The sequence below is a fragment of the Lathamus discolor genome, chromosome 4 (assembly GCF_037157495.1).
Source record: "Lathamus discolor isolate bLatDis1 chromosome 4, bLatDis1.hap1, whole genome shotgun sequence".
NCBI classification, from domain to species: Eukaryota; Metazoa; Chordata; class Aves; order Psittaciformes; family Psittacidae; genus Lathamus; species Lathamus discolor.
Genome location: NC_088887.1, coordinates 104,889,987 through 105,466,702, shown reverse-complemented (window position 1 = coordinate 105,466,702; position 576,716 = coordinate 104,889,987). Strand labels below are relative to the sequence as shown.

Here is a 576,716-nt window from a genome sequence, read left to right as displayed (position 1 = left end):
TTTTACAGAAAAGATGTTTCTGCACCTGCTGGTGGTGATAGGGTATGTTCAACACATCCAGAACACAAAGCTCTGCATTACTTAGGTACATGGTGGTGACAGCATTACTTACAAGATGAGAAGTCATCTGAGAGGGAGCTGGATGCCTATCTCTAAGCTCTAAGCAGAAACCCTCTGTGCTGCCTGGAGCCACTGGACTACATGGAGCAGCCATGGCTGTCGAAGATGCTCCATTTTGCATAGAGTACTTATACACCCGGAGGAGCAGTATATAGATCCCAGGGCCCCCTCTCTACTAGCTGAGTAGCTGCTGGATCTGTTGAGATAAAGAAAGGTATGAATTTGTGACAAGGCTGCAGTTGCCCATCTTTCCTACTAAAAGTGTTTAGCAACGTTCTGACCATATTGCTGTGGACGAAGAGCATCTCTCTGCAGCAGAGGGTAGTTTACATCCCCTCTCTCAGTAGGTGGAAGACCTTATACAGATACAGATGGAGTGTTTGTTAGTGGATATTGGGCTTCTGCATCTCAGGCACTGTGAGTAATGTTGCAAGGCTATCATAATTCTGCCTTTTATTTATTTTTACGTGCACCTTTTGTAACATATCTCATGGAATAGCTATTGCTCAAACAGAAATAGCCTGCATTAGACAAATACAAATCACACTTGAGTTGACTGAGTCATCCCCCTCAGGGTACAATTAATTATTCAAGAAGTACATATCCAAATGTTACATAACAGCTCTCTTCCTACTAAAATTATCAAATCTGTTTAAAAATTTATGAAGGTATTCAAATATCTCTGTGAATTTCTGATTATTTTGAAGAAAGTTTCAAAACCAGTGTACAACATCCATGAGTAACTCAGCAAATACTGCTACAAGCTATGTGCTCACAGGCATGTAAAGCTCCCTGCGCAAAATCACGCCATAATCCCTGAATCCTTTATTATTCAACACTGTATTGCTGCCCTCACAGCAACCAGTGAGCTCATGTTGTTGACTTCTGTGAGAGTATGTCCTGGTTTCAACTGGGATAGAGTTAATTTTCTCCCTAGTAGCTGGTGCAGTGCTGTGTTCTGGCTTCAGTACGAGAACAATGCTGATAACACACCGATGTTTTAGTTGTTGCTCAGTAGCACTTATCCTGATCAAGGGCTTTTTGGTCTCATGCTCTGCCAGTGAGGAGGGGCATGAGAAGCTGGGAGGAAGCAGAGACAGGACACCTGACCTGAACAAGTCAAAGGGGTACTCCATACCACAGCACGTCATGCCCAGTATATAAACTGGGAGGACTGGCTGGAAGGGGGTGTTTTGCTGCTTGGGATGGGCCAGGCATCAGTCAGTGGGTGGTGAGCAATTGGGTTGTACATCACTTATTGGGTTTCTTTTGTTTTCATTTTTCCTTTTGTTAATAATAATTATTATTAATGTAATATTATTATTATTGATTTTATTATTTCTGTTATTATATTTTACATTATTTCAATTACAAAACTGTTCTTATCTCAACCTGCGGGTTTTACCTGCTTCCGATTCTCCTCCCGATCCTGCCCAGGGAGGAGTGCGCAAGCGTCTGTGTGACATTTAATTGTCAGCTGGGTTTAAACCACGACAGAGCAGAACTGCCCCTGAGATCACCAACAGTCACAGCAAGACATCTCAGCTCCCTGGTACACGCTGCCTGCAGCACCCCTTTCTGGAGCAGGCCTTGTGCCTCAGGGCTGTCTGAGCAGCTCCATTTCTAAGCAGGCAGCACCAGTCTGCAGCTGATCTAAAACACTGGTCTGATTATAAACAAAACCAGGGTAAAGCCCAAGTTTTACATGGGGAGGTGAATGAATAGAAAATTATGAGTTTGCTTTTCCTAGCAGCAGGAAGCAGGAATTTTAAATAACAAGCTACTGAATAACAAACATTTTCGCCTTTGTTGGGCAAGTGTCTCAAGTAATTTTCTTTATGAATAAAGGGTATAAGAAAGGAGATTTACTCACAGGCTGAAGAACATAACATTCTTTTACCTCTCTAGTTATTTGTTAAGGGTTGTAGATCAGCCCTATAAGACCAGCACAGGGAAATGCTCTGTAAAAACAACAGAGATGGGTTAACCCAGTGGGGCTCCTTCAGAGGTGTGCTGCAAAGCTCTAGACATGTCATCACTTCTGCAGGGATAATTGCAAGTGTGTTGATTCCTCCTGAAACACTTTAAACTCTCACACTCCTTGGCTCTCAGAACCGGTGTTGCTTAACAAATCCCAGGGCATGTAAGATTCTTAGAAACTCTATTTCAGGCAGTCTTAAGTTTGACTTCCCACTCATCTCTTTTTCTACAAAGCACTTTTCTCCCCTCCACAGCTTGTTTCTTTGCCTAATGAACCTACCATCCAAGCAGAGATCAGCAGAGAGACTGAGGGGACCTTAGTCATTCTCCCATCCCAACTAGGCGGGTGTGCTCTTGTTTAAACCAGGGCTACCTGTGAAGCAGAAAATGCCCAGAGCACCCCAGAGCTATTCTCCTCCTATTTGCTTTTTTTGCCACTGTTTTATATGCATTTACATACCAGCATAATTTACTGCATTTTGCTCCCACAGAGGAGACAGTTAAAATAGTAATTGTGCATTGCTCTACAACAGGCTTCAAAACTCCCCCCTTTTCATCTTTAATGAATTCCTCTGCACCCACTATCTGTGAATACTGCAGTGATATCATATCTCTGCAAAACTGGGAGAAAAACCCTCCATTGCCAGTGGGATTCCTTTTAATGTACCTTTCCCAGGAATCAGGCTGTTTTGCTCTCTGCTATGACTATGAGTGTCCAGCTCAGTGCACCGAGTGTCTAAATACAGAAGTGCCAAAAGGACTGGACAGCCTCATGGCCATCCTGCTCAGGCTCGAGCTTGCATCAGCCTGGCTTTACCTGGTGCTCAGAGCACCAACAACGCTGGGGCTAATTCCACACTTTCCTTTACCCCCCAACCTGCCCAGCACGGGCAGACCAGCCACTGACTGCCTCCTCCAGCACCTGAGATTGCAACAGCACAGCCTGGGCAGAGGACCCCTGTGTGTCACCAGAGTACCGTGTGCAGCCAGGGCTCTGTATGCCCATATAGCGTTCAGCTGCAAGATCCCTATATCCCCCGCTACCCCTCAGAGCTGTGTGTGGGTGAATATTCAGCTTTCACCCATTTCCTCTCCTGTGCTCACAGTGACAGCACTGCCCATGATGTCTTCAGTATATGAGGTATTGCCTCCTTGTTGCTGGATATTTCACACCTCTCCTTTTGCTGCACACCCCAAGCATCATTAGGGGGATTTCACACAGCCTTTACTTTTTCACTTAATCCTGTAATTTCCAGAAGTACCATCCAGCATTATGTTTGATGTGCTGTTCTCTGCTGCATTTGTTAAACCCCCATGGCCTCCAAGTGGATGTCACACAGGTTAGCAAAGAGCTGGAGGTGGCCCTTAACATGTCAGTGAGCTCTTAGAGGACTTGACAGTGGGATTTCAAACTGTGTTTAGTAAGAGGCAGTGCTACATTAAGGCAGTCATCAAACAACCCCAAAGTTCTTCCTAGCTATGTTCACAGCAAGGAAAAGCTTTCTGATTGTAGGTACTTTCCATTCTCAGGAACTGCATCAAAACAACACCCCAGCAGCTCATGCTAGTGCTGAGAGGAACAATAGCCAGGAACCAGTCCTGCATTCACTTGTTGTGCTTCCTAAAGGTGAAATTAAATGATTCATTACTCATAAAAACTTAATGAGCCTTACAACCCACTTGTCAAGGCAGTCCTGATTAACTGATGCACAGGGCACTCTGTTGGGTCTGCACAGCTTCAGTTCAACACGTGATGCCAGAGCAGCCGTGGGCTTCCAGCAGAGAGAGGACCCATTCCTGCAGACATGGAAAGCCTCTCTCTCCACATTGAGAGGAAAAAAGGATGTTTCATCTTTGTTCTTGAAAGTTAAATTTCTACAGCCTCTTGCCAGAAACATTCTCTTTACTGAGTCAGATTTGCTTTTCAGGTTCTGCGTCTTTGTACTTCTAAATTTAACTGGAACTTACAGTTCCCCTACTGGGAGGTTCACATTTTGGACATGGGAAGAATTTCATTTCCACCACTCTCTTTGCTTCTCTCTACTTAAACAATAAAGGTATAAAAGTAAGGCTGCAGATTTCCCTGGGACATGTACCCAGTGTAGACGGGTGCTTTTGGGACTTTCTCACCACTACTAGAGCGGGTCTCCTGAGAAGCAGCAGGTGCTCAAAAGTACCTGAAATTCCAGGGTTCATTTTCTTCTCTCTACGGATACCGCTGTATTCAGCTGCAGTCTTTAAGGCTGGAAGGCTTTAGTTACTGTCTGGTCCAATGTGCTGCAGAAGAAAGCTGTATTCTGTACTGGGAGGCTGGGTGCACTATTTGGGGGAAGAGTAAGGTGGGAAATATGGGACCTTGCTGGAGGGAAGCACAGCAGTGTCCTTGGGAAGGGGTGAACAGCACTCAGGGACTTAGAGGGGCTGAGTGGAAAGCAGGGAGCAGAGAGGGTATGTGTGTTTGGGGCAGGAGGAGATCTAGGACTTGCAGTAGAAAAGAAAGGAGACCCAGGCAGTCACTGTGAGATCAGTGGCTCTATTGTTATAATAAGACCTCTTTAAGAGCTAACTAGAAAAAAAAAACAACCCAGCACTGAATGGACCAACTTATTTCATTTTATAGGAAGTAAAACAATTCTCTGTGTATCTCGGCGTGCCTGGCTTTCATTCACATTTATAAGCCAAAATATTACTGTAGAGATAAATATGGATCTTTACTTCGAATCATCCTTGAATATTAAAAGAAGTTACGTAAAAGCAAGTATCCAAAGGCTGACGACACCTCAGTTATATTTTATCGTGTCAGTTTCCACTGGAATCCTCTTTTTGTGATGACTTAGTTATGACTGTAAGCAAAATTTAATTCAAAACCAAGCCCAGTAGTGGTTTATCCCTAGTCAAGGGCTTTAAATGGTGCTCAGCCATAAAAGATCCTTCTCTTTCCCACCTGCAGATTTACAGACAGTCTCTACCTCCTTGTAATCATCCCAGAATTCCCAGCTGATTTTCAAGGCCTGTGGCAATTTTTCCTGCAGGTACCCATTGCTCAGAGGTACTTTGTCTTCTCCTCCTAGAGCGCTGTTCTGGACAAAGGTGATGAAATTCCAGAGGCTGGGAGAATGTGAATCACCCCTCCCCTCCTATGGGAGTACGGGTGTATGGTCCCTATGGGGTACATGGTTTCTGTGTGGAGCCTCTATGAGACTACTAGAAAAGTCACCTCCCTCTGCCAGCTCAGGGGGCATGCATCCATGGAGAGCAGCATCAGTGGGGTACATGAAGAAGAAGTTGGGGCAGTCTACCAGCCAGACGGCAGGTGCAGGGCACGTACTGGTTGAACTGGGCAGGACAGGACAGGAAATACCAGGTTTGGGGTTTTCTGCAAAACCCCACATGACCTCAGGCAAATTACTTTGTGCCTGGTGAGATGTGAGAGCTTCAGGTGTCAACTGGTACTGCACGTTCTTGGCTGGCAAAGTATAGGTAAGTCCAGGTAAATTTGTGGACTGCAGCACATTTGCAAGTAAAGCCACAGGTACTTAAAGCTGCACGCCTGAAACCAAAAAAAGGTTTAGTGAAATACAGGTCTTCATTTTGCCTTAGCTTTCTGGCCACTGGACTAATCTGTATCTTCAAAACACTATGCATTGAGTTAAAGTAAATTCCATTTCCACTCATGTATTATATATAGATGCATCCTCAGTACCTGTTTGGTACACGTACATGTTTGTGTGCATGTATATGAGCAGGGCAATTGAACAACTCCTGCAAAAAAAGGCTTTTCAATAAGACTTTTTTTTATGAAGCCCACATAAAGGCACTTTATAGCACAGATTCATTTTGGCTGACTACCATATTTCAAATAGCGCTCCTTACATCAGCTCTCCCAGCTCTTCTTTGCTAATAAATTTGAGGTTTGGGAATCGAGACAAGCAGAACGTACGTAAATGAATACGTCTAGGATATAAACAGTGTCAGCCACCAAGTCATAAAACTTAATGTATTGAAACCCATTAGTGGTAAATCTAACTATATCAGGCTGTTGGAAAGGAATAGATTAAAACATTTTAAAAGGCTAAGAAAAGATAGGTATTCCTCTTGATTTAAGCTCAAATTCCAAGCCAAGGAGAATGGTTTGCCTAAAGAAAAAAGGAAGATGGATGGAAGTTGCAACAACAGCTGGGTGGAAGACAGGGCTGCCCTGTGGTCTTGTCTCACTTGACTGATGTAAGGCTGTTTGCCATGTGAACACTGTAACTGCCTCATGGCTGATGGCAAACTAAAAGCAGGCTTAGAGGCTGGCTTTGCTTTTGAGGAGATGGGTTGAACCCCACCACAAATGTAGCAAGCTCAAACCCATCCCCAGGGCTTGCATTTGGGGTCAGAAGAGAGGTCCCATCTGTTCAGTTCACCTCCCTAAGGCTGTGCCAACTAACCTTTTGCCCAGATGGAAATCCGTGTCTTAGTTGAATCACCAGCTTCCAGCTTAACTGAGATACTGGCAACAAGCAGAGGATCGGAACCCCCTGAGGAAGCCCTCTCAAAACCTCCTCCATGCCTCTGGGTACCTCTGCAAAGTGGCTTCATTCAACTCCTTGGAAGTTAGTCTGAAATGACCCTTTTATCCAGTAACGGAGAGCAGAATACCTGTGACCTGGTGATTTTTCTCTCTGAATGCTGTTCAAGCTCTGGAGTTCATCACGCAATCCCTCTAACGCTATGGCAGCCTGGTATAATCTTTCATGGGAATGAAATGGTTCTTCATTGCTTCAGTTTTCTGCTCATTTCAATTATCCTGAACAATAGGAAAAGATTTCTGCTGATACCCTGTTGTCAGCACAACCTTCCTACCCCATCTAAAAGTCCAAGCTATGTGTATGAAGCTCTCTTTAAAAACAAATTCGATTTCGGATTATACTTTTATTATTCACAATTCGAGTTGGTCAGAAAATGTTGATTAGAAAGGCATTTTAAGGGATTAAAAAAAACCCACCCCCAACCCACCCCCCCCCCCCCAAAAAAAAAAAAAACCAACCTTTTTTTAAAAAAATCTGTCTAAAAAATCCTGTTTTGCATAGGTTTGAAGTGATTCACAGTATTCTGTGAACTGTCGCAAATTGTCTTGAGGCTGCAGGGTTCGAGGAGTCCTGGCTTCTTTTCCCCTTCCTTTGCTCTGATGGGACAGGGCTTGTAGGAAACAGCATGTCCCATCAGACAGCACCTGCTTCCTGTGGATGTGTTACACAGGGTGCTGTGAAGGTCACAGCGCCCTGAATTTGTTCCAAAGTCTTACTCACAGAGCTGGGTCAGACAACTTTGAGCCCTGAGCTGAACTTCCCATGAAGCAGCGGAAAGTATCAAATGGGTTTAGTGATGATCAGTTCAGTGTGTCAGAACAAAGTACCCTGATTCTGCAAACACTGAAGCGATTTATTCTGACATACCTCAAAATGATGTGTCTCTACACAGAGTGAAAAGCTGGTTTAAGGCCAGCATTTGCTGCAATCTGGATCTTCTGGGCTCAGCTCTGTGGAGCAGCACATGGAGGACTGTCACTGCACCATCTTCCCTCACCTTTGCAGTGCAGAACCGAGGGAATCGAAACCTCTGAAGGTCGTAAGGCTCTTCCCAGTGCTCAGTTATCAAAGAACTTCCAACTTCTGTGGTTTCATAGTGAGAAGTGAGTTAATGACACCCCGTACCTGGCAGGGCAATAAATGTCTGTGCCTGGGGAAGATGGCAGTGTATTTCAGCTTGTACAGTGGTCATGCAGAAATGGTCTCTCTCAAGACCCTTACAGGGACCAGCCCTTCTCCTGCTCACTTGAGCGACTATTTGGCCTCAGTGTTCATCCTGAAAATGCAATAGAAATACTTCCTGTTTTTCAGCAAGCAGTTACCCAAATTGTGGTGTCTCGGAAACTGAACAGATTCTAGCCTTTGTTTTTTTGAAACAGCACCCAAAAAAGCTCCCTTCTGGAGCTTTCACCAGGATCATGTCAGCAATACTTCTAGAGCCTTGCCTAGTGCTTTTTCCTCTATATTCTGTCTCTTGGTGGTGTGTGTTGCTGTGTATTTTGCTCTGATACGCCACTGAGAGCCGCTCAGCTTGCTGTCTCTGCATTATCATTACATCCGCAGTGGGAAAGGCCGTGACTGAATGAATCAATATCATGTATGGCCTAATTCTAGGGAAGTAGATTTCATTAGTACAAACCATCAGTGATACTGTGTTTTTCCATTGTTAGGCCAAATACATCTAACATTGTCATTGTCTACTGGCTGGGACTCAGCGCGTGTTAACACTTTTCTCAAGCACCCAGGAAACTGAGCTGATCCAACTGCTAAGAGCCAGCCTGTTTCTCACTGAGAAACTGGCAAAATTCTCAACACTGGACCAAACTGATGGAAGTAAGGGGAAGGACTGAGTTTTGGACTTCAAAATGTTAAAGCCGTCGGCCCATGTCAGCATGATGCTTAGCAGTACCCATTAGGCTAATGAAGTCTCAGGGTTACACGGACTTCTTTGCAGGATGTGCTGCTTAGGATTTATGGCTCTGTTATTCTTTGCACATAGTCATTACGGCAACAACAGCTTTCAATGGCGCACATTAGTTTGCATGGTTTATGGGTTTCTCTTGCCCTTGAGTGGCACAGATTAGTTTAGGTTTGCACTTTGGCCACCCTGGGCATTCAGGCAGCAGACACAGCCTGCCCAGAGCCCTAGGAAACCCTGTCCCTCCCAAGTCCTCAGCAAAACAGATGTATCTGACAGGGGAGAGTATCAAGAAAGCAGAAGGGAGACCTTCGGGAGAGAGCAGACTTGTGTACAAGGTTGGCACTGATTACTGCATACACCCTCCCTTGGGAAGTGTACGCAGGGACCAGGGTTTCTTCTCACATGTGAGGCCTGGGAAGTGTCAGGTACTGCTCTCAAAGATCCCTCCAAACCGTGCTATGCAGCCATCAGTACAAGCCTGCTGGTCCACACAAGCACCATGGGCCAGCACGGCACGTCAAACCCAGGGCAAGCAGCCGATACACCTGGATTTAATGGAGGTGGTCAGTACAAAAGCCAGGTACGAAGGTCTCATTTGGGACAAAGGAGATCACCATCGCAGGGTCCTGTTGCAGACTGAATCCTGATTTGGAAAGGACCCTACCCAGAGCTCATACATCAACCAGCTTCGGCATCCAGCTGCGGTACCTCTCTGCCCACATTGCCTGCACCCCTTTGCCATAGGATCTGTAAAATAAATTGAGTAAAACTACTTGGAAGAGTCTCCCAGGAGCTCATGTGCAGGGATTTCACTAGCAAGTGGCCATAGCATTACTCCAAAAACTCTCACTAAGTCAACCCAAGAAACTTCCACATCCAGGGAACCAAATGGCTGTAAACTTAACAATGTACACTGCCTGCAACAAGCTGTGCTACAGCTCTTTACCCTTATTGTGCAGGGCAGACAGCCCATCCAAAAGGCACCAGGTGGGTGGAGAGAAAAAGAACGTAGGAGAGCAATTCGATGAAAATCTTTACTTCCATAAGTGAGCAGCAGAAGGAGGAAATTAGTTTTCTGAATCACATTAAAACATTATTCATGGAAGCCCAGGGCCTTTTTAACACGTAAAGCAGGAATGGCCTCTAGAATTTGGTTTTTTTTAGAGAAGTCTGAAATTGCCTGGTAATGGATTCTCATCTGCTCTGGGAAAAAAGAAATTCTGCAGATTACTCACATTTGACTTAATTTGAAATGTGCTGTCACTGGTATGATTGGTAATTATCCCTGTACTCAGTTACTCAAATTAGGATTCTATGACTAGATCAAAGGAGATAGCTATATCATGGAAAAGACGTTTATTTGCCTAAACCTGTGGTCTTGTTCACACACAGACAACAGTGTACAGCAGTGGTTTGACCTTTGACAGGGTGGTTTTGACTGTGTCACTGGTCCTGCCTTGTGATGAAGGGACTGCGGCTGGCTGCTTGCCCCTCTCAGCAGATGGCAAAAGGGCTGATGGTGCCATATTCATAGAACCTGACTGGGAAAAGGCAATGGACACATTCAGCTGCTCAAAGAACTTCTGCTTGTCTTCTTCTTCACTTTACAGTCTGATGTCTTAATCTCATTTACCACCTTTCCTCCCTACTCCTGAAACAGCATCACAGAGAAAGGGAAAACAGAGAGAAATCAGGAAAAGAGTCCTGGAGGTGTCTCCCTTTCCCTGAGGAAAAGAGCAGTGTTTCCTCAGCAACAGGAAATACAGAGATGTGCTGAAACAAGAGAGGAAAAAAAGAGTGAAATAATGACTGGAAAAGTTACACTGGGGCTAGGTTTATATAAGAGATGAAGACACAGGCGCAGTTGGCGTGGTAATGAAGGGGAACCTGCTTGTTGTGGGGTGACCAGCGAGAAGGACTGACCAATGAGATGAAGAGGCAGAAGCAGGAAGCCAGGAGTGAAGATGCTGCAATTTTGATGTCCTGTGAGATGCTGGAGCCCCACATACAACCCAGCAGCTCTGTCTCCAATGTGCCTGATTTACTCGGTGGTATTACCTAGCTGGGGGAGACCATTCTTTTCCCCATCCCTAAATGTATGGAGATCTCTTATTGCAGAGCTCTTTTAACAGGTGTGAGACCATAGGAACACAGCCTCACAAGAAATTTATCCATAGATGAAATCATGACTCAACACTTGAAAGCAAAAATTTAAACTTAAGGGAGGCAGAAGGCCTCCTATGAGCAGCCTCATGACCATGTTATGTCTTGCCAACTCAAATGCTCCCATGGCAAAGTGATCACTTGTAGCTTTCGGGATGTCAGTGGGAGATGCACATGCTTAGCATCTTTGAAGATCACATCTTTAACAATATCAGATGACAAATATTCCTACAAGTCTATAGAATAGGTTCTTCACTGGGTTTTCTTTAGTTTTTTCTTATTTAAGCTGCCATAAATGAGAACTTGGCCTGGGTCTCTTCAACTAGAGTTCAAATAAAGAATAATGTTTGACATGAAGTAGGACCAAAACCAGCTCTCTTTCACAGAGTAACTTGGCTATAGACTATCAATTAGCACTCAGTGCTAATTAAGCAAAGGGGAAATGTCACTGAACCTGGCATGAAGAACATCTCCTTATTAAGCAGTCTCAGTTAAAACACTTTCAGCAGCTATGCTATAAAGGTACTGTATTAGATAAAAAACACCAAAGAGCTATACAAGGTATCCTACAGATCTTAATCTTAGAAATCATTAGTTACATCATCTTCTGGACAGCTTTCCATCTGTAAGCAAATAAAACAACTCTGCTTTGCTAAAACTGCTCCAAAGAATTATTTTACTTTAGAAAAAGAATATAAGGGCAATCTGCCAAAATAATTTGGATACGTTCACCAGCTATTTCTGACTTTGCATGAATAAGCAATTACATCTAACCTTTCAAAATGTCTGGTGTAAGCTGTGTGAAAATTAGTCCGACAGTTGAGACCAACTGAATTCAACACAATCATAGGCCACCATAAAACCCTCTCATAATCTGTGACAGGACTACACAAAATTCTTGCAGGTAAACAGTCAGTGGTCTATTTGAATGTCATCTGTCATGTATCCCTGGCTTCATTACTGAGTGTAAAAACAGGCAGGGCATGACCATCCCTTCCATTTCTTTTGACTCTTGGCTGAGGGAAAGCTCAGCTAAAGCATAAGATGCTTTCAGATTGTTTCCTGGTACCTCAGTTGCCCAATTTCATGTAAAGCTAATAATAATGGAAAGTCTATGAAAGTAAGTTTAACATAGAGCAGTGTTTGCAAACCATCTCATTAATCAGTCTCGTGCTGGCTTGTTTGTACGTGTCCCACAAAGCTGTGAACATCCATTCCCCAAAGCCTGGGGAAGCCCCCCGCACAAGCCCTGCATCAGCGCAGTCCCAGCTACTGCAAGGAAAGCGACCTCTTAACTTGTTTTCTTAAATGTTTCATACTGCAATTAATTTGGGATCTTTCCTTCTCCCCGTTTTCACGCCTCCCTTTCCTTTTAAAATCACCAACTGTACTCAATGATGCTTTCTGGTACAGATCTTAAAGTGCATCACACAAACAAAATGAATTATCCCTCAACCTTCTACCCCCCCAGAATAGTCTATTAGGTGAGAGGAGAAGCTGACTCATACTCTGTTAACTGATGCATCTCCTTCATTATGTAAACAGTTGGGAAAGTCGAAATACAGCATTGCTAAGGGGTTCTTTATATTCCGTTAGCTCAATTTTTGCTTTATCCAACTAAATTTTCTGATCCTGTTGAAGTGTGGTGAGCCCTTTGTTTAGGTTACCCTTAACCTGAGTCTAGATTGCTCTCTCTTTTGTGATCTGTGCAGTCCTCAAGTACAATAATGCCGTTTCAGCCGCACAGTGACATATATCAGTGTTGAAATTGACCCCCCATTTCTACTCATAAATCAAACCAGACATAAACCTGCACCTGGCTCTTAGAAATTACTTTAAGCCCTCAAATAACCTCCCTGCCATTTAACGTTCACAATTTATGTCCATTACTCCTTTTAAGTAAAAAAAGTCAGTTAAATTAATTCTATTAATGGGACTGTGTTTGTTAAACAATGTAATAAATATACTTCCAAGTAATGACGTCAGTGCTTTTTCCCATTAGCTTTTTTTATTCACTAGGAAGCATCTTTGTCACCACTGGTTTCAGGCTGCCTCTCTCTCCACACTCTTGTCTGCTTTGGTGCTGCCATTGCAACACACCCCAGGGGAGCTGTGGAAGACTTTGGTAGAGATACACACAGTCACCATGCTCCTGTCGTGACTCTCAGTGTCTGTACTTCCAGCCAGACCATTGCCTTTCATGCTTTACTTCTCCCTGCCGGGTTTGTCAGACACAAACAGGCTCAGCACATCTCTCTCCTTTCTTTCTTTCTTTCTTCCCTCACTACCCAGGAAGCACAAACCTTTTATCTCAAAGCAGGGCAGCCAAACACTCAGGAAAAAACCCTTTCAGTAGGTGTATGTCACACCTTTAATTGAATCCCTGTCGTTTCAACAGGGTCTTTCAACAGCTTTGTGGGCTCGGTGAGCTGATGAAAGATTCAGCTAGAAAAAGAGCTTAGCACGGGTGCTGGCCAGGACAGCTCTCCCCCACGACACATGCCTCATCGTTGTGTTAGGCAGGGTTACCTGAAATGGCAGCAGCCCATTTGTACAGGTGTGGCTATTGCATAAAAAAGGCCACATGACTTCATTTGAGTGCAAGTTTGAGTTTGTATCTTGTGTAAGATGGAATTCTGAGACAAGGAGCAAAGCCCTCCTTTTTTTGTGACTTAATACTACATCTGTATTAGCCCAGAAGGTAAAAGTGCAAAAATCCAATGAGTTTTCAGGTGCACCAATTCCTGAAACCATGAAAGGACAGGAAGAAGAGCCACTTCAGAGCCTAAACCAGGGTTTCTCTGCTCAAAATCTTCTTACACTTACAATTCTACCAGCTGTCCCTCGGGAATGTGGGTCAATGAGTTGTCCCTCAAATCTGCTTCATGGCAGCTTAGAAAGGCTATGGATCCAGATCCATAAGGTTGAAGTAAGAACCACTGCCATTTCATTTTTCCCTGGAATACAAACATGGCTACTGAAATTAAACGCACCTGGAACTGCAGCTGTGCACCAGGCATCTGTAACAGTTGTGCAGCTGGAAGAGTCTGTTGCACCAAGTGGCTGCTTTGGCTTCCTGGGAGTCCAGGTGGGGCAGGGCACCCCTTTTGCTTGAGACAATCCAGGACTTCCCACAAACCTTACCTCACTGCGGGGCAGCCCACAGATTCCTTCTTTCACTTACACGACAAAAGCCTCCACTTTTATTTAAACCTCCACTGCAAGGCCTGATATAACTCCATTTTTAATGTTCTGGGATTTGGGGGGGGAGGGGGGGTGTTCTGTTTGGGTTTTTTTTGGGGGTGGGGTTTTTGGTGGTTTTTTTGTTGTTGTTGTTTGGGTTTGGGTTTTTTTTGGTTGGTTGGGTGGGTTTTTTTACTTTATGCGCACAATTTCTGATTTCCAAGCTCTACTTCATATTCTTCACAGGGTCCCTTCATATTCTATTCTTCTTGAGATGAATTTTCACCTGATTCTGTAATATCCACCTTAAGTCAACAACTGCACTCTGTTCTTAGAAGCTTTTAGCCCTTCCTTCAGATGCATGTTCCTAATGCTATTTGGATTTTTGACCTGAACAAATGCCAGGTTCTTTCCACATTCAAGACCTTGAGCCTGTCTGCTCACTTGGCTGAACTAAAGAGGTTCTTTCATTTCTCATTGTCTGTTTGTCCAGTCTTGAAGAACGAGAGGCATTTACAACATGTCCAGTAGCTAAATAACAGACATGGAGGACCTCTGCATTCAGTCTGCCTCTGAATGAGTGAGTAGCAAAGGAGGAGGGTAGAGAAGAGTTGAAGCACAGTAATTGTCCTTTGTCTTCTTGCTGCTGGATTTCCATGGACTGCGTGCAGTTCTGGTGTCCTCAACATAAGAAGGACATGGAGATGTTGGAACAAGTCCAGAGGAGGCCACGAGGATGATCAGGGGACTGGAGCACCTCCCGTATGAAGACAGGCTGAGAAAGCTGGGGCTGTTCAGCCTGGAGAAGAGAAGGCTGCGTGGAGACCTCACAGCAGCCTTCCAGTATCTGAAGGGGGCATACAAGGATGCTGGGGAGGGATCCTTCATTAGGGACTGTAGTGACAGGACAAGGGGTAATGGGTTAAAACTTAAACGGGGGAAGTTTAGATTGGATGTAAGGAGGAAACTCTTTCCTGTTAGGGTGGTGAGGCACTGAAATGGGTTGCCCAAGGAAGTTGTGAGTGCTCCATCCCTGGTGGTGTTCAAGGCCAAGTTGGACAGGGCCTTGGGCAACCTGGTCTAGCAGGTGTCCCTGTCCATGGCAGGAGGGTTGGAACTAGGTGATGTTAAGATCCATTCCAACCCTAATCATTCTATGATTCTGTGATTCCATATTATCATTCTGGAGATTGGTAATATCCATTTGACTATATATGCACGTTCCCACATGTCCTGGGTTCAGCAGTGGCAGTCATTTTTTTCCTTCTTAGTAGCTAGTGCAGTGCTGCGTTTTCATTTTTTGGCCTGGGAACAGTGGTGATAACACCGATGTTTTCAGTTGCTGCTCAAATGTTTGGTCTGGCCAAGGACTTTCTGAGCCTCATGCTCTGCCAGGGAGGAGGGAAAGCTGGGAGGAAGCAGAGACAGGACACCTGACCCAAACTGACCAAAGAGGTATTCCATACCACAGCACGTCATGCCCAGGATGTAACTGGGAGTGACCCGGAAGGGCTGGGAGGACTGCAGGGTTGGAGGAGGTATCGGTCCGTGCTCGGCTGCGGGGAGTGGGGCGAGTTATTGGTTGGCTGGTGTTGAGGTGTTGTATTCTTTCCTCTTGTTATTTCCTTTAGCACTATTATTACTGGTGGTAGCAGTAGTGGTTTGTGTTATACCTTAGTTACTGGGCTGTTCTTATCTCAACCCGTGGGAGTTGCATTCTTTTTGATTCTCCCCTCCGTCCCTCCAGGAGCAGAGGGAAGGGCAAGAAGGGGGGGAGTGAGTGGATGAGGTTTGTGGTTGGGTTTAAACCACGACACCACATGATTCAGTTATGTCTGTCTCTGTTCCTGACATTTCCATCAGAAATGTTGTGACACAAGTCCTGCAACAAGGCCAGGACCAGCCCCAGGGGCAGCCACAGCCATTGCCCATGAGCTCCTGATCCGGGACATACTCACAGACATGCTGTCACAGATGTGCTCTCTGTCCATGCCCCTGTATAAATTCATGGGGAATATATCCATCTCACTCAACGTATGCATCTACAGATACCCTGCAGAGCTGCAGTTATGGGTGAGCGGCTTCTGTTTCCATCATGGTATTAAGAATACCCTTGGAGAGGGGAGAGAGAAGACCAGGAGCTAGCCCCAGGTTTGAATGTACAGCTGAGAGGCCAGGGGACAGCAGCCAGTTCCATTCATGTCTGCTTTATTCCTTCCAGGGGTACCAAGAATGGAGGCTTATTTACAGCTTCTGGGTTATTCTCTGGAGTAGAGGCTGTCACGCCTTCTATACCTCAGCAGAGAATTGTATCCCATCTTGATACCACACGATGTACTGAAAGAAAGCTCATAGCTAAATTTACAGATGTTTTTCCAAGTGTGGATTTTTCTCCCATGGCAAAAGGCAGTGGCAGGCACGCTCTGCTCCTTCAGCATGTCGTCTGGGTAATGCAGTTTAATGGTGATTCACAACCCGGGGGATAATAATGCAACTGAAACATCACAAACATAAGACCTGACTGAAGAAGCACTGAAAGGAAACACAGATGAGAGGACTTTTGGCTGGCAGACTGTTTTGTTATGGAGCAGATATTTTTCTAGCTGTAGTTGCCAGGGATGTTCTTTATTACATGAATAAGCCAAAAAAATTACCATCACTGTTAGACAGCTGTCATAGTGTTCAGATTTTGGATCTGACAGTTTAGCACGACTTTGGTTTTCGTCTGTGTGAAATGGCTGGGTAACATTCTGCAGTAGTACAGCATAGAAATAATTCAACTGCTCAGAGAGCTTTATAAATAAAAATAGATATTAGCTAACATCACCTTTTAATTTGAAGTAAGACCAGCGACCCACTTTCAGATTCTTGGCTCTAATGTAATACACATTTTTCCCTTGAGTCCGTCTGTCTTCATAACTGACAAATGCAGGGTTTTTCCTCCAAGAGATGCTGTGTTTGTATTGACATTGCCGAAACCGTTTTCTTTGATGATTTTTAATTAAATCAGCAGAATATGTCCTTCTGCCTTCTTTATTGCTGCAACTTCCTCCAGCATTCACTGTATGATATTAAAGGAAGAAAAAGAATTCTGTGGTAGAAATACAGGATTATTATCAGAAGATAGCAGTTCTTTTTGTGCTTTCTACCGCTTTCTACGCTTCAGAAATGCAGATACATATTTGCCAGTGTCGCATGGTAGTTTGAAGTTCTAATTTTCTTGCATAGAATTACAGACCCTTAAATAGTGGGTACTTCATTCAGACAAAGTACTGCTTCCCATCTATTTTTGAAGGGGGCCAGTCTAATGCTACTCCCCTGATTTACCAAGTCCTTAAACGCTGCAGACACTGGCTGGTGTTAACAATCATGCTCATTTCACTCTACCAAAAGTGGTTCAAATGGTTATTGTCACCAGGAGGCTATTTCCTCCAGCACTGAAAACATCAAAATGGGTTGTGTGAGCACTCCAGGCTGCTTCATGGCAAAGTAACCATAAATTAACTCGAATTGTCTTTGGCCTCAGAGGTCAGGAATCATTGGGATAAGGGGAAAACTGCCAAAAGGCAAGCTAAATCATGCCCTGCAATTACCTGATATTTACCATTTGTTAAAGTTACACTGAATAGAAAGTACTTTTTAAGTCTTATGAACTGAAAGAGGAAAATAAAAGGTACAAGGCTGCTAGTAAGGGCAGACTAGGGCAGTTAGAAAACATTCTAGGCATGGTCCCTATCTAAATGTTTAACATTACTTAGATTTTAGTGGGACAGTTTTGGAGTACTATGGCAAAGGCAGGGTGGATGGTCAGAAGCAAGCTATGGAAAGAGAAATCTGAGCAAGGAATAAAAATCAGCTTGATAAGGAGGGGCATAATTCCACCTTGTGTAATGAGCTGGCTTCAGAAACAGTGGGTCTGACAGCAAATAAATCTCCTGAGCTAGGTTTGGTGATTGAGAAAGTGAGCCAGCAATTGGAATTGCAGCTTAATATTCATGTTAGTTTGTAAACAGCTGCAGACACTATTTATTAGCAGACTGCCAACTTGTATTGCCCAGCTGCACTGAAGGCAAGCCAGCATGCCTGTCGCACATGGCCCTGCTCTTGCACAGGCTCAGCAAAAGGCTGCCGGGGGCTCTGGGTACGCTGGGTGCATGGTCTCCCCATGGGAGTCCTGCCATTATCTCAAGGGACTCAATGGCATGAAGTGATAGGCCATGGAGCATATGGCAGCTGTGGTGCCACAGCGCAGACTGAATTTGTCACTGGAGGAAAAAGCAATGTGGAGGAAATGAGGACAGCTGCTGAATCTGCTCACTAGGTTCAGCACAGAAAAACACACCAACGAATGCCTTTTATGCTGTTAATAATGTTCCATTCTAAAAGCTTTTACAATTCCATTGCAAAACATCAAATATCAATTTATTTGTATAATGCTCTCACTGAGGTACATCAGATACTTCCTGAGCAGTTGAAGATTATCATGCTGCAGCCTGCAAGCTCCTCATGCCAGTGCGCAACTGATTGTAGGAAGATTTTCCTGCCAGATAGTTAGCCCAGTCTGCAGGAGGTCTTGAAGCAGAAATAACCCCCTGCACATCTGCATCATGTTATTTACACTCAAATCCAGTCTGATGCCTGTCTGACTCAGAAATAGCTCAGAAAAACCTTATTTCTGCATTGAATTGTGCCAGTTATTCCCCCAAATGTGAGACACTCCTCTCCTTCTCCTCCTTGTTCTTTTTCAAATTGGGAAAATGTCATCTTGGTTGCAGAGGAAATTCTCTGGTTTGCACATCTTTGCCCTAAAGATGAAAACCAATATATATATATATTGGTATATATATATATATATATATATATCAGTTTGTGCTCTCATAAGTGTGCTCATCCCTTCTCTTTACACTACATGCACATGTCCTCTGCACTCTCTTTTCAGTAATCCATAACCCAAGCTGAAACCCTCCTTCTCTCCTCAGACCCTGTTTCAGCCCATTTGCTCCCATGAATAACTCTCTTGTTAATGGCAGAGCATTCCCATCCCCATCAAGGAACAGATGGTGGTAGTTTATAACTATGTGATGAAAGCAAACTCTGTTTATGACACTGTGGATCTTTGATTCCTATCTTAGGGTGTGTTCTAATTACATTTTCTATTTGCAGCTCTGTATTTGTTTCTGTGTTCAATTCTAAATTGGTTCTGTCATCAATATTAAAAAGTAATCTTTTCAATTGCTCAGCTAGATTCAAGAACCCCACTTCTTGGGGCTGTCATGGACCTGTATTGTGTTTTCAGCTTATGACCATATATTACAATACAGAGAGATCAACATTACCCTGACATTAATATGGCATGTAGGAAAATAGGAGTAATAGTACAATCTATTTGACCATAAGGAATTAATTACTAGAACAAGATGCAGACCGCACAAACCACTCCTGGTCTCCTTTCCCTTTCTTCTTTCTGCTCAGTTTTTCAAGAGCAATAGCATGCCTGCAGCAGACCTCCAGCTGTTGTGGGACCTTCTGTGCTATTCGTAGGAAGTACTATTGATTTTAGGATCATAGAAGATTGATCACTGCTGAGTCTGGGGGTTGAGTCTGAGAAGTCAAAACCCAATTTAAAGAGGTTTCAGGCAACCTTTGATGTGATCCTTGAGTTATTTGTGAAAAGATATATTTTGCTTGTATTTTCAGGTCATCACTTTTATCTATCACAAAGTTTGGTTTCATTCAGCCCATTCCCAGAGACAGTCGTGTTTAGTCTCTTGTGCTATATATACACATACACACATATGTTACGTACAAGTATGTATACATATGTTACATACCTGTATATACATGTTGCTTTTCTTCCAATAACTCAGAGCAATTAAAAATGTGCTTTATGTTTTAAACAAGAGATTTCAGGAAATGTCCAAACCAGTTTTCCTTTAAAACTTAATTTTTTTACAAATAATATTGTTTTTAAACATTTGCCAACATACATTTCAATGACACTCTAAAAATAAAACTTCAGCAATACTTTTGTTCTAAGTTGAAACTAAGTTTGTTTGTTTAGGTTTCTTTCTCCAGCATTCGAGAGGATTACGCATGAGCTTTAGAACATTACATGCCGTCAGTATACTGTCACAAAAATAGGCATCAAAGCTGTAGTATGAAATGCCCCACAAGCTTGTTTAAATGCAGAGAAAACCTTACTCTTGAATGCCAAAACTGCTTTTGGTAGCAACAAAACAAAGGCATTCACAAGTCCCAGGTAAAACACAACCTTTTTAAGAAAGTATAAAAACAAGTGGAAGACTGTTGGTAAGTGTCCTCAAAACACCTGCTTGCAGATAGGTGTGCTAAGAGGACCCACACCTTGAAATCAGCAATGTGTAGGCTTCTTTCCTTATGATCTACTTTCCTATTACCGATCCAATAAGCATATGTGCTTAAAAAGTACTGAGGGAAAAATATGCATCAGAAAAATGTAGTGACAGTAGTTTCCTATAATATAAACTGAACATAGATGAACATTATACGAAGCATATGAGCAAGCAGAAGTATTTGTTCCTTTTTAAAGAAGGAAGGGATTTTTGGCTTCAAATTGATTTTACTCCATTATTCATCACAGAGCTTGTGCCTGACATTTTTGCATCAGAAATTTAGGCTATTCAGCCAGTAGATTACACCTCAAATTCATTCATGCACGAAGCCTTTAGGACCAGAATGTTGAAAAGATTTCTTGAAGATGAAAGCTCAAGACGCAATGTGTATGTCCTGCTGCCGAGCTACCCACGTTTCCAAAGAGAAGACAATTTCATGAGCAGCCCATGAAACTACTTCAATGAAGAAGTTTTTCTTAGAGGATGATGGGTCGAATTTGACAAAGATAGCTTCCTTTTCTAAATGCACTTTCTTTAAGCTAGAATGTCTCACTTTGTACAATAAAAAGGAATTGGTGTCAACCAAGATGAATCATATAAAACTTCAATTCCAGGTTCAAATGATATCATTACCGCCACAATGAGCTTTGTGAGCTCTTGCCAAGACAGTGAATCCTAGATTTTTGCGATAATGTAGTAATGGGAATATTTCTTGCAAAATAAGAAATGTTGCTGAAATGAAAGTAGTTGGCTATACCCACTATCGAACTTGCTGCTTTTCAAAATGCCCTAGCTGAAGTATTGGTGTGCAATTACTCATTCCACAGCCATCTTTTTCTCTTAATTTTGGTGAGAAGAGTTTTAGCTTTCCAGGAGTCCTTGGCTGCTATGTTCCATCCTTCCTTCTCTGACTTTTTCGTAAACTTTTATTAATTAAACATGAGTTACTGTATGCTGGACCAGAGCCAGAAAACATCATCTGTGAACATCAGAGAATGTAAGGCAGTCAGCGGCATTTCTCTGCTTTTATCCTACGACTTTTTTTCACAGAATCACAGAATCCCAAGGGTTGGAAGGGACCTCAAAAGATCATCTAGTCCAACCCCCCTGCAAGAGCAGGGTAACCTACAGTACATCACACAGGAACTTGTCCAGGCGGGCCTTGAATATCTCCAGTGTAGGAGACTCCACAACCCCCCTGGGCAACCTGTTCCAGTGCTCTGTCACTCTTACAGTAAAGAAGTTCTTCCTGATGTTAACGTGCCAATGCAAAGCTCCTGCTGACCTTTGTTCAAGTAAAGCTATTCCGATGTACCCAGGTGAATTTTTAAAATCAGGTTTATAAACACAAACTGACCTTTACTTGGCTCTAGGAATGGACTGAGTAGGAAGGAGCAGCCAGTTTGTGTGTGCATGAAGCCCTGAGGACACAGGTCTTGGCACTGGATAAAGATGGCAAGGGTCAGGGAGGAGCATGGACAAGGAGAAGAGCTTGGAGCAGTTATAAAATGGTGAGCTTGTAGAAGTCAGGAAGCTGTTCTGAATCTCTGAAGAGATTTTTTAGGCTTAAAACTCAGAAGAGAAACAGACACAGTGGCTGACCAACTTATTACTGAATTTATTACTGAAATTACTGCTGCACAAGCTTTCTGTATCCTTCCCTAGCCAGAGCACTGCATTCTGTATTTATGCCACAGAGTTTAAGAATTTCACTGAGGTGTCAAGGCTAAAATTGGCATTGGTGGGGCATCTTAAGAGGCAATTTGTTCTACCTGTGGCCTGGGTTGGCTTGTGCAGATGCCTTCCATTGATTTATTGAACTCCGTCTTCCTCAACTCTGTGTTATCAGTAGTGAGCTCCTACAAGCCAGCTACCTGCAAAATGCAGTCCAGAGAAATGTATTGACAAAAAATATGTTATGGTAAGTAACTAGGATTTCTCTGTCAAAACCCACTCTGTAATAACACAGTGGTCTCTTTTACCCATCTCCTCAGTTACTGATGGGATGAAAGGTACCAGTTATGACAGGCTGACTGCATCTCCATCCCTGGCAGTGTTGCTTCATCCCTGGCAGTGTTCAAGGCCAGGTTGGATGAAGCCTTGTGTGGGATGGTTTAGTGTGAGGTGTCTCTGCCTATGGCAGGGGGGTTGGAACTAGATGATCTTGAGGTCCTTTCCAACCCTAACTATTCTATAAGTCTATGATTCTGTCTCTCTGACACCACAAAGGGATGTGGCGAGCATCATCTTAGTAGCTCCTGAAAACCATTCTCTTTTAATTTGGATGTTTCAAATCTGGACCTTTTATGTCTCAGCCACTAGAAAAGTAGTTTTCTTCTAACTATTTTACTCTCACCTCAGTTGTGTGTTTGATCCCCAATTGACAGTAACCATGTCACCTGATGTGCTTGTTTGGTGGCAAAGACAAAGAGATGAATTTGTGCCCTCTCAAAGAGTGTTTTTCCCGTTGCAAAATTCACCCTCCACTGGTACACAATGAGCCTTACAGGCTGGGAGCAAAACAAGTCACACCTCTCTGCCTTTACAGGGCAGTTGCAGCTCAAGCTGAAGAGGAGACTGGGCTGAAGCAGCTGTACGATGGAGTTGAGCCTCTGTTGGTGCCCACCGAGACTGGTGCCTGCCTGACCAACATTAAAGCCCCAAAGTCTGTTGGTTTGATATTATGTTGTGTGTTGTGACAGCCACTGCCAGTAGCTGTCCCCTGGCAGACAGGTATTTACAGGTGTATCCCACCCTGGAAAACTTCTTGTCACTGGGATCTGTAGCCCAGATTCTATAACACCTCCTCTCTTTCTCCCAAGCAGATATGTCTCTGGTTTCATTGAGTTTTATCTGCTTTCCACACTACAGAAATGAGTTGAAAGGCATGTGAATTAAATGCATTATATCTATTACAATAGTGCATGGCTTTTTTGAACCTCTTTTCAAATACTCTCAGATCTTCGTGATATTTTGGTATTACAGTCACTTCCCTTAAGGGAACTCAGTTAACAGGCTGCAAGTCCCACCTAAATGGGTATCAGTTATTCCCACTGCATGTGGTAGACTGCATGGATTGCCAGATGATTGTTATGTCTGGAGGCAGATGTTGGAGCAAACCGTGGGAGCCTTCAGAACAGAATAGGGATTACTGACTGGTAGAAAGCTTTCTAGTTACGACACGTTTCTACTGAAGAATTTTTAATGCATTACAGTCACCAAACACCTTGTCAAAATCTTATTATAACTAAATCTGCGAAACAGAGGACATGAATTGTACAGCTGAGGAAAACTGTATTCTTTGCTAAAAACATTAGTTTTAAAATGAATAGGTCCAAACAGTTATCCACAAAATTTTGGTGACTTTTCCTGTCTCTTCCAGAGCATGTAATATAATAATCTGCTTTTTAATACTGGACTGAATTATTGCAGCATGTTATTAAAGGGTCATACAGCCTGCTTTCAATTACAGCAGCCATTGCAGATGAAAGAGTAATTTTACCAATGATACACTCTGCAATGAGGAAGTGAGATGTGAAGAGGAGGGGAAATGAGTTTCTTCTCAGAATTTTTATTACAGAAGATCTGCTTTTGAAGATCTTACTTCTGGGAGTTGCCCCTGCAGAAGACTAAACACCACGTGTTGGGACAAGCAGCATACACAGAACTCTCCAAAAACCTAATGTCCTTGTCCGTAAAATGACTTGAGATGTTCCTTAAATTAGAGGTGCCTACACATGAACCAGACAGGGAAGGGAATGGTTGTTTACTCATCCCAACAGTCAGATTACTTTGACACTCTGAGTGATCGTAGATAGAAAATGATAAGCACAGGCAGCAACCAAAACTACTTAATACTGTGGGAAACCTCATGGGAGAAAGAATTACTGCTATTGCCACCTGTAGCTTCTATTCCTTCAAATCCAGCATGTGTAGAAACAGCTGTCAAAGTAAGATTTAAGTACCCATGGCAAATCGAAAGCTGACTGAGGTAAATAAAATAGCTAGTTCTGTTTATCATTGAAACTGCCAGCTGGGAATTTGGCCATAATCATTTGGAACTGCTACAAATTGGTTTCAAATTATGGAAGTGAAGTGGGAGGTACCTGAACCGATGGCCTAGCTGCAGAAAAAGTGAATAGCATGTCTGGCTCAATCTGTGCCAGAGGCACCTATGCATGGCCCGGCCATCACAGGGGGATCCAGCTTAGGTTTAGTTTCAGTGGAAATCATTGGGAACAGATATTTTCTCATACCAAATTACAGGTCCCTCATCCTCCTTCTCCTTTGGTGTATTATCTTCTGCTAGTAGCTTTACAGTGTGTTTTCTCACTGGGGTAAGTCTGGATCATGCCCAGCTTGATTTTCACCATTCTTACAGTCATGTCTCCAAACAGATATTTCCACGTTTACTGTGGATCTGCACCATTTAAAATTATTTTCTCTGCTGCACAATATACCTTGCAAGTCCTGTTGGTGGACAACCTTCTCAGTGCCAGCAGCACAGTCCCTCTGCTCAGCCTGCCTTTATCTCCCTCTCTGTCCACCTCCCGTGTGTCCAAGTCACCACCTTCTCTGCTCCTGGTGACATCACACTTGCTACTGAAGGTAGATGAGGGCAGGGGTCTCATTAAGCTGTTTGGACTGCAGTAAGATCCCACATCCAGGGAAGGGAGATGGGTCAGCCAGCAGCATCTCTGGGGTGCCCACTGGGCCACACTGCTTTAGTAACACCAAGGCTTTTGTCGAATACAACAAAGTAATTCCAGGGCATGCTGTGAGAAGGTGTGTAACTTGTTGCCAGCATTGGTCATGGGTGTTTGTATGGGACATTGGTAGTGAAGGTAACTTTTGGAGGGCAATTGTTCCTCTCCTCTGGCTGGATATGTATATAGGACTTACTGCCCCAGTGTTTTTCCAAGGTACGAGTGGACTGGATCAATGTGAATATAGGTCTGTGCACTATATTGTAAACAGTATAGGGGTTTCTTTTTTCTGTTGCTTTATTGGGAAAATAAAGTAATTGAACCAAATTTTGTGGACAGACTCATAATTTAAAGCAGGTGCTTTCTATGGACATTTTGAACTGATGTTCAAGTCAAGTGACTCGAAAAGACTTCTGCCATTAAATTCTGGTATAAGCATACCTACAGAAAGTGAACAGAAAATGACCGTGAACTCAGTTCAAGCACATCTACTTAATAAAATTATCTCCTGAAAAGGTTCTGTGGTGTTCACGCATTAAATATTTCTGAAGCTTGAAAGGAGATATAATGGAAAGAGTGGCATCAAAGACATTAACAGTCCCCACAAAGTCAGTTTGGAAAATGAAATTGAGATTTCTCAAATTGTTTGCTTGGAAAAAAAGGTTATTTATATTTTCTTCCTTTTCTGGAAGACTATGATGTCATCTCATGATGTGACGAAGTTAATCATCTGATTGATAATGGTTTTATTCTGTTTGGTAGTCCCACTGTTCCTGTGAACAACAGGGATGTTTGCAGTCAGGAATATGGTATTTGTAGCTGGAAAGAGTAATTTATCCTTGACTGATGTTGATCTCTGCTTTAACACTCCTTATTAATGTGGGTGTTCATTATACTTCTACCTGCTATAAATTTTTGTCATCTCATAACAGAATTACAAATTCTGCTTTCTCAACTATGCAGCAGTCTCTTGTAACTCCATTTTGGATACTGGTTAGCTGACTGGTAAAATCTAAGGTAACAATTAACCTTTTCCTACTTTTTACTTATCTATTTTTTCATTCCTGCATTTGCCTACACTGTACAACTTATTCCAGTTATTTTTAAAGCTTTCATTGCTTGTTTTCACTGCCAGCAGCAATCATGAGCAAGACTGATGTGGCTTGGGTATTGCCAGGAGCAACCTTGGGAGATTTAAATGGCCAGGAGATTTAAAGGGCCATGGGGAGCTGGAGCAACCAGGAGTGCAGCAAACAGGGCACGCAAACAGGGATCAGGAAGGTGCAGTAGTTTATGCAGAAGGGCATATGAGAAGGGCCCTGCACCCTGCTTGTAGGCCCACAGCCCAGAGGAGTGCTCTGCCAGAATGGTGGTCACTCTCCTCCCAATTAAAACCAGGGTTTTGGCAGAGAAAGCTCGTGAGATGTCTGAAGCTTCCACCCAGATGGCGCTGGTAAGGAGGGAGACTTCAGTACAGGAGGTAGATTGCAATGAGTGCTCAGCCCCTCTTCAGAAAAGGAAGTACCTGCACACGGTGTGCACAGGCCGATGATCTGTTGTGTCAGGCGGGCTAAGTTGCAGGAAACAGTTAAAAGGCTGTGCAGTAGTGGAGCGGTGTGGAGACTAATTGCACAGACTCTGGTATCTTGAGAACCAAAGACCCCTCTATTCAAGATTACTTGCATTAAATATGTTAAGATTATGCCTGCGCATTCAAAGCTACAGTGCAATTGGTTAATTGCTGCTGTCCACGCACACAACGCAAACTTTCAATTGGTTAGCTGGCCTTTTGTCACCTTCCTCTCCTCCTCCCAGTTCCTCCTTTTACATCCAGTTTTCGTTCTTTTCGTTCCACCTTTCTTGCACAAGGTCAGTTTGCCAAAGAGTCAAGGTCGTTTAACATGCTCTGATCAAGCTCAAAACCCTCTTCACCTACAGAGGGGCTAGATGCAGTTAGATGGGTGGTTTCAGAGCCATGCTCTTGTGGCAGACAGCACAGAGAATGAGGTACCTTGGACCCTGGTGACCCACAAAAGCAGGACTCCAGTCCCCAACCTCCAGCATTACAACCAAAACCAGGTACACTGGAGCAGGTAGATGTGATCAGCAGGGAGCCTGAGATGTTTTTTGCAAATGAGACATTTACTTCCTTTCTCAACCAGTGATATGTGTTCCCTCTTACCTCCCATTCTTACTGCTGCCTTCAGAGGAACTGCCCAATCCACCCAGTCTTACTCAGCCATGCTTGCTGGCAGCACCCAGCAATGATGGGACTATACAACTCCAGAGAGATCCATTTTCTTTGCTTTTAAGGCAGACATCTGAGAGTGGCCAGAACATTAATGGAATGGGTTCACATCAACTGAAGTGACATGGACGCTAAAATTATGTAGTGTTTGGAAAGTATATAACTGGTTGCAAAATGTGCCAATTTGATATCCATAGATCTTCAATGTGCATTTAAAATTGAGTGGTTTTGAGACTGAAGTGCTTTTTGGGTCATGGTACATGTTAAAGGGCTTTAAGAGGAATGTTTAAAAGGCTTCTAAATCACTGTTTTCACCATAACCATTTTCATTTAATTTAGATTTGGGCTTGAACCAAAAACCTTGCATCCAATTTTTTCATGTCTTAAAATCGAATCCTTTTCTTTTTGTACTTCAGCGGCCCTCTGACTGCTTGTATCATGTAGGAGCCTGGACCCCCAAAAGTTGTCTTTGGTCAATTGTTCTTTATTTTTAGTAAAATGGTATTGTTTTACTGTGTAATAAACTACTCCTAAGCAGAGACCAATTGTGCCTATCTGTATTTAACTATCCTACCTGCAGTGCAAAAATCATTATAGAACCATGTCACTGCAGAAGAAAGCATTTCTTATCCTACTGTCTTTTGCTTGTTCATTTTTTTATAATGGATTAGCTGTAATGCTAAATAGTATTAAGGAGCTAGTAAAAATTTTGCATAATAGACTGTCCTGTAGGAAAGTGAGATCTCATTTAAATTTTTCATTAGAAAGATTACTGTTTCTGTAGACATTCCTATCAGGAAAATCCAAATGACCTATTGTACGTGCAAATCTTCAGGTCTACCTTAGGTATCTTTAAATCCCATTTCTGCCTTGATTCAACTTTCCACTGCGTGCCCATGGAACAATCAGTCCCCATCACACTGGACTCAGCATCACCCTCCCTGCTTGGGGGGTACTGCTGACCACAGCTCACCAGGGAAGATGTGCTGCACAGCAAGGCTCATGCGTTCCTGAGCTATCAGTTCTAGAGGGCACTTTGGGGTCTAAAGGATGCAAAGCTGTTTTCTAAAAGAGAAGATGTTAAACTGTAGCTGTTTTGATATTTCACATACGAAAGCATATAGACTTTCAGTATATTAAGTATTTCTGTCTTTTGACTTTTGTCCTTGTGACAAAAAATCAAATACAAAAATATTGACATGCCTCACATACTGGAAATCTTGGAGTGGTTGATCTCATGCAGTGGTATCTTTTCTGGAATACTGAAGATATTTGCTAGGAATATGGCATCTGAGATCTAGAGAAAACCTTAAAAAAGTCTGAATTAGACATAGGCTTGCTCTTTTTGTCTGTCTTATTCCCACCTTTTCTTCTAATTTGAATTTGGGCAAGCTACAGCGTAAAAAACTGGTGTGCAAAGCTAGGTTGACAGTGATAACTGGATCTTCTGCTTTCATTGCCGGAAACAATAAGCAAATGTTGAAAATAATGAAAAAGTAATAAAGCCCATGCCATACGAAGTGTTGTGGCAATGGAAGGAACTCTACCAAAGATGTCTACACAAACACAGAGGTGGAGCCATTGGGATGGAACTAAAGTCAGCTGCGGTGCAGAAAAGGCAGGACATCAGAAGCACAACTACAGTGACACACCACCTGTGGGCCACAGCACATGAAACTAATGAAGATGGGAGAGTGATACTGATACTTTTCCTGTAAATAATTAGGAAATTTACTGTATTTGGCATATGCACATTTCTCATTAAACTTAACCACATGGGAAGTTTAAAGCATGTTAAGGGCATTGTCCAAATGCCTCTTAAACAGACAAGCTTGGGAAGAAGGGCTTTGGGGGAAGTCTTTTCCTCCTGCAGCTCTTTGCCATTACAAGCTTCCATTCTTCTGCGTAATTGTTTGGCCACAGCTTATAGGTCTACTGCAGACTGTGTGCAGACTCCACAGCCTGAGCTGCAGCCTTTGCTCTCAGACAAGAGAGCCAAACCAGTGGAAGTTTTAAAGAAGATCTGGTGCTGCTTGTTCAATTCATCTGCAGTAAGTCATATTTGTCCCATTAAAGGGAGGATGTAAAATCCCCTGAATTAGCAAAAGATTTGCTAACAATGTAATTGTCATCAGGAACTGGTCCATAGCACACAGTGAATGCTTTCCAAAATAATGAAAGAACAGTGGCAATATGGGATGTTTTGTGCAATGGATCATACTGGTATTGATCACTGCTGTAAATTATCATGCTTGCCATGCTTCCGGCTTTTGCTCACTGATGTGCTCTATTGGCAAAAACAGAATATTGATCTCCCATTATCACGGAAATTTGCAGAAAATCTAATTGGTATAAAACACAGCACGTTCTTGTGTTCAAAGCCATGAAAACCAGGAAGAGCACAAGCAGAATAAAGTAATTTGTTTCATGCATACCCAGGAGAGGAAGCTTCTCTGTAGTTTTTCCCATAGTAATTTGAAAACCAAAATCATCCAACTGTAAAAACAAACGGAAAATAACTAAAACGAGAAAAAAAAAAAAAAAACAGCTCCTTATATACAAAAGAAGGTGCTGCTGAAGATTGATTTAATATGAATTAATTTAAAAGTTTCCAGCTTTCTTCTCTTTTCTGTCTCCTGACATAGCTGTCTTTATAGGACTTTTTGACACAGACTTAAATTTCAGGTCTGATAGATCCAAATCCCTTTTAAGTGCTAATCGTTTTCTTTGCACTTCAAAGTGGATATGTCTACAAGAGGGCATTGTATGAATTTATAGTAAAGTAAGAGGTAAAATCTATTGAAAACATAAACCAATAAGCAATGAAGTGCTGTGATTAGCTTTTAAATGAGAAGTTAGTAGCCAAACAAATTTAAGAAATTATATCACTACTTTGTTTGATTTTATAAAATCCTTCCATCTTTCAGAATTGTGGGGCAAAATCCAATAGAGATCTGGGGTTGTTACCAACACAGGCTACATTAGCTGCAACAGTCATTGTACTACTGTGCCTATGAAACAAAAAAGGATCTTTGATGGGTGTCTATACAAGGAACATGTTCCTGTTTGTGTTTCATTTTGCCATAATTTTGAGTGCTGGAAATAATTATTCCATTATTTCAAGCATGTTTGTGCGCATACAGAGTGGATACAACAACCAGGACTCATGACTGAAGTGCTGGCTAATTTACCAAAATCTAGCACTGTACACTGGGCATCTGCATAGCCCAAGTGCACCTTTCAGTCCTATCACCACATCTTGGTTAGATGGCAATAATGATGTTGCACAAGAACAACGAGATGCGAAGAAGCTCTGAACCATCACATTTAACTGAATATGATTTAGAGGGCCAGAGAAAAAGGAGTGATGTGGAAAGGTCACCTTCAGGGGCTGCTGCAATGAGCACTCAGCACACAGAGACTTCAGGGAGAAGCGTCTGTCAGTTCAGAGGAGAGGCTTTTACATGGTAGAACTTCAGGAGGATCATGGAATACCAGTGTGCAATTTTGTTTCGTTTCCTCTTTCTGTGGTGTATTTGCATGATGTGTTTGCATGTTTCTTGAGCAGAATTCAAGTGGAGTATAGAGAACTCCGTAATAAACTTCCTGATGTGGGAGAGATCCTCCAAGACAGAAAGAACACCAGTAAAAAATACAAGAGAACCAAGACTGCAATTTGGTAATGTTTAAATGGGTGACTATGATCTATTAGCACTAGATTCAATATATACTACATGCTCCATGAATTGAATGAAACCATGGTAGCATGCAGGCATGAATACATAGGAGTTTTGGTAGCACACAGACTGTAACAGAGCTGTGACTCAGAAAGACAAAATGCTCACCTTGACTAGACAGCTGGTTTTAAGCATAAAAATTGTTTTAAGCATATTTTAAAATAAATTTTAGGTCTAACCTTTTATGGCTTCATTGCAATGATAAAACAGGAAATGAAAAGAAGCAGTAGATAATTCCAGTTTACCAATCATAACATACTTGTTTCAGGTAAACGTTTTTATGGTATAGTAAAAGCATGGCTCCTGTGGGACTTTTTCTACACACTTGAAGGTTGATTCTTTAACAGATTTTGGTGAAAACAGGGGGTTTCTTAGTATTAAATATACACTTACTATCTGCTACTTTTTTGTTTACTTAAATACACATCTCATGCATGATCTTAGTTATTCTTTACTAGCTTGAGTCAGGTTCTTCTCAGTTATTTGAGTTTTGTGGTTTCTGGTCATGCCAGCTTTTGTTTTGTATGGCGGAAACAAGCATTACTAGGAGAAAAGACCAGGAATTTTTCACACATAGAGTCTACAAGGGAAAAGATGAAAAAATATCCAACCCCAAAACCCAGAGGATTTCCAAAAGGTGGATTAGGAGTTTCTGAGCAATATACAACATGACTGTTGGCCAAGTAATGATGATATGATTGATAAGTTCATTGGCAGGTTCTCACAGTAAAGCAGAGTGGTTGCAATAGTTAACACTGGGCTAAAAATACACCCTTGAACTTTGTTCTAGCAGTGCTGATATGTTTTACCATGACAGCACACACAGCTCTGGCATTCTGTGTGGGGTAAAAGCAGGCATATTATTGAACTCCAGTCAAAGCCCAGTCAGAAAGCCTGTCAGTGGGCACTTTCTCGCTTTTCTTATTTCTGCTTTTCAAGGATGAGCAAGAAATCTGCACCCTGACCGTCGTGTCCCTAAGTCTTCCTCCCTCCTTTTATATTTTTAATTGTTTCTCATAATTATTGCCTTTTATGGTATTTTCTACCTTCTCATCAGTAGTGGGAAAGGAAGGCTTACTGCTTTTTTCCTAAGTGGCAGGCTGTTAACTCACTGTTTTTCTCAGTTAGGCAGACTCCACAGGCTGGTTTGGTGCTTCTGCAGGGCTCATGCTCTGCTCCTAAGGTGTGGGTATATTCCTAGCTTATCTTCCTCCTTCCTGTCTCACCACCCTTGCTTACATGTGATGCTCCCATGCTGGCCTGCCCTACACACAAATAGGAAATGTCTTGGGAAAAGCCTTTCCCCTTATCTTTCTTTGTAAAATGCATAGAACATTTCTGAATGCTCTTGATAAGCACTAAGTATTATTGTTTGTGTATAAATTTAGGACACAGACTGATCATTTACCATTCAGTACATGCATTATCTGTCTGATAGATGAGCAGAATTTTCATGTTAATCCATCAAACTATGAAGATTTGGTCTTATTCTCATTGAATAAGCTTACTACTGATGTCAAACAGTGCAGGGTGGAGCAGTTCAGACCTGAAAGCATTCTGTAGCACTATTTGAGCTAAATGATCTACACAGATTTATGAAGCTCAGTAAACAAGTACTCTATAAAAACAAAAGGCGTGGGGGCTCAGTCCTGCAAGGATTTGAGTGCTTTGGGTTTGATTCACAAAGCACAGAAGTATGTACTTAGCTTTGAGCACGTATTTATTCCCCGCGGTATTCATATGCACTTTAAGCTAAATACCTATTCAAGTGCTTTACTGGATCAAGGCCAGAGTATTTTCAGCGTCTTTTAGGGTTGAGTTCTTACATAAGATGTTGATATCTCAAAGCATTTCACAAAATGCACTGAAGACAGTTCCTCAAAATAATAAGATGAAATGCCATCATATGGCAGACAATGATATTGTTCCCCTGAGTAGGTACAACGTTCCCATCCCTAAATAAGGTTCCTTACTTTCTAAATCAGTTTCAGAAACAAAAATAAGTCTGTTTTTGCTCTATTTACTACAAGAAGCTGTGCTCCAGTAAACAATGAAATAAATGAGTCATGTAAGAAAGGCAGGCTTTGAAGTAAGCTGCAGTGAGGAACCTCCCTAGCTACAGGGGCTTTGTTTGTGCTTTGTTTTCTCACGACTGGATGCAGAGCAACATGATTTATCTCTTTACATGGGAAGAATTAAAACCACTAAAAAAATCAACTAGAGACCATTTATAATAGAGGCAGTAAATTGTCTTGAGAGAAATAGCAAAGAGCTGCATGAAAGATATAGTCCTTGTCTGGGATACTGACTGAACCAATAGTAATGTGTGTTAATACTGCACATATATTTCATTCTAAATGATTTTGTTATAACAACATCAAAAGACCCCATCTATTTTTTTTGAGTAAACACATATGGAGAAGTAAAATGTACTTACAGGAAGTTCTGCAGCATATTTGCCCAACGAAGACAAAACCAAAAATCAAACCCATAATTTCCTTGCCAAGAAAGCATCCCTCCACTCTCCTGGACTGGTTGCTTGCCAGTCTGAAATGTTGGGTACACTTTGGGAAGCACTATCTGAGCCTTTGGGCAGGCCTGAGCACACTCTCTTTTTCCAGTCATGGCCTCTCCAGCTGCAGAGGATGGGATGTTGTGGAGAAGCTCCATTCTCCAGCCCCCAGAAACACTTCCAGGGATGGGGCATACACAAGTTCTCTGTGCAACTTGTTCCACTGTCTCACCACCCTCACAGTAAAGAATTTCTTCCTAATGTCTAATCTAAATCTACCTCTTTCAGTTTAAACCCTTTACCGCTTGTGGTATCCCTACCTGCCCTTGTAAAAAGTCCCTCTCCAGATTTCTTGCAGGCCCCGTTAGGTACTGGAATGCACTTCTAAGTTCTCCCCAGAGCCTCAGCCCCTACCATCACCAATAATATGCATACATTGGTATTCTGCGTGGCTGAAAGAACAGTGTACATGTTTCTGAATTGTCTGAATTGGAGGAGTGGTCTGAAATCAAGAAGCTCTACAATAAGGATGAAAAATATCAAATGCCAAATTCCTAAGTAAAGAGCCAACAATGCACAAATGCTGCAAAAAATGGAAATGAATTTCTGGATTTCCAGACTGTGTTGATGCAAATATCTTATGCACTCATCACATGTCAGTTGGAAAACACAGGTCAGTTCAGGTCATCACACCTGGGGCAAATACAGGGCATTTGAAGAAAATGCAAGTAGAAGAGTCCAAAGCCTAGCAAGTATGGTCTATAAGAAAAAAATAAAAAATCCAAAGAACTGGGATCACATAGCCTAGAAAATAATGGAATAAAGGCATTTTTATTTAGGTTGTAGTAAAAAAAAAAATAAATTGTGACTGGTTTTCTGTCTACCAAAACTAGAAGAAAAAGTGATGAGCAGCCTGGTTTAGTGTGAGGTGTCCCTGCCCATGGCAGGGGGTTGGAACTAGATGATCTTAAGGTCCTTTCCAACCCAAACCATTCTGTGATTCTACAAAATGGACGTGTCAGGCAGATATAAGAAAAACCTTCCACTTTTTTTTTTTTTTTTTTAAGGCCTAACAGGAAAGCACCAAAAGGCTTTTTCAGGCTTTAAGAAAGATAGGAAAATCCCCAGCCCTGGATGATTTTGGCTTAGCAAAGTATCTCTCGGAAGAGGTTTAAACTTGCTTGATTATCAGAGTATATAAAAGGTTCATTTTAGGTCCCTTTCGTGCCACATTTCTGTGATTTTTATGATTTCATAAAGCAATGATAATTAAACCACTAGCTTTTTACTATGATCTGCCAGAAATCTAGTTCTAAATCACATTCCCTTTGGTGTCCTTTTCTCAGCAGTACAGAATTTAAACAAGAGCTGACCTAGTTTACATATCCAGCATAGTGTGCTTTCACCTATTTTACAGATGAATGTTTCTAACGATTTGCTATTAAATTCTGTCAACATAATTCCAACTTCTCAGTTTAAGTAAGGATAATACCTTATATTAGTATTTTTAACATGTCTGACCATAATTTCCAAAGCAGGAACATTTTCACAATACCTTTGGCATTACTAAAATCAGATCCTGGTTAATCCTGAAGGCTGTAAGTACATGTTCCTGTTTTATAGTGACTGCTGATGTTTCTCTCCTCTCTCTCTCTTTCTCCCTGCCGTCCCCAGTCACTCATCTCTGCCTTGAGAGGTTTATGCCGCCTCAGCTGCCAGGTCCTTTATTATCTTGTTTGTTAAAACCTGAATATTTTTAATATTGTGGTTAGAGAGTAACTGTAAAAGAAAATTAGCACTGCCAAGAAGGAGCAAGCACAGAGAGCTTTGGGGGGGAAGGAGTTACTTGCGCTGGAAGTGCAGGTCAAGGAACAGTGATGTTCAGCCATTGTTTTAGATGCTAGCAGAGCACTGTGCTGGCTAACAGTGAGAATTTATTCTCTTGCATTTATTTTATTCCCCAGAAAGTGATTCCTAGAGGTTCTCTTTTCTCAATCACTATCTAATTTTAAATCTAACATTTAGTTCAGTTCATTGATTGCCAGTGAAATCATTCACTGCAATAAATTATACATCAAAGTTTACGGTCACATTTTACAGTCACATTTCCCTGGATGGGTATTTATACACATAATGCACGCACCTGGTGCAGTGATTGATGTGCAAAATGACAACTGATTTAGCTAGCTGTGTGGTGGCCTTCCCTTCTGCATTTAAAATAATATACACGTCAGAAAACAATTTTATTACTTGTCACATATTTTATAAACATGTGCTATTCCTCCAACATAGCACCATTTTGGATGTAAGATGACTTCATGCTAGGAAATGAGTCAATTTTTCTTTCAGGATTCTTGAAAAGTAGACATGATGCTACAAACATTGCGGACAGCTTCACAAAATGTCTGGTCTGATGATATATTTACAAAATGGGCCGTATTTTGATGAGTACTTTTTTTCTCTTTCTTTTATGAGAATACTCATCGAACAATGCAGCTTTGGGATCTGAAGGTGAGCTGTAATGAACTGAACTGCAAGTCATCCTAAGTATGAGAGCAAAGTGAGGAAAAAGATAATAAGGGATAACAGAATAGAATATATTTTTTTTAGAATGTATTTGTGTGGGAAAGGTATGAAAACTTCCTGACCATACACAGTCACACTGGTGCTGACAATGCCACAGCCTCAAATATTAACTAGCTTGTTGTCTTTATGCATCTCCTGTTCATTCTAAGTCAGTTGGTTTCCTCTAAGGTGCTTTTCATTATTTGTTCTAATGGGTTTCAAAATCTTCCTTTCCATTAATGATTTCCATGTGTTAGGAGAGAAAAGATAAATAAAACTTCTTAATTAGGATTGCATTTACATTTCCTGGTCTCTTAAGTTTGTTATGGAGTCATCCATATCTCTGTAATAATTAAAAATCCCAAAACATAATGTATTACTTTTTCTAGTGTAATAGACACATTCAAGTAACAGAAATTTCCAGTGGCTCTGGAAATAGAGCCAGGGATTCAATCTGGGTCACTGTCAGAAGAGCTCAGGGTGGAGGTTTGAGATAAGCATGGTGCCTCCAGGAGCACTAGAGAGTATCTGTCTGGGACTGGACTTATCCTGATGGCCTCTTGCAGCCTGCTCCCACACAAGCCTCAGCTCAATGTAAACAGTGTGCAGGGTATAAGAAGACCTGACACACGGATAGGCTGACAGGAAACATACACTGATTGCAGGAAGACGGTGAGCATCTACGAATAGCAGCAGAATTTGACGGTAGATGGTTCCCTGTTTCCCCTGCATGGTTCCAAATCCTGCACAGGAAACTTGTTTTGGTTTTGGAGTTCTTTCAGAAGGTAGTATATTCTCATTCTAAAAGCTTGGAATATTTTTAGCATTTATATATGTATTTTATTGTGTTATTAAAGTTCTGTATCCTCTTTTCTATAGGCCAGCTAGCTCTCAAACAGAGTCAAACAGAATTTCAGAAGACCAGAAGCAAGTACAGCTGACAGCTGTACCACCAGAGGCCAAGGCAAATAAATGTCCGAATACAAAAAAAAAACAATGGCCTTTTTTTAAGCAAAGTGTGCTTTATTTATCATCTGATGGATTTACATCCAAGGATCAAGGGTGGGGCTAGAACCATTATAGAGAACTTGGCCAGAAAAGCAGAGAACTTACCCACTTTCAGATATTGCTGTCATTAATATAGATGCTTCAGGGTTTCCTGCAATGCTTGCAACAGGTAATCTTGCTCCTTTTCAGTTATATTTTCATCACCTTTTTTACTACAAAAAGTACTAACTACAGAGTCTGTGCTGAAAAGGGTCATGTGTGTATATTGTCTTACTGCACCACTAGAAAGTGCCCATGAAAGTGCCACACAGCATTGCACTGAATATCACCTTTGAGCGATTGCTGAAGGAGAAAAATGTTAGTGTTGCACCACTTTGTCAGCCTTCCTTTCTGCATCTGAGCTGATAGCTTGAAGCTTCTGAGATCAATTAATATGTGCCAATTTACTACATGCTGGATGTGCAACCAGGGATTTCTTTGTAGAAGGTGTCTGATTTTAGATATAAAATGGAAACAAGTAGTCTTGCTAACTTTAGTGAGTATCATGTGGCATTCTCAATCCAACAAGGATAGCACTCCAGAGTGCCACCAGACTTTCAGTAGTTAATCAAATTACTAAACTAGTTCAGAATGGAGGAAAAAGAAACCATTAAACTATTGTGATTTTAGTAAAAGCAGATTTATTTTACATGAGCACACATGAAGAGACAAAGAGAATGTAAGCAAGCTGGCAAACTGACACATCCAAAGAAATTTCAGTGCCTGTCAATGTTAAGTTAGACAAATGTCCCCTACACATCAGCAGCCATTTCCCGTGGTAAATAGAATATTTTTCTGAAGAAACTGGAAGGAAAACACAGCACTGAAATGTGTATTATTAACAAAAATTATAGCTGCCTTCAAATACAGTTGTACAAGAAAAAACGTGTTTAATGATTTCCTTGCTATGTTAATGTTTGTCAAAGGCTTGTGCAGTTAGGAAAACAACACGATACATGAAGAGGGAAAGTGTTTTTCCAGGAGGAATGACAAGCAGAGGATTTTACATATAGTGATTTCGAATTACTGTTGTTCTGAGGCTCAAATGGAACAACAACTTTGAAAAGAGCTAGGGAGTTGCCATAGTTTTTCCTGGAAACCACCTAACAATCCCCTGCTGATAACCTTTTCATTGGAACATTCGCATCTTGTTCAATAGAAGCACGAAACAGCTACAAACAACCTTCTGGACTAATTTCTTATACTGTAAATGAAAAAATCAACAGGAGGATAAGAGGACAATTTACATATAAGGGGTATGGAGTTTTATCTATGTTTCCAAAAGTCAAACCAAAGACCCTACAAAGGATATTCTGTATAACTGCCCAACTTAATAGACTTGACTCTTACTTCCAAAGACTTGAAAGACCTCATCCATGAATTTACCTATTTTCAAGCCAGACACAAGTCTCCATGTACCTCATGTCAGAACTAGTAACTATGCCTTACATTTATTATGAGGCCATTTTTAGTGAGGAAATGAAAATAAAAATAATATTACACGAATGCAATGTGCAATGAATCTACTTTTCAGGAAGTGACTGCCAGCCCTGTGACTTCTGCTGGTTATACCTTCTCAACTCCCAGTCTCTTTCCGTATGTCATACGTTCACCTCATTCCTCCTCTGCATGGGCTGTACTTCCTGTCACATCTCCTCTTGAATCTTCTCTTTCTCATCTTAATGGTTGAGGAAAGCATTCTCCATTTGAGTCAGAGTGGTGAAGTTTTTGCTAGCTTTTGTGTAGCAGGAACTTGAAGGAGCAGTGATTTGAGTGCTCATCTGAAAGCAAATAAACCATTTTTTTCCCCCAGGGTTGTTTATATACTTTATCCAATGCCAATTGTAGCACAGAGTTCTGAGGACAAGTATGACAATTCTGATTGTCTCAAGTGTTAGATACACATCCGTGCTACTTCTCTTTCGCTTTCATTCCGCTACCAAGAAGACTGGATTTCTAGCTTTCTACCAGACTTGGAGGTTACCCTTTGCAAAGTAAATTAAACAGTTACGGAAAAATGCAATGGTCTATGTTCTTCACAGGCACAATTTTGTCCTGAGCTACCTAGGAGTCTTCTGTTTCTCAGACACACCAAAGTATTCAAGCACCTAACGGTCCAGGAATCATTCCAGGCACACAGCTTGGGTACCATCACCCTGTTAGAACTGGGTTTACTAAGTAAGGTTTTACTAGCTTAGTTGTGGGCCATTCTGTATTACGCGGTCTGTGTTCGAGAACGTGGCTGGTTAGTCTGCTAGTAAAAACATGGTTGGGAACTGCTTCCCACGTGGCCTACTAAGATCAGTAGCCTTGTGATTTGACATGCTTTTGAGAGCAACTGATGTCAATCTCTGCAAGACAAACAGAGTAGAGGCCTTCTCCTTCCCACATGCCAAATTGTCCATCACAACAATGTCAGTGCCCCTCTTCCTCTTTTAAATGGGTTTTCAAAGGAAAAGATACTTGTTTACAAGTATCTCTCTGCAGGATATCAGAAGCTTGATAAACAGAGATGTTTCAATGCATCTGAAATAAAGCACTCACACACTAGAAGGCTCAGGGACTGAAATCTTCTGTTCTCTGCATATATTAATTTTTTTTTAAGCTGTGTGCTAATCACATTGCCTTTGAGTCTGAATTAGTGAACTCAATGTATCAGGAGCTGGGAATTGTTATCTGAGGGAGTCAAAATTCCCATAAAACTCATATAAATTATTAATTATAGGTGTCTGTATCTCACTGTGGAAGGACAGGACTTACATGCTAAGTGCTGTACCATATAATTTCTTGCCCTGAGTGTTACAGCATTGTCATTTAAATGCTCTCATAAATCTGTGCTTCCTTGAAAACAGCCAGAAATATTTCCTTGACAAATGTCTAAAACCAGTAGTGATACTTAGATTATGTAAAGTTCGCATATTCAACACAAACCAACATCCTTCATCAGGTTTATAAATGCAATAGATCAAATAGAGCTCTGGGTAGGCATGTAGGTAGAAGAAGCTGAAATCTAAAAGTAAAATAATACAATCCTCGCTAGAGTCAACTGCAAAGTTTGTGTTGAGTACTTGTTGTGTTCATTTGGTAATCAATTTAGCCTAATGATTAAATTTTAATTGTGAACTCAGTTGGTCCAGTGTTATGTCTCTAATTATCTTCAAAAATCTCTTTGCTTTCTCTTAAATTAAAATCCAGGAAAACCTAAGTCAACCCAGCTCGTGATGCTTCAGTCAAGTCACAAGATGGATCATGAATTCTAACGACACAGGTAGCCTCTGATAAATAACCCCAAACAACTGCCCATAGGTTCTGTTTTCAAATGGAATGTAAGTTCCCAAGAGTTTCTTTGTGGCTGTTGAAAATAAACTACTCTTATTATCACAGAGACAGTTTGAAATATTTTTGTCAGTGTTTTCTTTCCATTTTGCAGTGCCTGGGGACTTTGCGAGTTATGCACAGCTTCTCAGCAACTTCAGATCTTTCCCTTCTGCTGTTTTCAGATTAATATACTTTAAAAACATTTTAATGTGTTTCATTTGCAGACAATTACATTTCAAATCTAAGCTTGTGGCTCTATTGCGTTAAATGCTTCCATAATTCTTTGAATATTTCTTATCATCTTTGAGTTAATGTCACAAATGTTTAAACTTATTACCATATTCCACAAAAATAGTCCAAGTACCATCAACTGTATCTCACTTCCTGCTCTAACTCAGAAAATCCATATATATATTTCATGTCCCTTCTTATTTCAACAAATATCATCAACAAATGCATGCATATTGCTTGTTTTTAAATAATATCGCTATTTTTAATTTTCATTACATGCTTTCCTGGCAGTAAACCAAATAGCTTGTACAATATTTGGAGAAGCATTACTGTGATTCATATTGAATGTTTTTAACCTGAACGCAGCAACTGTATAAAACCCCCAACTTTAGTTGAAGTAGTTCAGCCAGAGGACAAAATTTCATTTTCCTTGTGTAGTGAACACCGTTTTCTTCACATTTGATTTGGAGTTTACCGTACCAAACCTTAGCCCAGTAGTTTCAACTCTCTTTTAGCTTACTGTAAATACTGTAACACTGGGCTTACCCTATTGTCTGACTCTTTGTGGTTTTCTTCTGGCTTCTTGCACAGTATAATGCACTGAATAAAGCACAAAACGTCCTACTCAGAAGCAGGTACTAGGGAGGACTTTTGCTCCCTTAACAGTCAGAGACCAGCTTTGACACAAACCTTATCACCAATGTCTCTGGAATATTTCTAGCAGTCGTCTTTTGTGTTACCCAGCAAGTAACTTTTTCTGACCTGCTGGCTCTCTGGTTGACAGTTAACCTATGCTTGTGCATATTGAAGCATTCACTGGATGCTACTTTACAGGTTCTCCATGGCAAAGCGGGTGTACAAACAGCTCCCCAAACTGGAGCTGCAGCACTAGCTATGGCAGATCCGGAAAGCTGCTCATGGGAACCCTCTGGCTCAGCACAGCAGCTTTATGAGCTATGTGATGTACTGGAAGAGGCACCGTAAGCCTGTCTGGTTTCCAGCCACTGCCTCCTTCAGTGAGGAAATAGACATTTGCAGTGCCTTTTACAAGAGCACTTTTGTTACAAGACTCTACCTAATCAGCTCTGACTAGGAGTGAAGGATGACATGACTCTAAGCATGGGTTTCATAGAGCAGGTTGCAGCTTTACTTGCTTATATGCTACATAAAATAACCCCAATTTTTTAAATCCCATGTTGGGTATGTGGCATCACCACCTACTTAGGAACTCACAAATTACAGAATCATAGAATGGTTTGGAATGGACTTTAAAGTTCATTCAGTTCCAACTCACCTGTCAGGGGCAGGGACACCTTCCACTATACCAGGTTGCTCCAAGCCCCATCCAACCTGGCCTTGAACACTGCCAGGGATGGTTCTTACCTCTGGGCAACCTGTTGCAGTGTCTCACCACCCTCACAGTGAAGAATTTCCTCCTTATACCTAATCTAAAACTACCCTCTTTCAGTATAAAGCTGTTCATTCTTGTCTTGTCACTACATGCCTTTGAGGGTCAGCAGAATCTGAACATCTCCACTGGCTTTTCAAGGCTTGGATTCCCAGTTATTTTGCAAATTATCCCAGCTCACATCCCACAACCTGCTCACGCTTCCTGCTGAGGGCTGGCCTTTGGCTGTCCACCAGCACATCCCCTCTCTAGCAAACTGAAGACTGAGCTACACGCAGTCTCATCATGCTATGAAAGAACAACCGTTTGTGGGCGTAAGCTGTTTCTGCCTTTCTAGGCCTGTGGAAATACTAAGAACCAGGTAGCTCATAAATTACTTCCTCGTGCCAGTTGATCCCTCCCTGGAGCTCTGAAAGCACAACATAATTTCAGGATGTGTCGGAGCCACCTCACCTGTGTCCTCCCTTCTTGCTGACCAGTCAGCTTCCCATAAAAGCTGTTCCTCCTCCATATTTGTTATTTGTACAACGAAGTGAAGTCAGTGGCATACCTGGTGAAAGTCCTCAGCCACCCTGCAAGACCTGAGCAAGCCCAAATTTCACTCAGAAAAGGGGCAATTCTCAACTTTGCAGCATTGCTCTGCTGCCTGGCAGGCTCTCACGTTGTCTCCCACTGCACAGATTCTGTTTTTCTTTTTTTATTAACTCATAGCCAGCAAAGACTGGCTAAAAATTGTGTGAGGGGTCTTGCTCCCCTTCTTGCTTGATAATCCTTGATCTCCACACCAGAGGAAGATTTTACAGTGAATGCTGGCAGGAACTGCCTGACCTTTCTATCCCCTGCCTACTTCCACCTGCATTTTCTCACCACCTCTCTCGCTTCTGCTTGGAAGAGAGCACTGTGCTTCACAGACATCCTTGTCCTTACAGCCTATGTGAGGAGTTACCATCTTAAAGCTACCCAGCTTTCAGGCAGCTCAAGTGCTACAAGCTCTGTCCTGGCAAGTCAGCAGGAGCACTGAGGCCAATGTTATCCTGCAACCCAGCTGTGCTCCTGGTCCCTCTTGTCTTGCAGTGAAGCAGGACACTGGAGAGACACTGTCATCTCCTGTAAAACCACAAAGGAGAACAGGAAGGTTGGAATGCTACATGGCTAAGCAAGTCACATTAAAGATTATGAGAATGTTTGGGTTTTAGCATAGCCTGAAACAGAGGTGAATCACTGGTTGTTTTAACAGAGTACATGGATGGATGGTTGAGTATCCCTAGGAAGCACCTCAGAAACAAGATGGTCCAGAGCAAATGTGTGTAGACAATATTAATAAATAAAATAACAGAACAAAAGGAGCGCTTACAGATTAGCGGACACATACCCTACAGTATTAGAAAAGCACCAGAACGGCAAAACAAGAAAATGCTGACCCCCTCCGGGTACCAGGAAACCAAGGAGTTTTACAAGCACACCATCTCCGTGCAGCTGCCTTTCACAGCAAGGTGTTTCGCTGCACACAGTTAGTGCTTTATCATGTTAAAAATGTAACAGGACAAATACCTTCTTTCAGCGACATGTAGGAATGCTTGTGAATATTGACGGATTCCCCCACGTATCTGCTGCACTGAAAAGCCCTGTGGGTTTTTCCATGTCTCTCATGCAGAGGAGGTCCCCATGCCCATCTCACCCTGCTCCTGGCTATAATCACTGGCCATGGATTCCACTGTTTCTTGTCATTGCAGCAGTCGAATAAGCTGACCACTGTTAGCTGGAATGGGCTGGATCATGCCAGCTGGACCATGCCAGCTGGGGATCTCACAGTCAGTGGGAAGGGTCTTCAACCCCTCACAGGTAAAAGTGCTACCATTTCCACTGCATTTGCAGGCAGTGGCTGTACCCAACTGCACTTCTGCTGGGCGCAGCTTGGAAATGTTCACTGGTGGGGGTGAGGAAAAGGCTGACAACAGGCACGTGAATCACTCACTGTGAAAAGCACAAGCACTGCTTTTATTCCTCCTTTCAGGGAAGGAGACAGCTCTAATTCCTCAAGCTGCATTTTTACACAGTTCTAGTGAATTTTTATGCATACGGCTGTCAAAAACATTACTGCAGAGATCTATATTTGATATTGAAAATGCGGGTTGGGATTATCACAAAGACCTTGTGGGCCTGTCTCTTGCTCTTGACAGGGACAGCGTTTTATGCATTTTCAAGCATATGGGTGCATTAACACCAGATAATTCACCTTTTCAAGAAGCCAGTGTTTAAATTCAGTTTGATTAGATTAATTAACCAGCAGTTTAAAAGGAGCTTGCATTAGATTTGTGTTTCACTGACAGCCCCAAGCTGTCTTCTAAGTGCTAAGTACCCTGAGACTTGAAAAAAGTATCCCCACATGGAACTCCTGAAAACAAGGGATGAGAATTAATGTTTTCTTCCTCAGAAATCACTCATATATGTGTCATTTTCAGCACTGTTTTATTCTTTCCCGTTTACTTTCAGCAGTGCTATATTTTGGGTTTCAAACAAACAATACTAGATAAATGCAACTACAACTGAATGAAGCAAACAAACACAGTTTTAAGGGAACATTGCTCAGGCCATAGTGAAACTTGGAAGTAAAAGTCACTCTCCCTGTGCATGGAGAGTTATTAAAATGGTAAACCACGGCACCGCAGATAAAATAGTGCCATAACATGCCTCAGGCAGTCTTGTACTATCTGCGCAGAGAAATACCTGATGATAGTACTCTAGAATGTGTCTTTTGCAAGGGGAGCTGACCTGATAGCGCACCTATTAACTCAGAAAACTCCATAGTGTGAATGCTGACAGGAAGGATTTTAACTACAGGTAAAACACGTTTTCTTGTGAAAGGCTACAGCCCTCTTGGAAAATAATCATGAGGAACTGCCTGCAAGTCTGCACACTGAAGGTGTTGGAGGGAGTTAAACTGAATCACTGTGTAGCTGATTTCAATCTGAGAAAAAGAGTCAGCAGTTGCAAATCAACTTTTTTGATGCTTTCCCTTTAAAACTCCTGCTTGGTTCTAGTCACATCACGAGAACACAACAAACACTGTTATGTGAGAAAACACACTGAGAAAGTAACGTTAAATGAGAAAAAAGAGACCAAAATCAACTGGCTCTTGTAACCTAGAAACCCTGCAGAAGGCAGCATCCTGCCCACATCGCTGTTCCTCCCATGGTTATAGGCCCTACAGTGCTGCCTGCATCACAGATGATTTTCTTATTTGGGGCTCCCCACAGCTTGGCAGCAGAGAACGGAGGAAACATCTGTTTTCTATTTTTAAAAGGTTGAAACAGGAATAGAAACAATTTCTCCCTGTGACAGTTGGGCTACTTTCCTGATGCCAGTTTTAATTAGACAGCAAACAGCATATTATTAGAAACATATTTCTAATAGTTCCTCACAGCCTGATGAAAAACAGCAGTGCCCCAAATACAGCAACATTCAAACATCATTAGATGGATGCCAAAATGTTAGGGGAATGGCTTAAGGTCTTATGATTCTAGTTTTGTTTTTAAAAATCTCATCCTGAAGGTTCATTTCCTCAAAAGGAATCTCATGTTTGCCTCAGGGATTCAGTATGAAATGCCTAACACTCACAGTGGATATCCTACCTTCTGTTTTACCAGGGGGCTTCTCAACATCTCCTCTTATTCTCCTGAGCATTTTTGTACACTTGTACCTCGAGGGACACATCACAGTTCATTGTCTGCAAACAGTTCATTGCCAGGCCCCCATCAGCCAACTCCTGCTTGAGCAACACACAGCACTTATGCCAGTCTCCTCCCTGGTCCTTGGTTTTGCTCATCCTGTCTCACAGATGATCTCAGTTCTGCCATGCTCTGTCTGTGCCTGGGAGCACCGGCAAAAACAAACACTGTCTTGTTGACACTCAGAGTGATGATGCTCTTTTTTCTGGATTCCTGCTCTTCACCTCTGATTGCTCATTTTTTACATCTGTCTTTCCAGTTTAGGACGTTGCCTCGGTACACCCATTTTTCTCCTCTGCACCAGCAGCAGGTAGGACTGAGGTCCTAGTTGCTGAGACTCCCAGCAGCACCCTGCAATCTAGATGTCCAATCAAGCGGAAAAAGGCTTCCCCTGCATTTCTGTGGGCTGACTTCAGCCCACACCTTTCCGTCACATCCAGGATTTAGTTTAAGAACTACTGACCTCAAAAAGTCATGTCTCTGTGTTTCTGGATACACTCCTATGTTGTTATTTTACATCCCACTCTGAGCACTAGCTCTTAGGATGCAAAGGTAGAGGTCTTTTCAGTCCTCAGTAGCCTTTTTACCTTGCTCCCTGGCTACATGTGGCTTTGAAAAGGGTACATGGAATCAAGAGAAATGTTGGTAGTCATGAGAAATTGGCCATATGAAGAAAAATACATCTGGAGAGTCTGAGGTCTATACGGAATTCCTCTGTGCACTATTTCACCCTTGCAGAGACCAGCATATAGCTTGAATATATTATCTACCTAGTATTATATGCAGTGCTTAAAAATGCAACTAAGTATATGGCTCAAATAATTTATACTCAGGATCTTCTACACTGAGGTGTAAGGTGGACTCCTACGTCAGGACAGCAGAACCAGTCATGACTGATAGTATGTAATTGTCATTACCTCAGGTAATAGGTAGTTGCCATTTTCATCACCAATACAATGGCAGGTAAGCAGAGGCATAAAAGTCTCCTCGTGATTTCCTAGTGATCCCCTAGTGATCAGTCTCACCTGTACCATAGGCAAGGAATTGTCTCTGCAACTGCTGTGAAGGCCCCAAGAAGGTTCCCTCTGTGTGATCTGTAGCACAGTCCCAAAGAAGAGTGCGAAGCAGGACAGCTCTGCTCCTCAGTTCTCTGAGCAAGCAACTTGCTGAGTACATGCAAGGAATGGGATGCCAAGAAACTGCAAGGACATTTACCAGTGCCATTTTGCTTTTTCATGTGATCCCCACATAATTCTTCATGGCTATTATTCTCAGTTGTAGTTTTCATTTTCATTGCTGAATCTGAGTGGCATCCATCTCTTCTTTTGGGCTAGAAACTCTTCAAGTGCCTGGGTGGACAGTATATAGAAAACAGAAATGGAGAGTCAGTGCTGAGCAAGTCATACACGTAATTTTACTGTGGTGGCCAAGAGCCTTTAGACCTTTCTGCCAACTCCAACTTCCATGTTGCAATGTTGGTAAATCTGTACATTTGCATCTTCTGCAAATGTGACCCAAAATTACTTTGTCAGAAATCACTCGTGAATCTAGTGAAATTGAAATGCTTTACACTCTTTCTCAAATGAAAGCAGTAGTAACCCAGGAGAGAGACAAAACTGTTACTATGGTTCAAATAATTGCCAGCAACCTGATGGGTGACAGGAGATTTCTCCTTTAGAGCTGGGAAGCATCAGGCTGTGAGCATGCCCAATGCCACACATAGCTGAACTGGAGATTATTTACAAGAGAAGCTACTAAGGTGTTCAGGGCAGAAGTGCTGTTCATGGCCTTAAAGATACCATCGCCCTTCTTTTACTCTCACTGACTTTAGACTGCCAGCGATGCTATTTCTGCTCCATTTTGTTCCTCTGTTAGAAATCCAAGGTAAGACCACTTCGTTCTTAATTCTTTATAAGTCTGATTGCCTTTCAAGAGACACTAAGGAACTTTCATTTACAGTAAGGAATTAATAAGGACTTCTATCTAAAGTAAGGAATTAGTAAGAAGTTTCCATTTACATGATTTTGAAAAAATATTCTTAGGAAAAACAATGTTTACAGCACATTCCATGAGGAAATCTGATTTCATAAAATAACAGAATTTTTTGATGAAATTCATGGAATACATGACTAAAGGATAAATTGACACTTTTTGAATAAGTACTTGACGTAATAAACTGCTGTTGTTAATTATTGCAGCTAGCTTCACACCAGTATCATAACACATTACCTACATATTAGCTGAAAAAAAAGTATTTAACTTAGCAAGTGAGTTTTCATAAATATTTCTCTATTGCAAGAAAAATTGTTGTAATTTGGCCAAGAAAATCCTTTCAGTATCAGCATAATAAAATTATGCTGATGTACACTTGATAGAGCACTTTGAATCTCAGAAATTATTGCCTAAGAGATGTTTCTATGAGAAAAGTTCTTTCCTATAGAAACACTGAATTTAAAAATATACAAGTAGAAGCTACATTATTTCATTTGCAAAAATTTCCCAGAATTGAGGCTTTTCAGTTTCTGCACAGTTTCTTTTTTAATAGTTTTCTTATTCTTAGTAATTCCCGAAGCATTACAGAAAATTGAATACATCGTTCTCACTGTAATGAGCTCATGAATCACCATTTATCAACTTGCAAAAATTCCTTTATAAATCAGCTTTTTTTCTAATAATGCACAGAGGGCAGGTTTTAAAGTAATCAAAACAAGAAGTTGGAACAGCAAAGTAATTGCTGTGAAGAAAAGACATTTTCAAAATTGTCAGTCTGTCTGGGACAGAAAATCAGTATTAAAGAAATATTATTTGTTCTGTAGATGCCCTGCTACAATGGAGTGAAATATGAGTATTTTAATGTATGGAATTTGATTTAAAAATAACTATTTTTAAATCACTCCGTTTTGTATTGCCAAAGGAAATTTTACCCATATAAAGATTTTTTCTTTTCTTTTAACCTTAACTTTATTATGCTCCCAACATTTGGTTTAAGACAATGTGGTTAATAAAATACACACAATTCACCTTTTCATTAAACAGATTAATACATTGCTTTCATTGTTGCAAGTTTCATTTCAACAAAAGTTGGGAATAATTTATTACTAAAGTATCCCTCACTATATTTCCTATTTACACACCAGGAAATGCATCTTTATTTATTTTGAACTGTCAGAAAAAAATACAAATACCCACATTACTATTCTTTCAAATTGCTTTTCCATATCCTCCCTACCAGTAGCAGACAATAAGGCTTAAACCAATTTTGGCAGAAATTTTCTTGATTTAACAGCAGATTACTTGTTCCCTTTAGCCAAACCAGGTTAGTCCAGACTGCTCCAGGGAGGGATTGAACACGAGACGACTGGGCACTCCGAGGCAGTGCAGCTTCCATCCTGTAGAGGTTCCATCTCAAAAGACAGATAACCACAGGTACAAGCAAAACTTTTGGGGAAGGAGATGTGAATCAGAGATATTCTTCCTGTGTGGACAAGTCCTCACAGCCCTCACATAACTGTGTGGCAAGCAGTACAGAAATACGAGGAGAATGACTGATCGGAGATCAGAGAGGGTCTTGCCCTCTCTTCTTAAATGTGTCTACTAATGTACATGTTCATTATAGCAGCTTTGGGAATATCATAGGACACAGTTATGCCTGGGGAAAACATCTGTTGCATAAAATGGGCATTAATTACAGGCTGTTTAGGCTTCCGTAGGTATGTACCCTAAAATTCCTGTAACACATATATGAGTCCACTCCAGAAGAGCGGGAAACATCACTTGATTATAAATACTGTTGGTCACTGAATGGCTGAATGGCAGGTTAACCTTCAAAAAGTGCCCTTAGTGTTTAGTGTGAATAAACTGATCCTGTATAAAAAGATGGTATCTTACTGCCCTCTAAAGGCTGTCAGAAATAGCTCCTTTTTTCTTGGATTTATGCCTAAAACCCTTCCCAACAGGCCACTGAGACACAAGGTCATCCAGCCAGAAAGAAACTCACACAATCAAACTCACATGCCAAGACCTTTGGAAAGCAATTATACAGCATCCCAGGCATGCTGGAGAAACAAAACTGGCATGCCACTGACTGGAAAGACGGTTATTCAAATCAGAAACATAACTTTGTAATTAATGCTAATTAGCCAAACTGTCTAAAACATTAGTGACTGAAATCTCAACACCTGAATAAGCCTTACAGTCCAAATCATCAAGCTCAGGAGGATCTTCTGATGCAGCTGGGAGAACTGGTATTTCTAACAGGGGTTTCAGGCTTTAAATCACTGCCTGGAGATACTATGTGTGACAAATCGAAGAATAAAATATTTAAATGCAGACTTTTAAGTCTTTTTATGATTAACTGCTCTTCACAGGAGTTATGGAACCTCTTCAGTGAGGAGGAAGTGTCAGGAAGGGATTTACATTTCAGACCTTAATAACAGTACCAATGCAGTTCAGTTCTGGCAATAAAAGACCCCAGCTATTATAAGTGTGACAATCAATCATATTTAGAGTGTCATACAACTACTGAGTATAAATTATAGTGTGACTCATTTCTCAACCAGGGAAAAGAATAACCAGGTAAAGGATCCAGCTGTTTAAAAAGAGAGTTCAGGGATGTTGTTTTCCTGTGGATCAATGTGGATGAAGGGACTGTCACCACAGTAAATGCAGGAACCCTAAAGCAAGCACTACTGAGCAACAACCAAAACATCGATTTATTATCAGCATTATTCTCAGACTAAAGCCAAAATACCACACTGCACCAGCTACTAAGAAGAAAATTAACTTTATCCCAGCCAAAACCAGGACAAAACCCAAGTCTTTCTTTTCCAGCTAGAAAAAACACACTGGTGGAAAAGAATGGTTTATGAAAATTTAGATCTGCACACAAGTAAACGATTTTGTGCATGTTTTAGTGTGTGTCTTCATTAAACACCACCCAGAAATGTAAAGATTTCACTATTTTCCAAAAATGTGCTTATGATTCATTTGACTTGGTGGTTTTCTTTCTTTTCATCTCTTCCTTCTTAAGGAACTTAACAACAGTTGTGAACCCACTGAGCTCTCAGTAATATTTCAGCAATTTTGAAGCTAAATAAAGCAAGCTGGCCCTTCTGCTCTCACAGTGACCTGGGAGCAGTAATAATAGAATCAAAAAAATGTATTCTGTTATCATTTGAAATGTGCCTTAATTGTGTGTGTTACAACAGCGCCAAGCAGTATTGATTCAACAAGGGTCTTTCACTAGACCAGTTTTAAGCAATGCTGAAATCTCTGGATCTGTCTTATTGCAAAGGAGACTTTTTGCACAAGTTGGACATTTGGAGAGAATGTTTCAGGTTTTCTGCTTTAAATAAAACTGTCCTTACAACCACAGTAGCTGAAAGAGACATCATTCCTTGCCTGCACTACCAAGTTTGCAATCAATTTATATACTTGTTTCATTAGAGCCCATTGAATAACAGTGACATGTTTGAGAACTGTGCCCATGTTGCATGAACCTAGCTCATCCTCAGTAATGTGTGACATGGTTTGGTCGATTTTTGCCACTCAGAAATTTATGGTGTGAGATGGGGGAACTCTTGTAATAAATAGGGAAGGAGCAACTCCATCACAGAGAGGAACTTGAATATTGAATTTTATCACATAGTGAATAAAAACCTGCTTTTATGACATGCCTGTTTTGAAAGAAGCTTCTGCTTTTACCTATATCTATTCATCTGCCAAAGTCCTGTCCATGGGGTAGTAAATTACAAGTCTTATGGACCTGCTCCACATAATACTGCAGACGTTGATGAGAATGGATGTGGATACGCAGCAGATGACACCGTCGTTTGTGTGTCAGTGTTACTGGAAAGTGTGTCAGGAACAACTGCAGCCATAAAAGCAGTAAATGCATTATGCTTGATAAAAGAACAAATTAAGACAAGTTAAAATAAATTTAGAGACTCAAAGTGAAAGCTAAAAGATCAAGTCCTTCCTGCATGGGTAATAGCTGGTTTCTTGTCTGTGAGGGCAATTAAGTGAATGCTGAGAGTGAAGAGAGACTTAGGATTCATTTTCAGCTCTGCTACATGCACTCTTTCAAAGCTTTGCTTCTCTTGAGAGGTCATGGACACACTCAGTTCTTTAAAAGGGACTGTCAGGCCATACTGAACATATAAACGTACTTTGAAAAATTGCTTCTTGTGCCCCTGAATTAATACAAAAAGAAAGCTTTTTCCAGTCCATCCTTTGTGCAATACCTGATACATGAAAAAATTAGTTATAACTAAAAATATTGGCACTACGATGAGAAAAAACAGCAGAGTCTAATTGTAACATTATTCAAAATACTGATATACAAAGATCTATAGTTTAACCAGTCTAAACTGCCTGGTTTTATCCACAAGGTGGATCCCAGCAAAAACCAGTCTAAAACTCTTTATACATCTTCTAAGTTTTGAAGCAAGAGAATAGTAGAGATATATTACTTAAAAGGCAAGGCATATATTGATGAGATTTCCAAAAGCAGTAGAATTTGGATCTCAAGCCTTTGTTTGGAATCACCTATGTATTTCACCTCCTATCATCATGTCTCAACCTCAATTCTTTGTATCTTATAAAAAGCAGTATTACTAGGACAGTGTTAGAGTAAAACATACTCAGTTTTTAAAGATCACCATTTAGTTGAATTTCTTCCATCCAGTTTCTTCCATCCTTGCTGATACTCTATAAATAACCCTTAATTGTCCAAAAGCCTCATAGGAATTGAGTTACTTTACTTTGCTTGATATTTGTCCCTATAATTTTATCGTATATGTTTAATCTGGTATATACCCCATAGGTGTCTCATGTGTCTACGGTCAGCATGTCTGCCTTTGCAAGGTAGGTCTATGGACATTTCGACATCTTCAACTATGATTATAATCAAATTTGCTTTGTCAAATTTGAACTTCACTTTTCAAAGCCATGCTAATGAGTAAAACCAGAATCAGCTCTGTGTGATACACAGAACTTTCTTAGTTTATTTGGTTTGAGGCTTTTTGTAGTTTTAGCATTCTTTCATTAGCTTTTCTTGGCCATAAAAGCTTCCATAAACCTTGTGAAATGAAAAAAGCGGTTTTGTAAATGGACATATGCTCTATATGCATAATGGAACAATAGAGCAGATTTCCTGCAAATGTACTGCAGAAAACCAGCCATTTGTGTTGTGCGCCAATAGAAGAAATAAAACCTATTTTCTTGCTTTGAACAGCTTGTCTAAATGAGTGATTTACAGGGCTGTAAATCTGACACCAACTTTGCAGATTCATACCAAGATTTGATTTGCCAATTGCTCAAAGATTTTACTGTAACTGGGCGTGATAAGTGTTTTTAGTAGTTTTACCTCTCAGACGTGTAAGTGGACGCTTCCCTATTGCCCAGCTGCCTTTGTCATGGGAAGTGGCTTTCCACATGCTCCAGCTGGAAGTTCTCTCTTCACGAGACATTTCTAATTCCCCCATCCAGGAGCATTCAAATACCTCTTCTTTGTCCATCCATGGCATGCTTCAGGGTTCTGATACTTAATGCTCACACCTTTGAGGAACCAGCTTTATTTTGGCCGGCAATGTGTCCTGCAGATGATGGAAAAGAGCGAATTAAAAGAAAAAAACCAGAAACTTCAAACTGTGTCTTTTAAATTTCAGTGTTGGGAAACCATTTGTAGCTGACACTGTAATACATGAAGCAGAAATAAAATTACATACAAAGCTCTTTAAAGTGAAAAAGGAACATAGTCTGTCACATGCTGTGGTTGCAGTTTTATCAGGCCTTCCTAATTTGAAACTTATTCTACTACAGAGGAAATATCTTCTCATATTTTCTCAGAAGTCTCACTGATGGAAGACATTTAACTTGGTTGTATCTGCCAAAAAGGGTAATTTCCATGCCCATTTGCCTCCTTGTGGGGTTTTCATTGTGATGGAATAAATGACTGCGAGAATGGTGCAGATGAAGAGAACTGTGGTGAGTGGTGAGTACTGCCACATCTGTAAGCATACAGAAACAAAATCTGGTTGTGGGATGTCTTCCTCCAGCTAATATACACTGAATCACTAATAGTCAGCAGATGATCCACAAGCCTGACAAGTCTGAGGTTTTCAATGTAATTGAATACTTTCTTTTCTTTTGTGCATGAGGGAATTACACCATGTTGGTCAGCAAAGAAAACTGGCAGGATGTCTGGGTGCCCCAGGCAGACTCCAGTAGTGAGATTCCTGTGAGATCCAATCCTCTGCTGTGGACAGTGGGTAATCGTGGCGTACCTGTATGGGGAATCCTTCAAAGTGGGTGCACTAACTCCTGCTCATAAGTAGAGGTACTTATGCTCAGTAAGGTTTTTTTACCAGTAAAGTGAAGAATTCTTTTTCTATGAGGATTTCAAGTGTTGTAAGAGTCTCAGATATGTTGGTATATGTGCATAAGCACATATGCACTTGGTGGTGATCACACCACCATTCTTCTCTGCTTTACTGATCTCCACGCCTACTCTCAATCCAAAACAGCAATGAGGAACTCAGATCTATAAGAACAATCTCCTTTTTTGGCTAATAAATTACCCCTATTTTGGAGCCTGATTCCACCTGTATCACATTTGACTTCTGTGACTCTGAAGCATGTTGGGCAAGAAAATAATGTGTCAACGCCACTGTCATTTCCTGCCTTGTATCCTCCCTCCCCACCTGCCTCCAAGTGAAGTTCTTACATCTCTTTCACTTTTCTTCTTTCTGGGTATTTCAAATAATCCTTCTGTGCCTCTTTTTCAATGCCATTACCTCTCAGCTATCGTCTTTGGATGTGTTTATTTGTGTTCATGGCTTTCCACATTGCACCTTTCCTGTGCACCGTTCACACCTAGCTTCCACACGTAGCTCCAAACTACTCTGTGGCATACTAACACTGATTACCCCAAAGACTGATATTCTCCTTATATAATACAGATTTCCACCTTCTGAAAAAATCTGTTTAAAAAAAGGCTAAGCTTTATAAATTTTAACTTTTTCTCTCAAATCTCATATGATGAAGACAGGCTGAGGAAGTTGGGGCTGTTCAGCCTGGAGAAGAGAAGGCTGTGTGGGGACCTAATAGCAGCCTTCCAGTACCTGAAGGGGGCCTATAGGGATGCTGGGGAGGGACTCTTCATCAGGGACTGTAGTGACAGGACAAGGGGTAATGGGTTAAAACTTAAACAGGGGAAGTTTAGATTGGATATAAGGAGGAAATGATCTTGAGGTCCTTTCCAACCCTAACTATTCTATGATTCCATGATTCTATGATTTATACATGATTTATACAATTTTCTATACATTTACCTGGTCTAGTAATGATCTATTATAATTTTCCATGCTTTTGCCTGAAATTTGAGATTACTAAATGTATTAATTTAATGAAACTGGTGTAAACTTTCTGGTTTTAATGAGTCACTTTCTGTCTTTCAGTCTTGTCCTAGAACTTTTGGGTTATTATGTGTAGATTTTTTACTGCAGAAAATTTGTAGCTGTCCATGCTATACCATGTACTGCAGTATGAGTTTCTCTACTACGTTAATCATTCCACTTTAGAATTCAGTTCTTTTTATAAGCACACCTTCTAACATTTGCATCAACATTAGATTTCTCTCTCTATTTCTCTTTCTCTTTCTGCCGTGCTTATAGTCTGGTACACTTCTGATACTCAATTTACATGAGATTTCTTAATTTCAGTTTCTAATTGCTACATATAATCAGCAGAAAAGACAATAAAACTAATCCATTTTGGTTCCATTCCATATAAGAAAACACATGTGCTGACAAATGAGAATTAATGTTCTGATAGATAGATAGATAATCAAAAGTACAGCTGACAAATGTTAACACTTCTCATAGGAGACAATAGTGACTGGGCAGGTAACTTTGATATGGCTTATGGAAAGCCCAATTATCTGGATTTATCCTTAAACTATTTTACACTTCTAAGGCTTTCCACTGCATACATGTACTTACTATAATTATAGAGATATCTGGAATTTCAGATGCACTCAGGGAGCTCATTTACTTTACCACAACTTTTTGCACGCATACCAGAGCATAGCAGAGCAATGCAATGTAAAATGTACTTGCTAGTGCCATGTTGCAGCCCTATAAAGTTGCCAGAAGATGGTAATTACATTTCTGGAAACTTCTGGAAAGTCTGTGTTTGTTTTCATCCCCCTCAGGAACAAAAGGCAAAAGAAAGTCTTCCCATTAACAGAAACATACAAAAAATATAAATCTTGAGATGCCTTCTGTTGAACCCTTCTAAAATATTAAAATATTTCTTCCTGCCTGCTGATGAAGAGTCATAAACCCAGAAGATTCAGCTCAAAGTATTACAGCTCTGGGACAGTTCTTCAGATGGACTGCCAAGTTGTGGTACCCAAAAAAGCCCTTCCCTTAAATCCTAGAAAACAAGGACAACGTCTTGGCAAGCAAGAGGCAACTTCAGATGCTGTGTTCCCTCTGGTCTGCTCTAAAATCAAAAAATCAAAGCATCCAATTTCTCAGAGGAGTGACTTGAACAAATCTGCATTTTCCAGTGGAAACTCTTTCTCAGATGTTTCCATTTGTATATCTAAATTTATACATACATCAAGCACATGTTCTGTTTCAGTTATTTTTATTGTAGCTTATGGACAGTAGGATATTAAACTTGATTTATGTTTTACTTACATTTGCTTTCTTTACATGTAAAGCACTGCAGTGCTAGGAAGTGCAGCATAGTGTCCTACAGCCTTTGAGGGAAGTGAACCCTACTAAGGTTTTGGAGGTTGCACCTAGACATGGAATCCCTTTCTAAAAAGAGTTCTCAGAATGACACTCCATCTGATCAGACATACTGGGTGGGTCATATGTAAGACATTCCCACAATAATTCCTTTTCCCAGGTCTCCATCAATACCCAGAAGGTTCTAGCTGCATGGAAACAGAACTAGAATGCTCTGCTATTAATCTAAAGTCTGTTCCACTTGTTTCAAGTAACATAACCCTCCTCTACATAGAGTTCCCTTTGCTCTCTATCATAAAGCTCTTTCACAGAGGCCTAAATACGCTTGGCATAGTGCTATACTACCAAGTGTGGGCTTTCTTCATCCAGAGACTGCAGAAAATGTTAGCCACCATAGATGTTTACCAGGTGATTTATTAGTATGTAGTGAATGCTGTGAGCGTTTTGCTTCAAGGCCCACTTCAGCGTGGAATTAATCTGACAAAACGTATGTCCATATGTGCCTGTAAACCAGTTATCTAATACAGGTCATATGAACAGCACACAGAACATGTTTACTTCTCTCCTCTAAAGAGAGCTTGGGGTGTTAGCCAAGATGTGCCTCTTGCACTGTAGATGTTTACAATTAGGTGAGTTGAATGCTATTTGTGTTTGTCATTCCTATTGCTTAACACCTGCCAGCCCCAGGCCTCTCTCTGAAGATCACTGGTTGTGCAGCCAGCACTGGGGTAATGAGCACCCACCAAACATGCTGACGATACCAAAGCAGGAATTTCAGGATTATTGGTTCTTAAAGATGACTGACAGCTCGTTTCAGTTGGCCAGCTCCAGTCCTATAGGTTGTCAAAATCCCTATATGGCTGAATACTTGTTAATATGATAAATTCCCAAAGATCTGCCTGGATCACCAAAGGAAAATATTGAAAAGAGGCCAGTCATAAAACTTGGCAATGAAGTTTGCTGGCCTTTGGCTAGCTTGTTCAAGCAGTCAAGTAAATTTACTTTTCAACAGACCAAAGGGAGGCCAATGCTCTCCCAGCTAATCCCAGGCAGGCTCTCAAGCTTCAGCCTGGAATTTAAACAATAAGGACAGGTGACAAAGCTGGGGCTTCACAGGCAAGGTGACACACCCAACATACTACACCCAATGTGTAACGTCATGGAATGTGCCCAAAGTCCTTTCAAGGCTCTGTCAGCTGCACCCAGATATAAGGTCTGATTTTTGACAGTTGCAACACTGACCAGTTAATTTAACAATCTCAGCATCAGTTACCAACTGCTTTTAGGTCACTCGTACACAACCAGATCCATTCTCTTCCAGACGAAGTTTACAGCAGGTGTACAAAGGTGAAGAAAATGGGAGTATCTTAACAGTTTATTAAATTTTTACAAGTCCTGGAGTACATAGAATGAACAAAATCAATATACAGTCGGCTGTGTGATCACTGTTTGAACAATATATAGCACAGCATTTGCCTTTGAAATTCATGTTTTGATCATGCTGGTCTTCCAGTATAACCAGATGTGCACAGATGCAGGCAGGTTTATATGCAATACACAGAGATTTAGTCTTGCTCCCTACCACAGAAAAATCAGTAAGCAGAATATAAGTCTGTCTAATACGACATGCCACCTTATGCTGAAAGGCAGTGTGCTGTCATGAAACTACACCATACTGTTTTAAAAGGTTAAATAAAGCATCCTTTAATTTTTTTCCCTTTTTCCTTTCTTTTTTGATGCTAAGCTACCATGAAAACCAATGACAAAATTATGCGAGTATCTGTGTACATGGCAATTCCCTCACAGATCACTGGTACTTTTTTTTTCCCCAAGCTATTTTCCATGTTTTCAAGCTATTATCCATGTGTTTTCCGTGTTCTTTATATAGTAGGATGGTGTTTTTACTGGAATATGACTTGGAGAGCTTTCAGTACAGCTTCCTTCAAATTCCCATGGGAACTAGTCTAACCTTCACGGAGTTCTGAAGAAGGAGGACATTCATATATATGAAATTTTCAGGTATAATGACGCGCTTTTTTTAAATACAGTTGTTGTTAATGACAAAAAAAAAAATTAATCAATCATCAGCCCTATACCTCAGATAAATTCTTAAAGGATTAAAGCATACATAAAAGCTAGCATCTATGAAGTCTACATAAGAAAATAGGGACAGATCCAAGGGTAGGAATTCACATACCAGACTTCAGATAAATCTTTATGCATCCCCTAAGTACACAGTATCTGAGTTCAGCTCTTCCTTCTGACTGGATGGTGTATGCCTTTTATTTGACAGTTGCTAATGACATCTCAAACCGCATTCCATCCAAAAGCGGCTAGCAGCCTGCAAGAACAATGGTCATGTGGATGGCTTGTATCAGTTGAAGAGTGGGCAGAGAGCTAGAACCAATCTTATATAAATAAAATACACATGCCAGTAATTTTCATCTGAGTCGCATCAGCTGGTGCAATGTATGTTAGCGTAAGTGTGCCAAGGATGGGCAGTGATGCTTCACACTTCATAAAATTCAAAATAATATATCTGCAGCCTGGAACAGTATCGGCTTTTCTTCACAGTCTCTTGTGCTTTCTATTATGTACCTAATTTTTACGTCCTAAGATCTTCTAATCAAGAAACGGGACATGACGTATGCTGGAAATAGACACATACAGAATAACCTCAAGGAAGTCATTAGAAAGTTCTGGTGGGAAATATTGAATCTGACTTCAGTGGTATTACACCAGGCATTAATTTAATAGTGTGCTTAAAATGGCAGAAGGGAATAAATATGGGATTATAAAACATTTGCATTTCTGAGAATTTAATGAATCATGATTATCTTATCTTTGTTACTTTAGCTGTACTGGATTTCTGCAACACAACTGAATTCAGGCAGTATCAAGGAAAGCACTCTTTGGACTATGCAGACCTCAGAAACTGTGAGTACATTATCACCCATATTCTGCCATTTTTAAATAACTGATTGCCTTTTGGACACCACCGAGCAGCCAGACTTCCAAAATACAGGAAATAGAATCTAAACTTCAGCTCTTCAAAGTCTCATCCAATCACTATTCCACATATTCCAGTAGTTAGAGAAAGATATGAGTGCTTCATGGATTTTACCTTCTCCTTGGAAAATATCAAATCAAATGCTACTGCCTTTGCAGTAACAGCCAGTCTTTCACGAGACAGATAGAAATCATAGAATACTTTCACTTGCATTTTAACATCAAATATTGCTTGCCACAGTTCTTCACCTTTTTGTTATTTTTCTCATCAATTGACTGAAAGATTTCTGTCTCCTCTCTTTGAAAGCTGTTCATCAGTTTTTTGATAGTATTATTTTAGTTTCATATTGGTATTGTTCAGTAATCAAGTAGCTTTCTTTTCTATCTCTCTGTTTTCCTCCACGTTCTTTTCTTTCTGTAGTACTTTCAAACACCTTTATGAAGGAATCTCGCTTGCCAACTCCCCATGCTTATCACATCTGGATCAAAATTTGGATTTCATTTTCCCCATAGGTGTCTTACATGCTAGGACTATCTTTAGTATGTTTCCGTTAAAACTAAAGCACATTCCTGAAATTGCAAAACTGTTTAGAATCATTTATCTTTTCCCAGAATTCCTACAGGGACCTCATGATCTAAACTGAAAATCCTTGGAAACAGCCAGCAAACACCTAGCATCTCCTCTTAGAAAACTGAATGAGTGTTTTAGTCCTTGGACAATTTCCCAAGCAGATATCACTGTGATGACTGGAACAGAAAATTCGCCATAAGGCAGAGCTTGCTGTACTCAGGAGGGAGACATGAAGTCTTCTAAACATTTTTCATTACTCTTATCAAGTAAAACAGCACCTGAAATATATAGTCTTGTATTCTTATAAAATCTAGCAGCTGTTAATAGTGCCCAGAGAAATAAATTAGTTGTGTTTGTGAGCAGAAAATGCAGCTTTTGCTGCTAGTGTGTTGGCTCAGGGCAAAGAAGATGAAGAACTTTGTGTCTTCAGTGATTCATTGACTCTGCTGTTTCAGCCAAGCTCATGGCAGGCAGCTGCTGGCATCAGAGCTGGCACCAGCAGCCTTTGACCCAGGCTCCAGAGAGTGAATGCTGAAGCAACGGATGCAGCAGGAAGGATCTGAAATAGCTTTCCACCCTTACCAGGTTCCATGGGAAAGAGTCTGAAGAAGGTCATAGAGTGTGTGGAAAACCTACAGTAGCCATCCTGAGAATGTGAAGATTTTAATATACACATTTTTTTCTGAGTTGTTCAGTATATATCTTGATTATTCAAAGAATCCATTGCCTATAAATAAAATGCATTAATAAACTAGTACCAAAACCAATTATTTGTGCTATCTTTTGCTACTGGTAACTTAAAAAATCTTTCTTTTTCCTCTGTAGTTTCCATAAAATCTAAACTTACTTTACATTTCAAAGCAATGTAACTAAATCTAATCTTGGATTCTTCTCTCAAAGATATACATTTGCACATTTTCCTTACACTTACATATTGTGTTATGAAGCATGATAAAACATCTTGTTTTCTAACCGTGTTTTAATTCATGAAGATCGATGATAAACAATTCACTTGAGACTCTTCCCAAGAGGATCTGTACTCAAATGCCCCTTATGACAATTTTGCAAGTTTCATTTGATAAATGAAAACATCTTTTTCTGTGAAGAAAAGAATTCACCATTTGTTTATTCCATTACACCAAGCCACTTTTAAAGCTATGACATCCTAAATCAAGTATAACCTTGCCAAAGTTGAACCTCACAGTGTTTCAAATGACTGTCTAAAAAACATCACAGTCCTCTGCCAACATAAATCTTGGGAGCTGCTTCTTGTTATGACTTTCACGAGTTCAGCAAAATTCTTTCACTTTAGTTTCTCAATGAAAAAGAAATGGGTTATTGTGAATGAATGTTTATTCTAACTTAAAATATATAGATATACATTGCAATTAATTGTAGAATCTCCACCTAGTTGTCTCTACTTATTCTGGTATGCAGATTACATGTAAGAAATGGCAATGTATTATTCTGTTATTGCTGAAATGGCTCAAGAACTGAACCACAGAGACAAAATTATGACAAAGAAAAGGGCATAATTTGCTTTGTTTGATATCTACAGTCATGTTCAAAACTAGGTAAATTTGGGCTAATTTTGTAAGAAATAAATAAAGGAAGGTCAGGAAAAAAAAAAAACCAACAACTAAAAAAACCTAGCTCAGAGCTTAAACACCCTCCTGCAAAATGATTACACAACACGAGAATGAAAACACTTTCCTTATTGCTATTCATGGATTTTAATGGCAATCATATTAAAGCCTTAACTAATACCACCTTCCTGGAATATGATGTCCTCATGGTATTGTAAGTAAAAAAGTATGAAAATAAGGCAACAAAAGGCATTTGAATATGTGTGACTCTCAGTCCTCAACACAGGATTTGCCTCAATGTATAAAGCTTCATCAGGACAGTAGTGCTATTGTCAAGGAAGTATTCTTTATAATTAATTGAATTATCGTATCTACAGTCATATGGCACATTTTGACAATTGTCACAATCATTGGTTTCAGCAGAATAAGAAAAATGCTTACTCTATTATTTCTGCCTGGTGATCAGATGATGAGCATCAAGGTGCTTTTTAAACTCCACTAAATCCTGGTGCTTGCAATTTGATCACGAAGCAGAAAAAATGTAGTATGCCTGTATCTCAGCCTGCAGGTATTTTATTCTTGTTGAATCCATTCCTCACTCAGACTGGATTTTCCCTTTGCAGGAAAACTGAGCAAAACATTTTGTTGCTGCTAAAACAAAATATATTGGTATAGTGTACTAACTCACATTTCTCTTTTAAATATATATATATATATATACTTATATATTCAGCTATATCTCCTATACTACACAGGACAAGAAAAGCAGAATCTGAAGGAGGATCATGTTCATGAATAAAAATTCTACAGATTAAGAAACACAAAATTAAATGCTCCTTGGTATTAAACCATGGGGTGCCTTACCAGTGAGGAACAGGGATTCCCTGCACTGTACTGTATGAATCAAAGTGAGAGCAAAAGCAAAAAAAGCTGAATTAGACCATGTAAGATTTCTGGATAGCAATTTCCAGAGCCTTTAATCAAACAAAATTCCATATTTCTCTTTTACTTTGTAATTTTCTTGTTTTTAATTAAAACTACGGAAAGATTTACTTAACTAACTACTTGTATTGCAGGTTGCTTTTGCACTGACCACAGTAGCACAGGTTGTTACGGCTTGGAAAAATAAAACAGGGTCCTGGTTAATTTTAAGTTGTGTAACTTCCAACACAATGAGAAAAATAAAAAGCCAAGTAGTCATACTGAAACATGAAATTAACATTCCATGTTAGATTGAATCATTATGTACTTATTCTAATATATATTTTACTTCACAGGTTTCTTCATGGCACTCAAGTGTACTTGCTGCCTGCAAATACCTTTTCCTCATTAAAAGATTTGGGGGAATCGTGAGCTTTCTAAAACCTGTATTTAAATTATAGGCTTTGAGCTGTTACATGCCTGTAACCTGTGAGTATGCTGCACCTTTCCTGCCAAATATGAGGCAGGAGATCATGCAGAATCAAAGCTAGAAGGACAGAAAGTTACTCAACAAAAGGGAGGTGCACATAGTTCTTAGGGCATAAAGAGGTGGGGGGAAACTTACTCCAAGACTTTCCATGTTTTACAACAGACAGTTGTATGGCTCAAAAACAAGGTCTTCCTCTGACCTACTGCTCACCAAGGACCCTCCCTAATCGGCACGGGAGTGCCCAGCTTCACCTGGGTCCTCTGTGGTCAGTTCTTTATTTTTCAGTTGCTTTGGCTCACACACTGTATTAGAGGCTATTGATAACCCCTGTACAGCCTATAGAAAGATAGCTAGGGCAGGATCTCTGTGCTTTGGAGGTGAACCAGCCTCTCCCAGTAGCTGTCTGGGAAACTCAGACACCTACTTTAAGATTTGAGAGTACCACTTCCCCTGGAGAGAAGTGTGCATGCATTAGGCTCATCTGCATGTAAAGCAGTCACACTGCATCTGGGTTCTGGTTGCCTCATTATCTGGTATGACATGCTTAGGTAGAAACATCAAACACCTGCAGAAAGTGTAGAAGTGGGAAAAAGAAAGGAAAGCTTGAAGAAGGGGAGCTGTCAGTGACTGGAGTGACATGAGTGACTGAAGCAGGATGCTACTGGCTGTGGAAGGAGAGTAGCAACTGGTATTTGTTGAAGACACTGATTTGATGATGTAATGAAAACTCATTCACTAATGCTGACCTTCAGCATTGAATTTACTGTGGGTTTTTTTTTTTATTTTTTATTCTCTGTTTTCCCATGTTCTACCTATATTAAACGTGAAAACTTCACATCTATGTAATTATCTTTGGTTCATTTCACCTCTCAGCATTTATTGCATTCATAAATTATAGAGAGACCCTCAGGCAATCAGGTTCCCAAATTAGATACCTCAACTGAATTAGTTATGATGAGTCAGAGCTAAAATGGTCCATGTTTAGCAATAGCCAAACATCAGTGCCAGTACCGGCTGGCTTCAAAACAACTTATGGATAAAATCAGAGCAAAGAAATATTGGATGAAGAAAAGTAATGATAAAGCTAATTTTCCTGCTATTAAAATTTTTAGGATGATATCATATCTCCTCATCTTTAAAAAGGAAAATATCTGAGGCTTACAGTTCTTAAAGTTTGTGCATTGAAAGGGATGGGTAGAATACTAAGGATGAATCTGATTGCTTTTTCTCTCTGTATTTCTGACAGGGGTATGTCCTGTAGCATGATTACGGAATCACCACATAATCTTTTTAAGACAGCTTTAAGTTACAAATGAGAATTCCCAACTGAATTAAAAAAGCTAATAGTTTAGCTTGTCTTTTTCCTGAAATAAAAGAAGAAAGAGATTTTATTTCTTTTAGCAATCTGTGTTTCAGTGCACTTTCTCACCTCTCTGAGGATCACATTGAAAATAACTTCAGCCATTTTAAGTAAAACCTGAAACATTTTACTAACACACTACACTAAACAATATCCTTTTTTTCCAAGAGAAATATTCATCAATTACACAAGGTGTGTGAAGTATTGATTGCCATTCTACAAGATGCTGAAACACGTTATTTTAAGATTTACACTCTTTTTTGTTAAGCAAAATGAAACATCCTGAATTAATCTGAATGATTATTCTGAACAGTTCTCCTGCAATGCATTGTTTGCTTTCTTTTCCTCCTGTGCTACACAGTGAAAACACTGTGAAGAAGTCACAGCGGGACTGAGTGCACCCTCAGTAAAAGTTTGCCAACAACAAGCTGTGTGGTGCAGTCGACATGCTGGAGAGAAGGGATGTCATTCAGAGGGACATTGACAGGCTTGACAGATGGGTCAGTGTGAACCTCATGAAGTTTAACAAGGCCAAGTGCAAGGTCCTGCACCTGGGATGGGGCAATCCCAGGCACAAATATAGACTGGGCAGAGGCTGGATTGAGAGCAGCACCGAGGAGAAGGACTTGGGGGTGCTGGCTGACAAAATGCTCAAAATGAGCCAACAGTGTGAACTCGCAGCCCAGAAAGCCAACCATGTGTTGGGCTGTATCAAAAGAACCTGTTGGAGCAAGTCCAGAGGAGAGCCATGAAGATGACCAGTGGACTGGAGCACCTCTCCTAAGAAGACAGGGTGAGAGAGTTGGGCTTGTTCACCCTGGAGAAGAGAAGGCTCCACTACCTAAAAGGGGAAAACAAGAAGGACTTTTCACAAGTGAATGTAGTGATAGGACAAGGGGGAATGGCGTTAAACTAGCAAAGGGTGGATTGAGATTAGAGATTAGGAAGAAATTCTTTTCTATCAGGGTGGTGAGGCACTGGCACAGGTTGCCCAGTGAAACTGTGGCTGCCCCATCCCTGGCAGTGTTCAAGGCCAGGTTGGAGGGGGCTTTGAGCAACCTGATCTAGTGGAAGATGTCCCTGCCCATGGCCATGGGGTTGAACTACACGATCTGTAAGATCTCTTCCAACCCAAACCATTCTATGATTCTGTGATGCAGTCAACATACATAGTAATATCCTGTTCCTTTTTGTAGACCCCCCTAAGTGTTCAAATGTAACCATGTGATCAATGTACCATAAGCCATTACAATAAGGACAAAATTTAGGTGATTGGTTCAGTTGCCCACAGGTCAGATTTCTAGTGCTATTTGACTTTCCAACAGCATCCCCACTTGAGAAATTCTTTGGTCTTTCACGGTTCCTGTGTTGTGTCTACCTGGCCACATGGATATGTCAGATACCACAGGACATGCTGAATAGTACAAGACGTATTATTAATCTGAAGAGCCATTCAGCAGACCAAAAGCTTGTCTAGTTTGACATAAGCCTTTCTCCTGATCCCAGTAACTGTGCTCACCACTGGCTTATTCAGTTGCCTGTGTACAAGAGTCTGATGCCATTGGAGATGCCCTTAGGAATCTATCCCACCTGGCTGTCACCTGCTAATCCATAAGGCCACAGGTCTCTTGTAGGTCTTCTGTCTTATCAGACAGCTCTACATGGACACCTCAAATGGGTGTTTCCAGGGCACCTCAGATGGTTTTTTATGGATAACTTAGTCAATCATACAGCAGCTGTGCCAGAATAACTTCCTTTTTGCATTACAGCTGTTTTTTCATTATTCACAGAACTAAATGCAGCATATATCAATATTCCAGCCCGTAAGCCAACACATGAGCAAGATGGTAATTGTAAGATGGGACACTGTTTTGAAACATGGATGGAGACATGCTCTGCTGCTAGATAAACCTTGACCAGCAATAGAAAGTGTAGTTATTTCAGTCTGAGAGTACATTAACTGCAACAGATATAGTACTGCCAATGTAATAGTACCACCTGCCTGCCTGTCAAAATTATTGTCTTATCTATGTTTCCAACTGAGAACATGCAGTACAGGAACAATGTAAGACAGACATAATGTCACACACACACCCCGCACTCTTCCTCTTCTCCCCTCCCCCCAAAATCTTACTGGGCTGGAATTAAACAGAACAAACTGATTTCAACAGTCGTTCATTTTTTTTTCCAGGAAACTTGCTGACAGGATGACAGGCATTTTATTTCATGGAACAGACAGTATATAATCCAAAAGAGAGTTTTAAAGTTTAAAATCTCAGGGGAAAATTGCCTCTTGCTCAGATCAGGAAAGAGCCAAACCAAATCCTCAAATAAAATTTGAAATTCTTGTCAAAAAGAATCTCCTCTTTGTCTTTCTAGAACTGAAACATACAATGCAACTGGGAATAGCCAAGGCAGGAACATTTACTAGGTTCTTTGGAAATACAGGAAACCCTGATAGTAAATCAGGTATCAAAGGTATGCCTGTTCTAGGACTACATATCTGGAGTTCAAAATTGGGATTTAACCTTTTTGCATAGTGGGTATAAGCACTCTTACCGTTTTATTCATAGAATCATAGATTCCTAGATTGCTTTAGAAGGGACCTATAAAGGTCATCTAGTCCAATCTGCTTACAATGAGCAGGGACGTCTTCAACTAGACCAGGCTGTTCAGAGCCCAGTTCAACCTGTCCTTGAATGTTTTCCAGGGATGGAGCATCTACCACCTCTCTGGGCAACCTTGATACAGCCGTAGCATTAACAGATTTGCATTGGTCGTAAGGGTAGATGCTACACACACATTGTCACATCTGTCAGAGGCTCCTGAAGTTCTGTTGCTGGTACTCTTCACAAATGTAGAAGTCATTCCTCACCTATTCTACTGAGGCTTTCAAATTCATGCTCTCCTTACCCATCTTACCAGACTAATATGTTCTTCCTAAACCATATTTGGAACCCTTGGGACTAGTTACTTTTCCCTTTTCATCAGTCATTTCAAAGGGACACTGCAACCCGAATGCTTTTTATCTAAGCAGATGACTTGGTAATTTTGTTAGTTTTCTAAGGGTAAAGCAGTTGATGTCATCTACCTGGACTTGTGCAAAGCGTTTGACACTGTCCCACACGACATCCTTGTCTCTAAATTGGAGAGATATCAATTTGATGGATGGACCACTCGGTAGATAAAGAACTTCCTGGATGGCCACACACAAAGAGTTGTGGTCAATGGCTCGATGTCCGGCTGGAGACCGGTAACGAGTGGTGTCCCTCAGGGATCGGTGTTGGGACCGGTCTTGTTTAACATCTTCATCGCTGACATGGACAGTGGGATTGAGTGCGCCCTCAGCAAGTTTGCCGATGACACCAAGCTGTGTGGTCCGGTTGGACTCAGGGGTGCTGGTCGATGAGAAAATGAACATGAGCCAGCAGTGTGTGCTCACAGCCCAGAAAGCCAACCGTACCCTGGGCTGCATCAAAAGGAGCATGACCAGCAGGTCGAAGGAGGTGATCCTGCCCCTCTACTCTGCTCTTGTGAGACCTCACCTGGAGTATTGTGTGCAGTTCTGGTGTCCTCAACATAAAAATGACATGGAACTGTTGGAACAAGTCCAGAGGAGGGCCACGAGGATGATCAGGGGACTGGAGCACCTCCCATATGAAGATAGGCTGGGGAAGTTGGGGCTGTTCAGCCTGGAGAAGAGAAGGCTGCGTGGAGACCTCATAGCAGCCTTCCAGTATCTGAAGGGGGCCTATAGGGATGCTGGGGAGGGACTCTTTGTCAGGGACTGCAGTGACAGGACAAGGGGTAACGGGTTAAAACTTAAACAGGGGAAGTTTAGATTGGATATAAGGAGGAAATTCTTTCCTGTTAGGGTGGTGAGGCACTGGAATGGGTTGCCCAGGGAGGTTGTGAGTGCTCCATCCCTGGCGGTGTTCAAGGCCAGGTTGGATGAAGACTTGTGTGGGATGGTTTAGTGTGAGGTGTCCCTGCCCATGGCAGGGGGGTTGGAACTAGATGATATTGAGGTCCTTTCCAACCCTAACTATTCTATGATTCTATGATTCTATGATCTGTGACGTTTCCTTTTTCTAAGTCAGAATCAAAATACATCTTTTGTATACTGCCTTGCCATTGCCATGAACCAGTTTCAGGTTATGCCAGCTGCATTGGATGAACAGAATAGATTTTGTTTTTCACGTCACTAGAGCATCACTGACAAGATTTCAGTTCCTGTCCCTCTTCCCTCTTTCACACACCTTTCCCCAAAATATCATCTGTGCAGATATTGTATCAAATCCCTTGAAATGCTATTGCCCCACAGGTGAGGTAAAAATGATACACTGCAGCCCAAGTATGCCAGTACCTACATTGAGCATCTACTGCAATGGACTCACTCAACGTTGCAGGTTTCTGTAGGTGCTCTTCCTCTTCCAGGTGGCTACAGTTCGCTTCAATCATGCTGTTTGGATCACAGCTAATCAAAAGACCTATTCCTTTGGCTAATTTTCTTTTTCCATTATAACCAAATGTGCAAAATTATGAAATTATGCCTCTGTTTCTATCCTTTCTTACTGGGTTTGCTAATCATAGAATAGTTAGGGTTGGAAAGGACTATAGGATCATCTAGCCCCAACCCCCCCACCATGGGTAGGGACACCTCACACTAAAACATGCCACCCAAGGCTCTGTCCAGCCTGGCCTTGAACACGACCAGGGATGAAGCATTCACAGCTTCCCTGGGCAACCCATTTCAGTGCCTCACCACCCTTACAGTAAAGAACTTCTTCCTTATATCCAATCTAAACTTCCCCTGTTTAAGTTTTAACCCATTACCCCTTGTCCTATCACTACAGTCCTTGACGAAGAGTCCCTCCCCAGTATCCCTATAGGCCCCCTTCAGATACTGGAAGGCTGCTATGAGGTCTCCACGCAGCCTTCTCTTCTCCAGGCTGAATAGCTCCAACTTTCTCAGCCTATCCTCATATGAGAGGGGCTCCAGCTTCCTGATCATCCTCATGGCCCTCCTCTGGACTTGTTCCAACAGTTCCATGTCCTTTTATGTTGAGGACACCAGAACTGCACACAATACTCCAAGTGAGCTCTCACGAGAGCAGAGTAGAGGAGCAGGATCACCTCCATTGACCTGCTGGTCACACTCCTTTTGATGAAGCCCAGGATACGGTTGGCTTTCTGGGCTGCGAGGGCACACTGAAGCCAGCTCATTTTCGTTTTCTCATCGACCAGCACCCCCAGGTCCTTCTCTACAGGGCTGCTCCGAATCTCTTCTCTGCCCAACCTGTAGCTGTGCCTGGGATTGCTCCAACCCAGGTGTAGGACCTTGCACTTGTCATGGTTGAACTTCATAAGGTTGGCATCAGCCCACCTCACAAGCGTGTCAAGGTCCCTCTGGATGGCATCCCTTCCCTTCAGCGTATCAACCGAATCACACAGCTTGGTGTCATCGGCAAACTTGCTGAGGGCACACTCAATCCCACTGTCCATGTTGGTGACGAAGATGTTAAATAAGACCGGTCCCAACACTGATCCCTGAGGGACACCACTTGTTACTGGTCTCCAGCTGGACATTGACCACAACTCTTTGCATGCGGCCATCCAGCCAGTTCTTTATCCACCAAGTGGTCCATCTATCAAATTGATGTCTCTCCAATTTAGAGACAAGGATGTCATGTGGGACAGTGTCAAACGCTTTGCACAAGTCCAGGTAGATGACATCAACTGCTCTGCTCCTGTCCATCAGTTCTGTAGCCCCATCATAGAAGGCCACCAAATTGGTCAGGCAGGATTTCCCCTTTGTGAAGCCATGCTGGCTGTCACCAAGCACCTTGTTGTTTTTCATGTGCCTTAGCATGCCATCCAGGAGAATGTGCTCCAAGATTTTGCCAGGCACAGAGGTGAGACTGACTGCTCTGTAATTCCCTGGGTCTTCCATTTTCCCCTTCTTGAAAATGGGGGTTATATTTCCCTTTTTCCAGTTGTGGGGAACTTCACCTGACTGCCATGATTTTTCAAATACGATGGCCAGTGGCTTAGCAACTTCATTCGCCAGCTTCTTCAGGACCCGCGGATGGATTTCATCAGGTCCCATGGACTTGTGTACGTTCAGGTTCTTAAGAGGGTCTTGAACCAGATCCTATCCTACAGTGGGCCCAAGGTCTTCATTCTCACAGTCAAATCCTTCAGCACATGCACTACTGACACTGAATTTGTAGACTGAAGGTCCATTGGGATGCGGCAGAATGAAGCTCTGCTTTCAGACACTTCAGGAAATGCTTACTGAATATATTCATTACACAAAGTGTCCTTTCATGGTTCTATAACTATTAGGATTTTTATCAAGTTTAATGCTTTTAAGGCTCTCAGTGCCAGTACTGGTTTTGCTTGATGCATGTAATATTATACAAACCTTTTTTTCTTACTAATATTTAATATAATATTTCCCGGATGGTAGTGTATGTACTGCCCAGCCAGCAAGTCCCGTTGAATCATGCAACACCACCGAGAGGAGAAGAGCTCTATTTCTGCATTATTTGTTTTCAGTGTTCATTGCAGTTGTTACTGGCATTTCCTCAGGATCTATTTGGGTAGTCACATACACCCATTGTTGTCCTGTTCTTTATTGTATTACAGCAGAACAGAAGTCACAATTCTGTACAACATTTTTGCTCACATGTCCCAGTCGCCAGCCTTGTACCTCTACACCCTGTGCTTTCTTCTTGACACATGCCATCAGCAAAGTGGTTGCCCCATAGCCCTATATATGAGCATTTTTCAGTGTTCTTCATCTCTCTTGCCTCATGTAAGGCAGTCTACATCTGCTGCAAGCATGCCCTATTTGCCCTTGACTATACCTTTCTCTTCGGTTCTGTGATCCTCTGTCACTCATGGGGTGGGAAGGACGATTTCCATTCCTTTCCTTTCTTTCCTTTTTTTTTCCTTTCTTTCCCTTCCCCTCCCTTTCCTTCCCTTCCCTTTCTTCATTTATTTTCTTTTCCCTTTCTTTCCCTATTTCCATTCCCTTCACTATTTCCCTTTCCCTTCCCTATTTCCCTTCTCTTCCCTATTTCCCTTCCTTTTGGTTTTTTGTTTTGGTTTTTTTTTTTCCCCTCATGGGAACTTGTAAGCACTTGTTAATTTTGAATTCGATATTTCAAAATTTGAGGACTTTCAAATGATCCCACCAAATCTTGTCAGCAATTGCTCCCAAATCCTCAAGCCAATAGAAACATGGAACCAAATTTATACTTGCTGTGGCCAAATCCTACCTTCTTGCAAGTTTATGGTGCAATAGTGTGACACTCGTTTTTGGTGATTAACCTTTTAAAAGCATGCGACCTATTATTATTTCTCCTCTCTTTGTTCAAGTTGGCCAAGCCCACAAACTCTGTTTTCTGACTGCGTGTTAACTTCATACAGCAAAGATTTTATCTTGCATGACTTCAGATGCATACAATGCAGATGTCTATGACATAGTCACTTTGTGCCCTCTTTATAGTCAGTGAGTTGTGCAATCTACCTGATTCTAAAAAAGACATCCAAAGAAGCCTAATGAATCATGTCCCAAAAATATCTGCTGAATTCACTGATGGTGAAGACAGCCAAGGCATGACTTTTAGCTTGATGCTGGCTGAAACGCTGCCACTGCAGCATCTGTACCCTGAGCATTGCTCAGACACTGCCATAGCCTCTCTCCAGTGCTGGCTGTCTCTGTGCCAAATATTGCAGTGATTAAATATTCTGCTGTCTGCAAGAACCACCATGCTGGCCACAGCCAGGGAGCTTGGCCCTAGATTGCTGCATGCTCATGAGAGCCTTGTTCAGCAACACTTCTACTCTCATGTCCTGACACAAGCTTCCACTCTCCCATTTGTGACCAGGGGGCTCATAGCCCTATAGTACCTGAATTCTGATGCTGCAAACATGGGGTTAAATTATTTTTGAATACTAGCCAGGGTTTGGCTGAACATGCAAAAGTATATCATACATAAAGGATTTCTTTGCTCTTTTTCAGTAACCTGTAAAATCTAAATCTTAAATAGGTGCTGATTGTCCAATGGGGTTGTATTTGTTCTTCTTTGGAGTTTCTGATATTAAATACCATGGACAGTATAAAAATTATGCGGTGCTGTGGATCAAAAGTTTACCATGCTGTATCATGGTGCTTATTGCTATGCTACCTATATATGCGTTAGTCCCATTTTTGACATAGTCCTGGCCAGCAAACCTTCTCCAGTGTGGGCTCCTCTCTCCATGGGGCCACATGTCCTCTCAGGAGCCTGCTCCAGTGCTCTTTTGGGCATCTGTTCTCTGGTGTGAGGTCCTCACAGGATGCAGGTGGAATCTGCTCCAGTGTGGACCTCCATGTGCTGCAGGGGCACAGCTGCGTCACCATGGGCTGCACCAAGGGCTGCAGGGGAACGAATCTCTGCTCCAGCACCTAGCACACCTCCTCCTCTCCTTCTGCACTGACTTTGGTGTCTGCAGAGCTGCTGCTCTGACATACTCTCACTCCTCTCTCCCTGCTGCTATTGTCATCCCAGAAGCAGTACCACCATCACTGATGGGCTCAGCCTTGGCCAGTGGCAGGTCCATTTTGTAGCTGGCTGGCATTGGGTCTATCAGACATGGGAAGCTTCCAGCAGCTTCTCACAGAAGCCAGCCTTGTACCAAAACCTTGCCATACAAACCCAGTCCACGGGTGCTGGGATTTTGACATAAACAGCTCCTGCAATGGCTCTTAGCTACTTACTAGAGTACTCCAGTCCATGAACTTGCCTGTTAAAAGCCTTGCTCTGCACCATAGCAGAGTGCAATGTAAATCCAAGTGCACAGCTTGCTCTGCACATGTTCTTCCTTCAGTACTTTAGGATGGATATTTATACAGAACCGAGGAAGCCAGTCAGAAAAGAAGATACGCCTCAGATTGGTTTGTCACTTTGCTGGGGAATATGCTGTTCTTTCTGTGCTATGTGAGAGTCCTGCAGGTGGTTTCTGCTTCAGATTTTATGCAGCACTTCTAGTCAGTAGACCAGATCTCTCTGGAATCACAAGTCCACCCATACTGTGCAGTAACGGGGTTTCTATAGTAACTTCTTACAACTTATTCACATCTCACTGTGTAGAAGATGGGAACATGTGATATGTGAGCACGCTGTGTGACACTAGACAATTTTGAGGATCTGTTTCTAACATAAAATCGGTATCTATGTACTACAGATACATTAATGTAAGACTTACAACGAAATAATGGAAGAGAGTGAAACAGAGGTGGGGAGAAAGGGAAGAGAGGAAAGAAAACCAAGTACCATTTGTTTTGAATCTTGTTTCTTCACAGGTGTGAACCTGCTAGCCTCTACCATCATCATCATGTTTCCATAGGTCAGCATGCTTTGTTGTGTTCAAAAACTGCCCTTCAGACAAGAGAGGTAAGGAGTCCTGTATGCAAGGATATTGCTGTTGTCAATCAATATATTTTTTAATAGTATTCACTGATGCCATCTTCTGAGATTCTTTCTCGTTGAAATCCTCTCTTTATTCCAGGTGGAAATTGGCAGGCAATGCTCTGTGTATGATTTCTTTTGTTAAAGATTCAATAAATCAAACCAATTCTGCGAGAGGAATTCTAGTTAACCACTGGTGAAGAGTAAGTATTGCTCAAAATATTTGACTTCTTCTGCATGCAGAAATTGAGCTTTTAAGTACATACATACAATCTTCAATCCATGTATGTAAGTGGGGCCCAGAAGACGCTATCCAGTTAAGAGGTTCTCTGCTACATCTGCAAAATGCTGTGGAAATATGCATGAGTAACTCCGTAAGTTTGATCATCAGAAAAACAAAATTACAACACAAGCATCTTTAAGCAACCCTGACACTATATATATAGCCGCAGGCAATAGTTTTCAGGAGTCCTGAGGAGGCTACAGGCCATCCTGCACATGTGGGGCAGCACATGCTTTCCCCTGTCAGCCCACAGAGGAGCTGGACAATGTCACAGTTCTCCACCACCATGCTGGTTATGTCCAGCCCTGCTAACCTTGCAGCTGCTAACAGATAACATGGAAATGAAGGTATCCTCCTTTCCTATTATAATAGAAAATTGATACCTCATGTTTGTAGGAAACTGGGTAAATAATCCTCCATAACACAAAAGGCATTAAAGAAATGTAGTAAACTGTCAATGGATTTATCATAAAACCTATTTAGCCTCATTGGGAACACTGAATTCCATTTGTGTAACCAGGAGAAAAGTGATTACATGTAGATTATTAAAAATAAAGCATGGCCATCATAAAGGTGTTCAGAAGATGTATGTCTGTGTGGTTCATGATGGTGAATCTTATTATGGTGAGGCTCTATACACAGCCCAGCTCATGGCCCTCTGTGCAACTCACTTTACCTCTCTGTACTTCAGGTTCCCCTCTGTGAAATAATAAAACCTTTTGTAAGGCATTTTGAAACCTACTGATGAAAACTGCCATGTGAAAAATAGCTATGGAATTTGGCTTTATATTAAATACTATCCTAAAGAGATATTGCCATGGCAAAAGCCCAGCCAGGAAATAAGTACCATACAGCTGCTTGCCCACTGGCCCCATCCCCCAAAGTGGGAATCAGAATCCCATGTGTTGGGATAAGAACAGTTTAAGAACGGAAGTAAAATGTAATAGTAATAAAATAGTATAATAATAATAACAACAACAGCAATACTAATAACAGCAATAATAGGAAATAGAGAGGGAAAGGAATAGCTCCTTTCCCAAAACCACCCAAAATTTGCACAAAACAATTGTTCACCACCTGCTGTCTGCTGCTCATCCCTGAGCAGCAATTGAGCCCTCCAGGCCAACTGCCCCCAGTTTCTAACATACTAGAGCATGACATGCTGTGCTTTGGAATACCCCTTTGGCTAGTTTGGGTCAGGTGTCCTGTCTCTGCTTTCTGCTGGCTTCTTGTGCCCCTCCTCACTGGCACAGCATGAGAGACTGCAAAGTCCTTGATCACAGTAAGTGCTACTGAGCAACAACTAAACACCCATGTGTTACCAGCATTATTGTCACACTACATCCAAAACACAGGACTGTACCAGCTGCTGGAAGGAAAAATAACTCTATCCCAGCTGAAACAAGAACAGAGATGGACTTCAGCTCATGTTTAATGCTTTCATTAAATTCCCAGAGAGAGAGAAAGCCTCTGGTGAAAAGCCTTTTTTTTTTTTCCCTTCTCATGACGTAAAGTAAAACAAAGGGCATAAAGCAAAAATGCCATAAAGACGTTTGCTTGCTTAGTATTCCTACAACAGAGCATATGAAGTTATCTTACCTTTTTTCCTAGACGCTATCCCCTCCTGCATAGTGATATTTGTTCTGCCAATACACAGTGCCTTGACCTCCATTCTCCACACCCTCACAACTAGTTCCTTTAAGCAGCAGTTGACACAGTCCTGGAATAGTCATTAAAGGAGGGCAATTTTCATATTGGTGAAAAAACCCTGGCCACTTCAGTCATGCAGACAGATGATCCTCTCACCCATAGCTCTTCATCTATGCTTGGACGTTTTAAAATCACCTCTTGATGACAGTATTAACTTTCATTTACCGATGTCCAAGTGGTTGTTTCTCAGCAAGATAGCAGGATCTAACTGTCTTACAGCTGCATTGATCTCTTTGAGATTCACAGGTAGACTCTTTTTGGCCATTACCATCTCTGTATTCATCTTCCTGGAAATTAAAATAGAAATTGCTGCATTTATCAGGGGAGATTTGTATTGCAGAGTGAAGCACAGACAGCCTGTGTACTGGGGCTAAAACCAACAACATTTTTCTACTATTCACCCCCTTCCCCAGAGAGTCAGTGTATCTGTATTTGCCAGCTATAGTCTTCATATATATATAGATTAAGGGAAAGGACTTTTGTCTCATTTGGTCTGTACTACCAATTTCAGGATATATCCTTGTAGAGAGGTGTTTCTCCCAGGGTTGGAAGTCCTTGGTGGGATTTGGTTAGGACATTCTATGCAAAGTGTAAATATATATTAGTCTTGTAAGATTTAAGTAATATGTGAGCTCTGTAGAGTGGCGAATGTCTGAATGTCTCTTTGTGCACATAAAGTCACTACTCAGAACTGCAAGACCTGAGCAGTGTTATTACAATATTTTAAGGTACTAAAAATCAAGAGAAACTTCCTGTGTAAGCAACAGAGCCCAGACTGAAATAAAAATTAAATAATGAAGGTCTCAGAACAACCCTTGAAAGCCATCAATTCAGTTTTCATTGCATCAGATTTTATGAAGCAGAGTTATCCGGGCAGCATGGGTAAGCACGTGCCTGGCGGAGCATTTATGGGACTGAGGCACTCGCAAGGAAGAACAAGCTCCTGTTATTACTTATGCTTTCATAACCACCTTAGCTGTATTTTTGCTTTATTGCATATGAGCTGCCTACCTGTTATAAATAGAAGAATCAAGCTTTTTCTTCAAATAAGACTGAAGTGAAACTTTCAGCAAACTTTTACCTTTTTTTAAAATGCATTTAATAATGAAAGCTCCAGAAAATATTTCAGAAGCTCCAGTTCATAAGTTATTCTGAAGTATCATCAAATAAAAGAGGTTTGGAGCAGGGAGGAAGATCAAGAAAGGGAGGAAAACTGCCAAGTGCATGGGCACATCACTGAAAATAAGGAGAAGCCTGAAGAGTTAATATTTGTCAGCTGAGATGACAAAACCGAATATGTGTTTCAGGCCACCCAGACTGAGAAATACGATGGATATATTTGAACCACCATGAAGGCAGGAAGTCAAGTCTTATAAGAAGGTCATTGTACTGTGGCAATGAGTCCAACTGTGAGGTTTTGACCCAAGTATTCACACAGCACACACCTCAGTATGGGACTCTCTCTGAAGAAATCTAAATTTCCATTTGGGTATCAGAAGATGCTCCCAGTTACTGACCCAGTCAACCTACTTTCCACTACTGAGCAACCTACTGGGGGTCTTAATATGATAGACACTGTCCTGCTTGGCCTGAATAGTCCCTGGAGCCTCCTGGGTTCAGGATGTGCCCAGTGACTGCAGAGCAGGAGTCCAGGGCAGAGGAGCTGCAGCATCTTGCATCTTGCTGGTTCATATAGGTGGTTTTTCTGCTCATAGCTGTGGAGGTGAAGTAGGTTCTGCTGTTGTAGGTACTATAGGAAGTGAACTTCCTCAGACACAGCAGGACTTTGGATGCACACAGGCTATAACAATGCATGGGGATGCTAGGAAAGGAGCAAAGCAGCCCCACTGTGGATATTGCAGAAGGGGTGGTAGCATGTTGGAGCAGAAGTCAGAGGGCAGCACCCCAGCGAGGCTGCTCTGCCACCTAAAATACGTGTTGTCCCTTCAAACAGGTGCTGCTAGCTACTCAGTGTTCAGATTTCATGTGAATGCCTTGGAAAGGCAGTTTCTTCCTCTGCACCCTTTCCCGACATACCAAATGCTGCACCTCTGTAGTCCCTGGAGGACTTCACTAGTGACTGGCCTCCAGCTGGACTGTACGCCTCAGCCTGGCAGCTGTTTTCAATCCACCTTACCATCCATTTACCTAGTTCATATTTCATCAGTAGAACAGTGGCAAAAGACTTAAGAGTGATTGAGACAAGCAGCATCCACTGCTCTCCCGGCATCCACCAAAGCAGTTATGCCATTGTGGAAGGCTATCAAGTTGGTCAAGTATGATTTCTCTTTCATACAAATGTGCTGATTTCTCCCAGTTATTTATTTGTCCTTCACATGTGTGTGGAAATGGTTTCTAGGATTATGTGCCCCATCACCTTCCGAAGGATCAAGGTGAAGCTGACTGACACATGGTTCCCTGGGTTCTCCTTCTTGACCTTCCTGAATATAGGAGTGACATTTTCTTTCTTCCAGTCCTCAGGAACTTCCCCTTGTATGACTTAACACATTTTCTTAGCATATAAAATATTGGGGGGGTGGGGAGAGGTTTAAAATATTTGTGGTTTGCTCATTTGTTTTTTCCCCTCTGACATCTGTAATTCTTTATAAACATTTCATTGGCTATTTGAACCCTTTTTATTATTATTATTATTTTCAAAGAGTAAGATTAGAACAAACAACTGCACCTGAACAAATACTGCTTATAGAATTGCCCACTATGAAAACCTAAAAGGAACGTTGCCTTTGTACTGCGTTAAACATTTTTACTCTGTTGGTAGTAGGACCTGTTTACCAAGCAAATAGGACAAAACTAACAGTTGTCTTTATAACGTAATTTTTTGACAGAACACAGTGATGAATAAAATCATCTCTTGTCCCTCAGAGCTAGTATATGATCAATAACAGATGAAACACAGGAGCAGGAAAAGAAGGAGAAAAGTGAAAATCCCAAGTGCAGTTCAATTAGCTGCAATGCAGAGAAGTTTTTTAAGGTCATGATCCTGATGGCTGCAAAGAACATTCCCCAGTACCTTATATCAGTGAATGACTGATCAACAAATGCCTCAGCCTTGGAAATCTTAACAGGAGATACTCTAACTCAGAGCTAGATCTTTTAAATGGCAATCTACCTTTTATATCATCTCCCTACTCAAAAGAAAAGATAAAATAGAACAGACAGGACTGGCTGCAGTGATATTAAACTATTTCCAGAGGACGACGTTTTTCAACACAGGAATTTTAAAACTCTTGCAGAAACCAGTTTTATTCAGCATTTCCAAAGTTTAGTGTTTTACAGTATGTGCCCTTAGGATAGCTCTAAAATACTGTGCATTATTCATTGTTTGTCCAGGATAAAACCACTTAGTTTTCCTACCCCGAACAAAGGTTGTTCAGGAGCACACTGTCATATCAACAAAGGTCTCCTCAGGACAACCCATGAATAATGGAACAGAAAGCAAAGTTAGTCACCTTCCTGTCTGCATAAATCTATAAAAAGTACTTCAGTATGATAGATGATGGTGTTGGTGGATTGAATGTTGAACTACGTCTCAGCATTCAAGCACAGAGATGCCTTAAATAAATTATGTATCAAAAGAGAGACTCTAACTTCTAAAAAAGGGCTGAACAAAAACATATTCATGGCTTCGGCTGCCTTGTCCTATTATTCTACTGTTTAGAAATCAATAACATCAACAGTTTGTGAAAGGTCAAACAAGATGATGTGTCCATTGGTATGAGCAGTATTTCAACGTTATCTGTTTCACAGCCTAAATATGTAAGAAAAACAAAGCATTGCAGTACCAATCGCATGGAGGTAAAATGTTGTAATGCTGGTTGTGCACACCAGGTGGGAATTCATTTTTTATCTGATGTCTTTGTTTATAATTTGATGCTGACTAATATAAAAAGCTAAGATGCAAGCAGTACAAATACCTCCTACGGGACATCCCTCCTTCCCTGAAGGCTAGGAAACCCCAAAAACATTCTGAGAATATTCTGCCCTCTGAAACCAGAGTTTCAGGGATTGCAACCAGCTCTGCACTTCTTGAAGCACAGTGTAATGGTAATACTTTCATCACCTTATTGCAAGAGAAGCCAGAATACTAAGGTTAAGAGTTTAATGTGAAAAAGGAAGATGCTCTCCTCTTTCAAGGTTTGTTATTCTTCCTTTTATGCTCCCTGCTGTTTTCTGTCTTTTCTCTATCTGCATTCGATTCCTGTATTATTTTTCAGCTCTGTTTTGTGTGTACTGATAATAACATTGAGAAACTGAAATGCTGCTTTCAGAAGCTGACATTTTAGTTTCTTTTGCTTTGCTCCTGCTACCACACAGAGAAAGGGGCAAGAGCATGACAATGGAGGAGTTGGAGAGGAAATAATCGTGTTTGTAAAGGTTCACCAAGCAGCACAGCACAAAGGAATTAACAAGATGTTTGTGGCAGCTCTTTAATCACTTCTCTACCATTGTGGAGACTCACTGCCAGGGAAAAGGTATCTCAAGAAAGCAGTTCACTTGTACTACAGGTATGTTTGCCTTTCAGTGATAGCATGATTAAAAACATAATAACAGCAGTCCTCAGACTTTATTTCTACTTAACAGTAATGTCTTACATACACTCTGAGGGACCACACCTCTAAGGCTGTTTCAAGCATCTCCATATTTACTGCCATATACCCCTTGAGAGGCCCTCTGGCACTAAAAATGTGCCAGCAGGGTTTGTGTTTAACAAGTCCCTGCTGACCTTGGCTCTGACCCAGACTTCCTCCATCACACCTTGGGATGCCACCATACAGCTCTAGGTGAGGAGCTGCTCCTGCTGCAGTCTCTCAGCACCCACATTGATCCCAGTGGTCCTGTGGGAAAGGAGAGAGAAGAGAGCTGGGTTTCGAATAGCTCCAGGCACTGGATGAAGCACCATCTGTCATTCTGCAATGCCAGGTGCACAGAATTACTGAGGAGTCATGCCACCCAAGCTGACACCAGTCACATATTTAGGGTCAGGCATTTCCCAGTGCTTTGCGAACATGGCTGAGGGTTATCCAAGGGCTACTAGGCAAAGGGGAGAGGCAGGGAATTTATTCTTTAGAGAGGTGGCATAAGCAGTGCAACAAGATTGCAGACACAGTCCATAAGACTTTAATGTTTTTATATCAGTCAGCAGCAGTTGGTCATGCAGCAAGAAGAATTCACACTGTACCTATTTAAAGGGTAGCAGAGCTGTGACTGCAGCATAACATCTCTAAGGACCTCTCCCCATAGAACTGTGCTGGCCAGAAATACTTCAGTGACCCAAGAACAGCTTGCTGTCTGTCTTTTCAACACAGGCAGTATTAAACTTAAATCACTGGAGGCATTCGGATTATGAGCAATGCCAAGATGAAACTAAACTATATGCTGGCAGTGATTTTAGACATAGCATATACAGATGGACCAACATACAACTTAAGTACAAAAGAGTTACAGAACATTGTACTTCTGAGTATCTATTGAGATGGCAAAAAACATTAATGCCATAAATCTTATAAACATGGGGGTTTACATATATGCATATGTATATATGCATACACACCCATATATATACCCATATATAACCATTCAGGATCCAATTCTCTTTTTACCCTAAGAGATACTGAGGGGATTAAGTCAGCAGAAAGCACTCTTTACCAGGTCATGCAAATGTTTTCTGTCATTTTTTTCTATTACAAAATACTTATTCAAAGGGAATGAGTCCCTCAGCTTTACTTTGAATGTTGGGCGATCTTTGATGAGATACGGTTTCCTAGATGAATAAGATGAGGTGGGGCTAGGGCTCTCCACCTGTGAGAGTCTATGAGGCACAGAAGTGTGGCCTTTGATGGCACAAGCAAAAGTGTTTCAACAGAAATATCTATGGCATTTCTGTCACCATTTCCCCTCCCTGAATATGTTGTGCACTTGGGTAAGAAAACATACAAACAAGGAAATGTACTTCTATTGCTGACTACTGTAAAATTGGTCCTCAGCTCACCAAAATCAACTCCACTCAGGATGAAAGAAATGTTATCCAGCACAGGATATCCAAACACAGAAGCTGAGATCACATATTCAATGATTCTCCATTGCTTCATACCTACCGAGGAGTTTGCAGTCTTGTTTGAGGGTGTAAAATCTCTGCTCTGACATCCTGGGGTCTTTTAATACCACTTGTGTAAATCAGCTTTGGGCACATAGAGAACACTCTAAAGAATCAAGAGAAGTTGCCTGATAAGTTCAGTTCCAGCCCTATAGGTGTTGGAGTTCTGCCACCAAGTAGATTTGCTGGAACAGTTCTACTGAACCTTCTTCACATACATGCAGTCAGATCATCTGATCAGCATACAGCTGCAGAAGATGGGCTCTGCCATCAGAAAAACATGTCCTGGAGGAATACTGGCAGGGTGCTTCCCTGCACCACGTCTCCACTTCTCTCTGCTGAAATGCAGTTTCCTCTTCTTGCTGCCACCTCAGCCTGGTGCTAAGCCAGGTTTTCTTGCAGAGCTACCTCTCAGCCATACTGCTACCCTGGTTCAGCTCACTGAATAAAAATTAAAAGCAGCACTGCTGCAAGGTGAGGAACCAACAACAGGTGATGGGGGAAAGCATGCTGCCACTTTTAGTGGCTGGCAATGTTTAAATCAGCTTAAACACCTTATCAGACCACAGCTGAAGACTGTAACAATCCTTGGAACTGCACTAACAGAAGTTTCATTATTTGCTTTACTATTTGCAATTAAGGGAGAAAAGAGGGCCATGGACAAAGGTCTCTTTCCCCGTCAAGTCAATGATAACAAATAGCTTAAAAAGCATGAAGAATAAAGGAAGAGATATGTTTAATATGAAAATACTAAAAAAAACATTTTTCTCCTACATTTGTCTTCATCTCTACATCTGACAGCCATTATTAATTACTTTTTAAATAAAAACCTTTTTTAAAAAAATAAAATAATTCAAGTGTTCCTCTGCTGTATTACAATTTAAACTGAGTAGTCATACAGAAAAACGCTTCATCACATATATCTAGTGAAATGCAAATAGTAAATAAGCGGCCACATATAAATAAGGTTCCTTTCAGCATTAACATTTAAAGTTTATATTAGTTACACAGTGAGCAGGAAGTTTTTATAAAGTATGAGGTTTTATTGACAATGTCTGTTTGAAAGCAGATATGTATTACAGTATGTATTGTTCATCTATATTCTCAATTACAGCTTCAAATGAAGAGACAGCTAATAGAATCCTCCAAAAGGCAGATATATACTCCTGGGCTTCTACTAAAGCACAGATCACTGCATGCACAGTTCAGCTTTGAAGCCTTACCACAAAAACTATGAAAATATTTAGGACGAGTTTCAAAAAGCATATTGGCTTCCTTTCAAAACGGCCCAGAAAGTTGCATCCTACGACATTTTTAATGCTGTTGTAATTTAGTTAGCGTATGGAAGTTTTTGGTTTTTCTTAGATTACATTCAGCTTTTGAGAAATTATGGAATTATTTGTGAAGCTGCCACAAGCAAGCAGTTAATTTCCTTCTAATTTATGAAGCAAATAATCAAGGCAATTGTAAAAATTTTGCTTCCAAGCCCATGCCCTCCGTCATTGTGGGTGGGCAGAGCAAGTTATTTAGAAAAGTGGACTAGAACTGGGTCAGGATATTCTGTGAGCCAGCATCTTGGTATCTCAAAGAAATATTGCTCATGGTTTCAGAAAGCAGAAACCAAGAAGAAATAAAACAGTGGGGAGAAAAAAAAAATCATTTCAGAAAGCAGAAACCAAGAAGAAATAAGACAGTGGGAAAAAAAAAAATCAGTGTCTTTAGTAGCATTTACACAAATAATTCAACTATAAATATGCTTAAAGTTGTAGTGTACCAGTAAACAGCTCATAATCTAACATAAAAGGATTTTTAGTCTTACTATTCTGGGATACAAAAACCCCTACACTGGTAAATTTAGCTATTTGGGTTCAGCTTTGGGCTCAGCTTCGAACAATGTAGACTTTCTGGCACCACTGACTGAAATCCTGTTAAAATTGACTCATCCTTCTTTTTCCTCAGAGTGCTAAATTGAGAATATTTATGTTTGGCCCTTTTGGACCCAGACCTTGTTCTGAGTATACATAAAATGACAGATTTCTACAATGCAGAGACCCTCAAATGACACATTAAATATATTTGTCCAAGCTCCTCCTGCAATTAGGAAGATTTATGAATAACACAGGGCGGTATATCTCTTAATTACTGATCCACTCAAAGTATCATATGTATTTCACAAGTTTTCAGTGCCTAGAAATATTTTGTTGCATGACATGCTTGTGTGCTACCTTCAGTTTTAAAAAGCAAGTATTTTATGTAAAGAAAACTATATTCCTGTTTTCTATCTGAGATCTGAAATACCCCTTTGGTTAGTCAAAGTGCTAGCCTTGGCTTTTTGGTAGCAAAAAGCTGAACCAATCACAACAGGAAGTTGTATAAGACAACAAGGCTGGCACCTGGAAATCTGAATGGAAGCCAAGTGACAGGTAAATGCAAACAAATTTTGACAGAAAGCAGCATGCCAAATACTTAGGTATAGGAAACAGGATCTCATGATTTTGTTAAACCAGCAGTGACCATATGAAATCTGACTAAATATATACCTTAACTGGCTCCTTTAGGGCATGTGGTTCTGCACAGATCCATACTAACTGCTCATTAAATCCATGGCTCTACGTGTAATTTGGCTGTGAGATCTACAGAGCTAAGGGCAACAGTGACACCCCCATTTCAAATACTCCTCCAGCTGTGAACTGTGATTGTGGTTATACAAGCAGCTGACTTTATCATGATTTACTAAAGTGAAATGTCTTTCCCTCATTGCTTCCCCACTCCTCTTTCCCTGCCCCTCTTTAATGCCCAGCTGTGTGGCTCCACTCCTTCTGCACTAGCTCTGGCATTTGTCTGAGCGTTTTTGGAACCCACCAGAAATAACTCTTTTTTTTTTTTTTTTTTTTTTGCAGACTAGTTTTCTCTCAGGTTGGTGAATTAAATGAGCTTGTGCAGAGTTCAGTGAGTGAGGAGAATAACGGGGGACAGACGAGAGTCTGCTTTCTTTTGGCAGCAGCAAACAACTAGATCAGTTCACCCTGAATGTAAAACTGAATGTCGGTCTTCAGTGAATTCTGCTTCTTAATCCTTTGAGACAGGTACTAGATATACTTACAAACACTTTTGATGGTTCTACTGTGATCAGGCACCACAAAATACCTCAAAATTGGTTCCAAATTTATACTCAAAATGTAAAATTATATTGATGCAGTGATAAATATGTTGTCAAATCATAGAATCATAGAACAGTTAGGGTTGGAAGGGACCTCAAGATCGTCTAGTTCCAACCCCCCTGCCATGGACAGGGACACCTCACACTAAACCATCCCACCCAAGGCTTCATCCAACCTGGCCTTGAACACTGCCAGGGATGGAGCACTCACAACCTCCCTGGGCAACCTATTCCAGTGCCTTGAATACAAAGGGGTATTAAAAAGACAGACCTTGAAAGAATACCATTAAGCAAAAGCAATGGCTCAAAAATTGTAATGTAATTATTTCTGATAGCAGAAGCATTTTTGCTTATCATTAAGACAGAGGGCATACATTGGGCATTAAATTATAAGTTTATACAGGAAGATTATTGTACCTTAAGTACTGTGTGAATTTATGTATTAATTCTGCACTCATATTGCTGAGTATCTGAAATGATGCTTCTGAAACTGGTGAAATTACTCTGAATTTTTAGTCATATAAATTAAAACTTAACCTGGACTTAAGTACTTGCTTCTCGAGGGCTTAGCTCTGAACAAGCTAAATTAAACAGAATTCCTTGTGCTAAAGATTCAGATGCTTCCCTTCTCCCCCCCTCTCCCCCCTTTACTTTCATCAAGCAGACAGACATTAAGCTAGTAGTCACTTGAAAAGAGGATAACAGTGGATTGCAGTGGAACCTTTATACACCACTGAGCAAACTCCCACTAAATTTAAACCCAAAATAAGCATTAGGACTTACCTAAAACCTATAAATGTCTACTAGGGAATTTTGCCAAGCAATCTTTGCCAGAAAGGGGGAAATTCACCTGTCTAAACACAGGTGTCTAGTGCCATTAGAGAAGCCTAGGTATAGTGTCTGGGAGTGCAGGCATCTCCATGGGTCCCCAAGCACGTCTGCCAACCCCAAATATGACTTCACTGCCCCAGGGCTTCTCAAAGGGCACCAGGCATATGTGCTGAGGCAGCTGTATCCCACCCAGAGTGTCTACCATGCAATTAAGGACAACTTAAAATTCTTCTTCAAGGAGGCTCTGGAGTGAAAAAGGTAGCTATTGCTAAATATTAGTTTTATCCCATAAACAAAACACGTTTAAAGCCAGCTGCCCTACCTTCTTACGTAAAAAACTTCATCAATTTTAACATATTTAAACGTACTTTTGAGTCTTTAGGTTTGTATTTTCTGTCAATAACCTTAAAAACTATGACTCCTATGACAAAGATTGTATTGCATAAGAAAATAGAGCCTTTGATAATAACCAGTTCCACTTAAGGATGGTGATGCACTAAGCATTTATGTGAAATGAGCATAAGCAACAGTGAGCATGAAATTATTACATCATATGGTGAGTTCATACAGAATTAAATGATATCAGAAAGGCAGAATGTAAAATTCTGCTGCCTGTTTGGGTCTGAAGGAAGAAGAAATGGGAATTTGTGACAATTTCCAAGTCTAGAAGTCCAGGAAATGTGTACAGTCCTGCCTCTCCCCTGTGTAGGGAATATATTGGTGCTCGGTCTAGTACTGTAGTCCCTGTTAAACAACTATAATTAACTCCAGTAAGGCTTATTTCCTAATCAGCTATGAACCTATTCACAATTGCTCTGAATCAAATCATACTATTAGAGAAGTTGCTTGTGCAAACTGCCACAAAATGTCACCTTTTTGCACCCCCTTGCACTAGTGGAAATGACAAAGGCAAGAAACCACAGAGAACTGCACTGCACGCTTGAGTCCTTTATAGGGGACAAACTATTACAGTTCTATTTATTTAGATTTTGGCAACAAATTTCCATCTTTTGGTCCCCCTCTCAGAAAGAGCAGTATTGTTAAATGCAAGTACATAGCACACAGAGTTTGTGGAAGGCATCTGAAGGGTCTGTAAGCATCTGAAGGGTGGTGAAGACAAGTACCTCAGGACAGTGCCTCCCCCTATGAATTGATGAAGGCTGTTATCAAAATGCATTTCATCTATTATTCCCCAAAGGATGAATATCCATGTGGCATGTTTTGCAGGTGGCATTTTGTAGTCATCAAATATACCCCCACAACACACTTCCAACAGATGCCAAAGTCAGCTCCACCATCACCTCCCATTGTCTGTCCACACTTACCCCAACTAACAGAAACAGGCAGAGGTAGGCTCACAAATCTGATGAGTTAGTTGTCAAAGTCCTATCTGAAATCTCATTGTTGAAATAAGATACTTCTGGACCAAAGACTCCACAAAGGAAATGCAAATTTTTTGAAATGAAAGTTCTATTCCAGTCACTGGAAATAACTGAGACTTTATTTAAGAATGTCATTTCTCCGATTGTGGCTTTCAGTGAATTGAAACAGGATTTTCTCAGATCGTCCTAAATTAAAAGAAATGGGCAAGCACTGCCTAATATAAAAATTATGCAATTTTAAACATTTATACCTTACTTAAAAACAGTTCTCAATGTCAGGAGAGAAAGGAGGTGTCAGCACTTAGCAATAACAATTTTGTATCTCTGCTACTGTAGCATTTGTTAACATCGGAATAGGAGTTTGCAAAATCACATACTTCACAGAACTTGTCACTACTGAGCAAGAAGAGCTGACCTTTGGATGTTACTGAAGTGCAAATACATGTAATGCAACAGCAGAAGAGCACATGTACCCTGCATATTTTGAAAAAGCAGGGAGAGTCAAGCAGAAAGGTGCTTAATGCCATTCCCCTGTTGTCATAGCAAATAATTTGAATTTGATAATTTTGAAAGGTCTGAAAGTTTCCCTTGCCCTTCATTTTTAATAGGCCACCAACTGAAGAAGGGGGAAGAAGCAGAAAAGCTGGGGTCTTCAAGCCATGTTACCTGCTGTGAGAGTTGCTCTCTTCTGCAAGACACTGCAACAACATTTTGCTCTTAGGTGTACCAAAATGCCCAAACTAGGAAAACAATTTGTTATAAATTTTATCAAACTGATAAATTATCATTTGCAACTCTCTATGATTTTTCCAGACATGCATCTCAAGCATGTTTCCTCAGAAACAGAAACGAAGAAACCAAACGAACCCAGACTATCATAGTGCATTACTCTCTTTTTGTCAGGGTACAAAATTCCTTCTCATTAAAAGTTGTGCTATAAAATTTGTTATGTGTGGATTCTGAATATCTGTTAAGTCATCAAAATAGGCATTTTTAAAGCCAAAAGATGCTGAGATAAAAAGTTAACCCCCCCCAAATTTCTACTGTAAAAATACTGAGCTTCATGGAGAGCTTCCAGACAACTTGTGTGATCTTTAAAAGTGTGCTGTCCACTTTATTAAATGACATCCCAACTCCCAGCCCTTCAGCCAGCATGAACACCTTGTGAGTAATCATTTCAGGCTGGAAATTCAACCTTCGCTATCCTTGTAAGAACACAGGTATTCTAATTTACTTGTAAGGGACTTTAGTACCATTACTTACTACTATGAAGAACTGCCAATATTATTAGATAAATAATAGAAAATGAGGCCAAAAGAGTTCAGACACTCCATTCCCTTCCTGTTCCACACAGTGACCTTTCTTGCACAGATTCCGATTCAATATTTCCCCCATATAAGCTCATCTCCTTTACAACAATCTTTAACTTTTCACTACATACCCCACACAGTACTTTTCCCAGTGTCCCCCCGTAACACCTTCTTTATTTTCCTTCCTTCTCTTTCAGTACCAATTTTATTCCTTTTCTTCCTCTGCACATTCTTTATCTCAGCCCATCTGTCTCCCTTCACATCCTCCCTACCATTCCAATCTTTCTCCAAACCAGCCTCCTGTCTCCCTCACTTTGTTTCAGTGCACTGTTTCCTCACTTCTAATAGATCCCAAATAGTCTTTCCCTTAATTTCACTCACTTTCTTTCGTGAACTGCACACACCAACACCCTATAGTCCATCACTACACAATCCTCCAACATCCTGTTCCTGTTAATTCATTCATAAAATCATAGAATGCTTTGGGTCAGAAGGGACCTTAAAGATCATCTAGTCCTAACCCACTTGCCACAGGCAGGAACACCTTCCACTAGACCAGGCTGCTCCAAGCCCCGTCCAGCCTTGCCTTGCATGCTGCCAGGGATGGGGCAGCTACAACTTCTCTGGGCAACCTGCTCCAGTGCCTCAGCACTCTCACAGAGAAGAGCTTCTTCCCTACATCTAATTTACTTTTTATCCTTCAGCCTAGATTGCTCTTGCCTCCTAGCAGCCTCTTCTAGTAAAGTTTTGATCCACAGTATAACAGATCACTGAATAGATTATTTGATAGCTGAAATGCTAAAATAATCACCTTTTTCTCTTTATAACATATTTTCTGTATTCATAAAAAGACCTGATCATGTTTTATGGGCAGGATAGCAAAAAAAACCCAAACAATTGGATGATGTCCACCTGCATTTGAGGAATGAGATTTTCTAAGTGAACAACAAAAATAATATCTAAAATACGACCAACCTAACCCCATCTGAAATTATTCTAATACAGAAAAAGAGCTAAACTCGTGAACTAAACTCCAGCTATATCCCTCCAGCACCTTTTAAGACATTCTTGGTGTGAAAAATCTCAAGGGGATGGAGAGAGGGGAAACTGAGTGACACACAGCTAATGCTGGCCTTTTTTCAGTCACTAACACATCGCAAGTCTCTGTGTCTACTTCTAGCATCTGTCAAATATGGGACAAAGGACATAATGGGTTTCAGTCTCTTTTTAATAAAGTAAAATATTTCAAAGAGTATTAGATAAACAAAGGGTTATGTTAGCACAGCCCACTCTTTCCACACCCAAAGGATGGTTGGGATAGAGCTGCCTTTTAAGTGAACCACTGGTTCTCAAAATGGATTTCAACACACATTAGAAAACCAGACTGTGGCTTTAAGAGCAATCCTAGTTAAATGTAATTACAAATCTAGCTGCCCTGAGGACAAGGGGGCTCACCCAATCCTTTCTAAGTCACAATTTCCCCTCTGTTCCTCTTTTTTGCCAAACAAAGGGTAGAAATTTTGTCGCAGCATGCACAATCACAATCAGTCCTGCAGTGGCTCAGCTGCATTGGTTAGTGCACTCCAGGGAATCAGCCAAGATTTAATTTCTTGCCCACACTACTGACTCTCAGAGATGAATATTGTGTGTATAACCTTTACATTCTTGGATCTCAGCCGTGCTTGTAAGATGTATGTGTAGAGATTTAATTGGTGTTCTCCTGCAACCTTACACCTCTTCAAAATTCCAAGATGCTTTCAAGAGCTTAGTCTCAACCTACAAGATGGCACAGCTTGCAAAGACATCTTAGGTGCTAGAAGTAATGACACTGCTTTTTCTATATTCTCATCAGAATACCCTTCCATTTTTGCTAATTATACCTTATCTTCATTAATTAATTGTTATAAAGGTCAAAGTCTACAATGAAGATGCTGAGTTTTCTCATAAAACTATCCCCAAGATACAGGTCTAGGGATGTAAAATGGCTCCAGACCAAAACTATTGACTCTTCATGCAGAATAAGTGGATGCAATAAGGAACATCAGAAAGCTGTTTAATCAGGAAAAGCGAAGAGAAAATACAAACTCACAGTAAGGGGAATGGTGGTTCTCAGGTGCAAGTATTTACCACACAGTTTTCCTATAGAACATCAAAGGTGAGATTTGAGGGAAGGCTGAAGCACTGGATTAGCTGACAGTGTATAAACACTGTCTCTTACCTCTTCACTCTCAATGCTCTGACATCGACCCAAAATATTTAAGAGCTTGCCTTGCAGACTGATGAGCAGCACTAAAAGGCAGGCAGAGGTCTATTACCCTATCTCCCCTAATGGGTCTGTGCTGCCTGGCAGTAATGCACTGCACAGATGGTGTATGGATGATGCATAGACAACAATAGCTCCTCGATTTCATCACCCTGTGACACCCTGTTAGATACATCTTTGCTGGACAAAGAATTCCCATTCATAATTACTCTCTGAGAGTTAAGAGTTTTAATTTCAAAACTAATTGCTATGAGTTATACGAATATATGTTTTATGTCACACCATAATCTAGTTGCCACAGAGGTGTCTAACTGCAATATTCCATCTGGTTTATAATGGATCACAAACTAACATGAGTCATACATGATCTGGAATCAATCAGAAATGATGGGGTGCTTATGTGATTATTTTGTCATTCTGTCCTTCTGTCCGTCAGCACATGCCTCTAACAAATTTTGAAGCCTTTGCCAGTTTGACAAGTTGAGTGGAAAACTGTGATAGAGATTATATAGATACTATATTCTTTGACATTTCATGATAATTCAGAAAGAAGTGGAAGAGAAACTCCAATTAGTCTCTCCACTAATTAATGTTGCTACTAATTCCGGTTTTACTTGAGCCTCTTACTAATTTGGAAAGACTAATGATATGTCTCTGACTGGCAGCTCTGCACATGGAAGCCAGCCCAGCATACGTGCAGGAGGAAAAAACTACAGGTGACTTTGGCAGGAGAGGGAGATGCAGAAAGCTCACTGGAAGGATACAGGGAGAAATAACATCACTCCCTAGGCAACCAGGCATCCCCCACCCTTGTCTTTAAGAAACAGTATGTTACCCATAGGAAGAAGACACCGAGCTGCTTTTACAAGCCTGTTTTCCTGAAGCAGAATAGAAGTTATTACATGTCTTTGTATCTTACAGCTGACAACATTTTTAATTTCCAAGCCAACACATTCACCCTCAAAACAGTCTTTCTGCAATTTGTCTGTATTCCTAGCAGTAGTCCTCAGTATTTTTAAAAATTACCTAAAACATGACTGGCAAGCAATACGAGGATCCCAAAGAAGCTGTAGCTGCCCCATCATTGGAGTTGTTCAAGGCCAGGTTGGATGGGGCTTTGATCAGCCTGGTATAGTGGAAGGTGTCCCTGTGCATGGAGAGGGGTTGGAACCGGATGAGCTTTAAGGTCCTCTTCAACCTAAATCATTCTATGATTCTATGAATCACAGAATCACAGGATCATAGAATAGGTAGGGTTGGAAAGGACTTTAAGATCCTCTAGTTCCAACCCCACCGCCACAGGCAGGGACACCTCACACTAATCCATGTCACCCAAGGCTCTGTCCAACCTGGCCTTGAACACCGCCAGGGATGGAGCATTCACAACTTCCTTGGGCAACCCATTCCAGTGCCTCACCACCATAACAGGAAAGAACTTCCTTCTTATAGCCAATCTAAACTTCCCCTGTTTAAGTTTTAACCCATTACCCCTTGTTCTATCACTACAGTCACTGATGAAGAGGCCCTCCCCAGCATCCTTATAGACCCCTTTCAGATACTGTAAGGCTGCTATGAGGTTTCCACACAGCCTTCTCTTCTCCAGGCTGAAAAGCCCCAACTTTCTCAGCCTGTCTTCATATGGGAGGTGCTCCAGTCCCCTGATCATCCTCGTGGCCCTCCTCCAGACTTGTTCCATGTACTTTTTACGTTGAGGACACCAGAACTGCACACAATACTCCAGGTGAGCTCTCACAAGAGCAGAACAGAGAGACAGGATCACTTCCTTCGACCTGCTGGTCACACTCCTTTTTATGCAGCTCAGCATATTGGATAACTAGGCCAACCAGAATGAATGAACAGGAACACTACGCTGAAGGAGTGTGTAGTGATGCAGGACTATAGGGCACTGGTGTAAGCACTTCATGAAAGTGAGTGAATGGGTTCAAGTCTTTCCTGGTTGACTCCTTCCACACATACTGTCATCTTGCAAGTTGCCTGACATGGCAGTCTTTCAATCTTGTATCAGTTCCTCACCGCTCCCACAGTGTGCAGCAAGTGGCATGCTGTCCCACCTAGAACCACGCTCCTGCTCCTTCTGAACACCGAGCAGAGCTCTCACTGCAACTTCCCCTGATTTCTGATTTCATTTAGCCCTTCTGACTCATTTTACACCCACACCCCAACTAGAATTTCCGTTTAAAACCTCGCTGCTGTCAGGTACCACCGGCACTGCACGTTTCCCTGAAAATCCCCCGCTTTACACCTTCGCATAATGCCCGTTTCCCTGTTCCACACAGCGAGCATCTCCGTTCCGAGCAGGGCTATCTGGCCGGGGACACTTGCTGCTCGCAGGGAGCGGCGCTGGGATCGTGTAACGCAGTGCCGAGGCCGTTTCTGAGAACTCTTCCTTGCCAGGGACGCGTCCCCGGCCGGCTCGCCCTGCCCGCGGCCGCCACCGCCGGGCCCTGTCCGTCCGGCCTCACCCTCTCCCCGCAGCGCCGAGGCCTCCTGCCACCCCTTCCCCGCAGATCCGCGCGCCCCCGACCGGCCCTGCCGGGGCTGTCCCGCGCCCCAACCACGACGCTCCGGTCCCTCCGCGTCTCCCTGACAAACACAAGGCAACCCCGCCCGACCCGGCCCACCGCACCCTTCGCCTCCCGGGACATCCCGGCGGGGAGGAGCCGCCCGCCCCGCTCCGCCCCACGCAGGGAGCTCCGGGCGGAGCAGCGCGGTTTCGCCGCCGAGTGGGTCTGCCCGGAGCCACCTCCTCCGCCGCGCTCCCCCCGCGGCAGCGGCGGCAGGACCCAGGTGAGGGCGGGGTGGTGCCAGGCGCCGCTGAGGGAGGGCTCGGCCGGCTGCGGCCGCTCCCGATAGCGAGGGAGGGGTCGGGCGGAGGGAGGCCGGGCTCAACTTGACAGGAGGGAGGGAGCGAGGGAAGGACGCGTCGGTGGTTGCGCTCGCCGGGCGCGGGTGAGTGAGGGAGCGAGCGAGGGAGCGGGCGGGCGGGTGGATGGATGGCGGGTGGCCGAAGCGCGGCGCGTCCCCGGCGGATGGCGGGCGGCTGGAGAGGGGAGGCGGTGCCCGGCCGCGCCCCGGTAACGAGGAGAGGCGGAGACACCGGGCGATCCCCGGCTCCGCTCCGGGTGCTTGCGGCGGCGTCTGTTCCCTCGCGGCCCGGAAGAAAGTTTGGGGGATGCCGGTGAGGTGGGCGCCGTCCCTGCCCCTCCGCCGCAGAGCCCGGTCGCCAGCCGGCGGTCTCCGCGCTGCCGCCGCCGCCTGCGCTCAGCGCCCGGTCGCAGACAAAGCCGCCGCCCCACCTGCCGCCCTGGCCCCGCTGCGGGGCCGCCGAGAGGAACCGTGACGGCTGCGCTGCCAGAGACGGGCCTGGGGCGAGACGGGGCCCGCTCAGGGACGGCAAACTTATTTTTAGATGTGCCTCCCATCACAACGCGTTTTAAAATTAGCACAGTTCTTATTTAAGGAGTGGGAAAGAAAGTGGTTCTGGAGGCCTCGTGGTGTTTGTGGGGGTTTAAAGCTGTTTTTCCAGGAAAAAAAAAAATCCTTTCAGTGGTATAGGCAACTGTGAGGCAGTTAAAATCCACAGGTGCACACAGGATGCTTTTGCTGAGTCTTCCTTAAGGTCACCTCTTAAGCACATGAACAGCGATACTCGTGGCTTTGTCCTCCACAGTGTGTCTTCAGCATGAGGTGCAAGGTCTAATGTGCTGGCACACCTGATTCATGCCATACTTCTTACAGGGTGACTCGAGCTTTTTTTGGTCTGGCATTTCCTTCCTTTTCTGTCTTGTCACTTCTCTCTGGAACACCTGCAACATGTGGGTGATGCAGGTTGAAGGAGTGACAACAAGGTGCAAGGGCAGTACTGGATATTATTTTGTAAATGAATCTTTGGGGTTTTTAGCTACTGTACCGGCTGATGCAGTATATCATGTGTATGCTGTGTAGTCTGTGTGAATGGTTTTGTCATGATTGCTCACGAAGGAGAATTCTGATTTTCATTATAAACCCACTGCAAATGTACGGGAGACTTGTGTAAATGAAAAAGTGTATCTCCAATAGGGAAAGGAATTTTAAGAAAAAAACATCAAATCACAGAGTATTTGAAATTGGAAAGGCTCTCTGGATGTCATCTAGTCCTGCCTTCACGCCCAAACCAATTCCAGTTGGATAAGGTTTCTCAGACCTTGTGAGTTCTGAGCATCTCTGAGGGTGGAGATGCCACAGCCCCTGTGGTTGTGGTGGTGCCAGTGTCTGCCTGCCTCTGTGGTGTATTTATTTTCTTTTCTTAATCTACTGGCAATTTCCTGTGTTGCAATTTGTGTTTCCTCACGTCCTGCCACTGTGCACCTCGCATCCATCTGTGGATGTCTGTAGTAATGAGCATCTGTAGTCCTAGAAGCTAGTAGAAGCCATGCTAGTGTTTTGGACCAAGGGGCTCATTGTTTCATGTGACCCTGCTCTAAGCATGATTGCTAGATTTTATTCTCATAAATTGGAAAATTATTCTTCCCAAACATTTGCTTAACCTTTCCTATTTATTGGGATGTGGTTGATAGCAGATTAGCATATGAATTTAAAATTAAACTCCTTATGAACACTATTTGTTGTTTTATTTTTAAAATCAAATAAATGCCAGATAATTTGCCCATCAATGTTCATCCACTGGCCTTGTGTTCCTTATCCTAAATTTGAGAGTTTGCTCCCAACTTTTCCTAGAGTTCTTTCTCCATTAACAGTGTCATATAGTCTCTTGGAATGACAAAGAGTCTACTCATTTTAATAGACAGCTTTTTGGCTTTAGTCTTGAAATAGATTTTCCTTGGGAAGGGATGTGCCTCGAACAATACCGTACAACCTGTTATTACTGGGAAGTTGCCTTTGTACTGTACAGGCATTGTTTAATGCTCTGGAGAAGCCTTGGCTGATATTTATGATGTAGTTGATGTGGTAAATTATGTGGGCATCTTTTTTTGTTCAGGAGGGGGAAAAAAAAAAGTGCTTAGGCTGTGCAGAATAAAAATCTGCATGTTCTCCATTGTGACACATGACTGCCAAAAACACTTGTTTCTTAATTTATGTAAATTCCTGGATGGTGCTGATATTTCAAAAGCAGAAGATCTTTGTAATGTGATTCATAGGATGTCACTTTCGGACATGTCTGGGTAGAATTTCAAAACATTAGTATGATGCTGCTTAATAGCAAATGCTTCTGAATAGCTCATGCTTTCCATTAGAGTTATATCAAATAATTTATTAGAAGCCTTTTGAATGGCTGGCTGCACTGAATTTGATGATATTTACAATCATTTGATAAATAATTTATCTTACTTCTCCAGATAGCATCTGCCATTGTATAATGATGGGAACACCTGGCAGTTATGCTTGTATTAATTGTAGTGAACTTCCACTCAGGAAGAAATCAAATGTATGAGGAGGTTGTTGTTGGTTTTTATTATTTTATTTAGTGCTGTAATACTATGTGAGTCTTGGATATTCTTGAAATGTATAAACCTCTTCTGCAGGTTCACTGAACTCTAGATTATGTATCTGAGATATTAAATTTTGCCACCACTAATATTCCAGGGCGTTTAAAATTGTATTTTTTGTTTCAGAAATGGGCTATGTTTTTCCCAGTCTGTATTAATGTTCTGTTAGCATGTCATTAGTGTAAAATAAATAAATTAGTGGTAAATAAATTAATGACACATTACATTACATTTTCATATGACAAAACTCGTTTCTGTGGGGGGGTATAGAGCTTTATTTGATTTGACAGCATTTGAGACTGATTTGCATAGCTGCTACAACAGTTGATTTTGGACTGTTAAGATCAAAATCTTGGAAGGGTAGATCATCATAAGTCTGCAAGCAGACCATTATAGCAGTGATTCATATAATAAATTTCAGTCTGAATTTGGACAAGAACATGAAACTGGGAATGCACTTGTTAGACTCATGAATGGTTTGCTTATCGTACTGTGTACAGAAATGCTGTCACTAGCTTTAATGTTATTGTTATAGGACAGAATTTCATAATGCAGCTCATTCAGTTTCAGTTTTATGGCCTGGAGGAGTGAATGTTGGAACGACTGTGCTGAATTAAACCTGGGGTCTGTAACAATGACTAACGCCAGATGCTTCAGAGGGAATTGTAAGAACAAATGTGAGATAATTTGCATCCCACGTTTAAGGTGAATCCAATGCTTTGTAGTTTGAAATTGGCTTAAAACCCAAATAATGTTTAATAGCTTCTTCAGATGTTATTATGCATAATTATGATAATTTTGGACATATTTGTCTCTGATAAAAGTACTCAGTCTAGATCTGTGGCTAATATGGGGTACAGCTAGATTATGCAAGGGGTTTGTTTGCTTGCTTGATGCCAGGCTGTTTACACACTTAGGCCAAATTGACTTAGTATTTTCCACCAGATTCAACAATTAGGGCTAACGTGACATTTGGAGAAATAGAGATGCTCCTGCCCATGTATTTATACTTTGAACTGCAGTGGTGACAACAGTCGTGTGTGTGAAACCTGCCCAGTTGCAGATTCCTGCTCTATTTATGTTGGAGCAAGGTCTGGAACAGAAACTTGCTTCTCAGAGAATCCCATTATCACCAGTTTGTAGGATGGTCTGGGGTGTGTATCTCTCAGCTTCTCCTGTGGAGACTGTGCCTATGCGTGCCCATGCTTGCTACTTAGGTCTTTTATTTTGAACTTGGGAAACGTGAAGTTTATGTTCTAAGGGCTGTCCTAGTGAGTGTTTAAGAATTTTATATATAAATAGCATCAACAAACAACATAGAAGTCTGAAATGACCCTCTAGGCTGATACGTACTTACTTGAGTCTCCTGAGCTGTGGGATTGATGTAGGAGCAGAAGGAAAAAAAAAAAAAAGGGTTGTTATAGTACAGCCTATTTCTGAATATTGCTCAGTTCCAGTATCAGTCTCATCTTGAATGTGGGATGCTTATCACCACACATTTATTCTCAGAGTCTCTTTCTGAATACTATTAGATTCCTGATGTTGATGGTTTCTGGTAAAAATAAGTACTGTGAATACGTATTTATGAGAATTTGAAAATAACACCTGGTAGAATGGTACTAGTCAGTATTATTCAATGAATACCTGTGAACGTAAGCATAGATTTCATTATGGTATTGCTTAGGAATTTCTGCTGTTTTTTTCTGAGCTTTATAGTCTTTGCATGGTGTTCCGGAGGGGGGTTTGAAAGGTTTACAGTTTGCTGGTGAAATTCTGCAGTAGTTTCCATGAGCTCCTGACAGACTTCACGCTACATTTGCAGATTTACGTGTTTGAACTTTGATTGAAATTGCAGAGAGTGCTGTTCCAAATTAGTGCTCCTTCAGCTTTTGTGAGGTGGATGGCTTTATGTTCCTTTTTGCTAGAAAGAAGTCCATGGCTTGCATATATACACCAAACTGGCGTCGAAAGGAATGCTGTGGCTCTTGCTCGAGGAATACCTCCTCCTAGGCTAGAAATCAGACAACCTCTGTGCTAATCCCACGGCAGCTGCACCAGTTTAAGTGATTGGTTGCTAATGCTTGTACTGATGTAGCATCTAAACCTGCTTTCCACAGAACACTTTGTGTTTGTGACACAACCACTTGTTCTGTTCTCAGCTAGCAGCATCATTGCTGCAAGCATCCATGGCAGGAGACTGCTATAGATGGCAGTGTCAAGCTGGAGAAATGATGGGAGAATTTTTGGTTACTGCAGTCATCGGAGGTGAGAACTAAATTTAAAACTTCAATTTTTGTCCCTGCCAATTGAAGTTTTCTTTCCCAATACAGCCTTAGTAAAAATCATGACTTTAATTGACTTTCTGTTATACTATCCATGTCAGCCAAGAAATCTCCTTAGATATTTTAGGCAAATGTCTAAAAGCATAGTGGTGAAAACGTAGTACACATTTACTCTCATATTTAAGACTCAATTCTTGAACATTTGTACTTAACACCCCCCTTCTCCCCCAGATTCTCTGAAATGCCTCGTCATATTTTTAAATGAGCAGGAAGAAAGAATGTAATAATACAAATAAGGTTACTGATGCCTATAAATTATTAGCCCGTGCTTCATGGTAGAGCTTTTTTTTTTATTGCAGTTTTGAAAGAGCACAGATAATTAGAGTACTTTGAAAGGAATTTAATACAAGTGTCAGTCATCATTGTAAATGAGTGATTGTTAGGATGTGGATTTATTTTATTCTTTGCATCACAGTACGTGGTTTGTCTTGGAGCAGAAATTGCAAGGCCCCCCAGATCAGGCCGTGACAGGGTGTACAATTTGATGGTCGAATTTGAGATCCCCAGGACAGTGAGAAGAGCGTGCAGCAAGCTCACTGCCCTGGACTTCAAAAGAGCAGACTTCGGCCTCTTCAGGAACCTGCTTAGTAAGGTTCCATGGGATATAGCCTTGGAGGGCAGGGGGGCCCAAAACTCTTGGTTGATATTCAAGGATCACCTGCTACAAGCTCAGGAGTGTTGCATCCCAACTAGAAGGAAGTGCAGCAGGAGGGGCAGGAGACCTCCTTGGATGGATAAGGAGCTGCTGAGGAAAATTCAAAGGAAAAAAGAGGCTTATAAAAAGTGGAAGCAAGGACAGGCGGCCTGGGTAGAATACAGGGATGTTGTCCGGGAAGCTAGGGACCAGGTTAGGAAGGCTAAGGCCCACTTAGAATTGAACCTAGCCAGGGATGTTAAGGATAACAGGAAGGGATTCTGCAGGTACGTAGCAAACAAAAAACAGACTAGGGACAAAATAGGCCCCCTGAGGAAGCTTTCGGGAGAACTGGCTACACAGGATTTGGAGAAGGCTGAGGTTCTGAATGACTTCTTTGCCTCGGTCTTCACTGGCAAAGGCTCTGACTGCACCACCCAAGTCTGAGAAGGTAGACGCAGGGACTGTGAGAATGAAGACCTTGGGCCCACTGTAGGAGAGGATCTGGTTCGAGACCATCTTAAAAACCTGAATGTGCACAAGTCCGTGGGACCTGATGAAATCCATCCGCGGGTCCTGAAGGAGCTGGCGAATGAAGTTGCTAAGCCACTGGCCATCATATTTGAAAAATCATGGCAGTCAGGTGAAGTTCACGATGATTGGAAAAAGGGAAATATAACCCCCATTTTCAAGAAGGGGAAAATGGAAGACCCAGGGAATTACAGACCAGTCAGTCTCACCTCTGTGCCTGGTAAAATCTTGGAGCACATTCTCCTAAACGGCATGCTAAGGCACATGAAAAACAACAAGGTGCTTGGTGACAGCCAGCGTGGCTTCACTAAGGGGAAATCCTGCCTGACCAATTTGGTGGCCTTCTATGATGGGGCTACAGAATTGATGGACAGGGTTAAAGCAGTTGATGTCATCTACCTGGACTTGTGCAAAGCGTTTGACACCGTCCCACATGACATCCTTCTCTCTAAATTGGAGAGATATCAATTTGATGGATGGACTACTCGGTGGATAAAGAACTGGCTGGATGGCCGCACACAAAGAGTTGTGGTCAATGGCACGATGTCTGGCTGGAGACCAGTAACAAGTGGTGTCCCTCAGGGATCGGTGTTGGGATCGGTCTTGTTTAACATCTTCATCACCAACATGGACAGTGGGATTGAGTGCGCCCTCAGCAAGTTTGCCGATGACACCAAGCTGTGTGATTCGGTTGGTACGCTGAAGGGAAGGGATGCCATCCAGAGGGACCTTGACACGCTTGTGAGGTGGGCTGATGCCAACCTTATGAAGTTCAACCAGGACAAGTGCAAGGTCCTACACCTGGGTTGGAGCAATCCCAGGCACAGCTACAGATTGGGCAAAGAGATTCAGAGCGGCCCTGTGGAGAAGGACTTGGGGGTGCTGGTCGATGAGAAAATGAACATGAGCCGGCAGTGTGCGCTCGCAGCCCAGAAAGCCAACCGTATCCTGGGCTGCATCAAAAGGAGTGTGACCAGCAGGTCAAAGGAGGTGATCCTGCCCCTCTACTCTGCTCTTGTGAGACCTCACCTAGAGTATTGTGTGCAGTTCTGGTGTCCTCAACATAAAAAGGACATGGAACTGTTGGAACAAGTCCAGAGGAGGGCCACGAGGATGATCAGGGGACTGGAGCACCTCCTGTATGAAGACAGGCTGAGGAAGTTGGGGCTGTTCAGCCTGGAGAAGAGAAGGCTGCGTGGAGACCTAATAGCAGCCTTCCAGTACCTGAAGGGGGCCTATAGGGATGCTGGGGAGGGACTCTTCATCAGGGACTGTAGTGACAGGACAAGGGGTAATGGGTTAAAACTTAAACAGGGGAAGTTTAGATTGGAGATAAGGAGGAAATTCTTTCCTGTTAGGGTGGTGAGGCACTGGAATGGGATTGCCCAGGGAGGCTGTGAGTGCTCCATCCCTGGCAGTGTTCAAGGCCAGGTTGGTTGAAGCCTTGTGCAGGATGGATTAGTGTGAGGTGTCCCTGCCCATGGTAGGGGGGTTGGAACTAGATGATCTTGAGGTCCTTTCCAACCCTAACTATTCTATGATTCTATGAAACCTGCGATAGGATTTCATGCCAAAGTACATCTCTGGAGTGAGACTGGAACTTTTCTGTATACTATGCATGGAAGGGAAGGCAAGACATATAGCAGTGCTATAGGATATTGCTGTCTTACAGAATCATAGAATAGTTAGGATTGGAAAGGACCTTAAAATCATCTAGTTCCAAACCGCTGTCCTGGGCAGAGACACCTCACATGAAACCTTGTTGCCCAAGTCTCTGTCCTGCCTGGCCTTGAACACTGCCATGGATTTAGGTAGAATTCTTATTTAGATAGGAATTGTTTTCAAAGATGGGTTCTTTTTCAGTGATCTATTGTGCAAAGAGCCTATCTCAGCTTGTGGAAGGCTTTATTTGGGATCAGAACACCTATATTCATTCACTGCAGGACTTTCACTGTGATCATCAGATGTGTGCCTGACAAGCTGTATAAAACCAATACTGTGGAGTTTATTTTTTTAAAAGATGAAATCAGTTTCTACATTATTTTTATTACTTAAGATTTTCTTTCAGATGTCCTTACTAAAAATATAATTCTGTGCAAAAGCAAACCAGAATTTGAATAGATGCTATTGTTCTTTGGAAAAAATATTTATGTACTTTTGTACTTATTATAAAGAAAATACAAACTGATGCATCCAGAAAGCAAGCTGATTTTCTCTAATGGTACAAGCAGGATTACTTGTTGAGAGTGGCAGCTTCACTGCTGTTGGGCAAAAGCATGACTTTAACCTCTGTGCATGTGATGAAATACCACGAATGATCCTGCAGTTATGTTGGCAGTGAGGGTGAAATGACAGACAAGAAGTAACATATAATTGTTTTTAATTGTACTATGGCAGTGTAGACTGTTCTTCAGTGCATAATTCCATACACTGCTGCTTAACAAACAATTTTAACAGACTTCACAGAATTCACCAATATTGTGGGGTTTTGGTTTGTTTGGTTTGTTTGTTTCCCCACCCTGGTGTGTTTTGGTAAGTTTTGAAATGAGTTAGAAGGAAAGCTGTATGCATTACCTTAATCATAATTTGTTCTGTAATTGTTTAATGGATCCTTGTTAGTCTATTGATACACTTCAGCTTTGTTATTATTAACATTTTCAGTACTTTAAAATTCTACATTTTATATACATAGAAACTTGTACCCTGTGCTCATTTGAGATATTTTTAGCAACGCATATTCTGAGAGAGATGTTTTGGCTATTCAAAGTTTTATATTAGATAATCTTCGTCAGAAGATTTAAAAACAAAATAGCACAATCTGCATCTTTCATATTATATTTGCCTATTGCTTCTGTCTCCTGATTAAATGTGATCATCATTTACAGCAAGCCTGTCCTGTGAAGTCTGGTGCTGGTAAAGCTTATTTTCTTACAAATTTATATCTTATGCTTCATCTCATTATTATGTTCAGTGGTTTTAGTACATTGAAGTCATGCTATAGTTTCTCTCTGTGTGTGTTCTGCTAATGTGCAATATAATGTGAATCCATACCCCAGCCTTTATCTCATTCAGGGAGTTTACTGGAGCTGTTTGTCAGAAGCTTGTTCTTCACTTGGCCATCTGTTTCCCTAAAGCGTGTAGCAATTTAACTACCTTTGAGGTCGCTATCCTGTCAAAAATCAGTAATATCTGCCAAGTGGTTGAAAACTGTTGGGGGGGGGGGGGGGGGGGGAAGGAGAGATGTTCACAGACCTTGTGATCACATAAGCTTCTTAGCTTTAGCAAAGCAGACCTGAAATCTGTATTTTAATTATTCTGCAGCAGTTGGGATTCTGATGTTCTGCTTAAAGAGATACATCTCAAAAAAGAAAATTGTGTGCATATAAGAAGTGCTGAAACCAGATACTATTTTTTGGACTGCCTAGTGTCAACAGGAGGCTCATAAAAATACTGTTCGGGTTTTGGGTTTTTTTTTTTAATGAAATACCAGACCCACATTTTAAAATTTATTTATTTTTCATAAATTTAAAGTTTTCATGGATAATTTGAAAGCAGTATTAGCTACAATTTATTCAGGCAAGACATCTCTATGAGTGTGTATCTTAGTGCTTAATATCATGAACGTCTTAGCAAGGGTTTGTACAAGGAGTGCAGAGTCACAAGTGGGATTGGGGCACCTCTTTGAAAGAATAGCTTTGATATATACTGCAACTATAAAGCTCCTGCTCCTCCTATTAAAAATACTTGTGGAGTCACATACTCGAACACAATGTTTGACTCAGTTTAAGTAGGGATGGTTTTTATATGTTATTTCAGTTCTGGCCTGTTGCAGTGTCATTTGTCTGGAAGTCTTATAGAAGTCATCTTGAAATTAGTCCATACCATGCCAATAGGAAACTGTCCTGTAACAAATGGAAATCAAAATCCTGTTTAATTGCAGAAAGAAGAATAGAAAACTGTTTTCTGTCAATAATAATGAATCACAATTAAACCTTACAGTACTCAGAAGTATGCTGTTGGTAATTGATATATTGTATGTTCTCAAGAGTTTAGCGTTACTGTATAAACTGTGCAATATTATTTCTTGCCCAGTCTAACCATGGCAAGCAAATGGGCTATGGCCATTTACAGTAGTCTCATGAGAATACCAGCAGGTGCACTTCAGAATAAAAACATTTGGTTTATGTTGCTCTTGCAGTTCATAAGATGCTTACTAATGTCATCTCAGAAGGTAAACATACGTAATTTGTTTCCTCTTGTTTTACACACACAGTGTCTTGTATGTTAAATAAGAGCCACTGCAATAGTAAAAGGAAGAGAGAACAGCTACCTATATATTTAGCCCTGCCTGCTGTTTTTTGGGTCAGATTGAATGTTTCTGAAAGGAGAAGGGAATGGTAATTACCCCCAAGGAAGATATGATCCAGCTGGAGCAGCTTCTGCAGTGTAACAAAGAGGAGATGGGGAGAGCCAGAAGCTGCAGTGGAGGTAAATGTTGGGAGATGAAGAAGCATGGGTCTGGCTCCAGGAAGTCAGTCGTCAGTGACTACTTCTGTACCACTACAGTACTACCTGGAGATGATGCTAAGCTGACCTCAGTCTGGAACAGCTCTATCACAGAGAAAATGAAATCGGATCCAAGAGCAAACTGACTACTGAGCAGTATGACAGTGTTTGGTGCTCGAGCTCATGTCTTGTCCATCCTTTTGTTTTCCAGTGTGGACATGGCTCAGAGTAATGTGGAAATAAAAGGTTGGTTTTTAGGGAGCTAAAGCTGCACAAGCTTATACAAGTACCAGTTTGTCAGTGATATTTAGAAGAAGTTGTTCTAAATGATGTACTTGACCTTGGGAGAGATGTATGTGGGTATTTTTCTCCCTAGGAAGCAGCTGGAGATTGGTGGGTTGGAAATGACGTTCAGAGGAAAGAGCAGTTCCTGCATTGACATAGTTATGGGTTAGATCTGGTTTAAAGCTTTTTAAATAGTGTAACTGGCAACAAACCAGCTCGGACTCTTCTTGTGCACAGTTACATTGATTAAGTTTCCTCTTCTGTATTTTAATAAAATACAACTTCAGAGACCAAAAGCTGTAGTTTGGGGAGGTTCTTTTCCTCTTCTTCTCTCACTCTCTTTTTTTAATAATTTCTTTTTAATGGTCACACATAAAAAGGGAAACATAACTGTTCCATCTGAAGTCTGCATTTGGTTTCCGCTGCAATGCTAATGCAATTTACACAAATATGAGACCAAGAGGAACAGTCAAGGACATGTTACCTCTGACAGATTGAACAGTGTGCAAAGTTCTGTGTAAGTACACGTATTTAATATGATGCCATTGGCTTTTGCCAGCTTTCCACTGAATTTTTGAGAGAATCTACAATTTAAATTTATGAACATATGTAAAGAGTTTGAGTTTGTGGTTTGGTTTGTGTGTGTGTGTGTGGTTTTGGTTTGTTTTTTAAAATTGTGTTGTTAATTATACAAATGGAAAATGCTAAGATTCCCTTAGTTGCTATGGTCAAAATTATTAGTGGAGGGAAAGACATGCTGGGAAGGAAAGGTTGCTGTAGTGGCCTTTTTTAGTTGTAAAAATTGTAAAAGTAATTCCTGTGCTGACTTCTTCCTATCACTACTTTTCTTCTGCCTTGTAAGCATTGCTGTGGGGTTTGTTTGTTTGTTTTTTTTTTTTCCCCTAATTCACATGCTAATACCTAGCTTTGAGGTATATGGTAGCAGTATGTAAGGTTGTGCTATTCACAAATGAGTCTCCATTCTCTGAGCATTCTGATGATGTTCTTCATCCATTGGGAGGATCCACGGACTGCCTACAGGACTCTAGAATTTTTGTGAGTGATGAAAGTCTGATGGTACTTAGGTCCCTGAATCCATCTGAGAAACAGCAGTATTCAAATGATGCCCGAAGCAATTTGTAATGTTATGACTCTGCTTCTCATTTCTGCTACTATTAAAAGATGAAGGAAAGGAAGAAATGGCTGAGCTGTATTTCTGTTGTTTTCAAAGATTTAAATATATTGCATAGGTGGTTTGTGGTGGTGTTTTTTTTTTTTTTTTTCTCCACTGGAAGATGGGAAAGAATAGACATATCCTTAATATGCCACGTAATCCATATTCAAGCATTGCTGTGGCAGGTAGTTTGTTATATACAGTTTGTATATAAACAAATACAATTAGCTGTGGAATTATTACAGTAGCAGTTATAGTAGGTTAAATCATATTTAAGCATTTTCTTATCTCATAAAAACTGTGTTTGAAAAAGAGTGCAAAAGGCAGTAGTTGAACTGCTGCCTGTGATAGAGTACTGTGACACCATGCTGGATGAAAAGTTAACACACTATGCTTGCAGATTACTTTGCCTACAGTAAGTGACAGAAGATTCTGAATAAATTTGTGTCAAGTGAAATTCAGTGTTGACATATGATCTTCAATAAAAGTAATAAAATCCATATACACCATTGAGACATCAAAGTAAATATTTCTGTGTTGATGGCTTAATAGATAATACAGGCCCTAAAGTTTTTTTCCTCACCCTATTGTATGCATTAGTTGTCAGCAAAGACATGAGGATCTCTGTTTACATGCAGCCATTTGCTGTCCAGAAAGAGAGCAGAAATAGAAGTTGGAGACTGGCAACAATGATAAATAGGCTTTGGAAAGCCTTCCATATAAAGCAAGATTGGGAAGATTGGCACTTTTCAACTTTTTCCACTTAAAACTGTATGCGGAATACTAGTCTTCATGAGGAAAGGGAACTGTGTGTTCTGTCTACCCTTTTTGACAGAAGAGTAAAGGCTGTGTAATAAAGTAAAGAAAACTCAAGTAAGCAAAGAGTTCTTTTTAGATGGTGTATTGTTAGCTTATGTAATTAACAGAAAAAATATCTGAGCAGTGAGAAGATGCTGATATTTCTGCAACAAAAGATTAGATACTTAAATGTAGTAGATGCATGCACTATATACATTACTTCAATATTTTTTAAGTCCTTGCTGCTTTAAATCCTTGTGCTTCAAAACATAAGAAAATTAGATGGAACAACTAAAAAGACACTTTCCCTTTCTAGAGTTGTCCACTGACGAATTTCTTGCACCTTCTGTCAAACCATCTGCTGCAGGCTAATAGACAGCATGCTGGATTAGATGAAGCACTTGTATGAGCTGTTTTGATAGTTCCCACGTTCCTTTCAGTTGGAACTCTATGATTAAATGCTTAGAGTTAAATTTTTGAGGGCGGGGCACATGAAGTGTTCTTGCTATGAGCTTCCATGCTGCGGGATGCTGTTGACAGAGAGGGGTGATGAACCCACATCACTCTCTTGGAAGCGTGCTTCAGTATTTTCTCATAAACCTTCATTTAGCAGAACCTTTCAGTAACCTCTGTCATGTGCCCGTAGGAAGTAATGACTGAATGGAGGGGAGTGCAGAACTGTGCCTGTTTTGTGCTGGGGGGATCTGCATAATTCTAGACATCATACATCATACTGTAGTACAAAGAAGGTATTGGTACTGGAGCCACTGCCTTGCTAGAAAAATTACTGGCTTCATTTTGGGATGTACCTGAGATCTCTCTCTGAGGAGGCACCACTATCGCCTCGTAGAGTGTTGTGACTCTGGCCATGATACCACATGAATACTGTTTTCTGCCAGTAGCAAATGCAGATGTTGTGTTTGAAAGTTGTGTTGATACAGACAGACGTATCAATATATGCCATTTTGAAGTATTCTTAAGTATGCCTATGAGTATTTGTGAGGGATCCAATTTTACTTTGTGGCTTAATTATTATTGCATTTGTCAGGAATAAAAAAAGTTAACAATGCAAGTTCGTCACTGTTCAGTGATTCCTGTGATTCCTGTTGAAGTAGGGAGTTGCTTATAAGCATCAGAGGTCCAGTATCAACAGCAGTAGGGTGGAAGTGACTGGTATGTCCCAGTGTGTTACCATCAGAGTTGTCAGCACTGCTGGTGGCTTTCCAGTCTCTAGACCTGCTCAGTATCAAAGCAAAAGCATGTCACTGAACACTGGTGGGCTGTTCCAAAGGCAGAAGAGCAGTGATTCAGAAGCCACTCTTCCTGCAATACAGTAGCTATAGTTTTGCCTGCTAAACCAGTGTCATTGGCAGTTGGACTGAATCTGTTTTTGCCCATCAAGACTTCTTCCTGTAGTCTTTTGCAGATTACATTTTCTTTCTTATAGGAAATGATATTCAGTCCATCATTATATAAGAAGAGTCTGTGCATTATTGCCTACGTGCATTGCATTAACAACAAAACTTTGGAGCTAATTAGTTTTTTGCACAATCTGATGTTCAGCCTGTTGTCTTTGATGTATTTAATGAGCTTTCCTAATGCAGTAAGTTGTATGTAGATAGCACACAAACTGAAAAAAGATCTTGGGTATTACTGATAGATGGACCTATTTCAGTCCATGTTTTCTATTATGCCATAACTTGAGTCACTTCATGTTTTCAGTGTGCCTGCTTTAAATAAACTGACCAACTTAGTTTACATGGTTCTCAAAAAGGGCTCATCTCCCATAGCTGTGATTAAATACATGGAAGTTAAAAGTAGATTTGGGGACTTCCTGTGCTTCATGTTACTGGTTTATAATCTCCATTCTGTAACTGAAAAGGCTCTGATATCTTTGTACTAAATACTTTTATTCTTTTACCTCTGGGGATGTCAATTAAACCCAGAAACTAAAGTTGATAATCATGGGCACTCTGGTGACTAACTGGTGTGTAATATTGTATAATGCAGTTCTGCAGGGAGTTCTCTAGATTTTTACACAAAATATAACCAAATAATCTGAGCTGGTCTAATTTATCTTTTTTTTCTCTCTCTGCCTCTCTATTTACCAGCTTAGATGCTTTAAAACTGTTGGAGTTCCCTAAAGCATGTCCAAATTCCATCAGTATGTGTGAGGACGGTCTTAAGTAGGGTTTCTGTCCCAAGCAGGATCATGTGACAGGTAACTAGTTTCACCCATGTGAAAACCTGTATCTACCTCAGCTGACACCTGGGGACCAGGATTTGCTGCAGCATCTCAAGCAGCACATGATGCTTGTGTGTGGACAATGAAATTAAGCCCTGTCTACCATATGAGATGCTGTAAAACTGTCTCTGCATCTCAGAGCTACGAAGGCCTATTAATTTCTGAAATAAGTCCTCAGAAATATCACGAGGAAAAAACTATTAATGTCAGAAATTTTATGGCATTAGATGCTTTTAATGAGACTAGGAACATCATTAAATGAACTTTTAAGATACAGGCTGCTATACTGTCATTCTTGTAAATTTGTATCCTCACTGCTGACGGATGGAGCAATCCCACTCAACATCACTGAGCACATTAAGCTTTAGTAGCAATTTGGGCTGGATTCAGTCTACCATTACAAGTAATCTTTTAGCTTAAAAGCATCTTAAAATTTGGAGTGTAGACATATCTGTCTTTGAATAGATAGCATTGCTATTTTTAATTGTTTGAACTATTTTATTTTGATTTAACTTCCATTTAATCTTAGCAGTCAGAACCAGAAGGTACTGCAGCCAGGAACCATCTGGCCTTTTCTTTTTGGTTTTCAGTGTAAAACCCCCAAAACCTGTTTGTATGTTTAATGTATATAGTGCACGTGGTGGTGTGACAGAAAGGTGGGTGCATTGTTAATCTAAACTTTTTTTATAAAAATGGAAAATAAATCCACTGTTACTTGCTTTATTTGACCTCACACTTCTTGAATATCAGCTGTGAAATATTGCACTGCAATTTCAACAAAGAATGCCAACAGTGAGTCTTCATCATGCTACATAGGATTCAGAAAGCCCTATGGATTTTGTTGCTGGTCAGATGGAAAAATGCATTAGATGAGAAAATAACCCTTTCCAGCATAGTCTTGTTTCATCATAAGAGTTTGACCGCTTAAGCAAAGAGATTGTTGAGACTTAGCTGGTGGTGAAAGATAACAAACATAACATTTTTACATAACAATTTCAAAATGCTCAAGTTTGTTCATGGAAAAGTTTTCAAGTAGCAGCTTTTTTTTTTCTGCTGTTACTTTAAATAAACATTTTATTCTCTAAAGAAGTATTTTCCATATTTTTAATTAACCTAATTTAAGTTTTATGACAAGGCTTAAAAATAAGATCTTATTTTAGGATGCGGATGGTTTTCAGTACTTCCAGCAGAAATTTGTTAGTATTATCGGTTCCTGTGGTTATCCTCTAATAAAAAATCCCTGCTTATTTGCTTGAATAATTACCATTATAATTTAATTAGGAAGTATAATATGTGTAGGTAGGTAGGACAAGAGTCCCTCTTGTAGGCCCTCTTTAGGTATTGGAAGGCTGCTCTAAGGTCTTCCCAGAGCCTTATGTAGGTTGAACAAGCCCAGCTCTCAGCTTGTCTGCATAGGAGAGGATCTCAGCCTTCTGATAATTTTCGTTGCCCTCCTCTGGACTTGCTCCAACAAGTCGATGGCCTTCTACAGCAAGTCCAGAGGAGGGCCACAAAGATGAAAAAAGCCTTTCCCCTCTGTGTAGTATCCATTGGTATCAAACGTCAAGAACAGATCTGAATGTGTGTGCTGCCCATCTTGTTCATGTAAAGAGGACAGCATGCACACAAGTGCTAGTTTAGTCCTATCGATAAACTTCCAGTGGTGTTCCTACAGACATTTCATGGGAGACATTCTCATGTTAGTATATGGTGCTTTTTCTTCTCTGATACTACTTTTGAAGCCTCTCTGATGGACACTATAACAGCTGCAAGGCATTGGGGTTCATGTAGGAGCATCTAGAACAGGCTGCAGTACCCCCCTGTTGCCATGGTTACCTGTGTGCAGTGTCTGCAAGGTGAGCTTGGTTTGCTCTGAGACCATCTCTTCAAACCGTCGTAGTCACAATGAAGGACCATAGGTTTGGTTTTTTCTTCCTTGCTGAAGTAATTTCAAATTGTACTGTGATCTAAGAGTACTACACTTCACTGGGGTTGTAATCTATGTTTCTGCATAGCACAAACTGTGTGGCTTATACATGAGGTGTAAGAATTAGCTCCTGAGGTAATTTGGTGTATGTGCTATTTAGCATGTTAATGCAGATAATATGCTCCTCCACAAGTTCTGAGGAGACCACTGAAAATTAGTGACTTAGCCAGAGTCTAAGCAGGAGCAAAGAAGCTGAAGCAGGAGGAGTTGCAGTGGGTTCAGGTGAGCTGAATTCTGAGTGTAATCCTAGTGCCCTCTGCTGCTGGTAGCACAGCTTCTGCTGTCTGAAAGAAGTTGTCCTGGGTTCAGCAGCAGCAGTCATTTTTCTCTGTCTTAGTAGCTGGTGCAGTGCTGTGGTTTTGACTTTCGGCCTGGGAACAGCACTGATAACACCGATGTTTTTTAGTTACTGCTCAAATGTTTGGTCTGACCAAGGACTTTCTGAGCCTCATGCTCTGCCGGGGAGAAGGGGAAGCCAGGAGGAAGCAGAGACAGGACACCTGACCCAAACTAGCCAAAGAGGTATTCCATACCACAGCACGTCATGCCCGGGATGTAACTGAGAGTTATCCAGAAGGGCTAGGGCACTGCAGGGTTCGACGAGGTATCGGTCGGAGCTCAGTGGGGCGAGTTATCGGTCGGCGGGTGGTGAGGTGTTGTATTCTCTTCCCTTGTTATTGCCTTTATCATTATCGTTATTGGCGGTAGCGGGAGTGGTTTGTGTTATACCTTAGTTACTGGGCTGTTCTTATCTCAACCCGTGGGAGTTACATGCTTTTGATTCTCCTCCCCATCCCTCCAGGAGCAGGGGGAGGGCAAGAACGGGGTGGGGGGTGGGGGAGGGTTAGAGAGAGACTGCGTGGCTGGGTTTAAACCATGACAGAAGTGCAGATGTACTGAAGGCTGGTAGTTTCATATCTGTGCATGGGGATTATGGTTAGCTGTATTGTGAGTGTGTGCATCCCTGGGGCTGACAAAATACACTACGGAGGTGTGGTGACCTTGTCACTGATGGGTGGGAAATAGTATTTTGAAAAGTGAAATTACATGCATTTTTTCCGTGTTATTTGAGGCTGCATTGTTTTTAGGCAGGACATTAACATCATCCCTTACTGGGAGCTTAACCTTTTCCTGTGTTAGAGCCTGGTTGTCAGGGAGCAGCAGGTGCGCTGCAAGGGAGACTTCTGGCAGCACAGAGTGACAGAGTGTGTCTCCCACACCACCTGAACAAGAAGAGTGGAGCAGTGTGGTGACAGTATCCAGGGACAGCCAACAGCCCTGTTTGCAAAAAGGTCTGTAGTCATGAAGCAAGTCCAAGGACAAGTCAGCTGGTGAGGGCCTGTGACTGGGTACAGGCATAGCAGGAGCATGGGTTCACGGCAGGGACCCAGGGAAAGACTGAGCTTCAGTGTAGCTCCCAAACAAAAGAGGGAAACCCTGAACAAGGCATTTCATAGCTCTTTCCCACACAACTTGTCTCACAGCTCTCTGGCAGAACTGTAGCAGAGCCAGCCTTAAGCACAGCCAGCTAATCCCCAAGGAAGGGGTGAAGAGGTAGCGCACAGGGCTTTGATGCTGAACGTTGGGTATCATCTCTTTGCCTGGAGGAGATAGCTTCAGTCAGCTGTGCTTTCTTCTCTTGTGTTCTTGGAATATTTGTTGACAACTGTGAGGCTGTGAAAATATTAATAAACTTCTGATCCAACTTGCTTCACAGTTTACCCTATTATCTTCATGTATATTGAGTAGGGTGGGAAGAAGATGGATCTTTCTTCCTCTACTTTGGAGGAAATAGCAGCACAAGGAAACCACTGTGATCTCCTCAGCTCTGTCACAAGTTGACTGTCACCTGCTCAGTACCAGGCTGATAATTTCACCTTTCAAGAGGCAGGAGGAGTCCACTTATACCAGACCTGAAAGGAACTCTCACCAAGGCTTGCAGATCTGTGAAGGACAGTGGGGTCTCAGTCAAGCATAAACCACTACAATGTTTCTCTCTAGGTAATATCCATCCTACTGCGAGACTCTGAAATGTTTTGTGGTATGATAGCTCCTTCAGAAAAGTGATTTCTGCTTTGTTTTTCATTCTAACTCTGGTGAAGATAGTTCAAGTTTAAGGGAAGTATCACAGAGTTGATCATTTTAACAAAGAACAATGAGAGAACAATATTAAGGACTTACTGGGAAGTACCATGAGCTCTCGGTGTATATTGCTGCTTTGGTGCTGGTAATACTATAGTCAAATTTTTACATATTAAGAAATTGCTGGCAGGATAATAATGATATGCTCAAAAGCTCAACTTGAATCAATGCTCCCTGGAGACCCCAGCAGAGATACCACAAGTGTTACACTTTTGGATGAATGAGATACATAGACAATTCTCACAAACCAGAGGGGAAAGGAAATACTGTGTGTTGGAACAGCAAAAGGAAGGTAAGAATTAATGGTATCAAGAGTATTGGAGAAACATAGGAAAAACGGGTGAAGAAAAAATGAATTAGATGGAAGAAAGAAAACTGAAAGAAGAAACTCACTGGAAAGGACAAAAGCTTGGGTCTTTTTCTGTAGAAAAAATGCATTTATTTTAGGAAGATGAAGAACTATTTAACAATGCTGGAAAACAAGGGGAAAGAAAACTTTGAAATATAAATTGTATCTTCTGTAAATTGCATAGTATCAAGAAGACTATCAGATATAAGGACATTTTTTAATTAAGATACTTGTTAATATTGGTATTTAATTAATTAATTGATTTAGTTCTAAAGCTTAATAGTAATTTTAAAATTTATGGGGTTTGGGAAGTGGACCATTTTCCAGTTGTATAAGATAAGACAGGTATTGCATTCAGACATTAAATTCCATTCTAATTTTGCTGTTGGTAATTCAAAGCTATATATTTATACTTAGCAGTAAAAAAGGAACTAGCTAATACTTAGAAAAGTTACCATCTCAATATTGCTAAGCAAGTGAAGGTTTACTGATCTGGTGGAAACTGTCTATGGTTTATGGTATAAAAAGAGAGGCCTGTATGTTCATGGTGTAATAAGTAGAATATCAAGTAATCCAACAGCAAATCTAATATTAGTTTACAGATTCACTGATTAAGGCTAGGAAGTGAAGAATAGTGTTGCCATGGTGAAGTCTATATGATAAAACACAAGAAGAACGAGCTAGTGAATAATTGATACATGTCTAAGATTAGAAACGATCATTTACAGTATGCTCTTTGATATTCATGCATGATTTTTACTTTAAAAGAATCTCAGAGGATCACATTAGCATAGACTGAGGAAGGTTTTTTGCATAAACTTTTAAGCAAAGTACTGATGGCTTATGTGTGCAAGAACACACAAACAATCCTAAATGTCCTAGGGCATCTGGAATTAAGGAATAATACTTACAAGTGTCCTGATAAGCTTAAAGGCAGGCTTTTTCAAAACAGATAAAAATCTGACTTCTGTTGTAAAGTTATCTCTGAGTGAAGTGTGGTAAGCTATTTTCTGGGATAAACATTGTAGATTTGCTGCAGCAAAGAACTGCAGGCATTATGCCTTTATAAACAGTTTTGCTTAGTAAATGTGTCATTTTTATAAATGAATAATGGAAATCAGTGACCATACAAAATAGTTATGAATACAGTCCAGCTGCCCGGTAGCAAACTTTACTTGTCATAAATTCCTTTTTAGCAATCCCAGTAGCAAGAGCTATTTTTCATTGTTAATTAGCCCCATTAAAATAAATCAAATAGCTGCGGTTGGCTTGCATACAACAATCCTGAGGTTGCTGTATTGTTTTTTTCTGCTTGCAAGCTGAATAAAATTATTTAGGGGAAAAAAGACCGATATGAAGTAATCTCTGTATAAATATTGTGGGCTTAGTTTTTGTGGGGAAAAAAAAGAAATCCCTTTTTTAATGCTTCAAATGTGCAAACCATCTTGTATAAATGCCCCATTAAAGCAAACGACTTCATGTTCTCTAGGGTAAGTTAAGTTACAACCAAGTTATGACTATATTAGAACTTTAAAAAGTCAAATCAGAACAAATCAAAACCAATTCAATAGTTACTGTGAAATAGTGATGGCAAATATCAAGGGTCAGAATTGAAAGATTCCATAAAGTAGGATGGCAAATATCAGCATCAGGATCAGTTTTAGTTAATTTACTGCCTAGGATAAGTAGGGAGCAGTATACAGCACATAACAAAAAGTTCAGATTTGTATTACATGATGAGGCACTTGATTTCCTTCATTAACTTACAAAGCTGAGCAGGCTTCCTGTGCATTTTTCTGCATCAGAATAAGCAATAAGCCACTAATGATTATAAATGGGTCAAGACATGCAAGCTGAGAGGAAAAGGAGAGGTGTTACCTTTGTTAAGCATAGCAGGGCTATAGGATCATAGGGGTGCTAGATATAAAAGCAATCAGCATTTTTGTCAGCTGGTTTGTAGTATACCTAAATATTCCTGTTTCCATAGATAGACATATTTAAAGATTGTGGTTTCAGACTTATTTTTGTTGTCTGTCCAAGAACCGAATCAAAGGTAAAGCTTGCATTGGTGTTTTTTAAATTGATGGTTTTATACAGGCCAACCATGGTCTGTGTATAAGAAACTGTATTCAAAACCTATATGTCTTTCATACTTGTATTATATGCATAGTGCTTTAACAAGCGGGTTCGTACCAAGCAGGAGTGAGGCTTTGCGTTGTGTCTGAAGCAACAGTCCATGTGTATGAAATAGTAATGCTTTGTGGTGTCATAGAATCATAGAATAGTTAGGGTTGGAAAGGACCTCAAGATCATCTAGTTCCAACCCCCCTGCCATAGGCAGGGACACCTCACACTAAACCTTCCAACACAAGGCTTCATCCAACCTGGCCTTGAACACTGCCAGGGATGGAGCACTCACAACCCCCCTGGGCAACCCATTCCAGTGCCTCACCACCCTAACAGGAAAGAATTTCCTCCTTATATCCAATCTAAACTTCCCCTGTTTAAGTTTTAACCCGTTACCCCTTGTCCTGTCACTACAGTCCCTGATAAAGAGTCCCTCCCCAGCATCCCTATAGGCCCCCTTCAGGTACTGGAAGGCTGCTATGAGGTCTTCACACAGCCTTCTCTTCTCCAGGCTGAACAGCCCCAACTTCCTCAGCCTGTCTTCATACGGGAGGTGCTCCAGTCCCCTGATCATCCTCATGGCCTCCTCTGGACTTGTTCCAGCAGTTCCATGTCCTTTTTATGTTGAGGACACCAGAACTGCACACAATACTCCAGGTGAGGTCTCACAAGAGCAGAGTAGAGGGGCAGGATCACCTCCTTCGACCTGCTGGTCACACTCCTTTTGATGCAGCCCAGGATACGGTTGGCTTTCTGGGCTGCGAGCGCACACTGAAGCCGGCCCATGTTCATTTTCTCATCGACCAGCACCCCCAAGTCCTTCTCCACAGGGCTGCTCTGAATCTCTTCTTTGCCCAATCTGTAGCTGTGCCTGGGATTGCTCCGACCCAGGTGTAGGACCTTGCACTTGTCCTGGTTGAACTTCATAAGGCTGGCATCAGCCCACCTTACAAGCGTGTCAGGGTCCCTCTGGATGGCATTCCTTCCCTCCAGCATATCATATATATCATATATAGCATATCATATCAATATTTTGAAGAGGACATATTGTCCTCTTCAAAAAGATCTGTATGTAGTTGCTTGTTGTAGTAGTTGTGTTTCTTCCTGCATTTTTTAGTGGATGTAACATTAGGTATTAGAAAACAGCTTTATTAGTTGCAAAAAAGGGTAGGGTTTTCCAGTACATGAAAGTTCTCAGATATAAATGTTATTGAGGAATGTGAGCTTTATAAATGTATCATTGAGAAAAGTCTTGGGATGTTAATTTTTGAGAGAGGGGGTTCTAGCTGGGCATTTAAAATAGATGTGAAAATGATACAGATCAAAAGCTGATAACTGTAATTAACCTCAAAATTGAAAAGCATGCCCCCCTCATTAATGGGAGACTCTTCAGTGAATGGCAGCTGTTGTCTGGTCCTTGCCTTCCTATTCATCCCTTTGAAATGAAAGCTAGAGGACCGTGAAGGTTCCCATCTGGATATTGGTCGTGGTGTTGGTAGCAGAGGTGTGCTTCCTGTGACGGGTCCTACACTGTGTTGAGAAGCTCTGCTGAGTGAAGCTGATGTAGGCTGGGTTTTGAGGTGTACAGGTCAGTTACTGCATTATAATCACAGCGAAGGAAACCTGTGTTGTTGCATAAACACTACAGTTATTTTCCTTAATCAGCTTTAAAGAAATTTTGAAGTGACATCTTGGGGAAAATGGCAGCATCAAAGCCTGTCTGCTTATCTGTACACATCTCCAAAGGCAAAGGGGGTATCTTCTTCTTAATTGATTAGTGAAGGGTGAAGCCTGTGTTTCAGCTACCTGGCGTTTGCTGGTTTTCTGTTATATTAGCATGGAATGTAGATTTTTTTTTCTATGCTTTGTTTCCCATATAGGTTGCTAAGCATCAGTAAATGAGTTCTGTATATGTGTCTGTCTATGATTTGCATACAGGAGAACATTAACATTGAAGTTGCATGCATTGGTTAATGGTTTTTTACATTATTTCTTTATAAGTGGTTTCTTGCAGAAGAGCAGATAGTGCTGAGTATTACAAAGCACAGGTACTCTCAAGTTTTTCTCTCAAAACTTCAACCTATTATGTAGTTTTTCCAGCTGTTCTTTTAATAGAGTGATAGACATTTGTCAGAGGCTTCAGTGTCAGAGATGAAGAGATCAGGATCTTCCTCTGATCAGGGTGGAGAAGAATGCATCAAGAACTCTGCACACTATTAATACTTTTGAGAAAATGTTATTTAGTCAAGATAAATGTTCATCACGTATAGTTAGCATAAGTTTTGAGTAAAGTGTTCTCTGCTTTGAGTATTCTGTGCTTAATTTTGAAGCAGTTTGCTGGCAGCATGATTAACAGTGGTTTATTTTATGACTGAAGAAAGCAATACTGATTGCAAATATAAAGGCATCCTTACAAATGCTTTCTGAATTGTTTAGTTTTCCTAAATGAAGTAATCTTCAAAATAAATGTTGCAACTGAAGGTCTTTTTTAAAATTTATTGTTTTGGAAGTCTTCATTATTTCATTTTTGATACTGCCATATACATGACAGATAGGAAGTGCAATTGCTGAAAGTTATTCAGACCATCATTATTATCGAGTTTGGGCACTTGGAGTTTGATTTTGGTTTGGAGTGGTTTTTTTGGCAGATTACTTATATTCAGAAACTTTTGCTCTCAGTGTTCAAATATTTCATTTTCTATTAGGATTGGTATTTCTTTTTTTGTCCTTATTTTGGCACTAAATATTTTAATAAGTATGTGGGCAGCAAACTGATTGGTATTCCAAGCTAAAAAAGTTACTTACATGCTACTTCTCTTAGTCTTCACTCAGAAGACCTTTATGTATAAGGGTGTAACAGATGGGTAAGTCAACTGTAAGTGAAAGGGAGGACTTCCTTGGTTGTTATTTAGATTTATTATTCAATTTTCTTATCTAAAATAATAATTACTTCAGTTGGGAAACAAAGAGTAATGCTGTACAACAGAATTTGCCTATTAATTAGACAAAGCCAATTTAAACTTAATTAAAAAGATGGCTGATTTTATAACATGAAGGGAAGGTACTGTTTACAGTGAATGGGTTTTTTGTTGGTTTTTTTTTCCTTAAGCTAGTTGGTAGGAGAGAAAAATTTTGCAGATCATGGTAGGAAAGAGGTCTCTGGAAAAGAGATTTCTGTTCTACCAATTTTGATACCTGTCTTTCAACTTGTTCTTCCTGTTCATGCCCACAAGAAAAGCTGGAAAAGTTCAGGTCTTAATCTTGTTTGGGATGTTTGTACAGACTGCTTAAATGTTTCATCCAGAGTTTATTTATTGAAAGTTGCTGTGTCCGGGTCAGTGAAGTTGCTTGCATATCTGGTTAATCAAAACAGAGTGGGGAGGGAAATCAGAAAAAGGAAAACTATTTAATGAAATGCCAATTTAGAGATCAAACTTAATTAAAACTAGCAAAACAAAAGAGGGTTTCCTATCTGAAAACTGTTGCAGCCAGCCACATCACACAAGCCTACATCAGATTTTTGGCCTCAATTAAAAATCTGAGGTTTTTTTAATAAGAGGATTAGTTTCCATATTTTTGTTCAAGTAAGCCTCCACTCTTGCACCAAACCAATACTTGATGCACCAGTAGAGACGTTTACAGTAGGACAGCAAGCCACAGAATTATTTAGAGAATGTGGTGCTGTCCTACTGGTGGCAAGCACAACATCCCACCACCATTTACCTTCCTTTTTAGCCATGTATAGAAAACTGCTTGCCCTTTAAGCAATTAAGAGCTTTCCCTTTATTACTTTGACTCCCAAGGAGGCCACACTTATGTGATCACTTTCACCAGGAGGAAATCAGTGCTAATGCTGGAAAATGAGATCCACTCATCCAACATCCTTCTCTGTCCCACCAGTTCTCTTGTTCGCTGTGCTCAAGTCTTTCCAACAGAAGTTAATGTGAAATAGAGGGAGGGTTGGGGTTTTTTGTTTGTGGTTTGGTTTGGGGTTTTTTAATCCTCTGTCTCAGATGTTAGGGCTTTTCAAAATGCCATCTCATTCTTTCTTTTTCACTTTTGATATCCGTGACAAATACAACTTATTCAACACTGATGGGCAGTTTTATGTTAGAACTGTTGCGTTTTGAAAAGTTCTCATATAAAATAGAGACACAAGAACTTAAAACTAGAATGGGGTGGCATTTATTTATATTAATTTTCAAAGTTTTAATCAATTTAGAGCTCTCCAGAAAGCGAGAATAGAGCTATTGGTGACCACGGTGGGAGGCAGTAATCCGTGTACTGCCACCCTGCCTGCAAACAAGGTTGATCCTTGCCTTCACTCACTAATTTTTAATAGTTGAGGTATTTATTTTGTATCACTTAATTTACTAGTAGAAAAGAAGATAAAGTAAATATTTTTAGGGCCACAGGATGTTTATTCGCTAACTGCCTTTGCTAATAGTAATCAGGTTGTACGGGTATACAGTCAGTTGGTATGGTGAACATTTTATCTCAAATCAGGTAAATGTAAAAGAAACATGTGACTTTCTGTACATTTGGTGTGAAACAATCTGCCAAGTTGAGCTCTAGGGATTATATGAAAACAAATCAGAGAATAGTGCCTTCCCAGCATTAGTATGCTTATCAGTCTGCTTTAGAGCATGACAGATGCAGTTCAGACTCTTCAATTTAGTAAACTGTGCATTTACTTACTGTGTAAAGCAGCATACTTCTCAGAAAACTCTCCTGTATAAGAAACTGGTATGTTGGGATAAGTATTGAAGTATAAATGAAGACTAATACTAGTTGTCTTTGAGACCACATGCTGCTTTTCTGAGCTGTTTACACCAACTCAGAGCTGCAGACTGCTGGGGCCTGGCCAGGCCAAACCAGATGAGAAGTGTAGTTAGTTGGGTAGATGCAAGGGACTGGTAGAGCTTTGTTCCTTGCGGCACCCAAACATTGTGCTGCACAGCAGTAGCAGGTCTGAAGTGAATGTGGATGTTCTGGTGTGGCCTTGCAGTCCATGGACTACCTGAGAGCATCCCTGCTGCCTGGAAGGTAGATTCTCCTCTCCATGTTCCTCTGCTTTAAAAAATGAAAAACACAAGTTCTATATGAGTGTAAATGGATAACTTCCTGGGTGAAGCTTATTCTCATTATGTAGTTAATCAGTTTCTGGGCAAGCACAGGAAGGGAGACTTTCAAATTGGGGAAGGTGGGGAAATCATGAGATGGAATAACTTATATGAACAATAGAGTGATACATGCCCAAATACTTTTGTTGGTTTGTTGTTTTTTTTTTTTCCTCATACACTAGTGTCTGAAGTACTGGTTCCCTTGATTCCTTCACAGGATATTTAATTAAAAATCTCCAAAATAATGTATTTTATCTTGTAATTGTGCCTACCTTTAACCAGCACAAACTTTGTAAATGAAATTAAGAAAGTTAATTTTATTCCTAGAACTCAGTTAAAAGTAATTTAAATGTTTGCTTTTTTTTTTAATGTAACATCTCAACATAAAGATACTAATATTGAACCCTTCTTTGTAAGTGTTCAAAATATGCAGCTCTTTTACCAGTAACTTTTTTTAACAAGACCCTTTTTGTGAGTGAAGATTCTCTCAGTATTCAGTGGAAAGGGAACATTACTGCCAGAATAGCAAAGTATTTACATGATCCTCTGCAGAGATGAACGTGTTCTCTGCATGAATTATTTCTCTTAATAATCACTATAATATTATGATCTCAGAATTAATTACAACTTCAGGAAATATTTTAGCTGCCTTTGATTCATTTTTCTGTGTTGTTTGTTACCTTCTTTTCTTCCTAAGTTACTTTTCTCATGAAAAAGAAAGAAAAAAGCAGTATTTCCCCTTGCATGCCCCTTTCCTGCATCACTTTTTTTCTTTTTTCCCTCACTTTTAGTTGCAAAATGTGACTGGTGCAGTTGCTGTTTTGAACCCCACCCTTAGGGTTGCTAGGCAGAGGAACTTCATTGCGTAAGTAACCTGTTACTGAACAGGCTACTGCAGCCCTAAACAGAGATCTAATGAACAGCCAAGACTTAGAGGAAATAACTTCTACCATTTACTATTTGGAACGAGACCTTTTAAACATGGAAAAAACCAAGCATTAATTTTGCTTTAAAATAACTAAACAGCTAAAGAGAAAGAAATCTTTGCCAGCAGGAATTAGTTTAAAGCACGAATATCAGTGTCTGAAAATAACTGTCAAAATGGTAACTCCTGAAAACGAATGATAATATCATGCACTGCAAATGCTTGACTGCTTTTTTGGTTGGTTGTTTTGTTTTGGGTTGGGGCTTCTTTTCAGTTTTGAGGTTTAGGGATGTGGATTTAGTTGGGTCCACCTCTGTCATCTGGACTGGTTACTGAGTGACCTCAAATGAACTGCACAGATTTCATGGGAGATAGTTTTGGTTTTCTTCTGTGCAATAAATATTTGACTGTAACAATTCAGATTGTGACATTCCAAATCAAACTGGTTTCTTCATCCCTGTTAAGCAGTAAAGTATAACTTACCCAAAGTAGATGCATGTATGTAAATACCTGAAATAGGGTTTGTAATGTGTTGTGACACATAGTACTACAGATTTGTTGGCAAAAGCTTTTGTGCATTTCAGCACGTTCTGGAGATTATTATCTGACCATCAGTTTTTATTAGCACTGTCTTAAAGTTGATAAACATGAGAAAAAATAGGAGAGAATTGTGAAGCTGCATGAGTGAAGGAAGAGAAGAAAGCAGAGCCTGGATGGCTGTTGAGGTAGTGGGTATGAATTTCAGGTGAGCAGACAGGTTGCTGTGGAAAAAACACCTAAGCAGGTGCAAAACTATACTTGCTTAAAGGTGCAAAGTTAAGAGACAGTGTTAGGAGCAGGTTTGCAATAGCTGGTGACATTTCTGAGACTAAATTTTGCCCTGATGTTAAACTTAAGGTCAGTTAAGAAAAGCTGTTTTGTTGGTTCTTTGGATTCTGGTCAGTGTCAGCTTTAGGGTTTAGCTTTAGGTAGATAAAGTAGTCAGTTACTCCACCATTTGGCTGGTGGAAGCAGCAGATGGCTCAGTAAGGACCTACTTTGGTCATGCCTTTCCTTTGCCTGTGGCTTTTCCTGAGCAGTGGTTCAAGGACTGCAAGATGACCAGGCAGCAGGTCTGTGCCTCCTGCTGCACAGCTGGGCATAGGCTGCTTTCTGCTGTTCTCATCCAGTGAGGGGCCAGAAGGGACCAGGCAGCCCTGGGTGGCTTTTCTCAGAAGAGGTCTGTAACACCCTTATCTCCCTCAACACCATGAGAACATGCCTGCTTCCCCCTCCTTCTTCCTCTCCAGTCCCCACTGCAACTTCACATCTGCTGTTGCAGTGCTTTGCAAAGCAGCTGCCGGGCTTGCTGTGCTAAGGGCCTCTGTTTCTGGAAATTACACCATCTGGCAATATTCCAGAGTGCAGAATATAGAGTTTATATTTAGATCACCATGTATCTGGCTTCTGGACCTTATTTATCTGTGTGCTTGCTGAGATGTGGCTTGAGCACGTTCTTTTGTGGATGATGCTCTATGTGATGTTCTCAGTTGTCACAGCAAAGATGTTCCATAAAAATGATTGTTCTTTCTGTAGAGCTGCTGTTTCTGTTGGCTGCATGTGAGATGCCTTTTATTACTGATACCTATTAGAAATATTAAACAACAGAGAAGGCTAGTAAAGAACATTTTTCCCTTGTAATTAGATCAGTTCTGACCGTCTGGAAATAGGGGCTAGTGCATGACAGGTCCAGCAGTAGTGAGTATTCTGATATTATATTGTAATACATATCTCAAGTTTCTCTCAGTAAAGCTGGGTTGTGGGGTGGGATGGTTGTTTTTTTTTTGTATAAAGGAATCTTTGTCACAGTTTAAGGAACCCTAACCATTCTGTGAAACAAATTATGTTCTCAAATGAGTGCGCAAAGTAACATACTGCAGGAAAGCCAACAGAGGGTGCTGGAATGCTGCAGCTTTTACATTCAGTAGCTTTTCTCTTTTTCTGGAGAACAATTTTAACAAACCCCCTTACTTGGGGATGTCGTACTGTACAGCTCTGGAGTTAGTGCATTGTTTGTGTTTTTAATGGCATAATTATCATACTTTAAAATATTACTTTGTGTTATAAAGATTATTTCAGACATGCCTATTCAGCGAGAACATGTAAAAGAACAATATGTACCTATTTAGGCCATTTGTTAGTTTTTTTTCATTACTTCTAAAAAAAGAGATACAAATGAAAATTCTGATTTTTCAGAAGAAAAAGTTGGGCACGGTGGAAGTACCACTGATCTCTGTGACTTACACGTGTTGCATTGCCGGTATTGTAAGACTGATGTAACAAAGCACTGATGTGTGAAAGTCATGGTTTGGTGTAAACACCTGTGTAGAAATAACATACCTACCAAGAAATGTCTCAAGGAGGATTGTTAAAAAGTTAGATAGCATATAATAAATCATTGTGCAACATTCCACAATTTAATGATATCCGTACTGTACTTTAATTCAGGTTCCTTACTTTTATCCTTGTTCAGGGTCTGGTTTATGCTCTGTTTATAGAGGAGACTGCCCTTTATATACACAACTGAAAGGGTGGTGTGTCTACACATGGTTGTAATGTTTGGCTGGAGACTGCTTGATTCAGCTCGCTCCTGTGCTTTAAAGTATGTCCATGAAAGTCGGTATTTAGTGTTGCCTGAGAGTCTGTTATGGAAAGCACTTCCTTACTCTCCTCCTGACCCTCCTCCTCCCTGAAAGCAAAGGGTAGTGACTTCAGGCTACCAGAGAATGGAGAGTGCAAATTGTTCCATGAATATGCAGAACCAGGCAATTGCTTTCAAAGTTCTTACTGCACACATGTAATGACAGACTAAATCCACTTGATTGTATTGATGATGATAACATGAAGTATTCTATGTTATTGGGATTTTCTTTGATGAGTCTAAAACTTGATAACCCATTTTTTTGTTTGGAAATCTTGTACATCTCTGACATCATCTTGCAGACAAGAATGGACTTCTTGGCACGAGATGAGGAACTGGAGTAGTTTCATGAACCCTTCAGATCTACTGTCTGCCACTTCTCATTTTCCAAAACCCAAAAGCATCTAAAACAAAAGGGGACCTTAACTTTAAAATCTGGAGTGTGGTGTAATAAAAAGCCACCCATGGTTACAGAAAGTGTAGAGGAGCAGATCTGGTCTGTGACTGCCCTGGCTATCTCAGTGGCTTTTGACTCAGATGCCACAGTTTGATAGTTCCATTAATGTTCAGGAAACCTGAACTCTTGCTTAAACAAGCAAGAAGAGAATTGTCCAGACTTACAGTAGCACTTCTTAAAGTGTGGCTAGAACTGCCGTTGTGTTTTTTATGTAAAACAGCTGCAGAGGGCTATCCAGAGGGAAAAAGGCACTGAAGAGAGAGAAACAAAAATATATCAGCCTTTAATAATACATGGCGAAGTGGTGAATGTGGTCCCTGTTGTTAAGAGACAGATGGGGAGAGAAATCAGGGTTGAAAAACACCACCTTATGAAATAGCAGAAAACTGATTATCATTTGCTAATATCAACTCAATTGATCTTTTAATTAAGTGCCCTGTCAAACATTTCATGGGGCTGAACAGGTCAAGTAATGTTGGAAGTACTCTACAGACAGACAGGAAAAGCCTCACGCTCGCGGGCCCTTGTTCTCATGGGGGATTTCAACCACCCTGACATCTGCTGGAACGATGGCACTGCATGGCACAAGCAATCCAGGAGGTTCCTCGATTGTGTGGAAGACAACTTCCTTCTGCAAGTAATAGAGGAGCCGACAAGGAGAGGTGCCATGCTTGACCTCATGCTCACCAACAGGGAAGGGCTTGTTGAGAATGTGGTACTCCAGGGCAGCCTTGGATGCAGCGATCACGAGATGGTCGAATTTGAGATCCCCAGGACAGTGAGAAGAGCGTGCAGCAAGCTCACTGCGCTGGACTTCAAAAGAGCAGACTTTGGCCTCTTCAGGAGCCTGCTTAGTAAGGTTCCATGGGATATAGCCCTGGAGGTCAGGGGGGCCCAAGACTCTTGGTTGATATTCAAGGATCACCTGCTACAAGCTCAGGAGTGCTGCATCCCAACTAGAAGGAAGTGCAGCAGGAGGGCCAGGAGACCTCCTTGGATGGATAAGGAGCTGCTGAGGAAAATTCAGAGGAAAAAAGAGGCTTATAAAAAATGGAAGCAAGGACAGGCGGCCTGGGTAGAGTATAGGGATGTTGTCCGGGAAGCTAGGGACCAGGTTAGGAAGGCTAAGGCCCAGTTAGAAGTAAACCTAGCCAGGGATGTTAAGGATAACAGGAAGGGATTCTGCAGGTACGTAGCAAACAAAAAACAGGCTAGGGACAAAATAGGCCCCCTGAGGAAGCTTTCGGGAGAACTGGCTACACAGGATTTGGAGAAGGCTGAGGTTCTGAATGACTTCTGTGCCTCGGTCTTCACTGGCAAAGGCTCTGACTGCACCACCCAGTTCTTAGAAGGCAGACGCAGGGACTGTGAGAATGAAGACCTTGGGCCCACTGTAGGAGAGGATCTGGTTTGAGACCATCTTAAAAATCTGAACGCACACAAGTCCATGGGACCTGATGGAATCCATCCGTGGGTCCTGAAGGAGCTGGCGAATGAAGTTGCTAAGCCACTGGCCATCATATTTGAAAAATCATGGCAGTCAGGTGAAGTTCCTGATGACTGGAAAAATGGAAATATAACCCCCATTTTCAAGAAGGGGAAAATGAAAGACCCAGGGAATTACAGACCAGTCAGTCTCACCTCTGTGCCTGGTAAAATCTTGGAGCACATTCTCCTGGACGGCATGCTAAGGCACATGAAAAACAACAAGGTGCTTGGTGACAGCCAGCATGGCTTCACTAAGGGGAAATCCTGCCTGACCAATTTGGTGGCCTTCTATGATGGGGCTACAGAATTGATGGACAAGGGTAAAGCAGTTGATGTCATCTACCTGGACTTGTGCAAAGCGTTTGATACTGTCCCACACAACATCCTTGTCTCTAAATTGGAGAGATATCAATTTGATGGATGGACCACTCGGTGGATAAAGAACTGGCTGGATGGCTGCATACAAAGAGTTGTGGTCAATGGCTTGATGTCTGGCTGGAGACCGGTAACGAGTGGTGTCCCTCAGGGATCGGTGATCGGTGTTGGGACCGGTCTTGTTTAACATCTTCATCACTGACATGGACAGTGGGATTGAGTGCGCCCTCAGCAAGTTTGCCGATGACACCAAGCTGTGTGGTCCGGTTGATATGCTGGAGGGAAGGAATGCCATCCAGAGGGACCTTGACACGCTTGTGAGGTGGGCTGATGCCAACCTTATGAAGTTCAACCCCGATTAATGCAAGGTCCTACACCTGGGTTGGAGCAATCCCAGGCACAGCTACAGATTGGGCAAAGAAGAGATTCAGAGCGGCCCTGTGGAGAAGGACTTGGGGGTGCTGGTCGATGAGAAAATGAACATGAGCCAGCTTCAGTGTGCGCTCGCAGCCCAGAAAGCCAACCGTATCCTGGGCTGCATCAAAAGGAGCGTGACCAGCAGGTCGAAGGAGGTGATCCTGCCCCTCTACTCTGCCCTTGTGAGACCTCACCTGGAGTATTGTGTGCAGTTCTGGTGTCCTCAACATAAAAAGGACATGGAACTGCTGGAACAAGTCCAGAGGAGGCCACGAGGATGATCAGGGGACTGGAGCACCTCCCGTATGAAGACAGGCTGAGGAAGTTGGGGCTGTTCAGCCTGGAGAAGAGAAGGCTGTGTGGGGACCTTATAGCAGCCTTCCAGTACCTGGAGGGGGCCTATAGGGATGCTAGGGAGGGACTCTTTGTCAGGGACTGTAGTGACAGGACAAGGGGTAATGGGTTAAAACTTAAACAGGGGAAGTTTAGATTGGATATAAGGAGGAAATTCTTTCCTGTTAGGGTGGTGAGGCACTGGAATTGGTTGCCAAGGGGGGTTGGGAGTGCGCCATCCCTGGCAGTGTTCAAGGCCAGGTTGGAGAGAGCCTTGGGTGGGATGGTTTAGTGTGAGGTGTCCCTGCCCATGGCAGGGGGGTTGGAACTAGATGATCTTGAGGTCCTTTCCAACCCTAACTATTCTATGATTCTATGACTTGGAGTGTCCTGTTTGCTGCTGTGTCTCTGGAGTATTCAGATTCATGGATGCTGTTCACTAGAGTGCTCTAACAGCACTGTGGCTGTCCAGACAGATTTGTGACTCTGTCCTTAGAGGTATTCAGTGCTTTGGTTGGACTATGCCCTGAGCTATTACATCTTGTACTCAAGTTAGCAAACAAGGTGTCTAACTGATGTCATAGGTCTGTGTAGCATCATCATTTCCTGAGCTCACAGAGAACATTTGAACTGTCTCATGGTAACAAAATTCAAGTTGGTTTTTCTAATTCAGCATTATGGGCCTCCAGGCCTTATCCATCATGGAACGGTGCTCTCCCTCCAAAGTGCAGTACCCACTTCTGCTGCCAGTGGTTTTGAACACAAACATGATTTGAATGCAGACATGGTGCTAGTGGCAGTATCGGCTTCAAAACCTTTTTGTATGTTGAGATCTACTTGAAACCCTGGGCTTCTTTTCGATCACTATCTTTTGAAACAGCATTAAAACCTAGGACACACTAACATGGCATCATATGAGCATGTTGCTCAGGGGAATGGCATGAGAGACAACTTCATGCTCCTTTGGTACCATGACCAGGGAATCCCAGACATAAACCTGATACACAATAAGAAAACAATAAAATATGCAATAAGGTCCTGCAGTCTGTAAGCCCTCTTTGTTGGGATTGTGGAGGCTCAGAAGATTTCAGCCGGTCTAGGTGAGCAAATGTTGCAGTGGTAACTTTGTGCCACTTACATATAGCATAAGAGCAAGTGTACATAGCCTGTCTCAAAAAATGGTTATGACTGAGTAACTGAGTGACAGTGGTATGACTTTGAGCCTGCAGCTGTTATTAGACTGAATTAAAAAATAATGTTTCCTGTTCTAATAGGGACCTTGCAGCTACATCCCGATAGTAAAAGTAGAGTCCTACTCTCAGCATTTTTGTTTTCCAGAGGCACCACTGCTTACTGCTGCTTAAGGAATTGCAGCATAATTCAGTTTCTGCTGTGGCTTGTAGTTTCTAACCAGAAATCTACCAAAAATAAGAAAAGTTCTAGTACATATTGTCAATGTAAAGACAAGTCGTCATTTAAAAAATTTACAGCATTTGCGTGTAAAATTTTCCCACTTGTTTTATGTCTCTATCAAAGAGCGCAAATTCCTGGTAAGAAAGTATGCAGTATTTCTTTTAACAGCTTCTATTATTAATTTTTCGGTAGATAAATACAATTTTTAAGGTCATGTTTTAAGACTTGGAGTTTTTGCTTAATCTTTTGTATAATCTGAGAGCAGCAATATATAATGTTGTCCAGGTGACCAAAGGTTAAGATGACTGTTATTTTCCCTAGGTAGCTGTGATGGCTCACGATGCAAAACAGTGATCTTCAGGAAATAAGCAAGATAGCATCCAGACTGCTTGCAGTTAACCCATCTCTGCCTGAACCAGAAAAATATTTATGAAAATTCTATTGCAAAATTAAAGCATTAAGAGAGGTCACTGCTGGAAACTGTCACTTTAGGGAAAGGTAAGATTTTGCATTAATTACCTAGTTACTGCTGAGTTACGTGAGATTTTTCTGTTAGAATAATAGTGAATTTTATGTATGAATGCATTTCTTTATTGAATAAATGTGGCAACTGTTACCCTTTTCTTCGTAAAGAGTCTTTTGCATCGGTGAAAAATATAAAACATGCATACTGGGATTTGGAAGCTCATGTTTAGGTAGCTCTTACTGAAGAGGGTTGTGTCCAGGAATTTAAAAATTTGGCAGTGACTGGTTTTGGCTTCTTGTTGCTTCAGTTTAAATATGACTTACAAAGCTATATTAAGACCACCACATGTGACATGAGATTATGCACATACTTTACTACAAGTATTTATGGACTCTTTGTTAGTTAAAGCTGGAAAACCAATACCAGGAGCTGAAGAAAGTTGTGGGTTTAAACTAATCTGATACAGTGCAAGTGTTTAGCTAAAGCCTTCCAGGGACAGAAATTCCTTACAGAAGCAGTTGGCTATATTTGGTTTTGTAAATGCTGAAATGTGTTTGAAAAAAGATGAATAAGCATTTTGCATGTTTACTAAGTAAGTATCTGAAATAGCTGCAATTGCTACCGTGCATCTATATCTCAAGGAACTGGGGGAAAAATAGAGAGCAACATAAGTAGAAATTCAGTAGTGTCCCTCTCTTGAACAAAACCAAACCTTTTTTCTCTACTAAAAAGGTTGGATGGATTTTTAACCTATTATTGTTAAGCTGTAGTTTGTCCTTATGTCATATAAAAATAAGATTTCTTGCAGTCAATTAATTTTGCCCTATAACTGGCTGTAAATTCTCCTAGAGTACTGGTTTCCATAGTGCTTCCACTTCTACTCCACTGAAGAATTAAATATTTGTTTTGCTTTTAAAGAGCAGTATACGCAGCTTCTTGATAGGGCTATAGACTTTTCAGTTTGAGTAGTGATTTTTATGTTCTTTGCTGTTTGCTTCAATACAGATTTTTCTGTTTCCGCTTCTCTAGATTTCTGAATGATGGTTTTCAGTACATGGGAACAATTATTATACTACTATTTATTATTTAGTGCCGATTTTATTTTGATGTTTTGTTAGGTTTTTTTTTTTTTATCCAAGACAGTGCAGATCAAAACAAGTAGAAGGATGTATTTATGCTGTAGCTCACAGGCATCTGTAAGATGATGTAGATATGTGTGTAGAACACATATCACCCATGTATCACATGGGTGATATGTGTTCTAGAACTATTATGGAGATGGTGATTGCCTAGAGTTCTGTGCAGCAGAGCTGTGTATGTGCATGCTGACGTGAAAAGGGCTCCATAGGGCTGAGTCTGTAAGTTCAGTTTGACTTGTGGTAGAGCTCTAGGGCACACCTCTGCAGCAGCATGTGACAGTTCAACTTGGTGTATCATTGGAACATGCTGAAAAATTCCTGTGTCAGTCACTGGAGGGTGTAAGGGAGACATCTAACCCATATAAAATAATGCAGCCACAGGAGTCTAGGGTACAGTCACTAGTGCTCTAGACACGAGATTGAACACGTATCATTGTGCCACATGAGCCATGAGCATGATGTCACTGGTTTGGAAAAGTACAACTGTATGTAATTAGAAGCTCTAAGCTGGGAAATGAGAGCTGTTTCCTAGACTACCTTGTGACTGTAAATCTAGGACCTCCAATGTCCTGGTTAAGCAAACTCAGAAAATACTAGTTTTGAGCACTTTGGATTAGTTCCTGTGTTCTACTGTGCCTTCTAACAACTGATTATACTAATGCTTCTCCTTCACAAAGCAGTTTAAGGAAATCCAATCTCTCAACATTTAAGCTAATGGCTTCTGAATGAAAATGGTATCTCATGGCAGCAGGCTTCCCACTCCAATTAATATGATTTGGCATATTAGCAGGTGTCTTGTAAATGTCCTTGAACTCAGACCAGGATATACATGAATATGCAGATATATTCATGGGCCTTTATTTTCTAAAAAAGAGACGAGACTAACTGACATGATGTGCTCTTGTGAAATGTCTTGCCTTTTACAGTTTGATTTAGTTCCATCTAATTAGGAAAGTGTTGGGTTTTAATTACACTGGTGGTATGTCTGAAAAATTAGCTGTACTAAAGTCTGATGACTGTGGGATCTATTATCTTTCCACAGACCCTCTTAGGTTTTGGAGGATGAAATAGCTGACATCACAAGACAATGCTATCTGTTTCTACTCATAAACATAACTGCCTTATTTATTCTTATTTATTCTACTGCTGCGCTATAAATTTATGCTCTTTGATTTATTTGATGTGATGATACTTTAGTGGTATATTTGTCCAGCTCTAGGTTGAGCTAAGTCAATTCTGTGACTTGGGTTTTTGGAAATTAAGAATGAAAACTCTCTATTTAGAGCCACCAAGGCATGTGACAAGCTATCTAGTTGCAATCTGGGAATGCAATTAAATGTGTTTAAGTATGCACTTCATTTACCAGGTTAAAATTTAAAAGTTCTGAGAGGTGGAAATCTCACAGGACACGAAAAATCAACCATTTTATTTTATTTTAGTGCTTTGACTTCATTTTTCAAAGTAAGAAACTCCCTCATTTCTTCACTTAGTTAATTGTGAAGCCTGTGTAGGCTTATTAAGGTCCTAATTTTTACTGAAGTTGTGATAGCAAGCATTAAGTTATTGACTGTGAAAGAAAAGTGCAGATCCCAACAGCTACGCATTCAGGAAATTGCTCTCCATTTCAGTCTCCCTCTTTGGAGGGAATTAAGCCTGGTTGTGTGGAAGAGTCTAACTCTATAATTGCCTAAACTTTGTGCATATGTACATGGATTATAGTGCTTCACAAGATAGTGGATGAGGTATTTAAACAGGTTGGACTGATACAAGGGAATAAATGAGAGCTAGGTGTCCAAGAACTGAACTGGAGGATGAATAGACCAGTAGGAAGAACTAAAAATAGATTTGTTTTGTTATTTTTAGGAATTCCGGCTGCTTGCATAAAAATCACTGAAACTAAAAGGTCCTGTACCTTTCATGTACAATGCTCAGTACCTTTCAAACATTCATTTTAATCTACTGCAGAGATCCAAATGAAGACTGACACTTGGAATTTGGGGGAGGCAATATAATTTTTTTTTTAATTAGGAATATCAGTTAGTTTGAAGTCTGTTCTGGGAAGCAGAGCAGCATCATTCATCATGTTGTAACCAAGAGTATTGATACTGACTTGAAGAAGGTAATAACTTTTTCAGGGCTGATAAGCATCATTTAATATTGCCTAAGAGTGGATTTTGGTTTTCTTTTCATGTTAAGGTACAGTGATAATTTATGAAAGGAGTTTTTCAATATTAGTATCAGAAGAGTTCTTCAGAATCTTTATATTGATGTGTGTTTAAATAATTTGGGTTTTGCTTGTACATTTTTACTTCCTCAAAAAAAGGTGGGGAGGGGAGGGAGCAGGGAATAAAATGCAGGAGACCTGCATTGGTATGAAAGAAAATATTTTTTGTGTAGGAGTGCATAGCACGTAAGATATCACAAAATAGGCAGCAATTCTTACTGGAATAGCAAATTCTTTAAAAAAAAAAAATCTCAAGATGAACAACCACATCACAGAAAGTATGCCGCTATTTCCAAAGTAAATATTTTACCAAATAGACTTTTGATACAAGGAACAAGATGTACAAGGAACAGGATGTGATACATAATCCAGTACTACATTTTAAACACATTTTAAACTTCCTGGCTTTTTCTTTGCTTAGATTTAGATAAAGCTGAAATGGTTTCACTCTGTGGTATTTGCTTTGATTAAAACAGATAACATTTTTCCCATATAGGTGGCTGATTTGGGGCCTTTTTAAAGGTATAAGCAATTTTTCCTTGTGTGTGTTTCTCCACATAGTACAGTAAGGGAAAAGCTTTCATTCTCCATTCCACCCCTATAGAGAACTGAGCTAAAAAGTCCAAAGATACAGATATAGTACTTTTTCTCTCAGTGCTGATGTGCTATTTTGGAATATGGGCTGACCTACTTTCTATGTTTCCAGAAAGTGACATGAAAAATCTTAGCTCAGGTTGCAGAAAGATTTGGATTTATTTTCCAGTGGATTTTTTGTACACCCTTTCACACAGATATGCACACACACATGTTGGCTAATGTGGGGATTGATGTATATGGTAGCAAATCAAGTTTGCCAGTTTTGCTACGATTTCAACAATAATAGCAGCAGAGGTCTGCTGCCAGACACCTGCCTTTAGAGTATTTGACAGGAAGATGTTTCCAGTCTAGCGGTGACATTATCCAGAGCTACATGATGAGAGAGAAAGCTTTATGTTCCCAATTTCGAATAAATCTGATACCTAAGTAGAAACAGCAAAAATCCCTGTAAGAATCTCATTATTACATTTTTTCTAGTTTCTTCAGCATTGTCTTAGAGACTGGAAGGTAAACCTTCTTTGAATAATTTACTTTGACTTCCTATTCAGCACTCTTGACGATCAAAGAATGTTCATCCCATTAATTTGCCATTTCAAATTAAAATAAAGATACACGGAGCTTGGGAATTGTATGAACAAATTAGGAGAGAACAAATATTGAGAGGTGAAGACCAACTCCTGCCCTCTGCTTAGAGCAGAAAAAAACCCATCAGTCCTGATAACCCCGCACTCACATGCGGGCTCCTCCCCAGCAGAGCAGCTCTGCTAGTGGAAGGGAATACTTTCTAATTTATTGTGCTTCACTCGTGATGACCATAGTGCAGGAGGTCTTGGCGTGGCATTCCTCTCATCTAACCTGTAAGAGCATAGAAAGGTTAAGTGTCTGTAAGTCTCCGTAAAAGTCTGCCACTAAGGGTAAAAGAGTTTCCTCTGTCCTCAGTTTGGGGGGATGTTCCTGTTCACTTTCCCATAAGAAGCAGCTGTGTCCTGATTGTCATAGTTGAGAAACATACCTGGAAATCTCATTTCTGCTGAAATGTGATCTGAACTTAACCCATTTCTCTGTGTGTTCCAACCTGTGTAAGAACCAATGGGATCTCAGATTATTTAGTTTCCATTGGGACCCCCTATTAGTTTCCGCCCTCCCCAAAGTATTTATTACACTTGCACACTATGCTGAAAGAGCTGTTGCTCTCATAGCCTGCTGTTTGGAGTCAGCACTTTGAAGGATAGCCCCAAATAATTTTCTTCACCTAAGAAAGATATAAAAGATATGACCAGCAGTGTAAAACACCATGAGCAGGTCCGAACCTTGCTATTACACTTTTTCACTTTTAGCTGAAAATTGTTCTCAGATACAGTTGCTTTACCAGCTAAATTTATAGCGCTAACATGACAGTAGTACTTAACTACAGAAAATGTAAGGGTAATGACTCCTAACACAAATTGATTGAAGGACTTATCTTACTGATACATGTTTTCCTGAAAATAATTGGTTTGTATATAGCATTGCCACTTTTTCTTGGATGCTTGCGTAATTACAGAAGTGTTCAGGAATGTATTTTTCATCTTTGCCTGGCCTAGAGACTGGTAACAACTTGACTTCCCAGAGATAAGCCAGATCATGGCATTCTATGCTATCACAGGCATTAGTTCTTCAAATTCCTTTTGAAACTAATCTGAAATGTCAGGAAATTATAGTTTATTCGAGCTGCGTGAGTGCTGCAAGGTCTTTGAGTATCTTTAAATCTTGATTAATTTCAGGATTATCATTCTGAGTCTTAGAAAACCTAAATGCCCTACAGTCCAGCTGAATAATTTATTCCTCCTCAATATCTTGCCACTCATCTTAATTTGGGGTTATAAAGCCTGAAATGGAACTTGCCAGAAGCAGGAGGACAGTGGTGTTCATGCACCTCTCTGGACCGTGGAATGAGTCACTGGAAGAGTTCAGTGGGAGTCTCTCACTATGTTTTGGGAGTGTTGCAGGGCTTGCCTCCTTTGGCAAGCTTTTTTTCTCTAACTAAGCTCTTAATTGACTTTGCATGAAATAAATTCCCCAGTTTTGAAGCCCTGTATAGAGATAACACTAGAAGACAGTAAGGAGTGAAAGGGTGTTTCTTTCTCTTGAGAGAGTGAATATATGTGTTGATTAATGTTCACAGTCAGTGGGCAAACAGGTGTCTTAAAAATTTACTTGCTACAGTGAGCGTCTGACTTAAACTAGGTTATCGCATAGTTTCATTTAACACTAACACTACATTTTCTCAGTTATTTTCATACTTGTCACTAGTCAGAATAAGGTTGTGTCCTCTTGGTTCAACATTTGGCAGTTGCACAGCTGACACTCAGAAAAGTAACTCTTACTTTTCTGTTCTGTTTGTTGCAAGAGTGATCTTTATTTCTTATTTTCATTAGTGTTTTTGAGGTTTTTTTGGTGTTTATCTTGTGAGCCTTGGGCCTTTGCGACTGTGTGCAGGGACACACTTTCAGCAACACAATGTCTAAAGGGAGCCTCTGTTAAACACATGATGTCTTTTATCATTTTCCTTGTATTAGTGTGCTTGCAAGGGAAACACGATTACTCTCTTCTGCTAATACTGTTTTGAATTCATCTACTACCATTCTTGCAAAGTAACTATTGTCAAATTAGTCTAAATCATTGTTAACTCAGGCCAGTACATGGTCACAAGGAATCTCATGGAAATTTTTAAATGCTTTTCCACTTTGTTCTTGTTCTGTTGCATTAATGACAGCTGTGACCACTGAGCATCCTAATCTGAATAATCATAGGGAAATTGAATAATCAGTATACATCTGTATAGTTTTATTAACTGCATTAAAAAGAAGATAAATAAATATAGATATAAAATGCACAGGCACATTGCCTTAAATCTAACATTGGTATGCAGGCTATATAAATTATGTCAGGTTTGTAGCAGTGTAATACAGCAGGATGTTTTTCCAGTCCTGTCCAAGAACAATGTTTCAGGCATGATTTAGATGCCATCTTGTCATGCAGCTGATGCTTTAAAAGGTCAGGGGAAAATAATCAGTGAAATTGGAAGCTTTTAATATCATTGTTTTAAAAGGTGGTGCTTCTTAACTAGCTAGGTTCTCGCACATCTTCAGGAAATGAGGTAAAGAGAACCCCAAAATATCTCCGGCGTTAAGTAAGTCTGTACAGGGAATCTAATTCTTCCTTTCATGTTTTGTGGGGGTTTTCTCCTTTCTCAGTCTCTAAGCACCAGGATTTTTTTCGCTTACCTTAAAGCTCGCTTTAGGGTTCAGCCAGTGCCTGTGCTTGCCAAGCAGTGCTTGCTGTTGCTCAAGGCAGTGCTTTGTGTCAGTGACTTCCAGTTGGCCACTGCTTCCTGTGGTTTGGAGACCCTGAGTTTCCTCACATCCTTTCCTTTTCCCTGTATTTTTATATGTGTACTTGCTGTCATCTTTTATCCCTATGTGTAGGGGAAAATAAAATTTATATTTAATATTCAGGTAGCTCTTCCTTTCCTTGCTTTCTGTCTTTATTTCCATGACAATATGTGAGGACCTCCACACTGCTTCTAAATCTGCATTTATTAACTTGTGTAGAGAAACTTTCTCTCAGCTGCTTTAATTTTACCCAGGCAGTACTTTTCTTGCTGCAGATGGGAGAAGGAGAGGGGGAGGTACGCAGAGAGAGAGATTCTATTTGCAATTTGGAGTTCAAATTCAGCAAAGCATGAGTAATCGCTTTGACTAATTAAGATGCATTTGATAAGAAGGGTTACAGAACACTTTGGTAAGCCTATACATAGAAAAATGCTTATTTTATGGAAAGTATCCTACTGCATGGCAGTGTTAGATCCAGTAAGTGGACCTTATTCTGCATTTGAACAGTAATGATAAGTATTTATAGTAAAACTACAGAAGTTTAATAATGTGCAATTAAACATGTACAGAGCAGGCATGTTGCGTCTGTATCTGAAGGTTTTAAAAATAATTTACACATCCATGCTTTATGACTTTATAGCAATGTCATGCTTGTATTCTTGTATATCATTGACTTCTGTAGCAGAAGCTAAAACTCATGTCCTCAGGGTTGTCCCTCAATCAGGCATTCAAAGTAGCCCGTAAGTATGTGTTCTGGTGTTTCTAGAGCTCTGGCCTCAGATGGAAAACCATCATTTTCATATTGTTTGGTCTCAGTCTTTTGTAAGTACTTCTGAGAAAGGTGAAGTACAGACAAGGATATAGAGAGCAAATCAAGTATTTTCCTAATATGAGAAAGAGAATAAAATTTAAGTCAAAGATACATAAATCTGTATGTTACACTTCCCACAAAAGGGGATGCACTGAAAGCATGCCAGGCAAATAACTTTAAACCAGCTTTTATGTGCCAAACATCAAAAATAGGCACATTGTTCTGACTCCCCTGCTAGTGCAACAGCTAGGAAGGAGGATGCTTTGCTGACTGATGGAGATGGAATGCATTTGCCATCTTAGATGAAAATTTAAGATGCTTTTGTAAAGACAGCTTTTGGCTCTGGGGAAAACTGAAGGATAGGCTCACACCTTGCCTTTTGTGTGCTCCTTTGGCCAATACTGTTACTTTAATAGATACCTTTATTATCGCTAGATGAAACTGAGAGCACTACTTTAAAGAATCAGCTGATAAAACTAGGTTATGTTCTCTCACTGATAGGGATCCATCTACATTTATTGTATTGTCACAAGAACTCTAGAATTATCCTAGATAAATGTGGCTTTCCTATTCAGTGTGACATGCCATGCTTGAAAATGAAGTGGGCTTCTGGGGAGAGCATGGACAAGCTGCAAAGCTACAGGCATATATAATCAAGCATACAAGCATACTCTGAGCTGATACTGAGCAATAAAAATTTCTATGCTCCAATTTCTTTAATAGCGGTTACGAGTACACATATTTCTGAAAGCAGTTTGATTTGTACATCTGAATTCAGGTGTGGCAAAATTCAGATTCATCTGGAGACTCCAGCAAAACACAGGCACTTTACCTGTTTGTCTTAAATGAAAAACTAAGATTCAAGCTATTCCTGGTTGTCTGGATTACTATACTTTGGAATATGAGCAGGTATTGGTGTTGAGGATCTAAGGAACAGTTTGCTCCAACGTAAGGGCAGAGTTGAACCTTAGACTAGTAGGAGGGTAGGCAGTAGTGCTTTCTGATGTTCTGGAGCTCAGCCCCACTAGAGGCAGTAGGGTTCTCCATTTGAGAAAGGAAAATCATATTCTTGGGAGGCTCAAAACATTATGTTTTTTTAATCCCAAAACTACGAGCAAGTTAGAACTCCTTGGACTGCATGTAGGATCATGACAGCCTTGATCAGAACTTAAATGGTGCTGGAAAGAAGACAGTCTTGATTCCTAATATTTGGGCACAAAGATTTCATTTGGATTCAAACTGAAGTGGAAGTTGAATGATTTGAATCTCGCCCTTATTTAGTAATAGATGATACAAAATGTAGAAGTAGTATCTAGAGTCAAAGCAGGAAACACCTATTAAAAAGTTAAATATTGTTACTAGATTCAAAGACTGGTAATACTGTTACTTTCTTTTTGTTTATGTGGGTAATGTTTGAGAACAATCAGCCGTTGGAATAATACTCCCAGGGGGGTGGTGGACTCCCCAGCAGTGGGATACTTTTAGGATTTGCTTGACAGGGTGCTGGGACATCTTGCCATCACCCAGCTAGGTCATGCTTTGCCTAAAATGGTTGGAGCAGATGATCCTTGAGGTCCCTTCTAACCTGGTATTCTATGATTCCATTATAACACTCACCAGGTACTACCCCGGGGTTTCAAGATCACATCCTTGCATCAAGTTGTAACACACAGCCTATTAAGACCTAAAGCATGAATGTTGAGGGAGGATGTGATGGAAGTTAAGTAATCATGCATTAAGCAGAGTGTGACATTATAGGAGAATATGGAGGGTGGGAAAACATGAGAAATGAAATCTTCAGAAGGATTCAAGAGGACTGCAGAGCTGAATTTTCTCTCCTGCTTTCTTTTCAGTCTGGTACTTATTTCAAAGTGTTTTCTGTTAATTTTTCTTTAGGTTTGATTTATTTATTTTTATTTTTTGCAATGTAGGAAAGACACATGAAACCTAATTTAGGTCTATTCCATTACACTGCATAGGACAGATTTATTGAAGGATAATATAAGTTTTGGCTGCCTTTCTTGTTTCCTCTTCATAAACAGAATTTCGTGTATCACTAGCAATACAGAGTGTTGGGCAAGGGACTGTTTCTGCCACAGGGCAGCCCAATCTGTCTATGTGGCATCTCATCCAGCGCTGAATCAATGCAACTTTAATATGTTGGAATTTTTAGAAATCAATGTTTGCCCTTCCATAAAAAGCAGAATTTTCATTATCCTTTTATTTTCATAAAAAGAAAAGGAAGATGACTGGATTTCCTAAATCTCCATGATCACTTTGGACAGTGGCGGCCTCTCTTAACAGCAAGTATAGAATAAACTCTTTGTAACTGATGGAAACTTTCATTAAAACAAATCTCTCTAAAAAGTACTTTCAAGCTCCAAAAGTTTTCAACATTTTTTCTATATATGTAACACTTTTTTCTTTTCCACAGAAGCTGAAATACTTTTTTATTATCTCACAGATATGTGCTAAATAAATCTAATTTATTTGAAATAATCAACACTTAGTAGTGGTTTTAAGTAGAAAAGCATCTCTAAAATCTGCAACCTTCATATCCATAGCTTGCTTGCAGTATTCACTTTCTACACAGAATGAAGTAGGAAAAATGGGGACGCCTTCCATGTTTTATTCAGGACTAATATGACACCCTATAAAATAAAATCCCTGCATAGCCTCTAGGTCTTTCATTTACCACTGTACCCAGAGCATAGGCCTACTGCCACAGATTGCAGTGGAATAATAGCAATCATGATTTTGTAATTGCATTTGTTACTGTTGTGCAGATTCTGTCAAGTTCCACCCTCAGCCTTTGATCTCTGGAGGATGCTCAGCCTCTGGGCTGCCACTCAGGCAAAGCTGCATGTTGTGACAGTTCCGAGGCTGTATGCAAAAAGCCCTGTTGCCTGGCTGTGCCTTTATACTCTACCTGGCCAGAAAATGCCTTTTTCCAGGGTTTGCACTGCTTTTCTGTTGGAGAAGGTTCGGCTTTCAAGTCCTTGTGAAGATAAGGCTCTGACAGCTATCATGTAATGAGAACATCAGCATGAAGTGAAATTACTACAAATGTACATTAGCATATGAATTATTCTGCTTATGAAATGCTGTGACATAAGTCAGCTTCCTCTCTTAATATGGGAAGTGCGCATTATGCATCAAACAGTAAGGGACTAATATTATCTTGGAAGCAGATTACAGCTTTAACCATGTATTTTCTTTGTTGTTAGCAAACAAGAACATGCCTACAAATTAAAGGTGCTTTTCTTCTTTCAGCTGAAAGACAGTGCAGTTGAAACACTCAGACAAATCTCTTGTCAATATTCATCTACTAAAATCAGCATACCAGCATAGAAAGCAACACTGGAAAAGCTGTATTCTCTTCTTCATGATTCATCTGTGTTTGCGGGAGGCGAGGACTTGTCTGGGCTGAAAGCTTATTTCTCCTTTCTATGACTGTAATTCAATGTTATCTATCACAAATTAAAACTGTAAATGTAGTGCAGGATATGACTATCATCTAATACTCTGATTTAGCTTGCCTTAAGGTCAGGTGTAGTCTGGCAACTAAGTCCTAATTGCACTGTTGGATGAGTCAAGTGTTTGCTACAAGGGTAGAAATTAATGTGAACCTAAAATTGTCTCTTTGCTGTCTTTGGGAGTATGACCATGACTGGTTATTTGTTGACCTTTTCCTCTTATACACACTTCTGAAAAATGATGCTTGACTAAAGATACATATTTGATCCTAAGGCTGTATCAAGTCCAGGCTCTTTTCTTATAATAGCATTAGACTGGAAGAAATGGGTTAATTCAAGCAGAGAACATGTCAGATGTTCACATCCTGTGGATTAAGACAACCAGGTTATTCCAGAAAATCAAATAAATAATTTTAGAGTAATGGTTGAAGTGTTTATTTTCCTCAGATTTTGATTCCCTGTTTTCTCTTGCATTAACTTTCTTATTTGAAATGCAAACCAGAAGAGGTTAGAAACTTCACAGCACAGATAAGTTTGCAGATCTGTCACTGTTCAGCTGTCACAGAAAGAAGAAAATGTTTTCTAAATGGGTATGTGCTGTTAAAACAGTCTCCTCTGAGCAAGCAGGTACCCAGGAATACTCAACTTGGTTGTTATCAACTTGATTTCTTTTAGCACATTCAACACCTGTAAAGGTAACCTAGGCTTTTGCCGTGGTTTGCTGTGCAGCCTCCCAGAATGGGGACTAATGCAACAAGGAAGGAGGATCCATGGACCACAGGCAAGTAGCATGAGGCTTGATTGATTGAGTTAGATTGGTTTAAAAAATGTTAGTAAAGCTCAAACTTTCCTGAAATTGCAGTTCCTACAACATACATGGCTAAACCGCTCCATCCTCCCTTGGAGGTAGTACGTACCATTCTTCATGGTAGGAAGGTCCATGAATCAATATACACTGATATAGAAATTACCAAACCAGACAGGAATTCATCATGGTATTGGGTTTTTTTCTTCCATAATACAGATTTTCTGAGCCAGCCTGCCGTGACTGACACTGAGAACACTTTTTAGGAAAGCTTTTCTTATTTCTACTGTTGATAAGCACAAATATTTCCTCAGCTAAAATGAGATTGATGGCTCTAATGCAGTCATGATAACACATGGCTTACTGCACATGAAATTGAACAAGATTTGCTGCTGTATTATTAAACAAAAAGCTAATGATAATTCCTCTTGTGAGAAAACTTCATTTTCTGTGAGCTGGACCATACAAATTTTGTAGCCTCAAATCTGTATTTCTGCAGTAGACAGTATCATCCAAACACAAATCAGTTATCAAATATCAATTTCCTTTGGCTTTTATTTAACAAACTTTAATAAATAGTAATAGGAACTGCAGACACTATAACTGGATAGTCTGCTGGAGGAAAGGGGTATGGTGTTCTGATTTAGCCTTTGACCGTAATGCACAATCCTGATGCTGACCTTTCCAAATTTTAAGAAAGTACTGAACTACACAGAACCTACCTGAGAAGCCTGAAGCCTTATAAACCTTTGCCAGCCTGAAAATTTAGTGAAATCATAATGCCCATGCTTTGGTTTTCATCATTTGAGTGCTTTCATGATTCAGTTCTGAATGTAAGACGATTACTTTCTTGTAGTAATCTCTTCTGAAGGCTCTTGTGTACACCATTGGCATGAATAATTACTCTTTTATCTTCTATGCTCAAACTATTGTGATAATGACACTTATTTTTAGCAACCATGTTGATTAGTCCTATTGTGTTGTAGTCTTGGTGTTTTACTCAATTCTTAGTCATCATTTTAATCACACTTTTGGATAAAAGGATTGATAATAAAGTTTAATTCCTTAAACTATGCTATATCCTTCTTAAAAAAAAAAAAAAAAAAAGGAAATATTTAATTCTTCACTCTCTATTGTAATTTTCAGTGATGCACTTACTTTTCCATAGTACTCCAACTATTTGATACTAAATTTCCTTCTGTATTCCTGGATGTATATGGTAGGAACCTTGTTATTAATTGCATTTAAGTTAAAAAGTTTATTTCCACCCATCATGCTTATTTATTTTTTTTCCCCTTGTTTCATTTCCATCTATAAAGGTGCAAAGCTTCTGCCTTTAATTAGAAAAGAGAATGTCTGAGGGGGATGGTGTTGCTGAAGATTCAGTGGAGAATAATCTTAATTTTTACTAAGAGTGCTCTTTCTTCCTTTCTTCCTGTGCTGAATCATAAAATCTTTTCTGAATGTTCAGCACATCTGCTTTATTTCTTTGGTCTTACAATTAATGATCATCTCTTTTAAGTCCCTATTGCTCCATCATTTCCATTTTTGTTCTTTGCATTGTCCTACAACTTATTTTGTAGTCATCCCACTTGGGAGTAGACTTACAATTTTTTACACGCCTGTCTCAAAGATGAGAAAATGACCAACAGAAGATACATAAACTAAATCACTACAGGAGTTAGGCTACTAAAATGACACTTAGGCATCTCACTCCAACAACTTTCAGACACCATCAGGACCCTCAGCTTCTGTTCTACTGCTGTATATTCCTTTACTTTAACAGCTAAAGATTTTCAGTTTTCAGAACAAGTATTTCCCTGTCTTCATTTTTAGCTCTGAAAGAATTTTCAGTATGTGCTCTAGAGCAGATCCTACAAAAGGCAATTTAGTGATGAGATATTGTGACAGATATTTTTCATCTGTCTACTGTATTTCCACCTGAAGGCCACTTAGGGGTAAACTGTTCTTAGATTCCTGTGTACTGCTGCTAGATCAGGGACATGTGCCCTTGGCAGGTCTCCCCACATCTGAAAGTGTGATCACTGTCACACCTTTGAGTATCCCACCAGCAATTTCTCCTGTTGGAAATGTTCCACTTGGCATGAATATTCATTGGGCTGGAGAAGGTAAGATTGTATAGTGCAGCAAGTGTATCACTCAGCTAGAATATGGGACAGTCGCTTTCAAGTCAGTCTTGTAATGAATATTTAAGTATTTATGTGTGTTGGAGTAGTTTCAGCAGGAAAAGCTAAGAGCTTCCGGAATATCCTGTATCTTGATGGTTAGGAATATTACTGAAGATGTTGGAGTTTTATTTAAATCTCTGTCAAATTTCAGTTTAAAGCTTCTCAAATGTCAATTCCTGCATTTGGTATTTATTTCGTCGTCTTCACACATGGTTCAAATATATTTGCTCAGATTTAAGCACTTTCTGTTGTTTGGAAAAGCTTTTGATTCATTTGCTTTGGTTTAGTTGGTCTGTCAGGAATGGACTGAGTATTTTTGTGTTGCTTCAGTCAAAGCTGAAAAAGCAAATGCAGTTGGAAAAGAAGGGGAAGCAAGGGAAGCTTCTCAGACCTGTTCGGGGGTTTTATTATTAACTTGGGGGGATGGTTAAGGATGATATTCACAGATTCTACAGATTTGAAGGACATGAAAGATGTATTTTGGCCTCTAATGATGAAGGCCAGGGCCTACAGGCGTTTCTGAAAAGTATCTGAGCAATTTACACATGAAATTCCCTTTGGTTATAGCCTAATTCCCACCACCTAACCTATTTGGAGTCCAATGGGATTTTCAAAAGGTTATTTCAGCATATAAACAGAGCTCATAATCCTTTGAATACTCAGCAAGACCAGAAATAATCAGTCTGCTATCTACAGTTAGTGTTGGTTTAAAACACTTTAAATCATCAGTTTGTTCTGAATGTGGAGTATGATTTCTTGGTCCAATGTATTTAAGATTGGATTCTTACCTTCATAATTTCAACTCCCAACCAAATGCAATCAAATTTCCAGAGGAAGAAGAAAAAAATCGAACAAACTATTTGCATCCTTCTGCATTTCTAACACAATAAAATACTTAAAAAGCTATCTAGATATATATTAAGTTACATAATTTCCCCTCTTTCCTTCCAAAATCATGTAGGTGAACCTTTTATTTCTTGTCAACAATAATAAATTTTATACTGAATTTCATGCAAAAACTGTATTTGAAGCAGCCAGCCTCTTGATCATTATACCAGCCATATAGTGTACGCTATCTTTAGGAAATTAATTAAACCATTCATGGTTTAAGTATTTTAAATTATTCAGAGAAATCAAGTTCTATCTTCAAGTGTTAAAATTGTTAAAATCAGTTTGCCCTAGGTATCCATGGTTTAATCATTAGTTACTCTCACTTTAAATTACCATCCTGCTTATTCACTTTTCCATATTAAAAAGTTACTGTTATTTAACAACAAAATGTATGTAATTAGAAGATTTTTTTTTATTTCTTTAATTTACTAATTCATTTTTATCTCATTTGTGGTAGGATTCAAGAAAGAACTTTAGCAGGTTCATAGAAAATATTAGGATTTGTCCTTCTTTCTGGACATTTGAGAAAGTAAGATCATATCCTTGGGAGGTCCAAAATATTTCAGTAGGATAACTGGAACAAAACAAGAACAGTAGCTTGGCTTTTAGTTAAGCTGAAAATTTACAGACTGTCTTTAGCATATGCATATTTAAATGACCTATTTTTGTTAGTCAGCAGTTCCCTAAAGAGACAGTCAAACTGGCAGATCTTTGATTCTCACCCCAGTAGGAAAGAACATTACTGCTTCTTGAGGAAAGAAACCCCAAAGTGATACTGTGGCCGTAAAAACCTTCATGCTTTGGATGTTTTGGACTATTTATCAGTCTTTGAAACGTGACATTGCCAAAGGACAGGACTAAAAACCCAAGCATATACCATTCAGGTTGTACCTTTCCCCAGACAGGTACCTAGGCTGGGGACTGGGTTGGATTTTTGTTGGGTTTTCTTTTGTTTGTTTGTTGGGTTGGGGTTTTTTTTACATCACTCTGTTTTCTCCTTTTAAGGTTTAGCAACACTTGTTTAGCTTGCCAAGTTAATGAACTATTGATGAACTGATCAGAGAAGTGCTGTTGGTATAATGTAAACCACACTAGCCCTAGACAGTGCCTCATATTAAACTATGTTTTCCCCTTTGCGCAGATTGTACTGCTGAGCTCAGGTTTGTTGAACTTGCTACTTACCTGAAAAGATTAAAAGGAATGATTTCAGCATGCCTTTTCCCTGTGCTGTTTCACCGGTGCAAGGAGGGGCCATGCAGTAACTCTACACCTGTCCAGCACACGCCTATCAACTTGCTCAACTTCCCCAATGAGTGCCGAGTTGAGCATGAAAACATCCGAGATTACTTGGGTCTGTAACCATTAGTCCAAATGCTTCTGGCTGTTTAGGTTGGATTTGAGCTGGGGTGGCTTTAGCAGCTAGCGCTCAATAATGGCAGTTGATGACAGCACCTTGTACTCTAGGACTAAGAGTAAACTGAATTCCTGTAAGACTCATTCTAAATCAACAAGACAGAGAAGCCTACCACCAGACATCCTGCTAGAAAATGATTTGAAAGGAAAGTTTCAAAGAAATACTAGGAATGTAGAGCCTATACATCCAAGGCGCTCTAAGAAAAGACCTTCTATATTTTCAGGTAGGAAATGCTATGTTAATAGTATGTTGGAGCAGTATCTTTTAACCTGTTAATATTTGAAGGGTTCAGTAGCTGGTTCCAGTCAGAATTTATTCTGTTTCAAAACCTAAGGCAGTCTTCACAGATATATTTAATTAAGTAAATTTATGTTAAATTATGTCAGCCATTAGAGTTAAAGTGATGGAAACAGAAAGAGAGACTTTCTTCATAGCTCTGATTTCATGTTCCTTGCTTGTGGGATTATTTTTTATTATATTTTTTTTATTTTTAATATTTAGCATTTAAAGAAAAGCAGTTTTTTCTCTACAGCTTTAAGCTGCTTTTGCTTAACCCTGCTTATAAGCAATGCAGTCAATAGCTGCAGTGTATCTCTCTTGCTTCTCTGATACTGTCTCTCATTGCTTTTGTGGGGGAGAGTGGTTTGGGGATACACAGACTTCTTCAGTATAGCTGATTTTTTTTGTGTGTAGCTAGAAATTAACATCATTAAATAGTTAAATGCATGCTTTGAATTCCTGGCTTGCACTGGAGCCTGTAATGTCTGGAGTTAATAATTCAGTTTAACTCTCTAGTTGTTAAGAAGTGAACACAAGGTGCATGAGTGGATTTCAGTCAAGCTAATAACAAGTCTGGGTATTTTTTTTATTACTATTATTAGAAATATACCTAAAAATAGGCAGCAGATTAGCATGAGGACAAAGGATTTGTTGCAAAACAATCATGTCATCTTTGCTAAGAGGACTTAAAAGGTTTTGGTGGGGGGGAGGGTCAATACCAGCTCATCTCTACTGAAAGTGAAGATGTATTTTTGTGAGACAATCAGAGGAATTTAATCCTTTTATATATCTCCATTTACAGATAAAAATGAGGATTTTTAAATTTCAGGGGGAAAACAGAATAGTCAAATAGATCTTCGAAGATCTATTCCCACTTCATGTGGGATTTAGTGCCTTCATTGTACCTTTGTTAAGGTATTTGAAATATTTCAATACCTTAGGAAATAATGCTTTTTTTCCTTCTTCATGTTCTACTTCCCCAGCTTAAGAGAATGCGAAAAGCCTTATCAGATCTGCAGTCGAGTGACTTAGACATGCCCAAGGCTCCTTTGCTTCTTAGTGCCTGAACAGGCTCTTCCTGAGGTGATGTGGTCTGTTGGTGACTGTCAAAGCACATTATTTTGAGCAGGATAGACCCTCTGTACCTCATTCTTTTTCAGTTGCTGCCTTTTGTCTTCTAGCTACCTTTTCTGCTCCTTAATTAGTCCTGTGCTTGGTGGTTTTTTCCTCCTGTAACTGTTCACTTCTTTTCGCTATTACATCAACATTTTTGTTAAAAAATACCCCATATTAAATAGCCTTGTGTTTGGTCTCCAACACCATTACTCTGTTGTGCACACACAGATTTCTCCTTTATTTTGTAATAATTTTATTTATTTATTTATTTATTTATTTATCATACTGTTCTTCTTTCTCTCTGTTCTCTTTCCAACCTTCCAAATTACTACACTGGCAGGAATGCTAGTTTGTGCTGCGTCAGATATGAGCACTTTAATGTAGTTTGTGTGTCTGGAGTGCTGCCATTACACTTATGAAATCCACTGCAGCTGTGTTACTGTACACTTAAGGGCACTTAACTCAAAGGTAATGCAAATTGCTTGCTATAAGCAATTGATGGAGCATGATGGAAAGATGAGTGTAGACTTTCATTTGGTAGGTCAGCAGTATACATGGGAGAAGCTTTACCAGATTTGCTTTTGAAAACAGGTTAATAAAGGAAGCTTGAAGTCTACTAGACCATTGTCTTTGTGCTGTAAATGCAGGTTAGAATGGAAACAACCATGTCATAAAATCATAGAATGGCTTGGGTTGGAAGGGACCTCTAAAGATCATATAGTCCAACTTCGCTACTGTGGGCAGGGACATCTTCCACTAGGTGAAGTTGCTAAAAGCCCCATTCAACTTGAACACTTGAGACAGATAGATATTAAATATATATATTTATATATACTATAAATATATAATATACATATGTGTACTTGCTCTTGCAGTCTTTCAGATCACTGCTCAAGCCCTCTTAACAATGTGGTAATTCAAACTTCCTTATTTCAGCATAGTCATCTACTAATATAAATATTTTAAATCTCTTATCATTTTGACTCCTCCACCTTCTTCTAATCCTCTTATCTCTGCTTAGTCTTTTATCTCTGCTTAGTCTTTTGTATCATCACCATGACCCTATCTTCATTTTAGGACACGCTTGCAATTTAGTCTGAAGTCATGTACATCTTGTTTCTTTCCTTTTATTCTATCTTAAAGAGCTTAACGAACAAAGTAGTGAATAGTGACACTTCAAGGCATCTAGGTGCAAGGATATAGGTTGGTTCACACTTGGGGACTCTTGTTTCAAATGGTGCAGACTGAGGGAAGCATTTTGCATGCGATAGGCTTGTTTTGCAATTTCCTCATAACTGTGATAGCTAGAAGCTCACTCTTTGAAAATGAAAGCTGCAACCTGAGAGAAGTGTGGCATGGCTGTCTGTCTTGTCATCAGGAAGTGAGTCATTCACATATGCCTAGCCAGGACAATCCAAACAATGGTATCACTGGGTTATTGTGTTCATTCCCACATGAAAAGTGGAGGACAGAAGCTATGTGAGGAGAAACCGTGGCGTTGCCGAAGGGATACACAGAATCACAGAATCCCAAGGGTTGGAAGGGACCTAAAAAGATCATCTAGTCCAACCCCCCTGCAAGAGCAGGGTAACCTACAGTACATCACACAGGAACTTGTCCAGGCGGGCCTTGAATATCTCCAGTGTAGGAGACTCCACAACCCCCCTGGGCAACCTGTTCCAGTGCTCTGTCACTCTTACAGTAAAGAAGTTCTTCCTGATGTTAACGTGGAACTTCCTATGTTCCAGTTTACACCCATTGCCCCTTGTCCTATCACTGGATATCACTGAAAAAAGCCTAGCTCCATCATCCTGACACCTACCCTTTACATATACCCTGCACAGAGACACCTTCTTTCAACAAAGCACTTCGTTTCTTCTTGGTCTTTAAATTGAAAATGTTTTGAGCTGTTGTATACTTCAGGGCATGGTTAATATCCTCTGATACCTAAATTTTCAGGTTTACTACTTCATAGTGACACCTTTTTACTTTTTTTTTTTTTTTAAACAACCACACAGGCACAACTGATCATAATCAACACTATAGAGCCATTTATTGTCAGTTACAGAGAGAGGTTCACCACCTTCATTAGTTGAGCTTGTAGAGATCTGCTGACATCCCCTCAGCTCAGCATACCATCATAGCCATGACTGAACCTTACCTTGGCAGGACTATACAAAAATGAATGGTGACTTGTCTTAACCTGAAGATAAAACCTGTGACTTGCAATGAGGAAAGAAACAAGAGTAAAAAGGCACAGTGGGCAACAAAGGGGCCTTAGGAGGCCCTGTCTTTACAGAGGTACCTTGGAAAGGTAAATTGAACTGGAAATTAAAATGGACTAGCTAAACATTATTAAATGTCTATGCTGACTCATGTTCAGAAGCACAAGAGGCTGAAGAAAATTAATCCGTATTTATCAATTAAATAACCAATACAGAAATTACAAAGGTCAAAATACTAAAATATAGTGTAATAGCTGGGGATGTTAGTTTAAGTACCACTGAAAATCCATTTCTACTATTGTCATTAGTATCTTGTGTGATTTATTTTTTTTTCCTCCTTCATTTTCATATGGAGGTAGCCTGTATTATCATTGGATAATGCTTGTTGACTGCTGTCAGTTTTGAAGGACAGAGAGTTGAGAAAAATACTTTGGATTTTCTGCCTCCCAGGATCAGGCACACCTTTATTTCATGGCTGTATGCCTATGGCCAGAATAAGTTCTGTGTGTTCTGTGGGACAACAGGTTAGCTCTGCTTTTGTAAAAGCATTGTGGTGTTGCTGTGTGTTAATTTAACGAACACCAGTGTGTTTAACAGTACTTTATATAGCTACTTAAAGTAAGAATGTAGGTTGTCAGTCTGTGATTTTACAACAGAAGAGCTAGTATTCTGTATCAAATTCACTGTTTTTGTTTTTTTTTTTTTTCCAGTGAAAATACTGTCGCAGTTAGAAGTCTTGAGGTACTCACTCAAAGCATTTCTGGAGTTCAGACCAGCATACAGTCTAGCAAAGTCACTTTCTAAAATAAGTAAGTTGATTTGACACCATGTTGGCATGTAAATTAAAATACTGAAACTTATAAAAGAAAGAAGGGGTTTAAAAGTTCTTCAGCAGTGATATGAATAAATGATTTGATTTTTCATGCGACATGGGGATAAAAAATCCAGTATGTATGATTTTTTTTTTTTCTTTTGACTGGCTACATTTATCAGGAAAGACTTGCCAAATCTAATTACTTTTAATAAGGATGCTTAAAATTATGGGTACAGAATGTATGTCGATTCAAATGAGTTATAATGATCTGCATTCAGTATTTTAATTTGGTGAAGATTTGAATATTCTACCTCTGAATAAAGTGTACTGCATGGTAATAACGTGTGCTTATAATTTGCATAGGATAATTGCTGTTCACTTATGGTACTGCTAGTGTCACCCTGTACACTGAAGTGTGGCAGAATCACTTGTGTTGGTGCTGTATTTTACCAGTATCATTCACTGATAGCAGAAGGGAAGGCAAGACTGTCTTGTTCCAAAGTTCTTCTCTTCCGCTCTTGACTTGAAAAAATTGGCTTGGTTTCCCCTTAATACTGTTAGCAAGACCTTCTGTTGTTTGAAAATGCATGGGGAAAGGAGTGCTGTATTTTTTTTGTTTGCGGTTTGTATTGGAAACTGGCATTAGTTCTGTATGTTTTATTGAGAATTATATTAAGATATGCCACCATGCTATAAAATTGGTGATTAACTGTGTGTCCACCCATTGATCTGGGTTAGTGACCACTGTTTTATTAATAGGAATTATCAAATCTATAATGTCTTAAAGGAAGGCTTTTCTGTTGGCCTTCCTTCTGTATTGTTATGCGTGCATATTTCTACATATATTACTTAATATACTGTTACCATTTTAGTTTTTGAATGGTTTTTTTAAGTGTCATTTTCTTTAGAAAGGATGGGTCGATGATTCAGAGGAAGGCTATGGATTCTTCATTTGGAAGTCTGATGTAATATATGCATGTTGTCAAACTTGTTCTGGGGTTCACTGGTATTTTATGGACTGTAAAGATTGATTTCATCATGCTCTTGTAGGCAAGATGCTACCTCACCTTTAAGTTGTATTTGGGAAATAAAGGAAGCTCTCTCTGTCTATTGGAGAGTAACTTGAATGAGATGAGGAGGGATATAGGGAGAAAGGTTGGGTTAAGGTAGGGAAGGCTCCATCTGCTATTTTGGCTTGGATTTTTGTTTTCTGACTTTTTTGTTTGTTTTGAAAACTCTTTAGTTGTCTCCTAGATTTAGATGGCCACCATCAGTTATGTTAAAACTCTGCTTTAAAGCAGTATCCAGTGTTCAAGTGAACAAAATCCATTGTACACACAGTAATGTACTTCAAATCTTATGATGTCTAAGGGTTTATAATATTTTCACTGTAGTGAAGGACCTTGTGAAGCAATTGCAGCACTTGCTTCCTGATTGCAGCACAAGTTTCTCTGTGTGCTGGCATAGTAATAGCACATGAAAAAGAATCTGTTTTAGTAACATGGTTTGCCATTTTGACTCTTTGGCTCTCTGCTATGTCCTGTCTAGAGGATAATGATTAAAGTGTAGAGTGAACTCTGAAAACTTGTGCTGAGTGCTTGCCTCCTGGGAAACATGACAGGCTCTTTCTTTTGCATGGTTATGTAATTTTCAAGGAGCACTGAATTAATATTCAATGCTGGTTGTATCTCAAAAAAAAAAGGCATGTTAATCTAAAATATATTGAATTTTAAAATAGAAAATCAGAGCCCTAAGAAATGTTAGCAAAATAAGAAACATATAAAAATGTTTTAAAAGATTTAAGAACAAGTCAGTCACTCTTTACATCAAATGGTACTAGCCTTAATTACATTTCATGTGCAGTAAATCCATAAGGGTTTGGTGACATTATTTTTAGGTCAATCTTTCTTTGGCTGTCATGAGACAATAGAATATTTTATTCTCTTTAGCTGATTTAGCATGCACCTTAAAGAGCAGAATCACCACAAAAATATGCCCATCTTTGGCCTGTAAAGAATCATTTTATTGCTAATGATTTGGAAGCATTGTCCATAATAATTTTTTTTTTAGAATTATTTAGAATATTTTTAGAGAAATACATACCCTTTCATTACATGTTAGACAAACATTAAAGTCTTACAGTAGTGCATCTGCTGCAATCAAAAGCTTATCAGCCTAGCAAAATGTTTTTAAAAAAGCAGACTTAAAGGTTATTATAATGGCTTTGATTTAACCTTCTTCCTGATGTATACTTCGCTCCTCTTCTGAAGTGCAATCTTCACATAAGCTGATGTAGTTAATGACATTAAAATATGTTTTCTTGACAGTCATATGAGTCTATGGACTGCATAAAAATCACTCAAAATATAGTTCTGCTATAGTGCTTATTTACTTGTAGATACTTTTGAATACCTGTTGGGTGCATTTGGTGGATAACTATTTTCCTTTCAGCTATTTATACTTTCCCTAGCCCTTAATGGTAGCATACTGTATCCTAGTTAAATCACCTGATAGTCTTGGAATTTCTGAAATAAATGTTCTCAATGTTTTCTTCATTTTTATTTCTTTGCTATACCTTAATTTAAACAATAACAAAAAAGTTTGAGTACCTAAAAATACTTAATTCAATAAGAATTTTAAAAATCAGTATTTTATTAATCTGTTTAAGTTTCAGACACTATTTTGTCTGAAGATGGGTATAGATAATAAAATTCATCATAATTACAGAAGACTTTCTTTGAACACAATTGCAGTTAGCTGGAGGACTTTTTGGTACTGCTTCTTGTGATGAAAAATGTCCTGGTAGTGAAAGGAAATTCTTGAAATACTTCTGGTAAATCAGCTGTAAGCAGATAGACACTGAGTTAATATAGAAAGAACAAATTTCATCAACTGTATCTCTCATTAATTTTCTTTATTGCTATTAATTATAAGTGGTTAATTTGAAATCTGATTTTTATGAATTTTGGGGATTGGATCTTAAATTAATAAGTTGATGCAAGGAGCTCAGGACATTATTATATTTGGGTTTTCTGGGTAGTTGAAACTGCACACTGCTTCACAAGGTGACATCAATTTAAATTCTTCTTGCACAGGCTATATGAGTGTTTAGCTGCTACACAATGCTGAAATGCAGTTTTATAATCAGATATAATTTTGAACACTCAACAAACGTCTGTTAGTTGAAGACATTACTGTTTCCAGGAAGTATTTTCTTAGATAAGCAAAGTATATTTTGTGTGATGCAGTATAGTTGCTCCTCTTCCAAGGACCTGGCTGTGTAGTGAGGTTATTTGTTTATTTGTTTGGTTTAGAACTGCCTGAGGGTGTTCCTGTGGCTTTCTGTGGGTTTTTGCTCTGTCTTTGGAGTTACTGTTTCTGCAATTTCATGGTGGTTGATGGCAACGTGCTTTAGTTGCAGAACTTGTTACTGTGCATCCCTATGCTCACTTTGTTGTGAATGATCTGCTCTTCTTAATAACCCTTTCTACAGTCATTTGTGATGCAAACAATAAGGGGTTGGCCAAATAATTTTTAATCATAATGTTTAGTCTGCATAATGGTAAGGAAAGGGGCACTCAGTAAGTATCATCTTTCTTATTGTAACCTCAGTTGTCCTGCATTTTCGAACTGTGTTTAGTATCTTTAAAGCAGTCAGTCTCATGCTAGCCTGTCTCTCCTGTTCCTTGTATGCAAGTCAGAGAAATCCTTCTCTACCAGAGTTGCTCCACTTCCCCATTTTGCCTGGACCAGCCTGTAGCCTCCCCTAACAATTTTTAGGCACAGCTCAGAAGTGGACAAGAGCTGAGGAATCCAGAGAGAATTGGATGCTGCCACCCGCATTTAGATAATGTTTTACTGTACGCTTGTAGGCTGTTTCGTGCCATCTTGCCATGGCCAGAGAACAGCACAGGTTTTAACATAGGCATGGCATTTGTGATAATGATTTGTGATAATGTAGTTGAATCACCAGTCTGTCCAGCAAGAGATGACTTTAATGACTATAAAGGTCAATGAAACTGAGTACAAGTTTGCTCTGTGAGTCATCTTAAAGTACTTCTGCGAGGGCTTGTTCAAATCTATCATGGACAGTTATTGAGTCCTGTATGGAGAATCATTAAAGCACTAGATTTCCACTGGATGCTGAGGCTTTACTCCAAAGTGGAATGGTCTAGTGTGTGGCAGAGATTTTACTATCACACAAAGATGCCAGGGTGAAAGAACAGCAGAAGCTAAATTTGGCTGACAACATGGAATTTCAGGGTCTGATGATAAGTCAAGCATATGTGTACAAGTCTAATTCTAAATCCGTTCTGGAACTAGAAAATCAGTAGTCCTCTCTTTAGAAGTTAGAAATAATGTGTCATACTAAATGTTATGGACGCTTCAGTAAGAGCAGTGTTACAGTTTGGCCTTCACCTGGTTGCAATTATATTCTCTTCCCTTGTTATTTCCCCTATCATTGTTATCATTGGTGGTAGCAGCAGTGATTTGTGTTATACCTTAGTTACTGGGCTGTTCTTATCTCGACCCATGGGAGTTACATTCTTTCGATTCTCCTCCCCATCCCTCCGGGAGTGGGGGCGGGGGAAACGGGAGGTGTGAGCGAGCAGCTGCGTAGTTCTGAGTTACCAGCTGGCCTTAAACCACAACACAGTGTTTAGAATACTTCTGCATAATCTAATGTTGTATTTTCATTCCTCCAACTTGAAAGCTAATCCTAAAAGAGGTCTTAGTGACTGTGGCAACTTCACTCAGTAGCAGGAAGAATGATGGTGATGGAAATGGAAAAGGCCAAGTCTATGCCTCCTTTGCCTCAGTCTTTACCTCCAGGAGGCCTCAGGAATCACAGGTCCCAAAGCCCAGTAAGAAGACCTGAAATAAGGCAGACTTACCCTTGCTACAGGGATAATAGGTTAGGGAACATTTAAAAAAACAGGATGTACATGAGTCCATGCAACCACATGTGCTGAGGAAGCTGCTTGATGTCACTGTCAAGCCAGTCCTGGTAGTATTTGGAAGCTCATGGCAACTGAGGGAAGTTCCTGAGGACTGGAAGAAAGCAAATGTGTCCTCTTTCTTCCAGAAGGGAAAGAGGATCCGAAGAACTGTGGGCTGGTCACCCTCACCATAATGCCTGGGAAAGTGATGGAGCAAATAATAAATAATCCTGTAACCCATTTGCAAACATAGGAGAAGTAGATGACTGGGTACATGCAGTAGTCAGTATGTTTGTCTAAAAAGGAAGTCATGTTTTATCAACTCAATAGCTTTCTAAACCAAGATAACCAGCTTGGTGGATGCTGGGAGAGCAGAGGATGCTGTTTATCTCAGCTTTAGAAAGGCTTCTGACAGTGTACCTTCTGCAACATCCTCATAGATAAAATAATGAAATACAACCTCAGAACTGTAATTAGTGGATTTAGTTTTAAGATTCTGTATTTTTTTTTTCTTTATGCCATTTTCAGTCTGGTTCTCTTTGTGTTGTATATGGAGTAGGTAATGTAGGGTTCAATATCAGATTAGTATTGTAATGTGTTGATGAAACTGCAGAAACAAATACAAGTTGCAGTTGTTGCTTTTTAATAATAGTGTACAGCCTGTTGTCCACACAGATTGAGATCTTAGATTATTTTGATCTCATTGTATATTACAGAGAATTAATAATGTTGTCTATATAAGTATATGTGAAATGTTATATTTGTGTCTCATAGACTAGACCTGACTCCATAAGTACCTGTTTTGACATTTGCAAATAGTTTAACCTGGATCTAGCATTACTCACATTAGCTCTGCCAGAGGGGTTTTCTGTCTAGCCTGGGTAAACTTGAGTTACTGTATATGAACCAGAAATGAAGACATTCTCTGGCCTGACCTGTGCAGAAAATCAGGCTGATTATCACTGTCCATTCTGGCTTTTAAAATCTTCAAGTTTACTCTTTGGTGGTGCTTCACGCAATTAAACCTAGAACGTAGCAGTTTCTGCAACAGCCAAAGTTTACTAATGATGAAGACAGAAAAGTGGCTTGGAAGAAAATGCAGTTAACTGTTGCAGATGTTTGTAAGTGTATGTGAGCAGCTGGGAAAGTTATTTAACCGGGTGATACCTGTGAAAAGTATCAGGTATCTCTTTGTATTTTAAGCATTCCTTTTTCTTTTTTTAATTTAAAAACATTATTTTCTCTTGTTTCTTTTCCCCACCTAAACCCCCATGCAGCATCTTTCATGCTGACCATGGTGATCAGGTGCTCCTTCAGGGAGACACGCAATCTCATTCATAGAATCATAGAACCATCAAATGGTTTGGGTTGGAAGGGACGTTGAAGATCACCTAGTTCCAACCCTGCTGCACCTTGCACTAGACTAGGTTGTTCAAAGCCCTGTTCATCAACTGAATGTGATGCTGTAGCCCCAACCATATTCCCCAAAACACGCACACAGCACCCAAATCAAATTTTTCCTCCTAGCCAGTGCCACCATAAGGAGACCAGATGGAAATTACGGGACAAAAGGAGAGGATGGAAGAACTTCACAGGTTTTTCAACTGTAGCACAATCTTATATTAGCTGAAACCAAACATAAAAACACACCCTGGGTCAAATCTGCTGTGTTATCAGAAGATGAAAAAGTATAATCTTGGACAAGTTTCCGTCTTACAGAGGATTCTATCTGTGCTGAAGCTGGTTTTAGTTCACTGAATTAGTCAGTAGCTGGTGGTGACCTCCCTTGATCTGCGGAAGAGTTCAGGCAAGGTTTGTGAGTTAGTGCCCTGTCTGAGTCAGGAGGATATGGTGTCACTGAGCACCAGCACCCGACTGAGCATGAGCTCAAATTCCACACCCAGAACCACAGCCCAGCACCACTTGCAGCTCCACTGCAAGATTTTAAATCAGGTGAATCCCAGATGTTATTTTTATGATCACCATTCCCTTTTGGATTAGGTTGTTATAAAGTTTAACTGTGTTTTCTCCAGATCTGAGCATCGTATTCAAATACTTTTATTCAAGTATTCTGTTTCCAGGGACTGTTTTCAGGTATATGTCCTGTATTTCAGATTTAATTTCATGGCTGAGAAGCCATGAAAAAGAAAGAACCTCTTTTCCTCTTCTGATTTGTGAAAGAGAAAACACGTGAGAGGATGAAATCTACTCATTTTAATAAAAAAAAAACCCAACAGTTTAGATTTTCAAAGCTTTTAATGATGCGGTGGACAAACACATACTAGGAGTCTGATACTGAACCAGATTAGGCACTTAATAATCTACAAAGCAACTGCTGGGTATTTCAGGAGCTAAATACCTCTGAAAGTCTAGCCTTTGGAGACTCAAAATCATTTATTATTTTAAGTGTAAAGTAACTATAATAAGTATTGTCTTCACTAGGAAATAATTCAATTTTAAAAGTGACTTCTGTGCTTTTTCCCTAGGGTGCTAACCCCAAAATAGTATTATTTTTCTTTTTGTTAAGAAAAAGCAGATTTTAAGGGGGTATTTTTTGTACATTTGTTCACTAAATTGCAGTTTCTATTCAAATATAGCATGAGAGAAACCTTGGGTAACATTACCCTCTTAAGCAAGATGATCATTTGCCTTTTTCCAATTTAAGCAGGGAACTGTGTTAGACCTTGTAGCTCTCTTTAGATGAACAGGAAGAGACAGGCTCTGAACAATACAGAAGGCCCAGTTACAAGGACTGCATGTATATTTAACTTGGCTTCTGTGAGGACACTGGTGCTTCTATAGAGAGGCAGCAACTTGGAGGGTGCTGGAGCTGTATTAATCACAGTCACAGAATGGTCTGGGTTGGAAGGGACCTTAAAGAAAACTGGTTCCCCCCCCCACCCTACAATAGGCAGGGATACCTTCCACTAAACCAGGTTGCTCAAAGGCCTGTCCAACCCTTGCTGGGGGATGGGGAAGAACCAGCAAAGAAAACCTCTCTCTGAAATTGAGATCTCTCCTGCCACAGGTTACTTCAAAAGGTGAAACAATACATCGTTACAGACGTATAGTTTTGCTTCAGAAAAGATTTTGCAAGCCAGAACAAGTATTCTCATATAAGAACAATGAGTTACTCTATTTAAGTGTTACCTCCTATCTAGCCAGCATGTAACAATGCCGTTGTGCTAGTAAGGGTATTACACAGTAAGCCCCATATGCTGTGTCTCACCCATGCTTGCCTAGGAGGTTTATATGGAAAAGGATTTACATAAAGCACAACACATTTCACTTTCAGCAACTGATTAGGATTGAGATGTTTACTGGCATCAGTTCTTCATAGAATGGAGAAAATAATTTTGATTAGTAACAGGAGAGCACTACAGCAGAAACCATATCCAAAAGGGTCATCTGTACATAATGAAGAGGAACCCAAGGGAAGAAGAACCACAAGAAACAGAAATTTGACCTGATTTTCCTGACACTACCTCACTGCAGTCATTTATGTAAAGTTGCTGTAAAGCAGCCAGTGGTTTGAGTCAGGAAGATTTTTGCTGATAGCTATTTATGTTTACTTTGGGTAAACAGAAATATTTTCAAAAGGATGAAGGGCATGGTGATTGACAGCCGAGCTATTAAAGGTATCAAGTGAGCTAAGCAGTGTATGTTCATGTGCCTGCCCTGTTTATAAACTGCAGTCAGGGAAAGAAAAATACTTCTTTTGGTCTGCCACCTGGCATTGACTTCTTAGGTAATCCTGAGTTTTGAGATTACTTCTTCCCACTTTGAAACAAAAAAGAACTTTTAGAAGTTGAAGGTGTTATCCAGCTGAGTCATTAGGTCCCTGGTCTAACCGGAGGTAGCAGTAGTCTGAGCTACTTGAATGTTGGATCTTTCTGTTGGCATTTCTGAGTAAAATGGGGAAAAAAAGCTCTTTTTACTGCAATGAGGCAGGTCTCCAGCTATGCCAAGCACCTCACTCACAGCAAGGGCCTAAGTCCTCCTCTGAAGGATATACAGTCTTGTTTGAGATAGCATGTGGCAGTGTGTGTCAGGCATGTAGGGAAAGTTGATGCAGTGATGCATACAACTTGATACTTCTTCATCACTTGACAGTGGTAAAAACTGTTGTTAGCTGTCTGAGGCCAGCTAATCCTGGCAGTGCTCAGTTTCCCTGTTTCAGCCAGGTAACTGTTATGCAAGTGTTGCAAGAGGTAGCATTTTTTGGATTAATTCAAAGTGAACACTGTATGCATAAGCCCCATCTGAGGGAACTGTGAGGGTGTTTCCGTTACATGGGCATGTGTGTGCCATCTCAGACCTGATAGCTGGCTGTTCTGATGGCCTCTCTCTGATAGCGAGCAGAGCGCGATACCTGATAGGAAGGTGTAAGAGGCAGCAAATGTAGTACAGTCTGATCCCATGTCCATCTCATCTTGATCTTTAGTAGATGGAACTTGGTTGAAACCCTTCCAACTCATTAATTCTCATTTTATGAGAAATAAAAAATCAGCTTCTCTTCTAAGGTTGACATTGCTAGTGGAGCAAAGGGATACAGGCAGAAGGATACCTTTCTACAGAGTAATGAAAACGTTGAAGTGTGAGTATCCAAATAGGTCAGCCAGAAAGGAAGAAGTGTTAATAATTAAAGATAAAACAAGAGAATGGAAAGGAAAGTTAAAAAAAGAACAAGTAAGCAAGCAGCTTATCAGAAGAGCATCTTATTTAAAGCCAGGGAAAGCTTTAAGAGCTGCTATGGCAGAATTAAGAGAATAAAAATATATCTGTAAATGTATTTGAGATTCAGGAAAACATTTGTTTTCAAAATCACCCATCAGGAAGTGCATACCTTGAGATAAAAACTGCATTAGTATTTGAGAGCAAATTGGAAGTACCGCACTGAAAATTCCTCATCATCTTTAAGTAATCAATAAAAACATTATACATGTGGAGCATATTGTGGTGGAAATGAGTATTTTGAACGTGTCCTTTGACAACAGAGACAAAATCAGGAAAACTAAAGCATGTGATGTGGTTTGTGTTTGAATCAGAGACAGTTTTGGCATCAGCTTGCTGCTCCAAGTGGGTATAACCATCTCTTTGTCTGCCTCCCTCTGCTTCTCATCTCAGGCACCTCTCCAAGGAGTCAGGAGCTTTTCCTTTCCCAAGGCAGGTTCCCAGTTGGCTGCCTCTTGCATGCCTGGGGAGGGAGAGGAGAGAGGGCTCTTCACCAGCTCCATGGCCCTGGGAAAAGAGAAGGAGATCTGTGCCTGAACTTCAGGGTGTGCCTGCTAATGGCAAGTGCAAGAATGAGGAGAAGATGAGGAGTCTTACGATCTCAGCTACGGTAACATGCAGTAACTGTTCGCCATTCATAGAGATCCTGTGGAAGCAATCAGGTTGCTTTGAGCAACCTGGTCTTGTGGAAGGTGTCCCTGCCCATGGCAGGAACTTGAACTAGGTGATCTTCAAAGGTCCCTTCCAACCCAGACCATTCTGTGATTCTATGAATATCTAGTGATGGGCATGCTCCAACCCTTCCCCTTCCTGGCTTCTACTTCGCTGCCCTCACTCAGCGCTTGCTGTGAGGAGGGTAAAAGAGGTAACAACTGCATCACCGGGAGGTGGAAAGGAAGTGGAAGAGGCCCTGATTTCGACCAAATTCTGGCCCTAAATTTTTGAGTATTTAGGGGTTCAATCATGCATTGTGTGGTGAAATTTCATAAGCTGAGGAAAAGTAGGACAGCCAGAACCCATGTTCCATCTGTCCTAGGCTATATGCTACCAATCTATCGTATAGCTATTGCAACATTTTAATTTTATTCTATTATATTCTATCTAATAGGCTTCTATTAGAATTTTTATATAATTGCACCTAAATTGCCTGATATTATATTTCTATGCTCCTGTCTTCTATTCCGACACGGTTTATAATGAAAACACGTATTCCCTCTGCATTATTTACTGGTCTGCCACTTCTGCTTGTTTTGCTTTTTATCACTAGGTGGCAGTATCTTAACAGTCAGTTACAAACACAAGGCAAACGAAATGGTGCAGCAAAACTAGAGACATAAACTAAGAAGGATTTCTGTTGCTTTATTTACAGTTTACCGCATTAAATTAGGTTTGCTTAATGAAATTTTATTTTGTGAAGTGCTTTTTGTCACTTGGTACTTTTAATTTGGGACCCTAGCAAGATGTTTATTTTACCTTGTTAAATTATGGGACATAATAGGTACATAGAGTTGAGTTGATTTAGATAACAATTTTGATTTTCATTTTAACAGAGAACATTAGTAAAGCAAGGTACGAGCTGCTTTCTTAATGTTTGCCTGGAATTGTTTCGTGTTATGCAAGCTGTAATAAGAAAAGCAAAAAAACCTTGTAAATATTTGAACATAAGCAAAGAAGTACACAAACTTAACAAATGCCAAGTTGAAGAACATAAACTGCCTGCATATGAATACTATAGGGCTTCTGCTTAAATGTAAAAATAATGCTCCTTCTTTATTGCTGGCTTCCACGTGGACTTTTCGCCTCACACATCATTTTTTTCAATGTTTCTTTTTTTCCTCCTGAAACCAAAGGGATCAAATCCAGTACCTAAGCACGGGTGTTTAAGAGAATGCCCTCAACTGCTTCAGAAGGTTGTGGATCTCATGTAGGTCTTCTATCTGCCAGTCTCTGAATTGCTCGCATACCTTCGGGTATGTATAATTACACTAGACAATTTCGGCACCTGAATGCTGTTTGACTACAACCAGTATCCATCTGAAAGCTAACACAGTCTTTCAAGAGTACATCATAAAGAGGATTCAGGTAGTTTTATGAAATAAGGGGATGTGAAGTCATGAATGCATTGCAATATATCCCACAATGTGATAACATAATAGATCCTTTTTATTTTCAAATATTAGGTGTGTTCGGTACTGGAAGCAATTTATCTGCGAATCATTCGTTGTAGGGTTGCTTAATTTGGCCCAAAGGGACTAAATAGTATCAAAACAACAGAGATCCTAATAAGCAGCCCTGATTTGATCCTTGGGATGGGAAACTCCAGACAGCTAAATATTTATCTAAACTGTACGGGTGTAAATCCATGATGATTCTATGAAAGTCAGAGACAGGAATGATTCAGTATACAGCACTATCTAGCTAAAAGGACATAGCATTTGACCCAAATTAAAGAGGAAAAGCCGTATGACTTGGTGAAGCCATAGAGAATCAAAAAAGGTTACAACTTCCAGCAGTTCAGAAAAGTGACTTTTGGCTTTGGGATCCACATCACTGCCTGGAAGCTGTGGTGAGCTGGGCAGTAGAATAATGATTGACACCTAGCAAAGGTAGAAGCAAGGTATTAAGTGCAAGCTGGGCAAATAAAAAGTTGTGGTTTGTGTAGGTTTTTTTGCTAGATTAGGGTTGAAGTCCTCCCATCTTGCAGGATGACACCGTAGGAGAAACTGGTTTATAAACATGTTTCACTGGTGGCCTAGGAGAGGCTTTGTAGTGTTAGCAGGTATTTGTGTGCTTGTAGTCACTGTGGTTTACTGATGGAGCTTGAATAAAAGTACTTAGAGGTAAAAAATATAATCACCTGCTACGTAAGTTTAAAAACTCATTCTGATAGCAACAAGTACAGAACACAGTGTTCTAGTTTCTGCAACTAGAAGGCAATCAGTGTGTGAGCACTAGGAAGGAAATTGTGTACAAAGTTTGAATCTATAGTCTTATTCTTGCTTTGTTGCTGTTGTCGTCCTTTGGAGGATGTCATCCCATGGAGGATGTCATCCCTTCAGCTACTCCTTGCATTTAGCCTCAGATTCTGAAGAGTTCAGGTTGCAAAATCTGAGTAGGTCCTTTCATACCAAACTAAAATGAGCCCTGAAATATTGTGCAAGGACTACTCTATATTCACTTTTCCCTGTGCTTTTTTAAGGGTTCCTGCAAGCATTGCTCAAAATGTAGAGGACTGAACTGCCTGTATGGCTGTTATAAATAGTAGTGACTAAAATGGTAAATAAAATGGGTGCCTATGCTACTAAATATTACATATTTGGTACTTTAAATACAGTATCTGATTTACAGAAATAGTTACCCTAAGTATCGTTTAGACAGTGAAGAGAAAAATGCTGCTTTGGAAAGTAATTGTGCTCTATACTGGAACTCTTGGGAACTCTTTGAGTCATGCTGAAGGCACTCACCTCCCAGCACAGGCATCTAAGCTGGATGCCTTAAGATAGATATTGTGAGTACCTTCAGCTGTATGTATTTTTGTTATTCTTTCACTGAGTGGAAGTTTTGGAAGTCTATTTTTCATGTTTTGCAATGAAAATAGCTGTTCAGGCAGTGTTCTGCTCATGAGAACATTTCTGACCGTGCTGCTGAGCAGCTTCTCCCAACCTGTTTTTTCCAAATTTGAGGAATGGAAACTCCACAGACTGTTTGGCCGCTGAAGGCTATAAGCCAGGTACCCAAGGCTCCTGGATATCTGCTACTATGATCTCAGAAAGCAGATGAAAGACCAGAAGGTGCACTGCATGTCAAGAATATGGAGTTTGATTTACATACAAATGTTTATAATTGAGACAGTGCTTCTGTTATCATGGTAAAAAGCAGGTGCTTCAGCATGGTAGACCTATGAAAAGCCTTATGTTACAGATCTGATTTCCATATTGAAAAACTTGTTAAATTATCATTAATTTATCATAAACTCTCATGTAGCGATGTTAAAAAACCCCACTGTATTTGTAAATATGTAAGACTGAAATATCCATCATAGGCATGCTTGCTTACACTGACAGATTTTGTATGCGTATGCCTGTCTTATAGCCTGAAATATGTAATTAAATTCTAAATATCATAAAGTAAACAAGAATTGAAGTGGAAGCTGTGCAACTTCATAGTCTTGTCAGCCTCAAGTTCAGTGCACTAGATTAGAATGCTGCTGTTTCTGCCACTTCAGTGTGGTATACCTGTTCTAGGAGTGTTTCCAAAATGTGAGCAAAACCACAATATGTCCTATTTGAGCAAATTTAGTTTGGCAAATATTTAAATTAAGCTTAGCATTTAGAAGTTTTTTACTATTTTATTATAACTTAATCATAGGAATTAGTGAGATTTTAATTGGTAATGCTATTCATTTTGAAGAAGCTGTTAGAGCAAAAGTTAAATTCAGAGGTATGTATGTTCTGGGTGGTACTTTGTAAAGCAGAACTGATAATGGAGGAGTGTCAGCAGGGAGGTAAATTTTATTGATGGTATTGAATACTGTGCTGTGAACACCTGTGTTTTAAGTACTGGGGCAGTTTTTCCTCTTGTAGCTTAAGAGACTGGTCTGTGGACTGAAAGCAGTTCCTTAGTTTGTACCTCTCCTTAGTACAATTGTGAGATCAGTAAGCATAATATCAAAGTTGTATTCTGTATGAAGTCTTTCATATGATGCCAAAAACATACAAACTATGAGTGGTGGCATTCTTCTTTAGTATACTTTGTCTTAAGGCATCCGTTAGATTGTTCAGTATTTCAGTACAACAGCCAGTGGAAGTGCACAATAGGAAAAAGTGTTCTTCAGAAAGAATGCTAAAAGGTGAAAGCAGTGAGATTGTGCATTGTATACTGATGCTTGATGCAATGTTAAAAAAAGACTACATATAATGGAATTATTTTTCTCCAAATCCCTTTGGAGAAAGTCAGTTAAATGGTGCTAGGGGATCTACCACTTCTAGATAGAAGGCTGAACGTAGCTATAGCTGCCTTAATGTTAGGCCATGGGAAGTGCAAATAGGCAATGGGTGATACTTTAACATCCCAGACACAAACTCGACTTACAGTAGTCAAATCCAGATAGCCTTGGATGTGACAGCCCATTTATTTCTTCACCAAATGATCACAAAGCCAAGAAGAGATTGTGCTGGTTAGACTCAATAACTTGTAAAGATAATGAAGGACAAGTGACAGGAACATTACTGGATCATCTTTGCACAAAGTGATTTGGTGTCATGGTTTAAGCCCAGCCGGTGACTCAGAACCATGCAGCCGCTCACTGGAACAGAGGTAGGAAGAATAATGCAAATGAAACAAAGATCAGTTGTGAGGTTAAAAAACATCAAAGATCTTAAAAAAAACCAGATAACTTCCCATTCATTATAATGGAAGAGTGGGCATATGAAGTTGCTCAGGTAATAAAATTTCTGTTAAATATATCAAAAGAGAGATTTGGCCTTCTAAATATAAACCACATAATTTATGGGGGAAAAATAATCTATGTCAACAAAGGCGTTCATTGACCTCAGCCACACTCAAGGCTTTGAAACAAAATTCGGTGGGAGATTTTGCTTAAGGGTGTGGATTTAATTGGAAATTGGATAAAATCCTATACAGATTTAGGAAAGACAGCTATTTGCAAATTAATTTATATTTTTAACAAGAGAATTGTGATCAAATTGATATATCAGTCATCTTTAGAAAAGCATCTTATGTAGCACCACAGGGAAAATTATTGCTTAAATCCTTGAGCATAGGAATTAATGCAGCCTCTGTGAGGATGAATAAGGACTTCCAGACCTACCTGGCATTGTCTCTTCTGGAAAAGCAAGGAAGTCATCAGTCTTAGGGCTTGCCAAATTTTGTATTAAATTAATCTTTAATTATAAAAAGTTGGAGTGTGCTGGTTAAAATATGGTGGTACAATGAGGAGGCATTAGCAGGTGGGGGAGGCAAGGATGCTGGGGGGGGGGGTGTCTCAGAAAAGAAACTGGGGGCCTGAAGTGACAGCAATGGGGTGATATTTAACAGTACAGGGAGAAAGATCTGATCAGACCTCTGATAGCGGGTGAGATCAAACCTGAGATACTCTGAGCATTTCTGGCAGCCCATGTTCATGGAAGGGTGTGAACTGTTTTTGAGTCAAGCTTTAAGAATTGAAAGAAGGTCTATAAAGTAAGTTTCTACAACAGCCTTCTATTAGTGAGGACACAAAACGTTATCTCTAGATGAGGTATGTTTACAGAAGACATTTAGCATATTTTCAGTGAGAGCCACAGGAGTTTGGTCTCAATGACCCTTGTGTTCCTCAGTTTCCAATACAAACATCAAATTCTCTGCATACTGAAACTAAAAATAATGTGCAAATTTAATTGCTGACAAAGTTTTTAGAAGAGTCAGCAGCAGACAAGCTATTTTGGCTCAACTGCTGTAATTATGAGATGCTGCAGGAAATTTATTCCACTAAGTGATAAAAGAAGTACTGTTATTCCCAGGCAATAATATCTGGAAGGATGATGCCAAGAATGTATGAAACATAAAATATTTGGGAAACTGATTCATCTTACTTTTCTTCATTACCATAAATATGCATAGTGATGTACTGTGATATGAAATAAAACCTTAGGAATATGGAAATTGAAGCTATTAATTATTTTGTAGAAAATACAGAGATTACAAGCAGTGAATTACTTCTGCCTGATTATTGTGTGTGGATTCCTTATGTGAATTCAGTTCCTCTTTTAAAAAAAAAACATTATTCAAGATAAAACCAATATCACACTGAGAATTTTCTGTGACTCTTTGGAGGTGAATACCAAGCAGTGCGCTCTCTGGTTTATTTGCCATTATGAATTCAGCTTGCTGTCTCTCATCTTCGTTGAGGGGGGGGAAAAAGTCAAGAAAAAAATGACAACACATTTTTCAGTAGCAGTGAAAGAAAAGCAGAAGCAGCCAGGCTGAATGCCGTGTTTTCAGTGCTCTGGAAGTGCTTCTCTTGTGCAACTGGGCTGAGGGAGAGCCTTTTTTTTCCCAGCGTCACTGCAATCAGATCTATGGGTGCAGCTCTGCTTTACCGCAGCATGATGCAGTTGTCTACAGTTCAGCGTGCTCTTCTTGGAAACAGGCGGAAGGAGAGCAGCTGACCAGAGCATGAGGAGGATGTTCGTTAGAGGGTGTTTTTTCTTCCTAAAGCTAAAGAGTACGTGTGAAATTCCTCCAGCTGCAGAAGAAACGGTTTCAGTGGGGCTTCAAGTTGATACTCGGTTCGCAAGAGGCGGTGCATAAGCTCCGGCTGTCAGCTTCTGGTGGAAAAAAAGCTTCAGACAGGCAGACTGCATGTTATTAAAAGCACAGCTCAGACACCCTTCGGGAAGATACTCTAACTGTGCTTTATGGAACAAGTGCTGTGGTGCTGCGTATGCCTTAAAAGACCAGATGAAATTTGCCCGCGTGTGGAATGGAATAAATGAAAATACATACTGAGAGAGTGGAAGGAATAAAATACTCTGCAAACAGTACAAACCCTGGAGGAAGAGCAAAGGACAAAAATCTCATGGTGTGTTTTTGTTGTTGTTGAGCTGCTTTTTTTCCCATGAGCTTACCTACCATGAACGGAAGAAGTGGATCTGCGGAGACTTCATTTCCTCCTCTGACCCCTCGTTTACATCACTAACTGGTGACAGTCACATCTACATACATAGTACCTGCTACTTCAGCTGCTCAGAATTATAGAAGCCTCTTTGTATGCAGCAGACATGGCTAGCCAGCAGGATTCAGGCTTCTTTGAAATCAGTATCAAATACTTACTGAAATCCTGGAGCAATAGTGAGTAGCAGAAGAGTAATCTTTTCATATTACGCATTGCTTGGTAAATAGCTAGGGTAACCTAAAGGATAAAATCTTACCTTTCTGTATGTTTGTGTTATAGAGACCAAATATTTTTTTTTGCTTTTGTCAGCTCTAAAAATCAGAATATCAGAGATTTAAATAGGTTTCATTAACTGCAAAGGCTGTAATGGGATTATACTAGATTTTGCTTGATTGAATCCTGAAGTTAGGCTGTTTTCTGGCTCTCTAACAGTACATTGCAGGGAGTGCATTCCAAACAGCGTTTCCTGCCTACATGTTTATTTGATTTGTCCAGGCTCTATCTAAATATTTTTGAAAATGCTGTTTAATCACCAGGGTGTGGCATTGCTCAGAAGTTGATTTTTTTATTAATTGTGCACCGAGGACAGAAATATAATGATTGCACTTCAGGTCTGAAAGTCGTTATCTTAATGTGATGAAAAGCAAAACATCAGTTGCTTATAGCTGCACTTCCCACCCTATGCTTAATTTCAGAATCTTATGCAATATTTCCATCCGGTAAGAATCCATCTATTTATCTAATCCGGGCTGGGTTTTGCAGAATGTAAACAAATAGCATTTTAGTCTTCCTCGGGCTTTTCAGTATTGCTGTTCCTGATTTCCATTGCTGTTTAAATCAGTCAAATCAATCAAATAAATCACTTTTCAGATTTTTAGCATTATTATGTAATGAAGATTTCTGAGTAAAATTAGTGCTTGCAAATATATTCACATTAGGTAAGGCCATGGGTTAACTCTGGCAGAAATATGCATTTTGATTTAAAATACATGAACAGTATATTCCTTTCTTATAGAAGCTTGTATTAAGAGTGCCAAGTCTTTAAAATTAACTGGTTTTAAAAGATAGAACACAATGTCTCTGGAAAAATCCAACTTGGCTACGAATGCAGTAAGGTTCTGATTATCCCACTATCTATAACTTAGTAACTTCTGCATAACAGGGTAGGGTTTTTTTAATTCCATGGTAGAAAAAATTGCAAAATCTGCTTAATACAAAGCATGTGTCTGAATACCTGCAAAGAAATGAAAATAACACTGTATTAGATGTTTGACGTGCAAGACTTACCGTTATTAAATGATATCCATAGAAACTGTATTTTTCCAGGTCATCTGTAACCTCAGTAACACTGTAGTGCTCGGTTGAATCTGTTTTTCTACCACAAGTGTGAAGCCACCAGGGAATAATACTATTACCTGAACAGTATTGCTTACCTGCCCTCCTTCCAGAATATTTAGTGCATGTTCATTCAAATCGGTGATCCCACAAGAACTGGAAGAGAATTTTATAGTTTAATTACCTTTTTGGACTAATGCTAATCAAATACTGAGAAGTGTGGATTGTGACAACACATATTTATTACAACCTAGACACAGTTCATGACAGAAGAAAAACAAGTCACTTCATGGTACAGAAATCAAATCAGTTTTGGCATGATTTTTGTAATAGACTACTGTAACTTTAAGAATAAGTAAAACTAGCACTTTAGAATATAAAAATAACTACATTATGGTATTAAATGTAACATTTTAATCTTTTTCGTCTACATTGGATTATATTGAAAGTACTTCAAAATAGCTAAAGTATTTCTAGTTTGAAACTACAAGTCCTTAAGTGAAACTTTGTTTTAGGGAAATGGGAACAGTATGTGATAATTGCTATTTTTGACATTATTTTAGCTGATAAACACACTTTCTACTGTATTTGAATAAACAGTAAGAGGAAATAAATTGATCCAGGTTGACTTCAACTTGTTGCCAATAATTTTATTTTTTTTCTTCCAGTCTAGAAGGCTATGTTTATAAATCTGTATTTATCTTTTCTAGCTGAAAAAACTCCAGCTTGATAAGAAGACTAGGGAGTTCAAAAGACCTAGGGCTTTCTTCAGCTCTGCTATGTGATGGGTGGAGCAGAGGAAAACACTTCCCTTGCTTGAGAAACTGCTGGGAAGCTTGCACATGCATGCACAGGGACGTGTTTTTCAGAAAATAGGTGCTGTGTCTGCATGCCCAAGAGCAGAAGTAAGCTATAAATTATACCAGAGCATTTACCTTGTAGAAAGAGTCTAACATAACTGTTTTAAAAGAAAAATAACATTGGGTCCTACAATATATATTTTGCTTAAATAGTAATAGTGTAGAGGTGCTGTCCTTGTATGTATCTGTGAATTGTCACTTTAAAACAGTAGCTGTAAATAACATCTATCCTTCCTGTGCATTATACTCCCAGAAAACCAAGGCCTTTCTATTGATCTGTGTTTTGGCTTACACAGGGCATTAACCTTTACTAATAGATTGCAAACGGCACCCGTTTCCTGTATCATACCAGGAAATATACCCAATTATTCTACTTGGGATGACAATTTTCTCTGATTTTGCCATCTAAGGTGTTTAATAAATTGGCATTCTTGACATGCTGTCACAGAGCACGTGCAGAGGTGTTCACCTGGCATGTTGCTTAGATTTTTAGGGTAGACAACCAGCTAAGGAGAGAGGCATTTTGTAGGTGCTGGAGTCAGTTCATTTTAAGTACCTGTTAAATATTGTAGTCAGGATGATGCAGTCAGTGGAGTGTTCTCAATGAGCATGCATTCCTAGGGGACAAAAAAGCCAAGTCACAGTCTGGCCTTTGCGTCATCCCTCCAAACCGAGAAACCTCAAAATACTCTTTTGTGCAGCTCCCAAAAAAGACTTTTGCTCTGCACATGTGTATAAGATACTGTACAAGTCATGCAGTTCTGGAAAATATTCCTGTAATGTGTCGGAGATGGGATCAGAATTGGGATTCACTAGTGGTTTTGATCAGTGCTGCATTAGTCAACAACTGCAAATTCTGCATTAGGAATGAACTGTATTAATCATTTGCATTCTTTCTTGTTAAAATTACTGCTAAAATGGTCATGGTGAGTAGTGCTCACCTGGCTCACTAAGGTCAATTAGATTACAAGAATAAAATAAGGCTCACGAAAAGTAGGACAAGAGTCTTTTCTTCAGATTTGTTATGGAAGTATTGAGAAATACTTTTTGCAAATGAATATTTGTAATTAATTCGAAGAATAGCATATTAATACAAATGTTAAGGATTTTAATCTGCTTTTTCCCTAGACTGTTTTTACTTTTTGAATGAATCAGATATTTAGATTTATTCTGAGTTTTTAAATGCATTTTTAAATTAACAGTTTAAAAACTAATCTGTATAGAAGGTTAAAAACCAAGCTACAAGAAGCTGGAGTATCGTCAATATCAACTGCAGGGAATTCTATAATAAATTCCTTTTTTTTTCTTTTTTTGTGGTTTCTAGATCAGATCAGCAATTAAGTTTATTGGAGGATAGGATTCTGTAGAAGAATCCAGGCAGCTCAGGTAGATGGCTCACTTGTGCTCTCACAAATCAGCTGTTACAAAGGCTGGTAGGAACTGCATTTCATCGTCTCCCATTTACTAGGGATAGATTTTTAAGGTGTCTTTTTGTATAATTGAGAGCGCACATTTTAGATAGTGAACATTTTATTTGCCACTTCTCATAGAATGGACTTATCTTCAGGGCCTTATCTTAAGGATTACACTTGCTTATCTACTTTAGAATGGCAAGTTGGGGGGGGGGGGTGTCATTCCATGGACTTGCATTTAATTCAGACTCAGAATAAGGTATTTTTGGTATTAGGACTTTCAAACTCTTTTGCCCTACCTATACTTCCCTGTCTTCTTACACAGTAGCCACCCTCCACATCAAAATCCTCATATCATCCTCTTCACCTTTGTGCTTTCCAAAGGCCATTGCTCAATCTTCCTCCTACACACTGGTCCCTTTCCTGTGCTCCTGCATGCCCAGTCCCTGTAGCAGTGGCTGACCACTCGGTGTTTACTAGTGGTGGTAACATTAGAGACAGCTTAATCCTGGGGGGGTACACGAGCACCCACATCAGCTATTGCTCATGTTGCTCAACCACAGCAGCATCCCACAATGGTCCCAGGAGGACCTCTGGCTCCTCTGTGGCTTGCTGGTCACATACGGAGCTGAGCACAGTGCTAGCATCAAAACAAGTTGTCTTGTCAGAAGAACATCATCAGGCATCAGAGAAACTTCTCAGTGGCCCATATGAAGCCTGAGGGATTGCAGGCTGCCAAGATATCAGCCATATTCTGTTCTGCTCTTGAAGACGTGTTTCTACTGTCAGGAACAGAAATCATTAAGGACATTTAGTCTTTCATTAAATGAAAGTAATACATTTAGCAATAAAAGTCAGCCTTCTTTACAGAGAATATTCGTGCAGTCCCGTGTCCATAAGCAGTAAAAAAGGGAAGGCTGAGGGCAGTTTTTTAGGTAAAAGTCTGCATTATGTCCAAGTTCTGTGGTTTGATACTCTAATAAGATTATTTTTGTGTGTGTGCAGGAAGATGATAACAGCTGTTTTGCAGGGGGTCACTTATCTGGAGGCAAGCATAGACCTGTTTAAAGCTGAACACACTAAGCACACCGTGCTATAAGACTTAGTGATTGTAGCAAGATAGCAATGAAGGAAAGAGGCTCCTTCATTTCTGAGTGCCCACTTAAACATTTAACACGTTCCCTGAACAAGAAGAACTTGCTACTTCCCTGCCACCTCTCTCATTCCTACTCTTGCAGGCCCAAAGTGAGATGATTCAAGAAGTGGATGTGCTGCAAACTCAGCCTGCAAGGAAGGGATCAGTTCTTTCCTGAGGCAAATGGGTAGCCTGCAGTTGGGGAAGGGATGTAGCATATGCCTGAGGTAAGCGCAAGAGCAGGCTGGCACTGACAGCGGAGCAGCAGCCTGGGCTGGTGCCATGCTTGGACCTGTTCCTCTTGCCTTCTAAGACACTTGCAGAAAGCTGGTCATTTCTACAGCCTCTGCCTTTGGGAGCCCTTGGACAGAGGTTAGCATCTGCTCAGGCTTTGGCATACAACTCTGCCTTGAAGGAAGGGTGCTGTTAGTTCGGGCTGTCTTGCTGCATGAAGGGAATTGATTGCTCTATCCATTGAGCCTGAAATTAGGATGCTTAGTGTATTCTTCAGCTCTAAATAGTCTGTGATTGTCAGCAGAAAAGTGACTTGCTTGGTAGTAGTGACTGTTATCTCCCAGGACAGTTTTCTTTATGTTTGTCTGCAGATCTGATCCTCTGATCCACACAGCTGTGTAGGAAACACAGAGCAGTGTTTGGGCTGCTTGTGTTCTGGTGGTGCCATTTCAGAATTTGCATTTTGACATGGTTCCATGTAGAAGTAAGGGAAAGTGGAAGTTTTATGGCCTAAGAACTCCTAAAAAAAGAATTTTTATTTATTTTGATGTTTGATACTCTGTTCAGGACCTTCCAGAATCATTTCTACCATATTAGGAGGAAAACAAGGATGAAAGGATCAGAAATGCTGTATTGCTAAATTCAGTTTATTTACAGAATGAGTTTGCTTGTCGTTAAGATTTTTGAATTATCGTAGTAAAAGTCTACAAATAGTTTGCAATCTTAGTACATAAATTTTTGTGATAAAACTTCAGTCCTAATCTCTAAATTTAAGATAGTCTGTAAATTGGGCATATACTAGACATAGATAATGACTGGTAGATGTTCCATAAGGTTCCAATAATTTTACATATGGTAAAACCAAAACTCTTCTGTTATACTATTAGTATCCACTCTGAATGATTAATTTGTTATATCCTTGATTTTATCAAATTACCAGCAGTTTGGTTATTTTTCCAGTATAGCTAGCTACTGTTCAAAATGATCAGCGAAAGAATTAACAGTTCTTGCATTTTCCTCTATGCATATGATATACTGCTGAATAAGCTGTAGTATCTTACTTTTATGTGCATATATATATATAAATTGTAAATATATAAAAGGGAATATATGTAAGTATAAAGGAAGTGATAATATACAGGATACCTTAGGTGTATAAACTGTACAAAAATATCCAAAGTTTAGTAATGGAGGATATAACCAAAATTGCTACCTAACATGCCTTTTGTATTTTATTCATTTTTGACAGACTCATTAATAGTTGAAACCCTCTTCTCTATATGGACTTGTGGATGGTAGGAAGCAGGCTCCACACCTCCAGAATTATGACTGCATGTGTTTGACCAGCTTTATTTTCTGTATTCATTCCTGAGCTTCTAAACATGTACTAATATAATGTGCTCCAACACTTGCTATGTTAGCCCTAGAGACTGAATTCCTGTGGGTGTTGAACCCTGAGGTACTGAGCGCTGCCTTTGCCTCAGTCTTCACCAGCAAGGTACTTCTGGCCTGGCTGACAGGTGCTGGAGTGCCCCTTGATATGGCAGGGGTAAGGTAGAACTTGTGCAAGTCCACAGTGCGGGAGCACAGATTCTCTTTCTTGCAGGAACTGTTGAGAAGCCTGACAATTCCATACATATTTATGATCTTTTATGTATTGCAAATTATAGTCACATTCAAAACCGAGGGATGGTGAAGTTTTTCTATTCCTAGCAGGATGGTGAAGTTTGTCTATTCCTAGCAGACAGCAGAGCTTGCTAAAACAAGTGGCTAAGTGAAACATCTGAGAAACACTGGCTTCCTAGTTTGCTCTCAGTCAAGTAGCAGTGGTTTCACTGACTTGTCAAATACTGCTTGCTTTCTCATCTGCATGAAATACAGGGATCACCAATACAAAGACCAACAATATTGATATTTGTGCATAATATCAAGGTCACAGATGCAACTGGTATTACAGAGCTGCCAGAGAGAGTCAGCTCTGTCATGTCCCAAAAAGGAGATTTGTGGGAGCTTTTTAGGCCACTGATTTGAAGAGAAGTCTGAGTGTTGTTTTGTAAATACTGTGGGATCACTGTAGTGACAGCTATCACATGTCTCCAAGGGAATGTGTTGCTTGATTAGGTGACTGTAGCCTTAGAGAAGTTCCAGACACACAAAAAATGGGACCCTTTGGGAGACATTGGTGTACAGTCTTTATCCTGAATACTTTCTATGCTTTCAGAAATCTGCTATCATCAAATGTAGTACTAATCCTACTAGTAGAGAGGCTGTTGTGGTTTTCAGTAGTTACTGAGGAGGCCAGAAATTGTGACTTGTGTACGGCCAGAATGTAAAGATGTTAGAAGGTTTGGTGTTAGGAAAAGACCGATCAAAAGAATGTAACAGATCTTGACTATTACAGTTCTTGATTTTAATTATAAAATGATGGTTTTCTAATGGTTATAAAAGATGGTTTTAGTTTTATTTTGAAAGGGTTGACTTTGAAAGACTCATTTACATTCTTTTGAATCCTTAAGTAATCTGTAGTACCTGGCTCAGCACAGAAGTCTGCCAAAGGTATTGTTTTGCTGGTATTCTCCTATAATTAGGTGATCTTTATACTAACATTTTTTCCTAATCTCTAGCTTTGTAGCTCTCCTCTGTGTGTAACTTTGAAGAGGCTGAACTTGTATATGGAGTATATTAAACTTCGAAGGGTGTCTATTTATCAATTTGTTTTGATACAGATTCCCTTGAATAACTTTTGTTGAACAGAATATGCACAAATTTCTTCTTTTACTGCATTTCTGATTGTCATTTACGAATGTCTTTAAACATCTGGATCAATTTGGCTTTTTAGTCAGAAGGACACCTGGACAGAGTTCTAGACAAAGTTCTTCCATGAGAAGTGTGCAGAATAGGTTTCTGCATATACTCACAGTAATATATTGTTGCATGTTACCGGAATGAGATTTATTCTTTGCATATTACAGGGTTGTCAGATGTTAAAAGTAGTCTAAGCTACCTGACATCAGGTTTTGCAATTAATTCCCATGTAACTGGAATTATATTTAGTCTGCTTTCCAATGGAAGCAAAGCTTATACAGTCTGTATGCCTTTTTTGAACATGTTGTCCAAATTAAGAACAATTCAGAGAAGTGCAGAATTTTTAAAGATACCTAAGTTTCTACAGAATTTGCAAAATTACACCCTTAGGTAGTGAAGAGGAAAGTCCATCCGTTGAAAAAATTGCAGCTTCCTGTTTTCTTAGACCTAAGGAAATCCGTGCTGTGCCAGCCTTTGTAAATACCCCAGCTGTGAAACAAGCTTCAGTCACACCTTTGAGAGGGTTGCACATAAAACTCATAGCGTTGCTTATTTTAAAATATATTCACGAGATGCAAATTCAGATGCAAGAAAACTGCTACAAATACCTTGCTTGCAATGGCCTACATTATAATAATATTCTTACAGGTCTTCCCATCTGGGAGGTTTACAGACTCAAATTCTTTTAGCATTATTTACATGAATATGAAAGATGGAAGTATTAATTCTGTATTGCTATTCCTAGGCAACTTGAAACAGAAATTAACTGAGAAGCACAAGATTACACATGAAACCTGTGTTAGAGCTGGAAATGAAGCCCTATCTTCTATTTCTTTATTGGAAGAACCTTTCTTCCTTCACATTCTTGGTAGCCAGATGACACATTGTGAATCATGACTCAACTAGTTATTATTTATAATGAGACTTTTAATTGGTGGTAAGTAGTAATTTTAAAATGGAAATATCTTTGGATTATTTTAAATCCCATGTTGCCAGTGATGCCTTAAATGAGGAGAAAATTACTTAGCTGTAATTCTTTTTCTTTGAAGGCAGATGTTAGAAACAAATAATCTCACCACACCCTTTACCTGTGTGCCGTCCAAACCAAAGCTAGGTGGTTAGTTTGATTTTTGTTCTATTACTCACAGACAGGAGAATGTGGCAGAGCAATGTATGTATTCTTTAATGGGATGAGTGCTTGATCAAAAGCAGTAACTCTCTGGGAACAAAATTTGGAAAGGATTGCTTTTGAAATACAAAAGTCATTGGGGAATGTAGTAAATAAAGCAAAGTCTCAGCTTGTCCATCTGAATGAATCTGTAGCATTTGTGTCATAAAATTGAAGATGGAAAAAATTTTGAAGGGAAAGTGAAATTAAAAATTTTGGTTGCTTTTACTGATTTGTCAGTCATGTATGCAAGCATTAAGGGACAGGACAGGTAAAAGTGCACATTACAGGAAGCTGCAGACTTCTGTGGCAAGCAAAATAACTGGAATCACTGGAATTGCTAATTTAATGAACTTTTAAAACTAAATTGTTGATATGTATTGGAATTTTATAAAAAGATAGAAAAAAAGAGCATGATTGTTAATGATGGTATGTTTGTATTGCTGTGCCTACTCTTTTATGTGAACCCTCTCTTTTCTGTTGCTAGTAATTTTTCCTAAGATGGGGCCAAAGGCATCTTGAAAGGGGTGGATGAAGGGATAGCGAGCGGAGGAGGGATGGGACAAGGCTGAGATGGCTGGAAGGATAAGATGAGCAATTGTTGGTGGGCAAGGGGAAGAGTGCATGGGAGTTGGGGACTGGAATGAGGAGTCTGAAGTGGGGAGAACACAGCCATGAGGAGACACCAGATTGCAGATATGGAGTAAGAGGAGAGCAGATGGGGAGATGGGGGAGGTGAGAGACAGAGAAATCCCCTCCCAGGCATGGAATGCAGTGCAGGAATCTTGGTTTCCATCATATATCCTTGCTTTATACCAAACATCTCCACCAAAGGGCGTATGCCTTCCTTTGTCTTAGTACTTGGGTTAAGTGACAGAAAATGTTAAATGTTACCAGGTGAGGAGAGAAGCAAGTGACTTGTGTGTGCTGTTAGGATAACTGGGTCAATGGCTTATTTGGCATCAGATGAGTCATACGTCCACTATATTACCTTGCTTCTGAATGCCTGGGTCCAGTGAGGTAATGCAGCACACAGTGGAAAGCACACAGATATACAAAGACATACTCCTACCAGATTATTCTTTTTATTATTTCTTGTGGTGCAATAGCAGATAACTTCCTCATGCATTTATCCTCCAACAAAGTAGGTAGTATATTAGCCAATAATAAAAGCAAGTCTGTCCCAGGATCTCCCAAGGGAGTATGTCAAACAGATCTTGGGGTTTTTGGCAGAGTTCTCAGCTGAATGAAGAAACAGACCATGTATTTGGGTATTAGTGAATATTTGAGTGTCACCCAGCGTACTTTAAAGCATAATAGCTTTAAGAGCAATGTGTTAAAAACTGACATGAGGCACTCACTGTAAAGAAAATATACTTTCCAAAGGTTTGTTGTCACATTAGACTGAGCTAAACAGTTGTGCACTGCAGGGATGGACTCTAGGCTTTATTTTATGTCCTCATTAGGGATTTGGAAGGAGGTAAATAGCAAGTTGATAACATTTGTGATCATCCTTACATTACAGTATATAAATATCAGCAAAGGAAAAGGGGGAAAAAAATAAAAATAAGGGATTATTTAGAGTAAAAATCTGAAAATGTACCTGCCACGGGAATCTGTAAATGTCTTTTGAGATAGAATTTGAAACATGAAAACAAGAATTTATTTTTGAAACATGAAAAACAAGACAGGCTACACTTTTAAACTGTAGTGTAAGGGCCAGCTCTTCACTGGAAGGAGAGGCATAGGGTCGACTGTCTTCTGGACCTGCAGTGAGAGAAGGTCCACGCACATGCATAGCTGCACCTGGGCTAATTCCCAGCATTATTTTGCCCAAAGGGGAAATCCCAGAGAGCTCTGAGAACAGTAGTTAGAATAAGGGGGTTTTATTTATTTGAGGACAAGCAGTAGTTCGTCAAGGAGTAACATGGAAGCATCACCCTACTGGCAAGTTCGAGATCTGTTTAAATTTATCATGTGCTTATGATATTAATAGATACTTAGAATGGCTGTCTGCCTAATATTAATACCATCCTTTCTAGTTCACCATAAAGTCTATTATTACTTTATGCAGTCATTTTCCTGTTACAAAAAGAAATCTATTCCCGCAGAGTAATGAGATAGTTTCTGCAAAGTTGCTGCCATGGATTTTAGTCAAGCACTTTTCTCAATTAAGATCAAAAGGCTGTATAATATTAGTCAGATCTTCTTGCACAGCTAGCACGTGTCCGAGATACTTACATACCAAATTTCAACCTTATTGTTAAATTCTCGTAATCCTGCCTGGCTAGGACGTCATACATTTTAAGGATTACATTTATATTATGACAGTATCCTTGGCATGACTTCTTGTTATAAAGTTTTATTTTTTTTCTAATTTAAATCCAGAATTGACATTTCCAGTTGATTCAGTTCACAATTATTGTATTGGGCATGTTTACCTACTTTACAGAATTAGAGTTTGAAACCTTTGGTTGGAAGGTTAGAATCTATACATTATACTGAATATTATCTTCAATCATTAAACTTCTGATGACACAAATGATCAGTGTTGCCACAAAAGGCAATCTTTTTCAGTCTCTTTTTTTCTGTTTTGAATCATACACCTCATATGCTTTGCGGATTCAAATTATGGCTATGGTTTTCCATAAACTATACAAGAACTGGCATGGTGTCATGAAATTCTGATAAATATCTGCATTGATAATTTAAGTAAGGTATACTGAGCAGCATTTTCAGAAGGGTGAGCATCGTCTTGAGGCCTTTTCACTGAAGACGGTTGGATGAAGCCCTGTGTGGGATGGTTTAGTGTGAGGTGTCCCTGCCCATGGCAGGGGGGTTGGAACTAGATGATCTTGAGGTCCTTTCCAACCCTAACTATTCTATGATTCTATTTAACTGTTCACATCAGTGGAGTTGGAGTTAGACTGATTTCGTGTGTGTTTTTGAAAAACTCACAACTATATTTTAAAATTACTCTAAGATACTCCACATGAAGTTTTAGACTCTACTTTCTTCAAGAAAGAAAATGATCTTTTTACAGACTCATCAAAATGCAATGTATTACAATGTAATACAATTTTGTATACAAAATACAGTGCAAATTAAAAAAAAACCAGCACATAATACAATTTTCATCAGTCCCTACGCCTGATGTTTGTAATTTCATCTGTTGTAACTCACTGCTGTGGCCTCATCTTTTCTGAAATAATACAGTATTACCGTATAGCTTTCAGCATTTCAGGATTCTTATCTACCTTTATCTTTAAGGATATATTTTAAACTAATTAATGAATTACATTGCATTTATGGTAGAGTTAGACAGCTGCCACAGAATACCTCATTTGGTTGATTCTGTCTGTGCTTTCTTGTCAGTCAGGGCAAAGTAACAAGACGAGTTTGTGTCTGCTGGGTAGCTAAGATGGCCAAGGGCATACAGGTTTTTGTACCTAAGTCAAACATTATGAGCCAGTGTGTGCATCTCACAGGCATGCCTGAGATCTGCCTAAACACATGAGCCAGGTAATCATGTTTCTTTCAAGAGTGACATTTCTCATCAGTCCTTCCACTTCCTCAGCTATGTTTCATTCTCTGTCATATGTCACATCTGATGCTCAAGCTCTCATCTGCCCAGCAGGTAAAATCTACTGAAGTGGGCCTGTGCACAAAGTGGCAAGTCCTCGAGTTTTCACTGTGCTTCCACCTAGAGAGAGGATAGGGGGCAGTTAGCCTGGGTCTAGCTGCAGGAGAGCATCCATCCCTGTGATTTTGGTTAAGTGCCTAGTATATGTGAAGGTCATATTTAACATACCCAGGGTCTTTAAAATAATTTGATTAACTGCAATCCTTTCACATTTTCATTTGTCTTATTCAAAGATGTTAAGAAAATTATATTTAACAAACATTACTGATCAAAATGCAGCATTTGCTGTTGGTTAGAATGATGTAGAAGAAAATAAATTGGTGGAAGTGGGCATTTATTTTATTGGTCATTATCCTGGCGTCTTTTTATTTCATGTGAAAGACTGATTTATTTTGGATTAGTGGTTTGGTCTGGACTTGGTACATAAACAGCATGACTTGCAATTTACAGCATTTTAATGTCCCTGTATGTTTTTTTTGTGCAGCCGTTTATTAGCGGCATTATTATCACAAGGATACACTTTGCCAAACCAGCAGTGTCTTTACTAATTGATAAAGTAAGTGGCAACTACTGAGCTAGAGACATGCTTGTATTTAAGTCACTGTGCTTTCAATTAGAGATTATTTCTTCAGATTTGTCAAACTTTGAACAAGCAGGACATGCGTAATCCTTACCTCCTTGCCAGTCTGGCCAATAGCCAGAAAAATTAGTTACTATCCAAGAAGGTGGGAGATGAGAGTTTAAAATTCTGAGGTTTAAGTAAGCATTCCAGGTGAGTTCGTTAGCCTTCAAGTTGTTGCATAAAAAACAGTTGCAGCCAAACCAAAAAGGAGGGGAGCTGCTTCTTTGCTCTGTTTTGTACATCTGAAGTGCCCAAAAATGTGAAGTCCATGTGGGGATGTATCTAAGATGGTGTTGGGCCCAGCTGGCTTTTGTGGATAGTGTTCTGAGATGCTGCATGACTCACCTGATCATTTGTGTCAGTTTTTTGGTTTCTGTTCTACAGGACAGGTTTAAGCACCCAACTTCTCAACTGACTTCAGCCCTGAGTGAAAGTGTCTTGGAAGTGCCAAGTCCCCACAGTGGCAATGGTCAGTTGAGAACTTACTGCAAATTTCAGTGCCTCTTTCTGTGTGTATATGGAAAGAAATGTCAGTCCTGGTGTTTAAATTCCTAATTTATTAACAGCCTTATGTACTATTTAAAGTACTTGAAGTTTGTACTCCATATAGTTTTGTACGTGCTTCCCTACTAACAAAGCCATTCATTATCATTGAGTTGCCATGGAATACTGATCACATGGACCTGGGAATAATAACCCATTATGATAATATAGCTTGTCATTGTGTTTGATGTGAAGTGATGTCCCATAACAACAGCTGATGCTTGTAACTAATACAATTTATGGTAAGATCACAGTTTATGGAACAGTGTGGCCAAACACTGCCTACTGCCTTTTCTTTGAATTACATTTTTGATTCTATATATATTTACAAAATAATTTATACATTTTTTAGGTCAGAGTTCTGTTTTAATTTCTTGCTATAATGAGAATCAGGGAGTTTTAACAGAACAATTCTGGCCTATTTGCATACTGCCAGAAACATGTTTTTCTTCTGAGCCCCCCTGCCCCCTTGGAGCCTCAACATTGTGTTATAAAGTTCTCTTTGGGACAGAGGCAGGACAATTTACTGAGTTTGGTGAACTTCTCATATGCCGCAAGAGAAGCTTGATAGGCTGAGGAAGTTGGGGCTGTTCAGCCTGGAGAAGAGAAGGCTGCGTGGAGACCTCATAGCAGCCTTCCAGTAGTACCTGGAGGGGGGCTATAGGGATGCTGGGGAGGGACTCTTCGTCAGGGACTGTAGTGACAGGACAAGGGGTAACGGGTTAAAACTTAAACAGGGGAAGTTTAGACTGGATATAAGGAGGAAATTCTTTCCTGTTAGGGTGGTGAGACACTGGAATGGGTTGCCCAGGGGGGTTGTGAGTGCTCCATCCCTGGCAGTGTTCAAGGCCAGGTTGGATGAAGCCTTGTGTGGGATGGTTTAGTGTGAGGTGTCCCTGTCCATGGCAGGGGGGTTGGAACTAGATGATCTTGAGGTCCTTTCCAACCCTAACTGTTCTATGATTCTATGATTCTAAGAAGGAAGACAATTATGTCTAATAGTTGGAATACATAATTCTGTAATGCATAGAGCATTACCACAACCTTTCTTATACACCCAAGTATGAAACTGAATTTTATTTCAGACTCTGATGCTGTAGAAGGAGCAGGCCTTGAATCTCTGTATTGATTCAGCTTTGTTCTTTAGCAGATCAGGCATTTGTTGGAGATCTGTAACATGCACTAAGGTCTGGTTTTAGCCTTTCCAGATTCTCAGGACAGTTCACGTTCATATGTGTGTGAACGTACTTCCAGTAATAGCATTTCAGCCATGGTTCTTACATGCTCCTCAGACAGTGCAACATGGCTTCCCAGGGGCATATCATTGCGCCTCCAGAGAGCTTCACTTTTCTATGCAAGCGTTCTCCTAAGGCAAAACACTGGTTTGTATGATTGTCACTTCTACTTTATAAGGCATACTTATAAATTATTCTGGCAATGTATTTTTTCTTTAAAATATTCATTGAAAATTGAATCATCCCAATAAGTTGCCTCCACTTCCATAACCTCCCAAGGTTTGTTCAACAAACCAACCCTTAAAATCAGCTTCTGTTTTAGCAAAGCATATTTGACAAGCAGACCATATTTGACAAGCAGACCATCATGGCAGGGAATTATTACATAAATCACAAAGATACTCTGGTCACACAAGTTATGTTTGTACCTGGATGTACAAAGAGAAATAAAGTACTGATAGGCATTCAGACTTCTGCTTCTTGATACTGTCAAGATTAGAGATAGAAGAATGTCTGTATTGCACTTTACCAATGAAAGATTGTTCTCAGCAATGTTTTCTACTAATGTATTCAGCAAGTCATAAATTACACAACCAGAAAAAAACATTGTGTCATCCAATCTGTTCTCCTCATAGAGCAGGCTTTATGCCTTCTCTGAATTAATTTCTGTTTGAACCAAAGCATGTCTTAAAAAGTCTCAATTTAAACTTACCACTAATGGAAGAATCAGCACCAGCCTTAATAGCACTCTGGCAGTTAATTTCCTTCCTTTTGTGTTTAACTTCTTTAATGTATTTTTCTAGTTTAAAATTCCGGATATTGAATGTTTCTGAATAAAGAGCTGTCTGTTAGCAAATTTCTGTTTCTCGTGTTCATGCTGAGCAGGCATGGAATTCATTTCTCCTAACTTTCAGGTATTACATCTGACATAGTCAAGCCTGGCTTTCCTGATAGCCAGTGGAGACAAATATGCACTTTAGGGTGCAGTTCAGATGAGCTGCTATAGACGTGTTTATTAGGTAGTAATGAATCACACCATGGAAGTGCCTTAATACTTGTGTTGTCGTAAAAGGCAATTTGGGTTGAGTGGCTGCACGTTTTGCAAATAGGCATGGTAGGTGCAATAGGTGCAAATTCCTGTCATTAGAGGATATGATTAAAAGACTCTGTAACTCTCTCATGGTCAAACTAAACTAAGTTTTAAGGCAGGTTTTCCTGTCATTATATGGTTGCCTTTGCTGAATGTTCTCTAGTTCATCAGTGTCTTTCTCAAGTTGCAGACACCAGAAGGGGACTGAGTGTCCAGCAATGGCTGCAGAGACACTGGCAGTGATGCGTTAGAGCTTGCCTGCTTTTGCTTTTGTTTATCCTGCTTGAAAAGGCTCTCCATAGCTCTTCAGGTCACAAGAATAGCAGCCTGTTTTCAGTATATTAGTCATCCTGGTCTCAGGCCTTTTTTCACCACCAGTGCTTCACAGGAATAGAAAGCATGATTCTGTTTGTGTAGTGAGTGTTCTTTGTCTCTGGCTATGCACTTCTTCATAGGTTAGAATTAATATCTCACATATTTCTTGCTTGCATTTAGTTTTCAAAATGCTGTTCAAAGTAGAGGGACCTTTCTGCTATTTTTTTTTTCCTTTCAACTGCTCTTAATTTATGTTTTGCCTGTAAAACTTACAGAAATATTTGTATTTTGTGTCATTAATAGTAAGGGTAAACAGTACAGGACCAAGAACTCATCTCTGTACCTCCACTAGAAATACATTCATTAGAGTATGAATCTCCCTTAACCCATTTTAAGAAGTATCTGTCAGCTAGCTTTTAATCTATTTTTGTTGTGAACGTTATTTTTTTGGTTCTCATTTTGCAGTTTGGTAAGATACCAGTCCAGCTGCCAAACAGAAATATAAGACTACTCTTTTAACCTTATTAACCAAATTTATAGTCTTGTAAAAAGATACAGTTAGTTTAATAAAATCTACCTTCCCTAAATCTATGCTTACAGCGTTATACCAGTTATACTTTGGTTCTTTATTAATCAAATGCAGTCATTCCAGGATGAATATCAAGCCAGCTGTGTTGTGGTTGCCTGGATTGTCCTTGCTCACACTTTAAGATAAGATCGCTTTAACATGATATAATACTAGTTTTGTCAGGAATACTGAATTTTCCTTTGAATATCTGCTAAAGGAAAATTTTTTATTATTTTCAGATGTAATTAGGCTTTCCAGTTTTTCTAAGAAATTGATTTGTTTTCTCCATGTTTAAACTGTTTATTTGGAAAATCCAATGTTAACCTTAGGATTCTGTCTTTATTTCTATAATGACATGATGCAGAGTTTTAACTCTACAGGTACATGTTCCTCTCCAAGTTTAATAACGTATTTCTGGCAGTCACTTACTCTAAAACATTTAGACATTTCAATATATGGAAGGAGTGTTTTGTCATGGCCCACTGAGCAGCATGAGAGCAATGTCCTGTCCATGTTGTGTTTGGTATTTGCAACTGTCTGGTCATGCAGAATGTCCCTTGGACAGCAGCTAAATTACATAGGCTTCACTCATCTGTTCAAGTGAAATTTTTTTGGTAGGCAGCTGTACTCAGGCCAAACTTTCAAAAACCTTCACTGAGCTCATGTGGATAGCAAAACTCATTATCTTGTCCCTACTGGTTTTGTATTTCAGAGTCACCATGTCCTGGAGTCTGAGTCTAGCAAAGCTACAAGCATTTACATTTGCATTTAGGTTTGTGGCTAAGAAACAAGTGAACTCCACTTTCAAAGAAAGAGTTGTTAGTATCATGTTAATAAAGGGTTGTTAGATACTATAGTCTCATAATGGCTGGTGGCTAATAAAAGATGAAACAGCGTGTGTCAGGTTGTCTTCAAGCAAAGAGGACAAATAGTGTTTAATTGAGTATAGAAGACAGACAATGTTGTGAGTGTGCTGCTGCAGCCATTAATAAATAATAAGAATAATGATTCAATCAGACATAGAGTAAGGGATTGATAATGATAATTATTAATCCAGATCTTAGCTGCAACTTTTTTTTTTTCTCATTTTTCTTTGTATAGGTGTTACTTTCTATGCTTCAATTTAGAGGGAAACATGAATGAATGTCTAACTTATCCTCATGTTAGTTTTTATTCCCAGAAATCTCTCCTGTGGTTTCATCGCAGAAAGCTTCACAGAATTTAGTAAGTCTTCTTGGTCTGTGAAGTTTAAACTTGCCAGTTCACAGTGCCAGCTTGCAGCTTGGTTTACTCCTGGTATTGTTCCATTTTCCACTCACACAAGCAAGGGTATGTATCCTAGCCACTACCTGCTGAAATGCACCACAATGAAGTTCAGTCTCTACAAAATGCTCTTTGAGAGTCTACAAGCTTAGGAAAGTCATCTCTTATAACCTTGGATGCATATCTTTGTTGTTAGTTCTCCTTTGATAATCTCTGACAAGTGATATATACCTCCAGAAAGTGACTTATTCTGTCTTAAGATAAGAATCTAAGAAGGGTATGATGAATCACCTAGGAATGTCCGATATAGATAGCTACATTAAATTTGATATTTGGCCTGTAGGTGTCTAATTTTGAACCTTCTCCTAAAAGGCAGTCATCGAGTAGATCAGGTGCATCATAAAATGAGGTCAAGAAAGCAGCTGCAGTTTTGAAGATTTTTCTTCAATATAATGCTGCACTTTGAATCATAGAATCAGCTAGGTTGGAAAAGACTTATAAGATCATCATGTCCAACTGTAACCCCAGGACTGCCAAGTTCCCCACTAAACCATGTCACTCAGGGCCTCACCTATGTGATTTTCAAACGCTTCCACGGAAAGTGTTCGAAAGATTACATCACTTTCCTGGGCAGCCTGTTCCAATTCCTGATCACCCTCTTGGTAAAGAAATGTCCTAATATCCAGTCTAAGATGTGGCCCAGCTTGAGGCCACATCACATCATATTTATTACAGCATGAAATAAGCAAAACTCTTTATTCCTAAAGAATATAAAGAATAAGAATCAATGCTCAGACAGTGAATAGCATTAGGTCAGTAGGACTGTTCTGGCCATAGAGTTTCAGAAGGAAATGAGCTACAGTCTGTTTCTTTTTGTGCATCAGTAATAAAATACTCCTTAGCTTTGCACAAGTTCATTACAGCATGCTTGGGCTTTCATTCAGATGTGTACATTGCACAGAAGTCATGTAATCCATAAATGATTTGCAGTTGTCATTCCAGTGAAACACATGAGTTTTAATAGCATGAACTAACATTTGTCAGTGGTTTGGAAGGGCAAGTGTGGACAGACAACAAAAATTCAGGGAGGTTTCCAGTTTTAAATTCTGAGGGGGATTGAAATTGGAGGGGGACTCGGATGCAAGCTTTTGATGTCTTTCTGTGCTAAAAAATAAACAGCTTACTTTTTTCTTAATTCCATCTGGACTCTGGCGGTCTTATTGTAAAACATTTAGGGAGAAAAGGAAATGTATACTCTCTCCAGGAGAAAATGTGTAGGTGTCGTGGTTTAACCCCAGCCAGCAGCTAAGCTTCACTCTGCCACTCCCTCACTCGTCCCTTCCTCTCTCCCGTTGGAGATGGGGGAGAGGACAGGTAGACTAAAAGTTAGTGAACTCATGGTTGGAATAAAGACAGCTTAATAAGTACAGCAAAAAAACTGTACAGAAGCAAAGCAAACCAAGGAATTCATTCACCACTTCTCATCACCAGGTGTTCAGCCATCTCCAGGACAGCAGAGCTCCATCATACAGAATGCTTACTTGGGAAGACGACTGCTGACATTTCAAATGCCCCCCTCCCCCCCCCCCCCTTTCCTTCTTCTTCCCCAGCTTTACATGCTGCGCATGACACCTTTGGTCAGTTGGGGTCACCTGTCCTGGATGTGTCCCAACTTCTTGTGCACCCCAGCTCACTCGCTGGTGGGGTGATGTAAGGAGCAGAGAAGACCTTGGCTCTGTGTAAGCACTGCTCAGCAACAACTAAAACATCCCTGAATTACCAGCACTGTTTCCAGCACAAATCCAAAACATAGCCCATACCAGCTACTATGAAGTAAATTAACTCTAATCAGCCAAAACCAGCATAGTAGGGAAGGAAGATGTGGGTCACATCCTCCCTGTTTGCTGGTCCCTCTTTTGGAAGTAACTATTACTTCTCTTTTGGGACCCTTTTAGCCTTGTGCTTCCTCGGCACTTTCCCAGATTCCCTAAAAATAATTCTTCTGCTAACACCCATCAACCACATAATGACAGGAATATCTTTATCTCCCTGTCTCTGTGGAGGAAAGCAAACCCAAGAAAACATTTGTCTAAAAATCTTATAGGAAGCTATTTTCTGATCGAACGAAACCAAAGTGCAGGGTAGCTTTTTCCTTAGTACATAAAAAAATGTAAAAGAAGAGTATGAACATCTTTGCTTAAAATAAAATACTTTTTAAGTGCTATTTGAGCTCAAAGGAATTCTGTTTCAGAAATAAAACTTTTCAATGTTGCAATTAAAAAAAAAACAAACCCAAACAAGCAGTTAATCTACTCATCTGAAAAAGATTATCTGAGTGTATCTTTTCACATTTATTTGGAGTTTTTTACTTTTGAAATAACTGGAAAAGATAACAAAACTTTTGAAGTTATATAGGAAAGAGACCAAGATTCTGAAAGTATATTGTTAATCTCAAGTCAGCCTTCAAAGAAGGAGCATGTCATTACCATATAAACCACAGAAACTGAGAAGTATTTATGTTTTATTTGGATGATATCAGAAACAACACAGAGATTTCTTTTAGTGAGAAGTCACCCCAAAATGGAGCACTTAAATGGCAGTTGACGGCTGTTTCGGGATTGTCCACAAGGTTAATTAGCTTTTTTTTTCAGTTTTTACTCTCATAATAAACCAAGCAAATTCCAAAATCAGCACAGCTGAAAGTCTTTGTTACATTTCTAGATTCCCACGTATCTTTAGAACAGTGGCATAAGTAAACAAGAAGTAATGATCTAGAGGAAAGAGAATAGAAAAATAAATGGTGAGGAAGGAAAATGGACAGGGAGGAGAATTGCTTTTCTGCCTCAGATGTCTTGTAAGGACCTGAGATAAGAACCTAGCAAACATTGTTAAGCTGCTCAACCCCTGCCCTGCAACTTAGAAGAAAGAGAGAGGGAAAGTCTACATCTTATGGGATCAGTTACTAGGAGCTTTGCCAAGTCAGTGAAAAGATCTTTAGAAAGTGGATGGACTTATATGACAGGATTTCCTCTTTGTTTGTTTGTTTTAGCAGTCATCATTCTTGAATCCCCCTGCATCTGGAGAAACAATCTCTCGCAAGAGGAGAAAATGTGTTCTACCCATGGCTTTCCTCTATGAGGTCTCATATCAGTTACCCTTCTCTTGCACAGAATTGCAGTGCATATATAAGGATTATGAAGCTTAACACGTACCTGCCAGCAGCTAAGATTTGAGGGCGAGAAGGTTGCTAGTGGCTAATAAAGCCAAACCAACAGTTTTAACCTTTTTTGAGGTACTAGGCTGAGCAAGGTTCTTAGCTTCAAAGCCACTAGGCAGTTAACCACATCCATCTCAAATAAAACCTGACAGTGTAAGGACCATATTCCTGTTCTAATGTCTGAGCTCAGGCAAAGATATCTGTATTAAACTGGTTATTTCCTGATGCAGTTCATCTCTAAAGGTGTCTGTTTCATAAGCATCTCTGAGCGTAATAAGCATTTGAGCTCTTCGTACACATGCAGAGAAGAGCATTCCCCACAAGTGGTATTTTAGCATCCATCAGCCCTACTGAGCGGCCATATACTTTCATGGATGCTGCATTTTGTTTCTAGCCTGCAGAGGACTGGATCTGGAACTTGTTCTGAGGCTCCATTCTGTTCCTAGAATTTATAGTCTCTTCTTGTGGTAAAAGAAATAGACATTTTGAAGGCTTGCCCAACCAAGTCTACAGGGGCTGGAACTGTCTTCTGTAGTTCAAGTATTCTGATAATAGTGGAATAAATATATCCAAACCTGGCAACAGCCTTTTTTCACTAGAGTCTTCAGACAGAAATAACTTAAAATATTGGTCTCATCTCAGTTAAACCTGTGACCAAATCCTGGAGTGCCTGTAGCACTGAAGATATCTCCTTCCTTTCTCTTCCCTGTGCCCTTTTACACAAATGACTCTCCTGAGGCATGTCTCTTGAAAGAGGTGGAGGAATCTAAAATTTATAAATTAGCCTTTTCTCCCTTACAGTTTCAGCATAATCAAGAGGTTTGAAGATTTCCACTTGGAAGAGCTTAGCTGTGTGGTCCGGTCGATATGCTGGAGGGAAGGGATGCCATCCAGAGGGACCTTGACACGCTTGTAAGGTGGGCTGATGCCAACCTTATGAAGTTTAACCATGACAAGTGCAAGGTCCCACACCTGGGTCGGAGCAATCCCAGGCACAGCTACAGACTGGGCAGAGAAGAGATTCAGAGCAGCCCTGCAGAGAAGGACTTGGGGGTGCTGGTCGATGAGAAAATGAACATGAGCCGGCTGCAGTGTGCGCTCGCAGCCCAGAAAGCCAACCGTATCCTGGGCTGCATCAAAAGGAGCGTGACCAGCAGGTCGAAGGAGGTGATCCTGCCCCTCTACTCTGCTCTTGTGAGACCTCACCTGGAGTATTGTGTGCAGTTCTGGTGTCCTCAACATAAAAAGGACATGGAACTGCTGGAACAAGTCCAGAGGAGGCCACGAGGATGATCAGGGGACTGGAGCACCTCCCGTATGAAGACAGGCTGGGGAAGTTGGGGCTGTTCAGCCTGGAGAAGAGAAGGCTGCGTGGAGACCTCATAGCAGCCTTCCAGTACCTGAAGGGGGCCTATAGGGATGCTGGGGAGGGACTCTTCATCAGGGACTGTAGTGACAGGACAAGGGGTAACGGGTTAAAACTTAAACAGGGGAAGTTTAGACTGGATATAAGGAGGAAATTCTTTCCTGTTAGGGTGGTGAGACACTGGAATGGGTTGCCCAGGGGGGTTGTGAGTGCTCCATCCCTGGCAGTGTTCAAGGCCAGGTTGGATGAAGCCTTGTGTGGGATGGTTTAGTGTGAGGTGTCCCTGCCCATGGCAGGGGGGTTGGAACTAGATGATCTTGAGGTCCTTTCCAACCCTAACTATTCTATGATTCTATGATTTCTCATCGTCTTTTTAGGAAATTCTCTGAAATCTGTGATTCCCTCATGTTCTGAATGAGCTGTTTTGCTTCAGAATCTTGAACTTTATACTTTTCCCTGCTGACCTCAAGGCCTCTTCCATTTTATCTGCTAGAGTAGGTAGTATTTCCCCTGGCATAGGGATTTACATGCTATGCCCAGGCTTTGGTTTTGCATAGAATTATTGGGTTTTATCTTTGTGGGATTGCAGACCATCTACCTAATTGGTAACCCAAAGTTACTCTTCCTGAAGAATCCTGTATTTGGATTAAATAGGCTTTTGAAAGACAGGATGAGTTGGGATAGTTTTATGTCAAGTTCCTGTGTCAAGACAGCTGCACAGAATGACCTAGTGTCTTCTTCGAGTAGCTGCTTGAGCAGTTTTAGAGAAAGGCTTCAGAGATTTCATAGCAGCCTTCCAGTATCTGAAGGGGGCCTATAAGGATTCTAGGGAGGGACTCTTCATCAGGGACTGTAGTGATAAGACAAGGGGTAATGGGTTCAGACTTAAACAGGGGAAGTTTAGATTGTATATAAGGAAGAAGTTCTTTACTGTAAGGGTGGTGAGGCACTGCAATGGATTGGCCAGGGAAGCTGTGAATGCTCCATCCCTGGAGATGTTCAAGGCCAGGTTGGACAGAGCCTTGGGTGATATGTTTTAGTGTGAGGCGTCCCTGCCCATGGCAGGGGGGTTGGAACTTGATGTTGTTAAGGTCCTTTCCAACCCTTAACTATTCTGTGATTCTATGATTTCTGATATGTATAGTTTTAGAGACAACTTTGTTATACTAAGAGGGGAGCTTTTTGCCATATAGACTCTCTCGTGTTTTCTTAATGTCTGTATGTGCCTGTATCTACAGTCTATGTCCACATGCTGCTGTCAGCAAGTGAATTTTTCACTACAAAGGATTCCCTCACCTGTTAATGAGCCTTATCAAAATAGAGGAAGCTTTGCAGCATTGCATTTAGTTAAGTATATTATCAAAGCTCCGCAGTTGATACTCTCTGCCTGGGACATACATATCCAAAGGTTTATTACAGATCTTTCCATTCTTAGGATAATGCATGCCAACCTCAGTACAGTTGGAAGTGTAAATGTTTTCCAGCACTAGAGAAGGTAATCTGTGTCTGCAGTGCTGTTGCTTATGGCAGATTAATACAGCAAGTTTAATACAGAGCTTAGATATTACTATAAACCATACAATCAGTTTTTCTTACATTTATTTTAATTATATTTATATAATTATATATATTGTATTTAATTACTTTTTTTTTGCATTTATTTTAAATTATATTTAGGTAAGCATGCCATTGAGAAGAGGGGAGAAGTATCTTAAAAATGGTATATTTACTCCCTATTTTATCAACTCTTTTAATAAAAAATGGAAAATAAACAGGAAGCAAAACATGTAGGCAAATATTCATTCCTGTGAAGAGTATTCCTTGTGAAGAGTAAGGCCAGCACCTGCACCACTATGCCTTAGCCATTTACTTTCCAAATAGCATGAATGTGGGAGTCAGATGTGCACTCAATTCTTCCTGATTTTTCATTTTTGACTGTCAATCCTCCTAAGAGAGGATCAGAAGCAAAAAGATCAGATATCGATAGTGTCAATTGCTCACCTTAAAATCCTGTACTTTAAATAAATTTCCTATCATATATATTGCATGTCATTAATATGATATGTTATTGGATAGCTTTATGCTTTTATAGTTATTTTTTGTTAAAACATGCAAATGAACTATGAAAGTAATGCTTACATTAAAATAGTTCTGCTACTGCATCTTAACTAGTATGCTGGAATAACATTTGCCTTGGGAATCTTGCAGTTTATTTCATCAAGAAAAAAATGGGTCTGCTAGACTTTTAGTTTGTTTCTTTCAGCAAAAGTTTCCTTTGAATTTTTTCTCTTTTTCTGTCAAGCTCAAACTAATGGGGAATGTTTTCCTTCAAGGGTGGAAAAGCCACCTTTTGGTAACATTGGCACATGTATCACATCCTTGTAAATTAAATTCTTCACGCTTTATTTAATAATGTATTTTCTTTCTACTATTATAATTGTAATTTTAAAGCAAAGCAAATTTTCTTAAGAGTTATTTCAGCAGCTGTATAATTATCCTGAAGGATATGTGGTTTCTCACTGACTCTTGGCATGGGAAGAGAAGAGATACTGCATTAGTTTTATTACAAGGAATTTGGACTGTATGTACTTCTGGCCAAAAGACCTCAATTGCAAAGGAAAACCAATCCTATGTTGTCTCTGTGCTTTGCATTTCCATACTTACTGTTTTCACTTTGGATTGTATGATAGCATGTGTGTTTGATATACATGGGGTTTTAATGATGAACTCCATTATACTGTCTCATGTTCTTGGCGTGCCTGAAGTAGTTTCACTAATCTGTCAGCATAGTATGTACTTGTGGATAAATATAGACATGCAGCCACTCTGTGAGTGGTCATCATCATATGCTGAAGCTAAAAATTACCCCTTTGGTTATGGAAAGGCTGATCTGATCCAAAGGCCTGCTGTAACTCACACATTGTAGGTCTTCAGCACTTGTCTGTTAAAAAACAAAACCTGAAAACTGAAAGAAATGTCTGCCTCTGTGCTGAAAAATTTATAGTGAAGTATAAAACAGGATTATGAAGCAACTCTTTTCCTTTTTGATTTTAGTTAGAAAAGGATTCTAACTTTTCTAACTGAAGGAGTGGAATATTTCAGGTATTCACAGGCTCATGGATATTACAGTAGCATGTTGGAGAAAATCCAGCGTGATCGGCTTTATAAAGGGGCTAGGTAGGTACAAAAATAATGCAAATACATGTTTGGGTTGTGTTATTAGGTTGTTTGTTTTTGCTAAAATGTATATTTGACACAGTTAACTAAAACCCAGTAATCTCTATTTCTTCTGCTTAAGGATACTGAAAATCCAGTAACTGTGTTTGGGTGAAGTTGTGTCCTTTTTAGCCAGAACCTTGGCTTGTGCATTGTGATTGTTCTGTTGTTTTGGTTCATCTTAGAGCTTTAAGAAAATTACCTGAGGTATGAATCATAGCAGAGACTCTCTTACGTTAATTGCATTTTGTACTCATCCCCGTTATCAGCTCAGTGACCGTGTGCGTTTGTGTGTTAAAACTACCGTGCTTTTTAACAACTGTTTCTCTGACTGGGAAAGGATCAGTACAGGAAAAATTACTGCAGTGATTTTAGTTCACTAATCATTTCTATAGTAGTAGTTTATGGTTGTGTTGACAACTGTATGTGATACTGTATTATTACTTCCATATTTACTCTTTGGTTTTTATTTTTTTTAAATACATTGAGAAAATCCTACGGTTATAGCCTGAACTAAATTAAAATACGCTGTAGGAAAAGAGTATCGTTTAAATACAGCTTATTGCAGATATGTTAGGAAAATAGGGAACATGTATTGGAAACAAGAAAGTGGGTTGCTTGAGAGAAGTAGCCCTCAGACAGAATTTCACCTGAAAATGGTGCAGACATCTCGTAGTTGCTCCAGCATAGTTAATCTTTTTGTACAGATTTTCCTAGGCTACAAGCTTTAAATATTTACACAACTTTCTAAAACCGACTTATGGATTCCTTGCTATTGCAGGGCCCTCGGGCATCAGGGTTACCATGGTCTCCTGCATGTGCATCACCTTTCATTGTCCCTGGGAGCAAGCTACTTCTCTAAGTGAAGGGTTTAGTTTAATGCAGTACTTGTGTGGTGACTGGTACCCCACAATATGTTAGGAGTTCAGTCTAATTGTTGCAGTGGTCCATTCCAGTACTTCTCTTTGTAGCACATTTTTGAACATTATTTTGAAATCAGGTAGTAAAATCTTAATTTGCTAATTAAATCAGTATTTAGAATTTAGTATAACCCCCTCCTCCCACCCCACCCTCCCCAGGTATCTCCTACATAAAACCATACAAACTATATGTGGCGATTTCTCACATAAAAATAATGCCTTTTTATTTAATGGGACAGAGTTTGACTGGCATAACTGACAGAAATGGGCACATCCTTTTTAGGGTACGCATCATAATGTGGCAACATAGAGGGACCAATCATGGATGACTTTAATGCTGTTTCTTAAATTTTTAGTCCTTGATTTCCAGTTTTATGTCCCAGAGGCAAATTGGGTTTTATTGCTCTCAGTCTAGGAAAAAGAGCTATATGCTTTTAAAGCTCATACATCGTCAGTATGGATGTCAGTGATAGTCTAGTCACTGGGCCAGATTTTTGCAATGCAAATATCAAGCATATGCAAATGCTTGAGATAATGGAACTGAAAAGATGCATTAGAAAGCCAAACCTATATATAATAGTTCATGACCAACTCATGATCCGCTCAGAACCCTCACACTGTTGGCAATATTAACTTCCGCACTGAAGATGCATAAGTGGAGTTAGCAGCTATAAAATGATCTTTTGAAAATTTGAACTGAATCTATGTCATATATCAGTCATTTCTATAACTGCTGTAATTGCTGTAGCAATGATAGATATTAACCCCAAGGATATTATTTTTCTTTATCTGAGGGAAAGGCTGTACAGTTCCACATTTCAAAGAAGGGCAAGAATAAAAATTTTGGGTGCACTGACAGATCTCACAAATACTTGCATTTCTCCATTACACTGTGCAAATAATTGATTTTTCAGTTAGATGTCTGAAGAAAAAAAAGAATTAGATCAGCCTACATCACAACCTAACAGCACCATTGTTAAAAAGCTTCCTACTAACAATGACTGTGGATTTAAATTCCAGTCTCGAAATCCTGACTGGATGCCACAATGATTGAGGTAAAGGGTGGCAGCTCCCAGGTAGTTTGAGCAGGGTTTCTTAAACATAATTCTGTAAGGATGTGAGGCATGCATGATCTCACACACTGCCTTCCTTCCTTCCACTCCTGTACGTCCCTTCGTACTAAATTGCGAACTTAGCAGCCAGTTTAAACTGGAATTGCCAGAGGAACAGAAGGCAAGTTTGAATTTTATTAGGTTGCTCCAGATTCCCTCAGGAGGGAGCCTGGAATGGCTGCACTAGCCAGAGAGGCAGGCAGCCCAGCCTGGGTGTGTTTTGCTTGGCAGAGGCTGGTTAGCGGGCAGGACTGGGGACAGAGCTTGGGAATGATGGAGGGAGCTGGGGGTGATGACAGAGGGAAGGACAAGGCTTTTACCCCACAAAGGACACAAATCCGTAAGAAAATCGGTCTCACAGAAAAAAGGTTTTTCCTAACTCAGCACTTGTCGTTCAGATTGATTTCATGAGTAAATGTGAGCCAATTAAAACAACGCATTTGGCAAATATATTAGTGATTATAAAAATATTGTCTGACTCCTTCCTAAAGCTATTTGTGGAGAAATTTCCATTACCTAGTATATTTGATAGCTGATGTAAATTTGCATCTGATCCTTTGCATCCCACTGTCTTCATGCTTAAACTGTAGGAGAGCCTAGGTGATGACACTTACACTCTTCTCTCATGACTCTTTTTTCATTACTTTGAAGTAGATTTTTATTCAGAACAACAGTGTATTTTTGGAAACACGGATGTAGAAATGTAGAACTATTCTGTAGACTCTTTTATCCAAAGACTCATAATGCCAACAAGACTCTTTGTTGATACTTTTGCCCTCAAAAATCAAGTGCAACTTTGCAGGAAACAAATCTAGCATGAAACATCTATTAAAGTGGAGGAGGTGGTGCTGCTGCGCTAAAGACCTTGTCAATCAGGATAGTTATTTTCAAAGCATGGATGTGTTACACTTGAAGAATAATAGCTACATGAACGAAAGAATTTCTATCTTGCATTATAGTCATAAATGGGACTTACAAATTTTGATTTTTCTAAAGGAAAGCACGTTCTCTTTCCTCTAGTGCATCTTTTCTATTTTTCAGTAATACTCTGAATTGCAATACTGTGGGGAAATGCCATAAAGGTATTAGTTCACAATATTTTCCACAGTTTGTGTTGCATTAAAGCACCTCTGACCCAATCACCAACAGTTCTTATGGGTGTTACAACACTTTTCATTGCATTCAGGATGGTTAGTGGATGGTCTTTGCAGTGTTACTTAATTTGCTACTTTTAAAGTCTTTGGCAAAGCTAACAGAGAGTGCTACCAGTACCTTCCTGAAGGCCAGATATGAGTTTTATTGCCAGTAAGAGCTAAGCCTGAGGGTTTTCTTTTGGAAATTTTATGCATATAATAGTAATATTTGAATTAATGAGGTTTTGTTTCACAGTACTTAAGTTTATTTTTACTTCAGTTTCCTAGAAAGAGCACTAAGTAGAGCTAAGCCTAGTGCAGAATATCTTGATATTGGTTATGGGGAATCCACAGCGTGAAAGGATAATTTAGATTGGAAGGGACCTCTGGAGGATTAGAGAACTGGAGGAGGTTTCTCAGGGCCTTGTGCAGTCAAGTTTTGAGTGTCTTCAAGAGTGGCGTTTCTACTCTGTCTGTGGACAACCTGTACCGCTGTTCGATCACCCACTCAGTGGAATTTGTTTCAATATACCTATTTGGAATTTCCTGCATTCTAACTAGTGTCTGTTGTCTCTTGTCCTGTCACCGTGCTCAAAGAAAAGTCTGGCTGCATCTTTGCTGTACTCTCATTAAGTAGCTGAAGACTGCCGTGAGATCTTCCTTTAACCTTCTCTTAAGGTTGAACTAGTCCAGCGCTCTTGGCCTGTACTCATGTAGCACGCATGCAAGCTCCTGACCATCTTCATCATCCTCCCTTGCCCTTGCTTGAGAACAGGATTGTCATTCTTGTATGGGGAGCCCAAAACTGTGCTTAGCGCACCCATTGTGATTGCACAAGTGCCAAATGGGACTGCAGGGTTTGGTACTTCCAGGAAAACTAATACAGAATGAACACTTTTTGGCCATGGAAACCATTTTGTGTCTGACTCTTCGTGTAAGATTTAGACTGGTGAAATGTCATTGTTTTTAAAGGAGTAATTCTTGACTGGCCTCAGTATAAATGAGGGGAAAATCAGGCCTTTTACGTCTCAGCTTAGACAAAAGACCAGACTCCTGACTTTTGCAAGGACAGGTCAGCTTGAATAGCAATAAAGAATAAGTTTATTATTTGACAATTGAGCTGCAGATCTGACCTGTAAGACAAAGGATAAGAAATAAGGATGTGATTCAGTTAGGTGTCAGTAAGTCTTACCATGTAAAAAAAGAGTATTTAATGTGCACTGCATGGTAAACACTACTTAATTTGGATGCATAAGATTTCATTTTCATTTTCTTCTTCCAGTCTAGCTTTTACCTATAACTATACCAAGGAAATGATATTTATGTGTTGTGTATTTCTTTGATTATCAACTAGTCTCCAATTTTGCTTTGACAGTATAGTAGGCCATTGGGATGCTCTGGAAAAGATATGTTGAATCACCTGTAAGTAAATGTGCCTTTTCTACATTTCAGCTTCTCCAGTTGGTAACGGATATATCAAGCCACCTGTTCCGCCTGTTTCTGGTACACAAAGAGAAAAAGGACCTCCAGCCATGTTACCTATTAATGTTGACCCAGACAGTAAACCAGGAGAATATGTACTCAAGAGCTTATTTGTTAACTTTACTACTCTGGCTGAACGCAAGATTCGCATTATCATGGCAGAACCTCTTGTGAGTAAAAAGAAACTCTTAAGTATGTGTGTGCTTTGCTTTGAATTTATTTTTAAGTCAGGCCGCTTGCTGCGAAATGAAGGATATTTTGCTTGTAATCTGCGTTGGAGTTTGATAGTGTTTTCCAAACTGTAAGATATGCTACTATGGCAATTAGAAGGTTGTGGGAGAGGACAGAGGAATGCAAGATATGCTAAAGGGGTGACATGATGTCCTGGGTTCAGGACATCATGAATGTCATATAAATTACTATTTTATTTCTGTTTGCAATATGGGCACGTGTTAATGTGATTGAGAGGCAAAAGAGATGTCAGCCGACATAGATTTCACAGCTGGGAGAGCAATTACTTCAGTCAAAATGGATTAGAAAATGCTGAAAAATTATTAAAATAGTGTTTCTAAACATTACCAGTTTTCAGCTGAAACATGAAAGTGAATAGCACTGCTGGTTCCTGTTTTAGATCTGACAGTAGTAGATTTCACAATCTAACAAAGTGCTATAGCAACTATTTACCAGACTTGGAAAGCATGCAGCATTTGAAAAAAAGAACTGCATTACAAGGTCTTGCACAGTCAGTGGCAGACCCATCATTATTCATATTTTAGGCAAATGTAACATGCATCTGTTGCAAATTGTCTTCTCTAGCTGCACTTCCGTGAGTCTGCTATTTTGACTTGAGGTGATGTTTTCTGTACATTCTTGTTATTTTGAATACAGAAGAATAGGTCTGTAAGCTACATTTTAGTTCTGACAAGGTAAAAATAAAAAAGTAAAACCAAAAAAGTAAAAACAACCAGGAACCGGTATTTCTGAGCAGTAAGGGAATTTTAATAAAATTTTGCAACATTTCTGTTACAAAGCACAGTATGGAATACTTAGTTTAGTTCCTCATTTTTAGGTCTGGGTGTTCTGAACAGTAACATTAAGATTATGGCATCTGTTCAGCTTTATGTCTTGATTTAGATTCAGAACCATCTGATGCTTGGAAAATTTTTCCAGACTTCCCACTGAAATATTAAGTAGATGCAAGATGACAGAAATATCTTTCATAATTTGGAAATAACACAAAAAAAGCTAACAGGAAGGAATATTTTGACAAAAATCTATTTTTTTTTCTTCTTTCATGAGTCCCCTCCAAATCACAAGTGGAATAAACTGACAGTCATAGAGCAGGACCTTTAAAAAAACAATGTCCGCAGTTATTTGTTACCATCCAGTCATCGTGATGCATGTTGAACATCTTCAAAATTTTGAGACAAAATGTGTTGTAAAAGTACTTAACGAGGTCAGGGAAACAACAGAAAGACCAGTACTGAGAATGGAATTTCCTTGCAGCACCTCTGTTACTCTTAAACCCTAACCTCTGCATTTTCATGTTGTATTTCAGACATAGATAAGAACCAGTGATCCTGATTTATTCCCATTTCACCCTGTGTTAAGCTAATTTTGAGTTGCTGTGTGTTGATATATTGTTTTTGTCACTTTGTGAAACTATGAATATCTGAATGTTGATCTTATCATATTCCAGACATTGTGCAGCGAGATTTTATTTGGTAAATTCGACATAGAACGTAAAAATATGACAAGAGACTGGAATGTCACCTTCTTTTTGTCAACATTTTCAGAACATATTTCTTACAGCGGTCTAACTGTGAGACAGTAATTCAATTACATGCATCTTACTAATAGGACATACAAGTCATGGCATGCTGCTATTTGAGGGTGACTGTGACAAATGTGTAAGCAGAATTATGAAGATATTCAGTCAAATTAATCTTGAAATAATTAGGTTGTAATGAAAGAAATTACAAGGAAAAAATGGCAAAAATTATTCTGGAATAATGCCTAAGAATTTAAGTCCACCCTTTTTGTGGGGCAGCTGTTGGAGATTTAGCAGCTTTGTTCCCACATTTTTATTCTACTGAGTAGAATTGTGACCAGGGAGTCCCAGGGATTTGCGAGACAAAGATTATAAATTGATGGTACAGAGATGCTCTTTGGCCTTTTTTCACAATAGGTAGTCAAATAGTGAGCTCTTTGAAGATTCTGGTCTAATTAAACTCGTGCTTCAAAGAAAATGAAACTTGCAAAGCACTCTTAACACTGAGATGTTTCTACTTTGAATTCTCTAACTCATTGCAAAATATGACAGTTAAATTTTATAATGAGTGATGAATACTTAAGATATCTTTTAGAGAAGCTAAAATGATCTGCTTGTAATATAATGGCTTTTTCCTCTCTTTTATCACATAGTCTAGGTCACATTCAAACTCTGAAGTTACTGTGGAATTAATTTAAAGACTTACTGATACATTTTTAACCTGGATATTTCTTTTTGTGCACACCTTTTGCCTACTTATTCAGTCTAATTAACATTACTGCTGTTTTTATGATTTTTTCTCTGTTTCTTTTGCTTGCATATGCCTTTTTGATATATCCATCTCTTTCTTTTGTGATGTACACAAAGCCCAACTGTAAATTACAGTGTTCTGGCAGCTGCGGTGGAAAACCAGGTTTGTGTCATGCCATGAGTTGCAGATTCTAGCAAGGCACAAAAAACTTGCTATATTCTCAGGCAGCAGCGTAGAGCACCCACCCCCTCCTGCAGCGCCGTGAAATCTCAGCTGGGATAGCAAGATGCCAGCAGCACAGAAAGTAGAGGGCAATGTCACCTACTCCTCCTGCTGCCTTGGCTGTCAACCAAGTATGATTTGACATGCTGGTTACTGAATCTGGCAGCGATCAACATAAAAATAAGCGATCAACAGTTAATGGCAGTGATTTTCTTTATGTTGATCGCTGCCATATTCAGTAACCAGCATGTCAAATAATACATTTTTGGTGTCTCTGGAATATAACAAACATTTCAATAATTACATTAAGTAAGTTCACAATTATGTGGCTAATTTTTAGTGATTAAACTACTGTACCTAGATTGTCAAATTATATTAATCCAAATTAAAGGCGTTTGATGGCAGATTTAGTTAGGATTTTCTAGTTTATAAAATTAAATTCACATAAATGAAATGTAAATAATTTCTTCCTGATAACCTTTTAATTTCTTGCTTCTTTTCTGTAAATAATTGTTCTCCTTTATAATGAATGTTAAGAATATTTCCTGCAGATGTTTTTTCACAGCTGATTGCATTCACATTTAATTTTTATCGATTTACGTTGTAAATCTTCTCTGCATTGCTTCACTTATAAACACAATTTGATACTTTATTACCGCTGATTTTTTGTTTTTTTCAAGAAGTGGTGAGCTTAAAATGAAGATAGAATGAGAAAGCCAGGGAAATATATTTGCCAGTTGAAATGATAAAATACGTTTATGTATTAGCACTGTAAAGAAGAAAACCCAGAAAATATTTTCCTTTTTGGGACTGTTGATTATCACTTAGGGTAATAATTCATCCTGTGCATACTGATCAGGCTAATCTTTAAATACAGCTTTCATCAGTACTTACACACAGCTGTAGACATTGATAAAACATGGTGTGCCAGAGTCTTTGACTGTGGTTAATGGTTAATTTAGCTGTTGGTAAACTTTCATTATGCTTTTCTCCTGCAAGCATCTTCTTTTACTGAGCTTGTCTAAATTCAGGATCTCTCTGAATCATAGAATCATAGAATACTGAACTCAAGAACAAAATTTACTTATTACAGGAGTAGGACTATAAGCATATTCATGTATTCTGCCTATAACTTTCTCCTTTTATTAGGTAGGTTTTATCTCACTGTTGGAAAAAGCCTGAAAGCAGTGATGTGATTGATAGTAGTGTATTTATTAATTCCATGTAATTAGAAGCTCAATGATATTAAAATACATGCCTATTTCAAAACAGGGTTGGTGATAATAGTGAAGCAGGTGGTTAGGAAAATTCTAAAAGGGAAAGAATAATACAAGTTTGGTTTTGTAAGGCCCGACCAACCAACATTTATAGTAGCACTGCTGTCTGATTAGCTTTAGTGTAGGCTTCACTTTCTCTATACAAGAGAAGAAATATGTTAAGGACAGACTTGGAAGAAAAGGAAGTTGAAGGTTTTTTGTTTTCTGAGGGCTGGGTTGTGATAACTAGTATGATTTATATAGGCTAATAATACCAAGCAGTTTTATCCCACAGCTGTAATGTAAAATTTTCTGGTTTACATGGACTAAAATTCCAGCTGCATCACATGAGGGATGACTCCTTTGTTGTCATGTATAATGTGACACATTAGCATTACACATTTTTTTACTTTTGAAGTCCTTATGAATAGTTCATCATACTCAGGGACTTCAGACCCCTGTTTATTCACAGTGCACAGACAAGTTACTATAAGGAACAAGTAATTGCATGGAAGAGAAGAATGGCAAATTGCCTTGCTCTGTTCTAACTTGTCTGCTCAGTATGTGTATGTCCAGATAAACTGAAAAGAAGACAACTTTATTTGAGTAACTTCATGCAAGTATATATTGAAAATGCTGTTCTTTTTTACCCATTAAAAAAAATCCTCCCTAGGATCTGCCTCTATAAATGCTACAAAGATGTCAGATTCCCATTGTCATCTGTCCTTATCCACCTCTGTGTCACTCAAGGATTATGTGTAATTAGTATAATTCTTTGAGTCCATTAGTGGTTTTGGTAGTCAAAATTCTGTAAAGCATGTGAGCAGTCCATCCCAGCATAAGGAGCTCGTAGTTTCTAGTATGTAATGTATCTTAACTCTTCATTTCTACTGTATTCTTTATTTAGTATCTAAATTATATAAATATTATAAATAAATATTGCCCATGAAATAAGCAATCTCTACTCATGTACTCAAAGGATGTGAAGACTAAAAAAAAATAAAATCAAGCTTCTATACTGAAGATGGAGAGCATCAAATCTAGCAAAACTAACTCAAATGGCATAAAAAGCTTTCACTTCCCCTTCCACTCATTGCCTCAGAAATAATATCCCCCTCTAATTATCTCAGTACCTATATCAGGCTGAATCCTGTAGCAGGAGCCAAGCATTGAAAAGTATGGAGCAGTAGTCCTTCTAGGTGTCTAATATTGAACCACAGGCCAGTTACCTTCCTGAAAGACATAGAAAGGTTTGTATGATTGAAGCAGTGGCCACAGATGAGATTCTGTGTTGTCAGGGGGACATATCACAGGATTGAAACCCAGGAGCTGAGGGAAGACTATGAATGACACAGTTGGGAAAAAAGAGGAAGAGACGAATGTAGGGTTTCACAAGTGATAGTAGGGAGTGCAACAGGATGAAGGCAAGATGCAGGATGCTCAGATTCCAGCATCCATATGCAAGTGAGGGAAAAAGTTTTGCCGTTTTAGCAACCAGGAAGGAAAAGGACACATATTTTTTTGCATAGCCATTGGCATAGGCATTCACAGCTAGATACAAGTCCACTCGCACACAAAAAACCACTCACATTTCAGAGCCAGGCAGTGTCAACAGGAGCTTTCTCAGTGATCTCAGGGTTTCCATAGCTGGGTGTGTGGGCAGAATGCTGTTTGAGGCTTCAGATCTCATTCCAATAGCAAAATTCTCCAGGATGTTCACTGTCCCTGGGCCTCACTACTGCATAGATATAGTTGGAAGATAATTAATGGTGCATATGATGGTTCAAATCGCTAAGAGGATTTAACATTTGAAGACAGATTCAATCCAAGGTCACCAAGGCTGTCACACTGTATCACGTGCTGACCGATACTTGCAAATATAGCAGAGAGCCTACCACATGACCCTAGACACATTTTAGTGTCATTTAAGGATATTGTTTTCTACCATTGTCCGGAAAATGAAAGTCATACTACAGTCATCTCAGGCCAGTGCTATCACTGGTCTGGCATCACAAAGGACAGAAAGAAAGTATAATATATAGTTTGGTGGCATTCTTGCCAGATAAATAGCAATTCATTAAAGAGATATCTTGCCATATTTTTGTAACAGCTTCATCCTTTGCATGCTTTCAGGGTCATGTTTGAAATCAATGAGGTGCTGCTTCACCAGGGTTGCTGCACATTTTTAAGTTTAAATTCATGTGCTCTTTACTAGCGTGAGTCTGGCTTGGTACAGTTTACACATCAGGCAGCTTGAACTACACCGTATTTGACCCTGCATATCTGGTGGCATGACAAATATGAGAAAAACTTAAATACTTCACAGTGCTACTTTCCAAATTTGGAAATCCACCCAATAAGGTCTTGTTGCCTTAGCTGGGCATGTAGTATGCATGGAAGTTGTGGCTTTCATGACCATTGTGCTTGTGGCAGAATAGTCAAAGCTGACATTAGTTCTGCAAGGACTCTCTGGCATCTTCTTTGAAAGGCTGTCAGCTCAGTACCAGTAACCGGGAGGAGAAGGCTTCAGATCAAGTTACCTGGGGACATGTCTGCTATGGTACAGTTACAGCTTTTGAGTTAAATACAAGCAAGCCCAAAATAAAGGAAGTTTAAAGTGAACTACTGACAGTCATCAGAATTTCCTGAGTTCACTTTAAAAATATACCTTGCCTCATCTCTTGGTCTGTTGTATGAAAACGGATGCATAGTTGATGACAATAAGTAGCTACCTGATGTTAAAGCAGCAGTGGCTGCAAGATAGCTGACTATTACCCACATCAGTAGCTGTCCTTTATTACCCCTGGCTGTGTGAGGGTTAGGAGAAATGTGGTTCCTGTTTACAGAGCTCTTGGCTGTGCCTGAAGCAGCCCAGCAATTAAAACTCTACATTTATTCAAATCAACTGATAAGGGCTTCCTATAGCTCTGATTAAATTAGGTCACATTACTCTGAATGGGTAACCTGAGGTCAGGGCCCTGAGGGCACTAATAAGCCTTAGTGGCGTCCTCTGAGTCTTGCCCACCCCTCCCCACAGCCCAAGACCCCATTCCAGGTGCTGAGCCCTCAATCCCTGCCGCAGCATCACCTCAGATGGGCTGGTCTCCAGTTCTCCACAACCGTCCATAGCCATGGCCCCTCCCAAGCCAGTCCCAGCAAAACCACATCAGCATTCCAGCAGCAATCCTCACCATAACTGAATCAAGTCCTGCTTCCCTTGTAGATTAAGATACTGGAAAAAGAGTGGGATCATGGGCAGTTCTGTATCAGAAACAACTGTGAGTTGCACTCATTCAGCCATGTCGCACTACTCGGTAGCTGCTAAGATATCTGTCCTGCCTGACCATAGGGTATTCTGGATGTCCACATCCAGAGAAGTGTTCTCTGTTTTACTCTCCCATACATTTAGCAGAGGTCTGTTGCCAGACCTGTGTGTTTATTCCCAAGGCTTGCAAATGGGAAACTTGCCCACCTTGACCTGCCTGCTTCTATAGCATTTTACCAGTTAGGCATAAATGTACTAAAAGAAGGAACCTTATCCACTGCTTGGAACATTGAGGTCCCCTAAATCCTTGTAGCTCTGCCGTGGTCAGGAGGTATGACTGAAGGTAAGGGCAGTGCTCTTGTAGTAGCTCAAAAAATATGGTGCACTCAAGAGGGAAGCTGTGCATCCCCCATTCCCTGCAGGATAAAAAAAAAAAAGCTTTCTGCATTTTTCTACGGTGTCCTTCTTGCACAGGAGAAATAACTGCTCATCATAAATCATTTGGTGAAAAACTCTTTGCATGCAGGATTGAAGTGTCAGTTAACTTCTCTGTTTAGGAAACAAAGATGTAACAAATGACCAAGGTACATCAAGGGCAGAAGAAGAGCATCCTGTCACCCTCTTCACCAGCTCTCAAAAGTAATGTCAGATGCGGAAAGGAGGCAGCAGTGCTGCTCAAGTTGCACACTTTTGACTGTAGTGACTTTGTCTCCTTGATCTATTTAATTCACCACTGGATCTTTCAGTATTTCTATTTCACAGAAGTGTGCTCTCAAAAAAACCTTCTCTTCACAAAAGTAATTATTTATATGCATCAAAAGACCTTCTCTTCACAGAAGTGATTATTTATATGCATACCCGTGATTTTTTTTTTTTTTTTATTTAAGGCATATATTGGCCGTTGAACAATTCCTAGCTGAACCACCTTGTTAAACAGCTACAGCAGGATAGCAGTTTCATGCAAAGGTCTTAACATAGATGTGGAAATCTAGATCTTCACAGTCTATTGTTCTTAGAATGCTAAAAATAAGTTACATACAAATCACTGGATCAAATGCTTTTTAAGAGCATCGTGTTTATTCCAATCCCACGGGTTCATAGATGGAAGATCATGGACTCTCATACTACATCTCTGACAGCACTCTTAACTAAAGTCTCATGCAAAGTACCATTAATTATTAGAGTATGACTCCAGAAATCCTTCTTCCTGGCTTCATGGTGAGAGCAATATGGAAACAGTGCTTTTTATGGAGTATAGCTTGATCTGGGTGTGTGTATTTCAAGCGTGTTCATGTTTCTATTATAGAGACATTTTTATGAAAATGTGTTGTAATGGGTCTCAGTACAAACAACAGAGGAAGAAATCTGTATTTACTTTCATAAGGTTTGAGAATTAAATCCTATATATCTTGCTCACCCTGAAAAAATGCATATAAGCAAAACAACCACAAACCCTGTGGGTTTTTTGTGTCTTGTAGTCAGACTTTGCAATGTAATAGCCATGTTGTTCTTCAGCTCCACAGCAGTTGATTACTGCTGCTTCTTATGACAGATTTAACAATGACTGACTTAAAATGGTTTGTGGCTTTTTTGGGTATTCAAATTTACAATCAAATACCTGTTTAGTCAATAAGTCTTTTAGGAGTGTAAATCGCTGAATCTGTAACAATTTATTATCTGTATTATCTTCTTACATGGGAATTTTTAAAGTCATAACCAGTCAGGTTACTAATACAGGTCTATGACTGAATTATGATGTCAACATTAAGTCTCCACAGTTTGTTTCTAGATGCTGTTTTTAAATTTGATTATAAAATTCACCTCTTTTTTTGTACACTGTAGTACTGATGTAATTAACATCAGGGGAAACCAAGGTAAAGCGTATGATCCTAGCCTGTCTTACAATTTGCCTGTGTTCAGACAGAGGATTTTGATGTGTTCATTAAATTACAATTTTAAAACCACAAAACTCTGGAAATAAACAGCCAATGAAATTTCCTTTCACACTTATTCTAGAGCCCACTTTCAGTAAAGTCATCCTTAGAATTCTTTTCAACTTTCCAGATTTTACAAAAGCATGTATGTAAAATACTTCTTTTTGTCCATGGTAACTATCAGCTTATTTGGGCTTAAAGTGCCTTATAAAGTTGTTTTGTTCTTGTTGTTTTGGGGGGTTTTTTGCAGTTATCCACATATCTCTAAGAGCGCTTAACCTTTGTTTAAAGTTTGTGACTGTTTAACATCAATACTGAGTTGAAAGCATATCTGGGAATTTTTTTACCATTCAGGTAAGAATGTCACAGTTCTTGAGTTGTTTGCTCAAAGAGAGTAAAAGAAAGAAGACTTTCTTGTTTGTACCATGTACAATTAGCATTGCATTTTTTACTTAATTTTCAAAAGTTATACGAAGCTCATCAGAGTTTCCTTTAACATTTTTAGTCTGTAATTTTGTCTTATGCAGAGTTGTGTTTTTGTAAAGCTGTATTATCATATCCTTTTTATTATGTTTGCCTTAAGAATTTCCTTTTGGTGTATACTTGAAATTTCAAAGATTAATGAAGAAAATTCTCTTTTCTGTTTATTTTACTATCTGTGTACCGTGGTCACTGATGCAGTCTCTTAAGAGAGGTATGTAGCAGAAAATTGATGCTGAGCTGGGCAACAAGAGAAATCAAAGATTCTGTTGTCATCCAGGGAACTGTCATGAGGACCTAATGAGTTGCAATGAAAAGTTGTGAAAACAGGACACCAATTGCCTGTTTCATAGCAATTGTAGGTGGAAGACATCTAGGAGACTGTCTGAGTCAACAGATCATGCTTTTGAGTCAAAAAGCTTGTCTCTCTTAATTGCTTAGGTATAGATTAACTAGGCTTCCCAGGGTCATGGTGGGAATTCCCAAATGGTACAAAGGTAGGTAAGAGATGAAAATTATTTGTCAAGAAATTCAGACCTATCTTCAGTACAACAGCTTTTTTTATGGGTCTGAGGACTGTTGTATCCATTTTTGAGAAGACAGACCATAAGTAAATACTTGTAAGTTGTTCTGCATGAACCTGCTCAGTGCAGGGTCAGCATACATCCATTCTGGGAGGGAGAAGGCAGGAGCACACAGTCAAGACACTCCACAGTCGAAGTGGTGGCCAGGATCAGACAGACAAACTCTCCCATTCAGAGGCAACTGTCATGTGGGTCAGCTGCATATGAAGGGGAGATGCTCCTCTGTGGAAGAAAGTTTTGCATGTCCAGCCTTCAGAAGCAAACTGGCATCATGGCGTTTTCTCCTGGGTGACACAGAAAATAATTTACACATCGCGCGGGCACAAGACTGACAGTAATTTGTTGTCCAGTCTTCGTATGTACAAAATAACCAATGGAAAAATTAAAAAATCAGCATGTTTGATCCATCTATTTTTAGAGCAGACCTTTTCCTATAAAACACTACTTTTCTTTCCTGCTGAAAAGAACATAGGACAAAGATGGTCAATTTGGGGGCCAGGGAGAAAGGCTGACTTGATTCATTGTAAGAAGGAAAGAATCACACTTGGTGATTTTTTGGTTCTCAAGATTGTGCTTACATGCATTTTATATATACTGTAGCTGTAGTAGTTGAATGGCTACTTCATTATTGTGAAAAGGTCTATTCTTCTGCTGTTTCTTTTTGGTCACTTTTCCATCCCAGAAGACTACTCAGTCAAGTATGTGTAGCTGCTTTTTAGCATGCAGTGCAAAAGTTACATTTTGTTTCAAAATATCCTTTCATCTTCCATGTTTTTATAAAAAGATGGGGTTTCTCTTAGTAGATAATACAGTACCCTGTCAGTTCAGTAGGAATAACATGCGTAATGGTTGCTGAGGTTAGAAATAACTTTAAGGGGCATTTTATATCCTGGTGACATACTGAAGTTTAATAGGCACTACAAAATCCTTTTGTTTTCTTGTTTCTCTGAACACTCAGTTCTGTGACAGGTGGTCGAGAAAAGCTATTCCTGTGTAAATTTACACAGTTATATTTGTGTAGCAGCCCTGGAAAAGCATTAACCATTAAAAGTGGCTGACTGACAGTCCTTGGAGAAATGTTTTAATGTACCTATGTGAATAGAGGGTTTGACTGATACGTTATTTTTTAGATAAATTATAAATATCATATGTAGTTGATACATTCAAATGTGGTAAAATATATATTTACCATTGCATAGTCAAGATGCTGTATTTTATTATATTCTATTAATATTTTCACAGCAGCAATGAGGTAAAGAAAGGAAATTAATTTCTAAGAGAGCATTTTGTTTTGTAAGCATTGGCAATGCAAAAAGTTAAGGTCGTTTTATTGAAAAACAATAGCTTCAAATATTAAATGCAAAATTGTCTTTGCTGATCTTTACTGCTTATCTCTAACGTATTCATATCAAGGGAGTTGCCAGCATGAACAAATACAGAGTTTTGAACAAATACAATTGAAGGCATCACTTCAAACAAGAAATAAGGATGTTTAACTTAGTGATTAAAAATGGAAATGTTATTATTGAGAATCCTTTCTTCTGAAATGTTCTGATGTTTTTTATAGCCCAGAAAGCTATGGGCTCTTTCAGATTAATCAAAACTTTCTTTATTCATATTTCGTGCTTGTAGGCTTTGGCTTCAAATTCAGCCTACCTATTCATCCAAGATCTGGAAGACGTTTCTGTAGAGTGTCTCAGAGACTCAAACAGAGTCATGTCATAATATACAAGGGCCTCTTTGCCATTTCTGAATTGGGTGGGCAGGAAAATAAATAAAAATAAAATAGTGCCTTGAGGCTGGAAAACATTTTGGAGATTTTTTTGTTTAACTTTTAAGTGTATCCCCAGGGTAAATAGGCTGCTATGGAATCTATTACTCAGAGGCAATTCACTTTATTATAATTTTTAACCTTGCCTTTGCCAGTTCTGAACCTTTTGAAAATGTCTTCTATGGGTGTAAATATATTTTATATGGTAGCTGCCATAGCAGCAGTGTTGAAAATGCTCCATAAATTTAAATAGTAAGATTTGTAAGGATATTAGAACAAAGTGGTATAGAATAGGCAGGTTGCTTACAGCCGATGAGGTTAAATTGCCTATTATTACATGTACCTGCATGTGGCTGAGCTGTCTTTGAATTTACTCAGTAGTGTCTTCTTGACATGGTCACTGGTTAACCTCATCATACAATCCTTTTATATTGTAGGAGCTCTTAGACACCAAAAAGTGTATTTTTATCTGGCCTTTCATCTTTATTCAGTTTATTTTCTATTCAGTACTCATTAAGAATAAAGTAAACGGCAATCACTTCTACCTTGTGTCTTCTCAGATCTCCATGCCCCAAATAGAATTATCTGTGGCTCTTGCCATTCATTGCAGGGTGCAGTGATGGGCACCCTGCTTCCGGAAGGGGTGCAGGTGTAGAGACACTTGGCTTCATGGGGTCCAGCTGGGCTGAGCAGTTGCAGGCAGTCAGTGGCCACCCTCTTGGAAAGAGCCAAGTCAAAAGCAGCAACAGCAGCAACCCGAAGAGGGGGACGAAGAAGAGGCAGAGACAGCTGCAGCAGCAGCTGCTGCTTGGCAAGAGCGCGAGAAGAGGGATAGGGGCAAGAACAGCAGTAGATGCAGGATGGGATGAAGGGAATTAAAAGGAGTTAGTTAAAGCCCTAGATTGGAGACGTTGAGAAGTTGTGTCAGCAGAACCCTTCCTGGCTTTTGGTAGGTGTCCTTGGCTAGTCTCCATCCCAGGTCTGCCTCTGCTGCAACCCAGTCTGTTGTGTGGCCTGTGAAGAGTTTCTTTAGGTTAATGTACCATGGTTTTGGAAGTCGTGGTCTAGTCACCTGTAAGAGGGCAAGAGATGAGTTGTGTTGCGTTGTGAAAAGGGGGGGATCTTCACTTACTCAGAAGCACAGCCTCTGGGGAGCATCATCATTAGGAACTGAAGTATTTGTAAGGTGTCTGTGCTTCCAGAGATAGGTAACAGATGACAGGACTTTTTTAGGATTGCAGTTCCAAACTTGGATTCCCACAGCATGTTTTGTCTTGCTTAATTGTGTCCACCTTAATAGGTAAGCCTGTGACAAGGAATCCCACACTCATTTCTGCCTCAAACACTGAATGCCCTTCTGCAGGATTTTAGATACTACTCTGAAAGCCAAGCCTTGCAGTGTCGGAACAAAAAGCTACTGCATGCCAAAGCCTTTTTTATTGAAACAGACATTAAGAAATTTCTCTGTGGTAATACAAGTTGTCTGTAACAGAATCAGAATTTTAATTGAAAAAAAAAAAAGTTATGCTTTGGGTTTGTTTTTTTGTTTGGCTTTTTTTTTTTTTTTTTGAACTGCACTAGTTCTCAGTACATTCATTTGCCCAGGACCCATGAAAACTTAAAAATCTTTTCCCTTGTAAATAAGTTGAACACTACTTTTGAAAGATTATCTGCTGTCTTTTCCTGTGTGCAGCAATAGACAAAAGAAGCATTGTCCTCCCACGAGACACAGCTAGGTAGGGTAGCACGGAGTTACTGATTGAAGGAGACTGTGGGTGGGGTAGCGTCATGTATGTGTTTCTGTGTCTGTTCATTACCAATTATCTGCCATAAAGTTCTAATTAATAGTTGACATGCCCTTAATTTAACCTGGAGGAGTCACTTTAGACATTACAGATAACAATGAAAAGTATTGATGACTGTCCTGGATAAATCAGAGACTCAGTAGAAAGCATTTTGTTGATTTTTCTATTTGGTAGGTAGTCAGGGGATACTGCGGTCACCCTGCAGCCAGCCTCCTTGCCAGCTGGCATTACGAGTGGATCAGCATAATTAATTTCAAAATCAGTCAACAGATTATACCGGGCAACATTTTCTCCGGAGAAAAGCATTGAATAATAGAAATCTTCATACAGCCACAAGTCTCTCTATCCCATTATTTTAGCAGCTTTACAGATTTCTTTGTTTTGCATCTCACATCCCCTGGCAGTGATGATATTTTTCCTGATACATTAACAGATGATAATGAGTGTAATAGTTTACTGAAAGCTGAACAGAAAATCTCATGCTGAGCTGGTGGGAGAGCCCTGATCTTGCAGCTGTAGGAGAAGAAAGATGCATGATTTACAGAAGAATAAGGCACTGGCACATTTCAGACACCAGCAACAGTAGTACAATTCAATGCAGAATTGTGATTGTGATGGTGACATGTTTTTCAGGCTGTCATATGCCTTCGTGCATTGTTTATTTTCATCGTGGTTTAGGAGATTCATGTTTTTCATGCTGTTGTGTATCTCTGGAATACTGGACTGTGTTCTTCCACATGACTCAGTAACTGAACCTGCTTGGCAAAAAAAGCCTTATAGGTGGAATGGATGTTCACACATGGGGACTCTCTGAGTTGGCTTTCCTGGATACTCTTGAGAAGGTGTCCTGAAAATTCTTTTTGAATAATATTTTTTCCACAATCGTCTTCCTTTAAAATGAACTGTATGGTATTTGGTTCTTCTAAAACTGCCTTTCTTTTGGTATGCACTGGTTGGTGCACTGTATAACAAGAAGGAACACCATGTAGCTAAATAGAGCAGCTTGGTTATGTGTTAGAGGAAATACCAGGTACATTTCAGAGTTTTGGAAAAAATTATAATCAGTGTAAATACCAAGTAACTCAGGTGTAATAAATGGTTAATCCTTTTCTTTCTTGGAAAGACACTAAAGATACCCTGTCAGTATGACGTCATATGTATGCACAGGTCTACCTTTGCTTATGAAACAAGCAGTATCTCCAGCATGAAATCGATTGGGAAGCAAATTATGTTAGTTAAAATCTAACAGAAAAAATAATAATAGAGTTGATAGAATATATCATTATATTGATCCTAAGAAATACATTTTAATATGTTTTCTTTTAGGAGAAGCCGCTGACCAAATCTCTACAACGAGGAGAAGACCCCCAGTTTGATCAAGTAAGACATTTGAAATTATACGATTTCCTTTCCTCAAACTATAAAACAAATACTTGGACGGCAGTCTAGTGCCCTATACTATTGTTGCACACTACAAAAGCAGTATCTCTCAATGTACTTTAGTAGAATGATGACTGCTTTGCCTAATCATTCTTGGTTTTAAATTAGGAGGATTTTTCCGCTGTTGTGAATATTTTTTTGCCTTAGACTTTCCTGCTTTTTACAGTGTATTTAGCACATGTGTTGTTTCCTGGCTGTTTTGCCTGATGGAGGTTTCAAAGCAAACTTTGTACCTTTTCAGAATATGTATTTTTTGAAACAAGTGAAATGGGACAAGTATAAAAATAAAACCAGCAGCAATATACACACATTTTAATGATGGTATAAAAGAATTAATCTGTCAGCAGTCCTTCTTAGGAAAAAAAATCTAGAAAAAATTCCTATATAAGTGGCCTACATAAGGTACCACCTTGACTAACTTAACTTCGGGAGAGCAGATACGTGCAAGTAGGACTTCGGATCCTCAAAGGAATTTGACACGTTTTTAGAGTTTTCTGGGACATTGCACCAGAAGCAAAGATGCCTTGTGAGACGCCACTGGCCTGCACAAAGGCTCACTTCATAATTTTAGCTTGACCAAGTGAGACTCTCTAGGTTATTCTGTATCTGCTTTCTGGGGAGAGGTAGCCTACTCAAAGGGCTGTTCAGAGCAGAAGGCAAATGATAGGACTTCTGTATTGTACTGGGGAGCTCCCTGCCAATCTCACTGACCACAGAGAGACCCCACAGGGGAGACAGCCACTGTAGGCTAAAGGAGGCTGCTTTGTGAGTACTCCCTACCTGCCTAATGAAATTTTTTGTGGTATTCCGACCTTAACTTTATTTTTTTTTCCTTCCTGTGGGAAGAGTGTCACGCACAAATGGGGAAGAAAAACAAATTAAGCCACCCATATGCAAACCTTGTGATACTGTTCCTTTAGAGCATTAAACAAACACATAATGGGTGGCCATGGTTTGATTAAATATTCATGATTAAGCAAATTGTGGTCCTTTAAAGGGAAGAATTAAAAGAGTTATGCTTCTCCTAGTTACCAGTAAGTAGATAGAAAATGGAACAATTAAGATCAATTAAGGAGAACAACGAATGCTTCCTGGAGTGAAACAACTGTGTATTAGGCTATTACTGCTGTGGTAATTTGCTCTGAATGCTGGGGGTGTACGATGCAGGCAAAAAACAAAGGGAAATTTTGTTACACACAACTTTTGTATATGTTTCTAATGTTTATCTAGAGTCCTATCTATGTGTAGAGTTAGTAGAAAAGTAGGGAGCTGAGATTGCCTTAGACTTCTTGTCAGAAAACCTTGTTTTCATTTCCATGAAATTTTACAAACAAGGTATTCAGATTGAAATTCTCAGGCTGCCTGCCTGCCTCAGCCTGAGTTGTTGGGAATGTTTCAAGTTTCACGTTGGTTTCTTCTTGAACAACATGATCACTTTGGGATGTTGTAGTGCTCGTGGGACTGATGTACACCTGCGATTGGGAGATGGAACCTGAACCTGTCTAACGAGCTTGTTTTCAAGAACATGGCTCATACTTACCAAAAAATTTCAGTTTAGCTAAACTGTAGTTACATTTTCATTCAAAAATTTGCAATACACAATAGAGTTTTTATAAAATTCAGCTAAAGTAGAAACAGGAAGATAGAACAAAAAGTCTTTATTTGATGTTTCACTCGATAGATTAAGTTAGTACCACTTGGTTTTATAAAGCTGTCTTGTAGACGGTAACATAGTATTATAAATCTCTCACAAGAGTAATTTTGCTCTTAGTAAAAATGAAGGTCTTAAAAATTAAAAAATAAATAAATAAGTATTGAAAATGTGGTCTACCGGGAAAACTCTGAAAATCATGATTCCACATGATTCTAAAAAAACAAGTAAGAGGACGTGTGCTTTTAAGTCAAGCCATTTAAGTTTTATTTTTTAAGTAACTCAAGTATTTAAAGAGTCTATGGGGTGAAGGAAGACCAGGTTGATAATCCCTTGCTTCTGCCTTCCAAGTAAGGTGTGGAAAGCTTTGGTTCCTGGACATTTTATGTGTCCTGGAACGCATAAAGTTGTCTAGCAAAGCCAGAAAAGGCCACACATGGCATTCTTAACATTTTTACTACAGAAATGAAGGGGGGGGGGGGGGGTGGGAAGAGGGAGGGTCCCCATGAACAAACATGCTCACAAGGTGTCTAGTAATTTTGAGTTCCAATTTTAAGGAATCAAAAGTGACACACTCTCAGAGGAATCTAATTTTCTTTCTTTGACTTTGTCAGAATTATCCCTGTTCAATTTGAATGAAATTGATAAGTGGTGCTGAAGTGACCAAGTTGCTACTCATTTGAAATATCTGATGCATCTTCTAACTCTAAATTAGAGCAGCAAAAGTAACTTATGGCTTGATTTAAAATTCGCTTTTTGCAAATCAACTTCAGAGGTGGAAAAAACAGCCAAAAAAAAAACCCTTTTCAGTAGCTTTCAATGAGCAGAAAGGAACTTTAGCTACTCAGAGTAATAAGCATAAAGTTTAACATTGAAACCCCTGAACCGTTCGGAATTATTAGGAAAGTATTGCTCGCTTCCCCTAAGCAACTTTATCTCTAGCTCTCTGAGAACCAGCATTTTTTCCTGCCCATTCTCAAACACCATTTTAGGAATGCTAGTTGCGATGGTGGCAATGGATCCATTGTCTAGGAACCTGACTGTGCTCAGGCAGAGCTGTTTCTCTCTGTATGGATGCAGTGTCAGTGCCTCCTGTTAGGTAGATGGTATTGTCCTGTGGGCCCTGTCTGGCTGCCAATTGCATCACCCTCCTCAAACTCATAATAGTATCTTGAGCAATGTATGAAGTAATCTTACTTCTCCTCACTTGCACATGTCTCACCATTAGCCTGACAAACTGGATTCCTCACACTGTATTTTCCTTTTTACATGTGCATGTATATAAAGAAAATACAGGAAATTATGAAGAGCTGCTTCATATGATTTTTAATATCTCTGTAGTATATTTAAAATCATATTTTAAAAGTTCTTGGTTAGACAACTCTAGTTGCCTGTTGGCAATGAGCATTACTGCTCCAGCGTTAGCATGCTCTGTGTCCCCAGCTACAGAAATGTTAAACATTGTACTACTGAACTATGACTTAAGCTTCCTATTACAGGAAATCATAAAATTGCAGTACATGAAAAGATCAAAAGCTAGGGTGAAAAAAAACGTAATTATCCAAGAGGTTTATCCTCACCCAAGGAAACATTTTTATTAGTCTTTTCTCAGCCCCTACTGAAGTATCTTCTGTTCTTACCACAGTATATAAATGTTCCAAGAACTAACACTGGAGGCAGAAAAAGGGCACTGTGTAACCTTGGACCAACCAGCAGACATTTTTCCATATGAAAATACAAAATGAATGTAATGTTTGGGGTGTGGAAGTAAAAAATTACCAGTAAGGCTTAATTTTCATCTGAAACTGTTTGTACTAGGTGCCTGTTGCAAGAGTTTCAGCATAAACTGCACAAAACTTCGTGCCCATTTTAGTTATACTCCTCTCTTCTTAGAAGTCCACTAGGTTGGGTAATATAGATTGGAAATCAAAAATATTTAATGTTTTATATACTTTTAGGAGATAGAAATAAAAAATAAGCAAAAAACAACAATAAATATTAATTATAGAAATGTGGAAAATACAAATATAAATAAGACACTAAGCAATATACTAACAGTTAAGGGTTCTTTTGTCATAACAGTCTAAATGTGGTCAATGACCTACTGATAATTTTTCCCATCCAGTATTATATTTGTTATATGCAGTAAGTGAAAAATGGTACCCCCATCACTGCGGTAGTACTGCAGCTGGCCTCTGTTGTGTTTTCCCTTTCCCTCTTTTATGCACTATCCTTCTTCACCAGCAGAAGGGCACATGGTAGACGAAGTCTAAGAAATGATGGTGAGGGGGTCGTAGAACAACCCTTGATTCCTGATTAGAGATTTGGGTTCAAGCAGTGTGCAAAGAAGTAAATCTGAAGGCAAAATTAAAAGTTAACACATTCAGAACTGAATTGCTGCACACCAGAAACAAATGGGATTTCATGTAAACTGTTATCCTGGCAGTAAAATAGCTAAAAACGTTGCTAATGTATAAGCCAGCTAGGTGAAATTACACATCTACAAAATTATGATATAAAAAAAATCCTGGTTTTTTACTCATGAAACCAAGACCATAAGTGAAAATGAGAGAGCCCAACTAATAGTTACCTGTTATAAACATTCAGGAGATTTAACTTCATACTGTTGTCCAAAAAAAATCTTTCCCCTGCCACAGTCTAGAGTATTTTGAATAGAAATAGTTAACTTTATTTCCTTAAATTCATGTATTGAATATGAAATCTCAGTCTTACTGTGGTCTATGAGAGTTTTGCTGTTGATATCAAGGACCAAGGATTTCATTGCAGCTGTTATTTTCCTTGAATCTGTGTTGTTTGTAGTTACGGGGCTTTGTTATAAACATGCATGAAGTGGGAAAAAAACACTGAATGAAAGGAAGACTTTGTGTTGGCTATGTGTATCCTAAATGCAACTAAGATGATGTTTATCAAATTCTTCTTTCAGTAGCATTGATAGAAAGTGTAAAATCTCACTCCTAAAGTCCATGTTTGAGGACAGAATATGCAGACACTATGCAAATAACAGTTACAAAAAATAAACCAACACTACAAAATTAAGTACTGCAATTCTGCACTATGAAAATGGCAATAAAATGCACATTTAACATACATACTGATATATATGATATGTGAAAAAAATACTGCTGGAAATTGAATGCAGCTTTTAATATATTTGCTGTTAAAGCACCTAGAAATTAATATGTGAAATGGAAAAAGTAATGAGCATTTATGTGCTGTTAGTCGATACAGTTCTTGTGTTTGTATTTTGACAATGTAACAAGACTTTTATGAAAATATATAAATTGTAGCAAAATACCTGGTCAGAATTTCTTTAAATTTACATATTAGTCCAAAATAAATATTAAGCATTTACATAAAGTATATTTAATGCTCTGTGAACGCAAGTTTTAAACAGCTCCCTACTTGTGCAGCTTTCTTATCCTTAAGCTATACAGTAGGTAGTTCATTTATGATGGAAGAACATGATCGTTTGTCCGACAAGGACATATTTGTACATCTGTGCACTCCCTTTCAGGAGCAGCACAGAGCTAGAATTCATCTCACTCCTGGACTTACTTCCAGTAAATGAAAGGGTTGAGTAACCAACATGCTGGCTAGACTTCCCTCCCTTCCTGTTCCCTGAGAGCCAGGTCTTTGCCCAGTCCACCCTTCCTTCCTGTCTTAAAAGTGCAATGACAGAAAGATTTTTTTAAAAAAGCCATATTGACCTTTTATCCCTACTAAAGACACACACTGTAAATTCAGCAGAAACAGTATGGCTTGAGGAGATTTAACAGGAATCACTTTCACTTTTTGTGGTTAATGAAATTGTGTAGCTGGAATTTAGAGAACAGCATTGATAAATATGTCTGTGAACATGCAGGAAGGCCTGACTGAAACTTTTTCTTTGCAGTTAAATATAGTGACTCTTACAAGGCATTTAGGTCTATTTGGGGACATAATTCATAGGGCCTGTTGTAGTAAGACAAGGGTAATAGTTTTAAACTAGAAGAGGGTAGAATCAGACTAGGTATTAGGAAGAAATTTTCTATTGTGAGGCACTGGAACAGGTTGCCCAGAGAAGTTGTGGATGTCTCATCCCTGGAAACATTCAAGGTCAGGTTGGGTGAGGCTTTGAGCAACCTGGTGTAGTGGAAGACATCCCTGTTCATTGCAGGGGGGGGTGGAACTGGATGATCTGTAAAGGCCCCTTACAACCCAAACCATTCTATTATTCTATGACTCTGTGATTCTATTACAGTCTTCCCAGCAAACCCTTTTTCACTGCATCTCATAATTAACAACTGGCATTATGCCAGCTTCAGGAAAACTTGAAAAACAGTAGAGAAATCATTGAAATGTCTAAGCATCCTGAGCTGGTAGAGAACAGTTTGCACTGAACTTGGTGATTCATGTGTTTTAAGTATCTATCTGAAGTCTTACACTTGAAGGGGCTGGTATAATTGAGCCTGGGCTGGTGTAGTAATTCTTCATGAAAGCCTCCTGTCACTGCTGCAAGCAGTGCCTATATGCCACGTTCCACAGCAACTTGTTTCATATTTAAGATAATAAATTATATTGGAAACACTGGATTGAAAGCTTTCCTAAAATAGTACTTTTATAGAAACTTATATTTTTACAGGGCCAGCTATTAAAGCTTTCTAATGCTCAATGTTTATTTATAGACCATAGTACCTGAACAATAATACTTCATCCTCAGAGTGTCTCATTAACTTTAGACCACAACATCACTATGAATTAGATAGATTCTGAAGCTGAAAAATTGCAAGAGATCAGAGCTATTGATCTGAACTGCCATCCACAAAAGTTCTCTTTTAAGGCTTTTAGTACCACTTGAGAATCTTATGTAAGGTGCTTGATCTCCCAGTTTTGCTCGTCTTAGTCACATAGTTCATACAAGTTTGGTCTTACACGAGACATTAAACCCAACTGTTGTTCCAGAGCACTGAAATGAGCTGGTTTAAATCTAAGCAGGTGGATAAACCTGTCAAAGTTAATGACATAATCAGTGTGCTTAACATGAAGTAAATACTTCAGTTCACTCTTTCTACTGAGCACTTTGCAGGATCAAGCCCTGACTGATCTTGAGGTGGTCACAAATCTCCAGATCAGGAATTTATTCCTATTAAAAATAGCTGTATGAATGTGCATAAATCCTGAAGCTGTGAACATTCAGTTACAATACATATATAATCCTCTTTTATAATACCGAGGTGTTTTTTTCACCCTAGCTTTTGATCTTTTCATGTTTTGCAGCTTTATGGTTTCCTGTAATAGAAAGTTTAAGTCATAGTTCAGTCGTTACATGTTCAGCAACATTTCAGTAATTGGTGTCACCAATCATACTGAATGAGCAGTAATTTTCTTTTCCATTATTCCACTGGAGCTGTTTAATCAGAAACTTTTAAGGAATGATTGTAAACTATGTTTTACTTATTTGTACACATAAAGACCCGGGAAACTGTAAATACTTTCCTGTATATAAAAGAGAAATCTACGTTATCAGATGTGTGAACCTAATAATAAGGTGGGCGCATCTGCACATTCAGTTGGATAAGATTGCTGCAGTTTCTGGAGGGGCATCTAGCAGTCAGATACAACTCTCAAGACAGTATCCCTGATTCATCACCTTTTCTTTCCTTATAAGATGCTCAACTCAAATCAACATTGTGTAGCAGATAAAAATAAGAAGAACTAGAGCGTTTTCTGGTGTGTTGTAAGATGTGATACACAATTTCAACACATTTTAGTAACATCAATAGAAAGACAAAATTGACATACAGCCCATTACCGTATTTCTGCTCATGTTTCATATAATCGTAGAATGATAGAATCTTTTAGGTTGGAAAAGACTAAGATCATTGAGTCCAACCACAAACCCAACACTGCCAAGTCCACCACTAAACAGTGTCCCTAAGCGCCAAGTCTGCATGTGTTGTTTTAAATATGGGAAATGCAGAATATTAAGTCACTGCTTATACCATGGGTCTCAAAAATGAGATTAAAACAGGAAAGAACATGTCTAACCATTGAATTAGTACATGTTTTAAGGAGGAGGAAGAGGGGAGACTTGTTCATCAGCTGATTTGTTGGTTTGTTGTATTTTTCCCATAGGTTATAAGCTCAATGAGCTCACTTTCAGAGTATTGTCTGCCTTCCATCCTGCGCACTTTGTTTGATTGGTATAAAAGACAGAATGGCATAGAAGATGAATCTCATGAGTACAGACCAAGAACAAGCACTAAATCTAAAAGGTACAATTTTGACTGTGCATGCACACACTGTTGACACATTCTAACATAAAATGTATTATATTTAACCCATCAGCTTTTGTTGAGGTTACAGTTGCTTGAAAGTTGTCATGTTTCATTGCTTGTTCCTGGAACTCTTCTCTCAGCTTCTAGATGGACCAAGTAAGTAAAATCACTAAAGCTCTTAATGTTTATAAGAATTGTACTGAATTTACACAAGCAAAAATCTCACTGAAATCAGTGGTGACTGCTTCAAGCAGACTGCGGAACTGTCCCTTTAACACTTGATTTTACAAAAAGTATTGTATATTTCATATTATCTTCTCAGTATACTTTGAAACTGTAATCAGGTGATCCAGATGGATATTTTTTGTGTTTGCTAAAGCTACTCACCTCAGATATTTATGCTTCTGTGGTGTTCTGCACAAGGAATGCATTTGAACATTTGGCAAATGATGCTAAAGTTATTAAAAAAAATAATACTGGAACAGTTTTAAAGAGTACGTAGTTTGGTTGTGAATTCTCCATCGGGAGTTTTAAGGCATTCCTCAAAATCCATCAAAAGTCTAAATATGTATTTGATGGCACAAAATAATTTATTATGTTTGTCTCCAAAATGTAATTGAGAACTGTCTGACTGGTGCCATCAGCAAGAAAAATGACATGAAATCCGCTTGTTAAAATACAGAATCTGAAATTTTCCTTGTTCTTGTTTTGTTGTTTTTTTTTTCTTGAAAAAGTTTTGTGTTGGTCATAAACCAGAAAAAAGAGGGAGGAAATGGAGAGTGATATTTAAACACCTAAAGGAAGGTGAAAGTAACAAGTTTAGGATTAGTCTGTTTATCTCAGATTTTAAGAGCATATAATTTCTGAAATACAGGACTGCAGTTTAAAAAGTAGAACACAATTTCCTGTCATCTGCATTTCTATAATTGAAGAAAGCATGTAATATGAATTATTGCATATCTCCTAAATATTGTGTTTCTTGGTTTAATTTTGCAGTGATGAACAGCAGAGGGACTATTTAATGGAGAGAAGAGATCTGGCTATTGATTTTATTTTTTCTTTAGTATTAATAGAAGTTTTGAAACAGGTATGGAGTTCTTAAACTGTCCATTAACTAATAAATAATGGAAATTACCAATAAAACTGGATTTTAGGATTCTTCTTTCTATTTCCATCCTTAAGAGTCTAATAAAAACACGAGATGCGTCCTGCATGCTTGTTCATTGCTGTCTTTCTTGCACATGTGTGATACATAGTATTCTGTGTTCATACAGACATCACTCTGCCAAGTCTTTGGAGCTAATGCATTTCTTTTTTAAATGGCTGGCTTTATGTGAACCATTTTGTGAGCTATATGCTGTTTCTGCTGTCACCATATTTCTGTATGGAAGGTACCCATGAGTAATACTAGCTCTAAGGTATGTAGGTAGAAGTGTAATATATGTGTACTCATGTTTTATTTTGTGTTTTCAGATTCCACTTCATCCTGTAATAGACAGTTTGGTAAATGATGTTATTAACTTGGCTTTCAAGCACTTTAAATACAAAGAAGGGTAAGACTCTTTCTCATACAAAAAAATCCATGAAAAAAGATTACCTTCTTAATTTTCTAATAGCAGTGGTTTAAACAGCATGCTTTCTCAACCAAGAATTCTTTCTTGTCTCTCACTAGGTACCTTGGTCCTAACACTGGAAATATGCATATTGTTGCAGATTTGTATGCAGAAGTAATAGGTGTTCTAGCACAAGCAAAGTAAGAAAAATTGAATATCATATTTTCATATTTCATATAAAAAAGAAGTTCTACTTGCTTAGTATGTGAATATTTGGATTTTCTTACTTTCTTAAAAGATAGTGTAGGAATAGATAATTTCAGCTCATTGGCCCTCTATTCATCTAGGTGCTCTAGAGCATAGAACTCTAGGGAACCATGGGTTTTCTGTATCTAGTTTGGTAATACTGAATAAATTCAACTTGACTACAGCAGCATTATTTTTCTTATCTCAACAATGACGTCTGTGGAAATCCCAGTGGGCTGTATAGAGCTATTTTAATTATTTTTTTCCATATGCGATTTTTTTCTCTAGCTGGGCAAACCTAAAAATGGCTGTCCTCCAACACAACAACATTTTTAGGTCTCTCTGCAGTTATTTCAGTTAAGAACTTAATGCATCTGCTTTTGAGTCCTTCATCCCGCACGTCTTAGAGCAGATGACATAAAACAGTTCATAGAATCACAGAATGGTTGGAAGGGACCTTAAGGCTCATCTAGTTCCAACCCCCTGCCTTCCACTAGACCACTTTGCTCAAAGCCCCATCCTACCTGGCCTTGTTTGTGGTTCAGGTCATAGTTTTGAATCTGGAAGCAGATTCAGAAGCTCATGTAGCCAATATGACGCCTTATGATACACATACACCACAAACTAAGCAGAGGGTGAAATTTACTGCCTCAACACGGTGATCTCTTTCTCCTGACTTCTTGATGTTGTTGGGAGTCTGTCTGCTCTATAAAACCAATCAGTTTAGCTTGATGTAGCCAAAACATTTTTTGTTCCTGAAATCAGACTTCAGCTAAGGCCTTACTTGGGCTTCCAAATTGGTTGGGTTAAAGGGAAGAGGGGGAGTGACATCTGGATCAAGTTCACTGTCAAAGGCAAAATATAACTCCTCTATAAATACTGCTTTTTTTATTCAGTTCTGAAGAGCCTTGCTAAGATGTTAACTACCACTAAAGGGCTTCTTTCTGCCAAATCGTTTCTTTCAACTCTCTTGTGTTTTCTGTCAGAAGCAATAACAAAAGATTGTTACATACTACACCTGCCCATGAAAATGACACTCTTTTCATTTCATCTCAAGAAGGATGGGTGATCTTCCTTTATGTTATTTTTATGGACAGTCTCGAAAGGCACCTCCAATAGATTTTTGGGCAGATAAAAAATGATTGCAGACCCTTCCATCTCAATCTGTAGTTAATGCTAATGGCTATTAGGAAAAAAAAGAAGTGAAGGGAGGAACAGCCTTTTCATGAAAAAGAGTACTTTCATGGTTATCATTCATGCATTTTCTTTAGAAAACATTGCATGTACTTACAAGAAAACTATCTTTCATCTTGGATTTTTGAAAAAAAAAAAAAAGAAAAGGGAGGGAGTTGTTCTAATGATATTGTTAGCTCTTAATGTAAAAGAGGGGTGTGGTAAAACACAATTTGAAATGTGCGGTTATCTAAAGGCACTAAGATCTGGCTGTGTATTTCATGTTCTTTTCTGAGTTTATTAGACATGAAAGAAAGATAAACAAAAATAAATCTGTTCACATACTGACTGAAATGGTATTTTACAACCAAAATTGAATCTTCTGTAGGTTTACAATGCATTTCAAATACTAATGTGTACTTTTTTTGTAACTAACCAATGTGAATTCATAGATTTCCTGCAGTAAAGAAGAAATTTATGGCAGAGTTAAAAGAGTTACGGCATAAAGAACAAAGCCCATATGTAGTTCAAAGCATTATCAGTCTTATAATGGGAATGAAATTCTTTCGCATTAAGATGTATCCTGTGGAGGACTTTGAAGCTTCTCTTCAGTTTATGCAGGTAAAATTCTTATGAATATAACTGTGATTCCCAGACCTTTTAGAAAGGCCTTGCACTTCATCTTTCCTGTAATACTCCAGGAGGTTTTCCATGTGTCATTCCCACATAAACGTATGTGCAGCTACTTTCTGCTTGTTTTGAAGCTCTACACCCCAGTCTCCAGAGTGTGTCATTGCATAACATTTCATCAGTTGTATACGCTACAGTTGTATAGTATCAGTTGTATAGTCCCTACATCCTGTCCTCCAAGAAGAAGCATTTTTGTTCTGTAGACTTCAGAACTTCCACCCTGCCAGTCCACAGCAGTTCCTTGCTCTGTGTCCTTGTCTAGCCATCTCTCCCTAGCTGCTCATGCCTCCAACGTGAAGCTTCCACCATTGACATAGATGTCAGAAACGAGAGGAACTTCTGATGGAGAAAAACACAGAAGAAGAGGCAAAGAACTGAGGCAAAAGCTGGACAGAATTTCCCTTGGATGTATTGTTGCCTTCCACCATACCTTCACCCCACTTCCTGCAGGGTACATTCTGTACCCACTCAGTTTGAGAGCCGCTAGTACACATCATATTGACTACCATGAATGTCTTAAATTAATAGATTACATAATTTTGTAAAAGGAAAGAAAATATTTCATGTTTCAACGTTTTAAAAGTCCACATTCATGCTGGTAATGTACAATGGCTTCTATTCCTGTCAGTAGGTCTATTTTGCTTAACCATTTTTATTCTATTGTTTTTTCTTGGGATTACTCTCATGACTACATGGTTTGTAGCCATTCATCCAGTAAAATACATGTTTTACATACACATCCATGTAAAGATCATCTTATTGATGGTATCAATGGAGTAAAAAAATCAATGTTAGATGCCCACAAATAAGGATTTGAAATCAGAATACAAATACACAGGTGTACAGACACACAAAGCCATTTCTCTAAGGCCTGAATAGGAAGCACAATCTATTTCATTTCTGCAATGTGTTTTAAACCATATTTAGCAGCATACTTAAAGTATGTTTAACAACACCAAAACAGCTAGTTTTTCTTCTTAACTTACACTTCATTATATGAACGTATCTTAGTATATGTTGACAATAATATAAATTATTTAGAGTTGGCAAGATATCAAAGTAATATGTGTTCAGTGCACAATTAGTATGAGTTAGTGACTTTGTGGCACAGCTTTGTGGCACAGCTTTATGGCACAGCACTGTTGAGATCCAGTGTCACTGCTCTTGAAATCAGTGGTCAAAATTCCCATATAATAGTACTCAAAATTTGGAATGCAGATGATTTCTATCTTAGAATCATAGAATAGTTAGGGTTGGCAAGGACCATAAGATCATCTAGTTCCAACCCCCCTGCCATGGGCAGGGACACCTCACACTAGTCATCTTCCCTGACTAGAGTATCTCTTCACAAAATTAATTCTTACAAATGCAACAATACCTCATAAGGTGCAACTGTGTATGTAGGAAAACCAGGTTTGGTGAAATACAGTTTGATTCTTTGTGTGATTGGCTGTATCTACATGCAGTGCTTCAGCTATAAACTCTGTCACACTAGCTCTGCTCTAGTAGAGGAGACACTTCCAAAGGGTGAACTAATTTCAGGAGCCAGCTCCAAAAAACTGTATCTTCCACCAGAGTGCAGAAGCAGCTATGCTACACCCTTGCACAGTAGTCTCAGCTGTGAAGCCTAAATGGCTGGAGTAACTGAAGACATGTGATGCAGAATCCTAATTGCAGCAAGGAAAAATTGTGCATGGTCTAAAGTGTAAATTGCTCTGCATACATGTGCAGGAAAAAAGGTCAGTGGGGATCTTCCTTGTAAAGTCAGTGGCTATTTGGGCCCTGGACCCAGAGAGGAAGAAATAACTGGAGCAACGTGGTTTGTCATCCTTAGAGTTGTTCAGAAACACACAAGTGGGTGGATGCCTATCTCCCCTACCTCACTTCCTGAGCGCACAGCTGTGCGGATAGTAGTTTGCTGCATGTTTAGAACAAAAGTACATTCTTACTGTCTCTCTCTATCCCCAGTTGTAGGTGGTGCAGGTTTGCATCACAGGTCTCTTCCCTCACATAGCACAGTTCTATATAGACCCTTAATTTGAAACAGATCTTAGCAGTGAAATTTATCCCATAATATTTATAATAAGATTGTTACCTGCCTTGAGTATCTCACCAGAGAAGTACATTCCTTTTCTGGCCTCTCAGAGCATTGTGTAAAGCAGACCATGTGAGCTATTGCTCCTGCTCCTAGAGGTATATACAGGGAACACATGAGATCAGCCCCAAGTCCTACCCTCTTGCCATCCCCAAACCACCACTGGGCACAGCTGGAGTCAATGGAGAGTTTCTGGATTATCCTGGTTAGAATAACATATGCTTGATCTTATGTCCAGCTTTATGCTTGCTGCAAAATGCAGATTTAGAAGTTAATAGACAAATGTTTTCTGTGGGATTTGCATGATAAAAATAGTCACTGACGCTTGATGTGCATTCAGCAAACATTTAGAGGTCTTTATTCCAGCTGACATGAAATTTATGTTTCTTGTTTTGTTTTGTTTTAGGAATGTGCACATTATTTCCTCGAAGTTAAAGACAAAGATATCAAGCATGCACTGGCAGGACTGTTTGTTGAAATTCTTGTCCCCGTAGCTGCTGTGAGTTTATTTCTCAGGTTGTTGGCATAATTCCTTTAAATTAGGTAAAGCAGCTTGTGAAATAGTGTTTTACTAACATGAACTTTTCTTTCAGGCTGTTAAAAATGAAGTGAATGTCCCCTGCCTGAGGAACTTTGTTGAAAGCCTGTATGATACAACACTTGAACTTTCCTCGCGAAAGAAGCACTCCTTGGTTAGTAACCCCAAGAAGCAGAGGCTAAAATTCTTTGTCAGAAATATCTCTCAGCAAGACCCTTGGGAGATTGCAAAACTTTTTTCTGCATTCAGCTTTATAACCAATACGTTGCTATTTGCAAGAAGATTATTGTGTTTGCAGAAAATAACCATGTTTATTCAGAATATGATCTGAATTAGTCTGACTCAAACAGATGTTTTCAGCTTCTGGTTCTGTGATTATTAAATGGTTAGGTTTTCTCATACTTGTTATATGTAAACATTAGGACGAGAGGAGAAAGAATAGAGTTCATTTCTTGTCAAGCTAGAACAAATGAGGCATGTGGGAACAGCTCTTTCACGGGGCTTAAATAATACATTGTAGGAACAAAAAAATGTATAACGCATGCCCTTTTTAATCTGTAACTTGGCTACTGTGCAGCTCCCTATTTCATTTTTTTTCTTGTGATATGAACAGTGGCTCTGGAATGTATTTTTGGAAGCATGAGTTTATCTGAATTAAATGAGGATCTGAGTCAGTTTGATGCTGGCCGCCTTAAGCAGTCTGTCTCTCCAGCTGGGTCAGCACACATCAGCAGTGTGGTGTTAGATAATTCGTTTTGAAGTCTTGGACCTTTTAAGTAGAGAAAGTTGTCATTTGTCCTTTCTCATTCTATGGGAAAGTCAAAAACAATTCCCTGTTCCCAGTGCTCCCAGCAAATGCTGGTCACTAGTGCTAGTGAATCTGCTGGGAGGACTGCAGGAGTGTGCTTGAACTTTCTGCCACCGTTACACCAGTCCCAGGGGAGAGTCAGAGCATCCTGATCCAGTTTGAGCTAGTGGGAGTCTTGGGGTGGATTTCTGGTTTCCACACCCCACTTGCATCTGTGTGGCTCTATTCCTCTGCCTAGTTAATAAAACATTGTTGAAACTGCAGCAGGGTAAGAGCTTTGCTGTAGTTTTTACACTAAATAGAACTTCCCCAAACTGGTGGCTGTACTTGCCAAAGTCAATACTACATGCTTGAGAAAGGATTGCACAGCTGTGGCTTTGCATTTGATTGCTTGTCTACACATACCACACTGGAGGCTACATAGTTAAAAGCGACAGAATAGAATAGATTCTTGTGAGGGTGTGATTAGAAATACAAACATTGTGAGGAGGAGGAGGAGGAGGGGAAAGGCAAACAGTTGACAGAAATAACTGCAGTGCATATTTCCAGGCTTCCAAGAAGAAAGCACACTCTTACAGTTTGAGGAGGACCTTCCTTTCCAAGATTAGAGATGTGTGAATTGGTGCACTCACTGTACAGGCAGGATGGGGGCATTCATTGTGCCTCCTTTTCTATCTAAAACTCATTGAGGTTCTCTTTGTAGTAAATGGAGGTAATTAAGAAACTCCGGGAGGTGGTTTGTATCTTCCTAGGGCTGTTTTTTAGGATGTGTTGTAACACTCCTGGGATGTTACTAAACTGTGATCCTGTCAAGTACTCAACTGTTACAGTCATAATGTTAATATGGTAAGAAAGTCTTCCATGAGAAGGCTTCAGTTATCCTCTCCCATATGTATTTTGGACAAGAAGATTATAAAAAATAAAAAAAAAAAAATTTACATTTGCCATTTGCTCAAGAACCTCGTCTAAGCTAGCTATACCAAATTTCTGTTATATATTACTGCAACAGAAGTTGTGGTTTATGGTGTATTTAAACTTTTGAGCTGTGACTGAAGTTAGAATTTTAGGGTTAATTTTGAGAATTGTTGGTCTTTAAGATAAAGTTACCTTATTTTTTCTAATAACTTTGAAGCCCTGACTGGGTATGTTAACATGACAATTGAAACCAAAGTCGTGCTGCAATAGCAGTCAGTTTCAAAATTAATTGGTGCATTTTAGCTTTTTTTTTTTAGTGTGACATTTCCAAGATGTGTCAAAGTGAACATTAACAAAGAGACAAGGTTCCAGTATTTGAATTTACATGCTCTACCTTTCTTTTTTGTTTTGCAAGATGTAACTACCAGCAGATCCAAGAACTGCCTGTAGTTTAAGACAATTCTTTCAGGTGTTTGACATGTCTGTCATTAAATATTGTGACTGCAGATTTTGAAGAGTAATAGGAATCTGAGCATTCACAAGTCCAATCTCTGTGGGTCCTGTTATTATGATAAAGTTTAGTTATTTCCATGCTATCATTGCTCAGTTAACTGACAGAATTTAGCGCTGTGAGTCCAAAAAATTGTGGCCCATCTTTGGATTATTATATTGCTGTGAGAATGCATTTGGTTGTTTTTAGTTCATCCATAAAACATATCTGTAAAAACATTAGAGAAAGTTCTTTTTCAGATTGTACTACTTAACAATGTGTTGGCTAACAAAATAGAGGAGTTAGAGTCTTAAATTTATAGTAGCTCTATTAATGGACTTTTATGTTGTGTAGACATGCAAATAATATGGTATCAACATCCTTTTTTTTTTAGGCTTTGTACCCTTTGGTAACATGCCTGCTTTGTGTCAGTCAGAAGCAGTTCTTTTTAAACAGATGGCATATTTTCCTCAACAACTGCCTATCAAATCTCAAGGTTAGTATCTTCTGGTTTTAATATTGTATTAAAACTTCAGTATGCACTATTGATCTGTTGAATATCCATTTTAGGTAGATGTGCTGGATTATTGCTATAACCTGATTCCATACATAATTTTATTCTCAACAGTACGAATTTTTTAGGTATGCAAATTTTTTCAATAACAAAAATGTATTTTTATGCCTAGTTTGAATTTCTGCTGTGTCTTTAACTCAAACCAAGCCTGAGTCAAACAACTGTGAAACAGGAAGGATTGTTGATAAAAGTTACTGGCTTGAGTGACATACCAATACTGACCCAATATTAACTTGCTTTTCTTCATAAAGGCATTTGCAAACAAAGCACTTGTTATTGCTTTATCAGACTGGAACTAGTTGCAGGACACTGATTACATTGCCTTTGTCTTAATGGAAGAATTTGTATTGCTTATCTTCATATCTAGTCTACTGTTAGAATGTGTCTTTTAAATATTCATAGTCTGTCCGAAGTTTTCTTCCCAGCTGTACCTGAATTGCTTTTCCTGAAGATGTTTAGAACCTTTTGCAAAGAAATTCAGAACATAAACATTCATATTGCAGCTGATTTTATGGGGTTTTATGAGGTTACACAAGCTTTAGAAAAGGTGGCTACAGTTGTAAGGTCTCTGAAAATACAGCCGAGAATATAGATTTTTTCTGAAAATTAGGGAGATCACAACAAATTACTTGAAATCATTAGAGAAAACGTTTCTTCTGCATTACCAATTGAAAATCAAATTCACCTTGCCACTTATAATTCATCAATTTATACTTTGATTAATAGGACTTCTAATGGCGCATTCAATCTTTAGTTTGGGGAGAAGGTAAGTTAGCTGAATATGTGGCTAAATGAGGAATGTGGTTAGTTACGCCTTCTCAAAACAGCAGAAGGTAAATTCTTCCATTAGAAGGAAAATTGTCCACACCAGGACAGTAGACGTGACTCCACGATATTGTGTGGGTTCCCATGAACCCCATAATGGATCAAGCTTCTCAAGAATCATATTTCTGATTTTAATATAAAGTGGCAAATCTCTGATCTTATGAAAACAGACTTTTCTCTTGAATTAATGAGAAGACTCCTGCTAGGATGTGGAAATATTTGACCTTGACCAAATCCTGTCCAAAAGTAATTTGATACTTTCCTGTTGAAAGCAATGTAAAAGTTAGTAATTATCCAAGTTTTGAAATTGATCATTTGTCATTAACTCAACTTTATTTATGAAAAAACTATTCAAGCCAGGAATTCCATACAGGAAAGGGTCAAAGCACCATGTTTCATTTAGAGGCAGGTTTTTTCAGCAACAGTTCTTTGTCTCCAAACCACATGGGACAAGGAGAAAGCTCCAGTACAATTTGACCTGCAAGTGCAGAACTTACTATACTAAGAATGGGTCAAACAATGTCTTGGGCATGAATGTATGCCCAGATGGCATGGGTACCAACACAATATCCTTTCAGCCTAAATAGGCCAGACCTAGCACCATGTTACTGGAAAACAGAAATGGAGGAATTGAAGAAAATGAGCCTCACTCCTGGCAGCCCAGTTGTTCCTGTGCCAGTCACAGAGGAGGTGGATGCATTGAAAAAGACATTTCTAGAAGAGCAACAACATCAGATAAAAGACAGCAGCACTTACCAATCAAGAAGCAGAGCAGATCCTGTCAGAGCTCTGTTGCCAACTGTTCCCGTGTTCAAAAGGCCCACATCAACTTTGACAAATTCTTCGGCACCAACAGTGAGTTGGGCACTGCCTGCAGTGGTAAAGGAATCACATCCAGTGCCAATACTTCCTGTTGGGAAAGTGAAGATGTTGGATATATTAGGCCAAATACACCTTGTCCTAATAGGATTACTGGCTGAGTTTTTCTTGTAGACAAACATCCTTAAAATACTTAAGAGGCTCCATTGTTTGTGGACTTCTCGGAGTTTTCCAAAGGGGGACATGCTCTGTGCTTTCCAAACTACTGGTCACACAGTCACTATGCACTTGCACAGATCTTGCACATAGACATGCACATAATTTCCCTGGATGTTTCTAAGACTTTTTTATCATCTTCCTCTTAATCCTGCTTCTGCTCTGCAGCTTGCTGTTTCTGATTGAAAACTGGCCTGCTATTTTTAGAGATCTCCAACAATAGCAGTCTCAGCCCTTTTCTCCTCTATCTCTTCTCAACTGCCCTTGCAGCTGAACTATCTATATTAGTGGAATATTTGGACTTTTGCTTATAGGGGTGACTTCCTCTTCTGCCACACAAGCGCTCTTTAACCTTAACCCAATTAGCCACAGTGTCTGCTGTTTTCTTGTTAGCTTTGAGGTAAGAATAAACTTTGATAAACCTGTTGAAGAAATGAAATTCTTGGGACTGAAATTTAGGAAGACTGACATAGAATCATAGAATCATAGAATAGTTAGGGTTGGAAAGGACCTTAAGGTCATCTAGTCCCAACCCCCCTGCCATGGGCAGGGACACCTCACACTAAAACATGCCACCCAAGGCTCTGTCCAACCTTGCATTGAACACCACCAGGGATGGACCATTCACAACTTCCCTGGGCAGCCCATTCCAGTGCCTCACCACCCTCACAACAAAGAATTTCTTCCTTATATCCAATTTAAACTTCCCCTGTTTAAATTTTAACCCGTTACCCCTTGTCCTATCACTACAGTCCCTAATGAATAGTCTATCCCCAGCATTCCTATAGGATCCCTTCAGATACTGGAAGGGTGCTATGAGGTCTTCACGCAGCCTTCTCTTCTCCAGGCTGAACAGCCCCAACTTTCTCAGCCTATCTTCATGCAGGAGGTGCTCCAGTCCCCTGATCATCCTCGTGGCCCTCCTCTGCACTTGTTCCAACAGTTCCATGTCTTTTTTATGTTGAGTACACCAGAACTGCACACAATACTCCAAGTGAGGTCTCACAAGAGCAGAGTAGAGGGGCAGCATCACCTCCTTCAACATGATGATGCCTGATGAAAAATAGATTGAAAGTAAACAGGTAATTAAACAAATTTATTGTAACAAATGTTATTTTAAAATCCTGCAAAGATTAATAGGTCACCTAAACTTTAGCATTCCTTTTACTACTTATTATAATCATGTGCTACAACCATTGTACGCTGCTTTAATAAACAAAAAAGATTTTACATTTTCTGTTTCTTATAAAGCTATATTGTATAAAATAATTGTAATATTGTATAAAATGTAAATATTTATTGTATAAAAATAATTATAATTATAATAGTGAAATAAAATATATTGTCAAGGAATTAAATGGAAACTGGAACCCAAGAGCAGTGTTCCTATTCATAAGCTTGTGACAGATGGCATGTTAGAAGTTGGAGCCATATCCCGTATCATCAGCAGATTTTCTTCCTTCCATTTTGCAGGACCCAGACCAAAATACATTCAAGAATTATTGATGCTATTGGTTGCAGTTTCTTTGGTCAAACCATGGTCTTTGATCTGCGACTCAGTATTTGTCTGGAGATGAAAATGTAGCTCTTTGCACTGTGAGCCAGGCAAATCTTATCTCAGGTCAAAGTGTACTGGACTTCTTCAAAGTTTAACCCAGTGAATGGCCCAACACGCAGGAGACCATCTGAATGGACTGCATGTACTTGCACCCTACTCAGAAAGCCCTTAAAACTGCCACAGAAAACTGCATATGACCGAGAAGACCCAAAGACAGTCTTGTACTCGTTCAAAAGTTTCCAAAAATAAACAGCAATCCAGACAGATAATCCAATTCATTACAGCTGATCCCGGATGCCATGTTAATTAGGCCAGCCTATTTATTTATCTGCTGTTTTCTTCATGCCAGGTCTCCACCACAGAGAAATAGCTTTCTGAATTGACAGAATCAACTGAAGATGCGGTTTTGGTTTTAGAGTCAAATTGAAGTGGTTTTCAAATAAAGATTTTAAATTGTACCCTGTATCAAATTTAACTAACTTGGTAGTTGGGGTTATTGACAAGTTAAGTAATAGCCGGAGAGGTAAGTCTCTGCATAAGCATTCCTGCAGCTACAGGAATAGCATACTGAGCAGCTGTGAGGCTGTGTCTTTTTGTAGTGTCATTGTAAAAACTCTGAACATTGACATCCATTAAGTGCAGAATTTCCTTTCTCATTTGTATGTGAAGTTTATTCTTACGTTATATATTTCTCTAGAATAAGGACCCCAAAATGGCTCGAGTTGCACTGGAATCTCTGTACAGACTACTGTGGGTTTACATGATCAGAATTAAATGTGAAAGCAACACAGCTACCCAAAGGTATGATGCTGTATTTGTAATGATAATGAGGCCTTGTAGAGTGGATGTTGCCAATGAAGAAGTTGTATAGTTCTCCTGAGTTCCTTTGACTTGCACCTATTCCTTTTGTGAAATAAAAACTGAACTGTATATAAGAAATTATTCACTTTTGTGGCGCTGTCAGTTATTCTCTCACCTGTTAAAATTACTATATAAAGCGTTTCTTCTTTTGTAAGAACTAAAAATCACTCTTTGCCTTTTTAACGTTAGAAATACTTTTGAAGTGCCGTGTCATTGACTGGTCTATTTCTTCTTAAAATGTAGTCATTTAATAAAGTAATTACATCGAATTTGTAGCTAAGGATCAGAGCAAGATATCCCATTACATTTTCATTTCAAAGGAGGTACATTCTAGTCTTTCTAAATGTAGTAGGATATCCAACATATGTTTCATGTTTAGTGAAAGTCTGCAAGGTCCAGAAATGTCTGATGCTTTTTTTCCCTTGTTTTACAGTCGACTTATTACTATTGTCACAACGCTTTTCCCAAAAGGCTCCCGTGGTGTTGTGCCAAGAGATATGCCTCTGAACATCTTTGTAAAAATAATACAGTTTATTGCACAGGTATGGAGAACCATGCATATGTCTTTGCAATTCATGAATAATTTGTTTTGCAAATAACAAATTAACAAATAGGTAAACTTCTCTTGTCTGACTTTTTCACCACCCCATTGTCAGTATCTTTCAACTAGGCAATGAGAAAATTATTGAATGAGCTGGGGCAAGCTTCTTTTGAACAGATGATTTTGATTAACTTCATTCCACTGAAAATGCATTAAAAAAAATGCTTTCACTTCAACCCAAATGTATTTTTGAGTTTTTTAAATTGTCAGTAAGTCAGAACATGCATTTGTTGATAGTCTCTGTCAATAAAGTTCAAAATAATAAGCTGTATTTTGCCCTGATGCTCAATCATTTCTACTATACAGACAATGAGTTGTACTGCTCTTAAAGCAGAGGAAAACCAAGTTCAGCATGTAGTTGGCTCATTCAGTTCTGATCAGTTCAAATGGGATTTGCTGAAATAAACTAACTTTCAGTGCTGGCAGTTTCATCTCTTTTATTGCTTAAATTCAGAAAACATTCCCATTGAGCAAAACACTTAAGCACATACTTAAAGTCTCTGAATAGGAATGAATTAAACATGCTTAAAATCTTCCCTGAACCGTGCTGTCTGTGAACAAGATCCTTTTATGTAAAATACTATGTTAGTACCATAATTACCACAGTTTAAATGAAATAATTAAAAGCTTTATTTCCAAAATGGATCATTTTCTATTTCAATGCCATAAATCCTTGAATTTGTCAACATACAGCAGTGTTGGAAGCTTAGATCTGATAATATGTCTTGCATACTTCTGAAAATCTGTTTTTCAATAAATTTAAATAAATCCTGATTAAACTGGTTTTCACTGTTTTGTTACCTAATAGCAAGTAAGTAGCAGAAGTGAGCAGCTTAATGACGTTCAATGTTTTCACTATTTTAGGAACGGTTAGATTTTGCAATGAAAGAAATTATCTTTGACTTCCTTTGTGTCGGAAAACCAGCAAAAGCTTTCAGTCTCAACCCTGAGGTACGATGTGCATCCACATTTTTAGTATATATTAGTATATCGTATATATAATATATATATTAGTATGTATTGTATTGTGCTGCATTTCCTTTCTGGTTACATTCTACCTTCACCAGTTTTCAGGCCAAATCTTGAACTTAATTTATTGGTAAAATAAATACATTTGTGAACTTTAATCTGTAAAATGTCATATTGTTTATGCCTATCTTCTGTTTCCTCAGTGAGTATTATTAAATGAGAATTACTGCAAATGTATGAAAGAAAAAGTAAACTATTGATCACAGTATCTCCATATTACTCTGCTGTTGTTATATGCAATGCCTTAAGGTATTTTAATATAAAAATGAATTTTATGTAAAATTTTAAATATTTTTTATAACTGTTTTGCTGTAAAAAGATTATATGATTCAAGGAGAATTGAAGAAGACATAAAACTCCAAGCCTCTAAGAAAGTTTTACCACTCTGACCAGTGAAGCTCCACTAGCATTAGTGGCATGAGTCAGCTTCTTAGTGCTTTCCTTAGAGAAGACAATCAGATATTTGAAAAATGTTTTCAGAAATCAAAATAAAAATAAGTGATAAAATAATGAAAAATTATCTTGAAAATAATGTATTTGCTTATAATTTTGAAAATATTTTCATTTGAAAATCAAGAATACACATTTGAAAAATAAAAACCATTTATGATAATCTCGTAGAGTATGTCTGTATTAATCTTGCAGTATTAAGCAGGCATATCTATTCACTAAGTTGTTAAAATAGAATGAGTTAACTTACAAAAATTGTATTTGATACAAGCAATATTTGGTAAAGTACATTAAGCTTTTTGCTATCAAAAGCAGCAGAAGTTAAAGGCAAGCTTTACTTTGAGCACAGCTTTCATCTGTCTTCATCAGAGTGAAGAAAAATGAAACAGAATCCTTGAGCAGGCAGGCCCCACCATGTTTTGGGTCAGTCACCTGTAGTATTGACTGAGGAATGTCCTGCAAAGGACGTTGTGTATTAGCACTGCATGAAGCCAGGCTCGTAGGGAATGGACATAGGCCTTAGCTTCTTGATAAAACAACATCTGAAATGTTAGTGTTTCTCAACAGCAGTGTAAGTCTGACAACAATGAAATAATATGGTCACTTTTTGATGTTTGTAGGCTTTAGCATTCTGCAAAAAAAAACCCCTATAATCTATGTAAATGCACCTCTTGGAGATTGTCAGTAGGACAACCTCTGAATACATTCCTGGGAAATTAAAAACATTCTGATCTTTTATTCATTGTAATGCAAAGCCTGCAAGTTTTCCTCTGGTGAGTTCCCAAAAGGCATTCAGGTCACTTAGCCTCATCTTCCTGGTGTTTTCACATCACAGTTTTGGCACTGAGCATTATGCTAGACTTTTCACTCAGCATGGTCAACCCTGGGGCTTTTCAAGACAGTTACTGATCTTTCGTTATAATGGACCGTGTAGGACATTTGTGTTTAACTGAAGGTCCAGTTAAGATGCATTACTAAACTCCAGATCATATTCATGTGTTTTATCTTGAAGATAAAATAATGTTCTACTCAAAGTACTTTGAGTACTTGCAAGTACTTGAGAGGGGAGAGCATATGTGCTCATAGAGCAGATATGAATTCACTCTTTATTTCATAGACTTTCTTTTGTGAAACATATCAATCTAGTCAACGTAACGGAGATACAGGAGAAAAATGCTGGCAGGTGCGTAACTCAGAATTTCAAAGTGATTGAAGAATATGAGTGGAATGTGATTATTTTATTATGATACTCATTGGTCTTCTGAACTTTACAGAGAATGAATATTGGTCTGAGAGCTTTCTTGGTAATTGCTGATAGCTTGCAGCAAAAAGATGGTGAGCCTCCAATGCCAGTGACTGGAGCTGTCCTTCCCTCTGGAAACACTCTCAGAGTGAAGAAGACGTATTTGAGCAAAACTCTTACAGAGGAGGAAGCTAAAATGATAGGTCAGTAAGAGAACAGACAATATAGAAGCTTGGATAAGAATGAATGTGAAAAAGTCTTCAGTACCTAAGCAGAATAATTTACTATTGTTTAGTATTCAATTGATATATTTATTGTAAACATTTACTTTATTGTGCATTGTAATGAAATGTATGGTTTAGTTTGACAAATCCTGCTTTTTTTAATTGTTTCAGGAAAAGTTGTGCTCTGCAAGTGGTAGCAACCCTCTGTTCTAGAGAGGGGTTAAGCACACAGATAAAGAATTAGCTTCTTTCAGTGCTGAATAGCTGTGTTTATTCATGCATATTCATCTTATTAGAAACAGGGCCTGTGCTCAGAAAATGTACCAGCCTTGAAAACCAGCAAAGATTTCTTTGTTATCCTCATTTTAATTGCGCTATCTCGTGCAAACTGAAACTCCCAGCGTGGCAGAAACTTTTAAATGTAAAATAGAGCTGAACTGAAGTGCCTAAGTTAAAAGTCCATTACATTGGGCTTCCTTCATAGTCAATTTAGGGAGAGAATCCTGGATTGCAGAAAAGCTCCTTTATCATGCCCTGAAGGTGCCAGCTTTTGCTTGCAAAAAGGAGGATTTGGCTACTCATCTTAGCACTTCATTAGGTCCTCAAACTTCCATGAAGGAAACAAAGCCTGCATATCTCTACAACAGTGACAAACACCTGCATTGTACTGTTGCTGTGTCGTTGTAGTAATATCAAAATATATTAAAAAAAATAATCACCGTAAGACCCACTGCTGTTGAAATGTTCAACAGATGTAGTCTTTAGTGCTGTCACTAGTTTAGTTCATTTTGGTTGTTCCTCATGAATTTGATAATAAAACTTTGAAGTACTGGATTCTTATGTTTTATTAGCTATTTCTTCTCTCTTTTAGGATACAACATTCTAGTTTCTATGTATAACATGTAAGATTAAGATAGGTAATTCCTGTGTTTTCTTTTGCCTTCTACACTGTCATTCAACTTTTGATCATAATAGATCTGGAAATTGATGTAAGCTTACATTGTTTTTATCAAACAGGAAAATGATTGACTAGAAAATAGATGACTGAAAATATATTGCTCAGAGTTAATACATAAATTTTCATTATGAAAATTACAATTTTAGTCTTTCATGAATATAGAGAAAGAGTTAAGTTTTATTTTTTAGAGGATTTGATGTCCATCAGCTGCTGTAAAGCTGCATGGCTAATATAATTTTTCACATAAAACATCATGCCAGTAATTTCCATACCAAATTAGTTTTAGGAGAGCTCATTCAGATTCCTTTTTTTCTCTTTGCCTGTAGTTTTTAAACCTTGCTACTGAATCAGAACTTTTACTTCTGCCATAGAAAGTTGCAAAATGCATTGTATAACTTCACTAACTGTGTGGCTTCATTTGACTATGTAGAGACATATTTTGACTGGGTATTTTTTAACTTCTTCTCTAGGAAAAATATGTGTAACTGTATATCACATGGGTTCTTTTTAAATACAGTAGCATTCTTTCTGGAGGGGGCAACATATTCTGTCTCTGAATGAAGTTATCATTACTAATGGAATATGCTATCTCATGAGGAAAACATTTTTTCTTAAATTATGCAGCACAGCATGAGTAAACAGCTTTTTCAAAATATGCGTATCTATAAATAATGCAAATTATACAAAAATACATATTATTGCAGGTATGTCATTATATTATTCTCAAGTAAGAAAAGCCGTGGACAACATACTCAGACACCTTGACAAGGAAGTCGGTCGCTGCATGATGCTAACCAACATACAGATGCTTAACAAAGAACCTGAAGACATGATTACGTGAGTGCTTAAGAACAGTAAATCCCATTAAATATTGAGATGTTATTTCAGAACTTTGCATATATTTGTGACTATCATGAGTCATCAGAACAATAGACAAGAAAGGGGAAGATTTAGCTTAGTGGATACTTTGAATAACTGTTTATGACAAGTTGATTGTACTTGCAGTGTTTGGAATTGAACTGATGCTCTCAATGGGTCCAAAGTCATGTGAGAATCCCATGAATGTTTGGTGGATGGTAGATTTTGAAAGCCCAAAGTGGAAAGCCTGTCAGCCTATGCTCAAAACACTGTTTCGGGGTATATTTGCATTACTGAACTTCAAAATAAAGTCAATAAATTCTGTAAATCACTGTTAATTATAATCTGTCAAAATTTCCATTCATACCTGTAATCAACATCAAATCTTGATTAAAAACCCAAGTCATGTCATGTTAAGAGTCTTGGATTTAAGCAATACCCCACTAAAGAGAATAAAGACAGTACATCTCAAGCAGTGTTGAACTGCAGCATTTTACACTCTCATCCAAAATTACTAATAGAGGAAGTTTTCTGGAGAGAGTTCTTGTGAGGTGGACATCTAGTAGACCTTAGAGACACAGAGACATCATTTTACACGTGCAGAGCACAGATAGTAGAAAGCCCAGCTATAAGGAGACCTTGGATATCTTTCACGTTATAGAAGGATGGACATGATAGCTATGCCAGAAGAGAATAAAAAACTGGCAAAAAAGTTCAAGGTATAGTTCAAAGTATGATGAAAAGGAAATTGGTCTCTTTGATAATGTTTTTTTTTCTTATAATGTCAAAAAAAGAAAATAAAAGACACCTTCCTAAAAATACTGAGTAGTAGACAGACTGCAGTGCTTATCCAAATTCAACTACTTTTGACAGCTGATACAGAAATAAAAATCGGAGGGAAATAGCTAGGAAATTAATAGTCATAATGTTTTAAATTATAGAGATTCAGGATTTTCTTTGGCAGTGTAAGAGATGTTTCTGTATTTAATGACTGATCCTTTAAGCATTTATTGTTGAACTAGATGCCATTCTTGAGTGTCTTACTAAAATCCTAACTGAAGAGCATCCTTGCATCCTCCACTGGGATCTGCATTTCAGTACTGGTTATAATTATTTTCCAGTATAGTCAGAGTAGGGCGCCCATTTTTCTAACATGCAAACCTGTTCTTGCAAGTATTTGAAAGATTTTTGTTGACAATATGTAACAAAAAAAATCTGCTGGTATGAAAACACAAGCTTCCAGGTGAGAACAGCTGTTGGTGTGTTCATCCAGAGGTCATCCTGTTGGATCCTGAGTTGGCCAGAGATGACTGCAGAACCCTGTGAGGACCTCTGTTGCCAGGCACTTCACATGCTGACACTGGTAGCTCAGATAAATTGGGAAGTTGAGCCTCAGATTTGGATCTTCTGCTGGTCTTCTGAGCAGCTGATAACCCACAGAACACCCACAAATTTTTTATTTATAAATAATTACTTCATTTGCCTTTGGAAGAGTTTCCTCGTAGACTGTTACTTTACATGTCTCTATTTGAAGGGCACAATTTACCCTCAACGTGGACTGATAATAAGGAAACTGCAAAACTCACTTTCTATTTCAAGTCAGCAAGGAAGACACATTGGTTTGCCTGCCAATAAAATTCTCGATGACACTTTACTACTTACAACTATAAATACGTAGTATTTTGCACTAGTTAATAATTGGACTAGTTTTTTGTATTAAGGATAATTAGTTCAAAGGGATTTGTTTATAACCAAATTCTTGGATTAGATGTATTTTACTCTTTTTTCAAGTCAGTTGCTGGCTTTCTTTCAAATTCTGTTAAGATACAGATACAGTGAGACAGAGATAATTGATTATGAAAATACTTTCCCCTCATTGTACAATTAAGTCAGCAGATTAAAATCATATCATCATTTTATTAATGTGATACATATTCAAGGTGAAATAGAGTGTTAAGAGAAAGAACGATATTCACCATGAAATTTACTTTAATCTTTCAAGTAAGTAAGCTTAATGTCAGTTTATGCCTTTTCTACACCCACTGTTTCCGTGAATGTTCAGTGTTACTCCATGAATCTTATTTTAGACTTGTGAGATGGTATTGCATTGATGCTCTCTCTGTGACTGAATACAGAAGTAAGGTATCCAAATGCAATGTCCTCTGTCGAGCAGAGGTGCAGAGTAATGTAGTAAGCACGGCATTGCACTGTGGTGCAGGAAAACTAGGTTAGTTTCATGTTTTGTCACTGAAATTCAGTGTGGTGTTAAGTAGTTTACAATGCTTCTCAGTGTGTCTCTTCCTCCTCATTCTTTCCTGGTTTGGTCAGAGTCATATTAAAGCAGGAACAGCCTTTCTCTGCATGTTTGTAGTAGGGTCCGTAAATAGGACCTTGCTGTTTTGATCCCTTCAAAGCGTATCATGGGCTAATAGTTAATGATATTGTGGGGAAGACTGTACAGTTTAAAATGCTGTTATGCTTTGGTTATTTCCTCTATACTCAATCATCAAATGATAGATCATTGAGTTAAAAATGAGCAAATATAAAAACCCCAAACATTTTGAGGTCTGTCTAAAGAACTTTTTAATCTGCATTCTTACAAAAAAAAAAAAAAAAACAACAAAACCCCCCAAACAAACAAAACCGGAAAGAAGTGAGAAAAGAACTGTATCTGTTGTGAAAATAATCAGCAGCTGAAATTTGAACTACTTTTAGAAGACTTAAGGACTCCCAACGTAGATTTTTGGTTCATGTTGAACTTTAGATTCAACCACTTTCCCAGGCTATTAGGAAGCAATTGAGCCATTCCACAGATTAGAGCTGCCCTGGGACTACTAAAACATGTTTGAGCTGATAATGTTTGCTGAAGTGCTGCTGTCTCAGCCAGGGACAGACAAAAACTCTCTTGCCATACCTACCTGTAAATTATGCTTCTTTTTCAGTCTAATAATGTGTGGTGTGAGATTCCCACAGATCTTTGTTCTTTTGAGGGCCTTGTTATTTAGGCTTCTTACATATCTGCTATTTGCTTTATACAACTGGTGCGATTTAGCTGCATTGTGATGGGGAACACCCCAACTCATTCCATCATCTGAAGCTTGCATCATGCAAATGCTGAGCTTGATGAAGGAATCCTCCTACATTATAACTCCATCTTGATATACCTGCCAGTTTCTCTCTGAAAGAAGTAAATTACTCAGTAATAGATGTCAACATCAAAACCATTCATTCAATGGAAACATTTATTCATGTTTCCTTATTCCATTTATAGCATCTAGATTTCTGTTCTGATGTTCTTAATAGGCCTTTGGCTCTCCATTATGTCCAGCCCTTTTCTGAAATACCATACACGGATCATTTAACACAATTACTCATTAAGCTTAGTGAAAATTCTGGTTTATTTTTTCAGAGGTGAAAGAAAACCCAAAATTGATCTCTTCAGGACATGTGTTGCTGCTATTCCTCGATTGCTTCCTGATGGAATGTCGAAACTTGAGTTGATCGACTTGCTGGCAAGGTAAACTGTTCAAACATTAGATGACTGCTCAGTGGGAACAGAATGAAAAACTGAGCTGCAGAACGTATAACTGTTTCTTAGACAATCATATGCTTATAAAAAGTAATATGCTATTAATGAATAAGACATAAAAGTCCTCACATCTTTTTACAGTCATTGTGTTATATTACAGACTCTTCATTTTATAAGAGAGTAGATACATCATCCAGAACTCTTTTCCATCAGTGTGTAAATTACATGATATTCACCATTGTTCATGACATTCACCATTTATTACCCTTTTTTAACCGTCACAGCATTCTGATTAACAGGAGAGAACATCTTTTTCTGTCTAATGGAAAAACATTGAGATAGTTGTTTACTTTTGGCTTATGATTCTCATGTATCTGCTTGGTAAAATAGAATGTGCTACATGTTGTATCTTTCAAACAAAAAAGTTTTTAATGTATAATAATTTAAATTTTATTTTTAATATTATTATACATACAGGATAAGTTTAAGTGTCATACCCTGCCTGCTTGGGGTCTATTGAATTTATCTAGATAGACTATTTCACAGAACAAGATAGTCTACAACACATGACTGCTAAAACAGTTAGTTTTCAGGACATTAAATTATTGACTTACTGCAGATAATTATGACAACAGGTACTGTCAGTAGAGAAAAGTCTGTTACATTTCAGATGTAGTATCCAAGTCAAAGATTACAGCATGTCTTATGTATGTCAGTGGATTATGGTAGTAAATTGAGCCAGGAGGCCCTTGCAACATATTGCTCAGAGGTAGCTGTGACAAAGCAATCTTTGCCACTCCATTCTTGCTTCTGAAACATCTGTGAGAAATTACAGATGTGGGAGCCAGAGGGTTACATTCAAAAGCATTTTTTTTACTGCTTTATCACTAGCTCTTTAGTGATGTGCTAAAACAGTGAAACAATTTATTCTGCTAGTTGTAAAAAGTGCAAACAGCCAAACAAGCTGTAAGTGCAGTCAGCAGTCAGCAGTAGGTGTGATGTGGTGTGTGGCCATCTTGATTTCCTTGCGTTTTCATCCTCTGCTATAAATCACTTGTGGGTTGTTTTAAATCATTACTTTATCAAATTATAAAGATACCGTATTAAATAGTTACATCAGTTCTGCTTGAGGAAAATTAAAAAGGACATGTTTACCTTTAATCCACTATTTTAACTAGCTTTCTGTCCTTAATAATGGCTTTAACTGCTCTGTTAGAAAGCACATATCCATTCTGGTCACGTCTTTTCAAACACAGAAGATTATCCAGGTCAGACCTGTCACAACTCAGAAAAACGTTTGGACACCAATGTGGACTTCCTCGTAAGTTAGTGCTTCCCTCCTTAAATCTCACAACTGTCAATGTAATCACTTGGCTATATTCTGTCATCAGACTTCATGCAGAACAGGTCAATTGTGATTCCTCAGCCACAGTTTGCAAGCATTTTTGGGTAATTTCCACACTGGTACTACGCAAGCAGTAGGTCTGCTGACCTATCTGCTTCTGGCTGTGAGAAGTGAGACATCAAGAGAAACTGAGGACAGCATCTCTAGTGCAACTTTAGCAGCAATTACATGCTCAGCTGTTCTCCAACAAGGGGACCTTTGGGAAGCTGTTTTCGTTTCCCACATGTACTTGTGATACAGCATCTTTGACACATTAATACTGTTGTAAATCAGATTCTCAAATATAAGCAAAGGAAACACAATTTAGGTAAAAGTAAATGAATGCAGAGTAGGTTGGAAAACAGTTAATGGTTCAGGAGACTTATAGCAAAGTGTTGGAATACTGGGTAGGGTCTCAGTACTGCAGAGCAGGATCACAAACTGAACACACACAAACCAATGATGTTCCTAAGGCAAACCTTGTTCACATGTTTAAATAGGAGTAAGTCTAAAAATACTTTTGAAAAAGTTCTTCTGGTCTAATCAGTATCAAGGATGCCCGATTTGGAGAGCAATGTCCAAGCTGGTGCATTGTGCTTGAAGAAGAGACTGGCCAGAGAATAAATGAAAGGAGGATCAATGGCTTGAAAGAGTTAGGTCTATTTAGTCTGGGACAGTGTGGACTAAAAATACTCTACAAAAATACAGCTTCAGGGAAGAAAGTAATAAACTGTTCAGGGAATTTATACCTGCCCTAATCCTAACGTAAGTCTCCAACACTACCCCAGCACCAGGACTGCTTCTACATTCTCTATACCATCCCATGTTTATTTAGGTCCAGACTGACTACTACCCCAGTTATGAAAAAGTAGTCCCAGGAGGTACGTCTTTGATGTTCTAGAAAACACTGCATTGCAATACTGTGTGTTTTCTGGGTCAGAGACTAGAATCACTACAAGGATAAAAAACTCTGTAGAGGTGAGGTTTCAGTTCCTCCCCGGTTCTGAAAAGAACCTGAAAAGCTGTTTGGCCAGGGATTTGTGTGGGGCTGTGTTGTTGGATTAAATATTTTCTTTTCACTAAGGATAAAATAACATGTTTGTGTTAATGGGTTCTTTTGTTCACAGTTTGGTTTGAATTTTTCGTCCTAACAACGGATGTATCTCTTGGTGGTTTCCAGGACTCTAACTCAGCAGCTAGACCCTCTTCCAGGACAGCTGTATTCAAATTATAAACTCTAAAGCAGATGTCAACTGTATACTGTACCTTTTACCCTTCCCTGCCCACTGAAATAATTCATTACAAATTCCCAAGTAGGTCTTAAATTTAACTGAGTTAAAGTGCAAACGAACATTCACTTGCTTCCTCAAGCTGCCTGTCATGCAGTGGTAATACATAGATGCATTCTTATGCTCAATTTGAATTTCATCTCATTTGATAATGCTGTTGCACAGTAATGTGGACTTAGAGCTGTATCTCTTTTGTTTCCTCTTTTCTGTTATTACTTTGTGTCATTGTGGCAGTCATTTAATGGATGACTTCATCATAGTCTCAGGGGTTTGCTTGTTTTTCTGGTTTTGGCATTCTAAATAGAGACCCAAATGGTCTTTTCTTAGCACAACAAAATACTGAATTTCCAAATTTGTATAGAAAGTCATATGGTTATTAAAGCGGAACAGTTATTTTTGGAGTCATATTCACCAGGGGTGAAGTTTCATGGCAGTTGCTTTCCTTGGACTTAAATGAAATGCCCCCAGTTAGGCAGCTATAATGAACCAAATTTGTTATGAGCTGCATCTCATCATATACTTCCAACAGAATGGAATTTGGTTCCACTCCATCTGGCTGGATTTTTTCTCCTAGCTTTCTCTCAATTCCTTTATAATGTGTCCTCATTTTCAACTCGGTAGATTAAATGTAAATAAAATACTTTGAAAATGAGTTCTAACACTCTACAGAAAATTACAGTCTCATGGGTAATTGAAACAAAATACATCATAAATGCAATGAACCAAAAATTGCAGAACACACCGATTTGAATTTACTTTATTCTGCCAAGCTACCAACACAGAAGTGGTTTGATAATTTTTGTGTCAAAAGAAAGTGTAATGAATTTTTGTGTTGAAAACTTCAACATGATGCAAATATGGAAGGAAGTATAATTTGAAAATAGGATCTAAAATTGTACCATCTTTCAGAAGGACTTTGGGGTGTCTAATGTGTTTTTAAATGTATGGAAAGTCCTGAGGCTGTTTTTACCATTTCCCTATCTTTAGTTGTTTAAAACGTAAGGCAGTTTTTTAATTCAAATTCTTATTTTTATTTCTTTTGAATATTTCAATAACTGTGATTTGCTTCTTGGCTAAAGATTAATTTTAACTCTTAGGCAGCTGAACTGTTCTGATTCCTTTATTTTTATATTGAAAGTAAGCAAATAAATACATAAATTATGAAATTATATATTAACCTGCAAGCCTTTTGCTATTATAACTACATAGAAGCTATTTAATAAATAAGTAAATCAAAAGTATACTTGGTTTGGGGAGACAGCAGAGCTGCCAAATTTATGTACTTCAAAGATACCATCTTCTAGGAATGAACAGAGACTTCTTTTGGAACCATGAATACATTCAGGCAGTGTTGTATCAAGAATTGCAGTATAAAACCAGGTTAAGGATGTTAATTTTGGTCAGAAATAATGAAACCACGGTAGCATCACTGAAATTTACATTGTCATTGGGAATTTTCCCTTGCTGTTAAGTTACGGAGAAACATATGCTCCTCTCCGCAATAAGCGCTCCTTAGATTTTTATTACCTGACATTTACTTTACTTACAGGCTGTCTATCCATATGGATGATGAACTCCGACACATTGCACAGAATTCTCTTCAGGGTCTACTTGTTGACTTTGTTGACTGGCGGGAGGATGTACTCTTTGGTTTTACTAATTTTCTGCTACGTGAAGTGAATGATATGCATCATACCCTTCTTGATACTTCACTGAAGTTGCTGCTACAGTTGCTTACACAATGGAAGCTTGTAATACACACTCCAGGAAAAACTTCTGAACAGGCAAAAACCAGATCTGCAGAGGTATGAAATCAAGAGATCTGTGTCCTAACATTTATGCTAATTGAAGGAAGAAATTATGTTCCTTGGTATCTCTGTGGTTTATGTATTTTGTATTTACTCACCTAAGAAGAATTCATTATGTCTAATTTTTTAAGGTACATACTTCAGATGTCTTTTGAGGACAGCCACGTCCTTGTGTAACACAGCAGATGTTACTGTTGTTGAGCAACATGAGAGAATGCATGTCAAACTGAAATATGCACATCAACAAAAGCAGATAAAATGAAATATGTGTATGTTGACGTGGCAGAAGGACATGTTCCCAGGACTGAAACTGGTCAATAATGCTAGTGGGAATGCTGAGAAGAGTGAAGTGGATCTTCCCTTCCTGTAGCCATTTCATTTGTTTGATTCAAAAACATCAAAGAATCTGATTGTTTCTACAGCCTGCTGTCTCCATGTGTTACAAACATTCCTGGGAACTGAACAGCTTTGCTCCTGCTCCTCCCATCTGCACTGTCCCACAGATATTTTCATTACGAGAGATGATTTTCAGGCTTCTTAATCTCCTAACCCAGTCACACTGGAAATGTTTTCCTTTAGGCAAGCATGAAGTCTGCTTTATATCACAGAGGACTATTAGTTACTGGGTAATAATAGTATTGCAAAAACTGTAGAAAAGATAAATACTCACATGCTTTTCAGTAAATATTGTACACTTTACTGGTGAGGGTCAGATTATAGAGGCCACCTTCCAAAGGTGTTGGCTGCTACAGGATCAAAGAAGGACCTATAGACCTGTTATCTGGAGGAGAAAAGGTGTGAACTCTTCACTGTCTGACTTAGCTATTCATTTTTATAGTGGAGGATGGAACAAAGCAGGTAATTGAATTGCAAAGTAAAAGGAGGGCAAAAGGACTATACTCATGTATTGGTTTTGTAGAACAAGGTAACTTAAGCAACAAAATTTGATTATTTGAGGGAATGGTGTAAATCCCCTACTTTAGCATTTACATGGCTTCTGCATTTTGTTTCTTTATATTGTCCTAGTTAAATAGAGTATTTCTTGGAGACCTGGTTTTCAAACACCATCACTCCCGTTTTTTATCCCTTGCACTGTTCTGCAGTTGATACCAAATGGATCCAGCCACAGGATACAATCTGAAAGAAGCCCCTATTCTAATGTGCTACATGCAGTTGAAGGATTTGCACTGGTTCTGCTGTGTAGCTTCCAGGTTGCTACACGTAAACTAGCTGTTTTAATCCTCAGAGAGATCCGTGCTTTATTCCTGGCCCTTGGCCAGGCAGAGGTATGATTTTCCTTTTCTGGAACTTTGAATTAAAGTTCTCTAAAGATGAAGCTCAAAACTGCTGTTACAGGTGCTTTTAACATAATAGTTGCAGTGCAGCAAGTATGCACTTAGTTTATAAAAAAACATTTGGTCTGAGCTTACCATTTCTGTTTGCCTTAACACTGCAAACCTTTCTGCATACTAAACAATGTCACATTAATAACATGTTCCCCATACAAGAATTTGAAGGAAAACATGTACAGCAACTTAATATTTCCTCTTGGCATGATGTGAATGTGAAAGACACTGTAAAACCTCTTTTCTACTGCATGGATCATTTTTGTATTGTCAGGATTATAAACTTGTATTGGAAATGAAACTCATTCCTGTAGCATACCATTTTGTAAAAAAACACAGCATCAGACACGTTTAAGATTATTCACATACATTTTTCTTGTATAGTAAAGACCTCTAAGTCTTCTTTATGGATATAGAAATACAGAGAGTCATGTTGTGTGTTGGCGGTCACAGTTCAGTGAGCCATCTAAATGCCTAAGAACACAAATATGTGTCTTCATGACAAAAGAATGCTTTAATAAACAGTAAGGTAATTTTTCAGTCTTTTGATACCAGCTATCCAAAGTCATTTGGGATTTTCTGATATGTGCTTTTGTTTGGTAAGCAGTGAGCTATAGCCACAAATTAACTTTATTTCAAACCACAGAGTGGATTTGGTTCTGAGATTCATATGAGAAAGACAAAATGCACCCATCATTACCAGTGATTTTTTTCAGCCATTTTAAATTAATGTTATAATTTTTAGGTCGTTCTGTTTCATGTATCAGAAAAATAAGAAGGGAAATAATTTGGTCAGGAGAGAGGTTAACTTGTGTTATCTGTGTTGCGCAGGATGATGACAGGCCCATGATTGATGTCATGGATCAGTTGAGTTCTTCTATTCTTGAAAGTTTTATACATGTGGCTGTTTCAGATTCAGTAAGTATTACTTTACTGTTACTGCTAGTGTTTACATAGCATGTGGACATAACAAATATCAGACATGAAAGACTAAAAATAAAGCTTCTAGAAATCAAAGAAATTATACAGCTTTAAGACTCCAGCCATCTACCCGAGAGCTCCAAGGCTCCGCAATGTCCCAGACAATCTGTTTGATGAAAATGATCGTACTGTACCACATATAAAAAAAAATATTATAAGTGAATTTATAATCAAAGCTACCTAGAGTCTGGACCTGTGAACTACATCCAAAAGAACCACTAGAAAATTCTTACTGCCACCACTATTTAAAGCTTGGGGTACTTGGAAGTCACTCACGGCTGTCATCTGTTCCAGAAGGGAATAAGCTTTAGCTCCCTTGCATGCACAGAAGTGGCCTTGCCAGCAAACCTAAGCCTAAGCTCTAGAGTAAGTCACAGCTGGGGTGAATCTCTGCTTTCACTCTTTCATGGGCCTGGCGAAGCAGAGAGGCAGTAAGCATTTTGAATAAAGAAGTATCAGCAGAGGAACTGTTACATAGGGCAACTTCTTTTGCATACTATTTTAGAGATCAGTGCCCTTGTCCAGAGAACAGAAATTATCAGTCTGGGGCAGTTTTCAGCCTGATTAAGTTTAAAGCAACAATCAGTCCTTGCCACGAGTGCTCTTTCCAGGAGCAGGAAAGGCACATTGAACTGATGGTGAAGTCAGGCCACTGTACAGCTGAAAACAATAAAGTTGAGGGATCAGAAACAGAGCAAGTAAGAGAAAATCTCACTCTGCAACCAAGGAATTAGGAAACTCATCTGAAATAGCAAAACTTGGGTTTGTTGTTACAGTTTCTGTAGGTGAAGGTTTGGATTTTGTGCTTTAATTCTATGCATTAATAATATAGCAAAGCAAATGTGTTTTCTGTGTACCTTATTTCTGATAAGTACAGCAGGTAGTTGTAATTTAATGATTACTTCATAACAGTGGATGCAGGATGCAGACAACTATTACTTTCTATTTGAGGTCTCATAAGCAAATAATAAGGATGCAAAAATACATGTGTTTTGAGGTTTCGTTTCACAGTTGCTTTCTTAGGACGAAATTTAAATTACAGTAGAGAGATGGTTTGTTGACAAGAGAACCCTACTTGTCGCTGAAGGTAGCAGGATTTTGAGTGGGTTTAAACTGCTTAAGTGCCTGCTTTAGCCTCTTAATTCCTTATAAACATATTTAAACACCCTGATGAATTCTGAAGAATAGTTATTAATAGCATTGGCATTTCTCATACTGTCATAGCATGTAGGTGTCTTAATCATGGACTAAGGCTCCGTCCAACTGTTCAGATAATGAACATAAGGGCAGTCTATACCTATTATGCGCTGCAGCGTCACACAAGGGACAGTGGCTGGGTGATGGCAGCAAGTAGAATAGAAAATAACAGACTATATTGGTCTATTGGTCATCATAATCATTAGTTACTGTAGAAAGTTATTGTGCCTATCACAGTAAATAGGAGCTATAAGGAAGAACCAGAGGGAAATAATGTGGTAGCTCTTATCACTGTAAAAAGCTTCTCCTGAGTGAAAGGGCAATGTGATGGGAAGTGTAAAAGTGTTGGTCTAAAAAATCCAGCAGCAGCTGGCCATGGAGCTTGAAAATATAGGCAAGGACTGAGGAGGAACATGGCAGGATGTAAATGACTGTAACTTTGGCTTTTTGTCTTCTCTTTCCATAGACAACAATCCCATTAACGCACAGCGTGGATTTGCAGTGGCTGGTGGAGTGGAATGCTGTCCTAGTAAATAGCCATTATGATGTGAAAAGTCCTTCCCATGTCTGGATATTTGCACAGTCTGTAAAAGACCCATGGGTTCTCTGCCTCTTCAGTTTTCTTAGGCAGGAGAATTTACCAAAACATTGTCCTACAGCTCTCAGTTATGCGTGGCCATACGCTTTCACAAGGCTGCAGTTGATAATGCCTCTTGTGGATCCAAAGTGAGTGGCAGTCTGCATTTAATTTTCATTTTGATGGGTTGGGTGATTTTAATACAAGCTTTTTTGAGTCTCATATTTCAGTATCAGTTCGTAAATCCTGCAAGGTACTCCCCAGATATTAAGTTTTAAGTTTCATAATTGCAACTTGTAAGGCGGAAAACTCTAGTTTTCTGCCTGCTTTGATTTTTCCCTTGTTGAATTGCAGCCGGTGGATATGTAGCATGTTTTATTCCCTTTTAAAATATTTTAAAATACTGTTTAATTAAGACTGGGGAATGATTTTAATAATTTTAATTTCTTTTTAAATTCTAGTATTCCTGTTAATGCAAAGAAAACAAGTACAGCAACCAGTGGAGACAACTATATTACATTGTGGAGAAACTACCTTATTCTCTGTTTTGGAGTAGCAAAGCCCAGTATTATGAGTCCAGGACACTTGCGTGCTTCAACACCAGAGATCATGGCTACCACTCCTGATGGAACAGTGAACTATGATAATAAGGTAATGCATCCTGTTTCAAACAAATTACTCATTTAGAAGAGCTCTAAACTGCATCTGCATACAAAACCTTATGCTGTTGAAGTATTTCAGTTAGGGAAATTTTTTGATATGAGAAGACTTCTTAAGGTACATAATTAGCCACTAAAATATCTGATAACCTGTATTGACATTATGTGCCAACAAAGACTGGCAAAAGCCATGACATTTTCAAAATACTACCTTTTCTTTTGCATTCTGGGTGATGTATATTCAAAATACAGAAGTCCTGGACATACATGTTGAAGCTAACTTTTATTGGTCATCCCCTTTCTTTTCTTGTAGAGCTCTCCAATCTGCAAATTTATAGCATTATTGAGCAATAAGGCAGATTTCTGAATAAACATTTTATGCTTGTCAAACATGAGTGAATAATTATATGAAATACAGTTTCGAGTAGTAGCAACTTGAGAGGAGCAATAGTTCCACATATGCAATGACTGGAATATTTTAATGAAACAAGTTAAGTAAATTACAATCATCTGAATGAAAACAAAGAGATTGCCCAGATTTATTTATTCGTTATGCTTTATTGAGATGATTGTGATGTAGCTAGACTGGTATATTGATATCGGTAATAGTAAAATAATTTCAGCACAATTTTAAAATACATATTGATTCTTGGACAATGGGTTGCGGGTTTTTTTGTTTAAAAAAGATGCATTTAATTAATATTGATAATTCTGACAATTAAATGTCAATAATTTCTTAATGTATTTTAGGCTATTGGAACTCCATCTGTTGGAGTCTTACTAAAGCAGCTAGTGCCTTTGATGAGACTTGAAAGCATAGAAATAACAGAATCACTTGTATTAGGATTTGGAAGAACAAATTCCCTTGTTTTCAGGTACTTCCCCACTTACCATATTCTCAGTTACTTGCCTCTAATCCGAATGTGTTATTTTGTATGTAATTTAAATATACTTTAATGTTTATTTGTACTTTAGACGTATGGGTTTATGTATTAAATAAAATACTAATGTTTTCCAGAGGACACTAGACTTTGTCTACAAAGATTATTTTTTTGTTTTGTTTTGTTTAGGGAATTAGTAGAAGAACTTCACCCACTAATGAAAGAAGCCCTAGAAAGAAGACCAGAGGTTAGTTGGAGAAATTAAATGTAATAGCTTGTTTAAACTGAAAAATTTGATTCAAAAGTAGTAATTCTGTCTCTTTAGAATACAAAGATACTCTTTTGTACTAAGTAACAAGTTAAGCTCTGTGTGCAACAAAAGTTTTATTAGTTGTGTATAAACATAAAATAATTCCATGAAAACCTAGAGTAATTTAAAGTCTACCAGTGACACAGAATGTGCAGTATAGAAATCCATTCTGAGGAAAAAAAATCCAATTAAATATGGAACCTCGTCATATGGAACTCGGATCTATTGGAAATCCACTTTCAATATCTGGAAAAATTACCTTGCAGCACGGCAGGGCTGCAGGTGCATTTCACACCATTGTTCAGATGTGCTTTTTATTTGCACGGTAAGCAAGGTCATCTATTTCAACTTCAACTGACTATATTTTTTCATTCTAAATACAATAGGTTAACTGACAAATTCATCAGTGTTTTCACCCTCATTGTAGTACTCTCTTTGGTCGTAATAAAAAGTGGTGCTAGATGGGATCTCAACAGATCATCCAGTTGGTCCAAGGACGGATGAACTAGTCTTCTGTCATTTCTGACAGACCTTGTCTTAAACACCTCTGGTAATAGGATCTGTAGCCTCCAGTAAACGGTTTAGTTACAGGATGTGTCTATGCAGTTAAATGGGAAAGACAGAGAGTGCTTGGACCCGAGTTGCCATTCTGCTCAGTTTTCCCTCCCTGGCTCAGTTTTGGACCATTCCAGCTGGCTCCAAGAGAGAAATCTGAGATGGCTCTGGAAGTAGCTCACTCCCAGGAGCAAGCCCAGAAGGCACCAAGCCACCAGACAGTCTTCCAAACTACCTTAGCTGCTTTTGTTCTGGTATGCTTCCCCTCATCCTCTACGTATCTCCCTGTGTGCAGCAGCCTATGGGTCAAGTTGCTACAGTACAATCCCCAGGTCAGAGCAGGCAGTTTGTGATAAGAAAACACGCAGTCACAATGCCTTGGGCCCAGGAAGCATTGCATAAATCCTGCTATGCAGCGCGGACAAAGCCAGCCTTCTTAAGATTTTCTGGAGCAGTGTGAATATGAGGCAGCCTGCTTTATTTACCTTTAGGGCCAAAGACAGTCCCTGTCTCTTGTTTACTAATGTAGACACAAGCATTGTGTCCATGCGGCCGAGAAGTCTGCACAGTTGCATACAGAAAGCGATGTTGATTTAATATTGTCCTCTACCCGGGCTTGTTTACCTGGTTTTCAAGCAGTTTCAAACTGTGTGTTCACTATTCTGTCCTCCACAGCAGTTTCAATAAGGTATCACCATGGTAACCTGGTGCACTGTCCACATCTGCCAAGACTTTGGTACGGAAGGCATGCAGAGAATGGTGGTCAAGAAGTTAAATCATAAATAGGTGGACATAGACTCTCAGCTAAACAAAAATTAAGTCACTTGGTGGGTGCTTCACTCAAGTTTTATGTGGACAATTCTTAATAGTTCTGGCAAACATCCACTACCGTTTGCACTCTGTGTTGCTTACACTCTGTGTAACACCTCAGTTCACTTGTGTGCCTTCCATCCCTGTGAAAGTCATTGATTTGAATGAAGATCACGTGTTTTGATACTGGGCAGAAGTGAATTAATACACATTAGCACAGCCCCTTGGCTCTGCATTTCTCCCTTTGCACCATTGAAGACAATTTAGACTTGAAAGGCCTTTTCTGGAGATACACATTTCCATTCTACACTCAGGAAAGTAATCAAGAGAATGTAGAGGTTTACAGTATGCTGTAAGAGCAAATTTAACACATGGAAATATTAGTAGAGCAATATGGGAACAAGAAACTGGAATTTTAATTTCTGTATTCCTTCTGATATGAAGAAACTGGGCCACCTGCCTGCAAGCAGCACCACCAGTAAACCCAGGAGTGACTGTATGGGTCATGTAGCTCTAAGAGAGCATGGCAGGCCTCCATGTCAGCAGGCAGCTATCCAACACATCAGAAATAACATCCTTGAACTGACATATGCTATGACTAGAAAGGGGATTACCAGCACAGCCAAGAACTGCAGGGGTAAACCAAAATGGACATTACGCAAGGTCCGCCATGTGGGCACTGACACAGAGCTTGCCAGATGGCCTCCGACACCATTCCAGGAGGCAGATCTGCCTGTTGAATACTGTGTTACAATAAAAATGCCTTTTTCTCTACATGTGCTTCATGGAACCTTTAAGGTGTAAAGGGAGAAAAACAGGGCTCTGAATAGGACAAATCAAATGGCATCATGATTTGAATAAAAGCTTTCGCTAGGATGCTGCAGGCTGCCAGTTCTGGGTCAGAATACCAGAAAAAGTATCATTTTCTTCTCACAGACATCTACCAGCCATAGGCACAGCCAGAGTACTAGATGAGATAAGCCTTTGATCTGACTCTGTATTGCCATTCTTACTTTCTGAAAAGGAAAATCTGAGATTTCTCTGAGCTTTTCTCGTTCTGGCAGCAAATTAAGTGCAATAACAGCTTTTTGACCTTCTCACATTTGTTTTGGCTATAGTGGAGATGCAGGATACAAATAAGTCAGTTTAGCCATTCAGCAAAGAACAAGCCTTGTTGCATCCACAGCAAAATAAGAGGACAGAAAGGGCAGATTTGTAGAAGACAATGAGATATAATGAAATGATTGACAGTGCAGTGCTATTCTATGGGAGGAGTACGTTAACTGTGTGTACAACTACTGCAGTCAACACATCCAAGAGTGTACTAGAGCAGTGTCTGCTAGGAGATAACTTGAATGTAGCTGCAGTATCACCAAGTTCAAGAATGGCTAATCTAAAATATTTTCCTGGGGTCTGAATAATTGTTCTGTACTTTACAATGTTTCTGGCACCCAAACTAGATGATGTTAAGCTAACATGAATGTCTCTGCTACTTGACGATAGCATGGGGTTTTAGCAGAGGAACCTTGAATATTAATTATTTTATATGCAATATTTCATTATTTTATTTCCACATTTTCAGTGAGGACTAAGGTAGCTGTTCAAGAATAGTTGCAAAGACAAAAAGCTGAGAATATTTATTTCTGTGTCAATGTATAAGCACAGTGTTACAACAAAATATCCAAAAGCAGTCAAGTTCCTTCATGAAGAAAATACTTGAACTGGAATTCTTAAATCTCACTACTGGACTGATGTTTTTGAGGTTACTGTTTTTTTATGTATGCACTTCCACATACGAAAAAATGGTTGTTCTTTTAAATTCCAAGAACAAGAAACGTCGAGAACGCCGAGATCTACTAAGACTGCAATTACTGAGAATTTTTGAACTGCTTGCTGATGCCGGTGTTATAAGTGACAGGTAGGACTATTACTCATCATAAATAGTGATCTTTAAGGGAAATAATTTTCAGTGTTTGCAGCACTGGGTTTATGTCAGTATGTTTTTTGAAGAATTGTGTAATCAGTGTATCAAATATGGAGAGATTTTTATGCATTTCTTAAAAAAGCTGTAGCGTAACTATATTTATGCTTTGTATTAATGTACAACTTTCCTTTGTGCTAGCACAAACGGAGCCTTAGAAAGAGATACATTAGCCCTTGGAGCCTTGTTCTTAGAGTATGTTGATCTGACTCGCATGCTTCTGGAAGCAGAAAATGATAAAGAAGTTGAAATCCTTAAGGATATGAGAGCACATTTCAGTGCAATGATTGCCAACTTGATTCAGTGTGTTCCAGGTATGCTGCTAAATTATCTCAACTTGCTATAAAATTGTATTTAATATATATATATATAAGTAATGTTTTATTTCTTTTTTTTCTTGTGCTTTTTTCACTGCTTGTGAATTGTCATATGACAAATGTAAAGGGGAATGTGGACAACAATGTGTTCAAAAGTGTAATAAGAGTTATATGAAAACCTGTAAAGCTTGATGAAGTTCATAATGTTCATATACATGAATCACCTCTTTAGAAGCTGGGCAAAGAAATTTTCTGTGATCTCTAGGGACTCCAGATTTCTTTGACATAAGGCCTTATTTTCTTCCCTTTGACTTTATTGCCAAACTCTTCATAAACTCAGGCCTTGAAAAATGTAGGTAGGTGCAGAAAATGTACAGTATTCAGTATAGTGAAAAACTTGCCCAAGGCGTTGTGACTATATCCCATGTCATCTCACTCCGGTCATATAGCAAAAACTTCCCCAACTCATTTCGTGCTTTTTATTTATTGCAAGATCACTTCAGAAATGTAACATAATTCCATTAGCAAAAAATGAAAAGTAAAGTCTGCTTTCAAGGCCTCCATGTAAGTGCTGGAAGATAAGTTCTGGAGCTTACTCAGTCTATGTAAGTCTACTATCTCCAGATCATTTATGACAGGACATAGCAGCATTTGTAGCAACAAATACAAAGGAATTCAAAAGGGGAAAAGTAAGGGAATAAATAATGTACAAATGCTTTCGTGTAGGTTTCCAATGTGCAAATTTTGTCAAAGTTGCTTTCTGCTATAAGATACATAAAAATTATATAACAATTGAACAAAACAAGGAAAACAGGGCATGCTGTTCTCATTCAAGACTTAAAAAAAATTCCTTTGAACTAAGTTAGCACTAAGTTCTTAGTTGCTGATCTCAAACAAAATACTGAATTTCTTTCCTTTATTTCTCTTCTAAATGATGAACATTAAAAATACAGAGTTTTTCTAGTAGTGACTTTGCTGTATTTGCAAAGGCCTTCCTCTTTGCAATCATTCTCATGTTATACCGGGCGTATGACCAAATTGACTGCATGTTGTATGCATTTTCTACAATGAAACAGCCATGTTTTGAGAGAATATAATAATAAATTATTAATTTCAATAATTCACAGATGTATTTTTTGCTAACAAGACAGCTTTAAAATATATCAATAACTAACAAAGCCATAACATTTAACTCCTAGCAAACATTTATTGTGTCAACATCTATCATCCTTAGCCACTGCTCATATTGATTTGAATTAGTATTGTCTAGTTAGACTTTGTTGGCTTTCAGCACAGCTCCTAGGTGAAAAGTAATTGGCCAGTAGTGGATTGCCAGTCTCTTTAATAAATGTAGTACCACCTCTGCCATCATGTTTTGCTTAGGGGAATTAAAACGATTGTTTAAAAAGACTTCTCTTTTTTTTACTCCACATGGTTAAGAATTCATAGATGTTTTTCATTTGCTTGCTTAATTTAGCTGTTCAGAAAATACACCACATCTCTGTCATAAACAAAAGGCACTACGTTTTTTTATTTCTTGTCCCTACCTATAATTGTATTAGAATAAGACATACATATTTTTTGAGCTTGCATTTAAAGGATTAGAAAAACAAGTAAATATTCACCAATAAAGGAATGCAAGAGGCAGTGAAAAGTCTGATCCTGTAATTACTTTCTTGCATGGAAAGGTCAGACATGCATGTTTGTAGAACTACACATTAATTCAGAACTGAAGGTTCTTCAAAATAAGATGCGTCTTAATCCATTTCATTACATTTTTTAAAAAGAGCTTAGATACTTTTGGAGTAAGTGCATATGAAATATTTCAGAAAAACTCCCTTTCTGTAGAAATTTGAAATTCATGTCACCATCTCTGCCACATGGGTGTTCATTTAGCATTAACGAATCACAACTATTTCTATTTCTGTTCACTTAGTTCACCACAGGAGATTTCTCTTCCCTCAGCAGAGCTTGAGGCATCACCTGTTCATCTTATTCAGCCAGTGGGCAGGACCTTTCAGTATTATGTTCACACCGCTGGACCGCTACAGTGATAGAAATCATCAGATTACAAGATACCAGTATTGTGCATTAAAGGTATTAAAGTTTCACTGTCGAAAAGAGTAGTAGCAATTTTCCAGTAATTGTGGGGTTTATTTCCTTTTATTTAACAGAAATTTGAATTGGCATACCTGATGCAAACTTGTATATGTACAGTGCTATCATAGAATATATCAGTACAAGCCAATGAGGTTATGCATTTTTTTATTTGTAGACACTTTTCAAGGCTAATTATTTTCCAAAGCAGGAAATAACAGCTTATGTACTTGTTATAAACTGTATCACACAGTTTAAATTTTTGCAGAAAGATCTTATTGAAACATCTGTGCAATTTAGATGTTTTTGTAGCTTGATTTTTGAAGACTGGGTAAAATGATAAAATGTGTCTTGAAGAATGGGGAAACTGGGCTTCATTCCAAAATCCTTATTCTGAGCACTATCTTGAATTCAGTTACACCTATAGCAACATAATTACTGAATTCTAGCAAAATCTGCTGTTAGCATTTTCACCATAGATCCCTTCAAAAGAAAACCCAAGTGGTGACTTGGTCTAGTGTGAGACCTCCCTGCCCATGGCAAGGGGATTGGAACTAGATGATCTTAAGATCCTTTCCGACCCTAACTATTCTGTGATTGATTATATGTTTCTATGATTCTATCACTTTTTTAGCCTGGATCTGTGCTCAAGTAATTCTGAAAGGTTAATTCATGTTACTTTTTTGTGTCACTAAAGTTTCTTGTGTTTTTAGGCCATGTCAGCTGTGCTCTGCTGTGGACCTGTATTTGATAATGTTGGTCTTTCCCCTGATGGGTATCTTTACAAATGGCTGGATAACATTCTGGCTTGTCAAGATTTACGTGTAAGTACTCACCAAAATGCAACACTGATGAATAATTTGAATCTGTGTACTAGGTGAATGAAGAGTGTATGACTCTACAAACTATATGCACATTCTGTTTTTAGCAGGAGACAATAGCTTTATGCAAGGGTCTAATACAAAGGTATAATTAATTTAAAAGCATTTAAACAGTAAAAGAATCACTATTCCTGAAAATATAACATAGGTAAATAATAAGATAAAAAATTGCCTTATGGCACAGTGTTGCTTGCAACAGAAATTGAGGCTTTTTGTCAGCTGATAAAAAAAGGTTGAAAATGGCACAAGATGAAAAATATTTGTATTTCTATTTGGCATATTTTCACCCACCTGCTTCAGGTTTCTGGGGAATAAGAATGTAAAATCCCTTCCTGCTTGGTAACATAGATGCTGGTGAAACAAATCTGAGTGCAGGCTGAGTGAATAGATCTTCCAAAGAAGTCAAGAGGATAAATGATTCAGGAATGGAAGAGTTTGTTTGTTTGTTTGTTTGTTTGTTTGTTTTTAAAAACATGTAATAGATTATTGTTGTAATCATCTCTTCCATGTATTTGAAGTAAGTTTTGACCTTGTAATTACCCAGTCATATTTCTGTATTTAGAGCTGATTGGACTAACTCTTTAATTAAGGAGGAGTAGATTCATGATTTACAGCAGGTAGATAGAGAACAATGATCTTTCCCTTTGTGGCAGCTTGCACTTTGACCTGCTATTTTCCCTAAATATGTCATACCAGCAAAGGTGATTGTAATTGCTAAAAAATGCTGATAGCAAAACCTAAAGGCTTGTGGAACAGCTAGAGGATACATGCTGTAGAAATGGCAATTAATCACAAAAACAAGGTTGGACAAATTAGAAGAAGGCATAGCTCCAGAGATATCTTTCAGAAAATAGATAAGACTTTGGAATGTTGGTAGGGATGGAGCTATGAAGGTATGTGTAAGTGATATGTAGAACTGAAATTCCTATGGATGTGGGAAGGAAACACACAGAACAAGAGAAAGGAAAAGTTACACTTTTCTCCTGGCATGTTTTCATTATCATCAACAAATATTATATCGCTATGTCTAACTGATGATTGCTGGGGACAAAAATTACTTTTTTTTAAAAACTTTTCCCTTGAAATGCAATATTTGGATATGATTGGTGAAATTTGTTTCACCCAAGCTAATCACTGTAATTCATGTTTAATCATTGTCACGAAGGACTGTAAGTAAGCTACGTTGCCTATGCAGCTAGTTCAGATTAAGCTGAAAGGGATCCTATCTGGCTATTAACATTAAATATAATCTGCAGTCCTACAAGTAGTTACCTACACTTGATGACAGAATATTAGCAGGCATTAGTGTTCAGTGTTCAGTACTATCCTCTACTGAAGGAACACAAAGGCACAGTCCATGCCGTTAGTAGTGCTGTGTTTGTAGTGGTGGTGGTACCAGGATTAAGTGATACAAGATCCGTAGGGAGAGTTGTTAGATTGTTTGATGTAGTTGGATTAAACATACAAGTTTTCATAACCTCAGGCTTGAAAAGGTATTGTTCTTTGTCTGCCTTGTGTCGGTGTTAGTCAAAAGAAGGATAAACATGAAAGTGTGTCACTTTATGAAACTCACATGGAGTATAAAGTACACATTTAACAAATCAGTTAACCAATACAAATGGAAGCTGCCCAAGAACACCTATCAAGTATCTCAGATTTTCCAAAGATTCTGCTTTTTTCCATGCTTAATTTTGGAAGCCTCCTTTGAAAGTATGTTTCATTCACGTAGTCTTTGTACATGTGATTTTCTTTCAAGTGAGGGGTATTGAAAACTAAGTCGCATTTCAACTGTGCTATCCCTAAAAAGAATTTATTAAAAATTTCTGATTTCTTTTTACTTATTTTGGATACTTCATTGTCCCCTTGTTTTGCCTATGTCACTCACAGTGAACATACCTGATCTCACCTGATCCCATGTTTTGACATGTATTTGTTTTGCTCAGGTTCATCAGCTTGGCTGTGAAGTTGTAGTCCTATTGCTAGAACTGAATCCTGATCAAATCAATCTCTTCAATTGGGCTATAGATCGATGTTATACTGGATCATACCAGCTTGCATCTGGATGTTTCAAAGCCATTGCAACTGTGTGTGGAAGCAGGTACTCTATTTACACTTTCAAAAGTAAAAATACCCTGGAGGTTCAGCTTGTGTTGTTGGTTTTCAGCCAGTCTTTTTTTTTTAACTCAGATGGTGTCACTTATGCTACTGTGTCCTAAAAATGAATCATTCCCATACCTACAGTAAAAATTGAAAGTATGATCTGCATGATTTTCTTTGAAGGGAAAGTTTAATTTCTCGCAATCTGGGACTTTTATCAATATCCAAAAGATGTTAACAGTTTTTCCTCTATTGTATATCAACCTGTATAGTGAGGCCACTGCTTAAGCTACTTGTAAAATGAGCAGCAATGCATCTCACTGCTGATGTCTCTTTCTACAGGAAGTTGCTTCCCTTAATTTCCTTTTTCTTATTATTTTTTTAACTTAGTGGAAGGACAGACAGACGGGTGTAGAGGATAGATTGCAGCTAGCAGTTGGAATTATGCAGAATGTCCCAGGCCACACATGTATTTTCCATTTTTTTAAAACTAAAATGTCCAAATAGGAATTCTGTAGCAATTCAGGAGCACAGTAGCTCACATACACGATGAGAAGATGATGGTTCAAAATTGAATCAGGTGCATGTACAAATGATGATGAGAAAGCAGAAACTTATTTAGTGGAAATCCAAATACTATGACATGTGAACTGCTTTTCTATCACTATTCTAATTAAGTTAATACTTTCATATTTTTATCCTAGCAGTTAATGTTGACTTTATAGATTGTGGGCTTTTTGAAGCAGTATTTCTTGTTTACGCTTTGAAAACCATGTTGATAAAACTGTCTAACATCCAGGAATCTTCATGTCAGAGATAGTGCCTTTTTACCAAAGGGACTGTTTTATTTGCAGCTTGGCTTAAGACGTACTTTATCATGGAAATGTTCATGTTACCCATCTTCTCTCATGGGTGTTGGCCTGTTCTGTAAGCAGTTCATATTATAAGTTAAAATGAATTGACAGTTATAGACACAGGTATTGCGTTTCTCACTGTGGGTAACTCAGTGCATTCCTAAGCATTAGTCTAAAGTAATTATAAATAATCCTTTCTTTCTTCCCATTCACCAGATGGCCCTTTGATCAAGCAGCATGTAATCTTAAGAGCTCCCTTTCCCATATTCTGGTGGTAGAACAGAGAAAAGAAAGATGACATTCTCTTTAGATGATATTACAGAGTAAATCAGAGGAATATAGTATGCATTATTCACCAACATTCACAAAAATGTACTGTTTGTTCTTCTAGGAACTATCCTTTTGATATAGTGACGCTTTTAAATTTGGTGCTGTTCAAAGCATCTGACACCAACAGAGAGATTTATGAAATTTCCATGCAACTTATGCAGGCATGTATCAGCAACTTTTTTTTCCTCCTATCTTTGGGGTTTTTTTGTGAACCTCTTATAAACTACTGTTTATTTGCTTTTTAGTTTTGTTTTGATAGTAAACAATTAGTTTTGTCTTGGCTATAAATTCTTACAGGAATATTCATATAAAAATGAATGGAAAAATAATAGTTATCATGTCTTTCAAATTTGGAGAGTATACTCTGGAGCATATAGATCATTCTCTGATATCTGAACTTGAAATGCTGACATTTCCTGAGTTAATTAATTTTTGTCTCATTATTTTTTTCTCTTTCATAGATCCTTGAATCAAAGCTTTTTGTTTATTCAAAAAAGGTAGCTGAGCAAAGACCAGGCAGTATCTTATATGGTACACATGGTCCATTGCCACCTCTTTACAGTGTCTCACTTGCCCTTCTTTCATATGAACTAGCAAGGATGTATCCTGAACTCACCCTTCCACTTTTTTCAGGTACTTATATCTGTTTGACTGTAACTATATCTATTTTACATTTTTGTACAAATGGTAAACTGCTAAGACATTTTGACTGTGAACAGCAATTCTGTTTATAAATTTAGCTTGACCTGTCAGGTCAAATCAGATTTAATAATGCACTGTATATTTCCTAGAGGTACTGATACAAAGTACAGAATAGCTATTTAAAAACTGTGTTTGGGGACTCTATGCTGCTTGTGTCATCACAGGGTAACTTTGAAATTACAAGGGTCCTGAGCAAGTTAAAGTGACATTGGCAAACTACCATAATGGATTCCTGTGTTAAGCACAGTGATCCTTCTTATACATACATTTATATAGATGATACTTGAGAGGATAGAGTTCTTAATTTTGTATAAGCATGACTTCAGCTTTGGCAAGATTGGCTGCCTGTGTCCGGTTTTACTAATGATTCAAATCACTCTGAATGCATGATCTCTACCTTCTGTTATTTGACACTTCTGCAAGTCTTAGTATCATTTTCATTTTATCAGAAATATCTTTGTTGAGATTAATGAGAAAAATGTTAAAGCATCAGACCTGCAGGAGCACCATTCAGAATATGCCCACTCTGAGACCATTCCTGGGAGCAATGACACTCTGGGATGTACCTGTCTGTTTTAATCCATCTAAATGTGTTGCGCTAGTTCTTAAATAACAGAATGCAGTGTCTGCAATCGTGAGAATTCTTACTGGCTCTTAAACTCCCATTCTGTTATTTTTACTGGGTCTGAGAAAGGGTAAAGGAACAATACATCATCCATTTTGCAGTGCCCAAGATACCGTAAGTTATAAATATCTGATGTAGGGAAATTCTGATGGCTCATTTATCTTAAGAAAAAAAGCAATTGTTGTTCATTATTGCTGTTACGATCTATTCATGTTGTGTAGAGGATGTGTCACTTAAAAGAACTCAAATCCACAGTCCAAATCAGGGCCCCTTTTCATACATCTAGAATCATAAAGAGAGAAGACAGTGTATGTCTTGAAGATTTTTAAAAACCAGGCTGCAAGGAGTGAAAAGAAATGTTAACTGTTCTGATTCTACAGAAGAATTCTGGTAAGGAGAGCTAATATGGTTCACCTTGGCAGGGAGCCTGTCACTGTATTTCTTACCCAGATTTTACAAATCTCTTTCACTTACAGTGCCAGTTCATTTTCATAAACTATATAAAGTTCTTTATACATGCACTCCTGCACTGGCAGCCAACTATACATTTTATAGGCCTCCCCACAGGAAATAAGACTGCTAGTATATGCAAGGTGTTTTTGTAAACTCAGTATAGTAAGTACCTTAAGATTTAAACTACAGCTTAGATACATGGAGGCTAATGGGGCACTTGTAATTCTGCAGAACACTTTTGTATGTTTATTATAATTCTCCAAAAGCTCTTGAAATTCTAGAATAACTGCCAGTAAGTGAATTATCCTTTTTTTTCTTTATTGACATGTTTCACTGAATACCTAATATGGGCACAATAACAAGGGGTGACATTCTGTTTCAAAGCCCAGAGGATGTTTGTTATTTCAGACAGAAGACCTGACCAATTACTTGCTATAATTGAACATTAAATTAATGTTTTTCTTCAGGAAGTTCAAGCACATGCTTTTGTATGCTTGTGGTTTGCAAGGTAAAAACCATCAGGTAGACTAACACACGTCAGAAATCTGATTTAAATTGTGTACTTAAAGTTTCTTCATTAACTAATATGTTGGCCTTTTCAACTTTTACAATTTTAGAGGTAAGCCAGCGATTTCCAACAACACATCCAAATGGAAGACAGATCATGCTTACCTATCTGCTACCATGGCTTCATAATATTGAGCTTGTAGACAACAGGCTGCTGCTCCCTGGTTCAAGCCCTACTACTCCAGAGGATGAACTGAAAGACAAGGATGGGGAAATAGCAGCCACAAATGGACTAAAAGGCAATGGCTGGGGCTCTCCTGAGGCCACCTCACTGGTTCTTAATAATCTCATGTATATGACAGCCAAGGTAAAAAAGCAAAACAAAGAAACAAACCTGTAAAGCAATTTCTGAAATATTCCAACTTTGATTTCTTAAACAAAAGGTATTTAGGTTTCTTCCCTCTGATACCAGAAATTTTTCATGGGAACATTCTGTACTAATGAGACACAACCTTGTTTTTGAGGAAGTTCCTTCGCTTTTTCTTTTCAGGACAATGTTAAAACTGTTCTCTTTCAAAACATGAACAGTGTTTTACCGTATTTAAAAAAAAAAAACCCAAACTACTTAATAGTGAGAGCATGAAGGGTTATCTGTAGAGGAACTAAGTTCAGTTCCCTCCTTTATCACCTCTTGGATTAATGTCTAAGGCAGCAGATGAAAGTTTATTTGGGGATGAGAATAAGCACCTGGAATTTGTCCTACTGAAATTCTTATACTTTTTAGGAAACACTTCAATATTCTTTAAGAAAGTGGAAAGGAAAAAGGAATATAAATCTTTAAGGTACTAGTTAAAGCATTCTTTTGTAAAAGGGAAGATATTTTAGATCGAAGGTCCTGATGAAGGACCAGGAATCCCTTTTTTCCAGTTACTTTTTCATGTAAAATGCCCAAGCAGCTGGTGAAGAAGGTACTGGGAATCCATCTTTTCCTTTTCTTTGCTGAGTTGCAGGCACTAGTGTGCCGTGCTTGATCTGGCACTGCTTTTGCCAGATGCAGTGTATATGTCTAAACTGCTAAATACATAACCTGCAGGAAGCAATGCTTGGCACCTGTCATATGGGACAGAATGGTTTGTATTTCCTAACTTGCTCAGGGTTAGTCCTCTCTCAAGCAGAATGTGTGCATCCTTGCTACATAGCAGTGGATTCTGGATCTTGCCTCATATAGAGGCCCTGTAAGTAAAACATCATTATTATTTTGTGTGCATTTTGTCATATGAGCATGTACGAAGTAATGTGGGGGCTGTACTTCAACCCACCAGAATGTTTTTTTGATACTTGTTGCATATCCAGGGCATGGTACTAGCTCATGAATTATCTGATGGTATGGAATCTCTAGGATATTGTTAGCGGAATTTTATTGGTTCAAAACAGCTGTGATGCACTTTCACCATTAATGCCTACCAGCAGCAGTCAGAGTAAGCTGCTTCCAAAAACCACATGAAGTTTTTGCTCCAGAGTGAACAAGTGTGCTTTCTTCAAACCATACCGATTGACCTAGCATTGAGGCTGTCCATGTGATAGAGGAACTGGCATCTTGAAGTGCCAGTGTAGATGCCAGCAGGTGTAGATGCCAGTGGCAGTGTAGATGTGGCTTTATTTGTGATTTAAGTCTTTCTGTGGATCTGAACCTAATTACTTTTAAATAGAATGTATGCTCTGACGTCTGTCAGATTTTAAAAATACTGGTTTGTCACTTTTTACAGCACTTTACTCTTGCTTTTGCATGAGAAAATGCTCTCAAAGAGCACGCCTTAGTTTGAAGATCTGCATATTTCAAGAAATGTATGTCTGTGATCCTTTGCAGTATGGAGATGAAATTCCTGGACCAGAGATGGAAAATGTCTGGAATGCTTTGGCCAACAATGAAAAATGGAGTAACAACCTTAGGATAACACTGCAGTTTCTCATTAGTCTGTGTGGTGTTAGTAGTGATACCATCCTTTTACCTTATGTAAGTGTTTGCACTTTATTTACTGTTGGTTGCACAAGTTTTAATGAAGAAAACACCTATCACCTGCAGAAAATTAATTTGTGTTTCAAAAACAGAAGTACCAACATATTCCTTCTCATACTGTACAAAATTGCATCATGGGAATAAATGAGCCAGGAAACTGAAATTCGGGAAATGAGCTGAGTAGTGGGAATATCAATCTCCCCCAGCAGAGCACACTTCGTTTCAAGCAAGAGATAGGCCCTTCTGAGCAAAGAACAACTTTGCGTGTCTGTGTAAGGGACCAGTAACATGGACTGGCCATAAATTGCCAGAATAAATGGGAAAAAATACTAGAAATATCTTTTCGTGTCAGAATTGCATGAAAATCCGCAATCTCTGTATCTTAAAAATTTTATTAAAAAGACAGAGTGACTGCTCAGAGGTTAAATTAACTTGCATGAAAAATGAAGTAAAAATATTCAATGCTTATAATTTTACTCATTTATCAATTAGCTACATTCTTTCCTTCTTTAGCAGACTAAGGCTTTGTGTGGTTCATAAAAAACATAAGATAGCTAACCATTATAAGCTCCTTACCATACCAACTTTTGCCTTTGCATGACTGTCATGAATTATATAACTGTTCCTGCAATGTGCAAGTCAAACTGTGCAGGATATTGTTATTATTCAAGTTAAAATAAAATCAGGGCTGTCTGAGAAAAGCAAGATAGTTCCATTCCCATGTTCCTTATTGCTTGGTTGCTGGGTGAACCAGAATCTAAATTTAGTAAATTTTCAAGGATAATTACAGTATTCTGTTTTATTAGTTAGTCTCTTTCTATTGATTTCCCTGAAATAAACTTGAAATTAGTATTAATATGATTAAACTTATATAAAAAGCCTCATAAATATCCTTCATTTACAATTCCTGAAATAATACTTTTCTTTAAATGTTTAGGATGGTTGCAATAAGTAGTAGAATAAAGGAAATATAGAAGCTCATAAAAATATTCAAGATGTTGTACCATAGACATTTTTTGTGTTGTACCATTTGAAAGTGGAGTTGGTGTAAGAACAAGCTCAAGATTTGTATGAGAGTACAAAAGGGTTGATCCCAAACGTCTTCAGGGCAATAAAGATCTTTCCATCAATGTGACAGAGTGACAGAGGCTCTCCCAGGTTTTTCCAACCTGTCTGATCCTACAATCTATGACAGACTTGGGATCAGACGCAAAGGTGGCTTCCATGAGGAGGAGCTGTGTTGGCAGATGGCAAATGGAAATCACAGAGATAAGAGGCAAAATGAGTTCTGTTGCATTTCTCACAGCTAACAAAATGAATAGGGGCAGTTTTCTAAGAGGAAGGAGTATTCTGTGCTGAGTATGTGTCTCACTCCTAAATCTGTAGCCTGATTGGAAATACCTGCTAACCTTGTCACTTCATGCCCAGGAGCCCCTCACATGGAACTTCTTCCCATCCAGATACTTGCCAACCCAGAGCTTTCAACACATCCTTTTTCCAAAACTGTTGCCATCCCACAGCTCTGAACAGCCTACCTCAAACCCCCTTCTTACCCATAGCAGTCTTCTTCAAATTCTTTCCAGACCCTCTTGCCTCAACACCTGGGCTCTCACAGCCCTGTCTTCTACAGGACAGTACAGTCCTTTTACTCCACAAAGACAGCAGTCTGTTTCAGCATCTCCAGCTTCATCTGCTCAGCATCTGCTGTTTTTCCTGCGGGACCTTTCTGCTTATCCTTTGAGGCTTCTAGTGGCTGTTAAGACAATCAGGTTTTCGTTGGTGGTTACAGCTGAGAAGGTTCCTGTTTTCTGCCTCCCTGTTAGTCTCTGTTCTGTAATACCGAGATAAAATTCTGATTCACAGAGTTTGCAAAATCTGAAGAAGTTTACTGTAGGAAGCCTGACTGTGCTTATGAGTCACCTTTAACTGATAACTTTGTCTGGAGTAGGAATATACACCAGGCTCATCTGCTCAGCGTTTGGATAATGCCCTGGGGTTTGCAGATAAGAAATCATACCTAAGTCTGCTAACTACACATGCTACTGATACCATAAATATGTATCTTCCATTGTCATGTAGATAACACATACACATTAGGAAATAAAGATAATTCGTACAGTTTGTCAGTGCTGTTCCAGCTCACCTGGGCTCAAACAATCAGGCAGTTGCAAGATAGACACTTTACCAAGTCTCCTTTTGGAGCCCTCTGTGCCCCAAGGCAGTTACCAGCTGCTTCATGCCTTCAGCCATCTGTTCTGCCCATGTGGGTTCAAGCTAAAAGCATTCCTGACTTATTTTATTTGTGTATTATTTATTTAATTTTAATCGGCTAAATTCATTGCTTTGTCTCTTGTTTTCTTTAAGCATTTTTTTCCCAGTGCCCCAGTGCAAAATGCTGAACTGTCCTTTCTTTCACATACATACTGAAAGATTTCTTGGAATATTTGTGCTTCAGAAACCTCTTCAGCAAAGACTTAGCGGAGGCAACATAACCCCTTCTGGAATGAAAGAAGCTTGAAGTGGCGCTATGAGCCCATCTAGAAATGAGCCCTGGAAAGGTGTTGGATTTGTATCTGGAAAGTCTCTGGGAAGTTTTTTGTACAGTAGAGTATAAGAGACTTTGAATATGTACATTTTCTCTACTTTAAGCAAAAGTAGAGAAAAGAGGAAAAGAGAAGCAGTCAGGAAGTTTATTTTAACAAAAGTATTTAAGGGTATAAGAACAGCAGTGCTTGGTAAGGCCAACAGGCAGTTCAAACCAGTGTATCAGCTCCACTGTAACTGTCATGTTAGAGACATCTTTAAAAACAAGTAGGCAGCCACAGAGGTATGCTTCCCCATATGGTTTCCCATCCTCAGCAGTTCATGAATCAAAAGGTTTTGAGCCATACTGAGTCTCTGCTTTTAATAACCATCATAAAATCTAAAAGGGTTTTTTTCTGCAAGAATTCAGACTAATTCAGTCGCAGTATCTCAGCAGCCCTCGTTGCTGCAGTGCATACAATAAAGTTTGAGATCACCCTCAAACCCTTGTTAAAAATACGTAAAAATTCCCAGAATTTCCGTGACTGATACTCTCAGATTTTTCAAATCAGGATGCATGAAGTCTGTATACGTAATCACTGTGCCTTTTTATCATGTTCTGTTACTTTGATTACAGTTCTAAGTAGGTACTCAGTGCCCGGCTTATACTATTCTGGCTACCTCTTTCACATCAACTGTATCTGGAAATATGCACATGTGGATCTAGCTTTCTAGATGAGAAGTTTGCTCCATTAAAGAGAATAAAATCCATCATGTGGAAATCACATACTGAAACTATAAATCCCTGAGTGTAATTCAGAGTTAATGCTGATATCCTTAAATGATAGCTACAAAATTAGGTGGGTTTTATATATGTGTGTTATATAGTTATACACATAAACAGCTCATTTGTGAATGGTAAGCAAAAACTTTGGCACAGATTCACCCTGCTGGAGAAAATATCTCGATATCAAGATGAGCAGTTTTATTTTGATATGAACAAAGTGGATGCAGTTGTGTGGTTGTGTTGACCCAGAGTAACATTTGCCTTATGGATCTTTTCAGTGGTGTAGTATAGCATGTATTGGTTTCTTCAGAAATGTAATTTGAACTTAACTGTTATTTTCTTCTCTAGATAAAAAAAGTTGCAATATATCTATGTCGCAACAACACTATTCAGACAATGGAAGAGCTTCTTTTTGAGCTGCAGCAAACAGACCCAGTGAACCCAATAGTTCAGCATTGTGATAATCCTCCATTTTACCGTTTTGCTGCCAGTAGCAAAGCCTCAGCTGCAGCTTCTGGTATGACCTAAATATACTTTTCATTTATGCTTTCCTGCTCTTTTGAGTCTTTATCTCTTAAAAAAACCCAACAAAAAATAAACAAAACCCCCCAAAAAGTCTTGCTTTAGTACCCATTCAGATCTGTGTATATATAAAGTGCAAATTGCAAGCCCTGCAATTATAGGTGCAATATATAGTGCAAATTATAGTCCTTTTTGATTCCTAATATATATACTTTGTAAACATATGCTTTATTCTTTCAACTATTTTAATAGGACATTACCAATGTTTGGTGAACTCACATGAGGTGAGTACCACTAGTTTCTCAGAACAAGAAGTCATCATCAAGGCTGCCATCACAGTAGATACACCAAAGCAGCAGTTTCCTGAAAACTGAGAGCCTCGACTGTGTGGCAGTTCTGTTTCCAGACGCTAATGCTGTTTCCAAGCTGCAGTAGTCAAAGACACTTAAAAGACCAACCCCAAATTTAACCTTGTTAATGTTTTGTCAAATTCTTGAAAAACAGTAGTTTATGTCACCTGAGAATGAGCTTCCTTTAAGGAGCAGAAGCATTATGTGAATCAACCCTTCAAAGCATGTAAACTTTACATCATTAGTCCTCATTTGTAGAGGTAACAGTGTTCATTCATATGTGCAAATACTTGCAGGATGATCACTTTGACTGTGGCTACTAAGAAAATCGAAGTTACGGGCTTTTATTGCTTTGTAAATGCTGTCTGCTGCATGTAACAAATGTTCTTACTGATATCTCATATATAGGAACCACTTCTAGCAGCAACACTGTTGTAGCTGGCCAAGACAGTTTTCCTGATGTAGAGGAGAACAGAATGGTGAAAGAAACTGATGAAAGGTTTGTGGTTTGTTTCATTTGTCTTTTTTTTCCCAACATGTACGTGTTTTTGTAGGCTAAGGGTGAGATGTTGGGCAAAGTTCTGCATTGTTTTGTGAGGAAATCTGATGTTCAGACTGATCCTAAGTGGCGTTATCCCAGTAAAACCATATTAAAATAAGCATATATAAAAGTTAAAAAAAAGGCTTTTTGTGTGATTCTCGTTCCTGATGTTGCTTAATAATAAATTGCAGAGGAACATTTGTTAAATACATTGAATGAGCTGTGCTAAGTACATTGCGGTTTTGTAGGAACTATCCACAAAGAAATAAAATTAAGAATGTGTACCAAGTAATGACCACTAAAATCTTTATGAAAAATCAGGTTTGATCACACCTTTTGATTTCATGGACAGTGAGTAAAATTTAATGTTAAAATTAAGCCTTACGGAAGAAAGCTGTGTCAAATATTTTCCTGAGAAATCATACATACAATTACAACTTTTGCTACTTATGGTACATACTGACAAATCATGGATGAGTAAACGCAAAGCTTAATGTCTGTCAGATCCCTGAGCACAAACAGATGCATGTATCTTGCTCGCTCAAACCCAACAAAGGAGATCACCAGGAAAAGTTAGCTTATCGTGGATCTGTGGCAGATTTGAGGACAGCTATAAACAGTTTCTTCTGTCTCTTGTATCCCTTAATTCATCTGCTAGACTTGCTCTGGCAGTTGCTGGATTTTCCTACCGAAGGGTGATCTGCAGCAGCTTTTGCTGTTTGATACCTGTACAGGCTTGACTTTGGGCTATTCAGTCAGTTACTGCATTAGCAAGTTGCCAGGATTTTACCCATGAACAGGGGCTGTGACAAAATACTAACGGTGAACAGTTTATATCTCAGTTCAGCCTTAGCACAGTTTCTTACTTCAAGAAAATCGCACCTTTGCAGCATGGGAATTTTCCATCTGCTAAATTTTGAAAGCTTGTAACACAGGAGCACACCATTAGAACTTCTCAGAAACTGGCTGCAATAATCTTCTTTTGTGAAAGAAAGGCCCTTACATTCGCATTACTGTCTACTCCAGTATGAAAGTACATGCTTGAGGAAGTGCTTTTTGTGTAGCGTAAGCAGTCAGATGTTCAATGTCAGCCTGTGTTTTTAATGAAGATTTTTCTTGTATTTAAAGGTTCAGTAATGTAATCAGAGCACATACCCGACTAGAATCAAGATACAGTAATAGCTCTGGAGGATCTTATGATGATGACAAAAGTAAGTTCTATTATTCAACTTGATGAAATTTCCAGTGTTTTGGTACGAGAGGAAAACATGACTGGTGGAGGCTTTCTGTTTAAGTTCTGTATAAACAGTAATGTAGCATCACCATATGGAGAGTGTCCTCATTTTACCTTCATACCTCGTTTAGTTAATTTCCTTTATTTAGTCTGAGCTCAGTCAAACCTATTTAAAGGCCAAGAGAACTTCACAGAAGGCAGCAGCAGAGAGTCTTCCAGACACTAACACCTTGAACCTTTCATATATGGCAAGGTAAAAGACTTCCAAAACCACTCCATCGAGTACTTTGAATTGTGCCCTTCACTAGGATTTCCCTCCAAATCAAGTGCTGTTATATGAGCCTGAAGAAGAGATTCAGGAGTTTCCAAAAATGACGTCTTCTCTCCTCTTTAGCTTTTCTCTGCTTCCTGCAACTAGTTTCTGCCTGCACTGTGCAAACCTGTGTTTGAGGGGAGAGTGAAATAGGGCTCCTGAGCATGCTTATTGTTTTTTATGTATTTCTACTAAATGGACTATGAGTGGACACTTGATGCTCAGCATAAATTCCAAAGAAAACCGAGGTATTTCTCTCAACTGTTGAATAACAGTGTAAATTTTCAGAGTTTGGTGGTTGAATTTTTTTTTTGGAGTGAATTGTATAGAAGCCAATCTACAGATTTTGGTTAGGCTCTAACCAAATGTAAAAAAAGGCAAGACCTATTTATTGACTTTCATCTCTGGCTTAATAAAGCCTGGTCAAATAGTATAGAGGGCATAATGTCTTGTCCTGGTGCTACAGACACATTTTGGGACAGTAGTTTGACATAAAAAGTAAAGATCTTACATATTCTTTAACCCAAGTAGATTTTTGGCAATACTTTCCTGCAAAATATGAAAACACTGTACAATACAACAGGATAACTTAAAGTATTTAGGCAACTATTTTTCATAATTACAAAGAACAATATTTACAATATATTGTCCATGTACATACTGCAGTATTTAAATGTACAAAAAAGTGTGCAATGTATTAAGTTCAGTGGTGTTCGGCACACTGGTCTTGTTTTTCTTTTGCCTTGCTAGTGCTGCAGCTACTAAAAATTCTTCAGCAGATGTTAACCGGAGCACCAGCACTAATCTGATCTGCATGAACAGTCTTTCAAAACAGAACAATGTTTGTATTGTCAGAACATTCTTCACAAGTAGCTGGTTTTGACAAGAGCTTAGAGTAATAGAAGGTTAAAAAGTACTGACATTTTCTTTGCTCTTTGGAATGTCTCCTCAAGCCAGTGCCCAAAGATTTTTCCTGTCTATACCTGCATGCTTTATAGTACTGTGAATATTTATGCAAGGTTTGCTTTTCATAGGGGCCCTTATGCAAATATATGGATGCCAAGATATAAAATAAATAGAACTCTAAAAAGAAAGAGTAATTCTTATACCATTTGTCATTCCACAAGATGAATAATGCAATTTCAATTAAGAAACAGCAACTTATTCCCTCTGGCAGGCAGCCCAAGCTGTGAAGTAGTTGGTGGTATGGCTTCTCTCTTCTCTGCAGTCTACTTGAGCATAAATAAATTGCTGAGGATATAGAATCATAGAATCATAGAATAGTTAGGGTTGGAAAGGACCTCAAGATCATCTAGTTCCAATCCCCCTGCCATGGGCAGGGACATCTCACACTAAAGCATCTCACCCAAGGCTTCGTCCAGTGTGGCCTTGAACACTACCAGGGATGGAGCACTCACAACGTCCCTGGGCAACCGATTCCAGTGCCTCACCACCCTCACAGGAAAGAATTTCTTCCTTATATCCAATCTAAACTTCCCCTGTTTAAGTTTTAACCCGTTACTCCTTGTCCTGTCACGACAGTCCCTAATGAAGAGTCCCTCCCCGGCATCCCTATAGGCCCCCTTCAGATACTGGAAGGCTGCTGTGAGGTCTCCACACAGAGTTCTCTTCTCCAGGCTGAACAGCCCCAGCTTTCTCGGCCTATCTTCATACGGGAGGTGCTTCAGTCCCCTGATCATCCTCGTGGCCCTCCTCTGGACTTGTTCCAACAGTTCCATGTCATTTTCATGTTGAGTACACCAGAACTGCGCACAATACTCCAAGTGAGGTCTCACAAGAGCAGAGTAGAGGGGCAGGATCAATTCCTTTGACCTGCTGGTCATGCTCCTTTTGATGCAGCCCAGGATACGGTTGGCTTTCTGGTCTGCGAGCACATACTGAAGCCGGCTCATGTTCATTTTCTCATCGACCAGCACCCCCAAGTCCTTCTCTGCAGGCCTGCTCTGAATCTCTCTTCTGCCCAGCCTGTAGCTGTGCCTGGGATTGCTCCGACCCAGGTGTAGGACCTTGCACTTGTCATGGTTTAACTTCATGAGGTTGGCATCAGCCCACCTCACAAGTGTGTCAAGGTCCCTCTGGATGGCATCCCTTCCCTCCAGCGTATTAACTGAACCACAGAGCTTGGTGTCATTGGCAAACTTGCTGAGGGCGCACTCAATCCCACTGTCCATATCACCGACAAAGATGTTGAACAAAACATAAATAGGGAACACAGCTCTGCAGCACAGAAACTCTTTTGTTCAGGCAAAGATTGTATGTTAAGATGCAAAATGCTTCTTTTTTTCTCAGTCTGCATGTAAACCCATGAAAACATGAGTGTGTAGCTTGGTCTTAGTATGGACTTCAAGAAGCAGTTTTATGTGAAACACTTAAATGCAGTGATATTTTTATGTGAAAAGCATCTGTCAAACACTAGCTGGTTAATCCTTAGAAGATAAATTTGTGAAAATGCTATACTTTGCTACATTATTAGGTCAGTTTATCTGTAGCTAATAAATCATCATGGGAGAAACAAGTAGAGATCTAAATCATAAGGATCTAAAGTGCCCCTTGGAAGACTAACACTAATGGGAATGATAAAGTTGGCATTTGAAAAATAACTGGAGGAGCAGCTACTTCATTGAAGGACTCCTGAAGATCTAGAAACCTGAAGATGATTTGCCGAAACCAAGAAGTGATGTGCTTTAGAAGACAGTAGCTCCGATACTTTTGTAGGAATGAAACTACTTTTGTTTCCTATGGCAAAGCCGAAAAGCATCAGATACAGGCTGTTAAAAAAAAAACGAATGTGCTGAGATTTTCAAACCAACCTAAATGCAGAGGTGTAATAATAATTAAAAATAATTCTCTCATTAAAAATTCACAAAGGGCAATGTTTGGGTATATGTCAAGAGCAGGCCTGGAAAGGATACTTTCCATGGTAGTGTATCGCAGACTGTCAGACCTGAGAAATAAAAACTGGCCAATGGGAAAAATCAGGAAGAATGAGAAAGATCAGAATAGAGAAGAGATGATCAAAGCTGAGAGAAGACAGAAAGTGGTGGAAATAACTTACTTGACCCGCATCATTGCAGACAAACAGATGGAAGAAAAAACCTATTACTCACTAACATACAGCAGCTGTCATACTGAAACAAAGTCAAATTAATCTTCGAGAAATTCAAGAGATAATTCATCCCTGTTGAAAGAAAATTACCCTGAAGATGTTTTTTGCATTCCTTATGCCTCCTTCCTAATTTGAGACATTTAACTTCTGCCTTTGTAGCTTCGCTCAGCATGGCACCGGTGAGGAGTTGCAAGAATGTACACGGCTCCTTGCAGCAGATGGCTTCTGACAGCAGCTTTGTTGGCGGAGCTTTTCTCTTATTTTTGAAGAGAAAGTCTGCTGCTTGGTGCTCTGTGATCTGGATCCAAAGCTACGAAGTGACAGCAGGGATTCAGCTGCAGCTCTTACCATTCAGTGCTGTATGTCCGGAATCTCTTTAATTTCCAGCAGCATGAAAGAGGGATTAAAAATGCATCACTTGTTATTGAACACAGGATTTGCAAACCTCGTGTCATCTTATCATGTTATCCAAACAGCTGAGCTATTACGTTAGCATAAACTCTGTTTTACTATTTCTCAAAAATGGGTAACCAGTCTTGTATTTTACACACTCTGTTTTAATGCTTTTCCACGCAGATGATCCCGTTTCTCCATACACAAGCTGGTTATTGAATATTGTTGAAACGAAGCAACCACATCCCCTGCCCATGCCTTACAATGGAGGATGTTGGGCACCACTTGTGGACTATCTCCCAGAAACCATCACACCCCGGGGACCCCTTCATAGGTGAGTAGTTTCGCATTCTGACATTTCAGTGAGATGCTTCCTGTTACTGATTGACCAACATCAATCCAACTGTCCCACCACTCAGAACATCGTAACTTCAATTTCTGCTAATTTCCAGTGCTAAAATTAACATGCACTGAAGGCTTGCAGTTCTACCAGATTTCTACCAGAAAGCCTATTTACAGTGTAGGAAATCACTTTCTGATACAAATCAGACTAAAGAAACTAGGAAAAAAGGAAAATTTCTCTTTCCCAAGCCTCTGTAGCTGTTATTCATAGCACTTTTCCCCCCTTGATCTTTTATTCTAGTTAGGCTATGCATATTGGGGGTTGGACTAGATGATCTTTTTAGGTCCCTTCCAACCCTTGGGATTCTGTGATTCTGTGATTCTGTGATTCTGAAATTTCTCTTCTACACAATTTGCACTGACAGTTAGAATGTTCTTTTCAGTAATGAGTACTTACTTGCTTAAAGCTGTAACTGTGGTGCTTCAGCATTAGTCATATTGAAAAGAAATGCTACAAATTTGGAAATGTAGAGATTGTTTAATTAATAATTAATCTTCAGAAATAGCCATTGTGTTACTGTTTTCGCATCTTCAAGAGGTTTCAAACTGATACTGTGATGTTTAATTTCCAGGTGCAATATTGCTGTTATCTTCATGACTGAGATGGTAGTGGATCACAGTGTGAGAGAAGATTGGGCCCTTCATCTCCCATTATTACTACATGCTCTCTTTTTAGGTAAAACTAACAGAACAAGAAATAAAGTTTAAATGTAATCCTGTCCTTTTAGTTTAGTTTTGCTGAAGCTGTAGAGTTGTGTTTCTTACAGATTTTTAATTGTGATTTCCTAAAAAAAAAAAAAAAAAAAAAAAGCCTGAGGCAGTTACAGTCTGTGCATTAACCCCACAACTTTGAAACTCCTGAATTTTTTCACCAATTTCACCCAAATTTGTGAGGTGGGTAGAAATTTGAAGATAATTGTCTTCCTGAAAGATCTCTAAAAAACCTGTACCTGCCTCCCACCTATGCAAGAAAGTCCTATGAACCTTAGACCCTGTACAGTCTGGTTTGTGCTGGGCAGTCAGCACATGCTTTAGACCTGTACTACACACACAAGTGCTACCTCTTACATTTGAAAAAATACTGTTTAAGAGAGCCAAGATACTGGACTGCAGAGATAGTGAAGGCAGGACACAGACCACTGGAAAGCAAGCTTCATTAATTTCACTGCTGTTGGAATACTTCATTGTCACTGTCTTCCCTTATATACCTGAGCATAGAGACACTGTTTTTTCAGCATTTCTGTGTCTGTTCTTGATGATAATACAGTTCAACTGAAGAGTGATACATTCCTTATCCTGCCACTTTACATTATGAAAAGCAAGTGGCCTTATTTTTTAGCACATATAAGTATCTAGCATTATAAAGCCATTCCGTAACTTGCATGGTTGATAAAAGTTTTCGCTAATAAACACAGCCAAACACTTGTGAAATAAATGTGTTGGAATATTAGCGATTACAGTCCACTCTTCATTCAGTCACCATAGTTACCAATAAGTCTATTCACTGGCAGTCTGGAAAGAGTTTGTTGTTAAGTAGACAAATATGATTAAGTTAGAAGATTACAGTGCAGTGGTAGAATATATGTGCTATACTTCAGTATACAGTTGAATAAGATACTTTATTCTCCTTTTCTGCTACTCTTCTACCAACTGTTCTGTTTGAAATCTTTTGATGAAAGAGGGTGTTGGGTTTTTTTAAAATACACACTCATTATGCACAAAGAGGTTGGCAAGTTGGCTGTGGTTCTTTTGAAGGAGACTATGGGCAGATAAGTAAGACCAGGAATCACAGAACCTCCAAATACCTGCCCATAGGAGCCAAAGACACATTGCTGAGACTGTGGCAGAATTAGTAGCTTCATTTTTGCAGGCCAGACAAAACCAGCATGATTGGAAAACATTTGACTTGAAAGACCTGTTCGCTGCTGCCACTTAAGAGTGATGAAGGAGCTACTTTTTAAAGAGGAATATATCCTGAGAGGAGAGGAGCTAAAGAAGAAAATAATTCAATTTTTCAGCACTGAAACTGCCCCTAATCAGAAGAAAGTGGTTTTAAATATCCTGGAAGATGCTGAAAGAGAATTGAAAATTATTACTGCCACAGAATGCAGTGTATTTCACAAATATCTGTTTCCTTTATATTTGCAATTTGTGAATTATTCAGGTTGTGTTAAAATCTTACAAACAGCAGTAATGGTAACCATATCAGAGTATTTCAGTGCTAGGCTTTCCGATTCTGTTCTGCATCCTGAGCTAGTGGGTAATTTCTCAAGGTACTCACTGGTAGCTGAAGTTCAAGGGATTTTTTTCTATCAGTTCTTTTAATAAATCAGTATCTTTCTCTGACTGTTTGGACATGTTGTAAAACTGATGTCTATGCAAGAAAGCCAGATACTGAGATAAGCAATGTAATTACAACAACCATCAAGAATTTCTCATCTTTAGAGGGTTTCCAGCCTTGTCAAATTAACACTGTAGTGAGACAATGCATAAAGTTGTATTGCCTCACATTGTTTTGTACCTTCTGTATGGGACCTCAGTCTGGAAACTAGATACACACATACATTTAAGTAAAAACACTAGTAACTATGTCTGGAAATACTACATCTTTTGTTTGTTTGCACTGTTGCCATGAACTGCCTTGGAATTTTTGCTATTTCTGGAATGTGAATTTGTTTGTTATTACTTCATATTCAGTGATTGCTGTAACCTTTTCTTTTAGGTCTTGACCATTACCGCCCCGAGGTCTTTGAACACAGTAAAAAATTACTGCTTCACCTTTTGATTGCATTATCTTGCAATAGCAACTATCAAGCCATTGCATCAGTGCTTCTTCAGACTAGAGAGATGAACGAGATCAAGACTCTGACAGTACAACCAGCATACTTACCTGAATATCTTTACACCGGTAATAAAGCAAAAGAAGAAACTAACATTGCATTATACTGTGAGGTTTTTGAAAGTAGGAAATCAAGGTTAATTTCCTAAAATATCATAGTTTGATAAGGTAATAAAGTGGCAAATATTAAATGTCCCATTAATATTAATTCCATGTGAACTCCCCTAGAGATGCACCCAAATTATCATTAGATAACTTTTCATAATAGTGAAAAAGCTATCTGATGGAAAGCAAAATATATAATGTAGAATTTTAAACATTAATACAGCTAATAACTTCCTAACTTCTTCCTCAGGGAGCCAGGAATACTTTATATGAGGGCAATCACTCCTCAGCCTTCAAAAGAAATGAACAAATAACTCCAACACAGGAAGAATATACAGCTCAGATTTTCTGTTATTAAGTGCGATTTTACATTATATACACCCTGCTTTATGTCACAGATACACTTCATTTCTGTCCTGAGATCTGTTTCCACATTAGGAGCAGCACTTCAGACCTCAGCTGAGATGGGTGTTCTGTTAACTTTTAACAATTTACCTGTTTTTAAGGAGCTGGCTGGTAACAATTTGTAGAAAGGTGCTATCTAGATTGGCTATTGTCAGGTAATATTACTAAAATCAAGAATACTGTTGAGATTTTAAGGAATCACAAAACCAATGCAGAGTTATGAAGGCAGGATTAGTTGTTTGGGAGATGGTCAGGACCTTTACAATACAGTTAGAAATGACATTATCAAATTAGTAGCATTTCTGTGGTTCTTTAGGAATATAACCAGAAGTAATAAATAGTTTAGCTTTACACAGAATATTGCTTGGTAACTGATTATTATGTTCTATGAGCCACAAAAAAAAAATAATTAAAGTAATGAGAAGAAGGAGTAGCTATTTCAGATTAATAAATTAATTTGGCCATTTGAAAGAGAATTGAAAAGAGATTAATGCCACAGAGTGCAGTGTATTTCACAAATATCTGTTTCCTTTGTAACTGTAATTTATAAATTATTCAGGTTGTGTTAAAAGCTTACACAACATTATGGTTTCATTCTGAATAATGTCTGTGCAGAATTGCCTCATACATGAATTTCCTGTCTTGAATTGTGTAGATCTCTTTTCCAACACATATCCATAAATTATTAAATACAGAATAAAATTCTTACGTTAAAATTATATTACTGCTTTTCTGACAAAATGAAAAACATTTTTCACTCTTGTGTCTGAACAACAAAATTGGTACCCTGTGTCTGGGCCTCTGAAATCCAAGAAGTTACTAAAACTTTTTATTTGTACTCTTTTTTGAGCAGCTGATATTAAGTGTGAGAGTGTGGGGGAGTAGCCATAGCAAAAATTCCTAACTGAAAATACTTTGGTTCAGGTTTGTTCCTGAATGTCAGGCAACTAAATTAGGTCTCCTGACCTGCAGTGGATTTTGTCAGCAGGTCTGGGACTCCTGCTCCCAGTGTTCGTGCAAGTCCAATTTTTCTGTTGTTGATACAGCCTAAAACGAGAAGCAGTCTAATCTTAAGAAAACTAGTCTTAGTTTCTAATTTCAGATCTTAAGTTGTGTGGCAGGCTTTTGATCTACCAGAACTCTTACTCAGATGTTTAATCTTAATGATGAAAATATTTAGTGTGAGTAGTCCAATGTTTACTGTTACTAAAGGTGTTGAACAGAAGCCTTAAGCATTTGTGTCTTGATTGTCATTACATTTGTAAAATTAGGAGATCGTCATTGTCATAAAACTTTCGACCCTGCAGAGGCTTTTTCCTCATCAGACTAGCCCAGAGAAGTGTGCTGAACTTTACATGCACTTAAGCCAACTTCAAAATTCACTTTACAGAAAGTCATACTTCTGAATGTAAAATACCCTGCAACATTTGCTTTTTTAAGTACTGTGGCCCTTGTGCAGTAAAAAGAAATAAATCTTGACTTCAATATTTTTCATTTAATATTGGATTCTGCATGTTTAGAACCACAGTACCATTTTCACTCCCATTGGCATTTGACACTTGTGTTTTGCACGTGTTCTTCCCCATGTTTCCCAGTAGAAGGTTTCTGCTCCTGACTCTGAAAAGAGCTGCTTGGCAGATACTTTAATCTGCAATGCTGGTTTAACAGTGCATTCTGCCTTTATCTCCCCTCTTGACTGGCAGGTGGCTTTGACTTTTTGCGGGAATACCAGTCATCTCCAGTGCCAGACTCAGGCTTGAGCTCCAGCTCTACCTCCTCCAGTATCAGTCTGGGAGGCAGCAGTGGAAATCTCCCACAGATTACACAAGAGGTTGAGGACATGGATACTGCTGCTGAAACAGATGAGAAAGCAAACAAATTAATTGAGTTTCTGACAACCAGGTAATGGAGATAAGCAGAGGATACATTTGTACTCTATACTTTCATGTCTTCTCTACAATTATCTGTAGCAACATAAAAAACTCAGAGGAAAATGACTGAACTTTTATAGTAATTACAGACTCCCATTCCTCTTTTACTGATACTTATAGAAGTAGATAGGTACTTAAAAAAACTACAGTGTCAGGAACAGCAGAAAAAAATCTTGTCTGATGGGAATAAAATGTTTAATTGACTGACAGTACTATGTTCAACAATGAACTAATGGAAGAAGACAGTTTTATTATTGTAAAACTAGATCTGAAGTGTACAGGACATGGTGAAAGGCGTTGGTGAAAGCAATGTTAACTACTGACTAAAGCTACCAGATCCTAGGCATGTTAAATTAAAAGCCATGGATTTGTTTCTGCTGCTCTCTAAATGGTATAGCTTACATTTTACAAGACAAGTTTTGTAAAACACAGTATAAGAATATTTATTTTCTTGTATTTTGCTGATAGAGTTCTGTTCAGTTGCATGTTTTCCAGGCAGTGGTCCTGGAAATACCTAATTGCCTTTGCAGTTTGTATTTTTTAACAGATTATATTTATTTCAGATAACTCAAAGAAATTTTGCACTTTGTTATGTATTTCTTTAAGGGCATTTGGTCCACTTTGGTGCCATGAAGATATCACACCCAAAAATCAGAACACCAAGAGTGCTGAACAGCTCACGAACTTTCTGCGTCATGTTGTATCTGTGTTTAAAGATTCCAAATCAGGTAGTAATTTTTTTTCCTTTCATAACCGAAAAAAACATTCCCTTGAGGTCACACTGAATGTTTATCCTGTGACTCAGTACGTCTGCTTATGCAGAAGCACAACATGTTGTATGTCTTAACAAGGGTGTATGACGTATGAAAGAACTGCTTTAAAAAAATCATGATAGACTGTACTGTGGCTGAATGTTAAATCAAACATTTCTTCAAAGCTGTTGGTAGAAAGCCTTTTAATTGATTCTACCAGATAAAAGCTCCTCTGTTTCCTGTTGGTAAAATATATCACAGTTACTAAGTAAATGTACTTTGTTAATTTTTTTCTGGCAATACAAGTTTATTTTTAATTTATTACAGTTTTAGAGCTTAGGAAATGTACAGTTTGTATGTTCAAAACCAACATGGTCGCTAATTAAATATCTTCCAAGATCAAAGCAGAATACAGCATTGGTATTTAAGATCTTATCCAAAACCTTCTGAGGCTAATAGAAAGAATCCTGCTTCAGCTCAGCTTTAGGTTTGGGAGTGTTCAGAAGTTACTGTGTTGCTGCCAGCAAGAATAGTGGATGGCTTGAAAGTTTGTCCAGGAGTTGTAAAAAAAAATGAAATCAGATTAATAATTTCAAGTTTTTGCTGGCAAATGTTTACAGAACCAGAATTTTGGTTTTGCAGTTTATTTTCTTACATTCTGTGTCAAATAAACTTAAACAGTGGGAAGTTCTCTCAAACATTGCTGCCTCTCCGCTATTCACAGGGTTTGCAGGATACATTACAGTGCATATCCTCCCCACAGTGCTGGTTCGGGCTGCTTATGACCGACAGTAAGGTCTGTCCTTAACAAGAAAAAAAAAATAATTGGCACACTGTTCTTTGCTTAGGTTTTCATTTGGAGCAGCATCTGAGTGAAGTTGCTTTGCAAACAGCTCTTTCAAGCTCTTCAAGACATTACGCAGGTCGCTCTTTCCAGATATTCAGGGCCCTAAAGCAGCCCCTTTCTGCACATGCGTTGTCAGACCTCCTGTCAAGATTGGTAGAAGTTATTGGAGAGCATGGAGATGAGATTCAGGTAGGAATGTGCACATAAGCTTCTTAGTACTGTTGATTTAGTGTATACTTAACTTAAAATTACTGTTTTAATAAGGTGTTCTGGAGTCAAGTGATGTAAAGTAGAATGTGGCGTTAGAAAAGGTTACCTCTGAGTTCACTGAATTCATATATACCTTATCAAAGCCTTTGTCAGGCTGTTACAATCTTATAGCTCTAAAGAGAACTATAAAACATCTAGTAAATGTCACCCAATTAAATCTTCATGATGACCATTTTTTCCATTTTCACATTATTAATTTGTGCTTAAGGAGCCCATCATCCTCTCTGCTGACGTAATCTGACAACATGAAGTAGACAATACCTCATTTCTCAAATGTTAACATCTGTTGGAATAAAAAAAAATCCACACCATCCATAATAGTACAAAACTTATGCTGACCCGATTTGATACAGTCCTCTCTTAGTGAACTGATTTAGCTAAACAGACAGAAATTTTACAATCAGGGACTATTTATTGCAAGATTCAAGACTCAATAAAGAGAAGTGCTAGCTCTTAAAAAGAAATAGACTGACGTCACCTCCATATGTTACTCACATAATGAAACTGCCACAAGATGACGGTAATATTCTGTCAGAACTGCTTGTGCAGAATTTAAATCGGTGACCTACAAGTCAGAGGTTCTGTCTGCCATTACCAGTCCCCAGATGAAATATGTGCCCTTCTAGAATGCCCTCATAGATCATTCAGAGGCAGAAAATAAAACACAGTTGTAGTGACATTTTAATGTTCAGGGCAGTGGCATTGAGTAAATGTTGTTCTTTTTTCAGGAGAAATTACAGGTTTTCAGTAGGTGCCTATTCCTTTTATGAGCTGAAGATTTTGAAATGTTCACTGTTTTGAATATTTTTGTTGAAATTATTAACCTCGTATATTGATAGGGGTATGTAATGGAGGCACTACTTACTTTGGAAGCGGCTGTGGATAATCTGTCTGAGTGTTTGAAGAACAGTGATCTTTTGACAGTGTTATCACGGTAAGAGCCTGTCCTCCTAACTGTATCTTTTCTTTCAAGTTTCATGATAATAAGTGTGCAGTTCTGCTGACTGACAGACAAAATTGTTTTCAGTTCTACCACTGCCTCATTATATGCACATTGCCACAAGTCATTTCACAGCTCTGTGTCTCTTATCCCCATTTTGTTCTTACCTACCTAGACTATAAGCTGTCCTGCTCTGGTTTGGTGCAGCACCACATGAACCTCACTTCAGTCATTTCTGTGAGACTCATGGAAGAAAAAATGACAGGCTGCAGTAGACAGTGTGATGTTTTCCTATTCCTATTTAAATACTTATTTGCAGTTTGAGAAATGGGAAATTTAACATGAGCCATGAGCTCGCAGCCCAGAAAGCCAACTGTATCCTGGGCTGCATCAAAAGGCACATGACCAGCAGGTCAAAGGAAGTGATCCTGCCCCTCTACTCTGCTCTTGTGAGACCTCACCTGGAGTATTGTGTGCAGTTCTGATGTTCTCAACATAAAAAGGACATGGAACTGTTGGAACAAGTCCAGAGGAGGGCCACGAGGATGATCAGGGGACTGGAGCACCTCCCGTATGAAGACAGGCTGAGAAAGTTGGGGCTGTTCAGCCTGGAGAAGAGAAGGTTGCATGGAGACCTCATAGCAGCCTTCCAGTACCTGAAGGGGGCCTATAGTGATGCTGGGGAGGGACTGTTCATTGGGGACTGTAGTGATAGGACAAGGGGTAATGGGTTCAAACTTAAACAGGGGAAGTTTAGGTTAGATATAAGGAGGAAATTCTTTCCTGTTAGGGTGGTGAGGCACTGTAATGGGTTGCCCAGGGAAGTTATGAATGCTCCATCCCTGACGGTGTTCAAGGCCAGGTTGGACAGAGCCTTGGGTAGCATGGTTTAGTGTGAGGTGTCCCTGCCCATAGCAGGGGGGTTGGAACTAGATGATCTTGAGGTCCTTTCCAACCCTGACTATTCTATGATTCTATGAATATGTACAAGTTTCAAACTGTTCATTCACACATTGCAGTGTATGTTATATATTTTGGTTTCAGTTCATCTTCACCAGATTTAACATCAAGCACCAAACTTACTGCAAACCGGAAGAGCACGGGACAGCTGAATGTAAACCCTGCTAGTGGTAACACAGCCACTGCTGAACGAAGCAGGCACCAGAGGAGCTTCTCTGTACCAAAAAAGTTTGGAGATGTGGACAAGTCCTCGGACCCCCCACGCAGTGCCACTCTAGACAGAATTCAAGCATGCACCCAACAAGGCCTGTCCTCTAAAACAAGAAGTTCATCTTCTCTAAAGGACAGTCTCACTGACCCATCCCATATTAACAATCCAACCAACCTCCTGGCCACCATCTTCTGGGTTGCTGTAGCCTTAATGGAATCAGATTTTGAGTTTGAATATCTAATGGCATTACGGTTACTGAATAAACTTCTGGCTCACTTGCCACTAGATAAAGCTGAAAACCGGGAGAAATTAGAGAAGCTACAAGGACAGCTGAAGTGGGCAGACTTCTCAGGGCTTCAGCAGCTGCTCCTGAAAGGATTCACCTCCCTTACTACCACTGATCTCACACTGCAGCTCTTTAGTTTGCTGACACCAGTGTCTCGAATATCCATGGTGGATTCCTCTCAAGCTATAGGTAAAACCAGTATACTTTCCTCTGTTTCAGTTTCCATTGCTTTGACAGACCTCATTAGGCTATCTAAACAAAACCAGAAATGGTGCTTTTTCATTGTCTTCTAATATGCTGTACTTCTGCTTTGAGCTGAGTGGGCTTCTTGGAGATTTCATAACAATATAGGATGTTTCTGAAAAGCCAGTCTATTGCACAACAAGGTTTTGGAGGAATGCAGTCATGTATTATTTAACATTTCATTTCTAGGGCTTAACAATGTATAGTTTGAGTGCTGACGAAGTAAACATGTAAGGAGACACTGTCAAATGTTCTAGAACTTATTATGGCCAGTTTATCCATTTAATTATTTTCAGAATATTTCAAATTACTTAATTTTAAATTAGTGTTTCATGGGATTTTCCCTGGAAATATAAATATTAAAAACTCTTGTGCACTTTTTAGATGAACTCTAATAGCACATTAGTGAGTGAGGAGAGAGGCCTGGGCTATAGGGAGATAAGGTAACATTTTGAAATTCCCAGTTATGTAGACCTTATTAATCCAGTTATTGACTACTTCTGAATTATTTTTCTTGAAGAGATTTTCTGTATTGTTCCAGATTTTTACTCTTCTGTTTCAGTCAGAAACACAGATACTAAGACAACTGTGTAGGCTTTACAATTAAGTCATAACAAGCTTAGATTCAGAGTAAGGGAATGAATGCCATGAACAGTCTAACCATCTCTGTGTGGTGCCTGTGTTCCAGACTTGATTGGGTAATTCACACATGGGCTGTGACGGTACCATCTGCAGGTATCTTTTCTTTTCCCTGAGTATAGAAGAAGCCTAGGGAAATTATGCTGCTATCTTAGACAACTTGTTTAATAGTGTAGAACGAGAGGGAATGAATGTTTAGAAAGTCATTTTCATAGATTAGATTCTTTCTTTAAAAAAAAAAAATCGTATCTGAATCTACCTCTTGGCTTCTGAGCTCTAAGCTTCTACTTGAGCAGCTTTTGTTATGGCCCCCATTTACAGTTGCTGCCTGTATTTCATCAGCTTTAAGCTATGACCTGTTACAGAAAGGCTGAATCCCAGCTCCAGGCAAAGGCTGAATCCCAGCTCCAGGCAAAGCCCTTATGCTAATGACAGCAGCTGGCACTTGGTGCAGGAGCCACCACCTAGCTTCAAAACCCCACCCATTTGAGTAGCCTCATTCTACCAGTTACAGCAGAATTTTGATTCATTATTATTGTTAACTTGAACAGTATAAAACAACGAAAGCTGTGCCTGGCAGCCTGACCAAAGCAGTTCATTTATCAATGTTCACTGAATTACTTTTTGTGTTTCAGCATCAGTAAAAGAAATGCCACCAGTTAAGACTGTCAGTAAGACAGATAAGTGGAAAAGATAAACATACTTACTAACAGGAACAAATTATATACTTTTGTGAGATATTTTATATTGCAAATACCTCTTTTTGTGGTAATAATTGTATAAATAGGTTCATGCTTCCTAACAGCACTGTTGCCTAAATGATGTACTGGATTTTCAAACTAAGGCCCCTTTAAGACAAATGTGGCATGGCCAGTGGCATGATCAGCTGAATGGTATGTGTGGGTTTATGGCTAATGTAGTATTGAAACAGTGACTTCCCACAAAATACCAACTTAAAGATCACTGTGACTCTTGCTGTCCAAATACACATTTTGTTCTGTATTTTTCTTCTAGGATTTCCACTGAATGTTTTGTGTCTTCTGCCTCATTTAATTCAGCATTTTGACAACCCAAACCAGTTTTGTAAAGATATAGCTGAAAGGATTGCTCAGGTATCAAAGTTACTTACTGTTTTGTACATCCTCAAACCCATAAATGCAGTTGCCTGGTTCTTAATGTATTTTGACATTTATATTCAATTAGGTTTGTTTGGAAGAGAAGAACCCCAAGCTATCAAATCTTGCACATGTCATGACCCTTTATAAAACACACAGCTATACAAGGGACTGTGCCACCTGGGTAAATGTGGTTTGCCGTTATCTTCATGAAGCATTTGCTGATATTACTTTGAGTATGGTTACATATTTGGCTGAGGTAAGTTTTCAAAAACTCAACTGGTTAACTCTTCTGTTGCCTAACAACCCACAGTGCTGAAATCTGCCTGCAGATAACTGGGGCTCTCTTTAACTGTTATTTATATTATAATTAAGACTAAAAAGCAGAAATTAAGAGAAAGAAATGGGATTATGTAAGAAATCATTATTGAACACTAAAACAAAAGGCAGCAAAGGTCTGCAGGGTTGATACATCTTAAAGCAGCTTCACTCACCAGCTGGTCAGATTTTTCACTGTGAAGCAGAGAGAAACTGGACAACTTTTGTTTAGATTCCGCTGAGCAAAATAAGGGATGGACTAATTCCAGAAGGGATTTAGCAGCATAAATAAGATATCATCTGCTACTTAATGATCTGATTCTTGATAAAAATTTGTATGCATTCTTCTAAAGCTGAATGGGATCATCTTGCTGCCCAGGTTTTCACCTGTGCTCATCATTTAATCCTAACATATCTCATGTGTGGAGTATACAGCTGATGCAGTGTTGTTACTGAGGATCCAAGGCTCAGTTCTGCTCTTTAGCTTAATGCCACTTTATCTTCTGCTTCCTGTGTCAGGTCAGTATCAGGACACCATTTTCTTGTAAAGTTACCGGGTTTATCCCTTCACTTCCCTGCTGCAGGGAGATGCCTTCAGTCTCCCCTCTCATCCAGGGAGAAGATAGTTCTGTGTTCATAGACTCATAAAATCATAGAATCATTAAGGTTGGAATAGACCCTTAAGATCATCAAGTCCACCTAGCACTGCCATGTCCACCACTAAACCATGTCCCTATGCACCACATCTCCATGTCTTTTAGATACCTCCAGGGACAGTGACTCCACCACTTACCTAGGCAGCCTGTTCCAATGCTTGACAACCCTTTTGGTGAAGAAATTTTTCCTGATATCCAACCTAAACATCCCCTACTGCAACTTAAGGCCATTTCCTCCCACCCTATCACTTGCTACTTTGGAAAAGAGACCAACACCCACAACACTAAATTCACTTCTTTAGAATGCTTCTTTAGAGCAGCATTGGAGTTTGAAGCAGATTCGTTCTCCCCTCTGCCAAGGATCTACAAAAACCCTGCAGGCTTTTCTGATACTGACTATCCACATATATTCAAGAGCCTGAGAAGCCAGTTTGTGCTCCCCAGTCACTTAAGACTTTAGAGCAAAATTGGCCCTGTTTCTTCAAGCTGCAATTCTTTACCTTGTTTGCACATGGAGACTCTAAGTAAACAGTCATATCAGATCTTAACCGATGGTGAAAGCCGTGACTCCTGCAGGAGATTAAAACAGGACCTTGAGTTTTTTTCAGTCTGTTTTCAAACTCAGAGACTGAAGAGCAGTTAGCTCTTCAAACATGACCCTGAATCCTCCAGTGTCAAGTGACTCCTTCACTGCAGAAACTTGTACTCCTAATAAATGAATGCTATAAAGAATAAGGTTTAAACTCTTCCTCCTTTGCAATTCCAGTGTTAGGAAAGTGTTTCCTTTCAGTGGTCTACCCAGTTACTAGTGCTTCAGCACCTCCAGAAAGGCCATTGCATGTGATCTTGCTCCCTTCAAAACGGGTTTAGACATGCATCTGGATACTCTTTCTTTGCACTTCCCCCATGTATAGATCAATACTATGCTACTATATTAACATCAAGTCAGGCAGTGTTTTACTGTAATTAAGGCACATTCTTCACATAGCACCCTCATAGAAGGATGACGGAGTAGTAAGCACTACTTCCTTTCTCTGTATTTACATTGACTGCAGCTCTGTTGAGTCATGTCTGGGGAATATTTGTATGGGCGTAGAGTAGCTGCCAGTCTGGAGGAGGAGCAAGAGACAAGAAACCACCTTGTTCGGCCAGCTGTGGCCATGAAAAAGATTTTTCCAGTATTCAGAATGTCTCCCCTTTTCTTCATAGTTAATCCCCAGACTAGGATGAATAATGTGCTCCTGCCTCCTATAAATTAGCTGTGGGATACACTATCAATAGTTAAACCCAGATAGGTTAACAGCTCCGCTGGGCAATATGCAGTTGAATGCTGTAGCCATTGGTTACAGAGCTTGGGCTTTAACAATCCTGGCTAAGTCCTAGTGCTTGGGCCTGAGGGAAATTGTGAGACATGCAGTGCTTAAGAATAACAAAGGAAATTTGTGTTGCAACAATGACCCCTCCAAACGTATGGGTATACCTTCAGAAGGGGACTTTCTACCACAAGACTATGAGAACAAATGCTTTGGCAGAAAGTAAATCTTCAATTATTGTCAGTCAGAGAAAAATTTGCATATAACTTATTTGATGGCGTGTAGTTGCTTGTCAGCTAGGGGTGTGATCCTTACATTTCAACTGTGTTCTTATCCAAACCTTACAGTGACAAGCTGTGCTCCTTACTCAGTTTCACATATTCAACTCCATCATGAAAAATTATCTTTTCTTCTGGAAAAATACTTGTGAATCTCAGTCTATAGATGAGGAAAAATCACTGCTTAATAGTGCAGCAGAACTTTGACCCTCCACTACCAAAATCATACAAACACGTTACAGTTCATGTTAGATTTTTTGCATATGAATTTTTAAAAATCAACCTTGCACCATGGGAGCACAAGCATTCTAGTAGTGTATCTGAATTGACATGGGTCACATGGTTAACTCATAAGTCATTTAGTCCAGGGTCATGCTTGGACATAAATAGCTAATGCTATTAATACAGCAGAAGGGACAAAAACAGTGCATAGTAATGTGCTCTTGGTAGATGTTTCCTCCTCCTTCCACTTAGATAGAGGATTGCTTGTGATAGAAGCGTGACCATTCATAATCTGTTCAAAACCAAGGTATCACTAGAAATTAAAACATCTGTATTGCAAGAGGAAGCATGTTCTAGGTCAGGCATCGTTCCACTTAGAGCTTCTCTATCAGACATGGCTTATGATATGCTTTCTTTATCTCTCCACCTAGTCCCAAGTTAGTTGCTGCTTCAGGAAGGGGACAAATGTTTCTAATGGAGTGTGGATCCCTAAACCCAGATAATGCCCAAATAGTTACCACACACTAGCAAGAGAGGAATCCACAGTTCTTCAAAGCAGCTTACATGGACCAGAGCCATGTAAAACAAAAACCCCAAAAAAAAAAAAAAAAAAAAAAAAACACAAACAAAAAAAAAAAAGAAAAAAAAAGGAAAAAAAAGAAAAAAAAAGGAAAAGAAATACTGAGAACAGTTGTGGCTTCTTCTTAGAAATACAGTGAAAACTCTTTGTCCTGGAACTCACTGATCCAAATGATGTGTTACCACAACTCCATCTTGCTGCTATTTTTGTTACTTCTGGCAGCAAAAGGATTCTTATTGTACTAAATGCATTTTAAGTTGCTGTTCTTTTTTAAACTGAAATACCCTTTCTTGCTACAAAGTCATGATATATTTAAGTACACACTTGGACTATCAACCACCACATATACTCATCTGAACAAGTGAAAATTAGCACAATCCACAATTGTTTAGAGTTTAAGGGCCAAGAGCTGTTTAAGTCAAAGGATTCTGTTGAAAACAGATTTATACAAACTGGAACCGAATTAGAAACTCTCAGAGATAAAGTTCCTAGAACAGATTTCTAACCAGCAATAGAGACAGAATTCCCATTTCCCAAGAATTCCTTTTCATATCACAAAAGGAATTCTCTGATGCAGTAGCCTCTTTCAGAGAACAAAAAAAAAAATTCTTTCATTCAGATGGCTTCTTCCAACCCTTTATTCCTACACTGAAATGGTATTGCAGCTGATGTACTGGATCACAGAAACTAATTGCAAGAAAGGAATCAGACCTTCCCTTGCAAGATCCTAATGGAAGGCAAAAAAAGTCTATAACCTTGTTTTTAACAAGAATTGCAAAGCACATTTTATATGTCAGTAAAGGTATCCATGGGCTGAAACAGGTTACCATTGTAGTGCCTTTAAAAATTCTTGCTATCTTTTTGTAGAGGAATGGATAAAGTGTAGTGAGTTCTATCTCTTGTGCTGTTAATGGAATTTGCCTGCTTTGTTTTATGAATCACTAATTATTACTCACTTTTACTGATGAAATAAGTCAGAAGATTTTTAGTGGAGCGAGATAGGTATGTGTCCTATCTGATTATTTCATTTTGGCTTGTATGAAGCATTCTCTTTCAAGAGAGATATGAGCAGAGTTGTATTTCCAAGGTTCATTGTGGTATACCAGGATCTACACTCAGGTGTTCCAAAATTCCAGGATTTAGATCAAGCCCTTCTTTGTATTAGCCTGTACTGTAAGAGAGCCCAGGGAATCCACCCCCTCCTGAACAGAAAATATTTCCTTGGCAATTGCAGACAGTAAGCACTGGCAGTGAGGTATATTTGGATAAATATATGTTGATGTCTGAATAGCAGTAGTTTTGTTTCTTCAGCATGTTTTCTTTTTTCTCACGGCAACAAGAAAGATACTCCCCTGTTTTTATTGGGTGTGCTTTGTCAATTACAGTGTACATTTTACCTGCCAGTTTACTCAATGGCTGAATGTGTTTTCTGGATAACTTAGGGCAGGCATATATAAAACGTACATTTCACTATCAAAACAAGCTAGCATTTGGCTCCCAACTTAAAGCTCTTTATTTCACACTTGTATTATCATCACTTGAAAAATTACTGTAAAATGGCATTGCAAAATCAGTGAGTGAAGAGACATGAACAGTACAAATGGTATTCATGAAACTTGTAGCTTTTAACATGAGAAAAAATGTCTCAAAATTTATTTATTTTCACTTTTTCTTATTAACAGCTACTAGAAAAGGGTCTTCCTGGTATGCAGCAGTCCCTCTTACAGATGATCTACAGTCTTCTTAGTTATATGGACCTGTCAGCTATTCCTGTGAAACAGTTTAACGTGGAAGTGCTAAAAACCATTGAAAAATACGTACAGGTAAATACCTTATCTTCTTTATGTTAACATAAGAACTTAGCAATATTTACTACCGTAAGTTGATAGAATTTAAGACTAGCAGGGAGGACTGTAACTGTCCGGCGTGGTATCTAGTACAGGTCTGGTGTCCTCAACATAAAAAGGACATGGAACTGTTGGAACATGTCCAGAGGAGGCCACAAGGATGATCAGGGGACTGGAGCACCTCCCATATGAAGATAGGCTGAGAAACTTGGGGCTGTTCAGCCTGGAGAAGAGAAGGCTGCGTGGAGACCTCATAGCAGCCTACCAGTATCTGAAGGGGGCCTATAAGGACGCTGGGGATGGACTGTTCATTGGGGACTGTAGTGATAGGACAAGGGGTAATGGGTTCAAACTTAAACAGGGGAAGTTTAGATTGGATATAAAGAAGTTCTTTACTGTAAGGGTGGTGAGGCACTGGAATGGGTTGCCCAGAGTGGCTGTGAATGCTCCATCCCTGGCGGTGTTCAAGGCCAGGTTGGACAGAGCCTTGGGTGACATGGTTTAGTGTGAGGTGTCGGTGCCCATGGCAGGGGTGTTGGAACTAGATGATCTTGAGGTCCTTTCCAACCCTGACTATTCTATGATTCTATGATCCTGATGTGTTACAGACTGCGTGTCCCCAGGTAAGATGCCCAGCTCTGCATTCACTCTGTGAGAAGTGTTAGACTGCAGCTACATGACATTGGGAGCAAGTTTATTACCAGTCAAAGCCTAACTGACCACTCTTTCATTATTGTCGTGAGAGAGATGTGGCATAAGCACTCCCTGCAGAAACTTCTGCGTCTAATTCTTGGCAAGTGGAAAATAAATATTTCTACTAGGAATTCACACCTCTAAATCGCCTGTGTCAAGTCAACTTTCTTGTTCAGTGGGGATTCTGCAATGGCCCTTACATTTATTCATACTTTTTAAGGCATTCAGATAGGAGATCTTAAATCCTTTGCCATGTTGGCCTTTCACTCAGGTCTCCCAGGTTTCAGGCCAGTTCCCTAACAGTTACACCGTAGGCAAGTCTTTGTCTCTGCTGTTGAAATTAGTCTGCAAGTATGTACCTTGTCACTGTCCCAAGAGAGAGAAAGAATAGTAATATTCCAATTCCACATTTTTATTATATGGCAAAGAAAAGGACTTCAAAATGTAAATAATCTTGAATGTATGTGAATCTTTCTGTTTGCTGATTAAATATACCTATTTCTAGAGCATTCACTGGAGAGAAGCCTTGAATATCCTGAAGTTGGTAGTTTCTCGTTCTGCCAGTTTAGTTTTACCATCCTATCAACACAGTGACCTTTCAAAAATGGAAATACACCGAGTGTGGAACAGTGCCTCCAAGGAGCTACCAGGGAAGACTTTAGAGTTTCATTTTGATATTTCAGAGGTACTGTTTGTAATTCTGCTACTTAACACCCTAATTCTATTATTTGATAATCCTAAACTATATAGTTTAGAATTAGGAAAATTAGGAAAGGAAAATTGCCAAACTAAAAGTCTTCTGAATTCTTTTCAATTCACAGTGACATATTTAATGACCCTTGCTGGAGGGCTCTTTCTGGGTTTTTACTAGATTTTGGGGGGGGGGGGGGTGTGAAGGAATTATTCATTATATTTAAAATTATCTGGAGGAAAGCTGTGTTGCAGTTATGACAACTGTAATATATAATTATAGTATATGTATAAAATCCCCCTCCAAGCATTTTATACTTGGATGCCAATGTTCTCTGTTAACGGGTAAACACAGAAGTATGGATTATTGCCTGACTTCTGACCAAACCCTTACAGCAGTCTTTGTCCTGCAAACCCTGTACACCTTTTAACTTTATAGAACTGAATGGGCAACTAATGGGCAACTCACTTTACTTATTATTATGAAGTTGCAGGACTGCAGAATTATAGACTATTTCATATAGATAATAGTGAGACTTTGAGGTTAAAAAGGCATAAGAACATAAGAGTTTCTTCTTGCTGTTTCATGTAAGTATAGTTCTAGAAAATGCTGAGTATCCTACTGTCTATCCAAGAAGGCATTTTAATGTTTGTTGGAACAGGGCCAGAGTATTCAGCACTATTAGGGAAAACCCATTAAAACACACCTGCAAGAAAGGTGGATTTGAAATAAATTTAATAAGCTTTCTGGGTTTTTTCTGGTTCTTATGTTCGAAACTAGTTTGACAGCTATTAATGAACATAATAAGCACTAGCTATGTATGAACTATGTAAATTGTTACTCAGATGTTCACAGTGGAAAATAACATGCATATCAGGTGACATGAAATGTGGTGCAGCCCTTGTTTTACCCCTGTACATGATCTTCAGAGTAATCTTTTCCTGCAACTGAAGCAATATAGCTCATTATAAGTTCATCCTGGAGCACAATACTAGTGAATAATTACTCTCTGTTTAAGACTCCAATTATTGGGAGACGGTATGATGAGCTGCAAAGTTCCTCTGGACGAGATGGTAAACCCAGGGCAATGGCTGTCACCAGAAGCACTTCTTCAACCTCATCAGGGTCTAACTCCAATGTCCTTGTTCCTGTGAGCTGGAAGAGACCCCAGTACTCTCAGGTAAACTCTTTGTTCATTAACAAGTAGCACTCAGAGCAGCTGAATTAATACACCCTTAGGTTTTTAAATGGTTGTGCCTTCTGTGCCCTCTGTGTGTGGCAGCACAGCATCTGGTCTGACTCTATATGTTGAATGTATTTCCCGGACTCAGAAATGTACCAAGTTATGTCTGTCTTCTGTCCTGGCTTTTCCTTTCAACCTGCAGGAAATTCAGCTTTTTAAAACTTCTAAATCTAGCTTAGATTTAGCTAAGAATGACAAGTGAGTTCAGATATTAGCAAGGAGAGCATTTAGACAGCATGTGCAACTTTCTAAGTGCTGTTTTCTTGGGAAATCAGGTAAAAAGAGTTTCTTCGAACAATCTTCCTAAAAGCGATGTTTAATTACCTCATTGATTTTGGTTATCTGTCAGTTAAAATAAAACTATGAAGAATAAAGGTATTTATTGCTCTTTTTTTTTTTTTTTTTTAGTAAAGCAAATTATGTAGCAATGACTCAGGCCCAATTCTGCAAAAAATAATTATGCATGTGGTTAATTTTAAGCTTCTGAACTGTCCTTTTGAAGTGGTGCACAGGATCCAATGTTTCCTTATTATGCTCAATAGAATTAATAGGCTAATTTGAAAATAATAAACACCAAAATCATTAACAGCTATTTTTATGTTTCCTTGTACCCATAGCTGCTCTGAAAGCAATGCTTTGAGCACTTAATAACTAATTCTTTGGTTGCTTCCTCCTAATTAAAATTTGTTAATGTATATTTCTAGCCACGGGGAGAATGGGTGGATTAAAAAAATGCTCACTTGAGAAACATCTTGTTTTCTAGAAAAGGACAAAGGAAAAGCTGGTGCATGTTCTTTCTCTCTGTGGTCAGGAAGTTGGGCTGAGTAAAAACCCTTCAGTAAGTAGCCTCATATTGACCATTTCTTTGTTTCACTGTGTCCTATACTTGAAAAGTGAAGAACTTTGTTTCCCAGAGCTGCTGACCTGATTTGCTAGTTTCATGACACATTAGTGTCATTGTCATTTGTACTGGCCCACGCTGCATTTCTCAGCATACAGATGAGTGAGTGAATGGCCCTTTTGCTTAGAGACAATTTACTTAGCTACATACAGTTTTGCTGTGAAAGATCTGTGATGCTGTAGGTTTTACTTTTGCCATCTCAGTGGGTAGAGAGTAATGACCTCTGTTATTACTCATATAGAGCCTTTATAAAGTAAAAATATAAATTACAGAAATAAAAGCGGGGAGATATGTCATTTTTGCATTAGACAGTGGGTCTGATGTTGCTCTTTAAAAATTAATATTATCTGGTGCCAGGAAATGAGCAATAGATCATCCAGTGTAGGAAGCACTTAAAATAGTTATGAAATATTTTCTACAGAGAAAGGAAAATTTCTGAATGTTTTATAATATGTGGCATGTCACTTGCATTATGGTAAACAGACCCTTCATTTGTGCAAGAAAACAGCTAAATTGCAGCTATAATGATTTTTAATAGGAAAGGAAAAAAATGCAGCTTGTTGTTTTTCCTAATCTTGACGTATTTTTGAACATCATTTTTAGCCAGAGATTTATTTTTTTTATGAACGTGCTATCTCATCCCCTTGACAGTATTTTTTTCTCTGCAAAGTCCTCTGAATTTTGTGCCTATAAATGCACACAAACATCCAGGCCACATCAATCTGCAGCCATTAGGAGGTAGCCGTAATATTCTTGGCCGTGTTCCTACAGTATGAAGTTGTTTCTTTGTACAAGTTTAATCTGAAGGCACCTGTCCAACATAAATAATAGTGTTCTAAAAATACTCAGTGAAGGAATTAGGTGTGTACTGGAAATACAGTCTTCTGAATAACCAATTACAGCTTTTAGGAAGAAACAACCAGAGGGAGCAGTTTGTTACAAGAGAAATCCTTTGAATTGTAGGTAATTTTTTCTTCCTGTGGTGATTTGGATCTGATTGAGCACCAGACGAGTTTGGTGTCTTCAGAAGACGGAACAAGGGAGCAGGAGAACATGGATGATTCAAACAGTGAACAACAATTCAGAGTCTTTAGGGACTTTGATTTCCTTGATGTTGAGCTGGAAGATGGAGAGGTACAGTACATTTTCTTTGAAACAGTTTTTTTATTAAAACTGATGTTCCTTCTACTAAACACTGTACTCTTCTTGTAACATAAAACTTGAACTGTATAACTATAAAAGTAGTTTTGAGTTCAGATTACTTATAATGTTCACTTAGTGTTTATTTCAGTAGCATAACAGTTAAGAGGGTACCACACCCTTCCTTTCTGAATCTGGTTTAGGAAACACTGCAAAACTGTTACTGGAAGATGAAGCGTCTGTTTTAGTACGTTTTCAGTGAATTTACTATTAAGTGGATTTATTTAAATATGATTTTAAAGGTCTAAATTGTTAACAAAAATAGGTTTGCTGATTAAAACCACGTAAGTTAAATTGTTCCAGACCTGTTGGTTAATGAGTAAGCCTCCAAAACATGAATTCAAGCCTTCAGGCTGTTGTTACTCTTGGAACTTATGATGAAACCACTAACACTTAGAGAGATGTACCTTCCACTCCACTTAGGTGTCTGTGATTTCATCATTTTGTGCAGGAGCTAAGCAGAAACCTGACAGCTCAGATCAAGTCTTGACAGGTGAAGCCAGTCAGCTCACCTTGACCTGAAACTGATAAAAGGAAAAAGTTGAAGAGCTGCATTTTGGGGGATTACACCCTTTAACCTTGCTTATACCAAACTTGGAGTGTTATTTTCTTTTTGGGAGGAAAAAGCCAAAAATCAATATCCATTACCAAACAGTTTTGTTGCTATTGAAATGTTCAGAAATTGTTAGCTATTTTGAAGTGCTTACTTGAGGTGCAGATGTTCAGCAAACCAACAGTTTAATAAATTTTCTTGTCATATCTGGACTAGATTCTAACATGAATTCTCTCAGGCATCGCTCTAAGCCCTGAGAAGAACATGTGTACAAGAAGAAATAATCAGTTCTCTCCCTAGTTCAGTTACAGAAGTAAAACAATTTTAAGGTAAACAGACCCCTTAGGTATGAACTCATGGACCTCTGAATTTTAATTTTTTTTCCAATGGAGAGAAAGGATGAAGAAATGGAAAGAGATGTCACAGAGCCCTTATTTTCCAAAGTTAGGACTCTCTGTATCAAAACAGTATTTTTTGGCTCACAGCTGCCCATGACTTTACTAAGAAAAAAGCAGTTGGCATCAATGGTTGAAAACACATTAGCCAAACATTTCAAAGGAGCTTTAAATTTATAATTGTTCACAACGATTCCTATCAAAATGTTGTTCCTTCATGGGCTGTGACCCTGCAAACATTTGGTTTATACCTGTGGCTAACTTCAAGACAGAGGCCTAAATTAATATAGTAATTGTCTTACACTGGTTGTGGAACAGATACTAAGCTTCTCTAGTTTTATGTGAAATAAAATGGAAAATGTAGTCTTTTACTTTATGCAGGCTTGAAACTGCCATGGATTTGAGACTTTGTATTCAAAGGTTTAGTCCACTATTGGACTAAATAAGTAAACCAAAGGTTTAGTTTGCTAGTGCTTTAAGTAAGTGGATAATTCAGTCAAATTGAAACCTACTGTAAGAGTTTTCTTCTATAATGACCAAGTTAAAATTATATCATTTACATCAGGTCAGAATTTGATATATTCATAAACATGAATAAAACAGTGTTATAAAACTTAAGCTAGCAAGGGTACAAACAGTCTTACAAAAAATACCTTATGATTCAAACAGGCCAGTGATGCTTGTGTCATCCCCAGATCACAAGATAGATACGCTTGTTTGAAATTTCATAAACATGTGAAAGCAAGTAATTTTCAAACTTAAAAGATAGGCTGAAGGGTTGATGTTTCTGTAATAATATTACTTACAATTGTAGGCAAATGTTTTTCTATGATGTCTTTAATACAGTCATTTTACATAGATTCTCTCTATTTGTTTTTCTATCTGTTATATCTGCTACCCAGGAACTTCAGGTAAGAATGCTACTTGAACTCAGATGTGCCAGCATATGTTATGCCTTCTTGCAAATTTGTATTATAGAATAACATCATAGTTTTGTTGTTGCCTTCCCCTTCTTCAGCGTGTGCATAGATGGGTGGGTGTGCGTGTGCTTGCACTTCTGACAGGTGCTTCATATTTTGTCTTGTATTAGAAATATTTTTGAGGTCCTTTTCAAAACTTCTGCTTCATTTCAAGTTTGGTTTTGGTGTGTTCAACAGTCTTCACAAATTTTAAAAGATCTTAATACTAGTACCAGCACTTTTCAAATTGAGCCATTTTTCCCATTAGTATCTTTGTGCATAAATAATACTTAGAAATAAAATAACATTATTATTTATAATATAGTAAAGATTGTGCCATTTGTTTCCATGGGCAAATTATGTACAATTTACAGCTTTTCAGTTTTGGTATATCAGCTCCTTTTAGCATCTTGCTAAAGCTGGCACCTGAGACCTCTTCAGAAAGCTTACATCATTGCCTACCAGCAATTTAGTTGAATAAATTAATTCATGCAGCTTAATTTATTTCAGTTGTATACTCCTATCAACTTTGTTGGATTCATTTATGAAGAAAACTGAAAAGGTGCATCAGAGGTTGCCAGTTTGGGACCTAAACTTGCAGTTAGTCAATGTATAGAGAGAACTGAAATAATAGACAACTCTAATGAGTTGTATGAATGGAACTAAAATCAGAAAAAACAGTATTTTGCATATTTGTTTCTGGCAGTTTGTGCATCAGTTATTATGCAAACATAACCCCTAAAAAATCTTTTGTCTAAAAACGCCATATGAAGCTAGTGCCTTACTACGCAGCTCTGCAGTACTTCTGCCAATACCCTACAATATTTGTGTGACTCCATTAACTCTGTATACTTTGTCAGTACATTAAGAATAAGAACTTGTGTGAACAAAGTTTTGCATGATTCTTATCGGTTTTATGGAGGAGCAGTGCTGCTCTCCCTTACATAGGGTTACTTCCTTTTTTACTGCCCTTTCTGTACCCCTCCCCTGGGTTGTCCTAATGTTTAAAGTGACTTGCAAGGGCATGTCTGCTCCTTTGCCAGAGGGTGGTAGTTGTGGAAAGTTTTATGTGGTACCTGCTCACTTTTGGCCAGACACATTTAAAATATGTGACAGTTTTCTGTTGAATTGCTGTTTGTTACTGGTGGCTTTTCAGATAGAAGATAGCTTTGCTCTCATTGTACAACCATTCACATGCATTTTCCCTTCTTGTTAAATCTGAAAGAAAGATTGCTTAACAGACTATAATAATAATGACTCCACCTTCATAGACATGTGGTGACCTCTTGTTTAAATTCAGTATGATTCTGGGTGCCCCTGTAGCAAGCTTACACTAACCCAAATACTATGGGTATTTGCATTATACTGCGTTTCGTCTCTCTTTGCCATTTTCCCTCACTTTTAATTCATTCCCCATTCTAACTGCATGCCCTGGAAGTGTCCCATTTAATTTTCTGGGTTTTTTTAGCTGGCTTCCTTCTTTAAGACATAGCAGAATAAAACTGCAACAAGAAATATTCCCATAGACATGGGCTGGAAGGTTTAACAAAAGCTGTACGAGGCATCATGAGGATAAGGGAGCGATGACAGTCACCTTTGCTTGCTTGCTTGCTTATCGTGTCATTTTGTCACTTCTTAGTTCAGTAACTGATGTGTTTGTGGAGGATGTCTCATTTCTTCATGTGTCCTCCAGCCTCTGTGGGGGAAGATGGACAAGCAAAGAAGTTGTTAAATTAAATGATTGGGAACAGAACAGTCATTTTTATTATTTGAAGAGACCTAACTTCTTATATCTTAGATGTCTTCTGTTCTTTTCCCACACAAAACTACAACTCTGTGATCTCAGTCCTGAGACGAAAACATAATGTTTCCAATAATGTGTCTGGCTTCAAAACGATTTCATGTTCATTTGCTCTTGGAATACAGTGTATTCCTTACTTCTGAATGTTCCTGTGGATTAGAGTTCTTGCATTTCTGAATTGTCTTTTTCCTTATTTTTTTTTTTACCTCATATTTGTTCATGAACAGTGAGCTTAGTGTCATGAAACTGAACTTTTCCTCTATCTAATCATGTTCCACATTCCATTGCATTAAAGGGCAGTGATGCAAAATAAAATCTATTTGCAAGTTTGTTGATGGGTAAGAAGGTAAGATTGCACTTGAGTTAATAGCACTTTATGCAGTTTGGTCCCCATTCATTAAATGTCTGAGTAGTCCTGAATGGGGATTACTCAAGTGTTTAAAATTACAAATCTTCTTAAGGGACTTTACTGAACTGAGACCTTTTTCTCTATGATTGCACATAATTTCAATCTGCATAAACCCAGGAGATATGTATAATCACTGATTTGATAGTAATGCTTATGATTTTTTAGGCAGAACTGTATTTTTGTCACATTCATATTTAAAAAATAACTGTCAATGTGCATTTTCAGCAATTGGTTTGCTTAAGAGTGTTGCATCCTACAGTCTTGTTTAAAACAGTCAGCCGCAAGCCCTAAAAAGAAACCTTTTTCTCCATAAATTTCCTTCCCACATGGATGTAAGTTGAGGGCTTTCACCTAGATAAAGTACCCAAAACTGCAACTGCTGGATACTTTAGGGTAGATCCTTCTTACTGTGTAAGGCCCCTTTGGCCTCTGCAGGTCCATGACAGGAGCACTTGTGGAGACATTCCTGCATTTTCCAGAGAGGAACCTGTCTAAGCTTGAAGAAGGGAGCAAGAGAGTTAGCACAATTAGGGAAAAGGGATACAGTCCAATGGAAAATACATAAACAAATGGAAAAATGGTGGAAAACTAATTGTCATTTTTATACATGACAGAAATCAAGTGATCTTTGTATCAGTTCTCCAGCCTCACAATAATTATGCCGCTTGCTTAATGCACTTGGCTTTATGTAACTGTGCATGGGATCCAAACTGAAAGTTAATATAAAATGTTTAGTCCACTTGACTGTGTCCTTTTTAAAATATGAAATCTTGGGCAATGCTAATTAGGTTTTTCTCAAAGTATAGTTTCAAATAATTCAACTAAATTCAAGTTACTAAATTAAGCAATATGGTCCTAGGATAAAAGTTTTAAAAGGTGTGCTGCTTTAGCTATTCCATTCTGTATGTAAGTGAAGGGTTAATTCAAATCTACTCATCATTATGATTATGTATATAATGCAGAGAACCTAAAATCTTTAACGCAGGTTTTGCAATTGAACCATTACTATGATCTGTGCTCCTAATACCTTTAAACATCATGGAAAAATCCTCTAAAATTGCTTCTAAACTTTTCATTTGCCTGTCATTGCCCTACTGGTATTGAGGTGTGTGTATATGTGGACTTACAAAACCAAATTCTTAAATCAGCAAATGCATGAAAAACATCTGATATTGAAAAGACTGAATCTTCATTTAACTCGTCATTTCCATGCTTCTGCTCTTATCTCCAGGTGAACAAACAAAAAAAAATGTTTATATCAAGTTTGTATTTTATTTTTACATAAAAATATTTCTTGAGCTAACTTTGATCTAATGATATTAGTGGTTTGTATATTATGAGCTTCAGATCAAGGAAGCTGACCCTATATCTGATTTCAGGGGGAGAGCATGGACAACTTCAACTGGGGAGTGCGCAGACGGTCCCTGGATAGCCTGGACAAGTGCGACATGCAGCTGCTGGAAGAGAGCCAGCTCTCAGGGAGCACGCCCAGCCTCAACAAAATGAACCATGAGGACTCGGATGAGTCATCAGAGGAGGAGGACCTGACCACCAGCCAAATCCTGGAGAACTCAGACCTAGTAAGTTGCAAACTCCCAACTTAAGAAAATACAGGGTTGTGGTTTTAAATAGCCTGGGCTTTTAGTTTTCTCTCCCCCAGGTGCAATGTAATCATCTGAAACTGGGGGTGGCACTTAATGCCATGTTTGGTTTTTGCTTGATTTTCCCTTATTTGCAAATGTAAACAGGACTTTTAATGCAAAGTTCAAAACACAGGAAACATCAAATCTGATTATTTGGCCTTTTTTCCAACAAATTACTGTGTGATAATTTTGCACAATTGGCCAGTAGTAAATCTTTCTGATGTTATCTAATACTTGGAGAAATAGGACAAAGCTCCGGTTTGTTAAACTGTGTCAGGTTTTCATTGTTCACCTCTGGGACGTTTGCATACAATTTTTATGAGAAACATTGAAAGGGTTATAATATGTCTGCATGTGAACTAAGAGAGCCACCATCACTGCCGTTTTAAACAATAACTGTTTTGCACTGCGCGGTAGGATAGCCATATACTCAGTTCTTCTGTGCTTATTTTGTCTTTTAAACAGATTATAACTCTCTCCCCATCTGAGGATACAAATCATATTGACTCACTTTCCACATCGTGTGACACAACGTCAGCAGACCCTCATCATTTTAATATAGGAACGTCCGGCTTTGATGTGTCTTTGCCTGACATGAATAATCTCCAAGTGTCTGAAGGATCTAAGGTGAATATGTTTTTACTTTCTTTCCCAACTAGACTGTATTCTAAATAACACTTTTACAAGTTTGTTTTACCTACACTTTCATAAAGGGTTTGATCTATGAAAGCAAATACAGTCTGACTTCCTGTTTGGCATAGTACAATACATTCATATGCTCATGCACATTCATACTCTTTCCTTTCTACTTATACTTTCTTCATTAAAATATTTTGTGTATTGTTTCTTAAGTATATGGCACTACATATGCACCAAGATACTACAAGCTTATTGGAAGACACATTCATGAACTGGCTGCAAGTTACAACCCTAAGGGAATACACTTTTGTTCCTTCATGCTGATTTAAATGAATGATATGCTAACTCATGCAGTGGGTGTATGCGTGTATTCTCTGAGATTTTTTTCTATGTGGGAACCTATTGTGCAGTTGTGTGCACTGGATTCAGTTGTTGCCTTTTGGCAGACATTTAGAAATTTTAAATTCATGACTGCAAAATTAAGCCATCCGGGGCGGGGGGGTGGTGGTGGTATGCGGAGGCAGGATTTGCAAGGATACAACCACCATGTTCAGCACAGTTTATTTCAGACAGTTGTATCAGAAGACGAACATAGAGTAAGCTTGGTAAGTGATTTATCAATGTGGAGATGGTTTCTTTAATTTCTAGTTTGATAATACTTGTTTGTGGGTGATCAGGTGAACCTACTCCTCCCACTGTCTCTCCAGAAATATAATCGGGGGTGGGATGTGTGTGTGGGTTAGTGGCATTATGACACTGTTGCTTTACTAGTAAAACTTTCTCTGTCATGTCTGTATTGGGTGACTTCGGCAGTAAAGGCATGTGATGATGAAGAATGGGGCTGGGGAAAAAGTATGTCTTGTGTAATCAACAGCTTTCCTTCCAGTTCCTTCTTTTGATCCCTTCCAAATACAGCCACACACAAAACTTATACAGTATTGCTAGCACTGCATGTAACAGAAGTAATGAAAACTTCTGGTGAAGGAGTCCTAGAAAAGGAGATTGGAATTGTGCTGAATATTGAACAAATTGTTTGTGTCAGAAGCCTCCCCAGGAGTAAGAAAGGGCAGGAGAAAGGAAATGTGAGTAAGGATAGGAAAGGAGGACAACCTGTCAAAATAATCATTGCAGAAAAGGTAAACTCATTATCATTTGTCAAAACAACTGTTATTAGACAAGTTACCATGTAACAAACATAATCAGAAGTTGGCAGAATTTCAGTTCAGGAAGCTGCAGTCAGAACAGATGTTTGCAGGTGGTGACTGCAGCTAATCTCATGCATCCAGCTGCAGTAGCTATTGGTATGCACGTTAAGAATTGCAAATTGTAGTTCATGAGCTTCATATGTGCCTGAGGTTTTAGAATCTTTACTGTGAAAATTTCCTTAAGTTTCAAATACCCATGTGCAAGTGTTCATCAGAAAATGAAAAGCTTTGGAAAAAGTAAACCAGTGAAGAATGTAAAATCACAGCAATTTCTTGTGGTGTTGACTGGCAAATTCAGGTAGTCCTGATGCAGGTTTGATATTGGTGAAATACATAACCCAAGTTGAGAAGGATTTTCCAGTGTTACAAAGATGTTTGAATTTAGAACTTGGGGGTGCTGGTCGATGAGAAAATGAACATGAGCCGGCAGTGTGTGCTCGCAGCCCAGAAAGCCAACCGTATCCTGGGCTGCATCAAAAGGAGCGTGACCAGCAGGTCGAAGGAGGAGATCCTGCCCCTCTACTCTGCTCATGTGAGACCTCACCTGGAGTATTGTGTGCAGTTCTGGTGTCCTCAGCATAAAAAGGACATGGAACTGTTGGAACAAGTCCAGAGGAGGGCCACGAGGATGATCAGGGGACTGGAGCACCTCCCGTATGAAGACAGGCTGAGAAAGTTGGGGCTGTTCAGCCTGGAGAAGAGAAGGCTGCGTGGAGACCTCATAGCAGCCTTCCAGTGTCTGAAGGGGGCCTATAGGGATGCTGGGGAGGGACTCTTCGTCAGGGACTGTAGTGACAGGACAAGGGGTAACGGGTTCAAACTTAAACAGGGGAAGTTTAGATTGGATATAAGGAGGAAATTCTTTCCTGTTAGGGTGGTGAGGCACTGGAATGGGTTGCCCAGGGAGGTTGTGAGTGCTCCATCCCTGGCAGTGTTCAAGGCCAGGTTAGATGAAGCCTTGGGTGGGATGGTTTAGTGTGAGGTGTCCCTGCCTATGGCAGGGGGGTTGGAACTAGATGATCTTGAGGTCCTTTCCAACCCTAACTATTCTATGATTCTGTAAGTTTATAGAGAATGCCTTCTTACTGTTTTTTGCTTCAAGGATATTTCTTCTAGTATGCGTACTTCTGCATATTTGCCCAAGCCTAGTTGGAGTCAGTACAAATTGAGTTAAAATACCAGGTTTTGTATGTATTTTAAGGAAGACGTCATCCAATATTTAGTAAAAAAAAAAAACTTGAGTCTTGCACCTAAATAATTTTTATTTAATTTGATAAAGCAAAATCTGAGCTCTTTCCTGTTTCTCTTTTCCTCTGAGTTCTTATTTTCAGAGAGCTGATTGTATGTCAGCAATGCAGAGGAGAATTTTTGTTACTTCTTTAGCGCTGTACAAAAAGGTTTAGTTGTTGCATTGTAAGCAAAACCAAAAATATCACCTCGACTTTTAAAAAGGTTCAGTAAATGAAAGCAACAAACTGATTAAGTAGAATCATAGAATATGGTCCTCTTCTCAAGTGTTTCAGGGCCAAAAGCCAGGTATTATTGTTAACAGCACAAAACTAGTTAAACTTATTTTCTATTAAAGGTAGTAATCACCATAATTAAGATGGTATTCGTTAGGGATTATAAGGCAGTGATGGTAATGCTTTGAGGGATACAGATATTTAGATTATGTTATTTTATATATTTTTCACCCATTTCTGGAAGTGTACTCCAATCCTACCAAAAAGCCAAAAGATTAAAACTGAAACAAAATTTGTTCAGATTAAAAATACGAGAGAAATTTGAAAGTTTTGAAAAGAAATCAAGAGTTTTAGGTGCTAATGGGTGAAAAAGGACAGAAAGAGTAGAAGCATAATCCTTTTAATGGCCTATAGAATGCTTTGGATTCCTCTTGAATGGAAGTTATTGTGTAAATGACATGCTAAAAGTCATTTTTAATAATAAACATGAATATAGTGTTCCAGGCAGTGAGGATTTTTTCAATATTTTTGAGACTTTTTAATGCACTCTTGGACACTATCAAGCAGTAAGTGACAAGGGCAGCCTGAAAGTAACAAGAACCCTATTGTTTTTCCTGAAAAAAATACTTCCCTGTTATGTTGCCACGTGCATTGAAATCTGAACTTCTTTACTAGACAAAGTTGAAGAAATGCCTAAAAAATAATATTGATCCAAGACAGCAAATTAAGCAAACACAGTGTTTTCGAAGACGTGTAACTTGGTTCATGCCGTTTCTAATCTGTGGCTTTATATCTGTGTCATTTAACATGTTATCAGGTCGGGTTTTTTCATTAAATGCTTTATTAGTAGAATTAGCTTATTAATTTGCTGTTTTCTAAGACACCATCATTCACTCCCCTAGGTTGAAGCTGTACATGAAGAACACGATACAGCAGTCCATGAGGATGACCTTTCAGGGTCTACAAATGAACTCCCTGGAGCATTTGAGTGCAGTGATAGCCTTAGTCTGGATATGACAGAGACTGAAGAGAAAGTTGACAGGCTGGAACAATTTGCTCTTGCTAGGTACTTGTATATGCTATTATTTGTATAAGTTCTTTTACACTGTACGATAGAGTGTTAACAATGTGCCAGTTAATGGAATGGCTATTTTGGCTACAGAAGTTAAAAAATTGTCATGAGTTTAGAGCAGTGAGAAGACAATGCCCTAATTACCTGCATAATTATCACATAATTTAAAAAAAAACAAACAAAACCACCAATATTTTCCTTCTAGGATAAAGAAGATGCGGTTTTTACACACATCTATGCAGTTAGTCATTGTACATGTAATATATTTAATCGAAAGAAAAAACAGGGTTTTTAAAGTTTCACAGTAATGGGAATGCTTAGTTAGCTGTTCAACAGATCATCCATCTGATTTCTTATGGGTCATAAGGAAGTGAAAATATTGTCAAAAATCCCATCCGTATACTCTTGAGGCTGCTGGTAAGATTTTTCCATGTGTTATGGAGATCTTTCATATTTTGGATGCTGAGTTAGACTGCAATTAGCAGGTGTTTATGGAAAGGAATAAGGATATATAAATAAGCTTGGTCTTTGTCTATGTGCCACACATTTCAGAATCACTGTTCCTGTTCTTGGGACCTATAGGAAGTATTTCTTCATCTCAAAGCATAATAATGCAAGATCAATATCTTAGTACCCTTTAAAAATGGAGGTTAGCCGGTCTCACTGACCATGGAGTGCCAAAATAATGCTCTGTCCTAAGAACAGTGTGGATATTCTCCAATCCATTACACTGGGGGACAAACAAGTCAGTGTATATAATATTTGTACATGCCAAGATTCTTATCAGTACTTCTGTACATTATTAAACCAATTTTTCCTAAAAACAAAAGAGGTTTTCTTTGTGGTCTTTATGCTCCTGTGAAGTTTCAGCCTTCTTCTTCCAAATGATGGTACAATAAAACAATTGAAGTATTGTAAATGAAAGATGGATGGTAATGTCTTGAAGACAGGGATTTGTATTTGGAGGTTTTTATTACTGTAGCCAACACTTTGCCAACCTTCAAAAGTCATTTGAAAGTTGATGAATATTTTTAGAAATGTGCTGTAATTGATCTTGTGATTGTGTCTCTCTGTTGTAGCCTATTTTATCTGCCACCTTCCTGGTATTCTCCTTTCATCACAGTCCGGGTTTTTTTTTTCTCCTTCAGTTTTGGAGATGTTGATCGGAATGCCTCCCCTCCTCCGTCACCATTTTTTTCTGCCATCCTTGCTGCGTTTCAGCCAGCAGCATGTGATGATGCAGAAGAAGCCTGGCGTAGTCATATCAACCAGCTCATGTGCGACTCTGATGGGTCCTGTGCAGTTTATACATTTCATGTGTTCTCTTCCCTGTTTAAGGTGAGAAAATAAGTTTAAGATACACAATCAAAATGTTTAGACCACGTCTGGATGGTTCTTGATAGTAGTACCAGAAAGAACTACTAGGTATCTAACCATCGTAATTTCGCATGCTGAAGAATTGCCATACTAGATTTTTATGCCGAACCATTTCCTAGGACCAGTTTCATTATAAAAAATAGTACATATATCATACTTGCAGGTTTGGAAGTAATGTTATAAAATATGGATCCACTTTAAAAAGTATTTTCTTTAGTACTTTACAAATAGCCTGAAACACTAACTGCAAGACACAGGAAACAGCCTTTTCATCTCAAACTATTGTATCTGTTCTTTCATCTGAAACCATTGAAATCTAACCGTGCCCATGTAAATGTCAACATTATTAAATATTGTGTTCCAAATATCCAGCTGCCATCATGTAACATAAGTTCCAGAGACTGAGTCTGAAGATTAGAAATACATTTTTCCTTTCTAAAACTGCATGCTCACAAAGATAAGAATCTTGCAAAAAGATAAGAAAAATAAAAGTCAAATATAGAAGCTGTTCTAAGGAATGACTGCCTGTTCTTATCTGTAATTAGTTTTAAATCCTTTTTTAATTGTTTCTGCTGGCTTATATGAGGCAGCCGTAGGCTGTTTAGCATGCTACAACAATGAACTTCCAGCCGGGTAACTTCATGCAGAGTTTAAGTACCCATGCTCTCAGAGTACACCCATTTTTTACTAGCAGTAGGTATCCTACTAATAATCATACACTCTCAAGACCTTTTTATATCTTTAAGGCTATCCTTATAAGAAAGAAACATCACACAGTAAGAATCTCTTCTCCATGAAGCACTGGAACAGGCTGCCCTGGGAAGTGGTGCAATCACTGTACCTGGAAGTGTTCAAAAACTGTGTAAATGAGGCCCTCAGCGACATGGTTTATTGGTGGTCTTTGCAGTGCTGGGGTAATGGTTGGACTTGATGATCTTAAAGGTCTTTTCCAACCTAGTTGATTCTATGATTCTATGATCCTGTTTCTTCTGTGCTCCGCCAGAGTTCATGACATCTTCTCTAGCTGTGCACTGTGTCCTCCTTTAAACATTACACCACTGTAATGTTTGAGTGCCTTTTAAACACTAGTAAATAGCCATTTGGAAGGAAAAAAAAAAAACAAAAAACCCAGGGTTGATTTCAGTGCATGACAGTTCAGTTTTGAAAATTAGTTCTGTGTTTCTTCATGATGTATTTTCAGCTTTTCTGCCATTATTGCAGTCCTAGAGGTTAATAGCCCTGTTCAAGTGTTCTGAGAGTTATTTGTCCTTTTTATTCTCTTTGAAGAGGTGAAAGGGAACTGGTACCACACTTCTGAAAACCAAATAAATAATGCTGTGTAATGCAGGACCTGAACATTGCCTGTAAAATACCTGTTTTAACTTGCACAAACTACGTTTGCTGTTGTGCTTGCCCTATATTTAGAAGATGGCCCACTCATTTTCTGCAGTTGATACTTAAAGGGAAAAGCTACAATGCTGCTCTCAAAAAAAAACAACATTAGTAACAGTAAAACCTGAATAACAGTAATAAAAATAATTAAAAAAAGTGTTAATGGTATTAGCAAACCAGAATTTTCTAGCTGGAGTCACAGCCATATTTTTATTTTATAAAAATGTCTTTGTTCTCTTCTTCCAGGTTAAAAGTTAGAAGTATTATTTTCCCAGATTTTTGTCATAAGATCCCAGTTTCTCTGGAATTATATTGTGTTTGCACCATGAAACTTTGCTACTCATCCGCTAACTTTAAAGGCTTTTGACCCTCACCAGCAGGAAGTTTCAAAAACAAGCACAATATGTGCTAGGCTTGCAACGCGAAGTACTGCCAAAATATTTAACTGTGAAACAAAACCATTGTTTAGAGGAGCTTGTCAGCTTAATACTTGGTGAAGTGAAAGAAGTGCATTTTCGAGGGCACCTACATTTCAGTCTGTATCAAGTTAATGGTATCTTGGAGGTTTGCCCACAACACGTTAAACTTGTTTATAATTCCTGAAATTACTGAAGTACTTTTCCTGTAAACGGGTCATAGCTCAGAGATCTCTGGATTATCTTTTCAGCTGCCTCTTTGTATTTCATCAAATCAAATGTCTGCCAGCAGACCAGCCAGTCCCAAGACAAGTAGATTTGAGAACTAGCAAGTAGTTTCCACAGCCAAGCTGTTTTATTACAGTAAGTCCTCTTCCCAGAAGAGGAAACCTGAGGTTAAGAAGAAAACATTTAAGAATATGTTGTTATTATTTACATTGACACAGTGACTATACGCAGGCATACAGCTGTTCATAATATGCTGGTGGTTGGCATTATTATTCGCTTTAGTCCCATTTCATAAAATATATACTGTGTTTAGACTTTGCTCGAAAGATTACAGCCACTGTAATCTGCACCCAAAAGAACATAGCTGAGATGATAACTTACTGCAGAACTAATAGTCCATGTAATTACAAGATATATTTAGTGAAGTACCATATATACATACATACCAAAGTACAGTCTCTTGCTTTTTTATATTTTAATGCGTTTAAAACACTGTTCAAGGCTTATATTCTTAGCCATAGATTGATTGGTGCTTTTATGAATATCTGAAAAGGAAACCAGTAAAGGAAGGATATGTTTTCTTGAATCTAAACAGTGGGCTGGTCAGCTTTTGATGAAACCATGACTGAAATGCTTTGAGGAAGTAAGTTTCATAAAATAAGCTAGAACTGTTAAAACACATGAGTAGATGAGTGCTGGAAGGGACCTGATGTTTATGTTCTTTATCTTGCCCAGGATAGGATCAACTGTAACTTTCGTGCTCGTCAAATGCTTGTTAACTTTTTTTCTCTAGACTGTTCTTAACCTTTAGGTTCGGGTGGAACTTCACAGTGTTCCTAGGTAGTGTAGTCCAACGCTTAAGCTCTCCTTAATTGCTTGAAAACTTCTCCTTCTGTGTTTATGCCCATTGCTTCTTGCTCTATGCACAGTTGTACTTATTCTCTTCTTTGCAGTTTAAAGACCATGACTTCACCTATCCCAAACTTTTATTTAACCCCATTTCTTTCAGTCTTCTCATAAGCCACCTTAACTTCTCACTATTGCTATGGGCTCTCTTTAGTAGGCTGTTTACTTGAAAAGCAAGAGAGGTTCTGTATTTCAGCCTAAATTCTTACCAGCACTGGCTATAAAGGATTACCTATTTTATAGAAGGTATTCCTGTTGAAAAATTTCTCTCTACTGACTACTGCACATTTTCCACTTGTAATCTGATCTAGTGTGCAGATATTGTTCTGCAAAAATTTGCCTCCCTGGTTATTCTCCATCCTGAATGTTCTCTGTGGGCTATTTCATCCTAGGTGTACAACTTTGTCTTTCTTTTCACACACCACTTCTCCAGTTTATCAAGATCAGTCTGAATGCTAATCCAGGCTTCCAAAGAATTTGCAGCCCTGCAGCTCAATCATCCATGTACTTAATAAGCATGAAGCATATTTCATTATTCAGTATTTTCATTAATGACTTGGTTAGTGCCTGACACAGTCGCAAGTAGAATTCTACTCCATTTATCTTAGCAATAGGATAGTGAGCTGCTGATAATTAACTTCATAATATGGTTTTGCACACCTAGTTACCTCTAGACCAGGATTCTCTGCCTTACTTCTAAGACAGTAAATGAAATAATGTCTAATATATCAATTTCTTCTCCTCCTAATAGAAAATTTTAGCCCTTCATGAAAATTAAAGTTTCATATGATTTTATCTGGCCAAATCTGTACTGCCTATTATATGTTCTCTCTTTTCCTGAAATTTGTGTTTAATTATTTTGCTCTTGGGTTTGGGTTTGGGTTTTTTTTTTTTTTTTTGAGATAAGAACACCCTGGGTTCTGTGAGTTTTCAAAAATATTTGTTATGGTTCCTAGACCTCTTTACCCAGTATTGTAACTGTCATAGCATGTTTCCCTAATCTGCAAAGATGTAAAAGTATCCAAGCCCTTACTAGCAAGATATTTTCTCACCAGAGTTTTCTTAGATGTCTCAGTTACCTGTACCCAGATTCTCTTTCTGGGAGCAATAAGGCAAAAGAAGGCATTAAACACATTGGTCTTTTCAGTAGTGTCTGTTAGTAAGTGTTTCTCTCCATTGTGATTCCTTGGCTTTCCTCTTAATTATTTCTACTTTGCTTCTTGACATTCTTCCTTTCTCTCACTGGTTTATTTGGCAAATCGTGCCTACATTGCTGTGCTATTTTTGGTAGTAACTTAACACAGTTACTAACTGAAGTTAGTAACTTAACAGAGTTTCACTTTCTGTTCTTTTTTTGCATGAGTATTTACCTGACTGCAATATCTGTGATGTAGGCCGGTATATGTCTTAACGTATTTTCTATGTTGCGGTGGTACAGAATGTGCTTCTTCCCTCTTTTTTCTTTTCTTTTTTTTTTTTTTTCCTAAAGAATGGCTACCTCTTGTTAATTCCTTTCCCCATGAAGTTATTTCTTATGGGCTCCTTTGTGCAAATTCTGAATTCATTGGAGTCAGTTGTATTACTTCTGTAATCTGTCTCCTTCACTGCCTCAGATTCATGAACTCAATTACTCTTCCCCAGGAGGGCATTGCAACACCTAAGCAGGTTACCCAGAGAGTCTGAGGAATGTCTGATCATAGAGCTTCCGAGACTCTGCTAGACAAAACCATGCTGACTTGATCTAGTGTTGGCAATAGCCCTGCTTTGAGTTGAAGGTTGGATCAGATGTTCTCCAGACGTCCCTTACAACCAACTTCTCTTGGACTCTGTTCCATAATCTGTTTTTCTAAATTTCATTCCACTTTCACATTCTCAGCTAGCTCTTTTCTGTGGGTTAAGATCAAATCTAGATCTCTTTCCTTTGCCGGAAGAGCTGTCAGCAATAGTTTCACTAAGACTTGGACTGTATTTTTCTTTTCAGACGGCATCATAGTAATAAATCTCCAACTGTCACCAAGTCCTATGATTTAGATGATTCTGCTGGTTGCTCATAAAAATAATAAGTTACCTGTTTTGATGTTAATTAGTAAAAGCCCCTTACCTCTGCTACAGATTCAGTGCAGCAGAGAATCTGATCCATGTGCTCAGTGACATGTATAGTGCTTTGTTTCTGTGTTAAGTAAGATGGTAGAAATGTATAGTAAGAAAAGTATCAATCTATCTGATTTCAAGTGTGTTCACATGGTCAGTTCAGATGCTTTAGAGAGAGATTCACAAATAAGCACTTACGAAATTGGTCTGTAGAGGAAGTTTGTCTTTAACCGGTTTATAAATTGATAGTGTTTACCCTACCTACAGTGTGAGGGCTTATGTAGCTTTTTTAAAAAAAATCATGCAATCCAACAGCTTACATTATCAATAAAGTCTGAATTCAGTTATTACTTGATTTCAGGTACTTAACTTCAGTGCTCCAGTGTAGGAACAGTAACAGGCTATTTATATGTCTGTCATCCAGATTGGTATTTGGGAAGCACTTCTCTTCACTTAGGCATGCTTATGGTAATGCAGGTCCTAACCTCAGAAAGATGCCTATGGTAACATGGAATGAATCACACAAAAATGCTTCATACTTTTATATTTTTTTTTATATTTTCATGTTACTCCCACCTGCTGAGCAGTTGACCTTACTGAGATACATTTTGGCAGTGAAACCTCCTGTGTATTTATCAATATCATTATTTAGTTCCTGCAAGTCTAACGTATTGGTTTTATTTATTAGTCAATCTATCTATTCATTAGTCACTGAAAAGCAACGATCAGCACTAGAATGTTTCTTAAAGACTTGACTGGATTACAGCTCAAAACACCAAAAAAGTCTTCCGAGAAGAATAATTCCCGGATGCAATGTGGTATTCCTGAGTCCTCCCGAGCAGCAAAGTTTTAGTGAGAAGGTTTTTCCCACAGGAGAAAACAAAAAGGTTTTTCTGATTTTTCCATGCTGCTGTTTGGCATTAGGATGTCCATTATCTTATCTGATTAGCCACTTGACATGGAATACTAACAAAACAATGCCCGGAATGGGCAGAAAAAGTCATGTGCTGATCGACTCTGTTAACTCTGTACAGCCAAGAAAGAAAAGCTACCTGTGGATAAAAGGCTGTATGAAGATTGAATAGTCTTTACAAGAAAGAATGTATTTCAGTAGTAGATTATTATGAATTGTGTAATTAGTTTTGCACTTGCCCAGCTGTATGCTGTCTCTGGCATAATAACTATTATTCAGTATCCTTGAGCAGGCATTCAGTTCTCCATAGGGAAACAGTCTCTTTTGCACGTTATTGTGTGGACAGAAAAAATCATGCCATTTGCTTGCAAAGGAAAGAATGTTTTACTTGAGTGAAGAATACAATGAGTTGTATTTTTATTTCCAGAATATTCAGAAAAGATTCTGCTTCCTAACCTGCGATGCAGCTAGTTACTTAGGAGACAACCTGCGAGGAATAGGCTCCAAGTTTGTGAGGTCTTCTCAGATGTTAACATCATGTTCAGAATGTCCCACCCTTTTTGTAGATGCAGAAACAGTGAGTATATTTCTTTTCAAAAGGCATGTGCTGTGTTGCAGTGTGTTATTTTACTGGCTCGCTCTTTTACTTTTGAGCAACTCCTGAGTATATATGTCAAAAAGATACCTCCTAGCTCTAATTTTATCTCTTATTCTTAACCATATTTCCATGTACTTTCCATATTATTTTATTACGTAGATACTGGCAGATGGGCAATATAGAATCATAGAACAGTTATGATGTGTTAAGCCTTTGTGCCAGAAAACAATATAAAACACGTGCCTGCTTGACCCTGCTGGCTCCACAAACCAAAAAAGGAGAAGCTATTTTTAGGGTAATTTGTATAATGGTTTAATTTGAGTCAACAGTGATGAGAGCTGGATGATAAAAATAAGTATTAGGGAATGAATGAGGTGACCCCCCCACTGTTTTCATTCTGGCCCATGTTTGTGCAACAGCATCAGGACAGTGTGGCCTCACACAGAACCACAGAGGTAGGAACTTGCAAAGTGTATTCTTGGGCCCACTGCCGTGACCATGGAAGAGCTGTTCCTCTGTGGAGATGACTAGTTAGGCTTTGTGCAGTATTTTATTGTCCTCTGCAAAGGTGTTAAACACAGAACACAATTTCAACTCCACATTATCATTGGTGCAACATTTGCTATTGAGTTGTCAGTATAGTATTATATTTATGTATAATTTTGCGTAAATACATTTTTCAGCATTAGTATCTGTAAATCTAAGTGTACATTTACAAGATCTTTACAATACTTTCTGCTCTATTAATATTTTTAAAGTGATATTTACTAGACCTTTTGATTTCATTTCTCCAGCTGCTCTCTTGTGGCCTTCTTGAAAAGCTGAAGTTCAGTGTTTTAGAACTACAGGAGTACCTGGACACATACAACAACAGGAAAGAAGCAACACTCTCGGTATGCTGGATTATGTTTTGTACATGTGTATATTTGTTCTGTACATCTGTGTGCTATGTCAGGAGACTGCAGATAGATACACTCAGATCTGGTTAAACTGATGTTCAATAAAAAAACATGTTTCAGTACTGGATTCGTGAAATGTTTCTTCCTGAGCATACGAACCAGAACTAGAAAAAATACAGTTATTGTATTCCTTAATTTTAGAAACATTGGCATCTTTAATATTCCAGGTCTCTCCTTTCCCTTATTCAGTAATTAATTCATTTTCTTGGTTTATGTAATTAAAATACCAGGAAAAATCAGAAGTACACTTTTTAAATTACAGTCAAAGCAAATTGCCACAGTCTATGTAAATAAAAAATGCAGCTGCACATTTTTATTTGTTTACATGCTATGCTGTGAAACTAAGATTTTGCTCACTTTTCTTCAAATCAAACCATAGGTTGTGTTTATATCTTCTTTTAATTTCTCTCTCAAAACAGTGGCTTGCAAACTGCAAAGCAACGTTCGCTGGGGGCTCACGAGATGGAGTTATTACCTGCCAGCCAGGGGACTCAGAAGAGAAGGTAATGAATGAGCACTAATATTTCTCTCCTGTAAAGTAATATGTGTGATTGATAGATCTTGTTCTCAGACCCACAAGATCCTGCTGTACTTCCTCCTTGTCTCTCTGCTGGGCTTTAGCATAATCCACTTTTCACACTTAAGGCTCAAAGGTATTGCTGCCTCAGCCCTGGCCACAGGAAATGGGAAGTGTTCAGAGGCAGTACTGCTGCCTTCATAGTCTAGATGAGGAAGAAGAGCTAACCCTGTCTGGGTTGTGCATGCTGTCTGTTTTAGAAAGATGTTGCAGCAGCAGTTTCCCACAGCACAGGGTCTCTGAAAATCACCTCTGGATTACTGCATTTCCACATTACACTCATTTTATCTACAGCTGTTACACACTTGGTCTGCCCGACAGCAAGATTTGCCTGGTTGAAATACGCTTAGGTTAGTAATTGTGAAATAAAGACTGTAAAATGGCCAGTGGAATAATTTATGCTGTAGATAAGTATTCATAGCCATGGCAAAATACCACTTTTGAGCAAGTTTTACATGTACATGTGCCCATATATATACACATAAGTATATATATTCAGTGTGTTGATTCTAGTTAACAAATCAACCTTTTCAGAAATCAGCACCATCAGCAGGCATTCCCATTATTTAATATACTAAGCTATAAGAAACAGATGGTATCTTAGTGGCGTAGAATGAATTGAGAAATATTATTTTGTAGAGCTGTCTTTTTCTAACTTTTGGAGATAATGGAGGGATGGGGACCAGAGGGGGCTGGATAGAATTAACCAAAATCAGGAAGCAGCAACAACATGTAGAAAAAAAGTGACATCTCTTTCCATGTATTTTAACTTATAAAAGATAATGGTGACATTTTCAGAACACACAACTGACTGTTGTAACCATTTTTGTCAAATACTTTGGTTTATTCTTATGTTAGTTTGTCTTATCCCCCAGTTCACTTTATTTTCTGCTAGATTTATCTTAACCTCTCTTCGCACTTCTACGTATTTGTCTTCCCATCTTTGAACTTCCCTGATTTTTATTTTCTATGCCATTTCCCAAGAATCCCAAGCCCTTGCCACCCCTGCATTTTGGCTTCCTTGACCTTATTAGCAAATGTAATTGCTAATAAGTCCTGTGGCTGCAATCTCAGGCAGTGGGAAAACTGTTCAATCTTCCCCCACCTGTCAGTGGCACCAGCAAAAGTGACAGGCAGCTTCCAGTACATTTAAATAAGATACTGTCTATTCTGTAATAGGAATTGTGTACAGGGAAGTTACAAGTGAGCTATTCCCGACTCTGAAAAAGAGACCTGGAATACATGCTACTACCTCTCCTGCAAGTACATCAGGAGAGGGAGATAAAGTATGCATAGGGAGGTGTAACTATTGGAACATGCATGTTGATCATCTACATTTACTTTTTTGAAAAAGTGGAGGAGAAAGAGTGCTGAAGAGAAGAAATAAACTGTGAACTGAGCTCAAATAGCTGGCCTAAATGCATCTAGAAGTTAGTAAATGTCATGTTCCACTTATGTGGTGTTGTTTTCAGCTAGGTGTTCTCTGTTTCAGAATTAAATGTGTGTTTTGTGAAGCCAAGTTTAGTATTTTTACTACTTATCAAACAGACTGAAAAGAGAAGTTTCTCACTCCTTCAGAAGTCCTTGGTATCTATCTCCCCATCATTGTTCCTTCAGCCCAAAATGCATTATTCCTTGGAAGTTGACAGGATGGTAGGTCTTTGACCAATAGGTATCTTTCTTTTCTTCCCTTTCATATTTATTTCTCAGTTGAAGCAGTGCTTCCCTATGAAACAGTTTGTTCATTCAACAAGTGTAATGGGAGGAAGAGTCCAGGGAAACTGAGGAATGTGATTAGGAAGGGACAAGGAAAAATTGCTCCTAGACTGTCAAGTACTATTTTTCCTCTCATTTTCTCTTCACCCTGAAAGCTAAAGAATCTAATAATTGTAGGAAAAAACAAGGTAGTCACAAGGGATACTGCTTAAACTCATTGAGGGTTAGACTAGGGCCTGAAATCCTGCTGAAGACTTCCAGCCTAAAAAAAAAATTGCTTAGCTAAGCAGAAAACCTGGCTGCTTCTGGAAAAGGTTCATAAAGAATTGTAAGGAAAAGAAAAGCAACACCTTGCTCTCAGAACTCCCTGCTTGGTAACAAGCTCGAGGTAAAAATAGTCCCCCCTACAGACAAGACGTAAGACCAAATTCAGCATTAGCACAGGCGGTTGCGTCGCAAGTGCCTGCTGATGCTGGTATCTAACTTGGCATCAGTTTCTCTAATCAGGTCTTATTTCAAAATAATTGCACATGATTTGTTGACTATTGTTACTGTTACTAAAAATGGGCAGAGGCAGAGATTGCTTGTTCTGACATTGAAGAAGCTTGAAATAGCAGTTGTCTAGGTCAGCTGCTGGAGCTAGCAACTTTTCTGAAATCGGGTGAAAGCTTCATGTCCCAGAATGTCTTTCCCACACACACCCTCTTATCTTTGCAACAGATTGCATGATTTGGATGTGTCTCTGATTTGTAAACTTTGGTGCTACATTGAACAACAGAGTCTCAAGGACATAGAAGTCAATTGATAGACAAAAGATTAACTGGACATATTGTGACAGACATTGTGCTGTCTGTCCAGGACTAACAGTCTCAGATGAGTACAGCAATCAGTACACTCTTCAATCTTACTAAACAAGACACAGTAAGTCTCATTGTTAAGTTAGACATTCTTAATAATCAGTAACCAATTATCTGACTGCTATTTGACAGACCCATAGATTGACAGGGAGGTAAAATTGGCTCAGGTAGGCAGCTTTCCTAAAGGAGGAACACATCTGTGCTATAGATTTCCCCAAACAGAATAGTTTCTACTGTCCTTCAAGTCCAGTGGATATTTAAGAATGCACAGCATATGCCGGATCTCTTTTTCTCTCTGATATATGCACAAATTTTTATATATACCCACTTTCCTAGACTGTGGGAAAAGCTTTTGTCTGCTGGCACATCAAATCAAATAGAATGCCTTAATAAAATGCACTTACAATTAATAGCCCCTTGCACACAGCAGTTATTTTGTTGCAGTGGGACTCTTCTGTGCCAGTAAATAACTGAAGACTGTGTAGCCATCAAAGTGTTAATGTCTTAAGAAATAATTGTGTAACTCTCATCTCTTTTCAGTATGTAAAAATGATTCCTTGAAAAAAAGCAAGAAGACCCATGATCTAAAAATTAGTGCTTTGCTGTCTTGCTTGTCTGCTAATTGTACAGAATAGTAATTCTCTGTCTCGATAAAAAATCTAAATCAGGGTGTTGCTGCATCCTCCTTAGGTGCAGCATTTACTAGCTGCATAAAGGACTGTGCGAGTGATCCAGATACTCTAAACATTTGGTATTTTCAGCTGCCAAAACCACTAATTGTGTAGTGTCTATCAACTAATCTAAACCAGTACTTCCTTTACTATAGGAATTAAACTAGACACTGAGAACACTTGTGAAGGCTAGGATCATTCTACCCGAGCCCTTGCTGCTTGGGGCTAAAAGAATTGTCACTTAGTCCAATAATTAGTGTCTTTTCAACTTCAAAGGAATATTTCATTTTATGCTGAAAGAAAGAGGAAAATAAGTTACACTCATGAAATTATGGAGTTGAGCATCCACATAGTTTAGGGAGATTTTGTACCCAGCATATTTTCTTTCTGTGAAGAAGGGTTTTTCATGTAATGTGAAACCCCTTCCCCACCCTTTTTTTTAGCTTGCCAGGATTTTGGAAGCAGTACAGAGAAGACAGTGTTTTCTGGGAAAAAAGATCATGGAATTCACTTACCTGTTGCTTCCCCCTCCCACCACCACCCCACCCCACCCCCCCACCTTCTTTAATGTAAATTCCAAGACAAATTAGAAATTATATGTGGATTGCAATCTTTTTGAAAAAGTCCAATGAAACTTGGTGGCACACTAAACTTCAGAAGAGCTGAGACAGAGACAAACAAGATTTGAAAAACACAAGCCAGCACACCTGTGAATTTATTAGAGCACAGTGATCTGTCTGATCTTGTCCTCTTACCTTGAATTTAGCTTTGCAAAGCTTAGTTTATGTGAACTACATGGAAGCCAAGATAGAAAGGGGCTTTTTCAAGAGTACTAAATAGAAGAAAATTATTCAAGCAATGTAAAAGGCATGAAATTAAACATCATAAGAGCTTCAAGCATAGTTTGTCATGGTTTTACAGAAGAGTAGGGCAGGATTTGGGACAATGCTTTTCATACATTTTTTTAATAGTAAGGCCCATGGAAAGAAACCAGAATGAAACACTTTGTCAGGTTATACAAAGTTAGCATTATTTCACATTTCTGTGTTTGTTGCCTTTGTATGGATGATAAGGTAAATAATTTTAATAAGAATTCCAAATGTTTTGTAACACTATGTGCGTATGCACTGACATCAGGCTGTAACTGGGCAGATGACATTGTGTTTGTTAGTTACAGCATTTACTGAGTGGGATAAATCAGAACTAATAAATCTGAAGATCTAACTGAGGGTATTTAGACTGGAATTTACGATTAGAATTAAAGTTTGATTTTATTAAGAATGCTGTGCATGTTGTATGTGATATTTCCAACCAGTTACCAGGTTGAGGCAAGCATTGCTAATACTGCTGACAAATTATGCTATTAAAGATGGGCTGTGCTTCCTATTGCATGCATTTCACTGACACTATACTTTCTTTCCTTTCCTTTTTTCCTGTGCCATGCTTGCTGTGTAGCAAATGGAATCTCTTGCAGTAAGTTGAAGTTCTTTCATATTCTTTGTCCATCTGTAGATGGACTAATACACCCCAGTTTTACTGTTTTACTTCTAAGCATGTTTTCCTTTTTCATTATAATTTTCCTGTAGAATGTGTGGTTCTACATGCAGTGACTAAAATAATTTACTAATGTGTGTATTGTGAAATCTAAAAATACTGCACCAAAATTCTGACACCTTCATATGTTTTAAGCGGTCATTTAGATATTTTTTTTTTAAATCAAGCATTTAAACGTATGTCATATGCTGGAGTGGAAGATAACCTTTTTGTTATTTTAGAATTCGTAATTCTCAATTTGGCCTAATGAAAATCTACAATTTAGAGTTGACATATAGTTATGGTTTAAATTGGGTTTGTTTATATGTTGATTAATAGTTTCACCACTGTTGGTTTCTAATACATAGGAAGAACAAAGATGGAATTGCTTGATATGGTAACTAAATACTGAGTCAAACCTGAGTCTTTGATTTTATCTTAGTTTGTTTTCACTCAGGTTAGCAACCAGAAGGGTGAAACTGAATTATTGTTCTGTAAGGACTGAAAAAAGTCGTGTGTTACATGCCGAGCTCTCTTAAGATTTTTATTTTTTTATGTTGTGCCATGTCCTGGTTTTCAATTAACTTTTAACTCCCTGACAGCTTCAAGTAGATGTGTATGTAACTGTTACATAATGTTGCTGGTTCTCCAAAATTTGAATAGAGTGAATTGGATCCCTGTTGGAGAACCTGGGGCTGTGGTCCAGCTAAAAAAGGACCACGGAGCAAGCGTGTGTCCCCAGGCTGGTATTAGGGGTGAACAGTTAGCACCTTCCCTGCCTGGGGTGCCAGCCAGCCCCTGATATGCAGAGCATGGTTGGAGTAAGACAGAAGCCAGAACCATTTCCAGGAGGCTGTATCTAAATATTCACTCTTTATTTTGGGAGGAGAATGATCAGCCACATAAATGCAAGCATGATGTTGCTACGTGGCCTCGGTTACAGAGAATGGCCACTGGGCAGGTTTCTTTAACAGGCAGCATCCTTCATGCCTTACCTCTTCATTCTCCTGGCCACCAATAGCTTTTGTCCCTGCCCATGAGTCTGTTCTGTCCTAGCAGGCTGCACAGCTGTTCCCTCCCTTTTTTCCCCACTATGGATCTGATGGGCCTTCCTTCACTTCATGTGGGTCTTTGCTGCCATATCAGGTGTGGTGGGATTCCATTTGGGCCAGGAACACTCCAACCCTGACCACCAATAACAAACATAAAACATACCAACTCAGAAACCAGAAACAGTTTATCACTACAGAGCTCAGATCAGGCAAATTGACAGTGCTGAGCTATGCCGCTGTGGCAGAGCAAGGCTGACGTGCAAGCAGCCCTGTCTGCCAGGCCTTCAGCAAGACAAACATTGCCAGGTTGACACCCATGGCTTGGCACTCTCCTCTTGCTCCCATTCTCCTCTACATACCTCCTTCAGAAGGAGACTACCTCTACTTGATTTTGACAGTGGCTTTGGATGACTGTTCGTAGATGGTGATTGGTGTCCACTCCTCCCTGACAAAGCTGAAATTTGCCAAAGAACATCTCCTTGAGCTCAGCCGCTCAGCCTTGTATGGATGGTACAGAAATTTTGAAACTGGAAATGCATAAGGATACAGTTCTAATTTTGGCTTATTAATAAAAACCCTGGCACTTAAATATTGAACCATATGTAAATAAGAACTTCACTCAAATTAACGTTTATCATGGTTTTTAAATACTTTCAAAGTATTTGCGCTGGCATTTGCAGTTCAGCAAGTAGCTGAAGTACATGCTGGTAGCTAAGCATGTACGAAGTGCTTTAAGGAAGCAAAGACATTAATTGCTGCTTCTCCTTTTCTGTCATGTTTGGCATGCAATTGTACTTGCAGAAGTTTCACTTATTCCGTAATTTGCCAAAGATCAAATATGCCTCCCTTCCCCATCATGATCCAGCTGTGGAACTACCAGATTCCCCCTCCTGGAAGGCACATGAATACCAGGGTCATAAACATACTGAGTTCTCTGGCAGACGTGCCCATCACGTTACTTCAATGTACCCAACACCTTTTGTGTGGCACTGCGCATCTCACTGGAAGAAACAAGTTAATATACATAGAACAGTATCTACTTAATCTGAGAGAATACATTGTAGAAGCCAGAAGTCCTCTTACACATTAAAATCCATCCATCATTTGTATGGTTTCTTTAAGACAGTGGAAAATCCACGAGCTGAGGTTTAAGTTGCAGAGCTGGCACTTCCTACTGGTTGCTCCTGGATGGATTTATTGCCTCTCTCCCTCTCCCTTCTGCCCTCAGGCAGAAGCTTTGACCTCTTAGACAACTACTTCATCCCTCCTCTCAGAAATGGTCTTTTGCCGTTTCTGAAGTTTTAAAGAGTTTTATGTTTCATGCAGCAATTTCCCCTGTATTCTGCATCTGCTTTCCAGCTGCAAATTGGAGATAGTGAAGCTAACCTATATAAACCGCTTTGAGATTGATGCTGATGTGTGCTACATGACAGCTAGCCATCCTAATTTTTATTTTCAATGTCATATATGACTTACCTGCAGAAGAATGTTGTTTTCTGAAACAGTATATGATCATACTCCAGTAAAACAATGTTTTCTGAGAACTGGACTATCTCAGTGTGTTTTATTAGTTATTGAAAATTAGTCTAACTCACTGATCTTTATGATTTTTCTTCCACAAATCTTTCCTTAGCAATTGGAACTGTGTCAGAGATTATATAAACTGCACTTCCAGCTGCTGTTGCTTTTTCAGTCCTACTGTAAACTTATCGGACAAGTGCATGAAGTCAGTTCCATGCCAGAGGTATGTAACAAACTAAAAAGTCTTACAGTGAAAAAAAAAACACTTTACTTTCATATTCTTGTATTTCTTTCTATGGACTTACACCAAAGATTACATCATTTCACCCTGCATATAAGTTTGCAGACAAAATCCTTTAGTACAGCAGCATCTGCATTAAAATATAGTCAAGAGACTGTATTTCCTGTAATTGTCAGAGACAGTGATCTTTTATACATTCAGTCTTCAGAAGTCATTTCGGTCTATGGTAACAAACTAGTATGATACATGAAATCTCACAATTATCCCTGTGTGGAGAAAATACAAGACAGCACCCTATTGAATTTTACACAAATACAGATGTCCTGCTTAACACGGGCCAGTTTCTTAACCTGCTCACTTGCCCTGTTGAGGCAGAGTATTCTTTGTACCGCAGTAGTGCAGTGAAGAGAAATCTCCATTAATGTTTGTGAATTCCTAAGCCAAGATAGGGAAACCACGTGAATGATGAGATTCTTAGACATAGAAACACATTTACTCTACAGACAGACAGGAAAAGCCTTACGCTTGCAGGCCCTTGTTCTCACGGGGGATTTCAACCACCCTGACATCTGCTGGAACGATGGCACTGCACGGCACAAGCAATCCAGGAGGTTCCTCAATTGTGTGGAAGACAACTTCCTTCTGCAAGTAATAGAGGAGCCAACAAGGAGAGGTGCCATGCTTGACCTTGTGCTCACCAACAGGGAAGGGCTGGTTGGAAATGTGGTACTCCAGGGCAGCCTTGGATGCAGCGATCATGAGAGGGTCGAATTTGAGATCCCCAGGACAGTGAGAAGAGCGTGCAGCAAGCTCACTGCGCTGGACTTCAAAAGAGCAGACTTTGGCCTCTTCAGGAGCCTGCTTAGTAAGGTTCCATGGGATATAGCCCTGGAGGTCAGGGGGGCCCAAGACTGTTGGTTGATATTCAAGGATCACCTGCTACAAGCTCAGGAGTGCTGCATCCCAACTAGAAGGAAGTGCGGCAGGAGGGCCAGGAGACCTCCTTGGATGGATAAGGAGCTGCTGAGGAAAATTCAGAGGAAAAAAGAGGCTTATAAAAAATGGAAGCAAGGACAGGCGGCCTGGGTAGAGTATAGGGATGTTGTCCGGGAAGCTAGGGACCAGGTTAGGAAGGCTAAGGCCCAGTTAGAACTAAACCTAGACAGGGATGTTAAGGATAACAGGAAGGGATTCTATAGGTATGTAGCAAACAAAAAACAGACTAGGGACAAAATAGGCCCCCTGAGGAAGCTTTCGGGAGAACTGGCTACACAGGATTTGGAGAAGGCTGAGGTTCTGAATGACTTCTGTGCCTCGGTCTTTACTGGCAAAGGCTCTGACTGCACCACCCAGGTCTTAGAAGGTAGACGCAGGGACTGTGAGAATGAAGACCTTGGGCCCACTGTAGGAGAGGATCTGGTTCGAGACCCTCTTAAAAACCTGAACATGCAGAAGTCCATGGGACCTGATGGAATCCATCCGCGGGTCCTGAAGGAGCTGGTGAATGAAGTTGCTAAGCCACTGGCCATCGTATTTGAAAAATCATGGCAGTCAGGTGAAGTTCCCGACGACTGGAAAAAGGGAAATATAACCCCCATTTTCAAGAAGGGGAAAATGGAAGACCCAGGGAATTACAGACCAGTCAGTCTCACCTCTGTGCCTGGTAAAATCTTGGAGCACATTCTCCTGGAAGGCATGCTAAGGTACATGAGAAACAACAAGATGCTTGGTGACAGCCAGCATGGCTTCACTAAGGGGAAATCCTGCCTGACCAATTTGGTGGCCTTCTATGATGGGGCTACAGCAGGTCGAAGGAGGTGATCCTGCCCCTCTACTCTGCTCTTGTGAGACCTCACCTGGAGTATTGTGTGCAGTTCTGGTGTCCTCAACATAAAAAGGACATGGAACTGTTGGAACAAGGCCAGAGGAGGGCCACGAGGATGATCAGGGGACTGGAGCACCTCCCGTATGAAGACAGGCTGAGGAAGTTGGGGCTGTTCAGCCTGGAGAAGAGAAGGCTGCGTGGAGACCTCATAGCAGCCTTCCAGTATCTGAAGGGGGCCTATAGGGATGTTGGGGAGGGACTCTTTGTCAGGGACTGTAGTGACAGGACAAGGGATAACAGGTTCAAATTTAAACAGGGGAAGTTTAGATTGGATATAAGGAGGAAATTCTTTCCTGTTAGGGTGGTGAGGCACTGGAATGGGTTGCCCAGGGAGGTTGTGAGTGCTCCATCCCTGGCGGTGTTCAAGGCCAGGTTGGATGGAGCCTTGTGTGGGATGGTTTAGTGTGAGATGTCCCTGCCCATGGCAGGGGGGTTGGAACTAGATGATCTTGAGGTCCTTTCCAACCCTAACTATTCTATGATTCTATGATCTTACCTTCACTCACACACTTTACATGTACTGGGGACTTACTCTGTGTGAACATCTTCAAGTGGTTTATTTTTATTTTAAGTGAGGCCTTAATTTTTAGGAAAATGTACCTTCATTACACATACAGAAAACAGCCTTTTCCTAGGTCAGACTGATCTTCTCTGAACTTTGTGGAGACACGTAGACCAGGAGCACTTTTTAGCATGGAAATAGCAAAATAATTGGGTAAATTAATCTTAATCTGGATGCAAAATTAATGTTTTTGCTGGAATAATGTGTTGTAATTTCCAGCCATATAAATTCTCTCCGTTGCATGTGCATTATACTAGGAACATCAGCAGCAGTTTTTGCCAAACAGCTATTAAATGGTTTTGCATCCTCTCATACTTGAGCAGAGATGTGTAGTGTAGAACTACTTTATATTTTTACTGCAAGCATACTGCCCGTTCTTATTCTCTAGATAAATACATTGAAATCAGTTTAATGTTTACTTTAAACATTGAGTATTAAATCTATTTTAAACATATAATTAACTAAATACCTTAATGTCTTCTTTTTCACACTGTGATTTTTACAACCTTTCCTCTTTACATATTTTTCACACAGCACACTATCACTTTTGACCCAAGTAGCCATTTGTTTTTAGATAAATCTATGTATCTTTCTTTAAAATAAACAGATCACAAGAACAATGCTGTTAGTTGAGTTTATTTTCAGCAATTGCATAAAATATGTAATCCTTTGAAATATATTTGAGGTGATTACTTTAAGCTGAATGAGCATCATCTAAGGAAAGATTTAACTTGCCATTCCATATGTATGTTTCTCCTGGTAAAGTGTATATATTTTAAACTATTGAGGGGAAGAAGTTATTGTACTTTGTAGCTGTAAAACAAATCTGAAGCTATAAATGTATTTTATGACATATTCAAATAGCTCAGAGAGTCTCTCTAAATAGAAATTATCAGGTATGCTGTAGCAGTACAAAGAGCTTGAATATTTATTGTATCTTAAGGCACTGTTCTGAAAGCTGGCTCATTGTGACTAGGATGTCCACTTTTAAGAGAACACGGGTCAGGAGGCATCTTAAAATAGTCTTAAATTTTAGAAATATTTTGTGTTCCTTAGAAGACAATTGATTTCAGTAACTGTATTTCACAGTTAGAAATTTTATAAATAATGCAGCCTGTGAAACTGCAAAACACTAATATGGGGAAGAGCTGTTTTACCATGAAATTCACATATTTTGCTGGAGCCATAAGCTATTACTGAAAGGAAGTTCCATCATTAGTTCATGTGAGAGTGCTTATTTTTAGGATGTATGAGCATGAAAAGGTAGACTTTAGAAATTAACTGTTAACTCACTTACAAGTCTTGTGCTATGTGAACTTTGAAGTCTGACAGAGGGTTATACCATTCCTGTCCATATGTTAATCATGTCAGATTCTGCATGTGTTTTGTAAATAAATGACAGCATCATTGCTAGGAGAAGTCTATGTTTTCTTAAACTATCCACTATGGAATGGAAAAAGTAGCAGGGGTGAAAAATAAAAGATTGTTTAGATTTACTCTTGCATTTTAGCAAACCAAAAATACAGTATAGGGTTAAATGAAGCACAAAGCTTAAAAATCTGTAGTTTGTGTCTTCCCTATATTGTACAGAGCTCAGAGGTCAAGAAATGCCCTTGTGTTAAAAGAGGATCTTTTCCATAATGTGTACATCCAATATAGTACACGCTTGAAATAGCTACTGTCGTTGGTGCCTGTGGAGAATAAAAATACCCATCTCTTTCTCCTTGCAACAGCTGTTAAATATGTCAAGAGAACTGAGTGAGTTGAAGAAAAACCTTAAGGATGCTACTGCTGCAATTGCAGCTGAGCCTCTGACGATGGAATCTGAGCCCACATTCAATTCCACAGAAGCAGCTATTCAGTCCATGCTGGAGTGCTTGAAAAACAATGAACTTGTTAAAGCCGTGCGACAAATAAGAGAATGCAGGCAAGTTTTACTACATGGCTCATATTAGGCTTTCATGTTATTAGAAAAGTATGCATTTATTACCTTCCTAACTTTATACTAAACGTAATGTGCTGAGTCAGCATAATTAATTGAATGTTTCAAGACGGTACGTGAGGGCATTGATATTACTGACTTTTGCAGCAGTGTGCCACAAGTAACAGTATCAAATCAGCAATACAAACGTATGCTTGCAACAGTTAAGGTGTTTAATTACAATGAGTAGATCAAAAGTACTTCTGCGAGGCTCTGAAGAATACTTTCACAGAACTAATTCCTTATAGGTGAATGTCATTGGCATCAGCTAACATTCAGCCCAGTTCCATTTATTTGAATGAGTTTTCTTAAGCTTTTTGGTTTTTAGATAGTAAGAATTATGCTTTTATGTGATTTCACTGCTTGATAACATACTGAGTAACAAATGAGTAGCATAAACCAGTGAGTTGCTTTTGGCTTATAAGTATGTGAGTCAGTTCTCCTTTTAGAGATCTCTATCACCCGGCTTCCATCTGTGCTGTGCTAATATACACACATTCTCTTCTTGTTTGATCGCAGGATTTTGTGGCCCAATGATATCTTTGGAAGTAGCTCTGATGATGAAGTCCAGACACTACTGAACATTTACTTCAGGCACCAAACCTTGGGTCAGACGGGCACCTATGCACTGGTGGGCTCCAACCAGAGCCTGACTGAAATCTGTACCAAATTAATGGAACTGAATATAGAGATCCGCGACATGATCCGCAGAGCTCAGAGTTATCGGGTCATCAATACTTTTCTTCCAGACTCCAGCATTTCCGGCACAAGTCTCTGACAGGACTCTTATGTCCTCTTTCAAGATGGGAGTGCTGCCCTGTTGGAGTGAGGTGGCTCAATGTCTTCTCAGCCTTACAAAGGTTTGGTCAAACTGTACTCACTCTTGTTACATTTAAGATTTCTTCTAAAAAGAGATGGGCTGAACTTCAAATGTGTAGCAATACTGTAAGGACAAAGGTAGCATAGAGCATCTGGGACAACATCCTTTGTTCTGTGTTGCACAAAAATCAGTTAGCATTTCACTGAGCAACTGCAACTCACTACTGAAGAAGTGACTTCCATTGCATACCAAAGCCTACTACACTGAACAATACTTCCTTTATAGCAAATTAATTTTAGGTTGGCAAAAGTGCAATGTTTCCTTCACTAAATAATATTTTTTGTTAAAAAAAAAACAACTTGTACATTTTCTTCCTTTTTCTCTTATTTGGTTGAGTGAAAGATGGGCAGAATGAAGCTGGCCACAGAATCTTACAAACTTGTTGGTCAAAAGCTGAGAGCCTGTGTATATGAAACAAACTGTAAATGGACTACAGTTTAATGTACACTGTAATTTGAATATGATTACTGTATCTTAAAACAACGAGCTGCTATGAAGTACATTTCCTAATGTTACTAGGCTACTGTCTCTGAAGGTACTGGATCATATTGCAAAGGTCTGTTCTTAGGCCCCCCAAGCATCATGAATGGTCTTGGTAGATTTTCTTTTTTTGTTGTTTTTTTTAAAGGACCTTGGCTGCTTTTTACTAGAGGGTTGCTTTTATGAATATATTTATACTATTAAAGGATGGTTGATCTAATTTAACTTGCCATTTTGTAGGAGAAAGTCCCATCACAGTCAAATCTTTTGAACTGTTATGCATGCATATTTTTATTTAATATAAATTTTGAGTATAAAAAGTAAAAATATTAACGTGAAATGCAAGTTCTCATGTTAAGTTTCTTTAAAGAGATGTCTTATTTTATTTGTAATGTATATATAAAAGTCATACCTGTATGTTTTTTTTTCTTACATTTAACTGCTGTCCAGTGTTAAATGTATGCATGTAAATCTGTTGCACATCTGAGACACTTTTATTCTGACAACTATGTAACTTATTCACTCTGTAAATACACTTACCGTTTTTGTGAAGTAACTTTGGTTGATATTTGGATCAGTACATCCATTTAACTAAAATATAAAAGTCATATATAATCACAACAGAGTATGTGCTTCTTGTGAAGATTGTGTTCTTGTCTGAATCTATACTGTTGCAGATGGTATCCATGATCAGCAGCCCCAAGACACCTTTTCCATCACTTAGGTGAAACCGTTCATTACACTGAAATATATCAGTGAGAAATGCTATGGCTTTATTGTCAGTCTGAGTTGCAACTCATCCAGGAAGAGGACACTGACTAAAGCAGTTTTATAACAAAAAAAAAAAGTAATCCAAAATAGCGGTGAAGGTTTGTTTCTGTTAAAAACATCAGTAATGGTCCTGTTCTTTCCAGTGCTGGGTTCGGGTGGGTTTTTTTCTTATACTAAATGCAAAAGAAAAGCTGTCCAGCCTGATATACCAGCCTCACCTCTGAGAATGCAGTAAAGCCCTCTCTTTTGCACCCCTTTCTCATTTTCAGAACACTTCCACCATTGTATGTGAATCTTGAAAAGTACTTGTATTGATGCAGAGGGGTGGAATCAGCTTCTTTTACAGGTTCCCTAGTTTTGCAGTCCATACAGCTCTGCAGCACAGTTGCAGGTCAAAATAAATGCAAGGCAAATCACACAGCTATTTTTCTGAGTAAAATAATCTGCAATGGTTAAAGTCATCTTCAAATTTCCATTGTGTATTTCACTTTTGAAAGCTATTCAGAACTGTAATTGGGGTGGTCTGCAAAAAGTTTTAGTGGTTGGTGAAAGCTGGGACCTGCTCTACTGCTTAGCAAAATCGTGGATATTTTACAGATCACAGTCACAGGAAAAGTCGGGTGGGAAGGTACCTGAGGAGGTCACATAGTCCAGTCTCTACTTTGAGGCAGGGTCAACCTTGAGATCAGGTTATTCAGGCCTTTATCCACTTGGGTCTTGAAAAAATTCAAGGATAGAGTGCACAGCCTCCCTAGACAATCTGTTGTACTTGAGTGTTCTCATGGTGGAAAAGCTTTTCCTTTGTCCTGTCTGCACCCATCTAGTTTTATGCATGTTGACTCTCAGGCAGCTATTATGAGCCACACTGAAGGGCCTGGCTCCATCTTTCCCGAGTAACCATAACCAGACAGGCTACTGTTAGGCACCCCGCCACTGCTTCAGACTGAGTCCATGCATTTCTTTCAATATCTCACAAAGCAAGTGCTCCAGCCCCATGACCAGCTTGGCAGCCTCCCCTGAACTCCTTTCAGTTGATCAATATCCTTCTCATCTGGAGAGCCCAAAACTGGATACAGTAATCTATCTAGACATGATCCAGTAAGTACTGAGTAAAGTGGGACAATTGCTTCTGCTGCTCCAATGGCTCTTTTCATACAGCCAAGGATGTCCCACTGCAAGCAGTCCCCTGTCTGTATCACTGCAAAGGGTTCTCCCCACCTGGGATAGGAATTTCCTCTTGTCCCTACTGAATATGACAAGGCTCCTGTTGGCCCACCCCTGATGAGATCTCTCCAAATGGCAGTACTGCCCTCAGCTGTATCAGCTGGTCCCCCCAGTTTGATATCACCTACAAACTTGACAGATATACACTCATGCCTCTTCCAGATCACTGGTAAAGACGTTGAACAAGACAGACTACCCAGTATACATCCCTCATTACTGTCCTGGAGGTAGCGTATGATCCATTAAGCAACCTAATTAAATTTTTCCTCCACCGAGTATAAAGACCTCTTGGGGTTCCTTCTACCCTATTCTATGGCTCTTCACAGATAAAACAAAAGCTGTCATGTAGCCATTTACCCTTCTGAGCATCATTTCTAAACTACAATCAGAGCAGAAATCCGTATATTCCCAACAAAGCCTCACAGAAGCCCTAGGACAATACAAACTGCAGTAATACCCCACTGTGTTTCTGCAACACTGGGACTTTAATTAGGATTCCCCCAAACACATTTTGTCTCCATGAAAGCACATTGTTACTCCCTCCAATGACATTCAAGCCACCTATGCTGGAGGTACATTAAATGACAAGAAAACTTCTGAGGAACAAACCAGTACTGAATTGGGGGCACCAGGACTTGTTCTTCTTTTAGGGCACATTAAGCCTAGAAAATGTGTTACGTGATCACAGACAGCCCAGCTCAAAAAGTATTTTCCCTGCCCACTTGGAGGGCATGTGGAACATACAAGGGAAAAGTGTTATGTTACAGGCATAATCTTCTAGCATACAGTTTTTGATAAAATTGCCCTTTTTTTCATACACAGATACATTTACCCCAGATGTTATGCTCCAGAACATTTGCATCCTCCACATTAGTTCAGTTTGAGTGACTGAAGGAAAAACTCTGTCCCAGTTTTAATCTTTGCATCCCCAAAGGCAAACTACACACAAAACTTACTTGCTTTAGGAAATCTGTTTCCCTCCAGATATACTTTCCTGTTTCATCCCAGCAAGATGAAACTAAGGGATAACACACTTCTACTGAACTTTATTCATAGCATATATACAATTAAGTTATGTATTTTATAAATAGTACAAAAGTCTTTATCCATTATCCAATGCCAGGTCAAAAGCCTAAAGTCAAAACGTTGTAAGATACTGACAAAGAGCAAAGCACAAAACAGGAGGGCACACAGATCAGACAATGTATTTAAAGCTGTAAGTGCTGTCACAGGACAACCTCTTGCCTTTGCAGCGGCCACAGAGTTCTTGGCGATGAGGTCTCCTGAAATCAATGCGTCTTTTCTTCTGAGGGCAGGAACAACGAGTCTTTGAACAGGTCTTAGGAAAGAAGATATTTCATTAGTAGTAGATCAAAAGTGCTCACTTTATGTTAGTGATATTTTATTTTCCTTAATCATAGCAACACATTTGAGCTAATACACTTAAAAGAGCTCATGGTAAAAACTCTATGCAGTTAAGCTGTAAGAACCTTCTCACTAGAAGCGCACAACCCTAACCTTCATGTAGCTAGGCATAGTACTATCTGAACAGAAAACCAGGAGAGGGAGTCCTACCCCCTTACACCTTTCCCAAATACCATTTCCCAGTACTTTGATGAAAGCAAGTTCTCTTCCAGAGAAAGTCAGAACCTAATTCAGCAACTGTAAACTATTAGAGTTTATAACAGTCTCTGTCAGTTTTACCAGGATACTGACATCTGCAACTCACCTGGCACTGGATTGCTTCCACTCGATAGGGATTGAAGGCCTTTTGGCATTTGCGACATAGCTGCTTGAAGTACACCTGGAAAAAAAAAACAACCAACTCCTTGGTTGCTACAGAGGCTTACTCAGGGTGTTCAGTACCTAAATTTGTGCCAAAGCATTCAATTTGTCACAGATTTGGTGACAGTGTTACAAGTCTCAGGGGCAAGAAATAGCTCGTTAACTACCTTGTTGCTTCCAGAAATGCACCACACATAAGCACTCTCCCATCTGGTCTTGCATTCTTTGCAGTGGAAATAGCCATACTTCTGCTCCAGAAACTGCAGAGGGAAAGGTCATGAGCGGCCTCCAGCGCCACAAGAACACCCAGCCTGCTCCCTCACTACACCACCTCTTCTCGCAGCCAGGAGGCTCCCTGGTGCAAAGAGACTGCTGGGGAGTACCAGCCCTGCCAGCGATGCGCGACCTGAGGGGGAAGCCAGGCTGGGGACCGCTGTGCCCTTCCCTAGGGGTAGGTTTCCCTCCATCCTGCTTCGCAGCTCGCCCCCCGCCTCTTGCCCGGAGCGGGCCTCGAAGCCCCTCTGCGCACCTGGAAGACAGCCCGTCGTCGGAACACCGCCTCCGTGCTCGGCACCGCGGCCTCTGCCCGCCCCGCCTGCCGATGCCTGCTGTCACCCTCCGCCGCCTGCGCCTCGGGGGTCGTTCCAGCCACTGCCTCCTTCTCCTGGGGTGCTGCGGCCTCCGGCAGCGTGAAGAGGCGCCTGTCCGTCACAGGCGAGTAGAGAGCAAGGTGCCCCAGGGCGCGGCGGGCCACGGGGCTCAGCGGGCGGCCGGCGGGCAGCGTGCGCGGCCCCAGCGAGCACTGCACCGCGGCGTCGGCCCGCATGCTCACCTGCACCCCCGCCTCCCGGGTGCTGGCCCGGCGCGGTGGCGGCGCCGGCCCCGGGCCCATCTGCGACAGCAGGGCCTGGAGCTGGGCCCGGCGGCAGCTGTCCAGGTAGTCGGAGGCCATGGGGCTGAGGGGCCCTCCAAGGAAGGGGCTGATGGCGCCGCTCTTGCCTTGCTTCCAGCTGGGCTGCTTCACTGCCGGGTCCCAGCTGCGGTTCGGCATGAGGCTGCTCCTGAAGCTGGAGGATGTGCTAAAAGGGGAACAGACAAAGCCCTCCATGATCGTAACCACGGAAATGTTAGCCCTTCCTCTCCCCCTGCCCTACCTTTTATCTTATCTTGAGAGCTGATGCTAATTGATGCTAATTGATGGGGAAATTGGCCCCAGCCCGGTGGAGGGCTGATGACAAAGGGAGCCTTGCAGACTTGTTCTCATCCCTGCCCCTACAGCTGGGCACAGATAGGAGTTGATGGTCCTGCAGGAACAGAGTGCGGAAGCCTGGGCATGCAGGCCATGATGGGACAGCCCTGTGCCATCGTCACGGGTGGGATGTCCCATCATCACCTCATCAATGTCTCTGTCATTGCCAACGGCTGTGCCGAGCTGGCCTGCAGCTGTGCACTGTGCACACAGGCTGGCTTGTGTTGCTGACAGAGGCCTTCATCTCCAGTTTCAGGTGGGAAACAGCCATGGGGCTGCATGACTGCATTGAACACTGCAAGAACAAGTCCAGGACTGAGTAAAGCCGTGGTTGTTTACGTGGCTGTACACTGAAGATCTTGAGAGAGCTGATTAAGTAATCGGTGCTCAAAAAGTAGTGCATCTCTGGAAGACCCTGAAAAGATGAACAGATGTAATCCAGTCACAGCTGGGACAACCATAGCTTTCATGGGGGGAGGAAGTCTGCTTGCTCCCAACTCCTTCACTTTATGGTCTTAGAAGAAGAAAAAGGAGGGGGAGGGGAGGGGGTTGGGAAACTAACAAAGCCCAGATAAACTCCACCGACAACTGAGCAAATGCAGACACTTAATCTGCTGCTGCTGCCCACTCTTCCCATTACTTTATTCTCTGCTGATGATCATGACAGCACATATTTTCTTTTAAAAGCCCAGAGTGGCAGAGATGGACATCCAGCTGATTGGCTATAGAAGTGTTACATAGCAGGCAACAGCATATAATTGAGTTCATTAGGGTACACACCAGACTTCCCCATCTTCCCGCATTACCCACCATATACATCCAGGTCCCTGAGCAAAAGCAGTTCCACAAATGGGTTTGCCTTTATCTGAAGCAGGAATAACCCAGACTGTCTTTCCCAGCAAATTCTTTGTGTGCACCCCAGGAACTTTATCCCCTTCTACACTATGTAAAAGTTCTGACTGCGCTGGGCCAGCCCTGTTGGTGGATTCCTAGTGTTGACTAGCCAAGTGGCTTTTGCTAAATGTGTATCTCAACGTTTGTAGGTCCCATGACCCATTGCTCTCAGTGTAGCTTTTGGCAGTCCACTGTACCATTTGATTTTCCCAGAGGGGGTGCATGGTACGGCATGTGATATACCCACTCAGTGCTATGCTCTTTGGCCCAAGTGTCTAGAAGGTTATTCCAGAAATGAGTCCAAATTCTATCCGGGGTGCCATGTTGCATCTCTGCTTTGACAGCCTGAGGTGTCCAGCCCATCGGGCTGAAAATAATTCACCCTTATGTTGCCAATCTAAGTCCATCTGAGTCACTTCAATCTTAGCAGCTTGATACACCTGTTGGTTGGTCTGGTGTTCCTCAGTGGCCCAACTCTTGGGTACATGGGCATCTACATGGCACACATTCACCACCGGGTTCTGCGCCCGGGCACCAATATCTTGCCACAGTGCAGCAGCCCATGGTGACTTCTAAAATTCCTGGATAACTGGGATTTCCTATTTGAGCTTGTCATGTAATTAAGTACGACCCACTTACTCCATGTAGCATCGGTTGCATGATGTGTAGAGGAGACCCTGCGCAGCACAGGCAACCGGGGTGCCAGGAGGAGCTGTGCTTCAGTGCCAACCACTTCTGAAGCAGCTCGAACCTCTTCATAGACTGCCAGTATCTCTTTTTCAGCTGGGGTATAGCTGGCATCAGATCCTCTGTATCCTGGACTCCAAAGCCGAGGGGTCGACCTTGAGTCTCCCCTGGAGCTTTCTGCCAGAGGCTCCAGGTAGGACCATTCTCCCCAGCTGCAGTGTAGAGCACATATTTCACATCTTGCCTGGTCTGGACTGGTCCAAGGGCTACTGCATGAACTATCTCTCGCTTAATTTGTTCAAAGGCTTGTTGTTGCTCAGGGCCCCATTTGAAATCATTCTACTTCCAGGTCATGTGATAGAGAAGGCTTACAATCAGACTAATTTGGGACGTGCATTCTCCAGAACCCCACAACACCCAAGAAAGCTTGTGTTTCTTTCTCATTAGTTGGTGGAGACATTCCTGTTATCTTGTTGATCACATCTGTGGGGATCTGGCGATGTCCATCTTGCTATTTTATTCCCAAAAACCTGATCTCCTGTGCAGGGCCTTTGACCTTACTCTGGTTTATGGCAAAACTGGCCTTCAGAAGGACTTGAATTATTCTCTTTCTCAGAAACTTCTGCCGTATTGCCACATGTTGGGTGCCTAAAAGGACTGTCATGATTTAGACCCAGCTAGTAACTCAGAACCACGCAGCCTTTTACTCACACATTCTTTTTCCTCTCCCCTCTGGGCGGGACAGAGAGGAAAACTGAAAGAATGTAAACCCCAAAGGTTGAAGTAAGAACAGGTTAATACCTGAAAGTACAATATAATACTAATGCTAATAATAATAATGATAGTAATAATGATAAGGGAAATAACAAGGGAATGTAAAACTAAAAGGGAAAAAACAATAAACACATGTGATGCACAATACAATTGCTCACCACCTGCTACCTGATACCCAGCCCAACCTGAGCAGCGACTGGTCCCTTCTAGGTAACTCCCCCCAGTTTATATACTGGGCATGACGTGCTATGGTATGGAATACACATTGGTTAGTCTGGGTCAGGTGTCCTATCTCTGCTTCCTCATGGCTTCTTGTGCCCCTCCTCATTGGTAGAGCATGAGAGACTGCAAAGTCTTGGATCGGGATAAGCACTACTGAGCAACAACTAAAAATTAGTGGGTTATCAGTATTGCTTCTAGACCAAAGCCAAAACAGCACTGCACCAGCTGCCAGGAAGGAGAAAAATAACTGTTGCAGCTGAAACCAAGACAAGCTTGTACACTGCTTTGAAGGGAAAACAGTTATAAAGGGAAAAGTGGCTTAATGCCTGTATAATGAAATAAATTTTAGCAGTACAAGCATGTACATATTAGTCTAACAGTCCTTCTTCCATAATCACATCACTGTAGTTCAATTCTAAGGTAATATCATAGCTAATATAGTTAAAATCATGTAATTAAATAATCCAAACTGTGTCTGTGAGGATTTAGAAACCGCAGAATCCCCAAATCCCCGGACCTGCTGTGATGTGATTTCGTTGTGTAACTCCTTATTGCTTTATAAAATTTCAGTAGGCCAACAAGACCGGGGCTACAGAAGAGCTGGTAGGGGTGATGTCTTTAGAAGTTCACAGTATACTTGTGAAATATCATTTCAAGTGTCTGAAATAAATCAGTAGAAACAACATTTTTATGGATCAGCAGGAGGTTAAGATTCAAGAAACACTCATCACAGTCGAAAGATGGCTCAAGGCTCCACATTATGCTTGGGTTTTCAAAGCACTATCTGTAGCAAGTGAAAACCAGGGTATGGAGATGAGCAAGTTTAAACTTAATGACTGCAGCATGGCTGCAGAAAGAGTAAGCTGTTCAGGTGCTTTGAGAGGGGTATGGAGATTAAATTGGAAGCTACATGCCATCATTCAAGAGATGTTTGAATGCTTTGGGAAGAACCAGGCACTGCAGCTCCCCCAATTAGAAATTCATTATTTTTGTTGGGAGGAGGAGGGACATGGAAAAATTATTGTATAAAGAGATCCTGAAGCAGGTGACATATGAATATTCCACCCAACTTGAAGTTATTTTATGGACTCATTGCTGAGGCCAAGAATTTATCAAGAGTCAAAACAAGAACAGTCATGTATGTGGAAGATAATATTCTCTTTATTGTAGTATCACCACTGTAGTATCAACCTAATAAGCCACCTCAGTATATGAGGTCAAGATTTCCACAGCAGTGACACTCCATCACAGTAGTACCTCTCACTGCAGGGCTCTTGGAGCCTTTTCCTGGGACACTGGTGTAAAGCGCTGTTAAGCAGGAGGATGGATGTGTCCCTTGGATGCGATACTCCATCTCCCACATCTATAGGGACGTGTGCCCTTGGCTCGGCACGCTCCGTGTCTGTATTGTGAGACAGGGCGCACGGAAGGGGACCACTTCCGAACAACCCCACGCTCCCTCGGCGGCACCTGCCCCGTCCCACACAAGGCCAGCGGAGCCGCCATGACACCACCCCCTTGCCGTGACTGGACGGCCGGGGCAGGCGGGAGCGCGGGTGCGCGCAGTGCGCAGGCGCACGGGCCGGTGTTGGCGCCGAGGTTTGAGCGGGGCGCGGAGGTGCTGTGCGTGCCGCTGTTCGGCGGGGAGGGCCCCTTCCCCGCGCGGGAGGCGGTGCCGCCGCGCCGCGCCGCATGAGGGGCAGGACGCAGGTAAACGGCCCGCGGGTGGCTCTGCCCGCGCTGCCCCGGGCCTGACCCTGCCCGGCTGCGGGTTGTCCCCGCGAGTCCGGTCCCGCCGGCAGCTCCCTGCTCACGGCCTGCGAGGGGTTTGCGGTTACCGGCCCGCCGGGGGCCCGTGTGTGTGGGGGGAAGGGGGGTGTCGCCCCGTGAGGCCGCTCGGCGCTGCGGGGTGACGCGGTGGCGGCTGCACGGGCAGCGCCCCGCGTGTGGTGGGTGCCCGGCAGGAGCCGTCCCGGGCGGGAAGCGGCGTGGACGGGGCGCTTCGGCTTCTAATATATACTTCCGAGGCAGTTTCGCGTTACTTGGTTTGCTTCAGGGTAGTCCTTTCCCCTTCTTTAAGTGCCTGTCACTCTCATCGTTTTGATGAGGCAGTATGTGTAAAACAGCTATCGTGGGGGAAACTGATTCTGCCGTGGAAACAATATAGGTGTTAAAATAAGCAGGGAAGTTTCTATGGCAGTCTTGTACCTGTTTTTTAGTAGAATTGTGAAACTGACAATGCCTCCTCCCCTGGAAAGCATCTTTAAATCACATTCTTGACACATAAGTTGTAATGGTTGTACCAGCTTATATGTATTAGTATATATTGTATCCTAATATTTAATAGTGTGGATTTTTCGTTTATTAGCAAAATACCTCAAGAGCGTTCTGCCCATTCCGTCTCGGTTTTGTCTTGTATTTGCTCAGTGTTTTTATTATTTCTGGTGTGATGCCTTATGCTCTTCTGGTCTGTTGTTTACATACCATGTTTGTCACATTGCAGTGTTTGAGCACACGCATCACAGTCTTAAAGCTAAACAGGCTGGGTTATGACACACCTACTAACAGGAAACCAGGTTTAAGGCTTGCAGTCCCACGGCATTAGAATAGCACTGTGTGAAAGTCTTTTCTCATTTCTTCTCAGGTTTTTCCACAACATTTCCAGTAACATTATGGATAGCACAATGGCTTGCAAACCTGTGGAGAGACTGACTTTCTTTGAAATATTTAAGGCACATTGCAGTGGATCAGGTACAGTTTTTCTACAGGAAATAATTTTTATTAGGGTTGGTTTCTGAACATTGGTATTTTATCCCCTGTATGTTCCATAGAAAGCATTTTGCAACTTGCTAGCTGCTCTTCTTGCCCCAAATCTGTATTTGCTAATACCTGCTTTTTTATATATCTCTTTATATTTCTCATTGAAGCTTTTTTTCAGAATGTGTGCTCAGTTACTTTTTTTGTTTTTGTACTTGCTTTTAAGCCATTTCCTCCTTATGTACCCACATGCAGACTAGGTTTAGTCTTTTGCCAAATGCACCTCTAGTAGTATAATTTATTAATGTTAAAAGGAACCTTAACAGTCTAACTAAAATAAGAGATAAACTAAAAGCCATACGTATACCTTTGATTTTAAACAAAATGGGTATTTATCTGCTGTTTGATTTGTTTTGTTAATAGCTGGAGAATTTGGGTGGGCATTCTTTTATATCTTGTGAGTATCAGAGCTCAAAGCTATCTAGAAACAAACAGAAGTGTGACAGAAGGAGCAGCGCAATTTGCTGATAGCATTTAAATGCTAATGTGTTTTCATATCCTGCATGGAGAATTCTTTTTTCCTTTTTACATAGTTTGCTATGTTTTTCTTCATAGACTTAGGACCCGTCAGTCTCAACTGGTTTGAAGAACTCAGCGCAGAAGCACCCCCATATGAGCCTAAATTGTTAGGAGAACTTGATGGTCCCCTTGGCTGGCTTGATCAAACATCTTTTAAAACACCAAGGGCGAAACCCTCTACATATAGTCAGCTGGTATCAACTCCTCCAATTTTTAAAGAACAAATATTGCCACCGTATTCTTCTCCTGGAAAGGAAGTGAATCAGAAAAAAGTAGAAGCAAGTGAGTAATTTTTATTTGTTTATTTTTTAAAGTGACACTTAATGGTGGTTTGTGCCCTCCCTAGCAAGAGCCTTTTTATTGTTTGTTGTTGTAGCTGACTACTCTTAATGTAACAGATAATGCTGATGCAGAAATTGTGTGACTAAAATGCTTATCTTAGTATGCTTCTGAAAACCACCTATAAAAACACAGAATTAATCTTGACAACTGATTCAGCCTTACATGAAGCTGGTAATGTATATGCAAAGTTCCCTGTAGAAGAGAGATTGTTGTGGTCCTGATAGAACCACAGAATGGTTTGGAAGGTACCTTAAAGGTCAGCTAGTTCTAACCCCCCTGCCATATGCAGGGAAACCTTCCACTAGACCAGGTTGCTCAGGGCCCCATCCAACCTGACCTTGAACACTGCCTGGGATGGAGCAGCTACAGTTTCTCTGGGCAACTGCTCCAGTGCTTCACCACTCTCACAGTAAAGAACTACTTCCTAATATCTGGTCTAAGTCTCAGTTTAAAACCATTACCCTTTGTCCTTTCACTACATGCCCTGAATACTGTTAATGTAAGGAGATGTGTGCTTATTAGTGTAACCTGTTGACTGAGAATCAGGGTGATTTTATTTCTATTTCTTTTTAGCAGCCTGATTTTTGTTTATGCAAAATCTCTGAAAATCTTTTTAAGAGAATATAATGCTTATCATACTGAAGTATGAGGTGATCTATAGAGCAGACCTTCACCTATTTGAGAAAGATTTAGAAGCACTGAGCTCTTTGAACTAATAAAACTCTTAAGTCATGGAAAGAAATTACGCTTTTTCATTTGGAAACAGAATTTTACCACTTTATGAGGTACTTATTACTTTCGTGAGATGCTTGGGATTTGGAAATAAAGTGCATGTAACTGCCCCTTTATGATGTACCTGAAAGCTATAGTTATTCTCCTTGGACAGAAGGAAGATTCTTTTCTGTGGAGAATGAATTATAGATCATGTATAAGAATCTTTTCTATGGAAGAATATCTAACCCCATTCCTGTAATATCCAATTTGTACTTCATCCATGTCTATGCCCTCCTAACGATAAGATAAGCTTTTCTAAACAGGTTATAGACAAACACAACTTTGTTACCAAAATTGTTCTTGGGTCCTAAAGCAAAGTCTTTAAAGGTCTAGAGCTGTGCTATTATTCAAATATACTTCATAATATTGCTTCCAGAGAATATTGTTACCCTGTTTGTTTTTCTGAAGTTAACTGCTGATATGCTGCTCAACTTATTCTCAGCTGAGGACATGTTTCTTACAATTATTTGGACTCCTACAGTGTTTAGTCCCTTGTAAATTCTTGGTAGCATGGAATCCTATAGTTCTTCTTTTCAAAATAGTTACTTTTGCTATGTGTCTGTGCCTGTGGACATTTGCATATACTTCCCTAAGGAAGGGAAGATGAAGTTTACCTGTGGTTGGCCTCAGATCTTCTACTAGTTTTCTTGATTAGAGCCAAGTAGCTTGTGTGCATAGGTTTTCTTCTTGTGAAAACAAGAAGATTTTGGATTTCACCTTGGTATGGTACTGAGATGTAGTCATGCTGGGCATATGGGCTTGAACTCAGAGAGAAATTCAGAAAGCTAGGTGTAATTTCTGTTACAGAAGTTTGGAAATTTCTGAGCATGAATTCTGAGTAGTGGCTTGTTCATGTGAGAGGCTCACCGTTCAGAGGCTTCTGCTGCTTTGGTGGGCACACTCCCTTTTGTCTGGAGATGCTTAGCATAGAAACAGCAACTGCTACCAGTGACAGTACCTCCCCTAACAGTTCCTGACATAAATTTTGCTTTATGATGCTTATTCAAATCAATGTCTTAAGTAAATGTGAGGTAAAGTTTGTGCAAATGCATGTTTGCATGTGTTGAGTTTCTCCTAGGAACAACTTCTGCAGTGACAAAAAAAGTGCAATACAGTGTATTTAAAGCTGACATGAAATATGTGACTTGAATAAGATTAAGAAAAGGTACTGAAGCATGTGAATATATATTTATTCACATATATCAGGTGAATAAAGTGACATAATGGGTTTTTTTGGCTGTGCATTTGAAATATGTTTAGCATTTTTTGGATATGGAATTTGGACATGCTCAAAACACCAGAGGAGAAAGTGTTGGGACTTGGGGGTTTTGCTTTGTTTTTAACTAAAAATCAGATGTTGCCTTTTTTTTGTTGGTTGTTTGGTTTTGGTTTTAAGTTTGTCTTTAAACCTCAAAACTGAAACTGTTGCCTGTAGTTTTGCAAAGCTGTGTTGTTATTATATCCTGTGTTGCAGGCAGAGAGAATTTGACAAGCCCAAGTATCACAGGAAGAAAAGTAATAGATCAAGAAAATGAAATACTTGCTTCTCCTCCTGGTACCTGTCACAACTTCCTTGCAGCTAGGTATGCTAAGCATGCCAACACAAATATAAAATGAAAGGGATTTTACTCAAAATCAATGTTAAACACACCATATTTGACTGGTAGACTTTTTCAGAACAGTGAATATTCTTGTATGTCTGGTGTATTTGATACCTACGGGCTTTTAAGTAAATTGAAAACAAAACATGAGCTAATTTTGAAAATTTCTATGCTTTCAGGTGTTCTTCCTTTCTATTTTTCTACTCCTTCACAGCTGTCATATGGTATTTGTTGATATTATTTCAGCTTTCCAAATCCTCAAGATCCAGTGCAAGAAAGAGGAGCAGTGATGTATCATGTGCTTCTCAAATAGTAATTTGTAAAGCCACTTACAGTATTTACTGAGGTTTTTTTAGTAATAGCTCTATTTTCTACATTTAAATGTGTAAATTTAAATGTGCATATTTCAGATAAATCCGATCAAAGTATTCATATTGTTTATAAGAATAGTTTATTTAAATTAATTAAGCCAATTTCTGTAGTTTCATACGGCATATTAACAAATACATGGTTATACTGAACTCTATCATATTTCTATTTGCCAGACAAATAATTTCTGAAAATTAATATATTTCAGAAAAGAAGCATTTTGCTGTTTGTAATAAGCTTGTAGTAAGGTTTAAAATACTGACTGCCAGTTAGGAAAAATTGACTTTTTTTTTTTTTTTTTTTTTAGTCAGGCAAATAGCCATGTGTGGAAATGGTAATGTATGTAATGTCTAAAATATTTACCTATTTTCAGAAATTGAGAAATTAATATTTGGGTTTGTTTTGCAGTCCAGCTATTTTAAGGAATACTTACAGAACACCACAGAGAAATAATATTCCAGGTTTGTATTTTCACTTTTTGGTTTTACAAAATGTCTAATATCTGTAAATGAAAAAAAACTTATGTTGTCAGTATTATTTAATGTCCTTATTAAATATTTTCTTTTAGGACCATATGGAAGCTTGTTTTGCACACCTAAACTTTTGGAGGTAAATACATTATTCATGCATTCTGTTTTCCTTTTATGGAGTAGTACATTTGGAATTCTTCATAGAAATAATAATTGTTAAATATATTTCTAGGTCAGAACTCCAAAACGTATTTCTGAAAGCCTGGGAGCAGAAGTGGATCCAGATATGTCCTGGTCAAGTTCTTTAGCCACACCTCCTACACTTGGTGCAACAGTGATACTAGGTATTTCTAAAAACAAAGACTTGCTAAAGAAATTCTGGTTTTGACACTGGAAGCTCACTTAGTGTGAGCTGATTTTTTTTTTTTTTTTTTTTTTTTTTTGGCTTTAATTAAAAAGGGCAAAACTCTTGCAGTGATGCTAAGTGGGTGACATTAAATAAAACAGCCATAAAAGGAGAAATTACATTGTGTCGTTGCTTTTCAAAAGTTTTATTCCTTTGCATAAGGGATTAGGGAATATAAATTTAAAAATAATATAGCGAAGCACGGGAAGAGGATTAGATGATGAATGCTTTGCACTGTCACAAAACTAGATACTATTGTCATGTGAATATGTTTATGAAGTCTAAGGAGGTAGCCCATCAAGTAAACTTTCCAGCAGCAGTGCTGGCTTCAGTGTTTTTAACCTTTTTTACAGTACTTACCATCACATCAGTGCAGTGAGGCAGACTGAGATACTGATCCAATTGAAGACTATATTTCCTGGGTTATTTGGACAGAGTAATTCCTGGACCTCATTTACTGTGCAGCTGTGGAAACAGCTCTGCAAGCATAACTGTGAATGAGAGTCGGGTGGGTGATAGCTGTTTAAGCGGTAACTAACAGTGATGCTAAACATCAAGCCTTGACCTAAGGTGTTGCTCTAAATGGAATTTCATTAGCATATGATAAGCAAAATGAAATTTGACTGTGTGATTTGTTGATGAAAACTCTTGAGAAAGAAAAACTCTTGGGAGGGAGAGGGTTCACAGGGCTGCTACTCAGTTGTGCCATTTTGTGTGGTCGTTCACTCAGAATGATGTGACCTGAAGAGAGAGGCTGGGGGAAGTACCCATAGCTTAATGGTGGTACTCGGGGGGACAAGTTGTTTGAGCTCTCACTCTCCCGCTTCCTGGATGAGCATAGGATTTTATAGTAGTGATGCCCACTCTGCCATCTGACACCTGTGAAAGGAAAGAGTGAGTCATTTTTCTGCTACATGGAAAGGAGTTGCTATGTCTGTGAAAGATGTTATTTGAATATACTGCTCTTAGGCATCTTAAAAATAGGGTTCACTTTCTCCTTTTGTAATCTAGGTGATTACTGCTTTTGTGGGAGGAAATGGAAACCAACAAATTCTTGACAGAGGCTTCATGGTCTTATCCAGATCCTTGGACAGAGCAGTGCCATGAATAGCTGCTTGAAAGGGGAATGGCAGTGATGGTGGTCTCAGAGGAGTAACTGGTCTACCCACACAGCAAAAACTACGACCTGTCATTGAGGGTGTTTTGTGCTGTTATGGAACTGCATTTATCTCCCATGCTCACTTGTAGGACTTTTCAGTTAGAACTTCTAATTTTTAGTAGTTTTTTGTTTACAGATCTCAGTTGCACTTAAAATAATCCAATGAAAACCCTCCCAAAACACGACTGTATTTGAACCCAGCAAATTATTTTTGAGCCAATTAATTGACTTGTCTGTCTGTTTTCTAAAGCTAGAGAGAATGATTCTATTTCTGGATGGCAACAGGATGGAAGAGCTGATATAGTAAGTAGTTTTAAGAGCTATGCTGTTCCTTAATTTCAGTTAAGCTATTCAGTTACATGTTTGCATTCCTTGAGCAAGGAATAAAAAAATTCTGTCATTTTCATTCTAGGCTGTCCTATCTGGCTATTTTTAGAAGTTACTGCTCACAAAACTAAACTTGCAAAACCTGGCTGTAGACTGTATTCTCACAAATAACCCACTTTGAGGAATACTTTTGCTGTGTTTTTAAAAAAGCAAACCAAAACCACTTGGATTCAGCAGCAGTGGGAGTCATTCAAAGAGACATTAAACCTAGGAATTGCAATATGCTGTTTATCTGAGGGAGGGTTTGTTTGAGGTTTTTTTCTTTTCTGCTTTGAAAGAACTTTGGAAGTTACTGTTTGGCAATAACTTCTTGTGAGTAACCACTATACCAGGAGTAAAAATTGAGTATTAATTTCAGTCTTTTGAGGGTGTTAGAGTTACAAGTTAAAATAAGCAGAAAGTCTTTCTGCTTCCTTATGTCTCCTTTGTTCATTTTTGAGAGGCTTGCTTACAGTAAGCTGCTGAACCCATTCACCACAATTAAACTTGCTGTAGTATGGAACCTGATTTGCATTGAAAATGGTGTTATCTGCTTATTTATTTCCAAGTCCACCTGTGAAAATGTTGCCTTTCATTTTAAGATATGGGGAGTTATTCAAATACTGCAGTAAATGTTTACTGTTAAAATGACAATTCCTAGTATTTAATATAACAGCTTATGTCTTTGGTTTACAGATTTCGCACAACTTTTTTTCCAACCATGATAAATGTCCTGGGACAAGTGATGCAAGTATGTTGCCTGTAAAAGAGACAGTGGAGCTAACTGCTGAAGATGACATCAAAGATTTTGGTATGCATTGGTGTTTTGTTTTATTGCTGACTATACTGTGAAGCAAGGTTGAGGGTGAAGTTACATTGTATAGCTTGGGCTGATCTTGCCTTATATCCCCTGCCAACTGTGTACTCCCACTTCCTGAATAGAGTTAACTTTGCAAAACTAATCCAGCCTTAAAAAAGGGAATCAGTTTCTGCTGAGTCAGTTAATTAAATCAGTTTACCTTGCCACTGGATGACAACCAGATTAGTAAGTGAAGGCTTGAAATTATGGGAGAGCTCAGAGAGAAAAATGGTGCAGGCTCAAGGGGGAGCAAGACTACTACTTCTAGCTGTTGCACAGATTTAGCTTTATCATGAAGTTTCATGCCAATATTCATTATTCTGTGGTAAGGTTGGTTTTGGATATTGCTATATCTCTTCTTCGTTTACGTTACATATTAGTAGTTCAAAATGTGACAAATCCTTTAGAAAAAAAAAATGTTAACTTTTTTAAAAGAATGCAGAAAATAGCCAGGTGAAAAAAGCGTTTTCATTCTGTGTCCTGAAATCATGTTAGTGAATAGTGGAGAGGTTTGCTTCATTGTGAGCTAGCTGTTTTATTTGATTTGATGGCAGAAGGGAGAAATCTGTTCAGCATGTATGAGTATAAAAGAGACTGACGCAGGCTAGGCAAGACAGTATATCCTTAGAATTGTATGTCTCTTCTGAATTAATTGGACTGCCCTAAAAGTACTGTTTGGTGGTACCTATAAGAATTGTGAGAGAATCAGTTTAGAATTTGATGAGGGTGGCTATGAATGCTGGGGTCAGGATGTATTGTTCTTGAAGAGCATTATATACTGCTATTTTTATATTTCAGGTTCAAACGTAGTAAAAAAAAAAAATGTAGTTGGTAGTAAACATATTCAAGTAATCTGTAAAATACTAGAAAGGAAGGGCAAATTCATGTCCTGTTCTGTATTCTGAAATGGCTTATTGCAATGCATACTACAATAGAGAAAGCTAGTTAAAACAACCTCTGTGTAAAAATAAAATTAAGAAGTCCATTTCTCTTAAAGTATAAAATAATTTTGCAAATGCCTTTTTTTTACGTGTCTTCCCATTTTGGTAATAGTTAATTTGGCATTTGAAGATGCAATGTAAAAAGAAGGATAGCTCAAACCTCCATGTTTATAGCTTTCAGATGTTGGTTTTCTCTGGAATAATATTGTATGGCCATGAAATGCAATTGGTTTTATTAGGTGTGCATTTTGTTTCAGTCAAAGAAAAAAGAGATCATAATATTGATTTGAATACCTTCATGATTTCAAGGATACGATGAGATTATTTATATTGTGCCAATTGTGTCATTAATAGCAGTGACGCTGAATATATGCACTCAGTCCAAAGTACAGGAACTGCAAAATATTTTAAAGATTCTTTTACTGGATGTTTTTTTTGTTCTTAGTTGTAATAATTTGGGGGAGGAGGAAAGCTTTTTTTTTTTTTTTTTAATCTGTTTTCATTTAGTGTAACTGTGGACTGCAAGTTATGTGTTGTGAGGTGTTAACGCTTCAGAATTTTACAGAAGGAGCTAAATTTGCATATAGTCATTAAGAATATTCATTCATAGCCCAGTAATTAATTCCCAAGGTTCATGTCCCTAGTTTAAGCAAGTCTAAGACTGCTCACTGTAACACTAAGCTTTAGGCATCTGGCCCTTGTATCAGAATTCACAGCTTTGCTGTAGGTATATAACTGTGGATTCAGAGTTAAGGTTCTTCAAATCTATAGATTGAAGAAGCTATTTAAATTGAAAACTAATGTGAAACATGGAATTCTGTAATGCTTTTAGATAGTTTACCCTGACCTTTTGCCCAAAACTTCGGATTTAAACTCTTTGAATCTAAAAAACAAAATGGCATCATTCATTCCAATATATAACCCTGATCAGAGTAAATGGTCTGTCTTTAGTGTCTAGAACTATTCATACAGTAGGTTCAATACTCTCTGCTAGAAAAAGATTCCAACCTGAAATGGGATGATATATCCTAACAGTCAGTCAATATATTAATCCAGAGCAGGACCCTCTAAAGCTTAAGCCTCTTTTTTAATGATTATTGTATTATTTACCCAGAAGGAGAGGCGCTTAGTGAGAAAACAGTATTCTGTTGTGCAGTTCATGTCTAAGGGGTTGTCTTTTCACTAACTTTCCAGTGAATTTAGAAGTCAAAATGAGCTTCTCTGATTTTTGGATTTTTTTTTTCCCTGCCTTCAGGTTATTCAGTGTACAACCAGTACCTTTACAAGCTTTCAGATACTCCTGGTTTTCTTTTTTCAATTAAAACTAAAGGTTCCTGTTTAAGTAAAAAGAAATATAGCCAGGGCATGTATGTCTTTGCTTCCTGCTTCCTCTAACAGCTGAGGTTGGAGAGTAACCTACTTTAAAGTCATGTAGATTTATCTTTCCAAACTTCCTCTGGAGTAGAGGCAATTACTATAAAATTGAAAGGTGCATTTACCTATAAAATTGAAAGCTGCATTTACCTATAAAAGCATGATGCTGTTCCTAGGTTGTTTCCCCACACTTAATTTTTACTTGTTTTACTCTCCTGATCTTCTCTAAACTCTAGAGTCAGAGATGTTAAATGGCTTATTTGGCAAGATGGACAGCTTTGAGGATACATTCAGCAAGCCTGTGAAGTCCAGTGGAACTCTTCTGCTGTTGCCGCATGCTCTCAGTACAGTAGAGAAATGTGAAATAACCACTGGTACAGCACAAGGAGAAGGAGATGTTCCTTCTGAGCAGCCTAATAGAAGAAAGGCTGTCATTTCACAGGAATTGGAAACAACTAGGTGGACTGAAAAAAGCCACTCTATTGAACTAAAGGATTCTTTACTCCAAAACGCAGATGGAGATACAGGGGATGGTAAAGATGGCTGTTTAATAGGACACAAGGAACTGGGGTCACTTACGGTTACAGGAGATAGGCAAGATTGTAGAACATGTAAGTCATCTGAGAATGAGAAGCCTGTGAGAGAAATGCAGTCGTCATCAAGCCAGTGGTCTCAACTGAACTTATCTGATCTTGATGTAACTCACTTGGAAATGTCCATATGTAGCTCTCCACCTTCTGACTTATGTAGAGAGAAAAATTTAGAAGAGAAGACAGTAGCAATGACCAGGGATGATGCTGTGGAAACATCTTTACTGGATACTTCAAACTTGATAAAAGAACAAAAGCTGTTGAGTGTCAATTTGTCAGAAAAGTGCTGTGAAGTGAAAAATTCTGAAAACAACCCAACATCAGAAATAGCTCCAATAAAATCTGTGTCTCTGAGTGTTCAAGATCCAAAGTTAGTAAAAGAATGTGCAGCTGAGAAGGTTTCCAAAATGAGCTTCTTAAACTGTAATTCTTTATTAATTGAAAGTACAAATGTCACAGAGTATTCTGTAGTCTACAATGGAAGCTTTTCCAAGCATTTAAAAGCAACTTCTAAATCTGTCATAACTGATGTTCTATCTCACCCACTTGTATGTAGTGCTACATCTCCAAATAATGGCAATGACCTACATTTAATAAATAACGAAAGTACTCTTACAGAGTCTGGCTGGAAAAGCAGCCTGAATATGTTATCCAGCTTAAGAAAGAGATCCAAGAGATTCATTTATACAATAAATAATACGTTACTATATCAAGAAGAAGAAGCAGAGAAAGAAGTAACCTCTGAGTCACCTATTCATCCTGTATTACCACATTCAGAATCTGATTCGTATGAATTTCACAGATGTCATGTGGCCAGTGTTGATGAGCAAGGTATATTATTAAGCTTTTCATCATCTGTGGATGCTTTTTTTTATTTATTAAGAACATTTTATTTAAATGTTTCAGATAAAATCATGTAAAATCTTGTGTTTGTGATAAAGTAGTTCTACAGCTGGGAATCATTACATGGAACTGGTCCATTTACAGTAATAGTGACAGAATAGCATTATTTTCACGTAGGCTGATGCTAATTTTCTGCTTTATTCTCAGCTTACTTTCTGGAATGGAAACTTCCAACTTGAGCCATTATTCTAATTGACAATCTTTATTATCTTTGTCAGTGCTGTTTAGATATCCATAGTGTCAAGGGCTGTCCTGACTGAGTTGATAACGTCTGAGAGATCAGAAAGAACGATCAAGTTGTACTGTTATTTTTCTAAAATTAGAGGGTTTAAGACTGTACATCGGTTTCTTTCAGAAACACAAAATATTTAAAAAAACAAATTATGTAATGAAAGAAGCACATACTCGTACTTTTAAAAGCTGTTGTTGTCACTAGAAGACTAATGTTAGAGGAGTTGAAGTACATCTCTTTAAAGTCTGAAATAAAAACTTATGTTGAGACACAAGGAATGAAAGCCCATTTCTTCAGATTTCATTACAACTAAAAATTGGGGGTTTATTTTATATATGTGTGTGTGTGTGTGTTGGGGTTTTTTTAAACTAATAGTAGTTAACTGCGCACTTGTTTCTGGCTATTAGAACATAAGTAGATTAAATAGATCTCCAGTCTTGTCAAGGTGTTCACATTTGAAAACAAAAGTGATGTTTATGGTACCAGTTTTAAGCATATGTAGAAATGATCTGATTTTACATTTGTTTGAATAAATAAGAACTTTACTAACACTTTTTTTTTTTCTCTAATGCCTTCTCTTGTAGACTGCTTGCTTCTTCCTGAGAGAAAGTGTTTGCAATCGGATATCAAGGAAAATCAATTTGGCACTTGTACTTTAAAAATGGATATAATGGATAGCTCATCTGGTAATTCCTTCAATGATAGGGTGAAGCAACAAGACCTGAGAGACTTAAGGGAAAATGCAAGAGAGGGTCAACCTGCTGCATTGTTAAAAAGCTTAGATATATCTAATGCATGGAAAGAAGACATAACAAATTCTTTAAATAGTGAAATAACTTCAAATATAAAACGTAAAGTTCTAGCTTCAGCATGCCTAGTGGCAAGAAAGCATTCCAAATTGTTCCCTAAAGGCTGTTGCTCAGAGAAAGGCAAAAAAGATAACTACATGTGTGCTAATGTGAACAATGGAGGTTCTGTACCTCGGAGCCTGAAAGAAGAACTTGCATGGTTTTCCCCCAGGAATAATGAACACTTGATTGATACGCATCATGACGCTACATCTGTGACAGACAGTAGTTTCAATAATACTTTGAGTCAGATCAACATTGGCATAAATGGAGTCAGTAGTGATTGTTGTAATAAAATATCAACTGATAAACGGCTTGCTACAGACCAGTGGTCAGTAGCTGGCTGTAGAGAACAACTTGGACCTCTGGGAGTAAACTGCTCAGAAAATCATAGTACTGGATTAAAACAAGAGGAGAAAACAGATGCGACTGCCTTTTCAGAAGTCAGAGTCAACAATGAAAAGCCAAAGTCGACTGAAAACAGTGAAAGCCCTCAAGCAGCTGATTTCACTAATGTAGCTGTAGAGATTGCTAAAGAATCCATGGATTGTATAGATGATAATTCTTTAAATGAAGTGGTTTCTGAAGAAGATAAACAAGTAGCACCTACATATTTCAGCAAAAAGCCAGTTGCAAACCTAAAGGATAAAGGGAAATCATCAGGAAGTCTTAATGCATGCAGTTTGAATCTGGACTTTGGTGGCTTTCAGACTGCTTCCAATAAGCAGATTAAGTTCTCTGAAGTCAGTATAGCAAAAGGCAGAATGCTGTTTAAAGATATTGAAAGTGAATGCTTTGAAGGCTGTTCTATGGAAAGAGTCAGAAACTTTTCAAATCAAGAGAAAAAGGAGAGTATGTTTTTCTCAGATTCAGAAAGCAACTTGGCCAGTAGTTCATCTGATTCTCTAGGTTCACAGACAAATTTTCTTAAGCCCAGACATACACAGTTTACTCCACACAAAATTGGCTTGTGTAAAAGCTTTCCTAGAAGCCCACAATCCTTGCAAGAAACAAATCAAACCTTGACAGCAAGCCAAGAAGCTGAAATTGCTGAACTTTCTAGTATCCTGGAAGAAACAGGTAGTCAGTTTGAATTTACACAGTTTAGAAAGCAAAGTAGCATGATCCAAAGTTATGCCTTTCAACAGTTTGGAACTGCAGAAACATGTGGAAGAAAAAATGTGGAAGATAATTCAAAAAAAAGAAAACGTGCTGGGTTTTGTTGCACTTTAAAAAACGAAAATCAGGTGAAAACTGAAAAGTATTGTATGAATCAGGAAGACACAAATGAAGACTCTGTCATGAAATATAAAAAAGAAAATGCAGTGGTTTTTCATAAAAATGACAAAAAGGTTACTTTTGCTAATTTAGACAGAAATGAAAGTAGAATATCTAATGAGAGCTTTCCAGTAGGTAAAGGGGACAGCTTTTCTCATTTTGCAGGGTTTAGTTCAGCTGCAGGAAAAAAAATAAATATTTCTAAGGCAGCTTTGAACAGATCTGCAGAGCTCTTCAGGGACTTGGATGATGATAACTATTTGTTTAAATCTTCTAAAACTAGTACTAGATGTCACCCTTTAAATAGTCATATGTCTTCTAACTGTAATTTTGCCAGATACCTGGCAAAAGAAAATGAAGGAAAAATGGTTTGCGTTTCAGATTTCAAAAGCATAGATGCCATTTCCCAACCAGGTTCTGTTTCCCACCATGCACAGAAAAAAAATGAGGAAAATATTAGTACACTGTTTAAGGAAAATGCGGAAAATCAGACAAAAAGATCAATAAAGTATAAGGAAAATGCTAGTTTCAGCAGTACTAACACTATCATCAGCAGTGTATCATTCATTAAAAACCATAACCAGAATCATAAAACTTCCAAACAATTTTTGAATCAAGGAGATTGCCAAGTTGAAGGCAGTTTACAAGAAGAGTCTTTAGATGTAACATGTGTAGGAGATGCTATTACCGATGCAGAAGAACAAAGTTTAAGTATAGCGGATGAAATTAAAAACCTATCTCCTAATCAGAAAGGAGAAGACAGAAAGGAAAATGAATGCTTGTCACCAAAATGTCGAAGTCCAGCTGGTGGTGATAAATCCATTTCTGTTGCCGCTTTGGATCATTCTCTACACTTGTTCAATGTACAACGTGCTGAAAGAGATGTAAATGTTCTGGACAACTCTCATAAATTAAAGGCAGATCATAAAAATATGGAAGAAGACACCACCCATGATAAGATCCTGTTAGAGAATGAAAGCGGAATAAAAGTAGGTTCTTACCATCATCAAATACCTGTTGATCAAGAGGTAGGTGTTGAAAAAAATGAAGTGAACAGGAGTTACCTGACGGGATTTCATACTGCTAGTGGCAAAAAAATAACAATTGCTGATGGGTTTTTAGCTAAAGCTGAACAGTTTTTTGCAGAAAATGTTGATGTAAGAAAGGAACATAATGACTATTTTGAAAACCCCATAAAAAAAAGGAAATGTGGTAAAAACTGTGTCAAAGACTGGGATTTACGTACTGAAAGCACTGTTCAATGTGACCTAGATAATAAAAAGCTTGTTCCTGAAGAACCTGTAAATCAATTTAAGCAGGCAGTAGAGAGCAGTCCCGTTAAACAGGTTGTGCTTCTTGATACTGTTAAAGTAGATACTTCTTTTAAGCTGCGTGAAAGAAGTTTACTAACTTCGTATACATGTGAAAAAGCTGATGTCTGTCCTGAAAAGTCAGAATTGGAATTGCTTCCTGAACAGGAGAGGGATGCTTTGAGTAGAGCTTGTTTGTCTGAAGATGAAAAACTGTTTGTAGAGAGAGAGATGGAATACTCACCAAAAAAGAGGGATGATTCAGAAAAAATGCATGATTCTCCTGTGCACTCTGCTGCATCTCTGAATTTAATGAAGATATCAAATGACCTTGAAGATAATTCTGTGCCTGGAGGTACAAAAGATACTTTATTTGCTGAGGATAGAAACAGTATATCTGATCAATCCCTCCTCTTAACTTCAAAAAGTAGCTGCTCTCATTTGAATTGTGACAGTACAGAATTTGACTTAGAACACTTAAATGAACTTTGTGCTGATACAAATGGCTTCATGAACACCACAGTTAATGCTTGTCAAAACCAGTCACTAGTCAGTCTTCCTGAAGATGAAAGTAGTTTAGCCAGGTTAAAAGAAACAGCACTTAGTGTTGAGAATCAGAGGGGTGATCTGAAACAAATTGTGTTTAGTACAGGAAAAGGTAAGGCAGTTCCTGTTTCAGAAAGTGCATTAGCAAGAGTCAGAGAAATATTTCAAGACAATTACAGTGAATCTGTGAAATATGAGACTAGCTTGAGAACCAATCAAACAAAAATTGCTGGAAATACATCTGCCATCATTCATGCTGAGTGCCTGAATTCCTTTAAGTTTTTAAATGATGCAGGAAGCGAAGAGATTAATTCATCCACATCCCATTTTATTAAAGTAAATGCAAGTGCTAGTGAAAGTCATCACCAGGATATAAACACATCTGCAGATGCAAAGCCTGTTTTAAATTCTCAGATGCGAAGCTCTGAACACAATAGTAAGCTTTTGGGGCACTTGCCTATTCCAGATAAGCAGACAAAGGAGTCAGATTCTTCTACAAGCAGTCGTGGGTTTTTCAGTACAGCAAGTGGTAAGCCTGTACAACTATCAGAAGAGTCACTCAGGAAGGCCCGACAGCTCTTTTCTGAAATGGAAGGCCATCAGTCATCTCATGTACAAGAAGCATTTTTAGTTGAGGAAGGTGTTGAAAAGTCTGAAATGCACACTGAAGTAGTTCCTAGGAAAATGCAGGTAATGTTACCAAGAGGGGAAGAAATTGCCAGCACTGAACTGGTTTCAGGTCCTGCTTTGGGGTTCAGCACTGCAAGTGGAAAGCAGGTAAAAGTCTCTAAAAATGCCTATCAAAAAGCAAAGGCAATTTTAAAAGAATGTGATGACTTTTTGAGCAGTGGGCTTTGCATTACAGATCAACTCAGTTCAATTAAAGAGAGTGGTCAACATGTAGAATCTGTAACTGATAAAGTGATCTTGGAATCCAAAATTGAAAAAAGCTGCGATGAAGACTTTGGTGTAGAAAGCATCTGCCTTGAGGAAATGAAGTCTTTTCCAGGCACTAACCATGTCGAAATGCCCGAGTATGTACCACATAGTAAGAAAAACAAGCAGTTAACATTTAAAAATAACTTTCAGCAAGAGGAGACTAGAGCTTTTGGAAAAGGTCAGCTGAACCTGGGGATGAAAACGGAGTCTGAAGCAGTTTCATGCAGTGTTACTGCTAAAGCAGAAAGGAATATTAATCTTCTCCAAACTCCAAATAGTTACTTGGAAATGGAGGCTGTGGAAAGTGCAAGAGCCTTTATGGAAGACGATCTTTCCAGTTCTGGAGCACAAGTTAATGCTGGACGGTCTTTCAGTGGCCAACTGGATAAAAACTTTCAAAGTAAGACCTTTGGGAAGAGGCACTTTGAAGGAGAAAACTCACTTGGTAGGTCTTTGTCTTATTTATTTATTGATTGATTGATTGATTGATTTAGTGTGAGGTGTCCCTGCCCATGGCAGGGGGTTAGAACTAGGTGATCTTAAGGTCCTTTCCAACCCTAACTATTCAATGATTCTGTATGTTGTACTCCATATTTCTGCGCCGGGGGTTGTTTGAGGGTGGTTTTTCAATGTCGTATTTATTTTCAGGCCATACAGAAGCTGAAGTTCTTTCTCTAGTGTCAATGACAAAAATTATTCTTGTTGCAGGCAGAGTTCATCCACTTGCTGCAGCTCATCCGCTCTTTAGAGACTTAAATGCACAGTGCAAGCTGAATTTGTGATTAGTATTTGAAGGTGTGCAGGTTTTGCTGGTTTATCATAAAGTAATGGAAGAAAACTACTGCTCCTTTTCTCTCTGAACAGAATTCTTTCCTTTTTTTTTTTCTCTACACAAATCTAGTGGTTTTTCATTGCAAAATGAGCAGCAGTATTTCCATTGTCACCTTTTTGTGCCTTGTAGGTAAAGAAATGGTTTCATTTGTATCATGATTGCCAGTCTGATATGAAAAATAGTTGTTGATCTAAAAGCACAGTTTACCATCTAAAAGTGATCTGTCTCAGGGCTGAAGTGTTGGTACTTAATGCTTGCACAGTCACCCATACCTGTTCAGGGACGTGGGCTGGCTGCAAACTCTTTATGGAATCATAGATTGCACTAGAGTTGATGCCCAGCTACACCAGTTCAGGTATGAAGGTTGGGCAAGCCAGTGAGTGTGGCAAAGTGGGCAGGCGTGAAAAGGCAGATAGGTCTCTCTCAGCCCAGCTTGCAGCAGCTGTGCCACAGTTGAACCATATCCTTAGTTACAGCTTCTGTAAAAGATGTGTTACACAATTTTTTAGAATTCTGGATGGACTCTAAGTACTTAAAGTATAAAAAAGTTGCAGGTGAACTGTGCTGCTGGAGTCCACTGCAGTGCACTTTGGCGCAGACTGTCCTAAGTATGTCCTGAGTATGTTTGATAACTTAAGGCTCACAAATTTTAATTTGGATGGAGCAGGCTTACTGACCCCAAAAGGTCCTGCAAGGGATTTCATTATATGAAGTCTTGAAGTCATTCTCAGTAACACACACAATCATTCTTTACAGAAGCAGCTTTTGCATGTTACAGTGTTCGGTGTTCAAAAAGGCTGTTTAATAGAGATATGATCTGAAAACTACTGCTACTCCTGTTTGCTCTGACTTCTTTGATGTTTTATTTAGCAATTATAATCAAGTTATACAGTATTGGTAAGAAACTGAACTTAAAAAGAGCATCACTTTTAACAAAATCTGTGGGTTTATTCTAGGAGAACCTCCAATTAAGAGACAGCTGCTGCTTGAGTTTAACAAAACATGGAATTCCCCCAGATCTTTGAAAGCTTCAAAAAGCACCCCTGACGGTAACTTTAGTCTTCTTGTGTTCCAAGCAGTAATCTGATACTGGTTGTTGTCCTTAGAATTCTTCAATTTACAGTAAAATTATGTGTAATAAGATTGCTTAACTACTGCTTTTATCAGTATAGTCATGGAAATCCAGGGAAGCTGCTATGGTGATGTCTTTGCTGAATTGAAAATCACATGATTAATGGTATGCCTTCTTGTGTAGAATGTAAATATATTACAGTATACTACTTCTGCAAGAACTCTGGTTTACAGCTTAGTAGGAGTTTATCCAGTTTCTTCCAAATCTCTTCTATCCTAAATCTCACAAATTCTAGTCTCAGAAGGCAGAATATATTTTATTGATCTGTAACTGCTCAGTTAAAAACTGTATCTACAAGAAAATGAGAAGTTATTGGTAATTTCATCATATAATAATTTGTGAACAATATATTTACTGATTTACTCTGTTACAGATGCTTTTAGTATTTTAAGCAAGTAATATGGAGGCTTATGAAATCAAGTGAAATCAAGGTTTTAAAGTTTGAGTTGATGCTTTATGTGAAACTAGTTAGTGATTAGGATATTTGTATAATATGATTTTGGCTACAGGCTTTGGTTATGGGATATGCTGGGTTCTTTAAGGAACTTGTTCTTTCTAAGCACTGCATGCTCTCACCTGTAATTCAGTAGCAGGATTCATCAAATATATTGGTTTAACCAGTATATTGGTTTCTGGATGCTGTTCTAAATCTGTGCTAAACATAAACCCCTTGATCTAAAGTTTTAAATGGAATTAGTGTCTCCTAGAGAATAATTTTGTACCCTTCATATGTAAATATTATCCTACTCTGCAGCAGGATTGTTTATTCTTTGGTGCAACAACTGAAAACAATTCTGATCTCCAGTACAGTCTTGCCTCTGACTTCTAGAACATGTGACATCTTGTATCTATGACTTCTCATGTGAAACTTCCTCATTGCAGCCCAAGGATGTAGCACAAATGAGTTTAAATTCCAGGCAGACATGATTTAGTTATGTTGATATATCCAAGGTAAACATGCCCTTCAATGATGGAAGGAGGATTTTGTGCAAATGGGCACAAAATCTGTTGTAACTTTAAAAAAAAAAATAAAAACAGAGTTGCTAGAAGAATTGTAAATTGAATGGTAGCCTACCTGGCATTAAATAAATGATAAACATTTCCTTCTCATGAGCGTAAAAACATCTTTCAGGCTCACAAATAGTAATTGTGGAGAGTTCAGCATTGAGGTCACTTACCTTTTATATGTGTCTGCAACAAGTGAAGATGTTTTATACAGAGATTTTGTTGGTGGGGGTGGGGAAGAACAAAGCAGTTAAAAAGGTTTCCACAGTAGAATTATGTATTTATAACATTAATATAAAAAAATATTTGCTGTAAATATCCATGTAATGTGCTATTTCAGACTTTTTTTCTAATTATCTTACAGGCATTTTCAAAGACAGAAGAAAGTTTATATACGATGTTCCTTTAAAACCCATAACTTGTCAGCCATTTGGGTGAGAAATTTATAATATATTTTACAGTTCTTCTAATGCAGCTTCTTAAACTTGGAAGCCCTCATATCCTTTTAAAAATATATGGCAATAATTTGCTACCCAACTTTATAAAACACTTATAATCTTACTTCAGACTAAACAGGTTACCATTACACATTGCTGCAATAGACCAGTGAGATGCTAAACAAGTTTTACACTTGTATTTCTCTTTTCTCAATAGATAGAAATTAAGTATTTGGTTTTTAAAATGTCAAAGACTGATATTTCGTCATTCTATTGATGTAGTGCTGAATGTTATATTACTAAATTAAGACTATAAAAATCCTAACAAATAGTTTTGTCAGGAAGCTGAAACCTGTATGTTTAAATGTTTTCATCTTTGTAGGGCTACAAAAGAACGAGAGGAAGTCAAGAATCCTACCCTTACTCTACCAGATCAGGACTTTAAAGGATTCAGATCTAAACCTGCCATTTTTCAGCACTGTGCAATAAGGCAGCCTTCAAATGGTACTTCAGGGGTTTCTGCTCCGTGTAAGGCCTCAACAAAAGAAAGTGAAGAAACAAGAAGATTGTACAAATCTGGCAAAACTGCTAAAACTTTTATTCCACCCTTCAAAACCAAGCTGACATTTTCGACAGGTGAACAGCACAGTAGCAAAAGGTGTGACTCACCAATCAGCAGAGATATGACTAATGAGATGGAATTAAATCAGATCACAACTGAACACAACGTTGCTGAACCTCAAGACCACCAGTCCTGCATCCAGCATGCAACAGACACTGACCTAGAAAATGGCAATTTAGGTATTTTTTCAGATTTTGATCACTTAACTATTATGAATACTAACCATCAGAATTGAACCTTTAAGGGTTTTTCGTACTTGGTCAGGCTTTTTTTTAAGTGAAAAGAAGCTTCTCTTTCAGCTTTTTTATTTGGCGGGGGGGGGGGAGGTGGTGGTGGTAGTTCAGGAAAATGACAAAGTAATTACTTTCCTAGTATTTTATATTGCACTCGTAATAAATCATGTGCAACTCTTTTCCAAAGTTAATTAAGAACATGAAAAATTTGCTTTCACATGGTGCTTCAGAAACAAACTGTCCTACGCTTCTTCTGATATTTGATTTTATAGTGTGACTGTGTATCTTTATATGTACTGTAAAAAAGGGTTTGCTGGTTTAATTATTTTTTTTCTTTGCAGATCTGGTCAAGATGATAACAAATCTTCGTTGTGCCAGAGATCTGCAGGAAATGAGAATTAAAAAGAAATGTAGGCAGCATATTAGCTCCCAGCCAGGCAGTCTTTATGTCATTAAAACATCTGCAAGAAACAGAATCCCTCTGAAAACTGCAGTAGAAGAGAAATCTCCTGGTTTTTATTCTGCTGAAGAGGTATATTGGTATTTTTTTACTGTGTGTCTTTCCTGGAATTTGTTCCTTAAGACAAGCAAACAAACTGTAGCTTTTAAATAGATACATTCTTCAGTTTTTAGATGAGTGTTTACAGTAACTGTTAGACCAGTTGCTACAGTATTTAAGCAGCTTTGCATATCCACAGTTTTAAAGGCTTTTCCAGATAATAAAGGTCATAAATATATCTCTGTAGTGTTATAATCAAACAAGAGAAGCATCAAACAAGGAAAAAAATCAACCAATGATAGTTGCTTTTGACTTTTAACCCATATGAAGAGGTTTTTTTTAGATAAAGTTTAAATTTAAGCTTAGCTAGGTCTATAGCCAAAGACCTTTGCTTTTGGTACCGTGAAGGTACAATACCTGTTGAATGTTTTTAAACACTTATAAAGGAGATTGTGGTGCTGTTCTGCTAAACCAATTGCTGGGAGTTCTTACATTCTGCTCAGATTACATATGAAATTACATTTTTTATCTGAATTTATAACATTAGATATTCAGCTGAATTCTTACTTTTTTGTCATTACTTTGTCTTTTTAATCTAATTTTTTTGCAGCTTTACACATATGGTGTTTCAAAGCATTGCATACAAGTTAACAGCACAAATGCAGAATCATTCCAGTTTCTCATCAAAGACTTCTTCAGTAAGGAGTATATATTAGCTGGAAATGGGATGCAGCTTGCTGATGGAGGATGGCTAATACCTACAGATGAGGGAAAAGCTGGAAAAAAAGAGTTTTACAGGTACTGCTATTTAGGAACTCAAGACAAGTGTGCTCTTTGTTAATTATCCCCTAGAATAAAATCCAACAGAGTGATCTTTTAAAGCCTCTGAATACTTTTACTGGGCATTTTTAATACGTCTCTGTTAGTGTAAGTAAAGATATTGTAGGATTGTAAATTTACTGCGTAGACTAATGTTGGAGATCTTCACTGACCATTAAAGGAAGCATACAAAGTCGATTTAGAAAATTTCTGGGAATTCTCCAACAGTATAAATAGTACAATTAAATAAAATATTACTATTTTCTGTTACCAATAAAATGTTACTATTTTCTGTTAATTCGGAACTTTACCGTTGCACACGAATGCTGCCAAAGCACAAAACTGCAGTATTCAGGCTATAACCAGATCAGGTTATGGAATGTAGCCTTCCTCTTTTCACTGTAATAAATATTCCTTTGTTAATGTAGCCTATGTACATACATTGAATACTATGCCAGGAAAAAACAGGCAAGTGAAAACTTAAGTGTGTTTCAGATTAATTTGTTAACAATTTATCTGCAGAGCTCTCTGTGACACTCCTGGAGTGGATCCCAAGCTAATAACAGAGGCCTGGGTTTACAATCACTATAGGTGGATTGTATGGAAATTGGCAGCCATGGAAGTATCTTTTCCACATGAATTTGCTAACAGATGTTTGACGCCAGAAACGGTGCTGTTGCAGTTGAAATATAGGTATGTGTATAGCAGTATATTTGGAGTTACAATCTGTGATACTGTGTGCTTTCCAGATCATAATATTACAAACTAAGCACCTTTACCTTGCATTTATTGTTTTATCAGAATGCTTGTATTGTTAAACTTATGCATAGTAGTATTAAAAATGTTATTTTCAAAAATTTACATAACATTTGCTTCACTACAGTGGTACTTAATCATGTCAATTGATTAAGCTCTAGTTTGCTGCAGTTGTTTCTAAGGAAAAACAATGTGATGGATTTTGTTTGCTTTGACAAAGCATTGTGAATTCTTTTTTGTAGGTATGATTTAGAAGTTGATAAAAGTAAACGATCAGCAATCAAAAAAATAACAGAAAGAGATGATGCAGCAGGTAAAACACTTGTACTGTGTATCTCTAAAATCGTATCGCTAAACACCGTTGTATCTCCTAGCGGTAGCAATAAGAATGTGGAAAGTAAAAAAGCAGCAGCAATAATTGAAGTTACTGATGGCTGGTATGGGATTAGAGCTCTTCTGGATCCACCTCTCAAAGCTTTCTTACATAGAAGAAGGCTAGCTGTTGGTCAGAAGATCATAGTGCATGGAGCAGAACTTGTTGGCTCTCAGAATGGATGTACACCACTGGAAGCCCCAGATTCTCTTATGTTAAAGGTAAAACAAAATATTAGTTCAGCTTGACTGGATGTAACCAAGAGATGTGATAGATGCTGTGTAATTGAGCCATGTTTTATAAACAGAAAAAGTTTTCTCAGGACTTTATAAACACACAGAGTTTTCTTGAAGTTTAATAACCAGATTTGTAAGACATGACACCAGGTAGCTGACACTACTCAGTAGGATAGAAACACGAATTTAAAATATTAAATTCTGCGAAGTTTTCCTGTGTGTTTTGAAAGGTCCTGCTCCTTTATTTGGCAATATGGAAATTGGTGGAAGAATGGGGGAGAAGAAACAGGTCATGAGAGGGTGAGCTTGGGCAGGGGTGTCTTTAACTTGTTTGAGGATGATTAAAGTGCTGGGTGAAGTTTCAGCATAAAACTTTTGCTCTTCTGGTACAAAACAGTGGCTTGTCTCATAGATGCTCATTTCCTAGAGAATTTTTATTCATCAAATTTTTTGGTTCCGGTTTAAAATGCATTCTTCAATGTGATATTTTCAAGTGCAAAAATGAGATACTGTTAGTGAGGTCAATGTGAAAATAGTCTTCCCTCTAGTTATAATAAGTTGGATATCTTTTTGACCTACTGGTGACAGTTTTTCAACATTTGACTTACTCAGATTTCGGCGAACAGCACTCGCTGTGCACGATGGCATGCAAAACTAGGATTTCACTCGGATCCCAGGCCTTTCCCTTTGCCTTTGTCATCACTTTACAGTGAGGGTGGTGCAGTGGGATGTATTGATGTAGTTGTTCAAAGAACTTACCCTATTCAGGTATGCTATTTTATTAATCTAACAGGTTTTATGAGGTAAAAATCGTGTTAGTTAATTGCTATATTATTCCTCAAATCAGCCATTGTATGGAGAGCTAAAAAATTTGAGAGAAGATGCCGTTATGTGTAGAATAAACAGGAGTGGTTCCTGCTGTGTGTGTATTCCATATTTCAGGACTGGAGCATCCTGCTGTAAGAAGAATTTGAGTTTGTGCTCAGGATCTCTGGTTGGCTTTGCTTTCAGCTTCAAAAAGCCAGAAATAATTAAACTTCAGTTCTGTAATCTAAAAAGCACAGTGCTTGTTTTAAAGGAGAAAAAAAATACTGACAATTTCAACTCCGAAGTAGAAGTAAAACCCAATTTTTTTCTATCAATATGCATATCCTTGTAAAAAGCTAGATATTTATAACCATTAGTAAGGTTACTTTTTCTTACATGTAGGTGACTATATTGTGGAAGATCTATAACTTAAAAATGTCACTGAAAATACAGTGTGATTATGGTGTAAAATAGAATGAAGACCTTTTAAATACCACTTGATATGCAGACATTTCAGTATGGTCAGACTTCATTCTAACTACTTGCTTTTATGACAATACCACCTACAAGAAGAAACAATTTTTTTTAATTAGTAATCAATACTTTTAGTGTTACTAGTTTAATCAGGATACAGCTTTCAGATTTTGTTAACTTTTCTCAGAGCATGTTAAACTTGCCATTTACACATAAGGGTTTTTTTACGGTTTTCTTTCTGCAGTGTTGTATTAACTGTTGATTTATGTAGAATGAATTCTGCAAAGGTAATAGCAATACTTGGTTTGGATCATTACATAATCATAAATAAATGTCATTAATGGAGGAAATTGCGGCACTTACTGCGTGAACTGCCTGATAGGCAGAAAGGGGACTAATCTGTAACCACATCAATAGTAAATAGCTTCCAGGCTGGGGAGAAAAGTGGTGCTTTGTATCTCTTTATATCCAAGATTCATGTGATGATGTTTTATTTGATTGTTTCGGCTTTTTTAAACACTGAGACTTGCTCAAACATAACAAAACAATAGGAAGACGTGGGCTGTCTGTCTCGTTTTGCTCAAGAGTCAAGGAGTATAGGAATCACAGTAACCCTAATTGAAGGTGTCAGACTGTGAAGACTGCAGGAAATCCAGGGCATGCAGGGCCTATTTCAGCAATTCACTTCTTCGTAAGGATTAGTCCTTCAGCCCTTTCTCATCCTGCTCTCACTATATTCTCATGTTGCTTCTCTATGCTAAACCTGTTGCTTAGCTAACTAAATTCACTAAACCAGGAGCAACTAATTCATAGTAATAATACAAAAAAAACAACCAAACAAAACTAGCCAATGCTCATCGCAGGGAGTGTTGGACTAGATGGCCTTTAAAGGTCCCTTCCAACCCAAAGTATTCTATGATTCTATAAAAAATAAAAAGCCCACAACGAACTGCTGGTTTTTGAATTAACAAACTGAATGTGGTCTGATGAGATCCAGTATGTACTAAAGCAAGTACAAAGGAGAAGATAGGACTGTGCAGCAAAGAGAAAGGTAAGGGATCACTTTCAGCAGCACTTACCTCTTTGTTTGGCTTACCTATTCCTTCAAATCAGGCAAAGTTGTGAACAAGACTGGAGTCCTGTGGAACCATTTAAGGCAGAAAAAGTTTATGACTATCTTGAGAAGAACATCATAGTTCTTTTACAGCATATAACCTAATGTGTTAAAACAGACAGTACGGTTGATGTGGAAACACAAATTGGGTAGAGGGTAGAATGCAGTTCTGGTGTATTTTTAAATATTGAGTTTGATGGTTCATGTCTTAATGTATCTGCCAGTGGGATCCAGCTATCTTCTAAATTACATCATTGATACCTATTAGCATAAGTTTTGGCTTCTTCAGCTGTTGAATCATACAGTTTTGATTACTCATTCATTCTGTCTGTGTATCTTTAAAGTGAAGATGTACCAACTAATGCTGTGGGGATTTGCCTTCTACCTATTACACTGAGAGAACTTATGACCTATTGCCTGTTCATTTTTTTAAAGCATTTTTACTTAACAGTGAATATTAGAAGGAAGTTAAATGAAGTTAAAAATTTTGAAAGTCTGGGCTTGATTATTTTTTAATTTATTTTTTTTTAATCTCTTTATTTCAGTGGATGGAAAAGACATCAGCTGGTTCATATGTATTTCGTAACAGCCGAGCTGAAGAAAGGGAAGCTGCCAAGCATGCAGAGGGTCAACAAAAGAAACTGGAAGCTCTGTTTGCAAAAATCCAAGCAGAATATGAGAAGCATGAAGGTAAAGTTGTCATTATGTCATTATTTCAGAACATGTATCAGTGTTTACAGAAGAGTTTAAAGAAACCGGCAAAACTTATGTGGTGATAGAGAAGCAGAGATAGAGTGTTAGGCTGGTTTGTTGTTGGTTTTGCGTTGTGTTGTTTTAGGTTTTTTACTTCCTACATATCAAGACCTTTCACTACAAAACAGTTATATACTTACTTGCTTGGCTTCTCAGCTCTCTGGAAAATTCTTCCTGAATGTGTTAGTAGCCAGGCTACTCAAAAATTACCATTGAGGTGATGCTTAGGGAAGTGCTACAAAATTGTAGAACTGTTAATTCCATTCTCTTCAAAGACCTGACACCATAATATTTCACCCAGAGGTGGACGCTGCTTAGGATGTATCTCAGTAGACCTGAACACTCAAGACTGAGCATCTTGCCTCACAAACATTGTAGGACTGTGAAGATACTGTGGTCAGTGGAACCAGTAAATGGGACAGGAACCCTGGTGACACAGAACATGAGGAAGGCTGAGGTACTGAATGCCTTTTTCATCTCAGCCTTAACAAGCAATGCCAGCCTTCAGCAATCCCATGCCCTAGAAACCAGGGCAGTCTGAAGCAAGAACAACATACACTTGGCGGAAGAGGATCAAGTTAGAGAATGCTTACGTAAACTGGAAATATGTAAGTCTTTTGGTGGTGGGATGAACCCACAAGTGCTGAAGAAGCTAGCTAATGTTTTTGTGAGGTTGCTGTGATCATGGTGATTGGTAGAGGTGCCTGAAGACTGGAGGAAGACAAATGTGTCTCTTGTCTTCAAAAAGGACAGGAAGAAGGACCCAGAGAACTGACTACAAGCCAGCCAGGCTTACCTTGATACCTGAGAAGGTGATGAAACAACTAATCATGGAAACCATTTCCAGGCACATAAAGGACAACAACATGATAGGGAGTAATCAGCACAGATTCACCAAGGGGAAGCCATGTTTAACAAACCTGACAACCTTCTCTGATGAAATGACTGGCTTGGGTAGATAAAAGGCAAGAGCGATGCATATTGTCTACCTTGACTTCAGTAAGGCTTTTGACAATGCCTTCCTTACAATCCTTAGTGATGCTTCCTTCCTTAGTGATGAATCCTTCCTTAGTGATGCTGATGACGCATGAGCTGGGTTGAGCAGTCAGGTGGGTTGAAGACTGGCTGAACAGTTGGGCCTAGAAGATGGTGATCAGTGGCATAAAGTCTGTTTGGAGGCCAGTAACTAGCGGTATACTCCACGGATCAATGCTTGGTCCAGTCCTGGTTTACCATCTTCGTTAATGATCTGGGCAGAGTGTCCTCTCAGCAGGTTTGTGATGATACAAAATTAGGACTGATACAATAGAGGATTGTGCTGCCATCCAAAGGGACCTCAATAGGCTGGAGAAATGGGCTGACAAGAGCATTGTGAAGTTCAACAAAGGGAAGTGCAAATCTTGCACCTGAGGAGGAACAGTCCCATGCACTAGTACATGCTTGGGAATACTCAGCTGGAAAGCAGCTTTCTGGAAAAGGTCCTGGGGGTCCTGGTGACAAGTTGAAGAGTGTTGCTAGAAGGTCTAAGGAGGTGATCATTCCCTTCTGTTTAGCATTGGTAAGGCTCTATGTGGAGTGCTGTGTCCAGTTCTGCGCTCCCTAGCACAAGAAAGATGTGGACATGCTTGGAAAGAGCCAAAGGGCCATGAAGATGCCTAAGGGGTTAAAGTATCTGATGTAAGAGGAAATGTTGAGAGAGAGATGCTTCTGTTCAGCCTCGAGAAGAGAAAGCTTAGGGGCATCTGATCTGTGACAAATACCTGAAGGGATAGTGCCAAAGATGGAGCCAGGCTTTCCCAGTGTTGCCTAGCGGCAGGACCAGAGGCAATGGATGCAGACTGAAACAGGAGATTCCCTCTGGACATCAGGAAGCCCTTTTTCACTGTAGACTTACCAACAGTGTTGCCTGCAGAGGCTCTGAAATCTTCATTCTTGGGGATACGCAAAAGCTCAGTGGACATGGTCTTGGGCAGTGTGTTCTATGTGACCCTACCTGAGCAGGAGGGTTGGCCAAGATGACCTCCAGAGATCCTCTCCAACTTCAGCCATTTTCCTGATTCCGGAAATGGAAACGGGATGACGCTGTGCCAGCGATTTCTAGCAGCAGTTTCAGGTCTGCTGTTGCTGTAAGTGCTGCAACTTGGCTGCTGATTGCTGCAGCTTCATGAAACTCACTGCTGCAACAGAAAGTGTTTGCTTCCTCTTAGGTTTGGCTCAGCTAAACTGGAATGAGGAAGGAAGGGTATTAGGATTCTTGCCACACTGATTATGGGTTCCAACTGTCTTGATACTCTGGTCTGTGTTTTTGGGAGGAGTTTTTATTGGTTTTGGTTCAGTGGAGTTCTGTGGGTGGGGTGTGAATTTTTTTTTGTTGCTGTTAATTTGGTTTGTTGTTGGTTTTCTATCCAGAAACAGATAGGATTCCATCACTAACAGTAACCTGTGCAGTTCAAATTTCATATGGTCATATCTACAACCCAGATAGCCACTCACTTTCCATAAATCTTTCTCAGGCTGATCTGTAACACCAAGAAGTTCTCTAACTGCTTTCTCAGCAGGAACAGGAAGTGACAGACATACAGAAAATATGGTCAACTATTGATGAAATTTCATAGCAGCCCCTCAAGTCTACCACCCTCTCTTAAGTGCAGACACTGATACTGGCTTCCCCGAAGTTTTTATAAATGTTCTGATCTATGTTGTATTTGAATGTCCCCGAAGTTTTTATAAATGTTCTGATCTATGTTGTATTTGAATGAATGAGTGGAGTTTTTTCTGTTTGCATTTTCTGAATGTATATACACATGTATATCAGTTCCTGTATAGAAGTGGTTTGTGTTTGTATTCCGGCAAGACCTACGTACTGCCAGGCTTCTTGCATAATTATTTCTTCTTTCGCTTTCAAAGTGTATTGGTTGCACGCAACATAATGGTGCTTTTTCAACAGAGAGAACTAGCAAAACTCTGAGATCACGCATAGTCACAAGACAGCAAATCCGTAATTTGCAGGATGGTGCAGAACTTTATGAAGCAATTCAGAATGCATCTGATCCTGGTTATATGGAGGTAACTGTAGATCCTATTGGGCTAATCTGGAAATGCTAGTGGCATGATTTACAATATCATACCTAAGAGCTAAAACCAACCATTAAATTACTATTTATTTTTGCTGCCTTTTGAGATTTTTCTAGAGCATGCCTACTGCTAAATAAATTAAGATTAAAAAAATGAATTAAAATAGATTAATGATATATTGGATTATAAAGCAGAATGCTATTTTCTCTTGACATAAAAATCCAGGATATAGCACAATTAAAAGTTAGTTACTTGTAATTTTATTTCTTTGTCTTCTAAATATGAAAAGTAAATGCATCTCCTAAGTCTGGACTTCCACATGCGTATTTTTGCATCTGCTCACTGAAGTGTTTGATTGTATTGTTATTGTTCTTCTCATTCCCTGTTCCAGTTCAATCACAGCTTTCAAGTGCTTATGCCTTTGTTAATGAAGGTGCAGGTGATTAGTGCCTGACAGTTGGTAAAAATGAAATACATACCTTGTCTTTTACAAGTCAGGATCCTTGACTGTCATAAAGCCAAATGATCTGTGACTGTATCTGATACAGTGTTAATCATGTCTATGGTGCTGCATGTAAAGGCATCTGGATCTTGAAGACTTGGTCAGAAAGGTAACGCTCCTGATGCATTTTAGCGTAGGTCACTGTATTAGCTCAGAGATAGCAGCCTACTGAGAGGTGCAGCTCTTCTTTTCTCCTGACAGAATGTTTTTCTATTATTTCTTCTTTCTTATGAAATAGAGAAGCTTGCCAGTTATATTAAATATTCACCTTAGTTATGTGCTGTTAAGCAGGCTTCTCACTCACTGTCACATACGAGCAGTGTGTTACATAATACTGCAACAGCAGAGCACCATCTGAGTAGCAGTCAAGACTGGTGACTCCTGTTGTGTTAACATACCTTATGTTAAGTCCTAGTAGTGTATCCATTGAACAGTAAATAGCTTGTAACAGACAAACAGAGGCTATCTAAAAATCTTGGCAGGATTTTTTAATTAATAAAAGATACTAAATACATTTTTTCTCTTGGTTTATAGGGATATCTCAGTGAAGACCAGCTAAAAGCTTTGAATGCTTATAGGCAGTTAATGAGTGATAAAAAGCAAACTCAGATACAGGAAGAATTCAAGAAGGCTTTAGAGTCAGCAGCAGAGGAAGAAAATGGTTGTTCCAAAAGAGATGTGTCTACTGTATGGAAATTGTGTGTGGTAGACTACAGAAAGCAAGAAAAACATAAAGGTTAGTACTTGGAAAATTATAAATTACTTTTATCTAAACATGGTAACTGGCCAACATAGGTAGATTTGAAGAGTTCTAGCATGTGTGTTAATACAACACACAAAAGTTTTATTCGGGTTTTGGTTTAGGGCTTTTAGGTGGGAAGGAGTGTTGTGGATTTATTTTGATTAAAAGCTTTCAAATCAGCATTGCATAGCTAATACATCTTAATCTGATATTATCAGGGGTGATGCTGAGTATCTGGCGTCCACTGCTAGATGTTTATTCATTGCTAAAGGAAGGCAGTCGGTACAGAATCTACCATGTGTCAACATCACAGTCCAAAGCAAGATCAGACTCAACTAATATACAGTTAACAGCAACAAAGAAAACTCAGTATCTACAACTATCAGTAAGTGGTTTAAATGCATAAAGATATATCAGTAAACTGTATCAGTCTTATAAAGTGTCTTATGTAAATACTTTAAAATGTTGTGTTTCTTCAGGTATCACAGGAGGTGCTGGCACAGATTTTCTTTCCAAGGCAGGCTCTAAACTTCACCAGTTTGTCAGATCCTTCTTTTCAGCCACCATGTGCTGAGGTTGATTTAGTCGGAGTTGTCATTTCTATTAGCAGAACAGGTATGCTTTGGATCACATTCATGTCCTCCCATTGAATAAGTAGTAAATTTTTTATTTCAAAAGTCAAAATTATCTTGGTGTTGTACCTGCATCTCAGGCCTGTGAAAACTTGCTAATATAGTTCCTCACTGCTATATGCTGGCAGATAATTCTGTTTTCCTAAAGAAAAACTGTCCTCACTTGTTAGCTCAGGAAGAATTTAGAAAGGGAGGATCTAAGCTCAAGAGAGGCTTTTTTTTTTTTTCATTCCATAAATTCCGTAAGTTCTCACATCTGTGTTCAGCATCTGCAGAAGTAGCATCCTGCATGTGAGCTCTCTTTTTTTGTGTGCAGTGTCTTGGAATGCAGGCGCTGGAGCTCATGAGTAGGGACAGGTGCATACTCTTCTATACTCTTACAAATGAAAAGGAAAAGCACAATAGGAATATTGGTTTTTAAACACTGGAACACAGACTTTGAGTTGTTTTCTGTAATTGGTAAGGAGAGGGAGTAGAATATGAATGAAGCAAGAAACATCTGTTACCATGCAAATAGGCGGTCATACTACGTTTATCAGTTCTCTTTCAAGATGTGTGTGACTTTTTTGCAGTCAAAAATAGCAGTAATCAACCTTTACTTGCAGATTTAAAAGTTTAACTCAGACTTTTTTTTTGCTTTAAGGTTTCACTACTATGGTGTACTTATCTGATGAAAGCTATAATTTAGTGGCAGTAAAGATCTGGACAGATCTCAGACACTTTGCTATTGAAGATATAGTTGTCCGCTGTGCATTCATTTCTGCAAGCAACCTTCAGTGGCAATCAGAATTCAGATCAGAAATTCCTATGCTGTTGGCTGGAGATCTTTCTGTATTCTCCAGCAGTCCAAAGGAAAGCTATCTTCTAGAGAAGGTTAATGGACTGAGAAGTACAATAGAGGTAAATCTGTATAGTTTAATTTTAGGTACTGTTGTGTTACATTTTTCACCAAAAATTCCATTTGTACTAAGAAATCTTTAAAACAAGTATTGCACATAATGTTGATTTTGAAGGTGGGAATTTGGTACTGGGAGACAGAGTAGGATGTTAATGCACTTTTCCTGCACATTCCTGACTCAACATATCACCTGTTGAATGTCTTGGTTTTGTTTTAATTTGGTTGTTTTTTTAATTCTGCTTAACCTACACTGTCTTTAACATGTGCCACAGAATCTTCTCTGGCTAGCAAAAAATACTGTACGTGTCAATAGGGAATCTCTCATGGACAGTTCTGCTCTAGCCTTTTAACAGTTGGAATTTACTGTCTTGCTCACTGAACATATTCAATATTGAATTGTTGATTTAATTTATTATTTCAGTTTTCTAGCTGTGCTAAATAGCATGTCCTGGTCATGCATTCCCACTTCTTGAAAAATAAGTTTAAATACAAAAGGATTTTTTTCTTGTTAACAATAAGTGGAGGCTATGATACTTCCCTCCACAGAAAGTGCAGCAGTCTTAAAAGTTGTTGGTTTGATATAAAATGAACTTCTAGTGGGATTATGATGAGAAAACAAAGTCCTGAGTACTTTGTGAGCATACAGTATTTACACAATTTGAAAGCAACTATTCTGCGTTGTAAACTGTTTTTTCCTTTATAGAATGTGGCCTCCTTTTGCTCTGATGCAGAAAGTAAATTAATGAATCTGCTACAAAGAAATCTCTTGCTTACACCCAGTTTAACTAAAAGATGTGGCTTGGAATGCCCCTCTCCTTTCTGCAGCTCATGTGCAGAGGATAAAAGTTTGGTAAGCTTCTGGTGATTAATACTGTGTTTATACAGACAGTACATACAGTAAGGATATAAGCAAGTTTTACACTGGTAGCTGTGGGGAGTGGTCTCACTTCTCAGTCAGCTCCATACATTCTCTTCAGGGCAGTGCAAGATGATTAGCTTTCTCTGTGCTTATTATGCCCCAGGAGGAACTGTAGGTTATTCTTCCTCCGCGTGGTACATGAAAACCTCCCTTTGTGGCCTATGTTTTCACATCACACTTTAAATATTCTGAATTTTTTATGAGTAAAATGAGTCATTCTTTCCCTATAGATGGTTTATCACTTCCTTGGTCACACCGTGAAGATTATCTGACAGGGTGTCACAGGAGGGAAAAATCTTGATTTTCACTTTTTTTTTTTTTTCATAGCTTTCTGCAGTTACTGTCTTTGCTTAGAGAATTTACCTCCTGGTTGTCTTTTCCTAGGTATTTTTCACTATTTCTAGGATTAAAAGGGGAGAGGTATCACCTAGTTAATATTTACATTTTATACAAGTCTTTACAAAGATAGAGTTAAATAGTACTAGAGTTTCCCATGATGGCTGCTGGTGACAAGTTGTTCGTGATGTGAGTACTGAGTGCAGTTAGAACAAAAGTCTTTCTTGCCACTAGTTGCATCATTCTTGCACTGGTGGTATCAATTCCTAGGGACTAAATTTAAGCTTATAAGGCATTCTTCTCCAATTCAGAGGGAGTGCTAATGCCTAATTATGAAGGTTTTGTTTATATCTGTTTATTAAATATGTTAACAGAATTAAAACAAATGAGATGTTAAAGGTTCTCAAGCATATATTTGAATGATTTGTTGTGCAGTGTCTATCCTGTATTGTTATCTTCAAGGTTTTTGGTCTAAATTCTATCCCTTTCTTTCTTCACATTTTTTTCCTTGTTTTCTCTACTTAACAACCGGTTGAGGATATATCCAATGCCATAGAAGACTTAGCTCCTTTTTTATGAGTGCTTTGATTTCCTACCACCTGGCAGAGAAAAATTCCCATACATTTAGCTTAGATCTCAGAAACAGATGTTAAGTTTGACATGAATGACAGGTTAAAACTTAAACAGGGGAAGTTTAGATTGGATGTAAGGAGGAAATTCTTTCCTGTTAGGGTGGTGAGGCACTGGAATCGGTTGCCCAGGGAGGTTGTGAGTGCTCCATCCCTGGCAGTGTTCAAGGCCAGGTTGGATGAAGCCTTGGGTGGGATGGTTTAGTGTGAGGTGTCCCTGCCCATGGCAGGGGGGGTGGAACTAGATGATCTTGAGGTCCTTTCCAACCCTAACTATTCTATGATTCTATGACATAGAGGGGAAAAGCTGGTACAAAAATGCGGTTTTGTGGAAGTAATTGAGGAAGCTAATGAAATAGGACATTCTGTTCAACACAAAACTTTTTTTTTTTAACTAGATCTCTTCTAAAACTGAAATAAAGCATCCAAGCCCTCTGTCAACTAGCACACCAAATATGAAATTCGTCACACGAGGGTCAGCAAAAACATCTTCACCTGCTACAATTAATGATGACCATCCCAAAAGCAGCAAGAAGAGAAAAGCCATGGACTTCCTTAGTTGCATACCCGCCCCTCCACCACTGATTCCAATGTATTCAGGAATTTCTCCATCTTTAAAAAGAGCATTTCAGCCACCACGGAGTTTGGGTTTACAGCGTAGCAATTCATCAAAAGAAACAAATCAGAATATTGGTCATGTCACCCCCTGTAGAAAGCTGAGAGAAAATGCCCATCTTCCTGAGAACGACCTGGTTGCTGATGAAGAACTTGCAATGATTAATACACAAGCACTCATGAATAATTTACCAGAAGAAAAGAAGATTGAGTATGTAAATGAAAACAGCAATACAATAGCTACTAATTTGTCTGACAATCTTTTACCCAAAAATAATTCCAGGTCTACTAAGCAAGCAAATAACTCATAAAAAAGCAGTTCTGAAGTAGCTGAGGCTCTTCAGAAGGATGGAGGAACCTGACAACTTGTTACCAGCCCACAGAATGCTACAGAGACAAAACCCCTGAAAATGCTACTAAATGCACATGTACAGTACTGTATATATTTCAAATTCAGTTTATTTTTACACTTTGTACCTTAAATCCTGATTGTATTTAATAAAGCTGTATTATAAAAACAACATTTCATCTGCAAAATAATTTGGAGTTGAGTAATTATTCATTTCTCACACAAACATATATTGTACAATAGCATCAGTGTGGCTGAAGGTCTGATGACACTTTTTAAACCATTACTTTGATTCTTAAATTACAGCAGGATCTTTGTTTCAGTCTAAAGCAATCACTTTTGTTACAATAGCTCTTTGGCTGTCAGAAGTGGCACAGGGCATAACAATTCTGTTAGGTTTATTGTTACCAAACATTACACTTTAATTCAGAAATACAGCTCTGTAATTGTGACACAGTTCTTGTACTTTTCCCTTGGAACTTTCCATATAGTGCTAAAATAGGTTTAGAGGACAGCTATTATTTGATTCATAGCAAAATGCCATACAGAGTTATTAATGATAGATCCTTGGTCAGCATTTCCAAGGAGCTCCTCCTTAAAGAATCACTTGAGGCCACAGTATCATGAAAGATAATCAGATGTTTAATTTCATCACTTCTGCTAGGAGTGAGTCAGTACTTGAATTCATTACTTCGTTCTCATTAATTTAAACTTCTCAAAACTGGAGTTTCTCCACTGGAGAGGGAAGCAGTCCTGCTCGACTGGCTGCCAACTCCACATTTTAGTTTGTTGTCAGCCTGCCCTTTGCCTGCTGTTTCCCACCATACACAAGTCAAAGGAGGGAGGATGTTTCAGATCCAGGGCCACCCCCAGCTCCTACTCAACAACTTTTCAGGGCTCAAGTGGCAAGCTGGGAATGGCTCCTGCTGCCAAGCTGGACATTGTAGCAGGCCTGGAGAGTTGACACAGGTTTGCCGATAGTTCTGTAAACCTCTGTGCAACATGGCAGAGCCAGGTTCCCTAGACCCCTAGGTCATAATTAGTTACAGTGATGTTATTACTTCTTTAAATGCAGCTTGAGTAGAAAATGCAATTCATTTCACACATCTACTCTGTCCTGAAGAGGGCTTGTCTTGTGCCCTGAAACAGTAGATTTCTTTATACCTTTACGCTTCTTGGCTGAATTGCTAGATGAATAGCAGCTCTACCTGTATTTCTTAACAGCCAATGCGAGCTGTCTTCATATCCTACTGCAAAATAACTCACAGCTGCCCTGTTTTATAAGCACTGCTTAATAATCCACACACACTTAAAAAATAATTGCCATCACAAATGCTGCGTTTCAAAAATGTTTCATGAGGCATCTTGATGAGGGCATAATCAGCAGAATTTAACTATGGATAAAATCCCTGCAGGATAGCTTCTCACCTATCTATCAGTCAGTGGCTTCTCAGCACTCAGCAGAACAAGGAATTGATTTTTTCCCTTAAAAGAACATTCTTTCCCCTTTCTGAAGTAATTTCTTTGTACCAAGTTAGTTTGGGTATTTGGTAGACTTGTGCTTCAGCTACTTGGATCTGCTCCTGTAGCTCTGTTCCTACTTAGAAGCTAACAAGCACTGGCCTGATACTAATGTTTCCTTTTAGAAGCCCCTCTGTATGGACTTGTCTCAGGACCAGGTGAACTCCTATGTCTTCAGGAGAAATCCTATGGCAAGATAAAGGGCTCCGTTTGGTATGTTAAAAGTTTCACCTCCAGGCTGGTGAAGCTGTTTGGCTCCACTAGAGCTGGGGTAAGAAAGACCAGCATGTATCCAAACAGCAGAGATGGGAATAGGGAACAGCATCAAATCTTGCTAAAATCTGTTAGAGCTGTCTTTTCCACCATTCACTTTGCATCTCTTAAAGTTGCAATAATGCTCTAGGCAGGGTGGAGTGGGAAGATATGAAAGGTTATACAGCCAGAAGTATTAAAATGTCAAGAAATGACAACTGCATGGAGAAGGAATTGGCCACATGGCCTGTAAGAAAGAAGGAATTAACTTAGGAATATTTGTTGTTATCTATTAGGGACGGAGAGTGATGCAGGAAACCAAAACCAAACAGAACCCATGTGGCACAGCCACTAACTATCACTGTAAGCTTGGATGGATTTTCATGAAGGAAGTGGGACAAGAGGGAGTACAGTTTGTGCTGGAGATAGTGCTCTTAGATTGGTCATGCAAAGCTGTGAGATCATAATCCAGAGGCATTAGAATATTTCCAAGAAATAAAAGTAATTTAGAAATATAGTAGAAAAATACAAGAATAAAAAATAGTTTAGAGAAAAAGATGTACAACTAGAGACTTTTATACCCTGATAGTTAAAACCCACTGGGGAATCCACCTCTTCGGTTAAAAGGCATATTGCTTGTATGCGCCACGTGAGGCCTCCTGTTTGAGAGGGCTGGAGGTGGGCAGGAATGGGCACCCATGCTGTAAGCTGCGTTTGGTTCACGGGACCTTCTTTCATCTCGGCGTGGTTTTTCGGACTGAAGAACACTGTGGAAGGTAACATTGTGCTCGTATTGTTCCTTCATCTGTTGTATCTTTTGTCGAGGGACGTGATGAGTATTTCTTCTGTAGAGTCGACATTAACAGAAGATACAAGTATTTAGCTGCCTGTGTGTTAGAGGTTATCTGAAGCTTGCTACAGTTCCCAACATGTTCAGAATAATGGCTCACAACCACGCTGATCTGTTTCTGGCCCTGTTTTCCCAAACTGCTGTATTCTTCCACATACTTCTTTAAAACATTATGTCACAACTGAAAAAGGTAACCCGAGTATTACTGTGGGTAGCCAGGGCACAGGAAGTTAGACAAATGCTTTGAAATGACAGTGCCATGTAGAAGACCTCTGTATTATATAATGCATATATATAGTGTATATATAGTTTTCTGGAGTTTAGTGCTAATGGCTTGATAGCCTCAGGGTGAGCTTTTGTACATCTGGAGAAATGCAGGCAAGGGCTGTAAATAGCCCAGGCACTGGCTTAAAATCACCATGTATAGTGGTTAAAATAAGGTTGCTCTGTTTGAGCACAGGTGTGTTAAAATCATACCTGATGTGGTTCAGGCTCCAGGGTAAATGACATGTTTGAGAGGGAGGGGAGCTCAAACACGCAGGGCTTCCTGGATAGACCAGAAAGAGCTGCATTCTCTCAACACTTAAGTAACAATTGCTTTTCCCAAAGACCACTCCAAATTTCTGTGTGTTTGCAAACTCAGAATATCTTTCGTTTTGCCATTTAACTCTTAACAAGTTAACAATTTGTAATTGAGGCCCTGCAGCAGGCAGTGCCCTCACCCATGCCACCTGCGCCCAGTAACCAGCACAAACTGTATTGCTGGTGAGGATGCAGTGTGGGACCACAGGGGAAGCAACCATCAGCTGTCCCTGAATCATCTGCCAAAGAGCTCCTCCAGACCGAGAATATTTGGATTAGCATTGCAGTGCTGCTGTAAAAAGCCAGCTTGCTTCATATGATTAATAAAGTACAAGCTACCAGGTAGCTCAACCTATAATAAGGGATTAGTAGTAAAATCTGCCTCTGCAGCAATGCCCTCCAAATGCTCCTAGCTGGTGCTGGTGAAGCAACAGCTGACACTTGCAGTTGAATGCTAGGGCATAAGTGCCTTCACCTGCCTTCAGCCCCAACCTGTCCACTGCCACCTGCAGTATCCTGCCTTACCCTGAAGCCACAAGCACTGTGCAGGGCCACCACCCTCTGCTATGTGTCACACACAGAAAGGTGCAGCACTGATTTTTAACTTCAGTTCCTAGCTGGCACAAAACAAGTCAATTGGTTGAGATTAGACACCTGTGCCCTGTTTTCTTGCAGTAATAAGTTATAATGTGTTAGCTACTGGATCTAGTAGATGGGAGTGCACTATTCATTCACTGTAATGTACTTTACATCGGGTTGGTTAAAGGCTAGGAAATTAGCTTGCATGGATTTTTTTCTCAGTGATGTAACCGTTAACCCTGCAGCCACTAGCAAAACATACTTAGAGTTGTATTTGGCTCCCTCTGTATCCTACCACATCACGCAGCTTTGATATATTCATTATATCCCTTCTGTGTCTGCATGTTAAGATCTTTATAAAGATCCTCTAGAGCTCCATTTATTGCCCACACTCCAGCACCATACACAATGGTGTTACAGCAAGACCATGTTTGTTACGGTTAGATTTTTTAAGAACAAAAGCCTGAGTATTGTCTGTAGTGCTTGGACATCTTTTAGTGCCCAAAGAGAGAGAGAGTGCTGCTCAAAATACAGAGTGAAAATTAGGATGCCTGCCCCAAGAAGCTTGCAGTATAAATACACGCTTCAGGGGGGTTGCTTTTTCTACTGCCTGGCTCACCTCATAGTCAGGCTTTTTCAGGGCTGAGTTCACCTCAGGCCAGGTACTGAGTAATTGACGTTTTCCAGAACAACCCTTCTGTTGTCCTTTGCTAGGTTACTTTTTTGCGTGTATGAAGAGGAAGAGGGCTGCCATTTCTCAGACCACATAAATAAAACAAGAAGCTGTCTGCTATATCGAAGAGATGTACCTCGTCAGTTCTTGAACATTGAACTTCCAGGGTGTGTCTGGTTCTTGGAATACAACTTCATATCCGTTTTCACGTGCCTAAAGAAGGACACAGAAGAGTTAGATGCATGGCTGCCAAGCTCAGGAATAGCCAATCTTCCAGACACCCAGAGATTTTATCTAAGAGATGTACCACATGTATCAGGGGCCAGAAACAGGAAGATAACGATGACTCCCACCAAGGTGCTGCTCTGAGGCCCAGCAAGTTTGTTTTCTTACAGTCAGAGGGTTTGGGTCTCCCAGGAAAACTTGCCTCAGCCTTGCCCCAGTCGCTATCCCCCACGGCAATGGCATCCTAGCACTTGAATACTTTGGAAGCCACCAATGGTTCAAGAGCTGCAGGTTGGCCATGCAGCCTGGAGCTCCCAGAGTGTGAGGTCAGCATCTGTCAGATGTGCTATTTCCAGCCACCGAGTCTACAGGCTTCAGGTTTTTCCAAGGTAGAGCAATGCAGCGTGTTGCTTTATATTTATGTACACACACACAAACGTACATATATGTATTTAATACAGGGTTTGATTGCTTTTGTCTTCTCGGAAAGGTGTCAGGGAAGCCTGTTCACCTTTTTATACTTTGCCCTTTTATACTGTTTACCTTTTTATACTGTGCTCTCATGTGCTTCTGAGTCACCCACAAGCACTCTTAACTGCTGCTGGGGTGACATGCCCAGGCTCTCCAGCACCACTAGAAATCCCTGCCTCTTTTGTGCTCCCCTTACAGGCAACAGTTACACACAAATTTCTTAACTGACAAGACCATAACCCAAGAATAGAAGTGAGAGCAGACAGGCCACAGTACAAAACTGCACTAAAATACAGCCATCTTTGCCAGAACTCCTGACAAGAGATACCAACGCACCTTCAGAAGCTCTTTATGGTGTACTTCTTGCAAATCATGAACTAAAATTGTAAGTAAGTCATATCTTGTTGCGTTTGTCAACAATAGGTTGGGAACTGTTTAATTCATGTCACTGCTGAGGAAGAAGATGACATCCTGATTGCCAAGAAGAGGGCAAGTTCAAAAGACTGTTGATCCTTTCAAGTAACTTTGCCTTCACTGAGCTATATAGCGGACTACATAAAACAGCTACACTGGCACTTCTTCCCCTACTTCGCCACAATATCAATCCTTAACTATAATCAGAGAACTAAGGGAAAATGGAAGTAATTGTTCTTAGCCACATTAAGAACCATTTCAGTCAGATCACCTCATGAATGTCATAGCTGAGCATATAAAAGCAATAAATCAGAGCTTTCCCTACCATTATCACATACGGCTTCATTTCCCAAGCATGGATGTTGGTATTATCAATAATAACCGGGCTTTTCCCATTCTTCATTGCTTTGCGTGCTGTAATGTAACACATTAAGTAAAGCTAAAACGTATTAAGTAACAGGCTGAGCCAGATCTCACTACCACAGCATCCTTTCTTTGCCCACCACTAGCACCCTTGTTTCCCCACCATTTGGTGCAGCTGCCACCCAAATGGGAGCAGTGGTTGTGCCCCACAGGTGCTCTCCTAGAGGAGGTGCTGCAGCCGCTGACTCTGCTCAGTGGTACAAGCTGAAGCTCTCATAAAACATGCTTAGCAGTATTGTAGCACCATGTGTTTGAAACAGCTAAAAATGTCTGTCATTTGCTAAAGATCCCTTCTACAAGATCTGAAAGTATGTTTGCCATTGCTAGAAATGAGTTCAGAGCACAGCCTCAAAAGCACATTACATTTTTCTTACTGAGGGAGAGAGCTGGGTTCTTTCATTCTCAAACTTATAATTAGGTGTGCAAGTTTTCCTTCTGGCTATCACTAGTTGCCCCCCTGCAACACCCCTTCCAAGTCAGGACAGACATGTAAGAAGTTACAGCCCCACGGCTGTGGTGCATACAGCTGTAATGAGCCGCCGCTGGGCTGGTTATCTGCAGGCCAGCTGCTGGTACCTAATAGTCACTGGTTTACTTATTAAAATAACATCTATCAATCACCAACAATTCTATCATTTATAAGCCAGAAGAAATAAACTCAGAAGTGGTAAATGTACTTTCCTAATCAGTACCCATGAACTGTAGTATGACACCACTTCCAGATATTTTTTTGGGGGGGCTAACTTTAAAGACAGACTGGAAAGCAAAACTGTTCTCTAAAACCCCTGGATCAAGTTCAGTCACCTCTCTTTTGGTTCCATTTGTGTGCATCCTCTAGGAAGTCAGGCTCAAACACATATACGCCATTTTCAATGAAGAAGTCATCAGTACTAAGAACTACAGCACCGGGATAGTCACGTTTCAGTTGTCTGAAACAAAAGAAACATAATGAAAGAAGGATTAGCATAGGCTAACGAACAGCTTTCACAGAGCCCATCATTAACACACACTTTATGAGTGCTCTGCAGATAGTGATTCATTTGTAAAACCCCAGTTTAAAGGATCTGACAGTAATGTCATCAGTAGGTGGACACACAGAAGGAAAAGAATGGAGCTTAAAGGTGTGGCCCTGATTTCTTTAATCCAGCAGAGAAATCTACACCAGACTCACAACATGCAAGTCTTCAGTCACGTCATATATTCAGCTTCCTTTCTGAGTTAGAATCATAGGTTAGGATTGGAAAGGACCTCAAGATCATCTAGTTCCAGCCCCCCTGCCATGGGCAGGGACACCTCACACTAAACCATCTCACCGAAGACTCTGTCCAACCTGGCTTTGAACACTGCCAGGGATGGAGCATTCACAAGTTATCTGAGAAGGTATGATTGTAAACACAAAACCCCCAAACCAAACCTGCTAATCCCACGGAAGTTGAGCTCAAAAGACAACTTGATGGTAAGAGTTTTGCTGTAGAGAGATTTCTGAAGGTAACCAGGAGGAATGATCTGTCATTTAGTTAAGGCGGTCTATAACGGCACTGCTCTGGCTGGCTGGGATTTTTGGGTTTAGTTTGGAGTTTTTGAGTTTGGGTGGGGTTTTGGGTTGGGTTTTTTTGTTTTTTGGGTTTTTTTTGCAACAAAGCACATAATACTTTTTATTTTTTAGTTTGCAAACACGTACCTGAGTGATTAGCCAATATTTCTTAGTATTTGTTGCAACTTCATGGGTTTTTTTCTGCTTTTCCCTTGTCTCTGTTTTACTTAATCCTCCTCTTGTAGTGTTGAGTAGTTTTTATTTATTTTCAGCATTTAAGCAGGTTTTATAAACAAGTCTGAGCTGTCTGGATTGGCAGCCCCAAATACAATAGCAGGGCAACCCCTCTTCTCTTCGCACCAGTGTGCAGCCCACAGCGATGCTCGTTCAGCCCTGGGATACCCATGGAGGGCATGTGGGTGTCCCGCTGTAAGCTGACCAGCTGCCTCACGGGCTGTGACTGGCTTTAGGAGGTGGAAGTGCTGGCTCATGGGCTGGTTTAAATACGAAGCATTCCTCTGCCAGTCCTTAGAGGGCATAAGGGAAGACCTTAGTGCAAAATTGTGTCCCCATTTTTGTGTAACCCAGATCTGTGTCCAGATTCTTCAGTGAAAAAACAAGTGTTATGGGATGAAATCAGGAAGATTTTATCTGCATAAAACCAGGGAGAGCCCACAGCATAATCTCACTACTCACTGTCTTCCTAAGGCTCAAAACATGTCTGGAAAAGAAAGTAAGGTCAGCTGAGGAACCTTGTAGCTCTCAGACAGGAATGCTGCTGCCCTGCTATCTCACACCACACATGGTCTCCAGTCCTGGGACTCGTTTCAGAGTCCCTGATAAACTTCTTCTTTTCCATCTCCATAAGCTGCAAAACAACTATTTCTCAATGTCTTATCTAATTGAGCAACAGCAAGAGAAAATGTGTCTCTAGGTTATCAGTGAAAAACAGCCACAGGCAGAAAAAATCTTAATTCCAGCCCTGCCCCAACCATTTACTTGCCATTTTTACCCTAATCTGCATGCCAGCAGCAGCTCTTCACTAGGATTGCACTTCGCATTTAGCCAAATAAAGGTCAGCTGCTGACTCTGTTCCGCCTCCACTGTAACTCCTACCATCTGCTGAGTAATTAATGCCATTTTGTGTTAGCAACCACGAGGCTCACGACTGTTGGGACTGGGTTGTAGCCACTGTTACGTATCATTTAGCACCCACATATTATCTTCCAGCTCTAAAGAGAGTTTACTCACATAATCACTGCTGGGCAACCAGATCTAACAAAGCCACGCTGCAAAGAGTTAGCAAAGAGTCAAATTATTTTGCTTTATTTTTGGTCCCGGGCAAACAATTCTTGTAATGAAAAGCATGGGAGCACCTAGTGCTCACCTGGTTACTCCTGTGCTGATGAACGGAGGGGTTCAGCTCTCAATACGATTCAGCACCTCACCTTTCCCTCTGCTCTACGCACCTGCATCACAGCCTCTTCTCTAAAAACTTGGCTGTGCTAAAATATGTGTCAGCCCTTTAGCTACCAATAGGCACATAGGATTGTACACATTAATGAAGGATCTCCAGGGTTGGTTTTTTTCTTGCTCAATGTTTCCTTTAAAAATGTTCTTGACCAGTGCAATTTTAAACGATTATTTTCTCAGCATACGCCTTAATGATTTTTTAACACGTATATATGCAGGATCGCATGAGGACTTTGATATTAACCCCTAAGCAACCTAAATAGTACATGATTATCTATAAACTCAGTCTACTGTCCTCATATCACTGGTAATTAAAGTAGATAAAACTTGTGCTTCAAAGGAGAAAAAATAGGACACAAAATGTGATAACAGCTATGAATTACTGTCACATTTGGGAACAGCAACATAAGAAAACGTTAAGTGGGGAAAAGGTGTTTTATCTTCTGCTTATTTTGCTGGTTTTCACTTTTAGCTTTCTAAAACACCCAAACTGACACTGACCACTTTCTCTAATCGCCTATTGCCTGTGAAGGTTTTTCCGTCCCTTATGCTTCCAAAGGGCCCCCAGATCTCTTTAGTATGTTCCTTCAGAAATAAGCTTTCTCTGACCTACACAGGCCCACAAGTGAGTTGAGAAGAAGGGGTTTACATAATCACATTGGGCTTCTAATCCCTGTATGCAATAAATACACCTGTATTTTAGCAAAATATACCCCAGCTGTGCAAAATGGGAGGATTTGTGCCCAGTGTTATTAATTATTGCATTGTAATGTAAATGCAGCACTGTAAAAAGAAAATTACCCGGTGCTGTTAGATCCATAAAGTGTAAAGCGTACCGAGGAGGAAAAGCAAAATGAAATCTCTGCAAGATCAAAGGGTACATATGAGCTATGTTTGCATTTCTTAAAAATAGCCATTGAACTTAAAGGGCTGCACTGTGATAAGCAGGACCTGTCAAAGGTTCACTATTAATTTGCCTACTTGGGACATTTAATTGCACAGCGTCACAGCTCTCTACCTTGCAGTAAATACAAAGTAGGATATGCTCTGTATCTTGCTAAAGATAAGTTTGCTGCTGTTTTGGAAAATACAAAGGATAAGTGAAGATGGAGAGTCCCTTTTACAAGCAGTTACATGGAAAAGACAAGGGGTAGTAGATAGAAGTTACTCCTGGGGAGATTCTGACTGGACACAAGAGGAAAAGTTTCCACAGTGAGCACAATCAGCCATTGGAATAATCTCCATTGGGAAGTGGTGGATCCCCCAACATTGGACACTTGTAAGATTCAGCTGGACAGGGTGCTGGGACATCTAGTCTAGGCCATGCTTTGCCTTAAAAGGTTGGACCAAATGATCTTTGAGGTCCCTTCTAAGCTGGTGTTCAATGATTCTATACTGCTGCATTTCCTCTTGATCAAAGCAGCACTGTAACAACTGCCTCAGTGAGTAGAGTCTCCTCTATTATTCAGCTATGATCTGTTCCCATGCTTTATTCCATTTTAAAGTCCCTTTTTTCTAAAGAGCATCTTCAGTGCTTTCAAACAATCATTTCAGATTTTAACTATATGCATAGACAAATATTCAGGATCTCAACTAGCTGGATGCATTAGAGTACTTGGGAGAAGTCACCATGATCACTAGTAATATTATTGGAGAGAAAAAAAAACCCATAACAGTATTCCATAGGCTGTCAAGTTTTTCCATCAGAAAAATCTGAAAATGGATTGATTTCTGATTTGAGCCGGGTACGCAGGTTGGAAGGAACATTTCCAGTGCTCAGAAGGCAACAGGATGGTTTGCTGGCTAGATCTCTGAGCCAGTAAATTCTCAGTCTACTTCCAATGTAACTGAGATCAAAATACATAGGTATTGACACCACATGAAACCACTTGCTCTGGTCACTTTTCCCGACGTAAAGCATTTCTGTGGCAGTTGGAAGCCTTTAGCTTCAGCAGAAAATGAGAACTATGAGATCTGGAGCACATGCCCAGCACTAGCACTGAAACGCTGTTGTGTTTCAGCAACCGCATGGTGAGGACTTGTCATTCTGACTTTGCCCTGCTCTGCCAGCAGCTCTGTTGGCAAAGCACCCCGCATGCCTGGGTGTCTCACCTACAGTGGGTAGAGAAGCGCAGGAGAACTTTGCATGGGATCAGGCTGCAGGTCACATTTGGTAAACACGTTCAGGAGAATCGCCTGTTAGTGTTTACATTGTGTTGCCTGGTGCTGCAGAGCTGAAGTCACACAATCACCGAATCATTTGGGTTGGAAGGGACCTTAAAGCTCATCCAGTTCCACCCCCCCGCCATGGACAGAGACACCTTCCTCCAAAGCCCCTTTCCAACCTGGCCCTGAACACTGTCAGGGATGGGGCAACTTCTCTGGACAACCTTTTTGTTTGCTTTTGCAAATAAATAATCACCTTCCTCCTCCTCCAGCAGGATCCTGCCCTGAGCTTTGCTGCAGTAGTTTTCAGCAGACATTGCGCTGCTCAGCACGTTGTGCTCACCAACACCAAGCGGGTACACAGCGTGGGAATGGCACATCTCAGAAGTTTGGTAGCACAGTCCTTCCACAGTGTAGGCAGAGTCAACGGAGAGGCAACAAATACTATTTTTACAGCTGCCCTTCGATCTGTGGGCTGCTCACCGGCTAATGCAATGGTATCATTAACAGGGACTAGAAACAGAGTAAGTTCCTCAAACGTTCATTTCGCAAGGGACTAAAACAATACTTACAACTGGTTTGTAAATCTGTCATTAATAATTAACCAAAAAGCACGTAGGTGAGTCAGTTATTTGCACTGCCTGAGAATATGGCCTCAAACCATTAGGCTCTGTAGTAAGAGAAGAACTTACACAACCTCTTTCGGGAGAACACATTTGGGTGTCAGTAAAAACACTGCATTGGGCTGTTCATTAAAGAAACTTGGTCTTGCCCAAGTCCTGTGAGGCAGAAAGCACAGTGTGAAGGAAGGACTGTAGTGACAAGAGGAAACTGTACATTAGCCCCGTGTTTCACACACCTTCCGCAGCAGAGCCCTTCCTTTGGCAGCCTGTGATCCCAGCGTGTGCTCCTCAGCCAAGCAGAGGAAGAAGACAGCGAGTGTTCCTGTTTTGATGGAGAGTGGGTGAGGTACTGGATTGTGAGATCTTGTGATACCAGACTGGGGCTATGCTGCATCATGCCCATTGCGGTGCCATCTCCCAGCACTCCCCTCTGGGGTTTTCCACTTATTTTTAGTCAGACTTGGAGCTGTTGAGGAGTGGACTGGTCTGCCCACTTTATACACCCTATAGGTCTGACCAGGAATGCTGGACACCATGAAAACACAAGTCAGAGTCATCAGTTTTCACAGTCACAGAGGCAGTGCTTTACTGTGTGATTAACCACGAACAAATCCAAGACAAAACAAAACCAAGCAAGCAAACAAAACCCACCACCACCAGAAAGGGACTGGTCTGGCACTTCTTAGAGAAGAAACAGCTGCCCTGGAGTGGTGCTTAATCCATCTTACTATAAACATCCCTTCCGGTACTGCTCACTCCCAACAACAACATTCACAGTTCGGTTACAGGCAGCTGCAGCAGAAAGGCTCTGAGCGGTTCCTGGAGGCAGAGGAGGTTTCCAAACGCCTGTGCTTACTCGTCGGGGGGTCCTGCGAGGCTCCCACCTCCCCCTGAGCCAGAACCAGCCCTGAGCCGGTGCCTCACCCGCCTTCGCGTGGTTTGTGACGGTGTCTCCTGCCCTCCCCCGGGCACCGCTCCCGGCACACGGACCCTGCAGAGGGGCCCGCCGGGGGCCGAGCCGCGATCGGAGCCGAAGGAGGAGGAGAAGGAGCAGGGCGAAGGGCTGCGGAGCCACCGCCTTACCTGGCCAAGGTGCTCTTCCCGGAGCCCGGCAGCCCCCGCAGCAGCACCAGCCGCCCGGCGAACCGGCCCCGCCGGGGCTGCAGGCTGAGCCCCCCCAGGGCCTGCACCAGCCGCTCATCCATCCCCGGCCCCGGCAGAGAGCGGGGCGGGAGCAGCCGGGCCCGGCCCGGCCCGGCCCGGCCCGCAGCGGCGGGGAGGAGGAGGGAGCCCGGGCAGCCGCTCAGGAGCCTGCCCCGGGGATCATTCCCCCGGCCCCCGCCGCGGCTTGTGTCGTCCACTGAGGGGGTGGTGGGGGAAACCCGCGCCCCTCGGTGCGGGGAGACCTGGGATCAGTCCCAAGCTCCAGAGACCTTCCCCGGCGAAAACGAAAGCTGTCTGAAGGAGAAGTATACAGGAAAGACAGGACATTGGCTGCTCTTACCGCAAAACCGTGCAGTTATGGCATTGGCCTTCTACCCGGAACATTAGCCCAAAGAGACATCTTTCATAACTTAAAAATCAAGATTAACTCCCAAATCCTCAAAAGTGGGAGAATATAAGCCAGTGCTGAAAGCGTTCAGTCCCCCGTGCTGCCCGTGTGTATTGGTCATACCCGAAAGGGAATGACTAAAACTCTTCCGAGGAGTGTAGCTATCTACAGGACACCAGATACAGATGGGGTTTTTTCTTCCTTCCCTCTTCCCCTCCCCGACTGTGATGGAGTCCACCCCACCACAAAGGCAGGCAAGGATTCCAAGCAGCTGCAGCCAAACAACTGCCCTGCACCAGTGACCCTGTGCACCACGCTCACTCCATCAACTCCACTTTTTTTCAAATACATTATCACGTGAGAAAAACTACAGGGAGTTTAATAAGATGTATTTTCCCTAAAGAAAATCTGATTTGCTTTAAGTTGATCACCACACACGTCAAAGAAATGACAGTTTCCAGTAAACCCATCACACTCTTCCTCTCAGAGTCACATGCAGTATCAACCCCAGCTTGGTTAAAAGGTGGCCTCAGGCATGCCACAGGGATATGCCACAGGGACACGCGACCACCAAACTACAACACTGAAGCTTTTGGGTCTGAAGTTTGCAAATAGCACGAAAGTGTTCACAGATCAGGAGGCAGCTTAGCTCCCTGGATGGGGCACACCAAGACTAGCTGAAGCAAGCGGGGAAAAAAAGTGGTAGGAAAGAAGATAAATAAACTTGAAAACTCAAAGATACCCAAGGGGGTTTAAAGTAAACGTAAACTGGCAACACCCTACTAAGAGATGAAACACCTTTTGTCCATACAAGAACACTGTGAGATTTTTAGAATTACTTTTATTTTAAGCAATCTGGAAGGTCAGTATTCAGTCACAGAAAATACAGGCGTTCAGATTTCTCTCTCAATAAACAGAAGTAGGAAGAAAAGATTAACCCTTAAGTGACATTTTCTTGAAATCAAACTAACTTGCCTGCTGCCAGTGGGACATCGGGTAAGTCTGAAGCTGTGGCTATGGCCAGCATGAATTACCTTCCTTCTCCCTGTGACATTTTGTATAACATTCTGCTGGTAGAAGGGCAGCACGTTTCCAACCAAGGAAAGTAAAAATCATACAAGTACATGAGAAATGCATAAAAAAAAGTGCAGCTGGTACATTTCGCCAATTGTACAACCTTAATTTAGACCCACAAACATCTTTAACTGCTTACACTTATATGCAGGATTTGTTTAAGTGGAGAGTGGGGACACATCAGCAATTCAGAGCACAGTGGAGCTTCAGCATGACTGCAGTTGGGTACCAGCTCTTCAGCTGATGCGCATCAAAAAGGGTGCAGGCAAAGAGAGAGAAGAGGAGGTGAACGAACAGATGAATCAATATTCTGGATCTGGAGGCTGTGTAAATGGGAAATACTGTTTTTGGTGAGTACACACAACCTAAGCTTCCTTGTTTCTCTTCTCATTGATCTTTTCTCATCCTTTTCACCATGAGGTTATAGTTGTCTTTTCTGTCACTCCCTCTCACTACAAATTAATTTCCAGCCTTATGCAGGTCTCAATTGACAAAGGTTGCTCTTTCTGATTAACAAACTAGGTGTAATTTCATTTGTCCTTTCACCTCCCTCCATTCTCTATTGCCTATCTCGCCTTCTTTGCTTATTATTTCTGCAAGCACTCACGATTTTTCATGGGATTAAATTCATCACCTAACTAGTTTAGCTCACTCTGCACATGTATTTCCAGCTTTCCTGATATCTGTGTAGGCCTTACATAGACATTTCCACGAGCAAAATTTTAGATTTTATTGTCAGGGGTTCATTCATTTCTGCTGCTCCTCTCCCCCTGGAAATCAATACTCATGTTATTGGGACAATTTCCTCAGTAACAGAATTGCTGTCAGTAAGGTTACTGTTCTAGCTGAGGAATGAACACTGTGCTTAGTTTTGAGGGGAAAACCACAGTATCAAAGAAAAAAAAAAATTGAAAAAAAAAAGAGGAAACAACTGCTTCAGGCTTAAATCATGAGAATTTAAGTAAAAAATGGCAAAAGCAATACTACTAACAGAAATATCAAATAACTCATTACCAGTGCTTATAAGGCTTATCAATCTACCACAAACCACTGCACCTCACCTCCATTGTGTTTGAACCAGATCTATAGTGAAATTTTCTCCTTATTTCTATAGTCCCAAATAAGTCTAGTTGAAGGGAAGCACTAAGCCTAGTTTTAGGAGGAAAAGTGGTAAGTTGTGCACCTCTGGGTGAAAGGAGTTACTGATGAAAACGTTCCACCTGAGGTTGTAAATAGACTGCGGTGTGATTATGACTGGCAGGATGAAAAGCAAAAGTAGGGTAAGACACATAACAGGCACCTTTCTCTGCATCACTACCAGTTTGTGCACCAGCTGATCTGGCAACATCTTGGATCCTGGTACAAGTGAATTAAATACCAGTCTGAAGTTCACACCTCATGCTGACAGACATCTCCTTTCTGCTTAAAGGTTTCTTATCTCAATCTCTGCACCACACTCAAGGATGTACTAAGGAAAGTATAAATCCCAAAGGGCTTCAGAAAATGACCCTGTGGCACACACAACAGAGTTATCTCAATTTTGACTTTTCATACGTGGACAGAGAGATTGCTGTCGGGGGGCTGTGGAGAAGGTGGCCAAAGATTCACGCCAAGAATCTACAGTGTTTTCTTCCTTCCAGGTTACTCCTCACATTTAAAACCCTCGGTGGCCAACTGAAGTCCTTCCATGGTGCAATCAAAGTGAGAAGTTTCTGAAAGAAAAAATAGCAGGTTCTGCTGAAATACCACAACAGCACGGACTGCAGAAAGATTTTCATGGTTGCAAATCTGACTGAGAAGAGTTCACCTGTCTGGTACTTTCAAAAGTCTTTCTCATACTCAGTTGTTGGTTATTTCTTTAAAAATTTAAAAAGAATGGAGAGGAAGCAGATGATGGAAAGCAAAAGGAAAATAAATGCAAGACTGGAAATGAAGAAAACTTGGGTGTCAAAACTAGAGACAGTAAGGATGTAGCAATCTCAAGGCTGACAATGAGAAGAGTAACAGTGGATTTTTTTCCTCTACATGTCACAAACACTATATAATTAATAGCTTTTCAGCCAATACCACTATAGCATAGCTACATCCCATAACTGTTTTGTTGTGTTGCAAATCTTTCCCCTTACATTTACTTGGGACCTCACAGGCCTCCAAGTTATGAAGTTCATGGGAGCCACCAGCAGAGCCTGATGGTTACTCTTGTTTGAGAGCTCCAGAAACACCATTCTGGGCAGCTCTTACCCACCCTGGTAGTTGTACTACCTGCTTAAATAAACTGTAGGCCAGGCTTTCCTGGTGAGCACTGTAAAAGGCAGGTGAATTTTTGTGGTCATAATTCTGTACACTTTTTCATGTCCCTTTTTTGTTTTCGTTTTTTTTAATTAGTGGTTAAATGTCAAAGGATAGAGAAACTATTTTTTTTTTTTATTATCATTGTATCAAAGTAGCAACTGGAAGAGGTTTGGCCATGGGATGGTTGGTGACAGCCAACATGTCTTCACTAAGGGCAAATCACACCTGACCAATTTGGTGGGGGAAGAGCAGTCGACATTGTCTACCTGGACTTGTATAAAGCATTCAACACTGTCCCGCATGACATCCTTGGCAAAAGACAGTCCTTCCTGTCCCAGCTGTATGTTCCTGCTCCTTTGCACGTGTCCTGCTGATCACATGGCTCAAGGAAAAGTTGTTTCAGGTCACTGGTCCAGACTGAAAACTTTCTGGATGCCTCTATGCATTGGATGATTGAACTGAACTGCCTCAGCCCGGCTGCTGAAACATCGCGTCCAGCTAAGGGAAGTGATGGGAACAGCACAGCCAGGGAGAGGGGGACCAGTAATACTTGTCATGAAGAGATTCATTTCATTAAAACCACAGCCTGATTGGGCTGTCGTGGAGGAAGTCTTCCTGCAGGGAGTTACTACTGCTACACTTCACAAAGAAACATACCAGCCTTTATTCTGCAGTAGTCCTACAGATAAATGCTTAAACTGACACTGGGTTTTGTCTTCTTGTTCTACATTTGTATAGCACCTGCCACTCATGACTCCTTCTCTAAGGAGAACTGGTAGGCACAAAAATAATGCTGTTTTCACTGATCTCAGCTTTTTTTAACCCAGGATTTCTTGCTTAATCTCCAGAACAAATGCTGATGTGCTGCCAATGTGACTACAAGGAGCTCTCACAACAACTTGAGATCGACCTTGCATTTTCACAGAGGAACACCAACACTGTTCATTCTACCATTTAAATAAAACCACCCTTACAGAACATGAATACAGAAGCATGATCATCTGACTAACAGATTAAGTTACACTTGGCCAGTAACACTTAGTTTATTTTCCAATCTAAAGGGACTGAAGTGATCATACCAGGCTCTCCATTTATTTTCCATGACTTTAAAAGCTTTTGGAAAGAATGCCTCAGCTTTTTTACTTTTCCCCTCCCCCGACATTTGATGAAATCAAATCCATTTCAACATTTATGGTTGTTCACTGGAGCAGTTTTACAACCACTCCAGGACATTCTTGGCAAGTCTGCTTTAATCAGCAACCAGAAGAGAATGATTTTGTGGTGAGGAAATACAACCTTATCCCTTGAAAGCAGGGGCACTATTGACCAGAAAAGCACACCTTCCTTTTACAGCAATTACACATGCAGACTTCAGAGGACTGCTAGAATACCCACCTGGGGTCTGGCCAAGGGTTTGCATCACCTGGCATCCTGTGCCTGACAGTGAGCATGAGTTAATCGAAAACCCTAAGAAGTGCTTTTTGAATATTTCTTTTCTTTTTTAATGTTTCTAATTAAAAAATCCTAATATTTATCATAGAATCACAGACTGGTTTGAGTTGGGAGGGACCTTAAGGATCACCTGGTTCAAACCCCCCTGCCACAGGCAGGGACACCTTCCACTAGACCAAGTTGCTCAAAGCCCCATTTAACCTGACCTTGAACACTCCTAGGGATGGGGCAGCCACAGCTTCTCTGGGCAACCTTTGTATAAGCTTAAAAACAGCCTTTCATCTGAAGGCATGATCGCACGATACGTGGTCCCTGGTATCAGGGCTGACTGCACATCTGCAGCAGCAGCACCCCGTCTGCTCCCTGGCCCCAGAGCCTCAGCACCGAGTTGGACCTTGCAGAGCCTTACCTAAATTTGCCAGCCCAGAAGCAAACTATCCATTTGTTTCCTCTGGTATCAAAAACTGAAATTGCAGCCTTCATGCCAGCCAGCAAGTGCCGGAGCTGAAAACTGGCACAGGGCTGGGAGGAGGGGTACTTCCCACTCCACTGTCTGTGGCAGCGAGCCATCACAACAGCTTGGCCTGAGGCAAAACCACAGCTCCAGAGCAGCCTAAACCTATCCAGGCTCTGGTGTCTCATCCTCTTCCTCCAACAGCCTTCAGGACTTTCCCTGACTCATTTCAGATGGTGAACTAAAAAAACAAAAAACCCGAACAAAGCAACCCCAAACACTACCCCCTCCCCCCCTCTCCCCCCCCCCCCAACCCCTAACTTCCCTCCTCATCCCAACACAGAGCCCTAACCGGTTTAGCACTCCCAAGTCAAAGGCTTTGCTGAGCACCAAAGCTGCTGCAAGGAGGTTGGGACCAGGGCAGTCAACCCTTACACAGGCTTCATCTGCCAGCAGGGACTTCCAGCTTAACCATCCCACCTCAGCACAGATCTTCATTGCCAAGTCCTTCTGCACAGAGCATGCAATGCCTTCTTTTAAAAGGCAAAAAAAAATATAAATGACTGGGAGTCTTTTTTCATGGCAAAGTACACATCGCTTTAATTCTAGGTTCCCTAGGGCTAACATAAGCCAGTCCAGTAGAGTATTAGACTGCAACGTCATGTTACAAACTGGGGTTTAACGATGCTTCATTACAGAGCAGCAGTGAGCAGCCAGCTCACAAATGCACAGGACACACCAAGACAGCACGCAAAGGAAAGTAATTCCCAGTAAATCACAGTTTTCCTCAGGGAAGAGGACAGAGCTCTCTGAGTTTGTTTCTTTAGCATACAAACATTTTAATAAACCTGGATAATTCTGGGTAGTAACCTCAGTTACAAATCCACACTGGGACAGCCAGTGAGTATCACAAGCAAAATCCTCGCCTGTGGAGCGTTCACATCTGCATTATTACAAATGAGTAACTTTAAATAATTTGTGGCTGAAACAGGGCAAAGCATTTGGTGAAAATATTTTTTATTTGCCTACCAAATACCTCAGTGCTTGGTTATGTAAAAGAACATTCTGCTGCCAGATGTTCTTGGTGTTGTTAATGATCTGTGGTGACAGCACCTTGTGAGATTAGTGCTGTTGGTACTGTGTGGTTCAGAGACTCCCTTCACCTTCCTACATCCATAGTTGGTACAGGCTAATAAGCAAGTGACCTCCAATGTCATTTTTGTAATCAGTGATATAAAAACACATATAATCAAACCAACCCCCAGTCAAGAGGTTTCAATTCCAATCCAAACTATTCAACTACTTTACTTTACATGAAGCTCCACCCTGAAAATCAAGAAGCCTTCTAAAAAGACAACTTCTGCTTTTGTAACCGTCCCAACATATAACACGTCTCTGACTCCTCCTCCAGCCATTGACTCATGCTCAGGTCAGGTGCAGAACACTGGGTGACACAGACCCCGGGCCAGAGCTCATGTGGATGAGCTTCCAGCAGTCCTGTGGTGTCTGCATGGGAATAATTTAAGCCTCAGGATTTCTTTTTTTTCTGTCTCAATCTGCCCACGGTGCAAGTTATTCTATTTCCACATACCTCAGTTTGCTTGTTTTAAAACTACAGATTAATCCATTTGCCACTTGGAACAAACCATCAACAGAAAGTTAAGCTAGCATTTTCCTGCTGGATCCAAAAGACTTTGCTTCCTATCACAATCTACCTAGAATACCTCCCATAAGCAAACTGGAGAAATTTTGTCAAGTTTCCATAAATTCACAAGCCAAGCATGCATACAATTGCAATACTTTCCAATACTCGGTAGTGCACTTTGTCATACCAAATGAAAACATCCACGAAAAATTAACACTTCAATATATGGAGTCCTATTGTGACCTCCCGCTGCTGATTCCCAGCTGAAATGCAGAACTGTCACTTTATCATAACTTGGTGAAATACTGTTTCATTGCTCATACAGTGCTCTTCACAGGTAGACTCTTTATGGAGTCAGCATTGCTCACTACACTGAAGAGTTGAGAAAAACAGGACTGAGATGGCATGACTCACAGCAGATTGCCACAGTAACCAGACTGGGAATAAAGCCCAGATCTTAGGCATCCTAGACTGCTGCTTTCACTTCACCAGGCAGGTTTTAGATTTGGGGGTAAAAATGGCTTTCATAACATCGCTGCTTTCTCTTTTCCCCATTCAGGCTTAAAACAAACCTCAAGAATCAAAACAACCCTCAACCCTAACTTGAAGAAAAAAAATCAGCTAAGTTGGATGAGACTACAGACATCTTCAAATTACAACAATGTTCTTTAGTCAAATATAATACAAGAATGAAACACATTCACAAGTGAGACTGATTACCTCTTCCATCATGCAGAATTTAAGATAGTCAGTCATGGCTGATGAGACACAGCATCCAGAGAGCCAGTGCCAGTGCAGGCCACAATGTTCTCTTCTATCATCCCTTGAAACAGCTCCAATACTTCAAGTGTTTCAGAAGAGTCTTGATTCTCTTGGTGACTTTTATTTATATCTTCAAGACCAATAAAATCATCTGAAAAATAAACCACTTATAAACTGCAGCCAAAGACACCTGAAATTATCTTGCATAGTCTGGCATTTATATCATGTCAGGATAGAGTTTTTCTAGAACAAACTTTCATTTAATCAGAATATTCTTGATTTTCCCTTCTAAATGGCCTACAAAATAAACTAAATCTTTCAGGTTTGTCTCTGATGCAGGGGGAGACTGAGGGCAAATGTGTGTTTTCCTACTCTTAAGGTTCTTCTCAGCTCTTGAAGAGCATCCTTTTCTCTTTTTTAAGAAAAAAATCCAACTCCTCTCCTATTTTAGACAGAAAATCCAATCAACTTCTACTGTGTATTTCTAATCTCACAGCACGCAATTTGTGAAATTATACTACACTAATACGGAAATCGTGGGAAATGACAACCAGCAACCTTATCCCATAACGTCCACACTGCAGGAATTAATGCAAGCAGACGTCCAAAGCTTCCTATGGACCCTGATACCTCCTGCTGTTCAAGTGTGTGACCTCCGACCTGGGGAGCAGCTCTGTGGAAAGGAAACTGGGGGTCTTGGTGGACATCAAGCTCAGTATGAGTGAACAGTGTGATGCTGTGGAAAAGCCAATAGAATGCTGGGTTACATCAACAGGGGCACCCGCAGCAAGGATGTTGTTATCCCACTTCACTCTTCTCGTCAGACCACACCTGGAAAACTGTGTTCAGCCTTGGTCCCCACTATATGAAAAGAGGCGGACAGGCTGGAGAAGGTCCAGACTGGAGCCACAAAGATGATCAACAGACTGGGAAGCCATATGAGGAAAGGCTGAGAGAACTGGGTTTGTTCAGCCTTGAGAAAGGAAGGCTCAGGGGAGACATGATCACCATGTTCCAATATTTAAAAGGTGGCTACTAAGAAGACAGAGACTCTCATTTTACAAGGAGTCACAGGGAATAGACAAGGGATAATAGATACAAAGTTAGTCCAGGGAGATTCCAATTGAACGTAAGAGAAAAATTTTCCACAACCAGAACAATCAATCATTGGAATAATCTCCCACAGGAACTGGTGGATTCCCCAGTGTTGGACACTTTTAAGATTCAACTGGGCAGTGTGCTGGGACATTTTGTCTAGACAGTGCTTTTGTCCAGAAAGTTTGGACCAGAGGATCCGTGAGGTCCCTGCCAACATGGGATTCTATGATTATCAAGCTGACAATTTGTAATGATCGTTAAATTTAATTAAGGTGAAGATGCTCAACCTTTTACAGAAATAAAATCTTTCTTTAAGACTTCTTCATGCGAAACATCCTTCTGATCTGGAATAGGTAAACTTGAGGTAAGTATTGGATTAATTCTGTATGGGAAACTTCAAAAGCCAAGGAATTTCAGCTCTTGCAACACAGTGACCACAGCTCTGCCATTCTTTGTGCACAATTAATGGAGGCACGAATTCATTTGTCACATCCTAAAGCTTCTGCACAAAGGGGAGTGTTATGACTCATTTGTGCTGAAAACCTTCAACATGCTTCAGCATTAACTATTCTCTCTTCTGAACTAGAAGTATTTTATACAGTTCTTGTACCACAGAATACACTTACCAGCCAAGGCGTTTCTATTCTGCAATCCACTTGTTTTCTGTTTTTCCTAAAATAGATAATAATAATCCAGAGAAAAGAAGAAAGTATGTGACAAGAGAATTTGTTATTTTGGGGAAGAACAAGGTTCATGCTCTATTTTATAATTAGTATTTCATTGTATTTACAGGATTTTCCTCATTTCCACTACCAGACATTACCTTGTTCCATAAATAAAAACAAACCTTCACAAAGCAACAGTCACAGTGTGGAGAAAAGTAATTTGTGAGCTACCACTTTCTACCTAGAAGAGTACATAAAACATCCACCTCCTCATTGCAGGTATTAAAAACCCACAAAGCAAATTTACTAGCAAAGATAATTTTGCTTATGAACTGAAGAATTCCTCTTTACACCTGGAATATTGGAAAGCTTTCAAAAATCTCCCAAAATTCGTACCTCCACAGAGGTCTTCCACAGTAAATAGATCATCTTTGAAACTTTCCAGTCAAGAGGAACTACATAATCATCTGGCAACAAGGATTCTGCAGAAGAAAATATTTTGTGCAGTTGAGTGTTCAGATCTCTCCATAGCCAAAATACATCACTGAATTACAAGTTTTGCACACATTATATATAGAGACTTAAAAAAACCCACCACCGATATTTAAATGGGCCAGCAGCAAACTCAGAATTTAGGTTTTGTAGAATCTAAGGCCAGTGCACAGCAGGGGTAGGACGGCAAAGGAGATTTGGGTTTGGTTTCTTTTTTCAGGCAAAGACTTTCCTACCATACTTCAGTTTCCCTGATATACTCCCTCAAAACTGGGTGCAAACAAGAAAAATAGAAAGCTTTCAGCCCACAAATTAAACAAATGCAACTTAAGTAACAACCTTTACATTTTAAAATGTTGAATTATAGGAATTTGTACAATACCGCCAAAGAAATTACTTCCCAAAATGTTCTAACGCTGTTTAAAAAGTTGAAAAGAGATTCTCTGTAGGAAAACAGTCTAAAATATATTCTACATGAGAATGATACAAGCAAGTCAGTCACTAAAACTTTCATTTCTAAATAACCAAAAATGTTTACCAAAACTTTTCCCTCCAAAATAATAATAATAATAAAAAATTACTGCAATTGCCAGTGTTGCAAAACACTGTAGTTCAAATGCGTACATGGATAAATAACAGATAACAGGCCACAGAAAAGAACTTTGGAACATGTAGGAAAATTATAGTCAAATCAGAATGCAGACAAACTTCTGCAGACAGCGGGTATATTTTTGATGAAAAAAGCCCCAGCAAACACCTGGCAGGGCTTCAGAGAGATGCTTGGGTGGGTTTGTACTTCTTGAAGGTTATTTCCAAAGGAAACTCACCTAAACGCCAAAGAATGTCACCTGTTACTGACTTGGAGAAGAACAACATTTGGTTCACTAACCTACTGAGTGTTGCCTGTTCAGCTTCCCCTTCAGAAGATCCCTGTTTTCAAGTCATGGCCAACTCCCTCTAAGATGATGAAATTTAAGATCACGGCTATGAAGACTCACCAAGGTTGGAGGAGAAAAATGTAACAGTAGAGGACATGAGCGGAACTTCTCTGCTCTGTTGAAACAGAGCTCTACAAGTCAAGCTTTTTGGTGTGTGGTGCCGGGTTTAGCTAAAGCAGCTTTGCAGGTCCTTTGGGGACCAAGCTGAATAATGCTGCCAGTGGTTTGCATCACTATTCTGCAGGTACCATTGCCACCAATTTTTACAATAAAAACAAGGAATCGTGAGGTCAGTTTGGGCAGATAAACAGACAGAAGCTGCTACTCACCTGTCACCTTAAAAATGCTTATATGAAACTACATGCTTAACTTTAACTGAAACAAATAGGTGTAAAGGTCTGTGTGATGAAAAAAAAAAAACCCAAACAGTCTGTTTTTTAATCCTATTTGTTGGCCAAATCAAAGTAACTGTTTCTCCACTGACTAAATTTGGACCAAAGAAGTTGCAGAACTTCATGCACAGGAAATCCATGTTTTAGTGTGATTTCCAAACAAATGGCTGGTCTTGTTGCTGGCCACAGCTCTGTAGGCTTACATTAGCCTGTAGTGAAAGTCGGAAATCACCTTTGCCACACACAACTCCTTTGAGGACTGACTGCCATTTTTCTAAGTGCTAACTTACAATGATTAAAATGAAAGTACAAAAATATGACAATTGGAGCTCTGGAAGGCAAGTATATAATAACTGTGGCACTTAATAATGCAAAAATGATCAGAGCGGTGGAGCACCTCTCCTATGAGGAAAGGCTGAGAGAGTTTGGGTTGTTCATCCCAGAGAACAGAAGACTCCAGGGAGACATATTGCAGCCTTTCAGATCTTAAAAGGGGTCTTTAATAAAGATGGCGAGAGACTTTTAACAGGGCTTGTTGTCATAGAACAAGGGATAAAGATTTTAAACTAAAACTTTACTAAATAAAGAAAATGGAATATTGTTACATTAACCAGGTGGAATATAAAACATGCAACCTTTATATTAGAGCACACATTTTGTACCACGTTTTCATTCAGTTCTGTGATCAACACAGTAAAGTCTTACTCAGTGGGGTGTATTAAAACATCAACAAAAGCTTCATCCTTTAAAGTAGTAAAGTTTTGTAACTAAAAAGAATGCAAATACAAAGCCAAACCAAACAGCACCTTTGAAAGAGACTGATTTTACATAAAAAAAAAAAAAAAGAAGCAACATAATCACCAAGGCAGCAATAACTCCTTCCAATAGGATTAATATTCGACTAATTGGCACCTAAAATAAAGTATTTAATCACGGGAGGTTTTGTTTGTTTTCTGGTTTTGGGGGAGTGTTTTGGTTTTCATTTGTGGGTTTGGGGGGGGGGGGGTGTTTGGGGGTTGAGGTTTTTTGTTTTGGTTAGTTTTTTTACATAGGAGTAGTAAGAAGAGTATTACCCAGTGGAAGACCTGGAGAACCAAAGAGCTGCACAAGCTGAAAAGCAAATCCTAATGATAAGGGAAGTCCCAGAAAACTGCATGCCATATTCACATCTTGATTATCTTTGAGTTGTGAGGCCTCTGCTGGCTCAGCGTCATCTGCTTCCTGCACGTTTTCACTGCAGCTTGCCTGCATACTAGAATCTTCGGAATATTCAGAAACAACTTTCACAGACGACAAAATATCTGGTCGGCTATTCGTAACCTCTGAGGAAACTTGTTCGCTTTCACCCTCTTTTTTATCAGCTACCTCCTGTTGGTTATGAGCTCTAGCTTGTTCCTTCTTCATCCCAGAAACTACACAAACTCTGCAGGAATATTCTGGCATAGGAGAAGAATGTCCCAAATGAATGCAAGAAATACCATGTAACAGAGTATCTGAGTCTGCAGTAGGCATGGAAGAGGTTGCCTCGGTGCCACTGAAAAGTGCAGAATGTTCCTGCAATGCACGGTCCTGTTCACATTCTTCTCTGTGGTCCTTGCATAGAAAGCTCTTTTTCCCCACTTCCAAAACACTTTTCTGGGGAACATCATCTTTTATTGGGACTTCCTTCTCTCCATCTGTACTACCATCAATCTGTCTTGGTAGACTGAACTTTGGTGCCAAGTTGACAATTCTTCTGTATCTTTTTCTCTTTGATGTAATTGGTGCAGCATCATTTCTTGGAGTATCTACTTCACTTGAACACTGCATGAAGGTGGCCCTGGCTTCCACCAGGGAATGAAACTGCACTTCACCAGCTGCAGATGCTGACAGACCATTACTCATTACATTACCAGCCTCTTCAGTTACTGTTACCCAATGGTTTTCCTTCACCAATCCTTCATTTGACCAACGGCATTTTAGCTGTTTTGAACAGTTCATATGAGTCTGTTTAGGTTTTCTCATTTTTGGGAGCCTTTGTTCACCTACAAAATTATTCTCAGACCAAGAAGAGAGAGAAACTTGTGTATCAAAGCTCGGCTGCAGTTCCTCAGTAGGTAGTTGGAAATTAATTGGAAAAAAAGCCTGGGCATTAGAGCTGTTCTCTTCTGCTTTTAATGCACGTGTGTCCTCTGTGTTATCACCAGGCACATTAGCATGTATATTTGAATTGTAACACTGAAAGATTTTTTTTCCTTCACCACTTAACAGCTTAGCTTCCATGTCAGCTTCAGGTGTACTTTGATATGATCTGAGTTTGTTTTCTTTGCTTAACAGTAGGGTGTTACAGTCTTCAGAGATGCCTTCTGTTTCCTGGATAGAATTTTTCTCTTTGATTATTTTTAGGAAACTGCTCCTGCAAAGATTTTCTATGTGCCTTTGATTTGTTTCCTCATCATCTACTGCATTTTTTGATAGGTTATCAGTAGAAAAAGGTTTTAGATCTATTAGAAGTGAACTGTCGCTTTCCACGGGCAACTCACTTTTCAGTGCACTGTTGGTCATTGTTGAGACCTCAGACACAGTGATGGGAAACCCTTCCCTCGAAACCCCTGCAGCTTCTTTCAGGCTTTCATCATCACCATTAGGCTGTTCTTCAGAAACTGTTACTGAATCCTCTGGACCTTCACTGAATATATACAATGATTTGCTGTCTTCTTCCATGTAATCCTCTTCACTTCCTGATGTGTCCTGGTCATCTGGAACTGGATGATGAGCTGCTCCACCTAACATTTTCTTTGTGATTTCTGTAGGATTACCTTTAATTTTTTTGTTTCTTTTTCGCTTTCCCCTCTGCTTTGCTTTTGTAGACAGGTGCCCATGGTTTTTCTTTAAAACTGTCTCCCTATGTGAAAATAACAATAATAAAAAATTTTTAAAAAGCAAAAAAAATGTCAGTAATAACGCATTCATTGTGTCCAATTTGAAGAATAGGTCCTTTATGTTAATATGATGCTCAAACACAGAACATCTGCTTTTTTAAATAAATAAAATCAAATAAAACTTTCTATTTATTACACAAATGTACACCCTACAATTCAGAACACTCCTGAACACTTTAAAACAATTTAAAAACATAGCTGCCATCTCATTAACTTAGCTTTACAAAAGTATCACAAATCACTGCAAGACCAAACAACATGTTTCTGGATGTCTTTTGTGATGTTTGAACAAGAGATACCAAAGAGCAAGTGCTATTCTGAAATTTCCTTAAATGCCATGCTGAGCAGAAGGGTACTAAATGGAAGATGCAGTAAGCAAATTTCATCCATTAAGATTAAATGGACTATACTTATCTAATTTGGACTCAAATACAAAAACATACTAACCAAAACTTTTAACAGATAGTAGCCCTACTGGTGACTTCCCTGAAATCTTGGCATTAGCCCATCAGCCAGCTAACCCTGAAATGAACACATGTAAGAAAAACCTAGTGCAAAAATTTAACTTCTCCCTATAAGACTCCAGAGAGAAATGAGATCTTCAAAGCTAAGCTTGACTGCAAATCTTCATATCAAAAATCTGCTTCTTTTCCGTAATTCTCTGCTTTTCTGTAACCCTTTGCTCAGGATGGTCCTTCACACAACACACTAAAGCAAATAAAGCAGCAGCTACAAGAATTATAATATTGAATGTGGGTTAGAAGAGAAAATTCTCTGGTTTTAAGAAGCATAAACCCCCTTATCAGCGAAGTAGAAAATGTCACATTTTTAGTTGTTTTTAATGGAGTGGGGAATAAAACATCAGACTTGTGCACCAATTCCCAGAATACTTTAGTATTGTACTCAGGGGCCCTCGTGCTGCTGTGCAACAACTCCACAGAAATGACAACCAAATTACCCAAGTCAGCACTAGAAAGGAATGGGCTCGCTCCTCGTCTTGGTATCATTATTGTAGCTACACTCTTCCTTATCACTCACTTTTCACAGATGTGAATTTGCACTGCTACTGATGGATGTGAACTTGTCTAATACTCAAGCATGTTTCTGGTGCCTAACTCCTAACACATCTGACAACACCTTCAGGACAATGCTGACAGAAACTCTTTGGCTAGCATTCCACACCAAAAGGTATTGTGGAACTCAGCACATTCATTTCCTCTCCTTGCCATTAATTCTGAACCAAGAAGGAAAACCACACTGGATAGGATTCACTTCAGGAACAGCAGATATACATCCACCAAATAATGGGAGAAGAACCACCCAGATAATTCAGAGAAATTAACAGTTGTTATTGCATTGAAATTGTTGAGTGTCAAAATGTAATGAATGCAAATGTTGGTCCAGGTTGATGATGTAGTGAGATTCAACAGCTCATAATAAATATAACAGCTATGTCATTTCTTTGCTTTGGAGACATGGACATTTTACAGCAATTCAGCAAAATTTGTTTTCTAAAGGTCTGGAACTCTTTAAGATGGAACTAAAGCAAAAAGGAAAGTGATGAGCAGAATAAGAAAATTTGCTATTCTTCACTTTTCCAGGCAACATCTATTTTCCAACTGCTTCTAGGAAAATACTCCCCCAAAGAAACACTGTAATGAACCATGATGGCATAGCTAAAAATTTCCTTCTTGGGGTATGCCCAGTTTCATATTAAGGTTCGTGCATTTAATAAAGCAATTTTTCCACTAGTTTTCTTTATTTTTCTCATAGTTCCTCCTCTTTTAGTCCACCTACATGCTTTTTGAGGATTTTTCCTCATTGTAAAACCATACGGCATACAAACACTGAGAAAATTCAAGAACCAGCATGGAGATAGACTTTGCTTTACAGGGGCATTTGCTAGTGAGTTGTTTTTAAGCGCATACAACACAGGCAAATGGGTCAAGAAGAAAAGTACCAGTTTCAGTAAAAACGTAAATTTTGCTATATATTTAAAAAAATGAAAATTAAAAAGACAAAAAGAGTTAGTAATAAACAGGTCTGAAAAAATAATACTATTTTTATTAATATAGGAATTCCCTTTCTGTACAGCACTTTGGTTTTTCTCAGCCTGATGTTCAGACAATAGTAAAAGCTTTTTTTGCCATAGCTCTGTTACATGTGACTTCAAAGTTGTAACCTACTGCTCAAAATAGCACTGTCCAGCTTGATTAAGAGTCAGTGCTCAGATGACACTTTACTGGAGAAACAAAAGCACTTTCACAATTGCCGAGGAGGAACACGCAAAGTAAATAATGTAAAGGTAGTAGTCACATTTTGCTGGTAGATGGCAAAACCAGAAAAGACTTATTTATTTGTAGTTGTACAAACTTCAGCTCTGGCATACATCTAAACTAATGTCTGCTTCTATCAAAAAATGCCTGCAGTCATTGCCATAATGAAATGCAGAAAAGAATCATGGAATCATTTAGGTTGGAAAGACCTTAGAGATAAATCAAATCCAACTGCTAACATAGCACTGCCAAGTCCACCACAAAATCATGTCCCTAAACCCCACATCTATGTGTCTTTTAAGTACCTCCAGGGATGGTGACTCACCCACTTTCCTGGGCAGCCTGTTCCAGTGCTTGACAACCCTTTCGGTGAAAAAATTTTACTAATATCCAATTCCTAATATCCAAGCAATACAGAGGAACTAACACATATAAAAAGCAATTCTATATGACATTTAGCAACGAGGTACATGCTCTTTCAGAAATACATATCATTAATCTCTGAAGTCTCTGGAGTGGGTTTTCAACATCAAAATTATAGTAGAGCTGCTTACATAAACCAGTTTTTACGGGGATAGACTTCACCTTTTCCACCTGGGAAGTCCAAGTGCATTGCTGAATTCTTTGTGACCTAACTTCAGCAACAAGCAAAAAATGAAGTTACAATTTTGGAGTAACAATAAAAGTCATGGTGCCAGCCTTTTTGTTACATATCTTGGTTTTAATACTGAAATGAGTGATAAAGATCCAGTTCCTCAAAATCAAATAAAATATTGGTATTAGGTGATAAAGAAAATTGAAAAAAGAACAAACCCACCCCCCCCCCCCAAAAAAAAAACAACCCTCAAACCCCAACCACCATATGCAAAATAACTTGTCAGCATTACTTGGCTTTCTGAAAAGGGAAATACCATTAGACAGCTGAGCATCCAGCTTAGCACTTTATTGCTCCTGAAGAAGAGTCCTTGTCACCTTTCCCTATTTCACTCCAGATGCTGCCCTTGCACTTCCGTTACCTGTCTTTTGCTGGCTCTACCACCTCCTTGTGGTGGATTTACCTGCCTGAGCCAGAATCAAAAGAAAGCAGGTACATGTTATTGTTGTTGAGCTGATTTAACTTACCAGAGCAATAAGTAGAAATGTCTAGCTAAGACAAAGGAAGTGGTGGGTAGGACTGAGGTGACTGCTTTCAAAAGCAACATATTAGGTTGCCTCACAGTCCATTTTAAGGAAATTCACTGTAAGTGATCTCTAAGAAACATGTGCACATTACAGTGTTGTAAATTAATGCTCCACACTCCAAGTATCCTACTAATTAGATTTGATCTGAAGTAACTCAGTATTAATTATTCTTTTGCCTCTCAACAGCATTGCCAGTAGTGGTGAGACTAAAGTACTGCCTTATGAAATAGGCTAATTATCACAATGCTTGAAGAGCTACTCCAATCTTTATCATTTCTACAGGATTGATATCTATACAGCTCCTTGCAATGTATAATGGGCCAATAGACTGCTGCTCTTTTACAGGCCAGACACAAAAGACACTGATCTAGAGACCAGACAGAGAATAGTGTACAATTGGTTTGATCAGAACATGCCTTTAGATGCTGTTCATTTAACAAACAATGTGGCAAAGTGCAACCACGGTACTTTTCAAAATAAAAAAAAAAAAACCAAACAAAAAACCCAAAAGCCATGCCCAAATAAAACACCCAACAAACCAACAAAAACCCCCACCAAAATCACCAAAATCCCCAAGTTCCTGAGGTGTTTGTAACAGCAATTCAGTTTCAAGTGACAGCCCGTTCATTCCACAAGAAGCTTCAGGTGGGGTGATCTAATTGATCACTTCCCTTGGTTCATGAAAGTCATAAATGTCTTTTGACAGAAAGATCCAATCTCCTATTTCGGCTCCTTAGTCATACAATATGTTGGTTGACACTAAGGAAATAAATCCTGAATATACTGACTGAAATACGTGTACATACTCACTGAATATGCTTGTGGCCAGTACCAAATGTCCACTTCCTGAACAAGTGAAACAACTCAAAACCTGCTTTCAACCTCATGTAGGTGCCACAAATCTCTCTTGCCTGACACAGGTCAAAATTCTAACCAGAAAAGAGGAAAATAAAAATAAAAAACCACCACTAAAGGTACTGATGGATGCTGACAGGCAGAAAAAACACCATTTTCTGTTTGACTGCATTTCTTTGCACCATTAAGTATTGCTCAGTATTAAAAAGCAGGTTAAGGAGAAAAAAAAAAAGAAAAAAGGACAAAGTGAAATGCTACAATTGATCTGAATCCAACTTGAGGTGATGTACTTACAATACAGAGAAGAAACTGCAGGTTTATCATCAGCTTTCTCACCTATGAAGGCTCATAGAATCAATTCTCATTTAAGTTCTCTCTGTCAGTGTTTAGTCTTTTGAAGAGAACATGATGGACACACATGCCAATGTTATGCACTGGAAGTACAGCATAACTCATCTTGTCAAGTTTGATGATATCAGTTCTATGACTTAGATGATACCAGCTCAAGCATGAAGACAACCTGATTGAAATTAATCCAGGCTAGACATGAAATATGCTACCTTGAGAAGCAGTCTGGAGAAATAGGAACAATAATCTAACTTGCAGTAATGGTTGGTTGATGAGAAAATTAACATGAGCCAGCAGTGTCCGCTCGCAGACAAGAAACCCAACCATATCCTGGGCTGCATCAAAAGGAGCGTGACCAGCAGGTCGAAGGAGGTGATCCTGCCCCTCTACTCTGCTCTTGTGAGACCTCACCTGGAGTATTGTGTGCAGTTCTGGTGTCCTCAACATAAAAAGGACATGGAACTGCTGGAACAAGTCCAGAGGAGGGCCACGAGGATGCTCAGAGGACTGGAGCACCTCCTGTATGAAGACAGGCTGAGGAAGTTGGGGCTGTTCAGCCTGGAGAAGAGAAGGCTGTGTGGAGACCTCATAGGAGCCTTCCAGTATCTGAAGGGGGGCCTATAGGGATGCTGGGGAGGGACTCTTCATCAGGACTGTAGTGACAGGACAAGGGGTAATGGGTTAAAACTTAAACAGGGGAAGTTTAGATTGGATATAAGGAAGAAGTTCTTTCCTGTTAGGGTGGTGAGGCACTGGAATGGGTTGTCCAGGGAGGTTGTGAATGCTCCATCCCTGGCAGTGTTCAAGGCCAGGCTGGACAGAGCCTTGGGTGGCATGTTTTAGTGTGAGGTGTCCCTGCCCATGGCAGGGGGGGTGGAACTAGATGATCTTGAGGTCCTTTCCAACCCTAACTATTCTATGATTCTAATTAATAAAGTTTGTTGTGACCTGCTCTGCAGCAATGCTCCATAATCTTCTATTGATATAAATACAGTTATATGTGAGATTTTACAGAACACTTTCAAAAATCCCAGGACAGAAAAATCCCATCTTCCCAGACAATGATCAGTTGCAGTTCTTCTCTAACTACAGCACTACTACATATGTGGATATGAAGCAAAGGATATGAATTAAAGTGGTCTAAATGAACAAAATTGGAGCAAAGATGTGTAATTAAGTACCAACCAAAGCACAGACCATAATTCAGGGAGCAAAAGTACAACTTTCGGAAAAAAAAAAAAGATGATGCTGCAAACAATGAGGCTAAGAAAAAAAAAAGGGAACAAGGGAAAATGAATGGTATGACAGAAAAATAGTACTTTCAGCAGAACAAGAAAAACATTCAAAAGGATAGCTGGGTGGGGGGAGGAAGGGAGGGGAAGAGAAACATATAGATTCAGTTTTTAAATCAGCATCAGTTTGAACTGAAGCATTAAAGAAAAAAAAAAAAAAAAAGAAGACAGCATAAGGTGCAGCTCTCCACACAAGTTTATAGCTCAGGAAGAAAAGGGAAGGGGGAGATGGATTCAGAGTTATGAAGACAATTGTAACTGAGCACAAAGCTCTCACATCAGACAGATGAGAAAGACGAAATTCAAGAATAAGAGGAAAACAGGGGGAAAGTTAAAGAGGAACACAGTAAACAAAACAGTATCAGTAGCTATTAAGTAACCAGCATCTAACCTAGATTATAACAACTTTAAAATTTAAATACTTGTAACCACAAACAATGTTGCTTTTGAGAACATCTGCTCCAGGTATTGCAGTCATTCTCAAATGCTATATGAAACAGAGAGTTGCACAGGATTCAATTATAACATCCATTCTCCAGAAGGTATTACACCTTTTCAACACATCTCAGTCACACTTCGTCATACTCATATCCAGCTTTTACTTACTATTACTGCGTATTACTCCTTGGCATTGACACATTTCCCTTTTAAACATCTTTCACCAAAAGGACTAAAGATATGCAAGTGACACAATGAATTATCCCTTAAAGATTATTACTTTTTACAAAACAGCCCTGCATTATTCCTTCAGTGTTGGAGACGAACAGCTGCAGAAAACTGTCTTTCAATTCTGCTACATAGCATCAACAGAATTTTGTCTTTGGACAGAAAATAAAAGGCTGCTTTAGATAAGCACTAACATATGCCAGAATTTTCTAAGTCTGGAAAGACAATACAACTTACAAGAGACAAGTGGTAACAGACACTGTCTGAGGGACAAAAAGGGGCATCAGCTAAAGGTGTTGTCAGAAGCTTGTAAGCAACTGTCCCAATACAACTATGAAACAAAATAAACATAACAAACAGTACAGCCAGTTTTGCTGTAACAGTTAATGCCAGAAACTTAGTGCCCATTTGAGAGTAAGAAGAGAATCACATACTGCTAAATTAATTCAAGCCTGCATCTGACATCCTGAAACCAGGCAGCAATTCTGTCAGCGATTTTGAAGTCTTCTCTGATAACTCTTCTCATATTCTGGACACTGCCCTCACTATATTCATTAGACTAGAATAACTTATGTCAGAAAGGGCCTCTAGAGATCACATGGCCCAGCCCCTGATCAAAGCAATACCGAGATCTCATTCCTCAGCACCTCACCCAGACAAGTTCTGAATACTCCAACGATGGAGAATACACAATCTAATATCTGATAGGAATTTCCTGTGTTGCAACCTCTACCCATTGCTTCTTATCTAAGAGGAGCCTGGCTCCACCTCCGTACTTTCCCACTAGGTAGGTGAAGACAGCATTAAAGCTGTCTTAGCTTCTCTTCTTAAGGCTGAACAATCTGTTTCTCCCAGTTTCTCCTTGTCTATCAGGTGCTCCAAAGCCCTGACCACCCTCCGCTCAACTCACTCCAGTATGTCACATCTTCCACATATCAGTGAGCCCAAAGCTTCACACTTTCAAAGGCAACACAAACTAATGAAGCAACACACAAACTTATTTAATCTCTTTACAAGCTCAGTTCCCTACAAAGCAGCAGAAAGTTAAACCATAGTTAAGTATCTTTGCTCACAATAAAACCTCTCCTCAAGACTTAGGGCCAAAAAGGGCAGCATTATGAACTTAATCTAAGTATTCGTTATTAGAAACAAGAACTCAGTCTAGACTGTTGGAACAAAACAGAATGAAACACAGTGCTCTGGATCTTCTATACATAGAAGAATGTATAGAAGAATACACACACACAGGGAATTCCATTTATACTCCTATAAATAATGCAATTTTGCTGCACAGCCATAAGTACAGTCTTCTAACTGCAGTTTTCATAAAGTGAAAATAGTTTTGAAATGCTACCAGGTATACCTTGCTGAATATTTAGTGATGTACCAAACAGCTGCAAAGAGCTGCAGATGAAGCTCAAACATTATACCTGTCTTGCTTCAGGTAAAAGATGTGATAACTACTTACGCTCTCAAGACCCCTGTGAAGAAGTGTATTCACCTTACAAGCAATACAGGAAAATTATTGGGGAAAACACTAAATGGGGAGAAAGTAAAATAGTTAATCCACTCTTAAGTTAGGTTCATGAGCTTTCAGAAACTCTTCATGGTTAACAGAAAGATGTGGGATAAGCTGTTCAGTAAGTTCTTACAGATTACTACAACCTATAGGATAGATTACTAAAAGCCATGGCTGATGAAGAAATAAAAAAACCTCAAAACAATAGAAGTATAATGAATAAAGTAACAGCCAAACTGCATTATAGGCCCATGACTAAGACTTGTTTGTAAATGATACAATAAACCCCTTCAAAATAAACAAATGTTCATTCAGCCAGCTAAAGCAGCGCTTCTTGCCTGACAGCCATTTAAGAGATTAAACAACATCCACTAAAGAATTCATGCTTTTTCAAATCCGTAGAGCTAGACAACATGCAGGCACACAAAATATTTTTCTACTATGTTTCCATAAAATCTTAGAATACTTGAGAGTTAGTATCAGGAAAATACTTTAGAAGGGCAATCAGGATGACCCACACTATTATAAAGCAGTTGCCCACCCTGATATCAGTTTCAGGGACCCCAAAGGAAAAATTGAATTTGATTAACAACCCAAAAAATAAAAATATCTAACATCATTAAAAAGACTGCAAGTATAACAACAACAAAAAATACTCTATGGATACAATATTCTGACTTGGTATAAGATGGTATTGCTACAACAGAATATATGTATCAGCAAGGTGTACATGAAATGGTCAAGGACTGCCCGCCAGCCTGAGATTATCGGCTCGAAGGAAACTGCAAAGGCCCATTCCAGGTGCAATACTTCAATGTTTTCATTATTCTTTAGCTAGAATGACATTGACAGGCTATCTCAAGCTAAAAACACCACTTGCCGCTTCTCTGTTACTACAGAAATAAGTTAGACAAATTTGCAACGATATGGCCTTGACAAACCGTATTTCTCACTACTTTATCTTCTAAATATTTAAATGACCAGCTGTGCTTTCACATATTTTTCCATGAACTCTAAAAAAAAATGATTAACAACTAATTTCAAGCAATGAGCCTATTAAAAAAATAAACCCCAAATTAACTGACATACAAGCAGGAAATTATCACACCTAGGTTATTACTAAAGAGCTTTAATCTCTGCTCTTGCTTTTATTTCAAAAGGATGAGAGCATAGAACACTGAAACGAGAAAGGATCACTGCAGAAACACTGAGGTGAAATATTTCCACATCTCATCTATGTATGTGAAACATCTGATCACTCTTAAATTGAGTACTTAATTTCAAATTCATGAACTGCATTTCAACACTATGTCTTCTTACTGCTCTCTACTGGGAACTGTAATATATATATCTGTTCTTTTGCAGGGAAAACTCTCAATTCTCAACATGGACCTTGGCACCTCATCTTCACCATGTACCAGCAAAGGGAAAACATTTCTTCCCAAAACCTTAGCTGCTAGGAGGAAGCAGCAGTTAAAACTACAAGTAACACACATCAACATAAACATATTAATTATTTTTCTAATTCACTAAAAATTAATCCAACTGTCCAGCTCAAAGAAGAAAATACTGACACAGTCTAAATTCCACCAGAGAAGACAGACACAAACCATACAAACGTTATGGACCTCATCTCAGCCTAGTTTTCAGTCCTATTAGCAGATAAACACTCCCATCTCTGCAGAACGTTTCAAGAGACAGATTACAAAATACTGGTTTTCCTCTTAAAAGACAAAAGGCTTCAGAAAAATTATGCAGTATGGCAAACTAGATTAAATGAACCTAAAGAGGACATACGCACAAGAACAGGAGACAGAATTCCTCATAGGACCTCATTTAACATCGCACATTAAAAAGTTTATGCAAACAAGCGTCACATTAAGTTGTCATGAGAAAACTCAGGGGTTGAGATAAAGACAGTTTAATAGGTACAGCAAAAGCCATGCACAAGCAAAGCAAAGCAATGAATTAATTCACCACTTCTCATCGGCAGGCAGGTGTTTCCATCTCCAGACAGCAGGGCTCCATCGCTTGTAGCGGTTACTTCGGAAGACAAATGCCATCGCTCCAAACATGCCTTGTTTCCCCTTCTTCCTTCTTCTTTCCCCTGGTTTATATGCTTAGCATGACACCACATAGTATGGGCTATCCCTTGGGTTGGCTGTCCTGGCTGTGTCCCCTCCCAGCTCCTTGTGCACCCTTCAGCCCACTCACCGGTGGGGTGGTGTGAAGAGCAGAAAAGGCCTTGGCTGTGTGTAAGCACTGCTCAGGAATAATAAAAACATCCCTGAATTATCAGCACTGTTTCCAGCACAAATCCAAAACATAGCCCATACCAGCTACTGTGAAGAAAATTAACTCTATCACAGCCAAACCCAGCACTATAGGTCTTCTGTGGTTTGGTGTTGGAGTGGTAAGTTTTTTTGGGTTTTTTTTTTGTTTGTTTGTTTGTTTTGTTTTTTAAATTCTGCTCGTTTCCTTTTTTTTTTTTTTTCATTTCCAAACAAAAGAAAAATAAGAAAACCAAGTCATTCAAAGACAAGGCTGATGGAAACTTCTGATAATTCAGGAAGTAAACTAATCAAACAGAAGCAGCAGTTGAGAAAAAGCAGTAAAACTAGAGCTGTTTTTTCCCTCTAGCAACATGTAAGCTTATATAACTGATGCTAACTGGACAGCTATATGAACCAAATTATGTATGTCCTGAAAATTTATCCTCATTTAAATTTCATGCTTCAAAAAATAAGATGTTTAAACTACAGCTGAATATCTTAACTATACTGTTTACTTACCAAACATCTTACTGGTTTGACGCATGCAGCAGATATGAATGCAAATTCTAACATTCGGGTTCTATGCATTAGTTGCATTAAAAAAAAAAAAATAAAATATATATATATATATATATAATTCTGATACCATTTCATGAAGTGTAACAAACTAGCTAGCAATTTACTAAAAATCCAAAACAACAGGATATCTTCATTCTAGGTACATCATCATCATCAAAAAACTATGCCAGACAGCCAAACTTTTTAACACCCCCCTTCTCACTGAACAGTGAGCTCTTACATTTCTGGTACATCCCTTTTGACAAAATAAGTAATTTTCCTTGTTTGTGAGGAAGCAGGACAAATCCAAATACCTGCAATAGGTATTTCACATGATTTTATTATTTTACATATAAACAGTGTAGTGTAAAAAACTTCTGAGTTGTATGTATGACCACGACTGTCACATCCACATGAAATATTAATATACCATGAAACAAAAATATGTTACACAGACAGTAATTCCACCGTGTTTTCACCTGTCATGTCGTTGTACTTACCTTGGAATATGGCTTTATAAATTAAGCAGTTTACAAGAAAGATTTGGCAGAGTGCCAAACTGCAAAGCAAAGCATTCATTTTTTGTTATGTGTCCTTTGCAAATACTGACATGCTTTGCATATCAAAAATACTCACCAATAATTTATTAAAAATACAGCACAGAAGTGCTGCACCATTTTAAAATAGCATGAATTTGTATATATTTAAATACAATTTCAGTTAAAGAAAACTTCAATATCAATTAAATATTGCTAAAAAAAAAAATCTATTTCCTTTAAAAACTGAAGATGGAAGGTACCAACAGATATCAAAACATCAACTTTCAATAATCTGCTCTTTTTTGTCATACCTTAACACATTGTATTACATAAAGCAGTAAGAAATTTTATCACTTTATTACTGTTTAAGGTAATATAGAGTAAATAAAATGAGTCTTTCTAAAACCTTTTTATCTTCCACTTGAAATATGCTTGCATGTTCTGGAAAAACTTTTGGATAATTAAAGTACTACTGATCGTTTACAATGATCACCATGACTTTTCCGAGACATGGAAAGAGATAACCACGAAAACTAAAACACAGTCAAGTAACTGGTATGAACAACAGACAATGAGGGAAGACAACTGATATAGTAGGAAAGCTTTTTTTACATATAGAAATAATTTGATATATTAACAATCCATGCACTACTGAAGTATTTTAAATAATTTTGCAAGTAATTAGAACAATTATCAAAATGTGAAACTGCACACTTCAACTTTTATAGTCAATAGAAGTGTTTCTGAAAATGTTATTGCAGATATACATCAAGTTGTACAAACTTAATTTGGACAATAGGTGTACAAAAAATATTTCATTATATACCTGGACTTTCAACTTTCATGGTATTCAGGCTTTAAAGATGATGTAATTCATAGGCCCTGTTGAAAAATTGTCTGTAAGTAAAAGAAATTATGCTGGCTTTGGAATTTGGAATCACTATTACACCAAATTAGTAATAGAAAACCATGAAAATTCTTTTACTATGTACTCATGTTCTTGACAAACCCTCCTATTCAGGATTTACCCTGTGTATAAGGAAATCAAATGTAGTTAGACCTGAAGATAGGTTATTTCAGGTAGCAGGGTAGTAATAATGCTCATGTGCATAAAATCCTACAAGCATGAAAATAATAAAACTGTTGCACTGAACTACTAAAACAACATAGAGGAGAAAAATGATTTATTAATACAACAGGCTGTTAGAAAGCAAGCAAAATGAAAACTTACAAAGTCATTATTTTAAGAGAAAAAGGGCAGTAAATTAGTCTATCTCCATGCTGGCTTATTCTTTGTTATGTGCTGATCAGATTGCATCGGCTATGCCGAAACTGGGAACATAACTGGTTTTACAGAATTATATGCACTATTTATATTGAATTGATGCACTGCAACTGCGGACTGGACTTGACAGCCTACTGCTTTAATACTTCATTTTTATTATAAATAAAATAATTTGACTTAGAAAAACATAGCTGTGAAATTTTGGGTGTTTAGTGATAAAATTTAGAGGGTTTTAGTCAGCACAAAGAAGTTGGTGTGCAACTACCATCACAGTTTATAAACTACCACTGAGAACAAATAAAAAAGTAGTTCAGTTTGTACAATATAAGGCTGGTGAATACTGTATTGGCAAATACTGCTTCAGTTGCCAGATGATCTTCTAAGACAAAAAAAAAAAACCAAACCAAATACCACAACTGAAGAGAAAATACATGCCAAAATTATGCCGACTGGTAATACATGCAAAAGAGAACAAAAGAACACTCCAGGACAAAACTGTTTTCAAAAATATCTCCTAAAAGAAGATTAAATGACAGTCACTAAAATTGGTTATTACATAAATCACCTCCTCTTCTGGGGCTTTATTTATCTTTTAAAAGAAGATCTCCAATATGACCTCTTCAAAAACACTGCTCAACAGTTACTTTACGTATGACAACAACATTGTCTTCGGTTTATGAAGGAAGACTGCTATACGTCATACTGTATTAAATATTTTACCAAAATCAAAGTTATTACAACTGTAATAAATATAGTTTTAAAAAACCCAACCATTAAATGTACAATTTTATTTACACACAAGTCCATTAAAGGAGCAAACTCCAGAAGAAAATAGTGTTGAAATAGGCCTATTTAAAACACAGAAGTTCCACTACTTTACTGGAGGTGATGATGTGTTTTAGAAGGGCATGTAACAGATTTTTATTAACTGACTGCAACTGTTATCGGCTACTGGAAATACTGAAAGAATTCCGTAAGTCTGTATTGCCTCCCCACCTATGTCTTCGCTGCAGAGGTGGCCTTTGAGTGTTTTTGTGGGGAGGTACCACTGAATTCATGACAATAGGTATGGATATTTGATATTCATATCGTTCCAACATCTGAGCAATCTTCTCACGAGTGACCCCATGTTTATTCCTCCTACAAAAATAAAAATTTAAATAAATTGTTTGGTATGTTTATATGTCTACACTCTTTAAGAAAAATAAATAAATCTTTAATTTCACATTTTTTCTTTTTGCTTTTCATATTTGAAACGTCACATTTATTACACTGCACCTTCATTCTCTCAGTATTCAATTTGTGCTAAAGTTTTATTTTAACAATTCACTACTGCATATGTTAAATAATAGAAAAAACTACAGTCATTCTTCATACAGAAATGTGATGTTATTCTCTAGGAGTATGTCCCTAAATAACCCTATAAAGACTTTGTTTTCTATTTATTCATCAGGTTTTACATGATATACTAGCTATGTAAGTAGACGGATGGAAAATATTATAGATCAATACTTGTGAAGGCAATGTTCAAACTAGCTATTTCAGTGAGAACTTGGGCTATTACGAACCTGAGGCATTAGACATTACATTAGAATGTATCCACCTCCTTAGTATTTAAGGAATAGGATCTTAAGATCCATGTTAGCAGAAAATTTCAGCCTTTGCCATTAAAGAAAGCCACAAGGGTCATGCACACACTGAGTGTCACAGAATTGCTAGCACTGTAACAGAAATGAATCTAAAAGAACAGATATGAAAACAAAAAAGTTTTGATAGTGTAGACAAGCATTTATCTTAACCCAATACATTCTTATTACTATGAAACCTTGTTGAAGCTGAATTGTTTCTAAGTCATACCAATAGTGAATATAAGCCTGCATCTTTGTTCTTTCTGCTGGGGACAGAGAAAGCCTGGACCTCCTTACCAGCTTGCTCAGTTTTGTAGAGGAGAAATCAATACTGGAAGCAAACAGACTATACTGGAAAGAGAGTACTCTACACAGAAACAGACTGATTCCCTCCTTTCTTAACCCTCTCCTCTCCTCCCCCTCCAACCTCCTGTGAGTTTCTGGGAAGAAAAGACTTAGAATCAAGTACTTCTCTCAGACACTCTTCCCTAAGACAACATCAGATACTAGAGTGTCATCCAGGGGCAGCAGCACGTTGAACTTACCAGCTAACAAAGTCTTAACAGTTTTGATCTTATTCACAAATGTAAAAAAGGTTAATAGTAGAGAAAAAAGCCAGTCTCCTAGGAATATAGAGATTCTGTAAAGCACTTGACTCTCATGACAGAAAAAAAACAAAACACAAAACCCTCAAAACCAAACAAAACCAACCAACCAACCAAGAGTAAGTCCAAGTCCTTTCATGTCATATGGTGGAAGCATACTGTTACTCAATGTTTTCCATATCTTAGTGCTCCCAGAAAAAGATTACAGCTCAAGTGCTCTAGGCATAAAGCTCCCACTCATCCACAACTGGACTTGTGTATAAGCACTTAATAAATGAGCAAGTACTTTTCCTTAAAGAACAAGGCAGGATAGTAAAATCACTGAAAGCAAAATCACATCAAACATAGAAATTAATTTTAAAAATTAAACAAATCTGCTGCATAGTGTCACTTAATACTGGGATCGCCTCCTCAGGCATGTCTTCACTCATGCTTTGGAGGCTTGGCTATGCTGAAAGAGCATAAAGCCATCTACCCTTAACCAATCAGATGTACCAGCAAAAGCTCCTAACAGTTAATTACGTTTTGGAAGCTGGTTTTGCTTGGAGGAACACAATCTATTGATAAAAGCAAAGTTCTGTCACTATTAAATCCTTCTACCCTAGGAAAATCTTACATACCAATACACTGGCAAAGTAATCTTGCATAGACATGACTACTTAAAAGAATTAGCACAAGTTTAATGAAGTCAGTATCAACTGGCAGTTTTATGACCATATGAAGGAGAAAGGATTATATTAAACATGTTTGCATTTCACTTCTGTGTGAAGTTACATAGCAGGTAACTTTACAATTAAAACAACATCCACCCCCACATACAGATTATACACAGGATACCTTTTAGTCCCTAAAACCTTGAATCAAATGTATAGTATGCTTTTTAAAAAAGTTCTAGTCCCCGACTGACCAGCTACTCAGAAAGACACAAACATGACACAAGGGATTTCTTTCATCCAACACCAATTAAACACTTAATATAATTAAAAAAAACCCTCTCTTATACCCATGGTTTTGACACTCTTTAGTTCTCTCACCTGCAGTTTTGAAGATTTGCTAAAGATGGGATCAAAGTACAAAATCCTTTATAAAAATGTATAAAGAAGTTTTGAGCACTACTGCAAGCCATGTCAGTGGAGTCAAAATATTTTTACAGAAGTTCTCTGCACAAAACTAAACTAAAAGAAAAATCACTCATGAATGACTCTAATCTGTACCTCACAGGCACACTGAAGAATAAGATACTGATACCTAGTTCCTGCTAAAAAATGTGTCATGTTCTTGACATCAAGAATTCACCCAGTAATGACCTAGAGAGTCTTTTCACAGATTTCTCAAACACACGAAGCAGTGGCAGAAACAACCCTAACAAGCAGTATCTAGAAATGCACCTGACTTCTAGGATATAGACAGATCACTTGATAAAAGTTACAAACATTCCAGGCAGCACCACTAAAAACAAATCAGAAGACTGTATCTAAAATATAAGAAAAGTCTTCTTGCTAATTAAAGTAGGAGGTAGTGTATTTTTCATTCCAGCTACCAGAAACAGAATCTTAAGTGATCCTGTTTAGAATTCGAATGTATGAATGCAGACAACTAATTAAACTATCCAAATTTATTACTAACACAATATTTGCCCAGGCACTGCACAAAATGTTTAGCTTAAAATTCATAAGGGGAATCCCAAAACTACAATATCATCTCTATTGTTATCTATTTCCTAAACATGAAAACATGGGGAAGAGAGCAGAGGTGAGAAACGACATACAAAAAACCCCAAACCTTAGAAATTGAGCCTTCTCCCCAAACAAATGAAAGATCCCATCACCACCTTTCCTAAACTCTCAGAAAATAAAGTTACCAGACAATGGGCCTCTATTCAAGTATTTAAAGCAACTGGAGCTGCTGAAATATTTCTAGGAAGCTCATAGGAACTGGCGGCAGCCCTTCACAGTTCAAGCGGTTTCCTTTGGTTTTGGAAAAGACAAACTTTACTGTACAATAAAATTCAATGGTAACAACACTTCATGTTTATCCTGTTACCTGTTAAGACCATGTGAAAATACGAATTTTCCTGGAATATCAGTCTCTCCCATGTAATGGCTATCTCACACTGAACATCTTAAAAACATCTGATGACCAAGACAGCTTCCTAACTTGGTTGTGCTGCATCCAGAACTAGACAAACTTACTAGAATCCATCCTACAGACAGAGGACTTCATCTCTTAAAAATAAGCTACTGGTATCTTAGGAGTAAAAGGTGAAACTTTACAATATTTATAAACATGAAGTATAATTCAGTAATGTAACTATTATACACACATACTTTGTGCATTGTAGGGGCTACTTTACAAATCTGAAACACCTACAAGCCATGTCAGCTGGAAGCATATAAAATAAGAATCAATAAGAGAACTTTGCGATCAACCATGAAGATACTACGTTCCAAACAATGAAATTTCCCTAAGTTGGTTTGATACCTCATAGATTCCTAAAACAGATATATCTGAGATGAGACATTAACCAGGAATGCTAAGCAGCTTCTCAGGAACTCTCACAACCCACAAGTCCAATGACCTATGTCCAACAGTACCTTAAGTCAGGTACTCTGAAGACTGGGGACAATTTCACAAAATCTTGCAATTAAATAATCTAAAATATGAGCTTTCTTTTTAACCTTTACACTCCTTCCAAAATATGTGATTTCTTTCTGTCTTTTACCTATTTCTTGTCATCACTGCTTTGTAGCAACAAATTTCTAAGAATAATTATTGATTATAACAGCAGGAATCATTTTTCTACTCATGTCCAAAAAAATTTGAATATTGACTTTTTGGGCCAACAAGACCTCTATTTATTTGTCTGTTTATACATAGCATCTTCATGTACAGATACATCTCAAAATGTGTATTTAAGTAATAGATTTTATACTAGTAGGTCAGTATTTAAAAAGCATAAGATACTGAATAAAATACAAAGTATTATATATATGTGCGTATTTATCTGCTTTTCTATCTTGATATATAACTACAACAATTTTTGCAATATAAACCTTACTTTTCTAATTCTTCAGGATCAAACTTCCACCAAGTATCTGGCTCATGGAACTCCACTCTGTATCCCTTTTCTAGAGCCTGAAGCAAGCAAAGAAAAATTCATGGTATGTGTATCATGATTATATAAAATGTAACAAAAGCTTTAAAGACCAATATAATAAACAGACATAGTTAACACTGTGGTGGTAGCATGCTAAATTTCACTTACCCCCAACCTGTCTTAACATTCATTACAGGCTAAACAGATTAGGTCAAGTCAATCTTTACACTGGTCTGAATTATTGCCATACCAATTACTGATCATATCAGTAAACTGTCTATTTTTAGAAACTTGACTAAGGAAAATGTATCTGGACAAAACACACTAACTTACACATATGAAGGTAAGTGTGAAAACTTGTCACAGATGTTAAAACCACACAACAAAACCTACCGCTTCCACATACGGCTTCATTTCCCAGGCTTGAGTATTAGTGTTGTCTATTATAACTGGAGATTTTCCCTGCTCCATTGCTTGCTTTGCTGCAATGGAAAACAGTGCAAGTTAATAAACAACTATGTAACTTTAATAAATGGTAAATGTAAGTAAACAATTCCAGATGTTTTTTGCACTAATCTAGTCTGACTGTTCTAAGAGAAGGAATAAAAGCACTGAAATGCAGAGACACGAATGGAAAGAACTAGAAGCAAGAAGGGCATAAACAGGTGGTGCTGAATTGATGCAAAAGGGTAAATGGGAAGTGCGGAAGTCAAAGCAACACAGTGAAACTGCTCAAAGTTTTGCTGAGTATAGAGATCCCAGCATGATACCATATCCTGGTTCCAGCTTTACCAGCACTGCTGGGTAACACATGGTGCATTCATAACTGAGAACCATGGTTAGGTATTGCAGTCTTTCTCCAGCAAACTGCTAAGAAATAGGTGATTTTCACAGAAAGGCATCACATATCTGAACTATTTTCGAGATCCATAAAAAAAAAAAAAAAAAAAAAAGAAATTACAGTCATGCTGTCTCCACCTCAATAATGTTTTGAACTCACTGGCCAGTTTCTAGCAAATCCAAAAGAAGGCAAAAGCTTCAGGAATAACATGCTGCTTCCAAGTTCTAGAAAACAGCAACTGATAAAAAGGCACATCCAAATTAGCATCTTTACTGATGGAAAGACAGATCAAGCACAGCTACCATGCGGTTTGTTTGCAGGACACTTACACAGTAGCATGCTTTTAATTTTGGACTAGAAAGATATTACTGTTTCTTACTCAGCAAAACTGTCCTAGAGCTTGCAGCGCAGAGGTGAGATCGGTTGCAGGACCATAGCAGACAAAATATGCAAATGTGCTCACTACCCGAGATTCATCAGCTCCACAGCACAGAAAACATTTTAATGTTACCCTGATGCCTAAAGCGGTATCTCTTCATTAAGACCAAGACTGCTTTAGTCTTGATAAATCAGTTAAGTATCTCTCTAATGCCTAAACCTAACTCTGATCTTGAGATCAAATATTCTTCTAAACTCCTTACACAGTTAGTCCGGAAAGCATTCCCAGAGGACTCCTAACTCACATTACTAGGATTTGTCCCTAAAAAACCCTACATTGCACAACCAGCTTTTTTGGGGCACGTCTAGAGAGCATGACAATGACATTCAGCTTCTACATAATGCTTCACAGAAGACTTGTCCAAAAAAGTGAAGAACTCAAGTTCTATACCCTTATCAGCTTGATATCCACCTCCATTTTATACAAACCTGGACAGCAGTTTAGGTCTTCTTACCAGAAGTTTAGAGGAACTCGTACAGAGGAGAGTACCTCTCAAGAGACAGTACTTGAGTATCCCACTTTTGGGACAAATGGACTACTTCAATTTTCATAGTTTTACTTCCTTCACCTTTTTATTCTGAGAGCAAGACCTCTGCAATTACTTGCCAAAAGGGACACAACTTTTACACATCTTTAGAAAAGAATTACTCTCAGTAAATTAGGTTCTTCTTAGCCTGAAACTAAGCCAGATGGAGAAGCAGATATCCAACTTGTATTTGGGTATCAAACTTACGAAGAAGATTCCTCAACTCCACCTACAACTATTCAGAAGTCGGGCTTTTATAAAGTCTATTCCTCAGCTTCTTTGTGCCTCAGTTAATCAGCAAAACCATAACAGTAATTCCTTATCTATTTCACAGAAGAATTATGAAGATGAATTCCATAAAAAAAATTAAAAAACCCAATTGCTCTGATGCTACACATTGACACCAAGGAAAAAAAAACAAACCAAAAAATCAAAAAAACCCACCGAAAACCAGTACTGCCAATGTGACCCCAAACACAGCGAGAATTTCACATTTCAAAATTTTTGCAGAAAACGAACAAGGATTCAGTCTTTACATTATGGTTGCAAACCAAAACTCAAGACTCTGAACCTTGGGAAATACTTGAATTAAGGTTGGGTGTGTAGTAATTATAGGGCATACATACTACCATACTGTCCTTAAATACTCATTTTGGGCACTATTTCCTCCCATGTACTCCCAGCACTTTCAGCACATGATGGACTTGTTCTGTAGTTGAATGGGGGGTATGCATCACACCATCAGCATGACCCAAACATTCCTCTACAATTCTTTTTTCTTTTAATAACTGTGCGATAAATGAGTAAGTCGGGAAGACTGCTAAAGGAGAAAGATCATAATTCGGTGAATGTTTCTGAACATCATCCCAGCTTTATTCAAGTGCCAACACTTTGTATGATCTTCATTTTCTTGCTGCCCAATTAAAAAGTTCCAAGTATCATTTACAGAAGTGATATGAATTCATATGAATAGGACAGTGAAAATACATTCTGAATATGATGTTTAATTATTACTAGATACTGTGAAGGAAGTATCTGAACGCTAAATCTGCTATCTTAAACAGGAAGATGCTTTTAGCAACTGTGCCTTAGCTGGCCAATAAAAAATTCAGAATGTAATACCACTAGTGTTCACAGGAAAGTTAAGATGATGAACTAGATTAAAAAATTGAAATATTTGAAACTCAAAGTACTAAAATAACACTCATACAAAAAAAGTTTCCAGGAGAATGAATAATGTTCCATTAAACGAAGTTAAAATAGTCTGCATTAAATGAAAAGCAAGATCCACAATGAGTAGGAAAATAAAAAAAAAAACCACATCTGTTGAATACCTGCCCATTTAGTGAACGCTGCTCAATCTGTTCACTGAATGAAGCAGGGATCTGAATGAAGAAAACCCCGAAGTTACTGAAGAGAAGTAGGGATTTATCTTGATGGAAATCAATCCATACAATGAGAAGAAATTAAGTTAAATGAACAGGCTGGAAAGTAGCTTTGTAGATGGGAAGGAAGGAAAAAAGCAAAGATAAAGTATGTTCCAAGAGAGCACTAAGAACTGATGGAAAAAGCTATTAAAAAAGGAAAAATATATTAACATGGCACAAATTGTATTTCTAAACCCAAATCTAGAAAAGAAAGTTGGTAGGCTGACAGAAACAAGGGGAAAATACTGAAATATGCATTTCAGAAAGATTCATAAAGACAGCAAGAAAATAGCCGATCCTGCAATGAAGATAATGGGAGCATCATTAATCTGCAAAAGCCTGTGAAGCAAGATTATATTACAGCTATAGCCCACTTACATATTCTACCATTTTGTTTTAACTTTGGATCTAAGTGCTAAGTGTGCTGATGTACCACCTTACATAAAGCTTTGTTTAAAAGTAAAAAGCTATTAATTTTACTACCACTGTCAAAACCAAACCAAAGAGTTAAAAAAGCAGATAAACCCAACTTGACCCATCAACTCGACAATGTTAAAAACATACCAAAGACAGCCAAAAGTTCCAGTAGAAGTGGCAGGATGAACTGAAATCGGAAACAATTAGAAAAGCCACAAAAGTGAATGTAAAGGGCCTAAACCCCTGAAAGAGTGACACTGACTGACAACTGAAATAAGAGTGGCAAATTAATTTTAAGATTACCTAATGTTTGTGCACTTAACCTTACAACCTTCACATTAAATGTGGATGTGTTTCAAGTATTAAGGGTATGTAATTCACTCTTATTAATATTTGAGAGTTTGAAATTCTGTTCATCTAAATTTTTTTTTTTCCTAATGGGTCTGACTTGTAACTATTTTTTTTCCTCATACTTACTATATAATAGATTCATTCCCTCCCCAAAAATGGGGCGTGGGGAGGAATATAACTTTAACAGAATAATTTTCTCATTTGTGAAGAAAGTAAATTTTCGCTTTTTCCATAATTCTGACATGATTCTGAAGCTCTAGCTAAATATGTTGTCATGTGAATTTAAAAAGGAATATATATAAATATGTGTATCTCATGTAGCTGATATAATCTTTACGAAACTTTAACTTAGACCTACCCTTCAGAATCCCAGCTATCAGGATTACCATTCCCCAGCAGTTCATATTTCATGTATTTCAAAAATCCACACGCAAATGAAACCAAGACCTTCTCAAGTACTTCAAGTCAGAGAGCTCTACCTAGCCAAAGGAGGAGGCAGGAATTGACTGTAACTTTAATCCAAAGTTATTCTGTTTCACAGTGTTCTATATAGCATGGCACAGCTGTTCTTGCTATCAAAATCACTGAATAACTAAATTATATGCTGTTCTGGTTATCAAAACCACTGTGTAACTAACTGGTACAGAAATAGAGAAGTCTTAAGATCAAGTCAGAAACAGCCAGAAACCATTATCAAGTGAGAACTGTCCAGTAGTCTTATAATTGTTGAGCCCTCTCACCTGTAAACTGCTACCTTATCTACACTTCAACTCCTTAGGCTCCTACTGGGAACTTCGAAGTATTTCTTATTGCTGCACTACACCCTCAGAAGTGCTCTTTAGAACTGATATTCTAATCGCTGCTCTAAAAATTTCCTTCATTGCTCATCCAGAAATGTTCCCTGATGTACCATCAATTTTGCATTAGGATGAGAAGAGGAGGAAAGGGAAGAATATTTTTTTTCCCTTGGCCCTCCGTATCTTTTGATGCAAAGAAGTAGTTCTTTAGACAGAAAGGAAGCTTTTGCTTGAGGAAATGCAGCACAGACAGTAATCTGCATGCACAGACAATGGACTTGTTCAGTTTGTCCACTCCTTGAAGCAGACCAAACAGATTATGAGATTCTTGGAGAACTGCCACACAAAGGACAAGATTATGTCTGCTACCCTTCCTACCCTAATTATTTACTTCCTTACCAATTAAAACCCAACCTTTGGACACTGCTAGGTATTAAGAAAAATGACTATTAAAACGGTTTATCTACACAACTGAACTAAAATCTTCTTCAGAAAAATTCTTTCACAAATTTTGGATGAAGCTCAGATTAGGAAAGATACTGGAAAAAAAAAAAAAAAAGGATACTCTGCTGTTGGCAGAATTTAAAAGGTTCAATTCTGCCATCAAGATACTAGTATCAAATGTAACAAATCAGCAGGTCATAGCAGAAAGAAAAGAGATTTTTCTAATTTTAACTGCGAGCCTTCTACAAGTTAAAAATCTAATGTATATGCATATACACACATTAATTAAAATATACAGAATACTTTAAATGTATACATCTATATACCCTATACTAATATGTATACAGGTATATCCTTTTCATACAGACTGTTAACACACATGCACATTACGCTGCACTTCTATCTTCTACATATAAGCATAATTTAATAGGATTCCTTTTATGCATTCAAACCTCTCTTCTGGTTCCAGTTATGGGCATCACCAAGCTGAGCAGCATTATATGTATATCCACTTTGTTGACGAAAATAATCATCGGTGCTGAACACAGTGCCATCACGACTTTGACCAAGCAGAACACTGTTTAACAAAGGAAAACACAAAAATATTTTAACTTCTATTTTTTAGATAGATGAAAATAGACCCATGTCAAGAAAACCTCACAGAATATTTTCTCAAAACCACTTTATTTTTAGGGTTGAGGAGGCACACGACAATCAAATCCACATTAATCCATCCCAATAAACAACCCTCATCCTGCCAAATGTAAACTTTTATTTTCAGAAAGTCCTTGGAAATTAGGGGTTAAGGGAAAACCTAGTAAAACTGAGACAAAAGAACAGTTCTGTTTCAAGTCTGACCTACATAGTAAGTCTGAAAAAGTGTGATTACAAAACCTCCTTGATTATTTTTTGGTTTTGATAGTAAATTTAAATTTGAAAATACAAAGCAGTCAGCACCACAGCGTATTTGTAGCCCATTGCTACAGCAAGATATCGTCCTATGGAAATTCAGGTAACTATTTCAGCTCAGAAATGGGCAATATACCCAATGGCTACAAAACCCAAATTGTACCAGAAGTATATGGGATTGCACAACTGCTTAGGTGGCAGGAACAGAAAAGAACTAGCCAAATCCCAAATAACGTAAGGGAAGAAATGTATGTTAGTTTGAAGCTACCAAGCTTTCCTATGTATCTGCAAGAGACCTACTTAAGTTTAATTTCTACACAAGGAATTTGCTGTGTTCTGCTACCTGCCACTAACAAATATGTTACGGATCACAGTTTAATGACTACGATACTGTACTGCATATTAACTTACATTCCTACACATTTATGGTCCCATGACTATGCTGTTGGTTATTTTTGCTTTTACAATACAGAAATGTGTAACAACAAAATTCAGATTACTGAGGACCAGAAGAAACTACTAATGATGCAACTGTCAAGTAACATGATCAAGGCTGCATATAAGCTGGTTTTGACTTCTTGCCCCTTCTCCCTTTTCCTGAGTATTGTGGCTACCTTAGGGCAAACAGTAATGCTATTTCAGAAAGCAGAGCATGATACACCAAAAATATGCCCACTTCTTTTGGACACTGAACAAATTACTTTTGTTAGAGCCTATGCCTTGATTAATGGTGTATTACACTGGTTTACAAGAACACAGAAGGATTCAAAGCCTAATTTTGTTCCAAGTAGACAAAATGACACCAGTAAATCATATACCACATACAGCAGCATTTTTTCATACCTGTTCCTCTCTGGTATGAAGTATTTAAGAGGAATTCATGTTCATTAAGTTACTTGGACATGATTTCATGTATGGTCCAATTTTCTTATTTAAAATATGCTACATTTGCAAAGAACAATGCTACAAAAACTGGATCCATATTCCACATCCATTTTTTGGGTATACACATCTGGAATAGTAAGGATCATCTGCCTTAATGAAAGAGACAGCAAACAGTAATTAGGATTCTTCTCCTAGCTGAGTTCACAGACACAGCCCTGCAGCTCCTGAGAACCCAATCATCAGGCTTTCACGGGAATATATATGTATGAACTGATGAATCAAAACTAATGGGACTAATAGGGCATTCATTTTTATTTCTAGGAACTGACTTTGTTTGCTCAGTCTTCTGGAGAATAATTCACTTACTCAAATCTATTCTATCTTCCAAACATCATTAGCAGCAGTAAAGAAGCACAATGACAAGAGTTAGGGAATCCTGTAAACCATCAACAGAGTTTATTCTTGAGATATTTTGTTACTATTCCCCTAAATTCAGAATACACCACAATTTATTTATGAACCTATATTACTGATATAACAGATTTAATACAGTAAACTATGTTTGTAAGAATAATCCTAAAACTACAGAATTTGTGAAGGCAAAGTGACTACCAACAAAGCCAGAGTAACAGAATCCTTACCCTATACACAACATACAAGCTATCACAAAGTACTGATTTTATGAACTGGAGCTTCAAGTATTACAGCAATGATCATAGCCTGTATCTAAATTGTGAAATCATAAAACATAACATTTTAAAAACCTGATAATTATCCCTTTCAGAATTCATAGTAATTAAACTTGCAAAATTTAAAACACACACTTGCCAACGTCATTTGGAATAATTCACACACATCTAACATGTTTTTGGAAATAAAATGTATCTAAGGCTCATTAACTAGGAAACAGAAACAACAGGAAGCACATCTATGCAAAGAAAGCATCATTACTACCTAAACCCACAAAAAAATGATACTCCACTTTTGAGCAGTGAAGAACATACATACATTTCTAATGAGAGTCACATTACAGATTAGTCAGCATCAATATGCACACATGCCTGAAATGAGCAGCAGAATTATACAACTGCTGCAATCCAGCTTCTTCACCCTAAATATTCCCCGCAGTTGAACACCTACCTTTGAACACAGTAGAACAGTGAAATAAAAGCAGATAGGAAAATTAAAGCATCCCACCTACCTTTTCCAGACATGCTGTCTGATCTAATAGAACATATTAGCCCAACATACAGAACTCAGCTTGAAACCAGATTACTCATATTTAAGTCAGGAAACTGACACACATTTTTTCCAGCGCATACATGCACATGCACACAAATCCTGCCTTAATTTTATTTCAAAACTAAAATGTTCTCCCAACCTGCATCCTAGTTAGCCTACTTAGATTATTTTATAATAAAGATCTCTCTATCTAATAATTCACCTATTTAAAATAGCTAAATATCACAGATGACAAAAGAAAAAGCCAATAACTAAATATTCTAAAATTTGTAGCATTACTAAGCTATGTAAATGCTACTTTAAAAACATGACTTGTAACACTGTTCACAGAAATACATCACACAGCTGTTTCTACATTCAGCTATAAATACCAACTTTTCAACTTTTCCGTACAGAAGACAGAGCTCTCAGGAAAATGGTCTCAGATACAGATGACTCTTGACAGATTCCTGACAATGGATTTAATTAAAAATGTACTTCTTAAATGACACCAATATTTGTTCTTTCAACCTCATTAAGCTCCTTTTTATTCAAATTCATGTTCAGATATTTATGGAAAAATGGAAAATTGAAATTGCTGCCAAATTCAGTAGCAAAATACCCTAAAAATCCCAAGTCTGTTTTCTTGTAACTTTTTCCAGCATTGAAGATCATATTATCATCTACTTCTAATTGTAGCAGACTTTTGCCACTTGTGCTAAAGATATCATTGCTGGGTATCTGGCTGGCCAAATTGTTTTAGACAATAGTCAATTACTTCCAAAATCGAAGGAGAAATACAGCATTTTTATCATGTTTCATTATTCCAAGCTTTTCTCTGAGAAGTTTTGAAGAAGTGAAATCTGGCAAAGTGCATGTGTTTGCTTTTCCTGCAAATTTTTTTTTTTTTTTTTTTTGCAAATCTGCCCAAGCTGTAGAACTTTGAAATGTCACATGCACAGAAAATAAAGCACTCATTTTTGTACAGAGTAAAACAGAAAATAGAAAAATTCTCACTGCAGTAAACCTACTCCCAAACGGCGCATTCCAGCAGCACCAGGAAGCTGATTCAGTACCAATACTGCATCATTCTAAGAACACATTTTTTTCCCAACACAATCTTAAGAATGGCAAGAGAAGGAACAAAACTGGCCTAAAATAGAAAGGACATGGGAAGCATAGTGGCATAAATACTGGATCTAGCAACTTGGTGCTGGCAGCAGAGCTAACAAATACGGACACGGCAAAGAGTGAAGTGCAGGGAAGAAAATGGTACAACAAAGATGAGGATGAGATCCTACCAGCTGCTGAAACAGGGACAAGATGAATCTGGGAAGAAAGGGAATGGAGAAGGAACTGAGAAATCAGCTTAGAATTTAGGAGCAGATGTGGAGCTAGTAAGCACAGATCAAAAGCCACGGCTGGATAGGAACAGGGAAACAAAACTGGAAGCTGATGGATAGAGATAGGAACTGAAATGAGCTGTGATTATCTAGATCAGGTGAATGCAGGAAATAAGTGAAATTGATGAGAGGAGCTCCCCAGTGACCAGAAAACTGCTAATGTTATGATCATACTTAGGGTAAGTAAAGACAAGGACCCAAAGAACTAAAGGCCTCACCTAATATCAGTTCTGGAAAGTCAATGGACTGCATCCTCTCTGAATCTATTTCCAAACATGTGAAGGAAATTAAGGTAATCAGGAAGAGCTAATGTGGGTTTTGCAACAGACAAATCATTCTCTATTGACTGAAATGCACTCTCTGACGAAACAACTGCCTTTGTAGATGAGAACAGTGACAAATATAACACAGTTTGAAATTATCAAGGCTTCTTACCATCTCCCATTCAGTAACAAGCAGAGTACAGCAAGGGATGACAACAGGACTAACTTTTTCACTATCTTCATTATTAACCTGGATGATGAGGCAAAGAACTTGCAGATGACATCAAATTAGTAATGATGTCCTACGTACCTAACAGTAGCACTTCCATCCAGAAGGCCACTGAGAAACTTGAGTACTAAGCAAAACATCATGAAGCTCAACAAGGAAAGGAGCAAAGCTCTGAAACTTGCGAAAAAGAAACCTAAGCATTGGTACAGGAGGAAAAGTGACCGGTTGAGCAGCCCTGCTGAAAAGGATTTGTGTATTACAGTGGACATCAAACTGGAGATGAGTGGTGTGCTCTTTATGTAAAGAGCAAACTACACACTGGGTTTTATTAAGAGAAAATGTGGCCAGTAGATCAAGGGAAGGTATCATCCACACTCTACCTGGCTTGCGTGTGGTCAGTTCCAAAATACTGCATCCAGTTTGGGGCTTCCCAGTTCAAAAGACATGCTAAAAACCATGAAAGGACTGAACAGATACCTGTCAAGGTTGTGGACATACAGCTTTATGAAGAAGTTAATATCATCTGGGCTTGTTTAGTCTGGCAGTGAAGACAGTAAAAGACCATCTGATAATTGGGCTATTACAGTAAATAAGCCCATACCTGCACCTGAAGGAAAGCTTCAAAGATGAGGAGCCAGATTCTACCAGGTAACAGCACATGTTGTAACACAGGAGAACACACACAAATTATGGCCTGAGAACTTCAGTTTGGGCATTAGCAGGAGGACAGTACTGCACCAGAAAAGTCTGCAGAGACCATGGCGACTCCACACTTGCAGGTTTTTCAAGATCAGGCTAGACAAAGACACAGCTGATCTTATCCAGTGATGGTGACAGACCTGCTCCAAGCAGAACAAAGGACCAGCTGAATTCCACAAGCCTCTTCCAAAAAACATGCCTGTGATTCCAAGCAGCTGGGATGGAAGAGTTGAAACAAAACACTGTTCTTTGGTGGAAGATTCAGGACAGACATGGCTCAAGTTTGGGAGCAGGAGGACAAACCCTTACTTTGCACCACATGCAGACAGGAATTCAAGATTCCTGGGTCCTATTACCACACTGCTGTCATTTCATACTTGGAAAATCTGCTTGCAAGATCCATCTTATTCCCTCTTAGTACTGATCCACACAGATAATGTCAATTTTCTGCTTTTCTTTAACAGCTATTTTGGTAGCATAAACAGTAGAGGTTTGTCTGCAGGTACTAAAGATGCCAAGCCTGCCAAGATACCTTGGGTACTAACATAACTTTAGAAGACTATTTGTTGTCCTACTCTACACTGCAGAGTTCTATGATGTGACGCAGAAAAACATTTTCAATGTTATTAAGAACAAGACTTAATAATACTTACATTTTCCCAGTAGGAAGCCATTAATTCTGGGATTCCCCCCAAAAGAGGTACCTAAGATGCTGAGACATGATTTCATTGCAATTAACAATCACAGACAAGCGTTGAACAAACAAAAATGCATATAATTGAATACACTGAAAATCAAATCCCATGCAGTTCAAATTCCACACCTAAATTTGGTGACTATTCTTGACCTTGATCTCATAGTTCCCACTTTCCCATCTGTTAAATAAAATTAGTAATTTATCTCACTAGTGAAAGATGAAAAAAGCATTAATATGTGTTCTTAAAACCTAAAGATATTTAGAATCTCTTAGAGAATACATTTGAAGAAAGATTCAGACAGAATTCAGCACACCACACATGGAAAACAGAAAATTTTATATCTTTTCATTAAGTATCATAATTTCTGCACTGAATAAGGAAGCATGTTTTCTACAGGACTGTGGTTGGTATTTTTAATTTCCTATATTGTTCTCATGTGTTAAAGGAGTTACTGCAATAGAATCATAGAATAGTTAGGGCTGGAAAGGACCTCAAGATCATCTAGTTCCAACACCCCTGCCATGGGCAGGGACACCTCACATTAAAACATGCCACCCAAGGCTCTGTCCAGCCTGGCCTTGAACACTGCCAGGGATGGAGCATTCAAAGCCACTCTGGGCAACCCATTCCAGTGCCTCACCACCCTAACAGTAAATAACTTCTTCCTTATATCCAATCTAAACTTCCCCTGTTTAAGTTTCAACCTGTTACCTCTTGTCCTGTCACTACAGTCTCTAATGATTAGTCCATCCCCAGCATCCCTATAGGCCCCCTTCAGGTACTGCAAGGCTGCTATGAGGTCTCCATGCAGCCTTTTCTTCTTCAGGCTGAACAGCCCCAACTTCCTCAGCCTATCTTCATACGGGAGGTGCTCCAGTCCCCTGATCATCCTCGTGGCCCTCCTCTGGACTTGTTCCAGCAGTTCCATGTCCTTTTTATGTTGAGGACACCAGAACTGCACACAATACTCCAGGTGAGGTCTCACGAGAGCAGAGTAGAGGGGCAGGATCACCTCCTTCGACCTGCTGGTCACGCTCCTTTTGATGCAGCCCAGGCTTTCTCAGCTGCAAGCGCACACTGAACCTGACTCATGTCCATTTTCTCATCAACCAGCACCCCCAAGTCCTTCTCTGCAGGGCTGCTCTGAATCTCTTCTCTGACCAACCTGTAGCTGTGCCTGGGATTGCTCCGACCCAGGTGTAGGACCTTGCACTTGGCATGGTTAAACTTCGTAAGGTTGGCATCAGCCCACCTCACAAGCATGTCAAGGTCCCTCTGGATGGCATCCCTCCCACCCAGCACATCAACTGAACCACACAGTGTGGTGTCATTGGCAAACTTGCTGAGGGTGCACTCAATCCCACTGTCCATGTCAGTGACAAAGATGTTGAACAAGACCGGTCCCAACAACTGATGTCTCTCCAATTTAGAGACAAGGATGCCATGTGGGACAGTGTCAAATGCTCTGCACAAGTCCAGGTAGATGACACCAACTGCTCTGCCCCTGTCCATCAGTTCCGTAGCCCCATCATAGAAGGACACCAAATTGGTCAGGCAGGATTTCCCCTTAGTGAAGCCATGCTGGCTGCCACCAACCACCTTGTTGTTTCTCATGTGCCTTAGCATACCTTCCAGGAGAATGTGCTCCAAGATTTTGCCAGGCACAGAGGTGAGACTGACTGGTCTGTAATTCCCTGGGTCTTCCATTTTCCCCTTCTTGAAAATGGGGGTTATATTTCCCTTTTTCCAGTCGTCGGGAACTTCACCTGACTGCCATGATTTTTCAAATATGATGGCCAGTGGCTTAGCAACTTCATTTGCAGCTCCTTCAGGACCTGCAGATTTATTTAATCGGGTCCCACGGACTTCTGCACGTTCAGATTTTTAAGATGGTCTTGAACTAGATCCTATCCTACAGTGGGCCCAGGGTCTTCATTCCCACAGTCCCTGCGTCTGCCTTCCAAGACTTGGGTGGTGTGGTCAGAGCATTTGCCAGTGAAGACGACGCAAAGAAGTCATTAAGAACCTCAGCCTTCTCCAAATTCAGGGAAGCCAGCTCTCCTGATAGCTTCCCCGAGAGCGCCCATGCTGTCCCTAGTCTGTCTTTTATTTGCAATGCAACTATAGAATCCTTTCCTGCTATATTTCACATCCCTAGCCAAGTTTAATTCTAACTGGGCCTTAGCCTTCCTAACCTGGTCCCTAGCTTCCCAGACAACATCCCTGTATTCTTCCCAGGACGCCTGTCCTTGCTTCCACCTTTTATAAGCCTCTTTTTTCCCCTCAAAGTTTCCTCAGCAGCTCCTTATCCATCCAAGGAGGTCTCCTGGCCCTCCTGCTGCACTTCCTTCTAGTTGGGACGCAACACTCCTGAGGTTGTAGCAGGTGATCCTTGAATATCAACCAAGAGTCTTGGGCCCCCCTGCCCTCCAGGGCTATATCCCATGGAACCTTACTAAGCAGGCTCCTGAAGAGGCCAAAGTCTGCTCTCTTAAAGTCCAGCGCAGTGAGCTTGCTGCACGCTCTTCTCACTGTCCTGAGGACCTCGAACTTGGCCATCTCATGATCAATAATACCCACAAGGCACACAGCTTTAAAAACGTACATTTGCAAAACAGAGCAATCAGTAACTAGACGATATTATAGTTAAAATTACACAACCATGTAAGCTAGAAATCTGTAACAGGTGTTTTTCTATGTTATGGAGTCCATGATGTCCCAAATACCAGAAAAAAAACCCCAACAAACCCACAAACAGCAAGGCTACTCCTTTATAAAAAAAAACAAGGAAGAACATGACTGTTGTATCTATTTCACAGGTTCTTACCGTAAAATAGAAGACAATCACAGAAGACATCCCATTTGTGATGTACAGTTTCTGGATGAAGCTCTGTCAGTAAGTATGATATCATACAGCACTCACTGTCTGTGCTCTATGGCACCTTATATGTTTTTTAAACAACAACAACAAAAGTGAAAATCCAAGTTGGAAGTTGTACCTGCTTTTAACCCAGTCAGACTTCAACAGTGTATTTTTAAGGGAAAATAATACCTTTCATATGTATTGTTTACAAATAACCAGAGAAGCTGATAGACCACAGTATGAAAAAGGCAATGAGATTGTGATCAGTTTCATCAACACACTGAAAACAAATTAAGTATTTCCAGAGTAGCAAAATTCCTCTAATGGTCTTTGAAGATTTTTGAGTAAGCATAACAAAGTAATTCCGGTTCAGTGAAATTAATACCGTTACATTTGATGGAAGACCTTTTTATATGAAGGAATTTAAGAATAAGGAAAAAAAAAGCAGCAGACATCACATACTAGTACACCTGAAAGTTTCAGAATAAAAGATTATGCAATTTAATGGGTACAGAACATTTTAAATTCAACACAAACCGGCTCCTGTTCATCAAAACTTTAAAGAAAACCAAACCCCAAGCAAATACTGTTAATGCTTACAGACATTTTCCCATTGAAAATTAAGCAAAAATTACTGCATTTTAATAGCCAACTCTACAAATACCAAACTTTGCCAAGTGTTTCCAGATATTTATTTGTTTAGTTCTTAAATTTTTTTATGCAAATAAGCTTCTCAAGATCTAAGTCTTTACTTACTGAGAAAGTGTTGTTTTCCCTGAACCAGGTAGGCCTCTTAAGATGAGGAGCAATTTCTGTGAACAGCTAGATCTTTCTTCAGTTAACTGCAAAGAAGAAAAACTGTGGATTCCTCCTGTATTGGCAGCTTTTGGATCCTTCCAACGCTCTCCACTGGTTTCACAGAAACCATTATTTTGGAGTCCATTCTTGTCATTATCTACATTTCTGAAGACCTGAGTAGTACGGGTATCAGCATGACCTGAATCGTTGATACTTTGATCAAGCAATGAACCATGACTGTTAATATCACTATTTCCGTGGTAACCATAATAATTTTTGTAAGAAAGGTTACCATTCTGAGAAGGAAGAACATCAGTATTTTGTAGTGGGGAATGAAGTACCTGAAAATGTGACTGATGGTTGAATCTAGGAGGAAAAGGTCCCTGAGGTATCATGAAGGACTCTGTAGACTGCCAAGCAGGTCTGAATTCAGGCACTGAGTAGTTCCAATATTTAGAATTCTCTTCTCTATCAAAGGTATTTTCAGTTTTCCAGCCACTTGTTTCCATGACAAACTGCTGCTCATTGCTTGTTTTCTCACTGCTCTGTTCTTCAAAGAAATACTGTCCATTCTCATAATATGGTTGTGGGATGCCCACCAACATGCGTTGACAATCCTCTTGTGACATCTGACTACACTCATATGGAGTGCATTGTTCCTGAGAAGTTTCAGTTTCTTTTTCCTGAAAATTGGTATCTAAATTTTCACTTTCCAGCTGGTAAATTTCTTTGTAGAACTGGTCCAGTTCATCATCTATTTCTGGTACAGCAGAAGTAATAGTCTGTGTCTTCTTTGCCTCCTTTCTTTTAGCTCTGTTTTCATGCAATCCATTCTGGTCTCCCTCACTGCTTTCATTGCAACTGTCAGATTTGTCCTGTTTGTTACTTTTGGCAGGCTTGTAAATTGGTCCAATAAATTCTGTGCTTGTAAAAAAATCTTCATCTGATGCATTTCTATTTACTGAGAATGATGTCATTCTATTTTTAATATTATCTTCACCAACATTATTTGTAATAAAAGGGCCTTTTTCTTCAGCTTTAGTGTCATTTATTGAAGCAAACTGAGGATTTACATTCTGTACAGCTTCCGAATGAACTAGGTTATTTTCAGAGAACACTTTATTCAGTGTTCTCAAGACACCTGTAGGTATTTTCTCTTGCTTCTGCATTTCATGTTGCCCTTGGTCATCTGAGGCATACACTGGTATTGAGTCATATGATGTTGTCTCAGTATCCACTTCTTCCTGAACATCTTGGTTATCACCAGCAGAGAGGTTCTCATAGGCCTCTTCTGTTGACTTCATTTTTTTAGAACATGGTTGAATAACGATTTCATCCTGACACTTCAAGACAGTTACTCTGCTTTCAGCATGAAGCATCTTAGAAAACAAATAACATATAATCAGCATGCACATTCTAAAAGTAATGTATAAAAAAAGCAGAAGTTATTCAGGCCTATGACAGGCATCCTCAGTCACAACGAAAATGTACTCAACCAGAAGAAAAGCAGAAAGCACCAACCAGAAGTACCGTTTAAGCAAAACTGCCACATTATTAAACACCTTTAGTAAATAACTACATTAGCGTTGTACCAGTCCAGCATTCATGTTTCATAATATACCTCAAATAATTAACAAAAAACTTCTAAATGTGAATATTTGAAAAATTAATTACCTCAATAACCTTTGTTCCCTACCGACCTATGTTAACCCATCAAGTGTTCTAAATCTCTTTTATAAGATAAACATGTGCCAATTTCCAATGCACAAACTGATAACTGACATCACTGCTAATATGACCAACAATAACGAAAATACTTCCGTCACAAGGATTATTTCCTGTGACTGAACAAACTGAACTCAACTAATTCATTTAACACCACTCAGATATTGGATGGCATTTATAATTTGGTACTAGTCAAGTAAGACTTAAAATTACATCTGCAGTCTGTTATAATGTTTCTGGGTTTAGAACAACTAAAGATGTTTGTTAGAGACCAAGAACACTTGTTGCACATTTTCTAAAAATAAACACAAAAAACCAATCCCTGCCCCAAATAGACTGCATTCTGAGAATGAGCCAAGAAGTTGCAGAAAGATCCAGAGACAAGAGCAATTAAAAATAAAGCAAGATGGCACTGACCACTGTGACACGCAATCATGCCATTAGCCATCTATTAGAATTACTTAGATTTTCCTTTGTATTCAAGAGGTCTAGACAGAATGCAATAAAACCCAAGTCATTTTATTACGAATCAAGTGCCAAGTATTTTATTCAGCAAATTACACACCCTCCCATACAAATGCAGCACCTAACAAGAAAGTATTTTTCCTACTAGAGGGTTTATTCTACTTTCTGTCAACATTCCAACTTTCTAGGAGTAAAATATATATAAAAAAGAAAAAAAAAGCAGCTCATGCCTTTCATTCTGACCAAGAAATTAAGCTTAAGTTTTTTTTTTCTCTTTTATCTGAAAAGGACCTATATGTAGTATTAAGGAAAGAGTACTAAGTAACATTTATTATCTCATGCTTATTTGCAAAACTGATGTTACTCTAAGCACATTCTCACCTACTAACCTACTATGCAAAGAAAGAGAATCTTGCCATCCTCAGTCTCAAAATGTCTAGACCAACGAGATTTTACTGTTGGCATTTGACCTCACTACTTGGAAGACAGTATTAATGTCAGAAGGGGGAAAAACATGGCCATGCAACTATCCCTCTTCCTCAGAGCTGGTGGAACAATGCTGTGCGTAGGGTCTCTCTTCTCAAGATACATATATTTCATGCATACCTCTAGTTTCTCAGTTCCTCCTTTTTGAAAATTAAGAGAGTGAATATGACACTATATGAATCGTGGACTCTATTCTACATCTATCAAAAAGGGGGTTGCTCTACCTCCACTCAAAAACAGGACGGGGGGGAAGGAAAGTTGCTTTATTGGCTTCTATGGCCTCACCTGTCTTCTGGAATGGTGTCTGTGCAAATCCCATATCCTGATGTGGAATGAAAACAGAGCATGTGAACACCTGCCACATGACAGTATTTCTAATGAAGGATCCTGCTTTAATTGTCCCACACAGGAACATCCTTTATTGATAATCTTAAAAAGACTTTCTCTGACTACCCTTAGATACAGTGAAATTGCATATGAAAGCATCTCCACCTGTATTCTGAGGAGGACTGACCAAATATGTACTAGGAAACTGCAATCTATGTGACAGCCCTGCCTCTTGAATGCTGACAGTCTGTCACGTTTCTGTAAAGAACTATTTGTAAGCATTGCACCTGAGCTGGCATATGTGGTTCACCAGCAACACCAAATTACTATTTTAGTTAACCTGACAAACATCCAGAAGACTCAACCAAGTCGGTAAAGGCCTCAAACTCCACCTGTACACTAAATCTCCAAATGGAAAAAGAAGGCATGTGTGGCAGCACTTACAGATGGGGGGAACCGACTGGCTTGCCTGCATGACCACATCTTTGTGGGCACGGGGGTGACAAAGCACGTAGGCCAGAGTCCCCACAGAGGCAGGCCACCCCTGGCAGGCTGACGGCTATGTGTGGGGGCCGCGGCCGCAGGTCCCAGCTCTCGGTACGTGTGTCAGGCGCTCTCCCACCCTTCCTCCCAGCAGTGTAAGGCACCCACCTCCCCGCCCCCCCCATTTCCCTCAGCCTACGTCCCATAGCCGGAGCAGCCGTACCCTTACTGCCCGCTTCCCCGCTCAGCCACGGTCCCTCTTTACCACCCAGCAGTGGTGGTAACAGCGGGGAAAAGCCCCTTCCCGGCCCCGCTGAACAGAGGCCGCAGCCCCATGGGAGTGAGGACACCAACCTCAAAGCCAAGCCACCCGCCCGTCTTCCGCCGCCTGGGCAAGCCACGCACTCCCGGCAGGCCGGGGGAGGAGAGTGCCGGCCGACCCTTGTCCTTAAGATGGCACCACCTCCTGCGCCCCTTCACCCCGCAGCACTTGGCTGTTATGGGGCTTGTAGTTCCGCCCGGCTGGGCGGGCGGCGGACTGCAAGTACCGGCATCCCCTGCCGGGGCGGGGGGGTTTACTCTTACTCGGGTCGCGCCCTCGCCGATCGGAGCAGTGGGGTTAGACCGTTTCAAGGTATTTCGGAAGCGGTTCTCTCAGCGTGCAGTCTTTTTTGGGGCAGGGGCTGCTGTTTGCCTTGCGCCGTGCTACGCTGATCGGCGAAGCTCGATTCCTCAGCTTCGTACTGGAACATCTGGAGGTTTGCTCTTGAGTAAAGACAGAGTCTCAGTCGCTGAAGACACGGGGCAGAAGCGCCAGGGAGCAGCCATTGCCCCGCTGCTCCTCTCGGCTCTCCTGCCGGGGCCCAGTGCTGTGCCCACACCGCGTTTTGATGCTGGGGTCTGTGGTATCGCCTGCCTTCCTAAACCTGTCTGATGGTCGGTTTTAATTAATGAAATAAACCTCACAGGTGTATTTTGCCCAGACATTAGGCCTGGCCACGTTAATTCGAATAAAACATGTTCTTTTGGCTATAGCCTCAACGGAGGACACTTACTATAATGGGTTACCTATGTCTGTGTACTAGATTAACTGACCAGTATGTTGAGGAGAAAATACTTCTACAGAGTTTTAGGGATCAGAACGTTTACTTTGCTTAAAGTGATATTCTGATTTTTGTCTAAGAGCAACAAAGAAAGGTTTTAGTAAGATGAAGTTCCAATGAGGACTGCCCCCAGTGTAAACACTGCCAAGGTTTCCTACATGCGTGTTGTACTTACATGAACTTGCAATTTTTCCCTGCAGCAGAAATAGGGTATATTTTTTTCCATTATGTGACTGCATTCTTTTTTTCAAATCTTACGACATTATGCAAAGCAAACCACATTTTTCCTGAGAAACAGTCTTGTAACAGTATACACAACAACTTCTGTAAGTGATGTGCCCATTCTAAATACCTGCAACATTGATGCTTTCAGATAACCTGGATAAATTATGAATATTTGAGAGTCTATATAATTTATAAAATCTCTGAAAATTGTTTATTTGCTATAAGTGGCAAAAAGAAAACAGTGATTGTTAAAATCCATGCCTGCCATTCCTTCCAATTACCTCTGTGACCAAAGCAGCTTCCTTTCCTGTGCTGGATGAAAGCTTTGCTCCGTTAGAAGGTATGCACCTTTAGTAGCAATTTAATTTAGGTCAAAGTGAGCTTTGGATGCGAATCTCCTGATTCTTCCCATTTACTCCGCTTTAAGATTAGCACTATTCCAGTGTAAAAGCTACTGAACTGTGCATCGTATGAATGCCACAATTGTAGAGTCAAATAGTCAAATACTTTACTCTATTGATTTACACATAATGGTGCTGCAGAAGTTATGAGGACATTGCCTGCATCACAACCAGACCTGGGAAATCAGTGTGCAGCTTCTGAAGGAATAAGCGTGGCATAACCTTGTACCTTTGTTACAGACTGGCAAAACTGTGTGTGAATTCTGGAAGACAGGAGCAGCCCTGTGTTCAGATACGGCCTTGCAGCGGCTTTGGGCCCTGCATTTTTTGCCCTATTGTGGAATCTACAGTAAAATCCTAAAGCTATTTTGAAGTAAAATTCAGAAGGAACTGATCATTTCTGCTGTAAGGAGTTCTTTCAGGAAGGAAAGTAGGAAATGGCATAAAACCTGACCATTGCTACTAAGAAAAACAGAGACACAAAATACACTAAAGAGACTATTATTGCAGGTTGGTGGAATATTTCTAACACAAGTATTTTCTGAAATACAAAGGGCTACACTGCTTTTTCTTCTACCATTTTTCATGAGATTATTTGAAGATAATAAGGCTAGTCCTTAATTTTAATATTAAAATTATTCTGCAACTAGAATTCCTGACTTCTTGGAGAATTCTTTTCCAATAGTAATACTATTGAATATTTAATCCTAAGGAAAAACATATTTTCCATCTGAAATAATAATTATGTGTTTCCCTACACATGATAAATCAGGAAACACTGAAGATAACCATTTGGAGAGAATAAGAGTGTGCTACATGTAGACTTTTTGAAGGTAGCATTGGGAGATCAAAGCTCTCAAGTGCTTCATGTTGTGTAACCAGTAATTGTCTCAGATGCATTTCATTTTGGGAATTCCCCCAGGTAATTAAATAAGCCCCATGTTACAGCTGACAATACCCTAATGTCGTTATTTTTAACCTCACTGAGGGTAATCAAATACACTTTCCCTGATGGTACCACTACAGCTGATACAGATGCCATATGGGATGTTGTACTTGCTAGAGACAAATCTACGAACAATTCCCCGAGAATCCTCAGGCTGCACTAGATGCTAAAGAAGTTCCATCAGAAACATCATTGGGGGAACCAGATAGTGTACATAGTGTCCAGGCACTGCTTGGTCAGCAAGACTATCTAAATAGCAGCTCACATATACATAAAAATGGAGTAGACTGAGTGTAAAGCATCAACAGAATTAAATTCAATGGGATGTTAAAATAACTAGCTTTAGACAGAGAACAGACAGTAGAATGGTGAAAACAGTGTTGAGGAGAAGAAAAAGAGCATCGGATAAAGCAACTTAAAAATGCCCAGCATTTTATACAGCACATTATGTTTAAGTATTTAATGCTTAATATACTAATTACTGTTTAAGTGAGAGGGAAAGAGAGATTATATATGTTACAAAAGTTCAGTGCAACACAGTTATGGCAGTGTTGACATCCCTACTCTTTGTGGAATATTTGTCATCTTAACTGCTCAGTTGTTACCCGAAATTACTTTTAATTGAAGTGTAACAACTGAGATGATTGCCTTAGAATCATATAATCATAGAATAGTTAGGGTTGGAAAGGACCTCAAGATCATCTAGTTGCAACACCCCCACCAGGGGCAGGGACACCTCACACTAAACCATGCCACCCAAGGCTCTGTCCAGCCTGGCCTTGAACACTGCCAGGGATGGAGCATTCACAACCTCCCTGGGCAACCCATTCCAGTGCTTCACCACCCTTACAGTAAATAACTTCTTCCTTATATCCAATCTAAACTTCCCCTGTTTAAGTTTTAACCTGTTACCTCTTGTCCTGTCACTACAGTCCCTAATGAATAGTCCATCCCCAACATACTCTATAGGCCCCCTTTAGGTACTGGAAGGCTGCTATGAGGTCTCCACACAGACTTCCCTTCTCCAGGCTGAACAGCCCCAACTTTCTCAGCCTATCTTCATACGGGAGGTGCTCCAGTCCCCTGATCATCCTCGTGGGCCTTCTCTGGACTTGCTCCAACAATTCCATGTCCTTTTTATGTTGAGGACACCAGAACTGCACACAATACTCCAGATGAGGTCTTATGAGAGCAGAGTAGAGGGGCAGGATCACCTCCTTTGACCTGCCGGTCATGCTCCTTTTGATGCAGCCCAGGATACGGTTGGATTTCTGGGCTGCGAGCTCACACTGCAGCCGGCTCATGTTCCTTTTCTCATTGACCAACACCCCCAAGTCCTTCTCCGCACGGCTGCTCTGAATCTCTTCTCTGCCCAACCTGTAGCTATGCCTGGGATTGCTTCGACCCAGGTGTAGGACCTTGCACTTGGCATGGCTAAACTTTCATAAGGTTGGCATCAGCCCAGCTCACAAGCATGTCAAGGTCCCTCTGGATGGCATTCTTTCCCTTCAGCTTATCAACTGAACTTTGCTGAGGGCGCACTCAATCCCACTGTCCGTGTCACCGACAAAGATATTGAACAAGACCGGTCCCAACACCAATCCCTGAGCGACACCACTCGTTACTGGTCTTCAGCTGGACATTGAGCCATGGACCACAACTCTTTGTGTGTGGCCATCCAGCCAGTTCTTTATCCACAGAGTGGTCCATCTATCAAATTGATGTCTCTCCAACTTAGAGACAAGGATGTTGCGTGGGACATTGTCGAAGGCTTTGCACAAGTCCAGGTAGATGACTTCAACTGCTCTACTCCTGTCCATCAGTTGTATAGCCCCATCGTAGCAGGCCACCAAATTGGTCAGGCAGGATTTCCCCTTAGTGAAGCCATGCTGGCTGTCGCCAAGCACCTTGTTGTTTTTCATGTGCCTTAGCGTACCTTCCAGGAGAATGTGCTCCAAGATTTTGCCAGGCACAGAGGTGAGACTGACTGGTCTGTAGTTTCCTGTGTCATCCACTCTCCCCTTCTTGAAAATGGGGGTTATATTCCCCTTTTTCCAACTTACGGTAAGAAGTTCTTAAATATTTTTCCCATTTTGTTCAACTAACAGCATTGCTTAAGAATATTTAGGTTATTGTACTCTCTTCTTCCACCTCCTGTCCTACATCTCAATTAAGGATGGAGAGCATTTAAATCAATTAAAGGAAACTCAGAGGAGACACTAATTTAATTCACTGACAAACTGAGCTAATCAACAGGGATAGAAAGACTGATGGTGCAGACTCCCCAAATATTAATTCAGTACTGTTGTACCTGTCAGAAAGGCACCAAGGGAAGAACACTGACTACTGTGTCTTTTTAGATGATGGCTGCCATAGGTAAGGTACTTTAGTGTTAAGCTGTAGGAATACACTGTGTAAATAGCTGGAGTGGTCAGCAAGAAGATTACATGACATTTAGCAACAAAGCAGCCGTTAACCCACACTAGAATGGAAAAAAACAATGAACCACACAAAACAAAACAACTAACCACAAACTGGTATTAGCAGCCTTAAGGGTTTGTGTATTAATGATCTTTAGCTTACTCCTATCAGACAGCAAGATGGTTAGATTTTTAGAGTATAAAGGATGCACTAGTTGATAGCGAAATGAACTTCACATCCTGACTGTACGGAAGAGACAGATTCTGATTCAGAAATTTAACAATCTGAATGATGTTTTTTGCTCCTGTGGCTACTGTAGCAAGAAACATTTTACTGCTCTCTCTGTAACATGAAACATTTTATTGCTCTCTTCCTATATATGACTCAAAAAAGGCACTGACCCCTTTAAGATCCTATCTGAAGAAGAGAAGTCAGAGATGAAGATACAGCTACAGCTGACTTGAGATGGCAAATTTTGGGAGGGAGTAATAGTTTGTGTTTTAATAGAAAGACTTACTTTAGTAGGTCATTTAATCTTACTAGTGTCCCACTGTAGCTGTTAACTATTTCATGAAGAGAGTGGGTAAGTAGGTGGAATAAAAGGCTTCCTACAGTCCTCACGCTGAAAAGTAACATAATATAATCTTCAGTTTATTGGGAGTTTTGGGAATTTATTCTTGGTGAAATATATAGTACTTAATGACTCTTGTCTTTTTGTTAGAAACAACCACAAGCTGATAGGTATTTTTGGTAAAGTCTTCTTAGCACCAACATGAAAGCAGTACTTATTAAACTTCAGAATAAATACTGCACATGTGTTTAAAGCTAGTAGCTTCTGAGCATCACTGCTGTTCAGCTGTTTGATTTTTGTTTACAAGGAGATGGTGTTGGAAACAGCACTGACAGAGACAGTAAGAGTCTAAAAATTCCAGTCATCTTAAGTCACTGTTTCCATGTGGCTTCCTTGCAAATTATTTAAGAGACATGTAAGATACTAAAATTATTTGAAAAGTTAACTCATGTTCATAATAATATCAGCCATTTACCTGAAGAGCCAACACAAATAAATGAAGTATTTTTTTCTTTCTCTGAGACAAATCACTACACCTGCAAGTCAAAGGTGTATACAGGCACTAACTCTCCCTCCTACAGGGCAAAAACCCATTTGGTGTGAAGAGCTCGCGATATAAATGACATGTATTTTATTTGAATTGTTTTTCTAGTAAAAAGGCTGGAGCACCTCTCCTATGAGGACAGGCTGAGGAAGTTGGGCTTCTTCAGCCTAGAGAAAAGAAGACCTTAGGGATGGTTTACAGTGCCTAAAGGTGGCCTAGAAGGAAGCTGGAGAGGGACTTTTTATAAGGGCATGTAGTGACAAGAGGGGGGGATGGCTTTAAACTGACAGAGGGGAGATTTAGATTAGGTATTAGGAAGAAATTCTTTACTATGAGGGTGGTGAGACGCTGAAGCAGGTGGCCCAGAGAAGTTGTGGCTGCCCCACCCTTGGAAGGGTTCAAGGCCAGGTTGGATGTGGCTTTGAACAAACCAGGTGTAGTGGAAAGTGTCCCTGCCCATGGCAGAGGGATTGAAACCAGGTGATTTTTAAGGTCTCTTGCCACCCAACCATTCTATGTTTATAAAATAATTTTGATGCAATTGTTCAAGAGTCATAATAGAAACAAACAGAAGGGAAAGGTGCTTATACCTATGCTGGAAACAAAAGTATCTTTTTCACAGACCTGCTATATTAAGCAAGGGAAGATAAGCATGGTAGAAAAAATATTGCACCCTTCTATTTCTCAAACTTTTTCAATGTTTATCTGCTCTGCCTTTATTTTTCCCAAACCATCTATAAAAGGAAACAAAAGCTACTTTAGGAATCAGTTAAGTAGTTTCTTGTTTCTCCTAGGTAACTCATGTAATGTTAGAAATGTAACTTGCAGTTTGCATTCAAATAAAAACACCTCTCAGTTGGCTTCCATTAAAATACTTCATTTGTGCTGGCCCTTTATCACTCTCGTGATGACTGTATGGAAATATTTGCTCAACAGTGACTCTTAATTCACATAATGTTAATCTATAGGTAGGGAAATCAATAGAACAATTCACAACTTACTGCTGTCAAAAGCAGGCATTCTTGTTTGCCGGTGTATAGTCTCTTCTTTCTTCCTTGTGTTAGTTCACAGTTCTGTAGGTGGACTGAGCTTGCTAGCCAGGACAGAGATTTACAATATGGTTAAGCTGAAATATCTTCTTATCCTGGGAATGAAAAAAAGGTTTTGCTCCCTCCAAACTATTCCTTCCCTTGTTCTGCCAGGGACTGTAGGATTTTTTAGGCATTTTTTTTTTTTATTTCAGTGTAGTGAATCAGTAGGGATTGCTACAGCACGGAGTCATTCTAGGATCCAGCTTCCTTACGATCTTTCTTCACCCCTCAGTGGGATGCTGGGGTTATTTGAAAGTTTATGTCCTTCTCACCTGCCAGCTTTCTTCCCGAGGTCCCTGTCTGTTCAGTCCTGTGAAGTATATCTTAGAGCTCTTGTTTAAATAGAGGTGTGATTGCTAAAGTTAGGATATTGGTTTGTTCTGGTTTGAAATATCCTTGATCTTCATCAGTGACCTGAAAAAGGGGCTGCACACTGTGATACTTGGGTGGTGCCAAACTCTTTTGGGTAATCAAATGCTGTGCCCGTGGAAAGAACTCCAGAAGGTCTCACAAAAGTGAATGGGTAAAAAGAAGGTAGATAGGCTTGAATTAGATCAGTGTGAGGTAAATTATAGGATTATCTGTCAGTAACAGGTGTTTAAATTCACAGTCTGGAAGTCACTGTTTTCAGCTCTCGGAAATCCTTGGCCCAAACTGCAGCAGCAACCAAAAAAGCCCCTCTGAACCACAGAGATGTAAGACATAATCAGGAAGAGTACCAAGACCAAGACAGAAAGCAGTTTGCTGATCTGTGGGAAGTCTCAGTAGCATATTCCTATCTTGCTTACTGTGTGAAGTCCTGGTCTGCAAGGACACAAATCTAAAGAAGGTATTGAGAAAAATACCTAAAATGACCAAAGGGAAGAGATCAGCAGTCTAACAAAGCAGGGACTAAAAGGGTTTGGTTTGTGGTTGTGAAAAGACAAGGCTGAACAGCATATGATCAAATTTTACAAATCACCTCTTTAAGGTGAAGAAATAGGGTTCTTGACACAGTGGGTAGTTGGCTTCTATAATCTGCTGCTTAAGTAGGCTAGAATATATGCAGTGCCAGCAGGTTCAAAAAGGGATTAGATGAGTTAGTGGACAACAGGTCCACGAATGGATTCTAAATGCAAAGAAGTCTTTGAAGTTCTGTGGCACTGGCTTTCTCTGTATGTCATAATCATAGAATCATAGAATAGTTAGGGTTGGAAAGGTTGGAAAGGACCTTAAGATCATCTAGTTCCACCCCCCCTGCCATGGGCAGGGACACTTAACACTAAACCATCCCACACAAGGCTTCATCCAACCTGGCCTTGAACACTGCCAGGGATGGAGCACTCACAACCTCCCTGGGCAACTCATTCCAGTGCCTCACCACCCTAACAGGAAAGAATTTCCTCCTTATATCCAATCTAAACTTCCCCTGTTTAAGTTTGAACCCATTACCCCTTGTCCTGTCACTACAGTCCCTGATGAAGAGTCCCCTCCCCAGCATCCCTATAATGTAAGCAACATTTTGTACAAACACGTTGAATCTTTCTTAAGCACACAGTTTCTGTAACATACATATATGTTTACTCCTGGCTTTCAGGAGGTGGCAGATGTAGTAAAAACGAGTCTGGTTACAGTCGTCAGTGCCCTATGGGGATGTGACATTTCTTGGGGATAGTCGGAGCCTGCCCTCGAGAGCACAGCCAGCGCTTGCACAGATGGCACGGTGCGGCTTTTTTCTTCTAGGACCCCGAAGAGGGGCCGGGTACTTGCTACTCCCTCCTGTAGGTCGAGTTCTTAACACTTACAAGTTATTTCTGAGGAGACTCCTGCGCAGCACGGTCAGCGACGCCTCCAAACGAGCATTCGAGGAGCTCTTCAGAGGCTGGCCGGGCGGCCGGCACATTTCGCCGACGAACGACGGCTCCATGCTGCCTCCTGCCGCCCACAGCGCCGCGCCAGGCCCGGCCTGACGGCACCTCCTCCCGGCACGGCCGCCCAACGGCTGCCCGCAGCTGCCGCTGGGGCGGGGCGGGGCCGGGCCGCCGCGGGCCGCGTCCCTCCTGCCTTCCTTGGCGGGAAGCGGCCGCGGGGCGAAGGTTGGAGAGCGGCCGGCGGGAGCCGCGGTGTCCCGCGGGCTCCCTCCTGAGGTGCGCGTACGCTACTGCGGCAGCCGAGCGCCTGTCCGGTAGCGCGGTGGGGGAGACCGGGACGGGTTGAAAAGGGGGGAGTGAAGAGTTACCTTCGGATGTGCATCTGTGAAGTATGAAGGAGTCTTGGTATAGGCAGGAAATGAAGGGCAGAGCGAATCTGCGGGGAGGCCTCCGTTATACAGCGCCGTTCCCCGCTCCTCGAGGCGTTCACCGCGGGAGCCGGGAGCGTTGCGGTGACCTGCTCCCTCGGCAGAACGGGCAGAACATTCGCGTTCGCAACATGTCAGCACGCTAGTTAGTTTGACAGCTATACACCTGGGTTTGCAATTGCGGGAGCTATGTTTAACTTCCCTCCTGGTTTGTAAGCATCCGCGCACACAGGTGCTAGTGCTCCGTAGGAAGCAGGTGTGTTCCCCAGCGCAAGATGTGGTGAGGGGTATCGTGGGGAAATTGTCCAACCTGCGTCAAAAAAACAGTATATTCTTGACTGCAAGTAATAGAAGACTGTGAGGTAAAGTATTCCTCTCTTTCTTGCCCGTGCAGTAGTACTTTTGTTTTCAGGAAGTGCAGGACAAACATAATTCACCCAAAAACCCAAACGAGGGGAGTTTTGGGGCCTGAAAAAAAGATTATTTCTATGCAACTTCTGGCAATCTATCCTGATAGGAGTGATGTAGCCTCTATCAGAACACGAGGCTATTTAACTTAGTTTAGAAGATGAATTAAAAATAAGACAAGATGGTTACAATGTGTTAGTGACAAAACTCACTTAAAGACTGAAAGCACTAGATACAATGTCTTGGCTAACATGCAGTTAGGTATGTTCCTCACACTAAGCAAAGCCCTGAATGTATTTCAGCAGGGCTGCTAAGTACTATTTATGTTTGGTTTTTTTCTGAAGCATAATACTCTGAGCACTTCCACGCTCTCCTGATGTGTCATTCATAAATGCAGCATTTCATCCGCAGCCCTGAGAAGAAGTTACATCACTTCTCTGCCTGCGCTTTCCTGTCAGGGTGCCCCTGAAACTCTTGCGTGAGCTGAAGCAAAACCGAAGGGGTTGGCGAGCGATTTCTGCTACTTTTTCTGCTGTTTCTCTGCATTTAAGCAACTTTATTCCTCTCCGTTTTACAATAATCCGTTAATAATTCGTGTTGGTTTTGGGAAATACTTGTTTCGCTGCTTTGCGCCGTGCACATGGGCGGGTAACGGAACGCAGCTCATCGGCCGAGGGGCTGCTGGGCCCTTCCTCCGGCCCGGGCCGCGGGCTGTGCGTGGAGCGAGGTGCTCTGCAGTCCTGCAAACCCTGCAGTCGCGGTCCTAAACCCGGGTCCTGGCTTTTGGCAAGGATCCGCACGGTGCTGCGCAGCGGCCATCAGTCTTTCCGGGTGGCAGGCATAGCCGTGGCCCCCGGCTAGCAGGCGAGAGCTGGACCGGGACCCGGGGCGCAAGCACGCTTGGGGAGGGGTGGTGACTTTTACACCCTCTTCCCCGTCCAGCTGCATTTCCCAGTAGCGGCGCTCTGCAGCTCCCGTGGTGGCTGCTCAGAGGGCCGGGCTGCCCGGCGGGCCAGGGCGCGGGGCTCCGCCGTTGAGGGCAGCGGTGGCCGCGGGCCCTGTGACCGCTGACTTCGGCCGGGGCCCGCGCAGTGGCTGCTACGAGGGCCGGTAGGGGGCGCTGCTGCCCCGCTCTGGCCCGGCTCGCTTCCCCCGGCGGTTCCATTGGAGCAGCCAGAGACAAGTTGGCGCCATTTTGAAGCCGACAGGGGGACCGGGGCGAGCTGCGGAAGGGGAGGGGGTTAGAGGCGATTGGCTGCGGCTGCGGCGGCAGCTCCTCTCCGAGCCCGGAGCAGCGGCAGCGCGGAGCGGACCCGCCTGGGACCAGCGAGGAGAGGCGGTTTCGGCGGGGTAAGGAGCCCGGCACCTTGGTTGCCGTTACCCTCACCCTGACTCTTCTCCATTTTCCTTTCTCTGGGGCGGGGGCGCCCGCTCGGACCGAGCTCCGCGGCCGGCGATCGAGGAGGGCAGGGAGGAGGCAGCCCTCCCCTTGGCCCGTGGCGGAGCACCCCCTTCCCTCCCCATCTCCTCGCTGCGCTGCTCCCCTCCCCCCTTCCCCGTGGCCGGCGTCACAAATTAAATTTGCCGCTCCCCCTCTCTGCCCCCCCCCCCGCCCCGGTGGCGGCGGGGCCCCGCGGGGGGGTGACCTTGGTTCGGGTTCGCCGCGGGGGCCGGGGGTCACCCCCTCTGCCCTCACCCCCCTCCCCCAGGTGGCCCGCCAGGCGGTGTCGCGCGCTCAGCGGCGGTGGCTCCTCGCGGCGGCGCGGGGCGCGGGGGGAGGGTGCTTGTCCGTTGTGGTGAGCGATCGCGGCCCCCGCCGGTGCCCCCCCCGCCCTCCGCTGCACCCGGCCTGTTCCCCGCTCGGGCTTCGCCGGGGATCGCCGGGGGGACCTCCCCATACTGCCCGGTTCGGTCTCCCCGCCCTGCACTTAGCAGCGATCCTCAGCCGGGGGGAGCTGGCGGCCGCTGAGGACCTCGGTTCGGTAGGTCCCTACTTGTGTGAGCCCGTTCCTTTCATGCTGGCTTTTTTTTTTTTTTTTTTTTTCTTTCCTCGCTCCTTTCTTTTTTTCCCTCCCACTTTGCATCAGGCTCTGTTAGAAAGCGCTCGGAAAGGAAGTGTGTGTGTGTGGGGGGGGGGGTATTTGCTGCCGCCTGGTATATGGAAAACTATGGATTTTACATCTGAATTGCCAGATGGAGAACGGTTAATTTATAGGTTATGTATTGTTTACGTTGAGAGACTCTGGTCAGGAATCTAGGTCTGTAACTTCATCCCGCGACAAATAAATCACTAGCTGCTCCTCAAAACAAATCAACAATTAATGACTGTGAGCAATCCCGGAACGTTAAACTGCAGCAGAGCAGCTCCGGCAGAGCTGGGTTTTGTCGTGCAAGTCTTATTCTGACTTTAATGTTTGCTCTCTGCACGGTCGCTTGCCGAGAGTGGTGGTTATTTTGTTAGGCGTTCTGTTTTCCCATTTAACGCAACTGCTGAAGTATTCTCGTGTTGGTCTTTGTTTTGTGCTTGCAGGGTAGGTGCTTTGGCTGCAACTGCTTTCTCTTTGCTGGGGATGGAATAAGAGCGTTGAAAATTTGAGTGGCTTTATAGTTGAAAGTGGGTGTCAAATCACATTTTGGGAAGGGGGTAAGATGACATGCATTCCTTCAGGTTTTTTTCCCCTTCCAAGCTAGTGGAATTGTTCAGTTTTCATAGGATAGAAATTTTGCTTGGTGTGTCTTGTATGTAATATAGCTATTCTTTCAGTATTATATTTACTTGTGTTAAGTAATGCCTCAAAAAGATGTGAAACATCTGCATGTATGCTGTGCTCAGACCACCCTAAAAGAAAACTGATAGTGACAGATAATTAGCTAAGATAGTTTAACAGAGGTGTGTGTCTCTGTTCATCACAGGCATTTGAAAGCGTGCGCTACTGGGGAAAGTATTTAGTACTTCAGTACTTGCATGAGGTCTTGTGTCTGTTTGAAGCAAGGTAGTTCTTAATTGCTGTGAGGTGTGGGGGTGTGTGGTTGTGTGTGGTGTTTTGTATGGGTTTATTTTGTTTTGTAATTCTTACACAGTAGTATTTGCTTCTGCGCCTCTTGCATTTCCTTTGCTAGTTACTATACAGACTGGATAAGCTGTAGTTCGGTTTTTGATGAAACAGCTAAATAAATCAAATGAGAATGGAAAATCATAATGTGTGTAGGGCTTGTATGCTATTTTTTTTTCTCATGTGCCATGTGAATGTTGGGTTTTGACTGTACCTAGCAAGCATACTTGTGGACTTGAATTGAGCAAGTCAGCTAAGTCATTATTAAGCTGTAATTAAGAATATAAAACCAAACAGTCATTGCTAGCATTTGGAAAAGCATAGTAATGAAATATCGCATGACCTCAGGCATTATCCATTTTTGGTTGCAGAGCAGGAGACTCTGTTACCTCCTGTAGGTCAAAAGAGATGCGTTTTCTTTTGGGATATATTGCTCTCTACCAGGCTATCAGGTTATGCTTTTTTTCCTCTGTCTTTCTTCAGTTACAGAGTTCATATCATACAGAAGAGTGAGAGGTTGTATGGGTATGTGTAGGAGTCTTTTAGTATGGGATTTTTCGTTTAAAGTTTTTTTGAGTAAATGTTTTTTCTTTAAACCTAAGTTTGGACAGGTGATAAAGGCTACTTGTTGCACAAGTAGCATTTTCTTGGGAGCGATGAATAAGAAAATGTGAAGCAGAACACTAAAAGCGTGCAAAGCAAGAAATGGAGGAAAATGTGATACTACAACTCATTTTTTCCTTACCAATTTCATTTTAACATCTCTTTCCCTTAATATTACTTAGCCCAAATACCTTCCTCTTTCTTGACATAGTCTTCACCCTTACCTTCAGACATGTTCCTTTATTAGAACCAAAAAGTAGTTCTGGGTTGTGATAAAGATACCACTTGTCAGTATCATACTCCTTTTAACAAGTATCTGCAGTAATGGTGTTTTTACTCATAGCACAAAACATGAATACTGCAACCTGAAATAATCCCTAGAAAGGCTGAGAGAATATCAGAGGCTTTCAGTCAGTTTTGAAACTAGCTGGTAGTGGAAAACTGAGAACTTTTTTTAAAGGATGTGTTAGTGTGATAATTTTTAGTGGTAAAGTGTTGTCTTGATTTATCAGATTTGTAGACCCTTTGGACTATTTGAACAGCATTGACAGACCCTGGAAGGAATCGTGTGCAGGCTTTTAAAGAATTGCAAAATACATGCTTTAAAAACAATAATAATATCCTGCTCTTAGAGGACAAATGCCTTATAGTTAAGACTGTGCATGTGTGTAAATGACATACATACTGCTCTTCCATTGGTGACCTACTCAGTTGAATGTAGTCTTGTAGAAAACTTAGTTTTATTGTTTTCCCCCCCTGCTTAATTCAGGTGTTTAATTACATGGGAAGTGGAATGTATGGCTGAAAATAATAAATTTCAGTAAGTTAGTGGTTTATTTCAAAAAGTCTTTGGAACACTTTGGATTCCACAATAAAAATGCTGTTAATATGAATATTTACTGTAACACATCTAACTTGAAACAATTCCATGAAATACAACTAATATTTTAACTTTGTTTCGAAGAATCAAAATGTTAACGCCTCCACTCTTTTTAAAGGTTATTACTGTCTGTTGCTGCATGTACTGCCTTTCAACCTTTCCCAAAGTGTGAGGAAGTTCTTGGGGTAGGTTCTGAGGATTAAGACCTCCAGTACTTTGTCCCCATCTGTGGAATTTACTCTTTCACATCCCATCCCACGCATTCAGAAAACATTCTGCATTATTTTGCTAGGGTTATACTGCCTGATCTTAGTTCTGTTACTTCAGCTCATGACAACTTTGGTATTAATATGCTTCAAGAAATAATAATTGAGAGAAGCGCCATACATCATTGGGAACAGATGGGCATGTTTGTACTAATCATCTTGTGTCTGTCACCATTTATATGGTAGTACCGTAACCAGGGATCAGGACCCCATCTGGGGTTTTCTAATTTACACCCTGTTCTTTAAAGGTCGATTCCAGACAATACTAACTGTGTGTACTTTTTCTCTGACTTAATTAGAAACACTGGTGGATGCTTCTGCTGCTGAAATGAGATGCTTCACTTGCATTCTTTTTAATGGTCAAAAAAGACATAAAGTTAGCAGTCAAAATGTTACTGTCTTAATTGCTTCTGTTGTATATTCACCTAAACTACATTTCCTAGCTCTTCTAAACAGGACTAGATTGAGCTAAAACTTAATTGTTAATCACTTAGAAAGTAACTGCTGAGTGAGGCTTTCCACCTTTTGTGCATGTAAAGCCATTAGTTGTCCATGACACTTATCAAAGCAGCCTCTGGTTCTCTCTGAGACATCCCCCATGTATCCACGTTGTAGTTCAAGATCAAGAATCAGAATTCTGAAAGTCTTAGAAAGGAAAGGAGGGGGGAAAAAAATCACTGTTTAAAAAAAAAAAATAAAATCTAGTTACCCACCCTGAGCGTGAACATACTGCTCACAAGGAAGTCTTAAAAACATACATCAAAACTTTTTGTATGTAATCTTTCTTCCCACCTTGAGTCTGACTGTTCATTTCTGTTAGTGCTGCTTCATTACCTGGATGTAGAGTTTTAATGAAGACAATCAGATTTCCAGGAAATCTTTGTGTGTGTGTGTTGGGTTTCTGTTCTTAACAAATAAGAATTGAGATGGGTTGTTGTCAGTTATAAGAAGCGAGCAGAAGTTACTTCATGGAAAACTTTTCTTGTATTTTGGGATTTCCTTCCCACATATGCATCTACCTACTTAAAATTTGAAAGTGTTTTCTTTGGGGAAGTGTACAGAGGTGGTGGGCAGTTCACCGTTAGGTGTGATACTGTCAGCATGAAGTAGTGTGTGTACTTCATTGTGATTTCCTGTACATGGAAACAAAATGTATGGCAGAAGCTATAGCTTTTTGTGCCATTAGTTTGTGAAAGCTTTTGTATGGCACAGTGCCTGTGCGCATTTCGCATGACACCCAGTGCTTTTCAAAAGTTAAAGGAGACAAACTGCAGACACAATTCATCGTATATAATAACATTTGCATTGGGTTTTTTTTCTTCTTGAAATTATAAACTAGTTAGAATAAGGCTGTAATGTTTTACTTTCCTGGTTTTTGGAAATGGAAGAAAGAACGGATAAGCCCAGTGATAAACGCTTCCTCAAATATCTTCAAAAGAGTTTATCTTTCATTTGCCCAGCTTAGATTATGCAGTTTGTAGTTCTCGGAAACATTTCTGTAACTGAAGGAATTAAGAACAGAGATTTTAATGCATGTGCGGTTTTTGGAAAGAAATACTCTGTGCTAATTTTTGAAGGGTGGTATATATGTACTTTGAGAACTTGAAGTATTTTGAAAGTCTTCCCAAGTTACAAATGTTTCTGGTGGTAATCTCTCCATTAGGTTGTTTGTACAGTGTTATATATGAGCATGTTTAGAGTAGCTTTTTATTTCTTAATGGGTCATTGCCCCCTTAATCTTCTATATTACATACAAAAATGCCATGAACAATATTCAAAATGTAATTTCTTCTTAAAAATAGGAAACTGCTTTAATTGATTCCTGTCCTCATAAATACATGTTATGCTAGTCTTTAGTTATGATTTATATATAATTATTTTTTAACTGGCTGTATTTAGGAATTAGAGCTGTGTATCAAAGTTGGCTGACATATTTTCCAAAAGCTGGGAAATGCAGAATAATTAACAGGGAACCATGGGAAGGGAAAGCATATCTAGTGATTTGAATAATTGAACATCACTTTGGAATACTTCAATTCTTTTCTTTCTGTCAGTTTTTTATGATCCTAGATAAGTCTGTTTCAATCAAACTTTCCGCAAGAGCTTTTTAGTAGTATGTTCGTGTCCTGGGAGACAGACTGTAGACCGTGACTACTTCTGCATGGGTCAGTAGAAGTTTTAGTTTTGGACACAGCACTGGATAACATGGTATACTTTTAAAGTTGTGCCCTAAATTTCTTCAACTGTGCAGACAAAATTGGTGGGTAGTTCTTAAATTTCATTCTGTAATTCAAGTTCCTCATCTGTAATATGGAAAGAATAGCTGTTTTTATGAAAACTTCTGTGACAGTGTTGTGAAACAAGTTAATTTTTATGCCACACTAGCATATTACAATGGTGAGTCCTGTACAGAAGCCCAGTAGAAAATTATGTCTCTTAAGAGCATGGTTTAAATAGGGTGTAATAAGGGAAGGGAGACTCGTTAAATTACAAGGAGAAAGTTGAGTAGCTTCTTTGCTTTGAATGCGAAAGTCCTGTGGCGTGGAAAAAGGTAGTGAAGGATCAGGCAAATAATCTCCTTTGGGCATATTCTCTTTAATATTGTATAAGGAATCTTAATTCTGATGCTTCCTAACTTACACTAACTGATTTTGCAACTATTTCCATACTTTTGCTCTTTGCTTTTAAACAAACTTAGTATACAAATTGACTGTATGGATGTGCTCCTGTGAGTCATTAGGTCGTAACCTTTAGCTCTGTGTAGCTACTACTAATTAAATTGATGGAATGCTATTAGTAGCAATAAGTTTTCTCTTTTAACCAGCAGTAAGTGCAATGAGATGCAAGAGCTTTTCAGTGAATTCTTGTAAATGATTGTTACTGGTAGAAGATCTATATAACATGATGGTTGCATGCTGCACTGCAAGCCTGGGAAGGAATGAGTTCTGTGGGATGTTCATGACCCTACTACCACCCATAGCTGATCTTGCTGCTCTGGTCGGTCTCTCTTTCTCTAGAAAGTGACTTCACTGTCTAGTTAGTCCTCATACCTTTTCAGGCTTCTGATTCCAATTCTTCATTGTCCAAGTAAATCCTACTTCCTTGAGGTTCCTAACTGTTGTGTGTGGAGTTTGTGGTTTGTTCACACCTTCAACTTTGCTTTTTGGTTCACTGGCTTTCCCATAACCCCTAAACGTTCTACTCCATTTGTCTGATAAAACTTGTAGTCTCTGCAGTGGAGTTAGAAGTGTGTCCATACCTCAGCTGTTTCTGTGCTAAGCTGAGCTTTCTGTCTTAAAGACTTAATTAAGACGGACTTCTCTTGAGCCGAGAATCTAGCTGAGGTGTGGACATTTTTTTTCTGCTAAAGAAGCAGCAACATCTGGCTCTGAGCAGACAGGTGGATTAGTGGTGGATTCAGTTGTCAGTAGGATTTACCAGAGGTGTTCATTGGTCAGGTTTGACTATGTTAACGTTCTAACTTCATGGGAATCAAGAGAGGGCAGCCTGCAAGTTACAAGAGCTGATTGTACGCAGATTAAGTAATATGTGGAAGCTCTCTGAACTGTTGTGTCTTGATTGTATACTTACAGTATACAAGTACAAGCAGCTGTGTCTATTAATGCTTTAATGCTTGAACCTTTCAGTTGCAAAATACGTTGTGTTAACAATGAGGAAAGATTAGTTTTTGCTGATGTGCTTTAGATTTTTCTCCTGGGTAGATTTTTGTCCTTCTTGGGGGATGGGGTGGTATTGGGTTATTGTAAGGAATGAGGTTTATGTCATAAAATGAGGTGTGTGTCCTTAATATGTATCAGCACAGATCTGAGCCTTTAGTGAAAGTGTAACCTATACACCAATGCACACAGTTTGTCTGCCACTGTGCAATGAGTATGTCATAGAATACCCCAAGTTGGAAGGGAACCATAAAGTTCATAGGGTCCAACTCCCGGCTTCTCACAGGACTATCTAAAACTAAACCATATGGCTTAAGATGTCATCCAGATGTTCCTTGAACTTTGACAACTTGGTGCTATGATCCCTGGGGATCCCTGGCTCCCTGGGGAGCCTGTTCCAGTGACTGAGCACCCTCTCAGTGAAAACCCTTTTCCTAATATCCAATCTGAACTTTCTCTGATGCAGCTTCATTACATCTCCGTGTGTCCTAATATAAGTGGTAAGATGCAACTGAAGGATAACTAAATATAAAGCATTAATTTCCAAAGTGAAAACAAACCACAAAGTTTGAAAATTTCTTATTGTTGTGGTTTAAACCGATCCACACAGCTCGTCCACTCACCCCCCCCCACCCTCCCCACTCCCAGAGGGATGGGGAGGAGAATCAGGAGAATGTAACTCCCACGGGTTGAGATAAGAACAGCCCAGTAACTAAGGTATAACACAAATCGCTACTGCTACCACCAATGATAATATTGATAAGAGAAAATAACAAGAGAATACGATACCACCATCGAATGAGTTCGACCCCCCCGAAGAGAGAGAGTGCCCTTCCGGGTAACTCCCAGTTACCTCCCTGGGCATGACGTGCTGTGGTATGGAATACCTCTTTGGCTAGTTTGGGTCAGGTGTCCTGTCTCTGCTTCCTCCCGGCCTCCCCTCGTCCCCAGCAGAGCATGAGACTCACAAAGTCCTTGGCCAGAATAAACATTACTGAGCAACAATTAAAAACAATCGGTGTTATCAGCTCTCTGCCCAGGCTGGAAGTCAAAACACAGAGCTTGCACCAGTTACTAAGAAGGAGCAAAATGGCTCCTGGTAAACCCAGGACACTTATCCGGAAGGCTGGTTTAGCTGTGATAGTACAAATGCTCCTGTTTGTAACCAAGCCAGGATTAAAATGTCTCAACGTATGCAAATTTATGAAAGGAGGGCACAAAGAAGATCGAGTCTGTCTCTCTTTAATAGTGCTTAATGACAGGACCAGAGGACATAAGCACAAACTAAAAAAGGAGGTTCCCTCTGAACATCAGGCAACACATTTTTGATGTGACAATGGCCAAGCACTGGTACATGTTGCCCTGGGAAGTTGCGGATTTTCCATCCTGGAGATGCTCAAAAGCCATCTAGATGTAGTCCTCAGCAATCAGCTTTAGGCAGCCCTTTGTGAGCAAGTGGGTTAGACCAGGTGATGTTCAGAGCTTCTCCTCAGCCATTCTGTGAAAATACAACCCCGCAAGGCTAAGGTAATTATAAGGGATGAGTAACTGTATTAGAATTTGTTACAGGAGGGAATAGCTTATTTGCAAAGAGAGCTTCCATGTTGGTTGGTTGTAGAGATACATGTCAAAGGTAAGACTTTGCAGACTAAAACATCAAAAGAGTCTTCAGCTTCAGTGTTAAGTTCATGTATGTTAGCAGATGACTACACTCTGTTGCTTGAAGTTTCTTCTAGTCCTGTGGTCTTAAAAACCTACCACAAATGCAGCTAGTTCACCTTGTAGTAAGTTTTCATTTAATCTGTGCTTTGTAATCACAAATATGGGTTCTTCCTGTGTCTCCAGGGGCATAGTCATTTTCGCAGTCTATGGTTTTCTGTCACTTAGAGTTCTGAGAAAAGTGAATCAAAATGTTCTAGGTAGATGGGGGAAAAAAAGCTACCCCGATACAAGCCATCTGGGTAGCCAACTTCTATTTGTAAAACACCCAACAGAATGTGGTTTTGGTACTAAGATTTCTGTATGCAGTCATAAGAGGAATGTTTGTTTATAAATCACGTTTATTAGGAGTGGATGCAGTGTTGCTTAGCACAACATCTGACTTTGCAGGGCAATATGCATGCTTTCTTTAGTGGGATGGATTTAATTGTAAGACCTAAATGTGCTGTGTTTTGATCTTTAGTAGTTCTGTATTGGGTCATTTGCAGTAGGGTGCAACACATTTAATTTTGTGATTTTTGACATTATATATAAAGTTAGGAATGGCAGGGCTGCTCACTTATGTGTACAAATACTGCCTTGTTACTAAAGCAACTTTATGTTGGCTGTCCATCTGTGAAGTTTTACAAAATGCTCATTTGCTTCTGTGGTAGCATGCTCATATTCTTCATGTTTGGAGTTCTTTTGTTTTAATTCTTACAAAAAACCTCTCCCCTTCCTCGCCAAATCAAACGAAAGCAAAACTCAACAAGCTTTCACATTAAGGCTCGATACGGCATTTTTTGCAGAGGTATATACTAAAATAGTAACAAGTATTGTTTTCTCCCAAGGGCCAATGCAGTGATTAAACTTGATTTGTACCTCATGTCTATCCATTGTAGTTGTATTGTGCTTTCTGTCATGTTCTCCTTATTTTCCCTGTGGCTTCCATGCCATTCTTGCATGTTTTCTTCTTATGTATGGAAAAAACTACAGATGATAGCCTTCTAAAATTAGTAATGCAAAATATCTGGACTTCTAAGGACTTTGTTACACTTTTTTGAAAATAGTTACTGTATTGGAAAGTAATAATTCCTGTCTCCTTCTTCCCATTCCTTTTGAACTGCTGGAGGAAGGAAACAAATAGTTTTTGCCTTACTAAATCTTAAAGTAACTTTCCTGCTGAAAGAGGGCTGTGCCCAAATTAGGGCTGTAGATGAATGATATTGTTAAAATTTATACCTAGGCTGTTGTTAGTTCATCTTAGACTGGTACCGTTAAAAAGATCTGTCATTTTCTATTGATACTGATAAAAAGTATTTTGTAGAGTGAAAGGTCTGCTTTTTCACATAACTATTCATGTAGCCCACAACAGCAAGGTACTGATCTCTTGTATCCTGATTGACTGCCATGATTTTTCAAATATGATGGCCAGTGGCTTAGCAACTTCATTCGCCAGCTCCTTCAGGACCCGCGGATGGATTCCATCAGGTCCCACGGACTTGTGCACGTTCAGATTTTTAAGATGGTCCCGAACCAGATCCTCTCCTACAGTGGGCCCAAGGTCTTCATTCTCACAGTCCCTGCGTCTACCTTCTAAGACCTGGGTGGTGCGGTCAGAGCCTTTGCCAGTGAAGACCGAGGTAAAGACCACTGGCCATCATATTTGAAAAATCATGGCAGTCAGGTGAAGTTCCCCACAACTGGAAAAAGGGAAATATAACCCCCATTTTCAAGAAGGGGAAAATGGAAGACCCAGGGAATTACAGACCAGTCAGTCTCACCTCTGTGCCTGGTAAAATCTTGGAGCACATTCTCCTGGATGGCATGCTAAGGCACATGAAAAACAACAAGGTGCTTGGTGACAGCCAGCATGGCTTCACTAAGGGGAAATCCTGCCTGACCAATTTGGTGGCCTTCTATGATGGGGCTATAGAATTGATGGACAAGGGTAAAGCAGTTGATGTCATCTACCTGGACTTGTGCAAAGCGTTTGTCACTGTCCCACACAACATCCTTGTCTCTAAACATAAATTGTAGTATGATAACCTTTGAAGTTACATTTATGCCAGTATTTAAAATTTTTACTTTAGCACACAGGTTTTTTTCTAAACTCTTCAAATACTATTGATATCAAAGTAGTGCAGCTGTAGTGGCAGTACTATTTTGCTCTGCATTATTAGCAACAGTGGTGCCTTTATTTTTTTATACTACACTTTAAAATTGATTTAAATTTTTCAAATTGAAATGTACTACACTTTAGGTTTTAGATACCTTTAAAAAACTTTGCATGCCATACTGGTTCCTGAATTCTCAGATAGTATTTGTGCAGTTGCTTTGATTTGGAAATGTGAAGCTCATAAATGTAGGCACTGTAACTTCTGATTGAATGTACCTGTTAGCAGTTGCTGCAGGAATTACATTTACCTGCCATTTCTTTGAAACTGAATATTCAGATGACTTTTTAGGGTATTGCAATATTTTTTTGATGCCTAATCATTACTATGTAGCAGTATTTCCTCCCCCCTCTGACACCCCCAAACCATTCTCTCTTGGTTTTAGCTATTAAAGTGCAATTTTTTTTCTCTTTTTAAATTTGTTTACAGTGGCCGTTTGGCTTCAATTCTGTCTTTGTGGTACAACTTTCCTGTCTTGAGGGCTTTGATTACTACTTACAACTTTTCCTAAGGGGTCATTTGAATTCACTTAGTGCTATCAAAACTTTCCTCGCACCCCAGTCAAAGAGACAAACAGCTTAAAGCTCAGTTTTGTTCCTTTGGCATGGACATTGCCTGTGACCGCCATGCTGGAATTGTGTACAACTCCAAATCATTTCTGCTTTCAAGTTGTGCCTTTCAAAACAGACTTTATTTGTGCACTGCTTGTGTCAATTTAATATAAACATTCACTGTCTTTGAATGTTGGCAGAATCGGAACCTGTAGGATTACAAACTTCTGCAATGTTGTTTGTGAAATTTTGTCATGTGTGTATAGGCTGGGGGATCCTGACTGGGTATGACTTAGGGAGTATTTTTGGTCTTCCAGGTATGTGCATGTGGCTTTCTTGATAGAAGAAGGGGTTTTTATTCCAAATTTACTACTGAGAGCAGTATTCCCAGGTGCAATAATAGTTAATGAGGAGGCCCATGGGGACAAATTTCACTTCTTCTCCTCATTCTTGTATAGCTCAAATGTACAGATAGAATGTTGTGAACATATGTTACCCTTCTGAAAGCCACCTGCATGGATAGCATTGATGTGTGACAGTTTCATGTGGTGGACTGGAAGCAGCATTATTCTGCCACTGGTCCATGTCCTGTTGGTTCATTGGTTTTGGTCTGTGAAATGCTGAAGAATATCCAGAACGTTTATGCTTACGATCCCAACTGATACTTCACTGAGCTACACTCTTTGTTTTTCTGGAGTTATAGACAAGATTACAAGTGTATCCCTTGACAAATGTATTTTGAACAGCAGTATGCCACATTTCCCATCAGCACCAGAAAGGCAGGGCATCTCAAAGGCATCTGAAGACAGGTGAATATGTCAAGGTGAGGTAATACATGAAATGAATCTTCATTAAATCCACCATTGGTGAATGGGCATTTGTGAGGTTTATAGTTTTGCATAATTCTCCATGAGTGTCATTTTTAATAATTACCATGCTTTATTCTCAACTCTTGTCAGTATTATTTCTAAGTAGTGTGCCTTCACACAAATTACCTGCATTTCAGTTTAGTACTGATTAGTTTGAGTCTTCTGTATGAGCAACTGAGTTAACTTTTCTGTTTTATTGCAGTCACAACATTAGCAAGAAGGATGGGAGAGGTCTAATTTCCTGAGTTAGGTCAGTATGTGCCCTTTAATTTTAGGCTTGTTTAGACCATGCCCTTATTGTAGACTCTAGATTTTATTTTTTTGGTGACTGCATTCTTTCCCGAATCCTACTGAAATCATCCTGAAGTACTGGCTGTCAAGGCATGGACATAATAAAGACTGGTTTTGTAGGCTTTACTTTTAAAATCAGAGTATTGAGAGTATGTGTACCATGAGGCTTTTCAGAAGCTTTGGTAAAATTTTCTTTGGGGCAAAAACTATGCTATTATAGTTTTGCATTAGAGAGTACTCTTTCCCTAGCTTAATACTTTGTGTTCTGGAGAACAGGGAAACTAGCATCTTTTTAGACAGCTCTGTCTGATTTGTGATACATTAGGTTTACTTCATCTTGGATTTATTCTCAGATGTGACTGAATTAATAACACTTAACTGTAGGTCCTTTACATAGGATGTAGAAGTATCTAAAGTTTTTCAAAGGGTGTTTTTTTTGTTGTTTTTCTGTGTGTGTGTATGTGTGTGTTTTTTTTTTTTTTAATGGAGACTACCAAGAAAACTTACCAAGACATATTTGCAGCTTCTCTAACATAGCTGAATTTCGTAGTGTTTGATACTGACCTTCAATATGTGAGGTCATTATGAAAAATCTATTGGCTTTTTCTCAGGCTTAATGAAACTTACGTGTTTTCTGTACACCTGCCTTTCTCCCTGCTCCTCCTCCTGACTGGAAAAGTGTTACCTTTTCACAAAATCCTCCACATCCAAGTGGTACATACAATGCTTCAGTTCTGATTTTGTGAGTATAATGACATCCTGCCTATCTGCAGCTCCTTCCATGCATTCTTTTTCCATTTCTTTAAGGAATTGTATTTTTCTAGAGCAAAATAAATTACTTGGTACAGGACTGGAAATGTTTAGTAAGTGTATTAGGTGAAAACTGTCATGCTCCTGTCCAACCAAACTGAAGTACAAGCCACTTTGAATGACTTACTTTACTTTTTTTGCAATATTGCAAATTCTGTTATTTCATATCCTTTGCATTCAATGTTAAACACTGAGGTCTGGTCATAGTCTGCTTATGTGCTTCCCATTTTTAAGCTTTTATGTAGTATGCTTGCATAATATGACCACCTAGCAAGCAATGAGGTGGGATGTTTTCCCTAGTATTTGGCTAACTGACAAATATATTGCAGTTGTCTATTCAACTACCATCGTATTTTGTTAGCCTACACTCTTTTCCACTTTATAAAACAATTACACTTTTAAAAATCTTAACCAGTAGTTCTTTGGTTAATTGTGTTTTTGCCTTTTTCTTTCTTTGTCAGAATCTTCTGCTATAGTCTTCCAATTTTATCTCATCATTTCTTTTCGTGCAGCCATGCACAGAAATAGGAAATTATAATTGTAATGTCTACAGTCCATTTTACTTTGTCTTGGGCAGAAGTCTGGAAGCTGAGACCCCACAATAACCGGGCAGTTTTGGTTTTCTTAGGTTGTTAATTGGTTTAGTAGTGAATTCTGATATGTAGTTTGTCATCTTTTTTTTTTGTTGTTGTTTTTTAATCTGATTATATTTCAGTGGAAATGCTGTTTTATACATGGCCAAATAAAAAGGGGCAGTTTTATTGCCATTTTTGGTTTTAACCACATCTCAAAAAATGATGAAATTTACAAGTTGGGTCAGTTGTATCTTGTGGAAGCTGCAAGTGTCTGCAAAACCACTGGTGAGAGCTGTATGCTGAGATAAGTTGGTACTGAATACTGTCCACTTGGGTAATCTTTGGGAGGTTTTTTATAATGAGGTTTGAAAAAAATCTTATCAGCAGAAATGGGCACTTGTCTGGGATCACTTCCTAGCTGATTGCAAGGAGGAGTACTAAGAGTACTATATTCCATGTAAGCTGCTTTAGGATTTTTATCAGGCATATGCTGACTTTTGTATTGTAGCTTGTCTTAATGTTTTGTTCTTTCTTCTTCTGTGTTCTTTTCCTGAATCCTCCAGATCCTCTGTACATAATGAAAATATCTCCTCTTGCACAATTATGACCTGCACATCTTTTTGTTTTCCACAGTATTTGCTCAATATAGTAATAAAAAACTTAATGTGCTTTGCTGTATTTTCTAATGGAAGGTTGAAAAATAGCATTTCCTAGTTTAAACAGGCATTATTACTTACATATTGACTGTCACAGGATTGCCATTAATGAGACTTCTGTAGCAAACCTCAGAAGTTTTAATATAATTTGCCAGGCTGAAAGTGTTATTTTTCCCTTATAGTATTTTTTTTTTTTTTTTTTATTCCAGGAGACCTTTAATTAGTGATTTCTGTAAATTCTTCCTGTATCAGTCCTTACTATGTATAGTGTTGCCTTACAGAAATAGGAAGCTAACATTTTCTTATACTATGAATAATGCTTAATGATAGTTAAGTAAAGAGTATAGCATAATAAAACATTCCTAAAAGAGAATGGGAAGCATCCATCTAGATATTGTATCTGAATCTGTATGAAAAATTACTTTGATTTCATGAGCATGCTTGATCCATCGCACTAAAGTGTTCTGTTTTACTCAACAGCAGAAAATTAACTGCCAAATTTCAGCTTGCAGTTTATTTTTTTTTTGTTGTTTTTTTTTTTGTTTTTTTTTTTTATAGCCAAGTTATAACTCCTTAGCAGTAGATATAGAAATAGATTTAATTTAGTGACACATAATGAAAGTTTTTAACACCTCAGTAAGTTCTCACCTTGATCAGTTGTTATCAATCAGCTGTACACAGCAGGAATTTACCAGGATGCAAGATTTTTTTCTGTAAGTGGCTTAAATCATTAAATTATTTGTGATTTATTAATAATCCTGCTGAAGTAGTAAGATACCTGCCTCTTGCACTTGTGTAAATCACTAAGTAATCTCTTCAGAATACCTTCTGGCATCTTTTGTGGAAATTACAGCTTAACCAGTTTCTTCATACATGCTATATTGTTGAAGCAAGATTAGTGCTCTCGGAGTATTTATAATGCTTTATATGTATTTGTACAAGGATGTTACCTACTGAGGGTGCAAAAACAACAAAAAATGGGCATAAATAAGAAATAGACATGACAAACAGCATGTTGACAGAATAACAGAGCCTTGGAGTGAACTCTGTATTGTGGCTTACAAAATGAAAAGGATTTGAGTTCTTTGCAATACTCCCTTGAGACAATTTAGGGAAAATGTTCTTGCTTCTTCAAAATTGTCTTTGTATTCTTAATAGAATAGCCTGTGACAGTGAGACGCCACTGGTCATCCTGCTTGATTGTGGAGAACAGGTTGAATATTTACAAATCCTTTTTCTTGGCTACACTTTCCTGTTGTTGGAGTGATATGAACTGTGTAAACATGTATATTTTAAGTCTCTACACATTATAACTTTCTTCTGTGCCAGCAATTTGTTAAAATCACTCAGGCTTCCAATAGCTTTGTGATTATGAAGAAAGTGTGCTTCCCAGCAGCTCATTGTAAAATGTCTTGCAAATGTAAATGTGAAAGTATAAATATTTGCATAGGTCAAATTTATAGGTCTTTAATTTTGTATACCTAATTAAAAAATAGTGATCTCTAGATACAGCTACGTAAATAATTATGTATAGTTCAGTGAAAGTTCTGTGTCCTCATGTTTGGATTCTGGATTTTAAATAATAAGGTAGGAGACAGATTTGCAAGGAATACAGGAATTGTTTTGCTAAAGCTTGCTTTTAACACATGTAGAATCTTTGAAAAAGTACTGTTGACACGTGACTTCATGTATGTTAAGGCATAGTTTGTTTAATGATTAGCACAGTTAATTAAGTCACCATAGGCAGTGTGAACAGTCATCCAAACAGACCACACTGCAATTAATAGTATTTTAAGTCCTCTTTTAGATCATTGGCTTAACATCATGTTAATGATATTTATTGACCATTAAGTATATTGCATAGGTACTTAATATGCAAGATCTCAATCCATGGTTTATTTGCATGTTTGTAATCTGTATTTTATCCTATTGAGCAAGTAGAGTGTGTGTAATTAAATTACTCACAATTCTGTACTATAGAGAAATAATCCTAATATTGAATCTTTTAATATTCAGTCTTGTAGCCAGTAGACTTAACTGGGATTGAATAGCTACTGGGTCCTGCTAATTATGTACAGAACTACTCATTTTGAGTTTGACCAAATTTTGGCAATGACACTTGTTAATAATTATCTCTGTTTAGAGTAATGAATTGTTCCTCGTGGCTGGCTGATAATTATAATTTCTCATGAAATGTTATCTTTCTATTTAAGTTTTGTCACAGGAGGTAGATGAATTCAATCTATTCTACTTTAATGTCCAATAACTGCAACTTCCATTTTTGTTGCTTTTTCCATGCTTTAATTTTCCTGTTAGCATGGTACGAAGAGTGTATATTTTGTTTCCTTTTTTTCCTCTATTTCTTTTCTTCTACGGCTTTCTTGCATCCTCTTCCCCCCCCCCCCCCCCCCCCCCCCCCCCATAATTTAGTTTTTAATTTGTCAAGCTTTTTTAGGCATACATTTTTCCTGCAAACTTGCTCTTGGTTCCTGATTTCAGGCCTTTCACATAACTATTCTATGATTATAGCTGCAACAGTGCTTCTGGTGCTTCTGTGTTGAAAGCAGCAGTGCCTAGATATCTTAAGTCCCACCTTATGAAGTTCAACCACCAGGTGATCCTGCCTCTCTACTCTGCTCTTGTGAGACCTCACCTGGAGTATTGTGTGCAGTTCTGGTGTCCTCAACATAAAAAGGACATGGAACTGCTGGAACAAGTCCAGAGGAGGGCCACGAGGATGATCAGGGGACTGGAGCACCTCCCGTATGAAGACAGGCTGAGGAAGTTGGGGCTGTTCAGCCTGGAGAAGAGAAGGCTGCGTGGAGACCTCATAGCAGCCTTCCAGTACCTGAAGGGGGCCTATAGAGATGCTGGGGATGGACTCTGCATTAGGGACTGTAGTGATAGGACAAGGGGTAACGGGTTGAAACTTAAACAGGGAAAGTTTAGACTGGATGTAAGGAGGAAATTCTTTCCTGTTAGGGTGGTGAGGCACTGGAATGGGTTGCCCAGGGAGGTTGTGAATGCTCCATCCCTGGCAGTGTTCAGGGTCAGGCTGGACAGAGCCTTGGGTGGCATGGTTTAGTGGGAGGTGTCCCTGCCCATGGCAGGGGGGTTGGAACTTGATGATCTGAAGTTCCTTTCCAACCCTAACTATTTTATAATTCTATGATTCTAAGATGTTTGTTTTCTTTGTAGTTTTCAAAGTCTTCATTTAGCTTGTTCCGCTTAATACAACCAAAAGCTGAGTGAATCATGGTTTTTATTCCCATGTGTTAGGATTAGCATTTGTTTCTTATGAATATGTTTGTATTTTTATGTATTTGTTCAATTATCTTAATTTTTGTCCTCATGTAAGAGCAGAAACAGTGCACATATTACTGATTAGGTAACAGGCTTACATTCAGGCTGGTGCAAAGTGTCTTAGTATCTGAGGTGTTTTCTTGTCTGAAGAAAGGTATCCATGTGAGCATTTCCTGTTCCTTTGCCTTCCAATTGTGTATATAGAATAACACTGGATTTCTGAAAATGTTGTGAAGAACTGAAGTTTCAGTTTTTTGAAAAAAAAACCCAACAAAAAACACCCCAAGAAAAAACACCCTATACCAACCCGTCAGCTGAGTTTCTTGTTGAATCTCAAAGAAACTTACGAAGAATTGCCCTTCTCTGGATTTGGTATGTAGTATTTCATAGAATAATTGTTTGGGACCTTAAAGATCATCTAGTTCCAACCGCTCTTTCACTAGACCAGGTTGTGCAAAGTTCCATCCAACCTGGCCTTGAGCACGTCCAGGGGGTGGGGCAGCCATAACTTCTCTATGCAGTGTGTTGCAGTCCCTCATGACCCTGACTGTGAAGAATTTCTTCCTAGTATCTAATCTAAATCTACCTTTTTTCAGTTTAAAGCCATCCTAAAAAGTTTTCAGGAGTGATCTGCAAATTTGTAGTACATAAAAAGTTTAAACTATTTATGATTGTTTGCCTGTTGTGGTCAAGTAATAGCCTATTTAATTGAACCTTTTTAAAGTTTATTTTTGGTTCTATAAGATTAGATGTGTTAATTTATAGAAACTAATTTTCTATAGTAGTGATTTCTATACTTCTGAGAGGGATAAGTTACGTGCCCTGTTTTGTGACCTTAGCTGGCTGCTGGGCACCCATGCAGCTGCTCTCTCACTCCCCCTGCTCAGTAAAACAGGAAAGAAAATAAGATGAAAGAGTTTATGAGTCAAGATAAATAGCTGACCAGTAACAGTCACTGGCAAAACAGACCTGACTTGGGGATGATTATTGCCAATTAAAAGTAGAGCAGGATGGAGAGAAACAAAGACAACACTAAAACCACTTTTTCCCCAACCCCCCTTCTTTCCACGCTCAACATTGCTCCTTTTCTGACTCTTTTACGTTCTCCTTTCCACATCATGCAGTGCAGGGGAGATAAGGAAGAGGGGTTGCAGACAGTTTGTAACCCTTCATCTTTCCACTCTGTCCTCGTACTTTTCCCTCTGCTGTAATGTGGGCCCTAACCAAGGGATACTAGTAAAACCTTCCTATGTAAACACAATACAGATGTTCAGTTTCAAACGCAGACCTTGTATGTCACACAAGCTTAAAAGCTTGATTGCATGTCATTTGGACATATCAGCTGGACAGTTCAACTTGACCATAATAGGAGATTCAGTCTTTGAATTATTTCAAAATGTGCTCCAAATAGGACTGTATCATCATCTTCTAATCAAATTTGTACTGCAGTTGATCTGATCTGACAGCTATCCACCACTGGAAAGGGAAGTTTTGTTTCCCCAGTTCCCTTAGTTCCTGTTCTTTCCCTTGAGTTAGCTTTGATGCTTGTCACATGCTTTTCAAAAAGAATTAGGCTTGTTTTTCTGAGTTGGCGAGTTTGGTTGGTCCAGCAAAGCATTTGGTGCTTTTATATATTATCGGATTAAGGGATGCAGGACTCCCTTCTGCTGTGATGAGCTGTTGAAATGAATTTAGCTATGACATCAAACATCTGAAAGTTGGAATGGAATTATCTGTGTCAAACAGCAACACCAGTGAACTTGGTTAAATCTTCTGTTTGTCTTTGAGGAGTCCTAGACAATGTCATGACAATGTGTTAAGAAATGCAGCGGGAATAAAGGTGGTAGCGTATTTTACTGGGTGTATTAGAAGTAGTTACTTCAGTGAGTTGTTCCATCACAGTTTTCTCATGGTCTTTAGCTGATGTGCATACCACTTGGTTCAGCTGCCATGTAGGTACAGGAGGGGATGGCAGAAACTGAGTTGACTTTTTTGTAGCTGTTGAAGTACATTGTATAACATGGCTTGGGCCCGGAAGTCTCAGTTATGGCAGGTTACACTGTCCTGTTATGTAACATGCTTCTGACCCATCTCTTGTGGATTCTGGTTGATTTTTATTTCTGATGTTAAAGTTCTGAGAAGTTCAAAGTGTACATAGGTACTCCTTGTATTGGAGGTCAGAAGGAAGAAAATAACTGACTTGGAACTCATAGTTCAGGAAAGTGATGACTGTGAGGAAGTCTCTCAAACTTCAAAATAAATAAAAATATGAAGGCAATGGCAAAGAAATTTTATTTCCCTTTGGTACATTTTTGACTTGTAGCTGTCCTGGTAGAAATAATAATTTGTGCCAGCACATGCTATCTAGTTTTTCACTGTCTTTTGTATTAAGTGCTTTTATGCAAGTAAAGCTTTCAGTTCAGCTTCCTTTCCTGCAGCAGTGGAACTTTCCATAACTTAGGGTGGATTAAGGTGGCAGTCTGCATTTCCATCAGTTTAAAGGGACTGAGAAATGGAGTTATTTTTATACTTGAGTTTAGGAAGAAGATACCTTTGTTTATCTGCAGTCTTGCTTAAAAACTTGTCTGTGTGGGACAGAGGAAAGACTTCTATTTGGTCTGCTCTGTTCCTGTCACTGCTTTATTCTCTATCTGCTGCTTGTCTGTCAGTATTGGCAAATTAAAATTAGTTATGTGTAGCACTTCACCAGCATTGCTGTTTAGGCTTTGGGGGAAATTGTGCTGTGTATAATTGTTTGGAAAACACGAAGTCCACTTCAGATGTCTGTTCTCAGTCTAAAAATCCAAGCTGGCTAGGATTTATTATTATCAAGTGGTGGAAACAGTTCATACAATAAGATAAGAAGATTCTTGGTTGCATCTTCAAGTGTGAAGATCAAATACATTCAGGAATGAGGAGTTTCAGCTTTTTTCTGCTGTGTGCTTTTCAAGTTTTATTGTAGTATAGGGCAATCTACCTGGATACCAAAACCATTGCTGTCTACCACAATATATAGTACTGAAAACAATCAAAATCTCTTGTCGATGTTTTTCTTTGTATGTTTTTTTTTTTGTTATATTTCTAATTGGATTTTGTTTGTGAAAATGAAGCAGATAAGGTAAACCAGTAAATACATTGACTCTTAATTTCTTTCCACAGTTTTAAAATTTTAAAATCATGGCTCATTCAAAGACGAGAGCCAACGATGGAAAAATCACATATCCTCCTGGAGTCAAAGAAATCTCTGATAAAATATCTAAAGAAGAGATGGTACGAAGGCTAAAGGTTAGTATGCAAGTAACTGTTTGCAGATTCAAGTTTCCTGTGTACAGCATCAGTGATCCTATTACTCTGTTTTTCTGTCGACAAGGTTTATTTACTTACTTTTTTACTTTGGGCTTTACCTTTTCTGTGCTCAGTAGGAAGAAATTGTTGCCTGTTGTGCCTGCTACCACTTTCTTAAAGTGACTTGTCTAAAAATGTTTAAATGAATTAAAAAACCACAAATGGAAATAAGCTATATTAATTTCGGATACTTCCTGAATTTTATTTCAGCTCCTACAGTAAGTTGGTACTTTTAGAGAAGAAAATACTAGAAAACATGAAAAGCCAGTCATGATTTTGGAAATAATATGGATACCTCAGAATTTATGGATTTGTGCTTTTTGGGTTGATTACAAAACTCTTTATTCTCGTTACTTTAGCCTGTATCATAATGAAGGTTGTCTTTGATTGTAGTATGTATTTCTGTCTTCTCAGTTTCTTGATCACTTTCTTTGGCCAAACTCTATGAGAAAGTGGAGAGACTTGGGGGGATAATTATGTTACCACAGTTCTCTATGTACACATGTATTCTCACAAAAATACAGGCCTGTTAGTATTGTGCAGAAGGAATGCTTGCAGCTTGGGCTTGCCCTGTAAAACAGGAGGGAGCAGATGTGGGAGAGGAACTGTAAGTATTCTAACAGCTGGAAGAGCTTAATTTGGCATTTGTTTTCTTAAGAAGTGGGTTTAAGTTAGTTAGAACTACTGGTAAATGAACAAAAAGCAATTAAAACCCCAAAACACAAGGAGTCTTTCTCCCCTTCCCTGCAGCAACCTGTCTGTGCTTTGGGAGTTAGGCTGATAGACTGCAGTATACTGACTAAAATCTATGGTGTTGAGTAGAAGATGACATTTATAACCGTATGTATGACTCTTTAACAGAAGAGATTATTTGTTAACACTTGTGTAACCTTTTATTTTAAAATATATATATATTTATTTATTTTTTTTTTTTAGTTTATTAAAATGTACACAGTTCTTACTGATACTTTTTCTCCTATAGTTTTATTTCATTTTTGGCCTTGAACATCTAGTCCCTTCTACTCTGTCATTTTGATCTCTCTTGCGGGTGAAGTGTTCTTTGCAGGATGTCATGTATTTCTTGTCAGTGGTTTATTCTGGCTGTTCATTCATTGGTACACAGGCAGGGAGAAGGTATTTCTTTTATAAAGGATTGGATGATCTAGGCTACACCACAAGTGTATAGACCTACAGTATAAATACAGTTTCAGATGTTAAAGGACAGTAGTTGATAAATAAGTAAACTGTTAGCCTCTTCATTTCCCTGACTGCCAAATTCAGATAATTATTAGGGGAGAAGCACTTTTCTGTGGAGTTTATTTTGATTTACACAAGCAGGAAGTCTGCTGTTTGTTAATGACAATCTATTTATGTAAATACAAATTATATAGAGAAACCTCTGGAATAAAATGGAAAATATGCATAATAAATTTGTGTGTTAGCATAACTTCCCTCAAATGTTGTCCTTTTCTGATCCGTGCTATCTCCAAGTTGTAGTAGATTTGGAAAAGAGATAAACTAAATGGTTGGAGTTATGAACTAGCACCGAAGTCAGAAAGAAGGTAATAAACACTTGATAGTGTGAGAAAAACACATTATTCCAGAGTTTCTCTTACATGCAAGAAAAAAGGCATAATTAATGAAATACATTCATTCTACACCAGTAGTCTAATAATATACTCTTCCGTAAGTTGTATGACTAAATTCTGAAGCTTATTACTGTAGAAAAAGGTAGGAAAAATTGAATGGGTTAAGAAATACAGGCCACATCTGGAAGATGAAGCTCCAGGAGTATTAATCATGGTGGCCTAGCTGTGATTTCAGGCTCAGGAATCCTCTAACCTGTTGCTTTGTGGGAAGCTATGAAGGACTGCTAGGAAAACTAGCTTGGATTTCTTTGTTTTTCCTTCAACACTGTGACAGATTGCTCTGGATGCAAGATGACTGATTTTTGTTGTCCTGACCAGTGTGGAAGTTCATCTTCAGAGTAAACAAAAAACGTACTTGTTGCATGAACTCTTGTGATGCCTGAATGTTTGTTCTTTTCCTTTCTAGTTACACGTATCTAACTACTTTCCATAAAAGTGAAAACCATTTTGGTTGCTAAATCACTTTAAGTTTGTAAGGGCACCCGTGCACTTCAAATGGTTCATCTTGTGTCGGACTGGAGAGGACTTTTTTTTTTCTCACAGTGGATATTTTATGTGCGTGCAAGCTACTCGCCTTTTGTACCTTTCAGTAAAGGATTCTTGTATGCTTGAAAATCTTACAGCTGCTGTGATTGTAACTATGCAGAAGTTCCTCCTTTTTTAAAGTAGGATTTGTTGCTCCCTGACCGATAATAGTGAATTTGAGGGGGAAAAAAAAATAATTTTTTAATTAAAACAAACTTTAGTGAAGTGAACGAGTTTGTAGGGTGGGTTTTGGTTTGTTTTCTTTTACTTTTGAGGAACTTCACTAATAACTAATTATTCTTGAAAAATATCTGTCCCTGCAGTGTAAAATAGATGTGAGTTTTGGCTTTTAATTCTCAGGACTTTGTAATTGTCTTTATTTTGTTAATTTTAACAAGAGTCGAACTCCTGAAAATAATTCTGCTTTTGTGATCCAAATAAGAAATTGGAGAAAGACATAATTTATTTTGTCAGTAGGTTTTTCTCCTCCAAACAGTTTTTTGAATAGAAAAATTATGACTGACTAGCAGTTACTAATTGTGGCTTTTCTTGCTTTTGTTCTGTTTAGGGTGTTAAATACTTGGTGTCCCAGACTTTTCTTTTATCTTCCGTAACTTCAGTCTACTGGAGCCTAATAAATACTCATGGGCATTTTAGAACATGCATGCTGCTGAGCTGCCCTGGTATTATATATAGTTCTGCTGAAAGTGCATGGTCTGCTTCTGGGGAGGAAATGTGTTCTCAGCATTAGAAGAGAAAAACCTGAAATTGAAAGAGAATAGAAGAAAAATAAATTGTAACCCTAAATACTTCTATTCAAAATACTTATTTCTCCCTTAGTTTTGCTGTTTTCAAAGTTTTCCAGGGCATTGCTACAACAGTCAATGCTGTTGTTTTTGGATTTTGATTATATGGTTTCTCAGAAAGGTATGTGAAGTACTACAGGTAGGCTTTTTTCGGTAGCTCTGAGACCATGTGTTGAGACGATTGACAGAGGACCTGACTAGGTCCTTTATCTTGAAAAATAAGACATTGGTTACTCAGATAAGTGCTACTGCATTGCTAATAATGTTTCTGATTAGAAGTTGCACAAAACCAGAGAAGGAACTTTCAGTGAGGACCCTGTTATGCAGAGTATTTAATGTTATGTACTGATGTCTGTCTGTCCCTTTTAGATGGTTGTGAAAACTTTCATGGATATGGACCAGGACTCCGAAGAAGAAAAGGAGCTCTACCTAAATCTTGCTTTACATCTTGCTTCAGATTTTTTCCTCAAGCATCCTGATAAGGATGTACGTTTGTTGGTAGCATGTTGTCTTGCTGATATATTCAGAATTTATGCTCCTGAAGCTCCATACACTTCACCAGATAAACTAAAGGTAAATTGAATTAATTGCTCTTTTCACACCAGGTTTGAATGATTGGTATGATTGATTATAACTCTTTATTTCTGGTTCAGCATGAACAATTCAAAGTTTTAACTTGATTCTGAGGTAGGTGTGTTTGGTCACGTCAAATGTTCATTGGATAAAGTGATATATAGTACCTCTTTCAATAACTTGTAGACTTTTGGTTTTATATTGAAAGTAAATATTTTATTGAACTGCCATGGGGATTTGCAGATAGCAGTTTATTACTTCAGAAGTATTGACACACCTATATATTTTATCATAATATCTTGCAAGATAGCTGATTCCTTCAGTTGGAAAAATGCTTCTGCTGTTTATAATTAAACTGTGAAAAGATGATTACTGTATTTTTAAATGCTCTGTTGAAAGAAGGAAAAAGTATTTTTGTACAGAGGATGATGATTTCTCATGTGAATTGGAAAATTCTGCAATTACAAACATCACTGATCCCACTAGATGGAGATGGTTGATAGAGAAATGCCAGGTTTGAAAAGGCAGTACAGATCTGCCCCATTTATTCCAGAAAAAAAAAAATAAAATTAGGTTGTTTTGTTGTTTTCTTTTTACTTTTTCAAAATAGAAATCTTAACTTTCTTTCAAACTCTAAAAATTGAAACACTTCCCTTACACAGTCTGACTCTATAGTGATGAACCGAATCTTAGAGAAAATCTTGCAGACAAAAAATAATACTAAAAAATATGTACTACTTTGTTTTGGTTTGGTTTTTGTTTTTTCCACAGTAGGATAAAAAGATAGTTGTGGTGGAAGGCATATCTGTTATCGCTCAAGAAGAAATCGATCAATTTCTGATTTTGTGATTGCACCAGAAGGGCATCATATGTAGGGCAAACAGTATGGTTTCAACTGTAGCAAATCCTTTAGTACCAGACATACTGGAGAGACACCCAGGGATTTGTTAGATGTTTTTTTCTTTATTCTGAATTGTTGCACCTCTGATTACACAGTATCTTGTTACCTTACCTATTGATTACACCATCTCTTCAACTGGAGACAAACACTAACTTTCTCTGCTGTGCTATATTCTAAACCTAGTTTTGAGGCATCCTGATTTCTACCTCAGTTTTGAGTATATGTTTTCCTTTGCTTGTTAGGCTTAGAGTTTGTTGGTGTGTTTTCCCTCTCTTTCTGTGTTGGGCTAACATTATAATATTCTTCCATACTGAATTTCATCTATGAAATGCTACTAAGTTTCAAATTTTGCAGTATATCGTGTTGGAAGGTTTACACTCCTAATCTCAAACTTGCAGTTTAAGCATATTGCTACTTGGCCAAAGCTCTGAACAGACTAGGAACCTTCACTTTCAACATTGTTCTGTAATCTGTACAGATTTCAGAATTCAGTTTCTTGACTGGAATTTCTAAACCTATTTTGAGAAATAAATAAAGGACAAGCAATAGAGACCTTTGCCTGGGGCTACTGAGGTAGGTTTTTGCAAACCTGTTTCCTCTGAATACAGCTTTTGTGGTTGCAGGACAAGCTCTGATACAAATATCGAAGAGTTCCATCCACTTTATGACAAAGAGGTAAGAGGAAGAGTACTTCCTCTTGGGTTATGTCTTGGCACTATTTTAACCCAATATTTAATATTTTATCCATACTGCAGCTCTGAAGTCTCTTCTAGTATGTTTAGCACCAAAGTTAAAGATGGCAAAATTAAGTGCTAGAAAAGATAATTTCTTGAGAGAAGAAAACTTAGGGTTTTGCCCTTGCTTCAGACTCTTCATATCTCTTTGTAACTTGTGCATTGTGTGAGATGCTGAGAGAAGGGATCAGAATTTCAGATTTCTCTCTTGGGAGTATCCTCAGTATAAATCTTAACATTCCTTGCTGAGTGTTGTAAGCCCTTTCATAACAGGGATGGAAAATGCCACCAGTAGGCTAAAAGCAGAATTGGAGCAGGATTGCTCTTCTTGGATATGGCAGCGTTCAAGTCTTTCTCAGTCTAGGGAAAGCCTACAGCCCAAATCTAATTTTCGAGGTGGGGGGGGGGAGGAGGTGTAAGATACTCTAATCATGGGTATGTATCAGAGAAAATGACTTGGACAAATGGACTGTCTGCCTGACTCAGCTGAAATGGAGATGTATAAGGGTGTATATAGTTACAGAACTTTAACTATCTGAGTGTTTTGTGGTGAAAGCCACAGCTCTGATGCTTACTGAAATCATTATGTGGTTAACTGGTATCAAGACAACAGTACACAAACCCCATTCAGTGTTATTCATAAAGTTAAAGTATAAGCGCTTTTGTTTTTAGAGTCTGGGTTCTAATGTGGACTTGCTTTATGGAGTCTGATGTGAAACCATGTTGTCCACTTTGTTTTAAAGTGTTGCGATTTCTTAGCTGCACTCTTAAGTTTACTTTATCCCATGTTTTGCTTTCATAAATGCATGTTCAAATAGTATATTCCTTTCAAAAAAGATAAAAACTTTGAGTTGTATTACACAAGATACTAAAAATTAGTGGGTACTTTTGAGTTCAGTCTGTCTTACTTCCTTTAAAGGAGGAATAGGAAAATAAAATTGTGGGTAAATTATTACTTTTTTAAATGGTACCATTATTATTTGTGAAGCGTTGAGTTGCTAGACATTGTACATTTAGGCTATTCATTAATATACGTATTGATATATGATACAGTGATGAGTACTTTATAAAAGGAAAATTACTTTGGTCTCTAGGGTCTTTGAATTGCATTCAGTAAAAAGTGCTGTATATTGAGCTGCAGGATAAAAGGTAAAGATACTTTGTTAAATGAACTGATTGGTACTCATCTGTACAAGTAAAGTTTAACAGAATAATTATACCTAGGGCATGGAATATTCTCTTAGATGCTCCCTTTCTTCTTTATTTGAATCTTATCCTTCACTGAGACTCAGTTTGTATGTCTTGCTGAATTCATAGCATGTTCTGGTGTGCCAGTTTTTCAGATGGAAGGGCTGGTGGCCTGGTAGTGGTTGAGGCACTGTGTTTTAGGGGGGTGGGATTCTCCAGACTGACTTTTTCCACTCTCTAGTGGTTGAAGTCTCATAGATGCATCCTTTGAACTGTGTCTTTTGGTTTAGTCGGTGTACTCTGTAACTGAAGTGTGAACTAAACAGTGATTCTTCTGATCATCCTTATTTAAACTTCAAAGGCACAATCTTGATCCAAATTCAAACACCAGTGTATCTATATGAACAGTTTGCTTGCTGTGCTTTTTTGCTAAGAGATCATGTTGTGTGTAATCTATATTTTTTTTTTTTTTTTTACCTAGACCCATATTAAGTGCTCAGCTTAATTATTAAGGATTAATTTTGTAATTGTAGTGTTTAAAAAAAAAAAAAAGTAACCTCATTCTCATCTTCTGTCCATCTCATTCTTGTGAGAGTGAGGGGAAACGGTCCTTGGAAAATGTTATAGAAAAGCTTTCCAGACTATTTCTAGGATAGCGGGGTTTTTTCAGGGTTAACTGTAAAGCTTTCTTGTGTTTATTAAGACAATTCATAAATCAAATAAATTCCCAAAGATAGGCCTAGATTGTTAGATTGAAGTATTACAGATTCACTTGAGGTTGTAAACACTGTTTCTGGTGGTATGTACTTCTGAATCTTTTGATTCAATGTAGTACTTAGGAATTTCTAGCTGTTGATTATTTGAGTGTAAAAAGCATTTTAAAAAGACTTTCCTGTGTGGTTCCATTCTGTTCATAATTGACTATTTGTTCTTTATAACCTGCTTGAATTTATTCTGTGTGAGACTTGTTCTGAAGAAGTCTTCTGGTGCTGAAAGTTAATAAAAGAAGGAGGAGCAATTTGGTTTATTGGTTTTTGCAAAAGATGTGATCTTTGTCAGTAGCAGATGACTGAGAAATGCACAAGCAGTACAATGTAAAAGTATAATACTCTTTAAGAAAGCTGAAGTTTCCTACTGCTTTCTCCCCCTTCTGAAACCTATTGCAGTATAAAGTACTAGTGTAAAATTCATTGTCCTTCTGAATAATCTTTTGACTTCCACAGCATGTCAGCCAGTTGCAGCTCTGTTTTTGTCAAGTTGAGTGATTTTGTTTGGAAAAGAAAAACTTTTGCTTCCTTCAGAAAAAGAATATTTTCTCAACCGTTTAAAGAAATATGAAGCATTTTGAAATTACTCCTTGACATTCTCCAAGATGTTTTTGTAGATCATCTTTTGGACTGTGAAATAGTGTCTGTTGTTGCTGCATATTTTGTGGTAATGAATAATGCTAGTAATTGAAAAAGATAATTATTTTAATTTTGAAAGTTTCATTGCAGTTGATTAATTAACTGTAACCTTTTTCTTCTCAGGATATATTTATGTTCATAACAAGGCAGCTTAAAGGTTTAGAAGATACAAAAAGCCCCCAGTTTAATCGGTATTTTTATTTGCTTGAGGTAAGCTTCATAAGTTATTTCATAATAACTGTTAAATTATGTTTTCAGCTTAATTGTGTATTTACTTTTGTTTTTCTCTATTCAACACAGAACATAGCTTGGGTCAAATCTTATAACATATGCTTTGAATTAGAAGACAGCAATGAGATTTTTACACAGTTGTACAGAACGCTGTTTTCAGTAATAAAGTAAGTATTATCACCCCCAGTTATAATATATTACTGCATGGTTGAGGTCAGATGTTTCTAACCTGAGTGTTCAGTCTGTTGTGTGACTTGTGGCAGTAATGAGCTTAGTTTTGTAATTCAGTTTAACTAAAGGTAGAAATATAAACATGACAAGCTGTCAGTTTTGCAAGTTTCAGTTAAAAAAGACACTAGAAATAATCTTTTTTTCCAAAGAAACTTACTTTGATTGTCTTTTACTGCGTTTATTTTATTCTGTTCTTGAAATTGAATGATGTAACGTGCAATTACAGGGAATTCGAGAATTATTATTATTGTAGAAACTTGAGTTAGTAAGTAGTGGACACTGGAATGTACAGCTAAAGATTGTCCAGCCTGCCCCCTTGGTCAGACCAGGTCAACTAGAGCAGGTTGTCCAGGACTGTAGCCAGTTGTGTTATGAGCATCTCCAAGGACGGATACTACTACATGGCCTCTCTGGGCAACATTCTAGTGCTCAATCACCCATACATTTAAAAAATTTCTCTTTTTTTCCTGTTTAAATAATATGTCCTGTATTTCACCTTGTGCCCATTGCCTCTTGTCCTGTTAGTGGACAACAGTCTTGCCCCATCTTCTTTACTCCCAACATCAGGTATTTAAACATAATGATAAGTTCTTCCCGAAGCCATCTCTGGTTGAGGCTAAAAAAGTGTCAGCACTCTCAGCCTCATCTTGCATGAATGCTGCTTCAGTCCTTTAGTCATATTTGTGGCCTTTTGCCGGACTTACTCTGGGATGTTGAGTAAAAGGGAGGGATGTTGTAATACATTTTCTTTTCATGGTAGGGACAGATACAGTCCTCCTACTGTTTTGCTGCAGTAGTAAATGAAGAGGGTGTGAGATTCAGGAACAGTTTGGGAAGTGGTATATGCAGCTGAAAAACAAGTATTTTGACCTCTAAGAAAATTTGTGATTTGATTATTATATTCCTTGTTGTTTGGCATCACCGCAGGGAGTACGCTGTATGGAGATTGTACTTTATATATACAGTACACTAAGAATTTTGTTTTTAATTTCAGCAATGGTCATAACCAAAAAGTACACATGCACATGGTTGATCTAATGAGCTCTATCATTTGTGAGGGAGATACTGTGTCGCAGGAACTTTTGGATACAGTGTTAGTTAATCTAGTGCCAGCACATAAGGTAAGACAATAGTGGCTTAATTTTTTTTTTTGTAATTGTTACTTATTGGATGTATGTGTTCACATATTCACATTCCTTTGTGAGAATAGCTGTAGCAAACATAATCGTATTACTTGGATCTTCTTTTTTAGTAAACAAATGATTTTTAGTAGTAACAATTCAGTAGTTTCATTGCTTTGATTCACTTGCCATAAACCAAAGTATCAGTGGTCATAGTAATCTGAAAGCTTTAATGTCATGTGAATTTATACACTGTTATGTATGGTCAATATCATCAGAACTTTTATTAAAAGATACATATATTCTTTGGAAAGTTTTTAATTACTGTAGTGCTGTGTCAGCAGTTCAAACTAATGTGCTGCCCTAAGTGGGAGGGGAAGAAGTTTTGACTGCTGATTTGTAGTAGGCACAGTTATATTTCAGAAATGCTGACTTGGTGTTACTGAAAGCACATTGGTGTGTTTTTGATGCAGCCATAGAACTAAGTTCAGAAGTGGAGGTGCCTGAAGACCCAAGTAATGATTGCCTTTACTTAGTGAATAATGTTGTCTTAAACCCCCAAAACAGTGTCCAAAAGATGAACTGAGGAAAAACTTCAAACTGTGCCCGCGTTGTGACACTTAGATTTCCTTGCTGTTTAAACATTTGACTTCCTCATTGAGAAAACTAGCTGGATCCTACTGGAATCTTTTGGGCTATGGTGTAGGAGAAGACTTGTAAGTTGTGTATAACAAAGAAAAGGATTCTGGAATTATCTAGGAAATGTTAGCTGGGTTTTGGACAGTTCTGGCTGTCATCCGACAGCTTTTTTTTTTTTTTTTTTCTTAGTGCGTTCAGGAAGGGGCTAACTTGACTTTTAGAATTTAGAAATTACAGTAAAGTTCAGTGTGAGAATTTTGTGTCTTTGGAATGCCTTTTTTTTTTTTTTAACAGTAAGTTACCTGAAGAAACTGAGTTAATTTTTCATGACACACTCTCAAAAGTTTATAGCAAACAGTGCAGTATAGTGTGCTTTACCACTAGCCATCAATTTCAGTAAATAAACAGCACATAAATTATTTGTCTATTGATAATGAAAGATTAAATGCTTAGTATAGGTCTGTTTTTTTCCACTGGAAATGTTTTTACCTGTGTTCTTCAAGGATTCTAATACTTTTGTGCCAGAACCAGGATGAGATTTGTGTTGCTAAAATTTGGATTTATGAAGTAGTAAAGGTTTGGGATGCAACAAGCAAAAGCAAGACTACACAAAATAGTTTGTATTTTCTCAGTTGTTAAGTATCTTGTTTCATTGTGTTGCCTGTGTTCAACTTGATTTGACTGTGCTATTTTTGATTCATATTACTGACTGAACATGTTAACAGAATAAGGTTTTGCATTTTCTTCTAATCGGACTGGCTCTTTGGCTCTAAGGATGCTAGCTTATAGCTTACTTTCTAACTGAAATAGTTACTTCAGGCCATATTCTGCATACTTTTACCTTTGTTTTATTTTTTTTGACTATTTTCATACTAAAAGAAGCTTCTGATAGTTTTGTTTCATCTCAGTATTTTCTCATAGTGTTCATTTAAAATTTCAGAGCTTACATAGTCGTCTAACCACTTTCTGTGGCTACTGATGTCATGTTGGAAAAGTGTAATGAATTCAGAGTGAGAATTTTTCCACTCATGTCCATTGAGCACTAAACTACAAGGCGGTTAAGGATAATGTCCACCATAAAGCAGAACTGTGTCTTAATTGACCTAACTGTTCACCTGTACAGGCGAGGGAAATTCTAAAATCAACCTGGCTCAGCAAAAATGGCACAATGACAAGAGCTGTTGTAATGGTGAGTAGGGAATCCTTATCTAGCCAGATTCCTCAGGAACCAAAAGAATACATTTGATGGTGTAGAAACGTAGATCTGTTACTAGCTAAGATTTGAAAATGATCAGATTGAAAGATTGCTGTAGATAGGACAGCTTTGTTTGTAGCAAGTGACACCGGCAAGCGGTCTGTTTCTGATGCAGACCGAATGAAGGCTGTGTGTCTGAAGGAACGTGGAGTGCCCTTGTGAATTGAATGACTATATTCTAGAGAATAATGATAGAGCTAGTATGACTTTTGTTGTATAACAAGCTGTATTGGCTAACACTGGGTGGAAGACTCGAGGAGTTTAATCTCTGATTTATCAGAGGGGCAGTCTGCAAGTGAACAGAAGGTTCAAACAGCTTCTCTAGTTTTAGATCCTGGATGCGGAAGTCTGATAGCTGAAATTCATCATTAGATTGCACAAATTATGTGAATATATTTAAGAGTTGTAGTAACTAGTTGAGCAATTTAGAGAAGGTTAATTCAAAGTTGTTATCTCTTAAAACCAAGATCAATATTTTTCTGAAGAGGGATGCCACATGTGGTCACTGAGTCGTCCTGAGTAGTAAGTCTGACAAGCAATGGTGTTAGCAGAACAGCTGCAATGACTCAGGCAAAAGGAGCATGTACTGGGGGCATGATGTACAGTCAAACTTCTGTCTACCATAATTAGTAGTCACTGAAGTAGTCTGAGCTGCTCTAGCTCACTTGAATTTGTCATGCATCTCACTCGTCCAGAATAAAAGCCATATTGATGTAAACCTGAATGAACGTGGTTGATGCTAGTATTGCAGGTACAGTAGAGTACGCCCAGGCTTGTTTGAGTAGTACAGCAGGTATCAGGTAAATCAGTAAAACAGCAAACTTGACTATCTGCTCAACTCTTAATTTTTGTGATGTTCAATTACTTTTTCCCTTTTGTGGTTTCTCTTTTTTTATGAATTCTACTAAAATTCATTTGATAGGATTATATTAACAGGGAATGAAATATATAGTGAACTAACCCCAGAAAACCAGAAGCGAAGGAGAGGTAGTGAATATGAAAAGGCAAGAGATATTAATAGGTTTCTTTTCACTTTTAATTCTTTTCAGATTATTAACCCTTTATGGCAGCACCTGTAAACAATTTTGTTTGTGCGGTGTGTTAAAAAGCAAATTGTACTTTATTTCTTGAGTGTATTCCATTTTCAGCCTCAGGAGTACACCGAGGAATCCCACATAGCGTGCCCCACATGCTTTGCATGCTTATCTCTTCAAAAAAGTGATATTGACAATTGAATTCCAACTGTCTCTACCAGGAACTTGCTTAATAATTAGTGCTATCTATCCTGGCAACACTTCAGCTGTGCTTTTCCTTTATCAGCCTTCCTTAGAAGCTGGTTTCCCTCCCCCAGTAGAACTAGAGAATCTGTTAGAACTGTTTTGTCAAGTCCTCCTGGGTACAAATTCTGGTGCTTTGCCACTGATAATAAGAAACAAATTGAAAACCCTTTTCAAATGCCAAGAAAATAATATGTTAAATGTACATTGTTCTGTGGGGTTGGGTTTTTTTGTTTGTGGTTGATTGTTTTGGGGTTTGTTTTTTTTGTTGGGGTTTTTTTTCCTTAGAGAAAATTTGCTCTAGATACAGACTCAAATGTTTTATTTTACTACTAAATCTATGAAATTAAGGACTGGCTTGATGCTAGCAAGCTATCTGTTTTGAAGGAAAAAATAAGGGATATACTTTTGTTTTTTGTTACCTTTTCATTTATTTATTTTAAAAGGCTGAGTACGAATTATTTCACTCAGTTTCTTTGAGTTGTGTTAAATTGGACATTGAGAGTCAACTAGAGAAAAGTAACTGAAGAGAATCAGTCGATATGCATTTCCATCATGGCTAACCCCACTGTATTAGTACAACTGGCTTGGCTCTCTGGCAAACTGTCTTGGAGATCACTGTCTATAGATACATAAAAATATCTGTGCCATGCTTTCAGAGAAGCCTCCACTCCTTCTTGTATCTGCAGTAGCAGTTTGTCAGTCATTTTGGAGAACAGGTATGAAAAATGAGTTGGCAAAACTTAATGTTTTACAGAAGTGTAAAAAGCTTTAAATGCTAACAATATATACACAAAAATTGTGGTAGGAATTGAGACAAAGGAGAGAATTGAGGGTTGACAAAGATGGTCTGTCTTCAGATACTGTTTCTGGAGGCCTTCTAAGCATAGAAATTAATGTTAGTAATAGTAGTGTTCTCTCCTGTTTATTTTCTTGAAGAAGATCTGAGTTCTGCCATTTCATGGGTGGTTCTTTGATTTGTCCTTATCAATTGGTACTTATTTCTGCTTTTACCTTCAAAATGCAGTAATTACTAATGATTACTTTAAACAGTGTTGCCAGCTGATGGCTCAGTTTCTACCCAATTCAGGACTCTTAAAAGCTTATCCCTGCTGGGTGCTTGTGGGCTCTTAGAGGCATCCTGATTAAGGTTATTGTCCCCATCATGAGGGCTTTCTTAAAGCATTAGAAGATCTTGAAATACATCTTTTTTTTTTTTTTTTTTTTTTCCCTACATGTATGGAAAGATTGATGAGAGGGTAATGATGGAAGAGTTGAGATAAACACAGGGAGAAATTTGTAAAAATTGTTTATAAAATTTCTGCTTAAGGCAAAGTTTAAAGCTGTGGCTATTAAATTAGTCAGAAAGATAGGTTTGACGTTTTGTACAAGATCTTTGAGCCTATTTGATAATGGCCTGGGTTGCTCCTGGCTCAATTTTGAGTAAGGCAGTGGCAATTTTTCTTGTTTCTGCTTTTATCCTGAAACGGGAAAAGGGGAAGAAAACTTTCTTGTGTGCTTTTAAGACTACTTTGGTATTGTTATTTTCAGAAAGTTCAGTCTCTGGACATTTGAGGACTTTGACTATTGGCACAATTAAATCAAGTACGTAAGGCATGTAAAAAAGCTAACTTGCCTTAGCAGGCTGTGATCAAGTATGTATTTTTTAACTTTACAGCTTCTTTAGATAGAAGGAAATGTAATGTTGATATGTTACTCTGGGTTGCAAATGGATACTTATGGCATTTACCTTGGTAAACATTAAGGTTTTCAAATAAAGTGTGTGAGAGATACAAGCTGAAACTTTAATTAATGAGAATCAAAACAGATCTGCCTGTTGGAACTCTGCTGTGCTAGGTCTGTTGTTTGGACTTGTTTTATACATAAATCAGATCTTTCTCATGATCTAGAGTTCACTTTTACCCAGGTAAAAATTATTTTCTTTATTTTGGTGGAGGTGAGCTGTGCAAGTCAAGAGGGATCAGAGCAAGAATTGCAAGTGGCATGCGTTCCTTGTTAGGGATTTTTGTGCCATTTTATTTCCTGAACACTCACAATTCTAGCTAAATAACAGAAAACAAATGCTGCAGTCTTTTCTGGGACATGGAACAGCTGTACAAATTTGTAAAAAGGCTGCCAATGTTGGCCCTTGCATCTTGATTAGATAAAGGGAAGAGGAAATTACAGGATGTTAATGTTTTTATGTAAGCATTTGAGTATCTTTCTAGAATAGGAATTTATTCCCTTTTTGTAGTGGCTCTGGGTAAAATAGGTACTTCAGGTGTGAATCTTTGTAGTCTTTTGACTTCAGTCACCTGACTTCGTTCTATCAATAAGCAAGTCAAAGACTTCTGTTTTATATTAACAGAAAATGTTAATCTGTTCCTGCTGCTATCAAGAAGTCTCTAGTTCCTGTACAGTTTTTGAAATTGCAGACAGTACTCTCCATCTACGTGCAAATCTCATCTTTTCCATTTGGATAGCTACAAAGAACCGGGAATACACAGGCCAAGAAGTACCCTGGGTGTCCAATGTATCTTGTGTTTGTTTTTCATTATGCTGAAGGGATTCCTTTTATGTATGAGATGTTTTAAAAAACAACTACAAACTGCCCCTTTATACTGTTGTCTTGTGAATGGAATATGCTGAGTTTTTTAAATTGCAAAGACTAATAAAATTGGGAGGACTATATTTTTACAGAGACGTTTAGCTATAAAGACTATATGTATTTTTTTATATTGAAGACTTTCATTCTTCTATGTGTTAATCAAGTCTGCAGTGGGTGTCACAAGGGCTGAGTTGCATTTTCTTCTGAATTTTTGAAAAATAATTGTGATTAGACAATAGATGTAGCAACTGGAGCATGGAGAATGTGTGCAGGGAAAGGAAGGAAACAATGATAGAGTGATAACCCAAATAGACAAATGGAGGGATAGAAATGGAGGGGATGCTGAGAAAGTGGTGTGGGTTTTTATTTTGGTTTGTTAGTTTTGTTGGTTTGTATTTTCTTCTCATGAACTAAAATTCTGGGTATTTCTTTTTCTTTGCTATCTCAAAGAGACAGTATCTTTGCAAGATACCATGGAGAAGCTGTGATGGTGGTTCACAGGTAGCTGCTTGGTGCAAGGGCAGAATCAGACTTTCTACCACGGTCCTGTTCAGAGTCTTGCTTCTGTGGTGCCTGTAAATGCCTTGGTGTTGCTTTATATTGCTTTCCCGTTTTTCAGGGATGATAAGGAGAAACAGTAAAATGCAGGACCTGACTTCACTGAGTTTCAGGCTTAGATAAATAACAGAGAATTAAAAGTGAGCCCCAGTTTGCCAGGAAAGAGTTTTCTCAGTAATATTAGTGGAGGCTACAAAGCTTTCTTTGGAGTAGGCTTTTTTTTACTGTATTATCTTTACTACTGAAAGTATACAAAGAACTGTTCCTTCAATGGACTTACTAGTACACATTAGCTTTAAATTCTTGTATTTATTTTTAGGATTAATGTATGTGCTTAAAACTTCTGTTGCTTTTTTTTCCCCTCCAGAATTTAAACAAGCAAGCCTATGATTTGGCAAAGGCTTTACTAAAGAGGACAGCACAAGCAATTGAACCATACATTACTAATGTAAGTGAAGATTTGCAAACAAATATGGAAATCAATACATTTTTAACTGAGCTGTAATACAAAGTGAGTGAATTGCATATAGTCAAATAGGGCTGCTCTTTGAGAGAATTCTTGTATTAATGAAGCACTGTAACCTATCTCTTTGAGTTTAATTCTTCATGATATTGAAACTACTAAGCCTGTATTAATTTTGATTTCTGAAATGCAGTGGTTAGTCTACTTTCTGCTGCCTTGGGAGACCTTGCATTTCAGTCTTAATGTGACTGGAAGACCAATGGTACTTACATGCATTGTTCTGAAAAAAATACATAAACGCATTGTTCGTATGGCAAAATTATTTTTCTAGTGAGGAGATGAGACTATTTTAGAAGCTAAGAGAAGTGAGGATAGAGCAGAATTTTAATGCTGTTGTCACAGGAAAAGAAGAGGAAACAGAATCTAAGAATAGATATTAAGGAAGAAAACCAGCAAGTGGATTGAGGATTGTAGCCAAGTTGAGTCTAGATGTCATAGACATTGCAAGAGAAGAGGGATGAGAGGAAGTAAAGATCAGACAGGAGTAAAGATCAGGCAGAACTATGTTCTAACTTAGGTTGCACAATAGAAAAAAATATAGTACTTTTTTTAGAAGTAATTAAAAGGTTTTAGAAGTAGTTAAAGATTTAGCAGGTCTCGTGGCAGTTATCCAAAACCTCAGGAGCTTGAAAACAATAGAAAATTTTCAATGCATTTTACTGCTTGCAGACTTCTAATGCTTGTACTTGCAAAATGGGTACCTTCTAAGATTTAAAAAAAATCTTCCGTGAAAACTCTTCAAACCTGTTAGTTAAACCTGCTGTTTGGGAAGGTGTTGTTACATGGGAATGTGCTTACAATGTTGTTCAGCTGCAAGTTTAGATTACAAACTGGGTGGCGTTTTGTGCGTTTAAAAGAAGTCTGTACACTAAGAATCTTCCTCTTACGGAAAATATGTACGTGCAGTCTTCTGTTCCTGGTTTTCCACAAGTGGGAAATATTATGCTGTCTGGTGTCTTTGTTTTGAAAGTTGCTTGCTTTCTTAAAGTATATTAAAGGCACAGTAAGAATTATGGAATATACGTATTCCAGGCAACACTGTATACAGAAAAGGAAAACTTTTCTGCAAGACAGTGTGGACTCTTTAACTTCTAATGAAATGCACTTACTCATTATTTCTAATAATTATTGCTAGAAACTGTTGACTTTTCCTACTATATCACTTGTTGAGGTTTACTTTAAAACCTTAAAAAATGGTAGCTTTCATGATTTTAGTTTCTTTACTGAGATGATTAACCTTGTCAGGTACAAAGAGTCATGATGTTCATCTGTACCAAGTTTGGGGTTTGGAAACTGAAGTGCCATTTACGTGTGTTCTGTTGCCTTTGTGGCAGGTGGAAATAGTTTAATTTGTTTAGCCATGCTTGTGTATTATCTTAACCCAAAGAGAAGAAAAACTTTCCAAATTATGTCCTCCCTATTATGAGTAAAGAGTAGGAAGTTCCTCCTTAGTTGCTTCTTTCCCATGTATTCTGAAAGGATATAGTTGAAATGAGTGTGGAATTAATATTTGATTTTAGAAAATACTTTCTTTAATGAGAAGTATAAAGTTTCCCTCATACCTGTCAAGTTTACCATGAAAGAATAATGGCTTTACAGCTGCGTTATGCTGCTTGTAAATTTAAATTCTGGAGCAGCCAGTTATTAATTCCTGTGCTCTTACTTACAGCTCCTTAACCTGTCAGCTGTGTAATATAGTAATTAGCCAGTTGTTTCAGCCCTGTTTTGGCTAAATGTTACAATACTTATAAAGTGATTGTTCTCAATAGTGAAATAACTCTAAATATAGTCACATTATAAAAAGACGTGATGCACTTTGGAACTCCTCTAAAATTGTGTTTCTTACATTATTGTAGGCCTGCTCTGGTAAGTGAAGCATTTTAACAAACTTCTAATGTACTTTCCATTACATGTAACATTGAATACAAAACAACGATATTTGAAGATTTCTGTTACAGAATCCTGATCTGTGCATGGTGAATTTATAGGTAGGCAAGTATAGGATTTAGAAGAGCGTATATACACTTAGTTATTAATGTATATACCGTGTTTTATTTTCCAGTTCTTCAATCAAGTCCTCATGCTTGGTAAAACATCCATTAGTGACCTGTCAGAGCACGTATTCGACTTAATTCTGGAGTTGTACAATATTGACAGTCACCTTCTGCTTTCTGTTTTACCCCAGCTTGAATTCAAACTTAAGGTAAACACTTCTTGTCCCTCCTGTATATTTGGAATGTGTGTGCTTTGGCTGTTAATGATTCTTATAATTATTTTATTTATTTATTTATTTATTGAAAATTTCATCAAATTATTTGGCATATAAAATGAATACTTATATGTAAAACATATCTTTGCACTGTTTAAAGGAAAACTCATCAAAGCCCTCAAAAAGAATAATTTACTTTCAGATGTATGAACCTACAGTGCATAGAATCATAGAATAGTTAGGGTTGGAAAGGACCTCAAGATCATCTAGTTCCAACCCCCCTGCCATAGGCAGGGACACCTCCCACTAAACCATCCCACACAAGGCTTCATCCAACCTGTCCTTGAACACCGCCAGGGATGGAGCACTCACAACCTCCCTGGGCAACCGATTCCAGTGCCTCACCACCCTCACAGGAAAAAATTTCCTCCTTATCTCCAATTTAAACTTCCTCTGTTTTAAGTTTTAACCCATTACCCTTTGTCCGGTCACTACAGTCCCTGACGAAGTGTCCCTCCCCAGCGTCTCTATAGGCCCCCTTCAGGTACTGGAAGGCTGCTATTAGGTCCCTACGCAGCCTTCTCTTCTCCAGGCTGAACAGCCCCAACTTCCTCAGCCTGTCTTCATACGGGAGGTGCTCCAGTCCCCTGATCATACTCGTGGGCCTCTTCTGGACTTGTTCCAGCAGTTCCATGTCCTTTTTATGTTGAGGACACCAGAACTGCACACAATACTCCAGGTGAGGTCTCACAAGAGCAGAGCAGAGGGGCAGGATCACCTCTTTCGACCTGCTGGTCACGCTCCTTTTGATGCAGCGCAGGATACAGTTGGCTTTCTGGGCTGTGAGCGCACACTGAAACCAGCTCCTGTTAAGTTTCTCACTGACCAATACCCTCAAGTCCTTCTCTGCAGAGCTGCTCTGAATCTCTTCTCTGCCCAACCTGTAGCTGTGCCTGGGATTGCTCCGACCCAGGTGTAGGGCCTTGCACTTATCATGGTTAAACTTCATAAGACTGGTCTCCAGCCGGACATCGAGCCATTGACCACAACTCTTTGTGTGCGGCCATCCAGCCAGTTCTTTATCCACCGAGTGGTCCGTCCATCAAATTGATATCTCTCCAATTTAGAGAGAAGGATGTTGTGTGGGACAGTGTCAAACACTTTGCACAAGTCCTGGTAGATGACATCAACTGCTTTACCCTTATCCATCAATTCTGTAGCCCCATCATAGAAGGCCACCAAAATGGTCAGGCAGGATTTCCCCTTAGTGAAGCCATGCTGGCTGTCACCAAGCGCCTTGTTGTTTTTCATGTGCCTTAGCATGCCATCCAGGAGAATGTGCTCCAAGATTTTACCAGGCACAGAGGTGAGACTGACTGGTCTGTAATTCCCCGGGTCTTCCATTTTCCCCTTCTTGAAAATGGGGGTTATATTTCCCTTTTTCCAGTTGTGGGGAACTTCACCTGACTGCCATGATTTTTCAAATGTGATGGCCAGTGGCTTAGCAACTTCATTCGCCAGCTCCTTCAGACCCGGGGATGGATTCCATCAGGTCCCACAGACTTGTGCGCGTTCAGATTTTGAAGATGGTCTTGAACCAGATCCTCTCCTACAGTGGGCCCAAGGTCTTCATTCTCACAGTCCCTGCATCTGCCTTCTAAGAACTGGGTGGTGCAGTCAGAGCCTTTGCCAGTGAAGACCGAGGCACAGAAGTCATTCAGAACCTCAGCCTGCTCCAAATCCTGTGTAGCCAGTTCTCCCGAAAGCTTCCTCAGGGGGCCTGTTTTGTCCCTAGTCTGTTTTTTGTTTGCTACGTACCTGTAGAATCCCTTTCTGTTATCTTTCACATCCCTGGCTAGGTTTAATTCTAACTGGGCCTTAGCCTTCCTAACCTGGTCCCTAGCTTCCCAGACAACATCCCTGTACTCTACCCAGGCCGCCTGTCCTTGCTTCCATTTTTTATAAGCCTGTTTTTTCCTTTGAATTTTCCTCAGCAGCTACTTATCCATCCAAGGAGGTCTCATGGCCCTCCTGCCGCACTTCCTTCTAGTTGGGATGCAGCACTCCTGAGCTTGTAGCAGATGATCCTTGAATATCAACCAAGAGTCTTGGGCCCCCCTGCCCTCCAGGGCTATATCCCATGGAACCTTACTAAGCAGGCTCCTGAAGAGGCCAAAGTCTGCTCTCTTAAAGTCCAGGGCAGTGAGCTTGCTGCACGCTCTCCTCACTGTGCTGGGGATCTCAAATTCGGCCATCTCGTGATCACTGCATCCAAGGCTGCCCTGGAGTACCACATTCTCAACAAGCCCTTCCCTGTTGGTGAGCACAAGGTCAAGCATGGCACCTGTCCTTGTCGGCTCCTCTATTACTTGCAGAAGGAAGTTGTCTTCCACACAGTCGAGGAACCTCCTGGATTGCTTGTGCCATGCAGTGCCATTGTTCCAACAGATGTCAGGGTGGTTGAAGTCCCCCATGAGAACAAGGGCCTGCGAGCGTGAGGCTGTTCCTATCTGTCTGTAGAGTGCTTCATCCACAGGTTCTCCTTGATCAGGCGGCCTGTAACAGATTCCCACAGTAATGTGTCCCACAGCTGTTTTCCCTTTAACCCGGACCCACAAACTCTCTGTAAACTGCTCACCTGTTCCCAGACAGAGTTCCATACTCTCCAGCCTATCCCTAACATAAAGGGCAACTCCCCCTCCCTGCCTGCCAGGCCTGTCCTTTCTAAAGAGCCTGTAACCTTCCATTCCAACACTCCAGTCATAGGAGCCATCCCACCATGTTTCTGTGATGCCTATTATATCATACTCCCGTAGATGTGCACACATCTCTAATTCCTCTTGTTTGTTCCCCATGCTACGGGCGTTTGTATAGAGGCATCTGAGACGAGCTCCAATTGAAGCCGGCTCGTTGGCTGGAGCAGCTGGAATGTCTCTACATTGCTCCGAGCATTTATTATAGGTGCTGGCAACTGACTGGGTGTGTTGGGATGGAGTGATGCCCCCCTCCCCCAACACATCTAGTATAAAGCCTCCTTGACCAGCCTGGCAAGCCTCCTACCAAAACTGTTCTTCCCCTTCTTTACCAGAGCAGCTCCACCAGCCCCCAGTAGATCTGGCCTACTAACTTCAGTCCTATGTTCAAGACACCCAAACCCCTGACTATGACACCACCCTTTTAACCATCTATTCACCTGGCCAATCCTCCTAGCTTTTTCTTGGTCTTCCCCTGTGTCCTGGAGAATTGACGAAAAGACTATCTGAGCACCGGAGCCCCTAACCACCTCTCCCAGGGCTCTGTAGTCTTTCTTTATGGTCCCCAGTCTCCTACTACCTATATCTCTAGCACCCACATGGATTACCAGGAGCAGGTAATAGTCCGTGGAACTTACTAGAGCAGGCAGTATTTCTGTAACATCCCTGATCCGTGCCCCTGGTAGGCAGCACACCTCCCTCGAGACGGGGTCTGGCCGACAGGCGAGTGCTTCCGTCCCTTTCAAAGTGGAGTCCCCTATTACTACAACCCGCCGCTTTTCCTTTGTAGCGCCAGTAGAGATCTTTACCTGTGCATAATCCGGCTGTTTGTGGTGCAAGTTTGTTTCCTCGTTAGTCTCCTGCAGGGCAGCAAAGCGGTTCTGCGTGGGGACAACAGATTTAGGAGGAAGCTCCTTGCTTTTAATTGTCCTTTTCCTTCTTCTTTTGTTATTTTTTCTTTGTCACCAGTTCCCAGCTTACCGGGTTGGTGGCCTCCTTCTTTCCTTCATGAGCTGGAGGGGAAGCTTGAGGCCCCTGCACAGTTTGGGGCTGGAGCTGCTTGCTCCAGCTTCCTCTCAGCTACCCTGACATCTTGAAGCCCGCTAATAGCATTCCGCAGCTCAGCCACCTGCTGCAGGAGGGCCTCCACCAGGGAGCACCGAGTGCAGCCCCTTCCCTCACAAGCCCAGTGCAGGCACCCTCTACACCCCGAGCTCTGCCCTGCAGCCTCCCCTCTCATCTGCTCTGTCTGGGTGCCTACGCTGGGCACCACCGGGGCAGCCAGAGCAGAGCTCCCAGCGCGGGCCCTGGCCATACGACGGGTGCTCACCATCCCGCTCGCCTGCCTGCGCGAACGGCCACGCAAACTGTCTCGTCCTGCCTCATCCCGCTCTGTTCGCCGCGCTCCTGGTCGCTCGGGCTCCCTGGGGCAGGTTTTTACCCACTCAGGGCTGGTGCCGCTGCTCCTGGCTCCGCCCCCTGTGAGTCCCTGCTCACGTCCGCGGAGCTGCCGGCTCCTGGGCAGGTCCTGTCGAGAACTTGAAGCTCCTCGGCAGCTCTGGCCGCTCTGAGTTGAGGCTCCTGGACGCTGATCTCTCCCCCGCTCCGGTGTTAAAGGCGTTCTCCCTCTCTCAAGCTACTCACCTCAGCAATTCAATACATATATATACATGCATACATATGTTTGGGTTTTGGTTGATGTGGGGTTTTTTTGTTTGGTTGTTTTTGCCTTGCTTCTTTCAAGCAGTAACTTGATTTTTTTGATGACTTGAGAATCTGACCTGTGTTATTCCTTGGTTTACTGTACTATTTATTGTGAAGGTCTTTCACTATATTGAAAGTACCTTGTGCTGCTAACTGCACAGAGAAACTACATCTGTTCAGAATAGGGGAAAAGATGGGCTCCATGTTAGTGGAAACTGATGTACTGATAAATTTGTTCAAATAGAAGGCCCGTGAAATGTCTAAACAGAGCATTGGACTCAATAAATGTGTGTTGTAGTCATTGCTGTGCAATGACTTTTATGATTTTCAGGCTTATTTCTTATGTCTGAAAGATAGCTCGTGCTAGCTATCTCTTTTAGTAGTTATTTTTCTCTGACTTCTGTCATGGTTTAAACCGATCCACACAGCTTGTCCACTCACTCCCTGCCTTCTTTCCCTCCCTCTACTGGCGGAGGGACGGAGAGGAGAATCAAAAAGAATGCAACTCCCATGGGTTGAGATAAGAACAGTTTAGTAACTAAGGTATACCACAAACCATTACTGCTACCACCAATAATAACTTGCCCCACTCCCCCAGCCAAGCACCGACTGATACCTCATCCAACTCTGCAGTCCCTAGCCCTTCCAGGTAACTCCCAGTTAAATCCCGGGCATAACGTGCTGTGGTATGGAATACCTCTTTGGCTAGTTTGGGTCAGGTGTCCTGTTTCTGCTTCCTCCCAGCTTTCCCTCCTCTCTGGCAGACCATGAGGCTCAGAAAGTCCTTGGTCAGACTAAAACATTTGTGTTATCAGCTCTGTTCCCAGGCCAAAAGTCAAAACACAGCCCTGCACCAGCTACTAAGGAGAAAAATAACTGCTACTGCTGAACCCAGGACAACTTCAAACCATTTCAGAGTGTCTCGATCACTTGGAAGAAATTCATGTAACAGCTCATACTCCCTTTATTCTGCACTACTTCTATTCTCTTTGTCATTCCACAGGGTTTCTGTGGAAGTGGGGAATTTGATTAGTTTTTTATTACAAAGTTTGAAAGTGATCTGTTACTAAATGTGAGGGCTAGTGTGTGGTAGGCCACTTGTAAAATTGCATGTATTTTTGAGGACAGATTTTAGGTTTGTAGAACATTTGGTCTATTCTCAGTGCAGTATTCATTATCATAGTGGCTTGTTCATAGAGTCATAGAATAGTTAGGTTTGGAAAGGACCTCAAGATCATCTAGTTCCAACCCCCCTGCCATGGGCAGGGACACCTCCCACTAAACCATCCCACACAAGGCTTCATCCAACCTGGCCTTGAACACTGCCAGGGATGGAGCACTCACAACCTCCCTGGGCAACCTATTCCTGTGCCTCACCACCCTAACAGGAAAGAACTTCCTCCTTATCTCCAACCTAACTTCCCCTATTTAAGTTTTAACCCATTATCCCTTATCCTGTCACTACAGTCCCTGACGAAGAGTCCTTCCCCAGCATCCCTATAGGCCCCCTTCAGGTACTGGAAGGCTGCTATGAGGTCTCCATGCAGCCTTCTCTTCTCCAGGCTGAACAGCCCCAACTTTCTCAGCCTGTCTTCATAGGGGAGGTGCTGTTGTTTAAGGACCTTAAGATAATTTAGTTCCAACCCCCTATGCCTATTATTTTTTCACTAATGTTGCTTGGCAGGCGCAATACAATTGTTGGTCTGGTTGCGTGTTAATGGTTTTATCCTTTCATTCATATTTCCAAAAGAAGGATTCAATTTACTGCTTTTTGTCTAATTCTTAAAAATAGACCTTTGCAGCCTTTAATTTCTGTTCTTACAGATGGTGAACAATTATCATTCTCACTCCAATAAAAACAGTACTTCTGTAGCCAATGCTGTTGTTCAAAAGATTTAATCTTAACTGCTGCCACATCCTTTATTCCGGCCCCATCCCCCCCAGCCATAATTGCAGTAACCTTTCCATCTTTAGGTCCATTTAAAAACTGCAGGTTCTTGAATTGTCTTCCTCCTCTTTCATTAACTCTTGCATTCCACTCCTTCAAACTTTTTTGTATCCTATCTTACCATTGGAAACAGAAAGTTTAGTAGCTTGATGCTGTCAGCCTTTTTTCTTTCAACAACTTCTAGTCTCTTCCTTCAGCGAGGTGATTTCAGCGCTAAACGTTTCCATGTTTTCTTTTATACTGTTTAATTTACAACACCTTTTTTCTTTTTCTTTTCTTTTTTTTATCTTTCTCCATTTTTACATTTCTGTTCTTTGTTTAGTATACTCTTTGATGAGCATGTGTTTTGTTGCTTTTGTCTCCTTGATCCTTAGTTTAGTTTTCTCCTTGAGGTCTTGAACCTGAGGGTAAGGGTTCAGGTTTGGGGATTGTAAGATCCAGTGAACAGTGTTTCCAATAGACATGTATGTATTTATAGTTACCTTCTTATTGCTCTTTCTCATCTTCTGTTGATGTCGTGTTGAATGGAGTACAGTCTGTAGCTATTCTAAGACCATGGCGTGGCTTCTGCTTGAATTATTTTGTTACTTCAGGTGTGTGTTTTTGAGGCCTCGAGTTGTAAGACAAATAATATATGTCTGTTTTGTCCGTTTGGCTGTCAAATGTAGTTTGACCTATCTTTTACGGGGGGGGGGGGAAAAAGAAAAAAGGAAAAAAGAAATGCCTCCATTTGGAATAGGATAATCCTAGTTTAAATTTTGAAATAATAGAACAGGCTGCTCAGGGAAGCTGTGGATGCCCCATTCTCGGAAGTGATGAAGGCCAAGTATTGGGTGGGGCTTTGAGCAAGTGGTCTAGTGAAATGTGTTGCTGCCTGTGGTAGGGGGGTTGGAACTAGGTGATTTTTAAAGGTCCCTTCTAACCCAAACTGTGTTATGGTTCTAAATGAGTTGAGAGGTCTGTAAGATCCTTCTGTGGTTAAAATAGTATCTTGAAGATGAATGTTCTGAAAGACTAATGAAATATGGTCAGACTATGTTTATTCTGAAATCAACACAAATTCGTTCTTTATGCAGACCTGCCAGTGATGATCAAATACTTTCCACTCCAATAATAGTCATGGCTTTATTCAAAACAGCAGCAGCTAGTGTCAAGCATTTTTAATTGAGATCTAGGTAAATTGCATGTTAGCATGTTAAGAGGAGAGTATGAATTCAGTGAAACTGAGAGTGCTTATAGTAGAAGGCAACTAATGTTTTGCTGCTTTGGATGAAAAGAAACCAGACAGCAGTATCCCTGTTAGCTTTGGTGAAGCCTTGGATCAGTTGCCTGGTAAAGGAGAAAAATACACTTGGCAGTCCAAGTGAAATAGCAGAGAGAGTAGGTGGGTTTTTTGAATAAAGGTCAGTTAATGATACAATAACCATGAACTTCGGTGAGCTCTGCATATCGTTCATAGCTTGACTAGATGACTTTGGCTTTTCTGGATTTGGTACATAGCATTTCATAGAATTATAGAACGACTTGAGTTGGAAGAGACCTTTATCTACCATCTAGTTCCAACCCCCTTGCATGCGAGAGAACGCCTTCCACTAGACCAGGTTGCTCAAAGCCCTGTCCAACTTGGCCTTGAACACTTCTAGGGATGGGGCAGCCATGGCTCCTCGGGGCAACCTTTTCCAGTGCCTCACCCTCAATGATTTTTTTACTAATGTCTAATCTCAGTCTTTGCTCTTCCAGTTTAAAGCCATTCTGCCTTGTCCTGTCACTACATGCCCTTGTAAAAAGCACCTCTCCAGCTTTCTTGCAGCCTTCCTTTAGGTATTGGAAGGCTGCTCTAAGGTCTCCTTGGTGCCTTCTCTTCTCCAGGGTGAAAAACCCCAGCTCTCAGCCTGTCTTCGTAGGAGAGGCGTTCCAGATCCCTGATCATCTTTGTAGCCCTCTGTGAGATTATATCCAAGAGCTGTTTCAGACAAAGGTGTGATTGTAAAAGTCAATTATTTTGGGGGCAAATACTCAAATAAAACTTATGGGGTAGTGTGACAGTTACTGATTTCCAGGATCTCATATTGCTACTTTGCTGCTAAAGAGGTTTGTATTGCTCTTAAAGCAGATGATGTTAAAGAAAAGCTGTGGCTGTCTCAACTGTGGCGTTGTCAGTTTTGAGGAGTGAAGATGTATCCAAATGATCTCATCTGGAATGCTTTGAACATATGGAAGTTGGACATTTGATGTGTGCTTTTCAAAGACAAATGGAGTAATTGCTCTCTGTTTTTCTGGGAACATGCATGTTCTTTATAATGGTTTCAAAAGCAGTAAATAAAAAAAAAAAAAATTGGCCAGATGAAGCAGACTCATAGTAGACATATCCAATCAAGATTCCAAGTGTTCTGGCTCAATTTAAAGTGGATGTTTTAAAAAAAAAACAATGTTCAGGTCAAACTTGGCAAGTTCTGTGGGCCAGAACTCAGTACTTCTGATCATTTCAGTGAAATTTAAAAGAAATGAATTAATTTCTTAAAGCATTTTTCTTTTGTTTGCTGTAGTTCGAGCCATTTTTGTCCAAGAGCTGTTCTTTTTAAATTCTTTTGACGTCTGAAAAGTCTCTTTGCCGGTGGAGAATGATAAATGGTTACTTTCGTATGGATGATAAATAACTATTTTTTATTTTATTTTATTTTTTTTTTGTTGGCCTTGTCATGTAGAGAGCAATGAAGGTCAGCTCAGTAGGGCTCAGGATTTCAAAATAAATTGGGAAATAACAGTTCGGCCTCTGTACAAGAGAAGAATTATGTGATGTGGGGTTTCCAAAAGCAAATATTGCAGAACTTCATTACTGATAACCTGAGAAAGATTTCTTCACTTTTCAGAGTTGCCATTTGGCAACAGAATGGGAAGTTACTAGCCAAACAAGAGAAGATAGGAATTCCTGGAAGAATAATAGTGATTTGATAATGATATGTGATAAGACTTTGAAGGGTTGTCCTTGAGATGCTCATATCTGTATGTTCTAATGGTATATATATTTTGCTTCCTGTTACTGAGCCCTTAAAGAAAAATACAGTTTAGTTCATTTTTACTGTCTTCCTTTTTACTTGAGATGCATCAAGGAGACACATGTTCTGGTCCTCGAGCCATGTGATTACTGATGAATCCTGTTCGTTGAATGGGATGAGTCTGTTTACACTGAGGGAAACATTTTTGGTGATGCTTTTTCTACCAAAAGCAAAGTGCTCATTCACATCAATTAATTGATTAATTGATTTCTGTCTGAGAACAGACTGAAATCTCAAGTCTGTTGGATGTACTCCTGTTTCATGAGTGCAAGGGCTACCATGCTCATTTGCATAAATTCTAGTTAAAGTGAACAGGAGGGAAAAAAGCCCAAAGGTGTTCTTGATCATAGAATCATAGAATAGTTAGGGTTGGAAAGGACCTCAAGATCATCTAGTTCCAACCCCCCTGCCATGGACAGGGACACCTCACACTAAACCATCCCACACAAGGCTTCATCCAATCTGGCCTTGAACACCGCCAGGGATGGAGCACTCACAACCTCCCTGGGCAACCGATTCCAGTGTCTCACCACCCTAACAGGAAAGAATTTCCTCCTTATCTCCAATCTAAACTTCCCCTGTTTAAGTTTGAACCCATTACCCCTTGTCCTGTCACTACAGTCCCTGACGAAGAGTCCCTCCCCAGCATCCCTATAGGCCCCCTTCAGATACTGGAAGGCTGCTATGAGGTCTCCACGCAGCCTTCTCTTCTCCAGGCTGAACAGCCCCAACTTCCTCAGCCTGTCTTCATAGGGGAGGTGCTCCAGTCCCCTGAGATCTTGATTGTTCTGATGCTGGGGACCTTCCCCTGTTCTTGGAGGCTGCTGAAAGGTCTTGGTATCCTTAAGTTGTTCTTCCAGGGATTGTTCTCATATTTCATCCTGACTTTAGGGTACTCAGTCTCACAATGTAAGTGCTGGGCATTTCTCTGATAGTGATCCTGTTGCTCTAAACTGGTTCTTCCTGGTATCAGCAACTTTTCTACTGGTTGTATTCTGTATGTGAACCAGAATTTCCACATAATGTTGTACTTTTTTGCTTTTAAACTCTTTGTGGCATGTTTTGAAGATGAAGTGGTGGTGGTTTTCCCCCTACAAACTAGGTGGGCGATCTTCGGAGCCTTCCAATTGGTTGGGCTGATAGGAGTTTGAGGACATGAACAAACATTTGTGTCTGTGACTCATTACCTGACAGGATCCAGATTCGTGCTCTCCATCTCCCTGAACTTGCCTTCTTTGTGGCAGTAAGCCTCTTGGTTTTTCTTTATGGGATCAGGGTCTTATGGAAGATTGTCTTTTTGAGTGTGGGGAAAAACGCAAGGGTTTTCTTGTCAGTGGCTAAATTTTTGACAATGTATAGAGGGATTAAGAAACACTTAGTATGGAGGTTGTGAGAGAGCATAGGTGCCTCAGTAACACTGTTGCACAAATTTACTGTTTTGGATCTAAAACAATGTGGCCACCTAGTGTACAAGCACCTTGTCGTTAGGTGCAACCAGTGACCATGCAGTTTGGTCAGGATGCCAGGTCATTTTAACTGCTGTGAGAATTGTATGTGTTGGCTTGGCTGAAGAATGAAAGGTTACTGGCAGCGCTGGTGTTTTCTGAAATGTGCAGCTTTTGTGTGCTTTACTCCTTTAGGTGCTTTTTTTGTCCTGTGTATCACAAGAATCTTTTTAGTATGTTCGGCCAGAATTGAAGTGCAGTCAGGTGTGTGCTGCCATGTCACAAACAGAAGAGGACATACTAGTTATCCTTTTGGGTCTCGCTGGGATGGAGTTAATTTTCTTTGTAACATCCTGTATGGTACTGTACTTCACATTTGTGGCTAAAACGGAGTTATTGTCACACTAATGATTTGGCTGTTGGTGAATAGTGCTTCCATAGGTAAAGGCTTTCTTCCCCACCACAAGTAGGCTGAGGCAGGGCAGGAGGTTGAAAGGTGACACGTGCTCAGCAATAAAAGGTCAGGGAAAGGAGGAGGCAAGGGGGGCGTATGTTTGTGCTCATAATGTTTGTCTTCCCAAGCAAGCGCTATACTCTCTGAGACCTGCTTTCTAGGAACTGGTAGGGTGTAGTGAATGAATTCCTCTCTTTGCTTTACTTGTGCATGCAGCTTTTCCTTTACCTATTAAACTGTTATTATCTTGATCCATGAACATTTTAATCTTCCTTCTATTTTCTCCAGTTCCACTCTCTTCACAGGAGAGGAAAGTGAGAGAGAGGCTGGGTGGATGTTTGACTTGTGGCTGGGGTCAACCCATCACACCTTTATAGATCTTTGTAAAGAAAAAGCTCCTATGTTCTCATGTGGCAGAAAAGGAGTATTGTTAAACTGTAACTCTTGGAGAGCTGTGTCAGATCATGGTTGCTTCTAACTGGTAATTATTTTTTAACTGAATTTTGGAAAGGAATCTGAGGGCTTAGCAGGAGAATGTGCCCTGAAATTCATTTAGCTTAACCCTCTTCTGTGAGAGTCAGTCATTTGTGTCTGACATTGGCATCTTAAGGTGGTGTGTTTAGAGACCTAGTGTTGACACAGAAGCGCTACTGGTGCAGGAGGGAACAGAGGTAAGAATGTATTGTTGTGTAGGTCAGCTTGTAAAGGAAACTGATATTCTTTCATTCAAATTTCGTATTTGAATTTTAGAAATTTGTGTTACTGAGGGTGAATACCATTCATTGTATGTTTAGGTGAATTGAAAGCTCATGAATAGAGTATTTAGGAAATAGCCATAACAGGTTTTACATCTTTATTTTACCATCTGACTAAGACAATATAATGTAATGAATAAAATCAATAAAATGTTGACTTCTATTATTGTAGAGCTGCCTTTCTTTCTGGATATGGTAGTTAAAATTCCTGGCAAGTTTCAGGTCATGTGTCCACTTCTACTCTCAAATCCTCCCCAGATCCTCAGTGGTGCCTCTGCTTTTGGACTTGGTACTGATAACAATCTGACCAACTTCAGCTGCTATTTGTGACCCTAATATGTAGGCAGAAGGGCAGCTGCCTGTGTGTTGGGAGCATGTATGGGAAACTGAAAAAATATCACTGAGAGGCTGCAGCAGTGATGTATTAATTTAATAAGAGGGACAGGTTGATTTTTGTTACCTTCAGGAGTTCTGTGTAAGAATGCTTCAAGGAGACCAGCGTTTGGGCACAAATTTAGAAAGTTGCAAATTCTCTTCATCCACAGCCATAAATATTCATTGTTTCTACAAGCGGGACTAGAAATGTAGTAGGTTGTCTTATAGTTAGCTAATAAGTGACAGCTTCTTCTGTGGCCAGTTCATTAAGGATATTGTATGGATTTTGGTAGGGTTTTATTTGTTGTGTGTTGGGATTTGTTTGTTGGGGTTTTTTTTAACCTTTTTTAATCTTTTTTTTCCCCTCTATTTCTGGCTGTGAAATCAAGTAGTTGAATGTTTAGGGTGCTACTGACCCCTTCACCCCACTTTTTCCCCACCTTCTTGTGTGTCTTCCTCTGGATCTGTATTGGTTACCTAGGGAAATTCAGAGATGCTTAATGTTAATGTTGTGTTGGTTTAATAGGAGTTGATGGGATGTGAATAATGGAGACTAATATAGGCTTAAAAAAAATAATAAAATCTTAACCATGAGGGCACAGAATATGACTTTGTAGTATAAAGGACACAAGCTGAAACTTATTGAGGAAAAGAAGTATAATTTATTGCAGATTAAGAGAAGGAGTTTGAAAATGGCTTTCAGTAATGTCAACCTGAATTTTATTTGGAAATATTAGTCAAATAGTAATGGATTTACTTTTAGTGCTGTTAATACTAGCATGTATTTGGAAGAATTAGTCTTTTGTAATGCCGGATGTCAGTGTTTAAGGCTTCTTCATCCTTAACTTGTCTCTCTCTGTTTAAAGATTTTACAAATGCTTTTACTGTTTCTAGGGAGCTGAACTAAAAGGACATACTAGCAAACTTTTCAGCCCATTTATGGTATTGAGTCAGATAGGAGGAATAGTTGGTCTTTAAGGCTGTGATGTCATATTAGAGAGCTCTGTCAGCTACACTGTGCTGTTATTTCTTTTTTACATTAAAAAAGTGATGTTGAACTAACTAGAATGTCAGAAATAGTAGAAAAGAACAATATTTTAAACAGTCCTTGTCTTTATTACTAGAAAAATGCTGAAATAATGAGGTGATTAGTATCTAGCTATGACTAATTTTAGCTACTCCCTTTCCAAAGAAATGTTGCAGCCAGTTATCTTTCTTTTTAATAAGCAAAAGAAAATCGATGAGCAGCAAGTTCATGCTAATTGCACAAGCATTAGCACGTATATCCAAAGTATGTTTTAAGCTTCAAATGCTGTGTGTTGTACTAAACAAGTGTAATGCGAACCAGCGATAATGAAAATATACTGGGAAGTGCCTTGTTTTATCTCTGTTAGTGCTAATTTTAAATATGAAAGGGAGGTATCTGTTGTAACTCAGTATTTTTAGATGCAGGCTTAAATACAGGACCAGAACCTGTGCATCTTGGATCTTCTCTATAAATTGGTTTTCTGAATGCAGACAAATGTAGTGTTAGTTTTGCGGGTTTTGTGTTGCGCTTGAATTGTGTAAGCTTGTACAGGAACATACCAAATTTCCTAACAGAATCACTAATTTGTAAATGAGGGTTAAACAGATGTGTGCACCTGTGTACTTTTCATATTTTTCACCAGGCTTTGTCCACATTAGGTTTTTTCCTTTACACTGTTTTTAATTTTCAGCTGCTGTTATTGTTTTGTCTTTTCCCAGTAATAGCAAAAGGTTTTTGTCTGGATGTACGCATTTCTACACAAGAAAAGTCTATTAATCTGCATTCTGATATTTCTAGAAGTGTATAAGTGTATTGGTGTAAAATCTATACAAAACAGAATTCTGGTGGGTTTGGTTGTGGTTTTTTTTTGTTTTTGTTGGTTTGAGTTGTTTTGGTTTGTTTGGTGTTTTTTTTGTCTGTGTGGGGGGATTTGGGGCTTTTGGTTGTGTGTTTCTGGTTTTTATTGGGGTTTGGGGGGGTTGTGGGCTTTTTTGGTGTTGTTTGGTTTTATAATTTTACTTTTTAATTAAAAAAAAATGTGTTCAATTTCTAGAGCAATGACAATGAAGAACGCCTGCAGGTTGTAAAACTGCTAGCAAAAATGTTTGGGGCAAAGGATTCAGAGTTGGCTTCTCAAAACAAACCACTTTGGCAGTGCTACCTGGGGAGGTATGTGTTGGTTTAATTCCCTTCCTTAGGAAGAAGAAACATTCAATGAAGTATAATTAAACCTTTTAAGTGATACACCTAAGTGAGTTCCCTCCTGCTGGTTTATCTGAAATCTGACACATAATGCTAAAGCGATTATTATACGTAAATCTTCTGCATCTGTGATTCTGCAGAGGAAACAATTACAAATCATTCCTCTTTAGTTCTCTTTTTTCCTTTCCCCAATTATCTTTATTGCAATTGTCAAGCAAAAGGAATATTTCTTCATAAGTGAAACTATTCAATAATGGATTAATTCTAAAACAGCATCAAATGACATTTGCAGTATCCGGTGATACTGCAACTTGTTTTGAGGCTTTTATGTTACAGTATTTGTGTATTGGTTTCAATTTTTTAATGGTAGGAGTGCCTTTAAGGAGGTTTGTAGTATTTAAATTTGTGTGGCAAACATACTTAGTCTTGATTTTGAAATATTCTGCTGGTTTGTGCCAGAAAACACAGCTGGACCTTGTAGTAAGAAGAAACTTAAGTATGGCTACGAGGATGAAAATGTTTTTGATTTGAGTAAATGAGGATAAATTCTACACATTATTACAAATGCAATAGTTTATAATTTAGCCTTCAAGTGTATCAAAACCAGAGTCCTCAAAGAACTGCTATTTTTTGACAGTACAGAAACTTGATTGAGGGAAGGCCTTTTGTTTGAAAGTGTATAACTATTGGAAACATTGCATGTCATTAAAAAAACCCACAGGTCTAACTGGGCCTAAAAGAAAATGCTTCACTCTATTATAATGTGAAGCAATATGAAGACTGTTGTTCATAATTACTGTTTTCAGCTAGTTTTGAATCACATACGTGTTTACCTTTTCCCCAGGATTTTAACTAAGTTAAAATAGCCATGTCGTTAAAGGAACAATTCTTAATATCTGTGAAGTTTGAAAATATAACTGCTTTTTTGCTAAAACTTTTATTTCTTAAAACCTCTTTGTTTTATAAATAAGCATTTCAACAGCAATGTTGTTCTAAAATCTAATTTTTAATTTGTTTAAAAACAAGCATTTTGAGGATAGCTTGAAAATACATTGAATTTTTCAAAATGAGAGTTACAAAAATCTCTTGCATCAGTCATTTTGTTATAAAATGACTTGCATCAAAATTAAATACGAGAAAATACTGGTTTTCAAGCATCAAACTTAATTCATTCTTTCAAAAAGAAATACTACAGAGGTTGAAGTGATCCATCTCAGAGTAAATTTGTACTAGGCTAGATTCCTGTTTGATGTCTTTCATACAGTTTAAAGAGAGGACAAATATCATAAGCTTATAAAAGTTTTAGCTGCTGATACATGGTTCATGGTCAATTATATGGATTATTACAGAAAAAATACTTAAAATGTCAGACATCTTTGTAATAAATAGTTGTTATCTGCCTGGGAGATTTTCATGTGTACCAGGAGAGAATATTTCTCTTCACGTTTGGAACATGAATTAATAAATGAGTACAGAAATCTTTTCTTAAGCTAAAGACAGTCTACTTAATACTGTGAAATCAGAGATGTTTTACAGCATATAACTGCATGGGAAGCATAAAAATATTTTTGGAGGTATTAAAAATTGTGTGGAAATAAACTAATTGCTCTGGTAGAAGCATTGGTATTTTTGTTGCTGTTGTAATTCGTTGTCTTGTTTCTAAATAGGTTTAATGATATCCATGTACCTATTCGTCTTGAATGTGTGAAATTTGCAAGTCACTGTCTTATGAACCATCCTGACCTAGCAAAAGACTTAACAGGTACCAGATTTATTATAACATTAAAATAGTATTTTAAGTCTCCTGGAAAAGTCAGGCTGGTTAGTTGTAATCCTAAGTAATGTCAGATGTAGTGGAGGATGTAATTGAGGTTCAAGTTCTAAGTCACAGAGTCCCTGCCTTAGTGCTGCCTCTTGGGCTGAGGGAGTTGTGCATAAAGAATGCCTTAACTAAGAGATCACTCTCTCAAAGCAGTTGCATTTGCAGCCGGTATTGAAAGTAAGCACTATGGGATCAGGCAAAGACAGCCTGGCTAACCTAATGGTCATGGCATTTATTAAGTAGGGTGCAGAGTGGAGACCTCAGTTCCACAAAGCCAAAATGTGCAAATATTATGCAGTCATGGTTTAAAACATGAGAAACGGTCCTGGTAACTGTGATCACAGCCATTGGTTCCGTCTTCTTCAGGCGAAATACAGCTTGTAATTCAAGACCTCTGTAGAAAGGAACTGATGTAGATAAAAATATTTAGTAGTTGTTGTTCCTGATGTCTTAATGAGAAAAGTGTAATTAAAGAAAATTGTATAGTTTGGGGTTTTTCCCCCTCACAGTGTATATGGAGACTATATCTCCCCCAATCAATAAACTCCTGTTTCTTATAATTTTTGGAGGTAATATCTTTATTTAGTTGGTCTAAGCAGAAAATTTAAAGGGCTGTTAATTGCATGGGACTGCTCTCCTGCTTGCTGAATGTTTGTGAAGTTAAAACACACAGGCAGGCTCGAGTCATCCTGTAGTTATCGGTACTGTTAAGCCAGCTTAAAAAAAAATCTGGGCTCTCCAGAATGGAAATGGCAGAGATGTTTCTTCTTTAATTATCAGAATTGTATTTGCAAGGATTTTTTTTTTTCTTTTTTGTGCATTGCTGAAAGACTTTGTGCCCCCTCTAATGGTATCCTCTGGGAAATGTAATTTTGCTTGCCCCTCCTTTCTCTCCCCACAGCGCTTGTCAAAGTAAAATTGTTGAAAAAGTTCTCTAACTCACTGCTCTTTCAGACCAGAATTGTTTTGTGCAGCGGCGTAGTTCTTCACTTGGTTTTAATTTATTATGTGCCCCTGTGGAACACATAATTAAAAAAAAAAAAAAAAAAGAGTTGTATTTGGATTTCAAATTTCATAACCTCTATGAGTGCAAAGCTTTATTTCTTGATGTGCACTCTTGACACTTGTGCTGATTACCAGAAATGTTAATGGCCAGCATTTCAGATAAGACTTGAAAATTTTCACTGGTCGTTGAACAGTAATAAGGGAACAGTAACCTCTGGTTATTGCATTCAGAATAAACTTTGAATTTCCAATGTTTCTTAATGTACTCAGTGTTTCATTGATGTATGCAGAGTACAGTGATCTTAACTTCTATATGCGTTTTCCTACCTGATTGTGCTTCTATAGGCTAAAATAGGTACTTCTAGAAAGATAAACGAACTTTGCCATTTTATTTGTCAGCTTTCTAAAAGGACGATAGCTGACATTTTTGACACTTAAGCAGAAATCTTAAAATGTGGATAGTATGAGGTTATTTATGCTACCAAATAAGTAGCAGTGGACCAAAATAATCTAGAAAAATAGTTTTAAGATAAATAAGCTAAAACATGTCTAAGTAAGCATTATAGCTTGGTCAAAGAGCATGCTTTTTAAGTATGTCTCTTGATTTTTCCCTGTTTACAGTGCTTACACAGCTTATACTGTAAAGTGCTCCTGGAGTATGTGAACTAGATTCCTTGTGAATAGTATAGAAGTTGTTGTCAGGAGCGCAGCTAATGTGCTTTAGCAGCTGAATGGGATGGAGTATACAGGAAAAGAGTAGTCTCTAGCCTAAAGACTTTAAAATGTATCCAGTGTGGTTATCAAGTTCTCAGCACTGTCTGTTCTACTTTGCAGATCCGGTTCTGTTTGGCTGTTGTAGTCAATAATGTAGACATAGCCTAATTACTCTAAGAAATAATAAAAATTAAAGTAAAAGCTGTAATGCTAGAACTCATATTTCTATGATGTCAGAAATGCAAAAATTTAATATTCTAATATAAGGTTTTGCTGGTATTTCTCTTAGAGAAAATTAGTAGTTTCTTACTGTCAGTGCTCAAACCAGTAGAAAGTCATGATTTCTGCTTCTGTCAGTTGGGTGCTGTCTAGCATAAGAAAAGTAGCTAAAACTGTGTACTTACTTTTTTTTTTTTCCCCCAGAATATCTTAAAGTAAGGTCACATGACCCTGAAGAGGCCATAAGACATGATGTTATAGTCTCCATAGTTACTGCTGCTAAAAAAGATCTTTTGCTTGTCAATGATCATCTACTTAATTTTGTCAGAGAACGAACACTGGACAAGCGGGTAAGACATAAGTAGTCCTAATCATGGATGTGTGTTATATTTCTAGACTGTAATTCAGCTTTTTAAAAAACAGCAATTCTAAAAAATGCTGAACTAATTTGAAAATGAATTAAAACCAATATTATGCAAAAAATTTTGAAGCAGTCTATTTAATGAGGCATCTTTTGCCCATTACTTGAATGCCACGTTTTTCATTGTGCTGCATGTTTATTCAAGATAGTATGTTACAAAAAAATAGGCTAAAGCACAAAAATACTGTTCCAGTTGTGTAGTTCTAGTTGGTTTTGGTTTGGTTGTTGGTTTTGTTGTTTTTTTTCAATAAAATGAAATCCTTATAAAACATTCTAACATTTTTCTTAACAAATTTCACAAGCAGGTTTCAAAATATATTGTAAATTACTAATGAAAAATGTTCCCCCTTCAGAGCTAGCTAGTTTACCTTCCTTTAATTAGATCACTGAGAGACTGACAAATCAGTGTAGTAGCTTTCAAATTTGAGTAGTCTTGAAATTTAGTTAAACTATGTTTGGTTATTTGGTAAATTTTTGAGTGTTTGCTACTTATTGTAAAGCTGCTAGTGGCAAACCTTTAAAATTAACATTATCACCTGTTTTTTTTTTTCCAATTGCTGGCATGCTTTCTGCTGTTGCACTGATAATACAATCACAAATATTCAGTGTAGCCTGTGAGAAAGGGCGTTGGCTTGAATTTGTAACAATTCTGAATTCAAGATACTTGCACAGTAATTATGGATGTTGAAAGGTTTAGCATAGTAGGTTTCATGCAGTATATGTCCTGTTGAGAGAGTATTGCACTTAGAACTCAGTTTAATGATTTGTAAATGATATTATTTTGGTGTAGAATAGGTAATGCCTACCAGGAAATTCTGCAGTCTGAGCTTTGAACTGCTAAACTGGGTACTATTTCTTTTTCTCAAGTGGAGAGTGAGGAAGGAAGCTATGATGGGACTTGCACAGATATACAAGAAGTATTCATTACAATCAGAAGCAGGAAAAGAAGCTGCAAAACAAATATCATGGATCAAAGATAAACTTCTGCATATATATTATCAAAACAGTATTGATGACCGGTAAGTCAGTCATGAGCTAGGTCATTCTGTTGATAGGTGCGTAACTTACTCTTCAGATTTGTTTTTCCTTTATGCTGAAGTGCTGGCAAGAAGGAGACTTGATAATGTATGTTTTGATCCAGTGCGTAGTGTAATCTTATGTGATTGCAGCCATGTCGTCTTGTGTTGTTTTCTTCTCCGTTTTTACCTTAAAGGGCTAAAGTTATTCTAAAGGGTGAGATAGATCAGGATATTTCAATACTTACAGCCGTATTTCATTGCTTGAGTAAAGGAGATTTTTGTTTGTGTTTTCAGTAGCTTGCTAATTTTATGCTAAAATGCAGTAATTGAAATCGCTTTAACAATCTTGCTTTATATTTGCATGTTGTTACATGATTTAAAGGTAAGTCTGATTATTGTAGCGACAACAGTTAAGGCATATCCCTTTGCAGAAGGTTCATTTTTCTGTACTATAATAGCCATGAGTTAGAGCTTTGTCCTGGATTTGTGGTGAAAGCAGTGCTTCTGTCATACAAGCTATAGCCTTGTCTATGGTTGTTCGTATTGAAAAACAGAGAGATGCGAATGAGCAGCTAGTCCCTCTTGACTAATCAAGGCAGTCTTGGCGGTGCTGGAAATGAGCCTTTGACCTTCACAGTGTGATTGGATACAAATGGTATTGCAAACCCATCCAGGTCTTTTCAAAAACTTGTAGACTCAAAAAGTCATCTGTCATCTTCAAAATAAGAAATTATTTTGTGGTACCATGGAAGTGTGCAGAGCTGCCTGGAGCTTCAGATGCAGTCTTACTCACGATTTTCTTAAACTTCAGGATCTTTTTAATGGATCTGGGTTTGGGTTTTGACCAGCTGCTCCAGTTATGCATAAGAATTTTCTTCTTTCCATTAGCCTAAACATAATTTTCATAATTCCCTTGTGAATGTACCTACATTTTTATTGCGGAAGCAAAAGAAATGGGATTAATTTATCCCTTGGGAAAGGGGCTAGGGAGAGGTCGAAGAAAGTCTTCGCCTTGTGATGAGTATCTGAATTCTCCTTCTAGGCTTCATGATGATGTGTGATACAGTCAACATGATGTTTCTTTATTTTAGGCCCATTAATTTACATCAACTCATGAATTTATCTCAATACTGACCCGTAATGAAATTCACTGATGACATCTCTTTGGGCTGATTATTCAGAGACAACCAAAATCCTTTGGTTCCTGTGTAGAATAATATATCTGACTTTGATTATGTAATCTCTGAAATGTCCTACTGCTAACAGTATCATTACAGAAGGTATAGTTTTATAGTTTTGTTTGGCTTATGCTGAGTTATATTGGAAGTTAAGTAACTTGACCTTTAGGTTTTTTAATAAGCGCATCTTTATATGCAACAATTGACCTCTAGATAGGTCTGAGAACTTCTGAATGAATGTTTTGCAAATCAAGCTGCTTTCTTCCTTTACAGTTTAAGTTTCTTAATCCTGTCTTTCAGGTTACTTGTTGAACGCATCTTTGCTCAGTATATGGTCCCACACAACTTGGAAACCAATGAACGAATGAAATGTTTGTATTACCTTTATGCAACATTGGATTCAAATGCTGTGAAGTACGTGCCGTTTTTAACTACTTGCAAAATATTTTTTAATGTAAACATTATTGTAAATTAGTTCTAAATTGTTACAGGTAGCCTAAGCCTGTGGACAAAAGTAGTTTATGAACTATCAGAAAACAGAACATAGCAATAATACCTATTTTTTAGATGGTATTGTGGAGGAAAAAACAACAGCAACCCAAACCCCCAAAATAAAACACAAACAAAACCCCAGACTAATAGGGTGTTTTCCAGCAAGGTGCGGTATCTTTTAAGTATAAATAGCTTGAGTGCATGTCAGTCCTTTTATGTCTGAAAAGAGATTGCATAGATAATAGCATTGACTAGCCCTAGATCTTATCTGGCAGCTTCTCAATTAATAACACCCAGGATGACTTTAGAGTGGGAAGGAATTACTTGTTTGGTTTTCCTCCTTCGATATGCATTTTACTTAAAATTCTGTGCCTTCCTCAACTTAAAATGGATATGTATGCATGAAATTGACTAATTTTGCTGCTGTAATGCTCACAGTTTGAATTTAGTAATTTTAAATTTGTTTTTCATTTACTAGTACTTAGTCACTTGAAAATCAAATATAGTTTGTTTTGGTTTGGTTTTGGGGTTTTTTTGTTTGTTTGTGTTTGTTTGTTTGTTTCCTAATAAGGGAGACTAGAAAAAGCTTTGTATGTGAAAAAATGGCTTAAAAAAAACTTCACAGCATTCAAATGCTACAGAAAGTGCTTTTTGAATCGCCTGCATTTCTTATATTGCCTGTCTAAAGATATTACAACTGTAACAAATGAAAATTAAGAATAGTATATCAAAAAATAAGAAGTTACTGTTCTAGTAAATTTTAGTATAAGCTAAAGAAAAATGCAGAATGGATTCCTTTCAGTGCTTGTTATTTCAGTCAACAAATAACTTCAGAATTCTACAGTTTTCATGTGCAGAAGTACTCATTTTAAAGACGCACTATGTTCAGTTAGTTACATAGAACTGACTTCTTGTGGCTTAGGAAAGTTTAAGCGAATCTGTGACTTTATTATTTATATGGCTTATTTTTCCTGGAAAATGTGCTAATTTTCAATTTTGTCAAATATCTCTAATGTATCTCTTATGAGTCTAATCATGCCCACTTTTCACAATTTATTCATCTAGTAGCTGTTTTCTGTATGCAAGGAAAACATTGTTTTCATGATAAATATCTTAAACATCTGCTTTAGCCTGCTTCTTGGAATGTTTTTAGAAAAGTGATTTCATGCATGTACAAATGAGGGCCAAATCTGGCCCTCTTTATGGGCCAGATATCAGTTACTTCCTACTTCTTTTAAAGGCTATGTAGTTAAGTATCTGAAATGAAACTTGTTTCAAAATCTCACTTTGTTCCAATCTAATATGACCATGTCATGCCATTAAGAAACGTTTAACCATTGCTCACGCAGCAGCAAAAGTTCAGGTGGTAAGCATATTTCTGAGACTGGAGTTGAAAAGGATTTAAGGGCTCTTCTTGGTCAGTTGTGTTCTTTATCGAGTTTGTGATTTTGACAACTTTTTTTAAATTAATTAATTAATTTATATTTTTATATTTTCTTAGAGCATTGAATGAAATGTGGAAATGTCAAAATCTTCTACGACATCAAGTAAAGGATTTGGTTGACCTAATAAAACAACCCAAAGTAAGTTCAACTTATCTTTAGCGTACAGGTTTTTAATTCCATTTGTTTCACAATCTGAAGCTTATTTTTAATCACAGAAAATATTTTGAAAGTTAGCTGATATTCCATTAGACTGCACTCCTTTTTCAGGGAGAAATAATGAAAGTTCATTCTCAGCTATATCAAATAGAATATGGAATTAAACATGTAGGTTTTGATAAGTGCCAGTATTAGCATTTTATCCAAACTAGTGTTATGCTATTGACATGTTTACATTTGTCCATATGGCTTTCATCCTGTCATTTGCTGTTAAGTACTAATTTTCGACACTGTATTATTCTTTTGAGTAACAGGACTGCATTGGAGAATGTAAGGGGCTTTAGATAGTCTGAGATGCTGTCATGGGTAACAAAATGGTTTTGAGTGAGGGAATTTTACTTAGTTTATTGTCTGTTAACACAAACTTTTTATTTATTCTGGTATTGAGAGGAAAAAAAACCAACCACACACTTAAGAGAAACAGCTTTTTTACAGTTTTCAGGCCCGCATTGCACACTATGCTGAATTCCTTCAGTGAGGTGATGACAGCACAGGAGACGGGCATCAGGTGTGGTGGTTCCTTTCCTTCTACTGCTCCTCATTTCTTATCCGCTGCTCCATCAGGGATTCTTCCATTAGCCTCAATCCCTTTAGAGTTGTATTTTCTCCAGCGTCTTCTCTCTTAAATATATTTTCTCGGAAGCACCGTAGGCTTCTCTCACTGATTAGAGTTGTGTTGGTTTGGTTTCTTGGTTGTGGAGCTGGCTGGAAGCAGCTTAGGCAGGCACAGTTCGTAACCTCCTCCCTAGTGGGTCAGCCCAGGAACCCTTTGTTACCCCAAAACCCTGCCTTTGTACCCAGTGCAGATGCTTAGATATTTGTAACAAACCTTTTACTTGTGATGCTCCTTGTATGGCTTGTTTGTGTTTTGGTTTTTTTGTGTGTTTTCCCCAGATTGATAATTAATTCATGGAATTAAATGACTGTAGGAGTATGTTTTCATAATCATGAACTGAAGAGACATTGCAGTCCAAGGCAGTACTAATCTCAAGACAAATATATATGAGCCATTCAGAGCTGTAGAAACAGTTTCTTTCAGAAAACAAAACGGAAACGAACTAGTAATCTTTTAGAATGTGACTTGGTGTTACTGTGTGTGCTTTTTCACTTCAGTCTGATTTCTTCACTTAATGGTTATAGCTTAATTGTTGATTTGTTCTCCCGTAGATCTTGTCACAGTGGCAAGTGTGAGAGCTCTAAGACGTGAAGAGGGTTGAGGAAAAGTGGGTGAATGCTGGTTTATCAGTATTGGAGTATAAGCTTTATTTGCTGCAGATGCTTCCATATCATGAATGCAAGATAATGTAGATAAAGTGCCACAGTAGATTTTCTAAAAATAAATGATCCTTGATCTTATTCAGTCTCTCATTATTCAGTGGAGTTATACTACTAGAAGTTAAAAAAATACTTTGGGTTCAGGTTACTTAATTCGATGATTGGTAGTTTGCTTAACTTTAGGTAAGTTTTAATGGGAGCTTTAGCCAGTACTTGAAGACATAGCCTGTATTGGAAGGCCAGACCAGTCAGAAACAAAGAAACTCCACAGTACAGTTTTGGTAATTTCCTTTTGAATTGTAAGAGGTGCAAATATGGAGATTCTGTATCTGTTGACATAATTATTTAAATCCTGTAAACCAGTTATTGTTTTGATGGGTTTGGGGTTTTTTGTTTTGTTTTTTGCCTTCATTTCTTGTCTGAACGTACTTGTTCAGCTGTGACATCCAGAAGCCCTGAAAATTGCAGCATTCTTCCAACACTAAAAAGGGATGGAAAGTTCTGTAGAAATACTTAATGGCTAGAATTACATGTGAAGTGTCCATGTCATGAGATGAAGAACGTTCACTAAAAACATTGCTTGTCTTAATTGCATGCTATATTTTTGTTATACTCAGGTTGCCTCTCTTCTTAAACATTGCCATATTTTCTACAAATTTGCTAATTAATATCCTTAATGACAAAAACCTGTGCAAATACATTAGAACTCAAAATCCTGTTTTCTTTTATATGTATCTAGTGAATTCCATTCTAGAGAACAGAAATTTACTATGAAAAGTTGAAGGATCTGGTCTGGTGGGAGATGTCTGTGCCAATGTCAGGGGATTGGAACTGTAAAGAATCATAGAATCATAGAACAGTTAGGGTTGGAAAGGACCTCAAGATCATCTAGTTCCAGCCCCCCTGCCATAGGCAGGGGCACCTCACACTAAACCATCCCACACAAGGCTTTATCCAACCTGGCCTTGAACACTGCCAGGGATGGAGCACTCACAACCTCCCTGGGCAACCAATTCCAGTGCCTCACCACCCTCACAGGAAAGAATTTCCTCCTTATATCCAATCTAAACGTCCCCTGTTTAAGTTTTAACCCGTTACCCCTTGTCCTGTCACTACAGTCCCTGATGAAGAGTCCCTCCCCAGCGTCTCTATAGGCCCCCTTCAGGTACTGCAAGGCTGCTATGATGTCTCCACGCAGCCTTCTCTTCTCCAGGCTGAACAGCCCCAACTTCCTCAACCTGTCTTCATACGGGAGGTGCTCCAGTCCCCTGATCATCCTCGTGGCCCTCCTCTGGACTTGTTCCAAGAGTTCCATGTCCTTTTTATGTTGAGGACACCAGAACTGCGCACAATACTCCAGGTGAGGTCTCACAAGAGCAGAGTAGAGGGGCAGGATCACCTCCTTCGACCTGCTGGTCACGCTTCTTTTGATGCAGCCCAGGATACAGTTGGCCTTCTGGGCTGCGAGCGCACACTGCCGGCTCATGTTCATTTTCTCATCGACCAGCACTCCCAAGTCCTTCTCCGCAGGGCTGCTCTGAATCTCTTCTTTGCCCAATCTGTAGCTGTGCCTGGGATTGCTCCGACCCAGGTGTGGGACCTTGCACTTGTCGTGGTTGAACTTCATAAAGTTGGCATCAGCCCACCTTACAAGCGTGTCAAGGTCCCTCTGAATGGCATCCCTTCCCTCCAGCATATCAACCGGACCACACAGCTTGGTGTCATCGGCAAATTTGCTGAGGGCGCACTCAATCCCACTGTCCATGTCAGCGATGAAGATCTTAAAAAAGACCAGTCCCAACACCAATCCCTGAGGGACACCACTCGTTACCGGTCTCCCGCCGGACATCGAGCCATTGACCACAACTCTTTGTGTGCGGCCATCCAGCCAGTTCTTTATCCACCGAGTGGTCCATCCATCAAATTGATATCTCTCCAATTTAGAGAGAAGGATGTCGTGTGGGACGGTGTCAAACGCTTTGCACAAGTCCAGGTAGATGACATCAACTGCTCTACCCTTGTCCATCAATTCTCTAGCCCCATCATAGACGGCCACAAAATTGGTCAGGCAGGATTTCCCCTTAGTGATGAAGCCATGCAGGCTGTCACCAAGCACCTTGTTGTTTTTCATGTGCCTTAGCATGCCATCCAGGAGAATGTGCTCCAAGATTTTACCAGGCACAGAGGTGAGACTGACTGGTCTGTAATTCCCCGGGTCTTCCATTTTCCCCTTCCTGAAAATGGGGGTTATATTTCCCTTTTTCCAGTTGTCGGGAACTTCACCTGACTGCCATGATTTTTCAAATATGATGGCCAGTGGCTTAGCAACTTCATTCGCCAGCTCCTTCAGGACCTGCGGATGGATTCTATCAGGTCCCACGGACTTGTGCGCGTTCAGATTTTGAAGATGGTCTTGAACCAGATCCTCTCCTACAGTGGGCCCAAGGTCTTCATTTTCACAGTCCCTGCGTCTACCTTCTAAGACCTGGGTGGTGCAGTCAGAGCCTTTGCCAGTGAAGACCGAGGCACAGAAGTCATTCAGAACCTCAGCCTTCTCCAAATCCTGTGTAGCCAGTTCTCCCGAAAGCTTCCTCAGGGGGCCTATTTTGTCCCTAGTCTGGTTTTTGTTTGCTATGTACCTGTAGAATCCTTTCGTGTTATCCTTAACATCCCTGTCTAGGTTTAATTCTAACTGGGCCTTAGCCTTCCTAACCTGGTCCCTACCTTCCTGGACAACATCCCTGTACTCTACCCAGGCCGCCTGTCCTTGCTTCCATTTTTTATAAGCCTCTTTTTTCCTTTGAATTTTCCTCAGCAGCTCCTTATCCATCCAAGGAGGTCTCCTGGCCCTCCTGCCGCAGTTCCTTCTAGTTGGGATGCAGCACTCCTGAGCTTGTAGCAGGTGATCCTTGAATATCAACCAAGAGTCTTGGGCCCCCTGACCTCCAGGGCTATATCCCATGGAACCTTACTAAGCAGGCTCCTGAAGAGGTCAAAGTCTGCTCTTCTGAAGTCCAGGGCAGTGAGCTTGCTGCACACTCTTCTCACTGTGCTGGGGATCTCAAATTCTACCATCTCGTGATCGCTGCATCCAAGGCTGCCCTGGAGTACCACATTGTCAACAAGCCCTTCCCTGTTGGTGAGCACGAGGTCAAGCATGGCACCTGTCCTTGTCGGCTCCTCTATTACTTGCAGAAGGAAGTTGTCTTACACACAATCGAGGAACCTCCTGGATTACTTGTGCCATGCAGTGCCATCGTTCCAACAGATGTCAGGGTGGTTGAAGTCCCCCATGAGAACAGGGGCCTGCGAGCGTGAGGCTTTTCCTATCTGTCTGTATGATCTTTAAGGTCCCTTCAAACCCAAACCATTCTATGAGATGGACACTTCCGTGTGTCTTTTTAAATACTTTTCAGTGAAAGCTAATAGTGTGGTAGTTTTCCTGTTTAAATTTTTCTCAGAAGAATATAATTTGATAGTTGTAGCCCATAATTGATACTATTTACATGCAATTATGGAGTTTTGTAGATATTCTAAGTTACATCACTGAAGCTGATCTGTCAAAAGTCAGGTGGCAAAAGAGCAGCTTCCTTTATGGTTTGGAAGCTGATGGGTCTATATGCTTTTGGCAACACTGCTGTAAGCTTGAATCTTCTTTCCGATTCCAATTTTCATTTTAGTTATGAAGAATTCCCAGTTGTTGAACAACACTTATTATGCAGCAGTGAAAGATTTCAATGTTTTTTAATTACTTTGTCCACTTTAAAACACTTATCTGAAGATGATTTGGGTGTTTATCTTCTGAGTACAATTAAGGATTACCTTTGGCATTTTTACTGATAATTTTTTAATATTTCAAACTTCAGTGCAATTCAGTAAAGTTTCCTAGTCTGTAGAATACTGTGGATTACAGCTAAAAGTGGGGACAGAGTGCCCTGGGAAGTAGTTTGTCTACCTTTAGTAGTAGGTTTTTCATCTTCCACTTTTTCAGTGCCAGAACTAACTCTTAAGGTGAACTTTGTGTGTGGAATTTGAAATCCTATACCAGAAGAATTACTGACAAAAAGAAACTAAATTAAATAAAAAAGCTGTTCTGCATAACTTATTTTGCTTGTAAGATGCTTTTGGATGACCTTCTATCAGTAACAGTTTCACTGAAATGTAACCATCGCACATATCTTGAAGTACAGTTATGTTGTTGTTAACTTTCACAGTTGCTGCCTTCCCTGTTCAGCTAAACAGGGGTAGAAGGTGTCTTATTACTGACTTGCTCTCTTCTTTGTGTTAAGTTGGGGACTGCTACCAAGACTACTTAGAATCAATACCTGAACAAGAAAACAAAGTGAATTTAAAGCTCGCTGTCTATTTTATGTTTAAAAACAAAAGAGGCCTTAGATGGAAAACAGTTACAGGAAATAACCCATTTGTTCTGTTCATAAGTTATATAGTAGATTGAAAAGTAATAAAAATATTTTACATAATTGTCTGTGATAATGATGCTATAGGTGTGACCTAGCTTTTACTCCCTGTAACTGTTTAGCATTAACTTTGCAGTGGTAGTTTTGATTTCTAACACACTGATGTGTTAGCAAAATGGGTGCTGACTTGTTGATAATGCATTGTGGTATTTTGCTCACTCAGTATCCAAATTGAAATATATAATATAAAATTTTTACTTAATCTATTTTTCTTTTGTGGCTTACAGACAGATGCCAGCAGTAAAGCTATATTCTCAAAAGTGATGGTTATAACAAGTAAGTTAAAATATTTACATTTTTAAAATTGCAGTTTAACTATATTGTGTTCTTGCTTTAAATATCATTTGAGATAAGCTTATTAAAAAGTTCTGTAACAGATAAAAGATATAAATCATGATAAAGATGATGTAACGATATGCTTTAAAGAATGATGACAATGGTAAGCAGAATTACTTCCTTACTGTAAAAAGTCTCCACTCATGAACCTTATCACATGACATTTTGGCTGTATATGTTGTGGACTAATTAAAAATCTAGATCCTAGTGTGTTAGTGTCTGCTTTACCATTTATAATAGAATATGTATTAACCGATGTTAACTAACCTCCTAAAATATCTACTAACTTATCTATCTCTGAGGTGTTGATGTTGTAAGTGCTTTTGGGAGAACACAAAATAATTAGGGTGTCAGTAGCAGGGAAGGCACTTTGGAAGCTGAAGAACTTTCATGTAACCTGAATTCTCAGCAAAGAAAAAAAACATCAGCCCCAAAGGAGCATGTCTTGTTCCCCCTAGACCACCATGCCAATTGCATTAAAACCAGTATGAAGAAGAAAAATTTGCTTTACAGTTCTGAAACTTTGTTTTTAAATCTACCTTTATTTTTAATAATAATAATAATAAAAAGCCAGCTGTTCTGGCAGAAACTGATACCGCTTAAGGCTATGTAAATTTTTGTAAAAATTTGGAGGAAAATGAATCTTACTAGCTGGTTGGCCATGTTCCAAATCCTTTTTTCTTTTTGTTTTATAATATAAAAGTTGTTCAGTTTGTATTTTTTCTGATTTTTTTTTTTTTTTAATTCTGGCTCGCATTAAAATACCCAAAACAAATAAAAGGGAAGAAATACTTAGTAGAACTTGTTTTGAGCTGACTATCCTGTAGTCCTATACTATTTTCTGTGCCAACTTTGCTTAATGCTAATGTTAATACGTAGTTTAATAAATGCATTTTAAAAGCTTTTTTTTTTTTAATATTATAAGCTGTTGTACAGTTTACATTTAGGGGAGGAGTAATTTTAACAAAAATACCCTTTTAATGTTATTTCATACGTGTCATATCAGGTGAGCTATATACAGAGTATATTTTTCTGTAGAGTTGTAGACCTTGCATTCTGAGGTCAACTTCAGCTGGTACTGTTATTAGCAAGAACAACTAGACTTGATGCAAAATGAGTGTGAAGGCCAAGGAAAGGAAATAGCAAGGGGAGGTCTGTGAGTATACCAGTTTTTAGAAATGAGTGTCCTCATAGATACATCAGCATAAGTTAAAGTGTTTTATGGTTTGGGTCTTTTGTTTATTTTGTGGGGGTTGGTTATTTACACCTCTTCCCCCCCCTTTTGTTAACTTCAGCACACATAGAAACTTTCTTAGTGTAGCATTTCAAACTTGTGTAATTTACAATACTGGTACTTCATACTTCTCAAAATAAATAGTGCTTTCTTTTGCTTATTTGAAGGAAACCTTCCTGATCCAGGGAAAGCTCAAGATTTCATGAAAAAGTTCACACAAGTTCTAGAAGATGATGAAAAAATAAGAAGTCAATTAGAAATGCTTGTTAGCCCAACATGTTCCTGCAAACAGGCTGAAGGATGTGTGGTAAGAATTGCTCTTAAAATATGTTAATATTTTTGGAACTGAATTGATTATAAATTTAATTGAAACTTATATTGCAGAGGGAGATAACAAAGAAGCTGGGCAATCCAAAACAACCAACAAATCCTTTCCTGGAAATGATAAAGTTTCTTCTTGAGAGGATTGCTCCTGTGCACATTGATACTGAATCCATCAGGTATTTGTGTGTGTGTGTTAGCTGTAGATTGCAGGGTTTGATATCGGGGCTTCTTATTTCACCTTTAAGCGTAAGCTTTAATGGACTGGAAGTTACGGTTTAAGACCTGGTAACCTGCAATATTTTCTTCTCTTTCCCCTTAGGATTTTTTGTGTGCTAGTTTAGAATGTAGCCACAGAAACAATTGAATTGTCATTCAGCACAGCCATGACAACCTGTCAGTAAAAATCTATCTGTTGCTGATGGGTGAAGTTTGGTTTGTAACTCGTTAACTGATTTTAAAAGAAATTTCTGTCCATGGCTCTTTACTGAAATTTTCCACACAGAATATTAGCTCATACTGTGATCTAACCAGTAATTTAACTGAGGAAGTAAAGATTATGGTGATGAGGCATCAAGACTATAAAGAAAAGTAAGCCAGTTATGGGAGGAGAAAAATGTAATTGCTGAAATAATTGTTTAACAGTTGTATTTTGAGATATGTGGTACCTTATTTAGAGACAGGTAGTTCTAAATACTGGAAAATTCTTACCTGTTAATTCTAACTGTAGCACTTGACTCTTAAGTACTCGAGCTTTTCAGTTGCTGCCTGTTATGTATGTAATGTAATGGAGCCATTAAGATTTCATTTAATCTGTTTCTGATCTTGGATCAAGTACAATGTATAGCTGGATTTTTTATTTAAATTTGAAAATAGATTCTTCACATGCACTGAAGTAATATAAAATGTATATTTTAAGTAAGATTCACATGTGGCTCTAAATTGTCTACCTACTGACTGCCTTACAGTATACAAGGGAAAAAAAAGTAATAAATACATATTTTCAGTTTTGCCACAGAACTGGTTTTCTTGCATCTTTGTAAAATTTCACTGAGTTCCCAGTTTGTTTTTGAAAGTCACTGGGTTTTGGTTATTTTTGTTATTTTGGGTTTAAGTTTTGATGGGGGTTTTTTTGTTTGTTTATTTTTTGGTTTCTGTTTTGATTTTATTATGTGGTAATTTTTGTCCAATTAAGGGCAGGAAAAAAAGCATAATGTGGGAAGTCTGGCTAAGAGGCCTTACGCTTGGTTTGCTACCAGTTGGGGTTTTCTTATTTATTTTCATTTGGGGCTTTTTTGTTTTCGTTTGAGGCTGTTTGGTTTGGGGATTTTTTTTTTTTTTTTTTTTTGTCTATAAATATTATTTACAGGATGTACTGGAGGAATATTCTGAATATTGTTCAGTTTATGGTACGGTAGCTGCCTACACCACACACTAATAGGATCATTTCAATAATCATTTCCTTTCCTAGGGTACAGTGTAAGGAGAAAACGAAGCATTACTGTTAAGGTGAAATGTGCAGAAAATAGGTCTTTTAAATATTTCATCAACTCTTAGTAAAGCTATTTAATGTTGTGTTTTTTTTTCCTCTGGATTGTATACTAAACATTGTAAACAGTTGTTTTCCATCTATTTTTAAGAATCCATAGCAGCTAGTAGCCTCACCATAATTCTTACCTGAATTTGTTGCTCGTAATGCTCAAATTAATTTCTTATTTTGGTCATCCTTCTGGAGTAATTTGTTCATGGTTCTTTCATCTTATTCATGATGGATAAATGTTTTTTAACTTAATGCTACATAAACTTTGAGTTAGGTAGAAGATGAGGTTAACTGGGTTATGTATGTAGTTGACAGTTGTTTTATAACAAGCTTATGTTTTAAGTTTTTCATAAATTCCATTAATAAGATTATATCTTATGAAAACTGTCATACACAGTGGATTGCAGTAAATACAAGGCCATACTTTGTTTTCCTCTTCAGTGCCCTTATCAAGCAAGTAAACAAGTCTATAGATGGAACAGCTGATGATGAAGATGAGGGTGTACCTACTGACCAGGCAATCAGGGCGGGTCTTGAATTGCTTAAGGCAAGTATACTCCTGGTGGTCAGTGAGCATGTAAAACTTTCTGAAGCAACTTTGGTAAACTTTTAATTGGCACTCAGTATCTTTAGCCATAAGCAATTGGTGGCTGTCTGAAAGAGTACTGGTTTGAGTTTTGTTCTCTGTGTTCATCTTACGTGACACGTAAGTAATCTTATAAAGAATTTGGAAGTTTTGTTATTGGAGTGTGAATTTAGTTGCTTTTCAATATAGTTATAATAGTTTTGGAACTGTACTTGTAAGCATCATACTGTGATTCCTAGTAGTTCCTCATAAATTTGTGTCTTACCTGTTTCAACTCTGTATAGTCTTGGAGACTCAGTTAACATAGCAAACCCCATAAAGATGCACTTGTGGGGACAGCATACAGAATTTCTTATTCTGTACTCCCTTTTTGCTAGGAGGAAAGAAAAGAGCTGATCGCTGTTACTTACCAATACTGTTATATGCCTGAAACTTCAGATGCCATTACACAGGGCTTTTTGTTTCACTTAGTGTCTCTCAAAGACTTTAGGCTAAGAGTACAGTGTAGTCAGATTTGCCTGTACTTGAACAGAAATGTACTTACACTGTAGTACTGCTTTAGTTGCATGTTTGTGTTGAGAGTGGTCTGGGTCTGGATTGACTTCATAGGCCTCAAAATCTAAAGGACTCCTATACTTAAGTTTTCAGAATATCTTAGATCAGCTAACGGCCTGGTAGATTCATCTGAGGACATGTGACTCTCTAACCAGGTGTGCACGCTTAGATAAAAGTACAAAAAGCCAGTAGCACAAAAATTAATCTGAGTAAGAATGAATCATGTCACAAAGGACTATATATTTGAAAGAAGGCTCCCAGGTCAGTACTTAAATACTCATACGAACTGGAATGACACAGTTAAGGAAAAGGAGTAAGATTGCCCTGAGGCAAGTGATCTGTACATCATGAGAAAAATCCTGAAAGGACAAATGTAGGAGTCCAGAAAAGGGAATGCCATACAATGAAGTGGGGAGGACTGTCATACTTGAAAACAGAGTCAAAGAATCTGAAGGAGAGGTACAGGATCTGATGAGCTGCTGTATAAAGCTTGAGGAACTAGAGACCCTATTGGGTATGTCTATATTACTATTTTGGAGATAGGAGCTTCAGTTCAGAGTGCAACCAGTTATTCCACTTGGCAAAAAAGCATGAAGTCTGGGAGCACATAAGCTGTATTCTTTTTAGAGAAACAAAACTGAGATGGGCTTCAGAAGCACATGTTGTGCTGCAGTGGCTAAAGTGGGTTCAAGTCTGTCTAAAAATACTCTGAAGGTAAAACCCTTGAAATGTGAATATTGCTTCCTTAGTATCAGTTGTTTCTTTTAAGATCTGATTCTGCTGTAAGCCAGTACTTGCTAATGTAGATGTCACCACTGAAAAGTGCATGTTCACAATAGCAGAAGAAATTGAGACTGAAGAGTTAAGTTAAAACTGATGAGATCATGTATAAAGAAGAGGCGTATTTAGGAGGTATCAGAAAAAGCCAGGAAAAGAGAAGTGTGGATATGACAAAACCAGGCAGAGTATGATAAATATTGCAGTGTGGCCCTGGAAGATTACTCATGATGGAATGTTGTATGTAAGTGGACCTTTAAAAAAATATTAACATGGCTTTCATCTTATTTTGGCAGGTACTTTCATTTACGCACCCTATCTCATTTCATTCAGCTGAAACTTTTGAATCTCTCCTGGCTTGCTTGAAAATGGATGATGAAAAGGTGGCAGAAGCTGCATTACAAATTTTCAAAAACACAGGAAGTAAAATTGAAGAAGATTTTCCTCATATACGATCGTAAGTTTTATATCTTACTTTCTTTGAGCGGTGTTCTTTATGGGGTTTTGGAAGTTTTATTTCTTCCCTTTGCATACTATAGCATTATCTTGCATTCTTTTGGAATAAAGTATTACTTCAGGTAAAACAGGAAAAAGATTTTGAATTACTTTAAAATGTGGTGCTTTTTGAGCAACGGAAGTGAAATGAATGCGTTCAAAGTAGTGAACAGCTGATATGTCACTGGCACTACCGTGATTTTTATCATTGCCCTCCAGAGTTACATATGGGGTATTGGTTTGGGGTTTTTTTTCCCCTAAATTAAATTTACGGCAATGTAAAACCATTCTTTGCAATTTAATGGGGATGTGTAGACAAGAATGTTTCCAAAAGAGCATTTAGTAACTTGTGCAGAGAAAATATTTCTTCTAGTACATGATATTTTATCAACAAAAGCCAGGGGCTTTTACTTGCAAGCCATTTCTCTTTGAAGAAATCACCAAAACCAGGACAACTAGCACTTTTGCAGAGGTGTTATGTTCTTTATGTGTGTATCTGTACTTTTTTGCTGGTTTGATATTTTGAAGATTTTCAGTCTGTGAAAAGGTATGGTTTTTTTTTTCTTTTTAAGAGCTTTGCTTCCAGTGTTACATCATAAAGCTAAAAAGGGACCCCCTCGTCAAGCCAAGTATGCTATTCATTGCATCCATGCAATATTTTCCAGCAAAGAAACACAGTTTGCACAGATATTTGAGGTAAAATTAAAATATTTAAGTTAGTTTTTCTTAATCGTTTATATTGCGAATGTGAACTAAGGGAGGTAGTAGTAATTTGTATGTCAAATTGTATCAAATTTACAAAAGATATTTTTCCCCTTTCCTTTTGTTCTCTTCACTTTGGCCTGAAATATGGTAGTGGAGGAGGGTTTTGTATCCTATGATCCATCATGTTTAGGGTTATGTATTTTAACAGATGACAGAGTAAAACTAAGTGTCGAACTGTCTGCTAGAACCATGAACTTTGTATGGGAGGAGGAGCCATACACCATTCCTTATCCTTGTTAGGACTGGCCTAAAGTATTTAAATGGTTATAGAGATGGAGGAAAACTGAATTATGGTAGAGACTATTTAAATAGATTTTTAAGTTATAACTGCAAATACACTTTTTAATTAGTGCCCATCAGCTGTTTATCTTGAAGGCTGAATTGTAGTCGTGTACTGAAGTTGTGATCTTGAGATGTAGCATGCCCACTTCTTCAACAAGAAAATATACTTTTTTTTTTTTTTTTTTTTTTTTTTTACTAAAAAGCCCTGCTTGAGCTGCCACTTTCTGAGCTATGCAGATGTGACAAACAGTTCATGGTTCTTTGTGATTTTTTTTTTTTTTTCTTCTGATCTGTGAGGGACTTGTAGGGTTGGAAAATCTGTCTTTGAATCTAAACAGTAGTTCTTTAAAAATTGTATTTCTGAAAAATAAAATAAGTAGTCATGGACAACTTAGTGCAGAACTCCAACCCCCCTCTCCTCAATAAGACACAGATTATATCAGTAATACTTGAATATTATTGATTACTGAATATTACTGATTACAGTTGCCTTTATTCTAGCCACTGCATAAAAGTCTGGATCCAAGCAATTTTGAGCATCTCATCACACCGTTGGTTACTATTGGCCACATAGCCATGCTAGCACCTGATCAGTTTGCTGCCCCTTTAAAATCTTTGGTTGCCACTTTTATTGTTAAAGATTTGCTAATGAATGATAGGGTAAGTATTTTTAAAACCTCTTATTAATATTTTGCTTCTCCTGTGGTATAATACTCAGCAAATACTTATGAATATTTTTGGCTTGTTGATTTCTACATTTGGATATTGTGATAGATGTCCATGTGTACTGTTTGAACTGAAAACCCACAGTACAAGAAAGGAAGTAGTACTAATTTTATAGTCCTTACAGAAGTGACAAGCTATATAGCACAGTGTTTAATCACTCATGATTTGCCTTTTGTTAAAAATGGGGAAAATTGGTAATGACTTCAGTCACTTAGTCCCTTGTCTTGAGCAAGCAAGTTGTGATTTACTTTTTTTTTTTTAGGAAGTATAATGTGTTTGAAACTGAAATATGCTGTCTAATTGAAAGACTGTGAGTTTTAATTTTTGTGTTACTTCATACCACCTTACATAGTGGTTCTAAAGTGAAAAAAAGTACTTGTGCATTGTCAGCCATTGTTTAGGGAAAGATTTACTGTCAAACTACGCTCTTGAAGTTCCAATCTACTGGATATGGAAACTAGAAATTAATTTGAAAGCAATGGCTATTACACTCAAAAGCAGTAGTTTTCAGGTAACAATAATAAAACTCCTTCTACTGCTGTCAAATTTGCTGATACTTGAATTGTGAGGTACGAACAGTATCTCACTGCCATGATCGTTACTTCTATAAAAGACAGAAGGCATATAGCAAACCAGTGGGTGCTGCAGTATTGATTTCAGAAGCAAACAGGAAAGAGGAGATTACATCAGGTTTCACTAGAGAGTAATGGCAGTGTAACAAAATGTAACTTCTATTTTAGCTTCCAGGGAAAAAGACAACAAAACTTTGGGTCCCAGATGAAGAAGTGTCTCCTGAAACACTTGTTAAAGTAAGTAGCACTTACTATATTTTTGTATTATTGTATAATAATAGTATTGTTACAGAATAAGAATTCTTAAGAGAATTCCGAATTCTTAAAGCTGTCAACTGCTTTTTTCTGCTTGTCACCTTTCTAAAAGTAAAACAGAAATAACTGGTTTTAGATTATCTTACCAGAACACATTTTGGATTGTCAGAAGGATTTGCTTTTGGGAGCATGTACTTTTTTTGCTTTTCTAAATAAATTTACATATATGCTTTACTGGATTTTTATTATAGCCTGTTATAAGCACAGGTTTGGTGTGCAGCAGTATTTCAGATATTATCACAGTTAGTATATGGATATACTTCCCTCCTGTCTCACATAGGAGTTAAATACCATGGAGACTGTTTAAAGTCTTCCTTTTTCTTTTGAATATTTAGGACATTCCTAGAAACTCTCAGTGCTGTTTGGAATAAAGTAAAAATTGGGTTTGGGTTTGTCAGTTTCTTCAAATGAATAAATGTGTTAAATTGCTTTGCTCTGTGTACAGTGTGTACCAGAAAAACAAGATTTAAGGAGAGAGGGGGGAAAAAAAACAAAACCAAAAACCAAACAGACCAACAAACCCAGCTTTAAAATTGTGGGGATTTTGTTGGCATTTTTTACTTTAAAATGCCACCGCAAACTTTGGAATAAGTTTATTATTACATTTTCTGGACTTGGTAATAGATATTCTCACTTAATTTTTCACTCAATGAGAAATAGATTTACACTGTAGAAAATGTATCCTATGTCTGTATTTGTGTTTTAAATGCTCTTCAGAACAGAGATAGATTGTGCTTTTGCATTTTCTCTCAGAATCGGTGAGATGCATGTACTTCATAGCATGCTGTTTCTAAATTAACTGTAGCAGTCATTTAATTTCCAGTGCCTTTTTAAATAATTGGAGCAACTTTATTCAAAAGTTCTTTGTCTTCTGTGTTAAGTTACACTCTCTGTAGCATACCTTATTCTCTGCTGATGTAACAAGTGTTTTTGTTTCCAGTTTGGTACAGAACTCTTACTGGAAGTGCTCAGTTGTGTTTGGAGTTTATTTGTTAGCTTTTTATTGGTTTGACTATAGAAAGGATATTTTTTGTGTTTGTGCAACTCCATAGTTACACAGTGCACTCCAAGAACTGTTGAAAGAATGCATGTTTGTTTTGATTTGATGAACTGCTAGTTTAAAATAGACATGATTTCACTTCAGTGATTACATGTGTAACTTGAAACAGTAAATATTAATTGTTTTTCTTAATTTTTTAAAGATTCATGAAGCTGTTGTATCTCTCTAAAATGCTCTTTTTTGTTGATAAAACTTTTCTTACAATTGGCTGTTTGGAAGGGAATTGGTTTATAGAAAATCTTCAGGCAATTCAAAGTTGAAGCCAAGCCTGCAAACTGTACAGAGCATTTATTGGCAAATGAAAACAGGTTATTGTGAAAATTGATTTGCAAATTTAATTAGCATTTATTACCACTGAGAGGCCTATATTTAATGAACACTGCAGGCCACACTATTAGTTTGTAGATGATTTCTCTCTGACAGTCTATTTTTCTTCACTCTGGTTTTAAAAGCCTCTTTCTCCCTTTGTAACGTAATTGCTTATCTAATGCGCATCTTAAAACTAGCAAGTTTAAGTATGAAAGGGGGAAGTACTGATGAAGACAAGATTTTAGTATTGTCCAGCCTAACAGATGTAGACTGGTATAGGCTACCCTTAGTTTTGGGTGCTAAACCTTAAATGAAATGTCTGTAGAGAACTGTTTCAGTACAGTATTAAATTGGATTAATTACTGTATGAGTTAGACTTGAATTCCTATGCCTGGCACTTGTCTGCTCTAAAGCAGTAGACTCTTGACAGCAACCAGTACCGAATACTCTGTATCCTGTAGTGGGTTAAGACTTACGTAGAAGCAGCGATATTTCTTGTTTCCTTCAGTGCGCACAGCAGTATAAGTTTCTCATCCTGTTTTTCTAACCGTGCTTTAAATGGGCATTATTTCATTTTCCACTTCTGCACAAACTTGTAGTGTTTGTTACTCTGAAAACTCAAGCAGTAGAAACCTGAGCTAACTATTGTGTCATCATGTTTATGTAAGAAGACAGTGTTTCTAGGATCACTACATGGGATTGGAGCCAGTTATACTTTTACAATGGAAGCGTGATGATAACCTCTAGATCAAAGTTGTTATAACTACCTGTTGATTATTTTTAATTGTTAATTTTAATATTAAAAATTAATACTTCTTACAGTTTATGTAAAGCTAGTAGTCAGTTGCAGTTTTCTCATAACAAATCAAAGATCTGTCATGTTATTCTCTTAAGAAATGATAACTTCTTACGCATGTGCTTGCACTTCAAATACATGTTGTTCATGTTGTGCTGCTGAGTATGAAGCAGTTTTTTGTGGCCCTCTATATGGTTCTGACCCATGTTGCGTTTTGACTTTATATTTTCATCTCATGTATAATCATTTTTAATCTCAGGGGAAGATTCTAGGCTCCTAGACCAAATAGAATTGGCATATTTCCATCCTCCCAACAAATGGGAGGCACTAATGACTAAAGGTACTGGTTAAGGCATGAGGAAACTTTAGTTGGTAAGCTAACAGAAGATCTGCTGCTGCTATTATTATTACTACTTTTACTACATTGTGGATTTTTTGCTATTATTACATTGGTTTTGTTGCTATTAAAATCTTCTGATGGATACTTAAGAGTTGTTTCAGTGAAAGACTGTTGGAATGCTAGGGCAAGACGATTTCATTTCTGTTCCACAAAAGCTGTTTGCATTTGGAGATCTGGAGTGCCAGATATCCTACCTCTTGCTGGTGTTACCCAACAGAATTACAGTTCTGGAGGTGGAGAATATGGACCATGGTGCTAAAAAAAAAATAAACTCTGGTATAGATAGCAATCACGGGATTTAGATCTGAAGGGACCATTGTGGTCAGCTTGTTACATGGAATAGATCAACTGTATGATGAATTTAATTTGGTGATATTGTGAATGTGTACATGAAAGTCATTAGAACTGCCTTTCCCATCAAGGAGAAAATTTGAAGTTAGTATTTACAAAAAATATCTTAGATTTTTGAAAGCTTGGTTTTGCTTTGTTTTTCTTCTTCCCCCAAGGCTGCCTGTGTGATCAGCATTTTCATTTTTCTGTAAGAGGATAGTCCTCTTTCTGTTTTATTGTCTGTGCTCTCACATAGAAGGAAAATGAAAGGACAAAGTGATTCAAATACTGAAACAAACTAATATAAAAATTCATGCTTTATTTTCACTAAAGAAATATGAAATTATTCAGTGTGTCTTGATAGCAGCTGGATTCCGCATACTTTTAGAAGCTTGCCTCAGAACACTTGATGTTTCCATTGGCAAAAGACAAGTTATCCTAAGTAACATGCTTTGAGGCTTTTCTTTAAATAGCCATGAAAGAAAAATTCCTTTCTAGAACAAGTTATCTTAATACAGTGTGATACTATACCAGTCAGATGTCTGTGAAGTGTTTTTTAATTTACATGTTTTAAACTCAAATATTTCATATATAAATAAAGAACATATAGGGATTAAGTACAGGAATTATAGCAATATAGGAAGATGAAAATGCCTTCTGCTTCTTGATCCAGTAACATTTTCTTAGTAAGTATAGACTGTTTTGCCTGTTCCACGGTGTTTAATAGATGTAAGCTCAATTAGGATACTAGGTTTTCACAGGGCAAAATGTATGATTTCTTAGTAAGATGAACAGTTCAGACCTTAACTGTTGTACGATTTTTATTTGCTGTAATAAGTGTGTGAGACTTTCAGTAAAATGTTGCTATCTAGTGAGAGTATGTCTAGTATATCTTTCAGTATTCAAATTATATTTTGCAGCCTTGACAGGTTTATGTTCGTAGCATCAAAAAGCATTTGGGTAAATACTGTGTAATTAAATTATGATAAAGATTATTAAAATAAATGAGCTCATTGTGTGATTTGACTTCTGCCTATCAACTTTTCTTTCTTTTGCAGATTCAGGCCATCAAGATGATGGTTCGGTGGTTGCTAGGAATGAAGAACAACCACAGCAAGTCAGGAACTTCTACTCTGAGGTTGCTAACAACAATACTACATAGTGATGGTGATTTAACAGAGCAGGGGAAAATTAGGTATGTAACAGATGGTAACGTTTGATGTCTGCGTTGATGCGGTGGGTAGAGTTTTAGTTGAAGTAGTACTTAAACTATTCTGTTAGACTGCTTAATGATTATGCATCTTATTTCGTAAGAACTGGTGGTAAGCTGGGCTGGATACTTACGTAAGTTTGCTGAGTCTCAGGTTTTTTTAACACTAGGTATAGCTGTATATTAGTTTTTATCTGGTTTTTTATCCCTTTCTTCAAAGGGCCATTATTGGTATTGCAAGAATAAACTGTGTAATTTCCTCTTTCATGTTGAAAATTTGGTTTAATTTTTTATGCAGCTTGCTCTTCCTGATGTACAATTGTTGCGTATGCCAAAGGCCAATAGACAGCCTTTCTAATAAAAAGATAATAGCATGTTGCACTAAATCAGGTGGGAATAGCTAATACATAAGGCACTTTGCTTGGAGGCAGACTTTAATCCCTTGAGGCCTCTAAAAGTGAAAACAAGAGGAAATTGTGTAAAGAGGATTAAAGTCTCAATAAATAATGTACCTTTTAGATGATCTGTCAGGCAACTGATTTTTTTTTTTTCTGGGTATCTTCTTAATCCTCTACAGTGGGAGAAGTGACAAGTTGTCAGCCACTATTGCTTGCCAAATACTGAAAATTCACATCTATAAAAGCCATTAATGGCTTGCATGGATTGTGCCAGTTTAAGTAAAAATTTTAATTTTGGGGTAGAATTATACAGTGTTTATGCGGATAGAACCTACATTGCATGCACGAAGTTGCAAACTATAGAATTGTCTCGTATGTTATCTTTGCAGCAACTGTGTAGTCTTTGTCTTAGAGTTCCTTGAAAATAACTGTTTCATAGTTTTAAATTCTGTAATACAACCATTCATAGCATTTACTAGGGAGATAAGTGGTAGTAATTTAGCTTTTCAGCATTACTGCTCAGAGTGTACTGTTGGTTTATCCAGAATCAATCAGTTGTGTAGGTCCTCTGTATTTTGATGCTTGGAGTGATGCTTACTTACCGTGCCTGTTTTAGGAATTTAATTTTCCCAATCTCTTTTTACTCAAAACTACAAATAATAATACAAACTGTACATAATGATGTGGTCAGTGCTCCATTATTTAAGTTAGTGGAGGACGGGAGATACTTTCAGGGGAGGGAGAAAGCTGCAATGACATGAAGTCACTCTGTGTTGAAGGCAACCCTTCAACCCCAGAACCTGGAGCTCTGCCTAGGAGTGGATGATGAGTGAACTGAGAGTTTATGGGTTAGGATTAAAGAGCAGACTGGTATAGGTGATATTGTAGTGAGTGTCTGCTGTAGCCCTCCTGGCCACGGAGGAAGTGGATGAGGCCTTCTGTAAACAGCTAGAAACAGTTTCATGTCTGCAGGCCTTGTCCCTCGTGGGGTACTTCATGTACTAGATATACTGGAGGAGCAACACAGCGCATAAGCAGTCTAGATGCTTGCTGCAGAGCATCAATGGCAATTTTCTGTCACATGTGATAGAGGAGCCAGTAAGGCAAGGTGCTCTGGTGGACCTCATACTCACCAACAATGGAGGGACTTGTTGGGGGTGTGAAGGCTAAATGCAGCCTTGTCTGTAACGACCATAAGATGGTGGAGTTCAGAGTCCTGAGGATAGCAAGGAAGGCAGAAGGTGAGATCGCAGTGCTTGAGGAGAACAGACTTGGGCCTCTTTCAAGGTTCTGCTTAATAGAGTTCAATTGGAGAAGGTCAAGGGAGGTGATTCTCCCCATCTACTCTACTCTCTTGGAAGACCACAACTGGAGTACTGTGCTCAGCTCTGTAGTCCATTGTACAGAAAAGACATGGACCTGAGCAGGTCCAAGGAGGGCAGCAAAAATAATCAGTGTGATGGAACACCTCTGCTGTGAAGAAAGTTATGGTGGTTCAGTCCAGAGAGGGGAAGGCTCCTGGGAAGACCTTGTTGCGGCATTTCAGTACCTAAAGAAGGCTCACAAGAGCAATGGGGACCGACTTTTTAACAGGGCCTGTTGCAGTAGGACAAGTGATAATGGTTTTAAACTTAGAGTGTAGATATAGACTAGATATAAGGAAGACTGTTTTTGCAGTGAGGATGGTGAGATGCTGGAACGGGTTCTCCAGGGCAGGGGTAGAAGCCCCCTCATTGGAAACATTAAAGGTGAGGTTTGTAGGGGCTCTGAGCAGCCTCATCTAGTTGAAGTAGCCCCTGTTTGTTGCAGGGGAGTTGGACTAGATGACCTCTAAGGGTCCCTCATAACCCAAACCGTTCAATGGTTCTATCAAGCATACAAAAAGTAGAAGCAGGGACAGGTAACCTGGCAGGAATACAGAAAACGCCATCTGTTACCGTTAGGAAAGCCAAAGCCCAACTGGCTGGAATTGAATCTAGTGAGGAATTACAAAGGCAACCAGAAGAGCTTTTTTTTAAGTAAGTGATAAAAGGAAGACTAGGGAAAATGTACACCTACTGCTGAGCAATACAGGAGTCCTGATGACAGGAATGTGGGAAACACTGAGGTACTGAATGCCACCTTTACCTCAGTCTTTACTAGCAAGACTGGACTGAGCACTGGCACAGGTTGTACAGAGAAGTGGTGGAGTTTCCATCTCTAGAGATACTGAAAATCCATTTAGATGCTGTCCTGGGCAGCCTGCTCTAGGTGCCCATGCTGGAAGAGAGGGGTTTGGCTAGATGGCCTCTAGAGATCCCTTCCAAATGTAACTATGCTGTGATTTTTCACAATGCATTTTGTGAAGGCTCTAAACTGCAAGGAGGGTAGGTTTCCATTGTCTCTGTATGACATACCGCCCATGTTGTCATCTTTGCTTCAGAGATGTTATTTCAGGCACATTAGTCCTGCATGGAGGTTCCTGTTATCTTGTTGACGCTTCCTGACCCTTATTCTTCACCCTTTGAGAACAGAATGAGTATATCTTCTTTCTCACAGTACTTACTATGTTCCTACTGTACAAATCTGACACTGCCCTTTCAAAATTAAAGTAGTCCTTGGGTAGCAAAATTATCTGTTGAGTATAGAACATAATCTTTTAAACTGTGCTTGATCTGATGTCGATCTACATAGATGGAGTTTTTGTGTTCATAGCTTGCACTTGTCTTTTAAACAATGTAATTTGCTAAAGATACTTGAATTAACAGAAAATGGCAGGGTTCAGGAGGCATTTGACCTCATGTGGGCTCTTAGTCGTGTTATAATCATTTTGGGTTGTTGTCCTTGTGAGGCATAAAAATTACTCTTGTCTCAATGCCTCTTTAAATATACACGACTGTATTTCTCCGTGACAGTGTAATGGAAGGGGATGTTTAAATTTCAAGGCATGGTTCAGCCTAGAGTGTCAGGTAAAGGCAAGGTCTTTCTTGGAAAATAAACAAATCTGTACTCTTCATTTTGAAGTGGTAAGATTGATGACTTTGTTGAATTTCTTTTAAGACAGTAACTGATTGCTTTGAGTTCTTAGCATATGTAGGTTAAATTCACCAGTGTCAGATGCTTTAATATTAAATCTTTATCAATAATCAGTATCTCAACTGCCCTTTCCAGGTCTTTATTTTTCATCTTATGAGTCATAAACAGTCCTACAAATTTGAAATTCAAAATTATACAGATTTTTTATTTGTGGTCAGGTAAAACTAAGTTGAATCTTGCATGTTTTTGTAGTAGGATTTTAATTTTATCTATACTAAGCGTGAAGTAAGAGTACTTGAGTATTGGAGAACACTAGCTGTTGCTGAAAGTATTGATATTAGATATGAACCTGAACTGACGTTTTTCTGAAAGGCTATCTGCATTTTCCTTACACTGAAGCTTGCTTAAAAAGATGTAGTTTAGATCTTCATAGTTCTGTGCTATAGATAAATTGCTACACCATCTGATATGCAACATTCTCAGAAGTTGTCAAAAGACACTTTTTATTCCATGTAACATAGAAAATGCTTAGAAAACTGGACACAGACGTTTATCCTCTGGAGTAGAAGAAAAAAATGTTAACTCCAGTGCTGGATTGTTTTAAAAGAGAAGGGCATCCTTGGTACCAATTTTCAGAATCATTAGAAGTAATCAAAAGCTTAATTGTGTTATGCAGGAGCTTTTATTTCAGCCCTAATAATTGTGTGGTTTGGGATCAACAGCAGATCAGAAAGCTTTTGGCTATAACAGTTTGACAAAAAGTAAATTCTCAGTTAAGAGTTTCTTCAAAGATATCCCTTCAAGGAATAAGGCAGCTGATGAATTTTCATCATCAGCTGTAAGAATGATATTCACAACTGACACTGTCCTCTTCCTTCCCGTGTGCTTGTGGTTATTTCTGTGACACACATACTCTGTAAAATTTGGCCAACTTTTATGTGAAATATCATTGATTCAATTTTCAAAATTAAATGTTATTACTACTAAAGCTGAGGAAGATTGAAAGTTCTTAATTTTATCCTTCCTTTAGCTCAATCACTTTGTGCTTGAAAGTTGCTATTTCTCAGTTGTCACTGAAGTGCAAAACTTCATTGGGTTCACTTACCACAGAAGATTCTTTTTAAAGTGAAATTTACCATCTAAAAACTAGATATTAGCATGTTAATCTTCATGCCTTGTTTGAAAGTGAGTGCAGCTTCTGGCCTGCCACTTGGTTGCTGTTTAGTTTTTTGGTGTTTGATTTTGCTGTGGTTTCCTTACCATGAGGTGTGTATGAAGCCTAATTAGATGAATTTTAAGGTTTAAGCTCTTTAGAAGGTATTTTTGTCATGTACTCTTTGTTTAATAATGTTCTTTTGTTGAATTCTTTAAATGCTTTATACAGTTTTTTTGCAGTAATGGATTTAAGTCTACAGTGTTTGCTTTTCCTAAGGATAAAAGGGAACAATTAAGAAGTTAAACAGTATTTGTCCTTCTTAAAATGAATAATTATTTCTAAATAAGAATACAGCTTGATTCCTGCTTCAAGTTACCCAAAGAAAAAGCTGTACTTACTACTGCTGAATAAAATTCATTAGTGCTTTAAGTGAGATGCATAAAACTTACTGATTTCTTTGTGTTTGATCTGAAGAAACAACAAAGTAATGTACTTTGAAATAAACTGTGAACAGTGAAAGCTCAACTAAGTTTATTAAATTTATTAACATCAAGTGGGTATCAGTTCGCAAAGCTCCTGTTGAAGATGCTTTTGATATTCTGACAGCCTATAATCATACTTACACAGGTTACAGAAAAACCCATTCATCTTTTTATATGAAACTTAGCAGAGAGTTTCAGTGTTTTGCTACGTGGAAGTGCAATTTTGGTGTGCGAGTCAAGTAACAATACCTTCAGCATGTTGAAAACTTTTGCACTTGCCTAATTGTTTTTTGCTGTTATTTTCACTTAGTCACCTATCATAATATCTAATTAATCTTAACTGAAGTTGACTTGCAGCATTGGTTTTGAGCTGTCATTCATAGAATCCTTGAATGGCGTGAGTTGGAAGGGACCTTAAAGACAATGTAGTTCCAAACCCCCTGCCATGGGCAGAGGGCACCTTCCACTATACCAGATTGTTCAAAGCCCCAGAGCCCTGTCCAGCCTGGTCTTGGAACAGTCAGGGATGGGGTAGCCACAACTTCTCTGGGCAACCTGTGCCAGTGTCTCACCACACTCATAGTAAAGAATTACTTCGTAGTATCACATCTGCTCTCTTGCAGTTAAAAGCCATTCCCCTTTGTCTTATCACTACTTGCTCTTTCATTTCTAGACAAGCTTTGGCATCTCTGGGGACTAGAATTGGGGTAGTTTTTGAGAGAAGCACCCTGCTGAAGAAAAATCAGCATGCTGTATGGAAGTATCTCACAGGCTAAAAGAGGTCTCTGAGGGGCAATTTGGATTGTGCTGCCCCAGTGTACAGCTAAAACTTTCACACATATGGAATTTTTAGGAAGCTCCAAGGAATATTTTCATTGCTAAGTTGGGGCAAGGTAATAGGTATGTGGTAACAGGCTGTAAAATGTGGTGCCATGAAAACTACTGGTTTGAAGTTACTTCTGCTGTGGATTTGTGGGGGTGTGGGTGGCAAAGTCCATGGAAACTTTTCCTTCTTTTTAAAGTACCTGGTTTTCAGCAATGCAAATTTATTGAGATTTAAGTAAGTCAAATAATTACATACTTTCTTACTAATTAACCTTCATAATCCATATGCTTGTTTTTTCAGTAAACCTGATATGTCTCGGTTGCGGCTGGCTGCAGGGAATGCTATTGTGAAGTTGGCACAAGAACCTTGTTACCATGAAATCATCACCTTAGAACAGTACCAGCTGTGTGCACTAGCCATAAATGTAAGGAAATAGGTGGGAGTTGTGGGTTATCAGCATATGTATGAGTATGTATTTTGCTTGTTCTGTATGTTGTGTATACTTCTGCTAATCTCATTTTATGCAAACTGTTCAGTCTTGGCTTGAATTTATTTTCCCACTGCATAATCCTGAAAACTAATTTTTTATGAGAATTAGATCTATAGTACTAAGCTGTCCAGTGGGGGTATGCTAACTTAAAGTAGTGATATGTTGGAATAAACCGAGGAATTCAGTGTAGAGTTAAAATACCTCAGCTGCATTAATAAATTTTTAGAAGTTGAAATTATATAAAGTACATTGGACTGTGGTGACAACAGTGACCTTGGTTTCTTGAATATTTGGTAGAGTATAGCTGGAACGTAGAGGTCTGCAATGATAATTGCCATCCTTTAAATATTAAAAGAGATAGGGAGAGATTTCTCAATAGGTGCTGCAATTTTCATCCTTAATTTATGCCTGTGAGCCCACAGTAGCAGAAAGAAAATAACTTTCAAATTGTAAGTAGAGACATAGAGATCCTCTGTGTTCCTGTCCAGTAGATTTAAGAAATTCTACAGAAATTGATCCACACGTTAAGAGTAAGGCAATTATGGAGGGACTCGTTTTGGTATTACTTTTGTAACTGCCGGTATTCTCATGACCTCACGAAAGTCAAGAAATCCTCTGGAAGGAATCTCTTCCAGAACATACCTTTAGTAATAATGATACTTCATTCTAGACCTTAAGTCCTGTGACTGGCTAAAGTTTTAAAACCTATACCCCATTTTAAATTAGTTAGTCTAGAAAAACCACTCATATATCAGAGTAACACAGTCTGTATTAGGCTTGTATGTTAACAATGTGTCTGTGGATTTTAAGCTTCTGTCTTCCTTTGGAAGGGAGCTTTTACTCAGTTCCCAAACGATATGAAAAGCAAGAGAAATGGAACAAAACAAAATTACTTAAGCAGATGAAATCTAGCAAAACTGCAGCAGAAATTCAGTGGTAATAACTGAAGGATTTTACACTCAAAACGAGGACTTTTCAATGTTCCTATTCCAAAACGTAATAGAAATGTTAGTCTTGTGTGAAAATGGGTTTTAAAGATTTTTACAATTTGGAACAAAATTAGTAGAGAGGAAAAGAGCCACTTACTCTAATGACAAATAAGATCTCTGTTCTGGAAAGGATACTCTAGCCAGATAATGTCATGGCAGACTAGCTTTGCCAATATAGTTTTTGCATGTTCTGTTTTCTTCTGATCCCAGTGATCAAAATCTTTTCATTTCTTCAGTTGTTTGCCTTCTGTGGCATATTTTTGTTTATTCTAAATGTTCTCCTCTGTCAGAATTTGCCTTCATTGCTTTGACTCTCTTTTTGATATGTTTGGTGCAAGCCCCTTGCCCTCCATTTCATCACTGTCTACCACTTCATTTTTCACTTCCCATTTTCCATTTGTACCAGTCTTAACTCTTTTGTGGATATTGATAAGAGACATGTTGTCAACATTCTGGTTTTTTTGCTTTTTTGTTTTTTATTTGTTTGGTTTCATTTTGGTGTTTGTGTGGTAGTAGTTTGATGGGGTTTTGTTTTGGTTTTTGGTTGGTTGGTTGGTTTGTTTTGGGTTTTGTTTTTGTTTTTGTTATATTTGAGCCTGATGCTTGCCTCTTCTTAATTTTCAAAAGGGAATGTTGAGAGATGAGCTTTTTATTACAAGAATATAGTAGGGTCAACATTTATAAACAAGTTAGTTTCACATTTTAGTGTAGAACTGTAGAATACTTTGGGTCGTAAGGGACCTCTAAAGATTATCTCATTCCAACTGCCCTGCTTTGGTCAGGGACATCTTCCACTAAATCAGGATGCTCAAAGCTCCATCCAACTTGGACTTGAACACTTCCAGGCATGGGGCAGCCACAACTTCTCTGGGCAACCTGTTCCAGTGTCCTACCACCCTTACTATAAAACACCTCTTCCTTATGTCCAGTATAGACCTGTACTCTTTCAGTTTGAATCTGTTGCCCATTCTCCTGTCACTACAGGTGCTGGTAAAAAGTCTTTCTCTGTTTTTCTTACAAGCCCCCTTTATTATGCTGAAAGGTCGCAATAGGTTTCCCTGGAGCTTTTTCCTTTCTTGGCTGAACAAGCTCAGCTCTTAGCCTTTCCTCAAATGAGGGCTGTCCCATTCCTCTGACAATTTTCACTGCCCTCCTCTGGACCTGTTCCAGCAGCTCTGTGTTTGTCTTGTAATGGGGACCCCAGAGCTAGGCTCATGATGCCAGGTGAGAGTCTCATAAGAGCAGGGTAGAAGGGGAGAATTGGCTCCTGTGACCTGCTGGCCTCATTTTATGCTGCCCCTTTTCATGACTTTCTGGGCTGCAAGTGCACATTGGTGGCTCATGTCCAATTTTTCATCTACCAGTGTCCCAAAGTCATCTTTCTCTGCAGAGTTGCTCTTAATCTGTCCATCCAGCAGTCTGTTTTGTTACAGAGGATTGCCCCAGGCCAAGTGCAGGGCCTTGCATTTAACCTTTTTGAACTTCGTGGTTTCACATGGGGCTACACCTCAGGCTTGTCAGGGTCCCTCTGAAGGGCATCCCTGTCCTCTACTGTATCGACTGCACCCCTTGGGTTGGTGTCATCCACAGACTTGCTCAATCTTGTTATCTGTGTCCTTAACAAAGATAATTGAACAGTATCGGTCCCAACACTGACCCCTGAGGGACACCAGGTCTTACTGATCTCCATTTGGACTTTGCGTATTTGAATGCAATTCTTTGGATGTGGCCATCCAGCCAATTTCTTATCCATCAAATACTCCATCTATGTAACCCATATCTCTCCAATTTAGAGGCAACAGTGTTCTCTGAGATTGTGTCAAAGGCCACACAGAACTTCAGATAGATGACATGAGTTGCTCTTCCCCAGTGACTCCATTGTGAAAGGGTACAAGATGGCTTAGGTGTGATTTGTTCTTTGTGAAGCCTTGTTGCCTGTCTGTAATTGCTTTCCTGTAGATATCCATATGCCCTGACATAGCTTCCAGGAGAATTTTTTCTACTTTAGTATCACTTCTTGTCACTTTTTCCTCCTCATTTATTGTTACTCCTTTACCTTTTGTGACTTTATCTTGTTTACTAGATTGCCAGCTCTGTCAGGACAGAATTCTGCCTTTATTTTTCACTGCAGTTCCTAATGGATTTTGAATATTTATTCATAGCTTGTCTGTATCTTTTTGAGGCCTTCTGCAGATTTCTTTCTCTCTTTCAGATCTTCAGATGCAGAGTAACTAATGATTTCAGTGACTTTGGCACTTGTGGCACCATATTAATCTCCTTTGGAAGCCATCTGGGGTTGTTTTGAGATACTTGCATGTATACATAATACATACATAACATAATACATATTTGTTTATGATTAGAATGTTTAGTATTAGAATCCATTTCTTGATGGGAGACACTGACTATTCTAACAGTGTATTTATTCTTAATACTGTCGAGTCTACTCATGAATTATGACATTGAAGTGATGTCAAGGCTAACTCTAGCATTATGTAATTTAATTTAAAGCAAATTTTCTTTAAGCTGACAGATCAGGAAGCAGACTAAGCAAAAGGAAAAGTTTAATTTTTAAGGCCTGTAATGGTTGCACATGTTCTGCTATGGTTCTATGCTGGCTATTTCTTTTTTTCTCTGAGAGTGCCATTTCGTATTGTGAAATGCTTAGAGAGCAGAATACATAATTGAGTACTGTTGCTAATTCCTGTAGTTAAGAATCAGAGCTGTGTCTGAGGGGTACATGCTGCTTTGCAAATTTTTTTAAAATACTTTTAAATGGTGAATTTCCGATGAACTGGCCCTAAATTGAGAGAGGTAGATAAGTGAATTTGGTTTAATGCGTGCATTGTATTTGTATGATGTAAAAATTTAGACCTTAATTGAGTTTGGTCCCCCTTTTTTTTTTTCCAGTGAACTAATGTAACTGAGCTGAATTAAAGCTTATTTATCTTCTATTATTGAGAGTAATAATCATTCCCTTTTGTCACATTCCCTTTTTTGCCACACAGCACCATCAGTAACAATGAACTAAGCCTTCCTTTGTCCTCTTAGTCAAGGAGAACATGCTTCCTTGGCCATATACCAAGTACAGGTTTCTTTTAAGCTTTCCAAAGGCTTTAGACTTAAGTGATGTTTCTGAGCAGAAGAGGGGTATATCTTAGCCTGCTGCTGGGGACCGAATTTTCTGTAAGGAGGCAATAGATCTTGAGTAGGTCTCACAGTTTGGGCTTGTGGTCTTGGGTTGCTTCAACTCCATTACAGCAGGTGTTTCAGCCCAGAAAGGAAGACTGTGGCTTGAAGCACAGAAAGGAAAATAGAGCTTAGTTAATTTCTTCTAGATTTAATTTTTGGGTGGTGGGAGATGGAGGCTTGTTTAATACACTATATGATCTGTCTTGATGCTGTTTACAAATTTAGCACAGTCAGTGTTACCAGTGGCTAGGTTTTGTCTCTGCACTTCCTGTTGGCACATAGCTGGAAACACATTTCAATTCTTCCTAGTTTCAAAGCCATCATTTGACTAAGATAGCTGTTTATTCCTGTTAATGTTTTTTTTCTTCACATTTAGAGATAACAGATCTTTCCTCTTGATATGTGTTTTTGACAGGTTGAATAGGCCAAGCTGTTCTGGTGGCCTTGCTTACATTATACTTCTCTGTACATTTTCTTCTGTTTTCCACACCTGCTGCTGTTAACCTTCCTTGGCCTGTGTTACTAAATTGTTTTGTGATACATTTAATGGTGTCTTAAAGTATGTAAGTTATTTTCCATACTGAGACTTTTAAAGTTCATATATTTTTGAGAAATATATTACTGAAAAAATTGCAGGAGTAAATTTGCCACCTTCATATTATTTTCCTTCATGTTATTTGGCACCTATTAGACATGGGTGGTCAGGTTGTAGTTCATAAATTTCCACAGTATGATGGAAATGCTTGATACTCTCTTCAGTATTTGACTTATCTGGTAATTCTGTTGAATTTTATTCAATTTCTCATATTAATGGCTTGATGAAGATTTGTGAAATCACAGTAATAAAATCAACACAGTGATTACTGGTGACTAAACACTGTTTTGGTGGCGATCTTTGGCTCCATGACACAAGTGGTTCTATTGTATACAATTACATTAACTCCATGCCTCAATACTGTACTAAGTTAGGCCTTGTGTCCTGACTGTGATACCTTCCTGTACAGTTTCTGAACCTTAACTCTTCTCCTGATCTTAAGGGAACCTTGAACTTATTAATTCAATTTAATTGCTCTGAATTGGCATTAAGAAACATTCTTATAATTCCTATGTTTCTGTGGCTGCAAGGTCTGAAATTGATTTTGGCACAATTACCCAGGCTTCCATGTTTTATTTCAGTCTATATTACTTTTAGAAAAGTTTATTGTTACCTTTTTTGGTTTTGCTTTTTGTTTTTTGTTTGTTTTTTTAATAGGATGAATGTTACCAAGTGAGACAAATATTTGCTCAGAAACTTCATAAAGGCCTTTCTAGACTACGGCTGCCACTAGAATATATGGCCATTTGTGCACTGTGTGCAAAAGATCCCGTGAAAGAGAGAAGAGCTCATGCTAGGCAGTGCCTTGTGAAGAACATAAATGTCAGAAGGGAGTATCTGAAGCAACATGCAGCAGTTAGTGGTAAGAGAATAGAAGTCTCTTTTTTGGTACAAGTGCTATAGTTCAATTGTAAATGTGAGTAGACTGTGAAAGTATGATGGTTTTCTGTTTTTATAGATAGAATGGCTATAAATTTCTCTTAGAGGTATCTAATGAAAACTGCAAATAATGTTCACATTTTGTTTTGATATTTTTAAACAGGCATTTCTGAGATCTTTCAATTTTGTTAAAAGCTGTGGAAATGCTCATTCCTGACTATACTGGAAGTGGTTTCTTAAGGCAGTTACGTGTACTGTTTGAACTTAATAATTAATTATGTTGTAAGTGAAATGACAATGATTAGTTTTACCTCAGTAATTAATAATATGCAACCTTAATGACATAAATGCTGTACTAAGTTGACTATCTTTGCACTGCTATATTGAGTAGCTTCTTGTCTTACACTGGCAAAGGGCTGTATTTGTAGGCACTTCAGGATCAGTTTATGTAGTACTTTCTTCCCAGTACCAGCAGTTTGATCGTGGGAATGCCAAAGTTGTTATGGACTAATGTTAGCTGTTTTTCTTTTTATAAAACCAGTCTTTTTCCCTTTTGACTTAAAGCTACACTGGTATACGGTCATAGGAAAAAGCAGACCTTTGTGAAGAGCTATGGGCATTTTGAATAAGTGTTTGGAAGATTACTGATGGTTTGGCATTTAATGGAGGGGATTTTTTCATTTCATCTTATGTTAGACCAGACCTGTTTTCTGAATCTGATCTCACAGGTGCTGCCAGATAACTGATTTCCTTCCGCATTTATGAATCACAGACTTTATATTAACCATGTCAGTCAGTGTGTGCCTTAGACTTTGGTCAGAGAATAAGTGCAGAAAAACGCTTTTGTGTATTGCTAATTAGACTTTAAAAAAGGGAAAAAAAAAAGGAAAAAGAGCAATGCTTTCCTCCCTCCTGAATTACATGTAAAGAAGAATAATCCATTACTCAAACACTTTTACATCATCCTAAGACTATTCCTCTTGGAAGTTGAAAACTCTTCTTAGCTGTGTAATAGGAAAGTATAAAATTCCAATAGGATTAAAAGTAATTTCTGATCTCCTAACTTAATTTAAGATAGATGCCGCAAGGTTACTATAAAAAAACCTGTAGAAGAAATGAAGAGGAGCCTGAGTATGTGTGATCCTTTTTATCCAGCAGGACCTCAGAGTGTGCCTGATGACTTATTTTTTTTCTGGCTGAAAGACTTACCTTGAGTGATGCCATTGGTTTGATAAGCATTCTGATACACGAGGACTCTAGATTAAATGCAGATTGCAGGATTTTTTGAGGATTATGGTGTTAACTTTGTGACATGCAGATTAGCAGTCCGAGCTTTTAACAGATGTCTTGAGCTGTCTGCATCTTAAAAAATCATTATTGCAGTAGTAGTAGTACAGCTGAAGCTCAGTTCTGGTAAGATCATACTATTTAAATGTGTTTGTGTCTCCCTCTATCATTCTCACTACTGGCCATACAGTAACTCAGGGTGGTAATGATGATAGCAGCTTGTTTGAAAAGCTTCCACGGAAAACTAGAGCTGAGAATCTGCATCTTTTGATTAGTGCAGCTATTTTTCTGACTCTATCAATGTCATTTTTGTGATGTTTTTTCTTGGAACCGTAGATATCTTTCAAATCTTTGGGAGATTTCAGCATTTGTTGAAAAGATGGTAAACTTCTATATGCCTTGCCTAAGGAAAACTTCCTAAGGACTGGTACCCAATAGTAAAATGATTCTTTCCTCCACACTGGCCTTTTACAGTCTGGCAGGAGTTGCTCTCAGGCCTCTTAAGTTCTCTAAATGCTATTCAGAGTGGAAGCCACTCAAGAGCAGACTCAATTTGATTGTGTATCTCTTCATAGTTTCATCTGGGTAGGCACGTCTTGCATAGGAATCTTTTTTTTCTCAGGTTGCGCTTGAAGTCAGTAAGTGGAGAAATTACAAGAGTAAATATTAGTTTTCAACAAGTTTCTTTCCTTAATGCTCATAAAGGCCTGTCATGAGGGGTTTGGCATAATCTGATTTTAAATGCTGGTAGTTCATGTCCACAAAGCCAGCCCACCTTTTGGGTTGTGTCTTTTCTCATTAAAGATGAGAAAAGAATGTGTAAACACTATTTTTTGTCTTGATGGGTTAAATATAGTATGTGTCAATATTTGTCTTTTTCCTGTTTCGTGTTCACTTTGTTTTCCAGACCGAGTTGGAATTACTACTATAGTTATTGTAGACATAGTACAAGGCAGGAAGTTAATGAAACCCTGAGTTCATGAGCTCTCGATGAGCATTTTATCGAAGTTATTACTGTTTTGCCTGTGACATGTCTAATGCAAGCCAATTTTGCTGGTGTTCTGAAATCATAACTACATTATTTTTCTTCCCTGCCACATCTTTATATTTGATATGTAGTTATGCAAACAGCTGGTGGCTAAAATGCAGGACAGCGCATGAGAAGTGTTTTTACAGTAGTGCACTGTGAACTGAAACACATTAAAAACTGCTTTGTGTGCTGGATTTCAGTTACATAAATATAGCTCGAAATAGAAATTTGGTGATTTGATTTTTTTCAAACCCTGTTATGGCTTATAGTCTATATAATAATTACTCTTGATAATTAACTGCATCAACTGCAATGGCTGTCTCAAAGTTTACCCCTGGAAATTGACAGCGCTGTCTTCTGAGGGCCTTTATTAATTTTTCACGCTTTCCTTGCTGTAATGAATGAATCCAAATATTTGATGTAGACTCTGCATTATCCCTATCTATGCAAACCTTTAAGAAAGAGATAGATTAAGATTTTACTTACTCATGGCAATTATTTAATCAGTCTTCTGAAATCTGCAGTAATGATGTATTTTACTGATGTGCACAGCATTAGTCAAGCACATTTTGTACAAATATATATAGTGGAGATAAGAATGTCAGTGTTCTAATGTGGTATAAACTAGTTTCAAATATTATTGTATATAATGGTTTACAGATGTTTGGACTTCTTATTCATAACCTAATGTGGATAGTTAAAAGCTTACTGAAATAAAATTTCTCAGACTTGGTTATGTCTTTGATGGCCAATCACTAACTTAGAAATGGCATTTTTCAAAAGCAGGGACAGGAATTTCCCTCCTTCCTTTACATGTACATTCAAGTGTATATCCAAAAGCATGTTAATACTGTGAATTTGCATTTGCCACAAGCACTCAAGATCAAATGCTTATATCATAGTAATATACTAGCATGCCTTCCATGCCTGTCATCCTGCCTGTCACACAGGGTACAGGTTTAATAATTGAGGTGTGCTGGGCATCCTCCATTTCCTCTCGTTCATTAGGCTAAAGAAAGTAGCGTGGATGTTATTTTGCAAAATGCTTTTTGTTGTCCTTGCCCTTCAGGATATGTCCTTTTTTATTCTGATTTTTGTAATCCAACTGCGAGGTGCTGAAGTTCACTCTGCATAGTGTTGGGTAGCTCAGGAATATGTTGGTTACCTTAGTGAATGTGTATTTTGTGTTTGTAACTCTGAGAGGGGCTTGGGCAACAATCCTTACTCTTTGAATGCCCAAGGAAAACAGGCCGTTTGGCTGTCATGTTGTAGGGAAGACATTCTTCTGCAGTCCTTGCTTAGGACTATTTACAATCCCCAGAAGAAGTTTTGAATCCTTTGAATACCATGGTTCAGCTGTGCTGGTCTGTTCAAGTGGGACTGGGCTTTTAAAACTCAGTCCAGTACTACTCTGTTACAGCTTTCATGTTACCTCCTCTCCCTTGTTTAAACAGATATTGTAGGCTGTGGGTTTGGAGAAAACTGCAAAGCCCCTGCAAAGGGCATTTCTTTCTGTTGACGGCAAGGCTGTGCACTGCAATATCCAAAGGAAGAATAGAGCTTATCTTGCAGTTGTGCTGGTCTCATGTGTTGCAGTTAACATGGCTTTTGTGATCTATCCTCATTTCTGTTTTTAAAAGTCTTTCAGAATACAGACTTTGAACTGAGGAAAAGATTGGGAGAAAGGGATGACTGTAGCTGTATTCTCAGGGTAGCTAGAAGATGTGCAGCCCTGAGTGAGACATACTTAAAATGTTAATTTTTGCATGCATGAAACATCTGCACATCAACCATGAGATACAACATCTTAAGGAAGTGATAGGCCCACATGTGCCTATATTTGACCTTAAATTGTGCTCTTTTCTCTCTAGTAGAAAAGCATATTTCTCAGTATGTAGTCTTTTGATGCATATTTCTTCTGCTTTTCAGAGAAACTTTTGTCACTTCTACCAGAATATGTTGTTCCTTATACTATACATCTCCTTGCTCATGACCCAGATTATGTCAAAGTCCAGGACATTGAACAACTCAAGGACATTAAAGAGTAAGACTACTTTTAATAATGTTATTTCTAGTGTTAAAACCAACATGACTTCATGCTAAGTGAAATATTGTTTCATTGTGGTACCCTGATACTTCGCAGTGCACATAACAATGGTAGTTATTTCTGTAAAATACTGTGAGAAACAGCCTATGTGCATTTTTAGTGCTCTGTGCTATCTTACAGAGGAGCCTTCACCTTCTGCTCATCCTACTTTCATTTCTTTATTTTTTATTTATTTTTGAAAGAATTGGTTTCCCAGAGTTAGACTGGTTCAGATTAATAATACTGGTAATACCTGGAGGAGGACGCCACTTTCTCAACTGTTTAAAACAATTTCTTTTGCATTTTTATTCACGAGGAATACTGCATTTCTCCTTCAGGTGCCTGTGGTTCATACTGGAAATATTGATGGCTAAAAATGAAAACAACAGTCATGCGTTTATCCGAAAAATGGTAGAAAATATCAAACAGACTAAGGATGCTCAAGGACCAGATGATCCAAAAATGAATGAAGTAGGTGATACTTTTTGACTGGGAATTGCATTTAATTCTGGCCTACTTCTGGAAATGAATTGCGTTTTGGTTTTACACCAACCCTGAAAATGTCTTTCGTAGAATTGTATGTGGGAAATAATACATACTGTAATGTTTACTGTAGTTTATATTAGTTATTTTCCTATGCTTCAGTAGGTTTTGCATGATTGCAAGGGAGTTGTAATAGTTTAGTCCCGTTTGTGTCTCAGTGAGATTATTAAACACTAAAATATACGCAAACTATAATTTTTACTGTTTAAATCTTTCACTAAAGTGCTTTGTAACTAATTTAAAAAGTGCAAGATTAAGCTTAGTATAGGAAGAAAAAGACATACATTAAATGTGTCCAGTGTGTATTGTGTAGTGAATGTATCAAACACGGATCTTTTTTGAGACTTTTGCAGTACAGAAATGTACGGATTTGTCACTTTTCTGTTTTTCCCACAGAGGTGAGATTTTGGGGTTTCAGTTTTCAGCTTTGTCTTTGAAACTGTGGCATACACTGTTCTTAAGTGTAGAAGCATCATAAAAGTTGAGTCTCTTCAGCTGCTGGGCCTAAGCCACGTGCTTAAATCACAAGTTGCTTTCGTCTTTTGCTCCTGTATTTTAATACCCTGAGACAGACAGTTTAAGGTGCAAGCTGTTGTTACATGTTGAAGATGATTGCTTTTGAAATGAGAGTACTTGTAGTTATGTGCTTAAAATATACTATTGTCAAGTTGTTCAGTAAACTTCTGAAATGTTGTTTCATCATTTTTTTAAATTTTATCATTTACAGAAACTATACACAGTCTGTGATGTAGCTATGAATATCATTATGTCAAAGAGTACAACATACAGTTTGGAATCCCCTAAAGACCCGGTCCTTCCTGCCAGATATTTTACTCAGCCTGACAAGGTATATGTTAACATTTGATTTTTCTTGAGATAGGTCTGTTTTAATCTTTGTTATTTGTAACTGAGGGGGTTTTGTAATTGTTCTTGTAACTTCTGACTTCTCCCTGTTATAGTGTAGTTGCATGTATATATATATTTTCATAAATATTTATATATGTGCACGCATACTGATTTCTTCCCCCTGCTGGAAAATACTGTTCTTCAGGTTTAGAATTTCGAAAACATAAATGGTGTAAAGAAAATCACAGAATGGCTGGGGTTGGAAGGGACCACCAGAGGTCATGCAGTCCAACCTCCCTGCTCAAGCAGGGTTACCTAGAGTACATTACTCAGGATCATGTCCAGGTGACTCTTGAGTATCTCTGGAGAAGGAGACTTCACAACTTCTCTAGGCAACCTATTCCAATGCTCAGTCACCCTCAAAGTAAAGTTCCACCTCATGTTCAGGTGGATCTTCCTCTGTTTCAGTTTATGTCCATTTCCTCTGATCTGTCTGCTGGCACCACCAAGAAGAGTCTGGCCCCATCCTCTTGACACCCTCCCTTCAGATACTTGTTCATATTACTCACATCACCCCAGAGCAATCTCTAGGCTGAACAGGCCCAGTTCCCTCAGCCTTTCCTCATATGAATAGTCATTCCAGACCCTTAGTAGCCCCTTGCTGGACTTGCTCCACCAGCTTCATGTCTCTCTTGTGTTTGGGACCCCATAACTGGACACAGTGCTCCAGGTGAGGCTTCACCAGGGCTGAACAGAGAGGGAGGAACATGTACCTCCACCTGCAGGCAATGCTTCCTAATGCAGCCCAGGATACCATTGGTCTTCTTGGCCCCAAGGGCACGTAACTACTGGCTCATGGTCAACTTGCTGTCCACCAGGACCCTCAGGTCCTTCTCTGCAGAGCTGCTTTCCAGCAGGTCAGACCCCAGGCAGTACTGGTGCATGGGGTTATTCCTCCACAGGTGCAGGACCCTACACTTCACTTTCATGAATTTCAAAAGGTTTCCCCTCTGCCCATCCCTCTAGATCCTTCTGAATGAGAGCACAGTACTCTGGGGTATCAGCCACTCTTCCCAGTTTTTTATCACAAGCAAACTTGCTGAGGAGGCGTTTTATCAGAGTCTGTGTTATAGCAATGAGTATCATTGTACACATCAACCGCTATCCTGGGCAAGTCCTGTCGAGGACTTGAGGCTCCCTCGGTGGATCTCGCCGCTCTGAGCTGAGGCTCCTGGATGCTGAGCTTCCCCCTGCTCTGGTGTTGAAAGTGTCCTCTCTTGTGCTACTCACCTCAGCAATCATGGACCTCATAGCAGCCTTGCAGTATCTGAAGGGGGCCTATAAGGATGCTGGGGAGGGACTCTTCATTAGAGACTGTAGTTATAGGATAAGGGGTAATGGGTTCAAACTTAAACAGGGAAAGTTTAGATTGGATATAAGGAAGAAGTTGTTTACTGTGAGGATGGCGAGGCACTGGAATGGGTTGGCCAAGGAAGTTGTGAATGCTCCATCCCTGGCAGTGTTCAAGGCCAGGCTGGACAGAGCCTTGGGTGACATGTTTTAGTGTGAGGTGTCCCTGCCCATGGCAGGGGGGTTGGAACTGGATGATTTTAAGGTCCTTTCCAACCCTAACCATTCTGTGATTCAGTTCCTTCTTCATTTGTTAATATCTTTCAGTACTACCTTCAAAATGTATGTATCTTTCTAATTGATTATTGTTCTGATTCCACTCCCCATTTCTCCCCATCATTCCTTTACAGAATTTCAGTAACACCAAAAATTATCTTCCTCCGGAAATGAAGTCTTTTTTCACTCCTGGAAAGGTATGTATGGTGAGGAGGTTGAGGGGGTTTCCTTTTGGTACTGCGTTTAGGGTTTTGGTTTTGGTTTGGTTTTGTTTTAAGAAAGCTAACATGCAGTTAATAAAATCTTCAAGTGTAAGAGAATAGATAATTTCTACCCAAATGGTATCTGTACCAAAGGTTAGTAAACAGGTAAAGAGAAGGAGATAGGTAGAAGGGAAAACTGCTGCTGTATCTGCTGAGGTGTGGTAATAGTAGGCAAAGCCTGTTGTCTTCTAAAGGAGAGAGTCCAAAAACCCAACCCCGTGATATTTGATAAGTTTGCAAAATGGCTAACTTTTTTTTCTGCGGAAGACTACAGTACTGCATGTGAAGTGACAGCTATGGAGAACTCTAATAGAAAATGATTTTAAAAATCACATAAGTTAATCTTCGGCAAACCTGAATATCATTTTACAGTATCTTACAAGATATCTGACTGTCCTATGGTCATATTAATTTGTTCTTTCTAAATATGCATTGTATTGAATGGCAGTGTTCTCTCTTCACTAAAACTAAACCTATGTACTCCTGAGAATAAAATTGAATTCTAGTAAAGGAAAACAAATTATGATTATTTTCTTTTTAAATTTGCAGTAATGTGTCCTGATCTAGATTACAGGAGAACATTCATTTGCTACCTTGCAAAAGAAGTAGAAGTACAACATCTTCATTACCCTTAACTTTGCTAATGAAGTATTAGCTGCTATGTAGTGACTTACTAATAAAGGAGGAATGCAAGTCAGGAAAAAATGCAGATGTAAAGGAGCATCTTTTTTCTTAGAAGTTGAAAGCCAACATTTACTGATTGGAATGTGTCATCACTGTATTGCACATTTCAGTATTTGAACTCTGTGGATTAGAGATTCATTTTTTACTGAAGATGCACAGCTGTTTAATTGAAAACTGTCTCTTAATTTCTGCTCCATAGTCAATATCAAGTTCTCTTACCCAGTTCTTGACTTAAAACATACTTGCTAGTTTGTCCCCAACTTAATATGTTAAGTGTACTGTGACAAAATTAAGCAAGAAACATATTTATGCCATCACAAGAAATCATAGAATCGCGGAATGTTTGAGTTTGGAAGGGATATCTGGAGGTCATGTAGTCTGAAGTCCTTACTCTCTCAACTTTCCTCATAAGACAAATGCTCTGGTCCTGCCTTTCATCTTAGAGGCCTTTTGCTGGATTCTCCCCAATATCTCTATATCTCTCATATATCCTAACTGAAATTCTTTTGGAACCTAGTGCAGGTTTTATATTATTTTGTATTTGTAGCGTGAGGTGCTCTAGCTCCTTTTTTTGTTGTTCTGAAATTTTGTAACAAACACAGAGGTGTATTTGGTCACCAAAACTTTTTGGTTGTTTGACCATGATGAGAGCAACATGAAATGAGAGTTGATCTAGGGAGTCTCGGTTTTGGGAGTGGAAAAATCTCTTGAGTGGATTGCAGTGGGGTGGATGTAAGCAGGGCAGCAGCTCGAATGTAGGTTCTGTGGTAAGGGAGGAACGGTTAGTGCAAGACCTGTTTGTTAGTTCCTTTTTAGTAGGAAGTCCAGTCCGGTTTGAATTGGAACATCTCCCTGCCCTAGAGCTCTTTCTGTATTCACTTACTGATTAAGTTCTAAACTAATAGATACACTTTCTTAAACTGGACTTTGTTCTCCAAGGTTTGGTTTTGGAAAGGATATCTTGTTTTGCTTGTACTTGGTGCAGAGTGAATCTTTGGTGTACATGTAAAATTCCCTCCAGCTATAAAAGTATAACCACCACTTCCACAGTGCATGTCTCTGAAAAAGGAACACCCAAAGCTGTTGTAATGTGCATGTTGAATTTGGTTTTCTTCAGCTGTCACTAACTTTAGACACAGCTTGAATCCAATACCGAGATAGAAGATGGATCATCCTAGATCATGAGAATTGAAGGGAATGGTCTTCAATTCAGTGGTTTTGTATGTAGGTGTCTGGGATAAAGGTGTATTCTCTTTAGGAGTAACTGAACTCTTTCAACTCTTTCAAAAGTTAGTATGGGCTGCAGGTATTTGGTGTGTCTGAAAGACAGTCCAGTTAAATGAGTAACCTGAAGCTCACCAGTGTCTGGAAATTCTGGCACCTGTTAAAAGCCTAACGTTTATAATCTGTGCATGAAGTATCAGAATCTTCTGCACAGTATTTGGTTTTTTTGAATTCAGATTCATTCCCAGTTGAAACTAGTGTGGTTTGTCATTACAGCTTAGCCGGTTTAATGGCTTCTTTGTTGAAAGGGCTGTCCTACTGCTGTTTCTGTTTTGCCAGTACAGATGCTTATCTGACCCAAATGGTGAGCTGGTTCAGGCACCTAGATCAGCAGAAAGCAAACTGCACAAAAATGCTGAAGTGGCTTACTGCAGGGTCAGGTGAGCACCCAGTACTACCAATGAGAAGAGGGTAGGGAAAAGCATACTGGTTTTGGTGGCAGCAGGCTGTTTGATTACAGCTTTGTCAGCATCCTTCTGGTGTCTGTTGTAACTTTCATATGAAAATGTTTATAGTTTTGTGTTAAAACTAAGATATTGATTGCAGAAAGTGAAATCTCTAAATATTTTAAGCATAGTACATGTTAACCATATCTAAATGTGTAGCTCAAAATAAAGGAAATATATTTTTGGTTTCAGCCCAAAGCAGCCAATGTTCTCGGAGCAGTTAATAAGCCTCTTTCGTCAGCAGGCAAGCAGTCTCAATCCAAATCTTCACGAATGGAAACTGTAAGCAATGCCAGCAGCAGTTCAAATCCAAGCTCTCCAGGAAGGATCAAAGGGAGGTTGGTAGACAACAAAGCAGCTTTGATATTTCAAGTATTTGTAATGGCAACTTTGAATACTTCTATAATGTTTTCTAAGTGAGAAACGGAATTTTATTATCTTATTTTGAAGTAAAGTTATGGTACCGCATTGGTATAACTGAAACCATGAATTTGGCTTTCTAACTCAAGAAATAAATTTGCTTTAAAAAAAAACAAAAACAAACAGAATCAAATCATATCCAGAGTTGCTATATGTTCATTTTCTTTTTTTATATCTATATATAAGCCACACACCTGCATATATGTATATACACACACGTAGGTTTGTGTTTGTGTGTATACATACGTCTGCAGTTCCTAGGAGCTTTGTGGTCTGCCATAATGTTAACAGCACATCATAGGCAACGAGGACTGGGTGGGCCATTGTGGTGATCTTGCATGACTTCCTCATCTGCAAAATCTGGGACAAATTTATAGATAAACATTTTAATAGTTTTTGATTTTAGATTCCTGTGATGGAGGGGGGGAATGGACTGTAATGCTACATAAGTCTACTTCTAGATACCCGTCTTCAAAAATTATAGCTTATTTTGTGTCAATTTTTTAAGGTTATTAATCAGTTACCATATCTTCCTATGCTCAATTTTCAACTGAAAGTCACATTATAATCAGGTTTTTTTTCACATACCATTTAGAGATTGCATATTCATATTTTCTCACTTTATCTCAAGACTGTGAGGAAAATGTTATGTTTGGAAATAAGACTTCTCACGTGGTACTTATGTAACTTTAATATATAATGCTAATTTAATGTGTACTATTAACATATAATGCTAATTTAAAATGCAGTGCAGTGTTTTACAGAAAATACTTGTCAACTCCATGGGAAGTCCACAGAATGACTTGTAAGAAATAAGTCATGTAGGTTCATATGTTGAAATACATTATTGGCTAAAGACATGTTGGAATCCAGATTATTCTCTATATCCAGAAATGAATCTGAGACCAGTAGTGTTCTACATCGAGTTCATTTAAAAAATGCTGTGCTTGCAGTCTGACGTGTTCTGTCATCTTTTCACCTAAGTTAAACTGATCAGTGCTTTGAGCAGAGATACCAAAGAAGAAAAAAGTCCTCTAAAAGTGGTGTTGTTCTTAATATGTATACTTTTAAATATTGCCTGCTGTATTATAATAATGAGGAGAATAAATATTTATTCATCCTAGGCTTGACAGTACTGAAATGGACCACAGTGAAAATGAAGAATTCACACTGACTTCACCCTTACCAGGGAAAAAAACTGACAAAAGGGACGACTCTGATATTGTAAGGGTGAGCTCATTGGTTGCATTGCATGTTTTATTTTAAGTCATCAGGACTTATAATAAAAACCAATGTGGTGATATTTGATATCAAGAAAATGTGCTAAAGCATGAAAATAAGTTGATCGTGTAAGCCATGGGAAAACGTGTTTGAATTGGATATGAAAATGCAATGAAAAAAAGGTTCAGTTTTTCTGGTTTTCATAGAATTATTGAGCTTGGAAAAGACCTTTAAGATCATTGAGTGCAACTGTTAACTGCCAAGTCTACCTCTAAACCATGTCCTTAAGTGCCACATCTATACGTCTTTTAAACACCTTCAGGGATGTTGACTCAGCCACTTCCCTGGGCAGCTTGTTCTGGTGCTTGACAACCCTTTCAGTCAAGAAATTGTTCTTAATATCCAGTTTAAACCTCTCCTGGCACAGCTTGAGGCTGTTTCCTCTTTTTGCTATCATTTGGTACTTGGGAGAAGAGATCAGCACCCACTGTGTTACAGCCTCCATTCAGGTATTTGTAGAGACCGCTAAGGTATCCCCTGAGACTACAAAACCCCAGTTCTTTTCAGCCATTCCTCTGCAGGGCTTGTGCTCCAGACCCTTTACCAGCTTCATTGCCCTTCTTTGGACCCACTCCAGCACCTCAATGTCTTTGTTGTAGTGAAGGGCCCAGAACTGAACACAGGATTTGAGGTGCAGCCTCACCAGTTGCTCAGTACAGGGGAACAATCACTTCCCTCATCCTTCTGGCCAGCCTATTGCTGATACAGACCAGGATGCCGTTAGCCTTCTTGGCTGCCTGGGCACAAGCTGGCTCATGTTCAGGCAGTTGTCAGCCAACACACCCAGTTCCTATTTTGCCAGGCAGCTTTCCAGCCACTCTTTTACAAGCCTGCAGCATTGCATTGGTTGTTGTGGCTCATATGCAGGACCCAGCACTTTGCCTTGTTGAACCTCATACCACTGGCCTTAGCCCATCAATCCAGCCTGTACAGATCCCTCAGCAGAGCCTTCCTGTCCTCCAGCAGATCAACACTTCCAGCCAACTTGGTAGTGTCTGCAGACATACTGAGGGTGCACTTGATCTCAATGTTCACATCATTGATAAAGATACTAAATGGAACTGGCCCCAGTACTGAGCCCTGGGGGACACCACTTTGACCAGCTGCCAACTGGATTTAACTCCATTCACTGCTATTTGGGCTCAGCCATCCAGACAGTTTTTTATGCAGCAAAGTGTATGTCTGTCCAGGCCATGAGTAGCCAGTTTCTCCAGGAGAATGCTCAGGGAAATGGTATGAAAGGCTTTACCCTAAAGTTGAGGTAGACAGCATCCACAGTCTTTACCTCATCCACCAAGTGGGCCACTTTGTCATAGGAGGTGAGATTTGCCAAGCAGGGCTTGCCTTTTATAAATCCATGCTGATTGGGCCTGATCACCTCATTATCCCATACATGCTGTGTGATGACACTCAAGATGATCTGCTCCGTAACTGTCCCTGGCACTGAGGTCAGGCTGACAGACCTGTAGTTCCCCAGATCCCCTTTCCACCCCTTCTTGTGGATGGGCGTAACCTTTGCTACTTCCAGTCCACTGGGTCCTCCTCAGTTACCCAGGACTGCTGATAAATGATGGGAAGTGGCTCAGTGAGCAGTACAGCCAGCTTGTTCAGTACCCTTGGGTGGATCCCATCTGGCCCTAATGGACTTGTGTGTGTCAAAGTGGTGTCGCAGGTCACTGACCGTTTCCCCCTGGATTATGGGGGTTATCCTAGTGAGGATATAAAAACTATTTGTACTCTCAATCAGATATAGTGCTTTAATATGTTAAGAAAATTATGAAATATTCAAAATATCAAAGGCAGGTTAAATACTGTCTCAGGTGGAATTTACACATGTATCAAAATGGAGAAAAAAGAACCACTAAAGAAAATTGTAATTGTCTCGTAATTCTAAGAGCAGTTTAAAAAATATGAATTTCACAAACTACTAGTAAATTTCCATTCTTTGTCCCTTAATAACAGCTGGCAGTATGTAAATTTTATAGTAGCTTGGATGTACATGAAAACGTAGTAATATAAACAAGGTCAGATTTATTGTAATAGTCATGATATAATGTCATAATAGTCATAATAAGTCTCAAATTGGATTTTTTCAAATGCAGTAAGTATGTCCTAGTTCTGGTGTCCTCAATATAAGGACATGGAGCTGTTGGAGCAAGTCCAGAGGAGGGCCATGAGGATGATCAGGGGGCTGGAGCACCTCCCCTATGAAAACAGACTGAGAAAGTTGGGGCTGTTCAGCCTGGAGAAGAGAAGGCTGCGTGGAGACCTCATAGCAGCCTTCCAGTATCTGAAGGGGGCCTATAAGGATGCTGGGGAGGGACTCTTCTTTAGGGGCTGTAGTGACAGGACAAGGGCTAACGGGTTAAAACTTAAACAGGGGAAGTTTAGATTGGATATAAGGAGGAAATTCTTTCCTGTGAGGGTGGTGAGGCACTGGAATCGGTTGGCCAAGGAAGCTGTGAATGCTCCATCCCTGGCGGTGTTCAAGGCCAGGTTGGATGAAGCCTTGTGTGGGATGGTGAGGTGTCCCTGCCGGTGGCAGGGGGGTTGCGATTATATGATCTGAAGTTTTTTTACAACCCTAACTATTCTATGATGTCACTTCTGTTTTATTTTTTACTGTCTCTGACATTTCTCCGTTCTCCCAGTATGTCTGTTCCATTTTTTGAAGTTGCTTGGGACTTAAGGTACTGATTAGTGAAAATGTCCTGAATTTTTGCTTGCCTTGAAGTGCAAATAACCATTGTATGCTGTGATATCTTGTGGGAAAAGCAAACTGGCTTACAACAAAACAGAAAAATCAGCAGTCTCTTGTCAAAAAACCCACTGCCTATATTGATATGTCACTTCAGCTGTAAACCTTGAAAAGCCTGAGAGTCTAAACAGCTGCTGGCATGCAATTCATGTTTCCAAGCATTTGGTTGAATTGGTAACTGTGACAAAGCTGAGGAATAAAGCAAATACAATTCAGTATTTCGGGTACTTTTGAGGACATTTGTATTTCACTTTGACTATGTAATCAAGCTGCTTAAGGTTATTGATTCAGGACTCATTTGGGTGTTTTAGAGCTGGGGAGCATATTATAGCAAGCAGTAACTGAGAAGTAGAATTTTAATTGGGGAGCAGAAAGTCCATGTTTTAAAGATGTCAATGTTTTGGATATTTGTCCAGATTAAATCATACTGTAACATGTTAATTCTAAGGTTGTGGGACACTGTTAAACCCAAAGAGACAAACTTTACCGTGAGACCTGGCTACAACTATTTACCTGGTAAAAGCAGCTGCAATGACACATGCACAATCGCTGCAAAAGCAAATAGAACAGGGAATAACAAGGATGTCACTGATGTAGGTCAACAGCTGTGTCACTGAAGTCATGAACTGGCAGGAGATGTCTTCACTGTTCAAACACAGGAAGGGGTCTTATAAGAAAAGATGGAGAAAGACTTTCAAGGGCCTGTAATGATGGGACGAAGAGCAATGGTTTTAAACTGAAGGAGGGTAGATTTAGATTAGGTATCAGGAAAAAATTTGTTAGTGGGGGAGGTGAAACACTAAAACAGGTTGCCCAGAGAAGCTGTGGCTGGAAATTTCCCTGGAAATGGTCAAGACTAGGTTGGATGGGGCTTTGAGCAACCTGGTCTAGTGGGAGGTGTCCCTGCATGTGGCAGGGGGTTTGGAATGAGATGATCTTTAGAGGTCCCTTCCAACCCAAATATTCTGTGATTCTTTTAAGGGCTGGGTGGGGGTTTTGTTGCACGGAGCAAATGTGGAGTCTTGGTGCAGCTCTGACGCCATGCTTTGGCAGCTACCACAAATTCCTGTGCTTCCTTCCACATTTACAAATTTGGGTTACCTGTTGTCTTCTCTATTAGTTCCTTGCCACTGCCAGCATGTGAGCCAGGCGTAAGCACCCTGGCAGCTCGCAACAGAGTTGAAGCCACAAATTGACAATTCCCATGTTCTATATCTTTATCTTTTCCTGTTGATAAAAATGCACTTATGGATGTTCTAGCAACTTGTGTTTGACACAGGTGAGCATACAAATGAAGACTTTACACACTTCAGTGTTTGAAATAATTTTTCTCTTTTGCCTGGCATTTTATATTTATGTGTGTGTTTATATTTTTGGAAAGGTTTCTGAAATGGATATGGCGGACAATCTTGAATTGTTATGAAGTTGTGTAACTTGAAAACTCTTTCTCTTCGAGGGTGAAGTTTCTGTAGCTTTTGCATACCTGACAGTTTAATATGGCAGTTTAATTTTTAAATTTAAAGGTATAATCTTACCTTTTCAGTCAGAGATGGAGAAGCCTAGAGGAAGGAAGAAAGCAGCTATCACAGATGCAGAAGAGAAACTAAGCATAGATGACCTGAATAAACTGGGTCAAGAGCAGAAACTTAGAGGCAGTCAACGGGGAAGGAAGAGACCTGCAGTTGTTTCAGAATCTGATGAAACACAGTGGCAAGAGGAAAAAAGGCTAAAAGAAGATGTTATAGAAAGTGAGGATGAACAGAATAGTCCACCAAAGAAAGGGAGAAGAGGACGCCCTCCCAAAGGAAATAATGGGGGAACACCTAAGGAAGAACCAGTAGCAAAGTCATCAAAAAGGAGCAAAAAAAAACAACCGTCAGCAGCTGCAGCAGATGAGGAGGAGGAAGAGGAAGAAAGGCAAACTGAAAACATTGAACAAAAACCAAAAGGCAGGCAAAATAGGACACCGAAAAGAACACAGCAGAGGTAAGTCTGTCTTCTTGTAAGCTGCATCTTTTTTATCCTTGGACATAGTTATAATTTGATACTTTGCAATTTGGGTCTTCCTCAAAACAGAGCAGAACCATCTGAAACTAGTACAGTTGAATCAGCACAGTCTACGCCACAGAAAAGACGAGGAAGGTCATCAAACACACCACCATCACAGCCAAAAAAAGTGTAAGTGGGGAACATTTTCTAAATTTGTATTTAGAGAAAATTAGAACTATGCCTCTGTGCTCCCAAACAACCATTTACTGAAAATATTTCAGAATCCTTTAATTGACAGATAATAAATTTCCTTTGCTATTTCTAAAATGTTTTCCCTAGCTGCTTCTCCCAGAACACCTCACACCAGAGCAAGAGGCTATAAGTTTAAGCATATACCAAACTTTGCTCTTCTAGGAGAAAATAAGGCACATGAAGGCCTTAAAGGCAGGGCTTTATTAGGACTTCAAGGAGCAAAAAGTGCTCTCATTTGTTTTGGCTAGAGAGGAAGAATCAAATTGTTACTGTGGTTAAAGAGTATTGTGGAGAATTAAGTTTATTTTGATGCTTAAATTAATGTTTGCTTTCTAATTTGTGGCCTTATTATCCACTTGAGTCATTTCCACATGAATAAAATGTGCTACAATCAGTAAAGGATAGTAGCTTTTGAAAATTCTGAGGCAGATTAAGCTTTAAAATAAAGGTAAAACTCTGTGGCTAGCTTAATCCTCTTGTGCCTGCTGTCAGAAGCTACAGGTGTATCTACCTTTTTCTGTATGTGTATATGCAATGTACGTAAGGCAGAGGTGTACAAGTTGACAGGACTTACCTGCTCACAGGTATCAAACTGCAGCTCATGGAACAGATTTGCAAGATACTTTTCCAGACCCCAGTGATAAATTCCTTAGGGCATTATTTATGTACATCTTCAGTGTGGCATTTGATACTACTCTGTTGTTTTTCTAGCTTCTGGGCTTAGTTAGCATCATTTTGATCTTCCTCTGGCACCTTAATGTACCAATTTGCCTGTCCCTGGAAAATCTTCCATAACAAAGATCTTTGCCTGAACAAGCTTGTACCCTCAGTTCAAACTAATTTCAAACCGAATTGCATGTTCTGGCATTTTACATGCACAATATCCCAAAACAGTGTTCTGTTTCCCTACCCCAGGTTAAACCTCTCCTGCTCCTTTACTCTTGTCACCAGAAACACAGGTCCTGACACTGTCTTGGTTACTGCAGAAGTCACTGCTACATGTACAGTGAAACAAGAGTTGGAAACAGCTACTGCCATGCAGAGAAGACATGCCCACAAGTTACTGTTGGGTGATGTGCTAATACTTAAACAGCTTCTGATTAATTTCTCAGTGAAATCAGTGTATTTTTTACCCCATTTTAAGCAAACAAGAGTACACGTGATCAGTAACAGGCATATAGCTCTTGTTCACATGCATGTACATTGTTCCTGGCACGAGAAACCCAAGTGAGTTGTGGGTCTATTCTAGATTTCATTAAAAAACAAACAAACAAAACAAAAAAAAACAAAAAAAAAAAAACACAAAACCAAGAAAAATTCTGTGTGATCAGACCACCCAAATTCTCTGTCCTCTTTCTAAATGTGCAAGAAAAAGATGAGGCCACAGTAATTCCTCAGTTTTCAAAGTGCACTGTAGGCAGGCCTTTCTCACTTTTCTACACGTGTATCTACAGCAGTTTTAAGAGAAAGGAGCTGATGGACTGAGCAGCACTGTGTACCACAGGGTAGATATATATAGATAGATATAATCCAAATGCTTAAAGCTTTCTGGGCTCCTTTGATTTGTTGTAAGAGTTTGGGATTTTACCTGTGAGGTAAAATCACCTTTGAGGTGAGAGTGTATAGTCTGTTTCTTGATAGCCAGCTGGGTTACCCGTTAGTGCATGTGAGCTGGCTTATTTTTGTAATCTGTGAGAAGATGAATTTGTGGGTAATTTTTTCTTTTCAATTCTCTTGTATCTATCAGTTCTGGAAGACTTGAGTTGGGCTAATTTGTATTGTTTCTCAGTGGGTATCATGTTGGTTGGTTGATGCTGAAAGCCCCTGTACTACACTATAATTACTATATGCAATTCAGAGATTCTATTTTGTATAGATTTTAATGTGGTTCCCATCACATGTGTGCTTTACTGTCAGAAGCCAGCTGTTCTGGATCTGTGTTCCCCCACTGGGGACTGAAGTGTGCCTGTTGGCAGTTTGGAACAGAGTTTCTGGTTTAATTTCATCCAGAAAGTTACCTGGTTTGGGTGTAGCAAGACTGCATCTGCAGTAAACTGGATTATTCAGTGATTTGATTCTGAACTGTACTAATGACCCAACCAAAATTATGATGTAGATGCAGCTGTGTAGTTTCGGATATGTATCTAGTTGGCCCCTCTTTTTTTCAGGTGGGAGGGGGACAAGTTCTTATTTTAAAGCAAATGAGTGCTTTTTGCTTGTGGTTCATGTCCCATCACTAACAGACAATTTATGATATTGTGGACTGATTTTTCCTGATTATCCTGATGAAGGTATTGCTATCCTGATTATACCCAGCTCTTAGCATGAGCTGGCTTGGCAGATTTGCATTCAGGTTCGTTATAGTGTTAATTTCATAAAGAGGAACAAAGGTTCTTCTAGGTCGGTAAAAACATTGATGCAGTTACCAAATCTTGTTGTGTATAAACTCCCGTAGAAGTACAGCACATCTCTTCATGAAATTGAGTAGAAGGGGGAAAAAGCAAAACCAACCAAGTATTCTGTCTCTGGCTGTTTGGCTTCTCCTGTTCACTGGTTACTGTTGTGTCAACCTCCTTAGGCCCATATTCTGGCACTGAAGAGAAGAATCTGTTGTGTGGAGGCAGAAATTGTGCAACTTTGTACTCCTAACCCTCTAACCTGGAAGAATAAGTTTTAAAATGCTGTTGTCCAGCCTCTTAGTTTCACTTCTTCTATTCCATGTGTGGATGAACTAGATGGGTATAAAAGAGCTATTATTGTATAACATGAAGTGATAAGGCTGCTGTTTTTGTAGAGTGTTTGCTCTTACACATGTGTATACATGTGCAGAGACATATACTGTGAAAATGATCTTTATTTTTCTTCTGATTGTAGCCGTGCAGGACGTTCCAAACAAGCAGCCAGTAAAGAGAATGAATCTAGTGAAGAGATGGACGTTTTTCAGAGTAGCTCACCTGTCAGTGACGACATTCCCCAGGAAGAGGTAACAGAAGAAGAGGAAGTTTCCACAATCAATGTAAGAGAAATGCCTGAGATTTTCTTTGAAAGTCTTTGTGGTGTTTTCGGTGTGTTGATGTTCAGTGAATGACTTCTGCTGTTCTGAGAGCTTACCCTTCCTCCTTTAAAATTAATGAGGTGGCTGTCAACCACCATTGTTGTGTAGTGGCACCGCACTGTAGCTTCCCAGAGAAGCTGCATTCCTTAGCGAATGTCAGGTTTTGACAAGCATCTTCTGTTTTCTGTTCTGTATAGCTTCTGAGTTGTGTGCGACCTCATGGTAATTATTTTCCAGGTAACTCCTGCCCATTCTTCTCAGCAAGAACATCATAATGTTTCTTTATACAAAAAAAAAGACACAAAATAAATAGTGCTGAAAGAGAAGCATGGGATCTTGGAGCAGAATCCTAAACAGATTTCTTCCTCTTACCAGAATATGCTAATATTTTAAACTAAGTTTATCTTTGTATTTATTCCATTAGTAATGTTAGTAGCAATAGTAAAAATGTTACTGTGAACGCCTTCACACTTTTGGACATTTCTGATGATTGGAGCATCTGAGTGTGTGAAAACTCTAAAAAATGAAACCAAATGATTTTTTAATATTTGAAGGATGCAGACTCAGGAACATCAAGCAGTTATTGACTGGGACTTGTCGCTGTGATGAGTAATGAATGACACTGTATACAGTTACTCAAACGTCATTGTGAGACTTAAACATTTTTTCCATTATAAAATGTATTTATTCCTGAATTTTTCAAATACTTTCCTGTAAAAACATTTACAATGCTTTTTCTCCAAACAGGTCCGTCGCAGAGCTTCCAAAAGGGAAAGGCGATGAGTGAGCATGTAGTTATCAGCCTTCCAGGTGAAAGCTTTGAAGAACGCTTTTACTGTAAAGCTTGAGACTGAATGAAGCTGTTAGTGCACAAATGGGGTTGCTGAACAAAAGACAAAACCTATTTTCCTTTTCCTGCCCCTGCATTTGCAGTCCCTAGGTCACAAGCTTTAGCCACACACATGTTGATATCATTAACTGTGGATTTTTGTGAAGTGTAATGTGCGCTGGCTTTGTAGACATATGAACTAAAGAAGAAAACTGTAAATAGTTCTTTTTTTAATGTTTCTGACTTCTAAAGTGCTTGTATAGCTTTTATCTGCGGCTTTAAACTGACAGTACCCCACTGGTTATTGGATCTATTGATATGAAAAAGAAGTTTGTTGAAAATTGATCTCAAGCAATATCTGTCAGTGTTTGTATTTGTACTCTTGTTGACATTTAACTGTGAAAACAAAATCAGTTGAACAAATAGTGCCACTTTCTTTTGCCACTATTTGTTGAGAAGAAGAAAGAAAAATGGTCTTTGTTTCCTTCATGGATTTAACCTAGTGTTTACCTTTAAGCACCTACTTATCATCAGAGGTGCTAGATTACTTTCTTTTACAGTTGAACAATGTTGGATAGAATAATACAAGAGATGCAAATTGTGAAAGAAGTTGTTTTACACCTCAGTATTGATGCCAGACTTTTCTGGACTTCTAGTGGCATTGAAAATTCAGAAAGGATTTAAAATATTTTAATTTTAAAAGTGTGTTATTAAATAATGTACTGAATACCCTACCCATTTTATCTTCCCCATCAGTTTTTATTAATCTACTGTATCAATAAAATTCTGTAACTGAGTTTTTAATAGTCTAGTATGTTAATGTGTATAGATATTTCCTTCTGAACGTGATGTTCACAGAGCAAATTATTACTACATTATAATATGAAATCTGATATATAAACATTAGTGAAAATACAGTTCTTATTACAGTGTAAAGTTAATCAGAAAGAAAAATTTTATTGATGCAGTGTGTCTTTATAAAGCTGTTCTTGAGAGCCAAGTGTTTTGTATTTTATAGTGAAGTTGCATGTTTATGAAAAATGTGCTGAAAATGGGATGTAATGTTTTTTTGGAAACTCGTATCTAGCGGTAGTATATGGTAGGTTGCCTCTTGAGAGAATCTTTTATTGAGAGTTTATTGTACCCATTTTGTTTTGTTTTGGGGTTTTGAGCCAAATTTTTTTGGTATGAAGAGCTAAGTTTTTGTGGAATAACCAGCTGCTGATTATTGCAGTCAGGGTATTCAAGATTTGAATGAAGCTCCATTTTTATTTTCCGCTACCATAGAGAGGTTGGGGTTTTGATTTTTATTTTTTATTTTCAAGGTATAATCTGAAAAAGAACAAAACAAACAAAAAAAAAAAGACAACAAAGAGAAACAAAATACTTAAAGCAGTATCCTGTATGCAGTTTTACAGTTTATAAACTGTGTCTTTGAACCAAAATGTATAGGTTATTACACTATGCTTAGCCAAGCACGTACGATAATTTCAGGTGCTGTTCTCCCTCTGGTTCCCTGCAGTTGACAAAATGTGCAAAAATCAATTTCTAACTTGAGAAAATTTTATCTCGGTAATGGAGCATTTTCACGTAATCCATCCGTAAGTAAGTTAGAGTTGCAAGGTGACCTATAAAGATTAGAGGAAACAATACTAAAACATGGATTTACTTATTTCCAAATGATAAGATCACCACTAAAGAAACAGTTATAATTTTTCCATTATGCTTTTTTTTTTTTTTTTTTTTACTATTGGAAAAAGGTATTATAAATATTATTCTGCCTCAACGTCCCCCCTACTCCCATCAGTATTCAGCTTTTCAACATTTATACCTATAGGGATAGGTGAAGTGCTGCCTAAAAAGGCAATTACGGTTGATTTGAATTGACTTTGAAATAGTTGGCACAACAGAACTGGCTTACTTATGCTTCAGCAGTGCAAATGCAAGTTGTTGGGGTGGTTTTTATGGTATAAAATGACTGAAAGCTAGCTTTATATTTTCCTCTTTGACAGAATTGCACTGAAAACATTTATGGAAGATGTACCTTTAAGTCCATTTTATACAAAAAATATGAAAAATTGATGCTGAAACTGCTGCAGACTCTTGAGGCTTTATGTGCATAAACATGGTTAGGTTAAACTTCATGGAATATTGATGCACATTACTGATCACAATGTCTAATGTAAATTTAAACTATAGTTTTGCAATTTAAATGATGATTTCTTGGGTTATAATGTGTAATTCATTATTTCTTGAGAAATAGGCACAGCAAATATTTCATTCTTACATTCAAATCTCTTCTAAGTTCATTCTCATCTCATATAAAGAAAATGAATATTTTATGTACTAACATTTTGAGATCTGCGTACAGTAGCTACAGTAGAGTATAATTATGTATAAAAGATAAATTGCTAACACTGAGTTAGCATGCTCTTCTGCAATGATAATGTTAAGTTTATAAAAATGTACTGTATTACATTAAAAGATCAAATTGAACTCACTGTAACAAGTTCCAGTATGACATTTTTGTGAGATTACCGAAGTATCTTGCTGTACTTTGCAGCAAATTAAGCTCATTTGTGTTACAATTCCTTTTCTTGCTGCAGTGCAACAGGAGACTTTCAGTGATCTGTAGTTCATATACAGAATGCAAACAGTGATTGTAATCTTGATACTAGTGTTTAAGAAGAATTCACTCTGATTCCAGAAGCATGGGATTTTTCACTCGCCACCAACAGAGATAATAAATATTTAGGGCTAGCTAAAACACTCCAATGGGAAGGAAATACGAAATTGCTTGGAGGTTCTAGTGTGAGTACACCTATTCCACTTAGGACAATCTAAAATCCTGTATTAGCTATACTTGACTCTGTGAATTGACTTCGTTTTCTAGCAAAATTAAACCCTTTTTCAAATATTTTGACATTTGTTGTTTTGACATTTCAATCTCTGTGAACAAAACCATTAGAATTTATAAAAAGCATTCATATTAAAGACATTTCCACTGAAAATTAATATGATCAATTTGTAAGCAACTTGCAAAAAGGCTTAGGTCTGAAGATTAAATACTTCATTCTGGCATAGCACTTGTCATCCGATATTCTAAAAAAACCCAGCCACCACCAGACTTAACATAGAGGTGTGTATACAGTTTTCATGTTGTTTTCTGCACGTTTAGTGTAGGTTATGACAGATTACCAAAGTCTGCTTTTGTGAAAACACAGAGTAGGTTTTGGATCCTGGAAGCTTGCATCCCTTTGGTTCTGTGGGGTTCTTCGCTGCATTTGTCCTGCACAGATACAAGTACGTATCCAAGTACATTGATACGTTTGACTCTTCTAACACCTGTGTAAATAGGTCATGTAATGAAGAGAACATATGTGTATCGTAAAACTGTATACCTTGGACATAGAAAAATGAGTTTGTGATACTTTTAAAACTTGTCTGTATATGTATAAATATATATATTTATATATGTGTGTGTATATATATAAATATATATACACATATAAATATATATTTAAATATATATAGAGAGAGAGTAGAAATTGATAAATCTTTACCTCATCAAGGTAGGTGCAGTACATATTTTACAAAGAATTTCTTAAGGAAACATGTTCAGCTATACCAGCATGTTTGTCCAAGGCAGCATTTCTACAAACACATGATTAAGATGAGTTCTAGATGGCCATCCCATTAGTCTGATTGTTTTATGATGACCAAAATCATAGAATCATAGAATAGTTAGGGTTGGAAAGGACCTCAAGATCATCTAGTTCCAACCCCCCTGCCATTGACAGGGACACCTCACACTAAACCATCCAACACAAGGCTTCATCCAACCTGGCCTTGAACACTGCCAGGGATGGAGCACTCACAACCTCCCTGGGCAACTGATTCCAGTGCTTCACCACCCTCACAGGAAAGAATTTCCTCCTTGTATCCAACCTAAACTTCCCCTGTTTAAGTTTTAACCCGTTACCCCTTGTCCTGTCACTACAGTCCCTGACGAAGAGTCCCTCCCCAGCATCCCTATAGGCCCCCTTCAGATACTGGAAGGCTGCTATGAGGTCTCCACGCAGCCTTCTCTTCTCCAGGCTGAACAGCCCCAACTTCCTCAGCCTGTCTTCATACGGGCTAAATGATAAAATTCACCTAAGAACCTCTGTCCAGTCCTCCTTCAGGGGAAGAACCTTCATGCATTCTTGGTTCCTGTTATGCTCAGATTGGCATCCCAGTCTTTGCATCTTTGTTGGATGTTTGCCTTTACGAAAGGTATTTCCTAATTTAGGTGCAATTTCCTAACGCTGATAGAAGTGACTTACATTCCACAGGCATAAGCAGTCTCCCTGCTGTGTCAGTAGGTTTGTCCAGCATACACCTGTTGGACACCTGCTGGACACATGCCTCGTTATGCACAGTACAGCTTCTGGCATTTTGTTGTGAGTAGAAAAGTAAAGACCTGAATGGTGCGAACTGGGACAGAAATACAGGACAACTTGCTTAAAAGTTCATCAGATTCTGCTGCTTAAAAGGTCTGACCTCTCTGCACAGTTTACTAAGTGCCATTATATTTGTATAGGCAGGATAAACATAGTATCATGCAGTGCGTATATGCAGTAATGCTTCACACATTTTTTCCATTGCCTCACTACAGTCATGATGTGGTTTTAGTACCACTTTCATTTTTATAATGAAGGTGTATATTGTATATTCTTTTGAGTTAGCAGCATTGTATTATACTCATGGAAGAAGAAAGAAAGTATCAAATACAGATTTCTAGTTGGAATTAGTTTTAACACATAGTTTCTGTGGAGGATGAATAACGTCTTGTAAAGCGTTGGCTGTTTGTGTTTCTGCTGCTTGGATCCTCATGTATGTAGATACAAAGAAACACAGTAGTTTGAAAATCCAAGCAGTATTATTGAATATGCTGACTGCTTACTTGGAAGTAATTTTATTATTAAAAAATAATGCACTTCACAAATTTGTTGCATAGTTCTGAGCAGATCCAGAGAGCTGAAGGTTTTAGATGTTAGGTTCTGTAAGGTGCTGTCAGTATTGTTGCATTTTACTAATTTTCTATAGATAGGAGACAATTGCTGGAATTATGCAGTATAAGAACAGAACTTGGTAACAATCTAAGTAGTAATAACTTCTGTTGGTGTTATAAGAGAATGTGTTAGAATGAAACATTCTTGCCCTAGAAAGCTTTTTCTTCAGTATTGTCGTGGTTTAAACCCAACCACAAAGCTCGTTCACTCATTCCCCCCCCCCCCCCCCCCTTTTTTTTTTCTCCCTCTTTCTTTCCTTTCCCCCCCACCCCGACCCTCCCTGCTCCCGGAGGGATGGGGAGGAGAATTGAGAGAATGCAACTGTCGCAGGTTGAGATAAGAACAGCCCAGTAACTAAGGTATAACACAAATCGCTTCTGCTACCACCAATGATAATAATGATAAGAGAAAATAACAAGAGAAGAGAATACGATACCACCGCCAAACGAGTTCGACCCCCCTGAAGAGAGACCGTGCCCTTCCAGGTAACTCCCAGTTATGGGGATGACTCCCAGGAATGACTGGGATGACTCCCAGGAATGGGCATGACGTGCTGTGGTATGGAATACCTCTTTGGCTAGTTTGGGTCAGGTGTCCTGTCTCTGCTTCCTCCCAGCCTCCCCTCGTCCCCAGCAGAGCATGAGACTCACAAAGTCCTTGGCCAGAATAAACATTACTTAACAACAATTAAAAACAATCGGTGTTATCAGCTCTCTGCCCAGGCTGGAAGTCAAAACACAGAGCTTGCACCAGTTACTAAGAAGGAGCAAAACAGCTACTGGTAAACCCAGGACAAGTATGCTGAGAAGGCACGCTGATAATGTAAACTAGCTTTCTTCTGAAGTCATGGCACCTTGAAATAAGACTTCTTTTGGAAAAGCTGCCTTTTTGGTACATATGTTTTACTCGTACATGTTTCTGTAGTATTTTTCTATTCAGCAAAATTAAATTCTGTAAAGATATTTTGAAGAACAGAAGAGGTTTTAATCCATATTTAAGAAAACAGTAAGGTGTTCATTTTAAGCAGCATTTTATAGCCATATCTATAGATGCAGTGATGTTTTACATGAATCTGATGTACACAGCCAGAGCATTTGACCTGCAGCATCCTCTGAAAGGCAGTGAAAACTGCCTTGGAGTTTTCCACAAAAGGCATTTACTGTTGTCCCTCCATAACCATTTCAAAAGATAAAAGCTGGAGGAGGAAGGAGTGAAAAGTAACGGTTTTATTTACCTTCTGTTTACGTCCTGTTATATGGAGTAGATGATGGGAAAACAATGCTATGTGGAGGTGTGTTGGGTGAAAAGTGGTATATTCGAGATGAATTTTTAATTTGAAAGGTGCTAGAGAGATAAGGAAAAGGTAGGGAATCAACAGATAAATGAGATGGGAAAGCAGTTACTTAATATCAGAAGACTAGTGATAGGAGTCTTCTGTTCAAGATGAAAGCCTAGATAAGAGAAATTATGTTAGTGATGATATTCTCATTTTTTGATTATGTAAGGGAGGAGAACTGAAGATGTGGTGTTTTCTTTGATTTGGAGGAAGAAGTTGGAGTGTTGAAATATATCTAAGAAGACCCACAGAATTGAGACTAGTGCCCAGAGTGTGTGTGTTGAAAGAGGATGATAGCTGCTGCTAAGGGCAAGTATAAGGAATTTGGAATAGTTAGGCAGAAGAGAATTCTAACCTCCGTAGGTAGGAAGATAAGGTTAAGGCAACATCCTTTTAATGCAGTACTAAAAATGAGGCAAAATAGGCCAAGATATAAGCCATCTGGAAACCAGAGCCCTCAAAGCCTCCTAATAGGAACAGTCCTCACAGGTGCACACTGCAGACAGCAGCATATAACTGTAGGTAATGATGTCTCCTACAATGCTTCTCATTAAATCTTTCAATGTGACCGCTTTTCTTAGCAGCTTTTTGTGAAACCCTGGTGACCCAGTCTTTCTACTAATTTCAGTATACCTTCTTAGCAGCCTGGGCTAGTCTCCCCTTCCCGCACATATACGTACGTCCTCTCCTACAGGGCAGCGTGTCTCTTATGCCCAGTCGTTGGTGCTTTTCATTCACTTCAGTGGGCCTCAACCAGCCAGGTTTCCAAATCTTTCTCATTTGTGACATCAGTTCTTCACAGAGAACATGCTCGGCTACTGGAACGGGCTTCCCAGAGAAGTGATCGTGGCACCAAGCCTGTCAGAGTTCAAGGAGCATCTGGACAATACTCTTAGTCATCTGGTTTAGTTTCAGGTAGTCCTGTGAGGAGTAGGGATTTGGGCTCTGATTCTTCTGGGTCCCTTCCAACTGGAGATATTCTGTGATTCTAAATGCTGCCACCATGTTGTGAAACAAATGCAGTCATCAGACTGCTACCCAGCTGCAGCGCATCTTGGGAGAGGTGCATACGAATTGTGGAGCTGAACTAGAGAACAACTAGTTGAAAGGCTTCTACATTTTGATATCTCAGTTTCCCCAGTATCTAGGGAATCAAGCTCCTCCCAAGGTTATAAGTACTTCTCCAAAACTGTGAAACTGTCTTCAATATGCGGCTTGCATTACCCAATGAAATGGCAAGTGAGGACTCCCCGGAAGCACAAGTAGCCAACTCTGTGCTCACAAATACAAAACGGTGTATATAGACCAAAAGGAGGAATAATTTGGAAGGATATGGGTGGAAGTTGAGTTCACTTCTTGCTGTTGGTGTTAGGGAAGAAGCAAGTGTTTGGTACAAATGTGAAAGAAAGATTACAGCAGTAGGGAAGATCAAGTTTTGCAAACCATTTCCTTGTATTCATGAACGGAATAGGAATAGTTACTCATAAAATACATTGTTTCAGCAGCTTCTAGTGATAATGTACCTGGGTACATCCCAAAATATGTGTGAAGCAGGTTAATTCTGTATGGGATGGTGTTTTAATCTCTGCAAAGATGTAAAAATGAATTTTGTTTCCTTCTTCCTAAGCTGCTCTGCTACTTTACTGGCTTATTTTTATAACTCTAGTATTTAATATCAGATCAGCATCCACTGCCTGCTTTCCATTTCTGTATTTATTCAAAATAAGAACAAATCTTATATGTTGATTAGCCTCAAATACTTGCTTCCTGCATAAACCAGTTGTTTCTGTTGGAGCCTGTGGAGTTGTTAAACAGATTTCATCATCAGGGCCTTCCTTCTGTTTGATATACATATAAGATGCATATGTTGTTTATGTATACAAATACTTGGCCTAAAGCAGCAAAATAAAGGTGGAGCTTTGAAATAGTGTGTGTAGTACACATAGAATTGTAAACCATTTGTCTCTTGACTACATATAT

At 39.1% G+C, this 576,716-nt stretch overlaps 8 protein-coding genes and 1 long non-coding RNA gene across 18 annotated transcripts; 5 read left to right on the top strand and 4 right to left on the bottom strand.

Moving 5' to 3' along the window:
• Positions 1–53,680: 53,680 nt before the first annotated feature.
• Positions 53,681–60,891, top strand: LOC136012808 (uncharacterized). The gene is made up of 4 exons (XR_010611972.1): positions 53,681–53,805; positions 58,461–58,591; positions 59,429–59,509; positions 60,194–60,891. It is a non-coding gene; the product is annotated as an uncharacterized LOC136012808 (long non-coding RNA).
• Positions 60,892–93,751: 32,860 nt separating this feature from the next.
• On the top strand, positions 93,752–334,097 carry FRY (FRY microtubule binding protein). 5 transcript variants are annotated; one of them, XM_065678417.1, is made up of 63 exons: positions 146,230–146,471; positions 150,579–150,677; positions 198,676–198,875; positions 213,871–213,924; positions 221,771–221,910; positions 222,910–223,000; positions 223,387–223,466; positions 223,586–223,666; positions 225,338–225,506; positions 228,077–228,169; positions 228,264–228,362; positions 230,816–230,917; positions 235,111–235,214; positions 235,708–235,816; positions 236,740–236,826; positions 238,629–238,800; positions 240,484–240,616; positions 244,047–244,154; positions 248,389–248,644; positions 249,751–249,933; positions 250,825–250,911; positions 252,638–252,897; positions 253,210–253,399; positions 254,158–254,282; positions 254,478–254,535; positions 257,790–257,881; positions 258,086–258,258; positions 260,198–260,358; positions 261,072–261,182; positions 263,183–263,337; positions 264,582–264,681; positions 264,982–265,153; positions 266,918–267,174; positions 268,675–268,821; positions 272,483–272,651; positions 273,415–273,505; positions 274,676–274,758; positions 278,798–278,948; positions 279,589–279,692; positions 281,739–281,924; positions 284,069–284,267; positions 284,903–285,024; positions 285,897–286,084; positions 287,005–287,099; positions 288,150–288,751; positions 290,459–290,556; positions 290,648–290,818; positions 295,609–295,749; positions 296,972–297,151; positions 298,176–298,337; positions 299,164–299,238; positions 300,265–300,435; positions 305,998–306,198; positions 306,727–306,888; positions 310,471–310,634; positions 311,789–311,978; positions 318,391–318,540; positions 319,356–319,454; positions 319,940–320,023; positions 324,797–324,814; positions 327,560–327,670; positions 331,869–332,062; positions 332,636–334,097. In XM_065678417.1, the coding sequence occupies exons 1-63, from the start codon at positions 146,267–146,269 to the stop codon at positions 332,892–332,894; spliced, it is 9,273 nt and encodes a 3,090-aa protein (XP_065534489.1). In that variant the 5' UTR covers positions 146,230–146,266; the 3' UTR covers positions 332,895–334,097. The 5 variants fall into 5 exon arrangements, with proteins under 5 accessions (XP_065534486.1, XP_065534487.1, XP_065534489.1 ...); XM_065678418.1 differs by lacking the exons at positions 146,230–146,471; positions 150,579–150,677; positions 324,797–324,814 and adding an exon at positions 167,454–168,207; XM_065678414.1 differs by lacking the exons at positions 146,230–146,471; positions 150,579–150,677; positions 319,940–320,023; ... (2 more) ...; positions 331,869–332,062; positions 332,636–334,097 and adding exons at positions 93,752–93,832; positions 129,184–129,360 and having other exon boundaries at positions 319,356–319,587.
• A 662-nt stretch (positions 334,098–334,759) lies between these two features.
• On the bottom strand, positions 334,760–338,595 carry ZAR1L (zygote arrest 1 like). The gene is made up of 4 exons (XM_065678419.1): positions 337,786–338,595; positions 337,424–337,516; positions 337,201–337,275; positions 334,760–336,810 (listed from the first exon to the last, which is right to left on the bottom strand). Exons 1-4 carry the CDS (start codon positions 338,362–338,364, stop codon positions 336,667–336,669), a joined length of 891 nt encoding a protein of 296 aa, XP_065534491.1. The 5' UTR covers positions 338,365–338,595; the 3' UTR covers positions 334,760–336,666.
• Positions 338,596–342,648: 4,053 nt separating this feature from the next.
• On the top strand, positions 342,649–353,100 carry LOC136013403 (breast cancer type 2 susceptibility protein-like). Its single transcript, XM_065677165.1, has 10 exons — positions 342,649–342,792; positions 343,727–343,833; positions 344,455–344,700; positions 347,009–347,117; positions 347,913–347,965; positions 348,073–348,113; positions 348,207–348,318; positions 349,790–349,842; positions 350,602–350,716; positions 352,961–353,100. Exons 2-10 carry the CDS (start codon positions 343,755–343,757, stop codon positions 353,098–353,100), a joined length of 948 nt encoding a protein of 315 aa, XP_065533237.1. The 5' UTR covers positions 342,649–342,792; positions 343,727–343,754.
• Positions 353,101–353,323: 223 nt separating this feature from the next.
• On the top strand, positions 353,324–378,686 carry BRCA2 (BRCA2 DNA repair associated). The gene is made up of 18 exons (XM_065678412.1): positions 353,324–354,500; positions 355,389–360,170; positions 361,514–361,606; positions 363,059–363,128; positions 363,514–363,932; positions 364,328–364,518; positions 365,096–365,283; positions 365,827–365,997; positions 366,303–366,654; positions 367,282–367,437; positions 369,610–369,754; positions 372,765–372,883; positions 373,929–374,130; positions 374,355–374,521; positions 374,616–374,751; positions 375,412–375,668; positions 376,370–376,516; positions 377,949–378,686. Exons 1-18 carry the CDS (start codon positions 353,324–353,326, stop codon positions 378,474–378,476), a joined length of 9,300 nt encoding a protein of 3,099 aa, XP_065534484.1. The 3' UTR covers positions 378,477–378,686.
• Positions 378,607–391,986, bottom strand: N4BP2L1 (NEDD4 binding protein 2 like 1). Of its 2 annotated transcripts, none has more exons than XM_065678421.1 (5): positions 391,805–391,986; positions 385,309–385,433; positions 384,407–384,495; positions 383,108–383,184; positions 378,607–381,132 (listed from the first exon to the last, which is right to left on the bottom strand). In XM_065678421.1, exons 1-5 carry the CDS (start codon positions 391,846–391,848, stop codon positions 380,877–380,879), a joined length of 591 nt encoding a protein of 196 aa, XP_065534493.1. In that variant the 5' UTR covers positions 391,849–391,986; the 3' UTR covers positions 378,607–380,876. The 2 variants fall into 2 exon arrangements, with proteins under 2 accessions (XP_065534493.1, XP_065534492.1); XM_065678420.1 differs by lacking the exon at positions 391,805–391,986 and adding an exon at positions 391,384–391,598.
• Positions 391,987–392,678: 692 nt separating this feature from the next.
• On the bottom strand, positions 392,679–417,037 carry LOC136013886 (uncharacterized). The gene is made up of 6 exons (XM_065678410.1): positions 416,153–417,037; positions 404,190–406,000; positions 401,691–401,776; positions 401,256–401,301; positions 399,490–399,682; positions 392,679–394,638 (listed from the first exon to the last, which is right to left on the bottom strand). The coding sequence occupies exons 1-5, from the start codon at positions 416,248–416,250 to the stop codon at positions 399,522–399,524; spliced, it is 2,202 nt and encodes a 733-aa protein (XP_065534482.1). The 5' UTR covers positions 416,251–417,037; the 3' UTR covers positions 392,679–394,638; positions 399,490–399,521.
• Positions 417,038–417,321: 284 nt separating this feature from the next.
• Positions 417,322–443,313, bottom strand: LOC136013887 (NEDD4-binding protein 2-like 2). 2 transcript variants are annotated; one of them, XM_065678411.1, is made up of 6 exons: positions 443,211–443,313; positions 439,329–440,749; positions 429,855–429,979; positions 424,554–424,642; positions 424,122–424,198; positions 417,322–419,970 (listed from the first exon to the last, which is right to left on the bottom strand). In XM_065678411.1, the coding sequence occupies exons 2-6, from the start codon at positions 440,747–440,749 to the stop codon at positions 419,772–419,774; spliced, it is 1,911 nt and encodes a 636-aa protein (XP_065534483.1). In that variant the 5' UTR covers positions 443,211–443,313; the 3' UTR covers positions 417,322–419,771. The 2 variants fall into 2 exon arrangements, 1 of the variants encoding a protein (XP_065534483.1); XR_010612437.1 differs by lacking the exon at positions 417,322–419,970 and adding an exon at positions 435,665–435,723 and having other exon boundaries at positions 424,123–424,198.
• Positions 443,314–454,072: 10,759 nt separating this feature from the next.
• PDS5B (PDS5 cohesin associated factor B) lies at positions 454,073–571,263 on the top strand. Of its 4 annotated transcripts, none has more exons than XM_065678407.1 (35): positions 454,081–454,194; positions 475,413–475,538; positions 478,948–479,151; positions 483,504–483,590; positions 483,681–483,778; positions 484,837–484,963; positions 491,668–491,748; positions 493,886–494,026; positions 508,604–508,719; positions 510,420–510,514; positions 512,717–512,862; positions 513,801–513,952; positions 515,431–515,544; positions 517,124–517,205; positions 523,264–523,312; positions 524,774–524,913; positions 524,991–525,106; positions 526,909–527,014; positions 528,682–528,842; positions 529,453–529,576; positions 530,429–530,587; positions 531,394–531,462; positions 535,494–535,630; positions 541,823–541,946; positions 547,446–547,650; positions 551,914–552,028; positions 552,409–552,541; positions 553,341–553,460; positions 555,220–555,282; positions 557,955–558,100; positions 559,307–559,412; positions 563,765–564,207; positions 564,298–564,399; positions 567,337–567,478; positions 568,265–571,263. In XM_065678407.1, the coding sequence occupies exons 2-35, from the start codon at positions 475,431–475,433 to the stop codon at positions 568,298–568,300; spliced, it is 4,347 nt and encodes a 1,448-aa protein (XP_065534479.1). In that variant the 5' UTR covers positions 454,081–454,194; positions 475,413–475,430; the 3' UTR covers positions 568,301–571,263. The 4 variants fall into 4 exon arrangements, 3 of the variants coding, with proteins under 3 accessions (XP_065534481.1, XP_065534479.1, XP_065534480.1); XM_065678408.1 differs by having other exon boundaries at positions 454,082–454,194; positions 559,307–559,406; XM_065678409.1 differs by lacking the exon at positions 564,298–564,399 and having other exon boundaries at positions 454,079–454,194.
• The last annotated feature ends 5,453 nt before the right edge of the window (positions 571,264–576,716 follow it).

Excerpts from the sequence above, each read along its gene's own strand:
- FRY (XM_065678417.1), top strand. The coding sequence starts at position 146,267 with ATGGCAGTTGATGACAGCACCTTGTACTCTAGGACTAAGAGTAAACTG. Across the intron at positions 260,359-261,071 it reads ACCAGTATTGTGCATTAAAG|GCCATGTCAGCTGTGCTCTG; the intron begins GTATTAAAGTTT and ends TTGTGTTTTTAG. Across the intron at positions 263,338-264,581 it reads GCAACTGTGTGTGGAAGCAG|GAACTATCCTTTTGATATAG; the intron begins GTACTCTATTTA and ends TTGTTCTTCTAG.
- ZAR1L (XM_065678419.1), bottom strand. The coding sequence starts at position 338,364 with ATGGAGGGCTTTGTCTGTTCCCCTTTTAGCACATCCTCCAGCTTCAGG. Across the intron at positions 337,276-337,423 it reads GCATTTCTGGAAGCAACAAG|GTGTACTTCAAGCAGCTATG; the intron begins GTAGTTAACGAG and ends TTTTTTTTCCAG. Across the intron at positions 336,811-337,200 it reads TGGAAGCAATCCAGTGCCAG|ACCTGTTCAAAGACTCGTTG; the intron begins GTGAGTTGCAGA and ends TTCTTTCCTAAG.
- LOC136013403 (XM_065677165.1), top strand. The coding sequence starts at position 343,755 with ATGGATAGCACAATGGCTTGCAAACCTGTGGAGAGACTGACTTTCTTT. Across the intron at positions 347,118-347,912 it reads CACAACTTCCTTGCAGCTAG|TCCAGCTATTTTAAGGAATA; the intron begins GTATGCTAAGCA and ends TTTGTTTTGCAG. Across the intron at positions 348,319-349,789 it reads TGGTGCAACAGTGATACTAG|CTAGAGAGAATGATTCTATT; the intron begins GTATTTCTAAAA and ends TGTTTTCTAAAG.
- BRCA2 (XM_065678412.1), top strand. The coding sequence starts at position 353,324 with ATGTTAAATGGCTTATTTGGCAAGATGGACAGCTTTGAGGATACATTC. Across the intron at positions 363,933-364,327 it reads CCTAGAAAATGGCAATTTAG|ATCTGGTCAAGATGATAACA; the intron begins GTATTTTTTCAG and ends TTTTCTTTGCAG. Across the intron at positions 375,669-376,369 it reads GACTGAGAAGTACAATAGAG|AATGTGGCCTCCTTTTGCTC; the intron begins GTAAATCTGTAT and ends TTTCCTTTATAG.
- N4BP2L1 (XM_065678420.1), bottom strand. The coding sequence starts at position 391,505 with ATGGATGAGCGGCTGGTGCAGGCCCTGGGGGGGCTCAGCCTGCAGCCC. Across the intron at positions 384,496-385,308 it reads CAAATGGAACCAAAAGAGAG|CACGCAAAGCAATGAAGAAT; the intron begins GTGACTGAACTT and ends GTTACATTACAG. Across the intron at positions 381,133-383,107 it reads AATGTTCAAGAACTGACGAG|AAGAAATACTCATCACGTCC; the intron begins GTACATCTCTTC and ends TCGACTCTACAG.
- LOC136013886 (XM_065678410.1), bottom strand. The coding sequence starts at position 416,250 with ATGTTTGGAGCGATGGCATTTGTCTTCCGAAGTAACCGCTACAAGCGA. Across the intron at positions 406,001-416,152 it reads CTGCCTGCCGATGAGAAGTG|GGAGACAGTTTTAAAGAAAA; the intron begins GTGAATTAATTC and ends ATTTTCACATAG. Across the intron at positions 401,777-404,189 it reads TTCTCCAGGTCTTCCACTGG|AATCCTTGTTGCCAGATGAT; the intron begins GTAATACTCTTC and ends TTTCTTCTGCAG.
- LOC136013887 (XM_065678411.1), bottom strand. The coding sequence starts at position 440,749 with ATGCTTCATGCTGAAAGCAGAGTAACTGTCTTGAAGTGTCAGGATGAA. Across the intron at positions 429,980-439,328 it reads GGGAAAACAACACTTTCTCA|TGTTCTGCTTGGTCAAAGTC; the intron begins GTAAGTAAAGAC and ends TTTGTTAAACAG. Across the intron at positions 419,971-424,121 it reads GATCCTGAAGAATTAGAAAA|GAGGAATAAACATGGGGTCA; the intron begins GTAAGGTTTATA and ends TTATTTTTGTAG.
- PDS5B (XM_065678407.1), top strand. The coding sequence starts at position 475,431 with ATGGCTCATTCAAAGACGAGAGCCAACGATGGAAAAATCACATATCCT. Across the intron at positions 527,015-528,681 it reads CGGGTCTTGAATTGCTTAAG|GTACTTTCATTTACGCACCC; the intron begins GCAAGTATACTC and ends TTATTTTGGCAG. Across the intron at positions 564,208-564,297 it reads CCGAAAAGAACACAGCAGAG|AGCAGAACCATCTGAAACTA; the intron begins GTAAGTCTGTCT and ends TCCTCAAAACAG.